This window comes from Eumetopias jubatus, unplaced genomic scaffold (assembly GCF_037043125.1).
Source record: "Eumetopias jubatus isolate StellerSeaLion01/CBP00866 unplaced genomic scaffold, mEumJub1_p1.0 scaffold_1, whole genome shotgun sequence".
NCBI lineage: Eukaryota > Metazoa > Chordata > Mammalia > Carnivora > Otariidae > Eumetopias > Eumetopias jubatus.
The window spans coordinates 196,049,591-196,608,925 of NW_028274807.1; the positions used below are offsets into that span (position 1 = coordinate 196,049,591).

The 559,335-nt window shown below is 45.6% G+C and overlaps 6 protein-coding genes and 1 pseudogene across 15 annotated transcripts; 5 read left to right on the plus strand and 2 right to left on the minus strand.

Moving 5' to 3' along the window:
* The first annotated feature begins 1,415 nt into the window (after positions 1 to 1,415).
* Positions 1,416 to 7,690, plus strand: SELENOK (selenoprotein K). Its single transcript, XM_028124549.2, has 4 exons — positions 1,416 to 1,553; positions 5,395 to 5,485; positions 6,941 to 7,024; positions 7,600 to 7,690. The coding sequence occupies exons 1-4, from the start codon at positions 1,535 to 1,537 to the stop codon at positions 7,688 to 7,690; spliced, it is 285 nt and encodes a 94-aa protein (XP_027980350.1). The 5' UTR covers positions 1,416 to 1,534.
* A 3,235-nt stretch (positions 7,691 to 10,925) lies between these two features.
* On the plus strand, positions 10,926 to 27,629 carry ACTR8 (actin related protein 8). The gene is made up of 13 exons (XM_028124514.2): positions 10,926 to 11,171; positions 14,494 to 14,664; positions 16,055 to 16,165; positions 16,787 to 16,891; positions 17,123 to 17,296; positions 19,567 to 19,660; positions 19,873 to 20,005; positions 21,282 to 21,435; positions 22,206 to 22,301; positions 22,998 to 23,138; positions 24,074 to 24,338; positions 25,071 to 25,234; positions 26,063 to 27,629. Exons 1-13 carry the CDS (start codon positions 11,049 to 11,051, stop codon positions 26,204 to 26,206), a joined length of 1,875 nt encoding a protein of 624 aa, XP_027980315.1. The 5' UTR covers positions 10,926 to 11,048; the 3' UTR covers positions 26,207 to 27,629.
* Positions 26,312 to 42,568, minus strand: IL17RB (interleukin 17 receptor B). 3 transcript variants are annotated; one of them, XM_028124517.2, is made up of 11 exons: positions 42,428 to 42,568; positions 40,473 to 40,497; positions 39,589 to 39,729; positions 37,639 to 37,766; positions 37,084 to 37,210; positions 35,250 to 35,297; positions 33,600 to 33,742; positions 33,123 to 33,191; positions 32,045 to 32,144; positions 30,800 to 30,898; positions 26,312 to 29,657 (listed from the first exon to the last, which is right to left on the minus strand). In XM_028124517.2, exons 1-11 carry the CDS (start codon positions 42,485 to 42,487, stop codon positions 29,110 to 29,112), a joined length of 1,488 nt encoding a protein of 495 aa, XP_027980318.1. In that variant the 5' UTR covers positions 42,488 to 42,568; the 3' UTR covers positions 26,312 to 29,109. The 3 variants fall into 3 exon arrangements, with proteins under 3 accessions (XP_027980318.1, XP_087884185.1, XP_087884189.1); XM_088028059.1 differs by lacking the exon at positions 42,428 to 42,568 and adding an exon at positions 41,212 to 42,408; XM_088028063.1 differs by lacking the exons at positions 39,589 to 39,729; positions 40,473 to 40,497; positions 42,428 to 42,568 and adding an exon at positions 37,850 to 38,264.
* Positions 42,569 to 42,955: 387 nt separating this feature from the next.
* CHDH (choline dehydrogenase) lies at positions 42,956 to 77,082 on the plus strand. Of its 4 annotated transcripts, XM_028124512.2 has the most exons (9): positions 42,970 to 42,995; positions 45,295 to 45,366; positions 67,310 to 68,068; positions 68,717 to 68,868; positions 69,765 to 69,894; positions 70,904 to 71,038; positions 72,394 to 72,536; positions 73,029 to 73,131; positions 73,843 to 77,082. In XM_028124512.2, exons 3-9 carry the CDS (start codon positions 67,366 to 67,368, stop codon positions 74,259 to 74,261), a joined length of 1,785 nt encoding a protein of 594 aa, XP_027980313.1. In that variant the 5' UTR covers positions 42,970 to 42,995; positions 45,295 to 45,366; positions 67,310 to 67,365; the 3' UTR covers positions 74,262 to 77,082. The 4 variants fall into 4 exon arrangements, with proteins under 4 accessions (XP_087884212.1, XP_027980313.1, XP_027980314.1 ...); XM_088028086.1 differs by lacking the exon at positions 45,295 to 45,366 and having other exon boundaries at positions 42,956 to 42,995; XM_028124513.2 differs by lacking the exons at positions 42,970 to 42,995; positions 45,295 to 45,366 and adding an exon at positions 43,166 to 43,257.
* Positions 77,083 to 78,049: 967 nt separating this feature from the next.
* CACNA1D (calcium voltage-gated channel subunit alpha1 D) lies at positions 78,050 to 370,497 on the minus strand. Of its 5 annotated transcripts, XM_088028067.1 has the most exons (50): positions 370,431 to 370,497; positions 368,165 to 368,474; positions 364,341 to 364,446; positions 232,248 to 232,387; positions 223,434 to 223,576; positions 218,949 to 219,101; positions 218,228 to 218,424; positions 211,562 to 211,665; positions 181,170 to 181,339; positions 166,741 to 166,828; positions 166,417 to 166,476; positions 165,407 to 165,433; positions 161,877 to 162,037; positions 160,617 to 160,842; positions 160,282 to 160,489; positions 157,439 to 157,559; positions 154,418 to 154,532; positions 153,966 to 154,035; positions 153,035 to 153,101; positions 152,155 to 152,302; positions 149,768 to 149,897; positions 146,368 to 146,427; positions 143,597 to 143,703; positions 141,959 to 142,046; positions 141,219 to 141,326; positions 141,079 to 141,131; positions 139,544 to 139,690; positions 137,817 to 138,018; positions 135,653 to 135,811; positions 134,213 to 134,323; positions 125,817 to 125,900; positions 125,267 to 125,350; positions 118,264 to 118,308; positions 117,734 to 117,862; positions 115,365 to 115,430; positions 113,630 to 113,721; positions 112,556 to 112,715; positions 111,844 to 111,971; positions 111,609 to 111,705; positions 109,205 to 109,307; positions 107,630 to 107,731; positions 102,425 to 102,555; positions 89,296 to 89,412; positions 88,244 to 88,611; positions 87,532 to 87,558; positions 85,863 to 86,012; positions 85,393 to 85,556; positions 82,537 to 82,658; positions 80,650 to 80,970; positions 78,050 to 80,190 (listed from the first exon to the last, which is right to left on the minus strand). In XM_088028067.1, the coding sequence occupies exons 1-50, from the start codon at positions 370,495 to 370,497 to the stop codon at positions 79,897 to 79,899; spliced, it is 6,630 nt and encodes a 2,209-aa protein (XP_087884193.1). In that variant the 3' UTR covers positions 78,050 to 79,896. The 5 variants fall into 5 exon arrangements, with proteins under 5 accessions (XP_087884193.1, XP_087884201.1, XP_027980309.1 ...); XM_088028075.1 differs by lacking the exon at positions 125,817 to 125,900; XM_028124508.2 differs by lacking the exon at positions 125,267 to 125,350.
* A 115,904-nt stretch (positions 370,498 to 486,401) lies between these two features.
* Positions 486,402 to 541,637, plus strand: DCP1A (decapping mRNA 1A). The gene is made up of 10 exons (XM_028124487.2): positions 486,402 to 486,557; positions 489,488 to 489,528; positions 491,927 to 492,054; positions 515,095 to 515,161; positions 519,402 to 519,540; positions 523,632 to 523,745; positions 533,000 to 533,752; positions 535,603 to 535,668; positions 537,114 to 537,332; positions 537,645 to 541,637. The coding sequence occupies exons 1-10, from the start codon at positions 486,423 to 486,425 to the stop codon at positions 537,723 to 537,725; spliced, it is 1,743 nt and encodes a 580-aa protein (XP_027980288.1). The 5' UTR covers positions 486,402 to 486,422; the 3' UTR covers positions 537,726 to 541,637.
* LOC114224980 (large ribosomal subunit protein uL16-like) lies at positions 512,854 to 514,130 on the plus strand (annotated as a pseudogene).
* Positions 541,638 to 559,335: the final 17,698 nt, after the last annotated feature.

Consider the following 559,335-nt stretch of genomic DNA (forward strand, 5'->3'; position numbering starts at 1 on the left):
AGGAAAAGGTATTCAGAAGTGGTGACACTTAAACTGAGATCTAAAGGATAAAAGGAAGTGATGTGAAAGGAACCAGGGGAAGAGTACTCCAGGTGGAGGGAAAAGTATGTGCAGAGTCTTGGAGGCATGAAAGAACTTGGAGGTGCTTCAGAAACTAAAGAACAATGTTGGCAGAGCACAATGTGGGCGGGGATTGTGGCACAAGGTACAGTGAAAGGCACACAATGAAGTGGACAGGTCATGATAAGCCTGTAGACCATGAGAAGGAACTGGATTTCATTCTAAGAGCAATAGGAAGTCACTAAATTTTAGTGTCTTAAAGGTTATATACAAGAGAATGAGATGATTTCTATATAAAAAAAAAAATCACTCCTGCTGCAGTGTGAAAAACTGGTTAAGGCTGACAAAGGTGGAAGCTGAAATTTCAGTTAGAAGGCAAGGAGAGTAGAGCAGGTAAGAGATGATAGGGACATGGTCCAGGTTAAAAAAGGTCCTTGGTACAATTAATGATCCTTTGCAATATTTTTGCAAAAATGATCCTCTATGATTGTGCTGCAAAAATCTCAAAAGAAGTAAAGGATGCGGTCTTTTCCTATTATACATTTTTTTGGGGGTAAATGCTCCCCCAAAAGTCAACATTAAACGTTTGTTCTAGGACAGTCTTAAAATCTTAACCAACACTATTAAGTGCAAAATATAATCATCTCGAAAAGGTAACCTTTTCGAGCGGACATGTGGCTTGAGCACTCGGGACTTGGCGGGGGGGGGGGTCACAGCCATTAGCACCTCGCTTAGGACAGCCAAGTACAAAAGCCTTGAGACAGGAATGAGATTGCCACGTGCCCATCAATAAGAAACAGTAACAGAACGGTCTCGCGCTACAGATTTATTTTTCACGGTTGCCTCACAATAGCTAATAATTCCATTCGCTTCTAGTGAACCAAGAGCAAAAACGCTGGTTTTACAAAGAATGAAGACATCTAGTGGGTGCCTGTCTGTATATTCCGAAAACAGGACAATAAAGCTCCGTAGGGTTTGGTCACCGCTTCAGCAGGAAGGCACTGCCCTCCACACCCTCAAATATCAACACTTCTGGAATATTCTCAGGAACTTCCTCCTGCCAGTACTTCTTCAAGCCACTGCACATGTAGGCCTTCGCCTTCCCGACCCTGGGCCCATCAAGCAACTAGTGAAAACAAGTTCTCTTCACCGGGCGGTGGACACGAACTCTTCAATGCTCAACTCCAGGAGTCACGAAAGCGCGCGATTACGGGTTAAGTCCCAAACATCACTTCCGGTCACCTGCCCGGCAGCCCTCGCTCTACCGGAAGTCGCCAGCATGACGACGCAAAAAAAAGGCAGTCGTGTGCGTGTCCGTCCCAGCAGCCAATGGGTTCTGTCCACCTCCTTCCTCCGTCGCCGATTGGTCTAACCGTGAGCTGTGACGTTCAAGGGCGGGGCGCAGAGGGAGATACCGAGGCCGAGAGGGGCCAAGCCCCTCAGTCGCCCCAGAAGACGGGAACACGGGGTAAAGATGGTTTACATCTCGAATGGTGAGTTGTAGGGTCTTCGGGGGCGGCTGCTGGCCCGGGAAGCCGGACCCGGGTTTCTTCCATCCTCGCCCGCCGGCCCGGCGCCGCTTTCCTGAAGTCGCTCGGCCCTGCGGCGCGTCAGCCGAGCGTCCCTGAGCCCGCAGGCGGGGGCCGAGGTCCGGGCGGTGACGACGGTGCCGGCTGCCTGGCGCCCTCGCCCACCTTCTAACTGGGTGTCGCCAACGTGGTCTTTGCTCTCGGACGCCCACGTCCTTAGCTAGTAATGACTACAGGGTTAACACCGTCTGTCTGCGTAGCGCCCGTGTGTGAGGCGCTGTTTTAACTTTTTCGCTATCAAACCTATTCAGTCTCTACAGCGCCCTGTTCAGGTAGTTGTTTTGTTATCCCGTTTTGGGGGCGGAGATTCTGAAGCGCCCCTAGGTCCAGTAGGTTGCCTAGCATCGCTAAGGTAGTTAATGGTTCAGTCGGGTTCCGAGCAGAGGTGACTGTTGTCAGCGTCCTTGCTGTTATCGACTAGACGGTCTTTCTCTATAATGTATAAGGAGAATTAAGTAAATAGAATAGGCTTCCCTTTCCCCTCCCCCGCCCCCAGGAGTTGGTAGCTAGTCATACACGTAATTTTTTTTTGCCCTAATTCCAAGGGGCACAGTAAGAAGCACCGCCCCCTGTAGGAACAAGGTAACTAGTCCCAGAGTAGAGAATGTGAGAGTGACATAATTCAGTGACTCTCTAAAGAAAGTGTCTGGTGGCACCTGGGTGGCTCAGTCGGTTGAGCGTCATCGAACACTGGTTTGGCTGAGCTGAGGCTCATGGTCTGGGGCGTAGTGGGATCTGCCCCGCCTGGGGCTCCGCGCTCATCCGGGAGTCAGCTTGGAATTCTCGCTCCCTTTGCCCCTACCCGCTGCGCTTGATCTCTCGCTCTCTCCAAAACAAATAAATTTTAATTTAAAAAAGTGTCTGGAAAGGAAGGACACAATATGACTGGGTCAGACCAGTGCCAAAACTGTCTGCCCACCTGTTTGATTCAGGTGAAATCAGTGCCTTGGTGCAATCTTGAGCAGGATCGCTGGAGCTAGGTCCTTGTTCTATTTGAGTCATCTGTTTATCTTCAGAGAGGATTAAGGTAATTGAGTGAGAAGTCTTCTGGCTGCGTGCACTTGGCATTTTTCTGCACTTCAAAATGGCTCCCCTCCTCCTGGCCCAATTAAAAATGAAACAAGTAGGTTGATGGACCCTACACAAAAGCATCAAAGTTTCATCTAATTTGGGGCACTTGCAGAATTTGTGTTATATCCTTTGTGGCTGGCAGCTTCTATTTATGCATTATTGAGTAATTCTTTGTAGTATGTCTTCGTGTGTATGCACTGTCATAGTGAATTGGGAGAGTGAGGTTCTTGTCTCACTGAGTCGAAAAATGAATCTCGAGGACAAGAGAGTGAGTAAAGCGAAAGAGTTTTGTTAAGTGAGGATACAGAAAAAGCTCTCAGGAGTGAGAGGGGTCCTGACAGGGTTGCCACTGAGGGCCTTTAGGGTTGGTCTTTTATAGAAAACTAACCAGGGAACTTAAATCCTTTTAACATCTCTGTTGATAGCACCTTTGAGTAAGGACTAGTAATAACACCTTCAATGGCTTACTTCCTTTTTAGGGTCCATAATTCTTTGTTGGTCACAAGTAGCTGTTACAACAAGACCCCACCTCTGACACCTAGGCCAGGGTGGTCTGGTTTGTTCCCTTATCTCTGGTTTCCCTACGCCTCCATATTTTTGTGATTTTTGTGAGCCTGATCCCATAGCCCCCTACCTATCTCTCCCCTACCTAGCCTCACCTGTCCCTTAATAGAGGATCCATATAAATAATATAAAGGTCCTATTAAGGCCTTTATCTCACTTTAATAGTTGAGAAATGCCAGTTACATCCAAGCAACTTATTTCCCTCTGCGGATATTGGGAGAGGAGGTTTCTGCCTTCGGAAACTAGGAGGGAAAAGTGCTAAAAGCAAGATACAACAATGCAAGTGCATACAAAGGGTTCTTTAGAGTCACAAAGAAGGAATTGATGTGTTCTAGTTAAATGTCTTTTAGAAAGATTGAATTTATCAGCACTTCACAGTGAGGAAACATTTCTCTTACTGTCACATGACTTTTTCTTTAGGAATCCTAAATGATGACTAGCCTTGCGAAACTTTTTCTCAGAGCAGGAAAATACCACATCAGCCAATGAAGCAGAGCTAGTAAGAGGCAGAACCAAGAGCGTCACCCATGCTCTGTCTTGAAGTGTATCCCTTTTTTGTCAATAGCTCCATTGAGAGCTCAGGTCCAAGTGGATCCTTGAATGTAAGGCAGACAAAGAGGAATTGTAGACCCTGACTGAGGGGGTGGAGGTGAGTGTGGTGAAGCCCTTGAGAAAATGGAGAGGAGAGGTGGTTGACAGCTCTTTTCCCAAAATATTCAGGCCTTTTAATTCTCAAGCTTAAAACTCTAGAGCACTAACTTTTCATGTAGCTCCATTATTATAAAGTGGTTTGAAAAATAGATCCTCATTTGTGCTTAAGACAAAACTGGAGTCCATAGGGGCATCTGGGTGGCTCAGTTAGTTAGGTGTCCGACTCCTGATTTCGCGGCTCAGCTCATGATCCCAGGGTCCTGGGATTGAGCACAGTGTCTGGCTCCCTGCTCAGTGGGGAGTCTGCTTGTTCCTCTGGCCCTCTGCCCTTTCCCCCGCTAGTGTGTGCCTGTCTTCTCTTTCTCTCCCTCTCAAATAAATAAATCTTAAAAAAAAAAAAAAAACCTGGAATCCATAATTGGAATCAACAGCATCCCATTACAGTGGAATTACAGAAAAATAGTGGTTACTTTAATGAACAAGGCAAATTCTCTTCAGTACTTAGAACACCCAGACTCTTTGATTTATGGAAATTTTAACATAACTGTAAAGATTTGTAAGAGTGTGTATAAACAACTTTTTTTATACAGGAAAGAGACTTTGCAAGTGAAAAGAAATATTTTCACATTTAGGAAAGTGGAAGTGGTGTGAATATTCTTCTATATTCACTCATTCCATTTGTTTCCTCAAAATACTGGAATAAACAGAGATTCATGCGCCGGCATTCATAGCAAAATTGTCACAATAGCCAGTGGGTGGAAGCAACCTAGTGTCCATCAACAGATGTATGCATAAACAAAATGTGGCCTGTACACATGATGGAATATTAGTCAGCCTTAAAAAGAAGGAAGTTTGGCACATCTACAACATGGATGAGACTTGAAGACATAAGCCTGTCATCTAAGTAAGAATACTGTCTGATTCCTCATATAAGGTTCCTAGAGCAGTCAAATTCATAGAGACAGAAAGTAAAAGGGTGGTTGCCAGGAAGTAGGGGAAGGGAGAAAAGCGGAGTTCGTGTTGAGTGGGTACAGAGTTTCAGCTGGGGGAAGATTTAAAAAGTTCTGGAGATGGAAGATGGTGATGGTTGTACAACAGTGTGAATGTACTTAATGCCATAGAGCTGTACACTTAAAAATGGTTAAAATGGGAATTTTTTAATTTATATTTTGCCACAATTTAAAAAGAGAAAAGAATACCTGAATTGTCACTCACCAAAATTAGGGACATAGGAAAACATTTGACATGTTAAAAGAATGACCCCTAGATCATAGAGCTTTACTTCCCTGAACCCTTCCTTAGAAGGATGCACACATAACAAACCTTTCCTTGTGTTGGCCATCTGGAAGAGTGAACAAGTTGAAAACTGAGTCTTATTGTTCCCTAAGCAACTAATTGTAATACATGTTGTGTCAGGGATTTGTAGTACTAACTGAAGTTTCTTTTTTCTTGTCTGTAGGACAAGTATTGGACAGCCGGAGTCAGTCCCCATGGAGATTATCTTTGATAACAGATTTCTTCTGGGGAATAGCAGAGTTTGTGGTTTTGTTGTAAGTGTTAACTGCTCTTACTAGCCCTGATATTTAAGTTAACAGAAGTACATTAGGTACATTATGTTGAGGTTCTTAAACAAGCTGAGCTTTTCTGAAACGGTTTTTAATTATAATGTATATATTTTAATTATTAGCTTTGCTAAGTGAAATTAAGACTTTTGTGGTGGTAAAGCTGCCCCAAACATCTGACGAGTATGAATATGATAGTTAAGTAGCTTGACTGTGGCTTAGCCTTGGTGGTAACCATTTCAATCTGCATCTATGGGACCAGGCTTCCCTATTCTAATGCCAAATGACAGTGCCTCACTTTCTCTCTGCTGTTTCAGCTGTAGTGTGTGCAGCTTTTACTCCATATTATACAATAAACCAACAAGGGGAGTTAGATCTTGATAAAAAATATCCCAAGTAGTAAATTTGTTTTTTAAATTGTTAGATTTGACACAGGAGACAAAAATTTAAACTCTACCATAATTTCAAGCAATTCTTAGTTAAATGCATTTTTTGGTTTTTCCCATGCTGTTTTGTGAAAATTGTTCATCAACTGCCAACAAGTCTTACTCATGCTAATATATATATATTTATATTTGAATGTCACATGGCATAGAACTGCAGGGGTGCAGAGATGTGGAAGACTGCCCCTTCCTTCGTTGACTGAATTCATACTACAATGGGTGTTGGGCTGGGCATGATTGTGGGAGGTGGACATCAGAAGAAGTTACTCCAGGTGGAAGAAACACAGGGAAGATGGCAGAGAAGTTTGAATAGCAGATTGTGATCTTTATACTTAATTGGATTGTCGCTTTGATTTAAAAAGATTAATCTGATGACTGCATGTAGCATAAATAGAAGGGGGGAAAAATGGAAGAGATGGTTCTGTAGAAAAATACAGTGGGACAGAGGGGCCTTAAGTTACCCAGTGCAAAACTTCCTTAAAGTCTCACATTTCACCTACTCCCTGTTGTTTTTTTTTTAAATATTGTTTTAACTTAAATTCTTTCCCGTCCACAAGTAAAGAAAATTCCATTCAGATAGATTCCCAGAAGCCCTGTGTCTCTGGCACACCACCTTAGGCTCCTCCCTCATCAAGGTAGCATTAGGTAGTCTGTTGGCATGGGAAATGTGGGGGAAATGAATGTGCAGTACTGTAAAAACAGACTCAGGCCTGACAGCTGAGTGGAGGAAGGAAGTTGGGGATGGCTCCGGTTTCAGAGTCACTCCTAGACTCTGTCAAGGAGACCTATTAGCATGTAAGAAAGACAAGGAATGGTGGCTTTGGCCCAGAACATAGCACCTGTGTAGACATGTGCTACATGGTGTTGTCCAGCTGGCTTCGAGAAACGTGGGGTTGGAACTAAGTTGGTTTAGTCATCTGTTCACAGACATAACCGAAACTATGGAGATATATTTTATAATGTTGAAAGTGGTATTTTTGTTTTCTGCCCCTTGTTTCAGTTTCAAGACTCTGCTTCAGCAAGATGTGAAAAAGAGAAGAGGATATGGAAGCTCCTCTGATTCCAGATACGATGATGGAAGAGGGTAGAACTTTTTAAATTGATAATAGATATTTTACCACTCTGTAATTTTAATTAAGTTAAATATTATAGATGGATAGATATAGGCTCATGGAAATAAAAGGTTTAAAATCTATTTCACAAAATTAATGCCTTACTGTAAATTAAGTCAAGTTGCCTCTGATTTGATAGAGTCAATTTGACAAAGCTAAAATGTATATCAAATATCCTATGGGAAAAGTCTAAATTAGAGGATGAAAACTGATGACCACCATTAAAGCTAGAGATTTCACTTTAGAATCTGGATTTCCCTCTAAATCAAAAAAGAGAAGATGAAGCGGCACGGGGTTGGACTTGTATTTCCATGGAGCTGGGTTTCATTTGGGCGTTTATTTACAGGAAGTACTGTTAGGTCATCACAATTTCTTGCTTGACTCACTTTTCTCATGTACATTAAGTGTCTGGTCCCTGTAACTATTTGAATTTTCTCAACTGCTGATCTAATTGGTTAATTCCTATTTTAAATAAAGGGGTCTGAGTGTTTGAAAGGAACCACTTGATGTCTACTAAACAGTAGAAATTAAATTTTTCTTTTATTAGGCCACCAGGCAACCCTCCCAGAAGAATGGGTCGAATTAATCATCTACGTGGCCCTAGTCCTCCTCCAATGGCTGGTGGATGAGGAAGGTAACTTAAAATCTGAAATTACTCTGCAGAGATGTCATTTTGGAAAATATCTTCTTAGGGAAGTTTTCTTCAGGAAAATAGAAGTTACCCACTATTTTGTTATTATTCAGACATCTTATTTGGAAAAATATATCTTAGCCCTTGAAAAATTTATTGAATTTTGTTATCAAAGTATCTTTTGAAAAAAAAATTGTTGGGTTTTTTTGGTGCAGATCCAAATTAATAACTAGTAACTGATTGTTAAACACTTTCTTTTAGGTAAATGTCTGCTCTAGGAAGCAGACAAGTGGACATGCACATTCATAACTGAGGGAAACCATCAAGAAGTAGAGCACTGACCATGCTGGACAAGGAATTGAATGTGTATGCCTGAACAAGGATTGCTCTGTGTCCTCACAGACAAATGAGGTCGTGCTGGGAATTCCCTCCTCAGGGATCTGGCATGACTGACATGCAGTTCTATAAATGTACATGTTTGTCTCATCATTTTGTATAGTTTATGAAAGTATTAATGTAGTTTTAATAAGTAAATATTTTTAGGTTACAGAACTTGACTTCTCATCTTTGTATAATTAAAAAACTCGATTTGAAGAAAAATAAAACGTTGTGTATTCAGTACAATTAGTGTCACCTCTTTAACTTCTGAAATAGTATTCATTGTTAATTTGTTCTCATTTATAAATAAATCACATTGTATTTATTCCAGTAGTATACATACAATTTTATCTTGAAACATATTTGTCCTATGAATCTTTAATACAGAGTATCAGGTTTGCTACCAGATATAATTATCAGGGTAATTATAAAGCCATAACCAACAAACCTGAACTACAAAATGATGATTGGCTAGGTGGTCTTTAAAATCATAGACTTCTGTGTTATATTGACAAATTTGAATTCTAAATCATTGCTTAAGATACTGCCTGTTGGCTTTCACCCCCATGAACGCTGGTAGCTCTCATATTCTTTCACTAGAATGGAAGCTCAGTGAGGGTAGGGATTTTGTCTTTTTTACCCCAATGCTTCGAACAGTGTCTACATGGAATAGGCACTGAAATACCTTGGAAAAATGAATAATACAGATAATTCTGCTTTGTGTTGAACAGTCTTTGAACCAAAGTGTTTCAGGTAAAAGCATTTTTTTTTTTTAACATTTTGAGAGAGTGAGCACACAAGCGGGGGGTGGGGTGTGCCAAGGAAGAAGCAGACTCCCCACTGAGCAGGGAGCCTAACACGGGGCTCGACCCCAGGACCCTGGGATCATGACTTGAGCCAAAGGCAGATGCTTAACCGACTGAGCCACCCAGGCGCCCTTGGTAAAAGCATTTTTATATTTATTTGGAAGTATTTGTTCAAGTATTTGGAAGTATTCAACCCTATTTGCCAGGAAATGGAGATGTAGTGACATACTGATCTTCAAACATAAGGGGCAATTATAAGAAAATTTTCAGGTTAAGGATAACAGAGACAGTTTACTGACCACTCAAGTCTGTCAGACATTTTTATGTTTTACATATTAATTCTGACACACTACAGTAGGTAGATGATGTTTGCATTATATAGATAACATGCAAGGGTTCAGCAAAGTTTTGTGATTGTATGACTAGTGAATGGCAGAGTCATTCTGTCAAATCACTTAAGTGGGGAGGAGACCTGGGCAGTCTCGGGACATGACGGCTTCTCTGTGTGTGTGATTCATGATCCCCGCCCCCCTGCCCCTCCACCTAACTCCTCTGCAGGACTGTTTAGGGCTATTCTATAGTTCTGACTTCCTCCGATATTTAGCTCTCTCACTCTGAGCATGAGGTAGACTGCTGTAGGGCAGAAATGTAGCCTCTTGAGTAGCTTGTGTTCAAATCTTGTCCTTGCTCTCAATAGCTTATGCTCCTGAGTAAGGTCATTCTATCCCAGTGTACTCATCTGTGAAGTGGGGATTAAATTCCTACTTCAAGGGATGCTTCATTCATCAGTATTTAATCCACAAATAATTATTGGGCGCCTACTATGTGCTGAAGATAACAATGGTGAATAAGACAAAGTTCCTCTTCATGGAGCTTGCTTTCTAGTGTGGGAAACAGCAGGCAAGTTAAATACAGACTTAATTCCTGCTTCAAAGGAAATAAGATAACAGGGAGGCTTCTCTGAGGTAACATTTGAGTTGAGACAGGCTGAGAAAGCGAGCTGAGGGAAGAGCACCCAAGGCAAAGGGGACAACATGAGTGATGGCTCAATGACGGGAAGGGCTTGGCATGTCTGAGAAGCTGAAAGAAAGTAAGTGTAGCTGGAAATGCCAACAGAAGGAGAGGAGGTGAATTTAGAGATGTAGCAAGGACTGGATTAAGAATGGTTTTCTAGGCTGTGGTTAGTTTAGATTCTGTTCCATGAGCAAGGGGAAACAAAGCATGGGTTTAATTTTTGAGATGACACATTGGTGGTATTAAATGAGTGCTGGGTCTGTAGTACTGACTTAACTACACACTTTACAACTTGACACTTGGGCAACTGAATTAAGAACAGACTAAAGAAAGACCAAGCAGGGGGTTGGGCTATAAGGCTTTTACAGCCCACGTGAGATGATACAAGTTCGGGCTAAGTAGTAGCAGTAGGAGTGGAGAAGTGGGTTCCTTCAAGATGTATTTTAGCGACTACCAGATTTGCTGATGAATTGGACAACTGAAGAATCAACCTGGTATTTACTGAGTTGGTGAAAGTGGCAGTAGGGTTTTTTTTTGGCGCGGGGGGGGGCGGGGCGGATCAAGAGTTCCAGTTTGGGCTCATTTGTAACGCCTTGTGGACATCCAAATGGAGATACCAAATAGGCAATTGGTTATCAGTCTGGATCTCAAGGAGACTTCCAGACTGGAATCACGTATTTGGGAATTACCTTCATATGTAAAGCCATGAAACTGGATAAAGTCATCCAAGGGGTGTGGTGTGAGGCGCCCTAACTCAAGAACACCTTAACATCAGAGGCTGGACTGAGCATAACCAGCGCAGTATGAGGACTAGGAGTATGTGTGGAGTCTGGGAAGCCAGGAAGACGCAGCTGTGAGCGAAGCGCGAGGCCGGGTACTAGCTGCTCCTTGGTGAGCGCTCAAAATAAAACCAAGTCCGCTGTGGGCATGCTACCGCCAGGACCAATCACAGCAACACCCACCCATCCACGCCCCACCCCCGCCGCGTCCACCTCCTCCGGGCGGCTCCGCCCCTCCGCTTTCCCGGAAGTCTCCCGGGCGGCTGCCCGACGGCCATCTTGGTTGCCGGGCAGCCGGCTGAGAGGCTACGCGTGCGCAGGGCCCCTCCAGCTCCGGCGGGTGCGGCGCGTCCCTGAGGGCGGAGGCCGGTGGGCGCCCGCGGCCGCGATGACCCAGGCGGAGAAGGGGGATACGGAGAACGGGAAGGAGAAGGGCGGGGAGAAGGAAAAGGAGCAGCGCGGCGTGAAACGACCCATCGTGCCCGCGCTGGTGCCGGAGTCGCTGCAGGAGGTGAGACGCGGCGCCGGGGGCGGGTCTCGGCGAGGGCCTTCCGGCGGGGCGGGACCGGGAAAGCAGGCGGCGACGCGAGGCTTCCGGCCCACGCCCCCCGCGGTGGGTGATGAAGGGGGTGGTTTCCTCCGCGGCCGGCCGCGGACCCGGGACCCAGCCTTCACCTACCTTCCAAGCTGTTGTGGGGTGTCAGTGACCGCAGGTAGAGTTTAGCACCGGGCAGACACAGTTGGCGGGGCAGGCGTATTCCTCTGTGAAGGAAACCTCAGGGAGTGGAGTCCAAGTATAACGCTAGGAAAAAAGGCAGACGATTGTCTGAATAGACATGAAGAGTTTGTGTGTCAAAACCAGAACAAGAGTAAAGCCTACTAACCAGAAAAAATTATTTGCAGTTGCATGGCAAGCAAAGGACTTGTGTGTGTGTGTGTGTGTGTATTCTTACTGATCAGTGAAAAGAAATATCAACGTTGCCGTAGGAAAATGGGCAAATTCACAGCAAAAGTAAGGAAGCATTGAAATGCTCAATTTCATGTTGGACATCTCTGAGGCAGCTTCCTAACTGGTGGATGGGTTAAGGATAACACCCAACTGGCCAGGCAGCTGTAGGCTATATAGCACCGTGCGGGCTCACGGTAAACCGCAAGGGTGGTTCTTACTGTTGCACAGGCCTGTTTCTCCCCCCGTCTAGTTGAGGCAGCCGACTGGATGGTCTGTAAGGGCTTTGCGGTTCCCACCCTCTAGGATTCTCTCATTCTGTGAGTGGGAGGCAGGAAGGTAGAGCTCACAGTTGGGCGCGGGGCTGCAGGTATTAGGGCATGGCGTGGGATGGGCTAGTGCAGAAGGCCATAGGGAAGTATTGGGCACAAAAAGCAGGTACCTCCTCTGGCCCCGATGGCCAGGGACAGTTTAAAGGACGTGACCTCAGGACCAAGACCTGAAGAATGATTAGGACTTAGCCAGGGGGAATCTCAGGGAAGGAAAACAGTGTGGAAGAGAGCTGGTCCGGGAGAGCATATGAAGTTTTGGTGATCAGGATGTCAGAAGTGAGGAAGAAAGAACAAAAGGTGACACTGGAGATCTTAGAGCCTATCATGAGGGTCAGCCAGAGTCTGCTTTCTTCTGGAAGGCAGTAGAGAACTTTGGAAGAGCTAGCCAGACTGAGCTGTATGATTAGCTTAATCCTCACAATAACTCTGAGGTAGGAACTTCATCCAGAGTGAGGAAGTGGTGCAGTTTGAATTTGAAGCCAAATGTGTGAATACCTAGCCTGGGCCCCTAACAGGGCCAGCAGCATTTCCTTAACTTAAGTCAGCTGTATAACAAACACCCTTTAATTTTTCCATGTTCTCTGTGGCTTTTTCATATCCATTAGTTGCTTAGTAACTTTTTTACTCAGTCTTGTTTAAGCAGTAATATTCGGGAAATGATTTGTGGGATGTACTGGCTAGTTTTTTCCTAGTATGTTAAAATAAATAAGTAATTATTAAAAAATATTTGTCCACACTTTGGAAAACTGCCATTACTAACCCCAGAGCGTTCCAGTCAATGTGCTGCGGCCTGTGTGCTGTAAATGAGGCACAGGTATCCCTGATGGCAAGCAGCTTCATCTTTTTACTCCAATCTACTGCACAAATGTCTGCCATACCACAAAAAAGCTTGGGAAGTACTATTTAACATCATGCCAACCATGTGAAAGAGGTGCGTTCAACAAACACCTCCTAGGCTCCTGTGTGCCTGGGCATAGAGTAGTGAATAAGACAGAAGTGATCCCTTCTTACATGTAGGTTTTTGTGCATTGGGAGGGCAGGCAGTAAATAATTACAAGCATGACAGGTGCCATGAAAATTATATTTCCAGGGGATAAGCAAACCTAGTTTAATGACATTTAACTTCAGAACTAAAGGGAGAAGTAAGATTTACCAGGGAGAAAGGACATAGCGGGCAAAGGGAGTTACCTGTGTGAAGACCTAGAAGTCAGTGTGGTGAGTTAAGAAATCAAGAGAGATCTAGATTGGGAAGATTAAAGAGACCAGAAAGGAGGTGGTTCTTGAGTAAGGCAAGAGAAGTAGACAGAATCTTGATCTCACAGGTTCTGGACTTTATCTTACGGGCAAGCTATGGAAATGTTTTAAATGGAGTCATGCAAGAAAACACAACTGTAGCTCAAGGGCAGGGCAGAGTAGGTGCAGGCTCGGGAGTCGTGTACGAATGGTGGTTCTCCACAGAGGGGATCCTGTTGTCACAGGGATCGTTGGAGTCCCTACTTCCCTTGCTCTCTACTGAAACTCTGGGTCCCTCAGTAAGTTTACAAGGTCAAGGTTCCCCAGCTGATGCAGATTATGTTCTGCCCCCCTTGCAAATTACAGATCTGAAACAATTACCATCTAAAAGTAAAGCCCACAGGAATCACTCCACTGTCCTGATACATGCTGCTTTGTCATTTCTTGTTGACCACCATTTCCCAAGAATGGATTGTGAAATGCAGCGAAGTTTTCTGACCTATGAGGATAGAATAGTGAACTCTGGCATTTTAACCCCAGACTTTTGCCAGATTAAGTAAATAGCACAGAACTAACAAGGGGTAAAGTGTTTTAAAAAACAATGAGCAAAATGTGGCTTATGCATACACTCAGAAGTGGTTGATGTATAAAGCCTTACTTTCCAGCATTACAAAATCATAATTCTGTGTTTATGTGAATTTCTCCCCTAACCTGTTCAACCAGTGATTGTCAAACCTGAGGGATCATACTGATCACCTCAGGAACTTTTGAAAGTTGCAGATATCTAGGCTCTCTCCCTGGAAATTCTGAATCAGAAAATTTGTAGTGGAGGCTTAGAGTCTAGTTTTTTATTTACAAACATCTTTAGGAGATTCAGATTTAGCTAGTATTTTGCTAGTTGTAGTATTCCCTATACTTACTCCTTGTCTGTTTCCCCTAGTAAACTGAAAGTTCTCTCATGGTCAGGATTTTGTCTTGGTCACCATTGTACCCCCAGTACCTGGCACAGAAATGCTCAGTAATTGTAGTAACGTTGACTTGCATTGGATATTTATGGTTTCGTTCATTTAAACAGATGTTGACCTATGTACTGTGAGTCAGATCCTGGGAGCACAGAAATATGAAATGAGTTTGCATTCAGGTAGAGAGCAATAACTGGATGCCTCTCAAGAGCTACCTTCACTGAATTATTTTGATACCTGTGAGTCTGATAGTTATTACAGGGAACTCACTTCTTAGTCTAGCCTGTTACCTGTATGTTTTTTAACTTGTTACCTGTATATTATTTACTAAGGTCACACTCCTGTGTTTTATATTTGCAGCAAATCCAGAGCAACTTCATTGTTGTCATACATCCAGGTTCAACAACCTTAAGGATTGGTCGAGCCACAGACACACTTCCTGCTAGCATTCCTCATGTCATTGCACGAAGACACAAACAACAAGGGCAGCCACTATACAAGGACAACTGGCTCCTCAGGGAGGGACTAAATGTAAGTCAGAAATGGAGGATCTGGAGAGAAAGCCCACAGTTGTTTCCTTGGGGGAGCTTAGACATCCAAGAATACTGGGTATACTTGAATTAACATCTTCATAGCTTTAATGTGTTTTAAAATAGTAACATCATTCAGGGTTACAAGTAGCATTTTTCATGTGAGCTAGTGGTTTTAGATTGTAAAAAAATAATTATGATAAAAGCAAATCAAAATTATTTTAACCCATCAGTATGAATTGGGTATTGATGAAGGTGATTTTTAATGGAAGATACAGAATTGTCAGTCACTTAAAGTGATGCATTAAGGTCTCTTAACAGCCATATTTTTCTCTTACAGATACTTAGAGTTTATATTGAGTTTGTATTTTCACTTCCTTCAGTCTTAGATCAAATTATAATTTAAAAGCAAGACTGTATATATCCTTGCAGTTAGCATTTACGTTATCCTACCTTGCAGATAGTAATTATCAGAAGAATTTTTCATGGTAGGTGTTAAAATATGCATATTGCATTGTAATCCACTTTTAAGTTTTAGATGAAAGATAGTTTTAGGAACCTAAAATTTCTGTACTTCTGTTAGTAAGCTTTATTTAGGGTTCCACTTTTTTTAGCATAACTGGAAGACTACCTAAGTCCATTTCAAAGCTTAAGTGTAACTTGAGGGTATAAGAGTCTAAATCTTACATTTATGTCTTTGGATCTTATAGTTCTATAGGACATAAATCTCAGGAGTAAAAGTTGATAGAAAACAGTAACCTTCCATGGAGATATTTATAGATGTGTTTTTTACAATGTCACAGGGACTTGAATACCTGCTGAATAAACAAAATAACCCGAGTGAATATAACATTATTACAAAATTGTAAATATGAGAATTATGTAGATGTTTGGAAAAGTCTCTAAAATACTTTGTAAATACTAAGTAGGTATCCAGTGCTTAGGACCGTGAACAATTTTATCACAAACTTCACTTGAGGTTATAGATTTTTGCAAATAGTTTGTTTATGGTGAGGGTTCCTTTCTGACTTTTTTATTTATAAATAATAAAAAGATTACTTTGAATTCTTAAGATTGATACATATGGCAAAAATTAAGGAAATGCTGCTCCTTGTTTATGAGGGAGCATTTCCTCTTGGAGGATTAAATCAGTAGTTTGCCACATTGCTTTCTCGTTTCACTAAATCCTTTGTGCTCCTGGTGATGGGTATATTAAGGAGGGCACGTTCTGCATGGAGCACTGGGTGTTATACACAAACAATCATGGAACACTTACATCAAAAACTAATGATGTATGGTGATTAACATAACATAATAAAAAAAATAAATAATAAAAACAAATAAATAAGTAAATCCTTTGTGCTGCTCAACTTTCATTTTTTTCCCCCCAGAAACCAGAGAGTAATGAACAAAGACAAAATGGCCTTAAAATGGTGGATCAAGCAATATGGTCTAAAAAGATGTCAAATGGTACAAGACGGATTCCCGTGTCCCCTGAACAGGTTCAGTCTTAACTCTTCAGATTTATTCCGTCATAAGTGCTATTCATGTGCTCCCTTGATTTCATTATGCAAGTTAAAGGTGGAATTTCCTTAAAAAAGAAAGAAAAACCATTCATAACCACCTACAGAATACCCAAATCAGTGTCGCAAATGCTTGGGCAAGCCAAATAATTTGAAAGATAGTGTTTCTTGTGGCAAGTTGACAAAAATTTATAGTTTACTTGAGACTCTTAAGTGTCTAATTCCAGGATCTTGGTGGGAAGCAATATTCTTACTATAATTGCCATTTTAATATGATAAATACTATTAGAAATGGACATGAGTTGGTATAATATATAGATGTATATTCAGCTTTAAACAGAGTGCAATATTAATTTTGGACTGGCTATGAATCACAGCCTAAGTTATTAAAACCATGGGAAAAAAATCACAATTTTGGAAAAGGCCAAGAGCATCTTTTTGTGACCAGTTAGTATTTTGCCAAGTATGTAGGATTTGTGATTAACTTTTGCTGCTGTATCTGGTCTATGAGAGAGAGAAGAAAAGAGAATTCATACTACATTTCTCCTCTCCCCTCCCCTTTTTTCTTACATAAATTCAGAGAATTTTCTGGTGTTTCAGGCACGCTCCTACAACAAGCAGATGCGACCTGCAATTTTAGATCACTGTTCTGGAAATAAGTGGACAAACACATCTCATCACCCAGAGTTTTTGGTGGGAGAAGAGGTAGGGAACTTTGCAGTGCCATCCAGTTCTAGTTGTTTCCTAGAATTCATAATCTTCCTTGCAGATCTGGATACTCACACAGGCTGCTGTGATGTTAGATACTCCACTCTCAACATTTGGAAGAGTCAACAAATGTTAATCATAACTCTGGTCTTAGATATTTTAATGTGAATCCAGAAAAAACCCAAGAGAAGTTTTAACAATATATTCATCTCCCCATCTTTTTTCTAGGCCTTGTACGTTAATCCATTGGACTGTTACAATATTCACTGGCCTATCAGAAGAGGTCAGTTAAATATTCACCCGGGACCTGGGGGCTCCCTTACGGCTGTTCTGGCAGATATTGAAGTAATATGGTCTCACGCAATCCAAAAATACTTGGAAATCCCCCTGAAAGATTTAAAGGTGAGCTAAAATTCACAGTTACTTGGATTGGCTTTAAGATTCTTGATCAGTAAAAGTACATATTACTGGGTTGTCTGTAATCTAGTGTCCTTGAAGCATTCTCAGTCTTTTTTTTTTTAAAGATTTTATTTATTTATTTGAGAGAGAGAATGAGATAGAGCATGAGAGGGGGGAGGGTCAGAGGGAGAAGCAGACAGCCTGCTGAGCAGGGAGCCCAATGTGGGACTCGATCCCGGGACTCCAGGATCATGACCTGAGCCGAAGGCAGTCGCTTAACCAGCTGAGCCACCCAGGCGCCCTGAAGCATTCTCAGTCTTAAGGTGTTGAGGATAGCTTTCCTTCTTCACTGACTTCACCTCTGGTGATTTCTCTTTTTCTTACTGCGTTTGTTTCTGTGGGGTCCCTGTCTACTGCTCTGCAACCAGCAAGCTTGCTCGTGTTTAGAGAAGGTTCTCTCTGGACCTTTTTCAGTTCACATTTATTGTCTTATTTTTAAATTCACAAGGTTTTGTTTTGTTTTCTTTTTCAATTGAAGTATAGTTGACACACAAGGTTACATTAGTTTTAGGTGTACAACATAGTGATTGGACAACCGTATACATAATGTGCTCACCACAAGTGTAGCTGCCATCTGTTACCATACAGTGTTGTTACAGTCCCATCGACTATATTCCCTGTGTTGCTGTAGCTTTCATCCCCATGGCTTATTCATTCCATAACTGGAAGCCTTTATCTCCCACTCCCCTTCACCCATTTTGCCCATCCCCCTCCCTCCTCCACTCTGGCAACCATGAGTTAGTTCTCTGTATTTATGAGTCTGTTTCTGCCTTTTTTGGTTTGTTTTGTTTTTTTTTAGATTCTGCATATAAGTGAAATCATACGGTAATTATTTTTCTCTGGCTTATTTCACTTAGCATAAGGTCCTGTAGGTCCACCCATGTTGTTGCAAATGGCAAGATCTCATTCTTTTTTATGGTTGAGTAACATTCCATTGTATTTATGTACCATATCTTCTTTATCCAATTATCTGTTGACAGACACTTAAGTTGCTTCCATATCTTGGCTATTGTAAATAATGCTGCAATGAACATAGATGTGCATGTATTTTTTTCAAATTAATGTTTTAATTTTCTTTGGGTAATATCCAGTAGTGGAGTTAGTGGGTTGTGCGGTATTTCTGTTTTTAATTTTTTAGGAATCTCCATTCTTTTTTCCATAGTGGCTATACCAGTTTACATTCCCACTTTTTCTCCACATCCTCACCAAACACTTACTATTTCTTGTCTATTTGATAAGTAGTCATTCTGACAGGTTGAGGTGATACCTCATTGCGGTTTTGGTTTGCATTTCCCTGATGATGAGTGATGTTGAGCATCTCTTCATGTGTCTGTTGGCCTTTTGTCTGTTGGCCTTCTTCTGTGTTCTTTGGAAAAATGTCTATTCAGGACCTCTGCCCATTATTTTAATTGGATTATTTGTTTTTCTGGTGTTGAGTTGTATAAGTTCTTTATATATTTGGACTATTAACCTCTTATCAGATATATCATTTGTAGATGTCTTCTCCAGCTAAGTAGGTTGCCTCTTCATTTTGTTGATGGTTTACTTCTCTGTGCAAACTTTTTATTTTGGCATAGCCCCAGCAGTTTATTTTTGCTTTTGTTTCCCTTGCCTCAGGAGACATATCTAGAAAAATTAGGGCTTATGTCAAAGAACTTGCTGCCTGGGTTTTCTTCTAGAAGTTTTATGGTTTCTTCAGGTCTCACATTTATGTGTTTAACCCATTTTGAGTTTATTTTTGTCATGGTGTAAGAAAGTGGTCAAATTTCATTCTTTTGCATGTAGATTTCCCAGCACCACTTATTGAAGACACTGTCTTTTCCCATTGCATATTCTTGCCTCCTTTGTCGAAGATCAATTTATCATATAAGTATGGGTTTATTTTTGGGTTCTATTCTGTTCCATTGATCTGTGTGTTTTTGTGCCAGTACCATACTGTTTTGATTATTATAGCTATGTAGTATATCTTGAAATCTGGGGTTGTGATACTATTTCACAAGTTTTTAATAATTTAAAGGAAAAAAAACCACACAACTTCAACATTTTCTGTTTTTCGTTAAACCTAAAAGAGAGGTTTGAGCTTTTGTTCTGGGCCTCTAACCATTGCTGCCATCATTTAGAGCGAATGCTCCCTGAAGACAAGTGTAATGACATTTACTTTGACCTGACTTTAGTATTAACCGTCTTCTCTTTTTTTCTTTGTTCTTTTTTAGTATTATAGATGTATCCTGCTGATTCCTGATATCTATAATAAACAGCATGTGAAAGAATTAGTGAATATGATCCTAATGAAGATGGGTTTTTCAGGTATGTCTGGATATTCCAGAGAAATCTACTTGAAATGAGATTGTTTTCCTTTTTTACCAACAAAGTTAATCTAATTCACTGCTTTATTGAAATGCTTATTCTGAGAGGATCTGCCCTGCTTGATTGCCCAGGGGTTCCCAGACTTTAATTGTGATTTGTCTTAGGATCTTTACTGCTCCCTAGCTGATTGCTTCTCTGCCTTTGTGTTTCAGGGATTGTGGTCCATCAGGAGTCTGTGTGTGCCACCTTTGGAAGTGGTTTAAGCAGCACATGTATTGTAGATGTTGGAGACCAGAAGACAAGTGTGTGCTGTGTGGAGGATGGGGTCTCTCATCGGAATACTCGGTAAGGACCTTGGAAGGTTGTGTTCTCTGCTCCTTCCCCCCTCACAGCCTGTTAAGCTATAAAACATCAGAAGTTAAAAAGAAAATTTGTATAAGGAATTATATATTCAGAGTTTGCATAGGAAACCCAGATTGTGGAAGTGCAAATTCTAGCAAGGCTATATAAACCCTGATTTTATCCTTCCTGTTAGAACTCTCTACTATGAGTTCACATCAGCAGCTCCTGAAAATCCTAGCTTGCCTTGTGTGCTTTCCCACAGAGGTAGCGTATATATTAGCTCTGTGTTTGGCTGTGGTCTGATGTAGAGCTACAAGTCATGCTCACGGCAAAGCTTTATTTAGGCAAGTCATGTCGGGGAAAAGAGGTTTTCGGTTCTGAATTCTCTGTCTAGCTTGTGAGTATTTGCTTTTGTCATAATTGTTCAGTGAGTGAAGAGTAGCTTTCTGGTCAAGTCCCTTCGTGATGTCATCACTGATACAAGAGGTAACAAAATAACTCTCAGGAACAGGTTTGCTGCTTATCCTTCCTGAGACAAGGCCAACACGGGTGAGCACCCTGAGGCAGTGCACATACAGGCTCTCTGCAGCATTTTTCTGCTCCCCGGATGGCTTCTTCAGGATGCTGTAGTTCTTCCTATCCCTTAGTTGGAGATGCAGGGTATAGAAACATTTAAAAGAGGGCCTAAGCAGTCCATAAGAAAAGTTGATCTCTTGCCTTCCACCCCAAATTATGATCATTCTAAAACCCAGTATACGTTAATTTGGCTTTCCCATTGTTTATGTATTACTTAATGCCATTGGTTCTCAGAATAGGGAGAAAACACTGGGCCTGGGTCTCCCACCTCCAAAATAACATAGCAGTGCTCTTTCCACATCACAGAACCATTCAGTTAATGGGTAGTATACTCTTTAAAGTTTTCTCCTGAGACTTTGTTTTGTGTCACTGCCTGTCAGCTTGATAGACTGATGAATATAGACAGGCAAACAACTATCGGATGGTAAACCAGCAACTTAGAAATGAGTTGCATGTAGTCGTTGGTATTGTTTCTTGGAAACTCTTTTGCAGATAGCATGACTGCTGTTGGGGCCACCACTGGTTGGTCGCTAGAGTTCCATTCCTCCCTCCCGTCCGTCCGTCCTGCCCTTTCATTTTTTAGTCCTACCATAAACATCTTGTGAGACTTACTATGTTTCACTGTGCCTGATTGAGTTTTTGAAATGTCCTTTGCACCTTCTGGACCAACAGATAACCCACCTGTATTTTCTTCTAACTCTAGGCTCTGTCTGGCCTATGGGGGGTCTGACGTGTCAAGGTGTTTCTACTGGCTGATGCAGCGAGCCGGGTTCCCTTACCGAGAATGCCAGCTAACAAATAAAATGGATTGTCTTCTTCTGCAGCACCTTAAAGAAACTTTCTGTCATTTAGATCAGGTGGGAGCAAAATCAAGATTGCTGATTATTTTTGTTTCCAGAAAAAATAAAGATATTTAAAAGGCAATTAAAAATATAATAGTATTATGCCCAAGTTGAGAGCACCTTGAAATTAGAGTTCTGAAGGAGTGAGAGTGTTTTGGTAAGGTCAGAGCTGTTAGCTGTTTCTCAGGCCCTGGAAAATACAGCTGGTTTTTTAAGAAAGTGTTTAGCAAATTTATCTCTCTTTAGCATCTTTGATCAAGATGAAAATAAACCTTTAGGTGTAATGAATATAAAGGTACAGACATTTAATTAAAGTGGCATCAGTTGAGGCACTTTCTTAGTGTTGTGAACAATCAACATGTTATCATTGTCATATGTGGATTCCTATTTTTTTATGCTTTCTGTTTCACACCTTTTCTTTTCCCTGACATTTTTCAAGCAATCTAATTCTGAATAACAACATTTTGAGAAACCTAAGACTGGGTATCATTTCCCAGTTATTGAGGGAGTTGGCTTATTGATTTGGGTCCATGTTTGTGTTAGTGTTTATCGATAATGAAAAAATGTAAATGGTAGAAATTTCAGAAGTGTTAAAAGGGAAGCAAGTACATTTGGACTCTTGTGTTGCTAAGTTCCAGTTGAAATGGAAAAAAAAAGAAATGGTAGAACGTCACAGGGCAGCCTTGTTATAGGTGAGATTCAGATGGTGGAGAGGCTTAATTGTCATTTGAGGAGTTTACATGCACTTTTACTGGTTCACTGACAGCATCTTTTCCTGGAATCAGGACATCTCTGGACTTCAGGATCATGAGTTTCAGATTCGACATCCAGATTCCCCTGCCCTGCTTTACCAGTTTCGATTAGGAGATGAAAAACTCCAGGTAATACATAGCTGTATATTTTCATGGGCAGAATGAAAGCCAGCCAGGTTCTGTCAGGCTGAGAGAATGTGTACTTCTCTGAAACTTCATGAGGTCAGAATGTCAGCTGGTTTAGACTGTCTGCTAAACCAGCTTTTAAGACACCAATAGAATACAGATTTAAAGTAGATCTGAGGACCATCTGTTTAATTAGCCACTATATGATTAGTTATTATTTAGAGAGAGGCGTACTTTTCTAAGAAATTATAAAGTAGCTTATTGGGCACTTGCATTACATTTTTTAAAATTTTATTTATTTATGTGAGAAAGAGTGAGAAGGAGCAGGGAGAGGGAGAAGCAGACTTCCTGCTCAGGGAGCCTGACATGGGGCTCGATCCCAGGATCCCCAAATCATGACCTTAGCTGAAGGCAGACACTTACCCAGCTGAGCCACCCAGGCGCTCTGGCACTTGCATTACATTTGCTTTGTCATTTCTCTCTGGTGTTGTATCACTCACTCAGTTGGATGATTTCTGTAAGTTTTCTGGCCTCTTGTGCAATGAAGAAATAATGTTACCCCCAAAAGAGAAGGCTTATTTAGTCTACCTTCTAGGATCTGATCTGCCAGTTTTGTTTTGGGAAGAACAGAATTTAATGGATCAGTTTTTTCAGAAGGCAGTGTCCTCGGTTGATCATTTTTTTTCCTTCCTTGCACAGGCCCCAATGGCTTTGTTTTACCCAGCAACTTTTGGAATTGTTGGCCAGAAAATGACAACTTTGCAGCACAGATCGCAGGGAGACCCTGAGGATCCTCATGATGAGCATTACCTGCTGGCCACGCAGAGCAAGCAGGAACAGGTCTGCAGGGATTTTGGTGTGAGAAGAGACAGCCTTGCCCCTGCAGGAGAAGTTTGCCCATAATTAATGGATTGTTGCAGTCACTGCAGTCTGACTGTATACCAAAGCTAATACTGTTTTTAGAACTGCAGATGAAGTCTAAATTTAAAATCCAGATGACAGATTTCTTCATTCAGTAGACGTTAATCCAATTTTCAGAATACCAGTCCACACACTTAAAAGTTAGTTTAATGAAAATACTTCCTGTTGGTGTATACATTATTTCCTTTTGAACGTTTGTTCAGTAGGGAATATTTTCAGTAAAACCTCACCTGTTTTAAAAATTATAATGTAAACAGTATGTGGTCTAGGCAAAAAGCTGAATTCTCTTGTCCAGAGCTAATGATCCCAGTAATAGGATGTCTGATGCAGGGGCACAAATTAAAGCTCTTATTTGCTAGTGAAACAGCAGCTCATGATGGAGGGAGGAGGGCTCTAAACCTTCTCTAGTCCTTGTCCCTGAGCATCAGGTGGTTAGAAAAGGTCTGAAAACGAGGATTCCATAATAGCCACAGGCACAAGAATCCTACCAAAGTACTCCACCTAAAAACTCCGCTCAAGGGGGAAATGTCCGTGTATGCTGACATTTCAGTTTTAAAATCCAGCCAGTGATAGTAAGGTCGTGAGACTTGCCCTGCCTGCCAATGACTGCTTTGGAATTGTCAGCACATCCTCATCTTTTGTACACCGCATCTCACTCCCAGGTGATCTGGGAGTGGGTCCAGGTGGTTAGCTGTATGCTAGCATGCATTCCCTCTGCACCACAGTGATGGACCTTTGCTTTGTAGTAGTGTAAAACAGTGCAGTAGGGACGGGTGGGTTTTAGCTGGAGAACACCAACACTGTTCTGTTCTAGTCCTGCCATCCACTTGATTGTCCTTTTGATTGATTTAAAGTCTGCCAAAGCTACTGCTGACCGAAAGTCTGCATCCAAACCCATTGGATTTGAAGGGGATCTTCGTGGCCAGTCTTCTGATCTTCCAGAAAGACTCCATGCCCAGGAGGTGGATTTGGGATCCTCCCAGGGAGACTGTCTGATGGCTGGCAATGAATCTGAGGAGGCTCTCACCGCACTGATGTCCAGGAAGACTGCCATCTCTCTGTTTGAAGGGAAAGCCCTGGGCCTGGATAAAGCCATTCTTCACAGCATCGACTGCTGTTGTAAGCATGTTTCGGAAGCTGGTTAGGTGAATGGGTTCAAGCTAGAGTCTGGTTGTGCAGCATAGCATATGCATTGAAAAACTGTGGAGCCCCGGCTTTGTGCTTGCATTGTCCGGTATTAGGAATTGGTTCTTGGCTTCGTTGGGCATATAGCATGCTAGAGGAGACCAAAGAAGTTAAATTGTCACACAAATGGGAAATCACAACTATGGCAGGTGCTGCGAAGACGAACTAAAGTATACTGACTTTCAGAGCTTCTGATGGATTTAATAAGGGATTTTTATTAGGAGGAAGAAGTGTGGAGGGTGGGAGGCTTGGCAGGGAAGACTTTCTTAGGGAAGAGCCACTTAAGAGAGATGTAGGAGGTGAGTGGGGGTTAGCCTGTCACAGACAGGGTAGCATTCTGGGCAGAGGAAGAGACCTTTGTGCAGGCCAGTGTGGCTGGGGGGCCAGGGGCCAGGATGAAGCTAGAGAAGCAGTGTACACATCACACTGAACTTTGTAGGTCCCTGTAGAGATTTTGGTCCTAATCCTGCAAGTAACAGAATGGAGGGTGCAATAGCAACATGTTCACATTGGTGTTTGGAAGATTCTTCTGTCTGCATTGTTGAGGATGGGTTGGAGAGAAATCTTTGAGGAGGCTCTTACAGTTCAAACAGATGGCAGTGGCTTGGCCCAGGGTGGTGGTGGGTATGGAGAAAAAGAGTTGAAGGATTATCATTGTCTTTTCAGCGTCTGATGATACCAAAAAGAAGATGTACAGTTCCATCCTCGTGGTGGGAGGTGGTTTGATGTTTCATAAAGCTCAAGAATTTCTGCAGCACAGAATTCTCAACAAAATGCCACCTTCATTTAGGCGAATTATTGAGAATGTGGATGTGATCACAAGGCCCAAGGTCTGTTGTTCATGGTGCAGTTGGATTATATGCAAATGAAACCAGGACTGATTATTTCTAATTGTAATGTTGTATGTGGACAGATAAAATCCTGGGAGCCATGAGCTTGTGTCTGGGCAGCTCTTAATTAAGGGTTTGGGCAAGTGGAAAAATTTCAGTAGGTCACAGATTTGGTGCAAGGAGCTTTGGGCTAGGGGCCTGGAGTCCTGGGTGTCAGTCCCTCCTGTGCTCTCCAGACTAGCATGACCGACTTCCCAAAAGCCAGGCCTTTGGAAAAGGACTAGGTGGGGCAGGGAGAGACTGGCTGGTCTCCCATCGGCCACAACAACTCCAGTTTTCGTTGTCATATTGAGGATGTCTTGCTGGCCCTGGACCAGGGCATCTTTTGGCTTGAACTATCTTGGAAAGAAACATTAACCCTGGAATTTAGAAAAAGGTTGTGTCTGTATTTCATTATATCCCATGAACAATTCTGGGGGATGTTCTTACTTAATTTTAATCCTGAGGAAGGGGTTATGGGATATATTTATTCCACTCTAACTTCAGAATAATAATTTCCTTATATGTATGTTCCTGCATATGGGGCCTGTTTGTGGAATAATAGTGAATAGTAGCATTTTCAGTAATAAACAGTAAAGTTTTCTTATCGGTTGGAACAGAAAGATGTCTGTAGTTCATGGGTCCTGTATGGATGAGTCTTTAATGCACGTTGAAAAATTTGGCTTTTTAGGTATTGATTCAGCAGGGTTTTTTTACCCCCAAATTCAAGGAAATGATTAAGTATACGTCTTGTCCACTTTTGCTGAAATACCTTTATCACTTCCCTAGGACATGGATCCCCGGCTGATTGCATGGAAAGGAGGGGCCGTGTTGGCTTGTTTGGACACCACACAGGAACTGTGGATTTATCAGAGAGAATGGCAGCGCTTTGGTGTCCGCATGTTACGAGAGCGAGCTGCTTTTGTCTGGTGAAAATGGGCAGAAAGTCACTATTACAGACCAAAAACAGGCCTCCTGGTATATAAAAGACTCTTAAAGAATATATATATATTTTAATTTATTGACTTAGATGCTTAAGTTTCATGGAAAATAAATGAATTTTAACTTTTACGTTGACAATAGGACATTGGTGTGAAATTATAAGCTGCTTTTGTAGCCAGGACATTTACGAATAAATATGAACTTACTTTTCAGTGGTAAATGCTCCTGCCCCTTTCTCAGGGTCGCAGGAGCTCCCTGATGATGTGAAATGTTGCTGTTGAGTGGCTCCCGTGTGCATGCCTTGGCTTAAGTTGACCTCAGTGTCATCAGATAATCACAGCCACCAGGGGTGGGTGTCTGGCTCAGGTACCTGAATCCTGAGAACTGGCCAGGCCATTTGTGTTACAGCAGGCACACATTGTTTCGACTCAGGGGTGCTCTTAGAATTCCAAATAGGGAGAGAAAAGTTTCTTTTTTTCCTTTTCTGTTGGATTACAAAAAAGCCTGTGACCAGTTGAGCTCTAGATATCCAAAGGCAAAGATTTAAGGCTGGGCTGGCTGGCTTTTGTTACTCGGATGATGTGCTTCAGGGTGGGCTTAGGGAAAGACAACAATCCTTATCTGACCAAAACAACAACTGAAAAGGAAAACCCATTTCCTTCCTAAAGCCGAGTAGAAATAATTCAGGTAATTTATAGTTGTTAACTTGTGTTGTGCAGATGAATAAGGGGACTGACTGCTGGTCACCTTATTACTACCAATTTAATCATCAAGTCCCCAAATTTCCTTTATCTGAAGAACCAAGAGAAGGGTTTTGGAACTCTTTGTGCTCAGTAAGATCATTTGACCTTAATCTGTGAACAGTCTGAAGCAAAATCTTAAGTACAGACAGCTATTAGCACCAGTGGTCCAGGCCTTGGTGAAGCCTTCTGAGCCCCTGGCCAGAGGAGGAGAAGGCATTGTCTGGAGACAGAAGCTGGTCAGTGAGCACAGCCTGGGGGCTCAAGAGACCTGGGAGCACGGGGAATGCCTGATTCCTGCCACTTGTGCTGGGCATCTCCGTCCACCATCTGCTCATCCAGAACTGGAGATGTGGGAGTGGAATGGGACTAGCGGAGGGGCAGGGGGCTGACAAAAGGAGGGCTGGATAAGAGATGGAGTTAAGAATGGAATATAGAAAGACTAGGATGGTTAGAAGTCTCAGGGCCTGGAGAAATGCTGGTCCTGGAGCATTTGCATAACAAGGAGTATCCTACATATGTGATCAGAGGTGAGGAACAAAGAAGAGCCCATCAGTGTAACAGTGATTTTACCTTGTTGGTACTGTTGAAGACATGTGCCTTCAATTTGAAGATTGTATGCTCTTTATTTTTTTAACTTTTCAGCAAAATAAATTTATACAATGTTGATTTTATGTTTCTGAGCTGTTTCAACACAATTTATTAATGGCTACCTAGTTCCAAAAGCAAAATGTGTTTTTGTATATCTTTTTTTTTTTTACATAATAACCTATTGCTCTTATAACTGGTAGATGTTGATTCAGAGGAAGTTGGTTTCCGGTCCAATTTTTGACATAAGCCGTGTCCTTCCGTTACCAGCACTTTTAAGTGTGGTAAAAACTGGTCATGACAAGTAAGTGAGCTTGACCACATTAAACATATTGCCTCAGCCATTACTAAGTGTCTACTTGTGAAGTTAGACATGGTGAGTTTTCACTCTGTGCTTCCTTATTTTGATTTTTATTTTATCCATAAGACTTGGCCCTTTAAGGATAATTTTAGCCCTTCACAAATATATTTTAACAGGCATCCAGTGGAAACTGATCCACACTCTAGGCAGATTCAGTATCGTACTGTGTGAGAGAGACAAGCATTCCTAGAAAGATTGCACATTAATATAAATGGCCTCTTGGTAACCTCTGCATTAAGAAAAAGATACTTTTAGAGGAAAAAGTCGGAAGACTTAAAATACCATACATATCTAGCTCTCTGGTACTTTTTTTTTTTTTACATAACCCATTATAATTCAAGATTATAAAAAGATTCCTTCAAGAGGGCTGACTTTGAACAGAGCAGGAATTATTTGTGTTTTGAACATGAGAAGTCACATAATAACCAAGAAACTCTGAACTCTTGACAGTAACTTCTAATAGGTAACTTTGGGCTAAAGTAGACATCAGGTCTGCAGGTAATGGATGTTGGTGTCCGTATTAAAAGTCACCTGTACAAGACTCGGATAGGACCTGAATCTAGTTCAGAGCAGGAGGGTCCTCTGCAAGTGCTGGATAATATAAGTGGCTACACGTATACTGTGTCATCTGGTCAGCAAAGGAGTTCGGCTTCTTACTCTTCTGTTTTCTTACAAATGGCTTTTGTATGTAATAGAGGGTTTTTCACCCATGAAGTTAGTGAATGAGCAAAGGCTTTCTTAAATTTGGTATTCACTAAGTTTAGAGTGTCAGAGAAATAAACAGTTCTATTTACTGTGCAGTGCATGGGCTATTCAGGACTGGATGTTCGGCCGGAGGATGCTTTATCATTGTGTTATCAGACTGGTTATAGTTCTGCATTATAATTCTCCTGGACTTCTAGGTATGAAGTTGATTTAGCTTTATAATTGTAAATTTAGTTTCTGTCCTTCAGTTAATGCCACAGTAGTTAGTCGTATTTGTAACAGGTTTTTTTTTTTTTTTTTTGGCATAAAAGTTTTGCTTAAACTAAGGCGTATGTATTCAGTTAGGAATCCTCCCTATTCCTATTGCTAAATAAAGCAGGTGTATATAAAATCTCCCTACAGATAGCCCATACAGGAAACTTCAGAATCATCTGAGATACTTTCCCCCTGTAATTGGAGGAGTAGGAAGGCTTCAAGGCCCCTCACTTCTCATGGGTAGGCTACAGGGAACAGGCCGTCAGCCTCTTTCCTGCTGATACCTGCTGCATGACACGGAGAAGTTCTGTACAGAAAGCAGGAGCATCCTTCATGAGGTGGTACTTGGGGCAGACACTGAGCGCGCTGTATTCATCTTTGGTATCCACCTCTCTAAAATAGACCACCATGTATTTGTGAAGGGGAGTCTGGCTTCTCAGATCGCTACAGAAGAGGTTAAAGGCCAGGGGGAACAGGTCTTGGGAATTCTCATGGGGGCTGCCCTCACTCCTGCCACAGGTGCCATCACACCTGGGGTTGATGTCATTGGAAAGAAGGAAGATGACTTTATCCACAGCTTTCTTCTGAGTGGTAAGCCATTGCACTGGACCCATCTCAGCTATTTTCTTTTTCTGCCACTTTTCAAGGATAACCTCACTTCTGCAGTGGTTTTGAAGAAATTCAGTGAAGTAACAAACCGTGTGACGGAAACAAATTTCAGATGGGTAGACCACAAGAACCTTAATGGGAGGCAGGAGCGTGGTAGTAGGGAAGGAAGTCTTCCTGGTCCTTTCTGTGGGGAGAGAAAGCATTTGTTGTCTGTGAACAGCAAACAGCAGGTTTTCACTCTGGTCTGAACCACCATTAATAAATGTTCCCTTGCTAGGGAGTGTTGGCTGAGCACGAGGGACGTTGCTGCCAGAAAGGAAACTGTCCCCGATGTTCGTTTTAAACGTATCACCTGAAACACACTGATGTTTAATCCTTAAAGATGCTTTAAGAGATGTATTTTCCAAGTTCTTACCACTAAATAGGTCCTCTTCAGCCATATCTTTTCAAGTAAATTCATAGAGGCGGTTTAGGTTCTTGAGGTACTTTTTTAGGTGGGTGGTTGTAATTGTACTATTCTCAGTGTCCTGTACAAACAGGACCACCTGACCTTTCCTTCACATCACGTTTTGAGTTGGGTCAACTCAGTAATCGGACCATCTTCTATCTGCAGGTGGTAAAATTTCTTTGTAGTTGCGTAAGGTTAACTGGTACCCCATTTCAGCTGGAACTGCTCTACAACAGAAACTACATACGAAAGTACTGGAACAAATAACAGGCCAAACCGTATCCCCCCAAACTGAAGTATTCCCAAGGTCAGAGTTCCACATGGCTTTCTTACTGAGGTTCTGAGATTAATCGTGTACTGTCCACAACATCACAAGTGACGGAGAAGAGGAGAAGCAGAGGTTTTCAGTGTATCTGTCTACTCTGATTACTGTATTCAAATCCTTGATGCTTTAGAGTTGGCAAGGTCCCTAGAGTATATGAATTCAAGTGAGTGTTGTTCTTACGCCATGGAAGATTTATTTTTAAAAAGTAGGAACTAGCTTAGAGTACCTGTTAGAGGCAAAACGCAATTCATTATTAGCTGTCTTTTGCCCACTGCAGTCCTTGTAGATGCCTCGGTAAAAATGACACCGGTGGTAGTCACCAGATTGGGAGGTCCCCATCCCTGCTTTGCCTTGGCAGATGTGGCCCAGTCATTGTTACCAGTATTTTTGGAGAGCTCTACGGCACTACATCAGTGCTACCTGACTTTTGTCCTAACACCAAAATGTGACTGCCTCTAGAGGATTTGTCTTAAAAAAAAAAAAAAAAAAAAAAAACCTCGAAGTGTTTTTTCCTCATTCGGGTGTCTTTCAAGAACGGAATTCTCACACTTACCGTGCCTCCACATTAGATAGATCCCAACGGCCAGCACCCATGTGGCCACCAGCAGAGCTGAGAGGAGAAGAGGAAGCCAGCCACCCAGCATGCCTCTGCCTGGAGAAAACAAAGTTTATTTGCCTTCAGCAACACAAAACCAAATGTACCTCCTATTTGGAAGCCAAGATTTTCACTCTGTACTTTGTAGAAGTTTAGGTTCCTATAAAACCTAGGGGCAGTATACCTCTAGGGGATCTGCAGATGGGTGCAATTTTCCACAGAGTGTGCAGGCCATTATCATTAGATGCTCAAAAGGGATATGGGACCCAGGAGGTTAAGAAAGTTCCCCCAAAATCACTTTGGCTTCTTACTGCACATACGTGCAGGCATTTTCACCATGGTAACCAGAGTTGACGGTCAGGGTTTTTTTTTGTTCTTTGATGAACTGATGTTATTGTGGGCATGATTACTTAATACATAGTACACGCAGATGCCATTTTTAAAGGCTGTTTTGTTAGACTGACAAACATGGGGGGTAGTGCTGCCCCCCACAGGCCATGTCGGTCAGGTAAGCTCAGGAACCCATAGGCACTGTGCCCACACAGAAGTCAGGATTGCCCGGCACCTGGGTTCTCAGTTTGTTCTGCTGAGTTTCTAAGAATAACACTTTCTAACTTTTGACTCCACCCCAGGCTAGTCCTGGGAACATTTTATTTGTCTGCAACAAGAGAACTGACATCTCTAATGCAGAGAGACAATTTTCCCCAAACAAGTTGCTCTCAGGCATAAGTGAGGCGTGTCTTTTGGGGCTCATAGTTCTAATTTGTTATCCAAATGTTGGCTGTGTGACCACACCAAACTACAGTCACAGTTAGGCCAGGGCCATGGAGACTGGTCAGAAAACCAGAGTGCCGTGAAATGCCCCCTCCCGTCCGTACTTGGTCCCCTAACGCCCCCGACTTAACGGCCCATCCCTGTGGCACCCTGCACGTCCATTTTTGCACTGTTTATTACCCCCCTTCTTGTGTGTATCCTGTTTCATAAAGGATCCTGCCGTGAATTCATACATAGAACCTTTGTTTTCAGTCTGGCGCGGCTTCGCCCTCTGCCCCTGCACCCTGGCCCCACGTGCACAGCAGGGACCCCCTTACCCTCCCGCGGGACAGGTGCGCCCCCCGGCACACAGCGAATGGGGCGGCACTGGTGGGGCCCCTCGGGCCCTGAACCTCTCTGATGACCGTGCGGAAATGGCTGGGCACTTACGACTGTCCAGGGGGAAGGACATGCCCGATTGTGGGCAAAGCACAACTGTTCCTTTGCGTCGGATGCAGTCATTGCCACAAGTATGGAAATACGGAGTCAGCTGAGGGAAAAACAAGAGGCTCAGGAAGTCCCCATCATCCTTCAGAGCAAAACCTCAACACAATGCCTACGTTCACCAAAACCCTTTCCCTTTGGGTTGAACCGCACCCCCACCCCAGCATGGTAATAGGACATTTTTTTCCCTTGGGCACACTTCCATAACAAAGCCCTAAAATCCAAACCAGTGACCCAAGACCGAACACCTTCCGACTCCTGAATTGTGAACCTAAACTTTGTACGTGTTGCTAACGTGTTGGTTTCCTTATCTAAAAGGGTTAGGTCACCTCCTAATACATATACAAATATTTCCTCTAAAAAAAACCCAGAGCAGTAGAGCTCCTATTGACAGACACATCCCCAGAGACTAGGAAAATCTGGTTCCCTGGAAAAGGGATGCCGTCACAATATGCTGACAGGTATCTGCTCCCTCTGAGTACGGCCTTTATGTTCCAGGGGATGAGAAGCAAAAGCTACTTAGACCTTGGGCATGGCTGTGTCCCACTATGACCCTCGATGTCCCCACATCATAAACTCGGAGCTGAAAGAGACCCGAGAGCATCTACTGGTCCAACTTCCTGCTTCCCAGCGGAGTCAAAGGAGGCGGCTGCCCTTCAAAGTTCATACATTGACCTCCACCCAAACCTTCTGATTTCCAATCCTTTGTTGCTTCATTTTGCAGTTGGGAAAATTAAATGGTACTCCCGTCTCAGAATTACTCTGAGGCTCTGTGACTAAAAACGGCAAGTCAACAGCCACGAATAAGAGCAGAGGGAATTGTGACCCTGAGGTTGGCTGTGGCCCTCGCCTCTGTAGTCCCCAAGGCAGGGATGCCCCGCAGACGTCCCTGAGGGCCAGGCAGGAGTATGCTGCAGGAGGGAGAGAGAGAGGGAGGGACCTCACGGAAGCAGCTGGAAGGACCAGTGCGCCACAGCCCATCTCTGCATGCCCGGCCCTCCCCAAACATCTCATTAAGCCTTACCTGGACCACAGCACCTTCACTTTCCCCCGTAACGGGGATCACCACTGAAGCTCGACTTGGGGGGTTGTTCTGGTGCAGGTTACGTGAGACAAAAATCAAGACACGTGAGCCAGACGAGTGAGGCCAACAACAAACACAGCCAGGGAGGGAACTGCTCTTCCCAAACTGACTCTCAATTCACTAGACTGTGAACAACCATTCATTTCCTACTTCTGAAATGTCTACTTTTGGTTGGTTTTAGGTTCTCGGGGACATTTCCAGGGATGTTCCCAGGGACTTGTTTCTCTCTGTTGAAAGCATCGAAAGAGCCCAGCACATTTGGACAACGGACAGTCCTGTCTGTGCTCTGTTAACATTGAAAGCCTGTCCAGGGCATCCTAGAGCTTCTACATTTTTCGTCAACAAGGTGAGGAAGGCTGGAGGTTGAGGATGGGGCGGGAGAGGGGGGTTGTGTTAGGAAACGAAGGGATGAAGTACCTCCAGCACGTTAGAAAACCCAATTACGATGTTACTTCGGATGAGAGCCATGTATTTGTTTCCAAGGGGGCTGGTTGTAAAATTCACTTCTACTGCCGTCTTGTTCTTCTCACAAGCAGTGATGTTTGGATCCCACAGACTTCCTGAGTCAAGAGAGAATCACATGGATGGCGTTGCAAACTGTCACTCATTTAAGTCCCCCAGAGGGCTTGACAAAAACAAATCTAAGTTCTCAGGCAGTCGTGCATCCAAGAGATACGGGCTCTACTGCATAGTGTACTTTTTATTAATCACTGCTCCCAGAACCTCAAAGTACCTGCTGCCCAAGAAAGTTTAGGGGCCCCATGTCATTGCTTTGCATAATATAGCTTCCCTGGGCTGGGGGTGATGGGAGGCACAGGTCAGGTTCTACTACTCCTATTCTCCACGTCCATTCCGAGTTACGGGTAGGGTCAGCATTTTCTCCTTTCCAGGATGGGGAGGAGGAACCATGGGCCACAGGACATGTCCAAGGTTATAGAGCAAGTGAATTCCGCATCAGGACTACGGCTACCAGAACATTCTGGGTTCTGGGAGCTTCATCCATCAGATCCATCCATCCATTCTGCTGGCTTTACTGAATGGGAAGAAATAACGAAATGCCTCATCGCTTAGCAGATACTCGGACAGGACTACCCTGTGGCAAAAAGTCAGTTGATTGCTGTGACTTGCAAATCAGCACCAGGTTAATTTCCAGGAACATGAGAGATGATAGTGTGCATTGCTTCCCCTACCTGGGAGAGCACTTCAGGACCGAGCTCAGAACTGTCTTTAGGAGTGGGGGTCTAGGACTGATTGCAGGCCCACAGAGCTCCTCATACTCACCGTGCCCTCCAAAGTCCAGATCTCTCTTGGTGGGGGGCAAGAGAGGAAGCAGAAAGCTCCAAGTCTGCCTTCCGCCAAGGAGACTGCATGCAGCTCAGTCTGACAGGGTGCACAGGGATGCTTTGTGGGGTCAGGGTACCTAAAAGACAGGGACTGGTCCCCTCTTATACCACTAGCCTCATTAGCGTCCTAAGACTCTACTACCCAGAAATTTACACACGCCCTTGTAAAATCCGTGGAAATTGGACACTTGGAACTGATTATCCTGAAGGGACTTATTTCAAAATTCAAAGGGTAGTGGCAGGTTCTAATAGTCTCTCGCCTGTGAGAGGGGAACCCCCGTGAAGACACAGGTTGAGAGTATGCTTCTAGGTCACGACTTGAGCTAACACTTGCACCTTGAATGTCTTTTAACCCAAACAGAAGGTTCACAGGGTCCCCGTGGCCAGAGGTCAGTGGTACTGCTGTCTGAGCAGGTGGAAGGACTTACAGATTTCCCTCCAGTCAGGAGGGCCTTCCATCAGGATGGACCACCATAGGTGCAGTTAGGCCAGAAAGGATCATTTCACCAAGGCGGTGGGTGTTTTTCTGTGCCTGCTCCTCACTACCTAAAGCTACTCAGAGTCGGCCTTTCTCTGGACAGGCTGCTTGATTCAGCAGGCACAGGGCCAGCCGGGGGTCAGCCCACTGCGCATCTCTAAGCCTCGGTTTCTTCGTGGAAGATGGACTGAGCTGGGTGGGCTCCAGTTTCTTCTAATAACAAAAGCGAATGCTATATTTACTTACCTGCCTCGATGCACTTTTTTGTGTGTTTCATTATGTGGTTTAGGCAGCCTGAAGATTTGAACGAAAGTTTTTACGTTTTAGAAAACGGTATCTCTGCTCCACTCCCTTGCCAACAAGTACACACAACACAGGGTTACCACAATTGTAACAAATTGCCAGAACATTCAAGATGTGAGGTAAGATAGCGAATTTAAATGGGATGCTAACATTTGACTATTAAACAGATTACCCACGAAGTGATAGCCAGAGTCTGATTTAAATACAATCTTTATCAGAATAGTAACTGTGATGATCCCCTGAAGACTCAAACCTTTGAAAATGAGGTTTGATAATATATGTAAATACTGCCCCTCCCAGGAGGTGGAGCTTAACTCACCGCCCCCCCCAACACACACACCCCTACCCCAGAGTGGGGCAGATTTAGTCACTTGTCTTCAAAAACTAGAGTAGAGAAATGGACAGTCGGTAGATCTGCCATGGAGATGACTGGCGGATACCAGTGATGTCGTGTGGTTGTCACCCACCCCTGCTAGGAGGCAATGAAAAGGACACCCCACCTCTGCAGTATCTCTCCAAAAACCCACATCCCCAGGCTAATCACGAGGCAAACATCAGACAGACCCAGACTAGGGGACATTTTGCAGGATGCCTGGCCAGCCTTCCAGATTGTAAAGGTCACTAGGACTAAAGAAAGACTCGAAGCCTGTCACAGACCAGAGGAGACAGGAGACACGAGGACTAAATGTGACCGGAACAGAAAGCAGGCATTCATGGAAAAGCAGGTGACATCCCAATAAAGTCTGGAGTTTCATTAATAGAAATGTACCGATGTTGGTTTCTTAGTTTTGACAAATGCAACCATGGTAACGTAACAGGTTAAAGATGGGGGATCCCGGGTGAGGAGCCCTACGGGAATTCTTTGGACATCTACACAACTCTTTGTATTATCCTGGCAAACTTATTCCAAAATAAAACATTTCCATTTTTTAAAATGAGGTTTTAGTCTCATCGAGAAAGCTGGAACACCCTGGACCGCAAACTCAAAGAACACCAGGGAATCGGAAATTGCCCCATTTGTCTTGGATGCTTCGCCAGAGACAGAGGACGGGACTGGAGAACAGAAGAGATGACCGGCCTAGGTGAGGGTGGCATGGGGACCGCTGCAGCCAGGAACCATTCTGGACCCTCCACACGCGGCACATGATCCCGCCTCATGCTCACGACAGCCCTGTGTGTGACACTGCAGGTGTGATACTCGAGGGCTGGTTGTGGGCTGTGCAGTAGCGGAAATGACCCAGCGTTCAGCTTGGTGCCACCCTGCCTCTTGCTGACAGCCCAGGGGCCCACTGGAGGCCGAGACCCAGCCGCTCTTCCCAACACCACAGCCGGCTAGCCAAGTGGAACAGATGCTGTGCAGGAAACATTTTGTATCAAGGACAGAGTGGTGGAAGTCACTGACCAAGAAGGACCTGAGTGGGAATGTCAGCTTCTCTTGGGCTGTGTGTGTAACCCAGGGCAAGTCACTTAAGCTCTCCATGTCTTCATCTAAGCAACGGGGCTCTCCCAACCTCAGGGCTGTTGGAATCTTTGGCGAGAGGATGCGTGTTAGGCGCTCAGCACCGAGTCCGACACAGGAATGGGCTGTCCCCTACGTTTGATCTGACTTACTCCTCTCCCCCACTCTGTGAGGGAGACATAGTTACTGCGTGTTACAGATGAGGAAACCAGACTTGGCGGGGCCAGATGCTTTGTCCAGAGTACCCCAGCCTCTCTGCACCAAACCACACACCCCGCGGCAAGCATCCCAGCCAGCCAGAGGAGTGAGGGAGTTTACCTGGTGAGGTGAAGTTCACAGACATGGAGGGGGGGTCTTCATTCATATTGGCATTGGGGATATTGTGGGCCCCGATGAAGTATAGTGTGTTTGGCTCTACAGGAAAGCCTGTGTAGGAAAACGTCCACTGAAAGGCAAAGCAAAGAACCGCTGAATTTCCAAAACACTGCAATGCAGACACATGGCACCTTTGTGCGCTGCCCTCTTATTTATAATTGCCTTCCTTAATCTACTGCTGAAACTGAGGTCTCTAGCCAATGTCTGCTAAGGGAACGTAGCCCACACAATTTGCCATTAAGCCACAGAATCAGAGAAGTGTAAGCTTTTAGAGCCAGGATAGAATTTAAGTTCAGCTCCCCTCACTTTGCTGATGGGGAAACTGAGGCCCAGAGACGCTGACTTGCCCCAGGCACAAAGGCCAGCAGCGGCCAGGCATCCTGCTTCAGGCTCCAAGCTGTAGCTGCTCGGCGGCCTGGGTGTCCAGCACGTCACCACTCCCCCCAAGCGAAGGGGCTGGCTCTAAGGACAGTTAGCCAGGGGCCTCAGCGTGCTCACTCTGCTGCCAGACGGTCTGGTCTGAGTCTGGAAGGCTTCTGTGTAATTGCACCTCACGCAGCTGTAGGACTGGAGGTTGCTCTTGCCTGTCACGCAGATCTTGGTGGCCTTCAGCAAGCGAATGCTGGCTGCAGAGACAGGCAAGGGGACAGCTGTTTATTTAGCACCTACTACGTGACCAGCTTGATGCTAGAGCGCTTACACGACTCACCTCCGTTCATGTTCACAACAGTCCCAGGAGGTAGGCACCCTGGTCCCCTGGGTACAGAGGAGGCGAGTGAGGCTTGGGGGCTTTCAGGGGGCTCTGCCCAAGCTTACAAAGCTCCTCGGCAGCAGATATGGATTTAACCCAAAGCCCAAGCTCTTTTCTCCTCACAGGGAAGCCTCAATTTCACAGGATCCTACAAAGGGGATCCTACTCTGGCTCTGCACTATTTAAGGGGAACAGGCCTCCCAGAGTGTCATCCCCAAACCATGCCAGGTCTGACCACCCCTTCTCTCCCCTATTCCCTGCCTCTCTAAGGCTTACATTCCCTCAAGGCCCAGTCCCCCTAGCACGACAGCTAACCAATGCCTCACTCTGCGAGGCATGGGGCCACTGCCTTACTGCCCCACCCAATTCCAGTGCTCTCCTGAGGGCCCTCTCCTGCTCCCCCCTGCCTCCATCCCACTAAGATGGAGCCCAGCTCCTTCCCGGATGCCCTGGACACGGATCCTGTGCCCCTGTGGCTGAGCATGCTTCCCCTAGCCCCCGAGAACCCTCCTGCGTGGCAAACTGTAGCTGCCTCACCTCTCTGCGCCAGGCCCTCCCAGATTCCTGACTTGGTGGAATTTAACAGAATTGAGCCGGTGGAAACCAGAGTCATGGGCTTTAGGCCCCCAGGATTGGTTCATGGAAAGGACTCACAGGCTGCCGTGGGGAGATGCCAGGACCTTCATGGTGCCATGTGGGAAAGGGAAAAGTAATGTACCTGAGTCAGCACTTGCCCTAAACTTGGAGAGGGGGATCATCTCAGTACTTACTCTGTTTTCTTCCATGAAATCTAAGAACACACAGAAGAGTACACAGATCGTAAGTAGAGCACGTGATGAGTTGTCACACTCGTGTAGCCAGTCCCCAGGCCGCGAAACAGCCTAGGAGTGCCCTTCATGCTTCCTGTCAGTCACTCCTGAGCCAAGAGTTACCACTGCCCTGACTTGTAACCACTCAGGTTTGTGTTCGGATGTGAGTGTGGACTCCTGAATCTGGCTTCTTCGGTTTGTGAGGTTCATCCACACTGGGTTTAGTTACAGATCATTCATGCTCATCGCTGCACTGGATTGGATTTGCGATTCTACTGTCATCAGGAATTTGATGCATTTCGGTTTGGGGCTGTTATGAATAATAGTACTAGGAATAATCTAGTACAGCGGTCCCCCCTTATCTGCAGGGGATATGTTCCAAGACCCCCAGTGGATGCCTGAAACCATGGATAGTACTGAACTTTATATATCCTATGTGTTTTCCTATTCATACATACCTCCGATAAAGTGGATAAATCAAGCGCAGCAAGAGATGAACAATAATAGAACAATTATAATAATAGACTGTAATAAAAGTTATGTGAATGTGGTCTCTCTGAAACTGTCTTACTGTACTGTGCTCACCCTTCTACGTGAGGAGGTGAAGTGAGGTGAACGACGGAGGCACGGTGATAGAGCGTTAGGCTCCTGCTGACCTGCGGAAGGTATGTCAGAAGAAGGGTCACCTGCTTCCAGAGTGCAGTTGCCTGCAGGTAACTGAAACCATGGAAAGCAAAGCCACAGATAGGGAGGGACCACGGTATGAGGCTTTTGGTGCACTTTTGTATATATTCTGTTGGGTTTATGCCAGGGGTGGAGTTAATGGGCCAGTCTGCACTTTTCTGCTTTAGTAGACACTTCAGGCTTTATTGCTTGATTCAAACTTACCATCTGCCCGGAGTCTCCAGCTGACATTCAACAAAATGGAATAATCCTCCATGGCAACATTGCTTTTAACAGGTTCCACTTGGAGGTCCCTCAAGTCTCCTGGGGTCAGAGTGTGTTGGACCATCCACTCTGGAGACGGTCCTGGGAAGAAACAAAACTGCCTAGGACACTCTCCTCCTGGCCCAGTCCAATGCCATTTCCTCTCAGTGGCCCACCCTGACCAGTCCTTCATTCACAATTCATCTCTTCTTCCTGCTAAGGCAGGCCAGGCCAGACATTTCTTAGTGCTGGCTGCTTTATGGCCGAGGAGATGCTCAGCCTCCTGGCCCCAACCCACAGGACCCTCGGGACCACCCCCACATGCCTGTCCCTGTGTATCTGACATGCTCATTAGTCCTGCCTTCCTCACCCCTCAGCCTGCACTCCAGCCAGCTGGCCCACACAACTGCCCTTCCTACCTCCTAATCCTTGCCGGCACCGTCTCTCCTCCAGCTCATCCTTTCCATCCACATTTCTTGGGCAGAAGCCTACCCATTCTTGAAATGCTACTATCTCGAACACTCCTTCTTCTCTAAAACATTTGTGTCCCGTTCTCAACTGTAAGTGACCTCCCTACCATAGCACTTGGTCTCTGAGAAGTGTCAGGCTTCACTTCCCACCCTGAAGGGTCATTCCTGTCCTGCCTGTGCCCCTCTTACTGGCCAGGAACCCATCTGAAACCTGGGAGCTCTGCCTCACCAGGTGACAGACGCTTCATCCACAGCAGCTAACAAAGCAATGTTTCACCCTGTACCTTGTCTCCAATGACCCACTGCCTGGACTTGGGCCCCCCAAAAGTCCAGCTGTTCTGCCAGCCCCAAATACCCATTCCCTAGCACACCTACCAGGTTCAGAGCCACACTGAATCGTCTGCAAGAGAGAGAGAAACAAAGTGTCATGTTGAATGCTAGCAAACCCTAAGCCTTCATTTGCCAAATTAGACAAAACACCATCTTTTTCTTTCTTTCTTTTTTTTTTAGATTTTATTTATTTGACAGAGAGAGCACACGCATGGGGAGTGGCAGACAGAGGGAGAAGCAGGCTCCCCGCTGAGCAAGGAGCCCGATGTGGGACTCGATCCCAGGACCCTGGGATCATGACCTGAGCCAAAGGCAGATGCTCAACCAACTGAGCCACCCAGGCACCCCAAAACCATCTTTTTCTTAAAATGCATATATGAGTGGCAAACTTTTGGAGAAAAGCTGGGCTGATTCCACTTCAGTTTGGGGGAAACTAAGCTAGCCCATTGTAGGCTGTGATGGACCTGACATTAACTGTCATAGACTTGATCTTCAAGCCTGCTCATCACCTCACTTAAAAAACTAGAGGTGGGTCTCCACCCCTCTCTGTGCCTTGCCCCCTTCCCTTGTTGTAAGCAGGGGTGACTCTGGACCATCATGAAGACCGCTTCACACTCTATCGTTCAACTGTGGATTCTCAGGACCATCCAGAGTATTTATTGATTCTCCCCAGGTTAGGGACTAAGCTGTGCTGAGAAGATCAACAGAAGAAAGCTATAAATGCAGTCCATGGTGCCTTCCCGGGGCCTTGAAAATAGTCCTCCTCTGATGCAAAAGGACTCACCAGAGCTGTAACTGGGATTTCATCGTGTCATCTTTTTAAAAGAGCTTTTAAAAAAATAGGTATGTATCATTAGTGTCCAAGAAAGGATAGTACTAAATCCCTTGGAGGTGACGGCTCATGTCTTTTTAAGAAAAAAAAAATACTTAGTACTTTCATTTTGTAATAAAATGCTGGACCTAAAATAGTTAACTTTCAGGCAGCACCAAGTTCCAGTGACAAGACCCTACAGGCCAAAAGGCCACTGCTCTGCAATCTGATCCCTCTCAGACTGAACATTTCCAAACATCTTGTAAGAAAGAAGGCAAGACTTTTGATGGTTTGAGTAATCTGGGTTTGTTAAGTCCCTCATCTTTGTCTTTTTACAGCTGAACTCCAAGTAATATCAGACATTTTTTCTTTAAACAAGCCACCATAGTAGGAGCTGAGTTCTTGTCAAAGGGCTGGTGAGACAAATTTCAGGAAGAAGCAAAGCAACAAGCATAATAGCTGGAGACATCAGGGCACATGAATGGGGTTTGTCTTCCCATAACCATCAACAAGTAACCACCATGTTTTATGCTCTATGCTATGCTAAGAGGGCAGAGACAGAGTTGCAAATGCTTTTTGAAAGATTTTTCTTCATTAGTGACCCAGGATTGAGATTCCCTCAATCCTTCAAGGCAATGGGGAAGAAAGGAAACCGGCCAGAGTCCAACAGATTCCAGCTCCAAGGTCATGGTACCCCAGCACAGGAGGAATCAACATGGCAAAAAAAGGCAAGCGGTAATGGAGATACAGTTCTTGTGCCCAAAGTTGGGCAGACTTCAAGAGTGCAAGCAATAACAATATTGAGCACCTACTATGTGCCACACTCCTTGCGGCTACCTTGCAAGCCCTGTCCCTGTTCCTCACTAGACCCAACTGAGTTGGGTATGACTCTTCCCTTTATAGGTGAGGACACCGAGCCTCAGCATAAATGACTGAATCCAGAACGCAGGCTGGCATTTGAGTCGGGGTCCGTCTGATTCCGACGATGCCCCTGACTCCAGCACCCCGAAGCCCCGGGGCGGCCTGGCCGAAACCCGTCGGGCGGCCCCCCAGAAGGTGCGGACGTGCCCCTTCCAGGCGGCCCTCTGGGAACGAGCGTGAGCTGGAGGCAAGGTGAGAGGGTGCGGACGCCGTCGGGGTCCGGGCTGCAGGGACGGGACGCAGGAAAGGGGCGCGGGCGGAGGCTTACCGACTCCGGGGACACTGCTCCCCAGCACAGCGTGGCCAGGCTCAGCAGCACTAGCGACATCGCGGAGCCCCAGGCCAGCCCTCCCCGCGGCCGCGCTCTTATCTCGGCGCCCCGGGCCACCCCTCAGGGGCCCCGCCTCCCACAGCGCCGCCCCCAGCCCCCGCCGCCCGGAGCCGAGGGCGGCCCCCTCCCTGGGTGGGGACCGTAGGAGCGCCCTGGCCTGCCGGGACTCGTCCGGATGGGCCGGGTCGCAGCGCCTCGGGGCACCTGGCGGGTGGAGCACGAGCGGGCGCAGCGCACCCCGGGCCCCGCGCACAGGTGCGAGCAGTGAGCCAGGTGCGCGGCGGCACACGCGCCCTCGGGCCGGCCCGGCGCAGACCGGGTCCGAACCGCCCGGCCGCCGCTCCCCTCCAGGCCGCGGAGAGCGCGCCGTGCGCCGGCGCCGCCAGTTAGAGGGTAGCGGGGCCAGGGCCGGGCCGCCGCCGCCCGCTCCGCCCGCCCGGCCCGCCCCGCCCGCCGCCGCCCGCCCCGCCCGCTCCGCCGCAGTCCCCTGTACGAGCCGCCGAGGGTGAGTAGCGGGGGACCGGGGGGGGGGGCCGCGCCCCGACCCCCGGCCGCCCCGCCCCGCACGGCCCCCGGCCGCAGTCTCCGGAGCCCCGGGCGGCCTCGGGCCGGGGAGTAGGGGAGTCGGAAGGACCCGGGCTGGACGCCGAGGCTGGAGCCCCACTTTATGCAAAGGCCCAGCGCCCCGAAACCAAAGGGTGGGGTCGCGGGCAGCCGAAGCCTCGTCGAGTTCTTTGGGGAAGCTACTTCTTCGCAAGAACTAAGTTGTATGTCCTCCCTCCCTCCCCCCCCCCCCAGCTTCTCTGGTGTGTGTTTATTTCCACAAAACGAGGTCTGACACTAACTCTTGGGTCTCCGAAGGCGGAAGCCTGGGTTGTTGTGGGCTCGCAGCCGCGCTGCGCGGGTTTCGCTGTGCCCCCGCGTCTCCGCGCCGCCTTAAATGCAAATCCTGGGCCCGCCCTCAGATTGCGAGGGGACCCCTCAGTCCGGGCTGGGCTCGGCCCCTGGTAGTTTTGACGCCCAATGGCTGCTGAAACCATCCTTTGAGACACAGTGATTTGAGGACAGGTTAACAAAAATTAGTTGGGCTAACAGTGGATCGCAGAGCTTAGAACTCCGCTGCTTCAGCCCCCTCTGTTTGCAAAGGACGAGGTTAAGGTGACCAACTCAAGGCCACTTAAATTTGCAGGCCGAGTTAGCGCCATTGGACAGATAGATGAAGAGACCAAGGCCTAGAGAGGGCAGTGAGACTATGGAGGGAGTCGTCAGCTGGAGAGAGGTTGACTTTGTCGAACAGCTGGTTTTGCTGAGGTCCTACTGTGTGCTAGGCCTGACTCACCTGTGGTTCAGATCTGGGCCTACATGGACTGGACCCAGGCTCAAGGTCACCTGAGGCTCTGGCCTGCGTACACGTGAGGCTCCAGGTGATGTTTCTAGAGGATTGATCTAGTTTCTGACCAGGAAGAGTGGCTCAGGTGAGGTTGTTGGCTCATCCCTGCCTGGGGCTGGCTCACCCTTGGGCCCTTTACTCAACCTCTCTGAATTGCTTTGAGCCCTGTGGTCCCTGAGACCATTTCCAGCCCAGACAGTTATCTGTCTTCTCAGCAAACACCTGCAGGGTGCCAGTACTAGGGTGCAAAGGTGAATGACACACAGGTGTTGGCTGATGGGCGCTCTCGGACCAAGGATGAATGAGATGAATGCACGTTCAAGGGCCACCCTGCCGTGAAATTGCCGATGGGGACAATCTCATTGGCCAGGTGGAGATCGTGAACTTTGTCCGGCCGTGCCAAGGAACGACAGCCGACTTTTAGGTGGGGGGCAGTTTTAAGCCTCATACAGACCACCTGGGTGGCTCTGCAGGGCAGGGGGGTACCAGCGGGGAGGTAGCTGCTAACCAATATGCATTCCCTCGGTGAACAGCTGAGCCTGTGTCCTGGGCCAGGCTCCGAGCTATGCTGGCTTTATATAGCCGTGTGCCCCAGCAGGCCTTGCTGTGGGAGTGTGGGACTGAGGGCGAGGGTTTCAGGGACAAGCAGGGATGCAGAGGTGAAACCGGGAGATAGGATTTGTGAGTCAGACATATGTGGTGGGGGGGGGGGGCGCGAGAAAACCCAGGGGTGAGGAAGCAGCCCCCACAGATCAATGGGGCAGAGAGGTCAGGGTTGGCCTGGCTTACGTCACTGGCAGTCAGGGGTGGTTTTGGCAAGAAGGGGAGAGATGGGCATGGGAGGAAGTGGGTTCAGAGACTGGAGTGGGGTCAGGGGGGTTGGTTTTAAGAAAAGGAGAGGCGGGGGTTCCTTCTACAGGGGAAGGGGCCGGTGGGTGAAGGGGAGAGGTGAGTATGGCGTGGAGGTCACTGAGCATGTGGTGGGGGGATGGAAGGAGGGACCCTGGGCAGGGGGTGTGGGGGCACAGTGCTGCGGCTCCCGGATGATGGTGATGCCCATGGCCGCCTCTGCAGACAGGACTGCAAGGTGAGGCGTGGCGGGAGGGCCCTGCCACAGCTGGTGTTCTCTGCGGGCGAGCATGCTATGCCCGCCTGTCTTCTCGGGGGTCCACACTGGCTTGGAAGGTCATTCCAAAAAGTGTCCTTCATGAGAGGTCTTTGTTGATGAAGCATGCAGCCTTTGAGGGCCCTGCTGAAAAGGACACCATTTATTTGACTACCTAAGCCCAATAACGCTGTGGCTTTCTAAATTGGGGGCAGGGCCACTAAATACCCAGTGATCTCCGCTTCCTTTCTCTCTGTGTGGCCAGTCACTGCTCTTCTCAGAGCCTCAGGTTCCTTTTCTGTACCACAGGGCAGAGGAGACAGTGAAGTGACATCAGCTCGCAGAGGTGACTTGAGCCTGTGAAGGAAGTAACCTTTGGAGGTACTCTGACCCGTCCCCTTCAGGCACGAATTCTGCCCGTTCTGGGTTTCTCAGAGAGCTGCCACGCAGTGTGCCTTCCTGTGCCGGGATTTCGGGGGCACCGCTAAATGCTTGAACGCACAAATGATGCGCACCTTCCTACCAGGTGGTGCTTACAAACCTGCCTGCCCAGGAGAGCCGCTTTGGGCTTCTTCCTCTTTCTCCTCTTCCTCCTCTGGCAGAGTGATGGTCAGGGCCTCTACTGGAGCCCGGAGGGCTGCTCTGTCCAGTCCCTGGGGGCACCTGACCCACACTCCCCGGGACAGGCTCTGTGCTGCCGGGGCGGGGGGTGGGGTGGGCGGCCAAGACGCCGGATTTGCCTGGCATGCTACTCTCCAGCTGCTGGCTTGGGTGAAGCTCTTGGTGTCTTGGAGCCTCGGTTTTCCTGTCTATAACGGGGGGCTGACTTCTCCCCTGCTGGCCTGGCAGGGCTGTTGGGAGACTCTGAAGAGATAGGAAGAAAGTTGAAGGATTTCAAGATGCTGTGTAAATTTGGGGGCAGGGAAGGCAGGACAGACAGCCAAAGTAATACTCTGCAACCCAAGTAAGGAAATTCCTTTGGACCCAAGTGCAGCGACTGCCTCAGGTCCTGTCACCTTTATCAGGCCTTCGTTTCTCTGCCTAGTCCATCCCTGAGAGAACAAGGCCGTTGAGGTTGTTGACACATCCTGTGCCCCGCCTCGGCCCAGATGGAATTTTCCACTTTGTTCCTTTTGCAAATATTAATCAAGGCCCTGGCCCGTCAACAGTGGACTCATTGTCTCGTGAAGAGCAAGCAGTTTTCTGGGCTGCTTCCCAGGGCCCCAGCGGCCCGCCTGCGCTGGGACGTGGGGCCGTTGGGAGCACCCCTGCCCTTGGTAGCTCTCTGACCCCTCGTTTCCAGCTGGTTGAGCTTTGCAGGGTCAAAGGTAACGTGTGCTTTGAACCGGGGCCGGGAAGCCACGTGGAAGGCCCGCACCCCCGTGTTCCCCGCGGGGCCACACGGCGGTCATCTGCTCTGCTTCAGTGAGGAGGGGCCCGGCTGGGAACGCCTCGGCGCCAGGACTCCTGCCTACCCCCGGAGGAAGGCCCGCGAGGTCCTGGCCCCTGTGCACCTGCACTGGAGCTTGCATGTGTGTGACACTGCGACCTCGAAGCCAGTCAGGACACAGGGGTCGGGGATCGCTGTTCTCCCAGAGCCCCATCTGTCCATGGGGTGCTGAAGTCCACCCCACAGCGCTCTCAGGAGGGTTACCGAAGACGCTGGGCGCACAGAGCAGGGTTGGTGATCTAGTTTTGACCAGGGATACACGAATTAATCTATTATCAGTGCTATTGTTACTGGCCATGGTGGCACTCGATGGAGGAGGAAGCAGGGTGAGTGGAGCTCTGTGGGGAGCAGGGCGAGGACAGGACCCCGGCCACCCTGGGAATGTGACAAAGTCGCCACGTGCTTTGGCTTGGCACCTTTCATTTTCTGAAGGGTGTTTTTTCCAGCTCTTACTTCCTTTTGCTGTCCCAACAAACCTATGAAAGAGGTGGCTCTGTTCCCATTTTATAGATGAGAAAACTGAGATCCAGAGAGGCTAAATAAACCACAAGTAGTGACCACTTTGGGGCTGCAAGCCAAGGATCTTGACCAGCAGCTCCTTTCCTTTTTGGAAAGCCCATTGTCTCACGAGGGGACCCAGGAGACATAAAGTCACTGTGTGCAATTGCTCTTAAGAGTTTCTCCACTCTGGCTTCCGATTCTGTGCTTCCACAGCTGTGTGTGAGCTGGCGCTGGGGGCCGACTCCCCTGAATCCGGGCAAATCTGGGTGTGAGGTGGGCTTCAGACGGAATAACCACAGGGCCAGTACCCCACCTGACAAGCAGGGATTTTCTTAACCTCCTCAAAAATCCAGCCCCTGTTCACATTCCCAGGATCTAAGTAAGATCCATGCGTTATTCACAAGATTTCGCTCCCTCTCCCTCCGTCTTGTTTGTTTTTCGCTGGAATCTGTTGTTGAAGAGATGTATGGCATTCCCCTTGATGGGGTCTCTGGCTGGCTTTTTCCCTGCTCCTCTGACTTTCTTCTGAATTGGTGGGTGGATCCACAAGTGTGAGCAGATTCGGGTTTGATTTTTTTTGGCAAGGGTAGTTCATAGGTGTGGTGTCTCTCCTGATTGGATGGGGGCCCCCCCAGATGTGGGGTGACTGTTGTCACCATCCTGGCCTGAGAGCACAGCGCCAGTTGTGAAGGCAGTACCTCCAGGGACAGGGCCAGCCTTGGGGCACCAAGGGCCTCCATGGTCACTAGGAGCTGAGCTTGGTGCTCGGGTCTGCTCAGGCTGTGGCTAGAGTGACCAGGCTACATGGTCACTATTTAAAGGGGTTCACAGATCCTTTCATGTGGATGGGCCCGTTCTTTCACTCCGCCACCCCCTCTTGGTGGACAGTTAGGTTTTTATCATTGGCTTGCCAGAATAAACGACTGGGGACAGACCTCTTCTGCTTGCTTTTTCGTAGTCATGAAGAGTTCTCTTCTGGTTAAATTCCTAGAAGTGAGATTGTGGAGACAGAGGGTGGCCCCTTTAAAGTCCTGATGTGTCCATCCTCTTTCGGGAAGGTTTGCACACTCCGCAGCTGTGCCCAAAGCAGAATCGCTGTCATTGGCCTTGCCCCTGGTGGAGCTTCTCGAAGGTTGCGGCAGGTTTTGCACCTCAAGCCTGGCTGAGACTGCCTGCTCCCTCCCCAGAGTTCTGTCATCTCTTCTTGGGTTACCGACGAAGGCCAGGCTTCGCTGGCCCAGAAAGTCTGACTCTAGCCCAGTACACTGCACAGGCCAGAAGCTGGAGCGGACACACACACACACACACACACACACACACAGCACGTGTGCGTGCCCACGTACATGCACACACATGTGCATGCCAAGAAATTGTGAAGAACCTGTTATAAGTGTTGTTTCAGAAAGTTTGGTCAGTACTCCAGCTGTATGACCTTGGAGACAGACTGTGCCCCAAGTGTGGGCACTGCTGAGATGCCAGGTAAGCATTTTATTCTGGGCACAGTTCTGTTTCAATTTGACTCCACCAGAATTATCAAACTTGTTGTGCACTGGTCACGAGCTCTCAATTACATGGAAATTTATCATTCTACAAGAAATTCTGACCGTGAAATTTGGCAAATTATTCAATACACGTATTTACCTACTGATTTTAGAATTTGAAATGAGAATTGTTAGTTGCTACCAAGTACGACGGTGACAAAAGTCTCTAGCAGTACTTCATAGGGTGAGGTGGCTCCTGCATTTGTTGTCCCTCATTGATTGTCATCTGTGTGCTCAGCCCATCTGCTGTGTCCATCACTGGAGTTGGAGGTGGGGGCCTGAACTGACCAAAGCCTCGCTTCGCAGACAGAAGTGCCACAGGGACCTGGTGACCAGCTCCAAGCGGACTGGCCAGGTGGAAGGGGTGGCTTGGTGTGGCGGCCCTGCGCCCCAGGGAGACCAGTGTGGCACGAGGGTCTTCTCCCCTGGACTGGGGAGCAGAACAGATGAAAGTCTCCTCTTGCCCCTTCCTCTCCTGCTCAGAGCCCAGGAGGGGACAGACAGGGCCCTAAACAGAACCAGGGTTGGTCCCAGGAAGCAGGGCAGGTCAGGGGTATAGGCACCCGGACTCAGAAGGAAGCCTCGGATGCCACCTGACATGTGGTAGGACTCCCCACCCACCCCCTAACACACACACACACACACACACACCACACACACACACACACACACTCCCTCAGGTGGACACACGTGCTGTCTTGGCTTTCTCTGGTTCCTTACCTCCTCCCCAGCCCTCACTTTCCACATGGCCAATGCCAGGGAACTCCTTCCCTGCCCAGTTAGCCCAGCAAAGTGGAAAGGGCTACTTCCCTGTCACTTCTGCCCCCTGAGGGTCAGTCTGCCCACCCACCCGGTCTGGAAGCCTGAGAAGGCACTGCACTAGGGATGAGGGGGTCCCTGCTCCCAAGGCTGTCCCTTTTGGCAGTGAGCCCTCCCTCTGCAACCCCTTATTCCCTTGCACACAGTGAGTGTGTTGTAGGACCTGTCACTTTGCAACACTGTGAGCCAGGAGCCCGAGTGACTCCTCTGCTCCCCCCGGGGCCCAGGCCTGCCTTCTGAGGGAGCCGGTCCCCTCAGGTGGGTCTCAGGAACAGGGAAATGTTGCTCTGGGCGGGGGGAGTGGCCTGGAGCCTGGGCTCCCAGCCTGCCAGGAGAGAAGAGGAAAGCCCACCCCACCGCACCCCTGGCCATGAGGCAGAGAGCTGGACCGTGTGCATCCTGAGAAGGGAAGTGAGAGCGCCCTGCACTTTCCTGTCCCCATTGTTCAGCAAATCTTGGGCCAGGGATCCTGGGAGAGTGGGGGAGGTAGGCAGAGGCGTCCTGAGGGACTTTCCCAGTTTCAACAGAGGTGGGCACCAGACAGCTGGGCCCCAGTTTAGTCTGCCCCTGCCCAGAGGCTGGAGGGATGCGTGCCTAGTTGAAGGTCGGACCCAGAACTTTGAGAGCAATTAAAGGCCCCTCCATGGGGTGGGGGGCAGGGGGATGTTGGAGGCAGGGCTGTGACAGGAGATGGGGTGTGGAGTGACTGGGGCCAAGGAGAGTAAGGGACCTGCCGTCACCCCATGAATAAGGGACCTGTCTTCACTTCTCCACAGTAGGCTTGGTGCCTCCTGGCAAAGGTGCCATGTTGCTTCCTAACCCTGTCGACTTTTATGATCAATTATTTCAGACCTTCAGTGGAGCTGTCCACCCTACTCAGAGGCAATACCCTGGGCTCCTTTATACTTTTCTCAGTCATAGGTTTGAGTCCCTCAACAACATCTAGAATTGTATAAGATACGGGAGGGTTTTTTTGCAGTTTTTTTTTATTATGGCAAAATATACGTAACATAAAAATTAACCATTTTAACCATTTTTAAATGTACAATTCAGTAGCATTACGTACATTCACAATGTTGTTACAACCATCACTACTCTCCATTTCCAAAATGTTCCGTCACCTCAAACAGAAGTTCTGTACCTGCAAAACAGTACGGGCATACCTCGTTTTATTGTGCTTTGCTTTATTGTGCTTCGCAGATCTGTTTCTCACAAATGGAAATTTGAGGCAACCCTGTGTCAAGCAAGTCTGTCGGCGCCGTTTTTCCAACAGCATCTGCTCACCGCCTATCTCTGTGTCACAGTTTGACAATTCTCGCAGTATTCCAAACTTTGTTGTTTGTTATGGGGATCTGTGATCCGTGATCTTTGATGTTCCTGTTGTCATTGTTTTGAAGTACCATGAACCGAGCCTGTGTGAGATGGTGAATTTAACCTATAAATGTTGTGTGTCCTGACCGCCCCACCAACCCACCATTCCCTTTCTCCTTGGGTCTTCCTAGTCCCTGAGACAAAACAGTACGGAACTCCCTCTCCTTGGGTCTTCCTAGTCCCTGAGACAAAACAGTACGGAACTCCCTCTCCTTGGGTCTTCCTAGTCCCTGAGACAAAACAGTACGGAACTTAGGCCAATTAATAACCCTACAGTGGCCCCTGAAAGGAAGAGATCCACGTCTCTCAGTTTAAATCAAAAGCTACAAATGATGAAGCTTAGCAAGGCATATTGAAAGCTTAGGCCGAAAGCCAAGCCTCTTGAGCCAAACCGTTAGCCAAGTTGTGAACACAGAGGAAGTCCTTGAAGGAAATTAAAAGTGCTACCTTAGTGAACACACGAATGATAAGAAAGCAAAACAGCCTTATTGCTGCTGTGGAGAAAGTCTGAGTGGTCTGGAGAGAAGATCAAACCAGCCACTGCATTCCCTTAAGCCAAAGCCTCATCCAGAGCAAGGCCCGAACTCTCTTCAATTCTGTGAAGGCTGGGAGAGGTGGGGAAGCTGCAGGAGAGAAGTCTGAAGCGAGCAGAGGTGGGTTCATGAGGTAGAAGGGAAGAACATAGAAGTACAAGGTAATGCAGCAAGCACTGATGTAGAAGCTGCAGCAAATTATCCGGAAAGATCTAGCTCAGCTTGGGGCACCTGGGTGGCTCAGTCGGTTAAGCGACTGCCTTCAGCTTGGGTCATGATCTCAGGGTCCTGGGATCGAGCCCCGCATCGGGCTCCCTGCTCCGCGGGAAGCCTGCTTCTCCCTCTCCCACTCCCCCTGCTTGTGTTCCCTCTCTCGCTGTCTCTCTGTCACGTACATAAATAAAATCTTCAAAAAAAAAAAAAAGGTAGCTACACTAAACAACAGATTTTCAGTGTAGATGTAACAGCCTTCTATTGGAAGAAGATGCCATCTAGGGCTTTCATAGCCGGAGAAGAGAAGTCAAGGCCTGGTTTCTAAGCTTCAAAGGACAAGCTGATTCTCTGTTTAAGGGTGAATGTAGCTGGTGACTTTAAGGTGAAGCTGATGCTCATTTACCATTTGGAAAGTCCTAGGGCCCTGAAGAATTATGCTATCTCTACTCTGTAAGTGATCAACAAAGCCTGGCTGACAGCTCATCTGTTTACAACATGGTTTACTGAATATTTTAAGTCCACTATTGAGACCTATTGCTCAGAAAAGAAGATTCCTTTCCAAATATGACTGCTCATTAACAAAGCCCCTGGTCACCCAGGAGTTCTCATGGAGAGGGACAGCAAGATGCATGTTGTTTCCCCACCTGCTAACACAATGTCCATTCTTCAGCCCACGGTTCGTGGAGTAATTTCACCTGTCGAGTCTTATTATTTAAGAACTATGCTTCATAAGACTATAGCTGCCATAGACAGCGATTCGTCTGATGGATCTGGGCAAAGTCAATTAAAAACCCTCTGGAAAGGATTCACCGCCTAGATACCATTAAGAACATGTGTGATTCGTGAGACGATAAACTTTATCAACATGGACAGGCGTTTGGAAGAAGCAGATTCCCGCCCTCCCAGAGGACTTTGAGGGGTTCAAGACTTCCATGGAGGGAGTGACTGCAGATGTAGTGGAAACAGCAAGAGAACCAGAATCAGATGTGGAGCCGGAAGACGGGACAGCGTTGTTGCAATCTCATGGTAAAACTTGAACGGATGAGGAGTTGCTTCTTAGGGGGTAGGCAAAGAACGTGGTTTCTTGAGCTGGAATCTGTTCCAGGTGAGGGTGCTGTGATGATTTTTGAAATGACGACCAAGGAGTTAGAATAGCAGATCTACTGAATTGATAAAGCAGCAGTGGGGTTTGAGAAGATCGACTCCAGTTTTCAAAGAGGTTCTACTGTGGGTAAAATGCCATCTGAGGCATTGCATGCTACGCATCGCATTTGTGAAAGCAAGAGTCACTCAGTGCTGCAAACTTAAGTCTTCTTAAGTCTTGTCCTGCTTAAGAAATCGCCACAGTCGCCCCAGCCTCAGCAACCACCGCCCTTATCAGTCAGCGGCCATCAACATGGAGGCAGGGCCCTCCATCAGCTGAAAGATTAGGACTCTCTGTAAGCTCAGACGACTGTTAACACTTTTTAGTAAAAAAAAATTTTTTTTAAATTAAGGTATATACATTGGTTCTTATAGGCATAATGCTATTGCACACTTTATAGACTACACTATAGGGTGAACACAACTTTTACATGCACTGGGAAACCACAAACTTCATTTGACTCACTTTATTGTGATGTTTGCTTTATTGCATTGATCTGGAACCAAACCTGCCATATCTCAGGCGTGCCTATAACTCCCCATTTCCTCTCCCCCCAACCCGTGGTCACCTCAAATCTCCTTTCCGTCTCTGAATTTCTCTCATATAAATGGAACCATACAACAGTTGTCCTTTTGTGACTGACTTATTTCACTTCACATAGTGTTTTCAAGATTCATCCATGTTGTAGCATGTATGAGAATTCTGTTCTTATTTGAGGCTGAATAAATACTCTGTTGCATGGATATACCACACCCTGCTCCTTTAGTCACCTCTTGATGGCCACTTGTGTACTTTCAACCTTTCTGCTATTATGAATGATTCTGCTAGAAACACTGGAGTACAGGTATCTGAGACCCTGCTTTCAGTTCTTTTGGGTATATATCTAGGAGTGGAACTGCCAGATCGTATGGTAATTCTATGTTTAACGGTTTGAGGAACTGCCCAACTTTTTTTTTTTTTTTTTTGCAGTGACTGCCATTTTATGCTCCAGCCAACGGTGAACAGGAGTTCCAGTTTCTCTACATCCTTGTCAACACTCGTTATTTTCCTTTCTTTAAACTTTATTTCAGACATCCTAATTCTAGATTTATTCCTATTTTCTGTTTCTTCATGATTCAGTTTAGGGAGATGGTATATTTCTGGGAATATGTTGGAAATTTTCATCTAGGTTCTCTAATTTGTTGGCATATAGTTATTCATGGTGCTCTCTTATAATCCTTTTTATTTCTGTAAAACAGTAGAGATGTCCCTGCTTTCATATCTGATTTTACTCATTTGTGTCTTCTTTTTTTCTTATCTCATCTACTTAAAGGCTTACCTTTTTTTTTTTTTTGAAGAACCAACTTTTGGCTTGATTTTCTCTATTTTTTTTTTTTGTTCCTTATTTCATTTATCTCTGTTCTAATCTATTATTTCCTTCCTTCTGATAGCTCTGGGTTTAGTTTGCTCTTCTTTTTCTAGTAAAGTTAGGGGTTTGTTTGTTTGAGATCTTTCTTCTTCTTTAATGTATGCATTTACAACTAAAAATTCCCCTCTTCGCATCGCTTTTGCTCCATCTCATAAATTTTGGTGTATTGTTTTCATTTTCATTTGTCTCTAACATCCCTTGTGATGTCTTCTTTAACAAATTGGTTGTTTAAGAGTGTGTTGTTTAATTTCCACATATTTGTAAATTTTCTAGTTTTCCTTTTGATATTGATTTCTATTTTCATTCCATTATGGTTAGAAAAGATACTTTGTATAATTTCAATCTTTTTAAAAGTTTATTAAGATTTGTGGGGCGCCTGGGTGGCTCAGTTGGTTAAGCGACTGCCTTCGGCTCAGGTCATGATCCTGGAGTCCCGGGATCGAGTCCCACATCGGGCTCCTTGCTCAGCAGGGAGTCTGCTTCTCCCTCTGACCCTCTTCCCTCTCGTGCTCTCTATCTCTCATTCTCTCTCTCTCTGAAATAAATAAATAAAATCTTTAAAAAAATTTATTAAGATCTGTGGCCTGATATATGTCTGTTCTGGAAGAATGTTCCATGTGTACTTGAGAAGAATGTCTGTTCTGCTGTTCGGTGGAATGTTTTGTCGAGGTCTACTAGTGGGTTTGTAGTGTTAATCAAGTCATATATTGCCTATTGATCTATTTGGTTATTCTGTCCATCACTGAAATCTGAATATAGAAGTCTCCACTTACTACTGTAGAATTGTCTGTTAATCCCTTCAAATCTGTTAATGTTTGCTTCATATATTTTGGGGCTCTGATGTTGGGTACACGTAGGGACTACATGTTTTAAAACTGTATTTATATAAAGGTTTTATTTAGGTCATACCATGCATAGTTTGCCTTTTATATTTGAATATATTTCTGGGATTCATTTGTGTTGATGTGAAGTTCTGTGTCCCTTCATTTTCACTGTTCTGTGGAGTTTCTTTGTATGAATCGACTACAAGTTTCTATGGCCTTGGTATTTCCATATACATGTTGAAGTCAGCATATCAATTTCTTAAAAAAAAAATCCTGCTGAGATTTGATTGGCATTGCATCTTACCTATAAATCAATTTAGAGAGTATTGACATCATAACAATGTTAGGTCTTCCTGTTCATCCTCACTCTTTCTATTTATTTAGGTTATCTTTAATTTTTATCAACAGTTTTATAGTTTTCATTGTATAAGTCTTGCACGTATTTGGTTAAATTTACTCTTAAGTGTTTCATATTTCTTGATGCTCTTGAAAATGGTATTGTTTTATTTTGTGGTTGCCCCACAGACGATGGGATCAACCCTACCCTACCACCACCCAGAATTTGAATGTTGAGACTGATGACACCACACATATATCAAGGGGCTATGAAAAGGCTTATTTTTCCATAATGGGGTTTTCGGGGGAGAGTAGTGCTGACGCACAAGTTGGTCTGGGATAGCTTGAGTGAAGGGAAGGGTAAATGGCTCTGGTTTTTATTATGGTTGGGGAGTGGGACCAAGGTGGAGATGCCTATATATGGGTTGGATTTGCAGGATTTGAACTACTCCCCACCCCCTACCCCCCAAGAGGGCAGGAATGCTGGGGCTTTCTTATTGACTTGCCCAGATAGAGGGCAAGAGGGAGGGATGGAGCTTAAAGCTGTAGTGGTCAAGCATCAAAAATAAACTCAGTCTTTATTACATTTTTTTCATTTAAATTGCCCAATTGTAAATAGCATATAAAAATACAGTTGCCTTTGTATGTTGACCTTGTATCCTGTGACCTTGCTAAATTCACTTATTAATTCCAGTCGCTTTTGTAAATTCCTTGGGGATTTCTATGTAGATGATCATGTTATCTGTAAATAAGGACATTTATAATTCTTTCTAATCTGTATGCCTTTTACTTTTATAATAATTAATTAACCTTAAAATTCTGGTTAGAACCTTCACACAATGTTGAATAAACAGTGCTGAGAGTGAATATCCTTGCCTCCTGACCTCAGGGGGAAAGCTTTTAGCCTTTCACCATTAGTACAAAGCCAGCTGTGGGGATCTCATAGATGCTCTTTATCAGGGAGTTCTCTTTCATTCCTTGAGCACACAGAGATTTTATGGAAGGAATATGGAATATCACCAAATGCTTTCTGCAATAGGATGATAACATGGTTTTTCTTTTTTGGTTTCTTAATATGATGAAATACCTTGATTAATTTTCTACTGTTGAGCCAACTTTGCATCACTGGGTTCAACTCTAGTCGGTTATAGTGTACGTTGCTGGATTTGATTTGCTAAAATTTTGTTAAGGATTTTTGCATCTCAGTTCATGATGGATATTGGTCTGTGGTCTTCTTGTGATGGCTTTGTCTGGTTTTGGTAACAGGTTAATGCTGGCGTTATAAAAATAAGTGGGAGAATGTTCTCTATTTTTCTATAGAATTGGTATTATTCCATCTTGGATGTTTCTTAGATTTTACCAATGAAGTCCAATGTTTTCTTCGTAAGAAGAGTTTAGATAATGAATTCAATCTCTTTAATAGATATGTGTAGCTATTTAGGTAACATAGTTCTTGAGTCAGCTTTGAGAATCTGTCTTTCAATTATCGCATTTTTTGGCACAAAGTTTCTATGTTATCCTTCTGTTGTCTTTTAATTGTCTGTAGAATAGGTAGTGATACCTCCTCTGTCAGTGCTGATGTTGGTAATTTGTGTTCCTTCTCTTTTCTTTGGGTAGAGGTTTATTATTTTATTGTTTTAAAGAACCAAATTTTGGTTTTATTTTTTTTCTACTTTTAAATTTGTTTTCAGTTTTATTTCTGTTGCTTATTATTTATGATTACTGTGGGATTGATTTTCTTTTTTCTGATTTTTTCAAGGTAAAAGTATAAGGTCATCAGTTGGAGATTTGACTTTTCTAATATAAGCATTATAATGCCATGTATTTCCTCAAAGCACTGCTTCACCTGAATTCCACACATTTTGGTCTCTTGTGTTTTCATTTTCATTCAGTTCAAACATGTGCTAATTTTAATTTCTCTTGTGATGTCTTCTTTGACTCATGGGTTATATAGAAGTGTCTTGCTTAATTTCTTATGGATTTTTCAGATATATATTTTTTATTTATTTCTAAATCAACTCTTTTGTGGACAGAGAACATACTTTGTATCATTTCAGCCCTTTTACATTTGTTGAGATTTTTATTATGGCCCAGAATGAAGTCTCCCTTAGTGAAGTACACTTGCAAAGAACATGTATTCTGCTGTTGTTTGAGTGTTCGATAATAAATGTTAATTCGGTCAGTTTAGGTCATAATATTGTTTAGTTTTCTGTATTCTTACTAATTTTTTGCCTAGATGTTTTATCTCATACTGAGAAAGGGGAAGTCTCCAAGTGTATTATTTATTCATTTCTCCTTTCAGTTCTATCGATTTTTGCTTCATGATTTTGAAGCTCTATTAGGCATATACACATTTAGAATTATTTTGTCTTTATGATAAATTGGCCCTTTTGTCATCTTGAAATGTCTTCTTAATCTTGGTAATATTCTTTGTACTGAAGTCTACATTGTCTGATATTAATATAGCCACTCTAATTCTGTCTTTGTATACTGTTTTGATATGCTGTTTATGTGGTGCATCTTTTTTTCCATTTTTTATTACTTATGTCTTTATATTGAAAGTAATTTGTGTGTGTGTGTGTGTGTGTGTAGACAGCATATATTTGAGTTTTCCTACCTCTTTTTAGTTTCTTTTACTACCTCTTGATTATTTTATAATATTTTACCTCCACTATTGACTTATTAGCTGGAATTCATGTTTGATTTATTTAGTTTTTAATGATTGTGATAAGGTTTACAATATATTTCACTTATCACAGTATACCAAATAATATTGAACCACTTTGTGTATGGTATAAAAACCTTATAAAAGTATACTTCTGTTTTTCCCATCCTATTCTTTGTGCTGTTATTGTTATGTACATTTTAATGCCACATATATTATAAACCCTATTGTGTATTTTACTAGTTTAGCTTTAGATAGTCAGTTATATTCTGAAGAAATTAAAAATAAGGGGAGTCTGTTTTTTTGTTTCTTTTTTCTTTGTTCATTTGTTTGGTTTCTTAAATTCTACATATGAGTGAAATTATATGGTATCTGTGTTTCTCAGGCTTATTTCACTTAGCATTCTACCCTCTAGATTCCTCCATGTTGTTGCCAATGGCAAGATTTATTCTTTATTATGGCGGAGTAATATTCCATTTTATATTAGAAGGGAGGTGGGTGGGGGGATGGGTGAAAAGGTTAAAGGGGATTAAGAATACACTTATCTTTTTTTTAAGGAAAGTTTTTATTATAAAAATTCTTTATAACTGTTGTAAACTAGATTCTCAGTAGGATTACATTTCATTTCTTTCTTTTTTTTTATGTTATGTTAGTTACCATAGAGTACTTCATTAGTTTTTGATGGAGTGTTCCATGATTCATTGTTTGTGCATAACACCCAGTGCTCCTTGCGATACGTGCCGCCCTTAATACCCATCACCAGGCTCATTTCTTTAATTTTTTTTTTGTTGTTTTTATTTACATTCTGGTTAGCTTATAGTGTACAGGACTTGAATTTAGTGATTCATCACTTACATATAACACCCAGTGTTCATCATAACAAGTGACCTCCTTAATACCCATCACCCATTTAGCCCATCCCCCACTCCCCTCCTTCCCTCAACCCTCAGTTCTCTATCGTTAAGAGTAAGAGTACACTTATCTTGGTGAGCACTGAGAAATGTATAGAATTGTTGAATTATTATATTGTATACCTGAAACTAACATAACACTGTATGTTAATTATGTTTGAGTAAAAATATAATAATTCCTAGCTTAAAAAATACAAATAAAAACAAGGGGGAAAAAGTGTATTGTATTTACGCACTGTGGTAGGCTTAACAATTGCCTTCCATGATATCCATGTTCTAACTCTGGAGTCTGTGAATATGTTACCTTATGTGGCAACACGGACTTTGCAGATGAGATTAACAGTCTTGAGATGGAGAGATGATCCTGGGTTATCCAGGAGGTCCGAATGATGTAATCACAAATGTCCTAATAAGGGGGAGATATAAGTACAGAAGTAGAAGATGTGACAACAGAAGCAAGAGGCTAAGGAATACAAGTGATGCTCAGAATCTAGAAAAGGCAAGGAAATGGCTTCTCCTCTAGAGAGCTTCTAGAAGGGACTAACCCTGCTGATACCTTGACTTTAGCGCAGTGAAACTGTTTTCAAACTGTTGGCCTCCAGAACTGTAAGAATACGTTTGTGTTGTTTTAAGTCACCAAGTTTATGGTCATTTGTTACAACAGTCATAAGAAACTCATACACCCACATTTTTACCATTTCCATTGCTCTTCATTGAAATTTCTAGCTGGTGTCATACTTCTTTTGCCTGAAGAACTTCCTTTAGCATATTTTGCAGTGCAGATCCACTGGCGATATATTCGCTCAGCTTTTGTTTCTCTGAAGATGTCTTTCTCCTTCATATTTGAAAGATAGACTCACTGGGTATAGAGACTTGTAAGTTTACTGGGTTTTCCGCCCCCCATTTCAGTATTTTATAGCTGTCACTCCATTATCTTCTAGATTGCATGTTTTTTGATGAGAAGTTTGTTGTCACTCTTATATTTATTCCTCTGTGCATGTTTCTTTTTTTGGCTGGCTTGATGATTTTTTTTCTTGGATTTCAGCAATTTGACTATTATGTACTTAGATGTGTTTTGTTTTTTGTTTTTTGTTTTTATTCTGCACGGGATGCTCTAAGCTTCTTGGATCCTGGATGTTTTGTCTTACATTAATTTTGGAAAAGTCTCAGCAGTGATCTCTTTAAATATATTTTCTCCTCTGTTTTCTCTTTGTCCTTCTCTCTCTCTCCCTTTCTTCCTCTCACCGCCTCCCCCCGCCACCCCCGCACCGCCTTTCCCTTCTCCTTTTTCCTTTTATACCTCTCCTCCTACTGGGATTCCAATTATCTTAACTCTAGATAGTTTGATACCATCTCGTGGCTCTTAGCTGTCTGTCTCTCTTCCTCTCTCTTTTACTCTTTCTCCATTTTATATTATTTCCATTTGGATAATTCCTGTTAACCTAATTGCATTTTCACTTATTCTCTTCTCTGCTGTAACCAAATTATTCATTTCTGATAATTTTTTAAAAATTTTATTTGACAGAGAGAGAGAGTACAAGTAGGCAGAGCAGTAAGTAGAGGGACAGGAAGAAGCAGGCTCCCCTCTGAGCAGAAAGCCCGATGCTGGGCTCGATCCCAGGACCCTGGGATCACGACCTGAGCACTTTTTTAAGTTTCCAATTTTTGCTGCAATCGCCTATCTGTTCAACATGTCCACCATTTCAACTAAATCTTGTAAAATGTGAAACTTGTTTATTTTGAAGTCTTTGACAGTTCTGACATCTGGATGGGTCCTCCCTTGGTCTGGTTCTGTTGACTACTTTATCTCTTAATAATGAGCCATTTCTTTTTCGTGTTCTTTTATGCCTCAATATTTATTATTTTTAATTTTAGTTGTAAGTATACAATATTAGTTTCAGGTTTACAGTATAGTGATTCAAGAATTAAATCATTACAAAATGCTCACCGTGGTTTTTAGTGTAGTTACCATCTGTCACCATACAATGTTATTGCAGTATTATTGACTATATTTCTTATGCTGTACTTTTTTCTTATGGTTTTAGGTCTTACTTTAGGTCTCTCATCCATTTTGAGTTTATTTTTGTGTATGGTGTAAGAAAGTGGCCGAGTTTCATTCTTTTCACAATAGCTGCCCCATTTTCCCAACACTATTTATTAAAGAGACTGTCTTTTTTTGTTTATTGGATATTCTTGCCTCCTTTGTCATAGATTAATTGACCATAAACATGGGTTTATTTCGGGGGTCTCTATTCTGTTCCATTGATCTATGTGTCTGTTTTTGTGCCAGTACCATACTGTCTTGATTACTATGGCTTTGTAAGTATAGTTTGAAATCTGGGCGTAGGATACCTCCAGCTTTGTTCTTCTTTCTCAAGATTGCTTTGGCTATTCAGGATCTTTTGTGTTCCCATACAAATTTGAGGATTATTTGTTCTAGTTCTGTAAAAAATGCTATTGTTACTTTGATAGGGATTGCACTGAATCTGTAGATTGCTTTGGGACGTATGAACATTTTAAGGATATTAATTCTTCAAACCCATGACCTTGGTATGTCTTTCCATTTCTTTGTGTTATCTCCAGTTTCTTTCATTGAGATCTTATAGTTCAGAGTACAGGTCTTTGAGCTCCTTGGTTAAATTTATTTCTAGGTGTCTTACTCTTTTTGATGCAATTGTAAATGGGATTGTTTTCTTAATTTCTCTTTCTGCCAGTTCATCATTAGTGTATAGAAACTCAACAGCATTCTATATAGTAATTTTTGTATCCTGCAACTTTACTGAATTCATTTATTAGTTCTAATAGGGTTTTTTTTTTTTAATCTTTAGGGTTTTCTATATATAGTATCATGCCATCTGCAAATAATGACAATTTTACTTTTTCTTTACCAATCTGGATGCCTTTCATTTCTTTTTCTTATCTGTTTGCTGTGGCTAGGACTTCTGGTACTATGTTTAATTAAAGTGGTAAGAGTGGACATCTTTCTCTTGTCTCTGATCTTAGAGGGAAAGCTTTCAGTTTTTTACCATTGGCTGTTGGTTATTTCACCCATTAGCTGTGGGTGTGTCATATATGGCCATTATTATCTTGAGGTATGTTCCCTCTCTACCCACTTTGTTGAGAGTCTTTTCTTTTTTATCATGAATAGATGTTGAATTTTGTTAAATGTTTTTTTCTGCATCTTTTGAGATGATCATATGATTTTTATCCTTCATTTTGTTAACGTGGTGTATCAGATTAATTGATTTGTAAATATTGAACCATCCTTACATCCCTGGGATATATCCCACTTGATTATGGTGAACGATCCTTTTAATGTATTGTTTGAAAATTGGGTTTGCTAATATGTTGTTGAGGATTTTTGCATCTGTGTTCATCAGGGATATTGGTCTATAATTTTCTTATAGTATCTTTGTCTGGTTTTGGTATCAGGGTAATGCTGGCATCATAGAATGATTTTGGAAGCATTCCTTTCTCTTCTATTTTTTGGAATAGTTTGAGAAGGATAAGTATTAACTCTTCTTGATAGAATTCACCTGTGAAAATATCTAGTCCCGGACTTTTGTTTGTTGAGAGTTTTGTCATTACTGATTGAATTTCATTACTGGTAATAGGTCTGTTCAGATTTTTTATTCCTTCCTAATTCAGTCTTGGAAAATTGTATGTTTCTAGGAATTTATCCACTTCTGGGTATTTCAATTTGTTGGTGTATAATTTTTCATAGTAGTCTCATAATCCTTTGTATTTCTGTGGTGTTGGTTGTAATTTCTCTTTCATTTGTGATTTTGAGTTTTTATTTTTTCTTGATGAATTTGGCTAGCAGTTTATCAATTTTGTTTATCTTTTCAAAGAACCAGCTCTTTGTTTCATTGATCTTTTTTATTGTTTTTTTTTTTTAGTCTTTATTTTATTTATTTCTGCTCTGATATTTATTAATTCCTTCTGCAGACTTTGGGCTTCTTTTTCTAGTTAGATTGTTTGAGATTTTTTTCTTGTTTCTTGAGGTAGGACTGCATTGCTATAAACTTCCCTCTTAGAACTGCTTTTGCTAAGTCCCAAAGATTTTGAACCATTGTTGTCCATTTTCATTTGTCTCTGGGTGTTTTTTTAATTTCCTCTTATTTCTTCATTGACGTATTGGTTGCTTAGTAGCATGTTATTTAGCCTCCACATGTTTGTCTTTTTTCTAGTTTTTTTTCTTGTAATTGATTTCTAGTTTCATACCACCATGGTTGGAAAAGATGCTTGATAGGATGTTAATCTTCTTTAATTTATTGAAACTTATTTTGTGGCCTAACATGAGAACTATCTTGGAGAACATTCCATGTGCACCTGAAAAGAATGTTTATTCTGTTGTTTTTGGATGGGATGTTCTGTATATATCTGTTAAGTCTCTCTGGTCTAATGTGCCACTCAAAACCACTGTTTCCTTATTGATTTTTTACATGGATGATCTATCCATTGATGTAAATGGGATTTTAAAGTCCTCTACTATTATTGCATTACTATCAATTTCTTCCTTTATGTCTGTTAATATTTGCTTCATATATTTAGGTCCTCCTATATCATGCTTAGATATTGTTATATTCTCGTGCTGGATCGATCCCTTTATCATTATGTAATGCTTTCTCTTGTTACAGTCTTTGTTTTAAAGTCTGTTTTGTCTAATATAAGTATTGCTGCCCCAGCTTTTTCTTTTTCTTTTCTTTTCTTTTTCTTCCATTCTCATGAAATATCTTTTTCAACCTGTTCACTTTCAGTCTGCATGTGTCTTTAGGTCTGAAGTGAGTCTTTTGTAGATAGCATATAGATGGGTCTTATACTTTTTATCCATTCAGTCATCCTGTACCTTTTGAATGAAGCATTTATCCATATACACTTAAAGTAATTATTGATAGGTGTGCACTCATTTCCACTTTGTAAATTGTTTTCTGGTTGTTTTGGTAGTTCTTCTCTATTCCTTTCTTCTCTTTCTCTTGTGCCTTGTGATTTGATGACTTTCTTTTTAGTGTTATGCTTAGATGCCTTTGTGCTTATTTTTGTGTACTTATACATTTTTGGTTTGTGGTTACTGTAAGGCTTATATATAACATCCTATGTATGTAACAATCTATATTAAGTTGGTGGTCATTTAAGTTTGAACATATGCTGAAATTACTACATTTTTATTCCCCTCCTCCATGTTTTAATGTATATGATGTCATATTTTATATCTTTTTATTTTCTGTATCCCTTAACTAAGTTTTGTAGATATAATTAATTTTATTGCTTTTGTCTTTTACCTTCATACTAGCTTTATAAGTGATTAATCTACTACCTTTCTATGTTTGCTTTTACCAAGTGATATTGTTTCCTTTCATAATTTTCCTCTAGTTATGACCTTTTATTTTCCTCTTAAAGAGATCCCTTTAATATTTCTTATAAGGTTGGCTTAGTGGTGATGGACGCTTTCAACTTTTATTTGTCTGAGAAACTATCTCTCCTTTAATTCTGAACAATAACCTTGCTGGATAGAGTATTCTTGGTTGTAGGTTTTTTCCTTTCAGCACTTGGAATGTATCATGTCACTCTCTTCTTCCTGCAGAGTTTCTGCTGAAAAATCTGGTAATAGCTTTATGAGGGTTTTCCTTATATGTAACTATTTGCTTTTCTCTTCCTGCTTCTACAATTCTCTTTAAAATTTGCCATTTTAATTATTATGTAGCTTGGTGTGGATGTCCTGGGCCCATCTTGTTAGGGCCTTTTTGTGCTTCCTGGACCCGGATGTCTTATTTTCTTCCCCAGATTAGGGAAATTTTCAGCTATTATTTCTTCAAATAAGTTTTCTGCCCCATTCTCTCTTCTCTTTTGGGGACCCCTTTAATGTGAATGTTAGTGCACTTGATGTAGTCTCAGAGGTCCTTTAATCTATCCTCATTTTTAAAATTTTCTTTTTGCTGTTCAGCTTGGGCACTTTCCACTACCTTGTCTTCCAGATTGCTGATCTGTTCTTCTACATCCTCTAATCTGCTGTTGATTTCCTCTGTTATATTTTTCAGTTATTATTCCACTCTGATTTGTGCCTTTTTCTATTTTCTCTGTGTTGATATTCTCTCTGAGCTCCTCCACTCTTCTCAGTGAGCACCCTATGACCGTTACTTTGAACTCTTTAGCAGGTAGACTGCCGATTTCTTTCGCTTAGTTCCTTTCCTGAGGTCCTACCCTCTCTTGTTTGGAGTACCTTCTTCTGTATCCTCGTTTTGTCTGACTCTTGGTGTTGGCTTCTGTGTATTCGGTAGGACCTTTCATAGAAGGCATCCTGTAGGGCCCAGTAGTGCTGTCTCCCTGCTCACCAGAACCAGGCACCCAAGGGGTGTCCCTTGTGTGGGCTGTCTGCACCTTCCTGTTGTGACTGGGCCACAACTTCTGTGGCACACTGGTGGGCAGGGCTGGCCTCCAGCCCAGCTAGCTGCAGTGACCAGCTGCGACTGCCGTGGGTACACTGGTGGGCAGGGCTGGCCCCCGGTGCAGCTGGCTTAGGAAACCCAGCTGTAGCTGCTGCAGGCGTGCTGGTGTGCGGGGTTAGCTCCTGGCACGGCTGGCTGGAAGGCCTGGCTGTAGCCGCTGCAAGCATGCTGGGGTGTGGTGCTGGCTCTCTGCTTCTCCAGGGCAAGAGTCACTTTGGAGGTTGCCAGTCCCAGCCGAGGCTGCCCGCTGGGTGTGCTGGGACAGGAGCCGCTTTGGAGGGATACCTGCTAGGACAGGCGGGTTGGGTGGTGTGGCTCCCCAGGGGAATGCTGGTGGGGGACAAGCAATGCCAGCAAGGTAGATGAAGTATCAGAAGTGGCTCCCGCAAGCATCCAGCCAAGCTAGGCTGAAGGAGGGCAAGAAAAATGGCATCACCAGCACTTCTGTTCCTGGAGAAATTGCCTACCGATCCCTGCCTGTTCAGCAAATGTGCTAAAATTAGTAAGTCTTCTTCATGTACATGCCAGGTGCTCTTCAAACTGCTGCTCCCGTGCTGGGGCTCAGACTGAGTGATACAGCGCTCTGGCCCTTTAAGAGCAGACTCTAGGTTTCCTATAGCCCTCCAGCTCTCCCAGAGTTAGGTCTCACTGATTTTCACAGCCAGACATTATAGGGGCTCATCTTCCCAGTGCAGATCCCCAGGATGGGGGATGCCCCGTGTGGGGTTTGATCCCCTGGCTCCTCAGGGAGGACCTCCGTGCTTGGGATAGTCTTCTCACTTGTGGTGGGAAACGCACCGCAGTGCCAGGGTTTTGGTCCCTGACCGCATCTCTGCCCCTCCTCCCCTTCTTGATAGGGCCTCCTCTTTATGTTCTTTAGCTGTGGAATAGCCATGCTGCTAGTCTTCAGGTGGTTTTCACAGTGATCTGCAGTCTGGTACTTGTTGCCCGCAGTGTCTGGGAGAAGGTGAGCTCAGGGTCCTCCTCCACCATCTTTCCCTGCTCTTCTTCCATGTCTCCCAGATTGTTATGGAATGCAGGACCTTGTGTGTGACATGATAGTAGTGACTGAGGTAAATAGTATTTATTTATGCTACCAGGTCATTAGTGTGGAGTGTCGAGCCAACCCAGTTGGGAGTTGAGTGGTAGGGCGCTGCTACCTCGTGCTAGTATGGGGCCTGGAGTGCTGCAAGGCTCTTCTGTGTTCCTGCTCTCAGGAGGGCCTGGGCTCCCTAAAGGGGGCTGGGGTCTTTCTCTACACTCATCTCTTTAGCCTGCCTCAGGTGGTAGGCTCCTGCTGTGCCTTGGGGCAGGCTCATGGAGGAGGTTTCTCGAGGTTTCTCGGCTCTCTTGTTGTGGCGTCAGTCTTGGGTGCCTGAACCTCATGGGTGGGGCTTTCTCAGATGTTCTCGTGCCAGTAGAGTGGGATACCCTGGTTCTTTTCCACCTCTGTGCACTGAGCATGTTGGGAATAATTTGCACATTGTTGAGAAAGGCAGCTCCAAAAGCTATTGGCATTTTGTTGTTCCAACTCCAGCACACTCCAGAGTGATCTCTGAAGATTGTAGCTTTGACCCCACCCCTGCTGAAAAGCCCTCTAGCTCACCCCATGGCCCTCAGGTCACAGGCTTTGAGCTCTGCAGCCTCGAGCCTCACACCCTGGCCTTCCTTCAGTTACTTAAGTCTCGTCTGTCACCCAGGCTGCAGACCATCCGTTTTGAGGGCAGATGTCTTGTTCCCTGTGTATTGCTAGAGATGAAATTGTGCCTGGCACGTGGTAGGGCCTCAGCAACTGTCTTAAAGGGGTGAGCTTTGAGTGCAAGCCCAGAAAGCCCTGACCTCCCCTGCATGCCAGCAGCCACGCACCTGCCCAGCCTCCAGGTTCACCTACTACACATGTCACAGAGAAGCCTCTCTGGGGACCACCCCACCTCCCAAGTTTGGGGAGGAGCCCCTGTGCCCCCAGCCCTGGCCTCACAGTTCCCCAGGGCAGGGTCATGCCGGCCAGGCCTGCCCCACCGGGCCCTGGGTGGGCACTTGGTGGGCACTTGGTGAGCCTGCCAGGGAACCTTTGCTGCATGGCTGCGGGTGCCCCAGCTTTGGGCTGATTCTGCAATGTGCATGCCGAGTTAAAATTCTAAAGCTTTCTTTTCCTGTTTTAGGAACGGTGAATCATCACACTCCTCTCGGTGGACGTACGAGGACTTGGGCTGGAAGCATGTGGTGTGTCCTGCGAGGCTGGAGGGGAGGGCGTCTGGGCCCCTGGGGAGCCGTGGGGCGGCAGCGGCCCCCCAGCGTGCGCGCGCTGGCCAGCGCGGGCTCCCGGCGAGGGGACGAGTACAGTCACGTGGTGGTGGGTGCGGGCTCCGCGGGCTGTGTGCTGGCCAGGCGGCTCACCGAGGACCCCGACAAGCGCGTGCTGCTGCTGGAGGCCGGGCCCAAGGACGTGCTCGCGGGCAGCAAGCGGCTCTTGTGGAAGATCCACATGCCCGCGGCCCTCGTGGCCAACCTGTGCGATGACAGGTACAACTGGTGCTACCACACGGAGCCGCAGCCGGGCCTCGACGGCCGGGTGTTGTACTGGCCGCGTGGCCGGGTCTGGGGGGGCTCGTCGTCGCTCAACGCCATGGTCTACATCCGCGGCCACGCCGAAGACTACAACCGCTGGCAGCGGGAAGGCGCGACGGGCTGGGACTACGCGCACTGCCTGCCCTACTTCCGCAAGGCGCAGAGTCACGAGCTGGGCGCCGGCACGTACCGCGGCGGCCAGGGCCCCCTGCACGTGTCCCGGGGCAAGACCAACCACCCGCTGCACCGCGCCTTCCTGGAGGCAGCGCAGCAGGCCGGCTACCCGCTCACCGAGGACATGAACGGCTTCCAGCAAGAAGGCTTCGGATGGATGGACATGACCATCCACCAAGGTAGCACACGGCTCCCGTCCCCCACCCCACCCCCCCGCCCCGGTTCCTCCCCTTTAAAAAAAGGAAGCTACCCACCATCACAGCGGCATGCCTCCTGCCCCCTTCGTGGTCAGGGAGGGTAAACTGCACCTAGAGGAGGCCCAGATGACTGAGGTATCGCACCCCCTTAGAGGCCACAGAATACAGCCCACAGCGAGTGAGGACTGATTTGGTGACAGACTCAGGGGCGTTCTCTAGACCTCTGGCCTCTGTTGGCTGGAGAGTCAACTCTTTGACCAAAGAGCCCAAAGTCCGAAGAGACTTGCAGATGAGGAAACTGAGGCACAGAGCACCGAAGTGCTTTGCTCACGGCAGGACAGAGGCAAAGCCTGGGTCGACCCAGGGCTCCTGCCTGCCTGCGAAGGGTTCTCACCCCCCTTTATTAGCTGCTCCTGGTCTGTCATCCTGCCAAGAGCGGAGGGGGGTTTTCCACTGCCTCGTGGATATGGATTTCAGCCCAGCAGGGACTTTTGGTGTCAGCCTTCCTTCTGGGGCAGAGCTCACAGTGTCCAGGGAAGGTCAAATTCCATCTTTCTCCAGCCCCTTTCCCCTGTTCAGGTACCAGGAAAGGGGGGCTGGGGCTGTGCCTGATCTTGCTCTGTCCCACAGGCAAGCGCTGGAGCACAGCGTGCGCGTACCTGCACCCGGCACTGAGCCGCCCCAACCTCATGGCCGAGGCGCAGACGTTTGTGAGCAAGGTGCTGTTTGAGGGCACCCGCGCGGTGGGTGTGGAGTACATCAAGAACGGTCAGAGCCACAGGGTGAGTGAGTTCCCGCTGGGCCGGGGCAGTGGACGTGGAAGGGAACGAGCAGTCACCCTGGTGCTCGTGCTCAGTGTGGGTAGCAGTCGGGCTCTGGTCCCCAGGGCTTGGGGTGGGGGGGGGGGGGATACCATCAGGCCAGCCACCTGCAAAGAGCCCACAGTGGCCCCTGTGAGCTTCTGTCTGCCCCTCCCACCTCAGAGCAGTCCTCCTGTTCCTTCTGTACCTCTTCAGAACTTGCTAGGGTTTTTCTCTTTTTTTTAAAGATTTTATTTATTTGACAGAGAGACAGCGAGAGAGGGAACACAAGCAGGGGGAGTGGGAGAGGGAGAAGCAGGCCTCCCGCAGAGCAGGGAGCCCGATGCGGGGCTCTATCCCAGGACCCTGGGACCATGACCTGAGCTGAAGGCACACGTTTAACGACAGAGCCACCCACTGCCCCAGAAATTGCTAGGTTTATAAGAAGACTTTAAAAATCACAAATGTGAGCATGCTCCCTATTTCCGCACTACACCGTTTCCCCCTCAGCTGTGTGTTAAGATCATCCCGCATCCACGTGAAGATCCGGCTCACCGATGCTTTATTTACACTGCTTGTGTGAGTGCTTGCTTTCATGGGTCTCATTTAAGCTCCACAGTACGGTTTTTAAGACGGTCATCAGGGCGCAGCGGTCACAGAGCGTATGTTAGCACATGACGTGTGCTTTAGTATCATGCCCCGGAGCTGCACCTGCCAAGGGCTTTTCCAGGGAGGCCCCCTGAGCATCCTCTGCCTTCCTCCGGGGCCTGGAAATGGGATCCTTGGCCGCTGCTGGGGGACTTCACGCCGAGGCCGCACTGTTGGGGTTCTTTCTGGCTTTTCAGGAATTGTGACCCACATGCCTGTGCCTCTTCCAGGCTTACGCCAGCACGGAGGTGATTCTGAGCGGGGGTGCCATCAACTCTCCACAGCTGCTCATGCTCTCGGGTGTCGGCAATGCAGATGACCTCAAGAAGCTGGGCATCCCGGTGGTGTGCCACCTGCCTGGTGAGCTCCCTTCTCCACCATTCCGCGGAGGGGGCCTCTGCTAATAAAAGGGCTTATTGGAGTTCATTAGCATGGAGTGGGACGGGGGCAACAGTCCGCGTTCCACAGAATGGTCACATTCTTCCCGCGACCCTCACTGGACGCCTCTACTCCCCAGGGACCCCAAGTCTTTGTGTCATTTTTTTCCCCTTCCCTGGCCCTCCTGTCCAACTGGGAGGTGATGCCCCTGCAGTAAGGAGCATCACCCGCGAAGACTGCTGGGCCAGGCTCGGCTGTACCCGCCCCCCCCCCCCCCCCCCCCGGGCAGCCCTGCGGTGAGAGGGGTCCAGGCCTTTGTGTGTTCTGTCCTCAGGACTCAGCAGCAGCCCTGACATTAAAGATGCCAACTCAGTGCTCCAGAGCATGCTTTTCATGCTAAGAGAATTATCCTAGGCCTAAAATTGATCTTACAGATGATCTTTGATACCCATTAGGGGCTCTTACCTCTCTTAGAACCCATGCTCCCCAAAAATGACCCTTTTCGTGTGGAGGCTTCATCGTGAGAGGTCTGTGACAGCGGCCTGCCCGGCGCCCCCTTTTGCTTAGATGAGCTCACGCAGTGCCTGCCCAGCACAGCAAGGCTTGCTTCCCTCCTTCCCTGGGCCCGGGTGCGGCTGTCAGTCCCACTGGCAAGCAGCTCAGGGAGTGGCACCTGCCGAATGCTGAGGCCCTGCCCTCAGGGAGGCTGCTGCCTGGCAGGATGGCATCGGGAGGGGTCCCGGGGCTGCCCCCGGAGGGAGTGACCAGGGCAGGTGGCTTTGGCAGCATGAGAGGACGAGACTTCGCCATGAGTGGAGGGATGGAGTCCCAGGAGGTGACCTTTAAGCCGAGACCCAGGGAGGGAGCAGGGGCTGTCTTGGTGGATAAGTGGTTGGGGTGGGGGTAGTTTCCAAAACCCGGGGATGTTGAGAGGCCAGTGGCAGCCTGCCCCCCAGAAGCCATTTTTCCTAACCACTCGCTCCCATTCCAGGAGTGGGCCAGAACCTGCAGGACCACCTGGAGGTATACATCCAGCAGGCATGCACCCTCCCCATCACCCTGCACTCAGCACAGAAGCCCCTGAGGAAGGTCCGGATTGGTCTGGAGTGGCTCTGGAAATTCACAGGTGGGCGTGCTGGCCTGGGACCTTCGTGGAGCAGGTCTGGGGGAGCATGGCCTCCTTCCTAAGGTGCTCAGAGAAGGCTCTGGTCTCAAGTTACTTATTCCAAGCTTAGCTCTGCCTTTTGCCTCAGCTTTCCCATCTGCAAAATGGGGATACATAGTCCTGTCTGGCAGGCTGTTGTGAGGACCAGAAGCAGCGGCCCCAGGGCCAGTCCCAGGTAAGACTCAGCCTGGGTACCCCTCTTCCTTACATATGGATAGGGTAGCCTTGTGGCTGGATGCCATCTGGGGTCCAAGGAGCCAAGAGTAAAGGCATGGTCAGCATCCATTTTTCAGCAGTGTGCTGGCTGTTTTCAGGGTCCCAGCGTAGTGCCCAGACCAGGAAGTGGTGCTTCTGAGATCCCCTCTCAGCCTGGGTTTCTCCCACACCTCCAGGTTCTGCTGTGCCAGTAAAGGCAGGTGCCCTTGGGGAGCTTATGCATTGCTGGGATCCGTGGAAAGAAACCATGTAAACGTGCTTAGTTTTAGGGTCAGGATGTTAGTAAAGTGGAGGATGTCTGAGAGCTAGGAAGAAAATGGACCAAGGCCCTGGATCTAGGCATGTAGCGTTAGAGGAACAGATGTGTCGGGCCAGGGAGACTGTAGCATGTTGAGGAAAAAGCAGGGGTGCGATGAAGAGCGCTGGATCTCGAGGGTCGGCCGGAGCACTGGCGCGGAGGCCCCGGAAGCTGCCAGTGAGGAGGGGTCTGAACTGGGACAGAGGGAGGGCTGGGGGTGCTACCTGCCCGGCAGATGGATCCCAGTAGATGTGGGAGCTGAAGTCAGGGAGGCTTTCTGCGGGCCACATGGCGGGTGATGAGGAAGAGGAGGAGAAGGGAGAGACCGAGACAGCGCGAACGTCTGACTTCGGCCCTCTGTGAAAGAATCAGCCTGTCCGGGGGCACCGGGGAGGCTCAGTCGGTTAAGTGTCTGCCTTCGTCTCGGGTCATGATCCCAGGACCCTGGGGTCGAGCCCCACTTCGGGCTCCTCTCTCTCTCTCTCACACAAAAATAAATAAGATCTTAAAAAACAAAAAAAACCAGCCTGTCGGGCATGGAGCCTGGGGCCAGGGAAGTTGGGGATGCCCAGCGACACCAGGCTTCACAGTTGTCAGCGGTGGAGGAATCGGGGGAAGGCAAGGCCGAAGCCCCTTGGCGTGAGCTGGTATCGGAGCCTGTGGTGTTGGGTGAGCCCACCTGAGGGAGAGAGGCCAGAGTTGAGCACTTGGGTCCAGGCACCAGAAAAGGCCCAGGAGAAGCTACTAGGAGAGGGGAGGCCGGCCTGCCTGCCACGCCCTGATTCACTCTTCTGATCCTCAGGGGATGGAGCCACGGCACACCTGGAAACAGGAGGGTTCATCCGGAGCCGGCCTGGGGTCCCCCACCCGGACATCCAGTTCCATTTCCTGCCGTCCCAAGTGATTGACCATGGCCGGGTACCCACCCAGCAAGAGGCTTACCAGGTGAGCAGGCAGCATTCTCTTCACTGCGGCAGGCCCCTGAGCAGGGAGGCACAGGAACCTGTGTCCTGCCCTCCACCTGCTCAGTGGGTCTGAGTGGGGAGGGGAGAAGAGGAGCCTAGGATCTTCCTGAGGCCATGCCAGGAAGAGCGTGAGGCAATCCACGTGGTACATGGAAAGGTGAGACCTGCCCCCGCTCAGGGCAGATGCTCTAGCTATCCAGACCGCTGGAAATGGACAGATGTGGCCAGTGGCCCTGGGGTTTCCAGCCCCTGAAAGTTGAAGACAATCCTATAAAGCCAGGAAGCAAGAATGAGTGATTCAGGGAGGTGTTTTTTGATCACTTGTGGGAGGGGGTAAGATGCAGACAGATGCTAACATGTGTCTGCTCTTAATTGGCTTTGGATGTGGAGCCCCATCCCACGGGAAACCCCGGGGCCTGAGCTGCCCAGTAGGGGGTGTTGAGGGAGGTCACGCTTCCTCTGGTTCTTCTAGGTGCATGTGGGGACCATGCGGGGCACGAGCGTGGGCTGGCTCAAACTGAGAAGTGCCAACCCCCGGGACCACCCTGTGATTCAACCCAACTACTTGTCAACAGGTAATTCACCACCACCTTGGTCTCCCCCAGGCCTGGGCTTGCCAGGCCATTCACTCAACGAATGAATGTATGCCTTCATGGGGTTCGCATTTGTCACTGAATCTTACCCCTGAGACACAAGTCACCCTCTGCCCCCCTCATACACTGCTGTGCGTGCCCTGTAACGTAGCAGGAGGGAGCTGTGGCCTTCAGAACAACCTGCCAGAAGGTGCAGGGAGATGTGGCTGTGCGCACAGAGTGCGCAGAGCGCTTGTGCTGAGGTTACTCTGAGCATCCTCCTGCAAAAGCAGATTACATTCCTGGGCCTGCCGCTTTGCCTGCAGCAAAAAGGAGCACTGCCCATTGCTCAGTAATGACTCGTGGCGTGCTCACAGCCACAGTGGTAAGAGGCAGGCTGTATACTCTTACCCTTGATTTAACGTAGGGCCTCTGGGGCAGGATGTGTCCGCCAAGGACGGTGCCTGTTTGCCCTCATGGGACTCTGCTTGGTTGCAGTCTAACTGGATGGGAGTAGGTGACAAACGACCTGGTGGCTCCGTGTCCCTGAGGTTTTCCACCCCAAGCACCCTGGTCTGTGGATCCACCAGGGCTGTGGGATCAGAGGGTTGGTAGGCTCTGACCTGTGTCCCCTCAGGCAGCTTACCGAGCCTCTCCGAGCTCAGAATCCACTGGTAAGAGGCGTCGCCTCACCTACCTCTTTCTCGTTGACAGAAACCGACATTAAGGACTTCCGACAGTGTGTGAAGCTGACCAGAGAAATTTTTGCCCAGAAAGCCCTGGCACCATTCCGGGGGAAGGAGCTCCAGCCAGGAAGCCACGTGCAGTCAGATAAAGAGATAGATGCCTTCGTGCGGGCAAAAGCAGACAGCGCCTACCACCCCTCATGCACCTGCAAGATGGGCCAGCCCTCTGATCCCACGGCCGTGGTGGATCCACAGACCAGGGTGCTTGGGGTGCAGAACCTCAGGGTGGTCGATGCCTCCATCATGCCCAGTGTGGTCAGCGGCAACCTTAACGCCCCCACAATCATGATCGCAGAGAAAGCAGCAGACATCATCAAGGGGCAGCCTGCACTCTGGGACGAAGACATCCCTGTCTACAAGCCTGGGACCCTGGCCACCCAGCGCTGAGGCGGTCACTGCCCGAGAAGCCTCCTGCCAAGTCAAGAGGGTCAGCACAGCGCCTGCCCGCCGTGCCCTTTCCTGAAACTGTCTAGAATGTTACAGTTCAGTGGCTGAGAATGTGTAATTGCTTAGGCTGGGAGACTGGTATCAGGCAGTGAAACAGGTTTCTTTTCCCCAGCATTTTCCTGTGGGCGCGCCCCCCCCCCCCGCCCCACCTCCTGAAGGGGCAGTAGAGGGGGCTGGGGGGCAGGGCAGTGGAGGAGTATGGCTAACTCCCACCATGGCCTTATCTTAAACTCCATGGCACTCTGCAACCCAGGGTCTTGGTCGGACATGAGGGAAGTGGTTCTCTCCCAGGGCTCCCTTTTAATTAAAGCAAGCCATTCCAGAGGCTGGGTGCTGGCTAGACGGCAGGGGGTTCTTGCGGTGGGGGGCATCCTCTGCCTCAGGCTGCCAGCTGCAGCTGAGGCCCGTGCCTAAGCCTCCTGTGTCCCCGTTCAGAGGGAAGGCTGCCTGCCTGAAGAAACACAGGCTTCTTTCTCTTCTGCTTCCTGAGTCGAGTCCCCTCCCAGTTGGGTCACTCTGAGGGCCCACCTCTCCAATGCTCTGATTCTTACTAAACACAGCTCGATTTCTGGACCTTGTTCAGAGAAGAATCTGGAGAGTCTCTTCACTGTGATAGGTTTCCTGATTTAGCATTTTAAATGATTTTCCTGTTACCAGGGAAACCTAGAGCAAACCCCACAGACCAGACCTCTGCTCCAAGCCAAAGCGGCTAGTCCAAGAGGATGCTTTCCTGTCAGCCTGGGGAGGCGACTCACAGTGGATGAAGCTGGCTAATCCGTATTCCGCAGCCATCCATGGGAACAGACTGGGATGGAGCCAAGGCTGATGAAAAAAAAAAAAACAGTTGAATCACACTATATACCTGATCCTGTGAAAATAAATGGGCAAAGATTTGAGTTTGGGGGGGCGGGGGGGAACCAGATACAAGTAGTATTTAAAATAGCTCTTTGATCTTTAAACTTCCTATAATTCAACAACTTAATCCAGTAACTGAGTTTTGAATGGAGATGCCTTAGCCAGACTATTCTTACAAGGTAATGAAAACTAAATGAATTTTGGGTTGAAGATCTCCGAAGCCACCATCTGCGGCAGGGGAGGAAAGACTTGTGCTCTGGAAACCTGCCCTGGAACAAGGAGGGGAGGGAAAGGGGGGCATGCCAGCCTTCGCCCAGGACCAGAGTGGACTGAGATGGCTTGGAGGCCAGACAGCCACAACTTGCCATTGTGAGAAAGACCTTCCAGAAAGATGGGAAGAAGAAAACCATCACACCCCTCCTTCCTTCACAAATCTGAAGTAGCTCTGGTTTCATCTTACCTGCCTCTTTATTTTCTGTTCCAAGAGAGCTTCCCCATCTGTCCCGCAGCCGTGGTCCACATCCACCATCCTCGGGGCCCCGGCGCCACCTGCAGGGCTGAAAGAACAGTGGGGCAGTGCGGGCCCCAACCCCCCCCCCCCCCCCCACCGACTCCGGCTCGGAGGGCCAACGAGTAGCAAGTTGGGTGGGTAGAGGGGTCCCAGGCCTGAGTGTGGCCGTGGCACAGCCATGCCGTTCCGTGGTCTGTCTCTGTGTGCTGCGGTGGTCTCGGTCTCTGGGACAGCGGCTGGTTTGCTACTGTGCCTGCATCATAAGCAGAATGACCTATCGTCAGAGGAGGTGCGTCATGCTGTATGGCCGGATGACATCTGGGCCCCTCCCCTACTCTTGGGTCACTGAGCCTTGTTCCATACAATCACACAATTTAGCCATGTGCAGAAATGAGTTCTCAGAAGAGAAGACGGTACGTGTTCTACACCCAGGGCCCACAGAAGTCAGAGCGGAACACTGTGCTGTTGGGGTTCAGCCACAGGGCAGAATATTGAACTTATGTGTGGCTGCTTGCTCGAGCCCTGACAGGTGAGCATGCAGCCGTCTGGCAGAGTGGAACCTTGGCCTGTGTCGCTGCAGCAGGCTGTCACCAAGTTCCACTGCCATGAGGGAACCCTGGACCTCAGAAAAGAGGGCTGTTGGCTGAGGAAGCCAGAGAGGGGAGAAGAGTGCCCATTGGGTCAGGCAGCCCTTGGGGCACCCAGACACCAAGTCAGCACTCAGCCCTGGGAGGAAGCTTATTTAAGCCCCTTAGCGAAGAGCCCGTGATACGAACAAATGGAAGAATGTACTTTGCAAACAGTGGTTGAAAACGTGTAACTGAGCTGTGTATGTACCTGGATCAGGCTCCCAGCATGGACCCCTTCGAAGAAGCCTATGTGTTCCAGCTGCTGCACAAGCAGAAGGGTCTTCTGGGTTGAACGGGGGACAGAAGGCACAGCTGGAAGATTAGCCTGCCGGCAGCTGGACCAGAAAACGGCAGGCCCTAGTACCCGGCTCCTGGCTCCTGGATGCCCAGTCTTCCTGCTTCCAGGGCTGACTGTGGGAATCCTCATTTCCATAAATGCAAATAGAGCCTGTCTCCAGCCAAACCCTCTTCCTCCCCACAAAGGCTGTTTCCTGTCTCCACCAACTTAACATCAGATCTAATACCTACATCCTTTTCTCTTAAAAAACCAAAAGAAAGCGCACGCCCTCTCCACCAGCCCCGTCTTGAGAGCCGAGCAGCCTCCCCAGTCCTCTCTTCTGCCGCCATCAAGGGCCACGAGGCCGCTCTCGCTGGTGCTCCCACGTTGGAGGCAGGGGCCCCAGGCCTGCTCCCCATTCTCCTGCCTTCTCACGTCCCCAGGAAAGAAGGAATATCCTTTTGGAGAAATAAAAACTTTGTCAACACATGCAAGCCTCGCCGGTGTCTGTTTTTGAGTCAGGGAAGGAACTGGAGCTTTGTCGCTGACCGGTTTTTAGAACAAACCTACAGTCCGTCATAACAATGGAAAGCTTTGTAGGAAAACAGACCATTGGCAAGGACACTGAAGACCATAAAATATAAACAGTGTGAAGTAAACTACCCTGGTTCCTTTCACAAACGTGGGGTCAGCAGTAAGGCAGGTAAAGCCCACACCGTGAACCGAGAAGCTTCCTGGCTTCGACCAGGCTCCAAAACGGGGGAATAGAGCTGGAAAGCCCCGTCTGGCCTGGCCGTCTGGATAGAAACCGGAGAAAAGGCTGTTAACAAGGTTCCTGCTCGTTGGGCGTTCAGTCAGAGCTGCCCTTTCCATTTGTGATACCAAAAAACGCAAAACCAAATGTACTATTCCTGGGGACACAACAAAATGACCTTTTTTAGGGGGTTGGGAGGGAGGCCAAACAGGAGAGAGTTCATCTTACAACTTTCCTGAAGCAAAAGGGGGAAAAAAAACAAAAGCAAAACACCACCCCGTGGCTCGACAACTTCAAACTGGGTCTTAAAAAGAACACTTTCATGGTAGATGGGAGGTTGAACGCAGGCCTGTTAGGACTGGCGCAGCCTGGATGCGTGCCAGTTTGTAAGTACCAACAGGGAAGAATGGCGGCCTGCGCCAGAAAAACCCATCCTGGTAGGACTGCTGCTGAGAAGCCACACAGAACAATGCCCAGCAGAGGTGACGGGGACAGTGGCTTAGCCCTTGAGGAGAAACCGTGCTCTCTCTGCAGCTGGTGCTGGGTGACCATGGGCCTCAAGGAGGGAGAGCTGAGGATAAGAGAAGCTACCCAGTCCCAGAGCTGCCCTCACCGAGTGCCCGCCCCTTCCGGGGCGCTCACCGGCCCACACCAGCTCTTTGCAGCAAGAGCTCCCTCACACCGTAAAAATTATTACACAGTTTTATTCTGAAGAACATTTTGCATTTTAATTAAAAAAAATTTATGTCAGGAAATAGTCATTTACAAACCTTCAAGTGTTTTTGCCTGGATCTGGAGTAAGAATGTCTTAAGAAGAGGTTTGTAAGGTCTTCATAACAAAGTGTTGTTATTTACAAAAAAAAAAAACAAAACCCAAAAAACAAAAAACAAACCCAAAACATTAACAGGTTGTCTAGGTAATATTTAAAAATTTTGAACCAAAAACCTGCTAATTGTCTTCTTTTTTTTGACTGCAGGGAATCCCTGCCAAGGTAACTTGACAAAGTCGGCATGATTCCTTGAACAGAAAGGGAAGCCTTGGTGGGTCTCGTGGTCAAGTGGGTTTTCATCAGGAAGCACAGCCAGACCGTGCAAATGTTCTAATGAAAACTTCAGCCCTCATTCAGTTGCATATAAAAGCCCTCAAAGAGAACACACAGTAAAGCAGTGTTGTGTGAAAAGGCAACAATACAAATCGAACAGACCCGACATTCTAAGCCTGCAGATCACCGCTTTGCCCCTCCGCCCCCCCCTTCCCCAGCACCCCTATTTAGAGACCGGCAGCAGCATCCATCCTCAGGGAGCGGGGGCAGAGGGACTTCATGCCCCCGTGCAATTCTTTCTACACCAGAGATGCAAAAAAGGTCTTGTGTGGGCAGCGGGGATGCCGCTGTGAATGCCACAGGGTCAGAGTCACCAGCTCGACCGACGGGATGAGCTTATCAGAGGGTCAGTAAAATCAAAGACAGGTGCGGCCCGTGGTGGACCGAAGGTACACTGTCAAATCCTGGAACTCTTGCCCAAAGTAAAGGTTGTTAAGGAGTCATCTGGTATATCTTGTGTAAAGGTAGATTTAGAGTGACTCAAAATATTTTTTAGAAAAAATCTCTAGCGTCAAGTTCTTTTGAACTTAAAATTTCATCCCCAAAAGATTTTCACGGAATAGATGAGAATTGGCTCTATTTCTCCTACTTCTGTACAGCCCGAGTAAAAATGCTAATAATACCTAGATTTCAGGGAACTACAATTATTAGGACCCATGGATATTGCTGCAGTTCAAATACGGTACAATAATTACAAAATATAGACCATCTCTTTACAAATACAAATTATAGTATATTACAAGTCATGTACAGTAAATCTATAATTTTTAAACAAACTAGCGTATCTAAGTTTACCTGGTTGCGAGTGCATGATTATTCCAGTTTACAGTTGCCCTTGAGCTGACAGTCAGAAACCGACTGAGTGACACTCTCTTTTGTAAACTGGGGTCACATAACAGAAAACCTCATGTATAAGGTCCTGCTCCCCTCTCCAGATGACGGCTGGTAGGTAGGTCCTGATTCACACACTGTATTTCAGAACAGCCAAACAGAAACCAGGAAGCAGTGTGTTTGGGAGGAAAGGGTTTAAAAATGGATATGCTGGGCCCAGTGAATGTCTGATATGCTAGACCAATGGCTGAGGTAATGACACAGGTGTGGTGATCGTCATCACCTTGACCTTCCCCACCGTGCCAGCAGGTGGGTGGGCGCAGGGGAGAGCCCCGGGGGCGCCCTGGACAAGTGGGCAGGGCTTGTCCCACCTCCTCACGGGTCCTCCCCTCTGAGGGCTGGACCTGCTGCTTCCCACAGCTGAGGCTGGGCACGGGAGCAGGGCTGTCCCCTGCCAGGTTTATGGCTTCCGTGAGGCATGACATCACTTGTACAAAAGTCTAATTGAATATGGACTCCACACTAGTGCCTAACCTTTCCTAACTACGAGGCACTTTTTCCCTGGCCCTCTGGTGCCCCACCTGAGGCCAGAGCCAGTCTGCCCCTCCCTGGGGGCTACAGGGTGGTGATGCAGATCATTTCATCTGCCAGGTCCTCCTCATCTCTTCCGGGGTCGGGCTCTTCATCGCTGTAGCCTGGCCCGAAGTCCTGGAGCTCATAGTCCTGCCGGTGGGAGACAGGGCCCACGCCCCCGTTGGCCCGGGGATGCACCGTCCCGTTGAGCAGGTTGCTGGCTGCACTCTCCATCTCGTCGATGGTCAGGTCGCAGGCATCGGCGATTTCGTGTTTTGTTGCCGATACAAATTTTGGGTCCCTTGCATACCGTCCTAAGCCTTCAGATATCAGGACCTGTCCGGGACAGAGGATCAACAGCATGAATGCATTACGAGCCTTTGCCGGGAAAATGACAGAGGAGCCCCCTCAGGCACTAACCGCACGATGTGCTTTTGGGACTCAGCCAATCCCGTTCGCTAGACCTCACAGGTGACAAAATGTGAATGGCTTGGAAACGTCACAGAGTTTGAACGCTACATATGGCCCAACAAGAGTGAGCCCCACTGGGGAAAAGATTTCAGTAGGAGCTGGTGATATCTGCAGGCCCAGCGCATGTAATCCTAGGTACAGCTCCGTTAGGAGAACAGGCAGCGGCGGTTTTCTTACACTCCCGCTGTATGGACCATCTTTGCTTCCGAGGAATGGGCACGATCCAGAGGAGAAGGGACCCAGCTCGGCTCCCGAGCCCCCCCACCCTCAGAACCGCCATGGCACCTGCGCGTCCCCCTCTGCTGTGCCGGATGGCACACTCACCGCCTCCACCAAGCTGTCTGCGCTCCTCTGCTTGTCACTGTTCTTGTTGCGGAAGCTGCTGGGGACAGTCAGGCTGGCTGGTGTGAACGTTCGGTACGAGATGCCAGGCTCGTCCGTGTACCAGGAGCTCCGGTGCAGGGACGGCAGGCTGCCGTTGACCTGGTCCAGGGCCTCTGGCCGCTCCACCTGGATCAGGGGCGCATAGCACGGCGTCCAATCCCGGTACGGAGGGGTCGCCGGAGGGGTGGCCCATGACCGGGTTGAGTGGCTTGGTGAGTACTTCTGGGCTTTACTGGAATCCAGGCCCGCAACTGCCATGATCTGGGGAGAGACGAGAGGAGGTGGGGCCAGAGGTCCTCAGGTGCGGGCCCCAGGCCTCCCCACGCACACCAAGCAGGAGGCACTGATGTACGGGGGTGGCCACGGATAAGGGACAAGGACTTGAAAAGGACACAGGCAGTAAAATCTGGCTTTCTGGCAGACTGTTTTCAGTTTCCCCAAATCCATAATGCATTCTCATGACTGTTCTTAAGGAGGCATCAGCCACTAATTCGTGAAACTGCGGCCGAGCAGTGGAGAATTAGGGAAGACGTTCACCCAGGGCTGTATGAACACACCACCCAGTTCGCTCTCGGTTTAAATACGGAAGGACACGAGGGGCAAACGACGCATTCCCAGCCCTTGGAGGGAACACAGTCCTCTCTCCTCTAGTGCCATTCATCACACTTGCCAGCCTCCAGTCTGCTCCGGAGCTCTGGGCACAAGCCCTGCTTCCCCCGCCCCCAGCTGTGCCCCAGCAGGCACCCCGGCATTCCCTCTCTGCATGGAGGGCCACGGAGGCCCGTGACCCAACCGGAAGCCATGGCCACTCGTGGGAGGCAGTGCAGACACGGATCTGGCCCTCATGGGGGCCGGACAGCAGAGGGAGGGGCGTTCGCACGCACGTGCCCATGGAGACTTCCAGGCCTACTTGGTTCATGGCATTTGATGGCTGGGCCTTCCCACGCCTTGTCCTTCCACAACAAAGCAGGACACGAATAAAAATTAATATAAAAACTGAAGGCAGAAAAGTGGCAGAGAGTTGGCAGAGAGACCTGAATGGAACACCTGTAATGGAAGCTAGTGCTCGCGTGCTCAGGATGTTGGCAGTAAGCAAGCTGGGGGTGAGCTGGCTCTGCACATTTACGGACCAGGTGCTCCCCGCACGCCTTCCGGCCCCTGACACACGTACACAGTGGACTGCATCTCTGATGTGCTCTTTGCAGGAGGAAAAAGTGCCCTCTTCTTGCCCTTGAGGCAAAGCTCTGGTGAGTGGGCTGCAGCCCCACCCTCCCTCCAGGCCCTGGGCTCCCCCCTGTCCAGCCACCTCACCATGGACAGGTCCTTCTCCCTGGACCACACTCTGTGTCCCAGGGTCAGAGGCTCACCCACCCGTGACCATGGCGCCCTGCCCACAAAGGGCTCTACAGACATGTCTTAATGAAGGAACCATGTCTCAGAGCAGATAAAGGGCAGCACTGACTGTTCAGGATCAGGCAAGCGGCCACCACTCCCTGGGTCAGGGACTGTACCAGAACACAGTGTCCACCACGGCCAAGGGCCCAGCTTGGGAAGCTGGCAGCCTTGGATTCATAGGTCAACACGGTCACACACCTCCTGTGTGAGCTCAGACATGTTACCTACCCTCTCCCTGATACTCGCTCATCTGTGAAATGGGGTTTGTGATAGTATCTATTTGGCAGGGTTGCTCCCGGATTGAACCAGAGTGTCTGTGAAGCTTCTCTCCTTCCCTCCTGCTGCTGGCAGCCCAACGGGGTGTCCTGAGGGTGGGTCCCACACAGGCGGCCCCTCAGGCCTGTGGTGTCAAGGCCAGGTGGGCCGGCTCACCTGTTGCTGCATCAGGTGCAGAGGCAGGGCTGTGCGGTGGGGGAAGGCGGGGGACGGCGGGACCTCCTCCTGGCTGCTCTGCCCACGCAGGCACTCGAAGTTGAAGGAGGATCTCCGGTGGGCTGAGAAGTGAAGCACAGCGGTAGCTGTGAAACAGGTGCTCTGTGGGGCCCCCGGGGCTCTGGGGTCAGGGTGGGCCCCTGGACACTCGATGGGGGGGCCCAAGAGGAAGCAAGTCACACGTCCAAGGAAAAGCATTAGGTAGTGAGGTCTTGGAACTTTGGGAGGATGAAGAAGCTGCCCAACTGAGGGATGTTTTTAGTAGGTGTAAGTTGGTTTCTTGCAAATGTAGTGCCTGTTCTCATGGGGTGGAGCTGAAGGCTCCAGAGGGCACCTGTTCTGACTGGACGCCCCTGGCCCTGTACATACACTGTGGGGAACACTGCATTTCAGGTCAAGAACACAACGTCATTCTAGAATCCTGCAAACACCTGCTGCTGCCCCCGTCCCTCCCTGCAGGCATCCTGCGTGTCTCTGGGGCCCCCGGCGTCTTGCCGGTGCTCCCCCGCTTATACCTGCTTTAAGGGGAGTGACTTGCTATCTGCTCAACCAGGTAAGAGGCAAATCCTTTGGTTGGGGAAGACCCAGCTTCTCTAAGCACTGAAGGCAAAACCGGAAAAGAACACCTCCGATGTTAGAGAACACGGCTGTCTCGTTATCAGCTACTCAAAACAGAGGCTCGTGCACAGGCTGAGCAATGACAAGAGATCCCGAGTTTGTGGCTTCACAGGACACAGGGCCCAGGAGGTTGGTCTGAATTCTGGGCCCCCAAGCACAGGCCAGAGGCTCCCCCCACACTCCGGCCCCGGGACAGGTCCACCCTCGAGGGTGCTGGCCCTAGAGACACGGCGTGGGGGCCTTACTGACAGTTTGCAAGGCAGGAGCTATGTCTCCTCAGCCTCTGCTTCTTAAGATCCCAGGGCATTTCTCATGCCCCGGCAAAACTCCACACCCTGGAAAACGGCGGGGCCGAGCCGCCCAGGCCTCCTGGAAGTCGCACGGAGCGGCAGGAACCGGGTTCTGTGAGAGCTCTAATCTAAAAGTGTGGGAAGACTGGGCTGAGCCCGGGGATGGCCCTGCCCAGTGCGGGGAGAACAGACAAGCAGCCCCGGCCACGCAGGCTTGGGGCACCCCTGTGGGGCGTGCTGGGTCGCCGCCGCCTCCTCAAGTCGCCTCCGTGGGACACAGATTGCTGCACAATGGCTGCTGTCCTCATCAGACAGCCTGGCCTCCCTGCACCACACAGGGGCCTCCCTCGTTGGCACACCCTTGAGGACCCTCCTAGGGGCAGCCGGCCAGGGCCAGAGGCTCGGAGCCAGGAGGGGAAACCACCATCTCTCTCATTCGGGTAGTGCCTTTCGGTTTTGAAAATCCGTCCCTGGATACACTGATCATCTCCTCTGCTGTGCACAACCAACTCTGACAAAGGAAGGAATTCTACTGCTACTGCGAACACAGGCAGAAGACTTCCCCCTTCCCCCGCCCAAGGTCGGAAGCGATGGGCAGCAAAGCAAATAAAATACGTTTTATTGATTTGCCCTTACAGATAAAGAGGGCATCTGCTCTGGCCCACTGGGGTTCCTCACTTCACTCGGGCGGTGCCTCTGAATGGTGGGCATTAATGTGGCCACTGTAGGGGACACAGGGAGGGTCCAGAGAGGGCAGGGCACTCCACAGACAAGGGGGCCTCTGCCGGGCTCACCCGCGTGTGTTGCCCAGTATTCAGGAAGCTCAGAATTGCTCTGTTCGGCAGCACGTGTTTGGGGCTGCAGAATGAAATATTAACTATGGAAATGGATCTGATGACACTCCCCAGCAGGGCTGAGACTGCAGCAGAGAGGAGAGGGCCCCAGGCACCACCCAGCTGGACTGGTTACTGCACACAGAGTCAGCCGACTCAGAGCCAATGTGTCTTGGCTATTTTTGGTTGCTGATTGGAGTCCCGCTCAGAAATATGCTTCATTCCTCAGAAACGCCAGGAATGGATATTCTTTAACCATCACCAAAATGCCCCCATGTGCAAAATCCAACTGCCCGGCCAGGAGCTGGCAGGGGTCACGGCGTCATTTCTTACCCCGGGCCAAGTCCCTCACTGGGGGGTGAGCCACATCTCCTGCAGCCCTGCTTAGGCCACTGGTGTAAGAAAACTAGGTGGGGAACAGCCGGCCCCCTGCCTCTTCTTGGCAGAACAGGACTCCTCCAGCCCCAGGATGGGGGTGCGGACCCAACACCTGCCCCGTGAGCAAGGACGCTGGCTGACACGTGGTAAGAGGGAAAGCCCCTGGTGGGAACTGGGCAGAGACGGACACCAAGAGTCCCCAGGGGCCCCCCAGAGGCGGGGGGGGGGTTGGCGCTTGGTGGGACAGGCCTGGGCTGCTCACTTCCACCCTCTGAGGGTCAGTTACCCCGTCCACAGAGAGGGCCTGACAACCTCATGCCGCACATCATGCCTACCTCGCATGATGAACCCCAGGCTCCAAGACAACGATAATGTGCACGAAAAGCCCCTCTTCAGATGCCACGTACTGAGCACGCTTAGGACCACAAGCTGCCTTTCTCCGTGCTCATAGTCAAGAATGGCCCGGAAGTGGTTTGAGCTCAATTACGTGGGACACGGATGAGCCAGAAGGGAGAGCTGATACCGATAGGGTCCCAACCAGGGAGCTGGTCTTGCAGACGGAGGACAGTCCCTAGCACTGTGCAACCACATCTGTCACACTTCCTCGGGGCTGGGGATCGGGGAGGAGCATACTGTTCTCTGGGAGGCTTCACCCAAAACAAAAAATCTGGCCTCACATGTTGGGGTGGGAGGTAGTAGGCGTCTCCTTGGAGATCTCCGGGAATCATAGCGAACAGGCGAGTCCTCATCCTCCAGGAAGCCTTGGGGGTGATGGTAGCCTCGGGGCCGCTCGAAGTCCCAGCTGCCACCTGGGTATCGGCTGTAGTAGCTGTAGTTTTGCCTGGGGGGTCAGAAAGGCGAGGAGAGAGGGTAAGGGACACAGGAGATCTTCGTTAACAAGCCCCGTCTCTTAGCTCAGACAGCCCCATGGCTACAGTCCTCTCCCCAGCTTTCCTAGACACCCCGACTGAGAACCAGGCAGTCAGTCCTCAGCTTCATCGAAGACTCAGGGCCCTGGGAGAAGCTGGTCTCTCTGCCTGCCTCTCGGGCAGTCCGGGTGTCATACGGGCGGGCCCTTGCCGCAGAGTATGAGGGGCAGGAGACAGCCAGGCCTGCTGACATCAGCCCGAGCCACAGTGCTGCTCACCTGGCCCCGGTCAGGGAGCAGGCATCCTCGAAGCCCTCCTCACCACTGAAATACTCCTGCTCCTCCAAGCAGCAGGAGTCCCTGAAGTAGCCACGGATCTCTGGATCTTCCCGGCAGATAGTGGGGAACTGCTCATCCCCCGAGTCAGACCTGCAGTGGTAAGAGAGGGCCCGAGCCCCCTGAGCACCCAGCTGGGCCTTGGTGCATGGCTAGCCCCCCTGGCCCACGTGCCCCCGGCTTCTCCCTGGTGTCCCCGGGACTGGACTGTTCAGGCCTCTGGTGGCAGAGCTGTGTGTGTGAGCATGCGTGTGTGCTGGGAGGGGGCCGCTCTCTCAGTGCCTTGCACAATGCTGGTGCCAAACCACCATGCCCAGGGGGCCATGGAGCCAAAGGAGTGGGTGTCCTTTGGTGGAACAGAACAGGAAATGGACCTAGAGGCCTGCAGCGATCGGCAGTCCCAGGGAGAAGCCGCTGGGCTCCGAGGCCACCTGCTCTGATCCTTGCTCCTTCCTCCTCTGGCCCATGTGACTTCAGGGTCTGGAACAAAGAGGCTCCCTGACCAGTTTCCCACTACCTCTGACCCAGGAAAGGCGACAGGAGTTTGGGATACAGTGTCCCCAGGGAGACTCACATGCGTGACACCTGCCAAGTTTTCAAAGACGGCCCCACCCACACTGCAAGACTGTCATTCTATCTCCCTGAAAGCCGCTATCCTGGCCTCAGTCCTCAGGAAAGCCCAGCAGGCTCTGTTACATCGACTCTCTCCAAAGAGAGGACAGTGCTCCCTACAAGTTCTTCATTCTCTCAAGTCGCTCCTGAGCAGCAGGTTGCACTTGACAGAATTAAACTAAGAGACCCAGCCTCTCTGTCCCCAACAAAATGATCATCCCGCTGACAATACAACCCGGGTCAGCAAATATGGAGCAGGATACACCGCACATATGTTGAGGGCTGCAGGGGAGACAAAGGAGAAGACCCGGTCCCTGGTCTTCAGAGGTTGGGGTCATGCTTTTATGAAGCCCCCAGAAGAGGTCTGAACCCAGCCAGCCGCGGCAGGTAGCACCAGCCTCCCAGGGCCAGGCACCTGGAAGCACACAGTGGGCTCTCCCTACACGGTGGTCACGAGGCGTGCCTGCAGGGGCTAGCCCATGGGCACACTGGCATGTGAATACTAGTCCTTGGGTGATGACACAGTCTATGCACATATGGACCTAAAAGCTCCTTTGCTTAGAAAGAAACTACCAGCGTGCCTGGGTGGCTCAGTTGGTTGAGCACCTGACTCTTGGTTTCAGCTCAGGTCATGATCTCAGGATCATGAGATCGAGCCCCTGTGTCGGGCTCTGTGCTCAACAAAGAATCTGCTTGAGTTTCTCTCCCTCTCCCTCTGCCCCTACCCGCCGCTTGCACATTCGCTCTCTCTCTAAAATAAATCTTAAAAAAAAGAAAGAGAAAGAGAGGAGGGGATGGGAAGGAAAGGAGGAAGGAAATGAAGGAAGGGAAGGAAGGAAGAAAGAAGCAACTACCTCTGCCTCTGGAGTCCACAGCCCCAAGCTCCACTCCTATCAGGTTGCCGCCTGAAAGGAAGTTCTCACCCCTCCCAGGACTGAGAGGCCAGCTGGTTACACTCACAACACAGAGTATTTAACACACACAGGCAATGAGCACATACCTAATGTAAGTTTCATAATAGCGGGTTCTATCCAGGAAAGGCATAACATGGGAGGGAGGGAGGGAGAAGATAAAAGTTAAATATTTCCAATAAAATTTAAAATGCAGATTATCAGGCTAGTTCCTAGAGCAGAGGTCAGCAAACTATGGTTTACAGGCCATATACTGTCCACGAGCTATGAATAGTTCTTATGCTTTTAAAGGAGTGCAAAAAAATCAAAGGAAGAAAAATATTACACCACGTGTGACCATGTGAAGCTCACACTGCAGTGTCCATAAAGTTTTACTGGGACACAGCCACACTCATGCATTTAAACAGTCTATGACTGCTTTCTCTGTACAACAGCAGAGCTCAGTCACTGCAGTGGAGCCTGTATGGTGCCCAAAGCCTAAAATATTTATCATCTGGTGCTTTACAAACGTTGCCAACCTCTGTCTCAAAGTATGTTGGTACCACTGGGGAAGGCAGAGTTCACAGCAACTGCTGTTATTTGAAGGGGCATCCCCTTTGGCAGGACACAGAATGGCTGGTGGCCCTTTATCCTTTGGATTCATCACTGGCTAGTGCCTGATGAGGCCATGAGCTCATGGCACTCCCAAGTTCGAGGGTCAGTGCCTCCTGAGCATCTCCCATGTGTGCCAGAGCACCGGGGAGAAAGAAGCGCCTTGCACAGACACTACATCACCAAGTGCAAACACATTTTAAAGGTTACCTTTTAATACTGGACCTTCTTGGAGGCTCCCGGTCATGCTTGTGGGAGGAGTGATGCCCATTTTCAGACATATGCTCAAGGTTCCCCATGCTGGGCCGCTTTCCAGGGGCAGCTTTGGACATATTGGCATTATTGAGATTGGCATTTGTTGAGCTGGGAGCTTGCTTTCCTATGGAATTATGGTTATGATGGCTATGACACCCCGAATTTCCTGCTGGAGGAAACAGCGGTCTCTCAGTATCACTTGCAGGTGGAACTGAAGGCCTTTGGACATGCAGGGGACGGTGGGTGGTATTGGTCTGCTGAAGGGGGTCTCTCCTATCACTATTAACATGATTGACATGGTTTCCAAGCAGGGCACCATTTCTCTGCAAAATAATGGGAGACAACACCAGGTAATTTAACAAGTATTTGATGCAGGCTAGCTTTGTTAGGTAATTTTTTTTCTACACGAAACACAAATTCTAGGTAAGCTCCGTAGGATCCCTGTAAAAACAATCTGAGTGTCTCACAGATCAGGGTGGATGTGTCTGTGTGGCAGCTGGTCCCCCTGAAATGAGGAAGGTTACCGATCCCTGAGCTGGGGAGCAAGCTTTTGGCTGTCACACGAGTGTGCTCTTCACGTCGTTCCAAGTTGAGGTGACTTATACCCAGCAGGGCTGACTGGCAGCCCCCAGCAGTTGAGGCTGGACAGGAGGCATGCTCTCTGGGCTGGGGGTGCTGAGGGCCAGCCCAGGGAAGAAGGGGGTAACACAGGTGGGCAGCTGCTAGCGGGACTCAGGAGGCTCAGCCACACTGGCCAAGCGGCTGTGGCCAGGCTCCTCTGAAGCTGCCAGTGTGGGACAGAGGGGCCAGCTCAGGGCGGGAGCGCGCCTGGCCCTAGAGGAGGTACCGAAGGTCTGCTGTGGGGATAGCACGGTCCGTGAGCCCCTCTAGGCCCGGGTGCTGGCGTGCATTCTCCAGGTTCTTTTGTGGATCACCGACTGCCCAAACTGAAGTCCTGCCCCGCTATCTCCAAGTGGCCAGTGTGTAGCTAGGCGTGGAATAATTACTTTGAATACATCTTCTTCTTCTTCTCGTTTTGTTTCCTCCGGCTCGTCATCTTGCAAATCACATGATATAGCACGCCGGATTTCTGGCCCAATGTCATGCAGTGTCCTTAATCCTGCCTAGATCAACAAAAATGGCAAAACGGATTAGACAATATGGGTGCGCTGGGCCCGGCCTGGGTCCTGGCTCTGCTCCTGCCTGATTCAGCTGTGGTGAGGGAAGCTTTCTCCAAAGGGCAACCCAGGGGAGTGACTACTCGTGTGAATGTAACTGAAGGGTCCCCGAAGCCCCGGGGTTGAAGGGTGTGGTCAGGAGTTCCAGATGGTCCTAGACTGGGGTGCTCGAGGCCTCCGACCCAGTCACTTCCTTCTCACATAGCCCAACTGTCAGGGAACAGTGTCTGCTGTGGCCAAGAGCACATGCCTGCATCCAAATAGTCTAGAGAAGGAGGGCCTGCAGAGTCCTCTCCTAGAGCCCCAGAGAGGGCCAGGAGCACAACCCATCCACTTGATGGGGAGGGTGGCCAGGACTCACTGACCATGACCTAAGTACGGGAGTGAGGGGGCGAGCTGACCAAGCAGCCAGCAGGGCCACCGGTTCTGCAAGAAAGCCATGGGAACGAGGGAGGGACAGCACACACTGCAATCACCAGCACATTCAGGACCATGACGGAATGGGTCGACACGCACACAGACCCGGGCCACTGTGCAGTGCCAGCCTCCATGGCTATCCGTGGTGCCCTGGAGGGTCAGGCCAAGAGCTTGTCAACAGCTGGATCATCCTCTTGAAGACCACAACACATTGAAAAGGGCTCACCAGCCTCTGGAGGCTGTGTGGGACCCACCAGGTGACCCCTCCTGGCCCCTCGCAGACACAGGCCTTTGCCTGAGGCCCTCACAGTTGGCTTTCCTTACACTGGGCCCCGGGTTCCACTGCAACAGGCCCTGGGAGACGCCCTTCTGTTGTTCCCAGCTTTGTTAGGGAGGCACCAGAGATGCTTCTGCTACACACGGGGGAGGAGTCGCTGGCTCTGAGAAAGTTCTGTCCTGACCATCAGTTTGAAGAAAAACAGCATGCTGCCTCGCAGACTAACAGGGACGGTATGGCTCCACTTTATCCTTTTCCACAAAAAGACTGGCATCTGAGAGAGGCATTTCCTCCCTGCCCCCAGGCCTAAGTGCTCCCTGTCCTGTATCTGGGCAGGACCCTCTCACTGGCCTGCAGTCCTTCTGCCCCTCGGCAGCCACAGCGGGGCCTGCCTGAGCCCTGGCTGCACAGGGCTGATCTGCACACTACGTCACGGTGGTCAGCAGGGAACACCTGGGCCTAGAAGCGGGGTGTCAGGGGAGGGGACCACTTCCTGGCCCTTCCTCCACAACCTCCAGCAGAGGGGCGCAGGGAGGGGAAGGGATGGTGGGGATGGTGGCCACGGTCTGGCCGGGCCCCACGGCGCCGGCCCCCGGCGTGGGGTGCTCACAACTGGTTTTCCACAGAAGCCAGTGGTGGTGACGATGGCAATTTAGAATGTGGAGTCCTACAGGAGCTTCCTAAGAAGCTCCTGTGAAACCAGCCTCCTCCTCCATAGGAGGCAATGCTGTTAAAAATGGTACACCAGGCTAGGTCTGATTTGATCCATTCTCTGAATAGAGGAGCAGGGCCAGGGGCGGCAGGGGGGGGGGGTCTTTCCGTTTCATGAATTGTGGGTGCGCAAGAGCTGCCTGGATTCGGAGCTCTCAGGTTCCTGGCGAGGAATGCTGTGGTCTCGTTGGGGAAAGACACACGTGTCCTGCCACCAAACCCAGAATAGTTCGTGGTATGGTCAGTGAGGGTACCTCTCTCTCCTGTCCCTCTGACCACAGGCACAAGCTGCATGCGCACAAGCATACACATGCACGCTCATGGAGGTGCACACACACACGCTTTCCCTCGCTCAGGATCCCCAAGTCTGGCACATCTGAGCCAGGGGAATCATCTGGCTTAGACGCAGACCCACTTGCCATTCTCTTGGAAACATCGAGAAGGCGACGCTAATGTCCAATGGGGGAGAGCTTTTCACACAGAGCTGCGGGCCTGTGCAGGAAGGTCCGGCCCAGCAGTGTTGAACAGCCTGCAGCTCATTCGTTCAGTGTTTCCCAGAGCACAGTCATCAAGGGAAGATTAGCTAAGCCAGGGTTTCATTGTCTGGTTTTGGATCACTGGAGGAAAGGCAGATCTGAGGCTTCCAAATCAAAGACCAGGTTTGAGACACCTGCTGTCGTGTCTATAAGATAAACATAGGCGACAAAGCACTAAGTCAACACCCCCAGGTAAATTATATATATGAGCCCATGTCACGAGGCACCACGGGCTTGGAATACCCCTGAGTTTGAAAACAAACAAACAAACAAACAAACAAAAAACCAGATAATCCTATTCACTGTCATTCAACAGTTTGGACTAGGTCTGATTAAAAGAAATAGAAAACTATTTATTTGGATAATTTTTAACATCATCCACTGTTGGCGGGTTGACATTTCACTGAAATACACATATAACATAATTGCATAAGAAAAACAAAAACGGTCTCCAGCAGGTCTTCGATGGTACACAAGATCAGGAGAGTGTGGTGAACAGACAGAGGACAGAGAATTTGTTTGCAACATAAATCATGGAGAAAACTGAGAGGCGGCTCAAGAGGCCCCTTCTGAGGACAAATAATGACAACATATTTATTAAAGAGACACCAGAGGAGGATAAAAAGCATCACTCTTCCTCGGCATGAAAGCAGAGGTTTAGAAATCATGGTTACGTTTTGCTCACTCCACGCAGGAAGAAACACATCTTCTAAGAGTCAGGGATTGACCTGACTCTTTCACATGGGATCTGGGGAAGGATGCGGGGGGCGGGGGTGCCGAGGGGTGGTGGCAGGGGTAGGGTGTCTGCCAGGGGAGGGTGCGTGTCAGGGGTGGGGTGTCTACCGGCAGTGGGGTGTCAGGGGTGGGTTGTCTGCCAGGTCTGGGAAGGTGGGAAACAGAGGTTCCCAAACTTGAATTGAAATGAAGCTTAAACACAGCACCCTGAATTTATTACATATCACAAAACATGATAATGAAATTTTTCTAGCACACATATCAAGCTAAAAGGTAGCTTAGGCTGCTCCAAAATTTCCATAGGCACGAGTTCTGATCCCAGAAAACTATCTTAAACTCTTGAAAAAATTACTTTTTTCCACAGCCCTAAGAAAAAGAACATTCTTTTCCCTTGAAATAAACACTTTACAATCAGTAAAATGAGCTATTCTTTCATTTTTCATATCGGTGTCTACCTCTATCGGCAAAATAGTACTTTAATTTGAAACGTGGTCATTAGCACTTAAACCAACATAATTAAAGCTGTATAAAGTCATTCCATTAACATCACAGTAGAATTATGGTTTTGAATAAACACAGAATTGTTATAAAATAGAAACATTTTTGATTTAAGATGTCCAATCATATAAAATATTAAGCAGAATCAAGCCTAGTTTCTGGTTGATTTTTAAATGCTAGATGGTATCATAAATATCTTTTTAAAAAAAGAAATGTTGGCGCTTTGCCTGCAGACTGCTGCTTTAAATTTTAGACACCATTTAATTGGAATTTTATAGATATTTACTCTATAGATGATTAAGTCACCAAAAAAACAAAAACAAAAAAACAAAAACCAAACTACAAAATCTAAGTATCTCTGAAGCAATAGCATAAAAATATGGTATTTGAACATCAAATAGGAACATTCGTTTACCTTCCATTCTCTTGCCCACTCTTACGGTCAGATTTTCCTACCTGGGTGTGTGAGAGATGCTGCCCTGGTCGCCTTCCTAAGCTAGCTCCGTGAGACACACCAGGAGCTGCCGGCTCTCAGCGGCACAGCAAGCCCAGACAAAGGCCAGAACCCCTCCTGAACCTACTCTGTAACAGTGGAGATAAGAGATGTGAGTCTCCACTCGGACCCGGCCAGGCCATTCATCTCTGGATGCGAGTGCCAGGCTTTCAGACTCCAGCCAGCAAGCCCCTGTCCAGCAAAGCCTGTTCTCCATCACGGGCTTCGCTCAGCCAGGCCTGGCCCTGCACACTCGTCTCCTGAAGGGCAAGTGCTGGTGAACCCTTTCGCGGGATTCAGCCCCTACCCAATCAGAGGGCACGGTTTCGGAACTAGCTCCATCAGAAGAACGAACTGGAGGTTCAGCTCGTATAGCATAAACCAGCCCATCTACAAGCTGTCCCCCACCACCTCCGCATACATGCAGGCATACATATCACACATGGGCACACTCTTTTGTCCTCCTTTTCCTCCAGGGAAAATGTGACAGTGTGGCTTTGTGTCCATTATGCACAGTTCTTGAGTCACGCAACCAGGGTGAGAAACATGAGCACGGCACTCCGTGGGCCACCCACGGGGATTCTGACCCTCGCTGAAGTTAGCTGTAACGTCACCACAGAAGTTCCTCTTGGGGCTGCGCTCAGCAACACACATCAATTTCCCACCACTTTGAAAGGTTAAGGAAGGTTTTCTTAAAATTACCTAAAGGGACCTATGACATTTCCCTGTGAACGATCTCACAGAGCTCTCTGAGCAACCTCGATTCTTGGCTGAAGTTTAACACCAGAATCTGAAATTCCTGCGAGGTTCCTGATAACAGAGTATTATTTCAATTTAAGCTCAGCAGATGCCTTAAATCAGGAGCTCTATTCTGTTAGCATCTCTCTAGCTGTCGTAACAATCTCCCATCCTTTACCCCACTACATCCCGAAAGGCCAGGATTATCCCCATTTGGTTGAGTGGGCTGCCCTACCTAGCGAAGGCTCAGCTATGACTCAGGTCCCCAGGCCTGTGGTTCCCATGAGGCCCTGCTGGCCTCACCCAGGCCACCACCAAGACAAAGTTGTTGAGTCTATGGGAAAGAGGGCTGGGATCAAGTCTGAATTGTGTGCTCACTTAATGACTGTGACCCCACTCAAGTTTAACCTTCTTCCAACTAACTTAGCAGAGCTCTTGTATCACTAAGGCCACATGGAAATGACCAGTGATCACACATCCTTGTCTCGGCTGGGCTGCTCTGAGGAGTGGCGATCTTTAAAACACAGTCTATCACACACTAACTCAGACCGCCGTTCCTCCAGATCAACACAGGCAGTGAGATGTGGGGTTCCACTCTCAGTCTGAACTTAGCTGGACATAGAGGGCACAGGCAGCTCTGTGTCTAGGTGAGTGGGTTGGGACTGGCGTGGCACTGTGGAGGACAGAAAAGTTCCGGGTGAGGACAGTGCTCAACGCAGGAGGCTCCCTCACCAGGGAGATCATAAAAAGGCTCCAGCACCCTTTTCCTTTAGCGGGGATATGGGATCATTTCCCTAGAGTAGCAGTTCTCAAAGCATGGCCCGGGGACACTTCCAGGGGCCCATGAGGGGACTGTAATTTGCACAGTACTAGTATCTTCTTCGCCTTATACATACATTCTCTCAGAGCATAGTGGGGTTCTTCAAAGGCTCCATGACATGTGAGGATGTCACCTCTCTGCTATCTTTGTACGTGTATATTCTGTATTTTAAAAATTTCTCAGCTTTAATTTCTAATGTAAATACCGATATACAAGGGTCCTCAATTATTTTTAAGAACATAAAAGAGACCCTGAAGATTGAGAACAGCTGATAACTCAGCCCCAGACGGGCAGCACCAACCTTTCCTCAGGCACTGGCCCCTTCGCCTCATCTATGATTCCTGGGATTCTGCTGACTTTCTCTACTTATGGAAGAAATGTCCTTCCTCTGGCTTCTCTGAGCTAGCCTTTGGCACTTGTTAATGAGTTGCCTTCACCGTGGCTTAGAATGACACACCCTCCCATTATCCCAAATAGCCACCTCTTTTAGGTCTGAGGTATGCCAAGGAGAATGAATTTACACAGGTACCTACCCAACCTTGGAACTGTTAGTAGGTGTTAGCAAGTTCCTTCCCATGGAAAACTGACACGTTAGGGCTAATGAAGTCATTAGGTTGGTATTATTCAATAACACACCACAATAATTAAGACCTTTTGCTACTACATAATATAACCCGCCTTAACTTCTTTTCAGTAATTCTATATCTTCTTGAAGACTTTTGAAAATAATCATTATTATTGTCAGAGGAAAAAGATCTCCTGCCTTTCAGAAAAAGTAGAGAATCCAGTACCCAACAATCCTGTGAATTTAGGTTGGGTCACACCACACTGCAAGGACAATGTGTAATTATGAAGAGCCTGGTGTCCAACCTTACATCTATTTCCCTACGATGGATACCGGCCTGCAGCGTGTCTTTCATACAGGAGCGTAAGAGTCTAGCACCATGGAGTCTGGTGTTGGGTACCAAGTTTGCTGAGTCTGTGAAGATTCTCAGGTAATAAACTTGAGTTGTCTCTTACAACTTTTCCACACTCAAAGCTACACTCTTCTGGCAAGGTTTTAAGAGAAAGGACAGAGGTGTCTGCAGTCTGACCATACGCCAAGTTTCTGGGAAGCTTTGTTTCCCTTTTGAGTTGAAGTCAGAGGCAGACCTCATGACTTCTGACTGTTTCCATAAACTGCCCTTGGCTAGCAGCCATGGCTAGCACCGTCACTCAGCAACACAGCCAGGCCCCTGCGGGGCGAGAGTCTCTCGTTTCATTGAAACCATTCCCTAATTCCATCCAGAAAGTTCACCATTTTCCAGTTTTTCCTTATATGGGAGGGCTGCAGGAAGGCATATGGAAACACCTGCCACGCCCATTGCTTGGGGCTGTTCTGCTGAGACTTTACCCTGTGGAGACTCCATCTAGAAGTCAGCTGGTCACCCCGGCCCTCTGAGACAGAGGCAAGCACATACAGCGCTTCATTGTTTAAGAAACTTGACACTGGGGTAGGTCAGAAACCGAGGGATCATTCATCTGATGGTGAATTAGCTCCACACCTGTGCCCATGGGGCTGACCAGTCTCCTTTGCAGGGAGGATACACCAAACTCTTAATAAGTGGTGCATCCCAGGCATTACCTGATCAGGGCAGAGTGGGCCTTCAGACCAGAGCAGGATTCCAGAGGCCCCTGCTACACCAGGCATTAGCCTTTTAGTTGCTGGATTGCAGAGAGATCTGGAGAGGGACTGGATGTCAGCAAGGGGGCCCCAGCTGTTAAAGTAGCATGTACAGAGAGGCTTCATCTTCACAAGGGGGGGGCCACACCAGAGTGTGCTGGCCAGCTTTCAACCCCACGCTGCACACCACTGCCCTGGGTGCTGTGTGAAGTCAGACCTGCTCTTGGGCCCCAGGGACTCTGCTGTGAGAATCCATAAAACCCACCATGGGCTCCTAGACTTACAGCAGTCTCCACACTGGGAGGAGAATCAGGGGCCGGGCCTGTTTCCATAAGTGAGGCCAGGGAATCCACTTCAGTGCAGACAGGCCAGATCACTGGTAACAAGAGCCACTGGGGCCAAAGGGCACAGTAGAAAAAACATCACTGGAATAGACCTCAGGGCTGGGAGGGACCCTGCCACCTGTGCCCCGGATGGGCCTGCAGGACTTCCACTAATGCTGTTCTTCCCCATGGTGGATACCACTTTCCCACCTGGCCTGCTCTTGAATGAGCCCAGGCAGGAACAGGGCCTCCCCACATGCTTGCTGGCTGTCTCCACTGCATTCCGCCTGCCCCCTCATGCATGCACGCACGCATGCACACACATGCCCACACGCGCAAAGCCTCCAGTCTGCACCGACGAGGGCAGGCCAAAGGGGCTTGTAAACACTTCTCTAAACACTTCAGAAACCACGTTTTCACACTACAGTTACTTTTGAATATTGATCTTAAAACTCTAGTTGGCTCCTCTGGGTATCTTGGGCTCAGGACTGGATGTACAGGCTCCTCAACCACTGAGAATCTCAGACTCCCTTGTGAAGCAACTTCTTGGGCAAACATCTACAATTTGTAAGATGTGAAAACACAACCTGCAGAGGTAACCCTGTGTACATCTTTATACATTTCCCAGATCTCCTTAAAAGGGGTAGAATTCTTTTTCTCGGTGGATAACTACAGTACAGAACAGAACAGAGATCAAAGAAAAACAAGAATTTCTTAAAGTTCCGGTAGTAAACAGGCATATGATATTATTATTGTTGTAGTCTTAATAATAAGCAATTATACGTTCAAAGTGCTTTACAATCACTTAGCTATTCCTCACAACAGCCCTGTGAGGTAGGTCGACATTATTGCCCCCATTTTACAGATGGGGGAAACTGAGGCACAGAGAGGTTAAGTGTCTTGCCCAAGGTCACGCAGCAAGTGAATGCTGGAGCTGGGACTAGAACCCAGGTTCCCTGACTCCCAGTGTCCTTGAAACTAGACCACACTGCTTCCAAAGAGGCATCCCCAGACTGGCTTTGAGCACGAATTAAAGACGGACAATGTTGGATGAGGTTTGGGTGTGGTGGTATTTCCCGTGGACACGTTAAAATGGAACCTGAGGTGTTACCTGGACTGGTTTTGGCATGCAGGTGTATGTGTTAGTTTAAATGGTGTGTCTGAGCTTCCTGGCCTGCCCACTTGCCACTGCATTCTCAACTGGGTCACTGCAGAGAGTGGGGGCCGGAGGGTCAGGAGGTCATGGCAGACTGGCATATAAAAGAAACTCTGTCAGCTCAGTGCCGAGGGGCCTGCCAGTCTTTGGGAGTTCGGGCAAACTAGGGATGCAGGACTTTGGAACGAAGTCAGCTGCCCACCTTAGGCAGGTCTGCTTCATCTTTTTATTATGGTATTTTTTTTACTGGCCAGCGTCAGGAAGTTGTGTTCATTTCATTTCTCTGTGGGGCGGCTGCCCCCTTCCTTTGCTCTCTCTCTCTCTTTCCCTTTCTCTGAGTCTCTGCTTGGAAGGGAAAACTGTTAAGCCTTTTTGCACGTTCCCTTCCATGAAAAAGAACCACCGGGAGCAGCGTCCGCGACAGGAGGCCATGGCTCTGCAGATGAGCCACACCCTGCTTCCGCCTTCTGGAGGAGTGCTTTGCTTGGAAGGGGTCTCCCTGGGGCCTTGGGTTTGCTTTTTCCTGCATTTCTCCCGAAATGCTGTTTCAGTAGAAATAAGCCCACTTGAGACTTTTCCCTTTCAAGGCCTTAGCCACAAACGCCTTCCGACTAACGAGCTTGGTGCTGTAGCTCAGGCAGAAAATTCTAAAGCATCCGTTCAAGCATCTGAAACAAATGAATCAGCCAGTGAAATCTCATCTGTTAGCATCTGTTCTCTTCTTAGATTAAAAAAGAAAAGAAAAAAAAGCCTTTTTTATGGCTTTAAATGGACTCATGCTTTTAAAAAAGAAAAATATCTTGCTACTTTTTAAACTAAGGTAACTAAGTAACAGGTGTCCGCTACTCCACAGATTAAATGTCTGTGGAGTGAGTCTTCCTCTCCTTCTGCCCTGGGCCTCCCCACGGTGGCCGCATCAGGGCACATCCGGGACTAAGAGTCGCTGGATTCTTTATACCACCACCCTTCCACTCGAGCACCTACATCACCATCTGTTGGCTGGGGTGCAGGCTTTCACAGAAAACCTAACCACCTAACTCTTTACCAGCTGGAAAGAATGCTTTCCTCCTTAAACCCAACCTCTGACCAGGTGAGAAAAAGACTATCCCTCTAAAGTCTTCCTGTCATTAAAGATAATCAGACTCCCATCTGGAACAACTGGGGGACAGAGTCTCCTCGGATTTTACCAGAGTATCTTTGGCATAAAGGGAATCCTTGAATGTTGAAAGAAATGAACAAAACTTTTCCCATTTTGGGATCTTTTTTTTCCCCCCTTTATCCATGAGACACTGGACTAATTCATGTCTGCATCTTGCATCTGCAAGGTCTGATGGGGCACTGCTGTTTGATGGGAAGGGGACTGAGCATTTTCAAGGCTGCAGAGCTGTGTTCCTTTATTGACTTGCTCTTGGCAGAAACTTGCAGGTCACTAGATGTAGCAGTAATGGAGGGGAGAGCAAATGTGGAGTCAAACTGAAGTGGATATGGCACATGGGGCGGGGGCGGATGGTGAGGAAAACAAAAAGGCAGCCTGATGCAGCTTCTCTCCAACCCTCTGGAGAAGGTTGGAGAGAAGGCTGGCTTTAATGAAGATGGATGGATAGATGGAAACTGCACACTCATTCAGACCGCAGAGGCCAGAGGACACCGGGTGCCGAGCTCCTCCCGACACAAGGATCCCCTTCATGTAAAAAGGGACACGGCAGTGGGTCTGAAGAGAGGGAGACCAGATGGAGCCCCCAGGGCTGGAAACCCGAGTGCATCTGTGTGCCCTTGAGAACCATTCCACAGGGAGCAGAGAACGCGGACCAGTTCTGATCCCGCTCAGACAGACTGCACTCTACGCAGCACAAGCACGCACATGCCTACGTCGTACTTCTGCGCTCACACTCGACCTCCCATGAGCAAGCCATCCCCCAGCGTGGGAGGAAGCCACTCATCCCACTTCTCAGCAGGCTGTGCCCACATCTGGGGGCTTCCTTGCGCATCCGTGTACTTGTCCTAGTGACACTGTGGGTGCCACTGCCATTCGACCCCGTGTCCCTAACTGCTGTGTCATCACAGAGTATTTCATCACACAGAAAGAAAGCGCCTCCTCGTGCTCATTAAATGTAGAGCAACAAATCACATTTAAAGCCACTTCTAGAACAGAGGAGGCCAAAAATGTAATTAGAATTATCCTTCAAGGAGACCAGAATTTTGTATTGTTAATGTTTGCTTCAGAATCCAATACACTTTCAGAATTTATCAGTCAAGATTATGAACACAACTTAATCTTCTAGGCTGTGTACTCAACATAAATTATAGTCATAGCCTCAACTCCCAACAGAACCGGGTAAAGATGCACTGGTATCATCCTCTAACAGGAAATGTTTAATTTCACCAAGGAAATGAAACTCTTTCTACAAACAACAAAATGAAAAATGTTTAGGAGAAAAACATTATTGTAATGCAATGTGTTTGTCTTTTACCCCATGACTTATAAACGTAGCTTTAGCACCATTTGAAACTGCAACTTAAAAGACTCAGGGAAGCCCATCCATGAAATGTGATAATTATTTAGCCATGTGTTGTTTTTCAGGTTTTAAAACATCAAAACACTAAATCTAGCCACTAGAGCAGGAACTGAAGCCATGTGACTGGGAAGTCTTGGGGATTCAGGGAAGGGAGAACTCTACTCATGTGGTCATCATGCACGCCTTCCCCAAAAAACAGAAGGGTCTCTTAACACAGAGCTAACTTGGTTACTGGAAGTTATGACATAGCCATCCATGAGAGAGTATGTTTCCTCCTCAAGAAAAGTCATCAAGTGTTATGGACCCCACCACCTAGAATCCCAGAATAGCAGGCAGTTCCCTGCAGGGGGAGGGGACCGTGACACTCCCAAATCCGGCCAGTCTAGTCCTCCAGGCCCAGGACCACTTTAGGGAAGTGCCTTCTGAAGCACATTCATCACACCTTCTCCTTGCACCCAACTTGGCCACGCTGCCCCCAAGAGCCTATGGACCACAGATTTGTTCAGATTTGCAAACACATCTTTTCAGTTTGCTTTCATCTTTCCAAGGCTACTTGTGAATGGTGGTTGGGAGGAGGGCTGTCCCTTTTGCAGACTGGAGGGGCCAGAGGGGAAAGTTTTACTCACAAATTCCACAACCTGAGACAGCAATGGGCTACTGGACTGAGCCTGTGGTTCACTGAGCCACCTTTAGGACAGGTGATCAGAGAAATAAAGATCGGAAATCGTCTTCAGCTGGAGTGAGCATCTTTGCTTCCCCCGGCTCTGCAGCTGTCTGGGCAGAGCAGAGGTGTCCTCATGAAGGACATCTACTACCCCATCATCTGCATATGCACCCACTTGCCCTGACTTGTGGCCATTCACGTTCATGTCCTCTCTCGCAGCAAGCTCACAGACAAGCCCTCCCTTCACTGCACCATCGCTTGGAACACAAAACAACACTGGGCATTTCTCTCCAGAAAAAAGTGAAGGGCCTATTCCACACTGAACCCTGCTAATACCCTACATGACCCAATGTAAGACTCATGATGATAACAGGGACATAAAAGTCATTTTAAAGTAAACAAATGAATAGGGAAAAAACTATCTTACTCGTGACGGACTTCAAGCATGTGGGTAGCAGAGATAATGGGGCTCTGGTTAGTTTGGACAGGTGTTTCTGCAGCTTGCCAACCTCTGCAGTTCCCTTTTGCCAGTTCTTAACATCTCATTCCCTCTTCACCCTGCTTTCTTTGTTGCCAGTGCTTGCTCACAAACTTCCCTTCCTGGCCCCTCCTCCTGCAAGCTTCACAGTGACCCCTTCCTCCACACACCTGCTTCCCATGCCAGAGATCTGGGCTTACCTAGGGTTCTACATCCTTGAATGCATGGACCCTGGCTGGAACCAGAGGTTCCTGTAAGCCGCGCCCACACTCCAGGAGCCTGGGGCGGGCTGGGGCTGGCACAGGGGGAGGGCCCAGAGGCTGGCCTGGGCACAGAGCAGCGTTTGCACAGCAAGCATCACGGCTGTCAGGAAACACACACGGAAGACAGACACACTGTGACACACGTGTGCACACACACACCCATCTGCACGCACACACACACCAGGAGGTGATGGATGTTACTGAAATGGACCGAAAACCAACAAGCAGTGGGGTAAGAAACAAACAGAAACAAAACAAAGCACTTGCGTTCAGATGGAAAGCTGTTTCCTGGGCAGCTAGGGCCCGAGCCCGGGACAGGGGGGAGGTGGGTGCCTGCCTAAGGACCCTGTCTTTGGAGAAGATGGGAGGAGACAGGGTACCAGGCCAGCGCTGGCCCCCCGGGGCCTGCCAGGGCTATACCTCTGCCGCTGTCCTGGGGGCCCTGCCCCCCGGGCCACAGCAGGTGCGGGCACAACAGACAAAGCAAGAGAGGGGGGCACTTACCTCATAGCCCAGAAATGGCTAGTCCGCATTTTGGGGGGTGTGCGGTATCTCAGTTTAAACAAAATCCTTGTGGCACCGCTCAACCATGAATAGCCAGCTCTCTAGTATTTCAAATAAGCTTGTAAAATGGTTAGTGAAAAGAGAAGAAAACAAAAGGACAATTCACCTGTAGGGCAATGGTGGTGTTCTTCGCAGGGTATTTTCCCACCAGGCCTTGTTCTTTCCGTTTCTTGAATTTCCTAAAGTAGTCCTGTATCAGGAAAGTGGCATAGAACTTCCCCACGGTTACCTCATCATCTAAACGGAGAGACCAGACAGAGCTCTCCCGAATCAGCACATTTGCACCAGGAGCCTCAATTCTCGCTGGGGGCCAGGGCGGGGGCGGGGCGGGACAGCGCCCAGGGCATTGAGCTCTGGGCTGAGGACCTGGGAGACTAAATCTAGCAAAAAGCAAGGTTTTGCAAAGCAGTTAAGGCTCAAAATTAGAGTCAGTCCCATGAACTGATACTCAAAATTGCAGAAAACGATATGTTTGTCATGAGTTTATTAGAGCAGCGTATTAGTAACACTATGGAGTGCTGTCTTGGTTATTTACTGAAAATAAAAATTACGAAACAAAAAAAAAAGACTTTCTGGGTCCTATTTTCACCCCTGTGCATAGAGATTTGCACGTGTAATTACCATGAACACCAAGGCAATTAACCATCCAAATCCTGATGCTTTGAGATAAAGACAGAGACCTCAGAAAGTGACAGACAAGCTCGGAAGAGGAGGAAGGTTCAGGAAAGTGGCTGCAAACCCAGATTTTCACGTGCCCCCGTGATTCTGTTCCAATAGCCTCCATATGCCATTTCTCTGTTTGTAATCCAGAACTGCTTATTTTGGGCACTGCAAGCGACAGCTCCAACTAACCTCGAAGTTGAGCTTATTTCTGCTTTGTTCGGAACAACTCCAGCATGTACCGCTGGGGCACTGGAACTCCGCTGAGCATTTTAAAGGTGATGCATGAGGCAGAATAGAGGCTCTGGCTGTCTCATGGTAAACCACGATGTGTTTGCCCAGGGGCCTCCACCAGCCCTGCTCTCCCTGGAGTGCTCGCCCCCAGATCTGCAGTGGCCCCTGGGCAAGAAGCTTAGGGCCCCAGGAGTTGTAGAGGCTGGGAGAAGGAAGGGCTGCTGGCCCTCAGGCTTTGGGACAGCTGAGCTTGTACCCAGGCTGCCCTTGCAAGAGCTGCATGGTGATCTGGGGCAAGGGGCTTGTGTTCTCATCTATAAATGGGGCTACACCTCTTAAAGGTGCTTGTGAGCATGATCCGAGAGGAGGCCTAGAAGCACCCGGCCCCATGCTAGGATGGTCCGAAGTGCCTGGGCTGGATGATAGTGAGCCGGCAGCCTGCTGACGGTGCCATCCACTGAAATGGATGGTGGAACATGACAAGTTGGGGGCCACTGGGACCCTCTACATTCACTGAATGAACCACAATGGGGTTCATTCAGTGCCCGTGTGGGAAGTGTCTCCATCTAGATACCGCTGGGCTGCTGTATGCACCTCTCCAACCTTCACTGTCAGGAGCCACTCAGTGTTACTGAGTAAGAAGATGCCTTGGGGCAGCTGGCCTTGAGAAGTGCACTGCATTCCTCACAAACCCCAGCTGAGAAGCCTGAAGTGGTGTAGGGGCCACCAAAGGGATGAAGGCTTTGGGTAGCATGTGAAACTATGTCCTGCATCTGTCTCAGGCTGGTCCAAATAGCCTAATGATGCACTGCCCATGGGCACGGAGGTGAGAGGTGGACAGACCATTTATGTCTTGACACTTCACCCCTACTTTGCTCTCAAGCTGCTCCCAATTTTGCCCAGGGTACATCTGGTATACCTTCCAGCTACCTCTATTCTTGGGCATCCATGTTCCCAGAGGAGCTCCATGTGGGTGTCATGGCCTCTTCACAACAGCTCTGAGATGGTGGAATGGCTTTCCCCTCAACAGGTAGAGCAGGGTTGAATGACCTGCCCTGGCCAGTCAAGTTGGGATGTGAGCCCAGGGCAGTAGGCCTCCCAAGCATGGGCTCTCCTCTTCCTCCACACTGCCCACTCAGGGACTGCCCAGCTCTGGCCATGCAGACCACCTACTTCTTTGGGGCTGCTTCCCCCAGAGTACAAGTCTCTCTACTGAGCTGCGTGCAGGAGGTGGGCTCAAAGTTGACAACCCTGGGGGCCCCAGGGGGCCTCTGCCTTCTGTGCCACAGCTATCCCCTGCAGTCCAGGGTATCAAGTCTTCTCTGTGAGCTCCCAGAAAAAAAACACTAGGTTTACGGAAGACCCACCCCGTTCCACACTGGGATGTTTCCCGTAAATGCAGGCCTGATTCTTTTCTCCCTTCAGCCCAGATGGTGCTGGCCTGGAGGGGCCCAGGAGGCTCCCGCGGGAAGGTCTTGGCTCTCTTTGGCCCAGAACTGGGGGAAGCAGGGTGTTCAGTGCAGAGGGCTGACTGTGGTTCTGCCTGAGTGGCCACTCCAGAGTGGAGGCAGGCCACCAATTGGTCTTCTCCACTGAGATGCTAAGCTAATTGAGGCTGGGCTGAGGACAAGCTCTCAAGAACAGGAAAAATCAAAGCTAGAGTTGGTTAGAAAAGGAAGGGACAGAAGGAATGATTGCAGTGAGGCTGTCCGGGCTCAGGCCTGGAGAGAAAGAGATGGGGTCAGGTTTTTGAGCTCTTCAGGGCAAAGGAGCCAAAGGTCCAGGTCGAGTGAGGCCCAAAGAAAGGACAGCCCCTGGGAGAATAGGGGACTCCTACAGAAAGGGGGAAGAGCCATGACACGGTGGAGGACTGAAGAGTAGAGCAGAGGACATGAGCAAGATTCGGAGATGGGCAAGGGGACGACTGAGCACAGGTGGTGGAGAGGACAGCAGGCTACGCCCGAGGCCACAGGCCCCTGCACTGCCACGGTGCAGAAGGACAGTTCCCCACTGCTCCTCTGGGGCTGGCTCTTGGGGCCGCCTCCTTCTCAGAAGCTTGTGATAACCTGGGCAGGGGGGAGCACCACACATCACCCTGAGCTACAAAGCCTCCCAAGATGGGCCCCTGCCCCACTGTCACCAGGCCTGTGAGGGGCTCACTGATGCCCCACATGGGCCAGTCCCAGACACGGGGAGCAGCTGGCCTGGTGGAGTCTGCCACTCTGGCCAGGGTACGGCCTGCAGGACACTGAGGCCCTCGGCCCCGGGAGCTAGCCATCTGCTGGCCCAGAGGCCCATTTTCCAAGTGCACCACAATGTGGGCGAGGCTGGGAACCACTGGTCTACTGGAAGAGAAAAGAAGCAACAGAGAGAACTGGTGGAATGCAGGCAGTAAAATCCTGCCCTGCATGCACCTCCTACAGAGTGTGTTTGCAGATGCCTCAGAGTCCCTGCCTGCCACGAGCCTCTCCAGCGCAGTAGGACTGGGGGTTCGGCCTGGAGGACCACCATCCTAGAGACACACTCAAACAGTGCAGCATGCCACCTCCTAAGGCCTGCTGCCTTCTCGGGTTTCACCGTGCTCCTGCTGCCATTTTGGAATAGATGGACACCTGTCATCCTAAACCCCAATCTTTTCTAAGAAATACAGAGAAAAAGGCCAGGCCCAGCTATCGGGCCATGAAAGCGGAAGGATATTTGGCTTTCACTAGCAGTCTAGCAGAGCTAAAATTTGATCTGTTTTAAGGGCACTAGCATGGTGAGCCAAACTCTGGACCTTTTTTCCTTGGTCTAATTAAAAGAAAGAAAGCTTCACAGTAATGCGACTATGCTCCCCAAGATGTTGGGGTGAGACTGGTTTGTGAAGAAGGCGGCCAGTCAGCAGAGGGGTGCTGGGGCAGGGTGGGCCGGCCCTGGGGGGAGATGGAGGGGGGCAGGGTTTACCGGGACGCACGCAGCCGCTATTCTGAAGCATGCATCTGGATTTGAGAAACAGTGTAGGGGAATACAGCTGCCAAGAGATAACCCTGATTCCATGCCACCACCCTAAAACAGAATTGCTTCAGAATATTCTGAAAGACTGAGACTTGAAAGGAATGGAGGCTGCAGAAAAAGCTCAAGCACATTGTTACAACAATCTTAAAAAGCAATTTCTCTAAGCCATGCGAGCACTGGGTGCGCAGCTGCAAGGAAAAGAACGAAACCGAAGAGTTGTTTTAAATGTGCAGCATCAGTTCTCCTGTGGAGGGCCCGGGTGCTCCAGGTGGGAGCTGACAGTTTTCTGTTCTTTGGTTTTGGGCAGGGGGGGTGTGGTGGGGGTGTGTGTGTGCGTGCATGCTTTCCCTTTATCATTTCTTTGGGATCATCTCCCCCCGCTTTGAGCAGGTGGCTGCGCCAGCTAGGGGTGGCTCCCTCCAGCGACAAAAGTTCACACTGCTCTGGCTTCATGCGGAGGAGCAGACCTAGCCTCCATGCTGCTCGCTCTCTCTCTCTCTCTCTGCCTCCCAAGAGCCAGAGACTGTCACCTTCTCAGAGGGAGAGGCCTTGGCCATGGTCCTGGCCCCGGGTCCCGGAGTCGGCTTCCAGCCCTGAGCCCGACCAATCTCGAAAGTTGCAGGAGCGGTGATGCTAGAAAAGTGTGGTTGGTTACAAAACACACCGAATGCTCACAATGTGCCCGGGGCTAGGGGCGGCTAGAATACTGGGGTCGTGGCACGGAGTGAACGGATCCTGCACCTTTAAAACGTGAAAATAAAATAGTCACAAAACAACCACCTTAACATCTAAGTCCGGTGTACTTAAACAAAAATGGAAAAACAGTATATATATTATATATATGTGCATCATATATACATATATACATCTAAAAAAGTTTAGTCTGTTATTTTATGACAAATAACAAAAGGAAATAAGCATGCCTGTTAGTTCTGACTCTAAACTCCAGTTAAAGGGACATTTTCAGTAATTATGATGGATAAACTCAGTCCTGAGAAGAACATTTCAAAAATGCCATTTTCTGAAAGCTATCTATTTTTTCTGAGACATTTTCAACAACACGTTGAAGGATAAATGGAAACTAACTTTAAGTATTTCATTTTGGTTGAAAAAATACAGACTCTGGTTTGAGACAGTAAGCTTGTTCTCCCATGGTAATTCTTCCACCGACCAGAAAACCCCTGCCCCAGCCATCTGGGTCTTGGGTCTCCTTCCCACTGAAGCCTCTCCTTTGTCTGGAATGGTCCTCCTGTTACCCCAAATAATTACACCAAGAGGCCGAAGAGCCTTCTTTAGCTGTGGGCCCGAATGCTCTAGCAGATACGTAAAGCATTCTGCAAACCCCCTCTGGGGCTTGCTGGAGATCCTTGCACTGAAACCAACGCATTAGCCAAGAACCACTTAGGAAATAGATTGCACTGACCACCAGCTGGAGGGACAACTTGGTCAAGCAGTTTCATGCTGGTTTTCTTCCAGATTTTCTTGATCACAGCTCGGAGTTCTTCATTAGCTTGTTCCAGGTTCCCTAAATTCAAAAAGCACGAGGGGAAAACGAGCCTTGCTTCTCTTTTTTTTTTTTTGGGGGGGCAAAAATGAACTATCGGGACTTCATCAAGATACAAAGCTTTTGCACAGCAAACAGTCAACAAAACCGAAAGACAGCCGACAGAATGGGAGAAGATACTTGCAAATGACCTACCAGACAAAGGGCTCATATCCCAAATCTGTAAGGAGCCTTGCTTTTCTTAGCCAGCTCTCCCGTCTGTTCCCACCAGGGCTGCTTCCCTCCCAGCCTGGCCCGGAGCAGAGGCCTCAGACAGAACGGGGCTCCCCTCCCCCTTGGCTCTCCAGTGGAGGGGTCGCAGGCAGAGAGTAGGCGAGCCTTCCACTGGGCAGTCACCCCACGGTAGGAACCGTGTTTTATTCTGGAATTCCAGGCCTATGCAGCCTGATCTCATCCTCCCCTCCCACAGCCAAGACGCACCCCTTCCCACTGCTCCCAGCTAGAATGCCTTCTATTCCTCCACTGCCTGTTCCAAACACTGCCTCCGTTTCACCCAAATGAGAAATTCTCTCAATTCCTACTTCATGTACTCGTCAGCACCACAAAAGCCTGGTCTTTTATTATATGGGCTGAAGCCTGTCTCCTCAGCTAACCTGTCAGTCCCCAAGACCACCCTGCCTTCTGCCCCGCCCAGGCGTGCTGGCCGGGCCAGGTATGGGTGAGCACACTGCCAGGGGCACTGGGGGCTTGGAGAGACTGGCTTTAGGCAGAGGTTCACCTAGAGCTCCGGGGCTACTGGCAGACAGCCGCCTGCAGACCGCAGCCGTGCCCTGCCGGCCCCTCCTCCCTCTCGTCCACGGAGTGTGCCAAGAGTTGGCTCCTTCACGGCCTCCACTTTCCCACCTCCTGTCACTCCTCAACCTGCTGCAATCTGCTTTCTGTCCCACTCTCATGGCATCACTGAGCCAACCCCAGTGGCCACCTTCCAGGGCTGAGTGTTTGATCTCAGCGGGGAAGATGCGACTGCTAATAGTCCCCAAGTGCCGGCTTTGGCTTTGTGCCCGCCTGGCAGAGGGGCTCCTGCAGACATCCTTTCATCTCAGCCTTGGGACTCCTTGGGATGTAGGCATACTTATTCCTTTTCAAGAGAGAAAGAAGCTACAGCTCAGCACCATGAAATCCCTCTCTGAAGGTCACACAGTAGAAAGGGACAGCTGGTGTGAGCACACTTGTGATGGTCCCGTCTCTGCCCCAGCCCTCCTTCCCCCGCCTAATCTCTCCTGCTCTGTAAGCAAGCAGTGGCAGGGGTCACCGCAAAACCTTCTGGGACAAAGTGAAGCATAAAGGCAGGCAGGGACAGGCAGCTGGGCCCAGCACTCACTGCCCCTTCCCCACAGCCTCCCCTTTGACAAGAAAAGGCCCGGATGGGAGAACGCAACGTGGGATGTGGCATCCCTCCCCTCTTGTACCCCGTCCTGTCGCAGGGATGCTCACCTTCCGTCTTGATTTTAAGAGCCGTTCGAACTAAAGCAAACAGGGTTGCATTAAACATGACCGTCCCATCACTGTTGAGAGGCATGTTCATGGCCACTAGTCTCTGTAAACAGAAAGAAGTTTCGCAATAGAAGGCGAATGATGGATGACGGCCATGTTACTTCTTGGTGTTGATTCTCTGTTTATCCCTTGCCTCCTTCTAGTCAACAGTTCAGTTCCACAACTCCTTAGGGAGCACCTAGCACCTGGGGGTACTCGGAGCTGACACAGATCAAGGCTTTAGTTGTGAAACACATATGCTGGCACGTGGATGGTGTGCTTTGCTTGTTTTTAACCTCAACTGTTTTAAGACATGACTGTTCAAGCGCTCTTCTGTCCCTCCCCACATCTCAGGGTCAGGCCTCCCTTCTGGGCACATCCTTAAAGCTGTTGTTAAGGATGAGATAATACACCAGGTACAAAAAGCCAGGCACAGGGACTGGAGCTTGGGTCCTCACTACTCCTAAGATAGGGAGTGTCCTTTAGGGAACCCTGCCCCGGTGGGACCATCATGCCCACGTGGGACCCCCTTTAAGTCCACACAGTTGCTCTGTCTGGTCTTTCAGAGCAGGACCCCCACTTAACGCTTCTTTTCTCCCTTCTGGTCCCTCGAACACTAGCACTGGGAGCTGAGGAATGGGCTTGAGGGAGTGATACCCTCGCTGGGCCCTGGTTACCTCCAATACAGATGGTACACTCAGCTGGGATTAAGGTGGATCATGGACGCTAAAATTTCAGGGGATGCCTGGCATGTGATCAGAGCTAAGTAAGTGGTATTTGTAATTGTTAATGGTTCCAAATTTCTTATTTTGGGATGGCAAGGCATCCTAAGAGATTTTTAATGCTTTTTCTCTTCCCTATTAAGGGACTGGAATCTCACGTTTGCATGACTCATCCCACCTAAATTTCTAGTCCTATTACCAACCATGCCTGTCTCCAAACCCAGCACAGGTAGCCAGGAGAGCCTGCATGTCCATTCACTTTCCCTGGCAAGTTCCTGAATCAGCAAAATGGACCACATTGTGCCTCAAGGATACTTAGGTCCTTTATATAAAAGGGTCTGGAAACGTAAACACAAAACAACAGCCATAAGCTGGAACCCATCTTGTTCTTGGAAAGCAGAAAAGAAATTTATGAAAAAAAGTCCACTTCTGTCGCTTATTCTCTGTACCTTCATCCAGAGTCCAGGCTACAGAGAAGCAATGATGTGGGCAAAGACCCAAGGACCTGCCAATAGGGTTTTCTGGACTTTCAGGGCAGAGAACAATGAGTTTGTCTCCAAAGATTTCTTTGAAATTTCTCCGCAATACGTTATAGACTCCACTCTGTTACTTTGGGTTCTGTCTAGAGCTGGCCCAGCAACACTGGGTAAAACCCCTGAACCCAAAATTGCCTCAGACCCAGGGGAAGAGGTGACCAGCTGTTGTGTGGCTGGCTGGATTTCTAGGGGCAGTTGCAGTAAGCAAATCTTGCATGTCTCCTTCAGAAAAGGGAATTATTTTCTGTTGCTACGATGACTCAAGGTGGTTCCCTGAGAGCTCTATGGAAGAAGAACAAATCTCAGCTGGAGCTCACAGAGAGCATGGTCTGGGGTGAAAACTACAGAAGTGGGGTGGGATGGGAGATCTGGACCCAACCCCAAGAGGCCACTGCTGATGTATGGCTCATGGGGACAGACACTCTGGTGGCAGAGGGGTGTGCCATCATGTCCACGGTCACTCAAGCTAGGAAATAGCTAGGGCACCACGTCTTCTCCAGCCTACTTCCTAAGCAGACCTTCCAGCCCTGCCCTCCTCTGTCCCCACCTCCACCGCCCTCACTCTGGGTGACTCCAACAGCTCTCTGGGTGGTCTCCTGTTTACTCCCCCATTGCCAAGGGGCAACTTCCCACCATGAAACTCTACTGATGCTTCTTTTGTGGGACTCAGCCTGGCACAGAGGGCTCCTTGGAGTTGCGCTCAGCTTGTGCCCACAGTCCTCTGCCACTTTCCCTTATGCTCCAGCCATATCAGTGGCTCCCCATGTGCCAACATGATGGTAATTCTCCGACCTCCGCATCTGAGCTGTGTTCCCTTACTGCAATGCCCTCCCGCTTCTGGCCTTCTGGACCTGATGCAAATGTCACCTTCCCCTTCATCCACCCAGTGACAAATGACACGATCCCCTTCCTATTCTTACTATTGGCTGACAGGGTATCCTACGAGTTACAAATCTGATAGCGCCTCAGGACAGGAACCACATATGATTCATCTCTGCATCTCCAGTGCACCTGATGGAAGGCTCGGCAGAATGTCACTTAGTGTGTGTTGAATGAAGCAGAGAGTCCCTGCAGAGAGGCCATCAGACACACCAACAGGACACTTACCTTACAGGCTACTCTGTGTGGGCATAGTTTCCCAAAACCCAGGGGAGGCTGGATGCGGCGGAGCAGAGTGACCACATCGAGGTGTTTTATCCTTCCTCTGGAGACAAAGAACAGCATGAGGTCCAGGGAAGCACTGGCTGGCCTGAGCTTTCGGTCCATCCCACCTTCTACAAAAATCACAGCCAACACTCCAGAAACAGCCCACACAAGTCACATGGAAGCCTTTTCAACTTACTTCGCCTCAGGGTCATATTCTGACCATATTCTTTTGAATTCATCTAAATGGTGAGGCCCCAGAATAGACCAGTCCCGGGTCAGATAATCAAAGTTGTCCATGATAACAGCCACAAACAGGTTGATGATCTGAAAAAGCACATCAGAGCAAAGCTGCTTCATCTTTAGTGGAATGGATGGGCTTAGACCCTAGTAAGGGCCTCCTAATTAATTATAAGAGTCGTGAAACATTTGAAACCCACTTCTCTGAGGCCATAAAAACTTTCTTTCTGGAGAATGTTGAAGAAAAAGGCAGGTTTCCAGCTTTCCACAATGGCTTTGGTATAGTCCCAGGGGAAAGCAGGGGGCTGTGTCATCTGGCCTTGTCGACGCACACTGCAGTTTTATAATTTTGTGGCCACCAAATACCTCACACTGTTGAGTCACTGCTACGTGCGGTGGCTTTGGAACTTGGATAAAGACACCAGCAGCCCTAAGACGCTGGGGTGGTGACTGTCCCAAGCCTGTTAGGGAGCCTCAAACCCCTGCTCACAATGAAGGTGCTAGTAACATACACCTGTTGAAGAAAAACCCCCAACTGCCAGATGAAGTCTAGAGTGCTCATCAACATACAATACCCCACAGTCATTCGAGGGGGCAACATCCGTGGTCTGAATCCCAAATGCCACACAAGCATCCACCAGTTGAGAAAGAGAGCTGTCATGATCACCCACCAGAAATGCGCAGAGCATGTAAAAACTGATGAAATAAACAATGGCGAAGTTGCTCCCACATGTGTACTCCTCCCCAGGGTTATAGTCCGACTCGGGGTCACAGAGCTTCCCTGGGAGGCAGGCCAGCATGATCTCCTGCCAGGCTTCACCCGTGGCACACCTTGTTGAGATTAAGAAAAAGGGCTTTAGTAGATGAAGAAGCAATTTGAAGCTTAGACCTTCACATTTTTAAGAAATTTTTTTTAAAACAAAATTTGTAATTAGAAAAAAACCTAAGTGATTTAGGGGAAAAGCCAGTTCGAAAGAGTGAAAATTCCTAAACTGAAATTCCTACTTATTTTCAAATGCAACTTCTCTAAGTGGAGGCCTTGCTATAGCTCCCTTTGATTTAAAACAATCATTTGATACAAGCACATCAATTCTTTCTGTATAAATGGATGTTTTTGTGTCTTCTCTTATTTAAATGTTACAATCTTAAAATAATTATTTTTAATGACCTAATACCTGACAATTTGATTAGATCCCCATTCAATTTTGTTGAAAGCAAAGAACTGAAAACTACCAAATTCTAAGTAACTCGCTATTCAATCACAAGAATCATTAGAAATTACCTGTATAATTTCTAGAAAGTTCTCTCACTTCAAGGCAACTTGTTTACAAAGCTAGTTAACGGGGGTTAAAAACAATCCTATAAAATCTGAAATTGTGCATCTTGGATGTTCCCTGTTGGCTGTGCAAAGGCCCTTTCTGTTCTTGCTATATTTCCATGTTCCTGGGTGTGTTCAAGTGCATGCTCCCATGCATAAGTGTGTACCCTACCATTTTCCTGGTAGCTTTAGTAGACCTACTAGCTTCCAAAGGGATAACCCGTAAGCTGGCCAGTCTGAATGACCATAGCAGTTCCCACAGTCCAGAGAAATTCCTCTGACTGAAATGGTAAGGTCTTTGGTTCAAGGATACAAAACAAATACAACAAGCCACCACCATCAACCAGGAGGGGACACAGAGCATGTGTCCTGGGTCACCCTGGAGCCCAGAGCCAGGGAGAGATGTGCCCTCGTGGGACGCAGTCACCTGAAGAGCAGCAGCACCGCCTGGGGAAAGGTCTGGAAATTGTTGTTCCTGTTGATCTGGTTGTTATCTCTCATAGCAACCTTCCCAAACATCTGGGTGGAGAAATTATTAGGGAAATAAAGATTTTGTTTAAAAAAAAAAAAAAAAACACCAAAAAACCAAAAAGCAAAACACCCTCCACGAAACATATTCCACATGTGAATTTCGAACACAAGATTGATCAACACCTAGTAGGGCTCTCTCGTAGTGCTTGGCACTTCATTCACTCAGCAAACACGGGGCGGGCACCGTGCTAACTGCTGGGAGCCCAGTGCCGAAGTCAGGAGCCTCCTCACCTCAGGGAGTTCCTACCAGGCAACCAGACAGACAGCCCCTCCTGCAGAGAGCTGGCCTGATCCAGCCAGACAGGGAGGCGCGTAACGGATCTGCAGCCAGGGGATGGGGTCAGGAAAGGCCTCTGGAGGAGTGACATTTAGGCCCAGAACTGAAGGCACAGTGGAGGCTAGTCAGGTGAACAGAAGGGTGGGGTGTCTGGGCAGAGGAAGCACTGCCTGCAAAGGAGCAGAGGGGACACGGCCCAGGAGCCCCAGGAAATGGAAAGACCCTGAGTGTGCATAGACAAAAGATCTGGCTACAGACAAACGTGCGGGCCAGTGAGCCACAGAGAGGAGAGAGGCCTTTCCTGGAAGGGCAAGGGGAAGTTGGCTGCAGGACTTGTAGAAGAGCAGGCCATTTTAGAAGAACCTGGCAAAGCCTCCTGAGCGAACTGGTGATGGTGTGTGCAGGGCAGCTTGCAGGTCTCCAAGACAGCTCTTGTTTTGTAGGAGAACATCAGGTCATAAAAGGCCATTTGGGGCACAAAGCATCCCACGCTGAATTACAGGGGCTCAAGTAGGTCAACTCGTCATTCACAACTCCCAAATAGATCCCTATCGAACTGCAAATTTTTCTATGCCTTCAGATAAGGAAGCGCAGCCACCCCTTTGCCTTGGAATCACCCCACCTCTTTTGACACTTGCATCCCCCTTATCTGAAAGACAGCATCCAAAACAGCAGAGCACGTAGCAGAGAGACCCCCAGGAGGTCCAGCAGGCTGCTCTCCACCTCCCTCTCCTCCTGGAGGCTGTGCCTACCCTGCTAGGGCTCAGCTCAGCTCAGCAGTGAATGAAGCCCCAATCCCTTTCCACACCCCCAGAGAAGCGGGGAAGAATCCTGCAGCCCCTCAGCCATGGTCACAGAAGGGCCTGGTTTCGTGCTTCTTTTTTAAAAGGGCGCTACCCATGCCAAATAATGATCCCAGTGCAGCCCCCGCCACAGCATCTGGGAGCAGGTGGTTTCAAGTAAGAATCTAGCTGGTTGTGATAAAACATAACTTTCCAGGCCATCAACAGACTTCGGTATCATTAAATATCTTCTTAGTAATATCAGTACAGAAACCAGAACAATTACAGCTTCTCTCAGTGTGGCATTTCCTGTTGCTGAAACCAACTGCGGGTTTTCTCCGTCAGTTGAGTCTCCAGGACTCAGCCTGGGGGTGAGGCACACCACTACACCCAGGCTTCCCTGGCATGTCCCAACCTCTCCCTGCTCTTCTGAGCCTGGCGGTCCCCGGCACAGGCACTCGCCTGCAAAATCAGGACCCTGGCTTTCCACTCCCTCTGGCCAAGGCACATCTTGCCACAAATCTGGGGCTACCCAGCAAAGGGGACACAGGGGGAAAGTGGTTAGTGCTTACCTGCATGCCAATCACCGCGTAGATGAAGAACAACATGGCTATGAGGAGGGCTACATAGGGCAGTGCCTGGAAGAAGGAAGCAGTTGGCTCAGTGCCCGCCTCTCCCCTCTCCCCCACACTGTGACTGCTCGGGTACAGAATGAAGGCCCAACACAGGGCCACATGCTTCTCTTTTCTGGGTTATGCTGAAAGGACATCGACAGTGAAGGAGGACTTTTTAAACCCCAGCCCAGCACAATAACTTCAGTCCTGAGTATACCATCCATGCACACATCTAGTGTTAAGAATCTATGGGCAGGATATGCTTTCCACCATCATTAACAGTATACCCTGACCCTAAATAAAAAGTGTCAGGGCAGACATATCACCCACACAATGATGTTTATATGCATCATTGGATTCCTTTGTGATTATCATAATTGATCAAACCATTCCAGAACACTGGGTATTTAGATTGTTTCCACTTTCTTTCGTGGGCATGTTTGGGGTGGGGGCAAGGTCTATTGTAGATCACACTGCAAAGGAACATCTTTGTGCAAAACCACCCATGTCTGCTTCAGGTGAGGTCTTGGGAGTGAAATTACTGGGGCCAAGGGAAAGAACCACTTTCTGCCTGCTGCTGCAGAAAGCAAGACATCTTTCTTAAAATACACACTTTCTGAAAGAATGCGAGTTGAGGGTTGGGGTCAGGGAAAAGAAAGCGAGCTAGCTGGGTGGTCGCCAAACCTGGACTCTCCTTAAGAACATTAAATACAGACATATATGTGTGGGGTCAGACCCCTGGTCCTCTCATCCCTGTTCAACTATTTTTTTCTAGGACATGTCGTGTGACATGCACATGGTACACCTCCAGGGTAGCGGCCAGACTGTTGAACTTAATGCCAAGCACTCATGGTTAAAGCATCTACTTTCTCTTTTATCCACAAATCAGAAAGCCAGTGGCTAAAAACCTTCCCGCCGTGTGTCCCCTCTGGATCTGGGACTGCTTGCCCAGGCCGGTGCAATAGCACCATCCTGATGGCTGACCGCTGGTCAGAGCCCCACAGGGTTAGTTCCAGGCTTTCCTCACCATACCTATACACATTTTCTTCCTACATTACTGAATCTTTAAGAATTCTGTTGGCACTGTTTCTCAGTTTTTGTGAACTACCACTTTGTGCAATGAATTTATCTATGGTGGACAAACTTTTAAAAAGAAAAAGTTTAATAATTTCTTTAAAAGTAAGTTATGACATTATTGCGTGAATCTATTCTATTTTTATAGCAGTTAACTAAAAAACTTTGGTACTTTATATTAATAATGAATGTCTGGGATTTGACCCCTTTCTGAGACCAAGGCTCACTTGAGGCCCTGCTCGCTCTCCCTGAGCACTGTATCCCCAGTCCTTCTGACAACCTCAGGTTCCCTGCCAGGATCTGTGATTTCCCTTCTTTGAGTTTTTGGATCTACCCCCTTTCCCAGAAGCCATCCTTTCCCTTTACATGTTAAAATCTTACCCAAGCAGAAAAACGCTCCCTGGGATGTTAACACCAGTTACCTCAGAGGTGGTGGGCTTAGCTTGAACTTTTTCTTTACATGTCTTTGGATAGCTTCACTTGTCAAGGTGTTTATTTCAAATTAAAAATAGTCACAAAGATTCATGATTCACTTTCTAATGTTTATACATAGCTACATTTCCCTTACATAGACGAATATTTTAAACAAGAATCTGTACCCCATCCCCAGTTAATTCAGTCAGGAAGACTAGAATATCTGGGGTGGGGTACTAAAAGGTACAGGAGAAGCTGGGTCAGTCCTGGTTCAGGCTGCACCAGCCTGGAGAGTCACAGATGACAAGTGAGGCCTGGCTTATGCCCAAATGTCCTCAATGCTGTGATCCTTACAGGTACTGGGTAATGCAGAGATTGGGGATGGTGTGCTGGCTCAGGTGGAGCAGTCTGATTCATATCTAGACCAACCAACAGAGGGGACCGTGGCAGCCTCAGGAGGAAGAGCCGTCCTGGCAAGAAGCTGTTCACTTTATCGGCAGTCTGCTGGGACCTGCCCTCTCTCAGCTGTCACTCTCCACCACTGGGCATTTCAGAGAGGACTGAGGGGTTTGGAGACTCCCCATCTCTATCCATCTGAGAAACACTACACCCCTCCTTAGCTGTAGGTCCTTACTGCCTTCTGTTTCCTTTGAGCAAGAATCCTGTCTGATTCACCAAGGACGGCTGGGTCAGGTGCCTCCATGTTCCACATCCTCTATTGACCTAGGGGGTCACAGTGGCCATGTGGAAGGGAGTCTGGATCCTCCATGACAGAGGACACTCACTGGCTCACATGTGATCTCCAAGAGCAACAGAGAAGCCCCCGGCCCAGCTCTTACCTGAAAGGACTTTATAAAAGTCCACAGCAACGTCCGGATGCCTTCCCCCCTGCTGAGAAGCTTCACCAACCGCATCACTCGGAAAAGACGGAAAAAGGTGATGGAGATTCTATTGCTCTCTTCAGAGTTCTGAAGGGTTATCATGGAGAGGTCAAACCCAATGCAAAGTAGAACATGCAACACTTTCAGAAAAACAGCAACAGATGCAAACAAAGGTGACAGAGGTAAGAACAGAAGATGTATTTCTAGGGCCTTTTCACCTTGGAAAGCATGATATGAAAGGAAGAGTTACATGCTAACAACACAGGGCTTAGGAAACTGCGTCTACACAGCACATGCATGTCCACGTGGTCAAGTGTGTTAAGAGGAGAACGCCGGGCTGGTCAAGAGTACTGGACACTGATGATGAATGCAAACCACTGCAGACACTGTTTTGGAAGGACAACCACGGAGAATACAGAAACACTAGTGGGAAACTCAGCATGGTCAAGGAAAAGGCCCAGCCCCGGGGGACTCGTCACTGATCTTACCCCGGGTGTGGCGGTTGGGACAGGGACATTTTCACTTTCAGTTGGCTTTAAGAAATCAAAGATTGACAATGTATTAATGAACAGAAGGGAAGCAGTGGTTCAGAAGGATGGGCCCCTCCCCACTTTTTAAAAACTTCTGGTTGGTGTCTTAGGACAACACGGCTGTTCCCTCCCTAAGAAAATGCCAGGGGCTCTGTCTGAACCTGGACTTGAGAGTGGGCAGCCTTTGACATAGGCTCAGACACGCTACTTTCTAATTCACATCCCAGGACATGATGCTCTGAGGTTGGCAGGCATCCAGTAAAAGAGAAGGCTGCAAGACCTCAGTTGTCCCCAAAGACAGACATGCAGAGTGGGACCCTGCTTCTCACGGGCAGGCTAGTTCTCTTTGCTGAGGCAGGATTGTGGGTCCAGGGAACTAACTGCCCTGCAGCAGGCCACTCCTAACCCTGATGAACAGGAGGAGTCTATCAAATGGGGCAAACAGAGTGGTACCTGCCTATACCCCACACACCTCCTGAGCCACATACCTGGGCAGGGCTGACGAGGAGGTGGGCAAACCAAGTTAGTGTGAGTGGAGAGGGGCTGGTTTCCCCACAGAAGCCTTCAGCGCCCAGCCTACAGCCCTGACCGCTGCTGTCAGAGAAGACAGTGCTCAGCCCCGTGGGACTCTAGGGCAGCAGCAGCTTAGGACCAGCTTGCCCTGAGTTTCTGCACTTCCACCTCACCCAGGGTCTGGCTGGGCACCTATAGCTCAGGCCGCAGGGGGCTGAACCACAGCGCTCATCACCCTTTGGGCACTTGCCTCCCCTTCAGGTAGGGACCTTGCTTCACTCAGTGCCCAGCATGCAGTCTGGCACTTATTAGATATTCAGTGTTGAAGAGACTGGAAAGAGGTTGTAAGCAAGCTCTAACAAAACAGTAAGGGCTGAACAAGAGACAAGGAATAACGGCCTCTCTGTTCCCTCTAGGAGGGTCCCCTTCACTGAAGCAGCTGGTCTACCTGGTAACCGACGGAGGAATGAGCCAGTTCTTGGGGACCTGGAACTGCTGAGTGGTCCCCAGGGTTTCTAGGGAGCCTACTGCATGGCGTGTCCGCACAGCTAAGGGATGTATGCACACGCATAGATGGCGAGCACTAATCTGAGTGGTTCTCCTCCCTGGGAATACAGGGAAAGTAAGGGCTCCGTTCCGAATTCTCACTCTCCCTAACAGCTGCCTCCTGAGACCAAACATATAATTCATGGAAAATAAGGGAGTTGGGGCACATCCTATCAGAAGTGAAATTCAGCAATGTGAGGACAAACCCAGGACTAACAGGTTCTGATAGGGTTCCAAAGGGGTCCCTGATTCACCCGGGATGCTCAGAAGGACCTCTAATGGCACAGTCCAAGCCCCGGTCACTGTCTTTTATTTTCCTCTTCTTTTCTCTCACCCCAAGACAAAGAACATCTTAAAGGAACAGATGATGGTTTTAACTTAATGAATTTAACAAATGGAGGAATTAGTTCTCTAAAGTTCTGTCTCCCAATCTCCCTAAGGCTGTGTGCATGAGGCTTTTGGGTCTCACCTGTGCAGCTGGAGTGGGAGGGTGTGTGAGTATGTGGGGGTGTGTGCATGCACGCCTCTGCCTGCCTATGCTCAAGGGGGCCAGGGTGTGCCTAAAACAGAGCACTCTATGGTGATACTTTTGAGATGTCCATAACTTGCGTGTTAGACCTGCAAGAATAAGAGGGCTATTGGTCAGGGAAGACACTCTCTGGCTACGATCTGGCCCCGGCCCCTTCTGCTTGTCCTCCCCATCTCATTCCAAGTCTGGATGGACCTCTCCGTGCCCCCTCCCTCATAATGTGGTTAAGTCAGTGGCCAAACTGACATTTGAAGTGCACATCTCTTTTCCACCTGACACCTTTGAAGTATGACACATTTTAGACTGTGAACTTGAAACCCTGGATATTCTTAAAAAAAAAAAAAAATGAAGAGGAGAACCAGACAGCATTCGTGGAGGGACATGTCAGCACAACATGCAGAAAGGAAGGACAGCACAAACAGCACACCAAGCCACGTGCACCCCCAGTGCAGCCTGTGACACCTCCTCCTTCCCTCAGTGCCATGCTGGGCAGGGAGCACTGCCGTGGAGGAGGATGTTGCTGGCAGCACTGGGGGACGGTGCAAGTTGCCAAAATATCTTACAAATTGGAAGGACCCTGAAGATGGCTTTGCCCAAACTACAGATGCCAGCCAGATGCAAAGGGCAGGCCAGCTCTCATCCTGGGCTGCACATTCCAACTGCCTGGGGCTGGCTCTTTTGCAGAATCTGATGCCCAGGTCCCACTCCAAGGATTCTTATCTCCTTGGTCTGGGGTATGCCAGAGCTTTGGGAGTTTTAAAAGCTCCCAGGTGATTCTAAGGTGCTGCTCGAATAGGGAACTCCAGTCTTAAGCCAGGGTAAAGCTGGGCACATCTTCAGGTGGTCACTCACGTCAACAAATTCCTTTTGGTCTGGATGGGCCATACAGAGGGGAGCCCCTAGAAAAGCCCACTCAGGCTGTTACAGCTGAGCAGTGGGTTCTTTTGGAGTTGATGAGGGCTCAGTACCCAGACGATGCAAACAGGTTAACTGTAACCCCATCTTGCCCACAGAGGGTGGAGGAGGCTTGGAAACACAGCAGGCTTTGGAGGCTGTGGTTGGAACATGGGTGAGCTGATGCCCTGTGTGATCCTGGGATCAATGACAGAATGCCCTCAGAGGCTGAGACTGGGAAAGGGTTCACTCCCTGGGTAGTTTTCCAAAGACAGCCACCAGGGCTGTGTGGTCAGTCCTCAGTGGAGAGGATTCCAGTGCCATCTCTGGGCTTGGGCTGGAGGCCCTCAGCAGTTCCTTCCAACCCTGAGGGTCAGTGTCTTCAGCTGGGAACCCCACAGGGAGATGGCCCTCAGCCTGAGGAGGCCAAACTGTGTGCCTGGGTCCAGAAGTCTCCTTAGATCCTGGGGCACACCTGATGACCCTCCAGCCCCTTTGCACAGGGTTCTCAGGCAGGCTCTTGAGATGTAGGTTTGGGGTCAGCCCACAGTAACTACAGGAGCCAAACAATCCCTGAGCTTCCCAAGTGCAACCAAAGAGACCAGTCCGCATTTGCTGTATTAATCCCCATCTCTTCCCAGAAAGGCTTAGATGATGTGGTTTTCCACTCCAGACAGGAAGCGAACCAGCATCACAGAACATGCTGGAGAACCTGCTCTTTGGAGGTGGGAGTGGGGAAGAGCCTCCCTCTGGCTACTTCTGACCTGACACATAACACTTCTGGGAGAGACAGCTTCTGTATATGGGAATGCTGAGCCTATGTCCAGAAATCAGTGACCTGGTCCCCAGAAAAAGGCTGGCACCTGGAACGGAGGGCTGAACAACCAGAAGCTGAGTACAGCTGTCGGTCACCAGGTCAGGGACAATTCCTGGGCCCCTGGGAGGGAGCTCCTTACTAACTTTTCACATGCCTTCAGTAAGAACAAGGCAGTCATAGCTTCTGCACAAGTATTTGGCTGCCCCAGCAATAATGATAGTGGGAAAGGACTCAGTGCTGGCAACAGCCACTGCCCGGGTTAGGGAAAGTGGGGTGCTGGGTCATTTTACCATTCGAGGCACCAACAGGCATCCGAGGGTGAGCAAAGGTGAGCCTGCCAGTCATCATCTGACATTTTAGCAGCTTGATGATGTTATGACCAGATGTGATAAAGACAAATCTGTGAGAGCCATCAAACCATGGTCAGAGCAAGGGGTGGGGGGGGGGAGGTACATAGGCAGGGGCAGCAGAAGGGGGCTGAGGGGGCATCAAGCAGGACAACAGAAAGGGCCATCCAAAATGTTTTGCAAACTACAAACGCAAGCTAGATTTCTCATTTGCAGGCTAGATCAATCATTCTTGAAGACAATGCTGGCAAGCCACACAGCCAAGCATGACTGGCCAAGATGGCCCTGGCCCAGACCCCAGGTGGAGACGGGGACCCAGGGGATGGGAAACAATTTAGATGACCACGACCCATAAATAGCACACCCGGTGAAACTCAGTGAAAACCAAAGGTGGGGAAGCCACAAACAGGTATACAGTCTTTAAAGTGCTTTTGCTTTAACAACGACATCACCGTATATATGTTTATATATACTTGCCGCTACAATTTTCTAAAAATAAAACCAACATGAAAATCAATTAGGCAACAGAAAAGAAAGATCAACAGAGGTTGGGGGAGAGAGCACAGCAAGTTAAATATTGCAGAAAATGATAACTTATCATAGCTAAAAACAGCCAACATGGACGAAGGGTGTTCAAACTGAGCTGACCCAGGAGCTTGGGGGGTAAGGCCAGCCCAGGGATAGGATGTGAGTTGCTCCTCTGCGGAACCTGGCATGTGTGGGAGAAGGGGCTGGAGGAATTAGCAGCTCCACCATTAACAGTTATACCATCAGAAGTTAAGGACATCCAGTCTCTTTTATCTTTGTGCCCATAGCCTGCAAACTGTATGTGCCCAGGACACACGTGTTGAGAGACTGAATACATGAGAAGGTGGCTTTGAGCATTTGCCCTGCACTGCGGCCCAGCCCAGAACTGCTGAGACCTCCCAAGGGGTTCTGTTGGCCTAGGGTGGACAGCTGGTTTTGCCACCAGCCGAGGGAGCTTTTGTCTCGGGCTATATCTGACCAGGGGAAAAGTCACTGACTAGAAAATGGCATGAGAATGGTCACCGGCGTGATTTTGAAAGTCTGATGGAGTGCCAGAAATGGGCCCAATGAAAGCCTGTTTTGTGCAGACACCCCAAAGTCAAATGCTAACTAGAAAGTTCGGTGTGCGTTTTTGTACCACTGCAGCTTTCCTGACGGATAACACATGAAGAAGGATATGTCTGCGACACTGATGAGCAAGGTGGGGCCAGAGGGGACAGGCACGGTGTGCTCCTGCCCCCAGCATATGAAGGGGCAGCCGGAAAGCTGGGCACGTGCTGTCAACTGAGGGCACCAGCGCCACACCCTGCCAGCCAGCGGGGGGCGGGGAATGAGGCATTGGAGAGCTGGCTTGCTGGCTCAGTGAACAAACTTCGGCCACATCCTGGTACCCAGAAACCCAGCATTTATGCCCACCACCTGCACATCCCTTTCAGCACAGAGCACTCCAGGGAGAACTGCTGAAACTGTAGTTTATTCTATTTTCATTTCCATTACAGACCATCTCTGACTTACGTAAGGGTCTGTGCCAGAATTTTCACGTAAGCAGACTTTGACAAAGGTTGTAAGTAATTTACGTCAGGAGATGGTTAAGCAGGCAACGTCTGGTCATAAACTCAGGAGAGAGCTCATGGCAGCCCAGTTAGGGTCCTGCTGTTCTGCCATTAGCATTAGATTATTTTATAACCAAGCATAATTTACACATTTGAATGACAATTTTATAGCTGAGTTATGGGATATTTCACATAAAGTGCAATTTATCTAAGTCTGGGCTCACGGAGGTTGGGGGATGTATCTTCCTGGGTCTAGGAAAATACCACTTTAGTCCCTTGTCATGGCATGGATTGGGGTGTTGTGAGGCATACATCACACCCTCGTGGACATGTCTTACAGTCCATTTCACTTGTTAGTCCACGGAAAGTCTACACTTGGATAATAGCCTTTATCTCCCTAATACTTCGAGTTTTGTAACCAGCATTTTCACAAATATCTGCATCATTTTATCCCCCCGACACACCTACGAAGCAGGGAGGGCAGATATCATTTGCCCCAGCTGATCCATGGGGGAACTGAGGCCCAGGTCCAACAAGTCAGTTTTGAACCAAGACCAGAACTGTCAGGCCTTAGGAGTGCCGGGCCAGCGGCCGTCCCACTGGTCTGTGATCTAGGCTTGGCTTAGCCCCAAAGCAGCGGCATAAAGAGGGACTGCACCATCCTTATTTGACACAGGCTGTCTGGACACCAGGATGGGCCGTACAATCCTGCAGATGTCAGCCAGGCAGAGCAAGGAGGTCCCTTCCCAGCCAGGGGTGGGGGAGGAGGGCGGGGCTGGCCACATGGAGCAGGAAGTCAACACCGCACAGCAGCCCCACCCCATGCTCCATTCATCCCCGGCACGGGCTCTACACAACTGGGGCACACACACTGGACACCCACTAAGACTTGTGACAAACTGGGGACAGACCAGGTGAGCAGGGCCATTTGTGCCGGCCTCAGGTCCTTCTGGTTCAGGCATGGGTTAGATCCAAGAACGACTAGAAAGGGGGCAGTGCTCCCCTTTCTGGAGCCTCTTAATTTTGAAGGAGGGTTCTCAGGATGGTTCTGGAAGGGTGGGTCACTCCATCTACCACACTGCTGCTGCACTTGTTTCCTTATTAAAGGGCTCAATCAAGTGCAACAGAGGAGAATGGACACCCTGTCCTCATACACACTCAGCCCTCCTTCCCCTGGTCCATGAGATCACCATCGTTTGGGGAGCTAGGACAGGGTACTCCCCAGTGTCACTAGTCAGACTCGGCAGGTGCACATGATACAGGTGAAGGCAGCAGCAGTCACGTGTTCATGGCGTGGCTATGAAGCCCCGCCCCCCCTTCCCTTCACAGAACCATTGTAGGTACCAGGGCACACATTATGAACCCCATTTTGCAGCTGGAAAAATCTGAGGCACAGGGCAGTCAGGTGCCCAGCCGAGGTCACACAGCTAGCGCGTGCTAATGTTCACATTCTCACATAAATTAACTCCCGGCCCTTCACAGGCTCCTAAGAACTTCTCTTTTTAAAATAATGTTTGGCTCCAAAATGGCCATTCTACATTTCCTTCTCTACTCTCTTTCAGGGGAAGGGGGCGGGGCGGGGGAGGGGAGGCTACAAAATGTTCTTCGTCTTCTAAAATAAATGTATGCCCGAATTTCTTAAGTGTAGAGAGACCCATGGATACGGTTTCTAGGCTCCTGAGTGTCAGACTTAACAGAAACAATCACGTCACAGGACACAAAGTTTGCTACTTACATTCACTTCAGTTATAGCAATATCAACGACGCTACCAACAACAATTAAGGCATCAAAAGTGTTCCATGCATCAGTGAAATAGTGCTGTTAGGGCAAGCATTCAGAAGCCACAGAGGAGAGGAAGCACAACAGGAAAAAAGAAGAAAAGGACAGTGTTATAAAAAGGGAACATTCTAGCATTATGCCACCCGGCTACTTGAAAAAAAATCACCCTAAAACAAACATGTTATAGGTACGTCACTTTGGGTGTTGCTGCTGACACAGCAAATAAAAACAATGAGAGACGCCTGTCTTGCCCTGCCTACCAGCGACTCGGGAAACGCTGCCCGGGTCAGCCCTCCGAAAGGTGCTCTGTGTCTGCAAAGGCCTGGGATAAAGCTCGACCCTCACAAGCCTCTTGTCCACAGCTCTCGTGAGGAAATTCCTGGTTTTAGATCCAGTGAGGTTGGGGCCTGTGACTTGTCCAGGTGATGCCAGTGCGGGGCGGGGAGCGGAATGTGCAGACAGAGAGAGGACACGAGGCGGGCGGCCACGGCGGGCGCATACTCACGTCGGCTTCGCTGAGGGCCACGTCTATAATGCTGCCGATTACGATGAGGGAGTCAAACGTGTTCCAGGCGTCACTAAAATACCCCTGGACAGAGCAGGCAGGGGGCAGACGTTTATGAGCACGTAGGAATGGAAACGCCACACGGATCATACGGGGACATATCGGAGGCCCCGCCGTACCCATGGCAACCAGGTGGGGTGGGAGAGCCAAAGGGAGGCAACAGTACCGTTGACTGGCGGAAAGGGACAGAGGCTGGGGGGCACCTGCATGTGTGAGAGAGGGCGCGCGCGCACGCACGCACACAGGCACAGCACACGCACACACGCACGCGCACGCACGCACGCGCAGTGCAGACCCATGGCCCCGAGCGGCCCCAGACCAAGCGGAGTTTGTGCAGGGCAGAGGCGCCTCTGAAAACCCTGCCGGTGCAACTAGGGTCACAACTTCAAGCTGTCACAAGAGGGTGTGCGGCCCTTCTAAGTTTGCAACCCTTACACAGGAGAGTCAGCAGGCCCTCCCCCTACTCCTTCCCCAAGTTCTCTTCTCCCAATTAAAGAACACCGTGACCAGCCTTTCACACGTTCTTTCTGTGCTCTTAAAACAAATCAGTAGCTCCTCCTGCTCCTCACCGGTGAAAGGATTATGAAGGGTGTGCTCTGTCCTCATAGAGCCCTTGGCCTCACTGGGACAGAGGCACAGTGAGGCACGCAGTCCAGGGCACAGAGTGGCGGGGGGTAGTCACTCCGGTCTGTGGGTAAGGGGGTTGTGTAGGGAGCCCACACGGGTCTTACGAGGGAAAAGCACAGTCAAGGGTGATGCTGCACTAAGGCTCCCACTGGCCTCGAGAGAATCCTCCCTGTACCCCAGCTCTCCTCCCTTCTCTCTCCACCCTCCAGGCTAGGAGGACTCCTTGCCATCCCTCAGAAGCACCAACAGGTTCTTCCCCCTCTCAGCGGCAACAGCAATCCCAGCCCTCTCCACCCTGACTCTGCCCAAATCCACTTCCTCCAAGGTCAGACCAAATGCCAGCTCCTTGAAGGGACCTTTTCAGATCCTCCTGATCTCTGCTCTGCCTCTCACATGTCCTCGTCACTGAATTTGGGGTCTCTGTCTGCAGCTTTAACCCACTGAAAGCCCTCTGAGGATGAGTACCATGCTGACTCTTCCGTCCCCTCCCCCACTAGCCCCACTCTCTACCCCAGAGCCTTGATCCCATTGCTCCACACACTGCAATGGCTCTTTCTTCCACCGACCTAGCATCCTACCATCATTCAGATCCTCCTATCTTGCAACAAGCATGAAGGCACGATGTCTGACTGTGACTTATAAATCCGTGTATATCTATGTGGCATACATTTTATGTATGCGCTCTTGTGGGCTCCGCACGGTAGGTGCTAAATTCATGCCTGCTGTCTCCTGACAGCCCCTGGAAACTCTTGGTCAGAAGGGTGGGGGTGGGCACTACGCATAGAGGCTTCTGGTTGCATGGTCGACGACTCTATCTGAAAATCAACTGTCTTTTCAAAAAGTTGGAACATGTTTTGGAAATTAAAAAAAAAAAAATCCAGTTCTGAAATATATAAAAAAGGGCCAAGCATGGTTACAACTGGGTACACTTAGTGAGGATAAAGAAAACCAGAACAGAAGGTACTTTGAAGTTTCAGGTCCCATCAACTTGTGATCACATGCAGGCCCCAAGAAAGCCACTGCTGAGCCCCAACCTTTGATGACACGATAGAAAGTGTGCACGTGTTGGTAATCCTAATAACTGGAGTGGGGCTATTTGTTCTAGTTACTGTTGATCACGCACTCCAAGTACAATTACGGGGGAGCTAGGACACTAATTGATGGTTTGGACTTTTAAAAAATTTCATCTTAAATGATGTAAGATTTTCCCACCCAACCTGCCATGACCTCTCACCCACTCTTCACCTCTCCCCTCCCCTTCTCTGTCACACGTTGCCTCACTGACTGGCATCCGTCCAGACCCCTCATCTCAGGCCTCCAACAAGTAAACAAAGGGATTCTGCCTGCATCAACCCTGCCGACCTGTGTACACAAGTCAAGTCTTAATGAACACCACGTTTTGCACCTTCTAGCTTTTCTTCCCAATGCTCTGTGATTCTTGGCTGGCCGACTGGGGCAAGGCCAGCCACTCTGAGGGCTAGACTAGAGCCACTGAGCATGCTGGTCACACTGGCTGGTCAGGACACAAAGAGCTTGTGCCTGGACCCAAAGGAGCGCATCACTTCCTTCACAGAGAAGACCTCCTAACACAAAAGTCACTTGGGTCAAGTGCTAAGCGCTGCCGTGGGGGTGTCGGGGTCCCTTATTTACGTTGTGTGGATAGGTGACAAACAGGCATTTGACCAGCAGCCGTGCCACAAGCTACTCTGAGGACCAGAGCCTTCCCTTCCTGGATTTAACAGCATCTCCAAAGCTAAGGAGAGTTTGGTGATCGTTCCCATCTCCCCTAGAGAGGAGCTGATGCCTCACTGAGACAGCTGGGCGCCTGTAACAGTCAGGCCTCCGGGGTATGGAGAGCAGCTGAAGACCCTGAGTTCCTCCTCCTCTCCTGTCCAGGCACAAGACCAGCCCCCGCCCACAGCTGTACCCCACGTGCTACTCCTCCCACTACAGTAGGCTGTTCACCTGAGGCCAAGGCCACCACCCGCGCCCCCACTTTGGACTTTATTCCTGAATAGCTCCTCCCCTGCTTTTCCAGAATTATCAGTACTTACCTCTGAATCATTCCCATTGGCCTACACACTATCCTCCAACTGGCCCATTCTGGTCCACTGTGGTACATGAAATCACCTTAAACCAATGCAATAGGGGCTTCCCATTTGGGGTCCTTGAACATTTTGGCAATCTCGTCAACTCTCTTCAGAAGATCCCGCACACTCACAAATTGTGCCCAAGTCCTAGAGGACTCCTGGACTGAAGGTACCTACCCCTAATGCAGACAACGGGAGGCTCGAGCTGATGCAGGTGGCTGGAATCACAAGCTCAGACAAGGTGGCTATGCCAGGGGGCCAGCGGAGGCAGAAAAAGCCAGGCTCTCTTTCTCCCCACATCTGATTCCCTGTTTAGTAGCCTCCTATGTGCTCAAATCACTGTCGAATGAGCATGACTCAGTCCCCCACCCTTTCCCCACCAAAGTCACCACAGTGTCTGGGCAACCAGAAGATGAGACAAAGGGCTTCTGGCAGAGGACCCATCCCCGTGCCCTCTTCTCTTGGCCAAAAATGACAGGTTCTCCTGCCACTGAATGCCCAGGCCAGGCCCCCTCAAGTGGAACCAGCAGTCCCCAGCACTCAGCCAGAGTCAACTCTTATTTTTTGTCAAGTCCTACAGGCTTGGAAAGACCACGCAAGTCAGCCACATGTGATAATCTCTATTATTCAGAAACATGTCTGACTCAGAAATTTTAAATCATAAAGCAGACTCATGTGGGCATTAGGGCCAGGAACTTTCAAGATTTCCAAGAACTCTGAGAGTCTGTCAGACAGACGTCTGTCCACGTTGCTCCTGACTATGGGGTCCTGGAAGCAGAGCTGGAACTCCAGCCGGGATATAGCACACAGGTGTGGCGTGCGTGTGCATGTGCGGAAGGGTAACATGTTGGCGGGGGGTAATGTGTGTGGAACAGAAACAAGAGAAGCAGCCCGAGTCCGGGTTCTTTCTGCTGCCTGGAGTCCCTCTCATCTGCAGATCTGAAGGAGCCCTCACAAATCACCCGGTTTTGTGGTTTACCATGGCAGCCAGGTCACTCAGCAATTTCTGCTGGGGACTATTTGGGCAGTGCCGGATCCAAGAGATGACCCACAGCACCAGATTTCAGTAGACACCATAACTGACAGCTTTCTAACTAGCACAAGCCTTTCCAGAGGTCAAGCGGGGGCTTACAGGAAAGCATTCACCTTTGGCCACTCTACTCCGATCAGATATCCTGTGACAGAAAATACCCTGCGTACCATCTCATGTCAAGAGGCTGCACCTACAGGCTCATCTGTTTATGCCTTTCTTCATCCCACCCACCCTTACTGAGCGGCCAGCATGGAGCAGGCATTGTGTGGGACGCAGGAGACCCAGCCTGTGACCTCAAGCAGCCTCTCAGCAGTTAACGGAGAGATCCAAAGAAGTATTGATCATGACATCGCCCAGTAAGCATCTAGTGGACATGCAGGTGAAGGGAAGAACAGACTTTGGCTGAACTGGTAGGGAAGATGTCACAGAGGAACCCACATTTCATACAGGCCTCAAGCAATAACAAGACAAAAGAAGGGCTTCCATATACAGAAGCCCATGCCATGGAAAGGTCTGGCTTAACAGCTAGGGGTGGGGAGTGTAGAAGGAATGACGGGGAAGCAAGGCAGAAGTGCAAATGGGCCAAGGTTTGGTGGAGGACTTTGAACATGAGACTAAGAAAATTCTAAGGTGTGGTTTTTTGTTTGTTTGTCTGTTTGTTTGTTTGTTTTTGCTCAGGCAACAGGTGGCTGGTACCAGAGTTTCGTTGTGGAAGATGAGCAGAGAGGGGCTGGGCGGGGGTGAGGGATGGGGGAAATTTAGCAGTCCAGGGAAAGGAGGGGCAGGAGAGGTCTGGATGACATGGATGGCCGGAGAAGCTCTGGGCCTGTAAAGCATTTTCCACGGGAGAAGGGGACCAGGAGAGCACCCTGAGAAACTGACATCGAAGACAAAGGCCGAGCCCACGAGGTCTGACGCAACGTTCTAGCTAAGGAGAAGAATGTTTGGTCTCAAGTATTATTTGGCATTAAAATAGATCACCTAAAAGAGATGTGGTCACTGACAAACTGTAAAGACTATCAGATGTTCTTTCTAGGAGATGGAGGGTGTCCTCCAAAGAGATTGTTAACACTTTGTTAAGAGCCTGTATTCCTGCCAGGGGCCCTGGGACAGGGAATGCCGTCCCAGGAGGCTGGTGGTACCAATGCTGGTGTCCACGGTACAGCGGCTCTGCACCGGCAGAGGAGAACAGCTCCAAAATACTCTCCTCTTCCCCCAAACCCAACTACCCTTTACTTCTCCAAAGCCCAAGTGGCCAGGAGTACAAATTAGTCATTTTCAAGGTAGAACCAAGATCAAAATGCAGACCTGGGAACCAAGCGTGGCTCTTCGGGGAAAAGCCCGCGGCCGAGGCAGCTAAGCTGGACAAAGGCAGGTGACATCCAGAAGCACAAAGAGGGAGCCCCAGCAAATTGGAAGTGCTCTTTATTCCTGCAGGAGACAGTACTTTGGGGGAAGGCCCTTCTTCTTCAGTTTCCCTCCTTGGAGCAAGAGAATTCATCGGACACGTCCAGTGGCTTCCCCTGGGAGTACCAGAGGGAAAGGCCAGGGAAGTGGGCTTATCTTACTTCAGTTAGGACCTCCCTTTTAAAAGCCTAGGATGGCACAGTCACCTCCCAGTCAAAAGCACAATCTAGAGTATGCAAGGTCAATGCCAGATGGTGGGTTTTCCCTTGGGGAGTAGATGTAATACACTCAACGGCCTCCTTGCTTTCCCCTAATTCTGCTCTTTGGCTTCTTGCCACCTTGCACTCTTGCCTAGAACCAATGCTCAGAACAGCTCTTCCCATTCGGTGAGGCGGCTTCCCCGGCCAGGGCAGCTCCCCAGCTCTGAGTTTCCTACCTCTGCCTCTCCACCTCAACCCTCCCCTCCCTGCTTATGGAGGCGGGATGACCTGACCTGCTGAGTCCTCGAGCCACTTCTCCCTAAATGTGTGCTCTTGGCAGGCCCCACCTCTCTGGCAGGTTCTTGAATACGGAAGTCCCCACGGTCAGGTTTCCCGACTTCTTTTAACCCATCCTCCTCACAGTGCCTTCCCATCCTTCAGGAAGGATTTTGTCCAGCTTCACTTTCTGTATCTGAATCCCAGGACAGCAGCAACCCCATCTCTCCTGACAGATGCTGGCAAGTTTTCCTAGAAGGTGTGCCCCTCACTGTGGAGAACACTGCCCCAAAGGGCCCTGTAACCAACTCCTCACAGAGACAAAGGCTTTCCTGAGAGGAGACCCACAGGCTAGGGTTCCCACGCGGCCCTCTGTCCCATGCGGCCATCTCCTGGAAGACTCTCCCTTTGGCAGCCTCTATGACCTTGCTCCTCAGCCCGACTTCCCTCTGATGAGAGAGGAGGGGTCTCACCGGCTTCTTAGTCAAAGCCTACTCCCCTGGGCTTGCTTTGTCAACCCAGAAGAGGAAAAACAAGGAAAAGTCAGGGAGCATTTTAAGAAGGGCTTTGTTTCTTTCTTTTTTTTTTTTTTAATTTTATTTTATTATGTCATGTTAGTCACCATTCATTACATCGTTAGTTTTTGATGTAGTGTTCCACGATTCATTGTTTGCATATAACACCCAGTGCTCCATGCAATACGTGAAGGGCTTTATTTCTTGGTGAACTGATTCTCTCCCCATCCTCAACACAAAATCTGTCTATCCTGGCTTCGGTGAGCGCAGAAATAGCACTCCTCAAGCACAGAGATGCTCCTATTGCTGTTTCATGCCACGGAAATATCTTGCTGGGCAAAACAACAAAGCAGCACAATTTCTAGCGGAAATCACTCATTTTAAAACTCTGATTAATCAGTACTGATTAAAAATTAGCTACTCATTTCCCTCCTGATATCACCAGTTTGATCACATACCACCAAAACCCTCCTCCCAGGTTTGATATCAGTGGTTTACTGGGCAGAGGGGTGTATGAGCCCTTTGGTGCACGGGCCCGCTGGCGGGTGAGCATTCACACACGGACACACACGCACTCTCACGCACACATGCCATGGGCGAGTGTGTCTTCTCTTCAGCCCAGAGCAAGCTCTGAAACATTTCAGAGCTTAATCATCAGGCAAGGGAGGACAAGGCAAGGGGATCTAGAAACGTTCAGTGGGTAGGTTCCATGTTGTCTCTCTCAAGTCCTTTTGATGTTCTTACTTGGCAACCTTTTTCATCACTCCAGACAACTATTGTTCAGAGAAGTAAAGGTGACAGGGAAGCAAACCAAAACTCTCAAAGGAAATTAAGATGAATTTGAAAAAGGAGGAGATGTTTATGTATGTAGATATGGACAAGTCACAGTACATAACATCTGGCCATGCATAAGGTGCCAAATTTGACCCCGCTGCAATCACCCCAAGTGATCACTTACAAGTGTCCTTTCTTTTTGGTCCACAAAGATCTGATAAAGATTGCATAAAAATTAATTCAAATTAAAGAAAGGAACAGTTTTGGATTAGAATTCCAAGGAAATATGGAGTATATGAAATGATCATATCATAATCCAAGTCTCAGTAAAACCAGTGTTTTAGGCGTAAGGTGTCTTACGCCCAGACGAACCAACAACCGGGTCCCCAGATTCTGTCACTGCCTCATACTGAGAGTTTGGGGCTTTGCTAGCAAAGAAGCCGAGGGTCCAACGTCCCCCAGCTCAGCCGGAATTTGCTCCTCTATCTACACTTTAGAACGAGGGGGCCATCATGACTTGAGGATGATGGTGGTGGCCGTCACGGTCAGAGTACTGACACATGACAGCATGTTACCACATGCCAGGCACTCTTCTAAGCATGGCACAGATAGTAAATCTTTACCCCTCCCAACCACCTTGTGAAACAGGGCTGGTAGTGTCTTCATTTTGTGGGTGAGGAAAATGTTAAGGAACGTTAAGGAACTCAATCACGTCAGCAAGTGGGGAGTATGGATTTGGATCCAGAGTTGGGTGTGCTCTTAGACACTGTTCTGTCAGCCTCTTCCACCACAGACGCTGATAATGATGGGGCTGGATCTGCTCCCTCCCAAAGGCGACACGATATGCTGACTAGTCCAACAGTGTTTAACAAATTTCATGTCTTGTTTTGTCTTAAAGTCAAGCAACATTTTTCTAAGTCAAATAAATGGTAAGCGCTCTCCAAATGGTAGAACTTTCCATAAAAGGTGAAAAAGAGGCTGTAGACCAAGGACAAATAAAACCAAGGTCTTTCTCCTGGAAACCTAAGAGTCAAATCAAGGCTGAATTCTTTCTGATGGGTTCTGTTAAAACAGTTTCTCTAATGCTAGAGCAATAAGGCCAGTTTCCCTGAGACAGCATGATGGGCTCTTTTAGAGAGAAAACCCGGTTTCAAAACCATCTCTATTCTACAAATTCCCAATTCTGTCCCCCCTTCTTCTTTTTCTCAGAATTCTTTTCATGAGGTTTTGTTTTGTAGTTTTGTTTTCCCATATGTACCCAGATGCCCTAATCAGATTTGAATGTTCTCAGGTGATAACCCAGTTATCAGCCCCAACAATTCAGCGTCACTCGGTAACACAAGACGAACAGGAAGCGTGTGCTCCTCTAGAGTGATTCAGCAACAGCCTTTGAGAAGTGGGCTCAGAGACTCACCTTAGGTTTAAATGCGATGACTTTCAAAACCATCTCGACGGTGAACACCCCAGTGAAGACCATGTTCAGAATGTCCATGGCGTCATTAAACATCTTGGACTGCTCGTAGTGCTGTGGACAAAGGCAGAGGAATGGTTCTCAGGGGCCCAGGCCAGCCAGCCTCACAAAAGGAGGCTCCCCAGCCCCCTGCTGCCTGCAGGCATCCACCCTCTGCTTGGACATGGAGGCAGCCTCCACTGGTTCCAACGGCACATGGTTAACTCACCACAAAGCACAGGGGGGCCTTGACGAATGAGGATGATTGGAAGATGAAGGGGAAGACATCCATTTCCTCTGCTCAGGATGAAGGGAACCCACCCTTCCTCCCAGGATTTCTATTCAGGGCCTTGACCCAGGCACAAGGCAGAACCCACCCAAATGCTTATGACCAAAGACAGGATTCGGTTGGGGATAAATTTGATGCCATTTAGGTCCACGTTCAATAAAAGGCAATAACATCTTGACCTCACACTTTTCCCTTGCATCAGCATGGGGTCCTGCTCATTCATAAAGACTTCTTAAATTTAAAAAACATGCCAGAGAATGTATCCCTGGTGGCTTTTAGACCCATTTTCCAGACAGCACTGGGAGTTGGTTTGATTTGCTTAAGTTCTTAAAGTCAGTGTGGAAAGAGGATCTAGACCTTGGCCTTTGCTTCTGTCCTAGGGCAGTATCTACTTCACAGTATAACTGCTGGAAATGCTCACTGTTAATACCAACTTGGCCAACTGAAGGAAGTCAATGCCTTGCCCTCAGGGTAGCAAGAAGTAGCTATTTTGCAAGCTAAACTCTCCTCCATGACCTGGAAGATTCTCCACCACCATTCTAACCATTCTAAGAGCTCCTTGAAGACAGGAATGTGACTTATGTTTTTCAACATTGGGTGTTAACTCTGTGATGGGCCCAGCGCCAAGGGCCTGATGTGAATTATCCAGTGCAAACCTTACCTCTGATAATAGGTATGATAGATTTCCCATTTTGCCAGTGAAGAAAGCAAGGCTCAGGGGATTTAAATTGCCTTGTCCAGCTGGTAAGGAGTAAAGGCAGGATTGCAACGCCTGTCTGCCCCACTCCACACAGACCAAGCTTTAGTCCTTAACTGCTCCCTGGCCTCAGGGGCCCCCAGTTAAGTGTTCGTAGAATTGAATGCCAGGCTCAGGCCCCATGGAAATGTCACCTATGGTCACGCTGTACAGGCAGTCTCTTAAAACAAAAGAGCCACCTTAAACGCCTACCGTGAGAACTGTTAGCCAGAATGGGACTCTGGCCAAACTACAGCCCAGACTCATCAGAAAATCAAATGCATTCTCTTGTGAGGGGCGGCACTCTGCCCTCAGAATTTGGGGCAGGGGGCTGTGCAGAAGGCCCAGACGTGATCCCCACGGCTGTCTCCATTTTTACCTGCATGGCCAAGCAGAGTGTGTTGAGCATGATGAGGACAAACATCATGTATTCGAAAGGCGAGGAGTTCACCACGTACCAGAACTTGTACTGGTAGGGGTTTTTGGGGATGTATCTCCGCAAGGGACGTGCTTTCAAGGCGTATTCAACACACTGACGCTGCAACGGCAGAAAAGAGCAAGGAGGGGTCCTGAGCACACCCATGGGAGGAGGACACCGGTCTCGTCTGCTCTGAAGGGGCACACCCACCGCAAGAGACCGTGGACCAGAGGAAGCCACTACAGCAATCCCCACAGGCACCACACCACATCACCGGCCACAGGCCCCTAGCTCCGCCAGCTCATCGGTTCCTCACAGCAACCTGGGGGTGGGGGTGGGGCACGGTAAGCGGAGCACCCAGTGTGCTTCCATTTTCCTTATTAAAACAGAGGTCCAGACTGGGAAGTGCCTTGCCTGAGGACCTGCCTTTCCTCTACACTGGGGCGTTATGCCTGCAGTTCTGCCTGGGGCCACCTCGAGGAAAGGAAGCCAGGGAATGAGAGGCACAGAAAGCCTCCAGAGCCCAAGGGCCTGGTCTCACTCCCCAAGACTCGATCCACATGAGACACCTCTTGGGAGCCAGATGGTATTAACCACACGTGTCTAATGGTGAACTAGCTGTGTGTCTCCCTGGGACCTTCTGAGACTCCGGAGCTTGTGGTAGTCATGATGGCCAGAGCACTGTCCCTCCCACTCACTCTGGGGCTGAGGTTGGTCCACCCTTTGCAGGTCAGCGGGAGCCTCCAGCCCCTTCGGCTCAGCCAACGGCACCACTTGCTCCTAGACCCAGACTGACTCCCAGTTTCCCGCTTTGACCCTGGCTTCTGACTCCAGACAGGCTCCCTCCAATCAGGATCTGGCCCTGCTGCGACCTCACACACTGAGTCCAGGGCGCCCCCCCCCCCCAATTCGAACCTGTTCTGGACCTCAAGAGATGACACAATGGTAGCTCAGGCTCTGCTCCCTGGCCAGTCTGGGCCTTGCCCTGATAGTCTTCTTCCGGGGGCTGGGAGGTGCTGCGGGGGCGGGGGGGGGGGCGCGATGAAAAGCTGTGCCAGGCTTCCAGCTGACACTGATGGGATCTGAAGCAGTTCCCTGACAACTCAAAGCAACATCTTCCTACAAACCCAGCTGGCCCTGTCCTCACCACCCCAGTGGGCACAGCTGCAGCCCAAGACAGACTGCCCCACCACGGCCACTTCCCCTCAGGAAGCCCAGACTGGCAGATGACCCCCACTCCTTATGTCATCATCAAACAAGGGTGCTACCGAGCCAGGGCCCAGGGGTACTCCCATAACAGATTCTCCATCTCGCCATCTGTTAGGGCAGGAAGGGGCCTCTAACAACAACTCCTGGGTGCCCTCAATCTAGAGAGAAGGGAGCAAGCCCAGAGAGGAGTTCTCCTGACCCCCTCACATCCTCATGCAATCAGAGTCAAAGGCCCCTGCTGCTATGAGACTGGTTCAAACAAGGCAGTAGATTACGAGAGAGTGACACCAGTGCAATCTTGGACCCAGGTTTAACATTAGTAACTTTCCCTGCAGTGGGATAGGTTACTTCTTCCTAAGTCAATGGTTTTTCAAGCAGGGGACATTAGGCAATGTCCAGAGAGGTCTTTTGGTTGTCAAAACCCAGGGTGGTGGGTTGCTACTGGAATCGAGGGGGTATAGGGCCAGGGATTCTACCGAACATCCTACAAAAGCACAACAAAGAATTACCTAGCCTAAAACGTCAACAGTGCTGAGGTGGAGGAGATCATCAGACAGGATCCCCCGTAAGGACAGTGGGAGAGGCAGCGGGTACTTTCTGGCCCCTGGCCACATCCCCCCACCAAGATTCTGAGCCATCACTAGCCAGTCACACCCGCAGAAGGTGGCCTAAATGTTCTTTGACTTCTCATCTGCAGGGTGGGGTGAATCACAATGACAAGGTCTAGTCTGTATCTGGGAAGCTCACTCTTCCCAGCAAGGACCCAGACTGGCCGAGAGGGTGCTGTGAACTGGGCCTGAGCCCCAGGACAGCCAGCAGGTGCACGCCCTTCTCTGGGCATGGAGGAAGCTGGCCAAAGACAAGCCACTCCTCTCTTGCTCAAGGGACAGAAGCCCAAACAGTGTGTGACTTTAACCTGATTTTTGTCCAGCTCACAGTTCTTATACTCTTTCTCTCCCTGCTCCTGAAATGTGACGATGACGAAGCCCACAAAGATGTTCATCATGAAGAAAGCAACGATGATGATGTAGATAATGAAGAAAATGGAGATCTCCACGCGGTGGTTGTAGACGGGGCCCACGTTCTCTCCATTTGAGTCGATGGCTTTATACAGCAACCTGGAGAACAGAAGGACCAGGTGAGTCCTGTCCCCCGCTCAGCCCAAGTAGCCCGACCATGGCGCCTCTTCTGACCACCTCCGTGGGCCCTGCCCATCAGAGCCCTCCCCGGGAGCCCACCCAAGGCCCCTGGATGCACACAGGTCTGAGGCACCCTCCTTGGCTGGCATTAGGCCCAGCTGGTCCAGCACCCTGGAGAGGGAACACCTGAGATGCATTTGGGGATTGATATTTTGAGGGCTGAAAAACAAAAGATTTCACAGCCATTCAACAATGCTCCTTTCTCCTGGTGGGAGAGAGGAAGGACACCACGTGTAAGACATTTGTGGAACTGAAAACTGTGCATATGCCAATGAAGAGAATAAGCAAGCAACCCGGGATTTCCAAAGAACTAAGAGAGGTTCCCCAAACTGAAATATACACAGAAATTAAATATACACTAAGCAGAACTCTCAACAGGAGGCGGGGGGGGGGGGAATTACTGTAACATCCCCAAGTTAAATTTATCCCCATATTGATGTAGATTCAGCACTGCCAAGGCACCCACCCCATGGTGCACTGTGCTAGCCACTTTCCCATCCATCTAGAAAAGCAGACATTACAGTCATCCCCAACACATGGAAGCTCAGGGAGGGATCTAAGTAACCAAAGTCACACTCCTTGGGGGCAGAGCCAGGAGACGAGCCCTGCTGCTCCGAGCGCCAAGGCCCAAGTCCAGTGGTTTCCCCTCGGCTGCCACCCTGGTTAACTAAAGCACACTGCTGAAAACCCAAGACTGCAGCCAGTGCCTCCCCCAGAGTGAAGGGGCTCGTTCCTGCCTCTCTGCTCCCCAGACCAATTCCCTAATGAACAAGCCCCACCCAACTATCCTCACACTGCACAGGATCTCCTGTCAGTAACTCCGACTCTCCCATGCAGCCAGAGAGTTCTGCCAGGCCCCGGAGAACCAGCCCGTCCACCTTTTGCCGTTCTTCTGGGTGTGGCAACTTGACATCGGAAGCCGTGCACGCATGTCCATTCAGGTGGCAGGAGCTAGCGTGGGCGTCAGAGCACAGAGTAACAAAGGAGCAAGAGACGTTCCTTTTGTAGTCTACCTCTTCCCTTCTTCCTGGATTTTTTTTTTTTTTTAAACTTTACTCATCAGAATCCTAGCCATTCTTCAGAACCCTACTCTGCACATCTCTGATGCAACAGACCCTCCTGCCTGGTCTAACTGCCTGAGACTCTGAGTTTGGGCCTCAAAGGGAGGAACATGTCGAGACAACCATTTCTTCCACAGTGCTCAACACAGCATGGTGCATGAGGCCAGTACCAAAAGCACCTCTTATGAATGAGTGAGTGAGTGGGTCAAAGACACGGCACGGTGGCAGCCATCCATGTCCAGCACGTTTGAACTAGGAATGAAGATGGAATGAATGAATGAATGGATGGATGGATGGATGGCTGGCTGGCTGGCTGGCTGGCTCGCTGGCTGGCTGGCTGGCTGGCTGGCTTGGGACACTCTCAAGATGTTCTCTATACTTACGCAGGCCAGCCCTCAAATGTGGAGACCGTGAACAGCGCCATCATAGCAGAAAGGACGTTGTCAAAGTTGAAATCACTATTTTGCCAGATCCTCTCACGGACCACAGGGTTATCAACATCCCCATCCTTGTAGAGGATGAAAAGCCCCCTAGAGAGGAAAGGAAGTGTGGGTCATCCTGGCTTGACATGCAATCAGTCACAGCTGCCCCAAGCCCACGTCCAGGCCCCACAGCTGAGCACCATGTGAGTTTGTCCTCCTCGTGCCCTGCATTTAAATCTACTCTAAGGTCCGAATAATCAAGTACCTACTAGTTTAATGAGCATCCTCCAGAACAACTAGGCAGACAGCCAGCATACACCTGATAAGAAATGAAACCTACCGAATGATAAACACCTCTCATATACAAGGGCCTCAGAGCATACACTGAAGGATCAGAAGCTCCGGCCTGGAGAATTCTGGAAGCTCTGGGAAACAAGCCCAGGTATCCTCTTAACTGCATTTTGGTTGTCCTCAAAGACGTTCGTTCTGTACTAAAAATATTCCCAGTTTTCTTTCTAAAATAATTCTGTAATTTCTGGTACACAGAATTTGTCATTGAATTTCATTTCTGGAAAGGGGCCATGTCTTTATGTCACAGGGAAGCAGAGGCTCAGTGAGAGAAAAGGGGTCTTCGGCCTGCTGCCATGCCGCTCAACAGCAGGGGGCGTCCCCTGCCCCCCAGCCTGCACAGATGGCGGCCCTGGAGGTGCACATACAGTCATGCGCAGCCAGCACACTCTGACTGCACCTTCTGGTGGAAAGAAACCCCAAATACATGCAAGCTGTGCAAGGAGCCCGACCTCAGTGGTGCCATCCCCAAAGGATGGGGAAACACAGACTACCACACGGTCTTACAACTCTGGGCAGTGGTTCTGTGCCTGACTTCATGTTCTGGACATCTTGGGATAAGAGACACAGGTGTTTCCCACCTTGTCTCTCCCCTGTCCGTTCTTGTAAAGAAAAATACGCCCAAAATGTGCTTGCCAGGAGCAAGGGGAGAAACGTAGCCTGGAGAACCTGTCGGAAGGGGCTAGCCAGCTCCTGAATGCCAGGGAGTTGAGCTTCAGAGTTCTGGTGTGGGGAAAAATTATCCACGTGGCTGGAGGGAAGGGCTCTCTGGGGCAGTTCATAATTGTTATTTTAGGCTTTAGTGCACTCCCTCTCCCCATTTAGAGACTCTATGGCAAACATGAAAAGCCATCTATCCATTCTTTTGGGGGTGACAAAGGTTTGGAACTAGACCAAGGCCATGCTTGTACCACAATGTGATTGTACTAAACACCACTGAATCGCACAGTTTAAAATGATTACTTTTATGATATGTGAATGTCACTTCAAATAAAACCACCATCATCTCCATCTCTCCAGCCATGAGCTGAGCACACAAGCTTCTTGCAGTCCATGATGAAAACTTCTGAAATGTTAGCACAAGCAGATCCTTGAAATTTTTCTATCTGTTCTTCCTCATTCCCCACTCTCGTGCTCAGGACACTCACCTGCACTCTTCGGGGTTACTTTTGGCTTCATCTGTACAGCGATAGAACTTTCCCTACATATAAAACACACAGGCAGTCAAATGCAAGCTCCCTGCAAAGCGATTGGTTGGGCTTCATGCCAGAAGGCACGTTCCCCGTACCTTGAACAACTGGACCCCGATGCAGGCGAACATGAACTGGAGAAGGGTGGTGACGATCATGATGTTGCCAATGGTCCGGATGGCCACGAAGACACACTGGACCACGTGCTGGGGAGAGAGGAGCCAGGGGAAGGCAGAGGAGGTTTACCTGCCTCTGTGGTTTCAGCCTCTGGGTGACCTAACACCGGCTAAGAGTTTCTAATGTTTATGTGCATTTTTATATGATTTTCCAAATTTGCATTCCCTTGCACTTGTTTTTCAGGTAGTTATCTGTGGCGAGCTACGCCTGGTGCATCATGGCCACCTGGGAGAAGCACCCCTGTAGACCAGCCCCTCCCTGGTCTCTTCCAAAGCAGCTTAGTCCGAAGAAATGCTAGGGGGTGCAGCACTGCCTGGCACACAGGTCCACACGGACCCTGGCCCCCCACACATGGACTCAGGAAAATGCAAAACCTCAGACCTTTTATACGACCTGTATGAGAAGAGATTTAAAGACCAAAATAAACCCAAGAAAATATTATTAATAATTTTTAAAAGTGATAAACAGTAATCACGTTAAGAAAAATAAATTAACAAAGATAAAGAAAATCATTTGTAAAATGCCTTCAGCACTTGCCAGAGGCAGTGTTGCTAGTTAGAAATATCCTTTCCAAACATGTAACAATATAAAACCCATCAAGCCTCAGCCCAGCTCTGGCTCCCAACCAAAGTAGCCTGGACCGGAGGGCAGAAACCCAAACCTTAAGTCCTTTTGCTCTGTTGATCGCCCTGAGCGGCCGCAGGACCCTTAAGACCCTCAGAATCTTCACAACAGAGATGGCACTGGATCTAAGGAAAGAGCACAGAACGAAGGCAGAGTATATTACAGTCAGATAAAATATTCTGAAATTATTTCAGACGGTCTTCACTGCAGGACCACTGCCTGTGTGGAGCTGAGCTCACCTCCGGCCGTGAGAGAGAGAGAGAGAGAGAGAGAGAGAGAGAAAGAGAGAGAGAGAGAGAGAGAGACACACACACACACGTGCAGGTCTTTCCCCGTCCTGTCCACGCTCCAGAGCCCTTCCTGGGCCAGGCCCACGGGCACTCAGAGAGGGCCTGACTTAGGTGCCCAGTTAACACAGCAGAGGCATGAGTTAGGAATTCGCTTTGTTCTTTTCACTCGATGTAAACGCTAGGTAGTACTTGGCTTTCAGGCTGCGATTTTGTTTGGTGGGGTTTGCTTTCCAAGCGGGGAGACCTGCTCTGAGTGGGGCTTCTCCAGCCTCCAAGGAGTTTGCTGTTGGGTGGGAGAGACGCAATCACCACCTGTGTGGGGGAACGGGCAGTGGAGGGGGTGCAGGACGGGCTGCCAGGAGAGCACGTCCCAGGGGAACCTGGGAGGTGGCAGGCTGGTGAGTCCTGGGGGGAGGGGCAGGTTAGCTAGCCTAAGGGGGAAGGGGTTCCGGGCAGAGGGAGCAGCACTAGGAAGGACAATTCAGCTGACCGGGCCCCTCAGGTGGCCGGCACACACACTCGGGAGGCAGTGGCAAGGGCTGCAGGCAGAGAGGGCCGGCGCAGCTGGGAATTTATGGGAGCTGCAAAGATGCTCTGAGAATGTCCCCTCCAGCTGCAACTCCTGGCTCCCTCCCTCCGGGCAGCGGTGACAGATAAGGACTAACACAGAGGGCTGTCTCAGGCAGGGGTCCTTGGTCTTCTGAGGGGGAGGCAGCCTGTCCATGGAACTTGAGCTCAGAAGTCGTAGGTGAGCACATGTTCTCATATGGGTTACTGATGGCCAGCACCTGAGCACACGTGCTTGTAAGTCAGTGGGGAAGCAAGGCCACTGCGGGATGCTCCCACTGAAGCCTCTGCCCCAGACCCCCAGGTAGAGCCGGCAGGCACCGTGCCACTGGGGCATCACTAGGGCCCTAACTTATGGCCTCCGCCGCCTCCTAGCTGAAAATTGTAGAAGCCGGGAGGAGGAGGTCATGGAAACTGATATATCCTGGTGATCGAGGGAAGTAGCCTTCAATAGCCAAGCTGAGAGGGTCCCCGGATCCCATCCCCTGCCACCAACCCTGAATGAGGATTGAGATCCTGGATGAATCCTAACTAGAACCTGGCTTCCCTCTCTCCCAGTCAAGACTTCTCTATTGAGAGTCAGGATCACAGAGAGTAATAAGCCCAACCTGGCAGGGGGCATGGAGAGGAGAAACAGGGGAAATGGTGAACTGTCCCAATGCTCTCCGGCATGTGCACAAATCAAGGTTTCCGGGATAACTAAATGTAATTGTTAAAATGATGCCTAGCCTTTAGGGATTATGTTAAAATTCCTCACATTAACCATCCTGCCCAACAGTCTTGTGCCCACACTCCCACATCCACCCCAGAATACTTACTGGATCCCAAATGATACTAGGGACACCCCGACCACCAGCATATCCAGCAGATTGAAGTAGTTCCTGCAGAAAGCCCCTTTGTGGAGGAAAGCTCCAAAAGTCGCCATCTATAAACAGAATCATGAGTGACTTATGGATATTTTTTTCTCTCAGAAGAAAAGAAACCTGGGCTCTGTACAAAACCTTGAGGAAAGTATGACTTTACTAACAAGCATGCATTAGGAAGCCAGAAATGTACACCAACAGGGCTGACCTGGATATTCGTTCAAAAATGGAAAAGGGGCAGCTGATTTCAGATACATTTTAAAAGAAGAGACCAGTCTAGACTCCATACCAACGATGACAAACTGCGTGTAGGAATCCAGCGTGGGCAGGTCCAAAGAGCCTGTCCCAGAAGGGTCCACATGGCCCTGCTCCTCAGGACATCATCGCTGCCCAGATAATTCGGCCACCCACAACACGCTGCCTCTGGTCCCCAAGAGCCCAGGAGAGCCTCTGTCGCCCCAGTGGGCCTTCCCAGTAGGACTAGTGAAAGCACTGGAGCCCAGTGCCCCCAGGCTCTGTTCGGAGAGACTTGCACCATTTTACCGGGTAGCGCCCTGCCTGCTGCCGATGGTCCTCAGGGAGACATCCAGTTTAAACGGTGCCTCCAGGTCCAGTGACCCCAGCATGTGCAAGGGGTGGTCAGGAAGCCAGCACAGGCCTCTCCCCTGGGCAGTCTCCCTGCCCTGGAGTCCCATGCCACATGCACCCAGAGCCCACACCATGGGTGCTCCAGAGAGGTGCCTACTGGCAATGCAAAAGGACTTTAGTGAAGAAATTCCCAGAGTAAAAACAGCAAAGTACATCAAGTTCACTGTGAATTAAAAAAAAAAAAAAAAAAAAAAAGTGGAGAAGGCTCAGGTGAGTCCAGGACAGAGCACCGGAGTCGGGAAACCGTTACACCAGACCATATGAAATCACCAAAACACCGCCGTTCTTGACCAAAAAAAAAAAAAAAAAAGGCAATTCCGTACGATTCAACCGAATCATCGTAGAGCCTCCCCAGCCTTCCCACAGCCAGCAGGAACCACCGCCTCCGATGCTAGATGCTTCTTGGCGAGTCTGTGTTCGCTGAATTCTTCTGGTTTTTTGTTTTCCACCCTCCACCACATCTTTAAAATGAAGAATAACTTGGAAGATTTAAGTCACTGAAGCAAATATCCAGAAATTTAAAAGCAGTAGTTGTTTTTAATTTCTTTTAAATAATTCTGTATCTCATTTGCCCCAAAGTCCAAGAGTAACTACATTCATTTAACCACTACAAAATGCGGGAAGTAAAATAAAACCTCGATGAACCAGGCTAACAGACTAAGTGGAACGTGTCCCCCACTCAGTTTGAGAAGAAGGCAAATTACAAAAAAAAGGGTAGCTCGGGATCAAGTAGAGGTGGGGTGAGTGTCCTTGACCCCCAAGCCCTGTGCATTATGTGTCTGTGCTCCTCACTGTGGTGACTTTGCCAGAATCACTAACCGGGCAGGGTTCTCACTGAGAACTGTCAGCCACAGTCGATGGTTTAAAGGCAGGAAAGTGAATGTGAATTTTTAGATTCTTAACAAAGTTTTAAGTAGAGGTTGGTTGGTTTTGCGCTGATGTTTTCATTAAACAACAACAACAAAAAGAAAGTAACTCTAAGTACCCCATTCCCTGGCAAAGTTCAGCGAGGTTTTATTTTATAAAAGATTTTGTAAAGAGCCCAAGTTCCACAGGAGTCTGACATAAAATACGTTTTTTCCCCCTGAGATGCACACATAAAAACTCAAAATGGTTGGTTTAAAGACAATTGTGGTGAAAATCTCCCATCTTGTCTCCCCACTAGGAGACGATTGCTCTGACAGTTGTCACGGGTCACGCTATCCCGGTCCGGCAATGACCCATGACACTTAGTAAGTGGAGGGGGTGGTTTCCTCAGCTGTCTGCTGCAGGTCTCCAGACTTCTGAGTGCATAGGGAATGAGCTCGCCCCGGGGGGCCATCACACTCAGTCCACAAACCACATGCAGCAATGGCAAGTGTGAGCTCATGCATGGGCAGTATATTTAGGGCGCCCCGTCCAAAGCGTGTTCCTTTTGTTTGCATAAATGTAAGCCCATCCATTAAAACAGATATAAAATATCTTAACACAAAAAGACCCGGGTTATCTTGCAAATCCCATTGCAAGAAAATAGCGTGTTACTATTTCAGGCCACTGAAAACAATTCAGTCAAAGAAATGAAAGGAGATACATTCCCTTCATAGGATAAATGCTTCTCCTCTGACTTTGAGGTCAGGAAAGGTGGAAGAAGGTTCACACAGAGTGATGTATCTGTTATCAGATGACAAATTTCAGAGGATATATTTAAGGAGCAAAATAATTTCCAGTCACTATGATGAAGCCAAAGTAGCTCCTACATGCATTGAAAGGTTAAAAAGAAACAGCAAAAACAAGTTGAATGGTTACAGAAAAAAAAAGTCCTTTGGTTTAAAAAAAAAAAAAAAGTGTAGCTTGATCACAGAAGGCAAAAAATAAAAATAGTCAAAAGCACTTCACGCTTCTTTGCCACGTGTCCCACAGGAGCAGGCCCCTTAGACACACGGCTGTGGAACCTGTTACCTTCAAAACGATCTCAAAGGCAAAAGTACCAGTGAAGACATAATCTGCATAACCTAGCATCTGGAAGGTAAACAAAGAATTGCAACCATTATTGCTACAGCTGCTTTAGGATAGGTGAGGATCAATGAAAAAGCCATTACCTTTAACAGGATTTCAACAGTAAAGATGGCTGTGAAAGCATAGTCAAAGTAACCCAGTATCTGCAAGGTACAACATTGTGGACATGAGACACAGGCATCCAGACAAATTCGGACAGCTGCACACCCACAGGCAGAACCCCTGCATGCAGTCAGACCCCCGTCCTCCTGAGACAGGCCCGCCGCTCTGGGGGCAGGTGCGTCACCTCCCCCGGCCGGTTATGGCTCAGCTTTGTGACCAACGAAGAGCATCTGGGGACACTCACCTCCTTCAACTACTCATGCGGACTCTCTTCCCTGTCTGGTGTCATGGATGGACAAAGGCTCATTTCTACAAGTGCTTTATTAACACAACCTTTGCTCATCACAGCACAACACTGACAAACTGGCGATACCAGATAAACTGGAGTGTTATACACTATGTTGGATTTTTAACTGCCTTTTTGGCTGAATGGGATAGGGCGTCATCTAGCTGGGCCTCGGACTGGTGGGGAAATGTAAATGAAGGTGTGAGTGGTAGCCAGCGGGGGCCAGAAGCTTCCATGTGCCCCTTCCGATTCCAGCCCATGTCATCTGGGAGTCACAATGCCCTTCCTTCACTGAAGTGCAGGGCTGGTAAGTCCTCAGGGAAGATTTTGACTTTACAAGCGAACTTGTACTTTTACTTTACCAAGTAACTTGGAAAGTAAAACTCTTGGCCTCCGCTCTTTTCTAACACGGCTCTCTCCCGGCACTGAGTTTTTGTTTAGTTTTTACCCAGCTGGGCCCAAGCAAAGAACAGACTGACCTGGCCTTTGAATTATCAGTCCAGCTTACTTTATCAGATTTCCTGAAAATACCATCTACTCTCCAACTGAGTCCTGCTCAGGGAACCCTTCTGGGCACCCTGCTTCTTCTCAGAGCCGTGGGGGTGGACAGGTGGGTAGGGCAGGTGGGCACCAGCGGCAAGAGTCTGACTGCTCGACTGAGGCTACTCACAGGGAACCCTCCGCCACAAAGATGGCAGCCAAGACTCTGCTACTTGCAGAGACCATCTTGGCTGCCATCTCGGCTGCCATCTTGGCTGCTGCTCTTCTTCACAGCCATGCCCTATGGCTTCAAAAGCACTGAAGAGATCAGAGCCGAAGGGACCATGGAGATCCCCCAGACCAACTCCCTTCAGGTAACAGATGAGGATGCCAGGGAAGGGTCGGGCGGAGTGAGGTCTGTGGAATGTTAGTCGAGAACCCCGGGTCCTATGACTCAAGTCTGGGATCCAGCCCAGGGGAGTCCTTGATTGCTCCACCACAGTAAGGGCAGGGCCCCTGCTGCAAAGGCCAACTGTCTTCAGCTCAAGTTCTCTGGAGGGTATTCATTGCCCCAACCGTTTCTGTTTAGAGATTTCTAGATTTTGCTGGACACCTTTTGTATATTTATGTTTCTAGACAGGCAATGAAAGGTATTTCCAGCACACAGCAAGCCCCTGCCCCTTCCTCCATCCCAGGTCACAGCAGGACTGTTCACGTAGAAAGCACCCACGTAGCCAAGACACACCGCTGCCCACATACCAGCAATCCAACTTTGGTGCTGGAGGTCAGAGCTCCTAGATGCAAGCTGTTCTTTCCTTATTCAGACCTCTTTCACTAATAACTCAGCTAAGCTTAAAACAACAACAACAACAAAAGCACTGCATGAGTCCACTTACATGGGGGCATCTAAAGTAGCCAAACCCTTAGACAGAAAGGAGAACAGAGGCTGCCGGGGGCTGGGGGAGGGAGAAATGGGGAGCTGTTCAACGGGTGTAAAGTTTCAGTCAGGCAAGATGAGTAACTTCTGGAGACCAGCTCTACAACACACTACCTACCGTTAAGAATGCTAACTCATATACTTAATTTATCAAGAGAGTAGATCTCACCTTAAGTATTCTTTACCACAATAAACACTATATAGTATTTTACAGGCAATATATGTACACATATGTACATCTGTTTAAGAACAGTAACATTCTTGGAAAAAGGGCAGGGAAATAAGCTCATGGGGAAGTAATTACAATAAAAAATAAGAACATGAGGCCCCCTGTAAATTAACTCTTAGTCAGTCTGTGTTCTAGACTAGCTCCTGACCTACTCTGTCAATAACGGTATTTTTTTCCAAACAGCTTCTTCCCCTTGTGCTTCATGTCTATGATGAAGCTCACGTTCTATCTGAACATTGAGATAGAGACAGTCTCAGCGTCTCTAGCACAAGCCCTGATCTGTGAGTGCAGATTAGGACGGGTGCAGGGCCTTCGTCTTTGCATCAACACCAACATGTGCCCTAGGAAGGAAGTTGTTTTAAAATCTGCACATCAGAGTGCCCATGTTTTATCAGTCTGATAGATTGGGGTTGCTAGGCTGCAAACCGACAGCCCTGGAAATGAAAAGATACAGCACAAGGCTTGATGGTCACAACCAAAATCCCGGGACACCAATCTGGGGATCTGTCTTAATCCTCAAATCTCTAAAAATCTGACGACCGCAGAGAGGTACGCACCAGGCAAGGCACCAATGCCGATGACCTCGCACACCTGCGGGTCTCCCTCTCCTGGGTTTCCCGATAACCACCTGAAACTGCACTATGGTATCAAGGCCAAAGCAGTAAACAGACTATGGGGCTTCCGAAGCTGTGTCACCTTGGGATTGTTCTCACTCTCTGCATTGTTCTCAGTGCTGAATGAGCTGAACTCTTAAGGTGGGACAGCTCAGGCAAGAACTGTTTTGGATACAATTTCTGAGCAGCACAGATGCCGTGGAAGGGTGCTCTCCTCCCTAAAGTACAAAACTGATAACAGAAAACTGCCCACTTGTTTTCTTCGTAAAACCGCCTCCTGGCCCCACCAAAACACAGTTCTTCCTCTCCACTGCACCACGGGGTTCCACCCGCCGTCGCCCCCACCCAGCTTGTGTTTCCCCCAGTGATGAGACCAAGCGGCTCTGTGAATTTCAGCCCACGTCAGCTAGACATCTTCCCACCAACCCTAAATATGAGCTTCTGGGCACGCGACATACCTGGTTCCATTTCTACTTTCTCTCCTGCTGGATGCGGGCAGAAATCTCAAGACAGGTGTGGACATGAATATGACCAGGGAGGGGAAGAGAGGGACGAAAATGCTGGCAGCAAGGAACAAAGAGGGAGAAGCGGGGCTCCTGAATGCACTATAAGTTACTGCAGAGTATCTGAAATGAAGTGTCGTGGACAGGATTCAAACCAGGTTTGTCTGGCTGAGACAAAACCGCCGGCACGCACGTCCTGAAATACCAGATGCCTCCAGGTGAATGAGAAGAGGCTGCCTCTAGCCTTTAGCCCTGAGTGACGGCCCCTGCCAGACAGCCCAGTGCTCCTCCCAGCCGAAGACCCGCCCGCCCGTCCCTGCCCCGCGACTTACGGTGTTCCGGAAGGAGTGGCTGCGGATGGGGTCCTCGGCGGCAAGGGCGGCGCTACTCAGCATGATGAACACGAGGATGAGGTTGGTGAAGATGTGGTGGTTGATGAGCTTGTGGCAGCCCACGCGGATCCTGTGGGGAAAGCCGCTGCATGGACACAGCCCTCGGCGGTGACAGGTCAGGCAGAGGACAGCGGTCTGCTATGCTGCCCGTGCCCCCACCTGGCCAACCCGAGCCACCGGACTGCGAGCCCCTGGAAAGTGCCAGAAGGGAGACCCCAAGGGCCCACAGTGCCACGGCTCTGTGTGGGGACTCCTCAGAGACATCATTCATTAAGTCCTGAAAAGTGGGGATTATCGTCCGGCTACAAGTGGAGAAACTGAGGCTTACGCATTTGAAATTTCTTAAGGTGACACAGCTAGTAAGGACTGAGGGAGATTTCCAATCCAGCTGGACGGTAACAGCTCCCCCTATGACATGAGAAGCCCAGTGGCTTCCTATCCCCGCCTTAAGAAGAACCTGAGCACAGAGCTCGCTGCAACAGCTTCATACAGCTGGCTGTATGAAAATGACTAGTAGATGGGCTTGGTAAAATCTCCTGTTATGTGGAGATTCTGTCCTAAGTGCTTTGTTTTTTTTAAGATTTTATTTATTTATTTATTTATTTATTTGACAGAGAGAGAGAGCACAAGCAGGGGGAGAGGCAGGCAGAGGGAGAGGGAGACTCCCCCGCCGAGCAGGGAGCCCAATGCGGGACTCCATCCCAGGACCCTGGGATCATGACCTGAGCCGAAGGCAGAGGCTTAACTGACTGAGCCACCCAGGTGCCAATTTTGTTTGTGTTTTTAAACTTTGGAGCTGACCCACAAGCACTGGTGAGAAAGTGGAGTGAAAGTTGCATCATGCACAAATTGCACAGGGATCTTAGTACCACGTGACAGAATCTTCAGCGTCCTGTTTTCCTGCCGTCCCATGGGCTAGTTAGTGCCAGACGACCCTTAACCTCAACACTGGACTTTAGAATTTAAAGATTTTATTTTTAGCCTGGAGAATACATGTATGTTTTCCCTTGAACATATTTTCCTTTTTCACTTTCAAAACTGGAGTCAACTTTATGAGAAACCTCCTGTTGGGGGCTGCTTCATGCTGGGATGTGCCCTGGGAGGGCTTGCAAGCTGTTAGCAGGTGAGTCTGGGAACACGTTCCAAGGTGCAGGAGTGTTCACAGCTTTGGGGGGAAATCAATCCATTCCTTCAATACATGTAGACCCGGTGAGCTGTAGGCTTCAGTAATATCAGTCAAATACTTTTTTTTTTTAAAGAGACACCCAGGAGCGCCTGTGTGGCTCAGCCGGTTAAGCGTCTGCCTTCAGCTCAGGTCATGATCTCAGGATCCTGCGATCGAGCCCCGAGTCAGGCTCCCTGCTCAGTGAGGAGTCTACGTCTCCCTTTGCCCCTCCCCCTGCTCATGCTCGCTCTCTCAAATAAGTAAATAAAAACTTTTTTAAAAAATAAAGAGACACCCAAACTCTCAACAGTGATGAGTTATAAAAACTACCATCAAATCCTCAAGTTACTAAGGACTGCAGCCTTGCTTCCCACCTGTGTCTCCCTGGGGATTGTGAATTCCATAGAGTTCTCCTCTGACAGCCAAGAACTGCTTCTATAATTCTAGAAACCTTTCCAGGAGCCATTCATTCCCCACCCCCACCCCCCAGTATGCCATCTGTCTCAGATGATTTAAAACCTAGAAACCAGCTCATAAATAAATGTCATCCTCTTGCAGTACTTGTAAGTACAGTGCTCTTGGTGAGCACCTTATCATTTTAACATGAGAAATGCTATTTTAAGCAGGATATCCTAGACCTGAATTGAAGAGCTACGATCTATAAAATATCTTTGAGCAATATCACTGTATTGCCATAAAACTCAATGGGGAATAGTGATTAACTAAACTGGATCTCAGGATGAAGATGCTGTGCAGAACTTGGCCACAAAATTCTCATCTCCAAAGCACCTCAACAGAAAGACCCACTGGTGAAGAAAGGGTCCTCTGGATGGAAAACACTTCACAAGTGACAACCCGTGGACACCCAAGCCATGGGCTCTGACCAGTACGGGGGCTAAAGGGGAGGAGAATCTGGAATGGCACTCGTCCCAGGGGCCGGTCATACTCCTAACAGCACCTCCATCCAAGAACAGGATGGCCAGGAAGAGACAGAGGGCAAAGGCAAAGCTGGAGCAAGAGAGGGACACAGGGTCTCCAATGCATAGGCACAGAAAAAGACCCTGAGCCACCCTCCTTCACCCCATCTCCAGCACCCCCTCAAGCAATCTGTAGGGTGACAGGGGAGACACAGCAGCAATGAAATTAGAAACTGGGTATTTACGGGTTGGTCTTGCTCAGAATGAAGAATGCGCTCCCTTCAGGAATGGGGGTGATTTTCTCCTTCATGTTCAACTCTGAGATTCTGCGAGGACGGGGGCCAGCAGGAACCTCAGGTTCATCTTCCTCTTCCTCCTCTTCCTCTTCCCCTACTTTAAATGAGACACCTTTTTTATAGGCACGAAATAACGATCGCATTCTGGTTCGAATCATTATTCGCAATTTCCCATGGAGAGTAAACTCTCACATCTATCAGCTTACGTTCATCAAAACCCTTCCAAATGGACTGAGTGCGTGTGGGGGGCCAAGAAGTGTGCCTGTCTGTGAGCATGTGTGGTTCTGGGAAGGAGGTTCCCAGCAGTTCCAAATCTGACCCACGCAGAAGGTATCAGTGGTGGGCTTCTCACTGCCATACTCCCAGCACCCGGCTGTTTCCCCAGTAGCCCTGCTCAGCTTCAGCCTGAAAAACTGTGTGTGAGACTTCAAGCCCAACAGGATCATCCCCCCTGCCCCACAGTCCCTGCTACATCAGCAATAAAAGCACCAGCGAATGTGAAAGGGTCAGGTGAGCAGTAATAACAGTAGGAATGGCTGGTTGCCTCCTAAAGAGATTTCCCAGAAGAAGAGGGGCTTGCCTGGATCCACTCACACTTTCTCTCCCCACCACCTGGAATTTGGGTTATGTAAGCCACCTGGGTGACCAAGAACAAAGAGCAGGGCTAACTGCTCCATGAGGAGACCAGACCTATGGCCTCGGCAGCCTCACCACCCACCATCACGCCAGCTGGGCTGGTCGGCCACAGACTGAGCCCCTGATCACTGTGTGGCAGCAAAGCCACATCACCCATGAACTGAGAGCCTGTCATTGGCCTCTGCCACCATACCTGGCACATCACAAGGTGGGTAGGGGTCCTTGTCTTCATCCTCTTCTCGATAGTCATCAATTGTAACCTAGGATGACAGAGAGGTCTTGGGAGGAGGGGAGACTCTGACTTCAATGCACTGCAGAAGACCCAAGTGAAGAATCAGCCCTGCCATTCAGCACACAGAAAGAAGCTCTCTCCAAAATGCACATTGCATGTAAGTGCATGCATGCATATGGACAGGTATCCCCAGTGGTGATTCTGCTTCAGCCATAGCTCTGAGGGCAGATGAGGAGAAAACGAGTATAACCTCTACCCAGCCATGGTTAGCCGGCACCATCCATGCCCCTCTCTACCCAGCACTGTCCCACACACTGTATGCTAACTGCACGGCAGATTCCTGTCTCCCTGCTAGGATGCGAGTTCCATGCACACAGGGACCTCGTTGGTCTTCTTCATTGCTGAGCTCCAGTATCTGCCACACAATAACCACTCAATAAGTATTTACTGACTTAGGGACCCAAACAAATGAATGCAAAATCCAGAGTTGTCACGAGTGGGATGAAGTTTGACGGTATAGCCCTGAGCACCCAGATCCCCAATCCCAAGATTCCTTCTGGAGGCACATTTCTATTAACAATCCTCGATTTTAAGCCCTACTGAGAAGATACTAACAGATCAGGTCTGATGACACAATTCCAATAAAGAAAATTTAAGTGGTCCCCCCAAATATTTATCATGCTGGCTATTTGGTTAAACATTAATGGATCACCAGCTAGCTGCCTAAATTCACCCAGAATCCTCCTGGGAAGCCAGTGTCTATAATGGTGTGCCACACTCTCACACCAAAATATCACACAGGATATTTCTCATGGTGTAAATGGTATATTTGTGACAATATCAACAGATTCAATTTGAAACAGAAAGGGGAGAAGTGTTTCAGGACATATACCTTATTGTCACTGTTGGCTATCTGGTTGACTTCTGGTTTGTTGTTCTTTTTATTCTCCAGGCTCTCTTTTCTGTAGAGAAAAGAACACGAGAAACCAAATAACCATATTGCTATGTACAAAAATGCTAATCCAGATTCGGAATCCACAGTGGCCTGATGAAGGACAGAATTTAATTGGAAACAACTCTAAAAGCGAGAAAATAGCACAACCCACACGAAGAGCCTTCCCGTTCACCTCAGTGCGCTGGGTTCATTACACAGATCATCGTATTAAAATTCTCATGTGAGAGCTCATCAGCATCAAATGCGTCATTTATTTCATGACACCAAAATTAACCACAGGGATTCTTTAAGCATGGGACCATGTGACTCCTACTCTCGGCTCTGAGGGAAGGAGAGCCGAGGGCCTGGGTTCTGCCCAAGATTCCATCCTCGGGTGAAAACAGGGTTACCTGGCAATCTTTTTCCTCTCCTTCTCTTCAGCTTCCTCTTTCTGGGCAGTATTCAAACTTTCAGCATCAGCCAGATTGTCTACAGCGATCGCCAAGAAGACATTCAGTAGGATATCTAGTTGGAACAATTTTAAGGGAACAACACAATTTCTAAATGCAACTACTTGTGGTTGACAATGGCAATGTCACACCCCTCTGTGCTTTGGAAGGCTGGTAACAGGTGACTGTCCCCTAAGTGCTGTATTCACTTAGTAAGACCAGAAGGCCAGAGCCTGCTTAGAAAACAAAACCAAACCAACAAAAACAAGAAACCCTAGAAACCTGTAGAAGACAGTCTGGAAAGAAGCAAAATTAAGATCCACTAAAAGCCATGAAAACCTATAAACTTCAACATTTCCTTTAATAGGCGTGCATACGTATGTGCTTGCACAGACACGTGTGTCTCCATACACTGAGGTATCTACACCTATCATACACACTGCATGAAACAATCTATTATGTGAACACGGTGTTGTTATGCATTTTACGTTTTCTTTCTTTCTTTGTTTTTTTTCTTTCAAAACACACACGTACCCATAACATATATATACAGGGCATGCTTTCCCAAATAGACCCTTTTAGGCTACGCATTATTCAAGATGATGATTACACAATGCAGTCTGAGTCTTTCTCATCTGAAATGGTCTTCAGAGTCTTCAGAGTCTGTGGATACTCGTTCGTTCACCGCACAAACACTGATATATTGCCAGATGGTGCCCAACTGTTCTTTTGAATAGCCCCACTACAACTGTATCTTTGACTACTGTGGTTGGATTTTATTTTTTCAAATCCCCAAAAGCGAGGTGACTGAACAAGCTATCAGGTTTTTGGCTCTTACTATAATGTTGTATGTGTGGTTTCCTTGGATAGAAAAAAAAATAATTCTGAGCAAGTTTCCCAAATCTCTTGGAAGATGCCTGTTTCTTATTCACCAGCAGTTAAATACATTTTTGAGAAGCACAGGGATCAGAGGGAAGTAAGTCTAGATGGCTCCTTCTCTGAACATGCTTCTCCTTGGCTGATGCATGGTCATCTGTGTGCAAGACTGTGGGAGCCCAAGAGCCCCGAGATGGGAGAGGTGCACCACTGTCCCCCAGGCCCTGTGCAATCTGAAATCTCAGCTGGGTAACACAAACGTAACCTAACAAAGAGATTGGTGATGAAATAGCTTCCAGGGGATATCATCCTTGACTAATCTATTCAAGTCTTTAAAGATGATAGAAACATGAATGAGTTGCATTAAAACTTCCAAAAAGCCTTTGGTATGTTAGACTACGTGTTAAGCAGAGCTGTAATGAGCCCAAGGAAGCGATCTGTCTTGGGCTGGGTGATGGCTTGGTAATGCAAGCCCTTCTCTGATATGTGTGGGATAATGATGGCTCAGGTAGGGATTACTGCAGGACTAACTGTATTGAGAATTCCTACCAATGATCTCAATGAAGAAATAATATATCCTTAGTCTTGCAATGACACCAAATTTTGAGTAGTGGAAAGCACATCCAGAGTAATAAACCATAGAAAAATCTTGCAAGTTTGTAATAGACAGTTTCCAAGAGCAAACACCCATCATCTGTATTTAGAGGCATTACCCAGACCCTCCTAAATAGTGGTGTGCTCTGGAATTCACTCAAAAAGATCCAAGCACCTCCAACATGCTGGGGATTGTGCTGGGTGCTAGGGACATGACGGACCAGAGTCCCTACTCTCATGTAGGGGGAGATAGAACATAAACTACTTAAGCATTTCAGTGATACACGTATTACAAACAAAACAAAACACACAACATGTAACCAGAATGAGTGTCACCAGGGAATACTTCTCCACAGACCTAAAGCCAGAAGGGTTCTGGCCTGAAGGGTTCATGGAGGAGAGTACAATAAGAAAACACTGATCATTCCTTTAACAACCATTTGCCAAGGGCCGACTATGTGCAAGACCCTCCACTATAAGCCATGAGAGATGTGAATACAAAGAAGAAATTCCTGACTCAAGAAGTTTATTGTTGAGCTGGGAGGAGGGAGAAGCACCCATCCCAAATCCAGTAGGATCTGGCCCCCCATGTGCAGTAGGAGCTGTATGGATGAATCGAGTAGGAGGGGTGCTGGAGCTGCCTGAGGGACTAGTAGGGTTTCTATGTATTGTCCTTAGAAGTTTGTGCTGGGGCTTCTGCACAGAAGACAAGTCACTACAGAACAAGGGGAAAACAGCTGAAGGAATCTGGGGCTTCTTAGAAGAATCCAGGTAGGATTCTTTAAAATAAAAAAGTGAAGACCAAGAGGTGGTATTCACATATTTGTACAACTGCTCTTTCTCCAAACCCTCACTGAGGGTTCCATATGCCAGGTCTGTGCCAGTCAGGGAGGTCAGAGAGAGAGAAGACAGAACCAAAAGTTACAGGGTCATAAAGGGTCTGACTGAGTGAAAGAGAGATCCAAAGTTCCAGAAGTCTAGAATTAGGGAGGGCCTCTTGCCAGGGAAAAGGAATAAAAGGAGTCAGAAAAGAGCTCAGAGCCTAACACAGCAGTTAGCCAATGGATACATGATCCCCAGAGAGGTACAGAGCAGCAAAGCCAAATCAGGTCCAGGGAGCTTACATCAAGCCACTGACAATGGGTCCCCACTGGTTAGGAAGGGTTTCAAGAGACACAGCTAACCTCCCAAGCATGATGGCACGGAAGACCACTCCGCTCTGCCCTAAGCCTTCCCTTGGGACTTGCACAGGAGCTGTGATGCCAAGCTGGGTGACAACGAGAACAGCCCACGCATTGTCCCATGCTCCCTTCCCCAGTTTTCTCATTCTTCAAAGCCTACTGGAACTCTGACCATGCCGTCCCAGCGACAGTGAAGGGGAGCAGATATTGGGCAAACAAGGTAAAGGCATTCATCTCCCCACCCCAACGGCCGCCACCACCACTACCACTGCAGGGAAGTTCAGACAGGGCGAAACAAAATGACAAAGCCCCTGGTCAGCTTGAAGGATACAGTTACCACAAATGAAGAGGATGATGAAGTAGATGCAGACGATCATCCCTGAAGAGGATGGGCCACCATAGGCCATAATGCCATCATACATCACAGCGTTCCAGTCTTCCCCTGTCAGGATCTAAGAGGCCAAAACCGCGGTCAGTCCACACGCAGCTGGACTGCAGCTCCCGACAGCCCTCCAGAACCCGCCGGGGGCTCCCCAAATCTGGTTTGAGCTGCCTTTCACTGTGCTCAACAAATCCATCGGTTACCCCGTAGAGTTTTCAAAACACTGTTTTCAATTACACAAACACAGGAGTTAATTCTTCACATGGAAATAAAGCAGCACTACATATAAGACCTACCTAATCTTTGATGACACCCCAGTTCTGCACCACCACCCCCCGGAGAGCACGCTGTTGGTGCATCTCTCTCTAGAACCTCTGCGCACATAAGCACACAGATACCCGCCCAGAGGAAAGAGGTAGGTGGTGTCTTCTCAGACTTATTGGACACAAAGGATGTCATACTATATGAATTTTCTGCGTTTGCCTTTTTTTTTCCCACTCAACAATATACTGGAGACCCCCCTGTGTCAGTAAGTGCCTTCAATCCTTTCAATGGCTACCTACTATTCCACACAGTTAATCTATACTAGAAATGGAGAATTAGACCCATGAATCTGTAGAGGCTGGGAATTCCAAATATCTCATGTAAATTTACAAACTATCCAATGAGTAGATACTAATAACTACCTGAAATTTCACATGGAATCTTCTCTGCTGATGATATCTGATAACTTAATCTATATTGAGGTTAAGAACAGATGAACCTAAATAGCATTTTAAAAACATACTATCTAAAAAATAATTTATAATAATAAATAAATAAAAATAAACCATACCATCTTCCAGAGAGAGAAAGAAAGAGAGAGGGAGTACATGTGCTTCTGTATTGTCTATCTGCACCAGACACTTTAAAAAATAAAACTGTCATGGCTCACAACCCAACAGAAGTATGGGTGAATGATTTCAAAAGATAAAGCAGTTCCCAGGAAAGGAACTTAGTGGCTCTTAGTCACACAAGAACATTCAGGTTCACTCCTGATAAGAGAAATAGGCATTAAAACTATAAGATACCATTTTCACCTGTCAGACAACCATCAAACAGCTTGAACACCCACTGTGGTAAAAAGCGGTGAGGTGTCAGACAGCGTCCAGACCCCATCCCTGGAGGATGGACTGTCGCTACCTTGAGGAGCGTGTCGGGCAAGAGTATCAGTGTTGAAAATGGACACACACCCTTCAAAACAGCAATTCCATCTCTGGGGGATTTACCCTACACATCTACACTCACACACGTGTCCATGGTGTGTGTTCAGGGTCACCCATGGAGCCGAGGCCGGCCACAATGAGATATTCATCGGCTAGGGACTGGTTACATGAATTAGGGGACATCCACACCACAGAATTTTTGCAGAATCGAAAAGTGGGAGGCAAACTCTTATGGACCAATAAGATAGAGTCTTAAGGACACTTGAAATCGTGAGAACCTGGAAAACGGCACATAAAATGAGCTACCATCTACATCATAGGACATTCATTGGGAGGTAGGTTGGTTGGTAGGTTCACTGATTTACATCGAAGGGCAAATACATCTCAAAGAATACACAGAAGCTATTTAGTGGTGTTTGTTCCCCAAAGGAGAAATTGGTGGCTGGGTGGGAAGGAGACTCATTTGTTACTTTATATCCTTTTGTAAACATCTGAATTTTGTGCCACACACAGGCGCTACCAAAAACCACCACCACCATACAGGTTTCTCTGAAAGAAAACAGAAAAAAGAATAACTAATCAGTGGCTAAAAATTCAGTATAATCTAAAAAAACTGAAGTATATTTCAAAAAAGTATGGCCCTAGAGCAGCGACAGTAATTCTATTCTCCTCAAAATGACCAAGTGGAAATGAATCTTACAGATCATTCCCTCTAGTCTCTTGGTTTTTTGTTTCGTTTTTTTTTTTTTTTTCCCCACAAAGGATAGTGACTTTCCAAGGTCACAGAGTGGAGCACTGAAAGGGCCAGCAGGGGACCTCGATGGCTGCGGTCCCTCCCACCAGAACTTCCTGCCTCCCAGGCCGGGCTCCGGAGCTCACTGATGACACGTGTGAAAAGCGACAAGGGCAGATGGGTCTTTAAAATTTATCTGCCACTGTCTGCTTAAGGAAGGGTTTCGGCTCACAATATAGGAAGAGGGGGTTGAGAACACCTCCGCTTAAAGCCAGGTGGGGTGTGGAGGTCACTGCTCTGAGTGCAGAGCCACCTGCCGAGCTACCTGCCACCGTGCCTCCATCTCAGCCTCGTTGCCTGCACACAGCCTCCATGCTAGGAGCCTGCTAGTTCCGGTTACATCACAGGAGGGAGAAGCAAGGGGGCAGAAGGCTGTCACAACACTTCTAGCACCCTGATTCCTCTGACTACACACCAGAGCATGAGGGCTTTAGAATTCACCTCCTTGCACAAATCCGTTAGATCCAGGATCACAAAACTTGCCTGCAATCAAAAATTCACAAAGAACACGAAGAGGATTGTAGAGCCTATCTCCCAGGAACCTTGGAAACCTCACAAAATCAAACAGATGTTTTTGGTTTATTATTCTGTCCCATATCCAGTGGTCTTCTGAAAACATGAAATCACGCCCCCTAGATAGCTGGAGTCAGGTGCGCAACAATCAACTTCAGTGGCACAGGATTTGTCAAAGCATTACTGGGGCAGAGGTCACTAATCCCAGCAGAATCATCCTGTCTTCCCGAGCTGTGAAGGGACAAGACGGCGTCTCACGCGGCCTCCTCACACGGGCTCACCTGGAAGACTGTCAGAAGGGCTTGAGGGAAATTGTCAAAGGTGCTCCGCTTGGTCTGCGTTTCGTCAAAATTAAACTTGCCACCAAACAGCTGCATCCCAAGCAAGGAAAAGATGATGATGAAGAGAAAAAGCAGAAGCAACAGCGAAGCGATGGACTTCATGGAGTTTAACAAGGAGGCCACTAAGTTGCTCAGGGAAGTCCAGTGCCTACAAGTCAAGATGGGGGTGTGAGCACACAACGCCCATGGGACACAGTGGACATCACGGGGCCAGGATGTGGCTGCTTACCACCCCCCCAGCCAGAAAACGCCTGCAGCATTACACGCACTCTCACCTGGTCACCTTGAAAATCCTTAAGAGGCGCACGCACCGAAACACAGAGATCCCCAGGGGAGACATGATCTCCAGCTCCACCAAGATGGTCTCAGTAATTCCACCGCACACCACGAAGCAATCAAACCGGTTAAAGAGAGAGACGAAATATGCCTGGAGACCCAAGCTGTACATTTTTACCAGCATCTCGCAGGTGAACAGAGCCAGGAGGACTTTGTTAGCAATATCTGGAAAGACAAAGGGTCTCATTGTGGGCGTGGCTCAGACTGGTCTTCCCTCCCCAGACCTCCCTCCCGCCTGTGTCTGCTGGAAACGCCCCACCGCCTTGACCCAGTCTTCGTGGTGGCCCCCATTACAGACATGTGGCACCAACGTTTATGGTCTGTGTGCCGGGTTCTAGTCCTGCTTCTGTTACCGCCTAGATGTGGGACTCTGGAGAAGTCCCTTGAGTTCTCTGCGCCCCAGTTTCACCAACTATAAAATGGGGAGGAGCAGGTTTACCACACAATCTCTGAGGCTTTCTACCCCTAAAAGCCTGTGCTTCTGCATTTACACCAACGTATTATATTTTTTGTTTCAATCAGTCACAGAAAGGCCAGTCTGGTCTTGATTAGGGCACCATGAGATAAGCAGCAGTTGTCTATCAAAGTCATTTCTAACCACAGAGAATGGCACCCAGCAGGCTGGAGAGCTAGACAGAAATAGGACCTCCCCATGGATCACAACTGACCAACTCAGAACAGGCTGTCTCTGGGGATGAGCTCCTGTCCCACACTCCTGGGGCCTTCCAGGTAGGGGAGAAACAACCACTTGCCAAGAATACCATACGGGAAAATAAAGCTTCCAGTGGGGATGGGGAGAAGGGAGATGAGGTCCCTTCCAACGACAAGATTCCTTGGCCCTAGGCTGTCATAGGGTTAAGAGAGAGAACACAGAGATCCCCAGGGGAGACATGATCTCCAGCTCCACCAAGATGGTCTCGGTAATTCCACCACACACCACGAAGCAATCAAACCGGTTAAAGAGAGAGATGAAATATGCCAGAGACGAAATATGGCATCAGCTGGCCCCAGCACACCATGTGGGCTGCGCCCCCACCCCTCCAGGTGCAGCCTGGGTTTGGATGGTTCCTCTGGCTTCTAGCGCCCCCGGAAATTTCCCGTCACTACACATGGATCAGCTAAGACTGAACTGCAGCTGGACAGCCTCAGGAAGCCCTAATTCGGGATCAGAACAAAAAGAACACAGTCTCTGCTCGCACCTTGAATCTGCGTCAGCCAGTCAGGCTGGTTGTAGTGCTCAGAGGAAATGGTTAAGGTGTTGAGAAACACCAGGACAATAACCAGCCAGTAAAACGTGACAGACTTCACAGCAGCCCGACATCTTCTGCGATTGAAGCGGTTCCAGCGACGCCAGCGTCGGCTGCAAGAGAAGCAAACGTGACTCCGTGAACAGCAGATGCGGCCTCTGAATGCCCGACAGACGTCATGGGGACAGGTTTTGTCTTTGGCTCTGGAGATCCAGATCAGGGGGTGCAGGAAGGAAAGATGAGAACACATGACATAGAAATGACATTGGTCTTTAAATACAACTTTAAATGTGTAATCTTGACCTGATCGTGCAATCAGTTTCCTATGGCTTTAGACGACTCCATAATCTGCCATGCACAGTCCTCAAACCAGCTAGAAAAATCTAGATATTCATAGATTTGTCCGCAGATGCAAAACTGAGCCTGCACACATATATGCAATTTGCATTCCCACCATATGGCACACGGATCTGTTCACACTGCGGGTGTAGAGAGCCGTTTGGCTTCTCATACACATCTCTTGCGGCATCTTAATCATCATACAGAATTTATCAGGCAGCAAAGTGCTCCAGACCCAGATTTCCTTTTACAGAGACTTTTAGTCCTTTCTTAAATCCGGGAGGTTTCTCTGGAGCCTGGTAGACTTGTCAAAGCCGAGTAGGACATGAGTCTTCATACTGAGTCATCAGGTGCCCTTTCTAACGAGTGAGGCTCAAAATATACCTTCAGGAGAAGAGCCAATATTGAACTGTGTTTTCATACAAATAAAATGAGCTGAGCCAGACAGACAAGTAGCATGTCCTCTACTGACTTTTAGTTCCGGCTTGTAATTAGGTTAAGTATTCCCTCCCTTAGCCTGTTCTCCCTGTGGGAAAAGTTCCCTGCCACAGGACGGATTGGTGAAGTGGGTCCCGGGAAAAGGCCAGCCGAGTGGCGATGTCAGCCCTGTGTAGGCTGTGCTAACAGATGGGACTGGTGGGCACTTCCTCTAGGGGCCTGAGTCAGAGGAACCCCCAGGCTGCATCCTGGCTGCAGCTCTGGCTGACCCAGCTGCATTGCTATGCTGAAAACACCGTAACCCAGGGACCAGGCGAAGAAAGAACGGTGCCCACTCTTCAACGAGACCTGCAACAAGAAAAGTGCACTTTGTTCTTGCTCTTGCTATATGGTTTCCAGTGGTAATAGTGGCTGGAAACATGATGACCAGTATAGAAAAATCCCACTGAGGACACTGAAGCCTGCCCCTGAGGCTGGGTTTCTCCTGCGATGCATAATTCAGTACACGCAAGCAAGGTGGTCTGAAAAAGGACCAGTGTTGGGTCTATTTATGCTGCAGTAACAAGTCTCAAGTGTCTCCCAAATCTCGGAAGCCTCACTGTCCCATCTCCTGAAGGCCTGCAGCACTTCCCATCCTGCCCCTCACTTGGGGCTCCGGACACTGGGTCTACAGAGGTGAAGACAGCGCACCATCCTGTAGCCTCTGATCTTGAAAAGCATGCAAGGTTGGGGCAAATAATTATCAATCCCCACTCAGTGGTATGCTCAGCATCCTGGGTACAGGAACAGAGAGACAGGAGCAGCGAATGCTCTTTGCAAGAGTCAGGAAGGGCCTCCCTGAAAAGCTGAGATTTGGGCTGGCTCTGGTTAAGAGGGTAAGAGTTCACCAGGGGCAGACAGGAGGGCACTCCACCCAGAAGGGACTGCATGGCCAAGGGGACTGAGGTGGGAAGAAACTGAGCCTGGTGAAAACAGACAGCAGTCCTGTATACCCACAGAGTGGGGAGTGTGGAAGGGGTGTCAAAGGGTCAGGCCAGAATGTGAGCCAGGGGCCAAATGATGAAGGAACGTATATGCCCTCTGGCAATAGGGAGTCAGGGAAGGGCTTCCAGTTGTTTGTAAAATCAGGTTTCTTGAGATACAATTGACATATGGTAATTATTAGTATTTAGGTATAGGGTTTGTAACCACCACCACCACAATCAAGAGGTAGAATATTTCCATCACTCAAAGAACTCCCCTCATAGCTCTTTATAATAGTTAACCCACCCTCCTCACCTCAGCCCCTGACAACTACTGATCTGCTTTTTGTCCCTATCGTTTTGTTTTATCCAGAATGTCCTATAAAGAGAACCATACAATATAGAGCTTTCGGAGACTGGCTTCTTCCACTTAGCAAAAATACTTTCCAGACTCATTTGGGTTGTATCTATCAGCAGTTTTTTCCTTATTGCTGAGCATTATTCCAACATATGCATGAACTACAACTTGTCTACCCATTCACCATCTTATGGACATTGGATTTACTTACGGTTTTCAGCAATTGTATACAAAGCTGCTATAAACTCCTATATAAAAATTTCTCATGCAGGCATATACCGTCATTTTATATGAATACCTCAGAAGTGGAATTGCTGGATCATAGGGTAAATATACGTTTAACTTTCCAAGAAACCACCAATTTTTTTAAAATGGCCGTGCCATGCACCATGCAGGAACACATGGGAATTCCCGCTGATCTGCATCCTTATCAGAACTTGGTATTGTCAGATTTTAAAATTTGATCCACAGGTATAAAAAATGTTCTAAAAGGTGTGCAGTGGTGTCTCATTGTGATTCCAATTTGCATTTTCTTAGTGACCAATGGTCATTCTATGTGCTTCTTTGCCATCTGTAGCTCTTTTTTTTTTGGTGACATGCCTGTTGAAATCTATTGACCATTTTTTTGTTGTTATTACTCACATCATATTTACATAGTATTCTTTTTATATAGTGGGTACTAGTCCTTTATATCAAATGTTTTACAAGTATTTTTTCTTCTGGTCTGAAGCTTATCCACTCACATGGCCAGTGTTTTGGGTGTTGTATCCAAGAAGAAACCTTTGCCCAACCCAAGGTCACAAAGACTTTGTATGTTTTCTTCTAGAATGTTTACAATTTTAGGTTTTACATTTATTCCTATGTCCATTTTAAGTTAATTCTTATATATGTGGTAAAATGTCATTTTTAATTGAAAAATAACATTTACATGGAAAAGTACACAAATCATAGGTATATGGTTCAATAAGCTTTTAGCAACTAAACATGTAATCTGCATCTAGAGCAAGGAACAGAACATCACTAGCACCTCAGAAGACCTCTTGAACTTTCCCCTCCATAGAAGACTTTTAAGCAGAAAAGTGACAAGAAGTGTGTCTCTTTGAGAAACGACTCGGGGGGGGGGGGCAATCTAAAGGGTTGATTAGTGACAAGAAATTGTTCATTGTTTGCATCTCATTGGTTTGTTTTGGGGCAAGATCTTCAGCACCTACTATGCTGCTCTCCAAGGCAGGTGTTGAATACTGACTGCACAGACTGATCTTCGATATGAGTGTCCTTGCCCATAGAGTAAAAATCAAGTCTAGAGCATCTCCATGTATAATAGAGAAGTTAGAAGAAAGTGAAACACCAACACGCAGGCTTAAGAAAAAATAGATGACACTGACCTGAGCTTGGATTTTGAGATGGCTTGGCTGAAAGAAAGACAAAAAGAATAGGGTTTCTGTTAGGAAGGCTTGAGCATATGCTCCCTGTCACTTCAGCTGAGAGATCAGAAAAGCCATGCACAGAAGCCTGGGCTCAGCATCCCCAGCTCCCCCAGTGAGCCATCAGGGGTGAGAGCAGAGCAGGAGACAAGACACCTGCCAGGGCCCAGGCACGAGAAAACTCTTCGCCAGCGGCCCTGCACAGCCCTGTCAGAGGCCATGATGCCCGGGGTTCTTCTCCCCTGACCCCACTTCGCCAGACTGAAGTCAGGGGGGCCTCCCCTGCTCGCCTCTCAGCCACTCAGCAGTAGCATGTGCTCCTGCTACAGCAAAAAGAGCACTGGACTAGGAGTCCTAGCTCTGCTATTCACTAACTGCACGGCTTTGGGCAAGCAGCACACCTTGTTGAGCCTCAGTGTTCTCATCTGTAAAATGAGGAAGACGAATCCATCCCCCTGCCTACTTCACAATGCTGTAGGGAGGGCAGAGCAAGACAACAGAGGCAAATTCACTTCTTAAACTGCTGAGCATTCTGCCCAAAACACATTATTTTTATGAATCATTGCCAAGAAGATCAAATTCTCTTAAAAACACCACCTCTACTTTACAGAGATAAGACCTAAGAGATACCAGCAGGAAGCAAATGAACCAAAATTGCATGGGCTCCCCAAAGCAGGCAGTACTCTGCACATTGCACGTTGCTGGTCCCCGCTGGGGACCAGGTCATCTAGACAGAAGCCAACAGGGGTGAATGTGGTGGCGCCCTCCACTGTTAGGAGAGGATGGTGCAGGGCTCCCCAAACAAGTGCCGTGAGCTCTCAGGGTCCAGCCGCTACGCAGGAGGTCAGGAGAACCCGCCAGGGAAGGAAAACTGAAATATGCAGCACATTCTGTCAGCCACTCTGCCATACAAGCTCTTCGTCAAAGCACTGATGCCAACACCAGACCGGGAAGAGAATCAGGCCTGTTACCCCCACCGCCGACACCCAGAGGGCCCAGCCTTGGCCGTGCCTCTTCTTTTCCACCAGCACCTAGTGGACACAGTGGAATTGCCGGGTTACCTGGCATGCCCCGTGGCAGGCTCCGCCTCGGCAGGATGGGCTGCTCTGGGGGGAGAGGCATGTGAAACGCTGGGGGTCTGGGGGCCTGGGAGGGGAGGGGAGGGGGACCAAGGGGTCCAGGGTGAGCCCACCCACCCCTCGTGCATCTGAGGCTATGGCCTGGGGTGCCTGCCCCACAGGTGCTCCCCTAAGAAGGCAGGAGGAGACAGGAGGGCAAATGGCCGCCACACTCACCAGAGACTCCCACAGCTGCCTTGGTTCTCGCCTCCGCCACTTACGTTCTCTGTGTTCACCGACTCGGTCTCGCTGGTGGGCATGCTGGCTGCGGGGAGAAGACAAGGCTTTAGCCGGCATGCTGGAGGTGCTGCATGCCCAGGAGTGGGCCGGCTGCAGATCACTGCCTCCAGGCAGGCCCTCTGGGAGCCCAGGAGGAGGGCGAGGAAGGGTGAGTGGCTAGGCACCTCTATGGCAAGGGAGTCCCTGCTTCCGTGATCCGCCAAGAAAGTCCACAGAGAACCACTACCCTTTCCCAACAGGAGGAAGCTCTGTCCATTCAGACACTTCTCAAGAAGCCTAGGGGCTGAACTGAACCCAGTTGCCGTGCCTGGCACCAGCTTATTCTCTTACCTTCCAGGAGTGCACTGAGAGTCCACCAAAACAACTCAAGCTACAGCGACATCTTTGCTGGCCCCAACCAGTGTTCTCTAGAAAATCTGTGACTAGACCAGTATTTCATACATGAATTCTTATTGTAAATATACTGAAGGAGAAGAGGTATTGGATGCAGGAGGACATGAAGGTACCAAGCACAAAATCTTTTTAAAAATTTAAGAACTCTACTCATTATTAGCTAATTTTATCTGCTAAGTTGCACTGAGCTTGTGAAGCCAATATGCGGAAGGCTCTTTCCAAAGCAGCCAGCACTAGAGTACACAGGAAATACAGTCTTACAGGTAGGTCTTCTCCCAAGTGGTGACCAGAGGGCAAAGCGGACTGTGGTCTCAGTGTCACCAGGGTCTCTGGGCATGTCTCACTCCTCTACAGCTGGATCCTGAGCAGAGGAAGTGGAGGGAATGTAGAAATGCACCAGCTGTGATGGGAGGCCCAGGGACCCACCATCTGGCATGTGGGCTTTAGTTCTCATCCTCTTGATTCAACCTTAAAAGCATCCTAAAGATGGGTTGGAGCCGGGTCATGAAGGAGATGGACGGCACAAAGAATTGCACCTGCCCTGGAAAATCCATGGATTTCCAAGAACTACGAAAAGAGCCACCTCAGGGGTCCACGCAAGGAGTTCTGGAAACACGCAGTAAGGAATAACAAATTCTGCTCTGGGGTTCGGAGAGGCGGTCACTGAAGATGGAAATGTGGGAGAATCACCCACTACATGCATTTTTTGCCCTGATGCATCTTTTTGACCTGTAGCGACCACCTTTATAGACCTTGTGGTATCAACAGGAAGGCCTTCTCCCTGTGGGCTCTGCCGATACGGCTCCTCTTAGCAAGGATGCCTCTGCTTGGATCTGCAAAAGCTGGTAGTGGTTCTTAGTGCTGTGATGGAGGTTCTGAGGCCAGCCCAGGCACAGAGGCCAGAGGAGCTGGGCCAGTGAGCTCTGCGTAGGCGAGGGACACGGTGAATGACAAGGATGAAGGTGGGCCTGACCTGAGAGGCCCAGAGAGCTGAGAAACATCTCTTCTGAGGGCACCAAAGAGAGTCCTTTTCCCTCTGGGGGCACCCAAGGAACTGAGCCTGCCCGGGTGGGAGATTCACAGCCGTGTCCGGGAGTATTTAGGCAAAGGCAGCAGACAAAATGAGCAAAACGACAGACCCACGTCACACTGCTGGTACTTTCTTAGAATGACCCTTCCTCCGCAACCAGGTCAAAAGAAACCAACTACTAACTTTGATTCACTTTTTTTACGACTCCACGTAAAAACCTGTCAAAAATAAACCAAAAACCCCACACAATCCAACCACAGAGAAACCTTTAACAAAAGCTCCATAAAGACACACACACTCATGCACACACACCGCATGCGCACACATGCACACGCGCGCACACACACGCACACACGCACGAAGCTGCTCATGCAGTTCTCTTCTCCACGACTGATTTGTGCTCTGACTTGAAAAGACAAAAACGTTGTAAAATTCAATGAAGTTCACTGCTATGGGCTCCTCCATAGGTCACCCTTGTCTTCAGTGACGAAGAAAATCACAGTGGGAGACTCCTACAAATATGACCGTGAGTCATCTCTGTGGAACGCTTTTCTTGGTAGTTACCGTCGCTACTAAGGGGTCAGCAGTTGAGAGCACGTGACCCGGGGCAGGAGTGGGGGTGAGTGGGGGGCCCCAGTTAACATTTGACTGAGCTGGGCACAGTCTCACCTCTCTGCAGGCTACAATGCTCCATGCGGAGAGTGGTGGTGCTCCCTCCACACTCTCGAGAGCCACTTCCGCCTCTCACCGTTTAATGTTTCACGGTTCTACTACTAATCATCCTAGATCTGTAATTATTCTTTCCAAAAGAGCAAACTTCTTCTGAACAGGCTAAGTCATTATGGCTTCTTACCCTCTGGGGCCCTATCCCGGGATAAGAGCAGTGCAGTTGCTGCATGTCATTCCTAAAGCTTCTTTTTTTCCAACCATCTGATCAAAGCAGATAAATTACATGCTGACTATGGTGGGGGGGCATTTTGCATTTCTGGCTCCGTGCCAGCTGTTAGTGAATGAAATGTACTAGTTAGTCCCTGAACATGAGAACCAAGTGGGGAGAAAGATAAGAAACAAAGGCGAACTCCCCAGACAGAAACTAAGAGAGGTTGACGGTGTGGCATGGTGTCAAAGCCGCACTGATGGAGAGAAGTTTCCCTGCCCCCCAGGCGGACTCCATCCTTCGGTAGCTAAAAGCGGACTCTTGGGTCGGCCAGATCCCAGTTTAACCCCACCTGTGTGGCTGAACTTCTCCAATGCTCCATTTTCTCATCTGGGGCTATTGGCAGAACTGAGTGAGATAAAATACATGGTGGGTTTTCCCCACAGTCCTGGGTCATCCTGTGTGGGTCCACAGTGTCAGGCAATCGGTGAGGCTCAGACATGGTAGTTGTCACCTCAAGAAAGCTCTCCTGGAGCTCCCTGGAAGCAAAGGTACACTCCATGCGTGGCCCAAACCCAGGGTCCCTTTGCTCTGACCATTCTTGTAGAGAGACACCTAGTGTGAACAGTCTTCCACACGCCTGAGTCAGTTTTGGCTGTGAAGTAGGCAGGGGATGGATTCGTCTGCAAACAAACCATGGTTTGTATCTTTTTATCTCGGACGAGTCATTTCTGTCTGACTTCGCCTGCGGTAGAGATAGCAACTTTTCTGTCTTAATGGTTAGATGCTGAGAGAGCTGCGGACCCACCCATAATAAACAACCTATTCTGGAATGACATCAACCAGAGCCGAGGAGGCGGTGAGGGGGAGGCGGGGGAAGAGCACAGTGACTGTGCTAGAATTGGGTGACCTCATTTGGTCCCGGAAATGGACCGTGATCCAGTCCCTTCACCTGAGCAGAGGACCCGGGCTCTGGTGGGGGGCTCTGGCAGCCTTTTTCTCTGCTCCAGCCTTTCCCTCCCGGTCACCGGGGAGCACTTCCTTTCCCCAAAGTACGGAGACAGCAGGCCCAGTAGGCAAAAGGAGCTCGTTTGTACATAAGCATTTCACCCTTCACTTGTACTGGGCATTCCTCATTTTTAATGATAAAAAATTGATACGAGTTTCACTTTGCTTAGTCCCATTGGGACTTCATCTCTGTTTTTACTATCAGGACAGAAGGATCACAGACTGTTAGAACCGGGACGGGCCTCTGAGATCACATGAAGCAACTCCGTGATTTCACAGAGAGACCTGACCAACTGGCCTCAGGACACACAGTTCAGGTGTGAGAAAGCTCTCCTGCTTCCCACCTGGTGTTCTTCCCACTTGGCCATGCCCCCTGTGCTTGTGGTATGTGCTTAAATACACTGCGATACGTTTTGGTATCAGTATATGTTGACATGTATATTGGTATGCCCTTAAAATTATACTTAATATACTGGTACACGTTGGTATATATTGGCATATCCTTAAAATGCCACACATTAAAAGTTCCAAAAGCCAAGTAAGCCTATTCTCCATCAGTCTTGGTTTGCTATCCTGATGACCTCGGTGAACCCCCAGAAACCTGGTATACAGCCAGACCACCTCTAGGAGACCACCCCAACAAAGAGAGAGAACAAAAGTCAAGCCACTGTGGTGACTACTGGGACTTTATGAAAATCCACGTAAGCCCATGGGAAAATTCCTGGAACACAAGCCCTTTCCCCAACTGGCTGCCATAGCCTCATGGCTGCCCCGTGCAGGGGGAGCACTTTGTCCCCTTCAGGACAGATTCAACAGAATTGCTGACAAGCAGCTCAGCTAGTTAGGGATGCAGGCAGAGACTCCCCCCCCACTGCCCCTGCAAGTCCCATCAGGTCATCTAGAGGCAGAAGCAAGCCAAGGGGCCATCTGCATGCAGAGCAGCTGTAAATCCTTTCCCTCACACATTCCAGGGAACTTGAGAACTCTGTGGAGCAAGTTTGCAGTTTTTTTAAATATAAGTTTTAAAACTATTTCCAGAATCTGGGGTGAAACCAGGCATTAGGACAAGCCTGTGCCTAGAATGGGATGCTGACCTGCACTGCAATTTGCCTGCTGAAAACCTGGGGAAGCGCAGGGCTAATGCTTTGCAAGCTCCTCCAGGTGCTGGGAACTCCGAGAAGAGCTTCAGGGCAGACCCTGAGGCTTCGAATGTGGGCCCACTGAGCAAAGGACCTGAGGGCTGCCGTCGGGGTGGAGGTGATGCCAGACAGCAGCCCGTCGGGCCCTGGACTGCAGACGAAAGCCACCCCAGCCTCCGCAGGCGGGGCCCCGCTTGGAATGCTCTCTGTGGATGCTGTGCCACATTGTTGCTAAGATCTGCAGCGGGGCCCGGATGCCATCACGGGCAATGCCACACAAAATAAACGGGGGAAACACGCCGTTTCTCAGGCCAGCACAACTAACTAGCATTTTCATGGACACGTGGACCCACACACACAGTGAATGAGTCTGTGTGTGGGTGCAAGTAGGCAGCCCCAAAATTATGTTCACTGTTAACAGGCATAGCAAAATCTCCAATCCTTCCATGACAGAGGCTACTCAGCTCAAAAGCCACAAGGAGTAATGTCAGAGAAGCTTGGCCTTTGTCACCGGTAATGTGGGGACAAGTCCTTTCCCTTTTCCTCCCTGGGTGTAGCTGGCTAATCTAGAACAGGAGCTGCTGGGTGATATCATCTGTAAGACCCATTTACAACTCTGACCTGCTTGAACTGCTCTAAAGAGGAAACACCCACAGGCTGTCTGCCTGGTTTTACCACCAGCACCGAGGGGGTGTTCCTTGCACTCCCCCACCTCGGAGAAGAGAGAGCAGGGAAGGAGCAGTGTTGTGAAGCCCCTGCCTACCGTCCCTCAGAAGGGCTGCCAGAAATCCAGAAGCCTGCCCAGAAGAAGTGTTCCCAAGTCTCCTTCAGACAGAGCTGCTGGGGAAGGGAGCAGCCCCCCAAGAGTCCTCAGCCAGCCACAGGAGCCCCAGGACCCATGCCAACTGAGCGCAGAGCACCCCAGCATCCTTCTCGAGCCTGGCACACCAAACAGCCTCCTTCACAGATGTCCTGGGCTTCTTGAAGCCTCGAGCCCCTGTTCTCCATAGGACAGTCTCTCTTGCATAGTCAGGGATGCCTCTCCAAATCTGACCCCGAACCTGAGCAGCCTAAACCTTCTGATCCCTTCCTCTCAACAGGTGGGGGAATGAGATGAGCAATGGCAGTCATGGCCGCCTTCCTTGGGAACAGGGGATCCGAAGCCAAGGTCTTGTGGGTTTTTTTTTTTTTAATCTTATTTTCATGACAAGCATGAATAGTGCCATGATATCCCCTGAAGGAATTTGCCCATGGTTGCTAGTAGTGACACCCTCAGCCATCACAAGGTAACAGACTCTGGTTGCTGTAAAGAAGTCAGCCTCTTCTTTGAGAATGTGGGTCAAGGCCAGACCAAGGTTTCTGTGTCTAAAGCAAGAATGATGCCCTGACAATAATTACTTCTGTATGACTAATGACATGGGGAGCACCACACCCCCATGAGGGCCCTCGCTCCACCAGCCTCATCAGGGGCCTTCTTTGGGGTCCTTGGGCATCTCAGTCAATAAAAGACCTCCCCCACTCAAAATATATGAGGCTGAAAATACGAGGCTTCTTCCTCTCCCCACTTGCCTAAGAAAGCTAGCAAAACATCCTTGAAGAATCACAAGGTGTAAGCAAGCGCCTGCTCAGGAGGACGGGCACCTGCGTGCCCAAGGAGAGGGCTCTTCTCTTCTGGGGACAGACCACTCATCTTCTCGCGGTAGCCTGCCCAGGGCCAGGGTCCTCCGTCAGTCTTTGAAAATGGTTTTGTCTTATGTCAGTGACAGTATTTCCTGCTTACCTGAAGTCCAATCTTCCTGCAGAGGCCTCCAGGGGCTGCACCAAAGCCAGCTCTTCTTCATAAACCTCTGCAGACACCAAGCCTACATGAGCCAGCCCCCACCTGGCCCCTAACTGGCTGCCCACCCCCACGCAGTTTCCTTCTCATCTCAGGCCCACAATGTGCTCTCTGGAGGCTGAGGGGCTTATTTCTGATACTCCGTTCTCGTACACTCCAAAAGCCTTCATTCTGACCACCCGTGGCTTGTTCCAATTCCTACAACCTATGAGCTCAACGTTCCCACGATGGCAGAGGCTACTACCAAGAGAACAGTGCAGTGTGTCCCCTCTGCTCCCTTGGCAGTTGGCTTGGTGGCCCTATTTACAGTCAAATCGGCTCTTCCTCTAGAGTCGTCCGACCAGGGCCGACCTCAGTGGCAGCAACTAGGTAAACCGTGTGAGTGCAGAGGCAAAGCCCTGCACTGCTGTAAGGCTACGGTGGTGGCTTGGCAGGCAGGACAGGGCACCAGCTGTCTGCATTAACTGCTCTGCATTCAGGTGGTCCTGACACTGACCCCAGGTTTCCAGTGAGGGTCTGTGTTTAGCATTCTTTTTTACAGCAGACCTTGAAAATGAACTATGCCCCCACATGAGCCCTTTCCTCATCCCCGCTCACAAAAGGCAAGTGGCCCCCCCATCTTTGCATCCTAGAAGTCTGCTTTTAACTTCATTCTTGAAACTGGCACTACTAGTTTTAGTATGTCCTGAGCAAACCAGCGGGAGGGTGGAAAACCAGCAGGCCTTGTGAAAAATGTAACCTGGAAAATCAAAATCAATCAAATAACATCACTGGAATTTCTAAACAGTTTAGATGAAAAAGCATCATTGGGGAAAAGTGTTTAAGAAGTCTGTCTTCCAGTCTAAGAATATTCATGCTTAATTAAATAAATGTTCTGAGTGGGTTCAGCTGCTTCTTTAAAAGGTATAGTTCAAACAAAAAGGAAACTGCAATGCTGTCTTGGCAAAACCACACATTTGGGGTAAAGACAAGAAGAAAACAACATGACCAAGTTTCCAAGGAATCAAGCGGTTAAAACGTAGGCATCTTATAAACACACCACGCAGGCACACACATGCACGTCACACCAGGCCTATGTGCAAGGAGAAGGCTCCAGAAGCCTCGGGAGAGGAGTCTCCCGAGGGGAAGTTCAACCTCAGTCATTTACCGTGATCTTTAGCCCTGCGTTGGCGAAAGCAGCAAAACTTCCTTTTCTTCTTATCCTCTTTTAGCAGGTCGGCCACTGTGACTCCTTCAGGTGGAACACAGGCAATGTCGTTATGATTCGGTAGAGGGCGGCAGGAGCAACGCAAACAGGGCCGGAGAACCTGAGAGGCAGCCGCAGCCCTGGACTCTGATACGGAAACCCTAACTGTCCTCCTACATGGACATCTACAGTTTGGGGTCTGACCAGTAGAGGGGAGGTGCACTTTCTATAGCGAGGATACCAAATGCCTGTCTCTAAAGGACCTGTCCTAAATAACCAACCAACTAACCCATCGGGGACGAAGCTCCCCAGGGTTTGCCCACCCTGCCAAGAGGGCGTTTGGGAGCAGGCATTCGGCCGAAGTCAGGAGTCCCAGGTGCTGACCAGCTGGGCGAGTGTGGGAAGGACATGTGGTTTACAAGGTGGGCTCTGGACTTGGACAGACCAGGTCTGATCTCAGCCCTGCCACTTCCTGACTGGATAAGCATGGACAGGTGACCTGCTTTTGCTAAGCCTCTGCTTACCTTAGTGAGTGGAAAACAGTAAATACAGTAATACAGGTGTTGGCAAGGCGTGGTCAGCCATTACGGGTATAACTCCCCTGCAGCCACTAAGGCACAAGAAGAATGATTCTAGGGTCTCCAGCTCCCTCTGGCCCTGGGATAGGATATCACAATATTAACCAGTGGGCTAATCTTCAGGGTGGGGCCCGTGCTCAGGGAAGGGAGCTGCAGGTGCAGTAGGGAAAGCAGAAGGAATGTTGAGCGGGCAAGGACATGAGGACATGGGCACTCTCGAGCATGACTGGTGAGAATGTAAATGGGTACCAATGGGCATCCTCTCTGACCCAGCAAATCCCTTTCTGGCACTTTCTCCCACAAGAATGTGAACACGTGTGTGCAGACACAGGTGTATGCATCTGTGGGGATTAATAGTGGCTCATCCGTGGACTAGCAGAAACTGGGTTCAAATCCCAGCTTGGCCACTTGATGGGCATGTGACCCTGGGAAGCTACTTAATGTCTCTGTGTTCAATTTCCCCATCTGTCAAGTTCTTGCCTCCCAGAGCCCTGTGAGGAATAATGGATTCGTGTACCCCTGACCCTTAGAACAGTGTCTGACACACAGGAAGCACTTGATAAATGTGAGATGTTCTTATTCTGCATTTTTTCATTGAACAAATAATCACTGGAAACACCTATGTGTGACAAGGACCACGCCAGGTGCCAGCCACACAATGGAGAACAGAAGCAGACCCTGTTCCTACACCCGAGGAGCTCACGGTCTGAGCACATGGTTCAGTGAGAAAGGCAAGTTGCTGCACCATCCGAGCTGGATGATCTTACGGTGGGGACCTGTGGGCAGGTTGCCCGTGAAAACACGTATGTTCCCATATGTACAGTGAGGTCGGAAAGAACAGGTCCCCAACTGCCCAGTCTGGTTCTCTCATCCTTTATACACTTTGATATTATATGAATTCTCGGCAATGAGCAAATATTACTTTTACAATTAAAATATATTAAAAACAAACACACACAACCCTGACTTGGACTCTACAAACCTGGCTAGAGGGCCTTTTCCTCAGGTCCATGCTGGGGCGCCCATCCCTGAGTCTGTCTGCCGCCAGCTCTTAGGAGACCTACTTAGGGCGGGCATCTGCTCCCCGTGCCACCCACCCAATGGAGGGAGGGGTCTCCCAGCCGCCCCCAGCGCTGGGCCCACCCCCATTCTCCTGGTCAGAGGCAGTTCCAGCAACCTCTTGGGACAGGGCAACCCTCCTGACGCATGCAGCCTCTAACTGCTGCTATTTGTTTTACAGCTTTCAAAGTTTTCCATTCTGAATTTGCACCCTGAGCTTGTTTAACTCTAATGAAAGCAGTTTGATAAGTCGTACTTTGAAGACAAAAGCTTTGAAACCAGACCAACACACTTCCATGCCCTGTGCTTGCAAACAGCTATGCTATCCCTGATTTCCTGCCCATCCCCAAATCAAACATCTCAGGAAAAGGCACCCAAGGGGTGCACGCGGAAGGGAAGTGAACAGCTGTGGCAACCCTGGGCATGGACACCTGGGGGGGAGGGGCGGGGCAGCCTCTAGGACCTCTGAAGAAGAGGAGATCTCCTTGTGGGCATCACGTATCCCCGCTTACAGAGATTATTGATCATTAATAGTTCCCACAGTGAAACGGCCCTGCTTTTCTGGCCAGGAATTTTAGAATGAGCTCCCTTTAAAACGATTTCATTATTTTTAATGCCTTTTTTTTTCCTTAAAAAAAAAAAAAAGACTAATCACTGACAATGAGAAGAGTTTAAAATAGAATTTTAGGCTTCCAGATTTTAATGGCCCTAGAAAAACGCCATTGTTAACACAGAAGCAGCTGCATACGTCTAAAAAATCACTTTGAGATTTGGCAGGGTTTCTTAAGAAACTTGAGGCTCAGCAAAAAGTTAAATAAATTATCCTTGAAAATGTCCCAAATGCTTAGGAACTAACTTCCAAGGGAATTTTGTCCATTCAATTAACCATGTAACACCAGCTTCCTAACAGCACATTTATAGAACAGACATTTTAAATATTCCATGAATGCACAAACTAGGGCTACCAGTCACTGCACCCAGCAGACAGCCCAGTTACGGCCCCGACTGCCTCTCCTTCTGTCTTCCTTCAAGTGAAAGCCTGAAACAGTGTGATATTCAGTGTGATAGCATTCAGGAGTTCCCAACCCCAGCTTCACTCGGGAACCTCCAGGGAGCAGCAGATAAAGCCATGCCTGGGTCCCACTGCACACAGACAAGTCTTCTTCGGGGTTGGGGCGTTGGGGAGTATGGCACCAGGATGTGTCTGCGCTCCCCAGGTGACAGTCACGAACAGCCAGAGCTGGGTACCACAGACGCAGACGGGGACATTTAGTAGATCAGAGAGAAAAGATGAGGTGTGCGCAACTGCAAGCACTGGATTTGACATCTGCTCTCTGACAGCAAGCATCAACAAACTACAGATGGATGCTGAGCCAGAAAGTTGTGCCTTGGTATCTCCAACATGACTGGTAAATGGGTTTGTTTTCCATCAGTACTTTAGAACTCTATAGTCTCTGAACAGGAGAGTATAGGGACATGATCCTAAAAGGGGTCCTTAGCCTGAGGTTGGTTAGAGATCTAGTAGGCTCTGCAAGAATTATTCTCTTTAGGTCAAGTTTTATAGTAGTCAGTACTCCTATGGTTACAGTGACGCCTGCCAGTTATCAAACTTTAATCCTCACGACAACCCCATGGGCAAATATTTATCCCCTTCTTGAAGACAGGGAAACAGGGGCTCAGAGACATTGGGCAGTGTGCCTATCACTCAAGTCCAAATTCCGAGTCACAAAACTCAATGGCAGCCAATTCCAGAGAAGGGGCACCAACATGCTGTCTAGCCCCTACCTCCAAAGCCTCACGACACCTGCTATTCATGGCTCCTGAGGCCTCCCACCTTTGCTTGTACAGGCTGAGACTTGGCTATAGCAAGGGCTTCCTGTCACACTGTCACTTAACTCCCCCATGTCTGGAAGGACCCTGCCCCAATCCCATCCAGGACCCAGCTGAAAAGGGCAGTACGGATAAAGCCAGGATGCCTAGGGAGTGCCCCATCCCCTCTCCCCGAGAACATACAGGAGCAGGGCTGCAGTGTTAAGTGTGCAGGCCTGGATCTCTCACACTCAGGGAGCACACTGACAATGGCCATGCCCACACTGCACTGCTTACAACCAGGTCACAGAAACCAGACCTGTCATGTGCAGGTGGTACATCAACCGCTGTCAGCTAGGGAGGGGGATGATGTAGGCCTTGTGGAAACCCTCTCCCCCTGGGGTTTCTTGCTGTGACAGGAAGAAAATAGCCAGCAACCACAGGATGTCCCAGGCAAACCCCAGCAGCTCTCCTTGGCCAAAAGGTCTGGGCTGCCAGGAATATATTCAGGGAGGCCCATTTCCTCATTGGGAGGAGATCTGGGGTTCTCGTCTTAAGTCAGTTAAATCCCTACAAGGTTCCCACAGCCTGGGATCTAGGTCTGTCTTTCAGATCTGAATCATTAATGCTCCGGGAATCAGGTGATTCAGGAAATCAGTCTCACTCCATAGGAAAACTCAGCATCTGGCAAAAGGAGCCTGATAAAGGACAAGAGTACCCCACAGAAGCGTGCACTCTTCTGGATGGAATGTCAAGCTGGTTCCCCAGGCTGAGCCACACAGTACTGAGCACAGCAAAAACCACAGAGCTGCCATTCCAGACCCGGCGCGGCTTTACCAGGTGAGGAGCCCTGGTTACAAAGTGAATTCTGAGGACCTACAACTTTGAAAGGGCTGTTCTTTCTTTCCCTGATTACACTACTAAGCAATGCACTGCAGGGCTTGGAATACTTATAACCTTCTGTCCCTCGTTCGTGCCATTTCCCCAGCCTGAGAAGGACTCTCTTCTCCCCCATACATTTTGAAACCACAGGCTGCTACTCCTTGGAGCTCAGCAGGAACACCACCTCCTCTAGGGAACCCCCCCCCTTGCATCCCCCATCTCCACCCCATCGCCCCAGGCTGCTTCGCTGTGCCCTTTGAGGCTCCCGTAGCAGACTGCTGCCCCTGATGACGGGGCCAGCTTGTCCCCATCTTACGCTAAGGCCCCGCTTCTCCATCTTCCCTCCACAGCTAGGTTTCCAAAGGCAGAGGCATGGATTTTTGTCATCATGTGGCCAGGTCCTATACACATGGTGGCAGGGCACAGGAAGTACTGGGCTAAGACAAAGTGAGCGAGAGCTCTCAGGACTATCAGAAGACATTGCTTCGAGTTCAGGGAAAATGCCCACTCCTCAAACCACAGGCCACAAGCACAATCTCACCATACCTGATACCAGCAGCACGAATGGGGACCCAATTTCCAAAGCCGGGGCAATGAAGAGATGAAAAGACACAGCTTGAAAGGCTCACCCAGCTCCCCATCAGACAACTGGTAAAGGAAGGTGCCGTGCTCTGGCTGACACACGACATGCTACATTAGGAGAGGGAGGACGTGGCTGGCAGACCCCCTGCCCCCCAGGTCAGCGTGGAAGCTGCAGTCTAGAAACGAAGAGGGAGACAGTGAGGTAGGCATCCCCCTGCTCCAAGTACAGCCTGTTGCCGGCCATGCGGTAGGTGTGGAAGCTGCAAGAAGACCATGGGGATTCAGACTCAAATGCCCTGAACACAGACGCCCTTCTTACATCCAGTGACCCAGAGGACATCATCACATTTGGAACTGGAAGGAATAGCACCGTATGAACTCCAATCTCAGAGTCAGCACACAAAGGCAGCTTTAGAAATCCTCCGGCAGCTTCCTGATGCCCAGGCACTGAGTCCCCAGTCTCTTTCTCGAGGGAGCAGCACCAGTGACACTGGGAAGCAGAAGGGAGGGGAGAGGAGGACCCTGCACCCTGCTGGCCCCCCAGGAGCACACAGGACTTAGTCCATCATTTGCAGCTGTGAGAATAGGAAACCCACTCTCCCGATGGAAGGACAGACCCAGAGTCCCCAGCTAGAAGCAACCAAAAGGCCATCTTAGTCAACCATGGGCCGCTCAGCCTTCAGTTGCATGATCAGCTGCCTACAGAGGAGGCACCAACTGGTCTCACCCACCCAGCCCCCCTGCGCCATCTCCCCCAACCAGCCGAAGGAATGAACCACCCCTGTGCCCTCCACACGTCACTGCCGTGGCTCGGGATGTTTCTCCTGACACCAACCAACCTCAGACCCCTCCGTCCTTCCAGGCTCGGGGCCAATGCCCCACAGCTCCCTGCTGGAGCCCTGTAGTCAGCCCTCACCTCCTCAGCACCAGGCATACAGCTTGCCACCCCTCACGATCTGCGTCTCTGTCCCCTTGGGCTGCATCTCAGCATGCATAGGCCTCACCATCCCCACAAGGAGCAAACCATATATCCTCCATCTCAGGAGTGCCCCCAGCAACCAGCATCCGCCTTGCTGAATGAAGGAGTGTATGACGTCCTAGGGACCCTGCGCAAGGTGAGCTCGCTCACCCATCTTCCACGAGGTGGGGCCCACCTTGGTTCCCCAGGCCTCTCAAGGGATAAGTGCATTTGAGATAGGTTCTTGGTCCTTACTATCAGCTATTCTAGATTTGAAACAAACCACAAGCATCTCAGTCAAATCTGTTGAATTTCAATTTCTGCTTCTACCTGAAGCACAGATGGCCCAGAAAGAGTAAGAGCACATCTGTAGGAGAAAGTAGGTGGTAAAAGACACACCTTGGTTGACGATGGTAATGAACTCCAGGGGTCGCTGGGCATTGGGCTTTCCTGCTGCAGACAGTGCCCAAGGGGCCTGGTGCCACAGTGGGCCACCAGGGGAGTGGGCTCCAAGTAGCCATGCCGAATGACATACCTCCTCACCCTGCCCAGACTGCTGAACTGGTTTCTTCCCAGCTCCTGATGGGCTAAGCATCTGGCTTTGGAAGTGGAGCACAGATGGGAGCCATTCCAGGGGGCATGAGGATGGAGACGGACCCTGCTCTTCAAGTTCTGGTCCAGTCACACGACTCACTCCACAGGGAAGAAGCCGCAGCTCCCATGCTGTAGGGTCACCATGTGTCCTACCATGGCTGGTGCCCCCACAGAAAGGGCTCCCCGAATTCCCAATGAGGGAGTGTGGCTGACCCTGTGACCAGGCACAAATCTAAAACCCAAGCCTCGGGCAGAATCTCAGAGTCGGTGTAAACGCACCTGTCCTCTCTGAGGGGCGGGCAGAAGGAACTGGGCAGCTGAGAGGAGGCCACCCATCTCACAGGCCGGATCAGGGGGTTGAAACGTCTCTGCCCGGTGGGCACCTGAATCACCCCCGAGCTCTGTCCGGTCAGGAGTAGGAAGGTGCTACATACTGTTTCGTTTGCTTTCTTCTCCTCCTTCTTCCTCGTTCTCAGGATCAATGTCTTCTGCTTGGGTGATCCAATCCAGGTAGCCCTTTAGATCCTCCTCCAGCTGCTGCTTCTCCCGGAGCTTCTGGAAATCTCCCCGGGCTTTAGCCTTCTCTCTTTCCTTTGAGAATTCTCTGAGGGCGGCAGAGAGAACACGCACACGTGAGGACGTCCTCGGGGACCTGGACCACGAGCCATCTGCCCTGCCGCACAACAGTCTTGTGGCAGGACACACAGCACTGAGTATAGCCACACGAGCACAGAAAGAGAGGCCACACACGGGGACAGGACAGAGGACAGTGTCTTCCTAAGCAAGACTGTGGGTGTCAGAGCTGCAGAGACCACACCAACACACATGCGCTGTCTCTTAGGAAACGAACAATCCCAAGATCCCAAGGAGCCCAGGCCCCAAACGCCACGTGCTATCATGTCAGGCAGGCTTCCTGACCCCCACCGCCCGCCGCGCCCCGCCCCCCGCCCCCCCCCCCCCCCCCCCGTAGCCTGAACTCAGAGATGTCCCACCTCCCTCAGAGCCTCCTCGGATAGCTGGCATCATATGCCAAAAGAGCAGGGACCCAGGAGGGCTATGCTTTGGCCAGAGAGCACACACACCAAGTTTAGGGCTTCTTCAATACCTTCAGCCAAACACAGCATTCCTGACCCTTGTGTCCAAACGGAGTGCCGGGGGGGGAGCAGGCTCCCCTAGCAGTACCTGCAGGTTCCAGCCAGAGCAGTGGACAGGGTCAGGGCAGACCCACCTCACAGCCCCATTCTCCCTTCCCACACAGGAAACAGGGCACCGGTGAAGCACTACTGTCATCTGTAACCCTCGCTTTCTTGCCATGATCTTTCCCCAAAAGTTTTGCCCGTCGGAGATGAAGAGGCAGTATGATTTGCTGCCCATTTATGGGAACACCTGTCCTGGAAAGGCTTTGGCAGACGTGTACACATTCCCAACTGCTCGCTGTTTACTCCATCTTTCGTGTCTGCAATCCTCCATCTACGTGTACATACAGAATCCCACATTTGCTCAGGCAAGCCTGGGAGTCAGGTGGGTGAATACCCAATTTTCACATCCAAGGAACCATCTGTATTTCCAACCGGGAATGGCTACAGGAGCCAAGCTACATGAGTTATGGATTTCCTAAGTACGATTAAAAAGCTGCTAAGGAAGCAGATGAGATCACAGGCAGCACAGCTTCTGCACACACAGCCCTGGATTCTGACGGAGGTTACATCTGCCTTCCTTCTGCCTTCCTTCCAGCCCAAATCTGGCACATCTCCCTATCAGGGACCTCTTTAACCCAACCCGACCCAACTCGACCCAACTCGACCCAACCCAACTCAACCCAACTCGACCCAACTCGACCCAACTCAAGCCAACACACAAAGGGGGACATTATCTGCTTACATAAAGCCAACCCCTCTTCACTCTCTTCCCTCTCCCTCTCCACTCTGGGCTGTTGAAGGGCTGAACAGACACTTGAAAGCCCAGGGATGCTGATGCTTCAGATAAGAAACTAGAATCCTTACCAAAGTGCCACCCTCTTCCTAGTGAAAAAGGACGACACTCATTGCTCCCCGATCACCCCATTTTGGATGCCCCAGAAGCTGTCCTTGGCTGTGTGAGGGCTTACCCATCCCCACCTGCCCGCTCTGGGAAGGATGAGGAGCCCGGCCTGCAGAGGAGCTGACTTCAGGGGGTTTACAGGGTGAACCAAAGCTGATTAAGACTCAGAGATGTTTTCTGCACTCCTCACCCAGGGCCCTTTCCTCCAACGGAGAATCCCTTCCTGTCTCATGTAGGAAGGGCCATCACAGGCAGGGTCTTGCTGCTTGGGCAAACCGTAACCCTCAGGATGATGTGGGGCTGCTAGGCCTGCCAGGCTTCCCGAGATACAGGACACGCATAACTCTGCTCTGGGTAGATTCACCAAATTAATTTAAATTTTGAAAAAGTCACACCCAATCCATCATGACATCCCTGAAGGATGAAGTGGAGGCCCAGGAGGTTCACTTGTCAACATGAAAATGCATCATATGCCATCTGTTTTCTTAAATACATCGTAAAGAGCAACTATGTGGGCCTCATTTCTATTGTTTGCCAGAAGTATCTAAGCCCAAATCTCTGTGTTTTGATTCTGAACTTGGAGTACGAAATTTACATGGTTATAATAAAAACAGGGTATGCTTATTCCTAGATTCATGTCTCATCTGAGTTCTTAAAAAAGATTACAAAGATAGTAAGAGAGTTACCTGAAAAACTTAAGGGCTTTACAAAAGAGGATTTTGCTTTAATGTATTTTGAGGTTTTTTTTTTTGCATTAGAAATACAAAAGAGAGAGAGAGAGAACTCTAACAATCTGTATCACTGTTGTACATTCTTGGTTGCTGAGACACAGTAACACACGCATAGGTAAAATCCTACTATGAGTAAAATTTCTGAGAACAAAAACCACTGCCTGGTTTATGGCCCATTTGTTTTAAATAACAATCACTATTACACAAGTTCAGGTAACAAAGTTGTTTATGTAAACCCTCAGAACTGATTTTAGGCAGTTTCCGAATGGCCTAATACTCAGTAGGCATGCGACCTTTGCTGATTTGGACGGAACAGAGATTTGCAAGCATAAATCTCCTCCTGTCGGCTCTGAGATAGCAGGAAAAGGGGCCAGCGGAGGGGGTCCTTGTGATGGACCAAGACCACGTTGGGCTCTCAGGTGGAAGACCCAGATTCTAGTCCCAGCTCTGTCACCGGTCTCTTCTGAGCTTCAGTTTCCTCAGCTGCAAAACAGACATAAGACCTGTTCTCCTGTTCCACAGAGATTAAGACAATACTGTGGGATTCACAAAGCACTGGACAAATGTGAAGTTGAAAGACAGAATATTTAGCTGTTGAATCTGGGCATGAAAAAGGCCATGGGAAGAGCTTTCTCCAATACCAAAGGGAGGAACATGGCAAACAGCTCTAAGTGGGCTCTAAGCTACATGATCCCAGCAGAACTGAGAGAAACACAGGACACGTGGGATCCTGGGCTCAGAGTGACCTCCACGAGCCGGCCAGTGCCTTGTCAATCCTATACCACTCTCTGCTCCATTGGGAATAACCCATTCCCATCTTGATAAACCTTCCACTCCAGAAAAATCCCACCCAAGTCCACTGAATCTTCCATCAACGTCAGTGGATTAAGAAAAAAACAGTTCTCCATTTTGCATGAGAACTCATTTTTGAAGCTTGTTACTAAGGGACTAAATAGCAGTCACTACTACAAAAGTAAATTTAAAACAGCTATTGGTAGAAACTATCTGACTTTTTATAAATGACTAGAAATCTAACAACTCATCATGTGACAGAAGCCTATTTATTCCAGATCAGAATTCTATTTATGGTGCATTCAATCAGAAGAAAAAAGATATAAGAAAGGCTTCGACAAAAAGGTACATGGTATTTTACCCTTTATGTATGAAAAAAGAGGAAATAAGAAAACACGCATATTATACTTCAGGGTGTATCCAAAGGATAAAGCAGAAAATGCAGAATGGGGACAAATGGAAAGGGAGGGCAAAACAGGAGGGACACTGTTAAGTATACCTTTCTCTATAGTTTTGACTTTTGGGATCATGTTAATGTGAAAAATTACAATTTTTAATCAAATCAACAAGGAGGGGATGGAGGGAAAATACCCCTAAAGTGGAAGTAAATTGAGACAAATGAATCTGATTGTATTTCAAACGAATACCACAGCTATACTGAAGAGAAAGACAAAACTAGCTCAGGTAGCTTAGGGTCTCTTGACTGTAGGCTCTCAGCCTTGGATAGGACCGAGTGAGGGAAGAACAGCAAATAAATGCTAAACTCTTCCTGGGAGTTTCGTGTTTGGTAGTGCTATGGACAAAACAATGCTGAAATCATTCTGCATATTACAGGACTTAATGAATGAGCAAATGTGTCCATGTTGCTGGGAGTCAGGGTTCTCATTGGAGAAGGAGGGACATAGAAACATGAAAGAAAGGAAGACTAGAAAGAATCCTCTGGGGACAGACTGGAATTGAAGGTGTTGGTGTGAATTCATGATTTCTAGAAGATCTATGTATATATATGTGTATGTATAAATGTAAGTATGTGTATGTATACGTACATATAAATGCATATATTTCCTAGCTCTGTTGAAAGGATATGGACGCAAAGGCACCCCAGTAATTATGAGCACACCTGGCGCCCAGACTTTGTTCTCTAACGCCATTTCCATGAAAAGGAACCAGGAATCTTTGGTAAATTGGCTGATTCCAGGGCTAGGGTAGAGTAGGTACAGGATGAAACAAGGAAGGAAGTGCCCAAAACAAATAAATAAAAATTAAAAACAAAACAAAAACACGATAAGGGCATGCCATAAGGTCACAAGAGCCAGAGCAGTATCTCACACTTGCTAAATCTAGGATAGCGTGGGCCCCAAAATAATGAAAAACGGGAATAAATTATAATTTTTTAAAAAAATCAGTCCACACTTCTTATAGACAGATAAATGAAAAAACAAATGAACTGATAGTTGCTAGAGGAGAGGAGAAGGGGCTTGGGCAACATGGGCGAAGAGGAGTGGGAGATACAGGCTTCCAGTTATGGATGAGCAAGTCATGGGATTACAATACAAGGGAATACAAAGCACAGGGAAGAGAGTCAATGATACTGTGATAGCTCTGTATGGTAACAGATGGTAACAACGCTTGGGGTGAGCACAGCATAATGTCTAAACTTGTCAAAACATTGTGTTGTACACCTAAAACTAATGTAATACTGTGTGTCAACTATACTTAAATTTTTTGAAAGTGCAAAAAACAAAAGCAAAAACAAATGAGATAAAATGTTAATAAGAGAATTCAGATGAAGGGTACATGGACTGTTCACTATGTTATTCTTATTCTGATAACATTTCTGTAGTTGGAAATTACTTCCAAAGAGAAAAAATTTTCAAGTGTTTGGAAAAATGTAACCAGAGTAACCAAATGCAAATTTATGTCATATATGCATTTCCGCTTACCAGCTAGATTGTAGGCTCTTCCCAGGAATGGACAATGTTGTCTATCTCTTATGTTTTCCTTTCCACATCTCTCTCTCCCATGATGCCCCCCTTCAAGTAGTCATGTGGGAAAGTCTGGGTACAAAGCACACAAAATGAGCCCTACTCCTTAAGAGGCCAGAATGCATCAAGATAGAAAGCCCGTGATTCCTGGGATCTCCCAGAAGCATGAAATGAGTGTGTCTTAGCCCAGACATACCATCTGGAGCAGCTTTCATCATCAGCCTGCCCTTTCCCCTTATCATTTACGGGCCTCATGGGGTGGATTTTCTGTCTCCAGGTTGCTAGAGAATCTTCCCTCCAGGTCTATGTCCTTTCTAAGGAGCAATTTCTCAGTGAGGAATCTCCCTGTCAGCTGGATATCACGACCACCAAGCATCTACACCGGCCAGTCTGCACACACCTCACCCACTGAGGCAGCTGGAGGAACTGCAGCCAGAGTGTTTCATGAAGGTTTGCCGCCCCCTCAACTTCAGGCCACCACTGCAGACCTCAGCTTCATCCGGATGTTGTCCTGCTCAGAAAGCCTCAGGGCTCCTCACTGTTGCCCTCAACACTCCAGGGTCAAACCCCTCTCAGCCCGGCACTCGGGGCCTTCTAGCCTTCTCCCACAGGTGATCCCAGCTCCATTTCCTTCCCTGAAAACAAACACCTTGTGGGGCGCCTGGGTGGCTCAGTCGTTAAGCGTCTGCCTTCGGCTCAGGTCATGATCCCGGGGTCCTGGGATCGAGCCCCTCATCGGGCTCCCTGCTCAGTGGGAAGCCTGCTTCTCCCTCTCCCACTCCCCCTGCTTGTGTTCCCTCTCTCGCTGTGTCTCTCTCTGTCAAATAAATAAAACCTTTAAAAAAAAACAAACCACCTTGTATTCTGGCTACGCTCTTTTCAATCCCTCAACCCTCAGAGCCTCTGTCCACAGAACTCCATCCAACTGAGTAGCCTTCTCTCATCTTTGAATTTTAGCTCACCTATCAAGACCCAGCCTTTCCTGGCCACGCCCACCCCCCAACGAAGAGTTCTGCCCTCCTCTGAATCACCAGGGCACTCTACTTGGTGAACACCAGGACACAGAGGTAGGTGTGTATGCCCGATCTCAGCTGGCCTCCCCACTGAGGTATCCCTGACAGAGCCCAGCCCCACGCCTTACCCCCATCCTCACCGCAGAGGATCAGGGGCGATGGAAGGACCACTACCACCCTCATTACACACAAACTGAGGAAGCGGAGGCTCAGAGAGTTTGGTCAGACAAGCCCACCCAGCTCCTGAACCGACCCTCCCAAGGAACTCGACACAGACACACAAGAGACAGAGAAAGAAGAAGGTGGAAGTACAAAGGAGTGAGGACCAAGCAGCGGCTTAGAGTCAGTCCAGGAGCGGCCTTAAATCCCAAATTCAGAATTAGGATTCCTTCCCTGTAGGCAATGGGGAACCACCAGAAATCGGACAGGAGAGGGGCCTTACCAGTTTTGTTTTGCAGAAGTCCTATGTGAAGATGAGATCAAAATAGGGAGAAAATGGTGCTGAAGCCAGAAGGTATTCAGTAAACACCGGTGACAGGGTTGATTCAACACCAATAAAAATGTGGGTCAAAAGTAACGTGACTCTGATAAAATTCCCAACTTTCGTAGACTGTTTGGAAGAACACCTGTGGGGGCCATCATTACCGACCCTCAGCCATCCCCACACTGTGGTCACCTTGACCTCTGCCCCCCTCACGCTGGTCCCCTGGGTCCGGCCCCACCCAGCGTCCTCCCAGCATCCTCTTCTCTGTGCACGTGGACCTTCCTCCAGGGTCAGATGATGCCTGCATTTCCCTGCCATGGGAACATTCCACGCCCATGTGTTCAGGAAAGAAAGGCAGGCGAGCAGAGGGCAGAGGAAGGCCAAACCGGAGGGGAGATGGAGAAGAGACGCCACAGAAGAGCCACATTCCTGGTCCTTAGTCTCCAGAAGGCTGCCACGGAAAAGAGGAAGTGGACTCCCTGTGGGTCCCAGGGAGTGGATGGAAGCAGAATAAGACTGATTTCAGTGCAATATAAGGCAGAAACTTCTAACAGTCCAAGTACACCGAAGATGAAACAGGTAGCCATGGGAAGCACCAGCTTCTGGAGCGGGGGCCGTGGAGATGAGGACCTTTGGCAGAGGACTAGCACCTAGGTGGGGAAGCTGGAGCACAGGATGTATCTTCCCCAGGCCCACACGACACCCCCCCATCTCACTCAGAGCAGCACTTGCAGCACACTGCCCCATACTGTGTCCAGCCACGGCTGTGGCTCAAGCCTCCTGGCCTCCTCTATGGCTCAAAGGGAAAGCCGGACCCCTGACTGCTGAGAAGTGATCCCTTCCCCATTTTCTGCTCCCTTCCCGGGGCAGCAACCTGGTGCCTCTCTCAGTCCTGCCAACCAAGATGTCTGGTGGCATCAAGAGGCCTAAGGGTCGAGGGAGTCAGAAGCAATGGCCAGGGGGGATTCTGACGGCAGAGCAAGCCTGCAGCCACACCCCCCCATGGCACTCAATGTCCCCTAGCAAAGCCCTGCAGAGGGGAGAGGAAAACAGAAGAGAGTAAGTGGAAGGCTCGGAGACAGGCAGAGCCTAAATCCACTGCTGCCTTAAGCAGTCCTAACCCGTGACTGGCCCAGCCAGGTCCCACCTGCCAACCAACTTCAGGGCCAACAGAATCTGCACCTGCACAGCTGGGGGTGCTGCCTCAGTTTCCAGGTCACAGCCCCTTTCTAGTAATAGCAGAAACGAACCTCTTATATATGGGGATTTCTATCTGGGGTCCTCCAAGCATCTTTACATGCACTGTCCCCCAGGCTGCTCACTCCCTTGAGGACAAGGGCTGTCCTCCCATCTCACAGAAGCCAAAGTCGGAGTTCAACAAGGTAGTGTCACTGACCCTGCATCACATGCTCAGGAAACAGGACAACCAGCCTCCAAACTAAGTGTTCATTCCCAATCCTTCTGCTTCCTGGCTTAGGAGATGTGCACACTGGACACTTACTGGTCAGGATCAGGAGTGGTGGGTCAAGACAGAATGCACCACTTACCCCCAGCATTCTGATTTTTGTCCAGAGCCCCAACTCCGGGCTTAGCCAAGGTGACAGTACACTCCCCCCCGCCCCCCCACATGCTGTCCCTCACTCCCCAGGAAGCTCTGCTCCAGGAAGAGACTCTCTGCCTGGAACCAGCCAGCCTCCCCCCAACCCCAGGAGTCCCTATGCACATGCCCCACACTGCAGGGAGCTCCCCAAACCCTGACACTACCAGGATTTGCAGGTCCTGACATCCTGCGCCACAGGAGCCCTGGCTCAGTCAACACGACGGGAGAGAAAGCACTTAGCTTGAAGCAAAACCACCGTGTTCAAATGGCTGTACAGGTCACGCGGGACAGCCGCCACACGATTTGCTCTGGAATTTGTTATTTCTCCAACGCCCCATAAAATAAATGGGCCACTGGAAATCATGTTGATTTAGAGATAGGGTTCCTTCTTGGGTTGTAATGCTATTTGTTTTAACCAGACCCACACAAATAAAATGTAGACAAATGCTTTGAAACGTGTGCATGCGCACACACAGAGAAAACAAAGACAAACAAGCATAAAAACCTTCAGTGAGCAAAGCCCACACAATCACTAGGACTCAGATTTCCAGGGAAAGAGAGGACTCAGGAACACACACACACACACACACACACACACACACACACACATGCAGCATTCATAAAAAGGCAGAGTCTGGGGAAGCCGAAGAAGTAAGCCACTGGTTTTGATCAGTGGAGGCCAGTCTTCCTTAGGCATAAATCCTTTCCTCTATGTAGACATAAAGGAAATGAAACAGAATGAAAAATATTTTTATGTTTAAATCAAATTTTTTGGAAAGCATGCAAGTTCAGTTTCTGTTCAAGGAAATGAGGTATTCTATAAAAAAGAAGGAAGGAAGGAAGGAAGGGAGGGAGGGAGGGAGGGAGGGAGGGAGGGAGGGAGGGAGGGAGGGAGGAAGGAATCAACAACCTGTGATGTTTCACAATAAAAAAAAATATTTTAAATGAGTGACACTGGCTCGGGTTCAAAGTTCACCAAAATCATTAGCTTTTTCCAGTTTCCCGCAACCACAAAAGGCCAGGATTTGCCCCAGGAGGCTGTCTTTGCAAGAGAGGAGGTGGCCAGCATGCCAGGGGAGGGTCTTGGGACTGTAGCACCCCATCGTTTGACCTGCTCCTTTGCAGATGACACAGGGCTATGGGGGAGGGGAGCTGATCTGGGACAGCGGTCTTCGATGGCAAGTGAGGCACTGGCCCCCAAGAAGCGAGGGCCCCACGGGCTGGGAAGAGGGACAACAGAAAATGGAAGGCTTTTGTTTACACACAGAAGAGGCTGGAGAAAGTATCTAACAATCACATTTCCAGCAAACCACACTATGACTGTTCTCTGGGAACTTATTACTGAAATAATCCCCATGGTGAATCTTTCTGTAAAGGGAGTCAGTGCCTCTAACTTTTCTGTTCATAAAGGTTTGGGTGTCTTAAGTGATTTCCTCAAACCAACGTTCCCCTTTTCACGTCCTTGACTGCCTTTATGGACATAAAAGTCTATGAAAAATGCTTTAAATAGAAAAGAGTTTCCATCTTTTGAGAAGACGAACCATTTTCAAAGTAGGTATTTCCTAACTTTCCCCCCCAGCTTTTAATGACAGGGATATCTACTGCAAACAGCAGCTGAGCAGGTGTGTGCACACCAAACCTCAGGGACTGGACACGTGTGGCGCTGACCCCCACACAAGAGCAGGAGAGATAGGGACAGAGCCAACTAACGCAGGATCAGTCTGGTCTTCTCTCTCTCCTGGTCTTCTTTAACCACCTGCTCCTTAAATTCTATACTCCAGGGACACCTGGGTGGCTCAGTCGGTTAAGCATCTGCCTTTGGCTGAGGTCGTGATCCCAGGGTCCTGGGATCGAGCCCCGCATTGGGCTCCCTGCTCGGCGGGAAGCCTGCTTCTCCCTCTCCCACTCCCCCTGCTTGTGTTCCCTCTCTCGCTCTCTCTCTGCCAAATAAATAAAATCTTTAAAAAAACAAACAAACAAACAAACAAACAACTCTATACTACAACCATCCTCAAGTTCACTCATTTTCTCCAAGGCACAGAGATCTTATAGCTGTGCGTGTGCTGTTCCCTAAGTTAGCCTCAACTGCTCACCCTGATCCTCGCCCACGCTGCTGGCCAGCCTGCAAGCACATTTCTCTAACGTCCTTAGAGTCTCCTGGATAAGAGTCTCGCTGGTGTGGAATTCTGTTCACAGCACTGCAATTGTTCTCTAATATTTTTTTTTTAAGATTTTATTTATTTATTTGACAGAGAGAGACACAACAAGAGAGGGAACACAAGCAGGGGGAGTGGGAGAGGGAGAAGCCGGCTTCCTGTGGAGAAGGGAGCCCGATGCGGGGCTCGATTCCAGGACCCTGGGATAACAACCTGAGCCGAAGGCAGACGCTTAACCAACTGAGCTACCCAGGCGCTCCTCTAATATTTTCTTTTACACACTAAACTGTAAGCTCTGTGAGGAGGGGCCGTGTCTGTCTTATCTTTGTATATCAATTCCTTATAAAAAATGTTGGCCATTGCTTAGTAAGAATAGGCTAAATTTTATTTATTTACTTTAAAGATTTTATTTATTTGTCAGAGAGGGAGCACAAGCAGGGGGAGCAGCAGGGGGAGAAACAGGCTCCCCACTGAGCAGGGAGACTGTTCTGGGACTCCATCCCAGAACCCCGGGATCATGACCTGAGCCGAAGGCAGACACTTAACTGACTGAGCCACCCAGGCGTCCCAGGAATAGGCTAAATTTTAATAAACAGTTTTACAGACTCACATCTTTTTAATTTTTCTACTTCCTATTTTTTTATTAGAGAAAGAGAGGGAGGGGCAGAGGGAGAGTGAGAATCCTAAGCAGGCTCCCGTGTGGAGCCCGATGTGGCGATCGATCTCACAACCCTGAGATCATGACCTGAGCAGAAATCAGGAGTCAGATACTTAACTGACTAGGCCACCCAGGCGCCCCTACAGACTCAGGTCTTAGGTTAATAACGACCACTTCAAAGACACAGATTGTAGGCTCTGCACTGGATGTATCTGATGACAAATGCCCATGTAACACTCTATCACCTAAAACTGTACCCATCGTTGTCATTAAAAAACAAACAGAAATGAAGACAGCCAGGGTCCTGTAAAGTCTTAAAAAGTCCTCCAAGGAAAGGAAGAAAGTGCATCTGGCATCTGAGAATGAGGTATGCTCTCCTGTCATGGCATCTCCTTGTCGGGGGCCAGAAAAGCTGCTCGCTCTTTGAAGAGTTAGTTTCCGTGGCTACCAAAGATATTCTATACTTGCGGCAGAACATTTCCCATGCAGGTTGCATGCTAAAAGTTACATATTTCTTGTTTCAATCTGGTTTTTAGAAAGCGTGTGTTAAGAGGCATTCTTCAAAAACATGGGCCCTCTCGTCTCTTACCACTTTCTCTGAATGAACTACATCATTCAGTCAAATGAGCCAAGCCGATGGCCTATCTTCCACGACAGGCTTCAAATGCTGCTACTTAAGAAGTCACTTGAGAAACCTCACGCTAGACTTGTCAGATTCCAGTTTTTAAAGAAAAAATGAGGAAAATGTGTACTCGAAGTCTGACTCTGGAGAGTGGCAGAACCATTAAAAAATAAACACGTTTGAAGGTACCAGCGACCCCAGAGCATGTCCTACTTAGGCGCCAATACTGTCTGTTGTGTTAAGAGCCTGGTTAAAACTGCCGGAGATGGCGTGACGGCTGTTAGTCGGCTTTCTGCTGGCAGGGTCTGACGGCAGGTGAGCAACGCCGGGCCAAGGAAGAAGCTGGGACCAAACCCATCTGTTGGGTTGTCCTCAAAGCAAAACCTCTAAGAATTTCAGCCCAATGCCACCCACTGGCCATGCATGTCAAAGGCAAACCCTCTGATGAGAGGCACACAGAGGAGATGGAACCTCTCCCTCCCAGGAGGGGTTACTCGTTGGAGGGCAGGATGGGTGCAAAGTACCCTCTGTGGACCATTACAGTTAGTTGAGAACAAGGGAAGGAGCATATTATAAGGGCCACTCAGTGATTCAGAGAGATCCATCCCCAGTTAAAGGATCCAAAAGGACCACTTGAACTAGAATGGGACTTGTTCACAAGCACATTTTTTTAAAGGATGGATGGATGGATGGATGGATGGATGGATGGATAGATAGATAGATAGATAGCACGAGCCAGTGGGGAGGGGCAGAGGGAGAGGGAGAGAGAGAATCTCAAGCAGACTCCCTGCTGAGCATGGAGCCCAATGTGGGGCTCTATCTCACGAACCTGAGATCACGACCTGAGCCGAAATCAAGAGTTGTACGCTCAACTGGCGGAACCACCCAGGTGCCCCATCACAAGCACTTTTAAGAGGAAAAAGAAACCAATTTCTCTGAAGCCTCTATATTCCACTATTCCACTTTGCTTTGGGTAATTAATTTGGGGGAGAGAAACATAAAGAATACAGCAGCTCAGAATATATCAGCACAGACCCAGCCGGGGTAGACAGGGTCCCACAGGAGGTGCTCCCCTCACCTGACACGGAAGGAGCTTCCAACTGATGAGAGAAGCAGCTTGGGCTCCAGAGAGAAATAGCTCAAAATTTAATTTCTAGCTTACTAGGAATTCCTTACTTACTAGCTGTGTGATTTTGAGAAAAGTGAAACCTCTCTGAGCCTTGCTTTCCTCATCTGTAAGACCGAGGCAAAAGCACTTCAGTAAGGTATTAGAGAAGACTAATTGAAGTAAACTATATAAAGCACCTAGCCCGGGGCCTAGCATCTGTCTTAGTGACTCTATTAACAATTACAAAGAACAAAGGAAAACTTTCTCACACAACCCATACCCAGAGTTGACAACCAAATCCACAGATCTCTCCTCATCTCTGAGGCCCCCCAACCACCTTCTGTGTCAACTCCTTCATATTTATCTCCACCACCACACCCTGCCCATCACCTCACCCCCACCTCACTATCAGGTCTCCCCCAGCTCTCCCCTCATTCCATGCCACCCTGCAGGGCCCCAGCTTTGCTTTCCAGGCCTGGCCCCACATCATCACCTGGGTTTCAAACACCTCCACAGCTCCCATCAATTAAAGAAAAAAATCCTGCCTCCTTCATTGGGCTCCCCAAACTTGGCAGCCGTTTTCTGCCCCCCCCCCCCCCCCCACCGCACACACACACACACACCAGCCAGCACAGAGCACCCTGGCCACCTCCCCGGCTCCGACACATGTGTACACCAGGCCCTGCTTTCCTTGCTGCAATCTGGAACATTCTTTACGTCCTTACAGATGCCCTCCCTTCAATGGCCAACCTGAGTCTGCTTCTGCAGGAGAGCCCTCTCTGACGTGCCGGCCCTCCCCTCTATGCCTAGGACATGCTGCTGGGTATGCAGTAGACGCTAAAATGCAGGTGACTGATGGCCGGACAGGAAGCGTGTGCAACTGGCCCCCAGACTGGGCCCTGGAGTTCCTTGGCGGCTGGGTCTCTGTCAGCCAGCTCATCAGGAATGGCACAGATCCAAGGTCAGGTGGGGCTCAGGGCAGAGCACACATGTGGGCAGGCGCATGGCCATGGCCCCCTGAATTAGACTCCTCAGACACAGCAAAAGCCTCCCGGACTCAGAAGCCAAAAAGCCGCAACCGCTTGGAGGCTCCAAAGGTACCATCAGAGAACTCAGCTTAGACCCAGATTTATTTTAAGGCAGAATTTCTAGGGAATGATCTAGTTCTGAACAGATTAATATTTTATCCCTGAATCCAAACCCAACTCTTAGGATAATCAGACTTAGAGAAATTAGGTTAGTGCTTCAAGGGCCACTCCGGTCCTGGAAAGCTGTGTCGCCCTAAAGAGAGCGGCGAGCAAGTGAGCGCTCAGACAGCAAATAAGGCTTTTCAAATGCACAGACACAGCCTCCTTCAAGGAGACTACAGTCCGGCTGACACTGAGCACACCTCGCGTTTGGGAAGGTCTGTTCGGTTTACAGGCCCCTTCCCATCTGTTTCTCCCCTTGGTTCTTGGGACAGCTCTACAAGAGGACTGTCAGGAGAAGTGAAGCCCACTGGGGAAGGTCTCATCAGCAGGAAGCACGGCACCAGAACGACAGCCAGGCCCCTGCAAATCTGTGCTCTCCCCACCAGGATGATACGCGGGAACCAGTCCCAGCAGCAACTGGTAATCGCCCTGCCCAGCGGGGCCACCACCGCCAGCAACGCTCAGACCTCGAACTTCGGCTGGGCTCTCCACACCTGCTGGAATAACCAGCACCCCAGGTGGTCTCTGTAGAGCATCCCAGAGAGACTGAAGCTTCTGGCACACACCTCGGGCTGGGTGAGCCAGACCAAGTGGGCCAGGGTCTCCGTCAGCCGGGGACCCTCCCCCATCAGGAGACCTCACCACCAGGCCTGCGCGCCCTTTGCTGATGACCAGCGAATGCCTGCCCAAAGCGCAAGGCACACGTCCAATGCCCAGTCCCTGTCATCTAGCGCACCTCTGTCCCCATATTACGCCATACGTCCTTGTCCCTGACTCGGCTTTCCCTCACTTTTCAACCCTTCCCTCTGCCCTCTGGAATTCCTGCTCCTGTACCCTCAACCTCTTCAGAGGGACCCCTGTCCACTTTGCCTTGATGGAAATCTGGGCCACCCTCGAGCTTACTGCACAGCTTCCCTTGCAGTCCTTCCAGATTCCTCCTCAAGGTGTAGTTGCACGCTTTTCTGTTCCTTTTAAACATCTTTATTAACCTACTCCTTCATTTTGCTGTAAAAGTCCATCACACAGAAAACCCTGTTCCTTCGGGGATAGTACCAATGGAAGACATGGCCGTCTCCCCATCCTCGGGGTCGGCTTTGGCCAACCTCCTCAACTGAAGACCCCTGGCTCCCAGCCTCCCTCTCCATTCCAAGCCCTCCCATCATCCTGGGGGACTCCTGCCAACCTCCAGCATTGCAATTCCTTGACCTATTAACATCCAATAACCGTCCCCTCCATGCTGCTTCGGCCACCCAATCCCTGCCACGCCCCAAATGTTCACCTTCCTTCACTTCAACATAAATCCCAGCTTTCTGCCTTCTGACCATAACCTCCTAGCAGCCAACTTCCTTAATCCCACTGCAGACGTTTCATTACCTCCCTGAAACGCCCAATCCATTGGACCCATTTTCTCCCAATTCCTTAGGCCTCTCCTTCCGTCCTAATCGAACTTAGATTTCATGATACGTCAGTGATCTATTGGGTAAAGTTCTTGCCAGTAACCTAAACGCTCCTCCTCCCTGGGGAAAGGATGGCTGGGACAGGCTGACATCAATGCAGGTCCCTCATCACCAGCTTCAAGTAAGATCTCAACACAACCTATCACCTTCTCCCAGTTCATCTGAGCCTTCTCAATGACTCGAGCTTTCTCCATGCTCTTCAGACATACGACTCTGCCAGCTAGCTACCCCCTTACTCTCAGCAGTTAAGCTTGCCTTCTGCTTCAGAGAAACTAAGAATTAGGTGAGAATATTCCCAGCTTCCCACCATCCAACCAAACTTACATCTGCCCCACCCTCTCTTCCTTTCTTCTCTTTACAAAGTAAAACACCATCTCTTAATACTGTCTGGCTTTCGGCATCTCAATAAATTGAGCTTCTCAATCCATGATCATCTACCCTTCCATTTATTGAGGTCTTCTTTAATTTCCTTCAGCAAAGTTGTGTGTAGAAGAGGTCTTGTACATCTTTCATTAGATTCATTCTTAGGAGCTTGATTTTTTATGCTATATTTTTTTGTACCTTGCATGCCTCTATTTAACATTGTGAACATATGGAATACAGTTATAATGATTTTTTTATGCTCTTTTTGCTAATTCTAGCATCTGTGTGAGTTCTGGGTTGGTTTCAATTGATTGATCAAATCTTATTATGGGTCATGTTTTTCTGCCTCTTTGCATGCCTAGTAACCTTTAATTGAATGCCAGACGTAAGTTCTATCTTGTTGGGTGTTAGATATTCTGTATTCCTATAAATATTCTAGTACTTTGTTCTGGGATACAGATATTTGGATCACACCGATCCTTCATGTCTTGTTTTACTGTCTTGTTGGATCAGTCTGGAGCACTTCCCCATCTAGGTCTAGTTATTCCTCAGTAACTGGGCAAATCCTTTGAGTACTTTATCCAATGTCCCACAAATTAGGAGTTTTTCCAGTCAGGCCAGTGGAAACAGGCAATGTTCCTGGTCCTGTGTGAGCACTGAACATCATCCTTCATAATCCAACCCAGTGTTCTTCCTTCAACCTTGGGTAGTTTCCTGCAGACATGTGCTAAATAGTAAATTCTGCTGCACCTTGAGGGGGACTTTCTGCTCATCTCTGGAATGCTTCTTCTATGCAGTTCTCTCCGATACTCCATCCTACATACTCTAGCCACCTTGGTTTCTGCAGATGCTTAGCTTCATCTTCTCAACTGCGGAAGGTCACAGGGCTCCCTCTGGGTCCCTCCCTCCTTGTGTTATGGTGGCCCCAGAACTCTCTCAAGCCAGTGAGCCGGGGCAATCATGGCGCTCATTCAGTTTACTTCCCATTTCTCAGGGATCAGTCCCTGTCCTTCAGTGCCTGATGTCCAGGGTTTCACATATATAGTCTGGTTTTGGTTTTGTTGTTGTTTCAGGTAGGAAGGTAAATCTGGCATCTGCTACTGCATCCTCACCAGAAGCAAAGTCTCTCTTAATTCTATTTTAATGGTATTTTACAATCACTTTTATAAAAAAGAGGTTATGAATAAAAATGCGTGTGTTTTAAGTTTGTGGTTTAGCTAACATTCACACTCATCATCAACACCCCAATCAAGATATAGAACACATATACCACTGCCCAGTTATCTCACTTTCCCAGCCAAGCACCCCTCTCCTACCTGAAAAAAATCAGTGATCTAATTTCTATATTATGGATTAATTTTGCTTATTCCAGAACTTCATATAGAGTCACACCATATGCTCTCTTTTGTACCTGGCTTTCTTCCCTCAGCAAAATGTTTTTGAGCTTCATCAATAACAATGTATTAGTATTTCCATTTATCCTACTGGATAGTATGCCAATTTCTGATTACATCACAATTCGTTTATTTATTTTCCTGTTGATAAACATTTGGGTTTTTCCAGTTTGGAGCTATTAGAACAAAGCTCTTTGAATGTTCACAGACAAGTCATAGTGGACATAGGTTTTCGTTTCTTTTGGGTCATTACCTGTAAGGATGGGACTGCTGGGCCAATATGGTATTTCTTTAACTTTATGAGAAACTGACAAACTTTGCTAAAGTGGTTGTGCCATTTTATGTTTCTATGAGCAATGTATGAGTGCATAAATTGCTCTATATTCTTGCCCACACTTGGTATTGTTCATCTTAATTTTAGCTCTTCTACTATATTTGTTATGGTATCTCATTGCAGTTTTAACTTGCACTTCCCAGGTGACTAAGGATTTTGAACACCTTTACACATACATTGGCTGTTTTTGTATATTCTTTTATATACTATCTGTTCAAGTCTCTTGCGAATTTTTAATTGGGTTATCTTCTTAGTTGTTAAGAGTTCTTTGTATATTATAGCTACAATTCTGTCAGATATCTATTTATCTACCTCTAGACAGAGGAAATATTACCCCCAGTGTGTGGTTTCCCTCTCAATTTCCTGTTTCTGAAGGGCAAAATCATTTTAAAATGTAATTTTTAGCTTTTTAACGGTCCATTTCAAGTCAGTGTTTGTGCCCAGTGTGACCTAACGGTCAAGGTCCCTTTATTCATGCATAATATTTTACTGAAAAGATCTTTTCTCCATTGGATTATTTAGTACCTTGTAAAAAACCAATTGACCATATATATATTTCTGGATTTTCTGTTTCACTCAAGTATTCTATATATCTATCTTTTTGCCAGAATGACACTAAATTTATTTTGCACTACAGTAAGTCTTGAAACCAGGTAGTGTAAGTCCTTCAACTTTGCTCATTGTCAAGATTATTTTGGTTATTATTTGGTTATGTGGCAATCTGTAACTACATGTGAATTTTAGAATCAGCTTGTCAATTTCTTTAAAAAGAAGCTATTAAGATTTATAAATGGGACAGCACTGAATGTGTAGAAAATTTGAGGAAAATGGACATGTTAATAATATTGTGTCTTCCAATCCATTATCATGGGACGTCTTCATTTATTTAGACCATCTTTAATTTTACTAATCAGTGTTTTATAATCTTCAGTGTAGAGATCTTCCATATCTTTCCTTTATTCCCAAGTGTTCTAATTTGTTGATATTATAGTTTCTCAAAGTTCATTTTACACATGCTTGCAGCTTGTATATAGGAATAAAATTAATTTTTGTAAACTGATCCTATACACTGTGACCTTGCTATATTCATTTATCATTTCTAACAGGTCTTTGGTCACTTCGTGAATAGAAATAGTTTTTGCTTTCTAATTATCCTTTTTCTTTTTCTTTCCCCAAGACACTAGCTAGTGCTTCTAGGATAATGTTGAATAAAACGGGTGGGAGAGGAATGATTACCTTGTTTCTAATCTTAGGAAAAAAGCACTCAGTCTTTCACCATTAGGGATGGTATGAGGTACAGTTTTGGTGAGGTTTTTGTTTCTGTTTTTTTGTAGACAACATTTTTCAGGTTGAGAACGTTCTCATATAGTCCTAGTTTGCTGAGTTTTTATCATGGTTATAGAATACTGTCAGTAGCATTTTCTGTATTTACTGGAATTATCATATGATTTTTTCCTTCATTTGGTTAATATGGTAAATTACATTGTTTGAGTTTCCAGTGGTGAATCAACCTTGTATTTTTGGTATAAACCCCATTTGTTTTTGAAGTATTGTTCCTTTCACACTGCTTGATTAGATTTGCTAATATTTGAGAATTTTTACATCATCTTAATGAAAGATGTTCTTATTATGTCTGTTTAGTTTGGTATTCAGGTTATTCTGGCCTCATAAAATGAATTGGAAAACGTTCACTCCTCAATGATCTGCCAAGGTTTTTTAGGAGTGACATTCTTTCTAAATAGTTTGACAAAATTCACTTTTGACATCATCGAGGCCTCTGGTTCTCTTTGAAAGAAGGTTTGTGATTTTGAATTCGATTTAAAAGGCAAATATAGGGCTCTTTGGTTTTTTATTTCTTTTTGAGTTCAATCCTGGTAAGCTGTGTTTTTCAAGAAATTTTCCCATTTCTCCTAAGTTATTGAACTTATTCTCATAAAATGTTTTACTCTATTCTCTTGCTATTGTTTTAACGTCTGTGGTGATGTCCCTCTTTGATCACTAATATTAATAATTTATAATTTGCCTTTTTCTGTTTTGATTAGTCTTGCTAGGGATTTGTTGATTTTAGCAAGCTTTTCAAAGAGCTTGCTTGTATCTTTGTTAACTTTATCTATTATTTGTGTTTCCTATTTCATTGACTTCTGTTCTTCATTATTTTCCACTTACCGTGGATAGATTTTTCCTCTTCTTTTTCTAGATGCTTAAATGATAATGTAGATCATTGAATTTAAACCTTTCTTCTTTCCCTCTTAGCACTCCTTTAGACGGATAATGCAAATTCTGAGATGTTGCATTTTCATTTTTCGGGTTAAAATATTTTATAATATTTATTGTAATATTTTTCCTTGAATTTTAAGTTAGAGATATGTTATCTAATTTCCAAATATTTGGAGAACTGTCTAGACAACTTTTGTGATTAACTTCTACTTCACATTTATTGCTGTTAGAAAAAACATACTTCTAAGATTTCAATCTTGTGAAATTGAGTGAGACTTGTGCCACCCATATGTGGTCTACCTTGGTTAATGTTCCATGTACTTTTGAACAGAATGTGTATTCTGTAGTTACTGGATATAGTGTTCTATAATTATCAGTTAGCTCAATTTGGCTGATAATGCTTAGATATTATCTATACTTAGTGTTGTTTTTCATCTCCTTGCTCTATCAGTTATTGAAAGGGGATAATAAGAACTTCCATCTATGTTTGTGGATTTATCAGTTTCTCCACTCAATTTTTACAGCATTCCCTTCATGTATATTAAAGCTTATTTCTTCATGTATTTTAAAGACATTTAGAATCCTCATATCTTCTTGATGAATTGATCCCTTTATGAGATGCCTCCTTGTATTGAAATTCCTTTGGTGTGGTATTAATATAGCTACCCATTTTTTTGTTTTTACTCTGTCTTTAAATTTATAGCATCTTGTATTTTTATAAGCAGCTGACATGTCTTTTAATTAAAATGTGTCCATTTGCATTTAATGCAATTACTGACATGGTTGGATTTATGTTTACCATCTTGCTATTGGTTTTTGGTTCATCCCACATGTTCTTTGCTCTTTCCTGCCTTATTTTGAATAACTGAGTATGATTACTATTTAGCACTCCATTTTATCTCTTCTTTTGGTTTTTAAGATAACACTTTACTTTTTAAACCTTTGCTCTAGAGATTTACATAGGCATCCTTAATTTACTACAGTCTGCCATGAATTCATATTATTTCACATATAATGTAAGAACATTACAATAGTAAAGTTCCATTTAATTCCATCTTTTGTACTACTGTTGTCACATGGTTTTGTTTTTTGGTTTTTTTTTTCTTACATACTGTAGTCCCTACAATATTGTTATTACTTTCATTTTCATCATCTTTCAAAGAAATTCAGAAATGAGGAAAATTCTCTACTGATGTTTATCATTTTTGGTGTCCCTTATTTTTTAATGTATATATTTTTAATCTGGTATTATTTTCTTTAGCCTGAAAAACTTCTTTTAACACTTCCTATAGTGCAGATTTGCTGGTGACCAAACCTCCCTGCAAATTTCTTTAACTCATCTTAGCTTTTTGAGGAATATGTTACTGAATATAGAATTCTGTTTTTTTCTTTCAGCTCTTGAAAGATGCCATTCCATTTGATTGTTCTACGGCTTACATTATATCTGAGAATAAGTCACTGTATAATCTTATTTTCCCCCAGTACATAATTGTCTTTACCTCTCTGGTTTCTTTCAAAATATTCTAGTTTTTATTCTCAATTTGCATTTGATGGGTCTAGGTGTGCTTCTCCTTGCGTTTATACTGCCTGGGGTTTGTTAAGCATCCTGGACTTTGAATTTATAGTTTTCAAAAAATTTGCAACATTTGAGCCAAAATTATTTCTTTAAAAATTGTTTTCTTCTCCAATCTCTCCTCTACTTCTGGGACTCCAATTTCACATTTATCAGATTATTATTGTCCTGGAGATCACTAAGTCTTCAGTGATCTTTTCTCTTTTCCTCCCAGTGTTTGATCTGTTGATTCCAGATATAGTATTGCTTCCATTTCTCCACTGAGATTTGCCATCTGTTCCTTTAAATATATCCATCCTTTCCTTCAATCCCTTAAACGGGTTTATAGTAGCAATTTCAAAGTCGTTGGCTTCTAATTGCAACACTTCTGTCATCTCTCAGTTTGTTTCTATTAATTTTTTCCCCCTTGACTGTGGATCATGTTTTCCTGCTTCTTTTCCTGTCCTGTGATTCTTAATGATGTGGAGAAACATTTGGGAGAACATCTGGATTCAGGTGTCTTCCGTAATGGGTGTTGACTTTTGTTTCGGCAAGTATTTAATTAATTAGCCACTTAACCTGAGCCTCTTGAAGCTTATTTTTAAGTTGTTAGGGCAGGTCTAGGAGTAGCTCTTACTGTAGAGCTAAAGTAGCCCCACCCCTAAGGCCTGGCTTTTCTGAACTCTCAATCGAATGTCCAATGTATTCATCAATGTCAGTCCACTCCAGCTGATCAGAACGCCCGTTTCCCAGTATTGTGAGGTTTTCAACAGCTCACAGCTTTTTAGCGGCTGTTCTCCATCTTGCCTTGATAGTCTCACCTGGCACAAAGCAGCTTAGTTTAGAGTCTAAGACTTAAGAGAATCCCTAGATTTCCAGAGCCCCTTATCTGCACACCCCTCTCCAGTACCCTGCCCTGAAAATTCCAGCTCTCTCAGCAGCCCACGCTCTGCTCTTTGCCCCTTCAGCAAATAGACCGTTGTCCTCTGCTGGGCTCTGCCTCCTTGTGCCTCGTCCTAAAGGTATCTTCAGGCAGAAAATCAGTGCAGTTATGGGGGCTTACTTGATGTGTTTCCCTTCTCTTAGGGATCACAATCCTGTGCTGCCTATTTCCATTGTCTGGGGTTAAAAAACTGCTTCATGTATTTTGGCCAGTTTTATAGCTCTTTATGGTAAGAGGTCCACTCTGGAACTATTACTTTATTGTGGCTGGAAGTGGATTATAAACAGTCTAAATTGGTCTCCCCATATCCAGTCTTGTATCAACCTAGTCCATTCATAGTGCAGCAGTCAGAGAGATTTTTATGTGCAAATTTTTCCATTTTGTTAAGAAAATGTTCAAACATTCATAGAAGTAGAAAGAATTATGCAGTAAACCCCCATATGCCTACCACCTAAATTTTGCAATTAACATTTTCTTGATTTTCTTTATCACCTCTCTATCCACCCTTCTATCCATTCAAAGTCATCTTATTTTTTGTTGTTGTTGTTGCATTTTAAGGTAAGCTGAAGACATCATAACACAGAATCATTCTTACAAAACACAAATGTAAATCACATAGTTCCTGCTTCAAATTCATCCATAGGTTTACACTTCAGCTAATGACCAAAATCTGCGACATGATCTAGAATGACCTTTCTTGATCTGGGTTTTGCTGATCAGTCTCTTCTTCACTCCACCCTCCTTCCCCTGCCCCCTGGGTGCCTGCCACCCCTGATTTTGCTCAGTTATTCCAACAGCCTCTGCTCCTTCCTTTTGCAGGGCCTTTGAGTGAGTTTTCCTTTGACGGGAAAACCCTCCCCCAACCTCCTCCTCCATCTTGCCTGGATATGATGGCTGTTCATTCATTCTTCTCTTCCTCCAGTATGCTTCTCCTCAGCCCCTGGATATCAGCTGTGCCTTTTAAACACGCTCACAGCACTCCATACCTTTCTTTCAAAGAATTTACAGAAGTTTATAATTACAATCTTTGTCTTCCCCATTAGACAAAAGCTTCATAAAGACAAAAACTCTGCTTTGCCTCATTATGAGAAACCCAGTGTCTAGTAAGGTGCTTGGCAAATACATCTACTATCGTGTAGGCACTTAAAAAAAACATTCATTAAATGACTAAGTCATTTTTTTTTTTCTTAAGAAGTCTAAGTAAGAGAAAAAAGTACCTAGGAAGATTTTCTGCTTCTATATTAGTCTGTTATATTGAACCCAACCAGCAGGTACAGGGTCAGATCTCAATACTGCCTCCAGGCATAGTGCCCTCGTCCAGATTGTGGAGGAAGACAGTCATTCAGAAAGCCCTCTAGAGACAGGAAATCCACAATTTTGCATTGCTTCTAGACAGCCAGTCTAACTTCTCATAACACAGTGGCTCCATGTCTTCATTCCCATCTGAGATAGAGCTCTGAATATGAGTTTCGTTTTGTTTCAGAGGGAAGACGCTTTGATGGTATCTTTCAGGGTTTACAACCAGACACTGCTCAACCTCAAACCTTCCGTGCCTCTACCCACGTGTTCTCACCCTACAATATCAGAGCAACGCGCACCGCTCCCCTCCGCCTCTGGGACCTGGGAGAGCGGTCTCATACGGGAGGAGGATCCTTGGGCCTGGGGTGCCTGCATCTGCTGAAATATTAAAATGAAACTCCAAGAAAGGAATGACTGCCAGACTTGCATAAAGAAGAGCTCCCTGTACCATGAACATACTGGTCTTTGTATGCTGAGCTGCCCGGCTAGACCAATATTTGATCTCTGTAAGCAATTTCACCAGCCTGCAAAAGAACATCTCACAGAAGGAAAAAAAAAGACTGACATAAGGTTGACAGTAGCATCTTAGGAGCGATCGGCAGTGTGTTTCTCATAAGAAGTCAGATTATTGAATTCATAAACATTCCTTTTGTTGTAGAAGTGATAGCAGCTGTTAAGGGCCACCAATCGAATAGGGAACATGGGAAAATTATGGCTTTAATTTTGACCATTAAGTTACTAGCAGCTTTATGAAGAGCTGGGCCTGTGGATGGAAGTACTGTCATGAATTCTCTTTCCCCCAGGACTTGCGATCAACAGACTCAACAACCGCCCTACACAACACCGACACCCACAACTACCTCTCCCCCAATCCTAACTGCACATCAACACACCAGAGCGCGGTGGAGGGAAGGCTGCCGATGGAGCAGCTGCTTAGCACCGAGCTCTCCGTCAGCAAAACAGGTGCCCAGGAGGGCACACGTGGCCAGAGGTGCCTCACGGTCCTGAGAGGGCTTTGCTCTGCATTATGGAAAAAGGAACTGGGTCAGGAACAGATGATAGCCACAGCTGACAAGTGAGGGAGCTCGCCTGAATCTGCCGCTAGTGCCAGGCTGTGGTCTCCTGCTGTTGCCAGGGAAACAGACAGCAGCTTGATGGAAACAAGGATCAGCGAAAACTTTCACTTACCTCGCTTCCACTGATCCCGACAGCCATTTCTATGGAAACAGCAGAGAGGTTACCACTCACTTGTTAATGTCAGGTATGGCTAGCAGCCTGTGCCCTCCAGGCACGGTGGTACCAACAGCACCAGGATCCAGCTGCCGGCCACGCCCGACAGCCTTTTAACTGCAACAAGAAAGTTCAGGGTTTAAAAGTATAGATAAATGTTTAGCTTGGTTCTTCATTAGAAAAAAGGAAAGACTGCATTCTTCCATGCAAAGCTGCATCGGGGCTCAATTCCTTGTTCTACCCAAGCCAAACCAGGTGAAGGCACTAAAGGGCCCAAGCCTCCTTCCCTTGACCTTCAACCCCACTCACAGCATGACCTCCAAAGGCAAGAAGAGAGACTTTTTTTTTTGTCCAACTGTGTGGACAAATCTTTCACATGTTCACCTACTCAAACCAAAGACAAACCAGCTAAATGTGAGAGCTCTTTGGCTGCCAGTGATCATTAAAGGTATCTTTGTCTGGAATTCTGGTAGCATGATCACCACTAATTACACATAGAAAAATATCTTTTTTTTTTTTTTTGAGTGATAAGATCTACTAAGAACCCTGTACCCTCTTTTTTGTTTTTAGACTAGACCTCAATGTCGCTTCTGAGTCTGCTGGTCGGGATACAGAATTCAATCATGAATCAGTACAACTTCATTCTGTGATATAGCGGCCCCCAATCACACGAGCAGCCCACCACCTATCACCCCCCCTTCCAGTGTTGTAAGCAAGTCAGCTACTCTTCTAAAACACAGATATGTCAGGAGTATGCATAGGAAGAAATTCTGGTGTTCATTCTCAATCAGCCGATGCTGGTCAAGTGTTGAATGAGAGCAAAATCTAATCCCAGTCATGAATGATTTATAAGAAGGCCTCTTCCCAGAGGTTATTCTCCACTTAGAAAACGTTCACAAGTGATACAACTACCCTCTACCTGCTATGTTTTGCCTCATGAGCCAATATGCAAGGAGAAGAAATCAGAGGCCATCTCTGACCTACTGTGTCTCATAATGGCGGGAATTTAAATGGACCAAGGTGCAAATGATGAGGCCCCCAACAGGATCCTGCTCTGTAAAATCCTGAAATCACAGTCCAGAGGGCCACTGCTCCCACCACTCTCCCGCCCATCCCTTCCATGCCTACGGTTGCACGGCAAAATAGCCATGCCTGGGTCCTTGTGAGGCCCTGGGATTCGATGCATCTAGAATGGGGTAGAGGAAGACCTCAACGGTGAAATTCAGAATGATCCACTGGTTTGAAAACGGCCCTTGTTTTTCTATAATGCTTTACCTCATCCATATTCCCTCAAAACTTCTGAAGTTAAGATAAACAGGCCTCTAGTAATATAAAATTGGATTAATGATTTAAAAAGATACCTGTGATCCGGTAAATTGGAACTTATAGACATGGACTGGGTTTACATTCAGTCTTAGGTCATAAAATCTGCTTTACAAAGAAACACTTATCTTCTAACATACAAAGCCTGCTTAAGAGAGTGTTTCAAATATTTTCCCTAAGATGTTGGCAAAACCAAAGCTTTGAATTCATAGGCGAGTTATAAATGATTTTAATCTATTCTTTAAAGCAGGCCCAGGAGGTGGTTTATGTAATAATATCCTTCAGTAATCACTGGCTTATGTCATTATATATCCATGTGTGTATGCAATAAAACATTTAAAAATATTCTATAACTTTGACTTTCCACTAATGCAGGCCGATCTTGGCCAGTTATTATTAGTTTAAAAGGACTGAGTTGATTAGATTCTTTTCTTGCATCAAATCACGTTTTATCTTTTCTCACTCAAGCCACCACAGTGACAAAGAATGAGCACTCTATGCTCTAGCTCACTGAATCCTCACACAACTCACATGGTTGGTATTATTAGCTCCATTGCACAGACGAAGAAAGTGAGGCTCAATCAAATCTCGGCTATCCAACTCTAAGAAGCTGGCATGATTAACCACAATGCTGCAGAAATGCCTTTCCCCTATGTTGTGCCAAAAAAATCACTGTCAGAGAGAACCTGAGTCACAACGATTTAAGTTGCAAAATACTTTGTGGCTGACAAAGAACCTCCACAGCCTCCTCGTGGGAGGCACAGGGTACAGTATTCATGTGTATACAGAGCTCATTTCCGTTAGTCACTACCTGGGAAACCCAGAAAATGGTACACTTTAATTTGTAAAGAACCCTTGTGTCTGTCCCTTCACCCAGAGAGGGGACAGGGAGGAAGTCCATGGATTTAAGATGAAGATGCATTCACTGAGTAAAATCCTTTACTTCTACGTTCATTAGCTGATATATAAGTCAGCCACCCAATGGGGAAGGCTGCACAATGGGACCACCCCTCCTTGAGGGACCAGGAGACCAAAGCTCAGGACTACAAAGTGAAGTCCCAGAGTTGGTGGCTGACACTGGCAGGACCAGAGCCCAGGCCTTTGCGTCTCTTCTTGGGGGTTTGAACCACACCTTGGGGGCCTAACCACAGGTATGCCTGGTGTCAGGTGGGTCCTGCAGGTGAAGAAGTGAGCCCACTGCCCAGGACCACCATTTTCCCCCCAGGGTATCTGGCAGTGGTTCGAAAGAAACCAAGCACTGAGACACCAACGAGTTCTCTTATTCGGTCTATTTACTGGCAAAAACCTCAAAAGGGACAAGGAGTTTAATGAATAATTTTAAAAGTAAAAAAATCACGAAGCTTCTAAAACACACACACATACACACACACACACACACACACACACAAAAAAAAAACCCAAAACCCCAGCATGAGAAGAGACGTATCTATCTGATTTATAGACGTGAATGAGACATTCTTTCCAATCCCTGGTCATAACGGAACCATCTCCTCAACGACAATGTGAAATTGTAGCACAAGCCACAGACCTTCTCGGCTCCCCCTCCCCAGAGAACACTACCATCAGAGATAAAAGTCTTCATCTGTGTTCATGCTTGGTTACACAGGGTGTACACTTCATAAACTTCATACTCACCTTGAGAAAAGCATCTGTTGTAAAACCAAAGATTTTTCCAAAGCATCAGTCTTAGAATGCTTTAAACACGTACCAACACCAAATCAAGTGTGCAGATTAAAACCAGTTCACGAATACAATAGGATGGCATGGCCACATACACAAAAAAAGAAAAAAAGCCAAGGAGCAGAAACAAGTATTTTCAAGGGGTTAACAGACTTAAAGACACACAAGCATCATTTAACGATTGTTCATCAGAAGGCGATAGCAAGGTCTAAAGTTTCTAAAACGGGAGGCTTTTAATTCAGTGCTTTAAGGATTGTGTGCTGGTCTGATGGTCCCTAAAGGGCCACGCAACACAAATTATCCCCCTTTTAACATCTACCTCCCTTCAATGTTCCCTAAAAAAAACTGTGAAGACTCTAAGACTAAAGCAAATTTTTAAAAATTTAACAAGAAAATGCATACGAGTGACTCTTTTTGATTTTTTGTTGTTGTTGCTTTGGGAGCCAGTCAAGGGGGAGGAGCTGGGCAGAGGAGCAGGGAATTGTCCAGGGAGGTGGGAGCAAGCTCCTCATCGGTTTTCCCCTGCAGATCCCGTATCCCCTTTCAAGATCCAGCTCACAGACATGCAGCCTTCCCAGCCCTTTGGTCTACACCTCTGTTCCAGCTCTGCCATCCTGCACTGCTTCACGACAGTCTCCCCACCAGGCACTGAAAGCCTGAGCCCAGCGCCTCTGTGTCTTTGGCGCACCGGCACCTCGGGTCTCTGGTCCGGAGCCAGGCACGCCATTGCAATCTCCCTCAGAAGGGATCTAGTTTTGTTCTGATACCAAGGTGTTTTAACATTACTTGTTATTTTCCCTAAAATATATCCCAGTAAACTGGCCATCCCGTGAGGGTATCACTGTTGTCATCCTCTATGGGGGTCAACATTTAATGCCCGCCACCATTCTGATAAGGAGCCCTTCCTCCCACCGTTTCCTTTTCCCCTGTCTGGAGCTGCTTCATCATCATGCCGGGGCGATGCCTCCTGCTCTGGGAAGCTTAGAGATAAGGCATGTCACTGGCACTGTTAAAATTAGCAGTTTCCATGGCCTCAGTCAGTTTGGTTGAACTTAGAAGACATGGGGTGCCAAGGAATGCATGATAGAATTGCTGTTAACCTCGTGTGGGCCATTCCTGAGGCAAAACTGACACTAGGCTGTTTCTCCAGGGATAAATTCCACCCTTACCAGCCCAACACTAACCTACGGCCACAGAGATTCATCAGGATGAAAGCACTCCTCGAGGGTTACGACTTTCACACAGGGGCTTGCGGAGCCAGTCCTCTGTGGAAGGAAGCTTTGGTGGGAGTGGGGGATGCTGTCACACCCTCAACCTGGCCCCACTGCCCTCACTGGGGGCTCGGGCTCCAGGGCCGTCTCTAGAGAGGGGCTTCCCGAGACAGCTGTGCGTCCATGGTGTAAAACTGACCACACTCCATCAAGGAGAACCCCAAATACGTTATCCCCTGAAAACAGGCAGGGCAGTTTAGAGGGTGGACAAGGAGCTGTGCTCTCTGCTCTGGAAAAGGCGGTGTTTGGACAAATGTGATCCAGGGCTCCTTGCTGACTCAGCATTCCATGAAGGCATCATCCCCACCCCCCACCCCGAGACACAAGCTTGGAAAGAGGAAGGTAAAGCAGGTGAGGACTCACTCACGTGGAATGAAGGGTCCCACCAGTCCTTCCTGAGGAAGTGTGAGCATGGTGGATGACTGGGTTCCTCTGGGGAGATGGGGCCTCTGCCCTCCAGCAGTGTTTAAGTTCTGGGGCAGCTTCTGGGAGAGCCCAGAGAGCCCCTTCTTCCTTCTCAGGGTGCTCCTCTTTCTGGGTGTCTGTGGGCGGTGAGGACACAGAGCCGCCCCAGGGGCTTGGGACAGCATCCCCGAGTACAGGCAGGGCAGAGCCCAGAAACACCAGGAACCCCTTCCCGAGCCAGCCTCCACTCTCTACGGAGAATCCTCTCTATGGAAGGTCATCCAAGGGGTGGAGGCAGCCAAGTGACATTTCAAAAATGGTGACTGAGTGAGCAGGACCATAAGGCCCTAGGAAGTGTGTATGCAAAAGCTGCTCATTACTCTGCATTAGAGATTCCACAAGTGGAAACTAATCATGAGTTAGCGAGACAATTCTCACAGTGACAGTAGCAGAAAACCAAGCAAATAAATGACTTGAAGGATGCAAGATTTTGGAAATTGTCTAGTATTTATGTGCTAATCTAGGCTTATTCCTCTTTCTCAATAAAAACCGAAATGCCCAGGAAATATTCATGATACGCTATGGGTAACTCAAAAAGGCCAGGTTATATACTAATGGGAACAAAGCCACAAAAACATAAGGCCCTTTCCTGGGAGACACCAAGGCTGGGACTCCTTTCACTCACTTGCAATCCGCTTCTGTACATGGGCACACTAATGCACCTGGCTTCAGGGACACGCTTTCATGAGATTAATAATGTGTGGCAAGTGTCAGAAACACAGAATCCCACAGAGAAGATACAGGCAGAGAGAATCACAGTTCAATCCAAAAGCAACACACAGAAGGGATGTCAGAGTCCACACGCATGCAGAGGAGGCGCAGGGAGCAGCTGGGGGACACGCAGAGCCGCCCCACACGAGGCAGCAGCAGAATGTGCAACACGGATCTGACTGCTTACCCACTAAGGACACCAAGAACCAGGTTAAGGACGAAAAATGAGCCAAGGATGATCAGACTAACAAAATACACCCATGGCCATTCCCATCCTATCGCATCATTTACCTGTAAAATGTAAGGAGATCAGTTATCAGTTATCCATTTACTAAAGAGCGGAGCCCCCAGGAGCAGCTGCTAGACCACTCAGGGCTTTGAGTGAAGACTACAGCTCTGAGGACAGGGACCCCCCACCTAGGACCTTTCATTTTTGTCTTCGGGTACGGACAAGTTCTGCTGCTGAAATCTACAAACCTGGCCTACCAAAAGTCGGCCAGGACCAGCTCATTTAGCTACTGTTTTGTACCAATTAATCTGCATATTTGGATCCAGACCAATCAAGCAATTATAGATGTATCTCATTTTAGGACAGACAAAAGGGCAAGCAATGGAGTCTATTTAAATCCCAAGCAACAACGCTGATTAATTTCTGGTCAATAACCGTTCCACAGCTTTCTTTCATAAAGGCTGGTGAGGTTCCAGGAAGCATCTTGACTTGGGAAGCCTCAGCAGAAGAGAAAGCATCTCAGAGGACATAGAACGTGTTTGGCACCCACCCGGCCAACCCCATCTAGCAAAACCTGTGTGGTCTTGGCAACTGTCCTCAGGACTCTGCTTTCAAGATGAAAGAGGTGTAGCTTACCCGCTCAATACACCAAGTACAAGATTTAGTACGAAAAATGACCCAAAGATGACGAGACTGACAAAATACACCCAGGGCAATTCAAATCCCATAGCATCATTCATCTGCAAGAAATAAGATGGTCTCATAGGAGTGGGTTAATAAGAGGATCTAATAAAGAGAGAGGGTCATTAGAGACAGCATTCTATACATTAAATTAAACATTTACTTAGATTTGAATCAGAGACAACAATAGCCAAGAAGCATTCACTATATATTCCCAACACACACACACACACACACACACACACGCACGCACGCACGCATACACACGCATGCCCATGAAGAGTCATCAAAGCTTTGGGGGCAAATAATAGCAGACTTTGACACAGGCAAGGAAATCAGCTGGGATCTGGCTCTTTCTCACTGGAAACACTCTTGGATCATGGACTTTCAGAATAGATCTTGGTAGATCTATTCTAAGCTAGTGCTTAGCTGGAAAGTATTTCCTACACTACCCAAGTTGTTAGAACTTTCTGCTTTTAAAATTTGTGATGGTGGAAAAGTCTTACTTAGATAAACTTGCAACATCTGACTCTATAAATTCTTTTCCTTAGGAAAAAAAACCCTAAAATAATAAATTTCTATTGGAAGCCAACCTATCCAAAGAAACCTAACCCACCTAAAATCTAGATTATCTGCCATCAGTGAGTGCAAGTATAGCTCAATGAACGTAAAGAGGAAAGTGCTCAGAAGTCCACTAGCTGACATGCATTCAAGGGTGCTTTGGGGAATGAGATTTTTGCCAACTACATCCAAGGAAGGACCCAGGAAAAAGAAAGAAACACTTATCTCCCACACCTACCTTGACCTAAATGACCCACCCTGGGAGAGCTGGCTGTAGCTGTGAGCTGACTGGGACGAGGTGAAAGAGGGCTGGTCCAGAGGAACCCTGTGCCACTACTTCTGGAACAATCTCAAGCAGCACAGTTAGACGTGGCCTCCATGGCAGACCCTCACAGGGAAGGTTTGGTCATGAGCAGTTCTCATGCGGGAGCAAACAGGTGCTTTGAGGTTCATGGCTAAAGATGGAACTTCCCAGCAGCACAGATCCGTGTTAAATTAGGCAAACACTTCTCCCAGGAAGGAGGTATTAAAGATCAGTCCAGGGACAAAATAAATGACTGCAGGCCTGACTTTGCTGAACACCCAGAATCTTGGCCAACAGAACTATTTGTGGTCTGTGAGAGTCATGGTTCTTGCCTCAAGGGTGCAAGCCGCCCCTTCGGCCTTGAAGCATGTGATTTCTTCCATATTATCTGGCTCCTGATTTTAGCTTTGCAGAATGAAGTGCATGCATTTCACTATGTTTGCCTCATGCAGAAGCCAAACAGGAAAAGAGAACATTAAAAAAAAAAAAAAAAAAAAAAAGACTTAACATCTGTTGCTGAAGTCTAAGGAGAGGGCATTAAATCCCTTATGAAACACCTGTTTGGCCACATGAAAATTGATGTGCTTAATAGAACTCCTATCGGTCTGCACATCTCACATTGGCAATTAGAGTAATGAATGAACCGGGGCCATGGCTGCAATTGTTGATCTAATTAAGCTGGATAAACTAATTTCAGAAGGAAGGCAGAGGATAATTCTTCCAAAGCAACGACACCACTAACCTTATTTAAAAACCCGTGTATAGAGGAGAAGAACCAGGCTGCCTGGCGTAGTGGCCAGAGCCCAGCCTGGAGTCCGGACCTTCCATGGAGACCTCTCTGGGTCTGTCTCCTCTGTGTGGGAGCAGCGCAGGCGACAGGGGAAAGCGTGCTCGTGGGGTGAGGGAAGGATGGGCCACGTCCGGGACTCCCATCAGGAGACCTCACCCTTGTACAGCCCTGGCGCTGGATGTCCCGCCTTGAGAGAGCTGGCTCCAGCAGTGAGCTGACCGGGAGGAGGTGAAACAGGGCTGGTCAGCGGCCAGGCCAACTGCTTTACCAATCCTCATTCAGATCTCAGTCTTTTCTTCCAGGGAATGTTCTAGCAACAGCAGTCTGCTCCACTTGGGAGGGCACTTTTTTTTTTTTTTTTTAATTAAAGCGGCTTTTAACTTCTTGGGAGTAGGTGTTGGACAGAGTCACATTTACGTGGAGCAGAAATACCAACTGGAATGATAGCTGGGGGCTGGAGGGAAGGCCACAGAAGACGGTCTCTAACTCTCCAGAAGGTGGGGGACAAGAAACAAAACTTCAGCTCTCAGGGCCAGTCTTTCTCCAAAACTAAATCTCAACCCAAGTCTCTTCTCAGAGGCCAGTATTTCTCAGACCTTACTGTATACACAGGACAAGTCAGAACTGGCAAGCTATTCCCCAAAATACCCAAATGACAATAAAGACTCTGCTGGGGATTTTGTCTGCATGTGGTCTTTATCAACAAGGAAAAAATCAGCACGAGCTGAAGGGTTTCAATTTAGATTCATTCTTAAAAGATTCATATCAAAGTCATCATGTGGGGTCACCTGGTACCTAGAAAATAATATTCTATTTAGTTTGTGTTTTTCCCCTCATTTCAAAGGCCGAAATGCACATTCTTATCTCCAATTAAAGACCAACCTAAGGCTTTTTTTTTTTTCTTTCTAACTGGTGAAAACACTACTGGGAACGTGGTATACTGGTTGTGGCTCCGCAAGCCAGGAATAAGAGAAAGGCACAGAAAGACATGCCGTCAGCCAATGAGAAAGGAATTTCCCAGGTGTCTTGAATGAAATAGATGGTCAATTGGATCATGAGAACTTCCCATTGGAGTCTGGCAGCCAGCACCTCCATAGGTGTGTTCACTGAGGAAAGAGCTTGGCTCTAAGGCAAAAGGTCATAAATGTTTTATATATTAGTAGTTCTCTCCTGAAACCAACACTATTTTAATTTCCTATCCTTAAAAAGATTTCCTCTGAACTGAAGAAGAATTGGATCATATAGTCTAACTGTGCATCTTGTAGACAAGAAAACTAAAGCCCAGAGGGTTGTGATGACCTACCGAAGGTTATGCACCCAGCCCTATCCAGCCTTCATGCTCTTCCCTTGCCCTACACCCTGCTGCCTCCGTAGACAACAAATATGCGTGGGTCAGATGGCAGTGTAATTATGCTTATGGAACTCACTTTATAAAAGAGCTCTAGAAGGACTTTTTTTTTTCCCCACCAGAAATTGTTAATCCCACTCCCACACATCTGAATGGTTCTAAGTATGTCTTCCTGCATATTAGACCCACCCGCACTTTTCTCAAGACCCAGCCAGTCCTTTGCCAGAAATTCTTGAGAATCAGGCATCAATGAGCTTGAGAACACTGACTGAACAGAAGCTTGACAAGATGTGAAGTAATCCCTGGCGAAGACTTTGCCCACCATATACAAACGCCTGAAGGATTGAGAAACTTGCTCTCAATCAATATCTACAATCTGATCTCCTTGGTCATCTCTCAAGATGTGCCCTTTACACCCTAGTTGTGCACAAAAAATGATATTTAAACATGGCCCTTGTACGCTGAGGCAATGGGATTGTACCAGAAGGAGTAAGAGTAACAAGTATTTGTCGAGCACCTGCTCTGTACTAGGCACAGTTGTGTACCTTCCACCTGACCACAGCCCATTAAATATTAAGAAGGTTTGGTGTCTTGGCTCTTGTCTATCTCTGATGAGTTAATAAATGTAATCAATAAGTAATTAAAAACAACCTGATGTGTTTCAGAGGATAAGATCTTAGTGAACTGTATGGGAGATTACTTAGCTGCCCTCTAGTGTTCTAGAATGATTCACAAACCTCTGACAGTAGAGAATGCCAAGGAAAGAGTGCTGAGTTCCAGTCTAGGGCAGGGGCCACCAAACTATGACCTGTGGGCCAAAGCCAGCCCACCACCTGCCTTTGCACAGCCCGTGACCTTCAAAATCCCAGACCTTCTAAGAAAGGGATATAGACTGAGATAATGTTGATAAGTTACTTGAGTTCCTCCATTAGAATGAAGGTGCCCTGTAATTCACAGAGAATATAATTATTATATTGTCAAATTATTAGCTCTACGATTGTCATATTAACAATAGAGATAATAATTATACAATCCTAGGTGATACTTAAAGGTTCTGAGGAAAGCAATGGGAACTTTTGTTTCTGGGTGCATGGAGTTTTCTCTCCTTGAATCACATACTCCCAGTTCTCACTTGCTTGACAACAGAAAAACTGTCATGAGAGAATCCATGTACAAAAATATAACAAAGTATAAAACTGTGTATTAGTCAAGGCATGTTGGATCAGCAGTGGACAATTCACTCTGACAACAGAGAGAACAGCAGAGCTGAGAGAAGTCACACATTTTTTTTAAATCAGAATGTTTCTGTCCCGTTTGGTGGTGGGGCAGGGATCAAAGTTTGGGCTATTTGGATAAATCTTTTCTATGTATCAGAAACTTCAAGGCAAGAGTGAGAGTGAGACCTCAACTAATCTAACTAGGATTTGCAACTTTGAAGATAATACTGACAATGAACCTTTTATCTAATTTGAAGGTCCCCTTGCTATGACCATGATCTTGGCTCATCCAATATAATTTCCCTCCTTCTTCCTCTTCATGAAAGGCATTATCTTATGGATATAAATAACACACATGCATTACCATACACACACACACACACACACTCACTCTCTCTCTCTCTCTCTCTCTCTCTTTCCTAGGACAATAAGAAAAGGGAAGGGAAGAGAAACAAGATAGAACATGTTGGTGATACTCAAAACTTTTTACCAAACTAGACTCACGCTCTGGGGAAGAAAATAAAAACATATCTTCTTTACCTAACATTGACTATATAAGGAACTTCTACAATCCTGTAAGCATGGTGTTCACTGGTGAAGGGAAGCAAAAACCTATTTATAACCATCGTGTGTCAGGTTCTCTGAAGTTATAAAGGAATATGGAACCCTACAAAGAGTCTAAAATTTAGACACTGCCAGAAGTTACTTCTCAATTTCTAACTAAAGACTGCCCATTCAAGAAGTACTTTATTACTAATTGCCTTTTAACAAATCATTATTGGAAACCTGATTAATCCCATTTGAACTTGGGTTTAGGCTCAAAATCTGCATGTCAGCTGTTTTTCCCAGCAATCTGTGCCATGGAAATTAATTTCTAAACTTCTGTGAGCTTTTTCAAAATTCTACCAAATAAATAAGCAAACAAACTCAGCTCTGGGAAATAGTTGTTAAAATACTACTGTTCTTCATTTATAGCAAACCCTTCTGGCTCTGTCAGGAACAAGAAGAACCAGACCTTAGCCACAGAAAGGGCCGCAATGTCTGTCTGTTGTCATTGCAGGTTGGATGGGTCCACCAGCCCTGGAAGTTTGATGTGCCTTTCCCACCCTCCCTGCCAGACTTCTAGAGCTCCAAAGAGAAAGGAAGAGAGAGGTAGGGGCTTGTGCTGGGCTGATTTATGGGAATGCTGAAGATGCAAAAGGGAAATAGCATAATAAGGGAAAAATCCATTTTGGCCTGAAGGTTGTAGGTTGTACTAAGTTCATGGAAAGCATAAAAGTGATCCAATTTATATTCCCTATCTTCTGTTTAGGATCTGGTAGAGCAACCTACATTTATGTTAAAAAAAAAAAAATCAAACTCGTGGAAGTCCAGAAGGCTCTTAACTTGGAAAATAACCCCTGGCTCTCTAAGAGTTTAATTCAGAATGGCCCTGACTTTGGGATTTCCTCTAAAGCAAGGACTCGTGGGCACACTAAGCAGCAAGTACCCACGTAGAATGGGGGAGTGGGGGCAGCCCACATTACACAGTGGCTTTCTGGAATAGAAACTAGGGCCCTGAGGAAGAAAGAGGAGGAGTCTTACTGAGTGAGGAGAGGGTCTGCTTCCCTTCCCAAGAACTGTCAGGGTTTCTTTTTCAGCTAACTCTTCAATGGCTCTAGCAAATGCAACACTCTTATCCAAAGAAAGAACACTCCACACACTCTGTCCTCCAGCTGCTTACCCAGTAGAGCACGTCTGTCCAGCCCTCCATGGTGATGCACTGAAACACGGTGAGCATGGCAAAGGCAAAGTTATCAAAGTTGGTGATGCCTCCATTTGGGCCAACCCAGCCACTCCTACACTCGGTGCCATTGGAGGCACACTGGCGTCCATTCCCTGAGAACGCACATGGCGCTGGGTCCTCTTCGGCTAGGATATCTGCAAACAGAGCACACAGGCTTCACCACTCCAGACATGAGCACCAGGAAGCCCAAGGCCGGCGGAAGCGGAGTGTCCTTGCCAGAGTCTGGAACACCAGCCTCCCAGCTATGCTGTCAGACTCTCACTTGACCCTCAAGGTCCACTTCAAAGACTCCCTCCTTCATGGCATATGCCATTTCTGTACTCAGAATCCATGGCTCTCTCCTCCACCCTGACTCTATAGCACCTTTCTTAAATGTATAGAGAACAATGGTGGGGATTCCACTCATGTTCTAGTATTGGGGGTACCTCATCTTATTTGCCAGGAATACATAGGAAATCAGGATAGAAAAGGAGATTAAATCCTCATTTATTCTGAACATAATTCATGCTAAGAACTGGCTGGTTCTTACTGGTTTTACTGGTATATTTGGCTTCCACCCCTCACCATTTCGTTTTAGATTTTCCCAAAACCACAGAAGTTATTTTGGGAAAAATTAATTTTTTTAAAAGTTAGGTTAGCTACCATTTTCATTACTCACCTGTGTCAGCAAAAAAACATGTTTTGTGCATTTTTCCAATAAAAAGTTCCAATCCTATAATAGCATAGATTATGATTACAAATAATACCAAAAGGGCTATGTGAAGGAGGGGAACCATGGCTTTTATAATGGAGTTCAGGACAACTTGTAAACCTAGGAGAGATAGAAATAAGTTTGTGAGCCAGGGAGATACTTCAAGGATACATACATATACATATACTTCAAGGATAAATATATATATTATGTGTATACATACATACACACATACATACACACACGCACATATCTATATATAAATACACATAAAATTCCTGATGCCCTGATGCCTGCTCCATATGACACACAGTAATAAAACTCAAAGAGATATTTAACATTAAATTAACATTAAACCTGGATGTGAGATAAGTTAAAAAGGAACCTAAAAGACCATCTAATCCAACTGCCTCACGCAACAGATGGAAAAACTAAGCCCCAGAGAGAGGACTTACTGCCCAATATCAAAGTCAGTGATTCATTCATGTGTTCGTTCATCCATTCAACAAAATTCCTTGAACAGCTACCATGTGGCAAGCGTAAAGTTTAGTGCTTTGGGAAATATGAAGATGTATTACATAAAGTGCCTTCTCTCAAAGAGGGTATGTTCTAGAAGGAGACATAAGAATTAAACACAAATTACCCTAGGGTAGCACACAGACGCTATAGTCGAACAGTTAAAATTAAAGAGGGATGGATGAAAGACATCGCTTCTGAGTGGCAATTAAGACAGAGGACTGGGTAGCAGCCCCCTCTCGCCAGGGCCTAAAGGTGGAAGAAGATGGATTTGCACAGGTGGGCCTGGGACAGGGGCCACTCTGGCCAGAGGGAAGAGCACCAGAAGCACAGAGGTGAGCCAGGCAACGTGGGCCGGGTGCCCGTGAGTCTTGGTTGGTGGTCACACGGTGGAAAGAAGATCAGGAAAGAAAAGCAGATTGCAGCAAGGTAGCTCTGGGTATTAAATTGGATTACAGGCCCAGACTTGAGTCCATTGGCAAAACCCCCATGCCTAAACAACAAGCCTGTCAAAAGGAGGCTGCCCCTGGAACGAGAGAGGGAGGAGGGGGCAAGAGCCGCTTTGCACCGGGGAAGCCGGATCATGGGCGTAGCATTAAGAGGGAAGTGTTGTGCAGCTGGGACGTGGACTTGAGAGACGAGGATGGGGCCCAGACACCTGGAAGTTCTGCACAGAGCCACACTCCGAGCTGCAGCGCAGGACGGGAGTGAGATCACGGAAAGAGGGTGGGCGAGGCGACCCTGAGGTTAGGAGCAGGTAGGCAGAAGCAGCAGACTGAGGGTCAGAAAGAAACCAGAACCCACACTGCAGCCAGGCTTCCGGACTCCCGGGTTTAGCGCCCGTGTTCTCCCCCCACCCCACGAGCACAGACGCTGCTCTGTGCCCTTCACGCTTTCCGCATTCTTCCCTCTCTTCCCCTACCCCTCCCCGCCGTCTCTCCCCCTTCACACTGCTCTTTTAGAGTATCTTCTCACTCTCCCAATACATACTCAAAGAACAAAAGAGCCTAAGAAGCCAAGACGCTAGAAGACAGACAGAAGTCACAACACACCAAGCAAAGAGAGTGTTCACTAGCAACAGCAACGAGAGTTGACTGTGAGTGGAAGTACACGGAAAGCGGGGAGGGATGAGATGCAGAGGGAACACCGCGAGAGGGGGATTTCAGACTCAGGAAGAGCCCGTCTTTCCAAGACCCTCGTTACAACCCAAATCCTAGGTATTACCTTCAGATATTTAAATGTTCAAGTGGTTTTAGAAAAGAAATGATTCATAGGATGACTTTTAAGGTCTTCACCTTTTATCAGGCATTAGATGAAAAGAAGTAACTGCTCTAATGTACTCAGGGGTTTGTTCTATCATTTGGGTTTTTGGTTTTGTTTTGTTTGGTTGGTTGGTTGGTTGGTTTTTGTTTTGTGTGTTTTTTTTTCCCCAGACATGGATGGGCCATTCAAAATCATCATCTGGCACTTAGCTCTTCTAAATTCTATGGAAATTCTCTGGTAGGGAGCTGTGTGTTTCATGAACATGTTTGTTCGTTGTATCTACTGTATTTCCGATTGGCCAAAGTTATGAGATAATGAAGTTTATCTTAATGTGAATGTGTAGACTTTACTGACATTGGGCTCCTTTGTACATGATCAGCACATACAACAGAGCTCACGGGACTCCAGTTCTGGAGACAGTGGGGTGGAATGGAAAGAACACTAGGCCAGGAACCAGGAGAGTGTCCATCTGTCCCCATTCAGCCACCCACTGGCTGTGAGAATCTGCACGAGCTGCTGCCCCTCCACAGCCCTTGGCTTCCTCATCTAAAAGACGATGCCCATGGACGAGAAGGTCTGTAGGGTTCTTTCCCATTTGATGGTCCAGGATTCCGATCAATATTTATCATCTGAGTATGGGTGGTTAATAACTCCACAAATGTCTGAACTCTCTTTTACAATATATATTTACCTGCCAACGAATCAACATATATTCACAAACACACACGAAATCGTGTCTTATAGAACAGTCTGAATTCTCTATAGAAGGCACAAGATAATTCCCAGGTAAGTGTAAGCAGTCACACCTTCCCTGGCATTTTTAACAATTTCAGGGTTCTTACGAAATCACCAGGCCCCAGTTGACAACCAGCATGGAAAACATTATGACCCAGAGCCCCCCAAAACACCATCTCCCCCAAGCCCAGTTGGGGCTGATGAGAGACTTGGGTGTTCTCCACTAGGGCAATTAATAAATGTGGGCTAAAAAGTCCTCAACAAGACTCAGGTCCCCATTTCTCCCTGCTGACCTCTGGGAGAGTGTGATGTAGAGCTCCATCCTGTTACAAAGGAGACAAGGAAGAAATCTAGTTTAAAACGTGTTCTCAAGAACACCCGGGAATCCTAGACTAGTCATTTAGTGAAAACCTTGTTAAATAAGAAAGCCAAAACAATGATCGGTGAGTTTGGGAAGCTTCACCGGCCAGACTTACATGCATGAAGCCACAGCACCCGCTTGTCCTTACAACATATGCTGCAAACAGGCTGTCCTGTCATTTGCTCTTTGGGGGAAAACAGGCTGTCGTGGTAACTTTAAGATTAGATTAGGCTATAACAACTAAATCTGAAAGAACATGCTTGCTCATTGAACTTCTCATTTCATCATGTTACACATAACAAAACCAGTCATTTCCAAGGTATTTCTATTTTCCTCAATTGCTTCCAGACAGCTCTGCGGTTTTGACTTGCGCTGATCTTTTTCAATGAAAATAAATGAACCATCTGGAAAAACAAGTACACATAAAACACCACTTCCTACATTTTAAAATGTTAAATTTGGAAATCTTTTTTTTTTTCCAGGGAATTTTTGGTGTGTCCCGAGTGCCAACAGGTTTAATAAAATTTCATGAAAAACTTCTGGAGAGGCAAAAACATGATCTGTGCTCTTTTGATGGCTTTGTGAGTCGTGAAAAAACAGGCACACCCTATTGTCCCATAGCCTTCCTCCAGCTGGAGCAGGCAGCTGCCGCCACAACCCTTGGAGAGGCGCTAGGACTTCTACCTTCAAGTCCCCACCACAGGTGTCCTTCGAGGCACAGAGCCCAGTGAAGCACACTCTAGGCTCCTTAGGGGAGCAGAAACAGCCTACAGCTGCCAGGCAGAGCACAGCCAGAGCATCTGTCCCAGCTCAGGTGGCACTAAACCTGGCCCAGACATCTGGAGCAAAAAGCAAACTAGGGCCTGGCACAGACAGGTATCATAGCCTAGTGGAGGAAAACAGCATCTCTCGCCATGGAGGGCCACCTCTGCTCCAGACATTGTGTTGTGGGGGGCTCTCCCTGCATCATCTCACTCGGTCCTCCAAACCACCTGCAAACAGGTCCTACCCTACCCTACATACAGGGAGGACCTGGAAGCATCCGCCTCTTCCCCCAGAGCCAGACATGAGCAACTCCTAAGAGTGGAGAGCTGAACAGATGTTCCAGGAGTCCAGCCCCCTATTGCTGCTCACTTTGAAGAAAGGCAGTTGGCCGGGAGCCCTGCAATACCCTCCTCCTCTGCATTAGCCACCACTCTCAGAGGGGCAGGCCTGGGAGCAGGAGGAGGTGGTGGCTATGAGGTGTCCAAGAAGGAAAACCAGCCTGGAATCAGGAGGCCTGACCTCAAGGCCTCATGTCACCACTCGCTCAGTGTCTCTGTAAGAGAAGAGTCTCCTACAAAATCAGGAAGACAACAGTCACTACCGGCCCTTTCTCAGGGCCGTCACGGGGGTCCAAGGTGACCACGCAAGCAAAAGCGTGTCGTGAACCGTGAAGGCCTCCGTGGTCGTCTGTGGAGCCCCTGGCTGGCACACCACAACTCACCTGGCAGCGCTTGGCTCCAGAATCCTGAGCCCCACCCAGAAGAAAAACCAAGTCAACAAACTCCTGGCTTTAGGAAACAAGACGTGCTTACTGGGCACTCCTGACACTAGTCGAAGTGGTCGTAACACCCGAAAGGCGCGGAGGGCTTTGACATCGAAGCCTCCTGACTTGCCACTGGAGTGGTTACCGCCTTCTGTTTCTTTGGTTAATTGTTCCAGAATTACACTAAACAATCTGAAAAAAAGAAGAAAGGAAGAAATGTTAGAGTCTGTCACCCAGGGAAGCAGCACGGGAGGATAATAGTAGTTATTTCTGCACAAGGGCTAATTCTGTGGGGCCGCTGCCTACATGAAAGGGAAGCAGGGCAAAGGCAAGAATCAGGCTGTGAATCCCAAAAGCCACCCTTACCTGTGACATGACTGGGACAAAGATTGAGCTTGGCTGTTCTCCTGCCAACCCTGAGCAAGTCCGGTCCCATGGAAGAGGGGACTCACTGGGGATCCAACAACGACAGGTGGACACCCCGGAACATAAGTCTCAAGGACAACCAACATGGCGGCTACCTTCCATGCACATTCACTATGTGCCAAACACTTTACATACATTATCTCAGTCCTCACAAAGTGTTATGCAGTAGGGATTCTTAATCATCTTACACATGAGGAAACACACTTGATGAGGACAAGTAACTTGCCCAGGGTCACACTATTAGTGTAGAACTAACGAATGAATCCGGGTATGTTGGCCTCCCCAGTATCCAGGTCCCATGAGGACGGGGACTTTTAATCTGTGTTGTTCATTTGTTTGTTTAGTCTGTTCAAGCCTAGTGCCTAGAACAGTTCTCAACACAGAAGGTGCTCGAGAAATACCTGAGGAGTAAATCAATGGGTGAATGAATATTGACTTCAAAGTCCCAAATCTTAATCAACGTGTTACACCATTTCTGGTACAGACTCTGACACACACACACACACCCCTCCACCCTCACAGGGATGTTCAAGGAATGATGTAAATCACAGATGCTGAGGAGTTGTGCAAAGGCCAAAAGCAGTAACCCAAGGTAAGGGATTAATACCGTCATTTTCTCTTTTGAAATGTGCATAATATTGTATCTGGCAGCCACGACACATTTTTCCTACTCTCCAAAGGTTTTTCGGATAAAGCTATTTTCAGACAATCTGCTCACTTGACAGTTACTTTTGCTCTTTCAAATAAACATTTATTCTTTGGAATTATTGCTTGTTTTTCAGAATAAATATAAATTTGCCCATTTCAAATAGAATCAACTCCAGCCAATCAGATTGTGGGGATGACTGGCCCAGCAACAAAGAAAAGGTTTCCAAAGTTTAATTAGGAGCTGAAGCAGAAACTCTGCCCCCACTGGCATGCCTCTGGACTGCCAAGACATGAAGTCCATAAAATACAGGGTGGTCTGATCACAGTCCTGATCAGGCATAGTCCTATCGTTCTGGGGCACTGAAAGACCAGCCATTTGAACAACACTACAGCAATTAGCAGTGAATCTAGCTGGGGGCAGAGGGGGTTGGCGCCAGGGGCAGAATAAATCAAGCCTCTACCTTTTCAAACCTTCAGATGGTGGGCTCTCTCTAGTTATGACTGGGGAAACAGATCAAATTTATGACCCGTTTCTCTCATTAGAATAGTTTTATTTTTTTAATTACTGTAGATCCCTGCAGCAAGGCTCAAGTTAAAAGTCTCCCCTCCAAAACAAGTTCATAGCCTCCCGAAAACAAAGAACAAGGAAGAAAGAAAACCTCAAACTCTTCTGAAATGTGGCAGCCACAGGAATTTTCATCCCAAAGGGTTAGGAAAGTAATTTATGCAGGTGGTGACTGAAGATCACTTTCAAGTGTCTATGTTTTACAGTGCATACTTCACGGTCCTTTTACCCCTTTTTCTTCAGCAATGCCCTTGAAAACAGGTGAATGATGTCTCGCTCCCATTACAAAGGAACCTGAGCCAGAGAGGGAAGCTAGCTGCCTTCTCCAGATAGCCAAGGGTGGAAGGGGCTGGGGCTGGGATTCCATTCCTAAGAGTTAGGAGGCTTTAGGAAAGTTCCTCTCCTCCTCTGGGCCTTAGTTTCCCCCACTCTGTAAAAGGAGAAAACTGGATTAAATGATCCAGAGCCCTGCCCTTCCCAGTCTAATATTCTGTGATTCTACTCCCTTCACCACTCATGCCCCCCACCCTCAACAAAAAAAGTACCACACGCCTGGCAAGTTCAGGACATGAAGAGAAAGTATTTGATCCTAGAATGTTACAAAGTTTACCCCAACGCAGGAGCAAAAGGCAAGGAGCTACTGAAACGGACTCAAGTTAGAAATGAGCACCCCATGTTCTTCTTCACAAAAGCTTAAGTGATGAGCCTGAAATATATGTTGACTGAAACATTAGGTGGGTGGAATAAACTTTTCTATACAGGGAACACTCTCAGCTCTGGTAGACACATTGAGTCCTCCTGTGGTCACACTATTATGGTTAACATTTTAGAAGTATCAATCACTTCCTTAATGTCTCTGTTATTGGGAATCTTGACAAAAGCAATAGGTCATAGTTGGCTTGGAACGGAAAGTCCATTGGATTGAGATACAGCTTGCAGTTGGAAACTTTAGTGAGTAGGAATTTGATTCCCATGAAGACCCAATAACTTTTCTTTCTTTAACTTTTCTTCTGCTCTTTGACTATAATTTGGTGTATATTTTGGATAAAAAAATAATCAGATGTTCTCAAGTTCTTCATATTTAATGACAAAGACCAATGAGACCATTCCTATTTTAGTTTCCTAATTTCTTTTAGTTTTTTTTCTCTTTTTTTCCTTTTGTTTTCTCTTTTAGTTTTTAAGTCAACTTTATTACAGCTCAACTTATATATGATAAAATACATCTATTTAAAGTGTACAATGAGAGGAGTCTTAACAAATGTAGAAGTCCAAGTGCAAACACCACGTCAAGATCTAGAACATTTCCACCATCCCCAGTAGTTCTTTAATGGCTCTGTGCAATTATCTCCCTCTCAGCTCAGCCTTTGGTATCCACTGATTGTCCATCACTTTAGGTTGTTTTTTTCCCATTTCCAGAATCTTTTATAAATGAAATCATACAACATATGTTCTTCTTTTAACTTCTTTTGCTCCCCATGTTTTTGAGACTTATCCAAGTTGTTACATTTATTCACAGTTCATTTCTTTTTATTGTTGGGATATTCCATTGAATGAATATATCACAATGACTCTATCCATTCACCTGTTAGGAGATATCTGGGTTGTTTCCAGTTTTTCTCCATCATGAATAAAGTCTCTGTGAGCATGTGTTTTCATCTATCTTGGGTAAGTACCCAAGAGTAGTGCTGGTAATATGGTCCTGTGGTTAGTGCATGATTAACATTTTAAGAAGCTGGCAAACTTTTCCAAAGTGACTGCACCATTTTCCATTTCCACAAGCAGTGTATGAGAGTTCCAATTGCTCCGTATCTTGGCTAAGATGTGGTATTGAGAGTCTTTTTATATTTAGTAATGGTAGTGGGTATGTAGTGTGCCACTGGGATTTTAATTTGCACTTCCCTAATTTCTAATGATGTTGAACATCTTTTCAGGTGCCTGTTAACCATTTACATATCTTCTTTTGTGAAGATCTATTTGAATCTTCTGTCCATTTATATACTGGGTTGTCTTCTTACTAATGGGTTATAAGAATTCTTTATATATTCTGAATGCAAGTCCTTTGTCATATATCTGTATTGTGAATATTTTTTCCTAACCTGTGCCTTAATTTTTAATTTTCTTCACACTATCTTTTGAAGAAAAATTTTAAATTTTGATAAGCTCCAAAATTTCAATGATCTCTTTTATGGCTGGTGCTTTTGGGGTCCTAAAAATTCTCTGCCTGCCTCAGGGTCATAAAGATCTTCCCCTAGACATTATATAGTTTTAGCTTTCACATATAGGTCTATGATCCATTTTAAGGTAATATTTGTGTGTGTTATAAGGTAAGAATAAAGATTCTTTTTTTTTCATATGGATAAATAGTTGTTCCAATGCCATTTGTTAAAAACTGACTACAATTTAGTACTACAACTTATAACTCAACTCACTGAAGTATCAAGGCACCTTTGTCTAAAATCAATTGATCACATACATATAGGTCTATTTCTAGCATCCCTAAGTCTGTTCCATTGATCTTTATGTCTACTTCTTATGCCAACATCATACAGTAGTCTTGACTACCGTAGCTTTATAGTAAGCCCTAAGATCACGTTCCAGCTTTGTTCTTAAATATTTCTTTGGCTAATCTAGAGCCTCTTTAACTTCCATATAAGTCTTAGAATAAATTGTCAATCTCTACAACAATCCTCCTGGGATTTAGATTAGGATTCAATCTATAGTTCAGTTTGAGAAGAACTGATAGCCTAACAATAACTGAGCTGTCCAATCCATGAACATGGTACATCATTCCATTTATTTATTCTTTAAGTGCTCTCAGCAAAGTTTAGTCATTTGTAGTGTGCTGTTTATCCCTAAATATTTCACGCTTTTTGATGCTATAGTAAATAATGCCTTTAAAATTTCATTTTCCAATTGTTCATGACTAAGATATAGAAATTCACATGTTTTAATACTGACCTTCTCTCCAGAAACATTGCTAAATTCTTTCAGAATACATAATTTTGTATGATTTTAATACTCTTAAATTCAGTGAAACTTATTTTATGGCCCAGAATATTTCTTGGTCAATGTTCCATGTGCATGTGAAAAGAATGTGCTTTCTGGTCTTGAGTGTTCTAAAAATGCCAGTTAAGTCAAGCTAGGTGGTATTGTTCAAATATCCCTATATACTTAGTGATTTTCTGTCTAGATGTTCTATCAATACTCAAGGGAGAAGTATTAAAATGTACAACTACAATAATAGAATAGAATTCCTTTCAGTTCTTTCCGGGTTTGCTTGGTGTATTTTGAAGCTCTGTTATTAGGCATATATTGTGTATCTTCATGAAAGAATTCTTTTATCACTATGAAATGTCTCTATCCTTGATAATATTCCTTATTCTGAAGTCTACTTTTTTGGACTAATATTGCCACTCTACCTTTCTTTAGATTAGTTTTCACATGATATATATTTTTTCTGGCTTTTTACTTACAAATTCTTTGTAAGTAACCTAACCTAGGTTAGGTTTCTTGTAGATACTCTAGAGTTGGGTCTGGGTTTTTTTTTAGTGTATAAAATCTGGTAAACTCTGGATTCTAATAAAGATTTAGCTGGGTTTAAATCTACTATCTTGCTATTTGTTTTCTGTTTGCCCTGCTCATTGTTCCTTTTTTCTTCATCCCTTTTTTGAATTAATTGAGCTTTTAAAAATTCTACTTAATCTCCAACACACGCTTATTAACTATACCTCTTTGTTTTTTCTAGTGGCTTCTCTAGGGCAAATGTCAGCAAAAATCTTCTGTGGAGGTCAGAGAGTAACTATTTTAGGACTTGCAGGCCACAGGGTCACTGTCACAACTATTCAGTTTTGCCATCCTAACACCAAATAGCCACAAACATGAGTGAGTGTGACTGTCTTCCGATAAAACAATCTTCCAAAGCAGACGGGAAAATACTTTGCCAATGTGAAAAAGAAAAAAAGGCAATAAACCATATCTGGCCTATGGGCTGAAGTTTGCTGGCCTGTACTCTTGGGTTTGTAACACACATCTCTAACTTATTACAGTATACTTTCAAGTAATATTTTGTCATATTTACCGCCAACTGTACAAGCTCTTTTCAATAGTATATAGCTATTTTCTTCTTCCTGTCCTTTGTGCTATTATTGTCGCGTATTTTACTTTCATAGAAGCTACAAACTCCACAATACATTGTTACTACTTGTGCTTTAAATAATCAATTCCTGAGGAAAAAAATGTTTTTATATTTACCCATGCATGTGCCCTTTCTGGAATTCCTTTAACATTTGTTGAGGTACAGGTTTACTTGGGGTGAATTCTCAGCTTTAGTTTGTCTGAAAAAGTCTGTTTTTACTTCAATTGTGAAAGCTATCTTCACTGAATAAGAATTCTAGGTTGGCATTTTCCTCAGCACTTTAAAGATACCTCTCTACTGTATTCTGGCTTCTATAGTGCTGACAAAAAGTCCAGGGATGTCTTTTTCTCTGACTACTTTTTCAGATTTTCTCTTTATCCTTGGTTTTGAGCAATTTCATTATGAATTATGGTGTACTTCAGTGTAGCTTTCTCTATGTTTACTTTGCTTGAGCTTTGTTGAGCTTCTTAAATTTGTGAGTTTGTATTTATCATCACATTTAGAAAATCTGGAGTCATTTCTTCAAATATTTTTTTCTGGCTCCCCTCTATCTCCTCTCTTCTGGGACTCCAAATATATGTATGTTAGACCACTTGATATTACCCCGCAGGTCACTGAGGTGGTGTTCAATTTTTCTCGATTATTATTCTTTGTGTTACTGCTAGGTCTTCAAGTTCCTTGACTTTTTTTTTTCCTGCTGTTGTGTCTAATTTGCTATTAAGCCAATCCAGGAAAATTTTTCAGCTCTCAGAGTCCCATGTGGTTCTTTCTTATATTGTCTCATCTTTTCCCATTGTGGTCATGTGTTCCTTTATGTCCACATATTCATAATAGCTATTTTTAAAGTCTTGTAAAGCAATTATCTACTAATTCCATCATCTCTGTCATTTCTAGGTCTGTCTCTATAGATGGAATTTCCTTCTGGTTATGGTCATATGTCTTAATTAATGGCCATAAGATTTGACGGGATGCTGGACACTTGTTAAGTGTCTGGATTTTGTTGTCTTCCTTTAAAGAGTGTTGAGTTTTCTTTGTGAGGCAGTTTGTTTTGCACGTCAGTTTGTTCCTTTTCAGGCTTCTTTTCAAACCTTATTAGCAAGGGATTCAGGTGATCTTTACTCTCTAGCAGGAGTTGGCAAAACTGTTCCATAAGGGGCCAGATAGTAAATAGTTTAGGCTTTGTGGACCTAAACTACTCAAATCAACTATGTAAACAAATGCATGTGACTATGTTACAATAAAACTTTATTTACAAAAATTTTTGGCAGGCTAAATTTGGCCCATTGGCCATAGTTTGCCAACCCTTACCCTAGAGTTAGTTTAGCCCTACTACTAATGGCCCTTCTGGGGTGTCTACTGACAGTCCACGGTGTTTATTGAGGCCTCCATTCTGGTTGGTCATAACTCGAACATCTCGCAAACCTATGTGAGTTGTAGTTATTATTCAGCTAACAGTCTCCAGCTTTTCTTTTTTTTCCCTAATAGTATTATTTGACTGGCCTCCTGGATTCTCACCCCGGTAAGGGTAGATTATTCTTCAGGCAAAGCTCAGGAGGACCACAAGGCATATTTATGGAGCTCTTTCTCTGAAAAGCCCCCTCCCCCTCCCATCTCATGTCTATCAAATTTCAGCCCCATCAGCCTTCCTGGACTCTTGTCTTGGTCTTCTCAATGCGATGAGACCACCACCCTCTGTCTGGTTCCCTTTGTGCTCTACTATAGTCTGAAAAATGTCTCGAGGTAGAAAGCTGAGGTGATTGTAGGGTAAGGACAAAAGAAATGGAGCTAAGCATCTCCATCCGGTAGCTGAACACAAAGTCCAGGCTCAGGAGAGGCACAGTGAAATTATTCCAGAACCAAGGGACCTGCAAGGCTCCTGCTTGCCATTCCTTATTCGATTTCAGCAAATACAGGAAGGTATGGTACATACCTACTACCTGTTCATTTTAGCCACACTACCTTTGCAGTAATACCTTAGATGACATGTCCTCTGGTGGTTTTTGCAAAAGCTGACTTTTTCCCCTTAAGTCTAATTATCCCACTGGGCCATTTTGGATCCCATTTGAATTTCCTAAGGTTTGAAAGGGCAGGTTCAAAATTTATCCCATTCTCCTAATATCCAGCTATATTAGTCTCCCATGAAAAGCCAAAGGATTCACGATTTAAAAAAAAGTAGCCTATAAGAAAAATTACATTGCTCAACTTCAAAAGGCAGTTGACCAAAGTTATGGAGATGAACACAGAGAGATTAACAATCTCTCTAGGTAGGACCACATATAGTTTTAGGAGCAACCCATTTTGCAGCTGGGTAACAAAGACTCAGCAAAGGGATAGATCTTCTTTCCCTATGTGGGTATTTGGTCCAAAGGCCCAGCTCTCCTCTGATGTGGATTCATTTTTTTCTCTTGCTGGCAAAATTTCCAGGTGTGGCAGGACCAGAATCACACAACGCAGGCCACTGCTTTTTAACGCTCTTCTTTAACTAAACTGTTGGTGTCTCCTTCCTGTGACAGGATTTCTGGAGAATGCCTGCTTCTCTGCATTTTCTGGCTTATTTCATTTCTTGCCAGATACCTGACATTATTCAGACACTTGTTTTGTTATTTAAAATGGGACAGTAGCATGCCAAAGTTTTTCCCCCAAGCAGTAGAAAAGTTAGTAACTTTGCTCAGGTTGTTAAATAGCAGAGTACCTCACTGCTCTGAAGGATTTATTACTGTTTTACTGGTTTGCGCGTTTTTTGTTTTTAACTTACCAGGGTGCTAGGTATGAGAGTTCTGCTCATTTGACTCTAACTGCCAGCAGGGTTGGCCTATTTGTGAAGACCCAAGTCCTCTGTAAAATGACCCCTCTTACATTGGGAGCTTCAACCTCCTTCTATACACGTTACTGGAAGGGAAGTAAGAACAAGGAGGGGATTTGAACCCAAAGACTGATAGCAGCATCGCCCATCTTCAAAACCCCACTGGTTGGTTCTGGCCACAAGCACTGGCAGAGAGGAGTGACCATATTCCCTCAAAAAACTGTGGTTCTTCATTACTCCCTGCCTCCCATATTCCAAACATTTCCCCAAAACAAAAGGGACTTACCCTACTATTACTATAACAAAATCCAGTAAATTCCATCCATTCCTAACATAAGCATTAGGATGTAGCAATAATCCATACGCTATAATCTTCAAAAATGTCTCGACTGTAAAAATAATCAGGAAGGCATATTCTACTTTTTCCTGTGAAGAGAAACAAAAAGGGGGGGGGGTGGGGGAGAAGAAGGAAAAGAAACAGGAATTAGAATCAATAGCTCAAAAAGCATTTTTCTCCAAGCAAAGTTTTATTATGAGAAATGGCACCATTAACACAGCACCTGTGCCAGGAAGGAAAACGTTTTAATTCTAACACTGAATTTCTCATAAGCAGCTAAGTGTAAAACACTTTTCACTCCAGGCTGCATGACTGCATTTTGCCACCTGCCCTAATGCGTGTGCACGGAGTCTGCCTGGGACATAAGGGGCATGTTTGTTATTTGCACACATTTGCAAAACGCAGCATGTTTTCCTCCTGAGATTGCCAAATCAGGCCCAGAAAAGCACAAGGGGGCAACAAGATTCCAACGGCGGCTTGGAACAGAATGTCCTTTGGAAGAAAGGAAGATGCAGCTGCTTTGACCCTCTCTCCTCCTCTTGGGTTTATGCCCAATTTTAAGTCATGGTCCTCTTTGTCACAGAGCAGCAAGGTGACCTGGGCAAGTCCCTCTTCTCCTCTGGGCCTCAGTCTCCTCACCGGCACAGAAGGGGAGCAAGTTCGAGATGGCAACCCCCCCCCCCGTCCCCCAGCTGACACTGCTGAGTGGTCGCCACACGCCCTCCCAGGGAGTGGGGGCTCAGCCTCTGCATCCTTCCCTCCTACCGGCCCCAGCAGCTGTTCCCATCTGGCTGCCCAGACCTCGGAGACTCAGCCCGCAGGCTAGCTGACTCTTAGAACCCTTCCCGTTCCAACTCAGGCAACTTCGTGCGTCCAGAGAACACATCCCTCAGCAGGTCTAAAAATGTTGACTCCCTTCCTCTTTTGTGAAGGTTTTCTTTATGCAGCTTCGGCTTTAACAGAAATACTGACCCACTGGGATGTGTGCAATTAATTTTATAAGAGGCACTCCCTGGCAAGAAGCTACTTAATAACTCAATGAAAAACCATCAGCAATTAAAACTCTTCCACATGAGCCATAAAGCCCTCCACAAATATTAATTCTACCCTGTGGGACCCAGGGAAAGTTACCAATACCTTAGGAAAATGGAAGTCACAGAATTCACTTACAAAGACACCTGATGCAAGAGGTCAAATGAATTTGGTTCAGGAAACACTGAGTGAGCACCTCTTCTATATGACAGACCCCACGCCAGGATCCAGGATTAGAAAAACAGCTCCACTGCTGTCCCTACCCCCGAAAGGTTTAGTCTGGGAGGGAAGGGAAGGGAAGGTTTAGTCTGTTCCAAACATGAACACTGCAAATGCCCCAAGGCAGGTAGTGGAAAGGGTGCTTTTGCATCCTGAGCCCTCTGAGGCCAAAGGACTGGTCCACCCCTTCCCCCACCAGGACTCTGCTTTGCTACATGACCGCGACGAGATGGCCTCAGCAGCCTCCTGCCAGAGTGCTAGCCCTCTGTCACCTGGCCAGGCCTTCCCTGTGTCTCCCCCCACATCCTCCCTCTTTTTTTTTTTTTTTAAAGATTTTATTTATTTATTTGAGAGAGAGGGAGAGAGGGAGTACAAGCAGGGGGAGCGGCAGGCAGAGGGAGAAACAAACTCCCCGCTGAGCAGGGAGCCCAACTCAGGTCTCGATCTCAGGACCCAGGGATCATGACCTGAGCCGATGGCCAACATTTAACCAACTGAGCCACCCAGGCGTCACTCACATTCTCCCTCTCTACCACCAGGGCAAGCATCCAACCACTGCTGGACCCCAGCCTTCATCCCCCTTCTCGACTTCCCGCTGGTCTTGCTGAAAAGCCAGTTCCGTTAGTTCTTCCATCCCAGGTCCCTGCCATCCCTAACCTGTCCTCCAGAGCTCCATTTGAACTTTGAGCACCGTCCAAGAGGTCTAATAACGCCAATATGACCCCTTCTCCTTCCCCACAGCCATGCCCTCCGGGCATGCATGAGCCTGCAGACCTCCGGTGACTCCTTCATTTATTCTTCATATTCCCTGAGAGCTGGGACTTTGCCACTGGCTAGGGAGGAGGGATCCTGGAAGGCTTCAATGAGGTGGTAAAGCTAACTTTGAGGGCTAAAAAGAGAGAGAAACTCTGTTACTTGAACCAGAAGCAAAAATCCCTGAAAACACCAGCCCACTATACTCAAATTAGACCCTGACCACCAAATGTAAGTTGTCAATATGCTTCTAAGACGTGGAGTTCTAGGGGAACAAGATAAGCTGAAAACAGCATGCTGATTTTACAATTCCTTTTCCCTTTTTATCACTTCTGCTTTATTTACTAGGCCAAACAGAGAAAAAAGGCTTTTGCTGCCATCAATATTCATAGCAGTTACATCCCTACGTCAACACAGTGCTATACTTCAGAGCAGAAAAACAAGGCAGGGAACAGAGAGTACATCTAGCGAACACAGCTTGTTTTTCCTCTTCGGCTTTTATTTGTAAGTAATAGTGCCACAATAATACGAGGGCCATTAGTGTAACTGAATTGTTTAGGGCTCTTTTATATCCCTTTCTCTTGTCCTCCTCTCTCTCTCCTTTTAAAGAATTGGGTTTCTCTTTCCAAAAATCCTTAGTGCATTACTTGATGGAATTGATTGTAGGAAATATAATCTTGCTTTATTGTGATTCTTTACTACAGAGTCTCTACCCTGATGCCAACAGAACCATCACAGCCTAAAGAGCATTCTAGACCAGTTTGCCTAGAAGCCAATCCTGCCATTCAAAAGGACTCCTGTAAAACAAATATACCTCCACAGTAAGCAAATGTAACATTTTTAAAAATTTTGCAAAACAACCATCATGGGCAGGAGAGGTAATTATTTACAAAAGAATTGGTCATTTGAGAAAAGAATGTTGAGTTAGTAATTTGCAAAGGAAGTCACCAGGAGGGTCAGGTTCCTAACTGGGCAAGGTGGGAATGCACACCCAGTGGAAGAGGCCCCGTGAGATGTTGCATAGAGAAGATACAGGGTCTGTGGCCTACATGGAGGAGAGCGCAGAGGAAGGGCATGGCTGAGGAAGAGGCAAGCAAGAAGCCTCCAGAACTGGACACAAAAGAAGGTATCTCGGGGGAAGGGCTGCTCAGTCAAAGCTCAGAGGCCCTGGCGAAACAGAGAGATGAAGTAATTCCTGCATCCCAGTCTCCCTGCATTTGCCGGGCAGGACCACTCGCCTGTACACTCACGGAGCCAGCAGCGGGGACTGTTCTCACTAACAGCGGATCCTGGGTGTGCAGGACCAGTCAGATCTCCTTTTAAAAAAAAACCAATTCTTCCTAGCCAGACACCACCCTATGTAGGGATGAGAGTCACCAATGAGACCTCAAGCCACCTCAAGGCACCAGAAATAAAGACTCAACATCTAATTCAGAAACCTGACAGATCTTCTTTCAAAAGCAAAGATTTACCATGGAGAAGAGTCTCTGCACCAGTTAACCTTGCAGAGAACTTTGAGAAACTGAAACTGTCAATAGTAATGGGTGGGAGATGCCAGGACCCTCGATGACACCGGCTTCTCGCCTTTCTGGTTCTCAGGGGCCCTTTCACTAGAAGTGTAATATGAACATCCAGCCAGCCAGCCAGCCCTGGGTCCTCCTCAGAAAGCCTGATCTGTATCTTCACAGAGTTCCCAACCTGCTGTCAGAAGATAACAAGAACTTGATGAGCCTAGTAAGGTCCAACTCTTTGCTTTGGTCATCCGCCCACATGGCCCCAAATCTTTGGAAAGGCTCTCCTGGCTGACACCGTGGTAGTGTTGCCCATCCCACACACACCACTCTTCCTCACCCTACGGTCCCAGGGTCCCTCTTTGGGGGGATCGTCTCTTACTGTCTTTGTAATCCCGGCCCCTGGTGCCCACATGGGGCATACATAAGGTACGCCACAGGAAGCAGAGAAGAGGGAAGGAATACAGCAAACAAAGCTAGACTTAAAGGGGGACTGAAAAACAGGAGGTTTTGTGATCCTAGCGTACATATCAAAAAAGCAAAACAACACGGATATGTATCTAAGTTGCCATTAACCCTTTCTAGAACGAGCTTGGAAGAAATGGTCACACTGCTGAATCGACGACTGCCCTCAACATCTCGCCTGGCCCTTCCTTTCCATCCTGACCCAAGCCTACAGGGAACGTCCTCACCCCTCCTTCCCTCGCTTCCTCAGTTCTCTTGCATGAGAGCCCTGCATGCCGCTGAGGGGCCCCCCTGCTTCCCCACCTAGGGTGCCCACTTTCATCATGTGTATAAACGCCCCTCTCCAGAATGAGCACACAAGGGACACAGAGCTGGAAGAAGCCCAGCCTGGCGGAGTGGAAAGAACACAGGGCTTGTGGCCACAGGATCTGTTTTCTCCCAGCCCCCAGCTCAGCTACTATTTCAGGTCCATGTCCCGTTCCCTCTTTCTAGAATGGTTTCCCCCACCCCACGTTCTCATCAGGCTAAGCACTTCCTGTCCCTCAAGACTCAGCTTGAGTAACACTTTCTCAGAGAAACCTCTGCTGACCTCCCAGACAAAATAAGGGCCCGCTGTTAGATGTTGTCAAAGACCATGATGCTTCTTCATGGTCCTATTCACAATGGAAATTTTAAATTCCTTAAAGTTATCTCTTTAATGTTGGTCTCCTCCAATAAATGAATTTCTATAAGATCAGAGACTATTTCTATTTCATGCATCATTATATTCTCAAGAGGCTTGCCACAAAAAATAATCAATATTTATAAATCAATAAATAAATGAGCAAAACGCGAGGTTTTGACCAAACATTATTCACCGTCCCTTCCTGCTAAGAAGTTCCATAATTGTTTTAGTCTGCTCAGGCTACCATGACGAAATACCATAGACCGGGGGGCTTAAACAGCAGAGTTCCCTCACAGTCCTGGAGACTGGAAGTCCGAGACAAAGGCGCCAGCTAATTTGGTGTCCGATGAGAACTTTCTCCCTACCTTGCAGATGGCTGACTTTCCATTGTGTCCTTGTCTGGCCTTTCCTTTGTGGGTATCTGTGGAAAGAGATCTCTCTTCCTCTTCTTATCAGGGCACTAATCCTATTCATGGGGGCTCCACACTCATGACCTAATCATCCCCCCAAAGCCCCACCTCCCAACATCATCCACTGGGCTTAGAATTTCCACATATGAATTCTTAGGGAGGGGAGAGAGGAGGGGACACCAATATTCAGCCCATAGCAATAATATCAGGGTCCCTTCGGCTTTGCTCTCTTCCCAGAAAAACGTCTGAGATGAAATGCCAGGGAAAAGCTATTCTGCTCTGTAACCGTGGCCCTCCTCAAAGAGGTGGGACAGGGTCTTCCAGTCAGAGCAAGGGGCACACGCAAAGGCTGATCATTCAAGAGTGACGAGCACACGGGGGTGAGGGACAGGCTGGGGGAAGGCGGGGCGGGGGGGTGAGACACAGGGCCTCATGTGCCAGGCTACGGGGCTTGGCCTCCATCTCTCACCTGGAGAATCAGCACAGTGAACCAGATGATCTTTTCCAGCTGTAAAACTACAATTCCCTACCACCTGGGGAGTAAAATCTGGACCCCAGTTTCACAGTGAGGTTCCACGAGGCCCAGAGACCCCCGGAAAGACCACCAACCCAGAGCAGCATCTGTGCTGTCCAGGGGCTAGGTCACCTGAGGTCGCTGCAACACATTTGGGGGGCCAGGCTTGCTGAGGGCCCCTCCCATGAACTGCCGTGCACAAGGCAGGAGCCTTGGGGAGCCGTGGGGCTATGGTGACAGTTTCTGTAAGTGACTTCACATCTCGTCTAACTGCAGTGGGTGAGCTGGGGGAGAGGCACCGGCAGACAGGCCTCGGCTCAGGGCTGCTTGGAGGTAAACAGAGGTAATGTTCTCCTCTGTAGATAGTAATGAAGGATGTACATCCCTGGCCTCCAATGGGCAGCTGAATGCCCCATTTCCATGAAGAAACTGGCTAGAATAGTCAGTTTGCCTTCATTTGTCTTCATCTTTGGTTTAAATGTACAAATTCTAAATGATGTTTGTGTCTCCCGAGTCCAATTCCAGTCCCTACGGCTGAGTCACCCTGGTTGAGTCATCTACCCCTGGGCTTCTCTGCTTCCTTGTCTGGAGAACAGGAGCACTGTCCTTGCTCCACCCACCCAGATTATGGCGACAGTCAGATGAAGTAAAAGGTGGGAAAAAGTTCTGTAACTACCCCACATGCCACAATCAAGGCCTCCCCGCCCCCAATCCAGACAAGGAGATACATGAGGCAGCTCTCCTAGCTCCTGGGAGGGGCAGCCCTGACGCTGGGGGGGGGGGGGGGGAGGGGGCTCTGGAACTCTCTGAAGATCCTAGGACAGTCCAGTGACCCGTGACCAGCCAGAGAGGGAGGACCCCTGCCCAGCGAGGACAAACGGAAGAAGCCAGCATGGTGGTCTGGCTGGCCCCTCCATGGAGACCAGCCTCCAAACCTCTTGTCTGTGGAAGGGCAGCAACATCGCACCCAGGGTGGAGGAGGCTGAGCAGGGCACTCTCTCTGGATGCGGCTTCCTCACTCACGGGCAGAGCAGGAGTAGCTGCTGCTTGGCTGCCATGCTCAGCTAAGCGTTGTTCTTGCCATCCAGAAAACTCCCAGGCTAACAACAGCACTCTGTCCTTCCTCTGAGAATGGCTCCCTTTCTACGGTCTGTCCAGGAGCTACAGGCGTTGGTATGCGGCCCACGTTACTGGCTCAGGGACAGGCAGGTGATCCACACAGGCCAACCAGGTCCAATGAGAGCTGCACCTGGGACTTTCACTAGGCAAGAAATTCTGTCATTGGCTGGACTTAGCTCTGAGAGGCACTAAGCACGGAGTTACCGGGAAGACACAGAATGAAGAACCGACACCAAGAAAAGCCAAGCCAAAGTGTGTGGAGAGAGTCAAATGGAAAGACAGAGAAGCTCAGGGGCAAGCATCTAACTCTGAGGCCTTGTTAAGAGACCCTGAATCAAGCTGAACCTGAAGCCAAAATTCTCTCCCCCGCCGCCGCATCTTGGGCTTTTCAGTTCTAAAAGACAATTCATTGAGCAAGTTTTGGTTGGGTTTTTGGTAAATTATAAACAAAAATGTCCTAGCTAACTACACAGTGATCCTACAGATCACTCTGCTTCCCTAAAAGCTAAAGCATCTAAGAGAAACGTCAGCAGCTCGTTTCTCAAGAGATTCAACTCCTTTGAGGACTCCCTCTGACCCACAGGCTTAGGGATGGTTCTCTATATATAGGACCTGCAGATCATAGCCTCCAGGAATTCATCTAAGTTCAGCCTTCCAAACAGACTCCATCAATCCCATCCATTCTCTGTTGCTGTCTTCAATTCTAACTGGTTTCCCACATGCCACACATTCCTTCCTGAAAACTCAGTGCCTTGGACTTGCCTTGTTTCCCATCCTGCCCACGCCAGGACCTGAACTGTGAGTCCCCCTGGTAGCAGGTGCATTCTACGGTTGGTGGTGATGCGCCTCCTCACCCAGCTCCAATGCCAAGCCTCTGCCCGCCTCCACCCACCATGCTTGGCAGTTCAAGCTCCCTATTTCAACTCAATTTGACAATATTCATGGGGTACTTACGCCGTACCAGGCACACTCCTGAGCACTGCAGAGTGAGAGACGACTGAGACAGCACTGGTGTCCTAAAGGAGGCTGGCAGAGGCATATATAAAAATTTTAAGACACAGCAGATGACAATCAAGGCCAAAGTAGAGTACTGGGGACCTCCTGCATAGAAACGGAGGGTGGGGGTATGGAGGAACTCCTGTGTCTGGAGGATTTGGGAAAATTTCTTTTAAAGTATAGAACCGTGTCACATATGTGACTGAGTCACAGTTCCAGAGGACCTCTACAATCTGTGGTCTACCTACCAACAACCAGCTGATATCTGTTACCCCATAGGGTACAGGGCCCCCACCTCTTCCTCCTCCCTTCCTCCTCCTCTGGTCCAATCCATCAGTCCCCATATAACACCCTGCACATAGGTCATATTCGCTAGAACCTCTGGTCTTCTCCATGACCCAGAGCACTTCTGCTGATCTTAATCCTGCTCCACCGTTTCAGGGAACGCTAGGGAGTTTCCATTTCTTCTTGAGCACCAACTATGTATGAGGCCATGCAAGAAGACAGAGAAGGGCAGGGCACGGCCCTGTTTTCAGCTCCTGGTGTGGTTGGGAAGGAGAACCCATTGATGTGTTGTCTTGTCCTGTTTGTAGATCGTCAGGACCTTGAGGGCAAGAACCACTGCATTTACCTCTGCAGACTCTCTCACCATCCCAAGCAGAGAACTGAGCCTCAATAACCACCATCATGCATCCACCACAAAGAAGGAAAAACAGAGACATGCTCCTAAGGCTGCATCACGAAGCCCCCGGGGGCCAAGGCCTTGTCTTGCCATCAGGGAGCGCTGACAGCAGCTCTACCACCCAGGCCAGAATCCCATTCGCCCTCTCCCACTTGGAGAAACAGAGGTTCGCGTTCTTTCCAAACCATGTCATGCCTTTACATCACGTTCTGACAGCTCAGGTCAAGGTGGATGGCAGGAAGAATCTGCGTCCTACTTGGGGCTCATCAAAGCCACCTGCTTCCTCTCTGGGATGTGGGGGAGCCTGGGTCATGTCACAGCTGCCAAACACCCATCATTCTAGAAAAGCCACCTACTTCACATTGGTTAGTTTGCACGACGTGAGCCAAATGCTCCAACATGTCCACCTCCCTGGCCGTAAAGAGAGAAATGAGCAAACGTTTCAAAATGGCAGGCACAGAGTAAGTTTAAAACCAAACATCTTCACGTGACAAGAAAACAGTCATTTCTTTCCTTCATTAACAGAAGTAACAACAAGCCTTTCAAATCCGCATATGGTTAAATTCCCTGCCATCAGAGTTCTAGATGAAATCTCCTGGCATTCCCGACACCCCCTCGGATCCCTGTGAATGCGCTGTTTCCACACTGGACACCGCACTTGGAGCGTGAAGGAACACCTTCCTGTCCCTTCCAACTCAGCAGACTCTCTACGTGATGGGGTGAGACAGGCAGAGAAGGGGTTTCTACTCACATCCACACACGAGGGTCCCAGAGTCCATGGGGACAGCGATCGTGCCCTCTGGTGTGAGGAGCCCTGACCACACTCACTTGCATGCCATCCCGTGTCCGCCAAATCTCGCCTGGGCTTCTGGGCTGTTCCAACCGAGGTCATACCAGCATGCCCTCAGCCCAGGGCCACCCAGGCAACGAACAACCTGAGGATGCGCCTTGGAGGTGCCAGCTGCCAACTGCTCAGTGTTGGTCCCTGGGGCAGGGCTGCTCCCACTTAAGAAGGCGCGCAGTCCCTCGGAAGTACCTGAACCTCCCACAGGGGAGGCAGCGAGCCTGGGGGCAGGTCCTGGCTCCGCCACTTATGTGCTTTGTGGACTCAGGCAAGTGACTCTACCCCCTCCTCCTTGCCACTGCTGCTTCATCACAAGAGGAGAGTGAGGACAGCCACGGCCTAGGTTTCTCGTGCAGTGTAAATGAGGCCACACGTGTACAATGCAAGAACCAGGGTGTGCGCATAGCACGCTCCATGGATATCGCACCCTGTGGTTGTTGTGTCAACGGCCACTACCCAGGAAAGACACAGGGCCTGGCACAGAGCCACTGCTAGCTACGAAGTGAGCCCTGGGACGAGGGCCTAACCCCCTGCCCACCCTGCAGGTCTCCGCACCCACAGTGAGGACCGCTCGTCCGGGTGGTCCTGCTCCGGTGAGCACAGCTCCACCTGGAGGGAGAACGTGGTTCCATCTAAACCTGCTCCCGCACCTTTCGGGACCGTCCCACAGCCCACCTGTGGCCACTCCTATAGCGGTCAGGAGGGGAAATGGGCCCCCATGCTACCCGCCCTCCCCTCGCGGTGAAAACAGAGGACGGGCGTCTGGGGGGCGGTGGGAAACAGGCAGCATTCAGCTTGTCAGCTGTGACCTTCCGCCTGAAAAACCACACTGGGTGATGAACGACCCTAGGCCATGGTCACCTCTTTCCCAGGGAATGTGCTGAGAACGTAGGTCGTTTCTTTCTGAATAAATTTATGAATCAAAGTTTAAAAATATATAACGTGTGGTGTCTATAATTGAGATAAAGTATGTAATACATTCACTCAGAAGATTAACAACTCCGTGCCTATAATTCACCATTATTTTAGAATTAGTAGGTAAAATTGAGTTAATTTAAAAGACACTGGGTAGCTTAACAACCAGGCACCACCCAACCGTGGCCTTGAAGTGGAAATCAATAACACGGTCAATGACTGAGCAGAACAGATTCTCTGCAGACCCACTCCAAGCTGCAAGTGTCATTTGCATTGATCTGACCCTGCCAGTCAAATGTCTCCCTCATCACTTTACGCCTCCCGGAGGCTGGAGGAAGGGCTCTGCAGCACCCCACCAAGCTCAGGGTCCACACGGGTTTTCCATAAGATGGGTGGTTCCCGAAGCAGTTACTAGAGGAGTCTATTTGGTCAGGTGGCTAGACTAGTCCACAATGCCACTATTGTTTTCAAAGTGAATTTTTGTTGAATACCTGCCTAGCTCCAAAAAAGAGCTCTAGGCAGCGAGAATATGAAAATGTGAAGTAGGTAAGAAAAGGAATGCTACACAGCTGTGTTTTGAAAAGGCAGGGGAAGAGGTCCACAATACATTACCACAGGATCATATGAATAGGATCCCCTCGATGTCTGAAAAAAAAAAAAACCTCTTATTAAAGCCAGTCTGCAGTGTAGACAGCCAAGTGTGAAGAGGCTTGGCTCTGAGAGTGAGATCATGGGGCACATCCTCTCCACTTTTAGGTATCCCTGATTTGTTGGAGTATTTCTCATTGAAGACCTTTTACTTGAAAATCAGCTGAGAGTCGAAATATTTAAGACAAAGGAGTAAGTCAAGAGAGGAAAATTAACAAAGAAAATGAAATGAAGCAGGAGCAAGACCATGACAGAGATGTAGGCAGTGAAAGCACAGCTTTATTAGTATGTCTGGGAGATTTCTAACCGCTGTAGTGAAAGGAGGAAATCAGACCAGTGACACAAGTCACCTTTTCCTTTGAATGAAACTGTTCCTCAGCACAGAAAAATATTTCTCCAGAGCATTTGCACAGAGAGAAGAACCAGCTGACAATATGAACGGAGCACCAATTATGGGAAGTAGACTAACATTCGCCTGTCTTCATGGAATTGTACTGGAAGAGAGACAAGACTTTTTAAATAAAATACACAGGAAATTAATTTTGTGGTTTACAACCAGCAATTTTTAAAGAATGAAAATAGGATGGAAAAAAATCAGAATGCATAGAAAATAGCAAAATTTGGTAAGAGTAAATATTTTCATCAAATTTCATGTTTCAGATGATATAACACATCCGTGTTTGGGAGTTACAACATAAAATGTATCTATCACTGTTGGTCAAGTTAAAACACACACACACACACACACACCTCTAGAAGCCAATAATCTGAACCCACCAGTGGACGCCAGTAGGGATAAAGACCCCCTCAAGGCCACATGGGGAATGGCTCATAGAGAGTCCTAACTGGAACAGGAAGAGAATGATGCCTCCCCCCAACCCCGGGTCCTAAGTCTGAGACAACAGGTCAGAAAGAAGCAGGGTAGGGAGCACTGAAGACCGGGACCACAGGCCCCCCACCCAAGACCGGAGCCTGTAGGCCAAAGAAGGCCAACAGAAGCTGGACGTCCCCTGGGTCCTCAGGCAGGCATGGGGCTGCTCTGGAACAAAGCTGTCAAAGCGAGGGGCACTGGGACTCACAAGAAGACACAAGAGAGAAGGGGCTCCTCTTATCGATACAGCTGCTTTATGGAAAGGGGGGCCAGCTCAGATCCAAGCCCCTCTACAGCGAGGCAGAGCATGTTTGTGTGTGTTTTCATTCACTGGATGAGATGAATCCCTTCCTTAGCTTTTTTCATACCGTGAGCCGATTTCCCCCAAAGAAGAACCCTGCACGGAGGCACGAGGCTGTGGGTGATGAAGAACATGCTCGGAGGGGCTGTGTGAGCCTGGGGAGAGCGCAGAGATTCTCCAGCAGGTTCCTCATCCTCTCAATGGGGGACGCCACCACCGTCAGGTAGTTAAGGATGAATACTGCTGGTGGGAGATGCCCTGCGCCTGGCTGGCTCTCATGAAGCAGTTGCTGTCACCCTGGTGGCCGTGAACATCCCACAGAAAGGTCTCCACCAGCAGGCGCCTGGGTGGCTCAGATGGTTAAGCGTCTGCCTTCGGCTCAGGTCATGATCCCAGGGTCCTGGGATCGAGTCCCGCATCGGGCTCCTTGTTAAGCAGGGAGTCTGCTTCTCCCTCTCCCTTTCCCCCTGCTTCGTCTCTCTCTGTCTCTCCCGCAAATGAATAAATAAAAATCTTTAAAAAAAAAAAAAAGAAAGGTCTCCACCAGCTCTGGGGTGAGGCAGGGAGAGGACCGCTTTCCAATCAAGGAATCAAGGGCAGGGTTCTGGAAAGTTGAGCAATCACGTCACCTTATGTTGCCACGAGGCTAAGGCTGAAGCCAGCACACCAATCCCAAAGTCACTGCCGCCGCCTTTGTGCCCCAGGACAAAAAAATAGTATTGGAGGCTCAGAAAACACGGAAAGATCATAAATAAACAAGTACCTGGAAATCACAGGCACTAGAGTCCTGCTTGGCTATCTGAAAGCTCAAAACTATATCCATCCAGTTAATTCGGGCACAGGCAGATGCCTTTTTAATGGCTTCATAATCACTAAGATCCATCATCATTTTAATAATGATTAGTGTTAGAAAAGGCAATAGGCTTTGTTGTAACCGCCTCAATTCAAAATTCATTAACAGGGCGCCTGGGTGGCTCAGTTGGCTGAGCGACTGCCTTTGGCTCAGGTCATGATCCTGGAGTCCAGGGATCGAGTCCCACATCGGGCTCCCTGCTCAGCAGGGAGTCTGCTTCTCCCTCTGACCCTCCCCCCTCTTGTGCTCGCTCTCTTTCATTCTCTCTCTCAAATAAATAAATAAAATCTTAAAAAAAAAAAAAAAAACAAAATTCATTAACACTCTGTGACCAACTGAAATCATGACACTGAGCCCTGGACTTCATAAACGCACCTCCTAAGAGAACTGCCACACTGCTTAATTTCTGTCCTCTACTTTAAAGCTGCCTTGACAGGTCAGTAAAGTTCACTTCCCAGAGTCACTGCCGGATGAAGTTCGCATTCGGGCAAACTCAAATCATGAGGATCACTTTGAGACATCTGAACATAAAGAACCAGTAAAGCTGAAACAACTAAATGGATGCTATTTTCTAAATATCTAGGTTTGTTATTTATAAAACATCTTAGTGAGTTAGGATAAAACGGAGCAAATACAGGTTTTCCTTTAATTACAGTAATGCTGGTGAATCAGACCTCAAATGTCTGGAAATTACTACTTTCTACAACTTGTGATCCTGCTCAAATGCCAAACTTAAAAAAAAAAAAATCCAAATCCAGAACAAAGAGTCCAACTGTAACATTCAGTCTTGTCTGTCTGTCTGTCTCTCTCTCTCTGTCTTTTTTTTAATAGCCCAGACAGGAGAGTCCAGAGAGAGAGACACACACAAAGACAGGAGATAAGACAAGCCTCCTTTACAGACAATGGAAGACAAAGGGGTGGGGTCTGAAAGACAAGCGGCTGTATCAGCTCCGGAGGGCCCGCACTCCACCAGTTTGCTACTGACTTTTAAACAACCAGACCCATCCATAAGCCAGGACAAGGAACACAAAATCTACCTGGATGACGTCTGGCTCCCGGTCCCCAGCTGGGCAGCGCAGTGAATTTGTGGAGTCAGACAGTTGGGGTGGAAAGTTCCCGTTTGGTCCAGCTATCTCACCTGGCACAAGCACCTCACCCTTCTGAGCCTTGGCTTCCTGGTCAGTGGATGCACTGTCCAAGGAATAAATGACATCATGTGCAATGCCCAAGCACCCGATAAATGGCTGCCATTAGGATACTGGGAGTGGAGGCTAGCAGTGCAGGTCTTGACCTCTTTTTACCTACACTAGAAGTTCTCCAGATGGATTTCCTTTTAACCAGTGCATCTGGTGAACTGACATTGTTTGTTCCTTCTGGGTAAGATAAAGACAAAGGTCCATGCCATACTGAACTCACTTGGCTCTCAGGTCAATTTCTAGACAGCTCGTACGTTTTTGTTCCCAAGAGTTGAGCTGCATGCTTACCAAGAATTGGTTATGTTTGCTCCCAAGTTTATAGCAGATGGACTACCCAACTTAAGTGAACACTGCTTGGAGTGACAAGTTGGGAGTGTAAAAAGAGTTGTTGCTTCCATAAAAAACCAGGCTGTATCCTTTGGAAGTACTGGATAAGAACACTGCTGAAGGTTCTGTCGTTGAATCCAACATGAGCGGCACCACAGACAAGGGAAAACCCGTAAGTTTTTAGAATTGCTCTCGGCTTTCTTCTCAGAGATCTAAGTTCTTATTCTATTTTTAAAAAAAATGTGACCAGAAATTATAGGCACATCTAGGCGTAGTTTATGCAAGAAAGAAGATGGACACTCTTCCCAGCACATGTGTAATACTCAAAAAAAAAAAGCCTTTGCCCTACTCCAAAAGATTGACAGGTAAATGTCTGGTTACGTACTCTAGGTGAAAACAATCTTTAAGATGTGCTTTTTGTCTTTTTAAATGAGTCTCCCCATGACTGACTTCTTAGAATAAGCAACTTAGAGGTCAGATACAAGAGCAGGTGCAGCAGGAGCCCGGACTCTCTTTGTCCTCAGCTCCCGGCCGAGGTCTGGCACGCGACTCCGCTTGTCGTGAGTCTGTCTCTACAAACAGCATCACCGAGCGCAAATGTGTTGTCAGTCACCAGTGCATGTGTGCTGCAGTAAATATACTGCTCTCATGACAATCTGTGAGGCACAGGTGGAGTACCGAGGACCACCACCACCTGTGCATTTGGGCTTCACGCTCGCCCACATGCCAAGGTTGAGTGCTAGGTCACCACCTCTGCCCCCCTAGTGTGTCCCAGTAGGGGAAACGCTCGTGTGTGCGTGTCCGTGTGGTGGTAGTGGTAGCATTGCGTTCCTGGGCAAGACAAAGGAAAGGAATAACGCGACGCGTGCGAGCACAACAGAGAAACTATGTACGTGCGTGTGGACAAGCAAGACCTACGTGGGAGGTCACACATGGGAGAGGAGGGGGGCAGCCAGTGGTGGAGATTCACAATTGGTTAGAATTCCCCCAGAAAAATCACCCAGGTGCCACCTGCTAACTCCTGACCGTAACTGTGACTTCAGGTAAATTGTCAAGGATTCTCGCATTCTACATTTTGTCCTAAGTTCGATAACCAGTTGCTGAGCATCTGCTGCGTGTGAGGTGAAGGAAGGAAATAAGGCTTTCTCTGCAGAGTCTATATACATTTCCGAAGATGGGCTCACCTGTGGTCGGAAGGGACCGAAGACCAGCCTGACCATCCAGCCTAGCCAGCGATCACCGAAGGACACTCGTGTCCGCATAAAAGCAACCAAGCAAGCAGTGCCACCTTCTTGGACTACATTAGACGACCAGTGACAACTCAAAACTTGTACTTCTCCCTAGACCAGGGGTTGGCAAATCCTAGCCCACAGACCACACCCCGTCCACCGCCAGATTCTCATCACCATACTTTCACTGAGGCACGGCATGCTCATTTGTTTACGTGCTGTCTGTGGCTGCCTGGGCGTGGCCACGGAGCCTAAACTATTTACCATCCGGCTCTTGACAGAGAAAGTCTGGTGACCCTTGCTCTGGACCTTTACTGCCCGTGAGAGAGAATGCTCTTAGCTTTCACTTCTCTGCCAGAGAAAGGAAAAGAGAATACACTAGTGATCATCTAGCTCGGCTCCTTCTTCTGAGATGAATAGTGTAATAGTGCTTAAGAGCCAAGGCAGGTGTGGGATGCCTGCACAAATCTTTACGCACACATTCTTAAACATGGGTTCTGATCGTCCTTCCTTGCTGCTTCCTGTGAAAACATAGGCACGACAATTATGTGACCACCGAGGCTTTCTGAAGCACACGCATGCACGGTCACACACGGCCCTCAGCTTGGTTTAGAGGTACACGCTACAATTCAGAATTGCAAGCACAAAAGAGACCGCTACTTAGGGATTACTTTTTGAAAGACCTTGAAGGACTTGATTCCCCACTATTCCCAAAGAAGCTTTTGGTTTTTTACTCTGTATTTAACCAAAGTTCCTACAAGACTATAAAAAAACATAGCCACTGTGAAAATTAGTTAAAATAATAGTTTCTGCAAAATACTTTCAGTGCCGTGGCATTCATCCTTTAGAATCGGGTTAGGGAGTACTATAATTTGGTCTGTCAGCACGGATGTTAAGCGTACAGCAGACCCAGAACAGAGCATGTTGACTCTCTAAGGCTTGGGGGCTGGAGAGATTATAACAGCCTTAAATAAGACTCAACATCCTTCCACAAGAAATGATCCTCAGACTTGACAAATAAAACCAACACAGAGAGAACACCAAAGTCACCAAAAGCTAGTCCTAAAGAAAGGGCACAGGTTCTGCCTGTGATGTTTATGCATGGGTGCAGATAACGTGTAACAGGAAGTGGAGGTAAGGATAAAATTCTCCACTTTCTATTTTTTTAAAGCTGGGTGAGAAGGTTCTTATTACCCAGGTCTTAAAGGACAGGGCTCCCTGATGGAAAGAAGCAAACAGTACCTCATTTTCTAAATAACCAACAAATAGGACTAGATGCTCCCTGCCCAGGGCTTACTAAGCCAGCCCTCTATCATCACCCACCTGCCACCCCCATGGCTACAGTCTGAGGAGGCTTGAGGAGGGGGACATGGAGTTATCAGGCTGTCGGTCTTGTGGAGACTTCAGTGTTGGGGAGGCCACCCTTCCTAAATCCAAGTGATAAAGACTCAGGAGAATCAAAGATGGTCTTCCTGCAAGAAGGAAAAACGAGCATCTTATCCCCCACAGTCCTGAACTGCTGCTCCCTCCTTCCCCAAACAGGGAAAAGCAAAGTGGCCGGACAGTCATCATGCTATTGGCCTGGCAAGGACCTGTGAGCTTCCCATGAACCAAGTGGACCCCACAGGGTACTTACTAGGTGTGAGTCATCTCTGGGACCTCACCCAAGGGGACTGGTCACCATGAGAGGTCAGTCACCATAGTGACAGAGGCTGTGCAGTAGGGACGAGAGCAGCTGAGCCAGAGCCCCATAGCCCAGGTCAGGGCCTGTGAGGTGGGGAAGCGTCAGCAGGCCCTCCGCAGGACAACGCCACACCGACCCCGTGGGGGACCCTCACCTGGACACCTGTCAAAGGGAGGGTCTGCCACCCGGCCCGTTTTAGCTACAGAGGCTGCAAAACCAAGCAGGAGGAAATCCTCTGCCATGCCCAGCTTGGGGAAAAGGTGTTTGTCCTATTATGGCTCTCCCTTCTCCCCTTCCTCAAAAATGGAGCATTTGGAGCTGCTGTGGGGCAGGGGAGGGAGGGAGGCTGGTGGGGACAGCAGTCGTGGGGTGGGGGAGCCCTATATCAGGTCAAAACACTCCAGGGTAAGAATTGAAAGGGACTGCAAAGGTAGAGTCCGCCCCGGATGGTACGAAGACATGGGAGAGGTGGGGGGGGGGGGGTTATATCGGCACGGGTGGAGCACGGATTGCAAACATCAAACCGTGCCATGTGCGATGTGAGATTCCTCAAACAGTGCAATACACATGGGTAAACTGAGGCTCGCAGAGAACAAACTTATCCAACATCCTCAACCCAGACAGTAGCTATGGCTAAACTTTCCCCTGCATGAGAACACTTGACTGTCACTTCATCCATGTTTGAGGGGGAAAAAATTAGAGGGATTGGCTCAGGGCCATGGGTCATGTTATAGGTCCCTCCCTCCTTGAGGGCTTTTCCCAAGAGCCTCCTTCGGGCACCCGGTTCACCCTTCAGCCTTTCCCATCTTATCTTTTTCTCCACCTTCCAGATTGCCTCTATTATCTGCCACACCTGCCCCATTTCTCTCCTCCATCTGATTGTCAAAATCAGTCAGGATCTTACTGTGTGACCACGCTGTCCCTAAATACTCAGGCCACAGTCACGGTTCTAAGCTACTTCAAGACCAGAGGCACTGGGAAATGACTTTAGAGCAGCCCTTTCTAGAACTTGGCCATCAGCCGCCACCTGTTCTGCAGCCCTCTGACCATGAGGGCGCAGGCATGGGGTAGCACCGACCCACCCGAGCCCACTGCACCAAGGAGGGAGAGTCCAGACTTGGAAACATCTCTGACGAGCCCCACTTTTAATGAGGAGGAATAGAGTGGGCTCCAGACCCCTCTGCTCTAGAATTCCACTAACTCTGTGTCTCTCCTTGGCCAGACTTCAACTTCTAAGCTAACCTAGAAAAACACCACACAGCAGGACGAGAAACAAAACTTCCTTCCCCTCCGATCCCCACCCATTCTGTGAGTTTTCTCACTTGGCTCCCCCACCTGCTCTGAAGGCAAGGGCTGCAGCAGGTAACTCCATGGGACCCACGTTCTCTCCGCATCAGGTTTACTAAACCTCTGCACACACAAATAGCCCACCCCCCCCCCAACAACACGGCACTGGGGAACCAGGTGCCCCACCACATGACTTATTTTAATTCGTTGCAAACTCATCAACAGATGTGAAGGTCAAAGAGAAATGGGGGTGGCTGCAAATTATCTATAGGTTTCGCAAATTGCTTTCTGGTCACTTTCTGCTGTTTTCTATCGTGCAAGAAGTAACCAGCCAACGTCCTGAATCTCCTTTCTTCTGGTTTGCCTTTCCTGTGATTATGACATAGATCAGTTCAAAAATCAGGTTCATTGCAAATAAAAATGTGAACAATGTTGCTCTGACTTCATTCCAGGAAAACAAAGAAGAAAGGAGTGTTGATTTAATCTCTGTCCTCAATTCACTCTATGATTATCTACGGCGGTTTAGAAACTTGCCCTCCCCACAGAAACGCTTGCCTGATACTGTACTTAAACAACGTCTCCGGCATTTCTGTCTCATGGCCGGAAAGTTAGAACGAACATCCGCTACAGCTCTTGCACACGACACCCGCCATCGCACGGGAGGTAGGGGATAGTGATCAGAGGGAAGAAGATGTCCTAGTTCATCCTTTCTTTAAATCTTTACTCAAAAGCTACAACTTTGTTTTGGTCACCGAGCAGATTTCAAATTATGGAGCGAACTCGGAGTCTTTCCCCACCACTAGGTCCCACTCTCCTTCTGCTTGTTGGTTTTTTGTTCTCCAAATGAACAGTGAAAGCAACCCTTCCAAAGCTGCTCCAAGCCCTCAGTACTTAGGGAAACACCCTTGGGGATGATCACATTCCTGGTGGGGAGAGAATCATAACTGTGGTGAGAAAATTAGCTCAAAGGTATCCAGGTGACACAAATGAGTCCAGCAGGATGGAAGGACTCTTCCGAAGTTGATAAATCAGCTACATTGCAGAGGATCCTGTGGCGGGTTTTAATGGAATTTTGAAGAAGATAAGCAAAATAGCCCCGTGTAACAAGGGCAATAAATCACAATTATTTTTCCCTCATACTACTGCAACTTGCACCCTCCACTTGAGCATATTTATCCTAACATTAAAAACCTTTTCAAACACACAGAAAAGCTGAAAGAATGTTCCAGTGACTACCCATATATCCACGCGTAAATTCCACAATGAAGATTTTGCTATGTGTGCTTTGGCTAGCTACCGCTCGATCCATATATCAGTGTACCTTATTTTGAGATACACTTCAAAACATTGTACAGACCTCTGTATACTTCATCCCTAAACCCTTGAGCACCACACTATTTTCTGGAATTTGATATATACAGGGTTTTTTAAGTGAAATTTACCTATTGAGAAATGCGTTACTTGTAAGGGTGCCATTTGTGAGTTTGGACAAATACATGCCCCCCTATCAAGATACAGAACATTACCATCCCCTCAAAAAGTCCTGCTGAGCCTCTTCTCCCCACACCCTACCTACCCCACCTTCTCTGGCAGCAACCATGATTTTGCTCTCATCATAGATTAGTTTTGCCTGTCCAAGGGCTTGTATAAATGAACTGTACAGTATCCGCTCTTTATGAAAGGCTTCGCTCAGCATAATGTTACCTGTACCAATGGTTCATGCCTTTTTACTGCTCAGTAGTGTTCTGTTGTAGGAACATTCCACAGTCTATCCTTTCTCCTATTGAGGGACCCCTATATGGTTGCCAGGATTTTTTTTTCTATTATGGAGAAAGCCGCTATAATCATTTGTATACAGGTTTTCATTTCTCTTGGGTAAATATCCAGGAATAAAACTGCTGTGTTAATAAGCCTCATCAAGAACTGCCTGAGGCTTTTCCAAAGCGTTGGTACCACTATGGCCCCACCCACCAACCACGTGTGAAAGTGCCGGTCTATTTCACATCCTCACCCACGTTTGACATTATCACCTATTTTTATTTTAGTCACACTGATGCGCATGTAGCAGCATGCTACTCTGGTTTTAACTCACATTTCTCTGAGGTCAATAACGTTGAACCTCTTTTCATCGGCCCTTGACCACTTCTGTTAAAAATATGTTACATGAGAGTAGATGAGCCAAAAGGGAAAATAAATAAAATTTAAAGAATATGTTACACCCATCTTCCGCCCGTTTTCTAAATTGAGATTCTTTATTATCATTCAGTTGCCTGAATGCATTCTGCATCCTGAGTACAAGCCCGTCAGTTACGTTTTGTACTTGCTTTTTCCCAACTGGAGGCTTGCTTATGCATTTTCTTTACCGCAAGCTTTTGAGGAGCACAAGTTTGTCATCATGATGAAGTCTTACTGTATCCGTTTTTCCCTTTTATGGTTATCGCTGCCTGTACCCTATCTTAAAAACCTTTGCTGATGTCCAATCCTTGATTTTCCTCACACAAGTATATTTAGCTGTGTTATGACCTTGGTTCGTTCTCCCTAGCTCCTCTCCTGAGGCAACTTGCAAGCGGCGCACACGACTTTTTCTTATCACCACCAGCCCTCCCCACCCCTGCGTACAAAGAGGCAAAGGCTGGCTCTGGACACACCTGTGATCCCTTTGGAGCGCTCTCTGGCTTAGTCCTGATACAGAGATTGTGAGTGAAAAGACAAAATGAAGGAGACACGTAGTCAAAACCCAGGGCCGCCAACATTCAGCCTCAAGTAGGAGCCGTGAGAAAAGTTCAGGGAACCACACCCCAGCCCCAAGCATACGGACCTTTGTGAATTCCCAACTGTGGTGTATTCCCTTTCTTTTCCTTCATCTACCAGCTCAGGCTTTTATCACAGTGTTTAAGGCAAGACTGCATTCATTTGTCATAAAAGGACATCCCCTAAGCTGTTACTTATTGGGGAGAGGGGAGGGTTCAGGACAGAAGAGGAAATGGAGTTTCAAACTAGAGGCTGAGATTGTGTGTACACCCTGTATATTCTCGTCCTCATTTAGAAAGCACCCTTCTTGATCCTCAGTGTTCTGGGGCTTGGGCTCCTAGGGCAGAGTCATGGCTAGCCCTTGCGGGATGGAGCATTCCTTCCTTCTTCTTCGAGACCTCAGAACCCGCACCTGCCCCCGCCTCCCCCCCTTCTCTGCTGCCCCCAGTCCTCCTCTGATGTTAAAGTTCCCACAGCAGTGGAATCTTTCAGAAGCCGCCCTGAACTATATAGTCCTTTCTGCTGCACGAGTCCACGTATATCTGCTTATCCCCAAAATGTAGGATGCAAACCAAGTTCTTATGCAAATGTATGATCACAAATGCTCAGGGGGAGTTCGCAGTTGGAAGAAATGTTCCCACACTATGGAAGCACAAATGTTGTTCCTTTGTATTTCCTTCTGCTTTAAAAGAGGGACGAGAGCCGGGTTCAAATGGTAGAAATTAAAGATCTCAATACCCTTTTTAAAAAAGGCACTCCCCTTTCCCAGACCCCTCCGTATCCACTGCCCATGGAAAGCCCGCTCACTAGAAGCCCACCCCACCCTCTCACACTGCATTTCTCTGCTTTAAAGAGTGGGAGGCAGGACCAGGGCCTTTCCAGAATGGATACATGACGGACCTATAATTTATCTTGGTGTGTTCTCATTTTATTGTGCTCCACCTGTATTGCTATTTAATTTTTCATAAATTTTCTTCATAGCACTTATAACAATCTAGCTATTTTGATTATTTATCTCTTTCCCTTGTTAAACTGCCTGTTTGCACAGCCAGAAGCCTAAGATATTTTTTCTGTCCAATATGTCCCCATATTACCAACTCTTAGCACAGTGCCAGGCATAAAGCAGATACTCAATAACTCCTTGTTCAATAAAGATATATGTGTCCTAGCCACTGTAGGGAGTTTATAAATTTCTGGTAGAGGAGGACCACTTCCCCCTTCCTCTGCACCTGCCCAGCATTCACCACACTTAAAAGAGAGATGGATCAGGGGCACCTGGGTGGCTCAGTCGCTTGAGTGTCCGACTCTTGGTTTCAGCTCAGGTTGTGATCTCAGGGTCGTGAGATCAAGCCCCGCGTCAGGCTCTGCGCTCAGTGTGGAGTCTGCTTGAGATTCTCTCTCTCTCTCTCTCCCTTTGCCCCTCCTGCTCATGCTCTCTCTCTAAAATAAATAAATAAATCTTTAAGAGAGAGATGACAAGGAAGCCTTCCTTTCCAGACTGGTGGGCCAGGTAAGCTCTGTAGAAGGATCCTCCACTGACCCTCCGATGAACAAGGAGGTCAAGTGGAACAGGGAAAGGATACTGACTTAGAGCCAGAAGATGCGGGCTTGAGCTCCAAATCCTCCATGAAATGAGGATGGTGACAATGACAATGGCCCCTCAGCCACATCAAACACTGTGGGAGCCACACCAGTCAGCACCACTGAAGGTACCTGGAAAATGCACACCGATCTAAGAATGCTGGTTATCATTCCCAGCACCTCACAGCCCAGGCACATTACCAATGCCACACAAAGGTTTGCCAAATTAATTAATTCAAGGGAATAACCTAGAACTATGATCTTCACTGAGAAAAAACAAGGGCGAGAATGGAGACCTTCCCACACCTAATTCCAATTCTGACTGTCAATTTTCTGAGGGCCAGGAGAGGGAAAGCATAAGCAAATTCAAAATCCCATTCGCCCGCTTCCTATTCAGACTGGGTCCGCGAACAGTGCTGGGCGAGCGGCAGGGGTTGTGGGGGTGGGGAGGGGGTGGAAATTAGAGCCACAGAGCAGAGTCTGGGCATCCTGACTGGACCTGCCCTCACACTCATACTTCACATGCTGCTTCTGCATGGAAGGAGTTGTAGCTGACCAGTGAAACGGATTTGAACCAGCACAGGGGAGATGTGGTGGCAGCTGCCTTGTGAGGGCCCAGGTACGCTCCAGGTGCTATGCGTTATACGTGGGAGGAAAGAAGTCATTCTCATCACGGCGAGGAGGCTCCTTACAGGAGGCATCTGAGCAGGGAAGAGTGAAAGCCCATAAAGCAAGGGTGTGCACAGTGGGGAGACAGGTACAGTGAATGCCCATGTGAAAAATCAGGGTTCTGACCACGTTTGGAGACCAGGCAACAGGTGACTGCCATGTAGTTTGGGAGCCCTGGGGTCTGGGGGCGAGCAAAAGGGGACATGAGAAATGCCGACAGGGCCAAAGCATCTTGAGGGCCTTGAATGCCCTGCTCAGAAGTTTTCTCCTGCGGCCAGCCGGACACTAGAGGCTTCTGACCAGCAGAGGGATGGTGAGGCTCCCATTATCAGAACTCGCTCTTGCCTCTAACTCTGCAGTGGCAACAACTGCAAATCTGGCTGCCAGGGAGGTCCTTCAGCGTCAGCACAAATCAAGGCTGTCCACAAGCTGAGTGCTCCTGCCGGCCCGGCCATGTGAGGCCAGCCACACGCTGCCCACGGCACTGCCAGGACCTGGTGCCCTCATGGCTGGTCAGCCTGTGGGACCTTTCATGCTCTGGCCTCTCCACCGAGCTCTGCAAAAGCCCAGCTGAGGTCAGACACTGTGTGGAGGGCAGCTGCAGGATGACTCCGAGATGCAGCCCAGGGAGCCGCCAGGCCTGAGCCCTCTTGCACCTGCGGGCACGTGGGGGGTACCCACGGGAGCTGGTTAGGGTTACCTGGGGCAGAGGCGCTGCCAGAGCTGGGGCTTAGAGCCTGGGGCCATTCCTCCCCCCGGACATGAACCAAGCACCTTCTCTGCGCTTGGCCCTGTCCTGGGTGCAGGGCAGAAGGTGAAAAGGACAGAAGGCACTCTACTTACAAAGCTTCTGTTCCAACCCCAGGTCAAGCACTCCGCAGCTGCATGCAGATGCCTCCATCCTGCCTCTCCCAGCCCAGGGTGCTCCCGTGGGAGTACTCCCTCCTCCCTTGCTGGGCCCCTCGTGGGGTACCAGCCACTATTCCAGCACCAGCTAGCAGATGGAGCCGGCATGGAATAGTCCAGTTAGCTAACCATCGACAGCCCTTGCTGAGAAGCGGCGACTGAACGCACCCTCGGGCTAAGCCGCCTACTCCCCACACTGCCTTCCCTCCACCAGGAAATTCGACCACCCTCCACCTAGCATTTACTGAGCCCTGACTCTGAGCCAGCCACGTGCTAAGTCTTTTCAGTGATCAGTTATCAGTTCAGTAGCCTTCACTCTGAAACTGGCAGTATTCCTCTCAGTGTTTTCCATGTGAGGAAACTGAGGCCCAGAAGGGCAAAGCGGCTTAGCCAAGGTCACAGAGCAGTACGCATGCTGCTCCAAAGCCCCTGCTCTTAGCCCAAACTCTGACCTGGCTCTCCCTGCCTCCCTGCTCACCACCACCCCCACAGTGACCAGAGAGCCTCGGGGAGAATCGGGGGAGAGAACAGAGCACCCAGCGAGCTCTGCACACATGAACACTGTGCACAAGGACAGGGAGAGGCTGTTTCTGTGACAGAGTGCCGGGAGGCAACGCAGGGCTGGTCCTGACAGCAGAAAGGAGGATGGGGCGGTCCAGCTGTGCAGGAAGTGGAGGGGGAAGGGAGGGGAGACATCACACAGAAGAAAGGCCCAGAGGCTGGAATAGCGTTTAAGGTAAAGTCAAATTGTCCCAACTATATCAAGTAACACCGCCTCCAAAACTCCCCAGGAGACCAAACCCTTCCCCCGCCGTGCCCTCAACCCACCAGGTAGACCTAAAATCAGTGTCAAGTGCCTGCCTCCATGGAAACCCACCCAGCACATCCTCCGCTCTAGACCCTCAGGCTCAGAGCCCAAGCACATTTTTTAAAACAAGGCAAGCAAAGCTGGTGTGATTTGAAGTTTCAGGCCTCCTGCCTCGTTTCCTATAGGCTCAGGCATAGTGCTTATTTGCATGGTTGATTGGATAACCAATTATAGAGGGGAATATTTTTAGGTCTTCATCTCAAAAACAACCCAGGGAAAGCATAGTGTATTTCCTCGTAGGCCTGCTGCCACTGCCAAGTGCAGCATCAGGCCAGGGAGCGGGCAGGAAGAAGAGCCTGGAGTGGCTGTCTCCTCGTTAAGTGTGGTTGACTCCAGAGCACATGCACCTGTTTGGAAGGGCAAGAGAGAGTGTGCATGTGTGCACGTGCGCCTCTGTGCAGGGGGAATGAGGAGAGGGAGGCAGTAAGAGGCAGACTGGAAGCACCAGACTCCTCCCCATTCTTGCCCTGACTTCCCCACGAGGTTGCCCCTTCCTCGTCCCCACCAACAGATCCCAGTCCACATCCACAAATAGGAGCACTGATCCCAGAGTCCTGGCATAGAGACAGGACAACATGAAAGTGGAGGGCAGCTCCAGACTGGACGGAACTCAAGGTCTGGACACGGATACCAACAATGAGGAGAAGGCATCGTGCCCCAACCCACCCGTGTGCACCACCCCTCGTGCTAACAATTCACTTTCATCCACGCTGTCCCTACTAATCTCACAGCAACCCTGCAAGGTCAGCAGAGAAAAACTCAGAAGGGAAAGGTGTGAAAAGGATGATCACGTCCAGACCTCCCACTCTTCAGGTGGAGATTCAAAGATCCAGAGAGAGAGGGCATGATTTACCCAAGGATATCCAGTCATGGAAGAAAGCAGACGACATAAGCAACTGTGAGCATCAACAAGCCAGCCGTAACAGAAATACAGAAACCACAGGAAACCTGGTGTTGGTCCAGGGTCAAGAAGAGCAGTCAGCACCCGTCACCCAGAGATGGCTGGCCAACTGAAATGTGGGATGGCTTCATCAAGACTCCGCTGTGGCAGCAGGTGGAACAGAATCCCCCCCACAAAATGGGATTCTTTTACATGAGGCAGCAGATGCTCTGAATCAGAACCCGATGGGTGGCACAGTCTCTCCCACAGCCAGAAGGCATGGATCTGGGATTCAAAGCGTGCGAGTGCAGGAGGCTCCTCTTACCATGACACCTAATAACCAACTCACAAAATGTCTGATTCCCAACTCAGCAACTGCGGTCTGCCGGTTTGGAGACCTTAGTCCCCAAGGGAGGAACAGTTCTCTCAGGGTACACACCCATGGTTTCAGGGAATCAGAACATGAGATAACCACCTGGATGGTTTAGTCTCTTCGTGCCACTGGACCAACAAGCAGAACAAAGAGGGGAGGCTGTTAATCATTTGGCTGTAGGAACTGATTCTGGGTAGCCAGGGGAAACTGGGTTGCTTTTACACAATGGAGGCCAAGGAAGCAGTGTGGAAACCAGATGGTTTTCTGGGGCACCTCTTCGGATACCGTGGCTCTATAATAAAGGTTAATAGGAAACTCCAGTAATCCAAACAAGGCAGGAAAATGAGGACTCGGACCTTCAGGAAGGTAGGTTAAGGTCACTCCACTAGATTAAAAAAAAAAAAAAATCCCAACCACCTGAGATAGTGGCTGAGAACAGGGCAATTTCAGTCACAGGACCAATTTCAGAAATGACATGGGGACTGAGGCAGTTTTGCATATTTTCTATTTGCCTGTTACATGTATATGTTTGTCTGTGTTAATCATTTTCTTCTCTCTCCTTCCCCTTTTGATTTTATGTACAAGTTATTGCAAGTTAACTTGAAGTACAATGTAGTCTTTAGGTAACAGAATAGTCAGTGGGAGTGTGGCTTGATGGTCATCAACAGAGTCAGAGAAGAATGCTATGGCTCTGGGTTTCCCCATTCCTGGGGAGAATGTCTTCACCTGTAACAAAGTTATCTTACTCCATAAGAGCCGAGGTTGCAGAGGTTGCAGTCTAGTCCTTACATTGTGGTGCAGGAGTTCAAGTGTGACAAGGCTGCATACGGACAGAAGTGGGCTGTGCCTTTGCCAGACTCCTGGTTCTCAAGCTCCACATGCACTCCCAGTACAGCTGTCCTTTAACTGAAGCGTGTGGACTTTTCAGGTTTTGGCTTTCAAGTCTACCTTCTTGCTATCTTCTATTTTTCAATATATTAATTATTCCTTTTCCCTCTTTTTCTGCCTTTTTTTTTTTTGGCACAACTGAGTATTCTTTAGCATTCCACTTTATCTCTACTCTTGCCATATTAGCTACACCCATTTTATAGATCTTTTCTAGGTAGTAGGTCTTTTATATTTAACACACATTTACCACTTCCAAGGCTCTTCATTCCTTTGTATGGATCCAATTTTCCATTTGAGGTCATTTTCCTCCCATATGAAGACTTTCCTTTAACTTTTTGTTTGTCTGATCATCTATTTACCATCATTGGGGAAGATGTTTCCACTGGATATAGAATTCTAGATTGTGGGGTGCCTGGGGGGCACAGTCGGTTAAGCATCTGACTCTTGGTTTCGGCTCAGGTCATAATCTCAGGGTTGTGAGATGGAGCCCCACATTGGGCTCCGCACTCAGCACGGAGTCTGCCTGAAATTCTGTCTCCCTCTGCTCCTCCCTCCCTCTCTCTCTCTCAAATAAATAAATCTTAAAAACATTCTAGATTGACAGTTTGTAGCATTTTAAAGGTATTACTGCATTATCTTCTGGCTTGTATTGTTTCTGATAAATTTTCTCTGAATCTGTTTACAGAATAGGTCTTTTCCCCTCTGTTCTTAAGATTTTCTGTTTACATAAGTTTTGGGGTATTGATTACAATGTGAGCTTTTCTTTGTTGCTTATCCCCCCATTGGATTTATTGAGCTCCTTGCATATGTGGGTTATTATCCGATTTCCAAAGTTTTCAACCATTAATTTTTTTTTAATCTTCTTCTATTCCTACCTCAATTCTCCCTACATAGATACACAGATTCAATGCCATCCAGATAGAATCCCATCAAGGCTTTTTTGTAGAAATTCATGAGCTAATTATGAAATCCAGATGGAAATATAAAAGACCTAATAGAAAGCTGGAGAAGGTATACTACCTGGTTTCTGGACCTAATATAAAGCTACAGTAATCAGGACAGAGTGGTATTTGCATAAGGGTGGACTTATCAGTGGAAAATAAAAAGTCCAGAAATAAGCCCATGTATATATAGTCAACAAATCTGATAAAGGGGCCAAAGGAATTAAACAGGTAAAGAACAGCGTTTTCAACAAACGGTGCTGAAACAACTCGGTATTCATGTAATAAAAAAAGTGAACTTCAACTCTTACCTCAAAGTAGATCATAGGCATTTGTAAAAGCTAATGCTAGAAAATTTTGAGAAGAAGAAATGGGAGAAAAATGTTTAAATCATGGATAAGTAAAATTTTTCTGACTTAGAAGGAATGATCCAAAGAAAAAAGTAAAATTGACTTCAACAAGATAAAAAATGTCCTTCCAGAGACACCATTAATGACATGAAAAAGCCACAAATTATGAATAGACGCATTGCACAGGTCTTCTGAGAACTTAAATACAGAATCTATGAACATCTCTCACAACTCCGTAAGATGGCAGCCCAATAAAAAACACACAGATCTGAACAGGCACATCACAACAGACAATCTACAAATGAAATAGAAATTAAAGCCCTAACAATATATGACCACACACCCAACAGAACAGCTGAAATGAAAGATAGCCTGACAATAACAAGTGTTGACAAGGATATCGAGCAACGGCAACTCACATACTATTCCTGAGGGGGATATAAAATTGTATAAAATTGTATTCCTGATGGGGACATAAAACTGGGAAGGCTTTGGCAGTTTCTTATATACACACACACTTAACATATACATTAGTTTGCATATCCATTCATTGCCGCTTTAACAAACTTATGTGGTAAGTTTGTTACAGCAGCAACTAATGGCTTAAAACAACACAGATTTATTATCTCACTTCAGCCATGTCAGAAAGCCCAGTAAGTTTGACTGGTTTCTCTGCTGTGGGTCCCATTAGGCTGAGAATCAGGGTGGCAGCCAGCCTGGGCACTTATCCACAGGCTCTGGCAGACGATCTGCTTCCAGACTCATTCAGTTTGGGTTGCTGATAGCATTCAACTACATACAGCTAAAGGATGGAGGGCCCCTTTTCCTGGCTGGCTGCCAGTCGGGGGTCATTCTCCTCTCCCAAAGGCTGTCTGCATCGCCTGGCTCATGGCCTCCTTTCTCCACATTCGACATCAGCAGTGGCGCCTGGGTCCTTCTCACTCTTTTTTTACCTCCCCCCCTAGAAGAGCTCTCACTGCCTCTTCCGCCCTCCTTTTCCGATACTTCCATGGGATCACACTGGCTCCATCGGTTTGGCCCAGGATAATCTCCCTGTCTTAAAGTCCGTTGACTGGCCACATTAATTCCATCTGCAAAGTCCTTTCTGCCACATATGATAGATAAGATCACAGGTGCACCACTGGCAGGCAAAAATTATGGGGGTCAAATTCCTGCCTGCCATACCATAGGATCCAGCAATCCCAGTCTTTGCTATTTTTCCTAAGAGTAATAAAAAATGTATGTCCACACAAAGAGTAGTATAAAAATATTCACAGCAACTTTATTTGTAATAGCCCAAACCTGGCTATTTATTTGTAATAGCCAAAACAATGTTTCCAATGTTTGGACCCAAATATCCAACAGCAGGTAAGTGGATAAACAAATTGTGGTCTATCCACACAATGGAATGTCACCCAGCAATAAAAAGGACAAAACTCTGATACACATACAAGAGTACATTCCATGAAACTCTAGGAATAACAAATCTAATCCAGAACAGTAAAAGGCAGATCAGCATTTGCCTTGGGTCAAGAATTAGTGGGGGGGGAATGCCTGGGTGGCTCAGATGGTTAAGCGTCTGCCTTCGGCTCAGGTCATGATCCCACCATCCTGGGATCGAGTCCCGCACTGGGCTCCTTGCTCAGCAGGGAGTCTGCTTCTCCCTCTCCCTCTCCCTCTACCCCTGCTTTTTCTCTCTCTCTTTCGCAAATGAATGAACAAAATCTTTAAAAAAAAAAAAAGTATTAGTCGGGGGACGGACTAGGGAAGGGACAGGGATCTTTATGGAGGGATGCAAATGGTCTACATCTTCACTGGGGTGGTGGTTACAGAGGTGTAGACATTTATGGAGACTCAATCTGTCTACTATAAGGGGTACACTTCGTTGTATGTAAATTCTACCTAAATAAAGCAGGTGACAGTGCCTTCACCAAGCACTTGTGGGAGTCAGACCCCAAACCATACATAAGCTTTGGTGATGGCACAGAAAGTCCATGGTCCCTGGCCTGATGCTGCGCCCCACACCCAGACCCCAGGCATCCATCATTCCCAAGTCTTCCTTCCTGTCTCCCAGCAGGGTGTATGGGCAATAATGCTGTTAAATGTAATTCACCACAACTGAAGGTAATTCATGCTGTCACAGTAGCTGTAACCAAAGGTCTCGGGAGCCAGAGAGACCACTCGCATTATTTGTGGTTGACACCTCTTCCCTTTTGGGGGGAATCCCAGCCCTTTGTAGGGGGTTCTTCACTTTGGGTTCAAGTCACCCCAACTGGACCTCTCAATTTCTCTTTCTACTTCTTCCTTCAGTGAAAAATAACCAAGATGGGTAAAAGATAAAAAGAGATAGTTGGGGAATCTCAAATCAGCCAATTAGATGTGGTAGCAAAGCTGATTTCAGCACTGGGGACCTGTTATTAGGTCCAAAAGGACCTGAACACTGGCTCGGTTGATGGCTTTCTCTGACTCCTGCATAGCCTTGCTGGTGTCTCCCAGCCTTTTTCTCCTGGGTCCATTTAAGAAACGGGGTAAGAGTAGAAACAAACAGGTCCAGGAGCTGTCTTCCCAGAGCCGTGCTCAGAGAATGATTGGGGTAGCTCTGGGGAGAGGGGGGGCCCGTTTAGGAGAGCATGATACCGTCTTCTCAAATGGCTCAGCCCCAGGGGCCCAGGCCTCCAGGGAAAGAATGCAGAGCTCTAGAGATGGACACTGCAGACTCCGACCGTAGCTAGCTCTGCCTTTCATTGTATTTGACATTTTCTTATCTTTGGAAAAGGAGAATAGTCCTGCCTCCTAAGGATGCTGTGAACATTAAATGGGATATTTGTAAACCTTCTTTGAAAATCAGTAGTAGTATGCTATGCTTCTGTTCTAAATTTTAGATTGTCATGTTTTAAGGTGCCACAATCCCCGCCACCCTAACTGCTTCCCCAATTTTTGTTACCTGCCTGACCCCTGAAGACATCCGAGTTCATGATCCCTGTAGAAAATTTTTAAATGTAAAACGCTCTACATAGAAGTTATTACTCTGGGGGTACGTGGGTGGCTCAGTCGGTTAAGCATCTGCCTTTGGCTTAGGTCATAATCCCAGGCTCCTGGGATCCAGCCCCAGGTCCGGCTCCCTGTTCAGCGGGGGTGTCTGCTTCTCCCTCTCCCTCTGCCCCTCTCCCCACTCATGCGTGCTCGCTCTCAAATAAAAAATCTTAAAAAAGAAGTTACTACTCTGATTTGCATTATCAACAGCCAGCTAGCTACCTATCCTTTAGTGTCCTGATCAATTAGACTGCTTTGATTAATCTGAATCTCTTTCTTTCTGAACAACTCCTATAGAACCTAGGAGCCTACCATTCATTTGGGCACAAGATCATTTACTACATTCCTGGAAAGACTGAAGTACTCTTAGGGGCCAGAAAACGATACTCCATCTGTCTCCCCAAGAACTCCCACAGTGCCAGCATATGGGGAGACCTCCACGGTGGTCTCAAGTCCACGGTAGCTGTTAATGTCTGGAAGGATCTCCCTACCCGGAGCTGTGGTTCTTACCTTGACAACTGCTATGTGGGGTATTGTGGGTCATGTGTTGCTAACAACATAGTATCAAAATCTGAATCCTCTATTATGTTTTGGGTTCTCTTTTAATAAGGTGGATTCAGAGTTACCTCTTTAATGACTCAATCATGCTTATGTGTAGCAATATCACAGATGAGAAAGGAATGTCACAGCAGAGCTCAGGCAACTGGGCGTAACCAGCAATCTGACCGCTATAGCCTTACAGCCCGCCCTGAGGACCAGTACAGACCTACCATCACCCATCAGGAGTGAGCTCAGTTACTTTACCCTGCAAGAGATCTTAGGAAGGTCCAAACTCCTATGTTTCAGACCATGAAGTAGACATGATGGCAAATGTTTCTAGATCTTTAGATCTGGGGCTCTACCCCTGGATAGGAAGTACCCCCACCTCCATCCAGGGGCAGAGCCTGTTCTCACCTGCCAATACTAGGGGCCATATATGTACACACTGTAGGCAGTGCTTCCATATGTGTGAATGGCCCCTGTACAATTGACGAAGCCACCATGTCATCCCCCTCTATGACAGCTCTGTAGGATAAGGCTATTGTGCCCTATTTGGCAGCCAGCACCAATATAACCAAACCAGCTGCTAGACACTGGCCCAAAGGCCATCACTGGCCCATCCCCACATCTCACTTAACGTTTATGATCTCCTCGAAGGCTTTTACAGACTTTTTAGCTACAAATGCAGAGTAGGGGGGATAAGGAAGTGTTTGGTGACTTTCAAAAAGCCCTCCATTGGTAATCCTCTTCTTCCTCCTCAATAGTATGCCGGCCCCTCTTTCTGTTTAGTACATGTCCCCCAGCTTGCCCCCCGCTCCTGGACAGATGAGTCTGCCAGGACTCTGTACTCAGCTCTGCTCCACATCTGCTGGCCAGTCGCCCCAGCGCCTGCTCACCAAATCTCCTGCATGGCTCCCTTCACCTGCAGCTGCCACTTCTGCAAAATCCCACGGAGCCATTCCATGCCCACATTCAGACACGGGAGAGTCTGGGGTCCCTACTACAAACCAGGATCCCAAACTGCCTGCTTCCAAATCCCTTTTCAATTACACTCACTCCCACTCCTCACCCAGTTAGCAGTCTCCACTGTCACTTTACCCCATGGCAAGGGGACCACTCAGCCAGGAAAAGCTGACCTTGAAAAGAAGCAGAGCCAGACTCAGCCCCAGGCTTTAGGTGTCTTTAGAGGTCTCAGATTTCTTTCAGACAAACTTGCCTGTGTCGCCTCTCCCATATTACCTCATGAAAATGTATTTAAATGTAGACACCTGCTGTCAGACCCTCTACTAAATCCTCCTGCAACATGTTAAGTATAACTAACTAATTCCATCAGACCATACACACCAGAGGTTCCCAAACATGGGTCCACAGACCGGGTGCACCACGATGCACCTGGAGAGCTTTTTGTAAAATAACTTCCTGGGTGCACCCTTCCCCATGCCCTGCATAATTCTCATTCCACTGGTCTGGAAAAAACAACCAAGAGCTGTGTATTTCGAGTTCCCCAGAGACTTTAATACATAGCTAAGTTAGGGCATCACTGCTCTGGGGAGCTCTGTCATGTCTGTGGGCTCCCCATCATCTCCCAATGGCCAATTTTCTTAGGGCTGCATGAATTGGGATTATCAGCTACAGCTCAGGCCACACCATTCCATTTCTTCACCTTTTGTCACTAAGAGGATTTGAATGGTATTTTGCAATTTATGAAGCATTCTCATTTGATTTAGAGAATTAAATGATGTAACCACACATCATCTATCCTATCCTATGCCCCAGGGACTGTTCTCAGGGCTTTACATGTAGCAAGTCATCCAGTCCTCATGACAACACCATGGAGTGGGTTCATTATTGCCTCTGGTTTTACAGATGAGGAACGTGAGGCACAGAGAGAGGAAGGAAGCCACCCAAAGTCTTACCTTTAATACCAGAGCTCGGATTCAAACCCCAGCAGTCTTATAACCACTTTGAAAGCTTTCAACCACTCTGTTCTGCTGCCCTTCAGAGCAAGCATGAGCATGAGTCCCACTGTAAGGGTTTAGGGGAATGGAATGAGTTCTCAGGTGAGAGTGCACCTGTTTCATGTGTCGACTCTGGCCTCTCTGAAAGCCCCAGGTGTAAAACCACAGTCCAGAGCAGAGTTCCGTGGTGTCTAAGTCTGGGTCTCTGCTCCATGCCCTCCCGCTTCGTGTCTCTAGGAGCCTACCCGGGCCTCAGCTGCACCTCACTGTGTGAGAGGGGCAACTGGGTCCACTGGTGAGAAAAAGCTTGTCAAAGCTGGACCAGGAGCAAATCGGCTGAGCTCTAGAAATGGAAGGAGCTACAGAGACCATCAGGTCAAAAACAGAAAACCAGTTCCAGTTTACATTCCAGCTCTGATTAACTGGTAAAGTTGTGAGGCTTTCCCCCACCCCCAAAAAAAGCAAAGAGAGGAAAGAAGGAAGAGGGAAGGAAGGGAGCTTCCCCAAGTCACAAAGCCACTTAAGGACAGGTGAGATTCACAGCTCATTCTCAGTGCTCACACCAGGGTCCAAGCATCACCCACCTGAACATGAACAGGAGACTGGTATTAACTTCTATTAACTGCTACTCTGACAATAAAAGTCATCTGCTCTGACCAAAAAAGAGCTTCTCACCTAGTGAATGAGACTCTACCCAACCCTCATTCCAGAAGGGTTTGCAACAGCCAAGACAGTTCAGATGAGTAAAACCGTTGTGATCCAAAAGTGGTAGGGGATGAAAGTGTGACGTTTCTGCATGTGCTCTGAAAGCTGCAGTAGGGTGTCATGGTGAGGAGGACAGGGCTTTGGGCTCAGGCGACTCAGAGTAAAATGCCCACTACCTGATTCAAACCCCAGGTCTGCCACTTACTAGCTGCACATCTCTGCACAGCTCAGTCCTCTTGATAGCTCAGTCACCCTGGGATAACGCCAGGGTCCTCCGATCGAAAATGGGGGTGAAACACCTCTAACAGGGAGTCACTATAGAGATTCAGTACAAAAAATGCCTCCCCCAATGTTTAGCAGGCACTAAATAGTAAGTACAACCATCATCTTCATCATCATCATCATCATTATCGCCCACAACATAATTTCATGTTTCCCATGTGGAGTCAGGAAAGTCAGTGACTGAGCTAGGACAGAACGGTAATCGCAGGGGTGACTGAGGTTGGCAGGGCTCTTTTCCCCTCTCCAAAATCATCCCAGCTATTTTTAGCATCCCAGGATAGGGATTTTTAGAATCCTGGGGTTTGTTTTAATCAGTTTCCTGCCTTCTCCCCTGTTACTAAACCAGTGCTTCTTAACCAGGGGGCACGCCCCAGAGTGGAAAACATCTTGGGTAAAGTGGACAGGCTCCCAGCAGCGGGGGTAGATGAAAGGAGCATATTTAGTATTAGAATGTAATTTCACAGTTTAAGACTTAAAACCTTAATACATAGGACAGGAAGCAAAGCTTGATCACACCTTTACTTGATGGGATGTACAGAGAAGGAACACAACCCTCTTGCATATGAGTGATCCTCACGGAGGATAGGGCAGCGGCAGGGGGTGTGCACGAACCCTGGAAAGCAGTACCACAATCTCTGCAGGGGCCTGGAGTCTTTAGATTCATGACAAGAGGGTGTGACCTTTAAAAGGGGGGACTAAAAAACTGTATGCTAGAGATGGTTTGCCTCCTCACAAACCTACAGTGTACTATGGAATCAGAGAGCAGATAAACCATTGTGTGGGGGTCCCCGGCAAAGAAAAGAATCCATACGCTCTAAGTGACAGCTGGGGTGAGCATGGTGCATAAATGACGTGTGTAGCATGTAAGGATCGTCTATTTGCATCATTCTGAACAGAATTCTTCAGGGAGTTTGGGGTTTAGAGCTATGTATCAAACAGGTGAGGTGTTTTCATATATAATTTATAGCCACTTTGTTGCTTCTACAGGGGAACAGGGACCGTATCTTTGTGTCTTTGCATGCTCCCGTGCAATAATTGTGTGAATGGTGAATGAGCAATAAATCCCACTGTGTGCACAGGTACAAAACACATTCTGATAAATGCATATGTGTTGAAAGGTGGTATCGTGCAGTGGTTGAAAGTACCAACGATGGAACTATACTCTGCAAGGATTCAAACCCTAGATCTGCCACTTACTAGCTGCACATCTCTGCACAGCTCAGTCCTCGATACCTCAGTCTCCCTGCAGGTTCTCACGGATCGTGAAGATGGGCGAAAGAGGGGTTACACACTCTGGAATCCCAAACTCAGCGCAAGCTCTCCTGATAGCCCAAATACTGGTTTTAACACAAAGCAATTATTTAAGGGCCTCTGGGCCTCTCATTCAGCAAAAGGAGAAAAAAAATCAGCAAATGTCTCTGCTCTATCGACCAATGAGGAACCCGGAAGGGAAGGCTTTCTCAGTGAGAAGCTCAGAGCTTCTCAGGAGAGAAGGAATAACTTTAGGATATACGCAGACCAAAGAGAGCTGATGAGTATGTCACGTCCTAGGTGGACTCGCCAGCGCTGATAAAGGACAGAGGTCCCGACCAAAAGCCACCGCAGGCCCCTTGGTTTCTGATCTCACCAAGCTGGCCCTGGTGCCTGTCAGTACCTCAGAAAATCCTCAGAATTTCTCAAGGCTGAGAAACCAATTTCTTCCACGCCTGGGTAATTCCAAAGCAACTAAATGGATTGCTTTATCTAGCTGCAAATAAGCATGAGAAATTTCAGCCTGATTAGTTTGTCTGAACGTATAAATGTCTGAAGGCAGGCTTTCAGAATTAGGACAGACTCAGAGCACCAAGATGGCAGCAGGCTTGGCTTGTGCCTACGGTAACAGCCCAGGAAGCCAGGGTGGGTTGGAGAGGGGGATGGCTAGGAGCCCAGGTTCTTCTGCTGAAGGAGGGGGCGGTTCAGGTACAAAGAGGAACTTCCACATAGAGAGTTCATACGCAGCCTAGCTCTTTACTGACGTGATTTAATGCTCACATTTAGTTTGACGATATTACGACGCCCATTTGTAAGTGAGGAAACAGGCTGGGAGATGGGAAGCAACTTGTATCTGACCTGAACGTCCAAGCTCTTGAATACCCAGTTACTTTAACATCAACATTTCTCAGTTTTTACTCCCTTTTAAAAATCAACAACAAAGCAAATGCTTTGCAAACTCACATCAAAGATCAAAAAATTATGTAATCTGTATACTCATTGTTACAGCAATTTCCTATCTAAAAATTGATGCGAAGGAAACAATCGTGGATGTGCACGGCAATCTTGCCACAGACATACTCACTGCAACTTGGCTTATGGTGGTGAAAAGCAGAAGGCCACCTCAATTTCCAGCAACAGAACATGGTTAAATGGAGCTACCATTGTAATGAAATTATGTAGCCAGCAAGGACAGATGTAGATCACACAACATGCCAAAAGGCATTCACAATCCAGCGTTCAGCTTCACAAGAGTCTATTTTAAATGATCCCATATTTTGAAAATATGTTCTTTTATTATGTTTTTGTTTAGGTTTCCTATATGTTCTGAATTGAACACATTTGACTTTTAAAACATTTTAAGCTAGTGTGAAAAAGGAAATGTAGACAGAGCTGCCCCTTCAGGGGGACCTAATATTTTTTTTTTTAAAAGTAAAAATGATCCCTTTCGTTGGAAAATTACTTAAAATCCAATTTACGTACATGTCCCTGTTTACCAGGAACATACCTGTGGTATTTTCACTGATACCATATCCAAATATGGCCACCTAAAATGTATGTACTTTCATGACTGGCTAATCTGCTAGAGCCCTTGAGAACACTTTTTGTTTAAGACTTTGTATTTATTTGAGAGAAGGAGAAAGAGTGAGCAAGCACAGGGGAGGTACAGAGGGGGAGGAGCAGAGGGAGGGGGCTGAGCGCGGAGCCCAAAGCAGAGCTCCATCTCATGACCCTGAGATCATGACCTGAGCCAAAACCAAGAATGAAATGCTTAACCGATGGAGCCACCCAGGCGCCCCTCGAGAACATTTTCAAATGACATCAGGTTTCTCAGGTGTGCTGGGGCCCAGAAAGGTCCCCCATGATGACAAGGCTGTCAGCCACAGAACCGTGCAGACACCCAGTCTCCCAGGCCCAGGCCACGCTGGGCCTTCACTCATTAACCAGAAGTTCAATTCCCCTCAGAGCGGCTGGCCCCAGGGGTGGACTCTGTAATTCTTCTGAAGCAAGCCTTCCCTTTGGCTTTGTGTAGAAGTAGCAGCAAGAAGAAATAAAAGGGAAATGGTCTCAAACGGAGCTTCAGAGGACCACAAGCTTTTCTTCAAACCCCCTTCAACAGAAGGCACTCCGAAAACCAACTCTAAGATCTGCTGTTTGAGCCTGCAAACACTCATTAATAAACGTTACTAATTCCTTACTAATTATGACTTGTGAGTGTTTAATACCGAAACACGCTACTTACAACCAAGAACCTAGTCTTGGTCTTACAACCAAGTCTTACAACCAAGAACCTAGAGTTTTCCAGTCAGAACTGGACTAAGGCGTGAAGCGGAGAGGGAAGGAGCTCTGAGGAACAGTTTCCTCTGAAGACATGGCCGCAGCCTAGAAAAATGTATTCCTAAATGATGAAAGTCACATTGCCTGAAAAGGCATTGCTACAGAAGAATAACAGTAATTGAGCATTTTCCCCAGGATTACAGCCTTCCTCTCAGGCCTCAGGGGAGGGGACAACTGCTGTCCCATCTCGGGAGTGGGGACAGAAACAGTGGCCCTTGTGCCTCCTGCCCAAGCTCACTGGGCTGCCCCCTTCCTTGGCTCGCACCAGCATCAGAACAGGCCCTAGAGTTCTGGTGTTTTACTGGAGAGATGGGAAGGAGTTAAAAAATACTAAACCCAGAATGACAGCAACCTTTTTAGCAACAGCTGGTCAGAGAGACTCCTCTCCCTCGGAAAAGTGGGTGAGTCCACTTAGGTGAGGTAGAGCAGAGCCTTCCAGCAGCCTGAGACAAGGACCGGGACCAGGTCAGGCCTCTGGATTCCAGCGGATCCTGGTTTAAGCCCAGCTCTACCACTTCCTGGTGCTTATTCACCAGTTCCAGAAGTCGGGGTATGCTCACCATTATTCTGCTCGAGTTTTCCCCAAAATGACCCAGTTAGTAAATGACAAAGACCGCCCCCCCCCCCAGGGTCCCTGCCTCCCAGCAGATGGTCTCCTGACGCCGGAGTTACCACTCCTCAAGCCCAAGGGCACACGTGCAGGTGCACACACATCACGTCTGCCATGCGTGTGTGAGTGCATTACTGCACAATAACAGAGCAGGGGTCCCCAAGGGCAGAGGTCCAGGTCACAGGGTGAGCCCATGGATGTCTGGGACTAGAACCTAGGACCCCGGTCCAGCTTGCCTTCCCCAGAGCTTTGGGGGCTGCTCGGGCACCGGCCAGAAGGAGCACACGGGCTCCAGGGCTCTTGATGCCCTGGCTCCCCACCACATTCTCCATCACTTTGGGACACTTCAAGCTGCAAGTGGCTAAGCCTGGTATCTTTAATGATGCCGGAGTTCTAACAGAAATCCCAGGAGATCAAGAAAGTCCACCCTGATGCCAGCCTGACCCCTTTGTTAAGAACAGATGCCACCACCTAGTAACACATTCCACCAACACGCACCGGCAACCCCTCCCACTCAGCCCACTCTCTGAACCACCCTCTGGGCCCATGTCACGAAGCTCCTTTATTATTCATGTCCTCATGCGCACTGGACTGTAAACTCCTTGAAGGCAAGAACCACAAGGACATTTAACTTCCTTTCAGGAATTCTCACCTGGCATCTCGCTACAGGTTTAACTGCATTCTAGACCAACGGAATCCAGTCAGGGAGGTGTCACTAGGAGCTGGGGTCACACCAGAGTGAAAGGCAGGCAGGCAAGGACATCAGCGGGCTCTGGTTAGCCGGGTCAGGGAGCACCCGGAAGCAATCCTGGCTGTCGGCAGCCTCGGGGACAGCTGGAGACAGAGAACACACAGATGGTCCTTCCTGGGCCCCGGGGGTCTCCACTGTGATCCAAGGCTTCAGAGACAGCTCTCTGTGGGTGAGGGACCGAGGGGTGGGATCAGACGGAAGGTGCCATTGCCTTCACTCCTTGGCTTAAGCCCTGGAGTTCTCCTTTTCTTCCAAAGGCAAGTATTCTTAGACCCACCTCGACTCCCACCAAATGCCCCACCATTGTCTTTGCATGGCTGTGACCTTTGCATTCGTGTGAGGAGGGGCCGGCCGGCACAAGAGAACCACCCACTGGAAGACGGACGCAAACCACCAAGGTTAAACTCCCCACCAACAGCCGCGTGTAGTGGTTGTGTCGTGCTGACGAACCACGTTAATGGTTCAACGATTAGCTTCAGGAAGAGAGACAACCAGGGGACAGTCCGCATGGAGAAGAGACAGCCTAGAGGACAGCCACAGTAGGACACTGAAGCTGCAAGGAAGAACAGTCCTGCCAGCACACAGCTCCAGACCAACAGGGGGATTCCGGAACACGGAGTTTCCATATTTGGGTGACTGCACGTGGAAGTAACAGAATGATCCAAGTCTCAAGGCGCCCCCCAAGTCTGCTCAGCAATCTTTCCATCTTGGCCAAAGGGAAGAAAGACCGTTTAGAAAAAGAGGCTCCCAGCGCCCGTGACTGTGCCTGCCACACACACACACGTTTGGGGAGAGAAGGAAGGGTTTCATGGAGATCGATGCTCTCCTCCGCATGCAGACAGTGGTGGCATCAACTGGCCTCTCCTTTGCTCCTAAAAACATTTCTTTTTGCATTGAAGTCTGTATCTCCCTCCTGCCTCGAAAGCTCTGCCCCAGAGCCCACCGCGGCCTTCACCAGACACCCCGGCAGGTGCTACCACGTGGCCTCGCTTTATTTCCTTCAACAGGTGGGCGCTCCATGAAGTCCCCTTCTCTGTTCACCTGCTGCCGCGTGGCTCTTCGCCCCAACAGGACGTAAGCTCCACGTGGAGCCTGTTCCGACAAGGGCCCCAGTGCCGGGAACGGTGGCCGCCCCCCGCTAAGTGCTCAAGCCACACCTGTTGAAGTGGTTGAAGAAACTAATGGAAGAACGTGGCCTGAGGAAGCTGGGCTCTAACTTCCTGTCTGGAGGGTCAGGAAGCCAACAGCCTTTGAGGGTTTTTGTCCCCATCCTCCGGTAAGACGGAGACAGCAGCCTTCTAGACCAGTTAGGTTATTTTCAAATGTTCTAAAGTAACACAACACACAGTTTAAAGCTGTTCTGTAACTTAGGTTACTAACACGAACCAGACTTCATACTCAGAAGTGAGGGCCTTTCTGTCCAAGAGAGTCCCATCTTTTCGCCTTTACACGCGCACACGCACGCACGCACGCACAGGCCCGCTCCCTCCCTCACGGACTCCTTAGTCACACAGGCTGTGCCAGGCCTGGCGGGTTCTGTTGCCGAACTGAATTCCTGTTCCTCTCTGACTTCAAAGATCCCACCTTACTCACATCTTTCCTTTTTTACGCCTTCTAAGAAAAGCAGCAGCTCCCTGAAGAATGGATCCAAACATCATTTCTGACTGAAGCTCTTGCAAGGGTGCCTGGGACTGTAGCCATCTCTGCCGGTGACCAAGCCGTGTGGGCAGGACGCACGGCCACTTCTCAGCCCAGGACAGGCCAGGCACCACCTTCTGTCCCCTGGCTGGAGGGTGGAGGTGATTGAGCAGAGAAGGGGAAAAGTCCAGTTGCTTGGCAGCCTCAGAACACCACCCTTGTCATACCTCAAGGGTGAAGGATGGCCACCACCCTTCCTCCCCCTCTCCTCGCTCACTGGCTCTTGACTTCAACGCCGACAGGGTGGCCCTGGGAATTTTACAATCCTCAGAGAGAGGAGAACAAAGCCTTTCATAGAGAGCTACAAGCAGCAACACCCTCATCACCGCGACAGGGGCAGTGGCTGAGGAGTTTCACGGAAGCCCGTTTAATGGTTCTCAGGTTTGAATTCACATCTCAGAACATCTCCCACTGATTCCGTGAATGTGTATGTGCCTTCCAAAACGTGTCTAACTTTTAAAATACGGTACGTACATGATACTATGCTGAAATTTGAAAGAAGAAAAGCTGATGTCTGCAAAAAGTGTTTAACGTTCTTTGGTTTTGTTAGTAAAAGACAGTTTGGTGGTGCCAAAAACTCACCAAAAAGTAACCACACTGGGCTTGGGGTAGATTTCTTCCAAAGTGTTTACCACTTATATACGTGCTGGGAGAGAGCAAAGCAGGAGGCATCTGGAGTCGCTTAATCCCATGTACGCTGTAGCCCTTTGGCTTATGGGCCTTCCCCACCATTAGGCAGGTGCCCTTCTGCTAAAATGCAAGTATCTTCCCTCCTCCTCCAACTTTGTTCATTCAGTTTCCTTAAGCTCATGAGAGATCTGAGGTGACGCTACATAAATTGTGTCCCTCTGCTACCCAAAACGCTCAAAGGACTCCCCATCTAATTCAGAATCAAGTCAAGGCCCTTTCAGAGCCCAGGCGTCCGGTCTCCCCTAGCGGTGTCTCGGCCCCTTCTACTCTCCCCCAGCTCAGCCTCTCCATTCCGATGGAAGGTACCTCTTTGCAATCTTCCAGAGAGAGCACAGGGACACCCTACTCCTCAGGGCCTTGGTACTTGCTGTCCCTTCTGTCTCAGATACTGTTTCCCCGGATATCTTCAGGCTTACTCCCTCACCCCATTCAGCCCCTGCTCACATATCACTTTATGGAAGAAGCCGTTCCTGGCCACCCAAAACATGGACTACCATCACCTACCCTCTCCTCCTTCCCTCACTGCATTTCCCTGACCAGAAAGCAAGCTCCGTCTGTGGGGGAGAGGGGTGGTGTCTATCATCTGCCTCTTCCCACTAGTACGTAACTCCACAAGCATGGGACCTGTCTGGTTCACTGCCGCTCCTCGGTGCCCAGGTAAGCTCCCGCCTGCCACATGGGAGGGAAGCACTCGAACTCCTGCCGAACTGCCGAAGGAATGAGAGCAAGGACACCTTCATATAGAGAAGGATGTGGTATTCCTGCAAACGCAGGAAAAGAAAAGGGGGAGGGGGGGTGGGACAAGGTCCTGTCACCCGGTTTTGCCAAAAGTTGATGACCAAATATGCTGAGTGACATGGTATTTAACCAGCCTCTCAGGGTACACCTGATATGCAGGTATTAATACATTAACACCAGAACTAGGTCAATGAGCTTTGCCTGGATGCCTAAGATGAGTGGCATTCTTCCTCTGCTGTGTGTGGCTCCTGCCTTCAGCAGTTTGGATGTTGAGCATCAGAAAGCAACAAACGAAGGCAAATCAACACAGCACTGAATGGACAGAAAAGCGCATGCAAGGTCAGCAGTCAGCAGACACACCCCGAGGGCTTGTGAAGTTGGTAATAAACGGGGTGGTGGACATGATGCTGGGTTCATGAAAAGATCTAGAGAGAGTGTGCCAAGCAGACATAGGGAGAGGGGGAAGTCCACGAAGAGGTACTTGTTCCGTGGGCAGGAGAGGGAGAGAAGCCGATTGCGTGGGGCTGCCCAGAGGGGTGGGCCCGGGGAGATGGGAGACCAGACACTGTCGTACAGGTGGCAGGGCTGTATCCTGTAGGCTCAAAAGCCAGCATCCCATGCCTTCCCAAGAGGTTGATTTCCAGCTACAAATATTCACTGAAAGCCTACAGGTAAGAGAAGCATATGAAGCACGGGGCGGTAGAGCCTTACGTTCCTCCCCCCAGGACCCCCCACTGTGGGGGAGCACAGCTCACAACACTTCCTGGAGCCTCACCTGTGCCCCACACCTGAATCGGCTCATTGCATCCTCTCAATACCAGGAGGTGGATACTATGATTTCCTAGATGAGCAAATTGAGCCTCTGAGCAGGTGCCTGACCCAAGGTAATTCAGCTGCAAGTGGTGAGGTCTGGACTGAACTCAGGCAGCTTGGTCAAGAGCCTGTGGCCCTCACGAACACCCTACCACACCTCCAGACAGCAGGGATTAGAACTGAGGACCACAGGGATTCAGGGCACCAAAAATCAGGATTGTCATGCTACCAAGAAATCTGAGTTGCTTCTGAGTCAGAGAGACAGTCTGAGAGATGGCATCTGGATGCCACCCGTAATAGGATTTCTGGGACATTTCATGGGTGCGAAGGAACAGAGGTCTGAAGTGAGGGCAGCCCTGGGAAGCCTGGGCCAGGTCTCGAACACACACACAAGTCATGACCCCGCGTGTGGAATAGACAGTTTGCCAAAACAGCACCCGATGGGAGAGAACCTGCCTCAGCTAGGCAGCTAGACAAGGACCCCTATGAAGCAAATGAGGACTTGGGACCCGAAGAAGTGGATGAAGGCAGGGAAGAACAACCCAGGGAGCTGGAACAGTGTGTGAGGAGGCTCTGAGGTGGGAAGGAGGTCAACTCAGAACAGCAAAGGCTCGTGCACAAGGTTGGTGGGGGGGCGGTGGAGAGGGGGTTGGTCAGGCAGCCAGGGCCAGAAGAACCGGCTGGATTCATCCAGGGCTGGGAACTTCCTGGAAAGATACAAGGGAAGGGACAAATGGGAAGGGCATTTAGGGCAGTGATTTGAAAGGTCCGGACTCTGAACCAAGGAGGAAAGCAAAGGTCTGCAGGAATTAGGAAGGAGGGAGAAGAGGTCCCAGGGCAGTGCTGGGCAGGCGAGCTGGGAGGAGGGGCAAGGGCAGGGTGCTGAGGGAGAGGCTCAGGAGCTGGAACATTATCCGTGACCACAGACCCAAGGTACCAGGGAGGAGAACGAGAGGGTCCCTGGAAATGAGAGACCAGAGGGTGCTGAACAGGCCTCCGTGTAATTGAGCCCAGACACATAGAAAGGAAAATGAGAAGCCGGAGGCCAGGGTCGTCAGGGAACCAGGGGACTAGCTGGACAGAGGGCACGTCAAGGTGACCCTGAATCAGGGGAAGGGAACTTGACTAGAGTGACCCAGTGGGGACGAGACCGACCTTGACCCACACACATCTGTCCTGCCTCCACAGCCCTGCTCAGCCTGGGCCACCTCACAGCTGCACTGCACCCAAAATGCTGCAGGACAGGCACGCAGTTAGGACAATGGCCTCTCACAATCTGTCCCCCCAGGGGAAAGGCACACGCACCCTAGTCCCTTCCGCACGCAGCACCTGTGAATGCCCATTCTCGCACACGTGGAGGAAGGCGCGCCGATGTTTTTTCCCCAACTCCCACCCATCGTCCCGGAAGTATCACCGCCCCCCCTTATGTAATCTCTTAGTTTCTTAAATTATGCTAATGAGGACAGGGCCTCACAAACACTATTAATAATGAAATACAAGACATGGAGTTCATTTGATAAAATATTCATTAAAGGTGTAATTAAATGGAAAAAAAAAAGACACTGATTTCTGCGTGAGGGAAAACCCTACAGATCTGAAGAACTGAAGGATCACACATCTGTCACCATTCGGAAGCTTCAGTAATTCTAGCAGGGATGCCATGCAGGACGGAAATATACGTGAAGGGGCTGAGAAATGAAACACGCTCTCCAAAAAACCAAGACCTTCTCTGTCATTTTCTACTAGAAGAGATCTTTTTCTCCCCCCACAAAGGAGATCAGAATTTGCTATAGTTTTAGGTAGATAGTATATACATCTGACTGTATAGAGTTAGATGGAACAACTCAATAAATCCTAAGTAACTTAAAATTACCAATTTTTAGAATGATTTCTCAAGAGCATTAAGTAACTTTAAGGTCAGAAGAAATCTGGTTAAAAATTCATACCTCAAGAATTAAATGGTAAAAAAAAAAAAAAAATGCTGGCCAGGCCTGTGGCCCTTGTCCTCCCACAGGCCTTTGCCTGCTTGTGGGTAAACTGAGGCTCCAATGGCCGACTTCTGTGTGCCCTCTGGGTGAGAGTTCTCGGAGTCACCCAAAGAGACTGTGCAACAGAGCTGTTAGTCATCTCCTCGAATTCAATTTACTGTCACAACCTCCGTGAAGCCCTCTCTCTACCCTCCACGCAGAAGGAGCAGCTCCCTCCTCTAAGCCACCCTCCTCCTCATAGGAACTCAAATAAAGCAGAGCTCATCCTTGGCTGCAATTATCAGTGTAATATCTACCCAGCTATTAGGCTACCAGCCCCAGGCTGTAAGCAGGGCTGTGGCTGAGTCAGGTTTCCGTCCCTGTGGCAAGCCAGGAAAGAGGCAACAGAGGGTGCTCAGCCAGCACTGATGAATGAGTCAGTGAGTAAGTGAGTGCTCCTACCCCCAGTCTTCACAGGGCCCCACAGAGGGGGTCCCTTGGAAACCTGGGGAGGGCAAATTTTGAGGGTTTTAGTAGGACAGGCCATGAAGCTCTTGCCCCAGCAAGTCCAGAGTTTTTGTTGAACCCACCACAGAATGTCTCAACAACAAGAAAAAAAAGTTATCAAAACATGTGTCCTCTATAACCGATATGGCAGCCTCTGGGTACTTATCCAAAGAATTCACAATTTGCAAACACTATGAAGGTCTTCCAGAATTATTTGATTGTGTAGTATTACCACAGGGATCTACTGAAGCAAACCTGGGCAGAACCACCGGCTAGAATGGACACAGCCCCAAAAAACTGCCACCAGAGACCACCCACCCGCCTTCCTTCAAGCAGCCACTGGTTATGAAGTTAACGCCACTCCGAATCCTGAGTTCTTCTGTTGGTTCCACTCACCTACTGGATTTGCCTTTGACATCCCAAGGCATTTTCTGGGACCTGACGAATAGTCTTTATTAAACTGACTCCAGACATGGTAACAACGCCCCTAAAGCTCTGGCTCCTGATGCAGGCCTTGAGTGGAACACCCTCTCAGCAAGTGTGGTAAAGATGAGAAAACACAGCATTCGGTGACCTAACCCATTTCAAGTACTCACTTTGTGTCCGTGGATATCCAAAATTCACACCACCAGCCTGGTTTTCTCTCCCACGCGCCAGCCAACTTGTCTAGGTTCCCACAGGTGTCTCCACCTGGATGTCCGACAGGCATCTCAAACTCAGCATGTCCCAAACAGAGCCCATGATCCTGCCCTCTCCCCTGAAGCTGGCCTTTTCCCCAAGATTCTGTAACCCCGAACACAGCCCTAGCCCACACCCAAGCCCAAACCCTCAGAGTCTGTCTTTCCTTCTCCTCCTCTTCTGCCACAACCAAACAATCCCAATCTCTCTTCGGTCCACTCACCAGTCATTCCTCCGTCTGTCCCCTCCTGTCCATCTCCACCATCCCCATCAGAGTCCGCATCACCTCAGTTCACCCCCCGCCCCCCGCTTGAGCAATTCCAGCACCTGAGTGACCACGCTGCTCAGTGTATCTTGCCCTTCCATCAACATACATCTACCCAGTAACCAAGGCAGTCCTCTACTTAAAACCCTTCAGTGGCTCCTCACAGCCCTTAGGACCAAAGCAAAGCCCCTGCCCTGGCTTGGAAGGCCCATGATGTGACCCTCAACCCCTTGCCCATGATGTGTGGTCCTCAACCCCTTGCCCATGATGTGTGGTCCTCAACCCCTTGCCCATGATGTGTGGTCCTCAACCCCTTGCCCATGATGTGTGGTCCTCAACCCCTTGCCCAAGATGTGTGGTCCTCAACCCCTTGCCCATGATGTGTGGTCCTCAACCCCTTGCCCATGATGTGTGGTCCTCAACCCCTTGCCCATGATGTGTGGTCCTCAACCCCTTGCCCATGATGTGTGGTCCTCAACCCCTTGCCCATGATGTGTGGTCCTCAACCCCTTGCTCCTGCCCGTCCTGCTACATGAATCTCCATCTGCTTCCTTGAACTAGCCTTCATGCCTCTTCTTCATGCCTCTTCAACTCACCATCCAGGTCCTCGTTTATCCACCTCTGTCTCAGCGAAGCCCACCCTGACTCCTGAGACCACTTTAGGTCCCTCATCATATGCCCCTTATGCCTGTCTTCTGCTTGTCTATTTTTTTAATGTCTTCTCAAGGAAATCATTAGCTTTGTGAAGTTAAAGACAACGCTCATTTTATTCTGAACTAAAGGATCTGGGTTTGTTCAGTTCCGGTGTTCACTAACTGGCCGGTAACTTTGGGCTAGTTCCTTATCTTCTCCAGATCTTAATTCTCTCATCTGTAAGATGGAAACATTTAAATATCTGCTTGTCTAATCCAGATAGTTTCTGGAAATAACAAGACAACCGAAGTAAAGACAGTCTAAAATTTGTGAAGCTCTTTACAAAAGTGTAAAGGATTTATTACTATTGCTTTTCATGATACTGACAGTCTCTGGTCCTTGTGAATATTTTTTGTTGTGTAAAATGACTGGAAAAAAAAAAACACCTGGAGTGGATTAAGTTTGCTTTAGGATTTTTTTTTATGACACCCATTCTTCCCATTGTAGGGTGCCACAAAAATTGGGTAAGGAATCATTGCCTCTGAGACAATCAAGAAAAGCAAAGTAGGAGACAAGCAGGCTACTGATAAACCACAGGGTATAACCCATGGAGACAAGGAGCCACCTTGTCCTCCAAGAGGAGAAAAACCCAGAACAGAAGCCAGGAAAAAGTCAGTAGGAAAGGCCTCCTCTCCTTCCTCTGCATGAATTCCTCTGGCTAATGCCCTGGCCACAGGGTTGTCCCCATTTTACCAGGAACTAAGACCTTTCCTTCCTCTCCCCAAGGGGCTCCTTATGTGGCAAGGTTGCTCAGGAGAGTTCACTTTCCAAGGTTTTCCAGAAGAGTGAGTTTCCTGGCCTAGTACACACAGATCCTACATGCAGTAAGGGGGGGGGGGGGTTCCTCTGTTCCCAAACCACAGCTGGAACTACTTAAACCAAATAAGGAAGAGAACAAAGAAGTGGAAGGTCTCAGAGGCAGGAACTCGGGGTCAGGGCTTGGACAGGTCTTGGTGGCTTTGAATGTTCTCACCTGGGCCCCCCAACCACCTGCCTGTGTAAGCTTCGGTTTCCTCTTCTGTGAAGCAAGGAGAACATGGCCTGCCAGGCCTCCCTCCCCAGGCAGCTGTCAAGGTCACTTAGGAAGGGGTAGATGCCCTCTGCAGAAGGGACAGCCCTGCATGCTTGCACTAGGCATCTGCTGTCCTCACCCAGGCGGCCCTCCCCCAGGCAGGGACCGGCTGTAGCAGGCTAAGGCTCAGTCCCCAGACCCGTGGGAAATCCAGCTCCCCCAGACAAGGTCTTCACACACTTTCCTCCTCGAATCAGGTGTTCAGTTCATGTGACACCAAGAGAAGCACATTCAGGAGGTAGAATCACAAAGCAGGCTTTGATAATGCTGTGATGAAAATAGGCCAACCTGCTTTAAGATTCAAACCTGGCCTCACCCCAGAGTCTGATCTTTTTTTTTTTTAAGTCAAAATTTTTTTTTTTTTTAAGACAATGACAATTCTTCCAGCATTGGGACTGTAAGTGGGCCAGCCACGTCTGCTAAGAAGCCAATCTATGCTACACCCTGTTGATGCATGCCCCAGCCTGACTCCCAGGACCCTGGCTCCCCAAGTGCAAATCCGTCTCAGACGACAGACGACAGGCTCGGGAGGGATGCCCCTCCAGAGGCTCTCCGGGCAGGCAGGAAGCGGTGCTCAGCATCGCAGCCCTGTGTGTCAGCTTCCTGGCTCTATTAATTAAGCTTAGTTTATGAGGCAAGAATTTCAGCAGCAGTAGAGGTGTGAGGAGACAAAGGCGCGTGAAGATGGCAACTCTGACCCACATTAAAAATGAATTATGAATTAGGCAGCTGAAATCGACACAACCTCTTCTTTTTCTACCCCCCCCCCCCCGTGTTTTAAAGAAGTGGAAGCATAAGGAGAAGGCATGAATTAGGCTTTTCATTCTTCAGGAGAGCCTCGAGCACAAATACACTTTGGGGATCTTCGCCTATTGAGACATCCTATTTTTTTCCCCAAGTCCCTCCCACCACGCTGGATTTCCAAACCCAGAACTAAGAGCCTCTCATGGAGACATCTACGCAACCTGGCGGAGCAGGAAAGCAGGCTTTGCAGACACATTCTGTTCAGTCTTTGATTAAGCAAATACAACAAGGCTACCATTCCAGCAATCCGCCGACCAACAAACCTTCCCATCTCCCAAGAATAGCTAAGAAGAGATCATCTTTGACCTTCAAGAAGTTTACAGTTAAGCTGGGGAACAAAACCCACAAGGCAATGTGAACCATGAGAAGGCCATCAGAGATGAGCTTCCTGACAGCCGGGACCGAGTCTGCTTTCTTTCCACATTCCTGTCCGAGGGTCTGTAATCACTGGGTGGTGGAGGGATGGATGAACAGGCAGATGACGGACAGAACAAATCACATGCTGAAGATGGAAACGTTCTTTAGTGGTAAATGTTGTGCAGGTCTGGGATAGCAGAAAGAACATACAGACCACTCTCAAAAAGCCAGAGCATCGATCCAACCACCTCCCCACCTGCCACCAGCATGCAACTCAAAACTTCTTAGGACACTAGGTGCTAGCTTGCATTATAAAAAGCTCCTTGGAGGTAGGATGGGTGTGTACCTGTTCACAGTCTCCCACGTTGGACATTCAGTGAGCAGCTGAGCGGGTGAGAATGGAGCGGGGGGTTGGGGAGGAGGGTACAAGGGAGTGACAGCATGGGTTTCCAGATCCCACCTGGATCGGGACTTGTCAGACTTAGCTTGTCACCCCGAAGCACTATACGCCACAGTCACTTTTCTTCCTAAGTGAGGCCAAAGCCCTTCACGGTAGAAACCAAATGGTCTCCTTGTGCTTTCCGAAACGGGAAAAAGAGGACTCTGACAAGCTCCAGAGGACGCCGCTCTCCTGCCTCTGTTCCCCCCACGGTGCTATAGTGCAGTCTAAGCCAATGGGCAAATGACCCTGCCCATTCTGCTCCTTGTAACTCTCCGATGGGCCACAACTTGCACACCTACTTAACAGAATGCCAAGGCAGCTGCCAGCGGCCCTTCCCTCCCCCCTGGCAGAGCTCCGGATTAAAACAGTGCAGGCACCAAGCAGAAAGCCCCCGAGGAGAGTCCCAGCTGGTGGTTTTGCAGTCGTGGGGGTCCTTATACTGCCTAAAACACACTTGGGCTGTTGCTGGCACCAGCCATTCTCGAGTCAAGGAGGGGGAGACGAGGATCCCAAGCATGCCCCCTACCTTGCAACAGGTCAAGAAGTATATTTGTGTCTAGCCTTACACCTGCAGATCATGGGGCTGACAAGCCCTTCTGAGAGAAGAGAGCTCGAACTGCATTTGTCAGACGCCGGGCAGACAGACCCAGCCCTCAGCGGACTGGCAGGATGTGCCAAGGCCCGTCCCCGAGCGGAGGAAGGAGGGACCAGGCAAGGAGACCAGCACTGGAAATATCTGCTCCCCACAGAGCCAGCCTCAGGATCCTACAGGTGCCCAACCGGCCTGAAAAATCCACCCTATTGCAGGTCAACACGCACGTGCACTGAGAGCCTCATCAACACTATTTTATTTCTTAACAAGTGTCACAAGTACATGTCCAAGGCTGAGTTCCAGGCGGGGTGATGGGCTGGGGGAAGACAGAAAAAAGAACAAGACTCAGCCCTGCTCATCAGGACCAGTCTAAAGAGACAGGTGAGCCATGCATGAGAAGGGTGAAGGCCTCCAAACTTTCCCCCCAATCACTTTACAGGATTTGTGTTTTGAAATAAGTTGTCAAAATTCATTCACAAACTAACCTTCTTTTCCCAGAATATAAGGTGCATGTCCTTTCAAGGGTTGCGGAGATCTCTGACAATTGGGGTGAGGGGAGTACACATAGATACAAAATTATGCATGTAATTTCAGGTAGTTCCCAGATAGCTGGATCCCCACTGGCAGGCTCCTAAGGAGTCCACAGACCCCGGGTCAAGAGCCCTGTCCCAAAAAGAAATCTAGTTGCACCAACTTGCTGGACTATTTGCAAGAACAGCACTGGAGCAGGAGTGGGGTGGGAGACCAGGTGTCCCCCAAGTCACAGCCTGCAAACTCTACTGAGTGCCAGAACCCAGGATTCCTGGAGTTCCTTCTTGGCTGACCCCAGCTGCAGATTCACCCCTGACACTGCTCATCTCCTACTCTTTCCTCTAGCTGCAAGGCTTTCCCTGCAACAAGGCTTTCCCTGCAGCTTAAGCCCTGACCATCCCTTTTCAAGTCAAGCTCAAATGTCCCCCCTTTAAAAGCCTTGCCTGCCCATCTCCCTACCTCTGGGAACCATGAGGAAGGCCTCCTGCTTCTGAGGATCCAGAGCACTTCCTCTGCCCCTCTCCTGGGTCCCCAGCCACTTTATAAACTGAGCTATAATTTTCCTATATCCATGTCCCCTCTGTCTTCAGACTCAGATCCTTAAAGCCAGGGAGTTCCCAGATGCAGAATCTTCCATAGGATAGCCTCACTGGGGACCTCAAACATGAAATGTTTGCTGGTAGATGAGAGATGGCTCAGTCATACAGCCACGGAAGGGGAGGGGATGGAGTTGCACACCTGTGAGAGAGTGAGGGAAGGACCACCTATAAAAAGGAGGACCCTTCCCACTGGGCTTGAAAGGCAAGGCAGGGCACGAGAAGTGTCAGAGTATATACATGAGAAGCACAGAAGAATATATTCCCACCAAGACTAGAATGTTAAATCAAGAAGAGCCTGCATACCATACAAATGGTGACAACCAAGAGGGAACCCCCAGATGTTGACGAACACAGAAGTCAGCATAATGTTGTGTGAACAGTCAGAAGGCTTTCCTGGAAACAGCTGTTCCAAGACACCCAGACGCTATCCTGAGACAGCGGAGTACCCACAAGCCTGGAGATGCAAGCCAAACTCACCAAGCAATGACTTATCGGTCAGAAGCGTCCGCCCAGCAGACCTCCCGGCATCTGCACTTTAACTCATCAGCCGGGAGCAGAGGTGAGCAGGCCAGAAGACAGCAGGCAAGGTTTGGATGTCCGGCTCTACCATCAATCAGCCCTGGGGCCCTGGGCCGGTTTTTTTCTCCCTGAGCCTTACTTTCCCTGTATTTAAAATGAGGATGTTCAAAATTATAGCTCAGAATCTTTCCAGCCCTGATGTTCTAGAAATCTATTAAGTATTTAGCAAATTCCTGCTCTAACACCAGACTGGGCCCTAAGCAAATTACAGAAGAAATGGTAAGACAAGGTTCTTTCTTCTCCGGTTATTGGTCTTTGCTATGAACTGAATGTTTGTGGCTTCCAGAAATTCACATGTTGAAGCCCTAATACCCAGTGTTATGGTGTTTAGAGATGGGGCCTTTGGGAGGTAATTAGATCATGAGGGTGGAGCCATCACGAATGGGGTTAGTACCCTTATAAGACAGGACAAAGAGATGATCTCTCTCTCTCTCTCTCTCTCTCTCTCTCCTCCCACCAGGTGAGGACACAGCTAGAAGGCATCCACCTACATACCAGAATGCGGGTTCTCACCAGAGACCCAATCTGCTGGGACCTTGATCTCAAACTTCCCAGACTCCAGAACTGTGAGAAATAAATGTTTAAGCCACAACGGCTCTGATTTTTGTCATAGCAGCCTGAACGAAGACAGCATTTACTTCAGAAAGTGAGAGGATACAAAAGTAACTTTGATGATTGGAATCATATTGTGTGTGTATGATGTTATGTGTGCCCCTGCCTAGGAAAGGTTCTAAAATATTCCACAAGGTTAACAGTGATTATCTCTGGGCTACCTCTTTAGGGTAATTATTGCTTTCCTATTTCTACTTTTCTCTGATTTCCAAATTTTCTAGACTGACAGTGTATCTGATGTATTTGTCTACTTATTTAGGTAAAATAAAGCCACCAGTTCTCAGGGAGGTCTGGGAAGGAGGTGCATACGGATGAACCATAAATCCACTATAACGGGATTCCATCACGTTTTGGTAACATGTTCCCCGGGGGTCCAAGACTTAACTTGAGCCAAGAATTTCACGTCCATTCGGTCTTCCGAACTGCAAAATGGCCCCGAGACAAGCAGGGCAGCAACTGGTAGCCCCATTTTGCAAAGTAGAGCTCTGCCAGGCCCAGACAGGATCCCTAGCCTACTTAACCAAGGTCTCCAGACTGGTTAGTGGCCAAAGGTGAACTTGACTCCAGACCTTCTATCTCCTAGTCAGGGCACTCCCCTTTACCTACTGCCACCTACTTCATTCCCTCAATACCAAAGACCAAATGACCACAATGTGTCCATCGCTGTGTTGAGCACTGGAGGGAGGGGGACGGGGAGGGAGAGGTCTTGAAGTCTCAAGGAACTTGGAGACATTCACAGGAGTCTTAGTAAATATTTGAGCAAATGAATAAATGAATAGATATGCCTGTTTTTCTTATACATTAGAAGCTCATTTCTAAGTATCTGCTATGTGTCAAGCCTTGCACGAGGCACTGGGGAATAAAGGCTGAGCAAAATAGAAATGGGCTCTGCCTTCACAGCTCTTGGTGCCAAAAAGAACCAAGTAATGTTATGAGGATGCTTCAGCACAAAGCTGTCCCTGCACCTAAAAGTCACAATTCACACTCTACAGATGGTCAATGTCCCTCTCTTCAGACAGAAAAAAATAGGATTAATTCAACTGCACATTTATTTATTCACCCAACAACCAGTACCTACTGTGCACAGAGCAAGGCACATGGTGTCACAAGAGACACCAAGGAGCTGGCCAAGTGTCTACAGCACTTTCTCTATTTGCTATGCCAGGAGATGCTCCTAACTAACCAGCGCTGCGCTCTAATGGAGCACCACTCACCATCAGTGAAACAGGAGTATCCAAAGGAAATCAAATACATCCCAATCGTGGCAAGAGAGCAAAGCAAGGGGACCCTTCATTTTCACCTCAAGAATTTTATGGGCCGCCCATTTGTGACATCATGGGTTCCTCCACAATCCCCTTAAAAAAGCAACAGATATAACCTCAATTTTGAGAGAAGGACACACGTGGATGGCACCAAACTCCTCCTTTCACAGAAAAGATGCACAAGTCAGAGAAAGCCACGGTGGGTGACCAGGTGTGAGGCGACACCACAAGGGCAGGAAGGGTTTGCAGGAGCCTTTGTACCCCCTGCAGCCATTTTTGATAAAAACATAACATGTGTGCTGACCTGTCCATATGACTGCAGCAACACCCCTTCATCTTTTCACAAGCTTCTCCCGGGGCCCTCTGGCCCTGACCTACTTCCTCCAACCCAAGACGCCCGAGCACAGCATCTGGGGCCTGGACGGCACTGCCTTGACCTGGTGGTCCTTGCAACAGAAGTGCTTTGTCTGTGTCTGCACCAGGCAGGAAGCAGAATACAGTGTCAAAGAGCCAGACCTGATAGGTCAAAACCACATGCCCTTCCCACCCTGCTTCTCAAAGCCCTGCTTGCTGCCACCCCAAGTTCAGGGCAACCTTGATTTACTTGAAGGGTGTTTTCAAAGATCACTAGGTAAATACACAGTTGTGTTATTCTTAATTTCTATGTTAAGTGAACCAGGGGAAATAAATTCCTGCATGAATCTTTGCAGGAGACAAAATAACCACTTCCTAAACCTCAGAAAGGAGGTCATTTCCCAAATAAGGTTTTTTGGTTTGGATGTCATATATCAGGCATCCTTAACTGGGGTGCCCTATAATAACAAGGTCTTTTAAGTAAAAGAAACCAAAAAAGGAAACTACTTAGGGAGATGCTTGAAAATTAAATAAGGAAAGAGAAATGTGATTATGATTAACTGAAGTTCAAGTTGTGATTTACTGTTTTTCACATGATTGCTTGGTCCATCTGTTGGGTTCCAGAATGCCTCAGAATGCCTTTTCTGGTTATTTTACATTCATCGAAGGAGCCTGCCAATGTCAGCTTTCGCTTACTGTTGAGAGTAAAAATATTAAGACAGTTTTCTAAATTTCAGTTTGGAAAACCAGTCTTATCCACCAGAAGTCCTCTGGCTCAGAGGGTAGTGTTGAGCTAGAGAAGCCCCGGAGTGGAGGGCTGAGGCTAACCCTGGCTCCTCCCTCCCCCTGCCTTTCACCTTCAGTCTGTTGCTCAGGCCTGGCCACAGGTGTCAGATGCATCCCCCCACCCCCCCACCCCCATCCTCTTACACCTGCCCTCACCTGGGCCCCTCATAGCTCTCTCCTCCTCAAAGCTATGCTAACAGCTTCCCAACTACCCTCCGCCTCTGCTCTGGCTCTCCTCTGCTCCAGCTGGATGTGTCCTAAAGCCCAGCTCAGACTGCTATCACATGACCCCCTGCAGGCTATGTCATTTGCAGAGCCCAGAGCGAAATGAAAACTCACGGCTCTTTCTTTGAAAAGCACTAAGAATTCCAAGATGACGAGAGCAGAGCATCAGCCAAGCGAGGGGCCCTGTGCAGCGGCAGAGGTCACATGCCCATGAAGCCTGCCCTGTAGAGCTAGTGCCTCAAGAATCACAGCCAAGCTTCTGAATCTGGCATTCAAGGTCCTCTACTGCCTGGCTCCATCTCATCTCCTCCTGGTGAACCTGCAGCTCCAGAAACACTAGTCATTTCATGGAGTCCTCTTTCGCCATCCCACCTCTATGCCTCTGTGTGTACCCTGTGAAGGACAGCGGACAGTTCCCTCCTCCGTGCCCTCACCAGAGCCAGCGCAGACTTCTCTCTGCGAAGAAGACCCACCTGCGACCCTTTATGACATTCTTCCTCTACTAGAGCAAGGAACGACTATTGGTCTTTGAATGCCCAGTGCCAAGCACAGAGCCTGGCGGCAAGTGAGCCCCAGGAATGAATGGATTAGCTCCCTCTCCCTCACCTGGCCTTCCGGGCTACCCCCTCTCGCTCCCAACAGCCCATGCCTACCTACAAAGCCACACCCCACCTTCGAGGCTCAGCTCAGATACCGCCATTAGCTCTCCTGTATTCTCCCAGCTGGATGGGGTCCTGCTCTATTCTGTGCTCCCCATTGCCTCCCCTCTTCCCTAAGAGCACCCCCCATATCCTACCTTATAACACACACTCTCAAGACACCCCAAGAAAGGGGCTTTTCCTTGTTCTTTTCCATGCTCTCAGAACTTCTGAGTGTCTCGAATATGGCCGATTCTCCATGGACTGAATAACAAAAACAGATTCAATAACACTTCGCTCTACCATGCCGCCCCCCTCAAAACACTTGAAGTTTGGAGGTAAGTAAAATTCAAGGTTTATATTAGTCTTAAAGATAGAACCACCTTGCTAATGTTAAAGAAACACTAGAAAGCAGCTGCATCCCCTGGGAGGTGAAGGGAAGAGAAAGGAGAGTGGGGAATCCTGTCTGCCTTTGGGCCCTGCATGAGGCTCTGTACCTGCATCACCTCAGGCCTCCCATGGCCGGGGGAGCCGCTGCTGCAGGTGGGGGGCACCTCTTCCTCCCGGGGCTTGGGAAGCAGGGTCTCCCTGCTCTGGCCACTGCACAGCCAGAAGACTCTGTCCCCCTGACCACGGTGAAAAGGACAAGAACTCAGAAGCCACCATGGGATTTCTCTCATTTTTCTACTGGAAAAAAACGCTCTTTGGGCTGTGTTGCCGGGTTAGTAAGATAGGAATTTGGGGCTGCCAGTGGCCCTCTCACCACCACACAGGACCAGAAAGTCATGTGGAGAGCCGCCCTGCTGAGGACTAGAGAGACAGCCCCCTCCCCAGCACCGCGGGACCCGGGCCCCAGCTGTGCCCTGGCTTGCTGCCTGCCTGATGCACCTGCAACTCAGGGGGTCTGAAGGAGTCCAAGTCCACCTGACAGAGGCAGAAGCAGAGGGCCAGGAAAGTGTGGGCCCCCGAGGCCCCTGTCCTGCTACCGAGACGGGGTGACCGAGCAGCGGCCGTGCACAGTAGGCAGCCCCAACGGCAAGACAAAGCCAAGGACGTGGCCCTGGGAGCTACACTGGTGACAGGATTCAGAGTAAGGTGCCCTGACAAAGCTCTCACACACGCAGGTGAACGGTGTACACATTTATCAGTTCTACTTAGTCAAATGAAGTGAAAACTGAACGGGAAAAGGGCCGTACTCCTTCACAGGTGACACGGGTCCGTTCCGACTGGCTTGTGCTCAGACCGGCTGCCACGGCCCACCAGATGACAGAGGCCAAAAATAAAAACTGCTGTCAAAGCCATTTAGACATATCCAAGAATGATGGGAATAATGGCTCCATAATAGCTTATTAGTGGAAGTTCTCCATATTTGAACCACACCCCCAGATTGTTAAGGTGATGGCAAGAAGGGGCACCAGACCCTCTCAATGGGACCCCACCCCACCCCAAAAATCCCACTCTGCATCAGAGCGCTGGATGGGAAAAACCATGAGTCTGACGGAGAATGGAGATTTGCATGTTCTTACAAGAAATCGTTACAGAAAGCAAGGATTCTCTGAATACACTGTTGCCTTTAGGATTCCTGCACACTGAAGATTTCACTAAAAATCATCACATCCACAGACTCAATTTTATTTGAATCCATTTAAAATTTTAGAGGATACACTCACCAGAAAAAGCTTATTGGTCACTATTTTAAGAAAGCAGACAGGGGCCGCCTGGGTGGCTCTGTCAGTTAAGTGTCCGACTCTTGATTTCAGCTCAGGTCATGATCTTGGGGTCGTGAGGTCAGGCTCCATGCTCAGCACGGAGTCTGCCTGAGATTCTTTCCCTCTCTCTCCTCCTCTGCTCCTCCCCCTGCTCACATGCTCTCTCTTTAAAGTAAATAAAGGAATAAAATCGGAAGGAAGGAAGGAAGGAAGGAAGGAAGGAAGGAAGGAAGGAAGGAAGGAAGGGAGGGAGGGAGGGAGAAAGAAGGAAGAAAGAAAAAGAAAGAAAGCGGATGGACCTACAGGTCAAACTTTAGGGCCCTCTTGTTATTTTTACAGTGTAACAAATGTCGGTGGCATCCAACTTCTTGGGCCACTGTTTGAAAACAGTATTTCCCAATTCAAAGACAGTAGCATATCCCTCCACCAGCATGTGTACGGCCTGAAACCAAGACATCCACGAGAATAAAGCAAAGATGCAACAGGGACCATCAGCTTTTTCATGTCTCCGTGGTGAGAGGGAAGTTACACACGAGACATGAAAATATCCTAACTAAAACCTGATAGATAGCTTTGGGAAAATAACTAAGGTTTTCATCTATTTAGCTATTTGTAAGCTTAATTTTAAGAATAAGAAAAACTGCCAATTAAGGCATATTCTTCCCCTTTCCAACACTGGAAGTTTCTCTTAAGGACTTCTGCTCATCAGAAGATAAAGGTGAGCATTCTGCTGGGGGTCAAGTATTATCAATACTGCAATCAACAATCTAACACCAAGTCTTACCACATGAGTGACGATAAGTGTCTAGCACCCTTCACCGTAAAAAAAGAGAATGGACCAGTGATTTTAATGGACATAACTAGTTAAAAATCCATCAAAATAGATTAAACCACTTGGTGTGCCTCTTTACTCTCATGAAGTAACATCTGATGATCTAAAAGGACACGACTAGATTTCTACCAGGCTGGGTAATCCTGTGAGTTTAGGTAACACTGAATGCCATCTGCTACCAGCAAAATGATGACTGACCCTGGGCTCTGCAAGGTTGTGCACCATAGCCACACCTGTGGAAATTAAGGAATTCCCTGACAGGTACTAATATGTCTAGTGAAGGCAGGAAGCAAGTCAAACAACAAATGATTAGAGCCTGAGAAGAGAAATGAACATAACCCAGCTAAATCCAGTTCCCGTCTGCCCCTGACAAGCCCAAGAGGAAGCTGGCCCGAGCCACAATCCCACCCCACACCCCAACTCTCCTGCCTTCTGCTTCGCCCTCTGCCACATACAGACCTCGCGCCTCAACAGGTGCCTTTGTCGACTCTCTCCCGCCCTCCACCTGCCCCTGCGCCCCCACCCCACCCAGCAAGTTTCTCTCTCTCCTCAGAGCTCCCAGGGCCTTCCTGTGCACAGAACAGGTTGGTGTTTGTAACACTGTCAGGTAGTCAGGTAGGGATAGATCTCCCTGCAGGCCAGTGCTGTAAGCTCCTGAGGGCCAGGCCTATGCCTGAGAGCCCCCGGAGCCCTCCAGACCAACACAGCATCAGGCACAGTGTAGGTGCATCCATAATATTGGGGAACACAAGAGAGAAGACCCCAATCCTCAGATGTGCCGGCCCTATGCTTCTGCCTTAAGATGTGAGTGGGGTCATGAACAAAAGACACCACGGCAACATCACGGAGGAATCCAGGGCAAGGCGTGTGATAGAGAAGGGCGGGGACCTGTAATGTGAGGAAGTCCCTCAAACGGCAAAGTGCAAGAAAATGTGGATTTCCACAGAATTCAACGAGCTCATGAGAAGAAATTATTATGGGTGTGAAATAACCCCCTCCCTTTCCATCCATCCAGGAGAATTTCATAGTCAGCGATTCCGACCCAAACTTAACATTTTGTGTTCCCTCTAATCTGGTTTATTTTAGAATTAAAAACAAACACTGCCCTGCCATCAATGGAAACCTCTCCTCCAGGGTTAATGAGAACAGAACCGAGAGAGGCAGGGGGGGCAGGAAGGGTCCCCCCATGATGTGGGGCCAGCAAGAAAGGTTCAAAGGCAAATGAACATTTGCTTTCGCATCCTTCCACAAGCTCAGAACATTAGAGCTGCATCCTCAGATGCAGAAGAGAAGGCACGCAGGTGTGCATGGTGGAGAGGGGTCCCTCATCATTTGTGACAGACACCACACAGAATAGGTGCCACACGTCTGAGCGTCTTTGCTGTAGCTACCAGGCCTCCTGAGAGGGTACTCAGATGCCTCTTCTCACTCTCCCTCCTCCTGGCACGGGGCAGTGCAAAGAACCCTGGGCCCCAAGTCAAGAGACCTTTATTGTAAACCTGCTTTTCATTCATTCAGTTACTCGCTTATTCTTGGATTTGTTCATTTCAGAAAATAAAGAGCAGATGGTGGTGATGGTTGCACAACAATGTGAACATATTTAATGCCACTAAGCTGTAAACTTAAAAATGGTTCAAATGGTACATGTTATGTATATTTCGCCACAACAAGAAAGTGTGTAGAGTGCCCACTCTGTGCCCTTCATGGAGCATACATTATTCATGCAAGTATCCTTTCCTTCAACCAACACTTACAGAGTGCCCGTGGGCCCAGAACTGTTCAAGATACTGGGCACACAGCAATGGAAGAACAGAAAACAGAACAGAAAGAACAGAAAATCATGGAGTGTTCACTCTAGTGGGGGAGACAGACAAAAAATAAGATAAATAAGTAGGATGTGTCATATGGTAGGTGGTGGTAAGTACAAAGGAGAAAAATAAAGCAAAGAAAGGCAGTGTGAGGTGTCGGGGCACGGCGGGGGGGGGGGGGGGGGGTGAGGGCGGGGCAGGTGCAATTTAAGACACAGGGGCCAGAGACGTCTTTACCAAACAGGTGACTTTGAGTTAAGATCTAAAGAAAATGACAGTCAGCCATTAAGATATCTGAGTAAAAACAAAACAAAACAACCAAAAAACAACAAAAACAAACAAACAAAAAAACCCTTTCTGGACAGAGAGCTCAGCAAATGCAAAGGCCCTGGGGCATAAACAAACCTGTCACGTTTGAGGAATGGCAAGGAGACAAGTGTGGCTGGAGTGGGACGAAGGAAAGAGGAATAGGAGATGATGAGCTGGAGACAGAGGAGGAGTCACATACGTGAGCAAAACAAACATAGGCCCTTCCCTATCAGTACAGGAAATAACCAAATTAACAAATAAACAACTATTATCAAGAAAGTAAGGTGGGTCCAAGTGACAGAGAAAAACATGGGGGAACTTTTTAGGTAGAGGAATTAGTAAAGGACAAAAGGAAGGGACATTTAGGTACGAAATCATGGACAAAAAGGAGCTTCCAGGTGGGAGGAATGGGTTTGAAAACTCTGTGGCCATCAGAATTTACTATCTGAAAGAACCTAAAATGATGTTGTGGCCAAAACATCAGAGGCAAAGGAAGGAGAAGACAGGGATGTGGGAGGGAGGCAGGGATCACACAGAGCCTTGTAGACCCCTGATGTGAAGCCCAAGCTCAATTCACAGCAGAAGGGTCTATGAATGGGTACTTGGGTGAACGAATATGCTCAGGTTTGTTCCAAAAGGCCACCTGGCCACTGTGTGAAGAGGAGAATGGAAATGCATAAGGTATCAGTTTAGATAAGGGAGGTGGCAGGAGAGACATGGAGAGGTTCATAATCAATCCAGAGGCAGACAGGACAAGACAGTTGCTGATCTGATGGTAGGATCAGGGATGAGAAGGAATCCAAGAGATCCTCAGACTTGGGCTCAGCACCTGGGTGGATGGGATGCCATCCACTGGGACAGGGAAGGCGAGGGGGTAGCCAGGCCAGGGCGGGGAAATGCGGGTTCCACTGGATGTATCGAGCTTGAAGTGCCTTTGCAACATCTAAGTCATGGTTACTGATAGGTCAGGGGTTGACCTGTAATTTAGGACTCATCAGCAAATAACATATGAAGAGAGAGAGATGGATAGACAAGAAGAGCTTAGAGATCTCAGATCAGTCCACGGGCTGAGCATTTATTTCCTCATCTGTAAAACCAGGGTGATGCCTAAGCACTTCCAGGGAATTTTATGAGTTCCAGACATTCAGGGTCAGAAGTCCCCCACCACCCATTAGTTAGAGAGTATTTATCAAGCAGGTCCAGGACCAGCAATGATCCTTACTGCCCAGTCAAAGCAGAACAGCTTGGAATTCACGATCACTGTCACATGGATCATGCTTTCAAGTAAGTCTCTGCCATAAAGCTCACTGTCTTTTATAAAGAGACACTTAAATTGGGGAGGTTCCACAAAGACAAGACTGTTTTCTTGTTTAGCATTCATGGTTAACCCAGGCACACATCTGCAGCTGTGGCTCCTCTGGAGAAGTGCGGCCGTCAGCCCATGACAATCGTAGCCCCCTTTTCCAGCCTCCCCACCTGCACCCCAGTCTCTCTGCCAACAGAGAGCCTCTCGTGACTCACATAAAAGCCTGTGTAAGACGGTGGGCTCTTGGCCACACACCCCCAGTCGGTACAACCATCCACAGCCAGATTTCCCCGTGAACAGTCCAGAGAACGGAGCAAGTTAATGGATAGGCACAGCTCTCCCCAGCAAGCCAACTGCTCCCATCCCCGCCACGAGGCGTAAACCATGTGCTTGGTTTTCAGGGGACGGGGAAAATATCTGTGAATGGTTCCACATATTTCTTTGTCTAAAGCCTGAATCTCCCCAGAATCATCCACCACATCACCAGCGAGAAGCCCACAGCCAAAGGGGGCCCTTGTGGATCCATCTCCAAATGGTTCAAACACTTGCCCACAACAAACTTGGTCCTAAATCCCCCTCTCCTGCCAACTTAAGAACACGCATCTTGACCCAAAGTCCACAAAACACGCAAATTGCAGATGGTAAAAGAGGATCAGACTTAGGGAATCAGAAGCTGGGCCCAGAGGGAAGCTGTGCAGCGATCACCAGACTCGCCCCGGTCCTCCCAGAGGTGGCTGTGGACTCGCCTGAGAACCACCCACTTGCCCCCCGCCCCCCCCAACCACCCTCTTAAAACACAAGCTTCAACGCCCAGCTCTGATTGTACCTTTTCCAGGAAGCCTTCTCGGACCACGTTTAGCGTTTGCTAAACACACCTTCTTTGAAATCACAGTCCTTAAATTGATTCTGCTCATTTGGCACTTACCACATGTTGCTCAGTGATAATGCACTGGACTGTATCATGCACTTGATATTTTGTTTTTGAATTACCATTTAACGGTGTGAGAGTCCATGGGTGTGCACGTGTACACCCATGGATAGGTGTGTGGCTGGCGTGCACGTCCTCCACTTTAATCAGCTTCCTTTGAACTGGAGCCACCTGCAATCCTTCTTATCCAAACAGATACAATCAATGGATAGTTATCTTGAAAGTGGCTACTGTTGACATTTAGGGATCAAAGCCAAATATCTCCTTTAAGATATTTTTAAGCCTATGTTAAGTCTGTATTTAGTAACATCACTTCTACTTCCTATAGCTTATTGGTCAAGGGCAATCAATATAGAAATTAAGGTAATGTCTCTAAGCTAAAAACAAGTAACCAAGTATTTATTGAGCACTCACCATATACTTGGAATTATGCTCAGTGTACATATAAAGGCATTTTAGGAAGAGCCTCTCCCACAAAATGAGTTCCTTTCTCATTAATTAGGAGATTCAGTTCCTCCAGAACATTCCATTCCGAAGCACTCTGGTTAAGTAAATTTTACTGAAAGGCAGTCCTTGAACTTTGCAGCAGAATAAATTCCCAAAAAAGACTCTGTAAGTTGAAGTAATGTAAATCAAATCTAATTTTTACCACAGAAACAATGTTTTATTAAACAATTATGCTTTTGACCAAAGACCAACTGTCACCATTTAAAAAGAAAAACAGAAAAATTTTTGTTCAAAAGTTTTAGAATTGCAAGTAATGCTAAAGATCATCTATACGGTTAAGGACAGTAATCATTAACCAAATTATGCTAGATGCATTCCACATATTCAGCAATTCCTCCCAACAATCTTATGAAACAAATACCATTTCACTTTACACATGAGGAAACTAAGGCCTGGTGTTGCTATGTTTTGACAAAGGCTCTGCTGCTATTTAGTGGCAGAGCAAGAATTTAAACTCAGAAGTTTCTGGCTCTAAAGTCAAAGATCTTTCTACTAATCCAAACGGCCTCCCTACATCAATCGTAAGGAATATACTTAATAGTGCATACTAAAATGTTCAATTTCAGTTAAAGGGTGTTATATGGAAACAATGATATTATTTTGCCAAATGGATTTATTAAGAGGTTTCCAAGACCACAACCATCGATGAGGAGCTAGAGCACCATTGGGTGTAGGGACGGGGAGACTACACATGAGAATGTTGACTTACCGCTGTCTACACTGAATATTGAGATCTAACAGTCACTCTTAGGTGCTGGGAATGCCGCAGTAAACAAAAAACCTCCCTTGCAGAGCATCCATTCTAGTGGAAGGCACAAAGATGACAGCCACCAAGTGGGTGACAAATGTTTTGGAGAAACACCGGGCAAGGAGGATGGGACATGGCTCTCCTAGGGCCGGCAAGCATACAAGCCAGGAGTTCAGGAGCGAGACTGGAGCTGGAGGGATGTGCGTTCTGTCAACTTCTGGATGAACCTGAATCCACAGACTGTAAGATCCCGGAGGGAGGGAGGACTGCCAAAAACAAGGAGGCCCACCTACCACACGCCAGCCCGGAGCGCTCCCACATGAAGGGGTCCGGGAGCAATCAGGAAAGCAGACAGAGAGGGAGTCACAGGCGAGGCACAGGGAAACCCAGAGAGTGGGCTGTCCCGGAAGCCACGAGAAGGCAGTGCAGCAGGGAGGAGGGGTGTTAGACGTGGCCAATGAATCGAGCACAGAAAGGGCTGAAACCTGCCCCTGGATTTAGCAACACAAAGAGCAACAGTGATCTGGAGGGGAGCAGCTGGGGAGTGGTGGTAGCAAAAAGGAACAGGAAAGGAGAGATATGCAACACAGTGTATGGAAAGTCTTCTGAAAAGTTTAGCAATAGAGGGAGGGAGAACATTTGTGATAGTAGCAGAAGGGTTTGTACCTCTGTGGAGAAAACACAGCATGTTTATGTAGTGATGGCAAAGGTCCGGCACGGAGGAATGAGCTGACAGAGCAGGGGCGACGCAGAACTACAGTGCCACGGGCACGAACGGGCAAGGCTGGGCGCAATCCGGAGTGCGAGGGGCATGGCTGGCCTTGGCCAGGGGCCTGGACGTTTCTTCCAGAGCAACAGGGATGCAGCAGCAACTGCAGACAGATGCAGGCGGATAGGGGCATGTGGCAGTGGGAGCTTGTAGACATGTACTGATGGTTTCCATTTGCTCGGGAAAATGGGCAGTGAGGCCATCAGCAGGGAATGAGGAGAGGAAGGAGGTGTTGGAGGTTTAAGAGAAGAGATTCTATGGAATTGGTATCCAGAAATGAGAGAGAGACATGGGCTAGATTAAACATACTATCGATACCGATGGCATTAACTTCTCACCTGAGGTCAGTGGTCATTTTAAAGACTACCAGTCACTGCTGGCGGGAAGGCAAAGTGGTGAAACCACTGTGGGAAACAGTCTGGAGGCTTCTTAAAAAGTTAGAAACAGAACTGCTGTATGATCCACTAACTCCACTACTGGGTATTTACTCAAAGAAAATGAAAACACTCATTCAACAAATATATGCACCCTTATGTTTATTGCAGCACTGTTAACAATAGCCAAGGTACGGAAGCAACCTAAGAGTCCATCAACAGAGGAACAGATAGAGATGCCGTGTGTACACACACACACACACACACACACACACACACACACACACACACAGGAATATTATGGATAAAATCTTGCCCTCTGTGCAAACAATGGACGGACCTAGAGGATGTTATGCTAAGTGAAATAAGTCAGACAGAAAGACAAACACCATATGATTTCCCTTATATATGGAATCTAAAAAACAAACCAAAAGCAGAAACACACCCATCCAGACAGAGAACAAATTGATGGTTGGCAGAGGGGATGGAGATGATGGGGAGTCTGGGACACAGGCTTCCAGTTATAACCGATAAATTGCAGGAATCAAGGCACAGCACAGGGAATACAGTCAATGGTATTGGAACAGAGTTGTATGGGGGCGGATGGGAGCTACACTTGTGGTGAGCACCGCATTATGTGTAGAGCTGTTGAATCACCATGTTGTACACTTGAAACTAATGTAACATTGTGTCAACGCTACTTCAACACAAAAAGAGACAAAGTGCACATAAATAAAGACGTGGCTCTGCGGGTGCAGGTACAGAAGAGGACAAATACTCGCGGTTATTCAAGTCTGGGGGTCTTGCCAAGCAAGTATACAATACCACCTCACCATCTTCCTGTCACAGAACTCCACTGTCCGCAAAGAATCATGTCCTCTCACTTGATGCAAACACCACCTCATGATGTTTCTGCCTGTGTTCAGGGAGGACGCAGAGGCTCGGTGGGTTAAATCATTCACTCAGGCTGCAAGGCTAGGTCTTCTGACTCCGAGTCCAGTGCTCTGCTCAGGCCAGGCTCCTTCCAGTCAAAAAGAAACCCATACACCAGAACTCCTCATTCTCTAGGAATTCTTGATACAACCCTGCCTGGCAAAACTGGCGGAAGTTTTGGCACTTGCTTCTGCCTAAGCACCACCCAGCCGCACCCCAGGCGACGGGTCCAAGACATGTCTGTCACGGCGTGGAGGTCAGCCCACCAGCTGCTCTTCAACACACTCAGCTGTTAGGAGGTGAACGTGTTCTGAACTGTAGATAATTGACTTTATTTTTTGTGAATACAGAGTTCTCTATCAGTGGGGGCTGCTGCCTGCCCTTGAGTTCTTTAAATCCTAAACTGTAGGTTCTCATTCCTCCTTAATCAAACACTCGAGGCTTAAACTCTCCAGTGAGGAGAGCACAGGAATACGGCTCTGTTTTAGAAGGTAGGTGAAATGTTTAAGGTCACAAGGGCACCATTAAAGGAAGTAAAAACAACATATTGCTCAGAGGAGACTCTGAACGTCTATGAATACACCAACTAGAGAACAGGGTGCACGCTGTCTAGACCCTCTTGTGTTGGTGCCACAGGAAGTCAGGTGAGAAACTGTTGTTCCCTACAGATCCTGTACGGAGAGCATAAATAATTTGGGTGATTGTAAAGACTAAGTTTTGACATCGATAATAAATTTCATGTAAGCCAAAGTTAACTTCAGCCACTCATTTGTAGTAAACATTTACCAAGCGTGGGTACCACATGTCAGGCACTGTGCCAGGCACGAGAGATGTTATACTGAACAAGACAGACTGGCCCTTCTCTCCTCAAGACGGTAGTCAATGGGATTTTCTTACACAATATTCGAGAAAAGGACATCCAGGAATTCAGAGTGGAAATGCTACTTGAGCCAGAAGTTTGCATAAGAAATTACAGCGTTGCCTAATTTACTGCTCTCCTCCCTAGGGTAGACCAACCACTACTGGGATCCTACTAACAGGGAGCCTACCACAAGCAAAGTGGCACGCAAGGCTCAGTCCGCAGCCTTCGAGAAAGGGACAAAATGTCAGACTCTTGCCTCAAGTTGCTTAGCAGGTAATGAAAGCAATACTCATGCAAAGAGCTACATAAATGGTGCAGGTTTCTGACCAAGACAAGCAAGATGCTGCCGGAGCTTTCGGGAAAGGGCCAGATGGCTGGTAGTGGGGCACAAGCTTGCTCCAGAGACCCTCTGTGCCCACCTCTCTAGCGGGCAGCGTCATTCGCTCAGCTAATAGCAATCAAGCAGCCTCCGCGTGGTGGACACCGTTCTAGGCTCTGAAGATACAGCAGTGGAAAAGTCCCTGTTCTCCAGAAGATAACCACAGGGGTGCAGACGACACAGCATGTCAGGGGCCACACAGGCAATCGGGCAGAGGAGGCAAGACATGGGGATGGGGAGTGCAGATGCTGTGGTTTTAGAAGTGGTCAGGGAGGCCCCCTCCAAGAAGATAGTATCTCAGCGGAGGCCCTGCGTGAGGAGGAATGAACGACCTGGGGAAGCACACTGCAGGCAGAAGGAAGGGGGGCACCAAAGCCTGAGGCCAAAGTGTGCCTGGCATTCTGAGCAGCAAGGAAGTCACTGTGGCAGGAGCAGAGTGAAAAGGGGCATGAGTGAGGGATGAAGGGCGGCAGCACGGGCAGAAGTTGGATCTCTTCGGTCCATGGTACGACCTTGCTATGACCTAAAGGTTGCGCAGGCTTCACATGGTCAGGTTTTACTTAGGGAAATGGCTCTCCGTTGCCTAGAAATTCTCAACCCCTCTGTCAGAAAGAAACATTAATTATTTTCCCAAAGCCTTAGCATGCTCCACTTTGGCCAACCAGGTTGGGAAAGGCTAGGACATAGAGCACTGGTGTTATTTGAAAGTTGACTGCTATTTGCAGCATCAGTAATACCTTCCACGGAGACAAGGGCCACAGGAAAGGGCACTCAGTGCCCGAGTAGCTATAAGACACATTCTATTTGCTATTACTCTTATGTAACGTTTAGGAATATCCCCAGTGCAGATGCTAGGCATTCTAGTTCAATTCCTTCAACGAATCAAGACAACGTAAGCACCAAACTGTACATCAGCCACTTAAGACCAGTTGGATGCCACCCCCTCTTTCTTGTCAACTAAGGCAGCTTCATCCTAAGATGTAATATCTTGTTTTTTCAACTAATGTAATCCTACTACACCAGGTTCCACATACCTTCTGGAATTCATGAGCATGCATTCTGAAACTGACACAGCATAACTGCAGTTAAACAGGAGAGAATGTTTTGGTTTTTTTTTAAAGATTTTATTTATTTATTTGAGAGAGAGAAAATGAGAGCCAGAGAGCACAAGAGGGAAGAGAGTCAGAGGGAGAAGCAGACTCCCCGCTGAGCAGGGAGCCCGATGCGGGACTCGATCCCGGGACTCCAGGATCATGACCTGAGCCGAAGGCAGTTGCTTAACCACCTGAGCCACCCAGGCGCCCAAATAGGAGAGAATGTTAATCTTTCAGACTGCTTTTCCTTTCCTTATCCCTTCCCCTCCATGTAACAAGATTCTAAAGCCTTCTAGAGGCCACTGCAAGATATGCACGGGAGGAGATTTTTGCCATGAGGATCAATCGAGCCTGAGCTACTCAAATGAAACTGGGTCTGCTTAACTTTTCGGAAACACAACAGCAAGTACAAATCATTTCCAAAAGCCCAATAAAGTGAATACAGTGTTACAGTGAACAATTCTCCTGCTGTTTTGTTTTCAAAGAGTAAGAAACTTTCCAAGACACCCTTGATGATGTAGAACATGGTGGAAGGACGACCTACCAGATAAAGTCACGGTCATGAACACAGCGTGGGGCTGATGCACAAATTCACCACTGAAACAAAAGAGAGAACCCACAAATAGATCTGAGCACACAAGGAAATTGGATTCATTACAGAGCTTGTGTGGCAGAAGAGTCGGGTCTGTCCTGGAACAAATCATTATCCAAATGATTACCACTACCTCACACACCACACACAAGTCTATTACAGAGCATCTGAAATTCTAAAGGTTCAAGGGAAAAATATAAGTTTCAGAGGCCGATCTAAGAGAATAATTGCATGATGTCACAATAGGAAAGGATTTCTTAAGCAAGAGCTTCTCAAACTACTTACATTCAATTCCTGGCTCCACAACTTACTAACTGGGTGACCTTGGCAAGTCACTTACCCGTTCTGTACCTCAGTTTCCTACCTATAAAATGGAGTTAACAATACTTGCTTCTAATGTTATGAGAGTAAATATGTGTGAAGTGCTTAGAAAAGTGTCTAGCACATAGAAAGTACTCCATTAGGACTTGTTAAATAAAAAAAGAAATCCATGTAGGAAAAGATGAATAAAGTCAGCTACGTTAAAATTAAGAACTCTGCTCATCAAGAGACATCACAAAGAAATCAAAAGGCTGAACAACAAACTGGGGGAAATACCTGTATAACATAAAATTGACAAAAAAAAATTAGTATCCAGAACATATGAAGAACTTCAGTGAATAAGGAAAAGATGATCCAATTGGAAAATGGGTGTAAGACTACAGATACTTCATAAAAGAAGATAGCTAAAGGGTTATATAAAAAGACAATCTCATTAGTCATCAGAGAAATGCTTATTAAAACCACAACGATACACCATTTTGGAACCATTAGATTAGAAAAATTAAAAAGTGTGACATCAAATGTTAGCAAGCATATGAGAGCAAACAGCCCTCAGACATTATTGGAGGGAAGTATAAGTTCATACAACCCTTTGGAAAACAACTGAGCATCACCCAGTAAAGGTGAGATGCACACACACTATGACCTTGCAACCCCATACCTATCCTTTGCACCTGTGCACCAAGAGACATCCAGAAGACTATTCTCAGTGGCACCATTTGAACTAGAAAAAAATGGAAACATTTCAAGTGGCCAACAGTAAATGGATAAAGAGATGGTGGTACATGCTAATATACAATGAAGACAAGTGAATTACAGATAAATTTCAGAAATATTATTAAGAGGAAACTGCTAGTTACAAAATATATTCAGTATCATTCCATGTACATAAACTTCCAAAATGTGCAAAACTAAAGATTCTTGTTGAAGGATTAAAACTAGGTGGTAAAACTATATAGGAATAGTTGCCTGTGCGTGGAGAGGAGATGAGGACAGGCACACAGCGGAGTGAGAGGTGATGGTGTTTTATTTCACAGGAAGCAGGATGGGTCAATGGGTTTTCACTGTATCTTGAGTTGAACTTTTAAGATATTTTTAAGGTAGTCTTTAGTATCAATTCAAATAAAAAACAAAAGAAGAATATGATTTCCTCCATCTCCAAACAAGCAGATTCTATCACAGGCTCAGCAGCCATGCTATGTCCTTGATTTGGTCTTCCAGATTCCCGCTGGACTTCCCCGTGGCATTCATTCAGCCTCGGATAAACGAAGCAGCAGTTAAAGCAAAGTGGCTAGGATCACATCTGGGTTCTAAAGCACATTAAATCAACTATACAATTAAGACTTGTGATATCAAAGTGATTTTTTTAATGCTAGAAGGAACAAATACAGCAATGAGCACTTACATACCATCCCATAAAGTCTTCCAAATGTGTTCTACTTGTAGAAAAGATTGCACAACTGCTTCGAGGCCCATGGTTTTTTGGGGTTTTTGAAATTTAGAAACCAATTTTATTTAAGATCTGAAATACAATTCCTAAAGCATTAAATTCTCCAGAAAACCATGGCTACACAATAATACATTGCCTCTATCACATTAGAATGTACATTAGAGTCAAATACAAAAACCATGAAGGAAACAACCATCCTTCAACAATTTGAGCAAAGACAGAATGCTCAAGGAACAATATAGATGGACGTGCAGAAGATGGGCAATTTTACTTCAAATACCATCAAAAAAAAAAAAGCACACAAATGCACGTGCTTGGGGGTACACATATTAAGTTGAACCTTTGGCACTAGGAAACAGGGTATTTTGTCATGTAGCATTAACACCTATTAGAAAACCGTGTGGTATCAAAGGGGTAGAACCACCAGCATTCAAGCAATGTCGTCAACAAGGCAATAAAACATTCTACTGAATGTTTCCTCTTTGTCCAATCACAGTGTTCGCTGGTAGCAACTTTGAAACAAGAAGAGGAGCTTGCACTCCTTTCACTTTCTGTTTAAAACAAAACAGAAAACTAACTGAAACATAAGCCCTGTTATACATTAACAATTTTAAAGAATCAATTATACAAGAAAAAGACCAAGAATAAAAAGAGTGTTTACAGATACCAGATATGAGAGTGAGAGGTCAAGAGCCCCTCACAGGGCTTTGAGGTGGTACTCAGCCCAAGCCATGCTGTGATCCCTGGCGGTAAACAGAGACACAGCATTCTTTGCCAGATATTTTAGGAAATCATGCAAATGGCCCAACAATAATGCAAGGCTCTTCTCATGAAGGGCACATATGCCAACATTGTTCCCATTCTTACACACAATCTCAGTAGGTGTGGGGCTCCAAGGCCCCTGGTTCCTTAAGCATTCTCATGGACTTTCACTGGTAAGAGGTCAAAGAAAATGGAACTTATGTGGCTAACACTAAGTATAATCTCGGAGTATACCGTGAAACACTGAATATCAAGAAGAAGTAATATGTGTACTCTGTTCCCCTTATAGCTACAGAGCTATACATCAATGGTCACCACGGTGCAGTCTCCGGACCGGGCTTGTTCTCTCCAACTCTCCCCAGCCCTCCAGTGCTGAAGGGCCCTAGCACCTCTTCCTTCATGGCCCAAACCCACAGAACCACAGTGACAGATAAACAGATGCTGGCTGTTTCATCACACACACACACACACACACACCCATTGTAGAGGCAGAAAAACTAGGATCCAGAGAAATGAAGAGATTTGTCATGCGAGAATTCATGAACGAGTCCAGACCAGAACACGGGTCTTGCCTACCAAATCTTTTGATGATTTCTACGTTCTCAACAATGCCTTTTCTTTTGGCACAGAGACAAGTCAAAATGGAGAACGGAGATCTGCACGGCCCTAGAGCATAAAGAGCAGCAGCTCTGGCACTGGACGGCCTTGCACCCAAACCCCAGCTTAATCATGCTTTGGGACATGCTAGTAGTCATCTCTGTGCCTCAGTTTCTACATCCATAAAATAGGGATGGAAGTGTTTACTTATAGAGTAATATGGGGATAAATGGAGATAAAATATGTACAAGGCCCTCTCTCTATATATACAACTGAAGAAATATAGTTTTACAGGTTTCATCTGTGAAACACTCCATATGATTTCTGGAACCTCTGCTGCTTCCCTGCCTTTGTTTCCCCCATAACAAATAGAAAATGAGCCTTATGCCCTTTCACCAAGATGGCACTGAAGGTGAAGAGGGAAGCCCCTGCCGCTCCCAAAGCTGAAGCCAAAGCAAAGGCTTTGAAGGCCAAGAAAGCGATGCTGAAAGGCGTTCACAGAGCCCCCCAAAAAAGAAGATCCACATATCACCTACATTCCAATGGCCCAAGACACTGTGTCTCCAAAAGCAGCCCAGATATCCTCAAAAGAACACCCCCAGAAGAAACAATCTTGACCACTACACCATCAAGTTCCCTGACTACCAAGTCAGCCATGGAGAAAACAGAAGACAACAACACACTTGTGTTCATCATGGATGTCAAGGCCAACAAGCACCAGATCAAACAGGTTGTGAAAAAGCTCTAGGACATTGACACAGCCAGGGTCAACACCGTGATCAGGCCTGATGGAGAGAAGAAGGCATATGTTCGACTGGCTCCTGACTATGATACTTTGGATGTTGACAACAAAATTGGGATCATCTAAGCTGAGTCCAACTGGCTAAATCTAAACTTTTTCACCATTAAAAAAAAGAAAGAAAGAAAGAAAAGAAACCTTATTATGATGAAAGATTGTTGGTTAGGACCCTACAGCCATCCATGGCAAAAGCCAAGGGATCAGCAAATTTTGGCCCATGAACTAAAACACATGACATGTGAGACGTATAAGAAATTTAAATTTCAGAGTCAACAAAGTTACATTAGAACACAGCCACCCTTATTCATTTATGTACTGTTTATGACTGCTTTTGCAGTGTAACGGTACGATTTAAGAAGGTGTGACAAAGACCATGTGGTCACAAGACAAAGGCTTATTTGGCCCTTCACAGAAACAGTAGTCCAACCCCTCCTTTAAAGGAAATGCAAGCTTATTTAATCATAAGCATGATTTGAGAAATCTAGGATACTGGTTACAAACACATCCCAGGGTCTCAGAAAACCAGGCTTGTAAATCCCACCCTATGCAGGTTTATAAACAACAATGTTTAGATTAATATGGAGGCTCTGGTTCCAGGTAAGATGGAGTAAGAACCCCCACCCTATCTCTCTCTGAATGCAAACATAAAAGCTGGACAGGAAACATGGAGTAACTGAGGACTCTGGAAAACACATGGTAGCAGGTAAGCTAGGGGAGGAAACTAGAACTCAGAGCACTACTAAACCAATGATGAGCTTCCACTGTTGTTTTGTTCCCTCCGGTACCTGAATCAGCCTGGATTTGAAGGCCCAGAAGTGCTCACTGGGTACGGACAGAATGACCTGAAAAGAAACACTCACTTTCTAGACTGGGGACTAAAAATAGGAACTCCTGATGTTCAGAGAAATCCCCTGGATTGTTCTTGCTTTTTTCTGATCTCTCCCACCTCAGCTCCAGGCAATCATGCAGTGCCACAGAGCAAAGAGCAGAGGTGAGCAGACACCTAAAAAAGAATGATTCTAAGAAGAGGAACTATAGTTCCAAGAACAAGAAGGTGAATCCTCGTCACTGTTGCTCCTCTCTGGTCTTCCACTACTTGGCTCTGGACAGTCACAGGAAGTACACATCAGAGCAAGGAAACCAAAGTCCTGGATTTCTGGCTGGAGGACAGCAAAAGAGGGCCTCAGTGAGTCAGAAATTGTTGGAGAGCTTGCAGAGGGAAGAGAGCTCAAGAGAGTGGTACCACAAAGTGATCTGTTAACATTCAGACTGACCTCCAAACTGGTCATTGTAAATCTGATCATAAACGGCATGCCAACGGCTTTGAGATTTGCACTTTGGAAGAGATCACACTGCCCAGGTCCCAGCCTGGACAATGGATTACACACACATGGGCCAGATCCAAATGACATGGCAAAGTCTCTGAAAGCTGAACTGGTATTGGAAATATAGCCCACAGAGACAAGCCAGAACCTGCAACTGGGCCAATCACCTGCTTAAAGAAAAAAAAAAAAACATGTAAACTCCCTTCGATATAAACAAAACTCAGAGGATCACAAAATCCAAAATATCCAGAATTCAATCTAAAATTATTCAAGCATAAGGAAATCCAAAAACTCTCAGCCTACAAGAAAAACAACTATCAATGGACACCAACCTTAACATAACACAGGTATTGGAATTCACTAATAATTTAAAATAGCTGTTATGACCATGCTCCAAGAAGTAAGGCTGAACCCTATTAAAATGAATGAAATGATAGAAAATTTCAGCCAAAAAAAAAAAAGACACAAAAACAACTAAATGGAAGTTTTAGAATTAAAAAATAATTTTAGGTGACACTGGATGAATTCAGTAGCAAAACAAAATGACAGAAGAAGCAGTGAGTGAAGTTAAAGAAAGATCAATAGAGATTATCCAATATAAAACAGAAAGAAAAGGTATTATAAAAGTAAGCACAACCTCAGGGACCTGTAGAACCTTATCAAAAGATCTAACATTCATGTCACTGGTATCCCAGAAGAGAAGAAACAGAGTTATGCAGAAAAAATATTTGAATAAATACAGGCTAAAAATTTCCATATATGGCAAAATTGACAGTTTCAAGAAACTCACAAACCCCAAACTGGACAATCTCAAAGAAATCCATATCTAGACACATAATCAAATGGCTGAAAACATCAACACAGAAAAAAATCTTCACAACAGCCACAGAAAACAACATCTAACACAGAGGGAACAAGGATTTCAATAACTACGGCTTTTTCAGAAGAAACCATGGAGGTCAAGAAGTGGAACAAGAATTATAAAGTGGGGAGTGAAAAGAACTGTCAACCTACACTTCTCTATCCAGCAATAAACATGCTTAGAAATAAAGGAGAAATGACATTCTCAGAGGAATGAAAACTAAGAATTCATTTGTAGGAGGTCTACTGTGAAGGACAGGCTGCCCACAAATTAGATGTTCTAGATGAAATGGACAAGTTCTTAGGGGGAAAAAAACATCAAATTCCTTAAACTTGCTCAAGAAGAAACAGAAAATCTGAACAGGCCTATGATAAGTAAAGAGATGGAATCAGTCATCAGAAAACTTCCCACAAAGGAAAGCCCAGCCCCAACTGGCCTAACCAACTGGCCCAATTGGTAAATTCTACCAAATGCTTAAAGAATTAACACCAATCTTGGGGTGCCTGGGTGGCTCAGTCGTTAAGCGTCTGCCTTCGGCTCAGGTCATGATCCCAGGGTCCTGGGATCGAGCCCCACATCAGGTTCCCTGCTCAGCCAGGACCCTGCTTCTCCCTCCCCCACTCCCCCTGCTTATGTTCCCTCTCTTGCTGTGTCTTTCTCTGTCGAAGTCAAATAAATAAAATCTTTAAAAAAAAAACAAAATCCTCTCTCTCTCTCTCTCTCTCTCTCTCACACACACACACACACACACACACACACACACACGAGGGAATACCATGAGGCCAGCATTACCCCAATACCCAAACCAGACAAAGATACCACAGAAAATGATATACCAACATCCCTTAATATATACACAAAAATCCTTAACAAAATACTAGCAACTGAATTCAGCATATAAATGTATAAAAATGATTATATACTACAACCAAATGACATTTACTCCAAGAATGCAAGGTTGGCTTTCCATATAAAAAAAAGTCAATGTAACACACCACATTAATGAAATAAAGGACAGAAACCACACGACCATCTCAATAGAAACATAAAAACCACTGGGCAAAATCCAAACCACCTCTCATGATAAAAAACCCTCAACAAACTAGGAATAGGAAGGAACTTTCTCAACCTCATAAAGGTCATCACAGAAACCCATAGCTAACATCATACTTAGTGCTGAAAGACTGAATGCTTTCCCCCTATGATTAGGAACAATACATACATTTAAGTGAAATGTGAAAAATATTCAAATAATTGGGGTGCCTGGGTGGCCCAGATGGTTAAGTGTCTGCCTTCGGCTCAGGTCATGATCTCAGGGTCCTGGGATCGAGCCCGGCATCAGGCTCCCTGTTCCGCAAGGAGCCTGCTTCTCCCTCGCCCTCTGCCCTTCCCCCCACTCATGTTCTCTCTCTCTCTCAAATGAATAAATATAATCTTTAAAAAAATATTCAAATAACCCAAAAGGAGGCAAGAAAGGGAAAACAGATGAAAGAGAGGTAACAATATAATAAAATGGCAGACCTCAAATCTAAACATAACAACACTGAATGTACTTGATCTCAAACACACTGACAAAAAGAGTGTCTTTGATGAAATAAGTCAAGAATGACCTGAATAAATGGAGAAATATACCATGTTTATGAATTGGAAAACTCAATACCAATTCTCCCTAAATTGATCTGTAGAGTCAATGCAATCAAAATCAAAATCACAGTAGGGTTTTTTTCACAGAAATTAGCAAAATAATCTAAAGAGATGAAAACAGACACTTCACCAAAAACCATACACAATACTTCCAGTAAGCACATGAAAAGATATTTAGTATCATTACCTATTAGAAAAATGAATATTAAAACCAAAGTGAGATACCACTCTACACCTATTAGAAAGGCTAACATAAAAAATGCAGACACTATTAAGTGTTAACAAGGATGTGAAGCAATCAGAACTTCCACGGGTTTCTGGTGAGACTATGCAAAAATGGCATAGCCACTCTGGAAAATAGTTTGGCAGTTTCTTAAAACATTAAACAGAGCCTTACCAGATGATCCAGCCATTTCACTCTTAGGTACTTACACAAGAGAAATGAAAATTTCATTTCATATAAAAATCTGTAGGTTTATAGCAGCTCCATTCATAATCAACCAGAACTGGAAATAACCCGAATTTCTTTTGACAGCTGAATAAGTAAACTGTGGCAATCTATAAATGTAATACTAGTTAGCAATAAAAAGGAACTAACTGCTGATATACAATATTGAACATGTACGAATCTCAAAGGCATTATTACTGAGGGGTTCTATTTCCAGGACATTCTGGAAAAGACAAAACTATAGTGATGGAGAACAGATCAGCAGTTGCCAAGGGTTGGGATGAAGGGAGAACAGAACTACAATAAGGCAGGAAGAATGAGTTTGGGGAGGTGATGGAGCTGTTCTGTGTCCCGATTGAGTCAGGGGTGGGGGGTAAGGATTTATGTATGTGTTAAAACTCACAAAGCTGTACATCAAAAATAAAAAGTGTTTGTGGTGGGTTAATTTTTAAAAACAAATACAAGAACAACTGGGTCAAGGGCTGTCCAGGTAGGACAGAATTCCTACTGGCAAGAAAGGAACCCTTGATAAAATGCAGGCAGGCAGTCTGTCTGCTGAAAGACACACGTGGTTTACAGATTCTGCCTTCCCAATAGATCACCTGTAACTGATAAGAGAGAGGGGGAAGTGAGAAATGGAGCATCACTGAGAATGATTTAAAGGAAAAAAAAGAGAGGAGTCAATATAGCATTAAATGAAAGGACTCTGAGCTTTAGGTACAAAAAGTCATAAATCCCTCCTTTATACTTGCCTTTTGTCCACTTATTTCTCTATTCCCCGGGAAGTACCTCAGAGGAAAATTGAAAAAGCATCCAGAAAGCAAGAGGAAAAAGGGCAGGAGGTCCACCCTCCCCAGCCACTTTCCAACTGAACTCCATCAGCAAAGCCCCGTCCCGCATCTTGTTCCATCACTGTGACTGAGCTCCTTGTCCAGATGTTCAATATTTTCCATGGTTTTGTAAAACATGGGGCCATAAAAAAACATAGCTGGAGATTCCGGGAGTGATTCATCTCACACGTCCCTGACACTAAATGCTTGAGAAGTCTTTCTCGGTTTCTAACCCGTCATTTGGGGATAGCACCCTCGTGTCAGATTCACTCCCCAGACACAGCAGGATACAGGCTACAGGAAACCGAATTTTGCTGCCAAGCAACGGTCATTTTTCACCTTGACTGCATTTCAATACAGGTTCTTTAAAGCTTCACAAAATCCTATACACTTGCCAGTAAGATTAACATTGAGAATGCAAATTTAAAAGAGGAGTTGTGGTGTGTGTGATTAGATTGATGAGAGTACAGGGAGTTTACTACCTCCCCACCCCAATACCAGCCTTTCCCATTGTGAACCAGAATGCAAACAGTCCTCAAATGCAACAGAACGCAGGATCCTAGAAACTTCCTCAGCTGTAAGAATTATTAATCAATGAAATACTCGATTGCTTCCGAGGTGTAAGACCAGGTGCTTGTTCCCGGGTGGCGAGAGCATAATAAAATGTCAGCCACCAGAGTGTTTGAACCTTGTGCAGCGAGAGCCCCACAGGGTGTGCCGTGAGCAAAGGAACACCGAAGCACCTACTTCCTAACCTTGACGAGACCAGTGTAACTGAGGAGGGCTGACACATCAGACACAGACCCAGGAAACTGTAAGGAGCTCTAAGTGCACATTCAATCCAGTGGCCATTCCACTGTGCACCAGGGAGATGGCCCCAGGCAAGGAGGCTCTTGAACTCATCAGGGCAAGTGCACAGAGAAGGGATGTCTGGTGGAAAGGTCCATACACAACATGGTGTCTGCAGGTTAGGAAAAACTCCCCCAGCTGCTAGGGTGGGGTGGGTGAGGCTAGAATCCCCAGCAGGACTTCCAGGAACGGCATGGGATTGATAATAGCAGTGAATCTAGTTCCTGTAAAAGCAGTTTACTAGCTCACAATTTCTGTCCTTTTTTGTAAATAGTTTTTATCAGTTAGCTTACGTATCTTTTTTCCTATGGTGTGATACTGCGAATTCCGTTTTAAAACAACATGTGCACGCACGCAGCTTAAGATGCTTTCAAAAAGTATTCATAAAACTGTGTTTTGTACCCTAATTTTCTACTTTCACGCCAGTTTGTAGGTAACAAGTATTTGGACGGCACGTGGAGAGCAGTCACAGAGGTCTGTCACAGCTCGGAGAAGAACCTGTGAACTCCATCTGAGCAGGCTTCATTCTTACCTTCTCCTCCAATGCAGCAAATGCCAGGGAATAAAATGTGTTGACTGCACAGGGCTAAATATTACTGAATCAAGGGGTTTATGTGTGGCGTGTGTACCCACAACCTGTATAGCTGGATCCTCTGTAGTGTTACACTGTTTCAACCGCTTCCAGAATAGTTCTCATTATACATTTTTAGCAGAATTCTTTTTTTCTAATCATAAAGTATTCCTTGTAGAAATTTTGGAAATCACACACACTCATGCATTACTACGTCAAGACACAGTAACTTGGTCAAGTCCTTGGGGTCCCTGTATCACAAATCATCTGAAGACGCTCACACATACGTATGAATTCATAAGCTGTATCTACCCAGAATAATTCTGAACTCTGCAGTATTTCCTCCTCTCTGGTCTGTGTGCGCGCGCTGTCATTAGTGCGTGGGAAACATTTCAGAGCTGCACTTCTGATCGTAATCCTGGTACCTGCACTACTTTCTACCTGAACCACGGGTAACTCAGTGGATGATCCTCCTTGACGGCTCCCCTCCCCGCCCCCCCCACCAGCCCCAGCCCTCTGGATCTTAGTCACTAACAATATGGGAATGTTTAGCCTGTGCCCCATCCCGGGGGAAGGTCTTTCTCCTACCAGCAGGCTCTGATTACTTTTCAGTTTGCTGCAAGTAGCCTTAAAGTAAAAAAAAGTCTTGTTACCCCAATTGCCCACCCCACTCTTTCAAACAACATGTCACTTGACCTTTCTGAACCTCCCCATAAACTAGGAATAATCATGGCCACTGCCTCATCGGGTTCTGTACTGTTTGAATGGGGCAATATGCATAAACTGCTCAGACAAGGGCACTGTGTAGGAGGGCTCATCCATCCCAGCTCCCGTAAGCGGCAGGAGTGGGGCAGTGGACTGGGGTGCTGCTAACAGCAATACCTTGGTGAATGGTAGGAACTTGTTCTCAGAATGTGAGGGGGAAGGGGACAGCTGTGGTACCCCTGGAGATTGTGCGGCCAGCTGCCGAAGCGGACAGACAAGCTGCTGCGGCAAGAGCATCACCAGTTTTGTGAAACTTGATAACGGAGAGGCAGGGGTCGTGTGGCACACAAGCCTAGCCTAATTCGTCAAGTCACAGAAAGTAGGAATGCATTAAAAACGTCACTAAAATGCTCCACGAACTGGTAACAAGGCCATTCCGAATCACCATTCCGAATCACTGCATCAACTAGAATATGTTACCATAAAACACTGAACTTTGTTTCCTAAGCAGTGCCTCAGAGCGGTTCTTAGTTCTTAGTGCCCTGCTTCCTATCTGCGAGTAATATTGTTTCGTGTGCCTGGGAGTTGTTAACTGAAAAGTAGCTATTCTCCTCTAGGTTCAGCATGGAATCATCTGTGCTGTGTTTATTATAAGCACTCAGCAGGTAGAGGTACACACAGAAGAATAAAATTAAAATAAAAAATAATAAAATTAAAATATAGTTCCTGACCTAAATAAGTTAACAGCTTAAGGAAGGAAGAAAATTCACAGGATTAGTAAATCCTTTTAAAGTGTATGTGGCAGGGGCGCCTGGGTGGCTCAGGTGGTTAAGCATCTGCCTTCGGCTCAGGTCATGATCCCAGGGTCCTGGGATCGAGTCCCTCATCAGGCTCCCTGCTCAGTGCAGACCCTGCTTCTCCCTCTCCCTCTGCCATTCCCTCTGCTTGTGCTCTTCTGTTTATCTCTCTGTCAAATAAGTAAAAATCTTTAAAAAGAAATAATAAAGTATATGTGGCAGTTCCAAATTCAGAAGAGGGTAAAGTGGTAACATGTTATCTTTATACTACAAAGTCAAATAAAAGGTAATACAGTCAAGAAAAAAGTTCACATGTGTGTGTATGCATGCACACCAGGAGCAATCAAAAAAAGGAAATAAACCTTACATTTCATATGTCAAGAACAGAAAAAGAATCTGGTGGAAAGAACAGGGCAGCAGAGCTCCTGACCCCACCCCTACTCCTTGGAGGGGCAAAGGAGGACAATCTTCTCAGTTGTGGGCTCCAAGTTAGAGAGAAGCAGACAGAAGAGGTAAGTCCACTACCTTCAAGAAGTGAAATAAAACTGCCAGGCATAGAACCTCACACATGACCCTGAGGGACATGGGCAAACACAGGAAATGCCAGCAGGCTGCCATCTTGCAGGGTACGGTGCCGAGCTGCCCTGGGGAGTGGGATCACTCCCAGAGGAAGAGTGGGCTCTGGAGGATCAGTAAGGGGGTACCAGAAGATAACCAGACCCCAGCAAGAGCCCTTGCCTTTGTGCTTGCTCTTCCCTTGCCAGGCAAGACCCCACATCCCACCTCCACACCCTCGGGTGCAGAAAAGACAACTGATAAAATTCCCAGCACTCCACCTATAGCCCCTGGAGGAGACAAACTACTCCGGATAAGGCAGGCAGATAACGCTGGGACATGTCACCCAGCCACCACTGAAGCCACCTGCGAGACCGCCATCAGCAGCTCACCGGGAGAAGCCCCAGCCCAGCCAACATGCAGGGGTGGGGCAGGGGGTGGGGAGGACCGGCTTGTCTGGAGCGTTAGGTAGGAGCCCTGCCTTCATGCCCAGGGTGAGGAGGGAACCAGCAAAGGTACCTGACTGGGGGTCAGCAGAGATCCTCAGAAGGTTACCACTGTAAGCCTCAGAGTATGGTTTTATGAAAATTAGGGTTTATTCTTCCCAGAATCTACCACAGCCGGTGGCAAACAGTAAATACCTCACAGTTCCCTTACAAGCACCTAGCGTGAGCAAGTGCATAAACCTGGGAGCTGGTGATTCATGCGTGGCGGCCGGGACGGAGTGGGTGTGGGGAGGTGGTTAGGCTGTGCTGGGCAGCAACACGCTCCTGCACCCACTCCCCCTCCACTCTCAGCCTCTGGCCCGGAGCACAGACGCTCGGGACCCCGGACTCTCGTTCAGAAGACCGCACTGATGCGGAGCTTAAAAGCCGCGCCGCTCCCCTGGATGGAGGGCAAGCTGGGGTACTCAAACTTAAACCTGCACAGTTCTGAAACCAATCAACCCCCTGGAAAGTCGCCATGTGACCTTGGCCAAGGAAAAGCCTGCTCCCGTGCTATTGAAGTGTACATCAGCACTACACGGAGGGAGAACATTTTTTTCTGGGCTTGAAATCTGGCACCCTGGGGCGCGGGCCCAATGCAAATGTATTTCCTCAACTATGAAAACAGTCATCTAATTAAACACCGGCCAAAATAAGTAAGGAGAACTGTATGTTCATCAGTTTAAGATGTTTTTTGGCGTAGAAATCCCCCCCAAGACAATGTAGCTTTAAAGAAAATTTGGCAAACAATTAGGCCCTAATCACTCTGCCTTGATACCGACTCAAACGTCTTAAACAGGAATGATATCATCTCTGTAATTTTATTTATTTCGGAGGGAGCTGACAAATTTCCAAACAAATTTCCATCTCCAAGTTAAGGATATAATTGCTCATTTAAGTAAACACTTTTAGGTCTGTCCCTCTCTCCCTCCCCCTCCCTTACTAAAATATCTAACTCAAAAATCTGTGTTTTCCCCCTCATGCATTCTCTCTCACCACCTCTCAGGTGGGTTTGGACTCATATGGGTCTGGGTACTTCTCCAGTGGTTCTCCTCAGACACAAAGCAATAAAATAAAGACAGCAAGGGAGCAACTCTTTAAAAGCTTACAACAACCAACCACAAGGAAGACCAAAAGACCACCAATCTCAAAGAGCAAATGAAAAATTATCCAACCTTCTAGAACCATGGCGCATATCCACAGAGAATCTTCACAATGATCCATGAAATAAACATCTTTTCAAAAAAGAAATTGGCAGTGAGCAGGTCACATGGCTGCCTGACCCAATTACAGAGGAAAACCTGATGGTTCACGGGGAGTCCAGGAATGCGGACTGGGAGACTCTGACTGCCATACAGGCTGCTGAGGGGGAGACCCGGGCTGGGAGAGGGGGTATCAGCTCTCAACCCTGCTCACTGGCTCCGGGGTCACTAAGCACATCACTCGGGGCCCCTGTACATCTTGGTCATCAGGGAACCTCAGACACACAAAGGAGGGCTGGCCCACTCCTCTGAGCTTCCTGGCCAGGTGCTGTTGCTCCCCAGTTCAGGACAAAAGTCCCCAGGTGCAGGAAGGGCTCTTGAAGGCTTGCCACCCTGCTGGTGCCACCTGCTCTCACCAGCAGCCCCAGAAGGGCATGCCAGGCTCTGCCCCATCTCCTCCAGGACACCGCTCCCCGGGGGCCAGGGAGAGCTGGCTCTTTCTCCAGAGGGGCCATCCGGGTCAATGCCACACACCACTGCTCCTCCCAGTGGCTCTGCAGAGGTTCCAGACAATGACAGGGCTGCTGTCACCTTTCTGTGTAGCCATGTGACATCTCAGCTTTAACACCCTTCATTCTGCTTCCATCACATACAGACATGCAGAACTGCTCAGGAGGAAAAAAATCATCCTTTGAGTACTGGAAAGGAAGAAGACTTTTCTCCCATTCTAATTTACTCTAAGTTTAAAGGCCAACGTGAACAGTGTAAGACCATCATTAATAATCTACCAATTTAGAATTTATGATAAACTAAATCTGAAAGAGGTTTACAAACCACTTCTGTGCTAGCTACAAAGAAAATGCTTGAAAAGCCAATGGGAACATGAAGACTTTTTTTTTTTTTTTAATACACAAGACTCCAAAGGCAAGTAGAAAAGCCTTAAAAGAATCAACTTTTAGGGCGCCTGGGTGGCTCAGTCGGTTAAGCGTCTGCCTTTGGCTCAGGTCATGATCCCGGGGTCCTGGGATCAAGTCCAGCATTGGGCTCCCTGCTCAGCGGGGAGTCTGCTTCTCCCTCTCCTCATAAATAAATAAATATCAACTTTTAAAGACTTTCCTAAGTTAGTGGTTTACATTTAAACACCACTGCTGATTACAGCGCTCTCTAGAGTCACAATCCAGTCACAATCATTTGAGAATCTAATACAGCATCTCCACAGGATGTCCCAGACCAGAAGTTCTGTCAGATGTCAAATTTTAAATTTAAGGAGCTGGAGGTCCAGTAAAGGTCATCATTTCTGCTCAGAGACCCACAAAGAGTTGCCAACAGGGGCAAAACTGGAGCCTAAGTCTACCAACAAATCACCTACGATTGGGTTCACCGTACCCACAGGGTTTCAAGGGCCTATGCATACGTATATCCACATACGTCTGTGGCTACCATTGCCATCTGACAGAAGCAGCGTAAATGGATTTCAGTGAAAGCACATCCAAGTTTAGGACAATTAAGCTGCATAAATGAACACAAATTATTGTGACATCAGTACATGTGACAACCAAAAAAATTACTGTACTCAGCTGTCCTCTGCAGAGCTGAAGCCCAAGCAGCAAGGAGAAGACTGCATTTGCGTTTTAATTTAATTTATGGACTGTTTCTATCATTCTCAATGCCCTGTAAGTATTCTGAAACAGCATAAAGATTTATGAAGCCCTGTAACTAACAAGGCTGTTTATTTAAGAATCTCCTATTATTCAAACTCTTTTTGCTGTTACTACTCCACAACCCCCCCAACCAATTATTCTTAAGTAATGATGCTCAACAAGCACAATAGAAGCCCCCGATGGATGCCTGTTGAATTAATTTCCTATATTTCAGGCAAGGATAGGTGGTTGCCTTCTCCGCTGCCCACCTCCCTCTTCTGTAAAATGAGGATGACATTATCTATCTCCTACAGCTGGAAACATTCATAGGTAGCCCTACTGTAGTGCCTAGAACAAGAACCCACTATATGGTAGATGTTGCACTTCTATTTCTAGATAAATTACTCTCTTGTTCCTAAACACCCAAATTAGAAGGGGAGAAAATGTAAGCAAAGGTAACACCTAACAGACTGGGGGATGGGTGAGAGATACAAAAATCAGCCAAGTATGAGAGTGGAGCCATTTGCTGTATCCCTCCCATCCAGCAGAGCAGAATCCTAACCGTGACCCTGTGTGATAGACAAAAACATCATGGTAGATTTCAAGTGGTCTGCTGAGGAAGGCACCATACGTGTAACGTGTAATACATTTCAGAGAATTTCCTTCCAAAGTGGGTTTTTAAAAATAAAGAAATCTTTGTTGCTTATAATGGGTAAGATTCCATTTCAGCACTCTGGAACAAATCCAGCTCTCTGGAAGGACACAATCTGTGAAGGAGCGCAGCCCCTGTGTAAATCCTTCTTCAGTTACTTTGTGCACCATCAACCAAGCCACAAAGCTAGGGTATTTAACATGATTCTTTCTAAACATTCTGCCAAACCACATTTCAGGAGAGAAGGTGCAAAGAGGAAGAGCAAAGACAAGATAGAAGGCAGAATGAATCAAAAGACCAAGAGAGGAAACAGAACACCAAACCACAGAGAAATCTGCAAAGTACCTCGATTCTGTGATGGATGGGAAAAATAAACCTTTCTCTATTTAATGAGCCCAGACCTCTCTTCCACCCACCTAGCTGTGAAATCTGGGATAATCTCCCTCGGCCTGATGCTCTTTTCTGGAACCACACCTCTTGCTCATGCTAGAAAGGCTGCCCAGCAGTGCCAAGGAAGTGGTCACATTTTGCTACTTCCTTAGGGGAAAGCTTTGGTAAGGAGAGGATGTTAGAGGGACAAAGGCAGAACTTGATTGCCCTGTCATCTCCAGCTCTACTCAGAGCAAGCAGACCGATACGAAAATTTCACAAGTAGGATAAGAGATCTCAATGAAAGCTGCCAAGGTCCCACCGTGGGTCATGACAGCCAGCAGGACAGGCACTACCCCCCAAGGGACCCCAGTCATCATCTTTAAGATGCATGGTGATGGATGGTAACCAGACTTGCAGTGGCGATCGCTCTGTAGTGCACACACATGTCAAATTATAAAGCTGTACACCTGAAACTTACAATAAAAACAAAAAAGATGCACCTCCCTGGAGAAACCTCCCTGTGTCTTCCAGCTTCAAAGTCCTCCCACACCCACACTCACAAAACCCCCATGGTCTCCAACCACCGAGTACACAAAGTCTTGAGGGGAGGCAGGCAAGAACCTCCCTGAGGAACCAGGCTAAGGAGCCATTCCAGGATTCCCCCCGAAGGAGAAAGTCAGACAAAACCCAAGGTGAGGGGACCAAGTCACTCTCTACCCCTGGCCCCGGCATGTTCTCAGGATGAAGAGGACTGACACTAATTATTAAAGTCTGCCTCTCCTACTTCTAGACTGTAGGTTCCAAGGGACCAAGAGCCACATCACCCTTGTTAATGACATTTCTCCCACCCAGCAGAGGGGAGGCCTGGCTGCCCTCGGTCAACAGCTATGAAGCCAGGGAAGGAGAGGAGGCAGACACCGGTAGATGAGCAGCCAGGGCCAGGCCCCAGGAGCCTTAATGCTCTGGACTCAGCACACAGTGACGACCACGGTGCCGGGGTGCTGGGCCAGACTCGGGATGCGCAGGGGCATTACGGATTTGGGCATTTATTCAGTAAATAACCCTGGACAAGTCGTTCGAATTCCAGGAGCCTCATTCCCCTCACTCGTAAAATTATTGGGGGAAGAGTAACAATTCCTGCCTCTCCCTTGTACAGGATGGTTGATGGGATCAAAAAGGAATCACAAAACAGAAGCCCTTCGGGCAAACGTAAAGGACTCCGCAAGCACAGGACGCACTACTGCGATTTACTACCAACAACTTTTCTACAGGAAGTCCCACTTGACGTAAGAAAATGCCATCTTAGGTTTGTAAATGTTTTATCATTTGAATAACTTTGGCATGTGTTTCTTCTTAACCATGTTGTATACGGATATCATCATCCCCATCAGAGAGAAACTTAAACTCAGAAGAGTCAGCCACTTGCCAGGTGTTTTCTGTGCATTTCCTTTGCTGTGGTCTCGTACAAAGCACCGTACCAACTTCATGCTGATGAGGCCGGGCTCGTGAGCTGAGCCCTAAAATGCAAACCTGCCAGCATGAAGGACATTAGGGGCGTGGCTTGGAGAAGGAGACAAGGGGCAAGAATAAATGAAGACATGCCCCCTCCTAGGGGCAACAGGGTCTCTTTGGAGTTGGCTTCTCATTCTCATTTGGCATTCTCAGGCCAAATCCTGGCTCCTGTGGCCTTTCAAGGGCTAAATTACAGTTGTGAGCAGTCCGTCACCAGAAGCCTGAGTCAAAAGGCACTCTGAAATAACAAAACCAAGGACAGAACCGAATCTGTGCCTTGGCCATGAAATAAGTTACACACGCAGTGCCTCCACATTGAGGTATGGACACAGTTTGGTTTGGGGAAGCTGCACCTCAAATTCTGACCAACTGAGGTGAGGGTCCAAGCACTCCTCTGCAGGCTCCTGGTGTCAGCCAGACTCCAAATCCTGTAGCAAGTTCCCCCGGGGTCTGCATCTCCCTCCCAGCACTGGAGGGAGCAGCCCGAAGCTGAGCTTTCGTGGTTGAGCAGTGGTAACAGCTAAGTGACTGCAGCCCTGTCCCTGTGCAGCCAGGAAACAGCTTAGAAGGACTCAGGTGCTGGCAGGACTGGCCAAAGCAGCCCAGGATGCAATAGTCATGACCCCTGGTGGCCACGGTCACTCCTCTAGGAAGGAATCTCTCCTCTTCCCATCCTTGCACACTGCACCTCCGTCAGCCGAAGCCCTGGGGGCTGAAACCCAGTTATCCACTCTAGACGCATGGATTCACACTGCTTCTGCCTGTTTCTCCCCGCTTCTGTAATTGCTTTACAAGAAGGGTGCGTGAAATGCAACGTGATAAACCAAGAGGGCATGCAGAAAACGAATTACATCAGGGCACACAATAGAAACAATCTGGCCTTTCCACTGTTGCCAGAGGGCCTCCTCCCCACCCCTTGCCCACAATGCTGCTTTACCCTCTGCCCTGAATCCCAGCTGCTTTGAGAAGAAGAATAAAGTGTCCAGATTTGGATAATTGCATCAAACAAATCGAATTTTTACATGGTAATAACTAGGGATTTTTGAGGTCAGTGAAGGCACTTCCGCTTGTCCTTGACCCCCAAGATACTTTGTTTTCATCCCTGAAGAACACCCGCATGACCTCTGAGCAGCCAGAAGCCCATAAGTCACTGCTCTGCTAGGACAGTCCTAGCCTGAAGCCCCTGAGAATCCCTTCTCCTGCAACCCTCACCCAGCCTCTCCCAAGAACCCCTCTCCAGCTCCGTTTCAAGACAAGGCCAAAAGCCCCCCTCAAGGTGCATCCACGTTTTAAAAAAAGTTCACGTTAAAGGAACCTAGCCTTAACTTTCTAGAAAATGCTCTCTCTCAAAAGCTCTGAGGTCTTGGGAGAGCAAGGTCTGCAGAAAATGGCTGGAATAGTCAGTCATCACCCTGTCAATGTTGTGGGTAGGCTCAAACAAGGAAATACTCTTAAGAACTTGGCATTCAATTAAGACACACTTTCACACAATTGTACATGGGGTGGGGGTGGGCAAAATGGGTGGAGGTCAAAAGGCACAAATTTCCACTTATAAAAAAATAAGTCCTGGGGATATAATAGATAGCATGACAACGCTAGTTAATAATACACTATTGCTTATTTGAAAGTTGCTAAGAGAGTAGGTCTTAAAACTTACCACCAGAAAAAAAATGTTTTGTAACTATGAATGTTAAACACAAAAATAAAAAAGTACTAGAAACTCATAGAATTATAATCATGGGTTGAATCTAGGATCATTTAGAACCACCCATCATGTTACTGTTGAGGAAACTGAGGCCGAAAACATTAAAGTGATTCGCCTAAGGACTCACAGCATGGTTTTGTTCGTGAACACAAAGGGAAGAATCCATAATTTTCCAACCTTCATGTCCATCTCTCCCGATTCTCTGGGATTATGAACCATCGGCTCATCTTTACTGAGCCCTGTGTGCCAGGCACTGGGCTCTGTGAATTTTGTGCCTTATCTCACTTTGCCCTCCCGTGACCCTGGGAGACTGTGAGGCAGGTGCTGTGGGTGGCCCCACATTCTACAAACAAGAGGCTAAGCATTCTGCCAGGTCACACGCTCAAAAGGAGCACCACTGAGATCAGAGCAGTTACTGTGGAATGCCAGGATCTGAGACTTTAACCATATTGACACCCTGCTACCCTCAAACGGCTCGACCCACTACTCAGACCCTCACAGCTAAATATGCCACGCACATGGGAGACGCAGCTCGGTTCACAGATCTTTTGCTATTAATTCAGAAAGGAAGCTCTAACCTGTCCCTCCCTGCCAACCCCCTGCACTGAAAGCAAGCACAACCGCAGGTGACCCCCACCAATCACCAGGCAAATGACTGATGACTCATCGGGCAAAGTCCCATCTGATTTCCGCCCCCCACCCTCGCCTAGATCCTCCCAGGACTGGAGGTTCTCATGACCTTTTCATAGTACACGGAACCTTCTCTCTCAGATTTGCAGGTTTTCAACTGGCTGAGAGCCAGCCGCAGTCCCATCTGTCTCAGGAAGCCTCCAGACAGATCCTGCCCTGCACCTTCACCTCACACATCCGGGCAATCTCAAAGCAGTTCTGGTTAGCCCTGTGCTTTTCCATACGGTACCATGTCCTTTCTGTATGGCCTGCAGTAGGTGCCCCTTTGTAGAGCTTTTTCTTTAAATGTTTCCCAGGAGAGACAGTCCAACATTTGGGGGAGTGAAGAAAGACTAAGAAGACACTTTGGAACAAGTAAGACCTTTTCTGGCTGGACCCTGGTATGAATTTGTCAGGTCTGGGTCTTCCCCCACCCACCGGTCCCCAGCCCGTGAAACGTCCTGATTTATGACTTGTCTGACCCAAGGTCTTTTAATGAATTAGCAACAGCCTTCAACGATGGGCTGACAGAGGTTGGATGGATATAAAAAGAAATCAGAAAGCATAAAAACAGATTAGAAGGAAATACACAGAAATAGTAAAGATGGGCATGACCATGTGATAGAGTTACGGGTGACTTCTTATTTTCTTCTTTGTGCTTTTCCTTGTCTTTTAATTTGTATTATTTGTGTCATAAAAATGGTATGGATTCCTTGCCTCCTCTTCCCTAACAAGAGAAAGTATGGATGGATGTGGGTGTGAATCAACCCCTTATGGGCAAGACCTCGGGCAAGATACCTAACCTCTCTGAATCTCTGCCTTCTCACCAGTGAAATGAGGAGTGCCTCCATCACTTAGTTGTGAGAACCAATCAGATTTTTCCTGCTTTTATAACAATTTTTAAATGTGCAAGCCTAGGACATAATAAACAGTAAGTGTTAGCTATTATTAGGATAGTTATTATTCACAGGTTTGTCTCCGGCAGGTACTATATTCCTGGGTAATTCCAGAGTTCTTACATAAGAACAGGCCGGCATTAAGACCTAATATCTACACATCAATTCCTGGGTATATACCCTTCACCTACCCAAAGAGAGGACCCTGAATCCTGCACATTTGGGGAATGACAAATACTAACTCAACTATAGGCTCTGAAGTTCTTTACACCCCCCCACCCTGGGCATCAGAAAAGGTTTACTGAGAAATGGGGGGTAAAAGATGGTAGCATTTAAATTTCATATTAATTATAATCAATATGCAGAAATCTGTTGCATTTCTATACACTATTAATGAAGCAGCAGAAAAAGAAATCAACAAATTGATCTCACTTGCAATTGCACCAAAAACCACAAGATACCTGGGAATAAACCTAACCAAAGAGGTATACGATCTATACCCTGAAAACTATAGAACACTTAGGAAGGAAATTGAAGAGGACCCAAAGAAATGGAAGAGCATTTATGCTCATGGATTGGAAGAACAAATATTGTTAGAATGTCTGTACTACCCAAAGCAATCTACACATTTAAAGCAATCCCAATCAAAATAACACCAGCATTTTTCACAGAGCTAAAACAGTCCTAAAATTTGTATGGAAACACAAAAGACCCTGAATAACCAAAACAATCCTGAAAAAGAAAAAGCTGGAGGCATCACAATTCAGTTCATCACAATTCCACAATTCCACTTCAAGCTCTATTACAAAGCTGTAGTCATCAAGACAGTATGGTACTGGCACAAAAACAGATACACAGATCAATGGAACAGAACAGAAAACCCAGAAATGGACCCAAAACTGTATGGTCAACTAATCTTCAATAAAGTAGGAAAGAATATCCAATAGGAAAAAGACCATTTCTTCAACAAATGGTGTTGGGGAAACTGGACAGCAACGTGCAAAAAGATAAAACTGGACCACTTTCTTACACCATACACAAAAATAAACTCAAAATGGATGAAAGACCTAAATGTGAGAAAGGAATCCATCAAAATCCTAGAGGAGAACACAGGCAGCAACCTCTCTGACCTCAGCTGTAGCAACTTCTTACTAGACACATCACTGGAGGCAAGGGCAACAAAAGCAGAAATGAGCTATTGGGACCTCATCAATACAAAAAGCTTCTGGGGGCACCTGGGTGGTACAGTCAGTGGAGCAGCCGGCTCTTGATTTCAGCTCAGGCCATGATCTTGGAGTCCTGGGATGGAGCCCTTGGTGGGAAGTCTGCTTGGGGATTCTCTCTCTCCCTCTCCCTTTGACCCTCCCCGTGCTCACTTGCTCTCATGCTCACTCTCTCTCTCAAATAAATAAATCTTTAAAAAATATATATCTAGAGAAATTTAAAAAAGCTCTTCTGCATAGCAAAGGAAACAAACAACAAAACTAAAAGACAGCCTACACAATGGGAGAAGATAATTGTAAACGACATATCTGATAAAGGGTTAGTAGTCAAAATCTATAAGGAATTTATCAAACTCAACACCCAAAAACCAAATAATCCAATTAAGAAATGGGCAAAAGACATGAATAGACACTTTTCCAAAGACATCCAGATGGCTAACAGACACGTGAAAAGAGTCTCAACATCACTCATCATCAGGGAAGGACAAATCAAAACCACAATGAGATACCACCTCACACCAGTCAGAATGGCTAAAATTAACAACTCAGGAAACAACAGGTATTGGTGAGGATGCGGAGAAAGGGGAACCCTCTTACATTGTTGGTAGGAATGCAAACTGGTGCAGCCACTCTGGTAAACAGTATGGAGTTTCCTTAAAGTTAAAAATAGAACTATACTATGACCCAGCAAATGCACTACTAGGTATTTATCCAAAGGATACAAAAATACAGGTTCAAAGGGGTACATGCACCTGATGTTTACAGCAGCATTATCTACAATATCCAAATTATGGAGAAAGACCAAATGTCCATTGAATGGATAAAGAAGATGTGGTATATATATTATGCATTGTATACATTGTACATAATATATACATATATATATATATAGGAATATTAGTCAGCCATCAAAAACAATGAAATCTTGACATTTGCAAGGACCCTGATGCAGCTAGAGTGTATTATGCTAAGTGAAAGAAGTCAGTCAGAGCAAGACAAATACCATATGATCTCACTCATGTGGAATTTAAGAAAGAAACCAGATGAACATATGGGAAGGGGAGAAAGGAGAAAAAGAGAGGGTAACAAACCAGAAGAGACTCTTAACAACAGAGAACAAACTCAGCATTGATAGAGGGAGGTGGGTGGGGGATGGGCTAGATGGGTGATGGGCATTAAAGAGGGCACTTGTGATGAGCACTGGGGTTTGTATGTAAGTCATGAATCACTGGATTCTACTCCAGAAACCAATATTGCACTGTATGTTTAACTAAAATTTAAATTAAAAAAAAAAAAAAAGAATGTTGACCCCTTCTTGAAAGGCCCTCTGAATAGGAAGGAAAAAACAAACAAACAAACAAACAGACTCTTAGCTATGGAGAACCGGTGGTTGCCGGGAAGGAGGGGGGTGGGGATTAAGAGAACACTTACACGGGGATGAGCACTGAGTAATGTAAACAATTGTTGAATCACTATAATGTACACTTGAAACTAATATAACATTGTATGCTAATTATACTTTAATAAAAAAAATAATCTAAAAAAATAAAGAGCCTCTGAACAGCACTGAGTCATGGAGTGAAGAAAGGAATCACACAGTTCCCTTCCTATCTGTTGGCCGGTAAAACGGCTGTTTCATGGACATCAAACCTGGGAATTCTGTATCAATCCATTCTTTTAAGTAACCATGCAACTTACAGGGAAAGCCTCACTGAGCCAGCTGAGGAAAAATAGCTACACTTAATTTTTTTTTTACATTTTTTAACAACTTCATTGAGGTAATTCATATACGATTCACCCATTTAAAGTGTATGATTCAATGGGTTTTAGTATATTCACAGCTATATACACCCCTCACCAAAGTCAGTTTTAGAACATTTCATCACTTCAGAAAGAAGATTTGTACCCTTTAGGGATCACCCCGGAATCCCCCCAGCCTCCTGCCGCCAGCCCTAAGCAACCACTCATCTACTCTCTGTTCCTATAGGCTTCCCTATTCTGGACTTTCATATTAATAGAATTATGCAATAGGTGGTATTTTGTGACTGGCTCAGCTGTTTGGATTTAAATGATGTCCTGAAGAAAGGCGAAGCCAATTCATGGTCAAGGTCCATTACATAAATGATGTGCTACCTAAATTCCTCTATGCGATGGTAATCTGTCTGAAGACAAACAGTAATCTTGTCATCAACCCTCCACCTTCCCCATAGCATCTGCTATTCCCTGGAAGGCAGGTGCTCAGGAAACATTTGACAAGAAACAGCTATACTTGAAGAATTACTAAAACAAGAGGGGAGAAGTGCATTTCAATCTGAATAAAATTGAAAATCCAAAAGGCTGGTAAGAGTTCCTTCTTGGGAGAGGATTACTCAGGAATGCCAAGCACACTCAAGTTAGTTGTCAAAAAGAACATGGCAGTCATCAGAAGAGGCTTCTCTATGCTCCTGGTAGCATACTTAATCATTTGCTTGCCTTCCTGTCCTTTAGGATGTATACTCTACACAACTGTAGACTCTTCCCTGAAATAGAATATTTAGTATCTATGTTATATGTCCTAATCTAGCTCAGGGCTGAGGAAGACTTCCTAAAACAAGACCTAAAAGGCACAAGAACTTGTGTTAATCTAAAGGCACCATAAAGGATGTGAAAAGCCACAGAATGAGAGAAGATATTCACAACACATAGCCAATAAGAATCTGTATTCAATACATATAAAATGCCTGTAAATCAATATGAAAGAAAAAAAAAAAAAACAATTCAGTGGAAAAATGAGCCAAAGACTTGAACAGAGACTTCACAGAGGAAGAAATCCAAATAGTCAATTGAACATATAAAAAGATGTTTAATCTCACTGGTAAACAGGAAAATAGGGAACAAAAATCACTGTGAGATACCATGTTGAATCAACAGACTGGCAGCAAGGTTAAAAGTCTGATCATCCCAGATGTGGGCACGGATGTGAGGCAACAGAACACTCAGACACTGTCGGGGAGAGTATCAGCTGGTGCAACTCTCTGAGGGAAAAAAATGCACCTTTTGACCCCGCAATTCTAGTTCAACATATACCCCTCAGAAATGATTGCACACGCACACCAGAAAGCAGATACAAAGACAAGTCTCAGCATTTTCAAATAGCTCGAAACCAGAAACAACATCAGTAACAGAATTGTGGTCTATTCATTCACCCCCATGGAACATCATACCGCAAAGAAAATGAAAACAAGTGGATCTTACAATGTTGAACAACAGAAGATACAAAAGAATTCATGCAACACGATCCATTTGTATAAAAATGCAAAAGCAGACAAAACCAAGCTCTATTTGCTTAGGGATGTGTACGTAAACGGTAACACAAAAAAGAGCAAGGACGTGATTACCATAACAGTCAAGACAGCGGTTACTTTGAAGGGAGGAAAGGGAGGACTACCACAAGGGACCCGCGAGGGTACTGCTGAGCTCCTGCCATGTTCTACTTCTTGACGCGCAGGTGGTAGTTACATAAGTGTTGTACTCCATGCATTTCCTATGTGTTTTTTACTATAAAAATTCTGTTTATAGATAGGCACCTTTGAGCCTTGATTGTAGTCTTGAAATACAATTTCACCACTAAAACGAAACAGGGCTGACTCCTTGTAGAAATGGCCAATTCTAGATCTGGGGCGAGACATGTATAGGATGAATACAAAACATCTTGTCACACCACATACAAGGAAAGCTGTCGAAAACTACTGGGCTCGTGTCAAAAAGACTCAGGGAACAACCTGAAAAGGCTAACAATGGCCAAAACGGGGACATTTTGATAATCGTGAACTACTCAATTGAGGTTCATTCATTACACTTTCTTTTCTTATCACATATACATTTGAAATGTCATAATAAAAGGTTAAATAATTAAGAAGTATTTTACAGTAAATTAGGCATGCTAAGAGAAGCTTTTTAAAAAAAGAATACACACATATATTCTGAATAGCCCCCCCCACAAATTTTTGGAATGTTAAATTATTAACAGTGCTACCTTTGGAGGGAGGAATTGGGGTAGGGAAAATGCAGGGATAGGTTTTTATATCTTTCTTAACCCATTTGAAAAATGATTTACTGTAAGCATTTTTATTTTTACCATCAAAAATGTTGAAGAGGGTAGCCTGCATAGTGGCATTAATGGGTCATGTTTGATCTTCTTCATACTTTTCTTTATTAATAAAAAAATGAAAGTTAAAAAAAAAACCTACAGTCAAGAGCTGAACGTCAAAAAGAAGCCACGTATCAATGAATACGTATTAGAACTAAAATTCCTCACTATCTAGACCCAGGACCGGCAAATCTCTTTCTGTGTAATCCCAGCCAGTAAGTATTTTAGGGAACTACTCAATTTTGCCATTATAAAAGCAGCCCTAGACAATACGTCAACAAATGGGTGTGACTGTGTTCCAATGAAACCTTACTTATGGTCACAAACGTGAATTTTATATAATTTCTACATGTCACGAATTTTATATAATTTCTACATCACGAAATTCTTGTTATTCTTTGGATTCTCTTTTAACCATTTTTTCATGGGAAATACCATCGTTCATCCACAGGCCATGCAAAAACAGGCAGCAGGCTGGGTTTGGCCCAAGAGTCATGGTTTGCTGACCCCTGCTCTAGACAGTTCTCATGCCATTTGGACCCTCAAGTCTGGAGATACCATCTGGACTCTATGGAGTGTTGGCTATTTTTACGACTTTTAACCTGGTAGTTCCCAAGCATTTCAACAATGCCTCTGTGAAAAATCAGTACCATATGTTAACAGGACTGTTTGCAATTACTTCATTAGAGATAGAATCTATTTTCTCAGCTAAAAAAAAAAAAAAAAAAAAGAAGTGGTGAATGGTCAAGACGACATGGATTTGCTTCAACCCATGCCAAGTTCAGCTTAAAAAATGACCAGCGTAAGAGAAAAATCTTTGACTCTTAACCTCCCCTGTTATTAATTACATGACTTAAGCTTCAAAATCTTTTGCAAAGAAAAAAAGGAAATTAAAAACCTTGCAGCCTTTTTTGAAGCCATGAGTCCTTTCAAAATTTCATGACAACAGTAGAGTTAAGACCCTAAAAGTGCAGGTGTCCACAGAGGCACAAACAGCATGTATAACCATATATCACAACAAAAGGAAACCAACAAATGAAAGCAAGCAAACAAGAAAGAAGGGGAGGGGAGGGGAGGGGAGGAGAGGGGGAGAGGAGAGGAAAAAAGGAGAGAAAGAACGAACCACCCCCACCCAGGCCTTCAGTAGGCTCATCAAAGGGTTTATCAATTACTAATATTTATTGAATACATATTCTGTGTATGGCATAAATTTCTCACTTAATTGTCACTGCCACCTGTGAGGCAGGAATTTTTATTCCCCTTGGAGAGCCAAGGAAACCAGAGCCCAGGAAACCAGAGCCCAGGAAGGTAAAGTGACTTGCCTCTCACTGCACTAAAACTTGAAACCCTGGAGACTTAATCTGCTATTCTTTGTGTTTGATAGCCTGCAAAATTTAACCAAATCGTCTACGTCTAAATGCAGTTTTTCTCTTCCAGGAAAGGAATAGAAATCTGTGGTCCCGGATATATCCCGATCTCCTCGTACATCTGCCCTAGCTCTCATCTAAGTTTTATGGCTGATAAGACAGGATTTCAAGTATTCATTTACTTTCCGCTAGTCTGGGAGGAAGGGGATCCTTGTTTGCTTTTTATAACCTCAGAAGAAACAACATGTTCTAATTCCACTCTGCAGAAAACATTAAGAAGATACATCCAATGCAGAGCTTTAATTTATGGCCCTGCGAGCCTTTTCTACATGGGAGGTAATGCTTGTCAGTCAATATTCACCCACAGGCTGGGAGGCAAGAATTCTAAACCAAAGATAGATTTTTATTTACCTTGAAACAGAAGTGACAAGCAAATACCACATAATCTATTCTAATGCAGCACCCTCTGGCTCCTGGCCCTTCGCTCAGATGCCTCACAGATGGGCTGGTTTCCCTACCACCCATTTGGGGAAGGGGATTGCCTGGGGCCACAGGCCAGAGAGGCAAGGCTGGGGCTGCTCCCACCCTCCCTCCTTTGCATCAGCAATATACTCAGGGGAGGATGCCCAGCTCCACGGTCCAAACAAAGTGGTGCTGCCGTAGCACAGGACCTAGTAGAAGGGCCATAAAGACGTGGGCCTGAAATCTTAGTTCTCTACTGGTTCTTGCAGCCTCTTGACAGAGCCCTTTTCAGTTCCTCCTCATTCACCCTGTGTCTGTGTGTGCTTCCAAGCAGGGATTTATGGCGAGGAAAATGTGCCAGCCTCTCTGAGAGGCTCTCTTGTGTGTCTGAGAGAAAGACAGAAATGCCGAGACGTACACACAGCAAAGAGAGAGAAAGAGAGAGAGAGAGAGAGAGAGAGAACCGATGAGGGTCATAATCAGCGTCCTGAGGGGGGTGCTGGCGGGAATGGACACTTGCAAACAGTGAGGATCCAGCCCACTCCTGACAGCCAAGTCCCTTACTAATATGTGCAGGAAGAGACATATGACACATTTAATTCTACCAACAGCAGTTCACGATTTAGAGGAACAGATGCTTGGAGTAAAAAGAAAGAGTGAGCCTGTCAATCTGACTGGAGGTAAGGAGAGCCAGGTGGCCAGCAAAAGGGCAGGATGGGGGGTGGGAAGGACATGGGTCAAAAGAAACAAGGGGGCTGGGAGAGATGGGGACAGGGGCGGCGGGACTGCCTCCTGGAGGAAGCCATAGACGTCCATGAAACACAATGACAAGGGTGGACGCAGAAAGGAGAGGTTCCAGAGGCTGAAAGGCCCTCGCCAGTGCAGCCACCTCCCAGTGCCAGAAAATGTAGATTATACAAATCCAGTCCCTATCCCCTGGGGATGCAGAGGGAGCACAGGAGAAGCTGAAGGGACAGAATGAGCACAGGCCCTAATGATGCTCTGGATGTACAAGGCTGGAGGAGATAAAATTAGATAAGATAAAGCTTAAGCCAGCAATTTAGAAAGAAAAGCAATCAGTTGAATTACAGAAAGGAATAGCCAAGTTGGGGGGGGGCGGGGTAAGCGTGGCCAGCCCACACACTCCGCCCCCCACATCATTTCTGGAAATAACTCCGGCATCTCTGGGGGCCACACCAAAGGCTGAGGGATCTGAGGCGCTGTCTCTGTAAAACCCAAATATCTGGAATTACCGTGAAGAGGGGTCCAAATTGACTCTGATGCACAGTGAACACAACCTGGAGAGAGGAATTCTGCTCCCTATGTTGCCCCAGGGTGACCCATGTCCTCAGTTCCTCTGCTAGAGCTGCACATATCTGCCACTAGGAGTCTTTTCCCCAAGAGCATTCCTCCAAAATGTCTTGTACTTGGGATTATGAACAACTCCGCTGCCATTATGATGCGCTGAAAAATACAGCACCTAGGTCAGTGCCCACTACCCAGCACAGAGCAGATGCCAAAACACTGTCTGTCAAAGGAATAAAAGCTACTTCTAAAAGCCCGGCTAGAAAAAGAAGGGGGAGAGGCCGTGACGCCTAGTAACTGTGCCCACCACCTTTTCCTTCCATATTCACGGAGGATTAGCTCGCAGCTGCTCAGGTGAGGGGGCCCAAGTGGCCTTGGGACCCCAGGGGAGCAGGCTCAGGCCCTGACAAGGAAGAGCCAGGAACGTGGGCCCCACCACCTCAGGGGCTCACAGGTCTGCCTACAAGGTCAGAACTACAGGATGCCCAATGAGGAGCTTCCTTAGGAAAACTGATTCTTCTGAAGCACAACTTCCCCCTGATGCTTACCTCATGTGAGAGGACAGTAAAATGTGCTGTCTAGACCATTTGATAGTGAATAACATAAAAAAAAAAAAGAGAGTCTAAAGACAAGATCTATCCCAAACATTGACCAAAGTCACCCAAATCTGTTTTCCATTTGTCTGATGGTCCTCCTCCCTCAGAAATGATTTTTCAGTGCATACCTGACCTACTTCTCAAAATGATTTAAGGTGATAATGCAAGAAAGGACCCAGAAACAGGAGGACCAAAAGAAAAAAAAATCACATCAAATAAAAAAAAATACATATTTAAAAGCTTGGCCAACCCAGCAACTATATCAAGCCATAAATTTAGCTCTGAGCTTCTTTGAAGCCAAGACAAAAAGAAAAACACGATGGGAAGTGCAGATATATTCACAACGCCGAGAGAACTCAAGGGGGGCATGACTAAGACACAAAAGAAGTCGGACCTAGTCGAGAGCCCGAGTCGGACAGCAAAGTTCTCAGGCTCCATCTCAGCCATCCTCACTGCCCGGCTGCCCTGGCCACCGAACGAAACCCCCCTCGGAACCCATTCAGTCCACAGTCGCAGAGAAAAGGCCACGGAGCTAGACAGCCGAGCCTGACGCAGGGTCAGCACCTCTCCTTCAGTGATGTGGCATCGTTGGGCCCAAGGTCACATAGCCAGGTAAGAGCAGGAAAGGGACCCACATCTAAGTCTGCTGCCTTCTGTTCAAGACACTCGCTGCCTCTCCAAGTCCTCCTGGCTATCAAAGTGATCCGCCTCGAAATTAAGAATATAAAATCCAATAAATGTAAAGGCTTTTCTAAAAACAAGGATCAAAAGCATAAAAGCAACATCCACGCAAAGTCAATTCAACAATATAAGCACGAACTCCAGCCAATGCCGCTTATCCTAAAAAGAGAGGCAATAAAATTTTGGTGTCACCACCAAGTGCTTAAAATTTATCGTTACCCATCTCTTCATGGTCTTCCCTTACTCTGAAATGCCCACTTTCCACTGCTCTCCAAACTGTACTCCCCCATCTCGATACAGCCTCTTGGAGCCCCAGTTGACTCCTCAGCCCTATGGTACAGTTGCGACTATAGGGGACAGTGCATGGAACAGAATGGCGGCTCCGTAAATGACGATTACTGTGGTGGAAGTCCCACCTCCTTAGAAAGCATCCTCTGGGGGCGCCTGGGTGGCTCAGTCATTAAGCGTCTGCCTTCGGCTCAGGTCATGATCCCAGGGTCCTGGGATCGAGCCCCGCATTGGGCTCCCCGCTCCGCGGGAAGCCTGCTTCTCCCTCCCCCACTCACCCTGCTTGTGTTCCCTCTCTTGCTGTGTCTCTCTCTGTCAAATAAATAAATAAAATCTTTAAAAAAAAAAAAAAAGAAAGCATCCTCTGCCCTCGCCATGTTCTCTCTCTCCCTTAATTATGTAGGTTTCAATCTCCACACACAACAAAGAGTAAGGCATCCGCTCACATCTTGTGGCCCTAACTACTTCCTAGGTGTTATTCTAATAGATGTTGTCACCGTGGGACTAGTATCTTGTAAGTGTCACACCTGCAACTGGGCAACCAGCATGAGACATGCCTTTGCAACAATTTAGCCAACCTGCATTTAGGGACACTCACCTCCCCTTGGCTATGGACTATTAAGGTCACCCTGCTTCTAATGTCAGTGACCCACAGGGAGGGCGCTTACTGAGCACCTGTGATGCACAAGGACAAATGGAGCCTGGTGTGGAGCAAACAGAGACCCACTGAGTTACCATCAGAACCCCTGTCATGCACCAGGCACGGGACACACATCTTCTCAAGTTCTAACCACCACCCTGCAAGACAAGCTTTGTAGTTCTTCTTTAAAAGGGGACAGAAGGAAGACACAGAGAGATTGGCTGGCTCAAGAGGACACAGCCTGGGATGTGGTCCTGGGAGGTCTCAGACACCACTACCTTAAAAACAACTGGCAGAGGAGCCTCAATAAAGAGAGACCTGAGGTACACACACCAAAAGGGAAAAAGAACAAAAATTCAGACAGAGTGGGTGTGGTGGAGAGAATTCATTAATGACAGGAAGGGACCTCTACAGAAAAATCTCACCATAAAGTCTGAGAGTAAAGGAAGTACGGCAATATCCAGGGGGGTGAGCCCGAGACATCAAGAAAGACCCCAGATAATTTAACTTTGTTTCTTTTAGTATAAGTTATGTGCTAGGACACTCTTTACAACCTAAATTTTCTGGTTATTGCAAACATTTCATTTCCCATTGCGTAGTACAGAAACATTTTTTCACGATTTCCAAACAACTAAAACCAACCTGAAAATGTCGAGTAAAAAAATAAAATGCCTCCATTCTGTGTCGCTTTTTTAAAAATCAGATCTAGTCTGTATCTGCTGATATAAACCTTGTCCTCTCAATTCAGTTCAACATGTGTTATCCTTAAGGCTATGTTAAACATACACGGAAAGGGGGGCTTGAGAAGTTTGTCAGGGAAGGCTTCCTAAAGGGGGCCAGACTTGAAATAAGCCTCATTCTCAAGAATGAGAGCAAGGAGGGACATTTCGTGCTTGGGGAACATTCTATGCAAACATAGGAATGGTCTCCAATCCCAACACCCTGTGGTATGGATCCCCAAGAGGAACAAGTGAGGCTGCTACAGGGGGCAGCACTGAGGTCAGGCCTGTGGCATCCGAGCATGTGCACACGGCCCCACGGACATCATGCCACAAGGCCCACTATCCAGGAACCAGGGACAGTGGACATCTGTCCATCTGAGGCCACCAGGTGCTCAAGGCAATGTCATGGGTCCCTGCTTATAGGGGAGTTATAACTCACCTTCCCTGGACTCTTGGAAAAAAGAATAGGGGAGAAGATCCTTCTAAGTCATGTGGGAACAGGACTCCCCCAGAGATGCCATCCTCTAGATCTGAGGGGCTAGAGAAGAACACAGTAAGTGCTGCTGAACACGTCATGTGGGATGTGTGTCTAAACACGTCCTCTGAAGACACAGGTGCAGAAGCTGGCATACTTCCTAAAGCATCACAACAGGTCCCAGAACTCTTCCGTAAGGATTCTCTTTTTACCTGTACTTTTCCCGGATGCACCATCATTATGGCAACCAGGATGGTTGCTCCCAATTCTCTCTCCCACTGCTTACTTAACACAAGATTTCTACTTCACCAAAACTGATGGCTTGATTTCTTCCAACTCCATTCTACACTGAGTTGGACTGAATTTATGATCCTTTTTGAACAGAAGACTCCCCCCAACAGAAACCTTAGCAGTAGTGGCAACCTACAATGCCCCCAATACAGATGAAAAAGTTTGTATTTTGTCTGAGCACATGTGACCAACTTCATGCAAAATAACTCAACAGGTGAAAACACTAGCTGACTTATGAACATAAGCTTTTATTTGGGGGAAATACAACCAAAAGAGGAGAAAAGGAGAGGAAAAAAAGACCCAAATACCAGCATACAATAAAACCTTATGAATTGAATATTCCATAAATTACAAAGGAATGACAATCAGATAATTCATTCCCTTGGTGATAAAAGATAGTTTGCTAATAAAATACAAACGCAATTTAGCATATGGGAGGGTGTGACTTGTTTATCCCACTTAAGATAAAATATTTTCCAACATCTTTGATGCATTACTTCGTACACAACAAATGTACTCTTCCATAGATGTTTCATACATTAATAAGCAGAAATTCTTAGCTGATCAGTAAAACAATTTCTCTTTCACCTAACACCCATTACTTTATGCTTACTTAAAAGTATGAAAACTAGAACTTTGCTGCTAGTCATGACAAATTAACTGGTACCAGACTATTCATTTTGTGAGGCCAGCACAACCCTGATACCAAAACCAGAGACATTCCAAAAAAAAAAAAAAAAAGGAAATTACAGACCCAATATCCCTCAAGAACAGACATCAAAAAATCCTTAACATTAGAAAGTTAAATGCAGCAATATATAAAAAGAATAATATAGCAGGATCAAGTGGAGTTTATCCTAAGAATAACATTTGGTTTAACATTCAAAATTCAATAGAATTTGCCACATTAATAGAATAAAAGAAAAATCATATGATAACCTCAACACATGCAGAAAAAGTATTTGACAAAATTCAACACCCTTTGTAACAAAAACTCTCAAACCAGAAACAGAAGGAAATTTTCTCAACCGGTAAGGACATGTATGCAAAACCAACGATTAACATTGTACTCAATAATGAGAAACTAAATACTTGCCCTCTGAGTTCAAGAATAAGACAAGGATATCTGCTCTCACTACTTCCATTTCAACACTGTACTGAAGGTCTTAGCCAATGCAACAAGGCAAGAAAAATACACCCATACATACATACTTAAATATTGGAAAGAATAAAACTGTCTTTATTCACAGAATGATTACATTCATATAAAATCCTCAAGAATCTTCAAATAAATACCAGAATCAGTAAATTGGACAAGGTGACAGACACAGGGCCAATATGTAAAAATCAAGTCTGTATATAATAGCAATAAATAACTGGAAGAGTTTTTTAAATTCCATTTATAATAGCATCAACAAATATTAAGTTTTAGGGATAAATTTAATTAAATATAATGAGGCCTCTACACTGATAACATTGCTGAAAGAAATTAGAGATCTAAATAAATGAAGAGATACACTATTCAGTGATTGAAAAACTCAATATTGTTAAAATGTTTTTCTTCCCAGATTGACCTATAGATTCAACGCCCCCCCCCTTTTTAAGATTATATTTATTTGAGAGAGAGCACAAGCGAGGCAGGGAAGGGAGGAGGAGGAGCAGAGGGAGAGGAAGAAGCAGGCTCAGAGCCTGAGGCTGGACTCAATCCCAGGACCCTGGGATCATGATCTAAGCTGAAGGCAGACACTTAACTGACTGAGGTGCCCCTCAATGTCCTCTTAATCAAAATTCCAAAAGGCTGTTTTGTAGAAATTCACAGGTTGAGTCTAAAATCTATATAGAAATACAAAGGACCTATAATAGTCAATACAATCTTAGAGGGGGGCATGGAGAACAAAAAATGAGAGAACTTATACTATCTCATTTTAAGACAACAATAAAGCTTTGGTAATGAAAACAGTGTAGTAATGACATAAAGGTAAATAGATCGGTGAAAGAGAAAAGAAGGTCTAGAAATAGGCTATATTTAATATGGTCCATTGATTTTCAACAAAGTTATCAAAGCAATTCAATGGGGATAGGAAAGCATTTTCAACATATGTTGCTGGGAGAACTAGATATCCAATGGGGGGGGGCAATGAACTTTGACCCCTACTTCACACCAGAGCGGGGAAAGAAATTTGAAATGGGACCACGGACCTAGATGTAAAAGCTAAATTATCAAGCCTCTAAAGAAAACAGTATCTTTGTGACTTTTCTCAGGACCTAGAAAGCATGGACCAAAACATTTTTTTTAAACATCAAAGATTGATTTCAAAGTTAAAAGTAATAAAACTAGATTCCTCCTCCAACTATTCTGTAATTCAAACTCAAGTCTTCCTTTCTAGTTATTAGTATTTAGTATGGTCTGGCTGTGTATATTTGAAAACATTTCCAGAACGTTCTAAGACCTTTGGAAAGGAAAAAAAAGTTGTTGCATAGATTATACTTAGCATCATTGAAGAATACTCCCAAATATAGCTAAGACTCTAGCTTCTCCAAATTAAAGGACCACAGTTGGACAAAATAGAGACCATTCTTCAGGATTTACTCAAACAAACAAACAAAAAAAACAAAACCAAAAACAGGAAATGACAAATGTCAAGAGAAGAGAGGGGACTAATAAGATAAAGAATGGAAGTAATAAAAACAACAAAGATATAAGGTCTCTTTCTACAAGGTCTTTTACAACCATTCCCATGAAATATAAGGACGTAATAACGTCCAAGACAGGAAGCAAGAGTGGACACAGAATGCCAGCTAACATATTCCTTGACCCCATCACACATTCGTCCAAATGTCATCTACCACACATGATGTTAGACACAAACAGCCAGTACTCTCCAGGGTCTATATGGAAGATGTGGAACTAGTTTGGTGGTGGGAGAAAACATCCCCTCTGCAAGGTAAAGGAAAAACATGCAATGCCAGAAGCTTCCAATTTCATGGAAGTCCTTTCCTAGGCAATGTCTTCTTTCCTTAGCTTTTATACTACTTCATTTCATCATGTCTCCAGGGCATCTCTTATCTCAGAATGTGCACTGCCCACCAGTAGAAATCAAAGTTTCTCAAACCCTTTTTACTCCAGGTGAGTCCTCAGGCCAAACTTGACCGCAGAAAACGGTCCTTTGGGCATTATTTCGAGTGAAAGAAGCCAGATATACAACAGTACATACTGTATGATTCCATTTATAATGAAGCTCATGAATAGGCAAACCTTAACTGATGCTGGGAGAAGTCAAAATAGTGATTTCCTGGGGGGGGGGCGGTTCGGGGAAGTAGGAGTAAGCAAGGGCATGAAGGAGCCCTCTGGAGTGACAGAAATGTTCTAGACCTTGACCTGGGTGGTGTTTACATGGACATGTATATGTAACAATTCACTGAGCTGTACACTTCAGATATGTGCCCTTTAGGCACCTCATTATATATATGGCATACCTCAAAGACATCTGTTATTAATCTGTGCTTTGGTCTCAGATGCTGGTGTATTCTACTACACAAGACATCTTCACAGAGACATCGGCGTCCTTTAGACTAGCAATGTGAGTCAAGGCCTTGTGGGTCTTCACAGAACACCCATTCCTGATATATAAAGAGACCAGTCATCTGGCTTTAGTCTCAACCCTCGGTCAACCAGATGTTACTCACCCTAAAGCCCCCTAACAACTGACAAACCTGCCTCAGACAATCCTGCCTTTGCAGATTCTTGCGACCATCTTGCTCACACATGAATGAGACAGTAACAGACACTTATTATGCACAATGCAGTTGACTAATCTGGTCTACATTTTCAAAGGTCTTAAAATACATTATTATATTATGTCTTTTGGATAAGTCTCTAACAATAGTCTATTGGCTACTGGGCACACACTCGATTTCTCTCAAATAGTTAATGCCATCATTAATTATTATCCAATAGTTTACATAGTACTTTAGCACACAACGCTTTGAGGACCGTGGCTAGGAAGAGATGAGGTAAGTGTTCATGAATTAAGGACGTAGGGTTGAGTGATCTTTCACAGGAGTCCATCCTCCACGAGAAATCTTTACCTTTACCAAGATAAATGACAGACGTCAGTTAGGCCAGCTTTCCAGGTTCTAATTAGGAAGCTACTGACTAGAACTTTGAAATGTTATAAACTTGATTTGTGTTACTTCATACAACACAAATTGAGCTAATTTGCTCTAAGGACAGGAGAGGTTTGTGATACAGTCCCGATAAATCAGGCCAATGAACAAAGACAAGGGTGAAAGGACAATCATTCTTCAATAAATGAACTCAAGGTTTATTTCAAGGAACTACACGATGTGGTTCTCCAGTGAAATCCATCGGAAACCATGGTGGATAGCCAACAGATTCAATGAATTAGAAAGGCAAAAACACTCACTGGAGTAGCAGAATGCTACGGACATGGGATATCTGAGAAGATGCTGGCCACAGGGTCTGCCCCACAACTTTGCAGCCCTCTGCCCTTGGAGAAGTCATTCAAGCTCTTGAAAACATGGAACCGCCATGAATTATAAAGCACTATACTCCATGAGGGCTTTGAGAGCTTCCTAGCATCGCACCCCAAACTGAGTGAGTATAAGCATGGAAGATATTCAGAGATTTACAGAATGGTAACACCAAACTTCAGAGAGATTATCTGGCAGTACACCCAGTTCGTTTGAAAAATTAGGAAATAATAGCCACTTCTTATGGACGGTTTACTACGTCCCAGGCACTGTGCTTTATTCTTAGCACTTCACTTCTCACAAATCTAGGAGTTAGTTATCATTTACAAGTAAGGAAACTGCAGTGACGAAGTCAAGATGTACGCTGGGATCTTTCTCCCAAATCTGAAGTCTGTACCATCTCCCACTCTGCTAGATCAACCCGAGAGAGATTAAAACATGTTTATCTGAAAAACATGCCTAATTGGGGGAAGGGTGGGGTGCCATTGCACTAACTGCACTTATTCACCCTTATGCGCTTGAGAATTTCAAATATTAATCACCTAAGTTAGAAGGCTCTAAGTTATCTAATATTGGAGTCAAGGGCTTAATGCTCACCTGAAATACGTTTCCCACCCCATCCTGGGCCAGAGCAATGTTCTCAGGGGAGAAAAGATTTGGTGTCTAAACGCCTGGGCCAGCTAAAACCACATGGTAACAAGGCGCCGTCCTCATTACAGAATCAATTCTGACTCGAGGGTAGGTGAGGTAGGAACACAGCCCCCAGTTCATCCTGCCCCAACAATGGTGCAGGCCATAGTATGAGCCTGACCCTTTCCCCAATGATCAGTGCTTTCTCTCCATTCTCAGCCCAGGGTGTTAGGGTAGAGTTGGCTCCACTGGGTTCAGTGGCGAAGCATAGGACCAGGGCTTAAAGGGTTTCATGTGCCCCTGGCCACGTGACAGATTTGGATGTGCACATGTTGCAGCCTGGGCCAATGGGATGGAACAAGACTGACATGGCTGGACCAAGATGCTCATGCTCTCTTGCTGGAAGGTAGACGGATGCAGGCCTGGCAAGTGCTGACAGCCATTCTGCAGTTCCGGGGGGAAGCATGCCTGAGAATGGAGTCAACACACAGGAAGTGGAGGCAGGAGGGGAGAGAGAAACCAGAGCCTGAGGACTTCATTTGGGCTCCTGAGCTGACTCCAAATTTATCTCTGAACTGGTCAGTGATGGGAGACAATAAATTTCTGACTTAATCCAGCCTGTGCTGGGTTTGGACTCATTACTTGTGACCAAGGGAGCACGCGAGTGCGCTGCGCGTGTGTGTGCGCACGCACGCTCGCACACACGACGGCTCACTAAAGAGTCATCTGCTCCCCCCTGAACTGTGAGCGCCTTGTGGTCAGGCATGGACTTCTCACTCCTGTTCATGTTCAGTGAGTTGGGACTGATCCTCAGCACATTCTGAGAGCTCCAAATATAGGAATTAAATAGGTCACTTCCAGGCTTTACAGAGCAAAAGTGACACCCAAAGCAGAAAATAACAAAAATCAGAAAACAACAACAAAAAAACAAATAGAGGGCAAAGCCATATACTGACCATTTATTCATCAGTTCAGGTTTATTCCCACTGTGTTCCCACCCCCACCCAAAAAGCTGCCATGTGTTAGGTGGCCCACTACCTACTCTTCATCCCAGGATCTTCTCCTCCCTAGGAAACAGCTTTAAAACAGCTTTAAAAACCTTGATCTAAACCTTTTATATATTTAAAAAAAATGGGGTAATGCTGAATACTTCAAGATCTCTAAAATACATAGAAATCACTAAAATCCTAGAAATCATCATATGGCCTGTGCTGATAGTACCGGGTTTCTTACTTCTGATGCCCCTGAAAAGCAGAGAGTTGTGAGTTAGAGGCAAAATTTAAGACCTTAGTACAGAATCTATCCTACAGCTCATGGTGGAGGAAGGAACAAGAGTTGAGCCCTAAATTTTCAGCCCAGACTCCTTGCAGAGTGAGGTGAGGGTAAGACACAGAGCCATCTGCCCTATACTCCCTACATAATGAGTTTTGGAAACTTTCCTCTCCAAATGAACTCTTAAGTGCAACCTTACATATACGCACGCAGGAGGGCAGGGAGCTGCACCGCGGGTAACAGTGGGAGGGCACAGTTCCTCTCTCCCTGGTCTCTCCTCCCAGCTCCAGACCCTTGCAGCACCCCCAAAGGACCTTTGAGGCCCGCCCTAGTATCCTCTCATTGCTTCTCAGAAGACACAAAAAGCAAGGCATAAGCGGCAAATTAATACACGGTTGAAATTCATGGCTCGAGTGTTTAGAACCATTTCCATTTTCCTTGGCTGAAGAGGCCAGATACCCACAGGCTATGTGAAAAAGAAAACACAGGCAATGGTCCAAGTAATTCAGCCTGAACACTTACTCTGCTCCAACCAGAGAAACTCAGGTCCTAGGAAAAGATGAACAAGGAATTAATTTAGATGAACCCAAAACGGGGCTTCAAAGGCTAGGCAGACAGGTGCTCTGACCTGGGTCACATCCCTGTCCCGTGATCTTGTCCCTAGAGCCCTGTCCCTAATAAGTCACCTAAAAGTATAGCAGCTGAGCCTAAGACGTTTCAACCTGTTTTTAATATTTTTGTCCGATCTTTTGTAAACTGCATTTCTAGTGCTAAGCTGGTGCATAAATTTATCTTGTGGTTGTGCGTGCTGGTACAGCAGTCATCAGGCCTGCTTTTGAAAAGGACAGTCTTCCACCTCTGGAGGAAAAGGCAGGAAAGTTCCACTGTTAAGCGAGATATTCTGTATTTATGGCATGGAATTCCTTCCACAATTCCCTGCTTGCCCCTCACTGCTCTGGGACTCCTTCCCAGGATGTCCTTTTGGGATTGGTCTACTCACCGCCCAATTTCAGCAAAACGTAACCCTTTTTTTTTTTAAAAGATTTTATTTATTTATTTGAGAGAGAGAGAATGAGAGACAGAGAGCACGAGAGGGAAGAGGGTCAGATGGAGAAGCAGACTCCCTGCCGAGCAGGGAGCCCGACGCGGGACTCGATCCCGGGACTCCAGGATCATGACCTGAGCCGAAGGCAGTCGCCCAACCAGCTGAGCCACCCAGGCGCCCAGCAAAACGTAACCCTTACTTTCTCAGCATAAATATAAAAGTCCTTCGGCTCTTATAAAGTTCAAAGGCAAAATGGACAGCTCCTCCTGCGGCGGAAAGAAAAATGAGCCCACTTCTTCTGGTCGCGATTTCCAAATCAGAATAGACAAAGATTCAGGACCACAGAAAAAAGAGGCCTCATACTTCCAAAAACCCATCAAAAGGGGTATTTTCCTGAAAAAGAGAACGTCCACAGATATTCACTAAATGAACATGTGGGGCCTGTCCCCAAGGGAGGACAGAGAGCACGTGGTCCTTGCCCTCAAGGTTCTTCAGTCTGGTGGACAAGGTTGAGCTCCACACCAAGTCTGTTTCCGAACACTTCGAGGTCAAGGACAGATGTCCCTGCAGAAAACAGATCCTGAAGACAGGCTGGAGAGACGGAATGAGGACCCGGGTGGCCCCACGTTAACTGAAAGGTTTCTTAATACTTTCTAGCGATGAGAGTGACAAAGGAGAGCTCATGGCAAGACCTAGTGCCTAATGAATTAAATGAATTCACGTCTAAGCCCAGGCAATGTCTCCAAGAAGTTGTTTGGTTTCTTTGTGTGTGTTTGAAATACCTGTCCCTCATGTCAATAAAGATACACATACGGCATGTGGAACATGCACGAGGCAAGGTGCCACAGGACCTGGAGTCTATGCTCAACTCTGCCACCACTAATTTGTTATGAGCCTGGGTGAATCCCTTTCTCCTCAGAGATATTCCCTACGCTCATTTCAAGTCTAATATTCCAGTTTGATACAAGCACATGGTCTTCCATCCTTTCACATAAAGCATTTCCTTTGAGACTGTTTGTGTGGCCCTTGTGACCTTGGGATCAGGGGCTCAGATGGCCTTCAGGTATAGGCACATTCCCCCCCCACCCCCCGCCACACACACACACACACACCAGAGCACTAAGCAGGACTAGCCAGAATCCGTCTTGTTATCATCTCAGGACACCAGGGTTCCAACCCTTCCTGCCTCCCACCTCCGCGTCACCTCGCAATCTTGCAAATTCTTGAGACCAACAACCTCTACGGGGAAGTACCCATCTGAAAGGCTACCAACCAATGCAGCCAAAAAGAACCGAACCCCAAAGTTCTTCAACCTCTTCCCCTTGTCCAAGAGTAGATCAATTTACTCTTAGGACTAACTTTCTAAGGAGGCACATACTCCTTTAAGCAACTTTCTGCTCTATTTCTGCAAGTCACGTCTATGGGCTGAGGTTAGGAAAGGCACTAGTCTCTTTACTGGCAACCAAATTCAGAAACTATGGAAAACAAGGGTCTCTGCCGGCAGGGCCCACAACCACTGATCTGAATAGGGGTTTTGCCAAGAAGCCCAGAGGCAACCACAGAAGTAGGAAGTTTGAGTGGCAGGTGGATAAGGAACACCTGGGAGACAGATCAAGGCTGCAAGTCCAGGATGGCAGCCTGGGTTGGGCCAGGGACAAATGGTCAGTGGGCAGGGGACACAAACCTCTCCAGGCCAGTGCTGCTCAACAGTTCTGCTAAGCAAGCCTCCGGTGAGGCGCCTGGTGGCTCAGCTGGTTGAGCATCTGACTCTTGATTTCAGCTCAGATCATGATCTTAGTTAGAGTCCTAAGATGGGGCCCCACTGTGGGCTCTGCACTCAGCAGGGAGTCTGCTTGAAATTCTCCCTCTGCCCTTTCCCCTACCACTTGCTGGCTTGCTCTCTCAAATAAATTGAAAGAAAAAAGAAAGAAAGAAAAAAAGAAAAAGAGAAAGAAAAAAGAAATGCTCCCGGTGTGTGCTGTCTAATATGGTAGCCATATGTGAACAATGGAAATGCGGCTTGCACAACTGAGGAACTGAATTTTAAATTTCATTGGAATGAACTTACATTCTCATAGCCACACGCGACTTGTACATTCCAAAAAGCGCTGCTCTAAGCAATTCTCTCATACAGTGCACCCTCTGAGAGACAGGACCAAATTTCTGACAGGACAGAGATAAATGAACTGTGTCAATTATATCTCAATAAAGCTGCAGGGCGGGGTAGGGGAGAAGGACACACAAATGAACTATGGAGAAGCACCTTAGGGTCAGCACCCCCATAAGCAAAGAGCCTGTGTGCTTCGATGGAGAAGGGAGCTACCCACTTTCTTGCCCTACACACCTAACACACCTAAACTAAACTTCCTACCTTCAGAAACAGTAGTAGAAATGGAGGATGCACAGAGGTGAAAATCAGGAGATGAAACTTGGCCTGTGACCTTGAGGAAGACCCCCTCTCTCTGAGCCAGAGCATTCCATCACTAGGGCAAAGGAGCTGAACAGGCAACCTCAAAGGCCCTCTCCAGCTCTCATATTCTAAGAATGTGCATGCCACTTCATCAAAATTAAGAACTTCTGTGCTCAAAGGACACCAAGAAGTAAATGAAGAGACAACCCACAGAGAGGGGAAAAATGTTTGCAAATCCTATATCTGGTAAGGGACTGGTATCCAGAATATATAAAGAACTCCTACAACTCAAGTATAACAACGCATGCTGTTTCTAAACAAGATGACAAAATATAGAAGAACCTGAAAAAAACTGAGAGCCTGACTATATACACCCAAAAACACAATTCATGAACAAAAAGCATGCATGTTAAATAATAGTTACCATTAAATGAGCAACTAGGTGCCAGGAATTCTATTTAAAAGACTTATCCGTATAACAAAGTAGATTTTATGGATAAGGAATCTGAGGCTCAAGATCACACTGCTAGTAAATGAAGGAAAAACAATTCAAACCTTGGTCAGTATGATTTCAAAGTCACAGTCTTTCCACAATGCTGTCCTTCACCACTGAGTTGCAGGGTAAGTCTTTGGAACTAAAAAAACAATAAAACTCTTATTTCCTTCTCAAGTCTTATATTCAGAATTTATGTTCTCTGGTGGATAATTTTTATGGCTTTTTAAAATTGTAGGTTAATTGGGGAATATGTGCAGTTAATAGAGATTCTAATTAGACAAATGCCACATAAATACTAAAACCCTCAAATTGTGAGTTTTCTTTCTACCTACTAAAATATGTCCTAGATATATCTGTTTCATTCAAAACAAGCAGAATGCAGACCAGAGATTGTTAGAATGAGCTCTTTCTCCTCAAGTGGGAGAAAAGATCTGCCCAAAGCCTGCTAAGACTTGCCAGTTTTTGCCTTATAGCATGACTTCAGTTATCTGAATTTTGATATTTTACCATTAAATGGCTATAGATTCTAGATCAAATGTAATTTAAAAAATAAGCATTCTCTACAATAATAAAATTACCCTAACTTTTTAAATGGACAAAGGGTTGGGGCACCTTGGTGGCTCAGTCATTTAAGTGTCTGACTCTTGATTTCGGCTCAGGTCATGATCTTAAGAGTCATGAGATCGAGGCCTGCGTTGGGCTCCACACTGAGCATGGAGCCTGCTTAAGATTCTCTCTCCCCCTTTCTCTGCCCTCCCCTCTCCCCCACTCACACACACTCTAAAAATTTTTAAAAACAGGCAAAGGATCTGAATAGACATTTATCCAAAGAATATATACAAATGAAGCACATGAAAAGATACTCAGTATCATTAGTCATTAGAGAAATGCAAATCCACAAGGATATTACTACTTCACATCCACTAGGATGGCTAGAACCCAAAAGACAGTAACAAGTGTTAGCAAGGAGAAACTGGAACCCTCACACACCACTGGTGGGAATATAAAATGGTACAGCCACTTTGGAAAATAGTTTGGCAGTCCCTCAAAATGTTAAAGTTAACCATATAACCCAGCAAGTTCCACTCCCAGGAATATACCCAAGAGAATTAAAGACATGAGTTCACACAAACACTTGTACACCAATGTCCGTGGCAGCATTCTTCATAATAGCCAAAAAAAATGTAAACAACCCAAATGTCCAACAATTGAGGAAGGGATAAATCAAATGTGGCATATCCCTGCAGTAGAAAAGTATTCAGCCATAAAAAGGAATGAAGTACTGATACACGTTATAACATGGATGGATCTTGAAAACAAGCTTAAGTTTTCATAGATGGATTGCATATTACATAATTTATATAAAATGTCTGGACTAGGAAAACCCACAGAGACAGAAAGTAGCTTAGTGGTTGTCTGGGGCTGGGGCAGTAAGGGTTGGTGGGAAATAGGGAGTGATAGCTAACGAGTATGGGGTTTCTTTATGGGCTGATGAAAGGTTCTAAAATTCATTTTGATGATGGTTGCACCACTGCGAATATAGTAAAATCCCCTGAATTATAGAATTTAAAATGGTGAATTGTAGGGCATGCAAATTATAAAGTATGTACATGCCATCATACCGTCTGCTTAGCAGAGACCAGTTCTATTATTTATTGCCCCCAGGTCCCAATGCCAGGGGCCAGTGACCAGTGGTGGTCATGTGAACCCAGCCACAGAACAATGACTTAAGTCAAAGATGCTCCACTTACAAACGAGGAGACTATTTTTAAAGCTGTCTTTGTTGTCTTGTACAGTTTCTTAGGCAGCCGGGGTGGAGCTCTTTGCTGTTGCTAAGATTAAAATGTTTAACTTAACTGGTATCAAAAGTACATTTTTTAAAAAAGGCAAGAAGAAAGAAATCCAGAAACTTACATCTTCTTCGTAGTCAAGCCCAAGGAGCCCTCCTGGGAACTGAATCCTGTCTGCTTGGGTAGAGCACCCGAATGACAGCTGTGAACAGTCACTCATTACATCTGTTCCCAAGGACCCTGATCATAACCCCCCAGAACCCCACAACAGTGTCCCCAGACTCTGGGGTAACATGAAAATGTGCCTTGCCCGGGATGCGGAGAGGCCTTTAAGAACCAGGCTCTTGTGGGGAGTGAAACATCTCACTTGACCATTCTTCTGGGGCCAAGGGCTAAAGAGCAGAGCCTAGGTGGAAGAATTCTTGGCATGATAAGAAAGTCTAGCAGATGGAGAGACTGCAGACTTAAGAAGAAGGACTGAAGCAGAGAGGCTGTTCTGTTTAATAAGCACACCAAAGTCATGTAAATAAGTGTCATTCCCTTGGAAGTACTAAGCTTGGGAAGCAGGACACCTAATTTTAGTAATATGGCCATTCCTCAGAACATTTCCAAAATGCCATTGTCTGACCCTCTTCGAAGCCCAGGACATTCCTCTCACCTCTCAAGATCCTCAAAGATAAGAAAACTGGGTTGAGGGTCGATGTGATTTTCTTACAAATAACCTTTAAGAAAAGGCTGTGAATAAGGTCAGTGATCAACCTCAACCACCCCATTTTTAGCCGGAAGCAAAGCAAAATGAAAAGCAGAAACTGGCTCTGGAAGCAATTCTGAAGACAAGCATTCCAGCATCACTGGGATGAGGGTGCAGTCCCAAGAATGAGTACTCGGAGGGGGGGCACTGTGTTTTTCAGTGTGTGTGTTCTGATAGTTTCACTAAGCAGTCTACCAAAGGGGGTGGGGGTGTCAGGCACATGTGCATGCTGTCATTCTGCTCCCAGGTTGGAAAGAGACACCCTCCGGCCTAGGTTAAGAAAACAGTCAAAGCAATTAAAGCAACCTCAGGGGGCCTGATGTAGACATAGTGATGCTTCATTAAATAATCAATCATTTACCAAACTGCCCGTGCCAGGAGGTGGAGGATAAGACCGAGGCAAGGCTGGGTCCCTGCCCACAAGAAGTTCACACTCTTGTCAGAAATCAGAGAACAGCACAAGATCAAACACAAGCAAGTCTGTGGGTCAGAGGACCCGGTTGCTTCCACCCCACGCACTGGTCTTGAACTTCCACAAAGAACACACCACCTGATCTCATTGTTCCAGCTTGAGCACACCGCGTGCACACCAGAATGAGTCAGGACCCACACAGCAGAACCTCCAGCCTCAGATGACCACCCCGCTGCAGGCGGGGACTACACTCATCATTTCAATTTTTCATCACAGACCAAAGGAAGAGATCTAGGAACAGAGTGAAGATGTGATATTATATATACTCTATTCACACGTAGAACCAGGAAATACCATTTGCTTGCCTCTGGGGCTGGCTGGGTCACAAGCCTATCCATTACTAGGCAAAATCGTTTGTGGTTTGCATTTCATGAGCCCCGTGAATTCCACAACTCTCAAGGAGCTCAAGGAACAGTCAGGACTTCAAACAACAGCTGGTCTTTGAAAATCCTGAAGGGTGGGGGTGGGTCCCTGGACGTTAGATCCGATTGGTTTTGTTCTCTGCCCACACCTCAGCCTCTCCCCAGCACCACAGCATCGGTCACTGCGGCAGTGCTGGCGGGGGTGACTTTTCTTCTGTGCGGGGCCCACATGTGGCACTGGCATCACGGGGAGACAAGAGTGGATCTGGGACTCAGCCTTGCACTGCTCTCCGGTGGGATCCAAGGAAAGGTGAAGCCGGGTCCTCTCCTTAGAGTCACTCAGCCTACAAGAAGAACGTTGCTTTGTACGTGTACACTGCTTTCCAGACTACAAAACACTCTCACACACATCCCGTTGAGCTTTCACTCCCTACTTTATGACCAGGTCGGAAAGCAGGGATCACACAGAGAGCATGAAGTCAAGGCCACAACACCTGCCTTCGAATTCAGTGTTCTTCCCATGCCATGCCTCAGACACACAGCGGGGCAGAGCCCCGAAGCAGTGCAGAGTGACCACAGGACCTGTTTATAATCTCAGCGGCTTGGAGTAATTCAGTTAATCCCTCTGAGCTTCATTTGCCTTATCTGCACAATGGAAGTGCCAGTCCTGGTGGCCTGACTGGTTGGTGAAGACCAGACAAAATAGGTGGAAAATGCTCAGCCTGGTGCCAGAAATCAAAGGGTGCAAAGTGCAAGGCACAGGCCCTACGGGCTGACTGCACAGAGGGCTGCACACACTCATCCGACACGTCAGTGTGGCTGCAAACACCAACCTCGGAGCCCCCAAGCCGTACTTGGTCTTTCTGCTTTCAGTCACTGAACACTATGAACACAGGCTCCCTGCTGCTGAAAACGCTGACCTCAGCACGTGGGCAAGCTCAGCTGCGGCCTCTCCACAGCACCACGTGCTCCGCTGCCGAGACCAGGCCCCCACACGCCTCTCTCTGGGCTGCCAGCAAGCCCCGAGCTAGGAGCAGCCACCAGCCCCTAGGTGAAAACAGGCAAGGGTGTGCCCCTCCCCCCACCGCCATGCACTGGGCCACAAGGGCCAAGAAGTGCGATGCTCACAAGAGAGCACAGGGATTTAGCAGGCATGGCTTGTAAGTGGGATTTGAAACCCCCCACAGCACTCCAGCAGGGGAATTCAGAGGGTCCCCCCATGCTCAGACACTGCTGACCCTTGAACTTCACTGGGAAGAGCCCCTCCCTTGAGAGCATTCCTGACCAAGCAAACAATGTCTTTGATAAACTGCAGCTCACTCATGCGTTCTTTTATTGACTCCTCACAAAGACTCCATGCTCCATAGGAGACAAGTATTATCATCCCCATCTTACAGATGGGGAAACCAAGAACAACAGAGGGAAGAGAAGGTGTTCAGTCACAAAGCTAGTGAGCAGAAACCTGGGACCCAACTCTAGCTCAATCGAGCTCAATCCTCTGAAGTCTCTGCTCTCCGAAAGACAAGACAGGCTGAAGACAGGAAGATGGGGAGGCGGATCCGGTCATGCCCCCAAAAGCACGAACGAGTGAGGCCTGAGGTAGAAGGAAGTTAACGGTGCAGCACCTGAGGTTCAGAGGGTTCCCTTGCCAAAATCACTTTTCATCCTGTCAACAACGTGAGGCAAGTATCCCCTCACTAGTCCCATGTCACAGGTGAGGAAATTGAGGCCAGGAACCACATGGCAAAGAGCCAGGGACAGCCAGGGTTCTAGTGAGCCTTAGTTCTGGCAAGTCCAGTCCCATCTGTAGGACTCGGTCTCCTACCTGAACGACAAGCGGCCCAAGAACACAGCACGGTGGGAAAGGCCAGAGAGGTCTGCATCCTACCTCACCGCCTCCTGGCTGTCAGACCTCCCACCCTCCCTTGCCCCAGTGAGGCTGCCTGCTCTGTAAAGTGTGAGCAATACTCACAAGGTAGCCATGAGAATGAAATCAGATGCCCTGGTGGGAGCACCTCCAGGGTGCTAGTGATGGTTGTTATTCCTATTCTAGACATCACCCAATCTTCCTGTCTGTGCAACGGCAGTCAGGCCAGCACTCTTGATACCTGTTTTGCTCCTTAGAGCTTGTTTTCTTTCCTCTTCTGAGTAACACTGAAATCAAGAGATGGCCAGGGGTCTCCCACCTGAGCCGAGCAGGAACAAGGCACAGCTGATAAGCAGATCCCTAGTTAGCCGAGAAAGCAGTCTGTGCCAACACCCCCAAGCCTCATGGGAGGTTGTTGAGCTCTGGACTTTTCTACCCTGCCTCAACACGACTCACTGTGTAGAGGCAGGCTTCAGCCTTCCCAGCTGTGGTAGAATCAGATCCTGACCATTCAATCAGCCCCTTTTCTTTCCTCAGTGTTCCCAGGGAAAGAAGCAACTCTTTTCTGTTGCCTAAGCAAAGGCAGGGTATGGTGCTGGCCTAGGTCTTCCTCCTGCTAACTTCTTTTGGGGAGGCTAACTTTCAGGCACTTCCTCATCAGGGCCACCCAACACCCTCCAGGACCACTGCTATTTTAGGCTGGGTCAGTCTGGTGAATCCACTTTCCACAGAATGGCTTTGGAGAGCAAACCCCCAATATAGCAAACCACCTGGGAAACTTCTCTGGTGTGGCCCACCCAATCCCCATTCTGCCACATCCTCACCAAGTCAGGAGCAAGTAGGTCTGTCTTCCCAAGCCCCAGCTTCTTCCCTGGGCTCCAAGGCTGAGGACAGCCGTCCCTACTTCACATGACTGTGCAGAGGCTTAAGGACATGTCACTGTGACTCAGTCATAGGGACAACTCACAGTGACTCCATGTTTTCTAGGAGCCAGGATCTGGGCTAACCCCTTTAAGCCACTTTATTTCCTCTTTTACCAAAAAGGCACAGATTTGGTGAGAAAAAACAGCTTGCTTGTCACAGGCGGTGAATGGCAATGCTAGGGACTAAACCCGGTCTGACTCCAGAGCCCATAACCCTAACTGCTTCATCCTACAGCTGGCCCGTGCTCAGCACAAACCTCTGACCCACACCGTAAAAGTTTCTCGCACTTTCCACTTGCAGGTAATGCTTTTCAAGAATTAAAATGCAATCAAATCTACTTCATACCCAAATTTAAACTTCTCCACTCATTTCCATTTTAACTGGGTGATTCAGAAGGTTGGCAGAGGGCTATGGGGGGTTGGTAAAAACCTCCATCCACCCTGATTCTCTCCAGCCACAGCTCCCACCTGGAAATGCCTCCAGGTGGTGGGAATGAGGGGGCATGAAAAGTTTTTCTGCCAGTCCCCCCCAAACCTAGGTTCCAAACCCCAACCAAAATCATGAATGGGACACCTGCCCCGAAGACCCACCTGGATGTTCTGACACCGCTGTGCCGCTTGGCTTCATCCTCCTTTCCTTCGCATTAAGATGGCATCAGCATGAGCCTCGGCTTCCCCTCACAGCCCAGCAGAGGGGTGTGGGCGCTTAAGTCAGAAAGCCCTGCTGTGAGCCCTAGCCCTGCCAATTCCTAGGTCTTGTAGCCTTGTGTAAGCAATTTAGCCACTCAGACAGAGCCTTTTCTCCTCACCTGTTCAATGAGGACTCCTCAGGTGTTTATGGTAAAGATTAAATGAGAATGGAAGGCTAATATGGATAGGGAACCCCCCGAGCTCAGGAGACATCAGCCATGAGCTAGTAACAAAGGCAGTGATCTCCATGCCTCCAGTGACTGTCAAAAGGCAGGGACTATGATCCACACTAGACCAAGGTAACAGAGGAATGGCTGGTGCTCTCCTGCCCTCCCACAGGCCAGTGCCCTGACTCTTTCCACAAAATAACATGGCTATGTATGGCCAAATGATTCCTGCATGTTGGTACGCATGAAGAAAGAGAATAATTTCTAAAACAGGAAAAGGAGTGATCAAAACTCTCTTTGGGAAGAGAAACCAAAAAAAAAAAAGTCAAGGAGAGAATGAAAAGTGCACTGAATGTCCAGCATGCTATGAAGAGGCATTCTTTTGCCATCTAATGTCCCGGCTGTCCCGACGGCCCCTGGTAGTCCCAGACCCTGCCCAGTCAGGGGGGAAGCGCCTGGCTTCACGTCAGGAGTCACAGCTGTAACTGGAGGGCGTGGGATGAGACAGACTGGGAGACAGGAGACTGGGCCTAGGTCCCCACTTGGTTCCTCTCTCACCAGGGGACCGTGGGCAAGTCAGCTGCTGCGTCTGAAAGGAACACATCCATCCAAAGGTCTCTGGGGCCCTTTCCAATCCCACCCTCAGCCGGTCTGTGATTCACATCCAGCACCACTCCGGGTAAATGAGAACAGGCCATCTAACCTACCTACGGCAGCCCCCCGTGGTTTTCCCTGCTGTCGGCGAGCTTCCTGGCTGGCCAAAGGAACATAGAGCGGCACCTTCTCTACGCTGACCACACTAGGTCCCCCCAACCTGTCCTTCTAGAAAAAGAGCTCTCCACCACCCACCTCTTACCAAACTCTTGCTGGATGTCACTACTTCCTGGAATTCTAATTCAGAACTGTAGACGTTTTCATTTCATTTCCTCCTGATAAAACCTCCGAAAAGAGCTTTAGATTGATTCACTATTAATTTCTATTTCAACAATTCAGAATTTGTGAAAGCCCGAAGAGAAGTTCATTTTTGCATTATCGTGAAAAAAGGACTAAAGGGGCTAATTACTGGCTGGTTTTGTACAATTTAAAAGCAGTCATTTAAATATAAACAGTCATTATGCTCAACTGTTATCTATTTACTGAAGAGCATTCAAGGGTGTCCTTTTAAAAAACATATTGGTCACTTCCTCACTTCACGTCAGAGTAAAATAATAAACCACATCTCTTCAAGCCCATGAGGGCTTTGGAGGGGTTCTCTGCACTAATTCATAGTATCCTTTTATATTCTGACTTAGGACAGGAAGCAAATGTGTTTAATGGCCTCTATTTCACACATAATAAACACTCAAAAAAGTACTTTATGCGTGATTTCACGATAGCTGTGTTAAACTGTTTTTCCAGCTTCCCAGCTTTACTTCTCTAGTAATTTATATAGTCAAAAAGCAAAGCTCTCCTAGAACATAGAAGCGCCTTCCTTACGCCACAGTTCAATGTTGCGCACTCACCCTTTAAACTACGAAGCCAGAGACCATCTGCTGGCAGGGCGTTGCTGACTCTTTAACAAAAGCACAGCGATGACGGGGCTCGCCATGCCCCACAGTGTACTTTGTACAAGGACCCATGCTGCACGTTCCTCCTTGGATTCGGTTCCTAAAAAGTGATTCTCTGAATGAATGCAGCTGCTTCCCATTGTTGAGAGGAGAAAAGCCTTGTAAGTTAGGATGTGCCTCCTTTGGCCACCACGGCTGGAAATCCTAAAGGCCAAATCAGTGCCCAGGTGTTGGCAATCCGTTAGCTTCCAGCCCCCGGGGCAGGGCTACTTTGTTTTGATTCCACATTGCCCCATCTCGTATCAACTTTCCTTTTCTAAGCCACCTCAGAGCTTTTGAAAGGAGGGGCGGCGGGGGGGGGGGGGGGACATAAACCCTCTCATAAATATCATAACAGCAAGATTTTACTATGTGTGAAAATAAATAATTAATAACCAAAGAACATGGGACAGTAGAAACAAAGCAGGTTACATATTTTTCTTCCCCAACGGAAAGGAACATAAAGGCAGTGTTCATCTCGAACTGTAGCAAGCAAACACTCCAAAACGAAGAATCCATTTTTGGGTAAAGAACTTACTTACCTATTAGCTGCCTAGAATGAATGTTTCACTTGAAAGCACTACCGTACCAAACCTGTGGCAAAGTACTTACTCCGAAGGAAGGGGAAGAATAATAAGCTTTGGGGCCTTTCATCTGGATCTGTGGTTTGAAAGAGATTAGGAATCTAGTGCTCAGGGTCTGTGGACTTTCCGCTCTAACCAGAGGCTCTGGATGCCTACCAAACATCCAAGAGGAAGGCTGAACCCTACTCCCAAAATTTCCCTTCGCATAGCCGAAGCTAGAAAACACATGAGGTCACTCATCAGAATTAAATGACAGCAGATCTCAAGGAGATGTGGGGGTGGGAGTTTAAACCGATACAAGCTTAGTGGAGGGCAACGTGGCAGTAAGGAAATTAAAAATGTACTGTCCTCCCACCCAGAGAGCTGACTCCTGAGTACTTATCCCAGAGAAATGTTTCCTTGTGTGCACAAAGAAGAGCATACAAGGATAGTCAACGCGGTACTGTTTGAAATAGCAAAACTTCAGGAACTCACCCAAATGCTCATCAGAAAGAGAACCAGTCAACCATGGCATACTCATACAGGGAATATTTTATACCAGCACGAAGTTGTTAGATTTCTACGTAGACATGGTAAGATCTGTAAGATACATTACGTGGGGGGAAAACGAAGCTATTTAACCCATGTGTTCTGTTCCCATTGGGTAAGATTTAAAATCCCCAAACTGTAGAGACACACACTTCAAAATGGACAGGCACAGACACAGTGAAAAGCAGTTCTGAAAGGATCACACCAAACTGAGGACTGATTAGAATGAGCTGGAGGGGTAAAAAGGGGCTGTCACTTGATACTGTTTTCATTGGAAGAATCCATTTGTGCAAACCTTGAATGATGACTGGTTTTAAGAATGCAAGATATGGAAAATAAAGAGGGTAGCTCTCTGACCCTGTGTGGTGGGCTTTCCTGGGCACAGTGAGCCACAGTGGCTCAAGCTACACAAGTCAGGGACACAGGAACCTGGTGTGCCCTGCAGAGTAAGTCTCAGTAAAATATCTGCTGAATAATGGTGCCTTGACTTCCTGCCTCATAAACAAGGGTCCGTACGGCTCTACAAAATTATCTGTGAGCACGTTGTGCTAGACTTCCGCATGTACATAGGAGGCAAGGAAAGGTGGGAGCTTTCCACCCAGCCTGCTTCGAGGCCCCCCCTCCTTCCCTGGGTCCACCTGCCAGCCTCATTTTCCCTGAGCAGCCTGCAGCCTGCCTTTCCTCCCTCAGTTTAGCCTCCCATTTCCCTCCAGCCTGCCCCTCAAGGTCACTCATTCAATATTTTCAACAGATGTCCTGTGATTTCTAGAATTACCACTCAGCCAATAGGGAGAAGGATAAAAAATTGGCAGAAAGAATTGCTTGGGGGTTCATTTTCCCCAGACTGGGCAGTGTCTGGGGCCCTGCTTAGTGAAAATCACCAGAAGGCTTCACCCTTCAAGGTGTGTGTCAAAAACACCCATCCATCCATACACCCAACCACACTTCCCATTGACAACACACAAACACACACACACACACACAGGACTAGTCACCTCAGGCAGTTCCTCATTCAGCCCAATCTTCTGTTTTGCTCACTATGTCTTCCTCCCCACCAAGCATGACCAGCTTTGCCGGTCCCTCCACACTGCCTTACCATCCACAAGCACCCCAACTGTAGGCACTCCAATCCCACTTGAATGAAAAAGGGAAGACACCTTCTGCCACTTTCCTGACTTTGATCACATGGGCAGAACAGGACTTCGGGGGCATATCCTGTGCTGTTGCTGGCAGAGAGCCCCTGGGGTCTGAGCACAGTAGAAGGCAGAAGCAGGAAGGATAACATCTATTCCTGGATGACCTGCCAATCTCCCAGCCCCATCCCCACCCCACTGCCAGGACAAAGGACACCAACCAACATCCCTTCCCTTGGCACCACATCCAAGCAACAGTAATACCTCATGAGGTCCTTCCCCATAGCTCAAGCACTACACTTCCAGAGCTTCCACAATTTCTTTAGGGACCTTCTGAGGGGAGGAGCTATTGGGGGGGTCTGTTCTGGATCCCCAGCACCACCACCAGCATTTAATGAGACATAAGGATCTCCAGGGCTGAGCAAGTTGTCCCCTCTGATTCTGGAACTTCTCATATTCTGCAGACAGTTAAAAATTAAATTCTGATGAGAAAGGTCAAAAAAAAAAAAAAGAAAGAAAGAAAGAAAAGAAACTACCCACAAATCTGCCACAGGGGTTTCTTGTTTCTCACATAATCATTTTTAAAATACTGAGCTGAGGTTAAGGAAGGAATGCATCTCCCCACAGACCCTCCCCCGGATGGGCTAAGGGGGACACACACTTCAGACGTTGTGTGAGGCAGACCCATGGTGGGCTGGCTGGACTCTGCCAGAGACATCCGAGGGCCAGGGTGCAGGATGGCATCCTGACACCCTCTTGTAAGCCCCCTTTCCAGTTGTCTCTGATAGGATTTCTACCCCTTGGACTTCTCAGTTAGCTAAGTTAATAAATCACACAAACACACACACATACACTTTTTTTTTCAACTAAGCCAATTTGAGTTGTGTTTCTGCAACCCGTAACCCTACAAGGGCTGGCTAATACACCAACATATCCAAATATCTGCACTCTAAGACCAGCTCATTTTTAAAGAGTCTGAGAGAGGAAGTTCCAGTATTCAAGGTATGACTATAAAACAATGAGATTTGATTTTACAAGAAACCAACCAAAAGACTGGGAACCCTTTTGAAATTCTTAAGGAACTTTAATAGTAACAGATCTGAATTCTTTAAGAGCTGGCTTTGGTCTCTGAAAAACTGTCAATACCTGATCAAAGTCCATTCAGTAAAAGATGGAGCCCCATAACTTGTTCTTTTTCAAAATGAGGTTAAGACTAGAAAAGACATGTGATTATTTGTGCAGCACATAAACTGGCTCACGTTTTATGATTAGGAAACCAGCGTTGGGTAAAGCCTTACTACACAAGTCTATCTACTCTGGTCATCTTGCTGCTTTCCCTCCACCCATCCTTCCAAGAACTGTGAGGTTCACACTCACAAACAGTGCACATACAACACCAAACACAGAAGCCAGCTTACGACGTCGGGATCCGGACACAGAAGCAAGCTTCTGAGCTAGGGATTTGAAAAGTATCAACAAGTACTTGTCTTTCTTCCTGCTTCGGATGTAAAGAGTTAAATTTGCCAAGAAAGGCATGATCCTGAAATTAAAGGCAAACTCATTAATATCAGACAACAAAAGTCAGCCTCTCAGGCAATTATTAATCATTAGCCAACTGTTGAAAATTAACTACTGATCCATAAGGACATACCGTGAAGCCCTTGTACAGCCATCCATGTATTTATTCCCATTCCGCACCCATTTCCTGGTGCCTACTGTGCACCAGGCACAGGGTTAGTTCCCAGCACTGGGAACTAGACTAATCAGACACCAGCCTCTGTCTCCGGGAACTCATACGCTGGTTTCATCCGAAGTCATTCAGCTAATGAGCCAAAGACCCCAGAGCGCATGTGCAGAACCACCACCCACCAAACCACTCCCCGTAGCAGTTATAAAAAGAGGCGGAAAAGGGCAAATGAACATAAAAAGGAGAGTTTACCATGCTTACAGGAGGGCAGAGGGAAAACCAGTACTTAAACTCAGGCAGGTGGGGTGGGAGGCAGAAGTGGATGAGGCTCAGGGGAGGCTGAGCTGAGGGGGCAGCACAGGAGCTGTGTCCTAGAACAGACAGAATCTAGTCGGACAGAAATAAGAGCACACAGTTCAAACAGAAAGACAACAGAGCAAAGATACACTGTGCGGAAGGTACAGAACTAAAACCCACCTTAGAGGCTAAGCCCAATGAACCAAGTTATGAAACCATGTTTCAGTAAGTCCCCCTATGCGCAAAAACTGTGAGATGCCAAACTACAGGACCGAGCAGATCCAATGAGCTCACTTTGTAAGCCCAGGAAACACCTTGCATTGGGATCTCAGCCGTGGAAGAGAGAAGGCAAGCAGAGTACTCTGTCCCATAACATTCCTGGCCATTGTAAGACACCTTAAAATGGTCCCACTGCCAAGAGGCGCCCCCACCCCTTGGCTACTTCGAGCAAAAATGTGCTAGATGGCTCAGCTCTGACACTCAGCTCCCAGGGCTCCTTCAGCCAGAGGAGTTCGAGAAGCAGAGTCACAAGACCCGAAGCCTTTCAGGAACAAGCACTTACAACGTCCCACCAGCTCCCAGCTAAGGACCTCCAAGGAGTCCACAGAGGGACCTGCCACCCAAGGAAATCCTGAATACAGGCCAGAGGAAAGAAGGGGTGAGGCTCTTCTCCTGGCAGTCACAGCAACAACATGTGTTTACTGAACAGCTACTTCGTACCCCCCAGTGATTCCAAAATGATTCACTAAGAATTGTATTCTGAAGATGCTTGGTAAAATCGAGATAAGACATGCACATGAGGAACTAAAACATAGGGTATTTTGTATGTGAAGGGTCACAAGAGAGGTTTGGATAAGAGCGTTCCTTCAGATCAGGGTGGGAAAAGCCGTCGTGGAAGAGACAGAGTTTGAGACGGTTCCTGAATTCCTCCAGGGGCCAGACTGGAAGAGACACTACAGGCAGAGAAGAGGCTAGAAGGTGGGCAAGAACACGGAAGGAGTGTTTAGGAACTATGGGTGGGCAAATGGGGGGGGGGCACTGCTGGGAAGGAGGGACTCAGAAAGCTCAGACAGCCCAGGAGGACCAGGCCACGCTACAGGGGTGTGGATGGGGAGGAAGATGCGCAGGGTTCTGCAGGGGCAAAATGTCAACGGGCTAAAGAAAAAAAAAAAAAAAACAGGCTGCAACGACAAGAGGAGGAAGGGGGCGGGAAAGGGGTCAAAGACTCCATAAAAGTTCCTGCTGAATTAAAGGAGAATTTCCAGAGCCCCTGGTAGAAGCCACCGTGCCTGATAAAGGGGTCGAGAGGCCTGGACCACAGGCCTCACCCTCCGGGGCTGGTGTCATTTGCAGATATCAGAAGAGGTCCAAACGGGCAGATGAGCACCCCGATGTGGGATGGTTCTAATTGGAGGCGACTGGGCACTACAGACCGCAGCGCTCAGCCTGGGGCCGGGGAGCACCAGGAGCGGGCAGGACAGACAACTTTAACCGCATCCATCCACCTCTGAGACACTGAAGTCTGGGAAGCCAAATAGAGCGTTCTTCAACAGTGAAGCACAGGATTGTAAGCAGCCCCCCTTTGATGCTCTGGAAAGCAGAGCTCCCCACTGCTCCCCACCCCGGGCTAAGAAGAAATTAAATAAATGATACACACTTGCAATAAGTGGAACTGAGGAGCTAGTGTTATAGACTGAGCCAAGAAGGGTCTCACTGTGGGAACTCAGTTGTACCGTTTCCATGGCTTCAACCTCCACTAGTCCCTGCAAGTCCACAAATGAAACTGCATAGAAATTTGATACTGTTTATATTTAAAAAAAAACAAAAACCTAACCCTGGGAAAACTTGCTGCCCCCAAGGTAGTCTCCAGACTCCCAAAGCTGGCTCAGTTACAAGCAACCCAGACCAAACACACATTGGCCCGATGGGGATGGCCACCTTTCTTACCCAATAGAACTAATCGCGTCACTACAAATGACCTGTAAGAGGCAGACACAGCTTGGCAACAAAGCAGGCTCTAAGGGTTCAACATACACATTTCCCACAGAGCTACGAAGCAAAGAAAACCACCAACTCCCTGACACGTGCAGCTTTGCAACCCATATCGGTCTCTGCCCTTCGATTTGCCATTCACGTTAACTGAAAGGTATTTACTACAGATGAAAAATAAGCTTCGTTCGGCCGCCTCTAAACCGATCCCAAAAATAGAGCAATCACTTTGGTACAAAATGGGTCAAATGTATTAAAAAAAAAAACCTGGCTCCCTGGCGGGAGCACTGACATGCCATGGGACCTTGCAAAGAGTCAGGGGGAAATCCACAAAGATCTTCCCTTCCCACAGTGGGAAAGGAAATATTTAAAGAGTCAAGCAGAGAATAAACTCCTCTGGCCACGTGACCATCCAAGTGAAACAAGACAGAAACTCAAATGCTATGAGTTTCAGAACAGTGAGAGGTCAAAGGAGTATATGTTGGTTTTTAGAAAGGCCTGCCTAACGAATACACTGCCTCCCTCCCCGCCCTTAAAATACCACTGTTTAAGAATTGTTAAGAAAGCATCCGCTAGGGAGGGATTGCAAAGGAGAAGAGAGATTTATCCATTTCGTATATTTTATTCCCTTATTCATTAGCTGAGAAATCCAAACGGTCTGACGGCAGTTATCAGTGCCCTGAATTTCCCTGGGAAAAATCAGAATATTAATTGGCTTACACACACAGCTACATTAATTATTCCATTGATCTGAATTAATCTCCCTTTCTGAAAGGTATTTATTTTCTAAGTTTGTTTAATCATGTTCTCTTGAGCTACAAAAAGCAACAAACTGGGTCACCATCCACGTTGTTAAATTTGGTAACAAGGCTGACACCATCTGTGGTCTAGACTCTGCTGATCCATCCCCATTGATGGGGGCTTTTCGCCACTTCTGCTCTTCCTTTAAAATGATCATCTAATATCACGTGTCCACGACCAAATCAGAAGCTGTTTAAAATATCCCAAAGCACACAAATCACCTCTAGCATAGCATAAATCCACACTAGTGGCAAACGTGTATATGTGTATCCAACTCCTGTTGAGTTATATTTTCAGTAGCAATACCCAAAACTTTTTTACATTCTCTAGAAATCAGACTATAAAAGCCCAAATATGAATGGACATCATGTTCTACCTGACATATCCCACAACATTTTACACAATATGTAACATGAAATCCGGTATATAAACCATTGAGGCTAAAATCACAAAAGCATAACTTCAGTATCTTCAGAACCCAGCAGAGCCCCCCCACCACACACACACACACCAGTTCTGCCTTTACACCACTCACTTAGTTACAAACAGCCACCCTACTCAAATACAGCTTCAACATGGGAAACCAGAAACAGATGAATCTAGCTAAAAGAGGAGAGAGCAGGGGTGCCTGGGTGGCTCAGTCATTAGGTGTCTGCCTTCGGCTCAGGTCATGATCCCAGGGTCCTGGGATCAAGCCCCGCGTCGGGCTCCCTGCTCTGCGGGAAGCCTGCTTCTCCCTCTCCCACTCCCCCTGCTTGCGTTCCCTCTCTCACTGTGTCTCTCTCTGTCAAATAAATAAATACAATCTTTAGAAAAAATAAAAAAATAAAAGAGGAGAGAGCAAAAAAGAGAGAGAAAGAGCTCCCTGTTACCCAGCATTGGCCCCCCTGCTCCACCTGCCTTTCTGCACAGCCTCCCCCAAGGAGGATGCTACACTCCAGAAAAATCCTGACATGGCTTCTGAATCATCAAGAAAAGATTACAGAATGTCAGAGGTAAACACGATCCCAAGTTATCTTCTTATCCAGCTCCCTTGACAAGTGGGTGAATGGCAACACAGAAAGGATTTGGGAAATGCCCCCCAAAACACAGCTAGTTGTCCCAGCTCGGTGGGACAAGCTCCTAGTCCCAACTCTGGTGTTCTTTCGGGCTCTTTGTCTTTTTTCTTTCTTTTTTTTTTTTTAAACTATATCAACCTTTCCCCAAGGAAGTTTCATGAAACACTGGTTTCGTGATGTGTTCTGCCAAAAAACTGTTTGAAGAATCCATGACCAATTACTTTTGGGACTAGCTGAGTTAAACAAAATGAAACTAGTTTTTTAACTACAGACCTTCCCGGAGCTCTTACTGAGCTAATGTGCACTATAAATCTCTAAGAGGGCAATGAAGTATGTGGAAGTATCCCAATTTATTTAACCCTAGAACCATTTTATCTTGGGATAAAATGGATCTTCATAGGATACTCCTAGTGGAATACTACACTGTAATCTCCAAATTATGTTCCATGTAGATCTATTCATTCTGTTGTATTCTGATGCTCTAAAAATGAATAGTTCATGTACAAAATGTATGATAATTCTCTACTTACCAGAGAAATTGACCAAACAAAATACCCACCACTCCTAAATAAACACTGGATTAAAAAAAAAAAAAAAAAAAGGCAGCTAATATTATCCAGAAAAGAATGGTAGACAGCAAAAGCCTATATGGAGAGAAAAGTTATTTTAAAATCTGCTACAAACCTCTTCCATAAAAAAGTGCCACATCTATTAATGCAAGATTCATGTCTTTAAACACTTTCATTCAGTATAAATTTGAGAATACAGGTCAGAGGAAAAAAAAAAAAACAACACAAACAAACCCACTGTTGCAAAGCTTCAGGAAACATCACATGCGTATCTGTAAACTTCAACCATCCAGAAAGCCAGCTGCCAGTTTAAGTAGAGAGGAAAATGATAACCACACATCAGGACAAGCAGGAACTCTAGCACTTACCAAGTTATGATTTGTTGAATTAGAATCATCTTCAGGGAATGGGATGTAAATAGCTAAGGCCACACAATTGGCAAAAATAGCCAATAATATAAATATGTCAAATGGTCTGAAAAATGTTGTTAAGGCATATATGTCTTATGCAAACATTAACCATCTCTCTCATCACACTCTCAATCACACCACTCTTAAATCTTTTTAGAAATGAAAATTATGCACACAAGTCCTTTCTCAGCCGACTGTTATGACCACGATGTCTCCGGCAAACATAATCGTCCATGGTCATCTGGCAGATCTTCCTATCGAATGACTTTTCCATGTCCTTTCCTTCTCTTGCAAGGATCATGTTATGCTCATTCTTTGCTGTGCATTTTATATTGAAACCTAAACACGCATCCGATGAGGGCACCCTATGAACCATGTTTCTGCTTCTTAAAGTTTTAAAAGCGACAAAGACCTGAGAACACAACGTTCCTGGCTGTTGTAGACACAAAGAGAAGTCCTCATGAGACAAATCTCTTCCACAAATCCTTGCCTCCATGTGTTAAAACCATTTTCTCGGGGGCTATTCTTGGCTGGGTCAGTCTCCTGTCTGGACCGGGGCAGGCCAAGGCACCATTCTACATCCTACCTGTGACTGTCTCGTGGCATGTTCCAATACCTCCGACACTGTAACAAGCAAGCCAGGCTCCAGCTCCCCCTCTGCTTCCTTTACTAATCAATGCCTATCACTGTTTCGGATTACAGCTGGACTGGAGCTCCATTTCTAATGAGCTGTTACTGCATTCAATTTATAAACAAATTAAATAAAAAGCCGTAAGAAATCAGCACCAGACACTTTGAAAGTACAATTGAACAATTCTAAATCTCGGGGGTCTGTCTGGAAGAAATCACTTTGAAATCAGCTTGCAACAGATACTTGCTTCAACATTCTGGTGTTATTAAGAGACATTGTCAAAACTGGCAATGCAAAATTTGACTTCTGCCAGAATGACTGTTTTTCTTCTTTTGGCTTTCAGGCTTTCCGAATGCAAGGTTTCTGAGCACCAACATAATCTGCAACTTGGTGGGGGAAGAGGGTGGCTTGATTTTATAAGTGTTTCTGCCATAACCTCACTCACAAAAGGCAATGCCACTGGTTTAACTAAACATCTCCAAGTACTAAAGCTTTGAGGATGTGAACAGACCCTTCTCCATCCATCCTGATATTCTTCTGCGAAATCCAAAAGTGCTGAAGGAAACAAAGGCCCCCTACCTCTCTTGGGATACCCTGAGTCTCATGAAAAATCAGCCCCTTAAAAAGTGTTTTGACACTCACTGAAATAAGGACATGAATGACATTCTTCTCTCACTAATTTCGATGGGTTTATTTTTTAAAGCCAATTAGCTTTCACTCATATTTATTCTTTTAACTCATCTAGTATTACAAAATCTCTTATCCAAGGATCCAAACTTAAGACAGTTCCCCTTCAGAAGATTTCAGGATCCTCTTTCCATTTTTCTTTTTTGCCATTCCTCCTGAAAATTTAAAAACCCGTTGCCCCAGTGTTAGCCTACACAGAAACACACCTGTGGTCTCTCCTGTCCTCCCCCACCCCACCACCGTTCCTCCTTTTTAGTTCCCAATACCTAAATGATAGACCAGCAAATCCGAGAAATACCAATGCTGTTTAGGAAAGCCAAACACTTTTTTTTTCTTTATGGTGGTCCGGCTTCAGCTGCCAGGTATTGGTGGATAACTATCTGACTGCCACAAGATATTTACAAGTCATGCCGAACAGAGCGATAAATATATGGGCCTGCTCCCCAAAATTCCTCCTGATAAGGCCAGGGCTCCTCATTCCCCAAAGATGCAGGACGTTCTTGCCCTGTCTGGGTGCACAAACCAGCGAGGATCTCCCTCTCCCAGCGCGGACTGGGCCTGGCACAGCTGGCTTTCAGAGAATTTCTATAACCTGCTCCCTGAACTAGAAGGCAACTGTCACTGGGAAAGACAAACAGATCATATGTTGTTTAAAGATCTGTTCTACAGACTGTCCCATTTGTAGGCAGCCATATCCCCTAGTTCCTGTACACATGTGTCTGGCCATGCGGGAAAGGGAGTCAGCAGCATGATCCCGGAATTCACTCTGCACACATAAATTGCGATAGGCAAATTAGTATGCACGAAGAGAAACAGCGGCAGGCCTCCCACTTCACTCTCCATGGAATGAATGGCCCCAGAGAGGTCTCTGCTTACCCGGAGTCGTGTCAAGCCAGGAGGGGATCTTTCTGGCTGAGTGTAAACATGCTTCCGACTCCAGCGATGCCACCGAGGCACGCCCTATGCACCCAGCGGCCTCCGGGTTGACCCTAGCGTTCATTCTCAGAATAGGAGAGAACTTACACAGAAAACATATCCATGCACTCCCAGCCATGTGAGAGACACTGTAACTCCCTCCAGAGAGGAGACATCTGTTCTAAAAAGGAGAAGCACATGAAAACCCCGCAAACCCTACCTTTGCATTTGGCTGCCCTCTCCAAAACCTTTCTAGGCAAAGTTACCTCATTTTAACGTGTGTCCGTGAGCACAGAAAACAGCCGGCTACAGAAGGCCCGCAAAGAGCACCCACACTAGGCGCTCAGGTTATAAGGGGGTTACAGTTCCACCTTCCAGCTGGTGGCCAATATCCTCCCTTGTGAGCCCCTTCACCCTGGGTATGGTGGGGGAAGCCCGACATTCACACTCCTTCCTATGCTCAGGAACTACTCTAAGGCTTCTGTCGGTCCCAAATACACTTCTGGGAAAAGGAAATGCTTTGTTTTACCCAGACCAATGAATCATCTGACTAATTAGAAAGCCATTTGTTCAGAAAGGAGGCCTCAGTCAACCTCTTCTGAAGGGTGGCAGCAATTGGAGACTGGCCTCCAGATTTGGGAAGGGGGTGAGCAGGCCGAGCACCCTAGTTTTCCAAGAGCTGGGACGTAACAACCATCCTAGGGCATTTGGAGTTCAGTTTTAAAAATACAAAGGAGACACCCAGAAATGTAACTCCAGTCCAAGGACACAGACAGAATGTTTTATAAGGGCAGCAACTGCAAATTCCCCCACTGACAGACTGCTCTCTAATTCACAAGGGCTCACGGAGGAGAGGCGCACACAAGCCTCTCCCTCCACACGCTCCCTCACGCTCACGTTTCAAATGCTTTTTTGGAACATGTCAAAAGGAAATTCCAGGAAGTCATAGCATTGATGAGCAAATTGATCCCTCCCTACGAAGCAAGTGTTCATATTTGTAGCTACCTGAACAATCAGATCAGCAAATGTCAGAGCTGGAAGCAACCTCAGCAGTAGTTGGGAGTTTCAGAAACAAATTCTAAACATCAGAATAGGAAGATGCCACTAAAGGTCAAAAATGTTATTTATTTCTAGCGAAGTCTCATACAGTCTTTTTGTCTTCAATCAGCATACCTCATTTGCAATAGGTTCAATGCATATCACAGCCCCAAAAGCAATGGTGGGTTTAAACTAACCATTTAGTGCCAAATGACCAAAGGTCAGTTCCCTACTTAATTACCACTTTGAAGTCCCAGGCTGTCACCCCCTCCCTCCATCACCACACACACACACACACACACACACATGGCTAAATATACCCATAGAGCAAGCCCTCTGCACCCTGAGGAGATAGGAAGGTATATACAATGAAACCCTTTACATAGAGCTTTTCTGATGCTCACATTCCAGACTGCTACGACTTTGTAAGTGCCATTTCAGAAAGCAGATCCTTTTAAAGAACAGATGGTAAAAGAGAAAATGAGAAAGACTTCCCCCAAAAAAAGGATACTTCCATTCCACTATACTAATGCAGGCTCTTCGGATGGGGTTATTGAGTGACAAACAGAAAAGGGCGCGGGCAGGTCGGCTGTTGGACGAGTTACCCTGTTTTTTGCTCTTGGCGTATTGCTGACGTTTTCTTTGGGAGAGAGATCCCACAGGTGGGGGTGCGGAGGTGCTCATAGTTTGGGCAGCCTTGGCCTGTCTGGCAGCATCGATTGCAGCTTGCCAAGACAGGACGGTTTGCTTGGAGCTATTCGGCTGAGAAGTTGGTCCTTCACCAGAAAGAGGGAGTCTGGTGCCTCTTGCATAGTTTGCCTCTGGGAAGAAGGAGAAAAGGAAAAATGAACAAACAAATAAACAATGAGAATCCAATGTCAGAAAAAAAGCAAAGGTGTCTCCCATCAATAACGGGGGGAGGGTATGGTTCCCATGTTTCCGTTTGGAACCTCATGTCCTATTTTTCAGAAGCAAGACTGTGGTCAACCAGAGCCAGAAGAGAAGCCACGTGCCGGGCCGAGCACCACAGGACCACTGGTGCAATGGGGTGAGCGCCTCTGTACATCCACGTCTCCACAAGGACTCTGCTAGTGCCTTTTTTCAAACTGAGGCCATCCACATTTATTCCACCTATTCTGACTTAAAACCCATGGATCTCTAATGAGTTAACAGATAGGCACAATAGCTTTTCTCCAAAATAACTACCATGATCACCACCAGAAAAAAACAAAAAAACAAAAAAGGCAGTGCCAATAACTCAATAATCTTAATCATTTTCAGGATGTCACTCCAACATCTTTGTACAGCCACAAATGCATTTTTTTCGGCATAGGGAAAAAAAAAATCCTCCACTGGCATCAGGGCAATACCAAAAGCCCCATAACAAATATCTAGATTATGCACTGACACTTCCTGCAAATGAAAATTCATGATGCTTGGGACTCATTTCCTCCACAGGCTTCCGAAAACAGAAAACATCTTTAGGGCTTTTTTGCATTTTAAATTGCAGCCGCAGCAGCCAAGCCAGCATGCAGAGAAACCGTCAAGGCAGACAGCCTGCACCCCTACACCTAGGAAAGACAGGATGGATTATGCCAGGGGCCCTCAAGGTCCACACAGGAGTCACCTAAGTGCAGGCTGGCATCTAAGTACAGGGCAGAACCCCAAGGGGGCTCCATGTGCAAAGCCCCTTCTGACTTTGGGTCAGGCCACCACCCAGGCAGGTCTCCCAGGCACTTGCCTACCTTGAGTCACAACCTCCTTACTGAGACAGAAGTCAAAGTGAGAGTGGTGGCAAAGGTAGAGGGATGGCATTTCCAAAACCAATTCTTGCTAAGAACAAGAGAGAATCCAAGCAAGCACAGGTCGGCCTGCCCAGCAACTTGAGAAGGGGGCCAGGGTGGGGGAGGGGGGGGGCCTCAGGCAGCAGCCCTCCCAAGCTGGGAAGGAATCGTGCAGAGCCTTCCCTTGGGAAGCGCTCTCGCGGGAAGGCTGTGAGCCCACTGAGGTTGGGGGGTTGGGGCGCCCCCGGCCTCCAAGGAGGAGGTAGGAGGGCTGACCAGAAGCTGTTCCAGCCTCGGTCTCGACCCAGCCCGGCCGGCGTGGTGGCTGCACGTGGTGCCCAGGCCGGGCTCTGGAGAGGAGCCCCACAGCGGCAGCAACTCCCCGGGCATTGCTAGGTTACCTACGTGTGCACAACGGCGCTGCGAGCGGGAATACGCTCCACCCGACCCCCTGGCAGCAATTCCGAGACCCGGCCTCCCTCTCCAGGGGCGGGGTGTGCTTCACCCACCGTCGCGAAGAGGGAAACCGGGCAATCCTAGAATTTTCCGGATGCCACTGGAGACCAGGGGGCGGGGAAGGAGGGGAAGGCGAGAAGAGGCTGGAAAGGGGGCTCAGGCTGAGGACTAACAGCCATCCCCCCTTCCATCGCTCGGGAGCGTTGGAGGAAAGTTGAGCCCGAGGACACTGAACCCGCATCACCTCGGCTCACCGCCCCTCCGGCGGCACAGTACTGCAAGGACTCCACGGCCGCCCCCACCCCACAAATGCAGAATTAACTCTGACATTCAAGGCCTGAAGGGGAGAACGGAGTGGCTGTCACGCATCTCCCCTTTCTATGTAGATGGCACCGAGCTAGAAGCATCCTCTCCAACCCCCTCAACCCACCCAGTGCATCAGAGACGGGAGGGGGTGGGAAGGAAGAGGGGGTGGGAAGAGGAGGACCATGACAAGGATGAGATTTGGCAGCGGGTGCCCAGGCTCTGGCTGCTCACCGTTCGCGTGGTCCGCTTGCTGCTGCCGTTGATGGTGCATGTTTTTCATCATCATCATCATCATCATCCACGAACATTTATTGAGCGCCTACTGTGTGCAGGGCACGGTGCTGGGCGTTGGGGCGGGGAAGGAACGGGTAAGGGGGTTACCGATAGGTAGGAGCCGCGGTCCCTGCCCTTATTGTCGCTTCAGCAGGGGGTGGGGAGGGACGGGGACAGATAGCAGAAAATAAGAATAATTTGTAAAAACCGCTCGCCACCCACGCTCCCTCTTTTTCAAAAATGGAGCAAAATAAACTTTTTTTTAAAAAATAAGATCAGATGTATATATTATCTTAATAATATATACATGTAATTTTTTGCTGCAAAGGAGAATTGGCTTGGTCCCCTCCTCTAGCGGAGGGACGCCGCGGAGATGCCGGCCCGGCCGCCGGGGCCGCTCGGAGCGCCCCCCATTCCCGCCCGCCCGCCCGCCGCGGTGCCCAGTGCCCGCCGCCGCCGCCGCCCGCGCCGCCGCTGGCTCGGGACCGCGGGCGCCCCGAGCTCACATCCGGGGACGGAGGCGCTCGCTCGCTCGCTCGCTCCGCGCCCGCCGCGCCGCGCCGCACGCCGGCTTCGCCCTGGCGACGCTGCGCGCCCGCCGCCGCCGTCCCTCCCTCCCCCCCCCGCCCGCCGAGCCTCCCACGGGCCGCGCCGCGCCCCAGGGGCCGGGTCCGGCCCGGGGCTGTCCCCGCTCGGCCCGCGCGCCCGGGGTGGCCGCCGCGTGGGACTCGGGGTACCGCCACCCCGCCTGGCTCGGAGGACCCACGGGCGCCAACGGGTTAAGCGCGCTCCGGCCGCCGGCTGCCGCTTAACCCCCTGCGCGCCGCAGCGTGCTCCCGGCTCTCGCCCGACTGAGGCGGGCGGGGCCTGCGGAGCTCGCGGACGCCGGGTGCGGATTAACCGCTCCTCCCCTCCATTTCGGCTGGGCGGGGATGGGCGGAGGATGCGGAGCGGGAGAGTGCGACGCTTCGGCTCCAACGCTGGCCTCAGCTCTCCGCGTCCTTCTCCTCCGCACACCTGGAGGAGGCCCCGCCCCCTGGGAGCACAGGTGCAAGAGGGCTGTCGTCTCGGGGTGGAGGGGCTCTGCCAGGCTCCCTCCGAGCTCTTCGGCCGGGCCGACTGCCCTCGCCTTTCCTCTGGCTTTTTCTGGTTGCGGGGGGATGGGGGGAAGCCCTGCTCTCTCGAAAGCATTCACTGTCCCAGGTAACGGCACCTTGGGATCTAACCGGGTTTCCAGAGTGTCTTCCACTAACCCGTGCCAGGTCTGGCGCTGCTGCGGGCTCAAAGATTCGAGGAGTGAGGGGGGGACTTTCTCTCTCCCCCCCCCCACCACGTGTGTTTGCAGGCAGGTACAAGGAAGTAAAGGCCAAGGTCTTTCAAACAGCGTGTGTTGCTTAAAGGAATAGGTCGCGCGCTAAAACTGCTGACTCCCGTGCGGCAGCTGAGGAGAGTAGTTCCTTCTATGGTACCTTCACTGCCGCGTATTTGGGGTGGGGGTTTCTGCAAACGGCAGCTCCTGTCTAGAGGGGAATATACTGTATCTAGTGGATGACTGATATTTCTCATTTAGCGTTGTGCTGGCTGTTGGAGAAAGGCTTCTGCTTTACTTCACAAGATTCGATTTATTTGCTTTTGTTCCGATCTGCATGTTCCTACAGCATTTTAGAACGTTTGAGAACAGTGTCTTTAAAGCAAAAATCTCAGCGTGACTTAAGAAAATAAGAAGCGTTTATGGAAAGGTGCTCCTTGGCCAAAGAAAACACGCTGGGCATCCATTGTTGGGGCCCACCTGGGGAGAGAGAGTGAGGACCAAACATAAGGCTTTCCAGGGCCCTTCCTGAGAGGGGCACGGACACTGGAAGGATGAGAACAATCAGGCTCCTTGTCCCCATCTCCTCTTTTGTTGTTATTGTTGTTGTTTCATTTTTTCTTTTTGGAGAGGTGGAGAGGCAGGGGAAGAGCTCTGTGGCCTAGCAGTAATATAAAGCCGGCTGGGACTACTTCACCTAAGGCTGCTCCTGAGCCCAAATCTGAAGGGACAGAAGATGGTTGCCTTCAAAGAACTTCCCCATCCGCAGACCTTGAGTGCTGACACAAGTATCAGATTCACACATTTACCTGTCACTTTCAGACTTCAAGGTCTAAATCTTTGTCTCTATTCTGCAAAATCCCACCCTAATATTTGCTCACAATTCAGGTCAGCCAGCGTGTATAAGGCACCTGTTAAGAGCAGGGTCTAGGCTAGGTGTTGTCAGGCCAAATCCACCGCACCTTCTCTCCTTCATGGAGATACAACCCTAGTGAAGGAGGAAGAGCGTGTGTCCATCTAGAATCCTATGTGGAACATAGGAGCTATAATAGGTGTGAAGCTATGCAAGCATCAAAGAGATTCATTTGAGATGTTTTCACAGAAGACATGGCATTCTGATTCCTAAAAATTGATGAGGGGAGGAAAGGGGAGGGGTGAACTGATGGAGCACAGGGCAATTTTAGGGCATCGAAGCTATTCTGTATGATACTGTAATGAATAGAGTACACTATGCCTTTGTCAGAACCCATAGAATGTACAACACAAAGAGTAAACCCTAATGTAGATTATGGACTTATATAACAATGTACTTATAACAATGTATCAATATTGGCTCATCAGTTGTAACAAATGTACCACACTCATCCAAGATGTTACTAATAGGAGAAACAGTTGGGGGAGGGAGTATATGGGAACTCTGCACTCTGCAATTTTTCTGTAAACCTAAAGCTGCTCTTAAGAAATAAAGACTATTAAAAACAGGTGACTAATTTTATTGGGCATAAGTGGAGTAAGAGGAATGAGCTTTTGGGGAAAGAGTGAAGGCGGGGGAGACTGAAGTGCAGGATGGGATGTGTTTGAAAAGAAGCAGGAGTGTGGGATTGAGGGGCAGGCCTCCCAGGCTGCGGGAGGAAGGAGGCTGGGACGACACAAAGCCAGTCAAGAAGCCTTGCTGGCTCGCTAAGAAATCCAGATTTATCTTCTCTGCAGTGGGAGCTGGGTCTCCGGGTTTTAAACTTTAGATCTTAAGGAGTTTGTGGAATTAGAATTTTTAACATTGTTCCATCCTAGCTTCTGAGTCCCATCTTCACAATGTCTCTAGCCAGCTTTTTTTTTAGGTGGGGGGGGGCGCACTTGATTCAGCACAGCTCTGAATGCTTTGGCCCACTGGGTAATTTAAATATTTATATGCCCATGCTAATGTGAATGATGAATAAATAAATAACAGCTAATATTTTTTAAAGGTTTTCTACGTCCCAGGCCCCAGTATAGCCACTTTACATGTATGAACTCATGTAATTCTTGTTACAAACCCAGGAGACAGGGCCTATTAACACCCTCATTTTACAGATGAAAAAAACGAAGACACCAAGGAGTTAAAGGACTTGCCCAAAACCACACGACTATTTAGTCGTTGAGACGATTATTTCGTCGTTGAGACGTAAGACCCGAGAAAGTCTAGAATAAAAGATTTCAGCTCCAGATCAGCCACATGTGATAAGACCCAATTATGTCAGGAACACGCATTGTGGGGCTTTAATCCCCATGCCTTCATATGTAAAACACTCCCATTTAAAGGCACTGAGCAGGCATTCTGGAAGTGGCTCCCTGCATGTATTTCATTTTTTAAAAAACCTTGCTCATACCCCAGTCCAGAGCCTTGCCGCTTCACACTCCTAGATCACTAACTAAATGCCCTACCTCCATTCCTCCTTCGGTAATAACCCATCATGTGCTCAAAAAAACACCATGCCACTTCCCTAACCAAAAAAAGCTGGTTCCTCCCTCCTTCCATGTCCAAGCTAAAATCCTCTGACTAGCTTTCAACCTTATCACCTCGCACCATTCACCTTCACCGTGGTCAGCAGTCTCATTAGGCCGTGAACATGCTGTGCTCATTTCTGACTCTCTGCTCTGCCTCATGTTTATTCGCTGACCTGAAATCCTGCCTTGCTGACCTCTAACTAAACCCTGCCTACTTAACCAGTTCCCAGCAAGTCCCTGCCTCCTCCCAGAAGCCTTCTTTGATTCTTCCAGCCACTGTAAACACACGTGCACCCACCCCTGCCTCCACCTCCCCATCCCTAAAGACCTATAGCACCTGGTTATCCCTTTGATTACATACCTTCTTGTGTCCTATTTAATGGCTCCTTGGCTATGAATCCTGTGTCTCCAACCATGGTGCAGGTCCTTAAGCAAGGATCACCTCCTTAGCCCCCTGCCCCCACTGCCAAGCGTTCTGCTCACAGCAGGCACTAAATACTCTGATTAATCTGCACTGGGTCATAAAATCCCACAGATATCACTTGAAATTGTCAGCTAATATTTACAAAAATCCCGTAAGTTTATGGCAGGACACTTGGCCCTTAGATGGTAAAATATATATATATGGTGTATATGGTGTGAATGTATGTATATGTATATACATACACATATGCGTGTGTGTGTGTGTGTGTGTGTGTGTGTGTGTGTGTGTGTGTGTATACACACAAAGGGAAAATTGGGTCCTTGGGACTCCAGGAATCCTAATGAAGGAAAATAATATGCAGAATATACCTATAAACAAACTGTGAAGTTGGGTCTCAGTGAGTTTCTGCATTCTCAGGCCTTCATACTAAGATGATAGCCCTGACCCTCTAACCACCAGACAAGCACATGTTCCAGGTAAAGGAATGGTATGCACAAAGTTAGGTCAAAAAGTCCAGAACATGTGCAGAAATCAGTAAGGTGGTTAGGCTGGGACCTGGGGGTACTTCAGAGATGGTGATACTAAGTGAGCCTACAGAGACAGGATGGAGTAAGATGGTGGAAAGTCCCAAACATGTGGCTCACCAGTCTGGGTGTCATCATGTGGTCCAGCAGTTCTCAAGCCCTTTGTTCTCAGGACCCCTTTACACTCTTAAAAATTATGGTACACCTTGGGGCACCTTGGGGTTCTGGGATCAAGCCCACGTTGAGCCCCATGTAGGGCTCCATGCTCAGTGGGGAGTCTGCTCCAGGATTCTCTCTCTCCCTCTGGCCCTCCCCCTGCTTGTTTGCGCACTCTCTCTCTCTCTCTCTCTCTCTCTCTCCAGAATAAATAAATAAATCTTAAAGATAAATTATGGTAAACCCCAAAGAGCTTTTGCTCAATAGATTTTATCAATCGGTATTTACCATATACAAAATTCAAACTGAGAGCATTTAAAAATCTTTTATCATTCACTTTAAAATAGTAATAAGCCCATTACATGTTAACATTTTTTTAAGGAAAGTAGCTATAATTCCCAAAACAAAATAGTGAGACGAATAGCATTCCTTTACATCAAATCTCTTTATTGTCTAGCTGAAAAGAAGACACCTGGATTCTCATACATTCAATCCATAGTGACAGGATGTTGGGTTGAAGTATATGAAGAATATCCAGCCTCATACAGATATCTAGTTGGAAAGGGGAGAACCATTTTAATAGCCTTTTCAGATAATTGTAGATATTCTCCTTTGCTATGACATTAAACTTGACTTTTAAAGGTTAGTTGAAATGTAGAATTTGAAACCATAGGAGTGAAACTTCTCATACTGTTACATTAAAATCCATCAGTTTATATTGTACTTTGAATGGATCTTGTTACTCATGCATAATTTGGTAACATGCATTGGTCATTTGGACAATATTGGCTCACTGAGTTACATAGACTTTCCAAATGTTGACACATTTCATTATACAGTATAAAAAAAAATCCACATTCATTGTTATCACCACCAATCTCATCAGAAAGTCTTTAAATATTGGAAAGCTGTCAAGCTCTCAGGGGTAGATAGAAGTTTTTCAAAGTTCTAATTTTCACTTGAAAGCTCAAATTTTATAATTGGCACAAATACTGTCAAGTTTTTTCTTTGAGGTGACTGGCTCACTTCATTCATTTTCAGGAAAATAGCTGCCAAGGACTTAGGTATGAATAACCAAAATTTGTCAGTAAAAATGGTGTTCCACGAAAAAGCACCCCATTCAGCTCCCCACCTCAAACCATCACAAAGTAAGACAACCATTGTATTCAGCAGAGATGTTTTATGCCTACGTCCTAGTTTGTCAACTGGAATATTAAGAAGACATCTACACAAGGGTTGAGATTTAACAAAACTAATAATTTTTACTGCTTCATCAAGGAGAGTCTTAAGTAAAATTGGCAACATTTTTACTGTGAGTACATGGCAGACATTGTGCGTAATGCAACGTCCACCAGTATACTTTGATGTCACTGCCTTGATTCGTGTTAAGACACCAGCAGTGGTAACTACTGTTGAATTTGCACATATCAACACACTAGAAAAGACAAATAAGTCTTAGTGTTACTCTGCAAAGAGATCTGACCTCAGAGACCCTTTGAAAGGGTTTTAAGATGCTCAAATATTTTTCAGGACCTATTTATACTAAAAAATTATCATTTATTTGAAATTCAAACTTAATTGGGTATCCTATATTTTTATTTGCTACAACTGGCAATCTTACCTCTGGGGGTCCATAGCCCACACCTTAAAAATAGTTACTATGGGGCCATTTTGGAGCAGAGAAGTAATATCAGAGTTGTGCTTCCTGAAAATAGCTCTAAAAAAAGTAGGCAAGATGGATCAGAGGGTGGAAAGATTTGTAGGTGCAGGACGCTCTGATGTCATTTCCTAAGTGCAGTTATTGAGAGGGGCAATGCTATCCTAAGCTTGGGCAAGAAAGACAGAAAAACCTACCAAAAGCAGCTCCCAGCCTAGTGGGGGTCCCTATCCCCTACCTAGCCACCCTCCTTCCAACACCCTTCCCCTTTCAGGACTTCTTGATTATGACTGACTTAGCCCCCACCTAGCACAAAAAATAAAGGCCTTCCTGTTTTGGCGAAATGGAAAGTAGAGGCCAGCTGGTCTTTATCCTTCATCAACTAACTCTTCCCTTGAAGAGCAGGATTTACATTTCACTAAGTAATTCCCATTCCTTTAACTGGTTCATTCCTGGCCCCCTTGACCCAGTTCTTAAATCTTATCTATGACTCTCTGATGCACTAAATCCTCTCTGTTTCCCCGGTTGGGAAATCCTGGCAGAGTCTAGTGTACACAGTCAACACCCCATTATCCATGCTGACTGAGGGAAGGGGGCAAGCTTTAAGTTCCCCATCTGTGAAATAAATTGGGTTATAAAACATGATCTCTAAAGGTTTTCACCCTTCTAATACGGCGTATTGGACAGCCTAGATTTTGGAGTCAGATTGATAAGGGGCTCAAGTCCTGGCCTTGCTGGCCACCAGCTACATTATTTGGGGAAGTCATTTACCTTCCTGGGGTAAAACAGGAATAACATCACCCATCTTAATGATTTATTGCAAAGATTTAAAACAATATCGTAGAGCCTCTGACACGTATTATGGTTAGGTGAATCATACGCCTTATATGAATTCAAGTACAGACAATTACAAGGAGAGGTAGAGAGGGCACCATTTAAATAATGCTATCAGGAGTCTGTCCTGCTTGGTCTTAGTTCTTACCTCTGTGCCTTGACTTGAACCCCTTACCCCGTTAATATCAATCCTCCCTAGTGGCTCTCCTTTTTGTTAACAGCATCCTGTCATTCAATATTGCCAAAAAACAACAGAACAGCGTTGGGTTTTTTTTTTAATAATCTTTGTATTTTGCTTGATTTTAATTTCCAATGCACATTAGTATATGAGATTCAACTGTCCATATTCATAACCCCAAATCAGATCAAGTAGAAGGGCAGAGATAATAATAAAATGGGCATTTACGTACATGCACGTAAGTGCAGCCCCATGGTACCCACTGAATGTGGAAGTGAACACACACACACCCGACATTGGGTGTCAACAGCACTGCACGGCCACCTCCATGTTAAAAGCATTAGCTAACCACTGGAAATAAAACTGGTAGATTCACACACCGTGATGGAAAAAAAATAACACAAATCTGCATCCTAATCAACCACGGGAGCAAATTTATGAGGACAGGAAGTTGTTTGGGAGATTCAGAGTCAATAAACATCAGAAATGTCATAGTTCAAACATTATAGTTTCCTCTCTGTTTCTTCAGAGCAGTTGTTTAAATATTCAATTCATGAAACAAAAACTGGAGCTGAAACAGCCCCAGTACCTGTCAGACCTGGCGCCACCGTATAGGTAGACCTGATTCCGTTTCTTACTTCAAGGAAAAAAAAATCTAAGTCACAAATCCTTGGTCCTGACGTAAGTCTCTTTAACTTTTAAATCGATGTGTTTGGTGAATATTAAGTAGGAAATAATAAAAATATTAAGAATCTTTGCTTTATCAATTTTACTAACAAAACCCTTAGAAATAAGCAGCACAACTCTTGAGTGCTTTGTACCCCCTATAGTCTCCTATCACTAACAAAGTAGAGAGGACTTAGCCAATTTAGGAATATTTTCTATCCGTTTGACAAAAACGCGATATGAAAATGCAATAACCTCTGCTTAGCTTCATGATTACGGTCATAAATGGGTGCTAAAAATCAGAATTGGACCTTGGTTTTGAAAATTTGATAAAATAGCCAGGTCTTTATATATCCAAGGTTATTAGAACATATGTGCAGAAAAAAATATGCCACTTCTTAAAAGGTTCTAATTTGAGAGACTTTTATAAATGAAGAGGAACATTGCAGGAGCCAAAAATACTTATTTGAAGAAGACTCATTATACAAACTCAGATAACTCACTAAGGATTATCTGTTTCATGTTCTAATAACCAGGTTGGCACCGTGTTGCATCCAAAAATATGGACCTTCCCATTTGTCAGTTTTCTTTTTTTTCTAGGTTGCTATTTTTAATTTGTGTTTATAATACACTGAAGACATCTTAGTCAATCACGTATTGAGCAAAATAATCACCATGGCAGGGAGACACACATGGTAGTCTTTATTGTCAACATGTCTTATAAAACTGAATAAATATTTGTTAGTGTTCCATTTTGATAAATACAAGAAACACATGGGGCTGAGAGGGAAACATATCAAGAGCTCCATAATTTTTCAAATACTGACACCACTCTAATGGTAAATAACAAAGAATGCCAGGGTGGATAGGAGGGTTTTCGCAAACACACTACATCAGAAACAGACCAGACCTTTGATGTGGCACAACATCCAAGCAGCTAAGAGACGGAACATTGCACATCTTTTCCCATGAAGCTAAATGCCTGAGTGGTTTAACAGGTCTTTCGGTTTCTTAACTTTGCACCCAGTTTGCTCTCCTTCCCTCCCCTTGTCCCTTCCCTCCCCTTCCCTTCAGCAGGCCTCTCCTTGGCTTCCTTTCCCAGCCCCTGCCAGACTGGGCTCCTCTCATCCCTCAGAGACCTTTCTTCTTGGAAGGTTCTTCCCCCCTGCCCCTTCATGTTCCCTCTCCTAATATTTCTCCACAAATCTCCAGAATACCCCAATTATTACAGTTCTTGGTAGACTGCTGAAGGCAAAGTGGATTAAAAGAATCCCACCGAAAGAGTTAAAGGTTGAGGTTCTGGTTCTGGCCCACTTTGCTGACATCCTACCACTTGGCAATGGTACACGCTGGAACCAGAGAAAGGGCAGCAAGAGTTACAGGCTCGAGCTCCCAGCTCTGCTGATCACTGCCCCTGAAGGGCGGGGCGACATTCGGCATCCAAAGTCTTTCTGAACGTGCTTCTCCCTCCTGAAGGACCTAGCTCATGAGGTCACAAGGAGTTGGAGGGTCACGGGAGACTGGTATGGGAAGGCATTTCATGAAGTACAAAGCACAAGACCCATGGCTGGACAGTGTACTCCCCACAACAGCAACATCAGCACCACCTGAGAACCTGCTAGAAACGCAAATTCTTCAGCTCACCCCAGACCTACTGAATCACAAACTCTGATGTGGGGCCCAGCACTCTGTATTTTAAGAAGTCCTCCAAGTGATTCTGATTCACACTAACGTTTGGGAACACGGCACTGTACAGATGAACTGATTTTTGTGAGATTTCTTCTGGTTGTAGCTTTCTACGGTTCCGGGTAGATTCTGCCAGTGTGAGAAATGCAAATACCTTATATCGTGTATGCTCCTCTGTCCTCTTCTTGATTCTCACAGAATCCTGGCAAAGTAATGCAGTTGGGCCCATTTTAGGGAATCCCAGAGCACTGATAATACGGATCATATAACTTATGCCGTCTTTGAGGGCTGGGAAGTATTCAATCACAAGGCCAGCCCAACAACTTGATAGAAGCCTGTGCGCTACGGTTTCAAGGATACCAGAAAAATCTAATTCCTCACATTTCCACCCAGCGCACTGATGCCAGAAATTCCATCATTACAGCTTAAAGCTTTAGTCGAATACCTGAAAGCCAGTATCCCTGGACACATCACAGCGAGCCCTTTACTTCTTAGGTAAGGGAGGGAGAAGGAAGAGAATGTGACAGTCTTGTTCTCAGGAAGGGGGATGCCCACCCTACTTTGGGAAGCATACCCTAAAGGGAGGATCTAGGGTCACTACAGGGAATTTTGCTAACTTCGCAGTTTTGCCAAAGGCCAGGTGTGCATACAGAACCAGGTGTGGATCATGGGTGTGTAGAAATCCTTAAGGACTGACTTGGGGAGTCTCAGGTTGAAGGAGTAAAAACTGGGTAGACCAGCACAGAGACAGAACCAAATGGGCTGATTCCTACTCTGTGGTGCCCTTGGAAAGTTAGAAAACCTCCCAAACTATCAAGGAAATGGGTAGTTCCATTTTGTTTGGTCTTCTTCTTCTTTATCTGTGTATTTGTTATATTGCTCACATGCAATATTGCATTTACTTGTGGCAGCTCAGTGAGGAAGAGAAAATCCCTCCCTTCACTGAGGAAGAAATGGGAGAGGCTACTGGCAATAGGGAGCAGAGCTGACTTAGATTTGAACCCTGACTTCCTGACTCCAAGCCTACTTCTTTTGTCTCGATGTGTATTTTCAGTCCGGTTCGCAGCCTCCTGCCAAGACGGTCTGTGCATTCCCGCTTAGCTCCCGCAGTCCCTTAGGGAGAGGGATGCTGGGGCTCCAGAGCCCTGGTGCAGAACGTGAATCCCAGGCTGCCATCATTGGAGCAGGTCCCCGATCTGCTCCCACTGTGCACCTCCTGCCTGCTTTTTAGAGCACAGAGCTTAACAACTCCACAGATGGGCCACTCTGTCAGCCATGGAAAAGAGATTCTGCTACACATAATTGTACTCTGAAAATATCACTGTGGAAGTGTGTAGCTGAGTCACAGATTTGGCAGGGGAACTTCACACGCAGGCTAGGCTCTTCTGGGAATGAACTCCGCGGGCTCTGCAAGGTGGCCCAGGGCACGGTCCTGCCCCGAGTCTGAGCACAGGGTTGCTGAGGTCAAGCTGGAAAGACATTTCTTGCCCTATTGCTGAGGTCAGGACACTTGGTTCACACAGAGGAGTTTGGCCTAAACTTTTCTAAAATTCCTTCTGCACTACCATCCTAATATCATACACAACAAAAGGCTTTATTTTGTTATCTGGTCACCTTGTGCCATTTGTATGACTCGAGCCGCCCTCTCTGTAATGGTGGATTACAAATCCAGTCCTGCCCTTTTTAACCTTTGCTCTGATGCCATGCCACCTAAGGCTGCCAGGCATGCTCACCATCGAATCTAACTGGAAATGTCTTAAACCAAACGAAGCTCCCATTATCCTCGACAAGCCAGCTCCCCGCAGCAACTTCTAGCACAACCGTTTTCTCAACCGTCCAGACTCAGCATGGTGAGGTCGTCTTCCCCTTCATTTCGCGTGTTTGGTTCACCATCACTGGTGCTGTTTGCTGAGCACTTCCTTCACACCGCTGCCTGACTGACCCTTATTGAATCCTTCACTGTGCTATTCTCCAATCCCACGTTTCATTCTTACTTTACAGCCATGAAAACAGCACTTCTCAGCCCTGGCTACACGGTATAGAGCTTCTTAAAACCTCCAATATCGGGGCACCTGGGTGGCTCAGTCAGTTAAGGGTCTGTCTTTAGCTCAGGTCATGATCCCGGGGTCCTGGGAATGAGTCCTGCACTGGGCTCCCTGCTCAGCGGGGAGTCTGCTTCTCTTTCTCCCACCTCCCCCCACCTCATGCTCTCTCTCTCACTTGCTTTCCTTCTCAAATAAATAAATAAAGTCTTTTAAAAATATTTTTTAAACTCCAATGTCCAAGCCCCATCCCCAGAAAATTCTGGTTTGGGGTGGGGGTGGGAGGGCCTGGGCGGGGAGCCCAGTCATCAGTATGACTGAGAACCATTGTCATCAATGACAGTACTTTTCAAACATCAAGGTGCAAAGGAATCTCCTTTGGATCTTGTGAAAACGAGTATTTGGATTCAGGAGGACCAGGATGGGCCTGAGATGCTTTGTTTCTAGCAAGCCCTCAGGCAATGAGCATGCTCCTAGGTCCCAGACCACACTTGGGGTCTCCAGGCCCTGGCCCAGCCAGTGTAGGAGCATTGGCATTGCCCGGGGGCAGTGGTGGTTGCAAGGCCTCCCTCCTTTCCCAGCCTTCCTGCTCTCACCAGGCCTGCTCCCAACTCCCCCCAGCACACGGGCCAGCCTTGCCATCTGGTTTCCTCGGAAAGCCTGCCACCCTTCTCTCTGCCTTGTTAAATCCTACCCCTCTGCCGGTTTCCAGCCTAGGCCCTCTCTTGCCCTTTAGTCTCTCCTCAGCCACTCCAGGATTTATGCACCCTTTTCCCCCTCTGTCTCCCACAATTACAACAGAGGTGGCAACCTTCCCACTGCACAGTCAGTTCTGCAGCCGAGAGCAGGAAGAGAGGTGGACGGAGAGAGATATGGAACCTGGGCCACGTTGTGGACACATTGTGCCTGCTGGCAAGTCACCTTCCCTTTCTGAAAAATGCCGCAAATGGCCAAAGTCCATCTGCTAAAGGCTAAATAAGAGCAGTGGTCTTTTTTTTTTAAATCACTTATTCTATCTTTAAAACCTCCTCAGAAACTCAGTCCAACAGAATGGTTCTCCACACGTGTGAGACGAATGGCGGTGCGCAAACGCAGACGGGTCATCGGCAGAAGCTATTCCTCATGAAAGCGGTGCCTTAGCTCTCGAGGAGCTCTAGAGCTCACTGGCCCAGCTCTCCCCTTCCCTATCATTTTATTAACAAGGAAGCTGAAGCCCCAAGAAAAGAATAGCTTCCTCACATGTCCATTTGGTTAGTAGCACATTCAGGACCAGACTCCAGATTCCTGCATTGGTTGGGTTTTGTTGACCCAGTGACCATACAGCACTCCTTTCAGAACAAGAATCTTTTGATCCTTCTAGATGCAGGATCCATCTTCCTACATGGTTAGGGAGCCACCATTGTATTAAGCAAAAACCACGCCAGTGCACTGTGATTAGCTGGGCTGGACAGACCTCAGGAAACATTGGAGGGAATGGCAGGATGTTCTGAAATGGCAAAGATGGTAAGAGGTCAGGCCCTACTGTTCAGTAGGACTCCTAGCTTCAAGGTCCCCTGTCAGTTGGCCTATCCTAAGCTTCCAGCATCCCTCCCTGCCGGGACATCCCGCTCAAACCTGCTGTTTCTCACACATACTTCACGCCATTGCTGATGCTTAAACCACCAGATCGCTCCTAAGCTCGGGAACCTGCAGGGATGAGGTTAAATCTGCTACCTGACCTTTGGCACCTTGACGGTCAGAATTGAACCAGGCAACTTCTCAGTCTGAACATGCGTCCAGGCCTCACAAGGGTTCCACCCTTTCAGGAACTGGGGGCATCAAGAAGTTTTTCTTTTTCTCTGTTGGCTTCCTAATGCCACCTCAGGTGAAGCTCTACTGTGTGGAGCCCAGACAATTGTCAAGCTGTGGCCAGAGATGTTTAATTGGATTTAAAAGATGAGAAAGCAGCAGGGAGCTGATTGTCAGCCCTCTGACAAGGCCCAGAGGCATAGATGGCCTGGCAGCATGGGGGAGGGGTGTCCTGACAGTGTCAATTACTGTCTCCACCTGGGGGCAGGGAGGGCTGAGGAAGGGAGGGGACGTGTGACAGTGGCGCTAGAGCCTTCTGTAAACTCTGCCACGTTGCCCCATATTCTGCTTTTACTCCCAGAACTGGGCTCTCCTAAAAGGCAACCAAGATTTCCCTTTTTAAGTCATCCCTCCTCATAAGAAAAACTTCTCTCGGCAGTAATATCAATAATTTATTTTTCTATTTTTTTAAAGATTTATTTATTTATTTTAGAGAGAGGAAGAGAGAGAGCGAGGAGGAGGGGCAGAGAGAGAGAGGGACAGAGAGAATCCCAAGCTGACTCCCCGCTGAGCGCAGAGCCTGACACAAGGCTCAATCTCACAACCCTGAGATCATGACCTCAGCCGAAATCAAGTCGGATGCTCAGCCAACTGAGCCACCCAGGCACCCCTATTTTTATATTTTTAATAATAATTTTCCATTTCCAGGCTACCCTGTAAGTCTTGCTGAGTGTCTGAGGTAGGTGGTCAGGGAAAATATGATCACCCCCAGTTTATAGAGGAGCAAACTAGATTAATTCAGCTGAGACGTGAATTTGCCCAAGGTTATACAACTGGTAAATGGTTGAGCCAGAAATGGAGATCAGTTGTCACTGATGAAAAAGTAGATAAAAGCTGTTTCATACATGACATGTATACAATTTCAATTCTGCATCTTAATACTATTTCCCAAAGAAAGAAAGCTCCCTTTGTTGTGACAGTACAGAGAGAGCAGGCTGTGCCCTAAAGGCTAATTAAAAACGGAGGTTCCCACATACACCCTTCATTCTTGGATTAACAGAGACTTCACACAGAAACACAGACATTTCCAGGGTGCATGAGGATGTCTGTGTACTTCTAGGCACCAAGGAGTTTACCAGTCCATGAGAAAGCTCATGGTTAAGGAGGAGGACCCATGGATGTTACTCTGAGATGGAGTGTATAGTGTGGCCTGGATTACTAGATTCATCTGGATTACTAGATTCATCTTCAAGATGAATAGGGCTTTGGCAGATCAGATCTGCCACCGGATATGTGAAGTGATTCTTTTACATTATTTTTCTCAGGAAGACCTTAGGAGAAAACCATGGGAATTAACATCTTTTCCTACTGCTGAATTAAGATTGCCCCCCCACACACACACACACCCATACACACATACACCAGTTTTGAAGGCTTGAGGGATGATACTTTTCCTGAAACCATGGACAGCATTCATCCTTTCAGCTTTGCCTATGAAAAGATTTTCACCTTTCTGTCAGTATGATCTTTACGTCACTGAGAAGGCATAGGGTATAGCTCTATCCCTGGAAGAAAACTGGGTAAGCAGAGGCCAAGGACAATGGTTTAGAGAAGATAGGAATATTGAAGTTTGTTTCTCAGACAGCAACTAAGCCAAAACAGCCAGAAACATTGACACTTATCAGAGAGCTTTGTGTGCCCAAAACACCCGGATTTCAACATGCATTTGGGGAATGTAGCTCCTATAAATTCATGTTGAGAAAATGCAAAAGAGACACTACCCTAGCCCCAAAATTTACAATCTAAACATGTTTAGGGATAACTCAAGAGACTTCAGGTTTCAAGAGGACAGTATAAAATTACTTCCACCCCCACTCCCTTTCTAGAAATTAATTCTAAAAATAATAAGGAAAAAAATCCACCTTTGATGAAATTCAAAGACATTTGTAACCCTTAACCACAACACATGAAGAGAGAAAACACATGAAGAAAGGTTAATGACTTAGAGAAGAATAGAGTAAAAATTTAGTACCTCCAGGGAGAGATTCCAACAGGGAGCAAACCAATTCAACACCCCTCAAAACACAGAAAGTCATAGGAATTGGGGCACCAGGTACTGTAAAGAGCTGTGGTTGAGGTTCTAGTCTGGCTACAGTAGAGCAACTTGATCAAAATGTCCCACCTACAAATAACAATTATAAAATCAAGACCAGAAACATTTTTTTAACTCCAAAAGCATTGGATATTGACCTAAAGGAGGCAGAAACTGGAGGGAAGGTAACACTTAAAAGACAGGAACTGTGCTGGATGAGATTTGATGTTTGTGGCTTTCTGCCCAAGGGCAGTCCCTTATCTGTGCAGTGTGGACTGGCACAAAGCTGTAGTCTCACTGCGTTCAAGTGTTAGAGACAGACTTTTGGTTACCAGAGAGGTTGGAAAGTTATAAGGGAAAGCCCAGAAAAGAGGGCTCCACAGAGGGGATGATCCCCCAAACCTGAGTGTACACTCTACACAAATTCTCTGTTGACTACTGTACTATCATTTCATGAGGGAGGCTCCAGGAGGCCCAACAAAATCCTGAGCTAGAAGAACTTAGGGCAAATTTCAGCTGTTGCCCACCCCAGGGGAGACAGAGTTTGGAGTCTGAGTCCAGAAGTTAACTTCTTTTCTTTTTTTTTTTTAAAGATTTTATTTATTTATCAGAAAGAGAGAGAGACAGAGGCAGGCAGAGGGAGAAGCAGGCTCCTTGCTCAGCAAGGAGCCCAATGTGGGACTTGATCCCAGGACCCTGGGATCATGACCTGAGCAGAAGGCAGACACTTAACCGACTGAGCCACCCAGGCGTCCCTGAGAAGTTAACTTATTTTCAAGAACAAAATCAACACTTTTTGGATGACAAAACTGAATCCAGAGTCTGAAAAACTTATCATTCACAATGTCCTGCACACCATCAAAAGGTATTAAATACAAAGAACAGAAATATGTGATGCATAATCAAGGGGATGAAGAAGGAATTGGTAGAACCAATTCCAAACACAGATGTTGAAATTAGTAGGCAACACTTTTCATTAAAATATATCCAATGACTTACATAAAAACACATAATGAATGAAGCAAATTCTCAGCAAAGAAATCAAAATTATAAAAAAATGAAAAGTCTAGAACTAAAAAATATAAGAGAAATTTTAAAATTCATTAGGTGGGCTTAAGAAAAAAAAATTCGAGGGGTACCTGGGTGGCCAGGTACCAGTGGACACCTAAGTGTCCAGCTGTTGATCTCAGCTCACATCTTGATCTCAGAGTCATGAGTTCAAGCCCTGCATTGGGCTCCATGCTGAGGGTGGAGCCTACTTAAAAAAAAATGTGTATTTGGAGATGGCAGAGGAGAGACTCCATGAACTTTAAGATTGATTGGTAGTAATTTATTCCATCCAAAATACAGAGATAAAAGACTAAAGAAAATAGAAGATGCTCAGAGACTCATAGTTCCATATAAAACAGCCTAACATAACTGCCAAACAGAGAGGAGAAAAAGAATGGGACAAAAATAATGTTTGAAGAAACAATGGCTAAAATTTTCCCAAGTTTGGTGAAAAATATCCAAGAAGCTCAGAAAAATGCAAGCAGGATAAACACCAAGAAAAACCACACCTATGTACATTTTGATCTAACTGTAGAGAGCCAAAGATAAAATCTCAAAAGCTGCCAAAGAAAAACAGCATATTACATACAGAGTGAAGAACAGCAAAATAAATGGCAGATGACCTCTGATCGGAAAAATTAAGTACAGAAGACAATGGAAGAGTGTCTTTAAAGTGTTAAAAGAAAAAATCATTCAAGTCAGATTTCTATATCCTTCCAAAAGGAAGGTGAAATTCAGTCATTTTCAGATAAATGAAAACTTAGAGAATTACAACCTCACTACAATAAATGCAAAATGAAGTTCTTTGGGCTAAGGAGAAGTTCCTCAGACACTAAATGGACCCTAAATTACCAACAGAAATGGTACATATGCAGGTAAATGCAAATTACTATACTTTTTCTCTTCGTCTCTTAATTTATTTTAAAGACATAGGACTATTTAAAATTTATTATTATAAAACTATATTGTAGGGTTTATAATGCATATAGATGGAAAATACATGAAACTAATAGCAAAAAGAAAAGAGAGATGAGTAGACCATACTCTTCCAAGTTTCCTATATTTTATGTGAAGTAGTGCAATATTAATTTTAAGCTGAGATAAATTCAAAACATGTATTATAATCGCTAGAGCAACTGCTAAAAATATGCAGACATATAACTAAAAGGAATTAAAATGGAATATTAAAACCTGTTAAGTCAACTCCCCAAAATGGAAAAAAAGTAGAAACCAAGGAACAAAAATCACATCAGACAAATAGAAAACAAATGAAAAAAGAGACCTATGTAGATCAAGTAAATACAATAATTAAAAGAAGTAGGTTCTTCAGACTAGGTAAGAAAGCATGATCTACAACAGGCTAAAAAACATTACCAAGATGAATTGAATTATGTCAGTTCTCCCCAAATTGATCTGTTCAATGCAATACAATCCAAATAATAATAATAATTATTATCATTATTTTGAAATTGACAAGCTGATTCCAAAATTTATAAATATAAGTGCCAAGGATGTGGATTAGTCAAAACAAAAATCGTTTTTAAAAACCCACAAATTGGAGGACTTACTCTACCTGACTTCAAGACCTATCATAAGGCTCAAATAATCAAGACAATAAGATATTGGCCTAAGAATAGAAAAATAGGTCCATGGAAAAGGGGGAAGAGAGTGCAGAAACTGACTCATACTTATTCAATCAACTGGCTCTTGATAAATTTGCCAAAGCAGTTCAATTGGAAAGGAAAATTATTTTCAATGAATGGTACTAGAGCAACTAGATATCTATGTAAGACTTAAAAAAGAACCTTAATCTCCAACCTCCCACTATTAAAAAAAAAATGATTCAAGATGGATCAGAAACCAAAATGTAAAAAGTTAAAACTGTAAACATAGGATTTTATCATTGCAAACTGGAGTTAGGCAGAGATCTCTTAGGACACAGAAAGCAATATTTGTAAAAAGAAAAAAGTAATATATTAGGCTTCATGAAATTAAATCCTTTGTTCATTAAAAAAGTCATTAAGAAAATGAATAGGCAAGCCACAAATTGGGGGAAAATCCTGACAAAACATAACTGGAAAGGGCTTATATCCAAAATGAAGAATTCCTACAATTCAACAAAGGTTAAAAAGACTGTCAACACCAAATCTTGGCAAGGATATCAATTAACCACAACTTTCATGCAATACTGCTTTTACAGAGCAGAAATCCACAAAAAGAAACCTCCTTTGGAACCAGGTATCAGGGTAGGAAAATCTGAACAGTACTGACTGGTTGCTGGAGTCTCAGTGCAGACAAGCCTGAGAGAGGAGAACTCCAGGGGGACCGAGTCATCCTGGGAGCCCCACACTTTTGTAAGCTTTATCTCTAGAAGCTCTACCAGGTCCTCCAGGGAATATCAGAGAAAAAACCCTTGTGCTTCTGGAAATGGGAGGGGAAAGGGAAGCATTCTGAAATAGGCCAGAGCATTCTGTTCTTAAAAAAGCCCTGCCCCCAGGAGAAACTATTTTACCAAAGCCTAACCTGCTGGAGTTGTATCAAAACCTAACTACTTGGGATAAGGGAAATATTGAACTCCAGCTCACTCTAGTCATCCTGTCCCATCTAAGAGGGTGAAGACAGAGAAGCACTTGGGAAGTTCACAGCCTAGAGGCACAGGCTCACTAAAAGACTGACACGGAATCATAAGAAAACACTTCCCTTCCCCCACATCTTACCACCACATTACTAAAGGCCTATTTATAGAAGTTCCTTTTACATAGTTCATCATCTCCATCTATCAAGAAAAAATTACAAGACATACTAAAAGGCAAAAAATAGAGTTCGAAGAGACAGAGCAAGCATCAGAACCAGACTTAGGTATGGCAGTAATATTGGAATTATTATAGTAAAACCACTATGATTAATATGCTAATGGCTCTAAGGATAAAATAGGCAGCATACAAGAACAGATGAGCAGTGTAAGCAGAAAAATGTAAGTTCTAAGAAAAAAAGCAAAAAGAAATGCTAGAGGAAAAAACACTGTAACAGAAATGAAGAATGCCTTTGATGAGCCTATTAGTAGAGTAGACACAGGTAAGGAAAGAATTTCCAATCTTAAGAAACTTCAACAACTGAAAAGCAAAGAGGAAAAAAAATTAAGAAAAGAAAACAGAATAACCAAGAACTGTGGGTTAACTACAAAATGTGTAATATACGTGTAATGGTAATACCAGAAGGAGAAGAAAGAGAGAAAGGAACAGAAAAAATATTTGAAACAATAATGCCTAGGAATTACCCCCAAATTAATGTCAGACACCAACCCACAATTCCAGGAAGCTCAGAGAAATCCAAGCAGGATAAATGTAAAAACAAACAAACAAACAACCTATCTGTAGACATATCATATTCAAACTACAAACAAATCAAAGCTAAAGAAAAAATCCTAAAAGGAGCCAAAGGCAAACACTTTATCTATAGAAAAGCAAAGATAAGAATTATAGGGAATTAAATCTGGCTTCTCAGAAAGCATGCAAACAAGAAAAGAATGGAGTGAAAACTGTTGAAAGAGAAAAACCACCAACCTAGAATTCCATACTCTGTGAAGTATGAAGAGTAAAGAAGAAATAAAGACATAAAAATAAAGAAGAAATATGTCTGAAAATTTCCCTACCATGGGAAAGAAATAGACATCCAGGTCCAGAAAGCTCAGAGAGTTTCAAGTAAGAGGAAACCAAAGAGATCCACATCGAGACACAATTATAATTAAAATGTCAAAAGTTAAGGATAAAGAGAGAATCTTAAAAGCAGCAAGATAAAATAAATTGTTACATACAAAGGAAACCCTATAAGGCTATCAGCAGATTTCTTAGCAGAAGCTCTGCAGACCAGAAGAAAGTGGCATGATGTATTCAAAGTCTGAAAGGAAAAAATCCAACCAAGAATACTCTGTCTAACAAGGCCATCATTCAGAATTGAAGGGCAGATAAAGAATTTTCCAGACAAGCAAAAGCTAAAGGAGTATATCACTACTAAACCAGCCTTATAAGAAATATTATAAGACTTCTTATAAGAAATAATATAAGACTACTTTAAGCTAAATATAAGATTTCTTTAAGCTAAAAAAAATGGCACTAATAATCAGTAAATACACAAAATAAATATCTCAATGGAAAAGGCAAATCTGTAGTAAAAGTAGTGGATAAATAAATAAATAAATAAATTTAGTAAAGTTGCAGCTTACAAGATTAATATATAAAAATCTGTTGCGGGGCACCTGAGTGGTTCAGTCGGTTAAGCATCCAACTCTTGATTTCGGCTCAGGTCACGATCTCAGGGTTGTGGATTTGAACCCTGCATCAGGCTCTGCACTGAGGAAGGAGCCTGCTTGGGATTCTCTCTCCTTCTGCCCCTCCCCCCTCCCCTCTCTCTCTCTCTCTCTCTCTCTCTCCCCCTTTAAAAAAACCTGTTGCTTTTCTATATGCTAATAATGAATTATCGGAAAGAGAAATCAAGAAAACAATCTAGCTTACAACCAAATATTTAGGAATAAATTTAACCAAGGAGGTAAAAGACTTACACACTGAAACTATGACATTGATGGAAGAGCTTGAAGAAAATACAAATAGAAAAATGTTCCATGCTTATAAATGGAAGACTTAATATGTTGTTTAAATGGCCATACTCCCCAAAGCAATACACAGATTCAGTGCAATCCCTAACAGAATTCCAGTGGCATTTTTCACAGAACTAGAACAAATAATTCTAAAGTTTGTATGGAACCACAAAAGACCTTAATTGGCCAAAGCAGTCTTGAGAAAGAACAACAAAGCTGGAGGTATCATGCTCTCTGATTTCAAACTATATTACAAAGCTATAGTAATCAAAACATTATGGTATTAGCATAAAAACAAACACATGAATCAATGGAATACAATAGAGAGCCCAGAAATAAACCCACACATATATCAATTAATCTATGACAAAGGAGGCAAGAATATAAAATGGAGAAAAAATGGTCTCTTCAATAAATAGGGTTGAGAAAACTGGATAGCTACATGCAAAAGAATGAAACTGGATGACATCTTACATCACATAAAAAATTAATTTGAAATGGATTAAAGACTTGAATTTAAGACCTAAAATCATAAAACTCCAAGAAGAAAATATAGGCAATTAAACTCCTTGGCATCCATCTTAGCAATGTGTTTGTTTGTTTGTTTTTTTGTTTGGGGATCTGATTCCAAAGGCAAGGGTGAAAGAGCAAAAATAAGGAAAAAGGACTATATCAAACTAAAAAGCTTTTGCACAGCAAAGGAAGCCAGCAATTAAGTGAAAGGCAACCTACTGAATAGGAGAAGGTATTTGAAAATCACATTCTGATAAGGGGTTAACATACAAAATATATAAAGAACTCACACAACTCAATAAAAAAAGAAGCCAAACAATCCAATTAAAAAATGGGCAGAGAATCTGAATAGACCTCTTTCCAAAAAAGATATCCAGATGGCCAACAGACACATGAAAAGATGTTCCACATCATTAATCATCAGGGAAATGCAAATCAAAACCACAATGAGACATTATATCATAGATGTTAGAGTGACTATTATCAAAAAGACAAGAAATAACTAGTGTTGGCAGGGATGTGGAGAAAAAAATAACCCTTGTGCATTGTTAGTGGGATGTAAATTGCTGCATCCACTGTGGAAAACAGTATCAGATGCCTCAAAAAATTAAAAATAGAACTCCTATATGATCAAGCAATCCCATTACTGGGTATCTACCTATTTGAAGAAACCAAAAACATTAATTTGAAAAGACATGTGCACCCATAAGTTCATTGCTGCATTATTCACAATAGCCAAGATATGGAAGCAACCCAAGTGTTCATCAATAGATAAATGGATAAAGAATGTGTTATATACAATGAAATATTACTTGACCATAAAAAAGAATGAAATCTTGCTATTTGTAACAATATGGATGGACCTTGAGGGTATTATGCTAAGCGAAATAAGTCATACACAGAAAGACAAATACTACATGATTCTACTTACATGTCAAATCAACAAACAAACAAACGAAACCCAGATTCACAGATACAGAAAACAGATTGGTAGTTGACAGAGGGGAGGGAGGTTGGGCAGTGGGAAATAGGTGAAGGGGATCAAAAAAACTTCCAGTTATAAAATAAATAAGTCATGGGGATGTAATGTACAGCATGGGAACTACAGTCACTAATATTGTATTAACTTTGTATGTTGACAGATGGTAACCAGACTTACTGTGGTGATCATTTTGTAATGCATACAAATATCAAATCACTATGTTGTAGACCTAAAACTAATATAATATTGTGTGTCAATTACACCTCAATAAAATAAAATAAAAAACAATGAATACTCTAGATGAAAAAAAAAGCAAATGGATGGGCTTTCTCATTCCTTTCTCAACCAGAAAGCAATAACAAAACTGGACCACCAAAGCTCATATATTAGAAAAATAATAAAACATGCATGTGAATAATTCATGGTTTAAAAAACAATGAATATTTTTAAATAATTAGAATTACTTGTAAAATGCAACTAATTTAATGATGATTGGTAGACCTGAATGTATATATTAAAATACAACAAGTATTAAGAATTATGATCTACCCAAGCACTTTAAGAACTTATAAAAAGAACAAAAGACCAAGCTCAAATGGAAGGAAGGAAATATTGAAGGTAGGATAAATTAATGAAATAGAAAACAAAGAAATTATAGAAAATAGTATCAAACACAGAAAATGTTTCTTAAAAATATTAATAAAAGAGGGCACCTGGGTGTCTCAGTCAGTTGGGCATCTGCCTTTGGTTTAGGTCATGATCCCAGGACCCTGGGATTGAGCCCCACGTCAGGCTCCCTGATCAGTGAGGAGTCTGCTTCTCTCTCTCCCTCTGCTCCTCTCCCTGTTCATTCTCTCTCTCAGATAAATAAAATCTTTTTTAAAAATATATATTAATAAAATAGACAAATCTCTGACATGGTTGGTCAACACACAAACACGAAAGAGAATAGATAAACTAGCAATATTAACAATGATAAATTTATTATTTAGGTAATTCTAACTAGTAATAAACTTCAAAATGTCAGTGACATAACAAAACACAAGTTTATTTCTCACTCATCTAAGAGTTGAGTGTCGACATTTTGGTTAGCAGGAGGTTTTCCTCCACTCATTAATTTAGGTAACCACGTTTACTCCACCTTGGAGCTCTTGCATCCCCTGGGGCTTAATAATCTTCTTCATTTAAAAAAAAAAAATTTAAAGGGATGGGAAAAAATATACCATACTAATACTAATTTTTAAAAAGCTAGATAAGTTCCATACAGAGCAGACTTCAGAGCGAGCAAGGAAAGATATCGATATGGGGCGGGGGGGGCTGGGTGGCTCAGTTGGGCTCCTTGCTCAGTGGGAAGTCTACTTTTCTCTCTCTCTCCCTCTGCTCATTCCCCCAGTTCATGCACACACACTTGCTCGCTCTCTCTCTCTCAAATAAATAAATTAAAATCTTTAATTAAAAAAGGAAAGATATCAGGGTTAAAGAAGAGCATTATATATTGATTAAAGGGTCAATTCTCCAAAAAGACATAACAATCCTTAATGTGTACATGCCTAACAACAAAGCATCGAAACACATGACGCAAAAACTGATCAAACTGCAAGGATAAATAGATGAATCCACTGATTATAGTTGGAGACTTCAACATCTTTCTCTCAGAAATGGACAGATCCAGCAGGCCAAAAATCAGTGAGGATATAGCTGGACTCAACACCATCAATCAACTAATATAATGGACATCTATAGTCTACTTCATCCAACAACATCAGAACACACATTCTTCTCAAGGCCACATGGAACATTTACCAAGATAAACCACATTCTGGACCATAAAACACATCTTAAATTTAAACAGAAAGAAATTATATAATGTCTGCTCTCAGACCACAATGGAATTAAACCAGAAATCAATAGCAGAAAAATAGATGGAAAATCCCAAAATACTTGAAGATTAAACAACATACTTCTAAATCACATGTGGATTAAAGAAATCTCAAGAAAAATTTCTAAATATTTTAACTAAATGAAAGTGAAAACACAACTTAGCAAAATTTGCGGGATAAAGTGAAAACAGTGCTTAAAGGGAAATTTGTAGCATTGAATGTATATATTAGAAAAGAATAAAGATCTAAGATCAGTCACCTAAGCTTCCATCTTAGGAAACTAGAAAAAGAAAAGAAAATTAGGGGTGCCTGCTGGCTCAGTCAGTAGAGCATGCAACTCCTGATCTCAGGGTCATGAGTTTGAGCCCCACATTGGGGGTAGAATTTACTTAAAAAAAGAAAAAAGAAAAGATTAAATCCAAAGTAAGCAGAAGTAAACAATAAAAATAAGAGCAGAAATCAACAAAATCAAAAACAGGAAACCAATAGAGAAAATCAACAAAACCAACAGCTGCTTCTTAGAAAAGATCAATAAAATGATAAGCCTCTATTCAGGCTAATTAAGAAAAAAATGAGAGAGGACACAAATTACTAACATTAGAATGAAACAGGGGACATTACTACAGATCCCATGGACATTAAAAAGATAATAAAGGAATAGTATGAACAACTCTATGCACACAGATTTAATAACCCAGATGAAATGGACCAATTTCTTGAAAGACACAATGTGCCAAAACCCACACAAGAAAAAATAAGCTGTTTGAAAAGGCTTAATCAATTTTCTTAAAGAGTTTATTTATTTATTTGACAGAGAGAGAGACAGCAGAGAGGGAACATAAGCAGGGGGAGTGGGAAAGGGAGAAGTAGGTTTCTGGCTGAGCAGGGAGCCCGATGCGGGGCTCGATCCCAGGACACTGAGATCATGACCTGAGCTGAAGGCAGATGCTTAAAGACAGATGCTAAAGACCACCCAGGCATCCCTAGGCTTAATCTATTTTTAAAACTGAATCAATAATTAATAATATTCCAAAATAGAAAGCCCTAGACCCAGATGGGTTTACTGGTGAATTCCAACAAACATTTAAGAAAGAAATTACGGCAGAGGAGTAGGAGACTTCCGTTTCATCTGGTCTCAGGAATTCAGCTGGATAGGGATCAACCAACCATTCTGAACACCTACAAACTCAACAGGAGATCGAAGAGAAGAATAGCAACAACTCTCTGAACAGAAATGCGACCACTTTCTGGAAGGTAGGACGTGCGGAGAAGTGAGTCCGAGGCGATATTTGGGAGGATAGACGACGGGGGAGGGGGCCTCCGTCGGCCGCTTCTGGCAAGTGATAGAGCCACAGAGCACAAAATCGGAACTTTTAGAAGTCGGCTCCGCTGAGGGACATCGCTCCAGTGGCTAAGCGGGGGGTGGAACCCTCCCGGGACAGTGTGGTCTCAGGACCCTCGGGGTCACAGAAAGACCGGGGGTGCCTGAGTGTGGCAGAGCTCCCAGGTATCGGAGCGGGGAAGCTGGCTGCAGAAACGGAGCCGAGGCGCGGGCTCTCAGCTCGGAGTCGCCATAAACTGTGATCCGCGGCCCAGTCGGGCCACGGCTCCACCAGCAGGGACCCAACAAGCGGCCGAGCTGGGGAGACTCCCCTTCCTCCCCCGGGAGGAGTGGCGTGGGAGCGCACCGCAGGGATCTGCTGGGTTTGGAGACTCCACACGGGGTCGGGTGCCAGAGATAGAAATGCTCGGTCATAGGCCGGGTGAGCACGGAGGGCAGCCGGAGACCAGGGAGACGGGAGTGACTGCTTTTCTCTGGGGGCGCACTGAGGAGCGGGGCCCCAAGTTCTTGGCTCTTCCGGGTGGAGATTGGGAGGCCACCATTTTCACCCTGGTCCTCCAAAGCTGTACTGAGAGCTTGCAGGGAACAAAAACTCCTGAGAGCAAACCGGAGCAGCTTGCTTAGCCCGGACCGACAAGGGCGGAGCAATTCCACCTCCAGCAAAGACATTTGGAAACCACGGCAACAGGCCCCTCCCCCAGAAGATCAGCACAAACAGCCAGCAAGCCAAGACCAAGTTTACCGATCAAGGAGAACGGGAGAACTCCAGTGCTAGGGGAATACTGCACATAGAATTCATGGCTTTTTTTACCATGATTCATTAGTTTTTCAAAGTTAATTTTTTTAACTGTTTTTTTTTAATTTTCCTTTTTCCCTTTTTCAACCAACATCTTATCAATCCCTTTTTTTAAAAAACATTTTTTATTTTTCATTTTTAGAGTCATATTTTATCCTTTCATAGTAGTTACCCTTATTTTTGGCATATATATATATATATATATATAAGCTGTTCTCTCTTTAAAATTTTGAGATACAGTTTCTTCTAACAGATCAAAATATACCCTAAATCACTACTGTATGGCTTTGTTCTAGTCTCCTGCCTGATCACATTCTCTCCCTTTTTTTTCCTTTTTTTTTTAATCTTCTTCTTTCTTTTTTCAAACAACTTCTTATCAATTCCTTTTATAAAATCTTTTATAAATTTCATCTTTACAATCATCTTCCATCTCTTCATTGTATCAACCCTAATTGTGTACATATATAAGTCTTTCTTCCTTTAAAATTTTAGGAGGCACTTTTTTCTAACAGACCAAAATAACCCAAAATCTAGTGTGTGGCACTGATCTATGCACTAGCCTGATCATATTTAATCATATTCTGGGTTTTTTCTGTATTGTTCTGTTTTTGTTTTTATCTTTTTCTTTTTGTTTTTTTTTCTCTCTTTCTTTTTTCGTTCTTTCCCTTTCTTTTCCCCTGGTTTCAGGTCTCTTCTGATTTGTATAGAAGAAGAAGAAAGAGAGAGAGGGGCAGAAGGTATATTGGAGCAGATAATAGCAGAGAACTTCCCTAATGTGAGGAAGGAACAGGCATCAAATCCAGGAGGCACAGAGACCCCCTCTCAAAATCAATAAAAAGAGGTCAACACCCCGACATCTAATAGTAAAACTTACGAGTCTCAGGGACAAAGAGAAAATCCTGAAAGCAGCTCGGGAGAAGAGATATGTAACCTACAATGGTAGAAATATTAGATTGGCAACAGAGCTATCCACAGAGACCTGGCAGACCAGAAAGGACAGGCAAGATATCTTCAGAGCACTAAACGAGAAAAATATGCAGCCAAGAATACTATATCCAGCTAAGTTGTCATTGAAAATAGAAGGAGAGATAAAAAGCTTCCAGGACAAACAAAAACTAAAGGAATTTGCAAACACGAAACCAGCCCTCCAAGAAATATTGAAAGGGGTCCTCTAAGTAAAGAGAGAGCCTAAAAGCAGCATAGATCAGAAAGGAACACACACAATATACAGTAACAGTCACCTTACAGGCAATACAATGGCACTAAATTCATATCTTTCAATACTTACCCTGAACGTAAATGGGCTAAATGTGCCAATCAAAAGGCACAGGCTATCAGACTGGATTAAAACACAAGACCCATCCATATGCTGTCTGCAAGAGACTCATTTTAGAACCAAAGACACCCCCAGATTGAAAGTGAGGGGGTGGAAAACCATTTACCATGCTAATGGACACCAAAAGAAAGCTGGGGTGGCAATCCTTATATCAGACAAATTAGATTTTAAAACAAAGACTGTAATAAGAGTTGGAGAAGGACACTATATCCTCCTTAAAGGGTCTATCAAACAAGAAGATCTAACAATTGTAAATATCTATGCCCCTAACATGGGAGCAGCCAATTATATAAGGCAATTAATAACAAAAGCAAAGAAACACATTGACAACCATACAATAATAGTGGGGGACTTTAACACCCCTCTGACTGAAATGGACAGATCATCTAAGCAAAAGATCAACAAGGAAATAAAGACTTTAAATGACACACTGGACCAAATGGACTTCACAGACATATTCAGAACATTCCATCCCAAAGCAACGGAATACACATTCTTCTCTAGTGCCCATGGAACATTCTCCAGAATTGATCACATCCTAGGTCACAAATCAGGTCTCAACTGGTACCAAAAGATTGGGATCATTCCCTGCATATTTTCAGACCACAATGCTTTGAAACTAGAACTCAATCACAAGAGGAAAGTCGGAAAGAACTCAAATACATGGAGGCTAAAGAGCATCCTACTACAGAATGAATGGGTGAACCAGGAAATTAAAGAAGAATTTAAAAAATTCATGGAAACCAATGAAAAAAAAAAAAACTGTTCAAAATCTTTGGGATACAGCAAGGCAGTCCTGAGAGGAAAGTATATAGCAATACAAGCCTTTCTCAAGAAACAAGAAAGGTCTCAAATACACAACCTAACCCTACACCTAAAGGAGCTGGAGAAAGAACAGCAAATAAAGCCTAAACCCAGCAGGAGAAGAGAAATAATAAAGATCAGAGCAGAAAACAATGAAATAGAAACCAAAAGAACAGTAGAACAGATCAACGAAACTAGGAGCTGGTTTTTTGAAAGAATTAACAAGATTGATAAACCCCTGGCCAGACTTATCCAAAAGAAAAGAGAAATGACCCAAATCAACAAAATCATGAATGAAAGAGGAGAGATCACAACCAACACCAAATAAATACAAACAATTATAAGAACATATTATGAGCAACTCTATGCCAGCAAATTAGATAACCTGGAAGAAATGGGTGCATTCCTAGAGATGTATCAACTACCAAAATTGAACCAGGAAGAAATAGAAAACCTGAACAGACCTATAACCACTAAGGAAATTGAAGCAGTCATCAAAAATCTCCCAACAAACAAAAGCCCAGGGCCAGATGGCTTCCCAGGGGAATTCTATCAGACATTCAAAGAAGAATTAATACCTATTCTCCTGAAACTGTTCCAAAAAATAGAAATGGAAGGAAAACTTCCAAACTCATCTTATGAGGCCAGCATTACCTCGATCCCAAAACCGGACAAAGACCCCACCAAAAAGGAGAATTACAGACCAATATCCTTGATGAACATGGATGCAAAAATTCTCACCAAAATACTAGCCAATAGGATCCAACAGTACATTAAAAGGATTATTCACCACGACCAAGTGGGATTTATCCCTGGGCTGCAAGGTTGGTTCAACATCTGCAAATCAATCAACGTGATACAATACATTAACAAAAGAAAGAACAAGAATCATATGATCCTCTCAATAGATGCAGAAAAAGCATTTGACAAAGTACAGCATCCTTTCTTGATCAAAACTCTTCAGAGTATAGGGATAGAGGGTACATACCTCAATATCCTAAAAGCCATCTATGAAAAACCTACAGTGAATATCATTCTCAATGGGGAAAAGCTGAGAGCTTTTCCCCTAAGGTCAGGAACGCGGCAGGGATGTCCACTCTCACCACTGCTATTCAACATAGTATTAGAAGTCCTAGCCACAGCAATCAGACAACAAAAAGAAATCAAAGGCATCTAAATCGGCAAAGAGGAAGTCAAACTCTCACTCTTTGCAGATGATATGATACTGTATGTGGAAAACCCAAAAGACTCCACCCCAAAACTGCTAGAACTCATACAGGAATTCAGTCAAGTAGCAGGCTATAAAATCAATGCACAGAAATCAGTGGCATTCCTATACACCAACAACAAGACAGAAGAGAGACAAATCAAGGAGTCGATCCCATTTACAATTGTACCCAAAACCATAAGATACCTAGGAATAAATTTAACCAAAGAGCCAAAGGATCTGTACTCAGAAAACTATCAAATACCCATGAAATAATTGAAGAAGACACAAAGAAATGGAAAAACGTTCCATGCTCATGGATTGGAAGAACAAACATTGTGAAGATGTCAATGCTACCTAGAGCAATCTACACATTCAATGCAATCCCCATCAAAATACCATCCACTTTTTTCAAAGAAATGGAACAAATAATCCTAAAATTGGTATGGAACCAGAAGAGACCCCGAATAGCCAGAGGAATATTGAAAAAGAAAAGCAAAGCTGGCGGCATCACAATTCCGGACTTCCAGCTCTATTACAAAGCTGTCATCATCAAGACAGTATGGTACTGGCACCAAAACAGACACATAGATCAATGGAACACAATTGAGAGCCCAGAAATGGACCCTCAACTTATGGTCAACTCATCTTTGACAAAGCAGGAAAGACTGTCCAATGGAAAAAAGACAGTCTCTTCAACAAATGGTGTTGGGAAAATTGGACAGCCACATGCAGAAGAATGAAACTGGACCATTTCCTTACACCACACACAAAAATAGACTCCAAATGGTTGAAAGACATAAACGTGAGACAGGAGTCCATCAAAATCCTAAAGGAGAACACAGGTAGCAGCCTCTTCGACCTCAGCCGCGGCAACTTCTTCCTAGAAACATCGCCAAAGGCAAGGGAAGCAAGGGCAAAAATGAACTATTGGGATTTCATCAAGATAAAAAGCTTTTGCACAGCAAAAGAAACAGTCCACAAAACCAAAAGACAACCGACAGAATGGGAGAAAATATTTGCAAATGACATATCAGATAAAGGGCTAGTATCCAAAATCTATAAGGAACTTATCAAACTCAACACCCAAAGAACAAATAATCCAATCAGAAAATGGGCAGAAGACATGAACAGACATTTTTCCAAAGAAGACATCCAGATGGCCAACAGACACATGAAAAAGTGCTCAACATTGCTCAGCATCAGCAGAAATCCAAATCAAAACCTCAATGAGATACCACCTCACACCAGTCAGAATGGGTAAAATTAACAATTCAGGAAACGACAGATGTTGACGGGGATGCAGAGAAAGGGGAACCCTCCTACACTGTTGGTGGGAATGCAAGCTGGTGCAACCCCTCTGGAAAACAGTATGGAGTTTCCTCAAACAGTTGAAAATAGAGCTACCATCCGATCCAGCAATTGCACTACTGGGTATTTACCCCAAAAATCCAAATGTAGGGATCTGAAGGGGTATGTGCACCCCAATGTTTATAGCAGCAATGTCCACAATAGCCAAACTGTGGAAAGAGCCAAGATGTCCATCGACAGATGAATGGATAAAGAAGAGGTGGTATATATACACAATGGAATATTATGCAGCCATCAAAAGGAATGAGATCTTGCCATTTGCAACGACGTGGCTGGAACTGGAGGGTGTTATGCTGAGTGAAATAAGTCAATCAGAGAAAGACATGTATCATATGACCTCACTGATATAAGGAAATCTTAATCTCAGGAAACAAACTGAGTGTTGCTGGAGTGGTGGGGGGTGGGAGGGATGGGGTGGCTGGGTGATAGACACTGGGTAGGTATGTGCTATGGTGAGCGTTGTGAATTGTGCAAGACTGTTGAATCACAGATCTGTACTTCTGAAACAAATAATGCAACACATGTTAAGAAAAAAGAAAAAGAAGAAGATAGCAGGAGGGGAAGAATGAAGGGGAGTAAGTCGGAGGGGGAGACGAACTATGAGAGATGATGGACTCTGAAAAACAAACTGAGGGTTCTAGAGGGGAGGCGGGTGGGGGGATGGGTTAGCCTGGTGATGGGTATTAAAGAGGGCACATTCTGCGTGGAGCACTGGGTGTTATGCACAAACAATGAATCATGGAACACTACATCAAAAACTAATGATGTAATGTATGGTGATTAACAAAATAATAAAACCTTTTTTAAAAAAAGAAAGAAATTATATCAATTCTCCACAATCTTTTTCAGAGGATAGAAGCAGAGGGACTTCTTAACTTATTCTATGAAGCCAGCATTACCCTAATACTAAACCCAGACAAAGACATTAGAAAAAAAGAAAACTGCAGATCAATATCTCTCATGAAAATATATGCAAAATCCTAAACAACATATTAGCAAATTGAATTCAATAATGCATAAAGGAATTATACTCCAAGACCAAGTGGAATTTGTCCCACAAATGCAAGGCTGGTTCAACATTTAAAACTCAATTAATGTAATTCATCACATTAACAGGCTAAAGAAGAAATATAATTTGATAATATCAGTAAATTTTTTAAAAAAGCATTTGACAAAATGAACACCTATTCACAATTTTTTAAAAAAGTTCTCAGTAAACTAGAAATAGAGAACTTTCTCTACTTGATAAAGAACACCTGCAAAAAAACTATAGCTAACATACTTAATGGAAAGAAACCAGAAGCTTTCCCGCTAAGATCAGGAACAAGGCAAGGATGTCTCCTCTCATCACTTCAACATTGTACTGGTAGACCTAGCTAATGCAGTAAGACAAGAAAAAGAAATAAAAGGTATAAAGATCGAGAAGAAAGAAATAAAACTGTCTTTGTTCACAGATGACATGATTGTCTATGTGGAAAATCCAAAAGAATCAGAAAAAAAAACAAACTACTGGAAATAATAAGCAATTATAGCAAGGTTTCAGGATACAAAGTTAATATACAAAATTCAATCACTTTCCTATAGAGCAGCAATAAATAAGTGGAATTTGAAAGTGAAAATAGAACACCATTTACATTACACCCCCCAAAAATGACTTAGCTATGCTATGAGTCTAACACAATCTGTACAAGATCCGTATGAAGAAGACTACAAAACTCTGATGAATAAATTCAAAGAATTAAATAAATGTAGAGATATTTCATATTCAAGATAGGAAGACTCAATATTGTCAAAATGTCAGTTATTCCCAACTTGATCTGTAGATTCAATGCAATCTCAGTCAAAATCCTTGCAAGCCATTTTGTGGATATCAACAAATATCCTAAAATGTGTATGGAAAAGCAAAAGACTCAGAACAGACAACACACTATTGAAGGAGGAAAGCAAAATCAGGAGACTGACACTATCCGACTTCAAGACTTACTATAAAGTTACAATAATCAAGAAAGTTTGGTATTGGTGAAAAAATAAACAAGTAGATCAATGGTACAGAATAAAGAACCCAGAAGTAGACCCACATAAATATAATCAACTGATCTTTGACAAAGGAACAAAGGCAATAAAAGGATGCAAAATAGTCTCTTCAACAAGTACTGGAACAACCAACATCCCCAAATAAAAAATTGAATCTACACACAGATCTTACATAAAATTAATTTAATGTGGATCATAGACCTAAATGTAAAATGCAAAAAATATAAAACTCCCAGAAGATAACATAGAAAAAACTTAGGTTAACTTGTGCATGGTAATTAATTTTTTATTACAACACTAAATGCATGAGCTATGAAAAAAAATAATTGATAAACTGGACTTCCTCAAAATGAAAAACTTCTGCTCAATGTCAAGTGACTGAGAAGACAAGCCACAGCCTCAGAGAAAATTTTTGTGAAAGTACATCCCATAAAGGACTGTTACCTAAAATATACAAAGAACTAGGGGCACCTGGGTGGCTCAGTCGGTTAAGTATCCAAATCTTGATTTCAGCTCAGGTCATGCTCTCAAGGTGGTGAGGTCAAGCCCTAAGCACTCTCTAGAAAAAGAAAGAAGAAAGAAAGAAAGAAAGAGAGAGAGAAAGAGAGAAAGAGAAAGAGAGAGAGAGAGAGAGAGAGAAAGAAAAAAAGAAAGAAAGAAAGAAAGAAAGAAAGAAAGAAAGAAAGAAAGAAAGAAAGAAAGAAAGAAAGAAAGAAAGAAAGAAAGAAAGAAAGAAAGAAAGAAAGAAAGAAAGAAAGAAAGAAAGAAAGAAAGAAAGAAAGGAAGAAAGAAAGAAAGAAAGAAAGAAAGAAAGAAAGAAAGAAAGAAAGAAAAGAAAAAGAGAGAGAGGGAGGGAGGGAGGGATGGATGGATGAAGGAAGGAAGGAAGGAAAGAAAGATTGAAAGGGAAAGGAAAGGAAAGGAAGGGAAAGGAAAGGAAAGGAAATATACATATATAGAACTCTTAAAACTCAACAACAAGAAAACAAAGAACCTGATTAAAAAGTGGGCCAAAGACTTTAACAAAACACCTCACCAAAGGAGATATACAAATGACAAAGAAGTATTTAAAAAAACAACATGCTCTATATTATATGCCATCAGGGAAATGAAAATTAAAACAACAATGAAGCTATCACCACACACCTATTATAATGGCCAAAATCTGGAACACTGATGCTACCAAATACAGGCAAGGATGTGGAGTAATAGGAATTTTCATTCATCCCTTGCTGGTAGGATTGCAAAATGGTACAGCCACTTTGGAAGGTAGTTTGGCGGTTTCTTACAAAACTAAACATACCCTATCCATACAATCCAGCAATCACACTCCATGGCATTTACCCCAAAGAGTTGAAAATTTATGTTCACACAAAAGCCTGCACACAGATATTTATAGCAAATTTATTTATAATTGCCAAAACTTGGAAGCAACCAAGATGCTTTTCAGTATATGAATGGATAAACTGTGGGACACCCAGGCATTGGAATAGTATTCAAAACTAAAAAAGAATGAGTTATCAAGCCATTAAGAGACATGGGGGAGATTAAGAATTCCTCTTATCATTGAGATCGTACGATACATATCTTTCTCTGATTGACTTATTTCCCTCCGCATAATACCCTCTAGTTCCATCCATTGGGAAGGGTATGTGCTATGGTGAGTGCTGTGAATTGTGTAAGACTGTTGAATCACAGACCTGTACCTCTGAAACAAATAATAAGTTGTATGTTAAAAAAAGGAAGAAGAAGAAGAAGAAGATAGGGGAAAAATGAAGGGAGGGAAATCAGAGGGGGAGACGAACCATGACAGACTATGGACTCTGAGAAACAAACTGAGGGTTCTAGAGGGGAGGGTGTGGGGGGATGGGTTAACCTGGTGATGGGTATTAAAGAGGGCACGTACTGCATGGAGCACTGGGTGTTATACGCAAACAATGAATCATGGAACGCTACATCAAAAACTAATGATGTATGGTGATTGACATAACATAATAAAATAAAATTTAAAAAAAAGAAGACATGGGGGAAACTTAAATGCATGTTACTAAGTGACAGAAGTCAATCTACTAAGGTTACCTACTGCATGAGTCCAGCTATACCACATTTGGGTCAGCTCCAGCTACTGTACATCCATCCACCAGCTGACTGCAATTGTGTGAGACACGCGGAGCAAGAACCAGCACGTCAAGCCCTTCCAAACTCCTGACCCAAGTTGCTACAGGAGAAAATAAAATTACTGTAGTTGTTTTAAGCCACTAAGTTTTGTGATTATTTGTTACACGGTGATAGAAAACTGGAACATGGACAATCGAGTTAACCAAAATTTGAGATAGAACTATGATGGATTATGGGACAAAGAAAGGGGAGTGAAAGAAGGCTAAAAGTTTTCATCTACCAGAGCGCCTGCGTGGGCTCCGTCAGTTAAGTGTCCAATGTTGATCTCAGCTCAGGTCTTGATCCCGGGGTCATGAGTTCAAGCCCCAAGGTGGGTTCCACGCTAGGTGTGGAGCCTACTTAAAAAAAAAAAGTTTTCGTCTATCAATTTTTAAAGTTAGTAGGTAACGTGTAAAATTGATAAATGAGGAGATAGTATACAGACATAAAATATTTATAAATATGGAGGATAATACTAAGGAGGGAAAACGGTTAAACAGTTAAGAAGTGGTTATTTCTGGGGAACAGATTAGAATGTGTGGTTGGCAGGGACTACTGTTTTCATAAGCCTGTACCACTTTTTAACTTTTTAATGTATGTTCATTTATGACTTCGTTAAAAATAAAACATTTTACAGAATCACAGAACACACTCAGAAGACTTTCTTCCCTCCCATCCTCAACAAAGAAAAACATGGCCCAGTTTCACATAAATACCACACATTGCTGGTGCCTACCACGTATAAATCACTGTGATGTGCTATCACTTGGGATGACAGACATGTGTACACATGGTTCCAGACTTTGAAACACCTGTAATTCGATAGGGGAGAAAGAATATAGAAATTGAATAAATAAATAGCACAGATTACCCCAACATAATCAGATAAGTACTACGGGGAGGCAGTGCTATAGGAAATGAGAAGATGACAGCCAGTTCTTCTCTCGTGGAGAAAGACTGAAGACGGTGTTGCTAAGGAAGCCCTTACCTTGGGATGACAGGTGGGACCTGGGGCCCAAGACATATTCATCAACACACTCACTTGCATCCTTTGGAACCTCAGGAACTGCAGCCCTATTCTGTCACTGTGCCTACTCTCCACCACTCCCACATAGCTAATCCTGTGTTCCAGTGAGCCAGCCAGTCTCAGAGCCCCAGCACTGATCATATGGATGGCAAACTCCTAGAAAATCAGCCACAAGAATAATAATTGTGACAAAGATCGCTTACGTGTATAGAGTACAGATCACCAAGTTTATTTCATTTCCTCCTCATAACTGTGAAGCAGGCAAGAAATGATGATACCCACTATACCGATAAGGAATCAAAAGACAGAGATGTGAACCAACCCCCTGATGTCCCACAGCAAGTAGAAGGCAAATGGGGATGAAAATTCACCTCTGTGACTCCAAGGTCCGTAGGTAAACTCAAGCTGTCCAAAACACAAACTGGTCTGATCCTATGCCTGCTGCCAGAATCCTTGGTCAAGCCAGAGCTATAGGGTGAAAAGTGAAAAGAAAGGAGAAAGGAGAACTCTTAAGTTTTCACATCATCCAGGCTGTCTGAGCTGCAGTAGAGGAATTGGGTTATAAATAACACGCACGGGAAGAAGTACAGTGTCCAATATTCGTGATCTTGCTAAAGGTGAAGGGGATTCTTGCTGCAGCAGTGATATTTAGAAAATAGGCTAATGGGAAAAAAAAGAGAGAGAGACAACCGTGGGAAATGGAAGTCAAGCAGTGTGCTTGACTCTGAAAATACAAGGCAAAGAATATCCAGGAAAGAGCAAGCAGTCTCCTCACAGATCTTGGAGGAAAAACAGAACTCAAGAACACTCCCAGCTGGAGACAGGGGAATTAAATGAGTTCTTGAACTTAAGAGGTCTCAGAGGAGAGCAGAAGTAAAAAGCCAGAAACGTCAACACCACTTCTGGGAGAGAAAGGCAGGGGCGGGGCAGGGATCAGACCCAGCAGTAACTCTTAAGCCTGGGAATTAGCTTTCAGGAGGATAGTATGGCCAGAAAACAAACAAACAAACAAACAAACCACAACTCTCATCAATGATTCTAATATTGCCTTCAACCACCTATAACAGGTGTAAAAACCAAATGGTTGAAGGCAGCAAAAGCCAGACCAAATTCCCCAAGCCATTGTGAACTGTGGGATATTTACCAAGAGTCACACCGCAACGTTAGCAATGTCATCTACCTGTCACCTGGCTCTTTAGAGTTCACCAAGCACTTTTACGTACATTAATTGCATCAGTGAAGTCTTTCTCTTGATCAGTGAGGGAACTGAGGCCCCCCCTGAAAAGGTACAATTGCTTGTCCAAGGTCATACCGCTATGTAGTGGTAGAACCAGACACAAAAGTCAGATCTTCGGAATCTCAGGTGACTTTAGGTTGGAGAGAGTTTCTAAAAAAAATTCTACTTGTTTTAAATCTCAGAATTCAGCTTTTCTAAGCATGGGGGCATTCTAGTTTGAAGACTGGTCAGTTCCTGTGTAAACAGGTTCGCTTCTGCATACATGGGCCATGGGAAATCGCTGGAAGATTGGATTGGAATACATAGAGAGGAAAACTAGATGGACGTAGAAGTCCCACACATTTGAGGAAATGTAAGTTTGGTGAGACAGGCGACATCCTAGAAGAGGGAAAGAAAGCGAGCCCAGCCCGAATAGGGAGGTAAATATTTCCGCTAGTCTAAACGTCTTTCTGAGAGCACTAGCACATCTTCAGAACTCACAAACGATACTCACCACTAAACCCTGCAACCTTGAAGCTCACAGACGGCAGAGCCAGCGGGGCAAACAGCTTAGCTCCTGCCCCTTTCTGTCTCCTGAGAGCAATTTCTCCCCACTCCTGCACCATCACTGTCCTCTGACCCTCCTCCCCTTTGACTCAGAGAAGACTCTAGCCTCAGTCATGGCACCTGAATATGTATTTAAGGCATTATATTATCTTTCCCCAGGAGTTTGCACTTTCAGCCTTTTCTTTAATGGAAGAAAGATACCACATTAGTGAAAGGAATTTTCAGCATTAGCCAACCACTTTAAGGGCAAATCTGCATTATACCCCCCAACAGAAACATGCCCCAGCTGAAGAAGCTTCTTGGTGCCCCTAAAATCAAAGCCATCCCCAGTTTTCTTTGGAAGAAAGAAAAAGTAACACAAATTTATAACATAAGGGGAAAAGAAATATCTATGCAGGCTCTCCTTGACATTAAAAATAATGAACCAGACAATTGTATACAAGGGAGGAAAATCAGTTTGGAAATAATACCTAACAAAACATCTGTACTAATTCTGTGTTCTGGCCCTATCTCCCATTCACCAGTCACCCTGCTAAATGTGGACATCAAAAATCATCAAACCTACCCTCCACTGTCGCTCCTCTGGCCTCCTTACAGATTAAAACCCCACATCTGCTTGAGGGTAAGCTCAACACTGTACAGTCAGTTTAAACAGCTCTAGCTCTTCAGTCTGAATGGAACCTCACATTTTTCTTTGTATGTGTAACATGAGATCTTAAAGCTATTCCTCTCGTGTATATATTGAATCCCTACAATAGGCTCAGCACTGTGTCAGGTGCCAAATATAAGAACATGGAGTCTGGTTATAAAGACACACACCACAGTGAAATTAACAACAACCAAAACAGAGGAGTGCTTTGGCCTCTCCATCTTCTGGTTTCAAGTGAATCCTTCCTCTGCTCCACTGCACCTACCTACCCTCACGCTGACATCACACACACACACACACACACACACACACACACACACACACACACACACACACAATCCCTTGTGTTTTTCCAAGTCAAACACCAACCTCCTATTCTTTCAGTCTATTAGCTTAAGAATCCCCACTACCGTGGGGATCACTTAACATCACTTTGAAGCTACAATGCACTTTCTCACAACCATCATCCTCTCTCCCCACTTCCCTCCTATGCTCTTTGTTTCAACTTTATAATCACCTCCTTACAAATCCTCTTGACACTCTTGCCTCTCCTACTCTTGTACTGCCCTGCCCAAATCTCCCTGCTTGGATGTATTTGGGCATCTTCCTTTACCATGTCTACCCCTGAGTTCTGGAAGCAGCATGTCCCCCATCCAGGAACACTGTTCGGACTCATTTACTCAGTGGCATGGAAGGCTGCTGGTTTTAAGAGGTCTAGGGTAGGAAAGGACTCTGTAGCAAGTCCGAACAGTGATTCAGCCGTGTAACTAGAACCATCCAACCTGGCAGAACCTGTGATTCTAGAGGCATATTGGCAGGGGTTCCGCGGACATGGAGCAAATGCCCTGAGGAGTTTATGGTCAACTCCCGCAGGAGAAATTCCCACAGGAGCATCGGAACATAAATCCCAAGCGTTCTAGAGTAAAGCCATGATATCTACAGCAGAGAACTGTATACCATTCTTTAAACTTCTAGTGTGCTTCTGGGTGGTGTGGGACGGGGAGTGTCTGGTAATGAGAGATCGAGTGACCATATGGCTGAGGTTGCCGATCTTGAACATGGTTCTGTCAGTCCCACCACATCATAAGGTAGGTTGGGCCCAACAATGACACCTCTTAAGACTGAAGTTGTACATTGAGGATTGAATATGAGGAGGGACCAAGGGCACAAAGAAAAACTACATGAAGCAGGTAACCCAGACTCCCATGTCCTCCACCACTGTTGTGAGCGTATCTGCTTCAACTCACACCTCTGGCCACCCGGGAGGTCCTGGTAGAACAGCTGACAGAGGAGAAAAAAGGCAGAATGTTTCCCAGGTAGAGTGACTTGATATATAGGAGTAAGCCCATAATGGACCAGTACTGCATTCTGGGGTAAGAGTGAAAAAATCAGCTGTGTGTGTTGCACCTGGGTGTCTACTTTACGTAGAAAGAGAAGTAGCCTGAAGTAGGAATAGTTACAGACTTATGGGCAGAAATGAATGGCTTGACTGGTTGGTCGGGGGAAGGGAAGGAACAAGTTTGGAAAAGCACGGGCAAGGAGGTTTGGGGAAAAGGCACATGAACAGATCGATAGGGAGAGACACAAAATGTGGAGATACTGATATCACATATTAATGTTCACCAGACAGTATCCGCCACAGAAAAGGCATTGAACAACCAAGTAGCCAGAATGATTTGGCCTGTTGACATCAGCCATCCTTTGTCATTAGCTATCACAGTGCTGATACCATGGGCTCATGAATGAAGTTGCCATGGTTCAGGGATGGAGGATATGCCTAGGTCCAACTGCGTGGGTTCTCATTCACCAACGCTGATCTTGCTGCTGCCACCACCAAATATCTCACCTGCTAGCAACTCTGAGGGCCTGATACTGCACCATTCTTCGAGACCAACCAGCCAGCTGGTGGCAAGTTGATTACACTGGACCCCTCCTAGCTGGAAGGGGCAGCATTTCATCTGCTGGGATTTGACTGTTTCCCTTTGTCTTTCATGCCCTCAAGGCCTTGGCCAGCACAATTATCCTCGCAGAGCATTCAGTCTACCAACACAGGGTCCTGCACAACAGTACATTAGACCAAGGGACTCATTTTACAGCAAAGACATAAAGCCATGTAGCACGTAACCATGATGTCCCTGGTCCTACCATACTGTTCATCTCTCTAGAAGTTGCCACATGGACAGAGCGGTAGGACAGCAGGTTGAAGGTTTATCTGAGGTGGCAGCCTAGAAGTGATACCCACAGGGTATAAACAAGTTAACATCTCGAGCAATGACCATTATATTGTGCTGTGTCCCCAAGAAGAGGAATGCATGGGTCTGGAACCAAGGGATAAAAGTAGGAGGGTCCCCACCTGCCATCACCCCAGTGACCCAGGAAAGGAACTTGTGTTTCTTCCCCCTGCAACTTCAGACTCTGTGGGTCTAAAGATCTTGCTTTCCATAGGAGTCATACTTCTGCCAAGGGACATTTTAGCGACAGTTGCCCCCTAGTCACTTTGAGCTCCTTATTATAAAAGACCAGCAGGCAAGGAAAGGAGTCACCATACCAGCAGGGGTCACTGATCTTGCTCCTCAGCAGGAGGTAGGACGGCTAATAGATAAGAGGGATGGGGAAGAATGTGAGTGTGCCTGACACCCAGGTGGCCTACTGGCACATCTGGTATTCCCCTGCCCGAATGGATGACACATGGACGATACAGCAGGCTTGGACCCCAGATATTTCAGGAATGACCAAGGGCTCAGCCCTCCCCACGGTAAGGTAAGCCAGCAGCTGTGTTAGCCAAGTGTTAAAGGAATTTAGAATGGGTACAGCGGAAGGACATGGTGAATACCAGTTGCAGCCTCAACACCAGCTGTAGGAGAGAGATATTTCCTCCCACTAACTTTGCTCTTATAGGTTTTCTCAGGAAAAGAGACCAGCCCAGAATCTTTTCTTCCCAGATGGGGTAAACAGAAATAGAGTATGTCATGGTGGGGTTGGGGGGCGAGGGGGCTTTACTTGGAATCAGAAGTTGGGTTGGATTCTGATATTGTACAGCCTGGACTGTATTTTAACCACTTGACTTGACTAGAAAGCTGTAGGATATGCCAAACATGCACTAAGAAATGAGAGATTGGTGAGCAAGGTTGAAAGTAGTCACTGGAAAAAAATAAAGCTGTGTCAAGTCCATCTCCAAATGAAATAAGAATCCTCAGTGAACTGTTTATTCTTGTTACTTGCTTACTGTCTGTCTCTCCCACTCCTTTGTAACATCCAGGAAAGCAGGAATCACTGTTCTGCTCACCTAACACCTAGGATAGTGCCTGGCACGAAGCAGGTAGCAAAACAGCAGTAGCTGTGGGGCATATGAATGAAGGCAGAAATCGTACAGAGAGGCGGCACAATCTGAAAGCCGGAGAGAACAATGAGCCTCAGGTGGACAGAAAAACCTTCATAGGATTAAGCTGGGATGTGAAGTGTATCCAGATTTCCCTTCTTTCTCCTTGTAGGGTAGCCTGTCTCTACTGTCAGCTGTAGCTTTTTGGTCCCATGAAGCTGCACAAACAAATTATTGCAAAAAAAAACCACTGCTTTACATGAAATATGTGAATTCTTTTCAAGTACAATAACATTGCTTCCCAAAGACTTGTCAGTGGAGGAATCACTATGTATTAACCTCTTACTGTATGCTTAGTGTTGTTTTAAGTGCCTTCCCGTAACTAAATCTCCTTGGGAAGGTTCAAGACTGATGGAGTTAACACTGAATTCATCTACACCTGTGGATACTGGAGTAGGATTCTAGAATGACCAGCTATACACTTAGAGACCAGTGAACAAGATTCAACAATAGAACTAGGGAAGAGCTCCAGTCATCCCAAGCTTCCCCTTTCAGGTAACCTGAAAACACCACCACATGGATCCAAGCATGTAAGAGTGATGCTAGATCCTCCAAAGGCAAGTCAGAGAATTAGAAGTTCTGAAATAGGGAAGCTCTAATGTGACTGATGCAGATACTTTACTCTGATCGGTAAAATGTCCTCCACAAAAACATTTCAAGTGTTTAAAATAGGTAAAAACTGAGAATCTCAACCTATGTTTAATTAATCTAGCTTCCTTATTTTTTTAAAGTGCCCGTGCCTAGCAATTCTACCGAACAAATCCTCCCATTCTGACCAATACTGAGAGATTTCACCTCTTTGCAGGAGCCCACCTGCACCTACCTTCCTTGAGCAGTCCATTTGCTAAGCATAGGTCCAGTGGACGCAGCTCTGTGAGTGAATGCAAAAGCATGACTATAAAAATAAAATTCCAGCTAACAAAAGAGGGAAATCGCCCTATTTCAAAAAGCTAAATGCACAGAGCAGAAGCTATTCCCTAAGGCACTTCCCCATAACGTTCTCTCTTCCTGCCTACCTTCACCATACATGGGATATGCACACTGAACCACCTTGAATCGTGAGCCCGATCATAAGCTCCTTGGGGCCAGGTGTCTCATGTAATGCCTTGTGTAATAAAGTTCTCCATAAACGTATATGAGAGATGAAGGACGGAAATTCATAATGGTGCAGCCAGTGTCAGGTTGAGGATGTTCGAGAAGCTCTTCCGGGGCTAGAACAGCAAAAACAAACAGATAGGACTTACCTCCCCATTTCTAATGGAGGTAGGGGGCAATGCTGGGTGGGAGGAGAGAGAGAATAAAAATAATAAGAGAATGGAAAGCAAACAGGGAAAAAAAACATACCCCAAAGTAACTTCTGCTTGCCATCCTAACTTTTGCTTCCCCCAAGGGCTATGAGTCCCCACTAGAACTTTTATACTCACTATGCCTATGAAATGTGTAGATGAACTAGCAGAGCTCAGAAGCTCGTTGTGATGATTATTTCCTGAACCATGACATTTCCCAACATCTACTTTATGTCATGAAGTGTTCAGGCACAGGGACTGACATCTTCACCAAGTCAATGTTTCCCTGAACTAAACTCCTCTAGCGCTAACAATTAATATTAGAGTACATGTTATCTGCATACCTAAAATTGTCCTACTCGAGAATTTTCCTATGAAATGAACACACTGATTTTATGTGCAGTGAACACTTATGCGTTTTTCCAAACTTGGTCAAGAATAGTTCTTTCTTTAAAACCTTGGCAGACTATTGGAAAAGGCCATTCTTTTAAAGTACATACAAAGATTATTTTGGAAAGCTGGAAAGTGAAGGCTTGTAAGTTTACCAAACAGTCTGAAGGAAAGGTAATGAATTTCCTTGAAAAGGAGTGACTGCTTCGTTCCCTTCCACATCTACATACAGGAGTAATAGGTGCCTAAGGAAGGAAACAGATGCTTTCTTTCGAATGAATTTATAAACCATAACTTGGTACTTTCTGGTGCATGTAACACTCATTTTGTGTAGCTTAGAAATCTTTTTAAATAGTTTAAAATAAATCGAATGGCTTCTAATTTAGTTGTGCCTTTTAAAAGCTTTCTTACAATAAAGGTAATATATACTCATCTTGTTTTTATCATTTAATATATATTGTGAGCTCTTTCTCATGTCATTGAACAGTCCTAAAAATCTGACTGTTTTTACTTTTCAAAGCACCTTCAAGAATACCTCTTTTAAAGTCTGCGTCACATTCCAATGAATGTGCCATATTTTATCTTGTTGTTTCTCCAAGTTTGATCATATGACTATTTTGTGATGAACATGACTGTACTTCTATTTTTGCTCGAGTTTCTGATTATGCCTTTAAGGCAGAGTTCTAGAATGACAATTACAGGATCAAAAGGTATAAACTACCTGAAGCGTTGACGGTAGATGGTACTTCTCACCTCCTCCTCCAATCCCCTTCAACACATGAATTATCTGAGATCCTTTTCCTAATGTTCACCTTTAGTTCAAAATCAAGCAGCCTCTGATAAGAGTTTCCATTTGCCATCAATATTTTTAGACTTTAAGCCTATCCCCAGGGAGATGTTAAAGATCTGGATGAAAATGTTTTTTGGGATTTTTCAGTCTCAAGACGGCCTTCTTCTCTCAAAATTCTCCAAAACAAGGAGGAAAAGAGGGGCGCCTGGGTGGCTCCTTCGGTTAAGCATCTGCCTTCGGCTCAGGTCATGGTCCCGTGGTCCTGGGATCAAGCCCCGCATCGGGCTCCCTGCTCAGTGGGAAGCCTGCTTCTCCTTCTCCCTCTGCCTGCCACTTCACCTACTTGTGCTCTCTCTCTCTCTCTCTCTCTCTCTCTCTAATAAATAAATACATACATACATAAATAAATCTTTTTAAAAAAAGATTTAAACAAAACAACGAGGAAAAGAAACATAAGAAACTCCATATAAAGTCAGAAAGTGGGTGGAGGAGGGTTGAATGACTTAACAGAACAGAGAAAGGTCAGGGGCACCCGGGTGGCTCAGTCAGTTAAGCGTCTGACTCTTGGTTTCAGCTCAGGTAGTGATCTCAGGGTCATGAGATCGAGCCTCATGTCAGGCTCCGCACTCAGCATGGAGTCTGCCTAGGACTCTCTCTCCCTCTCCCACTGCCCCTTCCCCACCACGGGCTCTCTCTCTTTCTCTCTCAAATAAATGAATAAAATCTTAAAAAAAAAAAAAAACAGAGAAAGGTCACACCTGAGGGCATACAAAAGAATATGCCAGTGAAAGAGAAGCTAATTCACCCACGAGAACTCTAGAAGAATTCAGTAAAAGATAAGCACCAGATAGAAGGCAGAGGTGAACCAGAGGCAGCAGATAAACCCCAAGATCCCAACCTCTACCTTGTATATTCAATTGATTCCCCTTCCTGCAGATCTAGAGGATATTAGGCTTGGAGAGAAGAGGGGTTTTGGTGAGGGGCAGAACTAAAAATCAGGAGATAAAGTGATAATTTGCAAACTGAATGTAAGACTCACAGCCCCTCCCACTGCATAGCTACAAAATAATGGCAGTCAGGCTTCTCACAATCTTTGGGCAGGGATTGGATGATCCTTTCTTGGAGAAGCTGGGTGATGCATGAACAAAGACCTACAGATATTGATATTTGGGAGTCCCCAAGAGAAAAGCCAACCAGACACCCCTCCATTTGTCATATGGTTGAGCCCATCAGACAGCAAGTCTTGCACATACACATCCATTCATTTAACAAATATGTATGGAGTGACTGCTATGTTTTAAGTACAAGATATTCTGTAGTAAACAAAAGAGATAGAAATCCCTATCTTCATAGAGCTTCCATTGTGGTAGGGGAAAACAGACAGTAAACACAACAAATAAGGAAATGACATAGTGTATGAAGAAAACTAAAGCAGGAAAGGGGAATAGGGAGTGCCAGTAATTCTAAATAAGGTGATCAGAGAAGGATCCTCTGAGGATACACTTGACCACAGACATGAAGGAGGTGAGAAAGAGTCATGTGGGTGGGTACTTGGGAGAAGAGGGTTCTCAGCAGAGAGAAGAGAAAATCCAAAAGCCCTAAGATCCTTGTGGCTGTAGCAGAGTGAATAAGAATGACAATTGTAGGCAATAAGGTCAGAGAGGGAGGAGAGAGCCAGGTCACGCAGAACATTTGTGGCACAGACTCAAGGTGGCAACCCACCTCCACACCTCTATGCAATTCCTTCCTTCTGAATGTGGACAAGATCTGCAACTTGATTCTAGCCAAAAGACTACAGCAAAGATGAAAGGATGTCACTGTCATGATTGTGTTGCGTTATGTGAGACTCTCTCTTGCTAGAAGACTCACCCTGGTCTCTCTCTCTCTCTCTGTCTCTCTCCCTCCCTGCTGGCCTGAGGAGGCAAGCTTCTGTGAATCCTACCACCACAAGGAACTGCATGCTGCCAACAACCATACAAGTTAGAGAACAGGTGTCTCCCTCCAGATGAGAACCTAATCCTGGCCAGTACCTTGATTGCAGCCTTGTGAGACCTTAAGCAGTGGACCCAGCTAAGTCAGGCCTGGACTTCTGAACCACAGGGGCTGTGAAATAACGAATGTGTATTGTTTTAAACCATTAAATTTGTGGCAACCTGTTACACAGCCATCATTGTAAGGACTTTGATTTTTATTTGGAATAAGATGGAAAGCCATCGATTGGAGCATCTGCAGCAGATGTGATGGAGTATGACTTATATTTTTTAAAAGATCACTCTAGCCTCTATTGAGAATAGTCTATAATGCATTGGCATGGAAGCAGGGAGTCCAATTAGGAGATTCTTGCAATAATTCAGGCAAGAGATGATGGTGGTTTGAAACAAGATGGTATGGGTGACAGTGGTGAGAAGTGGTAGGATTCTGGATATATATTTTTTTAAGATTTTATTTATTAGATATATTTTAAGGTACACAAACAGCCCTTAGACCTCATCCTTAAATATGAATAGACAGCCTAGGGTCATCAGACTTTTGAGAAATATTAGAAATATTTCTAATAGGACAGGAGAAAAATAAAACAAACAAAAAAAAACTCAGAGAAAACAGATTCAACCCAGGAAGCAGAAGGAAACTCTTTAAGAATCTCAGAGAAATAAGGGGCACCTGGCTATCTCAGTCAATAAAGCATGTGACTCTTGATCTCAGGGTTGTGAGTTCAAGTGCCATGTTGAGTGTGGGACCTACCTAAAAAAAAATCAGAAAAATGCAAAAATAATATTTCATCCTTGAAATAATAACAATACTATATGTAAAGGCTTTCAAGTAATACTCCAAGAACAAAAAAAAACTCTTCCTATTAAAAATATGTAAAATTTTTAAGTCTAGGAAAATCTCCTTAAAAATAGAAGTAAAACAAAAAGATCAAGAAACGGACAATAATAATGAAAAGGAAAGGAAAGTAGGAACAATCCAGGAGGTCAAATTTCTGAATAATTTATTCCAGCCAGAGAACAACAACAACAACAAAAAAAGTAGGAAGGAAAATTAATAAAATATATATATATATCAACAAACAAACAAAACACAGAGAAATTTCCAAGAACTAATGGACACACAGTCCTCCAAACTGAAAGGGCCCATTTACCAAGTGTCCAACACAATGACTGAAAACCAACACAGGCAAGGCAAATTATTGTACATTTTCAGAGCACTAGGATTAAATAAGAGATACTAAAACATCCAGAGAGAAGAAACAGGTTACCTCCAAAGAGTGGAAATCCAATGATATCAGACTTATCAACAGTAACACTGAAGCTGGAAAGCACTGGAAGGATGTCTTCAAAATTTTGATACATTAGGAAATTTTTTTAAGCAGCTTCCATGCCCAACACAGAGCCCAACGCAGGGCACAAACCCACGACCCTGCGGTCATAACCTGAACTGAGATCAAGAGTCGGACGTTCAACTGACTGAGCCACCCAGACGCCCCTAAGAAACTACTTTTTATCTAGAATTCCACTGGAGTGGAAAGTATTCACTCGTAATATTTGCAGTTTCTAAAGATTTCTGTCTCACGTATACTCTTTCTCAAAAAGCTACTGGAAGATGTATTTCAACAAAATGGAGTGAACCAAATAAAAAGAAAGATCTGAAAGTCAGGAATTAGGGGCTAAAACACAAAGGATGAGATAAGAAAGAGCCTGTCAAGACTGTGGCAAAGGGAAGTCCCAGGACCCCTGCTCTGCCAGCCTGGGGAAGGACGGTGCAGACTGGGAGGGAGGGATCGCGGGCTGCCGCAGGGTTGTCGGCAGAAAGACACCCTGGAGCTGAAAGCTAAACTTTGCGTCTATTAGAATGGAGACAGTAAGAATGTCTAAAATGATGACCCAAGAAAGACATCACAGCAAGTAAATATTGGGTTTTTTAAAATACAAGGAAAACTTGGGGAAAAAAAGGCTTAAAAACTTGAAAGTGGTTGCCTCTGGGGCTGGGAGAAGCCATGGGACTACTGGTTTTTTCAAAGACCTTTTTCTGCCTGGGTGGCTCAGTCGGTTGGGCGACTGCCTTCGGCTCGGGCCATGATCCTGGAGTCCCGGGATCGAGTCCCGCATCGGTCTCCCTGCTCGGCAGGGAGTCTGCTTCTCCCTCTGACCCTCCTCCCTCTCGTGCTCTCTATCTCTCATTCTCTCTCTCTCAAATAAATAAATAAAATCTTAAAAAAAAAAAAGACCTTTTCTCAAAAACCAGTGGTCCCATGGCTTCTCCCGGCCCCAGAGGCTGTGAGTTTGTCTTACTTGAATTGTTAAAATATGTTAATTTATGCTTTCCCCAGTAGTCAAAATTCGTTTTAAAAAATTTAAGTGGTTTATCACCCAGAATTTGGCAACATCACAGGAAAAAAAAAAAAGCAACAGCCTATATAATTAGAGAAGAAAATCCTGTTCTTATCACAAATAAAGGAAGCGCTATGTGTTATATAAAGTGAGAGACCTCCCAGCTCCTCTCATGCTTAAAATTACAGATTAATTCAAAGAATCATAGGGAGTTGAGTCAGATTGTCATGAAGCTAACAAAGCTTGTTTGCACAGATCTCTTTCAAAGCCCTGGGAGTGGCTCTAATGTGTGGAGGTATAAATATATATATATATATAAATATAAATAAATAAATAATATTTAAATTAAATATATCTATTTAAAAATAAAAAATATATATATTTATACCTTCACACATTTATATATATACTTATATATATAAAATCCCAACACACGCAAATATATATATATCACATAAAATATATTAAAATTTAAATTTTTTTAATATTAAAAAATAGACTTTTTGCAGATCATGTGCAGAAGTAAAATATTTCAGCCATAGTTGTTAAGAATATTCTCATTAGGGCGCCTGAGTGGCTCAGGTGGTTAAGCGACTGCCTTCGGCTCAGGTCATGATCCTGGAGTCCCGGGATCGAGTCCCACATCGGGCTCCCTGCTCGGCAGGGAGTCTGCTTCTCCCTCTGACCCTCCCCCTCTCATGCTCTCTATCTCTCTCTCTCATTCTCTCCCTCAAATAGATAAATAAATAAAATCTTTAAAAAAAAAAGAATATTCTCATTACCTCTGACTTCCTTTCTATCACACTTCTTCCAGAGATGGGTACCATTAGAGTAGAGGTCATTTTGGGAATCTGGATGGGGGCAAGTTGAATTGTGGATGCATTTAGTTTTGTGTTGCTGGGAAATATTTGTGTGGCTCAGAATCACTTCTGCGTAGAGGTAACTTTTTGCTTTCACCTCCAAGAAAGAGTCCTGGGGATGTTCTTACCATCCACTCTGCTGACTCGCCTGGTATCTATCATCCACACCACCAGCCCCAGAAGTACGTGAGAGGTGGAAGGGAAATAAGATTTGAAATGCACATCGCTAGATGTCAGTCTGTGGAAAATTCTTCCAATCACTGAACATGCAAAGTTTTCATCAATCCTAAGTCAAAAGGAAAGTTCTCTTCTAAAAGAATTAGACTTGATACTAAGACCAATGTAAATAATAAAAACACCATTATTTTTTTCCTTTCTGGGATCACAGAAAATAGAATTTATCAGAATTCTTGCCTTTAAATTTCTTGCTGACTTGACATGAAATACTGACTTGAATGAAGATAATATAAATGAATATTAAGCTACTTACCCGAGAACATCAGTGACAAACTGGCTAATGTGTATTGTCAATTTAAGAAGTGCTTAGGATAGTCATTGTACACAAAAACTTGTGTTTATCTTACAGCTTAGATATACAAGAAACTAGAAGTTTCCCCAAATTTGATAACACTCCTGAAAATTTACAGGATAACCAAATGTGAAGCCAAAAGAAACATTTCTAAATTATCTCTAGTAGAAACAAAATGGGATCAACTATGCTAAAGGGAAGACGAAACTATCCTTCCTTGTCTCGATAGCAAATGATGTTCATCGTCATGTGAAAGATGATCAGGGTGTGCTGCCAAAAATGGAGGGAAAAAATATTATAGAGGCCTGTCAGGCAGTTCACTAATTTAAAACAATACTAGGTGTTTGAGATGTTTATGGTACTTATCAGCATGAAAACCTTCTGTATTTTGTTACAATTTATTTTCTCATTGTAAATAAATGCCCATGTTCCTACCTAATTTTGTATTTGTAATTTTGAGTCTTTGTTTAAAGAAAGGACCCCACCTTCATGAATAAGCTCTGTGCCCCCCAATGACTGGGCGGGTGCTTTGTCCACCCAACACAGACTTAGAATATCGTCCAGTTCAGTGATTCTCAAGGGGGACAGTACTGCCCGCTAGCCACTCTTGCCTCTCCCCACCTAGAGTGCGTTTTGGAAATTGTGGTGAGTCTTTTTGTCGTCCTCCTAATAATCTGGAGGGAACCTACCAGCATTTGGTGGGTGGTGGTGAGAGAGCTATCCAACAGCCTGCAATGTGGAGAAGTCTCTCCTTCCCCAGAGCATTATGTCACTTGCAGTTTGACTTCCCCATGTTCAGCCAATCAACCACATGTTAAAAATGTGTATTTCAGGGGCACCTGGGTGGCTCAGTCGTTAAGCATCTGCCTTCCACTCAGGTCGTGATCCCAGGGTCCTGGGATCAAGCCCCGCATCAGACTCCCTGCTCAGGGGGAAGCCTGCTTCTCCCTCTCCCACTCCCCCTGCTTGTGTTCCCTCTCTCACTGTGTTTCTCTCTGTCAAATAAATAAATAAAATCTTAAAAAAAAAGTGTATTTCATTTTTTGAGCCTAAAACAAAACTCTTTTCTGCATATAAACACGTTTTGTTTTGGTTTGATTTTTTTTTTTTTTTTGCAGTTTAAATATATACTGATTTTTTTTTTTAAGAAAGCAACCAAGAAGAGAAGATCATAGTTTATTTTGTTTGGAACCTTACCAAGAAATGTTCACCATTTGAGAAAATCACATCACCAACAGCCGTACCACTAGTTGTATTTGATGGCCAATAAAAATGATCTACGATGGCCAGTACCACCTAGTCCTAGCTGTAGCGTGTGTAACTGACACATTTAGGACTCTACGTAGAGCTGCAAACATCTAACGAATATGTCTTCTGGTGTGGGTGGGCCAGAGAATTTACATATTGAAATACATATTGTTTTATATGAATACTTTCCTTTTATGTCTTTCTCGATTACAGTTAAGGCACTATATTGATTTTTAAATTATGTATCTAAGTACCTTATATTATCCCTGGATTTCATTTCAGAATAGTAAAGAAGGGAGCTTCAAACAAACGGAAGACACTGATATGGCTGATAAAGCTGAAAACCACTGATGACATTTAACTGCCTCATTTCATAAATAAAGAAACTGAAGCTCTATCCACTCAAGCAGTCCAGGTTACAGAGTCCATTAATACAGTGCTAGGACCAGAACCCAGGACCCCTCTGTGCCTTCGGGGGCCATACCAATGGACCAAGCAACTTTCCAACATTGTCAGACATTACAAAGAATTTGACCCCTATTAGGACAGTAGTGTCACAGAGAAGGGAGATAAAATAAGGTACAGTCCAACAGTCACACCTAAGTTTGAATGGTATGACCTTATTCTTTTCCCAGAGGTTTAGAGAAGCTTCCTGCCTGAACCAGATACTGGGAAGAGTATCAAAGCAGGAAATATCTATTACAAGAGGACCTGGCGAAAAACAGTGACAAAAAAAATGCCAAAGACAAACTTCCTCAGTGGCATCCTTTTGCTAAATGCTAATCCTGAGAGTAATCCTACCGGGGAAGACATCTCATTTGCCATCTCATCTAGCAGTGACATTTCTATGACCAATGCATTCACCTATGCAGCTTCTCAGCACATGTCTGACCCAGGATGCTGGGAAGGGAGGAATGATCACTAGTCATAGGGACTGTCCTAGAAGAAACTCGAGAGGATCCTCATGTAAATGAGCTTAATTCCATCTACCTTGAATCAGGCTCAAAACATGAATTTCCTGGGTGTACAGGATCTTGCCTGGATGGAAGTGCAAAAACCAGGTGAATTTCCCAAGGAACCTAGAAGTCCACACTGAAAAAGGAAGGTAGGGTCTTTCAAACTATCCAAAGATTAACAATGAGGATGAAGACGCCAGATCTGCCATTTAGGCCTGAGTAGCTTAATTTTGATACATTTTCGTGAATCAGGAAAACTACGTATAAAGTTGGCTTTAGTAGGTAGTATTAAACATGCATGACTCTGGTATTCTGTCGTATCCTAGATAGCATCTATCTACCCACCACTACCAGCCAAAACGAGCTCTTGCTTCTTCTGACTTCCCGATCTCCCCTCAGGGCCCACTATTCCTAAAAGTTCCAAAGGTCAGTGTTTAGACGATTTCTGCTTCCTCACTCTGTGCCCTCAATCAGTTGCTAGATTTCCTCTGAAATTTTCTTATGTCCCCATTCTGTACTCTTTATGCTACTAGTTTAAGCGTCATCCTTTTTTACCCAGATTACCATAGAAACTATCTTAACTTCTCTTTCTTTTCTCCATTTGCCTTGCCAAGAATGTCCTTAAAGTCAGCACCAAGTACATGCTTCCATTCCTGCATTGGTTTGCTCATTCTTTCTTTCATTCATGCATCAAATACTTATGCCATATGTGCCAGGCAATGGGACTAGAGTGGCAAGCGTGTCATAGTCCCTCTTAAGTGAGCTTACTATCTGGACATGGATACAGAAAATTGAACAAGCATCACAGTTCAGAGGGATAGGTGGAATGACAAGGTAACCATGGGGTCCAAGGGACACACAGAACCAGGGTCCATCTCCATTAGTAGGGGCCAGGGAAGACTTCTGGAAGAAATGATAGGAGAAACCTCAAGAACAAGTTAGAGGGGCACCTGCGTGGCTCAGCCGTTAGTCAGGATCCCAGGGTCCTGGGATCGAGCCCCACATCGGGCTCCCTGTTCAGCGGGGAGCCTGCTTCTCCCTCTCCCACTCCCCCTGCTTGTGTTCTTGCTCTCGCTGTGTCTCTCTCTGTCAAATAAATAAATAAAATCTTTAAAAAAAAAAACAAGTTAGAATTTATCATAAATAAACGGATGGGAGAGAAGGTGAAGACACAGAGGCCATGGAACGGGGAGTGCTTGTGCATGGTAATCGGCAGGTAGCTCACCATTTCAGTGGATGTGTCCCTGTGAGGGCGGATGTGCACAGAATGAGGTCCGAAAGACCAGTGGAGGGCAGATCGAGGTTACTATAAACTCTGTTAAAGATCTTCAGAGACTCACCAAAATTAATGCAGTGTCCTTGTTGTGGCAATCAAGGCTCAGACTACCTCCTGGCTCTCTCTCTTCCTTGCCAGCCTTTTACACTGACTGACTGTCCTGTGAGGTTGGTTCTACCTCTTCCCTCTCCTGACTCTTGGCCACTCCAACCTTGGCTTTGGTTCTCAACATACTCCCCCCCACACACACACACCCCACACACACGAACGCCAAATAAAGTTCAATATGTGAAATTCAAGAGTGGGAAAAAGATATATAATAGATTGAGAAAAGGGGCAGAATAAGTCATTCTTCAACATACAAAGTTAATCACAGTGATTTTAGATGGTAGCTCTTACTGTATACAATGGTGTTGGTTTACACACCATAAACTGCTTTTCAAAGTTGTGGAGCTAGGGGAAAAACTTAGAGCTTAGAATGTAAGGAACTACTCTTAAATCAAAGACAAATAAAAATAAGAATAGAGGCACCTGGGTGGCTCAGTAGGTTGAGCATCTGCCTTCGGCTCAGGTCATGATCCTGGGGTCGATCTGTGCTGTAATGTTGACAAAATAGAGTAAAATGAGCACTAAATGCTATAGTGATCAGGGGGCGCTTGCCTGGTCCAGCTGGTGGAGCGTGTAACTCTTGGTCTTGGGGTTGTGAGTTCAAGCCCTATGTTGGGCATAGAGATTACTCAAAAAATAAATAAGTTTAAAAAAAATTTTTTAAATGCTCTAGTGATTGGAGAAGCTTCCAAAAGAAGTAGAACCTGAATCAGACTCTGAAAGATGGAAAGTTTGGGGTTAGGGATAAGGGAGATGGAATAGAATGAGTGAAGGCCAATGAAAATGGCCCATCAGAAGACCAGACAGATTTTAAGAATTCTTTTGGGAAAGAAAATGAGAAGTAAATTTATAAGAGCAGGTGAATCACAGATTACAGAAGATCTCCAAGAAAAGAGAAGGGTTCTAGATTTCATGTGATAGCAAAATAGGAAGGAAGCCCAGAAATAACAAGATTAAAATCTTGACTCCCAGACTGGATCACAGCAACTCTGCTTTTCCTGGGTCTTCAGCAAACAACCACCAGGGCTAGTCATACAGTAATTGTTTAATTAGCATTTGCGGATCAATAGAATTTCAATCAAAGACCTGGGTCTTCCATAATCCTTTATTACTCACAGACCCCTCTGGAAGGGGATAATTGCCTAATTTTATTCCTCATCCATCTTTTGTGCTTTTTTTCACGTCTGTAGCTGTTTACAGTCCAAGGGGGGAAAAATGTATTACCCACTAAGTCATTGCCTCATTAGGAAGCAGGGTCTGATCTGAAACCAGTTTTTCAGAACAATGACTTGTTAAGTGCTGGAAAATGCAGTGTTTAGTCATGGAGAAAATAAAGACAGATTCACCATGCAATTTGGGGTTTTTTGTGATACTAAAAGATGAGAGTTTGAACAAGTGGAAGGAACCAGTCCATTATCAAGTGTGGACTCCTTCAACATGGGAAACAACATGCTCCAAGGCACACAAACGGAACAGCTGCCTTCACCCCTGCTCCCTCGATTTTGTTACTTAACATTCAGAATGAAGGCTGGCCTTGTAAGAAGGTGAGGAAGCTCAGAAAGAAGGATGTACAAAGCTCAAAACAAATCTCTCTGTGAAGGACACACTGTGTGAGCCATTTCGGGTGAGTGTGCGGTGAACTGGAGCTTTGGGGCAGCTGGGGGCTGGGTTCCCCAAGGAGGGCGGCGGGCTCCGGGTGCTAAGAGGGAAATGACAAAGCTCAGAGAGTGGAAGATTGCTGGCGAACATCAAAGTGAAATGGCCCGAAGGTGATCCCAGTTCTACTTAAGAAGTCTCTCAGGATAACTGAGTGGGAATAACTTGAATCTTATCATTTATATGGCCTCTGAAAGACAAATGGATAGAAAAAGGAAATTAGTTGACTCCATCCATTAAGAAGTCCACTGCAGGAAGAAATGTGGGAGATTACTAATGTCGCAATATTGTTTTAGCCTGAAATAGAAAATGCCCCCCCCAAGATGCTTCTTTCCATGGCCCTGAGGGCAGGGTTCAGGGCTCATTTCCGCTGCGACCCCGGTGCTGTCCCGCCGCTGCTGGCCACAGATCCTAACCGTGACCCAACCAGTTGGCCGACCAGTGTGCACCCTATGTCACAAGGGAGACCAGATCAGAGAATGGAAATAGCTCTACTCAAATTTATGTTCGCTTTTGGAGAAAATATCTAAAACATAGGTTCAAACTATGCCCACCGTATCAGATTCTTGTCTTAAAATATAATGTAAAACAAAGAAAGCAGACGACACAGGGCAGGCTTTCCTTGCTACTTCTTTGTCTCTGTACTTCCATCCTGTCTTGTTGAAGAGGGTGTGGCAATGCAGGCTTTGGGGGGCATAGCTCTAATGATCTAATGCACATTCATCATTCCCTGCCCTTCTCCTCTCTTCCAGCTCTAAGAGTATATGACCATAGATCCACCGTTAATTTAGAGTTCCATGGTTTGGCTCTTAATCATATGCTATATTATAATTATACTTTCAAGGTATGAATGTTAATCTTATCTCCCCATCTACTGTAGATTGTAAGCTCTTCGTAATAAGGGATTATCTTCGCTTGTGTGTCTTCCAAAATGCCTGTAAAAATGTTGGGCGTACACTTTGGAAAACGGTTTGGCAGTTCTTCAAATAATTAAACATAGAGTTACCCTCTCACCCTCAATCCACTCTTATACCCAAGAGAATTGAAAACATAAATTCACACAAAGACATGTACCCAAATACTCAGAGCAGCATTAGTCATGATTGCCAAAAAGTGGAAACAACCCACATGTCTCCCAGCTGGTAAATGGATACACCAAGCTGGATGCGCATACAAAGGACCATCATTTAACCATGATAGGGATGAAATACTGATATATATACTGCAACGTGGATGACTCTTGAAAGTATGATGCTCAGGGAAAGAAACCAGACACAAAAGGCCGTATATTGTATGATCCCATTTAAATAAAATATTCAGAATGGACAAATCCATAGAGACAGAAAGTAGATTTGTGGTTACCAGGGACCCGGTGGGAGGGAAGAGTGGGGAGTGAATGCTAATAGGTATAGGGTTTCTTTTTGGGGTGATGAAAACGTTCTGAAATTAGACAGTGTTGGGCACAGAGAATTAGTGTTTGAAAGTGAAGTTTCCAGAAATATATTAGAAAAAAAAAAAAACAAACAGCCAGAGACTATGCCTAGTGACTTCGGTACAATTGTTCCTTCCTGTGACCATGTTATGAGCGAGAGGCCTTCTCCACTCCTGATGGCTCCCTGAGAGAGGCTGGGCTGCCCCCTGGAAAATCCTGCTCGGATCCCCTGCTGCAGAGACGATAAGTGACTGATGGCCCCAGCTGCTCCTCCTCTAGATTTGTCACCACATTTGTGCCAAGCTTCCGCTGGCTGCACCCTGCAAATGACTGAGCACAGCAGGGGAACGAAGGCAGGCTCATTCCAGCAAGACACAGACTCCTCCATTGGGCAACTTTGGCTTGAGGCCTCCCCCATCCAGCTGGCATCACTGAGCAATTGAGTGGCGGCTCTTCTCTGCAGCCAAGCTCATGATAGCGGTAGTGGTCATGGAGCTGGCTTCACTAGGACCTCTGGGAAGATGGGGCCCAAAGTAGTAGAGGCCGGGGGGGCCGTCAAGGGGCCCTGACACACACAGCATTCGGAAATGGTTCATGGCACCTAGCACTCATGGGGTAAAATAGATAAGCAGCCATCAAGACTGTTACCTAATTTAACATCTATAAGCTAAAACAAAAACAAAACAAAACAAAAAAATACAAAAATGTAGGAACAAGAGGCTGAAGGTGCTTACTTCAATAAAAAGCCACTTTCCCTTCTCAGTTCCCAGACTCAAGGCACATTTCAGATCTGAAACCCACTGCCTAACAGAGGTGAGGTGGACGGAGTGGTAGGCCTCCTAACAGCATAACAGGTATATGCTATAATGATCCCCAGTCCTTCTCCACAGGACTCCAAGGGCCAGTCACTCATGTGCTTACTGAGCAGAGGTAAGGAAACTCCCCAGACTTTTTGAGAATGATTTGATACAGAATCTGAGTTAACACTGATACCTAGAGACCCAAAGCATCATCACAAACCCCCCACCCCAGGGGGACCTGGTAACAAATAGAGTTTTGGCTATAGTCTGACTCACAGTGAGCCCAGTGGGTCCGTGGATCACCCAGTGATCATTCCCCCAGTCTCCGAATGTATAATGGGAATTGATAGACTTGGCAGCTGGAGTGAATCCCACATTGGGTCCTTGGCCTGTGGGGGTAAGAGCTATCATAGTGGAAAAGACCAGCGGAAACTCTGAAACTGAACCCCCACAAGTTCAGATGGTTGAGCATCTGCCTTTGGCCCAGGTCATGATCTCCAGGTCCTGGTATCAAGCCCCACATCAGGCTCCCAGCTCAGCAGGGAGTCTGCTTCTCCCTCTCCCTCTGCCTCTCCCCCTGCTTGTGCTCTCTCTCTCTCTCTCTCTCTCTCTCTCAAATGAACAAATAAAATCTTTTTAAAAAAATATCACTTGAGGGGAGCTGGAGATGAGTGCCATCATTAGAGACCAACAGAATATAAGACTTACCATATTTCTACTTAATTCACCAGTCTGGTCCCTGCAGAAACCAAATGGATCCTAAAGGATGCCTGCAGACTACAAGCTCAACCAAGTAGTAGTCCCAATTGTAGCTGCTGTGCTGGACATAGTATTAATGTTAGAGTAGACTGATAAGGCCTCAAGTACAGAATACATACTTGATTTGGCAAGTGCATTCTTTCCATTCTGCATTCACATGGGACCAATGACAACTTCATTTACAAAATTGCCTTGGGGTTATGTTAATTCTCCTGCCCTCTGTCATGATATAGTCTGGCCTCCTGGACATTGCACAGAACATCACACAGATCCATTCCACTAAAGATAGGACAAGCAAAAGGCAGTGAGTATGCTGGAGGCCTTGATGAAGCACATGGGTGGCAGGAGATGAGAGATAAGCCCTATGAAGCAGCAGGGACCTGCCATTTACGGAGTTTGGAGAGGATCAATGATCGGGGCATGCCAGAATATCCCTTTTAAACAAACAAACAAAAAAATTAACTTGCTGTCTCTTACATTCCATACCACAAAGGAAGAAATACAGTGCCTGGTAGACCTCTTTGGGTTTTGGAAACAACATGTTCCACACCCAGGAGTTCTGCTCCAGCCCACACCAGGTAACATGGAAGACTTTGGGTGGAGCCCAAAGCCGGAAGGCGCTATGCAGCAGATACAGCAGACCTGTCCTGCTATGTAGGCCATACTCTCCATCAGACCCCATCACACTAGGGGTGTTAGCAATAGGAAACAAGATGCACTGGGAGCCTCTGGCAAGCCCCAGTGGGAGAACACAATACAGGCCCCTGGGATTCTGGAACAAGGCCATGCCATCTGCAGCAGAGGATTGTTATGCCTTCCAGAAAACAGTTCCTGATGGGGCCCTGATAGAGACACAATGCTTGGCCCTGAGGTAATCAAGCAAACATACAGCTGTCCATGAAGAGCTGGATTCTGTGGGACCTGCCAAGTCATAAAGTGGGACAGGCCCAGCAACAGTCTATCCTGAGACTGAGATGATGCATCTGTGAGTAAGCCTGAGCAGGAACAGAGGGACAAGAAAGTTGCATGAGCAGGTAGCTCAGACCCCAGACCACCTACCACATCTGCGCCAGGGCTCCCTCCGGGCTTGCACCTATGGCCCTACAGGGAAAGAGCAGGAGAAGGCCTAAGTTTGGCTTACAAATATCTTACAAATCTGCATGGCATGTGAATTGTAGCTCAATTCTTTTCAATGTTGGGCATAAGCTATGTGTGGATACAAGTTGAAATGGACAGCAGCTGTGTTGTGGCCACATTCAGAGTTGGCCTTGAAAGCCATCAGAGAAAGGAAGTCTTCCCCACAGGGTCACGAGCAGTGCTCACAGTCACGGACTTGCACGGATGTGGCCTGAGGTGAACATATGCAAAGGTTCTGGAGCCAGGGCTGGTGGCTGGTCCTTTCCTCAGGGGCTGGGGACAGTGCTTGCTGGTACTCCCTTGTCTCCTTGTAACTGTAAACAGATACACATAGCAACTCCAGTCTGAGAGGGGTATGATTACCAAGGGCTCAGCCCCTCGAGATAGAGTTGAGTCCCAATACCAGTAAGGCACCGTGAGCTGCCAAGGGTGAGGGGAACTCAGAAGGGATGGTGGAGGAGGGGGGTTGGGAGCACCTATGTCCCCAAGACCAACCACAACAGCAGGCCATCATTCACCCCATTAACCTCTTCTAGGTCCCCCCAGAAAGAGAGGCCATTGGGAAGAAGCTGCTTTCCCTAGTTGTGGGGAGAAGAGATTTGTGCAAGGCAAGGAGTGGACTCTGGCAGCCATGGAAACGCACAGCTCAGGTCTCCTGCTGCAGGCTAACAAGTGACCCTCAACCCCAGCCAATGACCAAGCACAGTGGGGAGATGACAGGAGGTCTTTCCAGCAAGACCAGGGACTCCTCTGACAGGTAACATCCGGAGGACCCCCCACTGGTCTGGCCACACCTCTTCTGGAACAGTGCCATGGTCCAAGACTCCTCACCCAGCCCTGCTTCCTTCCGTGCCTCCTTCCTCAGGTGTCAGACCAGCATGTGGGTGTCTGCGTCCTCCCCCTGCTCCCTCGCCCCAGACATCTCTTCTTCATCTGCGTCTGTGCAGACTGGGTGGAACGCAGGCTGTATTTTAGCTGAGTTCTGCGAGCAGAGAGTAACGTGGTGAAAGGCATTTTGTTGGCTCAGAAGATTTTATCATTATCCACTCTGCCCAAAATAGGTGTCATTATTATCTCCTGCCATGAGATGAGGAGTGATTGAGTGGAGGGCACTCGCTGTAATCTAAAATACTAGAAATGATGAATGAGGTAGATTTGGAAACTGGCTTTTATCAGTTCTCTTCACCCACTCAATTTCTCCTAAGTAGGTTGATGATGGTACACGGTTCCTCACACTGGCGGAGCTAGGGTCCCGAGAGCACAGAGGGCCTTGGGTTTCTGTGCAATTCAGTAGGACTTGAGCGAAACATTCGATGATTTGGGATCTGACTAGAAACAGGCACGCTCCTTTGCTGCCATGGAAGAGCTATGAGCCCCCATCAGAGCAGTCGACTTGTCCAACCAACCTAGCCGGTGAGGCAAGTGTCGGTGCGAAGCCAGGGCTGGTCAGCATACTTTCAACACGCACCTAGCTCCTTCTGGGACCCCTCTCTTCCCATCTGGAGGCTCCTCCATTGTCCTAGGGTATGAATGAGTGACAGCAACCTAACACGCCTTCTTTCCCAAAGCTGTAGCATTCTGAAAAGATTTCTAGTGACATGAACTTTTTAAGTGTAGGGGAAACTCTTTCAGGGAAGGGGGATCCTTCCACCACCTAGCACTTATAACAGGTCCTACCATGCATAGGAAACCGTGCTGGGCTGGCTGAAGCTTTAAAATCGGAATTACTTCCAAATATATTGTCTCATGGCTAATGAGATCCTCAGTCAACAGAAGGCAAGCAGGGCAGGGGTTGGCATTCTTGTTCAGAGAAGGAAAGATGCTCAAAGGCAAAGGGATTTGCTCAAGGTCACAAGGTCAGATCCTGTTCTTCTCACTTCCCTATGACCTTGCCTAACCCTAAAGAGCATTTAGTCTTTAAATTTACGATTTACTCTTTACCACTGAGACAATCACATCTATTTCATGAACGAAGGCAGACGAGATCAGGAGATGTCACATTCGAGATTTTTTAAATCCTAACTACTGACTATGCTAGCTGCTGTGATGTTCCACACTGATCTCCCTTCTGGGATAAAAGTCTCCCCCCAGCTCCTAGGAGTGCTGCCAGCAAAAAGCCCTCAGCTGTCAGCCCCTACACAAATCCCCCCAGCTCATGACAACCACATTGCCAAGGTCAAGGCCGCTTACCAAAGCATCCTGCATCCAATGACTCTTTGACATGGGGGCTTAAAGACTCAGCCCACTTGCCTCAACTTGGGACAGTCCTAAAGGGCTTCTGAACTCCCTCCGGGGTCAGCAGAGGCCACTACTGAGACTGCATCTCAGCTCAATTTCCCTTCATTTCCGCGGGGTCACAGGATCCTAAGAACAACTCCTAATAAATCTCTTGCGTGCTCGTCTTCAACTGGCACCGGGTGTCATCTGAGAAAGCGGGCATTAGGTCAGGATTTGGGAGCTGGATCACCCAGTTGGCAGTGAGGCTCCATCACCAGGGGGACTATTTGGCACTGGGTGGCACAAGGTAGCAGTGCAATTGTTAAAGTCCTTACCAGTGGTGAACTGGGAGGGTCTACTTACAGAAAGAACTGCACTGGTTGGCATGACGTACCATGCGTTGGAGAAATATGGGCAGCATAGTAACAATAAGGACAATGACATTGATGGCTAGTATTTAGGTGGAGGCAGGAAAGAGGATCTGAGCCTGTGGCCCAGCAGGGAAGAAGGAGACCATAACACAAAGGAGAGGCAGAACCTAGCCAGTGTGTGGAGGCTGGAGTGAGGAGGTTACATGTGGTCTGGCTCCTGAGGGTGCTCCACCAAGGAGGGCAGAACATAAGGTTGAATAATGGAGGGTTTATCACTTTGGGAGCACTCTCCTGGGGTACATGATAGAACAGCCTGGCAAGGATCCCGGGAGACAGTGCAGGCAACTTTACTAGGATGAGGCCTAAAAGCAGAGAAAAGGCAATGGGCCATACTGAGGGAAGTAGAAATTGCAGAACTGCCATGGCAGATAATGGAAGAAGGAAAAAGCCGGTGTGGGTGGTACTATCGTGGATACACCACGCGAGGCCAGAAAGCCCACCGGAGGATACACTGCTTACCAAAGCTAAGAAGTTCAGTGACGGCTGCCGTCTTGGCCCCGGGCCAATAGTAGAGATGCCATTGCAAAACTGAATTTATTGATAGCAGTGAGGATGAGGCTCATAGGACCCACCCCCCGAACCCTACCTGGCTGCTGCGTAGAAGACACCAGATGGTGATGCTTATCCGTCAGAGGGCAGCTGGACATAAGCATCCCAGTGAGTGGCAAGGTTGTGAGGGCAGCCCACGGGCCTGAGACACAGAGTTAAGGAGATGATTCTAGAACACAAGATCCCTAGGGACAAACATGTGGAATGCCAACAAGAGTATTACTTAAACTGTCAAATCAAGAGAAATCAAGTCTAGATAATGAAGAAGTTGAGGGCCATTGCTCCCCCAAACATGTTAAGGTCCCTTGCCCAATTTCTGAACCTAAACCAGTTTTTAGACAAGGAAATTATTCCTTGAAGGAGAAATCAGACCCCCAAATGGAAGGATCCTGTAACACCATGGCAAGTGTTCCTATTACTGTTTCCTCCCCAAATAGGCCTATAACCATTACTCAGGTAACCACACATTGAGGAAAGGGGACTACTCAAAAGGACTGTTGGCCACAGGGTCTGAATTTTTTACGTTAATTTCCAGAGACCGAAAATAGCACCGAGGCCCCCCATTTCGGTGGGGTCATCTGGGACTTTAGTAACGACTAGAATCCCGGCCCAGGCGCTGCTCACAGAAAGCCCGCTGTGTCTGCAACCCACATAGCAGTCATTTCTCTGATCCCCAAATGTATAACTGGTGGGGCCTCCACACCAGTGGGTAAGAGCCATCATGGTGGGGGGAGGGGAAGCGCAAACCTCTGAAACTGATCCCCACCCTTTTGGCTCACAAACAAGCCAAGGTAATAAATCCAAATCAATATTACATCTGGGGGAAATGGCAAAAATTAGTGCCACCCTTAAAGAGCTAAAGGATACAGAAAGGATGATCCCCATCACGTCTTCCTTTAATTCACCAGTCTGGCTCCTACAGAAAATAAATCCTGAAGGATGAAAGGAGACTGTTGCAAATTCAACCAAGTAGTCTCCCCAAGGCAGCTGTTGGGCCAGATGTGCTATCTTTGGTAGAGCAGGTTAAGGGGGGCTCAGGTATGTGGCCCAAACTGGAAATAGCATTCTCTCCAGTCTCTCTCAGAAAAGGTCAAAAACAGTTCACGCTCACTTAGAACAAACAATAGAATGCAGAGTAGAGAACAATGCCAGTCATTTCGAGGTTTTTGTGGGGAGCTATAGGCCCCTTTGAGATTCTAATGAGTGGCCCCCCAAAATGCACGTATGTGTGAGTGTACATATACATACATACACACATATGCATAAAATACTGCATAAACTTCAGGTAGTTCATGAAATATCTAAAGACCCCAAATTAAGAATTCCCAATTTACATCATCTCCAACAGTCCCTAAATGTCTTGAGATTAAGCCGTATTTCCCATAATGAGACATTTTGTAGGCATTCGGGAAAAGTTTGCTGGTTTGCGTTTCATAGGCACTCAATAAATATTTGCTGATTTGGTGTGCTTTCAGCTATAAGGTCATGGACTAAAAGTAACATTTTCTGTCTAATTGTGCCACCCATCTCCCACCCTCCGGCAGTGACCCCAGGAAAGCCCATCACTGCGCACCTTTATCTCTTTAGCTTGCAGCTTTGCTTCAATTAAATGAAGATGCTCTTGAAAGATAGCAAAATAAATTACCATTAAAAAAATAACTTCTCATAAATCAGTTTACCCAAGCATGAATCAGTTCACATTCACTCTTGAACACTAGTGTTACTTAGACATGAGGGAGAGTTTTCAAGAGGGCTCTGAATGCCAGATGGGACTGGGAAAGGGATGGGTTGGGGCAAGACGAAGGGAAATTGCTGGAAATGAGTACGTTTCCCCCACTACCTGAGAGTAGAGCATTCTTACTAAACCTTTCATAAGCTAAAATGGCAGGGGAAAAAAAGAAGCAATTGTCATTAACTTATATGGAAAAATTTTTGAGCCTTCCCAGACCCAAAAAAACAACCTCTCTTTGGCCTTTCTGATACCTTGGGACACCTTGCTAACAGATGCACAAAATAAATCAAGATAAAGCACAAATTCTCACGGACCCAGTTCAAAGCTATGGTGGCCTGATGCTGGGATGCTGAGTGTGGTTCCCGGAGAGGGAGCTGCGTGGGGCTGCAGGCTGCCTTTATTAGGACTTGCAGCAACACAACGCTGAACGCTGTTTTTGCTTTCTGCCTTCTTTCATGAAAGCGAAAATCCTCTTCAGTTTCTTTGGTTGGCAAAGATAGGTACTGATGTAGGTCTTTTCGTAAAAATGAAGTGACATGCTGTGAACTTTCAGGAAACGGTGGACACCTGTAGAAACCTTGCCAGCTTCAGCTATTTTGTATTGGAGACTTAGTTCTGTGCTCAAAGTGATGTGCCAGATGTAAACTCAGAGCAAATTATAGTAACCCCAAACTTTGCCTGATAAAAATATATAATTACTTTGTGACTTTCTTTTTAAGGAAAAACAACAAGCCTGTTATAATAGAGCCACTGTATTAACATAATGGATCCTGTATTAAATTGAATTTCCTAAGAGGTACGCAAGACCTTTTTGAGAACGTGTGATTCTTGTCTGCCACCCTTATTTTGTTGGCCCCCCCAATCTCCTCCGCAGGGCCCCCACTGAGTGGGCTTAGATGCTAAAAGCCTTACACAGGGTCTCAGATCAAGCAGCTTGTCCTGCTTCCTGACATGTTCTGGGTAAGGAAGAAGGTACATGTGTAACACAGACCGCCAATTCCAGGTCTCCTGGCTTTCTTGAGAAACCATTCTTATAAATGGAGTGATAACTGGAAGCAATATGGAAAGAACGCTGGCCTAGAAGCAGATCTGAGGTCCCTGCCTTGCATTTGCAAACAGGATTCTTTGGCAAATCATGTTACCTATATGTCCCTTAAAATCAGAGGGATAAAATTACCTGTCCTACTTGATAGTACTCTTTGAGGACTAAATGAAATAATGATGTGAAAGCACTTTGTAAACGGATGCATTAGGTTTTATATGTATCAGCTGTGAACATACCTCCCCTCCTCCCCTTCATCTCTCCTTTCCAGGCCCATCAGCCTGTGTGGGATGTCCCTGACCTCTTCTACCTTCTCCATCTGACTGTTCAGGGTTTCCCCTATCCACTAACACAGTTTACACAACCACACGTTTTTCGTACCATCTTCCCGCTTCCTGGTTTCATGCATATTTGTCCTCTCTGCAATTTAAATGTAAGCTCTCTATAAACAAAAACCATATCACATATTCTTAAACCACTTTTCTTTGGCTGAAAACATGATAGGTCTCCAATAAATAGGAATATGACCAGCTGATTCTAAAATATATATATGCAAAAGCAAAGATCAAAAAATAGCCAAAACACTCCAGAAAGGAAATAATATGAGAAGACTTTCTCACCAGTCATTGAAACTTGGAAAATTATAGTAATTAAGGTAGGGTTTATTGGCACACAGATAGACAAAGTAACCAGTGGAACAGAATAAAGACGATCTGAAACCATGACATGCATTTACAGAAATGTAATGTATCTCAAAAGTGACATTGTATATCACACAGGGAAAAAATAGACTATAATGGTGCTAAGACAATGGGTTACCCACATGGAACAGTTAAATGGGATTCCTACCTTGGGGCGCCTGGCTGGAACAGTCGGTTAAGTGTCCGGCTCTTGGTTTTGACTCAGATCATGATCTCAAGGTCTTGGGATCAAGCCCGTTTCTGTAGGGCTCTACGCTCACTGGGGAGTCTCCCTCTCTCTCTCCCTTTGCCCCTACCCCCAGATTCTCTCGCTCTCTCTCTCTCTCTCTTTCTCAAATAAATAAGTAAATAAATCTTTTTTTAAAAATTGGATTCATATTTCACACCAGCTATAAAATCAATTCCGGATGCCTTAAGGGCTTAACTGGGAAAGGCAAACACATTTTTAGAAATGGTTATCTTTATGACTTTGGGATAGAAAAAGATTTTTTAAAGAAGATGAGGAAAGTGCTAACTTTTTTTTTAAATCTGAACGTTTTTACTGCATTAAAATTAATAACTAATTTAATTAGTTAATTAATAACAAATCTATCCACCAAGATATCATAAAGGAAATGAAAAGGCAAGCCATAATCTGAAAGGATGTATTTGCAACACATCTGAGGAACAAAGGATTAGTACCCAGAATATATAGAGAGTAGAAAGAAAAAGATTGCTCAGCGGCCTTGACAAGGTCTTCACGGGAGACATAGGTTTGGAGTTTGAGTCCTGCCAAGTTTGAGGTGCTGTGGCTGGGCTTGCCACAGATAGGGCCTTTGCATGGATCCATCCTAATAAAGCATAAAACTAATTCTGCACAAATTCAAGGTGACCTGCCAATAATGGAACTGCCTGCTAGAATAAAAATCATTACCCTTCAGATAAAGATAACAAAATTCAGGTCCTCTAAAATATATCCAGAACAATTTTCAGTACACAATTCAAAAGTAATAGACATGCAAAGGAACAGCAAAGTGTGACCCTGAAGGGGCATAGATGTTGGAGTTAGCAGACAACTTTAAGCATCTATAAGGATGTTCTAGGACTTAAAGGAACACACGGTCCCATTGAGTGAACACACAGGGAATGTCAACAATGAAACAATGTTTAAAGCTTTAAATGGAAATTGAAGAATTGAAAAGAACAAGAACTGAAATGAAAATTTCACTAGCTGGGCTCAATAGAAGAAGAAAGTGTTAGTAAACCTGAAGACCAATCAATAAAAATTATCCAACCTTAAAAAGAGAGAAACTAAAAGATGCTCAACATTGCTCATCATCAGGGAAATGCAAATCAAAACTACAATGAAATATCAGCTCACAACTGTCAGAATGGCTAAAATAAAAAACTCAAGAAACAACAAGTGTTGGCAAGGATGTGGAGAAAGGGGAAACCTCCTGCACTGTTGGTGGGAATGCAAACTGGTGCAGCCACTGTGGAAGACAGTATGGAGTTTCCTCAGACAGTTAAAAATAGAACTACCCTACCATCCAGTAATTGTGCTACTGGGTATTTACCCAAAATATACAAAAACACTAATTCAAAGGGATACATGCCCTCCTATGCTTATAGCAGCACTATCTACAATAGCCAAATTATGGCAGCAGCCCATGTCCATCGATGGATGAATGGATAAAGAAGATGTGATATATATACACAATGGAATATTACTCAACCATAAAAAAGAACAAAAAGGAACAAAATCTTGCCATTTGCAACGCCTGGATGGACCTAAAAAGTATAATGCTAAGCAAAATAAGCCAGTCAGAGAAAGACAAATACCATATGATTTCATTCATATGTGGAATTTAAGAAAATAAATGAACAAAGGAAAAAGAGAAAGAAATAAACCAAAAAACAGACTCTTAACTATAAAAGACAGATGGCTACCAGAGGGGAGGTGGGTGGGGGGTTGGGTGAAGTAGGTGATGGGATTAAGAGTACATTTGATGAACACTGAGTAATATATGGAAGTGTTGAATCACTATATTGTACACCTGAAACTAATATTACACTGTATGTTAACTACACTGGAATTAAAATTTTAAAAATAGATAAAAAATAAAAAAGAAAGAAAGAAATTCAGGGGATGGATGATATTCACCCAAGGCTAATTTTGTAACATAAATAGAAAATATTGGGGCTCCTGGGTGGCTCAGTTGGTTAAGCATCTGCCTTCAGCTCAGATCATGATCTCGGGATCCTGGGATTGAGCCTTGCACCAGGCTCCTGGCTCAGTGGGGAGTCTACTTGTCCCTCTGCCCCTCCCCCCAACTTGTGCCCCCCCAGATAAAAAAATAAAATCTTTAAAAATATATGTATATTAATTCCCTTAAAGGGATATGCAAAAAAACCAACCAAACAAACAAAAACCAAAAGAATAAAACTCCAGAGAAGTGAACTGAGCCTCAGGAATTTATAAAACAATGATCAAATAGTCTATACATGTGTTGTCCAGTTTTTGGAAGTTAATTTTTATTAGAACACAGCCACACCCATTCACAGAGTTGAGTAGTTCTAACAGAGACTATACGGCCTGCGAAGCCTAAGATATTTACTATCTGGCCTTTTATAGGAAAAGTTTGATGACTTAGGCAAGAGGAACAATGGGAGGAAGCAATGTTATAGAAACATGTGGACAACAGTCACCTAACAGAAGCTAGAACCACGGCGGTCTGTCTAGGATGACACTCAGGCACTGCCCCTTCTAGAAACACTGCTCAAATCAAAGAGAGAGGAGAAATAACTGGCTTCTCTCTTCCTTGTCCCCTCCAATCTCCCCCCCAGTGCCTCCCCCTTGCCAAACGCAGCTGACAAAAAGTCTGAAACATAAGGAGTCAGCCTCCTGTGATACAAAGCAGGCAGCAGAAGGGCAAGAGCTAGATCCGAGGGTAAATGGAACCAAGAACTGCCAAGTATCTTAGAGAAACTCTTGCACATCTGCACCAAGAGATATGGATAAGAATGCTCTAGCAGGTTTCTTAGGAAAAAACTGGAAACAACCGAACTGTCAACCAACAGGAGAATGATCAAAACACTGTAGAATATTCACACAATGGAATGTTACACAGCAGGGAGAAGAAATGAACTACAGCTACACATGGTAACATTTAAATCTGAAAAATATAATGCTAAGTAAAAAAAAAAATCAAGATACCAAAAAATATACTGATATAATTTATCTGAAGTCCAAAAATGTAGAAGTAAACAACACATTATTTTGTGGTATATACCTATGTATTAAGATTATAAAGAAAAGTAAGGAAATGATAAACACAAAATTCCAGCTCCCGGTTCCCTGAGGTGAGGATGGGGAAGCAGAGGAATGAAATTAAGGAGAAATTCAAAGGTAGTTTCATCAGTATTGGTTTCGTTGAGTATCAGCTTCAATGGTATTCATTTTATTATTAACCTTCATAACTTACATATTTGTGTGTACATATACACATATTTAGCTATGCCTCATGATTTTTACAATAATTAGTCTTAAAAAAATAAAACAATGCTTTCCAGTTGTATCTTAATTCTCTGTCTTTCCCTTAGGTATTTCAAGGGGAAAACCACCCCCTTCAGGTTAGGAGACATAAACAGGAGGCTTTGTCCCAAGAACAGCCTACCTTCACTGTAATAGAGACAAAATGTGTTTTGAGAATATCACTCTCCTGTACAGGATGAGACATAGAAAAGACAGATACATTTTGAAGGGTCAGCAGAGATGACAAAGATACAGAAGCATTGCCACAGAAGCCCACTGGGTGCCCCGCTCTGCTTGAGAGACTCCAGGAGTCCACAGTATCCGGTGTGCAACAGGAGAGCACGGACAGTGGGTTCGTAGGAAAGAGGTGGGAGAAATTGGGACCCACTCAAGAAGTAAAGGAAGATCTCAAAGGAGAGGAGGCAGCCAGGACCTGGAAGGGTGGATGAGATGCCTTCCTTTCCTAGCACCTGGGGTCCCCAGGCTGCCAATGACCTCCTGCGTGGTTTGAGCAGGCCAGTTCATGTCCATTCTCAGGTTCCACTTTCTGGGGAGGAGATAAAGCCCATCTGCTTTCCAGGGATGGTTAGGAGAAAGTGCGAAATTAACAAAACCCTTTATTGATATGATTAATAGGAAAAAGAACACCATTCACCAAACACTGACACCTGGTCACCTTGTTCTCTACATTCCTGAGAAGTCAGCAGAGCAAAACCCTAGGCTTTGCTAGAGAACAGCAACTTTTGTGCAGCGTGAGGGCTCCTGCCCACGGCTGCCCAAGTTTGTCCCCTGCTTCTGGCATACTGATGGCAGTCAGGACGATAGGGAGAGGGCTTTACATCTGGTTCCAAAATAGAGCAGAGGACCTCACACATACTAATAGATTAAATGCTTAATGAATGAATGAATGATCTGCCAGCTAGCAATGCACAGGATCAGATGATTCCTCAGATACAAATTGTGTGGGATTCAACATACCCAGATATATTAAAACAATAAGTAATGTCTAAGAACTCAATTGGCACATTGAGTGGGTCAACATAACCATATGCAAAATGTGCCCCAAATGTCTATATGTAGGATCTTGTTCTTGAACACGGTATATTTATGTTTCACCCATTATATTAATGTTCTCTTGGTTTCTTTATTAGGAGGCTAAGGCCAAATGAATCTTTCAACAGCCAAACTTTGGAGATAACTCAGCCAAAAACCCGTCAAAACAGGCTTCTTTGTGCAACCTAAGGGGCCTTGGGAATCCGGGTCTTGAGGAAGGAACTCACTTCATACGTTAGGCTACTTCTCCGGCATCCCCAGTCACAGAGGGTGTGACACTCTGACCCCATGGTGAGGTGAAGCCTGAGCATTTCACTTTCCCAAGATGGCAGATGGCTCAGGGACACAATGAATGAATGAGCGAGCACAAAGGAAGTGGAGTCAGATAAGGTCACCGCGAGGGTTTCCAGTAACCCTGGCTGAAAACCCTGGGCTCTTTCTCTCTTCTCTGGATCAGCACATCTGATCATCAGATTTGTATTCTGAAAAACACCAGAGGGAAATTAAGCGATGCAAAGCTGTCCGCACTCGGTCAGCTGACTTAGTGGCTGAGAACTGAAGTTCTACCCAAAGAGCCTCACTATTCACAAGGTAGCTTTTCTTTCCATGCCTTGTCTTAATAGCTTAAGGCTCCACTGACCTACCTGGAGTACAGCCCCTCTCCTACGGGCCTCTAGAGGATAGTGATAAGCCACCTGTTTCTTCCCCCCTTACCAGTCCTTGCCAGTGGGCCACGGGAGCTACATATCCTAACCACATTCCTTTCATTGTAGTAAAATATATCTATACCATAGAATTTGCCATTTTAGTCACTTTTAAGTGTACGATTCAGTGGCATTAAGTACATTCACAATCTTGTGCAACCATCATGCTATCTACTTCCAAAACCCTTTCATCATTTCAAACAAAACTCTCTAACCATTAAGCAGTAACTCCCAATGACCCCTCCCCCATCCCCTGGGAAGCACTGTTCTCCTTTCTGTCTCTATGAATTTGACTCTTCTAAGTACCACGTAGAAGGAGAATCATACAACATCGGTTCTTTGGTATCTGGCTTATTTCCCTCGACATCATGTCTTCATGGTTCATCCATGTTGTAGCACACATCAGATTTTCCTTCCTTTTTAAGGCTGACTAATGTTCCATCGTGTGTATGGACCACATTTTGTTTATTGGCTCATCCACTGATGGACACCCGGGTTGTTCCCAGCTTTTGTGGGAATGTGACAAATGCTGTGAGCACTGATGTACAAAGACCTATTTGAGTCCTTGCTTTCAATTCTTCTGGGTATGTATTTCATTCTTTGGGGTACATTTCTTTAGAGTTCCATTTTTATTTGTTTCATGATGTTTTCTAATACACCATTTTGCAGTTTCATGTTGGTCTCCATAGGCATTGCCACACAGATATGTGTAACTTATCACAGCCTCCTTGGGCTGACATTTTCAAGCAAAAAATGAAGTATAGCAAACATATGCTCATTTAGGTTGCTTTGCTACCCCCCATTTCAAGATATTATTTCCTCTATATATTGGGCACCACCTCAGATGGTGTTATAGTGTATTCTATTATAGTCACATGTATTTTTACCCATTCTGTTGTTCTTCTATCTTTTGTGAAAGCCCCAGCCTTCTATTATCGTGTGTGTATGTCTAGAGCTTTCTTTGTCTATTCTTTAAAGATCGATCTGCCAGCAACAAGCTCTCTTAGTTTTTCTTTGTTTGAGGATGTGTTTATTCCTGAAGGGTAATCACTCTCAATATAGGATCTGGGCTTGGCAATTCCGTTCTCTCAGCACTTGAAAAATGCTGTGCTGCTTCCCCCGAACCCCGTGGTTTCAGAGGAGAAATCTGATGTTACTTAAGTTAGTGTTCTTTAATAGATACTATGCTGCTTCTCTGTGGCTACTTTAGAGATCTTTTTTCTCTTAGTTTTTCAAAGTGGGTAAATTTCAGAAGTTGGTGAAGATTTCTTTTCTGTCTTATTTGGGGTTCACTCACTTCTTGAATATGTAAGTCTATGTCTTTCACCAACATAAAGTTTAGGAAGTTTTCAGCCATTTGAATTCTTCAAATACTCTTTCAGCATCGTTGAGTTCCTCTTCTCCTTCTGCAACTCTCATGATAGGAATGTTAGCTCTTTTGTCAGTGACCCCCAGATCCCCGAGGCCATGCTCATTTCCTTTCTGTTGCTCAGACTGAGTAAATTCTATTGATCTGTCTTAGAGTTCACTGGTTCAGTCTTCTCTTATCTCCACTCCACAATGAAGTCTTTCCAGGGAGCTTTTATTTCAGTTATTGAATTTTTCAATTCTATGATTTCCCTTTGGTTCTTTGTTATAACTTATATTGCTTTGCTGATGTTTTCTATTTTCTCCCTTGTTTCAAGAGTATTTGTAATGGGTTGCTGAAGCATTTTTATGATGGCTGCTTTAAAATCCATGTCATATAGCGGCGCCTGGGTGGTTCAGTCGGTTAAGGGTCCAGCTCTTGATTTCAGCTCAGGTCATGATCTCGGGATCGTGAGATCGAACCCCGCATTGGGCTCTGTGCTGGCCATGAAGCCTGTTTAGGATTCTCTCTCTCCCTCTGCTCTTCCCCCACTGCTCTAAAAAAAAAAAAAAAACCTTTAAAATCCATGTTATATAATTCCAGCATCTGACTCATCTCAGTATTAGCTTCACTTGATTGTCTTTTCTCATTCAAATTGCAGTTTTCCTGGTTCTTGGTATGATGAGTGATTTCTTTTGTCGTTGGACATTTGATTATTATGGCAGGAGACTCCTGATCCTATTTAAGCCTTCTCTTTTAGCAGGCTGTCTCTCTGTTCAGGTTTAGCCTATAAGTTCTGGCCTACTTTGTGGGCTTTAGTTCCAATGAGAGTTTAGTTTTCAGAGCCCTTGCAGTGCCGTTTTGGTCTGCTTCATTTTTCTGGTGCTGCCAGGGTTCCCATTTAGTTCCCATTGGTGCCATCTGTGGGGGTAGAAAGCACTTCCTTCAGCCGCCTGCTGTCACTGGGTGATCTTCTGGGGCGGGGGGGAGATGAAGCAGAAACCACTGAGTTTGTGTCTCCTTTTGTCAGAGTGTAGAGGGCAGAGAGACATGGGGCTTTACTGCACCTGCCACGTGTTCAGATCAGACTGCCTGCCTGAGTTCGGGTTGTGGGGCAGTGTCTGAGATGGCCCAGGGTTTTGCAGCTGCAACTGTGACCAGCAGATAGGGTTGCCTACTGGCCCAAGATATAAAACAGGTTGCAGCTCCCCACTGAGTCTCTGTGGGCTTCTCCTCTCCTGGTCGTTTGGTGAGAGAGAACAGGCTTTTCTTGGGTTCTTTTGTCTGTGCCTATTGGTGGTTCCAGATTGCAGGCCTCTCTGGTCCAGGGGTATGTGGGAGACAAGAGAACCCAGGCAACTCACCCTGTTGTAGTTCCTCGGGTCCTAAACTTTCCTACCAGTGTGCTTCTTCAGTCTAGCCTTCAGAGTCCCTTTATCATTGTCTGCTCAATAATTCCAAGTGTGTTTAGCTGTATTTAGAGAAAGGGACCAGGGGAAAGCGCATCTACTCCACCTCGTTCCAGACCCAGCAGCCCAAATCAATTTTAATAAATCCATATTATCAAGTCAAGCTATCACCTCTCAATTATATAAAGGAGTGATTGGGTTATATGCATAAATATTGACACAGACAGACCATGTATAACAAAAAGCAATAACTACATGAAGTCGAGCTAGTGTTTTCTGATTGCCATAAGGTAGAAGCAAGGCCTTCTGTAGCACTTTATTTTAGAATTGAAGAATCAGTTAAGAACAGATCAATTGCTAGCAAAATTCCAACATGATCTTAGTCAATTTCTGGGTGCTGGAGTAAGTGGTAGAGGTAAAAAGTAAAACACTAATATTTAAAAATACTTTTGACTACAATCACTTCTGACCCTATGGAAGTGGCACACTCCTGTCCAGAACCATGGACTGTTGTGTAGCAGTACACACTGATTTAGGCGCCCAAGAGTGAGGTCTGAGTCATGAATTGGAAGAAAACTGGGAAGCTAAGAGATAGCTAAACTCCTCTGCCCGAGACACAGAGAGGAACTGGGTGATGAGATTGAGTGGAGACATAAGAAAGAGAAGTGGTAGAGAAGGATAATGTGACAGCAGGGAGGAGACTCCCATGGAGATCCATAGATGAAAGACAGGAGGCTCTGGTAACTACTTTTTAAAATTCTTTGCTGTGCAGTGATCAATCTGTTATTCACAATGCCTTTTGCATTAGGTGTTTTGGGATGCGCAAAGGAAAAGCATTGTGCTCCATGTCAAGGCGAGTGTCAAGGAGAGAGAGAGAACAGCAGTGAGACCTGAGTGAAATCTATAGTTCAAAAGAACAATAAGTTAGTTCTAGAGGCAACCATGAGAATATAAGTACCCAGAAATTCACAGACCAGATGAAAGCTAGGGGGGGCAGATGAGTTTTCTGTGTATCTTTAAGGATAAGGTACTCTCTGCTTTAAGAAACATACGAGTCCATGGTGTGTGAGCCCATGAGAGCAGAAGATAAGGAAGCATAATTGACAATCCAGCTGCTTTTCTCTCATGTAAGTGTGGCCAGCCATGAGACTATAACCCAGAGAATCTCATGGGTATAGATGGTAATAAGGAACACAGTAGAGACAGAGGACAGACTATTTGGAGAGGAACAACAGGAAGGAAGGGAAAAGTGTAACCCTTCTGCAGAAATGACGTACTTGAACTTTTGTGGACTGACAACCATCTCAGCTGTGTTTTGAGAGTCCCTTCTATAATGGCTTGCTCCCTCCCAGTTTGCTAGAATTACTATGAATCCGTATTCTGACATTAGGCATTAATTCATATACCAGATATTTTTAAAACTTTAATGTAATAGGATATATAAGATTCTACTGAATCTTTGAAGTTTTAACATGACTTATGCAGAGAACATATGAGATATAAAATGAAAGTTAAATTCTGATCTAAAATCTGATTTATTAATTAGTAAGACAATAGATATTGACAGTTTTGATGTGTTTTTCAACTGTAAAGGTAGGTTCTCTCATCTGAGAGAAAGGAAAAATTAAGGAGCCTCAAAAGATAGAAAAAAAGTTTTTTCACATTATCCAAAAAATCCTTCTTGATGAGATAAAGTATCTTGCACATCCTGTCAGTAAACCTCAGAGGTTTTGATCACATAGGAGTAAAAATGCACAAGGTAAAAATCAAACAGAATTCCATATGTCTACACTAAGTTCCACAGCTGCAAAGCTAAGTATTTTGAAAAAAATGATACAAGTTTTCCTACTCTCTCACCAAGAAAAGATCGATCTGGCCTCTATAAGAGCCCTGGGTGGGCTGGAGCCGTTGTAACGGCTGCTGACCATGTTGTGCAGGAGAGGTGGCTGGAAGGTGGTGGTGGAGACGGGGGGCACTTCGGGGGTGGATGACTCAAGGAAGAAGGAGAAAGGAGACACCGGTAATGGATCTTCTGCAGACTGACCCGGTGGTAAGCCCGTGTCATGGAAAGGACTGACTCACTTAGAGAATGATAAATGGCAAAAATCACAGGCATTTGTAGAGTATTGATTTCCCTGAGACTTCCACAGGTTTTCACATGACTAATCTAATTTATAACCAAGCAGTTCCTATGATGAGTCTGGTGAGTCTATAGTATTCCTTACATCTCATAGAAGAGGAAACTAAAGAGAGAAGGTACATGGCTTCCCCAAGACCACATGGGATCCATACTAGATGATGGTCTCCAGAGGATTCTAGAAAAAATCGTTCCAGATTACATGGACAACCCAGAGTTAAGTCACTGGATGCCTCCAATCGACCCTCAAATCTAGTTGAGTCTGAATAATTGTTGTGAATATAATTTTTGTTAATGTAACCTTAAATCTGAAGGCAATCCTCAAATAGTTTTTTTTTTAAGATCTTATTTATTTATTTGACAGAGAGAGACACAGCGAGAGAAAGAACACAAGCAGGGGGAGCGGGAGAGGGAGAAGCAGGCTTCCCGCGGAGCAGGGAGCCCGACACGGGACTCGATCCCAGGACCCTGGGATCATGACCTGAGCCAAAGGCAGATACTTAATGACTAAGCCACCCAGGTGCTCTCTCAGGTAGTTCTTGAAAGAAATAATACACAAAGTAAAATGGTAACTTAATAACATAAATAGCAAGCACTTCTATCTTGTTTACTGTGTGCCAGGTACTGTTGTAAGTGCTTTACCTGTATTACCTCACTTAATCCTCACAACCATCCTTTGATGAAGATATTACTATTATCCCCATGTTGCAAAGAAGGAAACTGAGGCAGAAGAGTTAAGTAAGCAAGGTCTCACTGTTGGTAAGGGAAAGAGCTGGGATTCCAGGCAGTCTGGTTCCATAATCTTAACCACCATTCTACATTGCCTTTCAGTACTATTATTAATAATACTCCAGAGTGAGGTTCCTGGAGTAGATCTACAAAAATTGGCAATATCAGGGGATCAAGAGAGGAGGTAAAGCATGCATTTTTTTTCACTTTACTCAAAAGGAAATCAATTTCATTCTTGAATTTGATCATTTGAGAAAAAACACATTCAGATTTAGAGAACTGGAAGGAACATGAGGGTAATTTTTGGAGTGATGATAATGTATATCTTTTTAAAACATTTATTATTGGGGCGCCTGGGTGGCTCAGTCAGTTAAACGGCTGCCTTCGGCTCAGGTCATGATCCCAGGGTCCTGGGATCGAGCCCCGCATCGGGCTCCTTGCTCAGCGGAGAGCCTGCTTCTCCCTCTCCCTCTGCCTGCCTCTCTGCCTACTTGTGCTCTCTATCTCTCTGTCAAATAAATTAAATCTTCTAAAAAAAATAAAACATTTATTATTGAAGTATAGTTGACATAAAATGTTATATTAGTTTCAGTGGCACAACATAGTGATTCAGTAATTCTATACATTAAGCAGTGTTCACCAAGATAAATGTAGTTACCATCTGTCACCATGCAACATTATTACAATATTATTAGTTATCTTACTTATGCTGTACTTTGCATCCTCATGACTTCCTTATTTTATACCTGGAATTTTGTACATTTTAACCTCCATGTAATGTCCATCTTGATAGGAGTCTGGGTTACACGGGTGTATGCATTGGTTAAAACTCAAATTTGTGAATTTCATTTTATGTAAATTTTACATCAAAAGACACTGTAAGTAAATATTGAACTCTAGCTAATGATATTGAAGTGCTGATGTACTGAAAAGGAAATTTACAAATGTCTGAAATTTACATTGAAATGCATCAAAAGATAAGATGGATTGATGGATGGAAGGAGGGATAGATGGATGGCCATGTATGTGATCAAGAAGGATAGTAATGTGTTAATGATAGAACAACTTGGTGAACTAGCCTCCATGTGCCCCATACTAATCACAGCCTCCACCTCTCCATCTAAAATGATAATCACCTTCTTGTGTTATGTTATGGTTTTATCACCCAGGTGTGCACAGTTTAGTTTGCTCCCTGTTTTAACTTGGTATACCCCCGCTCTGTCTCTTCCTCTCCCTTACAACGGATCTGTGGAAGGACCTACATTCTTTCACCTGTGGAGCTTCCTCTGATCTAGACTTCGATGACTGCATGCTCATGGTGCAGGCCAGCATGTTCCTCCATCCTCTGTATTCCCTGCACATTGGCCACTGTATCCAGAGGATTGATGACACACAGATTCCATCCTTTGGGCAAGACAAAGTAAGTGGTGGTGCGTTCTTGCACCACGAGGTACGTCATGTCTGCTTTTTACTCTTTAATGTTGGCAGTTGTTTGTGCTTAGTGCCTAGGTTCGTGAATTCATTTGAGATAGATAGGATGGTGGTATTCTCATTTTACCACATTGTTTTCTTTGGTTGGCTGGAATAATTTTATGAAAAGATGCTTCCCCTCATCTACCATTTTCGTTCCCCAGTTGCAAGGTTGATAAAGGATAGGAAGGATAAACAGTCAATTCTTTGTTTTTATTCAGTTTTCACAGTAATAAATTGGTCATCTGTCATCTTGAGAAGGTGAGCAGTTAGTTTTCTTTTTAGATATTATTATGAAATAATGAATTGAAACATATTTAAACATTATCCTTGTTAAGGCTCAAATTGTTTCACCTTTGACCTGTGGAGGCCTCTTCAAAATGGCTGCTGAGCCTTTTGTCCATATCTCCAGTACCTTTTGAAGGCCTCCCTGCTACGTGATAGGTCAAGATGCTCCAGTTCATCTCTACATTTCCCACTCCAGACCTAGAATCAGCTATTTTGCCAAGAAGCCCTAGTTTCTTTTAACAAAACATAGTATTTCAAGATCATAATCTGGGCACAAGAGCCACTCATTGTTCCTAGGGAATGGCATTTCCTTTCTTCCATACTAAGAATCTTACTTCTCAAGGACCCAGAGGATGACTGAACAGAATATCCCATCATTTGCTCTAACCTATAGTAATTATACAGTGGTCTCAGAATCATAATAAAGCCACCACAAATTATGATTAGAGAAAATAGTTTAAAGTATTTTTTCTCCAGTGAACCTCTTTCTCTTTTTTTTTTTTTAAGACTTATTTATTTACTTGAGAGAGAGAGTGGGGGGGAAGGGCAGAGGGAGAGGGAGAAAGAGAATCTCAAGCCGACTCCCCGTTGAGCGTGGAGGACAGGGGGCTCGATCTCACAACCCATGAGATCATGACCTGAGCCGAAACCAAGAGTTGGATGCTCAACCAACTGCACCACCCAGGCGCCCCTCTCTCCTCTTTTTCAATGGTTGTGCCAGATCTATGTTGACAGATCATATATCACCTCTATATATTATAATCTCCCTTTTGTAACCCTCATTAAGCATTAGCTCTACAAGCAACCATAGACCTCATGTTCACCACCAGTCTTGTGTCAATGTCTCCCTAATCTTCATGGTGGACTTGATCTCCATCAGGTATTCTAATAAGGGCCCATGAGAACAGTGTTGCCTGAGTTCTTGCTTGTTGATCAACTCTGTGTCAATCACATTTTCTTTCCTTGAGCATCTTTAATATATTATTCCACTTTTCTCTGGAATAAAGCTTTACTGTCAAAACTCTGAAAATAAGCTGATTTTCTTTCCTTCATGAGTCACATGCTTTTTTGTGCCTAACTGCTCCAAGAAAATTTGCTGTCTCTTTAAAGTCCAGCAATTGTTCTAGAAAATGTGCTGGTATTGGTAGTTCTGGGTCAAGTGTGTTTTTTCAATCTGTAGGACAAAACATTCCAGAAAATAATTCAGGTAACTTTTCTTAATTTTCAGTTCTAACACAGGTTCAGTTCCATCTCTTTGCTCTTCTTCCTCTCCACAGGCTCCAGTTATCCATATTTCAGACCTTTCTCATCATTCCTATTTGTCACATCTCTCAAATCCTTTTTTATTTCTTCATTTCTTTTTGATTTTTAAATTGTAGTTCTTTTTACCTTCTATTATGTCTGCTTTACCATTCCTTCTGGTTTGGCCTTCTTTTCCAAAATGATTTTTCTCCTTTTAATTCTAGTTCTTTCTTAAATTCTGTCATTTGTATCTTTTATCATATTCTTATTGTCTTGTAGCTCTTGTGAAATAGTATATCACTGCATCTAGCTCTTTCCCATCAGGTCTTTCTGGCATGCTTTCATGGTCTACAACTTGTTTAATTTTCACACAAAAACAGTAAGCCCAGGGGTGCCTGGGTGGCTCAGTTGGTTAAGTGTCCGGCTTCAGTTCGGGTCAGGATCCCAGGGTGCTGGGATCCAGTCCCTCCTCAGCAGGGAGTCTGCTTCTCCCTCTCCCTCTGTCCCTCCTCCTGCTTGTGCTCTTGCGCATGCACTCTCGCTCTCTCTCAAATAAATAAAATCTTGAAAGAAAGAAAGAAAGAAAGAAAGAAAGAAAGAAAGAAAGAAAGAAAGAAAGAAAGAAAGAAAGAAAGAAAAAGAAAGAAAGAAGAGGAAGCCCAGAGAGTATCTACTCATACAATTCACTTTTTAGAGTATGAAAAATAACTTAATTTTTCAAACAAATTTGCATTCTATTGTTTCCTTTGGAGAAGCGGTTCACAAAAGCAAACAGTCCACAAGGGACTGAGAACTCCCAAAGGCAGGCCATCCTTGCTTCAGGGGTTGGGGCTTCTTTCAGGTAACTGTTTTCCCTTTGCATACTTTCCCTTTTCATACAATTTAGTCAGAAGAAAGCGCACCCACATCACATGCTTTCAAAAAGGCCTAATGAATCTTGTTTCATTTTGTCTGCTGTGTCAGTTCAGCTTCTGCTTTTGAGGTCCCACAGAAAAGAATCATCTCTGTTCCTTTTTTGTGAATCAAAGAGAGAGATCAGTGACGAATGAATATGAATTAATATGAAAGGGAGTTTCAAATTCAGGCACTGTCCAACACCAACGCTGAGCATAAAACTGTCTTCACTGAAATATTTGATCAATTGTTTGATGCCAAGCAATATTGATTTAATTAGATATTTGTCTCTCTTCACATAAGAGGACAGATTACTAGATTTTACAGAGGAACAAATTTAACAATTTCCTATCAATAAAATAGAACTTTGCCCTCACAATGTTTTAACCACTTGAACTTTGAAATGCAAGTTGTCTCCATGGTTATTTGCCATTTTCTTTGGATTGATAAAAAAAATTTATTTAATATTAAGATAAATGCCTATGAAAAATAATTATCTTGCATTGGAAGTATAGAAACACCCAAGCACTCCTTTGATTAAGGACAAAAATCTCTGAGCATTTGCATATAAAAAGGAGTTATAAAACTTGGGTAATTATGAAAACCTTGCATTAGGTCTGGCCACCTAAATGGAACCTCTTGAGTCCATAAAAATCCTTCTAAACTTTCCCAGCAATAATTTCCTATGCATTTCCCTACTTGCACCCAAGACTTGGTCAAGGTCATTCCCAAAGTGTAACAAAGGCTACAGCCCCATGCTCAGGCTACCAGGCACAAAGAATTACATAAGGGAATCATTGATAATGTTAAACTATAACTTGGACGGAAAAGGGAAAAAAAGACAAAAGAAAAGAAGGAGAAACTTAAAGGGAAAGGTGAACATGAGCTGGGGAATAGGACCACAGGAAAGAAAGAAATGCTAGGCACCCATCAGTAATCACCTCTAGGAATGTACAGCATGGTGACTGTAGTTACTGTAGGAGTGGTTCAGTCAGTTGAGCATCTGACTCTTGGTTCTGGCTTGGGTCATGGTCTTGGGGTTATGAGATCGAGCCCCACGTTGGGCTCCACACTAAGCAGGGAGTCTGCTCGGGATTTCTTCCCTCTCCCTTTGCCCCTCCCCCAGCTCACACACTCTCTCTCTCAAAAAAAAAAAAAAAGAATACTGTATTGCATAGTCAAAACTTGCTAAAAGAATAGATCTTTTTTTAAAAAAAATTTTATTTATTTATTTGAGAGAGAGAATGAGAGACAGAGAGCACGAGAGGGAAGAGGTTCAGAGGGGGAAGCAGACTCCTCGCGGAGCGGGGAGCCCGATGCGGGACTCGATTCCGGGACTCCACGATCATGACCTAAGCCGAAGGCAGTCGCTTAACCAACTGAGCCACCCAGGCGCCCTGAGAGAATAGATCTTAAAAGTTCTCATCACAGGGCGCCTGGGTGGCTCAGTCGCTAAGCGTCTGCCTTCGGCTCAGGTCATGATCCCAGGATCCTGGGATCGAGCCCCGCATCGGGCTCCCTGCTCAGCGGGAAGCCGGCTTCTCCCTCTCCCATTCCCCCTGCTTGTGTTCCCTCTCTCGCTGTGTCTCTCTCTCTCTGTCAAATAAATAAATAAAATCTTAAAAAAAAAAGTTCTCATCACAAGACAAAGATAATTTGTAACTATATGTGGTGATGGATGCCAATTGGACTTATTGTGGTGATCATTTTGTAATGCATACAACTATCAAATCATTATGTTGTACGCCTGAAACTATTACAATGTGATATGCCAATTATATTTCAATTTAAAAAAAAGCCTCTTGCTCCTAAAAGAGACTCCTGTCATCATTATCACCATCCTCCTATGGAATCATCATTTAGTTTGCACTTGCCATGTATCAAGCACTGTATTTGGTGCTTTGCGCGCACTCTCTCGCTTTACTTTTGCAAAATCCCCACAAGGTAGCCATTCCCATTTAAAATCATAGATTGATTTGTACATGAGTGTTCATGGTAGCACTGCTCATACTAGCCAAAAAGTGGAAACTACCCAAATATCTGTCAAATGATAAATGCATAAACAAAATTTGGCATATCCATACAATGGAATATTATTCAACAAGAAGAAGAAATAAAGTACTAATACATGCTACAGCATGGATAAACCTTGAAAACACGCTAAAAGGAAGAAGTTTGTTATAAAAGACCACATATGTATGATTCCATTTACGTAAACATTCTGGAATCGACAGATCTATAGGAACAGAAACAGATTGGTGGTTTCCTGGGGCTAGTGGGGGGGGTGGTATTGGGCAATGACGCTCGTGAATACAGGGTTTCTTTTTTGGGCGGTAAAAATATTCTAATATTGATTGTGGTGGTGGCTGAGCAACCTGTAAATATGTTAAAACCACTGAATTATACACTTTAAAGGGATGAATTACAGAGCATGTGAATCATATCTTTATAAGCTGTTTTGGGGGCGCCTGGGTGGCTCAGTCGTCAAGCGTCTGCCTTCGGCTCAGGTCATGATCCCAGGGTCCGGGGATGGAGCCCCGCATCGGGGTCCCTGCTCAGTGCAGAGTCCCATCCACTTGCTTTGCTGTTTCCATCATCTACCATCTTGCTGCAGGCCTCCATCACTCCTGAATTGCTGTAATCACATCTGTCAGGGTCTCTCTTCTTCCACTGTGGTTTCCATCCATTCCTCTAACCTCACTGCTGCCAGAGTGAGCTCTTTGAAATTAAGGTCTCAATTATCAGTAAAATGCAAATCAAAACTACAATGAGATACCACTCATACCCATTTGGGTGATTATTATCAAAAAAAAAAAAAAAAAAAAGGACAGAAAACAACAAGTGTTGGCAAATATGGACAGTTTGGAACCCTGTGCTCTGCTGGTGGGAGTGTAACATAGGAGAGCTGCTGTGGAAAACAGTTGGGTGGTTCCTCAAAAAATTAAACAGAATTACCATATGATCCAGCCATTCCACTTCTGGGTATATACTTGAAAGAACTGAAAGCAGAGTCTCCAACAGATATTTGTACACTCAAATTCATAAGAGCATTATTCACAATAGGTAAAATGTGGAAGCAACTTGAAAGTCCATTCATGGATGAATGCATAAGCAAAATGTGTGTATATACGTATAAAGGATTCAGCCTTAAAAAGGAAGAAAATTCTATCATATTCTACAACACAGATGAGCCCTAAGGACATTATGCTAAGTGAAGTACATCAGTCACAAAAAGACAAATATCCTATGATTCCAAACTACACAGGGCATCTATTTTTTTTTTTAGGATTTTATTTTTTGAAGTAATCTCTATACCTAATGTGGGGCTTGATCTTACAACCCCAAGATCAAGGGTCACATGCTCTACTGACTGAGCCAGCCAGGCGTCCACTTAGATGAGGTATCTAGAGTAGTCAAGTTCATAGAAAAGGAAAGTAGGATGGTGGCTTCCAGGGACTGGGGGTAAGGGGAAATGGGGAGTTATTGTTTAATAGGTACAGTTTCAGTTTTATAAGATAAAAAGAGTTCTGGAGATGGAGGTGGGTGGTGGTGATGGTTGCACAATAATATAAATGTATTTAATACCACTGAACTGTATGCTTAAAAATGGTTAGGAAAATAAATTTTACATTGTGTGTATTTCACCACAATAAAAAAAGGGGAAAAATGCTTTTTTTAATTATCAAAAATAATAATAATAAGTACACTGGTCATAGTACCAGTACAACTCCCCTGCCCTAAACCCTTCCACCTCCCCTTCATCTTAGAGGATGAAAGTCAAGTTGCTTGGCTCCCCAACCCTTGGTGAACTTGCTCCTAGTGTCATGTCTGTGACACTTCCACCCAACAGAGAGGACACGCCCTCAGCCCCAGCAGTACGATACCAGAGGACTGGAGGCCCCTTATATTATGCCACAATTTCTCACGTGTCCACGCCTTTGCGCAATGTTCCTCTCTATGGAATTGCTCTTCCTCCTCCTCTTCCTATTGTCAATGCCTAGACCAAGGGCAATGCATCTGATTGCTTCTGCAGTGGTGGATGGGGTTAGGGTGCTGGCTGGAAGGAAGCACAAGGGGAATTTCTGTGGTGATGAAAATGATTTCTATCTTGATTGGGTGCTATTTACATGGATGTATGCATTTGTCAAAATTCAGTGAACTATATCGCAATCTGTGCATTTTATTTAAATTTTTTATACTGGTAGGCAGCATGAAAAAGATTCATTCAATGTTTCGTTTCCCATAAGTTTTCCCTGAGCACCACTTCTAGCCCAGGCTGATTTAGATACCCCTCCTCTGGGCCACTATAACACTCGACAAATATGTCCGTCACAGGACATATTTGTCACACACCTATCGAATTTGTTTGTCTGCCTCACCAGACAATAAGCTTTAGAGGGCCAGGACCATGTTCTGACAGCTTTATTTCCCTAGCACCTGCTATACTTGAGTGGCATCTCCAGCACCGCAAAAAGCACTTATTAAACAAATATCTATTAAATGGATCAAAATGAAATATATGGATGGGCAGGTGACAGAGGTGGCAAGACAGAGAAAGGAAGGGATTTCTGAGGTTGTACTACAACCCCCCAAAATGTTACATTTTAGTAAAATGTAATCACCAACCACAATTAGAATCAGCTTACAAACCACACCCACCATTGGCTACCATCTTCCATCCCATATACATATAAACAATCCCTCACCATCACTTTCTTTGCTGTTCCTTTTAAACAGTATACACCAAGATTAATTGACATGTGTGGGGTTGTGGGGGACACCTTCCCCATGTGATGGGAGATTTGTCTGTTTATTCCCCTCCTACCCCCATAGACAGTCTTAAAGAGAGCCGTTTAGAAGTCATTCCTACAGTGAACTTATGTCCTGTTGAATGATTAGCAGGAATGATGGCAAGTCAATTTTCCAAGAATGGATTCCCCTGCTTCTTGTTCAGGGAATTCAATTCTAATCTCTTCAAAACACATATCTAAATGAGCTTTAGCATGCCTATAATTAACTTCATTTAGGTAAATATTAGTCTCCTGAAATTTTACATTGTAACTGTGGCTCTGGTTGAGCGCTCCAGGAAGGCTCCACTGTGCTGACGGAATCCATGAAATGTTAACAAGCACTGACAGTTTAGCAGGTGTCATGGAGGAGAGTAGAATCCCAAACAGGATTGCACTACACCAGGCATCTCTGCCGCACCTCATCATTATCTTTTTGCCACTCCTCCACCTGCATTTACTGACCCAGAGGCACAGCCCAGGCACACTGAAATTCCTCCCCACCTGATGCATTTCCCCACTACCTTTCCCACGCAGCACCTGCACCATGAAAATCTCTGTCAAGAAAGAACTGAGACTCATTCACTCCATGGTAATAGTGACTGATACAGGTCCATGTTCTCTCTTAAGGCAATTCCAAATCCCAAAACTCTGAAAGCCAAAAAGCTTTTGGAAGTTTGATGCAAACTCACTTGACAGCATGCCCAGGCCTGAACTGACATGAGACCATTTGTAGTCTTTATCATACTTCGTTGTAAATATTCATCATCATCTGATTACAGAGAGCAGCCTCAGGCTGTGCCCACAGTATTACATACTAGCCAGTATACGCAAACGTATCACCTTTCTCAAATCCAAACACATCTAGATGCCCAAGGACATCTGGCACCAAATACTTTGGATATGGGACTGTGGGCCTGAGCCCACTAGAAGGCCAGTCAAGCCCAGAACATTTCTGGGGCCAGGTGGAAAGAGCAAGGACAAGGTAGATGGCTTCTGGGTGTCTGACATGGATGACCGAGCAGGGAGTGGGTCACATCCACCTGACTCAGAGCATCACCTGGTCCAGCAGCCCCAGTGCATAGGAACACAGGTTAGCCATGACCTTGCACTTGAAAAGGGTCATTAGGAGATAGGGAGGACAGTCTCACTGCCTCAGAGACGGGGCCCTGAAGCAGAGTTCGGAGAGCACCTACCAAACCCTGTCCGTGCAAACGGACCTTGTGCAATGGCCATGGCTGGGTGCCACCTCCAAAGCAGCAGGCCAGATCGGTGAATTTTGGTCCCCAGCTCACCATCCCAGTTTGTTGATGTCATAGACACATATGTGAAGGTTGAACTGAATTGTGCCCTTGTTATTAAAGTATAACAAATATGCAGAACAGTGCAGACTACTGGATGAATTTTCACAAATTGAACACACTCTTGTAAACAGTGTCCAGATCAAAAAACAGAATATGCCCAGAACGGCAGAAGTGTCCCGCATGTTTCCTTCCAGGTCATAATCATCCCCACCAAAGGCAACCACAATCCTGACGGCCAAGAGTCCACTTTCTCTTGCTTGATTCTTACCTTCTATTCATCCAGTGTTTTGCCATTAGGGGGACCCAGCTTGGGTGATGAACCGGGCTCCTCCCTCTCTTCTATAAAATGAGCTGGGGAGGCGTGGAAGTAAAATAACCATGGTACAGGTCCTGATCAACCCAGAAAGCACATGCTCTCACCCCACCTTGGCAGTGCCTCAAAACCAAACCCTGACTGACTATTAAAAAAAAAAAAGCAAAGCTTGCTTGCAATAAAGAGCGCAGAAACCTAATTTAAATAAGATGATTCAAATATATGTATCACTTAAAGCCTGCAAAATGCCATTTTTTATTGAGATAAAAATCACCATTTTAAAATGTATAATTCAGTGGTATACTCGCAGGGTTGTACAACCATCAAAACTATGTAACTACAAGACTGGTGCATTACGCCAAAAAGAAAGCCCTGGTCTGTTAGCAGTTACTCCCAACTCCCCCTTCCTCCCAGCCTCTGGCAACCACAAATCTACTTTCAGTCTCTATGGATTTGCCTATTCTGGACACTTCATATAAATGGCATCAGACAATATGTAACCTTGTCCTGTGGTCCTCTCGTTTTGAGAAACTTCCAGTCTGCTTTTTCCAAAGTGGCTGCACCATTTTACACCTCCCCCAGCAGCACAGGAAGCTTCCAATTTCTCCACATCCTCACCAGCTATTGTCCCTTGTTCTTTTCTTGGTGGTGGTGGGTATGAAATGGTATCTCATTGTGTTTTCGACTTACTTCCTTAATGACTAACGACATTGAGCACACTTTCCTGCTCTCATTGGCCATTGGTATGTCTATTGTGGAGAAATGTCTATTCCGATCCTTTGCTTATTTTTATAAGATTTATTTATTTATTTTTAGAGAGCAAGAGCGCATGCACATGTGCACGAGATAGGGGAGGGGGAGAGGAAGAGAGAAACCTCAAGCAGACTCCCTGCTGAGCATGGAGACTGATGCAGGGCTCGATCCCAGCCACCCCGAGATCATGACCTGAGCCGAAATCAAGGATCAGCTGCTTAACCGATCAAGTCATCCAGGCGCCCCTCCTTTATTTTTAAATTGGCTTGTTTGTCTTTTCATTATTGAGTTGTAAGGGTTCTTTATACATTCTAGGTACTAGACTCATCCGATACAAGATTTGCAAATGTTTTCTCTCACTCTGGGGATAATCTTCTCACTTTCTCAGTAAAGCATCCTTGGATGCACGGAAGTTTTTAATTTTTAAAAAGTTCAATTTATCCGTTTTTTTCTTTGGTTACTTATGCTTTTGGTGTCATATTTAAGAAACCATTGCTTACTCCACCATCATGAAGGTTTACATATATATTTCCTGCTAAGAGTTGTATAGCGTTGTAAAATGCCATTGTATTAAATGATCCTTTGATTTATATAAGACAACTGTCATGCTAAAGCTCTTTTATTATAAGTGTTATAAAAATACAAAGAAAGCACACAAAATATATTTTAGTTTTACCTTCTATAACATAGTGGTTTAGAACGTAGCCACTGGAGTCAAATCCTAGATTCAGCATGTGTAAGGAGCTCTTTCAGAGGATCTATGCACTGTGATTGAGAATGAGTGTTCCAAATTATATATGTGTTTTATTCTATATGCTTATCTATAATGATCTGTATATCCAAGTCTACATAACTATAATATATTGTCCTACCACCAGAAACCACTAATGTGGGGGGGAAAAAACCCAGAAATTGTATATATATATATATATATATATATAGAGAGAGAGAGAGAGAGAGAGAGAGAGAGAGAGAGAGATTCCCATAAGCCCTCAAGCCAGAGAAAGACAAAGGGTATGTGAATGGCAAAAGAACTGTCTGTTGATACAATATCAATAGCATATTTTAAGGGGTGCCTGGGGTTCAGTCAGTTAAGCGCCTGCCTTCAGCTCAGGTCATGATCCTGGGGTCCTGGGATGGAGCCCCCGGCCTCATCGGACTTGCTGCTTGGTGGGCAGTCTGCTTCTCCCTCTTCCTCTGCCCCTCCCTCCCACTCATGCTCTCTCTCTCTCTCTCTCAAATAAATAAATAGCATATTTTAAGGCTTAAAAAAAAACTCAATCCCAGTTAGCTAACCTCTTCTAGCCTCAGCTCTGCCTCTGTAATATGGAGATGACAGTAGTACCTACCTCACAGGTTATGAAGATTAGGTACGATAATGTATGAAAAGTAATAATAACATCAGTTACACGTAATCTGCTCAACAGATGTTGGCTGTTATTATTTTTACTATGTTTCATGTGCATTATATTTTTTGTAGTAATTTTTTAAACTTCGCCTTTTCCTTGGGATGCTCTCTGTTCCCTCTTGCCCATAGAAGAATATAAGCTCTATGCAAGCAAATGAGCCGATGATGATTTGAGCTAAAGATAAATTGCCTTGGAAGAAATCTACAAAATTAGAGAGAGAAACTGGAAACTTTAGAGTGGTTAAAGACCAAGAAATGTTCATTTCTCCATCTCTTGGGTGATACTCTAGCTACTTGCCCACTGGCACTGAGCTTTTTAGAGCTAGGCAGTCAACTTTTCCAAGATATTTAGTTGAGCATTTTCCTGACTATTTCCTTGTTTACCGGGAGGCATAATGATTTCCAAAGAGTGAGAATCAGGAAACCTGAGTTTGGCTCTGACTCTGCCATTAACTGTGCAACCCTGGAGATTTGCCTCATTTCTTTGGCCCTTTGTGTCCTATTTGAGGAAGGAAAGAAGGAAAGAGAGGAATGAACGGAGGGAAGGAGTGAGGACGAGGCATGCCCTTCTGATTCTGAAAATCTGATTGTTTGGGACTACATTTAGAACTTCTTTTCATCTCTACTTGTAGCCAGCAGAATTGTTCAAACCAGTTTTCAAGCTGCTTACGTGTGCTAGCCTTTGTGATAACACTTCTATCACATTTGGCTTTTGGAAGTAATCCCTAGTCCCCAAAATAATCTTCCTTTCTTTGTTTGGCATCTCTACCCAAAAACCAAGCATCCACACATCTGGAGGGAAGGAAGGCTCTGTGCCAGGCTCACAGATGGGCATAAATGTTGACTCCCCAAGGACTTCAGGAGATCAAAGAGGGGAAATGTGCTGCTTAAACATCCAGTAGAAATCACTGTTAGCCCAGAGCTCAGAGGGGCTGTGCCGTCTCTGACCAGCCTAAGTTTGGCAAGGAAACAGAAGGCCCCTACCACTTCACATCAAGCAGAAGACAATCCAAATAATGCTATAAGTTTCTGCTCTTGCAACTTGTCTCTGTGAGGACATGAAGTATATAGGCAGTTTATTCATTCAATGAAAATATTTTGAGAGCCTGCAATGTGCTGAGCACGATTCTAGGCCCTGGGAATACAACAGGGAATAAAATTAAGTTCCTACATCCACAAAGCTTATGTTCTAGTGGGGAAGAGAGGCAAGAGACAAACAATTAGGTGTAAGTATGTGCATACATGCATGCATAGGTGCAAAAATGTGTAAACCCATGTGCTATAGGTATATATAGGTGGAAAATGTGTGCACCTGTGGCTGCATATACTTCTGTGTATATGTATTTGTCAGTAGGCAAGTATTGTAGAAAAAAGAAAAGCAGAGAAATTGGCATTGGGAATGTGGGGATGGGTCTGGGTGCAAGTTGCTATTTTATACAGTGTGGTCAGAGTGGGCTTCATTGATTAGGTGATATATAAACACAGAACTAAAAGATGAGGAACTGAGATATCTGAAGAAGAGCATTCTAGGCAGAAAGAACAGTCCGTGTAGAAGCCTTGAGGTGAGAACAGGTGTGTTGTCTATGACGGAGAGAGAGGAATCCAGTGCAGCTGAATCCAAGAAATCAAGGTAGAGCGCAGCAGGCGGTTAGTGTGATGGGGTTAGGGGAGGGCTCATCAATGATGTGGGGCTTGTAAGACACTGTAAGAAGTTTGGCTTTTATTCTAACCAACATGGGGATCCATTGAACAATTTTGAACAGAAGAGACAATTTTGAACAGAAAGGGCGCCTGGGAGGCTCAGTCGGTTACATGCCAACTCTTGATTTTGGCTCAGGTCACGATCTCAGGGTCCTGGGATTGAGCCCTGTATTGGGCTCCATGCTCAGCAGGGAGTCTTCTTGAGGATTTTTCTCTCTCCCGCTGCACCTCCCCCTGCTCTCTCTCTCTCTCTCAAATAAATAAATAAATCTTTAAGATGATCTCTCGAGCCTCTAAGAATATACTGTGAGGGGTGGTAGCAGGGACACTAGTCAGGAGTTTATTGCAATTATCCAACAGGAGGTGAAAGGGGCTTAGACCAGGGGCTTAGCAATGAAAGTAACGAGAAGGGGCTGGATTCTGGATGAGTTTTGAAGAAAAGGCCAGCAGGATTTGCTCATAGATGCAGTGTGGAAGGAAGAAAAACTCAAGCATGACTACAAAATTTTTGATCTGAGCAACTAGAAGGAAGGCTGTGGGAGAAATTGGAAGGCAGGTGGTGTGGTGACATGCTGCTTTTGCAATGCATATTAGAGGCCCAAGGAGAGATGAAGATACAGCTCTGGAATTCAGAGGACAGTCTGGGCTGGGGATACCAATTTAGGAGTTGATGGCACGTATGGGATATAAACCCATGAGACTGAATGAGGACCTCATGGGAGCAGGAATAAAGAAGAGAAGACGTCTGATGTCCGAGCCCCAGGGTTTACTAACATTAAGAGGACTGAAAAATAAGGAGGAAGCATCTAAGGAGGCTGAGAGTTGTAGCCAGTGAGCAGGAGGGACAAAAAAGGGAGGGTGCTCCAGAAATCAAAAGAAAAAGAAAAGTGATTATCATGTAAAGTGCCCCTGATGCATCAGGATGAGGACTCAGGGATTCCCATTGCAACATGGAGGAAACTTGAAAACATAATGATAAATAAAAGAAGCCAGTCACAAAAGGCCACATATTATAGGATTCCATTTATGGAATGTCCAGAATATGAACATTATATATGGAATGTCAAAAACGTCCAGAAGAGACATATCCAAAGAGACAGAAAGTAGGTTAGTGGTTACCAGAACCTGGGGGAGGGAGAAATGGGGAGAAACTGATGAGTATGAGGCTTCCTTTCGGGAGCTGATGAAAACGCTCTGGGATTAGAGAGCGCTGATGATGGCACAGCTTTGTGAATAAACTGAAAACCACTGCATTTGTACACTTTAAAAGAGTGACTCTGATTACCGCATGGGAATTGTATCTCAACTTTTTAGTCATGTATCTTAGCAAACTTTATCAACGTATTTCCTTTTAATGGCCATAGTGTACTTTTTTAAAAGTGCTTTGCTGTCTGTCATATCTTAGTCTCATTGTGACCAGATCTTATTTTGCAGATAACAAAGCTGACCCCAAGAGAAATTAAATGACCTGCCCAAGGTCTCACCCGGGTTGGAAGCTGAGGAAGAGATGACCCGGGATTCCTTTCTCTCCCTGTGCCACAGCGCCCCCCAGTGGCATTCAGGTGGCATTTTTCCACCCACAGCACCCAGCTTCCAGCCTCCTGACAGATCCCCCGGTTTTCAGGAAATTTTTCATTTGAATTAAGACCATCCCACACCAGAAGACGGGTGTCCCCTTCTTAAATCTAGTTTCTCTATTAAATAATTTTTTATAACCATGGCATTTAGATTTCAAATTCTTAATGGAATGTTAAGGGTAGGTCCCATATCTAACACTCAAAGCCTTTCAAGTAGAAAGAGAAGTTTCCTTTTTTTTAAGATTTTATTTATTTATTTGAGAGAGAGAGAAAGCACGAGTGGTGGGAGGGGCAGAGGGAGAGGGCAAAGCAGACTCCCCACCGAGCAGGGAGCCCAATGCTGGACTCCATCCCAGGACCCTGAGATCATGACCTGAGCTGAAAGCAGACGCTTAACCAACTGAGCCACTCAGGTGCCCCAAAAGAGAAGTTTCTGTTTATCAATTTTTTTAATTTAGTCAAATGTACTGAGCCTTTTCAAATGTTTGAGGTTCCTAATCTTTTGGGGGTGGGGAGACATGGACCTTTTTGAGGATCTCATGAAAGCCGCCAATCCTCTCCTGAGACAAAAGCACACACAAAATCTTGCTTTTAATCCCAGGGCATTCACAGAATTTCTAAGGGCTATCCACAGACACCAGGTTAAAAACCACGTCCCAGTTTTGCTACACCTGGGTCTGTCTACAAAATTTCCATGAGTGTCACTCCCTGCTTTTAATTCATTCTAACTTCTAGCATATGTGTGCATCTTCTCAGCCTGACTGGTTGTTTAGGGATGGATATCTCAGTATAAACTCAAGTATCACAGGTAATCTGAACACCCTGAAATATTCTGTTTCAAATGTTTTAAAAAGGATGGAATTAAATTTCAATTTCCTTTGAAAAAGGTTTTCAACTGAAAAGATATTCAAATTAAGATTTGACCTAGATTACATAGTGATGAGTTGATGTTTGGTCTTTAATCACACTGAGGACAAAACGGAACAAAACAAAAAGCCAGGCTTTGCATAGGGAGGGAAGGGGTCGATGGGACAGAGAATCCCTCATAACATCAATTAATCATGGACTTCAGAAATATTAAGAAGCTCAGGGACAGAGAAATTTGTCCTTTGGCTTTTGAATGGCAAAAACACTCCCTAAGGAAAATCCTTTTTTCTACCACCTTTAAAATCCTCTCCTCTAATTAGGGCATACTTTTCTGAGATGCCTGAGGACATCACCTTAGGAAGGTTCGGGTCCCCATTGGAATGGAGTCTGCATATAACACTGTCATTAAATAACAATGAAAGATTGTATCAATTTTTTCTTCACATACTTAAAACTACCTTCAATTTCTCTTTTCTACCAGGTGACTATCCAACTTTCCAGTCCAAAAGCCATTCTAAACAAGAGTTTAGTCATCTGTCTAAAACATTAGAAGGCTATCTTCGAATATGTTTTTAAGTGATCCTTTTTTTTCACTATTTAATGATAAGGCAAGAAAAAGTAAAAGAGGGTGGTAATGATAACATTATTTTCAGGGCACCTGGCTGGCTCAGTCAGTGGAGCATGCAACTCTTGATTTCAGGGTTGTGAGTTTGAGCCCTGCGTTGGATGTAGAGATTACTTAAAAAAAATAAATAAAACTCTAGGAGCACCTGGGTGGCTCAGTTGGTTAAGTGTCTGTCTTCAGCTCAGCTCGTGATGCCAGCATCCGAGGATCACACTCAGCAGGGAGCCTGTTTCTCCCCCTCCCTCTGTAGCTCCCCCTGCTTGCACTCCCTCTCTCTCTCTGTCAAATAAAGAAAGAAAGAAAACTAAAAAAATTAAATTAAACAAAAATTTAAAAATAAAAATCTTTAAAAAATAATAATAATATAATTTTCTTACCTCTAAGAGCTTCTCCTAAGACCCTGTCCCTAACATCTCATCTCCCAGAGAATAAACACTTTCTTCAACACAAATTCAATTCCTCTCTATGGACTTGTTGTGTGTCCAAGCAAGAGAGAACAGAGGCCCCTACAGACTCAGAAGTTGGTGAGCTTGCTGTACCTGAGACTGGATGCCCAGTGGAAGCCACTCCCCAGAGCCACAGAGCCCCTCCTTCCAGTGGTGGTAGCACATGTTAAAACAGGTGGTTTTACCTTTGGGGGTTTGGGGGAGCTTTTTGCCTTAGATCCATTTCTCTGACTGGAAATACTTTGTTCTTTGTGTTATTGGTTTTGTTGTTGTTAATTCAGCAGAAACCCTGGAGCATAGGGACACAAGACTTATAGGTGTGTACCTGATTCACTCTGAAATTACATTTAGCTTTTAAAGGGATATTATTCAGCTTGCGGGGGGCGGGGGGAGGGGGGGCCTGTGATAATGCAACCTCCCACTTTCTTCAATTCCTAGTCTTACAACCAGCTCCAAAACCAGATTCTCCCGCTCGTCGTGGCCACTTTCTCAGTGAGTTGTTTTAGTCAAGGAAATAGAGCACAGAAGCTATTTCTCCCTCCATCTGCAGGTTTAACCAGCATGTCCGGTCTCTCCGATTGCACTACTATAGGATTTTGGAAGGCCACCCGGGAAAATATATGCAAAAAAATTTACTGTAGCTCTGTGCTGGACTAGCTCACTGGGAAACTTCTGATTACCGAGCAGTATTCACTTGTCCTTAGCTAACAAATGTCCTCACTTTGTAACATCTACGCCTGGCCTCAGCACTTTTCAGTCCTAAACTCTGCTGTGCTTTAATCCTCTCGACAGCTAGTGTGTGTTCTAGGGCTCTTGAGGGTTGTGGATGGCAATGTATCAGGAAATGTGAAGCACGGTGCCACCATCCGTTTCCCGGGCAGGGATGAGAGTCTGTGGGTGGCCACCAGTGAGAGGACAAGCTTGGGTTTCCAGGAAGGTTGACCTGCATTCCAGAGACAAGCATTTCAGCAGAGGTACCACTTTCTTTACATGCTGCCAGGAACCATGTTGGTTGTCCCCTACTTACAGAACAAGAAAGGTCGTTCCAAAAAAAAAAAAAAAGAACTATGAGAAGGGAAAAGAGCCTTGTTATTGACTGAACCCTTACTATGCAGGGTTCAATCATGGTGAAGACACCATGTTCATTTGCCCACATTTTCTCAGTATGGGCAAATTTGTACAAGCCTAGGAGGTAGGTATTATTAACTCTATTTTTTTTTTTTTAAGATGAGAAAACAGACCCAAAGAAGTTAAATGACTTCTCCTGAGGAGCCAGCCATCAAGTGGTGGAGCGAAGACTGGGGTTCTTGTTTGACTTTCTGATGTAGAATGCTCACATGTTGGGTGTCTTAAATCCATTGGCGAGGGGCGCCTGGGTGGCTCAGTTGGTTAAGCATCCAGCTCTTGATTTTGGCTCAGGTCATGGTCTCAGGGCCGTGGGATCAAGCCCCACATCAGGTTCTGTGCTGAGTGGGGAGTCTGCTGGAGATTCTTTCTCTCCCTCTCCCTGTGCCCCTCCCCCTGCTTGCACATGAGTACTCGCTCTCTAAATAAATAAATCTTTTTTTAAAAAAGCCATTGGTGAGATACTGCTTTAGCATATCATGGCAAATAGGAGAATATTTCTTGGAAAGAATGTTCCAAGAAATATTACTCAAGAATGTAACCCTGAGGAGAATCCGTATGGTTTTCTCTGTAACAAAACATACAGGAAAGAAAAGGAGTTGGCATCTTCTCCCCTCTCAGCCTATCCTAATTCTACCCATCACTGAGGCTAAATTCCAGTTCCTTCTCCTCCATGATGGCTTCTCTGCATGTCCTTCATCTGGGGCTCAGCCCTGGCTAATAGCTCTATTGGCATGGCGCTTACCATATACTGTTCTATGTTGCTAGTTTTCCCGCCCCTAATTTGCATTCCCAGCTCCTAATCACCTGACGGAAATTCTAATAAGCAGAGAAATGCTAAGAAAGAAAAGAGTAAAGGAAGCAACCTAAGTATTGATTGATGGATGAATGGAAAAAGAAGATGTGGTGTATGCTTAAAATGGAATATTATTCAGCCATAAAAAAGAAGGAAATCTTGGGGCACCTGGGTGGCTCAGATGGCTAAGCATCTGCCTTGGGCTCAGGTCACAATCCCAGCGTACTGGGATCGAGCCCTGCATCGGGCTCCCTGCTTGGTGGGGAGCCTGCCTCTCCCTCTCCCTCTAACGTTCCCCCTCCTTGTGCTCTCTCATTCTCTGTCAAATAAATAAATAAAATCTTAAAAAAAAAAAAAGAAGGAAATCTTGCCATTCATGACAATATGGATGGACCTTCAGGGCATTATGCTGAGTGAGGGAAGTCATACAGAGAAAGAGAAATACTCTCTGACTTCACTTATATGTGGAATCATAAAAAACAAAAACAAAAATAAATAACTCATCAACACAGAGAACCGATTGGTGGCTGCCCAAGGCAGGGGGTGAAGGGTGAGTGAAATGGGTGAAAGTGGTCAAAGGTACAAATTTCCAATAATAAAATAAACAAGTCATGGGAATGTAATGTACAGGATGTAATGTATGGTGACTATGGTTACTAATACCATGTTGTATATTTGAAAGTTGCTAAGAGAGTAGATCTCAAAAGTTCTTACCACAAGAAAAAAAATCTTTTGTAGCTGCGTGGTGATGAATATTAGCTAGACAGATTGTGGTGATCATTTCACAATGCATACAAAAATCAAATCATTATGTTGTAACCTGAAACTAAGATGATATTATATGCTAATTATATCTCAATTTTTAAAAATGTTTTAAGAAGTTAAGACCCTGGACATCCCACAGTTTGGATCACCAGCCCCCGATATCCAGAGTTGACTCTATTCCATCAGGAGCACCATAGCACTGTGGTGTCCCATCTGCAGAGAAGGAGGGGATCCTCCAAAGTCCAGTCCTGTCAGAGTGAATGTACAGAGCTGTTCAGCAATGAAGGAGCAAGAGACAAGGAAGCCTGTGCCCAGCTCCAACGCAGAGAAAACTCCAGTCACAAAACTAAGAGTTAGGTCAATCATGAGTGCTTTCTAAAAATAGTTCCCAATGTTTTTATGCTATCTAATGAAATTTTATGGACACCAGAATTTTTATGTGCTTCTCCTTTCTTGCTTTACAGCCCAGGTTCATTATGTTTCTAGAACAAAACCATCTACAATACTTTCTGAAACATCCACCAGAAAAGCTGCTAGTGGGATGGCTTCAGGAAAATGCATATTACCTGGCACTGGTCTGCTAGACCACCATTGGTACATTCGCATTTGTTTATCGGTTTTGATACATGATTTTTTGGATGCTGAAGGGCTGAGATTCCAGATGAGTCCATAGATAGTGAGGCAGGGCACTGTGGGATGGGCACTGTGGTTGTGGGTGCTGGCTCTATTACTTTATCTACCAGAGCACCTACTATCCCCTAAATAAAACAAGGATAAACATCCTTGCCCTGTTTTGAGTATTGAAGAGGGGAATAGGCATGAATGTTCAGTGAAAGAGATAAATATTTCTATGGCAGTGATGGGGTTCAGGACACATTACCCCAAAATATGGCATCTTGGTGCATTGAGTATTTCAGGCTGAAGGAACTTGAGAAATGGCAGGTGCAGGAAGGACTTTCTGACCTTCCCCTGAAGCAGGTTATAAGACCCTCACATGAGAGGTGCCCTCCTTAGACCCAGAGGAAAGAAGCTTTCTTATTTCAGAAGACAAAGGGACACAGAGAGGAATTTAAACAAACAGACCCTGCTGACTTCCCCTCAGTTTACTACGCTTAGCTCATACTCTTCACCCTATCATGGCTTTCTGTAACTTCCCATTCTCATCAAACCAAGCATAAAAACCCTCACACTTAACCATTTTTTAGATCTTCATTTCCTTATGAAGGAAGGAAGTCTTGTGTCACAGAAAACTTGTATTAAATAAATGTGTATTTGGGCGCCTGGGTGGCAAGATTGGTTAACTGCCCAACTCTTGGTTCAACTCAGGTCGTGATCTCGGGGTCCTGGGATCGAGCCCCATATCAGACTCCACACTCAGCATGGAGTCTGAGATTCTCTCCCTCTCCCTCTGCCCCTCCAGCTCATGCTGTCTCTCTCTCTCTGTCTCTCTAAAATAAATAAATAAAATCTTTTAAAAAAATGTGCATGATCCTCTCCTACTATCTTTGTCAGTTTAAATTTCAGACCCAGCTTATTAGAGACCCTAATATGGTTGAGGAAAACTTTTTCCTCCCCTATGGCAGGTAGCATATTAAAAGATCAAAGTGTTGGAAGAGTGGTGCTTTGTCATCATGGCAGAGTTCAGATGTAATTTATCAATGTTCTTATCCTGCAACTGTTGGGGTCAAGATTGTTTGGTCAATTAACTCTATGCAAAATTGAACTGCCTAATATTTATTGGAAGAAATGCTACTGAGCCCTCAAAGGTTTGTTGTTATGTTTTTGGTGTTAAGTTAAAAGTAGGGGCACCTGGGTGGCTCAGCCAATTAAGCGTCCAACTCGATTTCGGCTCAGGTCATGACCTCAGGGTTGTAGGATGGAGCCCCACATCAGACTCTGCACTCAGCAAGGAGTATGCTTGCGATTCCCTCTCTCCCTCTCCCGCTACCCCTCCCCCCACTCACACGCTCTAAATAAATAAAATCTCAAAAAAAAAAAATAAAGTTAAAAGTAAAACATTTTAGTATACATACAACTGATGGTGATGGTTTTAAATACAACTAGATTCAAAAGCTGGGTAGAAGATCAAAGGAAACCATGTCTGTGTTTTTCCCTCAGCTTTTAAAACCCTCTTTTCTCCTCATCTGCATTTTTGGAGGGCAGGTGACCCTAAAGCAGAAGGCATGGCGACACCAAGAGACTGTGCCATCAGCAAATCACTTCGCTCGGCTCAGTCTATGAAAGGCGTGGGGCTGATAGATGCAGGCTTAACCCATATTTTCATAAAAGGTCAGTTCTCTTTTGTTTCACAATGTTAATACATTTACCCTCTGCCAGACTTAACAAGAATGACATAAACTCATTGGCTTTGCCTCTGAAACCTATTTTGCACTACCAAGTCTCCGATTTGAAGGACAAAATCCAAAGACTGCTCCTTTTTTATAGTCTGTGTTACCTTTTTAAAAGACCTTTCTAGGGCACCTGGGTGGCTCGGTCATTAAGCATCTGCCTTTGGCTCAGGTCATGATCCCGGGGTCCTGGGATCGAGTCCCACATCGGGCTCCCTGCTCAGCGGGAAGCCTGCTTCTCCCTCTCCCACTCCCCTGCTTGTGTTCCTGCTCTCGCTATCTCTGTCAAATAAATAAATAAAATCTTAAAAAAATAAAAGACCTGTCTAGCTCACATAAGGAAAGATCTATGCCATTATAACTTTAAAAATTAGTCAACTTTTTTGGCAGGGAAGAAAAAGACTCCCTGCTTATTCTGAGAAGATACACCAAAATATGACATTAAGATTACCTGTAAGTTTGGTTCAGCTGATGTATTTCTAGCAATTGCAAGCTACACGGTTCATTTCTTTGGTGTGATACGCCTTTCAACAGATCTCTTGGCTGCTTCCCTACAGATGATGTACTGCAATCCTCAGGGATTCACGGACTGAAGAGTGTGAGAATCTTATTCGAATATATGCCATTAGTATAAACTATGGGTGGGCATTTTTCCCTCCCACGTCTCAAGTTTCTAGATTACTTTAAATGCAGGCAGCTGTAGGGGCGCCTGGTGTCTCAGTCCATTAAGCGTCTGCCTTCAGCTCAGGTTGTGATCCCAGAGTCCTCGGATCGAGTCCCACATCGGGCTCCCTGTTCTGTGGGGAGCCTGCCTCTCTCTCTCTGTCTCTCATGAATAAATGAGTAAAATCTTTAAAAAAAAAAAATAAAAATAAATGCAGGCATCTGTAAAAAAAAAAAAAAGGCAGAAAATGCCCGTATGGTAATGGTTCACCTGAGTAATCATATCTCCATTACCTTTACTTAACCTCAAGGCAATTTAGCTTAAAAACAAATAAAGGGAAAGTTTGAAACTCTGTATGTTCTCCTGTGTTTCATTATTGAAGAATAAAAGGCCATCAATGGAAAAAAAAAAGATAGGAAAAGGGTCACTGAGAAAGAAAACAAAAACCCTTCTATATGAAAACATCCATCAATACTTAGGAAAAACATGACTTTTAGACATTTACAAACAAAAAGCTCCATATCCCCAAATCCCTTAAAACTAAGTTACATTTATATCCAAATAGTCCCACTCAGATTATTTTCCGGCATTAAATATTCAAATATGCACACTCTAAAATACTCTTAAAAAGCACAACAAAGATTTAGAAGAGTCTGAAAGATTTTAGACACATTAACAGATAACTTTCCAGAACTAGATATAGCTCTTTTAAGAAGTAGTTTTGCCAGCTTTTGGTTCTGGAAGATTTCACATAAAAATAACTATATCGTGTTTTTCACACAATTTTATCCAGAAGGACTATTAATCCTGTATAATATTTTAATACCATATCCTTTTACTTAACTTTTTTTTTCTTTTGCTTGTACTTATCAGCGACCTAAGTGAAACAAAATTACAAATATACCAAGTATACACAAGATGAGATTCTATTTGGTTCACATTTTAACATTACCTTTTTACACCAGCTGCCTCTGGGTTTTCAATAACAATTCCTTTGTTTTGAAAATCTTCATCTTTGCCAAGGACAGTTTCTAGAGCTTTGGAAAGTTGTCACACTAATACGACCAGAAAATGAAATGGCACAGAGCAGCTTAGGAAGATACAACAGAGTGGGTGTTTTATTACATTTCTGTACCAGATCATTGTTTCTAGGAGGTAATCCATAAATTTTTAATCCTTCTAGTGTTCTTGAGCAATGTAAAAAGGACCGCTCCTGACCTAGTTCAACCTCTTTTATCACAGTAGTGGCAATAATTTTATTGTGCAAGAGAAATGGGTTTTTCTATTATCTTTTGAGTTAATGTTTATTGGATGGCTAAGTGTAATTTATGCTCTTTTCTTAGATAATGAATACTGAGATCTCCTTCAAGGTCCAGAACAGGTAATAGTCCTTAAATTCAAGGCTGCAGGCAACATACAGATAAGTGAATGGTTTTTCACACTGTGACAGTTAATCTCCATTAAATTATGGCATTTCAGTAATTCAGAGTGATTTTTAATGTATCCCGTTTAACATTATTTTCTATGTTATGAGTGCAATTGAGAGGGGAAAGATAGAATTTCCTAATATGTGTGCCTTCAGAATAGATGAATTCAAGTTTACCAAGATAACATAAACTGTATCTGGACCATGTTTATTATTCCACAAATCATATAATAATTGGTTTACACAAGAAAGACTTGCAATGAATCCTGTGTCAGTTTTGCCCCAAGCTCACTTATTGGATCACATATTGGATACCCAAATCAAGACAATATGTAAGCAGAAAACAGAAAGCATTGAACCCTTTAAGTATGTAACACTGTGGTTTTACCTCAGAGTTGGAAGATGCAGTGAAGATACACATTCATTCTTAAGGATATCTCTGTGCAAATTCAACCCGTAAGAGCTCGACAATTTATTAATATGCTCTAGCCACTGAACAATCAAATTTCAGATTGAAGGGAGCTAAAACTCATTAAATGAATTAACAGCATATGTAAAAGTGATTACGATGTTAATTTTGCCAGATAAATATTAGTAAATGAATAATGGTAATATAAGACTAGAAGCAACCCAGAACTAAAATGGGGAAGACACAGAAAAGAATCCATGAACAGAAATAGTCCCTAGGTTTTGTCACCAGTCACCAGTACTTGTTATATTTTCATGTAAATCTGAGAGTCAATGAGAAAGATCTCAGGTTACACAGTTGACACAGCAGATAGATGGCTTTACTTAAACTCTTCTTATTGGGTTGGCTTAAGAAATACAGTTGATCCTTTAGATGAATGGATAAAGAAGCTGTGATATATATATTACCCATTAAAAAAAAAGGAATAAGATCTTGCCATTTGTGACAACATGGAGGGACCTAGAGGGTATTTTGCTAAGTGAAATAAGTCAGAGAGAGACACATACTATATGATTTCATTTATATGTGAAATAGAAAAGAAATAACGCAAATGAATAAACAAACAAAAAGCAGAAACAGGTCCATAAATACAGAGAACAAATTGATGGTTGTCGGGGGAGGGGTGGGAGAATGGGCAAAATGGGTGAAGGGGAGTGGGAAACACAGGACTCCGGTTATAGAATGAATAAATCACAGGAATAAAAGTCACAGCATAGAGAATATAGACAATGGTACGGTAATAGTGTTGTATGGGGACAAATGGTAGCTACACTTGTGAGCACAGGGTAGTGTATAACTTGTCAAATCACTATGTTGTACGCTTCAACTGATGTAACATTGTGTGTCAACTATACTTCAATAAAGAAAAGAATAATATAATAACAAAATAAAATAAAGGCGCTTTTGTAGTAGGAACAAAGGAAATAGAGCTGATTCTTGGACAACACCTGGGTTGGGGCACTAAACCACAGCCAGGGATGCCTGGGTGGCTCAGTGGGTTAAGCCTCTGCCTTCAGCTCAGGTCATGATCCCAGGGTCCTGGGATCGAGTCCCACTTCAGGCTCCTTGCTCAGCAGGGAGCCTGCTTCTCCCTCTTCCCCTCTTTCTGCTCGTGATCTTTCTTTCTGACAAATAAATAAATAAAATCTCTAATAAATAAATAAACCCCAGCACAGTAGAAAATCCATGTATGATTTTTGACTCCCCAAAAACATAACTGCTTCTAATAGCCTACTGCTGACAAAGTTTTACCAATAATATAAACAGTTGATTAACACATATTTTGTATGTTATATGTATTATGTACTACATTCTTACAGTAAACTAGAGAAAAGAAAATGTTATTAAGAATATCATAAGGAAGAGAAAAATACATGTACAGTACTGTTACTGTATTTACCAAAAAAAAAAAAATTCCCACAAGGAGACCTGCACAGTTCACTCATGTTGTTCAAGAGTCAACTGTATTTGCATTTCAATATGCCCAAGGGGAAAAGAAAGGAAGAATTAAAAGAAGCCCAAGAGAATCTGTGGAAATTCTCATGGAGAAAGTGGAGTCTAAATAACCGCCTACCATTTTGGCTTCGTAGGGTTATATCATGATGCAATTGCAAAAATCAGTCGCCTAATGGTATAGGCAAAAATATTTGTGGTCTTTAGCCACTTTGTGACTCTGCAAATCTGTGCTTATAACTGATTGCAAATGCAGAGCTCTGGCTGGAGTTCTCTTAAAATCTTGACTTATTGTCAAAGCACTAAGCAGTGTTCTGGTAAAGCATATGTTTAATTTTAATTCTACTTTATTGCTGACTTTCTAAACAATCTAGAGTAGTGTAATTAGTTGGGATAGGCTAGGCTGAGGTAACAAAAAGACCCCGAAGTACACAATTTCTCAAACCCAACAGAGTCCACTCTTCACGTAATAGTCTGAGAAGGATACCCTGGACAGCAAGCAACATTTCTCTCTGTGGTGATTCAAGGTCCCAACTCTTTCCAACTTGGGGGGGTCTCTGTCATTCTCCACGGCCTCACAGTTGCCTGCCCCCAGACAACAGAAGGGGGGAAAGCAAGTCAAGGGGGAACATGCTCGTTAAGGCCGTGGCCTGGGGAAGGCACACATCACTTCTGCCAACATTCCATTGGCCAAAACTGGGTCAGAGAGCCATGCCTAAGCCAAAAGAGTTTGGGAAATGAAGCCTGGCTGTGTGGTGAAGGCAATAGAAAAGGATAAAAAGGTTGCTGGCAAACAGTGAACAATCTCTGTCACAAGCAAGTCAACTCATCTTGTGCCTCTGGGCACCATTATTTACAAATAGGTGACAATTATATCCTCAGACCAATCTGGAGAGTTTGTGAGTCCTTATGCCTGTGAAGCACTTTGTGTTCCACGGACAAACACTGTGTATCTGTTGTGAATGTACCCCTGCTATGCTACTATTAATTTGAAACGTTACATTGGGTTAAGTAACTAAATGATGTAGAACTTTCTACCAAAGAACTCCATTAGATGCAATAAACAGATGAAACTAAATAGTGTGCTGATCCCGTGTTCTTTTATTCTAGTTATGTTACTCCATATGGAGCAGCTTTCTTTCTTCCAGGTTGAAAGCATTAGTGTTTCTGTTCCACAATTCATGGACTAAACTAATTCACAAGTCAGAAATGCAGTTCTAGAAAGCATCTAGACCCTTTTAAAATACTTTCATAAAGTCACATTTTAAAATACACAGGTGGGGGGGCGGAGCAAGATGGCGGAGGAGTAGGAGACCTGGATTTCGTCTGGTCTCAGGAATTCAGCTGAATAGGGATCAAACCATTCTGAACACCTACAAACTCAACAGGAGACCGAAGAAGAGAGTAGCAACAACTCTCTGAACAGAAAAGTGACCACTTTCTGGAAGGTAGGACGTGCGGAGAAGTCAATCCGAGGCGATATTCGGGAGGATAGATGGCGGGGGAGGGGGCCTCCGTCGGCCGCTTCTGGCAAGTGCTAGAGCCGCGGAGCACAAAATCGGAACTTTTAGAAGCCGGCTCCGCGGACGGACGTCGCTCCAGTGGCTAAGCGGGGGGTGGAACCCTCCCGGGACAGTGTGGTCTCAGGACCCTCGGGGTCACAGAAAGACCGGGGGTGCCTGAGTGCAGCAGAGCTCCCAGGTATCGGAGCAGGGAAGCCGGCTGCAGAGATGGAGCCGAGGCGCGGGCTCTCAGCTCGGGGTGGCCATAAACTGTGATCCGCGGCCCAGTCGGGCCACTGCTCCTCCAGCAGGGACCCAACAAGCGGCAGAGCCGGGGAGACTCCCTTTCCTTCCCCAGGAGGAGCGGCGTGGAAGCGCACCGCAGGGATCTGCTGGGTTTGGAGACTCCACACGGGGTCGGGGTCGGGTGCCAGACATAGAAACGCTCGGTCACAGGCCGGGTGAGCACGGAGTGCGGCCGGAGACCAGGGACACGGGAGTGACTGGCTGCTTTTCTCTGGGGGCGCACTGAGGAGCAGGGCCCCGAGTTCTCCTCCGGGTGGAGATTGGGAGGCCACCATTTTCACCCTGGTCCTCCAAAGCTGTACCAAGAGCTTGCAGGGAACAAAAGCTCCTGAGAGCAAACCCGAGCAGCTTGCTTAGCCCGGACTGACAAGGGCGGGGCAATTCAGCCTCCGGCAAAGACATGCGGGAACCACGGCAACAGGCGCCTCCCCTAGATCAGGACGAACAGCCAGCAACCCAAGAACAAGTTTACCGATCAAGGAGAACGGGAGAACTCCAGCTCTAGGGGAATACTGCACATAGAATTCATGGCTTTTTTTCACAATGATTCATTAGTTCATCAAAGTTAATTTTTTAACTTTTTTTTAATTTTTCTTTTTCCCTTTTTCAACCATCTTATCACTCCCTTTTTTAAAAAAAACATTTTTTATTTTTCATTTTTACAGTCATATTTTATCTCTTCATAGTAGTTACCCTTATTTTTGGCATATATATATAAGTTGTTCTCTCTTTAAAATTTTGAGATACGGTTTCTTCTAACAGATCAAAATATACCCTAAATCACTAGTGTATGGCTTTGTTCTAGTCTCCTGCCTGATCACATTTTCTCCCTTTTTTTCTTCTTTTTTTTTTAAATCTTCTTTCTTTTTGCAAACAACTTCTTATCTTATCAATTCCTTTTATAAAATCTTTTATAATTTTCATCTTTACAATCATCTTCCATCCCTTCATTGTATCAACCCTTATTTTGTACATATATGTCTTTCTTCCTTTAAAATCTTAGGAGGCACTTTCTTCTAACAGACCAAAATACACCCAAAATCTAGTGTGTGGCACTGATCTATGCATTAGCCTGATCATATTTGATCATATTCTGTTTTTTTTTTATTGTTCTGTTTTTTTTTTATCTTTTTCTTTTTATTCTCTCTCTCTTTTTTCTTTCTTTCCCTTTCTTTTCCCCTGGTTTCAGGTCTTTTCTGATTTGTATACAGTATATTTGCTGGGGACGTTGTTAACCTGTTAGCATTTTGTTCTCTCATTCATCTATTGTCCTCTGGACAAAATGACAAGACGAAAAAATCACCTCAGCAAAAAGAACAAGAGGTAGTACCGTCAGCCAGGGACCTACTCAATATGGACATTAGTACGATGTCGGACCTAGAGTTCAGAATCATGACTTTAAAGATACTAGCTGGGCTTGAAAAAAGCGTGGAAGTTATTAGAGAAACCCTTTCTGGAGAAACAAAAGAACTAAAATCTAACCAAGTCGAAATCAAAAGGGCTATTAATGAGGTGCAATCAAAAATGGGGGCACTAACTGCTAGGATAGATGAGACAGAAGAGAGAATCAGCGATATAGAAGACCAAATGATGGAAAATAAAGAGGCTGAGAAAAAGAGAGAGAAACAACTACAGGATCACAAGGGCAGAATTCAAGAGATAAGTCATACGATAAGACAAAACAACATTAGAATAATTGGGATCCCAGAAGAAGAAGAAAGAGAGAGAGGGGCAGAAGGTATATTGGAGCAAAATATAGCAGAGAACTTCCCTAATGTGAGGAAGGAAACAGGCATCAAAATCCAGGAGGCACAGAGACCCCCTCTCAAAATCAATAAAAATAGGTCAACACCCCGACATCTAATAGTAAAACTTACGAGTCTCAGAGACAAAGAGAAAATCCTGAAAGCAGCTCGGGAGAAGAGATATGTAACCTACAATGGTAGAAATATTAGATTGGCAACAGACCTATCCACAGAGACCTGGCAGGCCAGAAAGGACAGGCAAGATATCTTCAGAGCACTAAACGAGAAAAATATCCAGCCAAGAATACTATATCCAGCTAGGCTGTCATTGAAAATAGAAGGAGAGATAAAAAGCTTCCAGGACAAACAAAAACTAAAGGAATTTGCAAACACGAAACCAGCCCTCCAAGAAATATTGAAAGGGGTCCTCTAAGCAAAGAGAGAGCCTAAAAGCAGCATAGATCAGAAAGGAACACAGACAATATACAGTAACAGTCACCTCACAGGCAATACAATGGCACGAAATTCATACCTTTCAATAGTTACCCTGAATGTAAATGGGCTAAATACCCCAATCAAAAGACACAGGCTATCAGACTGGATTAAAAAACAAGACCCATCAATATGCTGTCTGCAAGAGACTCATTTTAGACCCGAACAAGACACCCCCAGATTGAAAGTGAGGGGGTAGAAAACCATTTACCATGCTAATGTACACCAAAAGAAAGCTGGGGTGGCAATCCTTATATCAGACAAATTAGATTTTAAAACAAAGACTGTAATAAGAGTTGGAGAAGGACACTATATCCTACTTAAAGTGTCTATCCAACAGGAAGATCTAACAATTGCAAATATCTATTCCCCTAACATGGGAGCAGCCAGTTATATAAGGCAATTAATAACAAAAGCGAAGAAACACATTGACAACAATACAATAACAGTGGGGGACTTTAACACCCCCCTGACTGAAATGGACAGATCATCTAAGCAAAAGATCAACAAGGAAATAAAGACTTTAAATGACACACTGGACCAAATGGACTTCACAGACATATTCAGAACATTCCATCCCAAAGCAACGGAATACACATTCTTCTCTAGTGCCCATGGAACATTCTCCAGAATTGATCACATCCTAGGTCACAAATCAGGTCTCAACCGGTACCAAAAGATTGGGATCATTCCCTCCATACTTTCAGACCACAATGCTTTGAAACTAGAACTCAATCACAAGAGGAAAGTCGGAAAGAACTCAAATACATGGAGGCTAAAGAGCATCCTACTAAAGAATGAATGGGTCAACCAGGAAATTAAAGAAGAATTTAAAAAATTCATGGAAACCAATGAAAATGAAAACACAACTGTTCAAAATCTTTGGGATACAGCAAAGGCAGTGCTGAGAGGAGAGTATATAGCAATACAAGCTTTTCTCAAGAAACAAGAAAGGTCTCAAATACACAACCTAACCCTACACCTAAAGGAGCTGGAGAAAGAACAGCAAATAAAGCCTAAACCCAGCAGGAGAAGAGAAATAATAAAGATCAGAGCAGAAATCAATGAACTAGAAACCAAAAGAACAGTAGAACAGATCAACAACTCTAGGAGCTGGTTCTTTGAAAGAATTTACAAGATTGATAAACCCCTGGCCAGACTTATCCAAAAGAAAAGAGAAATGACCCAAATCAACAAAATCATGAATGAAAGAGGAGAGATCACAACCAACACCAAACAAATACAAACAATTATAAGAACATATTATGAGCAACTCTATGCCAGCAAATTAGATAACCTGGAAGAAATGGGTGCATTCCTAGAGATGTATCAACTACCAAAATTGAACCAGGAAGAAATAGAAAACCTGAACAGACCTATAACCACTAAGGAAATTGAAGCAGTCATCAAAAATCTCCCAACAAACAAAAGCCCAGGGCCAGATGGCTTCCCAGGGGAATTCTATCAGACATTCAAAGAAGAATTAATACCTATTCTCCTGAAACTGTTCCAAAAAATAGAAATGGAAGGAAAACTTCCAAACTCATCTTATGAGGCCAGCATTACCTTGATCCCAAAACCGGACAAAGACCCCACCAAAAAGGAGAATTACAGACCAATATCCTTGATGAACATGGATGCAAAAATTCTCACCAAAATACTAGCCAATAGGATCCAACAGTACATTAAAAGGATTATTCACCACGACCAAGTGGGATTTATCCCTGGGCTGCAAGGTTGGTTCAACATCTGCAAATCAATCAACGTGATACAATACATTAACAAAAGAAAGAACAAGAATCATATGATCCTCTCAATAGATGCAGAAAAAGCATTTGACAAAGTACAGCATCCTTTCTTGATCAAAACTCTTCAGAGTATAGGGATAGAGGGTACATACCTCAATATGCTAAAAGCCATCTATGAAAAACCTACAGCGAATATCATTCTCAATGGGGAAAAGCTGAGAGCTTTTCCCCTAAGGTCAGGAACGCGGCAGGGATGTCCACTCTCACCACTGCTATTCAACATAGTATTAGAAATCCTAGCCACAGCAATCAGACAACAAAAAGAAATCAAAGGCATCCAAATCGGCAAAGAGGAAGTCAAACTCTCACTCTTTGCAGATGATATGATACTGTATGTGGAAAACCCAAAAGACTCCACCCCAAAACTGCTAGAACTCATACAGGAATTCAGTAAAGTAGCAGGCTATAAAATCAATGCACAGAAATCAGTGGCATTCCTATACACCAACAACAAGACAGAAGAGAGACAAATCAAGGAGTCGATCCCATTTACAATTGCACCCAAAACCATAAGATACCTAGGAATAAATTTAACCAAAGAGCCAAAGATCTGTACTCAGAAAACTATCAAATACCCATGAAATAATTGAAGAAGACACAAAGAAATGGAAAAACGTTCCATGCTCATGGATTGGAAGAACAAACATTATGAAGATGTCAATGCTACCTAGAGCAATCTACACATTCATTGCAATCCCCATCAAAATACCATCCACTTTTTTCAAAGAAATGGAACAAATAATCCTAAAATTGGTATGGAACCAGAAGAGACCCCGAATAGCCAGAGGAATATTGAAAAAGAAAAGCAAAGCTGGCGGCATCACAATTCCGGACTTCCAGCTCTATTACAAAGCTGTCATCATCAAGACAGTATGGTACTGGCACCAAAACAGACACATAGATCAATGGAACACAATTGAGAGCCCAGAAATGGACCCTCAACTTATGGTCAACTCATCTTTGACAAAGCAGGAAAGACTGTCCAATGGAAAAAAGACAGTCTCTTCAACAAATGGTGTTGGGAAAATTGGACAGCCACATGCAGAAGAATGAAACTGGACCATTTCCTTACACCACACACAAAAATAGACTCCAAATGGTTGAAAGACATAAACGTGAGACAGGAGTCCATCAAAATCCTAAAGGAGAACACAGGTAGCAGCCTCTTCGACCTCAGCCGCGGCAACTTCTTCCTAGAAACATCGCCAAAGGCAAGGGAAGCAAGGGCAAAAATGAACTATTGGGATTTCATCAAGATAAAAAGCTTTTGCACAGCAAAAGAAACAGTCCACAAAACCAAAAGACAACCGACAGAATGGGAGAAAATATTTGCAAATGACATATCAGATAAAGGGCTAGTATCCAAAATCTATAAGGAACTTATCAAACTCAACACCCAAAGAACAAATAATCCAATCAGAAAATGGGCAGAAGACATGAACAGACATTTTTCCAAAGAAGACATCCAGATGGCCAACAGACACATGAAAAAGTGCTCAACATTGCTCAGCATCAGGGAAATCCAAATCAAAACCTCCATGAGATACCACCTCACACCAGTCAGAATGGGTAAAATTAACAATTCAGGAAATGACAGATGTTGGCGGGGAAGCGGAGAAAGGGGAACCCTCCTACACTGTTGGTGGGAATGCAAGCTGGTGCAACCCCTCTGGAAAACAGTATGGAGGTTCCTCAAACAGTTGAAAATAGAGCTACCATCCGATCCAGCAATTGTACTACTGGGTATTTACCCCAAAGATACAAATGTAGGGATCCGAAGGGGTACGTGCACCCCAATGTTTATAGCAGCAATGTCCACAATAGCCAAACTATGGAAAGAGCCAAGATGTCCATCAACAGATGAATGGATAAAGAAGAGGTGGTATATATATACAATGGAATATTATGCAGCCATCAAAAGGAATGAGATCTTACCATTTGCAACAACGTGGATGGAACTGGAGGGTGTTATGCTGAATGAAGTAAGTCAATCAGAGAAAGATATGTATCATATGACCTCACTGATATGAGGAATTCTTAATCTCAGGAAACAAACTGAGTGTTGCTGGAGTGGGGGGGGATGGGAGGGATGGGGTGGCTGAGTGATAGACATTGGGGAGGGTATGTGCTATGGTGAGCGCTGTGAATTGTGCAAGACTGTTGAATCACAGATCAGTACTTCTGAAACAAATAATGCAACATATGTTAAGAAAAAAGAAAAAGAAGAAGATAGCAGGAGGGGAAGAATGAAGGGGAGTAAGTCAGAGGGGGAGATGAACCGTGAGAGAGGATGGTCTCTGAAAAACAAACTGAGGGTTCTAGAGGGGAGGAGGGTGGGGGGATGGGTTAGCCTGGTGATGGGTATTAAAGAGGGCACATTCTGCATGGAGCACTGGGTGTTATGCACAAACAATGAGTCATGGAACACTACGTCAAAAACTAATGATGTAATATATGGTGATTAACATAATAATAAAAAATTTAAAAATAAAATAAAGTAAAATACAGAGGTCTCCAACCTTTCTGGAGAAACTGAAGGAAAGAACTACCATCCTAAGCATCTGGTATACACCAGGTAATGGATTGTATAGTAAATCCACAACCTTTTGCCTATCAATCGTGTAAAATAAATATCGGTGGTGAAACAGCAGCATAAGGAGAACAAGTTTCACTCATGTGTAGGCAGTGTAATTTAAGAGTGTGCCAGACAGAATGGTAGCAAGATATGTGATCTACCTGGAAGCCAAAACTAGAAGATGATAATCCAACTCTGCAAATGAATCATCATGTGACCTTGGGAAAGTTAGTTCGCTTGGTTTCTCTGCTTTAAAAGGCAAACGGTAAGCAGATACTTCTAGAATACTCTCTAGAGAAAGGGAGAGGAAGGAGAAGAAAAGAGGGGAGATGGAGAGATGGAGAGAAAACGGACTTGGGAAAAGGTGCCAGACTGAAAAGGTCCCCAGTGACTGTTCTGGGCTATACCAAACACAGTATGTTTGCTTCAGGAAGCCTCGAGCCTAAGAATCAAAATATAGGAATACAAGAAAATCAGGCATCATTATTCGTTCAGCACTTAGGAGAAACAAATGTTTTCTTAGATGTGGAGTTGAAAAAATTATCCCTTCTCTCAGGTTTATGTGATAAAGAGAATACCCTGACATTTCGATTAATCCAACAAACATGTATTAGGACTTGTCTACGTGTGATAAAGAAGACAGACACGGGTCCTGTTTCGTTGAGCGGATGATACAGACGAAACAGAAGTAAAAATAATTATCACTTGTAGATGAGCACTATGAACAACATGAAGAAATGAGCCATAAGGATATCCCAGGGATATCAGAGAGAAGAATGTTCCGGAAAGGGAGACTTACAAGTGGAAAGGCCTTGAGGCAAGACTCATTTGGCACATGTACAGGAATAGCAAGGAGGCCAGTGGGCTGGGGTGGAATCATTGAAAGGGCAATTCATAGAAAGTGGCTATAGGCAGAAAGCTAGCCAAGCCAAATACAAGGAAAAATTAGGCTTTGAAGTAAATGAGGAAGAGTTTCAATTCCAAAATATTCACATTCTCTTTAATAGATCTTGAGAGCCATACAGAGTATTACAGTCAACATTAACATGTTTTGGGCCACGCAAACATGCATTTTGAAGCAATTTTCTATTCTGAATATGAAAACTCCCTAAAATAGCTTGTTTTTCACGAGGCTAGCCCTGTTCAATCAAAAGTAATAAATAAAAAGGAAATGTCTTAGATTTTAGTAAATCTATGTAAGAAAAAAACTAATGAATAAGTCCTGGGGATGTATCATATAGCCTGATGACTATAGCTAATAATAGTATTGCGTATTTGAAAGCAGCTGGGAGAGTGGATCTTGAAAATTCTTACCACAAGAAAAAAAATTTTTGTAACTATGTATGGTGATAAGAGGTTAGCTGGACTATAGTTTGATCATTTTGCAATATATACAAATATCAAATCATTATACTGTACACCTGAAACTAAAACAATGTTATATGTCAACTATACCTTAATAAAATAATAATTTTTAAAAGAAGAAAAACCTACTTTTCTTAGTTTCAGGTGTGTCTTTGAATTTTATTCCAAGGGCTAGTATTATGTATTCAAAAAATACATAATTTTTTAAATTAGGGTATAGATTTTTAAATATTGGATTGAAAGTAGGTGGAGGGGAGTAAGACTCATTCTCAAGGATAAAGAAAGGTAGCCATGGTGTAGAGGAAAGGACTCTGGGGGAAGGAAGGAGTCTCTGGATTCTAATACCAGGTTCCCCCACCACCCGGGCTAGTATGGGACTCTGAACCAGTGATGTCTCCACCCAGCTTCAATTAAATCATCCATCAAATGAGGATGACCACACCTTCCCTACCTCACCATTAGATTGTAAAATGAAAGAGCGCCCTTGCCTTTCTTCTCTGATGAACTCCTACTCACCCCTAAAGGTTCAATAAATACTTGCTTAATGCACAGCAAATGAATGGCACATTTCCTTATCTGCATTTATACACGCTTCTTAGGTGATACTGCAAAGAATCTAAGACATTATATTCTTTCCATTAACAAACGGTCCTGGGATGTAAAAATCATAAACAATACAAATAGGTCGGGTTTTTTTTTCCTTTTCAAAAATTCGATTCCATTGAGGTATCTTTTCTACATAAGAAAATATTCTTTTAAGTCGAGTGGTGGTGAACAGAGTTTCCTGTAGTCTCCATGCCCTGTTTCACTCTTTAGCTAGTACCTGGCTCTTTAAAAATGTGTTAAAATGCTTAACACGTGTTTGCTAAAAGAACAAGCTATCTTTTTAATTTAAACGCTGCACCACAAACTCACGCCTTCGCAGGCTCCTGCCAAGACTGGATGGAAGGACTTATGCAAGATTCAGACAGGGCAAGTAAGGAGCAACTGTGGATGGCACAAGACACCCCTGTGCAGTTACAGGAGGGCTAGTTGGCTTTTTCCAAAACGTTCCTTCAGAAAAAAACCACCCAATTGCTGACGGCGGTGATCTAGTGAGATCGGAGATCTGGGGTGACTTTCGGGGTGCTGCCTCTCTGCGCTTTCCCCCATGACGGTGGAGCCCCACACTGTTACAGCCGGCTTTTCGTTCTGCGGCCCGGCTTGCACTTGCGCAAGCCGAGGCGGCCCCGCGTCGAGCACGAGCCCGGAGAAAGCTCGCGGACAGCCTCCATCCCGCCGTCAGGACACTTCTACCCTGAGTACAGGAAGGGCCTGCGCCCCCGCCTGCCAACTCGGTCACCGACGCCAACACAGACCCTTGAACTTCAGGAACCTGACGCTCCCGGAACCCGGAGCCCGTGGGCGTGGACGCAGCGGAGCACAATAGCTGTTGTACCGTCCCGCCGCGGGGCCCAGCGGAGAGGCGGAAGTTGAAAGGGCTGACGCAGCTGGGGGAACTTTGCCTCGATGGCACCTTCCTGTCCGCGACTCCGCCCCCGCCGGAGGGGCTCGGCTCGGGAATTCAAGATGGAGTCGCTGAGTAGAGCTGGGCAGGAGATGAGCTTAGCGGCCCTGAAGCAGCACGACCCCTACATCACCAGCATCGCAGACCTCACGGGCCAGGTCGCTCTGTACACCTTCTGCCCCAAGGCCAACCAGTGGGTGAGTGCGGCCAGGCCGCTGAGGTCGTCCGCCCGGCCGCCGCCTCTTAAAGGGGCCGTGCGGACTGTCCTGGGTTGGGGGCGATTCGGGAGGCCAGGGCGGCACGGGGGAGGCCAGGGACTGGAGAAGAGACTGGCCGGTCCCTGAAGGGTGTCAGGGGCACCGAGAATTGGGGAGAAGAGCGAGAGAAGCAGGCTCAGAACGTCTGGGGGGAAAGCCGATAGAGGAGAGGATTGGAGAAGGATCAGTCCCTTGGGGTCGGGTCCGGAGACCTGGGCGATCTGCCTTCTTTGCAGACGTGTTGGAGGATGAGAACGGTGGGGTCAGAAAGATACCTAGAAGATTGTGTTTGAAGCTGTTTGGGTTATTAGATAAACTACATGTACGTAATCTATAAAGTAAACACCCGTTCTCTCCCCTCAACAAGCACGTAAATAAGAGCCCCCTTCATAGAGGTCATTTGGATTTAAAGCTTGAAATCCAATTAGTTTCAATTCTTGGAAGAGAGGTGGTGGGGATAAGTCCGGCTTTTATCTAACTACACAGTATTTCCAGAGTTTTGGAAAAGATTTCAAGGCACTTAGGGAAAGGGCTTCCATGTTAATTGGGTTCCCTTGAAACCTTTGGAAAAGAGACCCTGTGACTGTGTTTCGTACCAGCCGTGCTGCTGGTGATGTCACCTCTGAAGCGCCCTTCCGACTAAGTACTTTTTGGCTTTTTTTGCACGGGAGGGGGTCCGAAAAGTTACATTGGGTTTGTTCTCTGACTTGTTGGCCCCTGTTTAAGAGTAACATAATTTCCAGCTTTCTAGTAATTGACCCTCCATAATTTACTCATTCATCTTTAGGCTTTACTTTTGGCAAATAATCCGCAGATGTCTGTTGGATTAAGTTCATAAATGAGTAACGTTCACATTTCAATAAAAAATGAAATCCTTATACTAACAAAACCCTGAAAGATTATTGTAATATGTCCTTTATGGTATAAGACAGATACGTATATTATATTTAATCAGTAATTTTGTGAAAATCATTTGACGTTTATAAACAATTCAGATGAAGAGACCTCTCAGAATCCTCTTGCTTTATCTTCTTTCTTTCAACTCCTGGAAGAGAAGGAGGTATGGAAAGCCACAAAGGACAAAATTTTAGATTTTTTTTTTTAGTGTAGCTGTTTTAGACATTGCCTTAGTTTGAATTGTTCTGAATAATTTTTATTTGGTCTGCATATAAATTTGTGAGATGTGGATTGCAGACAAATGGTGAAGACTTGGGAGCAGGAATTTAGGACTAACAGACTTTTATTTCTAGTTTTTCACAGACTTTGAATATTGTGGAATTTAAATTGTAGAGTCATGCTTTAAATATGAAATAGTTATAATGATCTGTGATCATATAACTATGAATAGTTACAACAATCTGAATTGAAAAACAAGCTGCCATTTTTTGTTCATTTGGATAATGGCACATAGAGCATATAGAGCATAACCAAAATCTTTTGTATCTTTATTTTACAGTGAGTTGTAACTTTGCACAGTGTTGTGTTTGAGCAAGTTTTCTTTCACTGTGACTGTTGATTACCAGTTTGTTATACTAATTAACATTTGAAAGGCAAGGAAAAGCCTATGAATCTTTAGGAAGGAAAATTTTATGATGATATTTAGGGTAGAGCAATACTCTCAATGTGATAAATATTTTTTAAACGTTTATATACCGACAAACCCAATTTGGAATGACTAGCATTTAAAGTTTTACAACAGATTGTTAATTGCATTAAAATATGTAGGTTCTGGGCACCTGGGTTGCTCAGTCGTTAAGCGACTGCCTTCGGCTCAGGTCATGATCCCAGGGTCCTGGGATCGAGCCCCACATCGGGCTCCCTGCTCAGCGGGAAGCCTGCTTCTCCCTCTCCCATTCCCTCTGCTTGTGTTCCCTCTCTCGCTGTGTCTGTCTCTGTCAAATAAATAAAATCTTTAAAAAAAAAAAAGTAGGTTCTATCCAAGCTGTGAGCTGCTGTGGTTATTTGGGGTTTTTTAAAACATTGTATGTGTTTAAAACCTAAGTCCACTTGTCACAGCAAACAAAAGAATATGAGTTGTACTTTTAATCAAGACATTTCATTTTATGCTTAAAATTTTTAATTATTTATATGTCCTACAATAATTACCTTAAGGCAGAGTATAGCTTCAGTTTTCAAGATTCTTCAACAAATTTCTAAGAATAAAAAACTAATTGTGTTTGACAGTATTTCTTAACAAACCACAAAATTCACTATTCATAAAAATACACCAAAATCCCCAATGATGAAACAGACTATCCTAGAAGATAACGTTTTCTTTCTTTTTTTCCCCCTACTAACTGATAAACTTTAAAAGTGAAGGAATTGCTGTACACAGAAGCTTGGCTTTAAAATTTAAAAATCTGGATAAGACATTTTAGCTTTATAAAGGGAAAGTGGGGCGCCTGGGTGGCTCAGTTGGTTAAGCGTCGAACTCTTGGTTTAGGCTCTGGTTATGATTTCAGGGTTGTGAGAATCTGCTTGAGAGTCTCTCCCCCTCCCTCCCCTTCTGCCCCTCCCTCAGGTGCGTGCACACACACTCTCTCTCTCAAATAAATAGTCTTTAGAAACTGGGGAGGAGCTAATTCTAAGATTTTCACCCTAAAATTTTAAAAAGAAAAATGCTGCAGATAACAGACATGTTGCTGGACTGAACATTGTATATACATTAGTGTGCAACGAGAGCACAGAAAGGACACAAAAGAAACTGGTAACAGTAGTTTGTTGAGTAAGAGACTTACTTGACCTGTTCTAAAGGGACTAATTTTAAAATAAGTAATTTTATCTTAAACATGAAGTATTATTTCTCCATTAGGACCATTTGGGGTTGGATTATAGGGAGGAAAAACTAATCAACTCATTGTCTATTATAGGAGAAGACTGATATAGAAGGGACCTTATTTGTATATCGAAGGTAAGCTTTAAAAAAAATGATACATATGTATTTTTAATCTAATGGTGAACAGTGTTATATAAAGCGGTTCAGCCCTGTTGTCGTTGGAACCTTTCTCCCTGACCTTCTTCATCCATTTCTAGCTGTGAGATCCAAACCAAGTTATGTCCCTTCTTTGAGCCTTCCTGTGATTCAGAATAAACAGAGCTAGAACTTACTTAGGAACCTAGCAAAACTGTCTCAAAATAGAAAACATTTTCTAGGAATGAATGAGTCTAAAACAGATGCCTTCTTCCCTCCCCCTGTATTAAACATATATAAAGAGAGAAAAATATGATACATAAACTATATAAAATAATGTAGTTGAAAGGTCAGTCCCTCTATTCTGTAGTTACTAAATGAGTCATCTTCTTAGGACTCTGGTTCTGTCCCTTTTCTGAACCCCTCCCCACAAAAAAAGTTCTGGATTGTATACAGTGTCTTTAGTAATGTGTCGTCTTAATTTGAGAGTCCTTTAGAAAGCCTGGATTATTCAATTGCACATTTTTTATTTTCAACTTTTCTGTGAGTTAATTATCTAAAACGTGATTGGTTTGCGAATTGCAGCTTTTGTTTTGTTAGGCAACTTTTGTCTCCTAACTTGCAACTGACAGGAAAGGATAGTCATGGAGTTCCTTGGTCTTAGGATCTCCCTTAGGTCTTGCTCTGACTATGGCAGGCTCCTTCCCATGACTTCTAAGTGTAGAGATTCAGCAGGAATTATTACTGACATCTGGTTCTCCCCACTTTTTTTGTATTATGAGTTATCTTTTAAGGATTGCCTTTCTCCATTGATGGTAATTAACAAAAATTTGTCAAATATTCCTCTAAATTTTGGCGTGCAACTTTGAGTTCTTGCCTAAAAACACTGATCTTTTTCTTCTTTTATATGTAAGTGCTTTGATATTACATAGTAACTCTAGCAGCTCATCATTCTTTGCCACTTTGTTCCCTATCCTTCATCTTTCTCCTCTAAAAAGGGGGGAGGGGGCGCCTTTACCCTCCACCTGCTTCACTGTTCTTTATTATCTCTATAACAAGCTGTAGAAACTCATCAGTTGTTGTCAGAATCTTGGTATCTATGATATTTGGAAAATATTTTCCTGGCCTCATTGTTACAGTATAGTACATATCCACTGGTTGTAGAAAATACAAAATTTAGTATAATAAATGATTTGGCTTAATTAAATTCATGGAAGCTTACATAGTATTGATCCTAATAAAAGGAAACCAAAGAAACTCTTTGGGAAATGTGAGAACATTTTATGTACCTTGGATAAAGGTGTGCCACAATGTCAGAATATTGTTTTGCAGAGACCTTAGTGTAGAAGAAGCCTGGATTTGGAGTCTGAAAACCTAAAGCTGAATTCTGGTCACATTATTTGTGTGATTTTGGGTAAAGGCCTTAATCATTCTGAGTTTATTTCCTAATCTATAGAGTGGGATTCTAAAATCTCCCCTGTGTACACAGAGAAATGATTGAGAAACTAGAAGTATTATATACATGTGAAGATCATGTACTAAATCACCCTGATATGAGAACCGAGAATCATGTACTGAATCACCCTGATATGAGAACCAAGGATGTTTGTTATCATAGGATTCAAGGCATTTTCTCTAACTCAGGAGAACTATAGAAAGACTTATTTGGTGTAAGAAAAAAAATCATGACTATAATGGTGGACAGGCATTATTAAGACCAAGTCTCTACCGTGTTTAAAATAAGTGATATTTTTGTTGAGCAAATGTTTATTAAACATCTACTAGGTGTCTGTCTTGGGATATATCTGAAAAAAATGAGCCAAAACTCCCAGTTTGCATGGAGTTTACATTCTAGTGGAGAAAGACGAATACGAAAAATAAGTAAATGGTATGGAAAAAAAGAGAAGAGAGTTGGAAGTATTGAACTTGAGAGCAGGCTGGGAGCCTGAGAAAGGGTAGTTCTCCACTAAGTGTCATTGAGAAAGTGACGTTTGAGGAAAAGCCTGTGAAGGGTAAGGTAACTAGATTCTGGGCAAGTGGTCCAGGCAGAGGTCTTTAGGTGGAAGCATACCTGTAGGGAGAGTAATGAGCTCAGTGTGGCTGGAGCAGAAGCAAGGGAAGAGGCACAGGAGGTAAAGGCAAGGAGGGCACCTATCATCAGCCAAGGCCTTGTTGGCCTTAGTAAGGGCATTGGCCTTAACTGTGGGGAACTAAGTCCTTAGAAACTTCTGAGAAGAGGAGGGGTATGATCTGACTTGAATTTTTTGTCTACCATTTTAAGTGCCAACAATGTTGTATAATGCGGTAATGTAGTTATTCTTTGAAATGGAAATGAAGGCGATAACATGTCTGCAAATTAAACAGTGACTACACGTGTTTTTCTTCTGTCAAATCTAAGGTCAGCCTCACCTTACCATGGTTTTACCATTGTGAATCGACTGAATATGCACAATCTGGTTGAACCAGTGAATAAAGATTTGGAATTTCAGCTCCACGAACCATTTCTTCTATATAGAAATGCAAGCTGTGAGTATATCTGTTTTATTACGGTTCATATATTTACAATTTAAATTGAGTGACTTCAGTTTCTATCATCACATTATTTTTGGAGTTTCAAGTTACAGTAAAAAATATAGGAACGCCTGGGTGGCTCAGTCAGTTAAACGTCTGCCTTCAGCTCAGGGCATGATCCCAGGGTCCTGGGATGAGTCCCACATCAGTCTCCTTGCTCAACGGGGAGCCTGCTTCCCCCTCTGCCTGCCACTCCCCCTGCTTGTGTGCTCTCTCTGACAAATAAATAAAATCTTTAAAAATATATATATAATCTGTACTCTTAGGTTATAAATGAGTCTCTTAGTAAGATCGAACCTTTTAAATTGGGCTTCTAAAATTGAAACACTCTTATATGCAGTAGCTTTTTATATTGTTTTAGTTAAATATACCCTTCTATATAATAGCATTACATCACATTCCTGTTGTTTGTTTTACGAAAATAAGCTTCACCCTTTGTTTTGGTTGGACACTGAATTATTGGCTGCCCATGCCCCTGAGCAACAGAACTTAGTTTGAGAGGTACAGGATGGGGACCGGTATTTCTATCCACAAAGAAAGTACTATCTTTGCCCTGGTAGTGGTATTTTTCAGTCTGTTTATTGAGTGTCTTCTGGGTACAAGTTCTGGGCTAAGAGCTACTTTACCTTAATGTTAATGATACAGTAACCTATGTGGGGCAGGTAAGCAGTTAAGGGAGCTGAGACTCAGAGGTGAGTGGCAGCTCCCCAGTTGGAGAGCCAGAATCATAACCCTTTTCTCTGCTCCCTAGTTCCAGGGTCCTTTCAGGCATGTACAGACTCTTGAGAATGGTTGTATGCAGTCCACAAAGCTAGAGTGGCGCTTTGAAAAGGTTAAGATATTAATGGGAAAAAAAAAAAAAGAAGTTAAGATACTAAAAAGTATCCTCAATTCCTGTGTTTCAGTAGGGTGTTGAAGGTATGAGTGTTTGAGGACAGAAGAGAGACTGTTTGGCGCTGACTGTGGGTAGATCAGAACTAGTTATAGTCGTAGAGCAATTGTAACTATCATCCAAGGAGTTTGCTGGAGAAATGTTACTTCTCGCTTAAAAAGGAAGTTACTACAAAAAAGAAAAAGAAAAAAAGAAAAAGTTACTGTTTGGATTTCACGTGACTAGAAGGTAACTGGTACCAGAGGAATGTCTTTGGTGTAAATATAAAAAGCTTTGGAAATTATGCCTCTTTTAATTCCCTGAATGAGGAATGGCGAGGTCTGTTTCAGAGCCAAAAGCCCCAAATTCTTCTCCACAGCTCACTTTTAAGTATCTAAGTGAAATAGTCTCTTGATTATTTTTTTTTTTTTTTTTTTTTTTTTTTTTTTTAGTGAACTATTCGTCCAGATAATTCCTTTCTGAGATTTTAATTTCTGGGGGCATATTAGAAATGCTTTTCAATACCTGTAAGTTCAGATGGATTTATTTAAACTAATGTTCACAGTAGAATTACTTCAGATGGCAGTTTTCTTTTTTTTCCCATCTTTTTATTTTATTTTTATAATTTTTATTGTTATGTTAATCACCATACATTACATCATTAGTTTTTGATGTAGTGTTCCATGATTCACTGTTTGTGCATAACACCCAGTGCTCCACGCAGAATGTGCCCTCTTTAATACCCGTCACCAGGCTAACCCATCCCCTCACCCCCCTCCCCTCTAGAACCCTCAGTTTGTTTTTCAGAGTCCATCGTCTCTAATGGTTCGTCTCAGATGGCAGTTTTCTTTGTGCTGAAATTCTGTTGAAGGGAAATTCTGCAGAGGAACACAGTTCCAGGTTGTTTTTTTTTTTAAGGGAAATTGATTTAATTCTGCTCTTTACTAGCTATTGCTTCTAAGAAAAGTTTGATTATTAAAGTAGTCAGGAAAATTATCAGAGACCCATGGATTCAGTTACTATTTAGCATAAACCTGATGTGAATCATAGTATTTCTTTCACAATCAAAGGTTCCTGTGGAGTTGAAAGTGGCAACATAACACAAATATAATTAAATCACAACTAACCAAAATTTAACTAATCAGAGCCTCAGTTATCTGGAAACATTTCTATAGTCCATGTGTGGAAGAAATGAAAGCAAATTATAAGAAAACAAGCTAATATTAGGTTTCATTTTGTGAGACTCTAGCAAATATCTCGAGTGTAACCTGGGGTCAGCATAAAAGTGTCAATTTTCTGTAACTTTAACCCCACTATAGTGTCATAGATTAATTTGTTGTCATGATAAGACCTGAAATTATCAGGAGAGTTTATTATGTTAATCGGAATATTCTTGAGCAGAACGGCACACTAATACATTTTATTTTAGGAAGATTTTCAGTAAGAAGTTAAAACAAAGGTTTCCTTAGAACCAAGGTTGTCCAGTTTCCTGGTTAATTAAGACACTGAATCATCTTCTAAGAGGCCATACAGTTTCTGATATTGCTAATTAGAAATTCAAGAGCACATCAGCTTGCTTTTACTGTGGGTGTATTAGAAACAGTTTACAAGAGAAGCTTGGGGAAGGTATTTAAAGGAACAGCTGTATCGGGGAGAAGTGACAAGGCAGCATAAAGTGATTTTGGGAGTGTGAAGGCCTCTCTCGAGTATGTGTTTTGTCTACCTAGTCTTAAATGTGGAAAATAGTCTTGTCAGGTCTGCAAGCTAGTGAGTTGTTAAGGGATTTGTTCTTTAAACAAAAAGTTAATTAGTGTCTGAGTGTGTGTACAGGTAATTATACCTGATTCTGTAGCTGCCCTTCTGTTGTTTTCTTGTGGGAAATACCACTAAGACACCTGACCCATTTTGCTCACTGCACCTTCAGATCCAGCTTCTTTCACTCAAATCACTTTTTAGAGTTAATGGAAAATTGAACTATAATTTTTTCTAGTTCTAATTGTTTCATTTGATTTCATTTTTTAATTTTTATTTATACACTATAAATATAGTACTTATTTATACACCTTTCCCCCCAAAGGGAAAGGTAAAATCTTACAGAGAAAATGCTTACACTACCCAAGGGCTTAGGTTTGGTGATTCTATTTTTTGGAAGCAGTATATTTCTATACTGATCAAGGGCCTTTGGGCAGCCAGGAGACCCTTACAGGGCTGCAGTGAGGGTTGGGAAGACTGCAGATTCTGTAGTTAATTAAGCAAAAGTGTAGTTCCTAACAACTTATTTCTGACTTATATTGAGGAAACAAGAATCTCAGAGCAGTTAAGAAACTTGCTGAGGAATCACAAAGGTTGTAAGTGACATAGGCAGAATTCAAATCTTCGAAGCCCGTGTTCTTTCTACTCGGCTGCCACAATAAAATTACTTACTTCATCAATCCACATTGTAGACTGAGGCTGACCCGTACTACTCCGCGATAATGGAAATGCTCTGTATCAGTCCCGTCCCAAAGAGCAGCTACATGTGACTGTTGAGCACTCAGTGTGGTTAGTGCAACCAAGAAATTTTCTTTTTTAGTTTATTTAATTTAGTCAGTTTGCATTTTAAGTAGCCATATGTGGCTAGTGGCTACCATATTGGACAGCAGAAGTCTAAAGCATGAACCCCTTCTCACACACTCCCTTTTGTTGTGCCATACCTGAATTGAACAAGCACTAGGGTAGGGGAGCTTTGGATTCAATTTTTAGGCCTCTCATTTAGTCGTTCTTTTTTTAAAATTTATAAATGATTTCTAGATACGAAAGCTGCAGAAGATATCCCTGAGGGGGGCTTTGCCATGGTAACACTCTTTTGGCGTGCAATTTAATTTTCAGAATTCTATTCTAGGCTTTGCCATTTTCGGGCTGTAACCTTGGATAAATCACATAAACCACTGATCTGACCTACTTATCTTAAAAGGGCACCATATACATGAAGGTATTTTGTCAGGCACTTACAAATATAAAATATTACAGCCTGTGTCTCCATCTTGGACCCAAGCCAAATGATCTTTGTAGTGAGAGAGTTATGAGGATTTTAATATTATCCAGGTTCTCTTACAACCCAGGTTCATAGTGTCCTTCTTCCTGTCTCTTCTGACTAGCACCATGACAAGCTGGAGACTGTTTATCTTTATAGATATTATTTTCAGATGTTATAGGGGCCATTACTGGGCAGCCTGAGGTATGATAAGTTGAAAATATATACAGGTTAAAAATGAGAAATCTTACAGTGTGCAGATTTTTGTAAAACTCTCAACAGCAACAGTTCTGATCAGTGAGTGGGTCATGGTGTTTATTTTGAGCATATACTGGAATACATAGCACCCTCCCAGCTAAAACTTTGTATTAATGTAATGTTTAATTTGTGGACACCTCTCCCTAAAAAACATTGATGATAGTTTTAATTTTATCTTTGATTAGTTGAAGAAACAGTTTTTTTGCTGTTTAAACATAGGCATTACTATCAATCTGCTGATCTTCTGTTTCCGTTTGCAAAGAAAATCCATTCTACTCACTGCCTTATAAAATCATTCTTGGGAGACTCTGAACTTCTAGGACTTCTATGGCATAGGCATGTCAAAGAAAATAATCCTTCAACTCCTATCCAACAATGTCATGACAGGAAATCTTTCTCCTACGAACATTTAGAAATGCTGTATAAAATACCAAACGCATAGCTTAGCCAGAAAGAGAATAGGGGACGTTTCAGTGGGCCAAGTTCAGAGTGAAGGCTGAAAGTGGAAGTGAGAAGCTTATAAACCAGGCTGGCTGCCAGCTGTCAAGGGTTCTTAGGTATGGAGCTCTCCTTCATATAAGGGTCCCATGACAATTACGTGGAATCAGGAGACAGGGCCTTGAGCTCTCACGGCTGGAGAGGTTGAGCTGAGACACCCATACATAAATACAGCCAGGTCCCCTAATGAGCTCCATATTAATTAATTAGAAAAATATCAGCCCACCAACCGAGGAGAAGGACAAGGCAAGTTTATCTATCTCAGTGTGGGCTCTGGGTAACAGGGAAAGTGTCTCCCCTGAATAATTGTAACCATGAGCTTTTTCATACAGATTTGGAGTTCAGGTTATACCATTCACTTGGTATAATTTCTTACCCAGGCCAAAATATTAACATAAAGATTGCTCCTCAGCAGGTGAGTACTCTAGGACACCTGGCAAAAGCAAATGCAAAATCCTTCTGGCTAATCGACAAGCCTCATGGTCCAAAATTACTAAATATACAAGGAAATAATTCACACTCAGTGAAAGGTAAAATACAACAAACAGCAGGATTAGCCAGCCCTTCCCCAAAATTTTAGTTAATTGAAATGATCAGATAGAGACTTTAATGGATGTAAATGTCAGATGTAGATTATTAAAAAAGTGACAGATTTGAAAAATAACAAAGTTGAATTTCTGGAAATTAAAATTTTAATTATTATTGAAATAAACTCTCTACTGGACTCAGCAGTTAATTTGTAACAACAGAAAGAATTGGGGGAACTGGAAGAGACCATCTGAGGGAATTACCCAGAATTCATCCAGGAAAGGAAAGGAAATGGAAAATATGGCCAGGAGAATAGAATTGGAAAGTCTAACACATAACAGAGAAGAATTTCAGAAAGATAAAATAGATTTGAGAGAGACTATTTGAAGAGATTATAACTAAGAATTTTCTAGAATATTCAAAAGTCATAAATCTCAGATATAGGCAGTAGAATAAGACACCAGGCATAATAAGTAGAAAGAAATAACACAGAAGCAACCAAAGGCTACTTGAGATTGATTATTTCCAAAGAGCACCAGTTAGACTGCCAGCATATTTAGTTGCAGCTACTGAGTTTGGAAGACAAGGGAATAAGAGTACTGAGGAAAAAACAACCCATACTTCAGTAATTCAGGAGAACAAAATAAAGACATTTTTCAACAAAAACAGAACTTGTGCCTTTAGCAGCCCCTTGCTATAGGCGCTTCTAAAGCAGTGCTGTCCAGTGCAGTAGCCACTAGGCACATGTGGCTGTTGAGCTTTTGAAATGCTCCTAAAGCAACTGAATTCTTAATTGTATTTAATTTGGCTCAGAAATAAGAAAATTGTGGGGTGGGGCGCCTGGGTGGCTCAGATGGTTAAGCGTCTGCCTTCAGCTCAGGTCATGATCCCAGGGTCCTGGGATCAAGCCCCACATCGGGTTCCTGGCTCTGTGGGGAGCCTGCTTCTCCCTCTCCCTCTGCCTCTCCCCCTGCTCATACTCTCTATCTCTGTGTCTCAAATGAATAAATAAAATCTTTAAAAAAAAAATTGTGGGGTGCCTCGGTGGCTCAGTCGGTTAAGCAGCCGACTTGATCTCAGGTTGGGTCTTGATCTCAGGGTTCTGAGTTCAAGCTCCGCATTGGGCTCCACACTGGGCATGGAGGCTCCTTAAAGGAAAAAAAGAAGAAAATTGAGCACAGAAGAAAGAAATGAAGTTTACAAACTAATGAACAAAGTAAAGGAAGTAAATCAAAATAAGCATGGACTATATAAGACAGTGAAATGACTAGTTGAAAAGGTGAAGCAAAGATACTGGACACCAACAGCATCAGGTAAAAGCTCTTCAGACCTAAAGCATCCCACAACTGGGGTGAGAAGAGATAAATTGATTAACCATAGATTTAAGTCAATCTGTGTGTGTTCAAATGATTCAGGATAACTACTGCAAAACAAACATAGGAGTCTTCTAAACCAGTACAAACCAGGGTGGGAAAAAGGTGAGTGAACACCACGGGAAATAGAAAGCCCAACATAAAATGGGAGGAATAAAGAAGTCAGTAACTAGAACAAAATGTTAAGTGTAAGTTGCCAGTTAAAAGAGATTCTGGGACTGGATGAAGATACAAATTTGTGAATAATGTTTTCAAAAGACTTAAAACTCAAAAACCTGGAAAGATTGAAAGTAAAGGGATAGAATGCAGTGTGTCAGGCAACTGTTAACCGAACAAGGCTGCTGTAGCTATGTTAGTCATATGTGATAGATTTCAGGTGAAAAACATCGGGGTGAAAGTTGCCACATAATGATAAGAGGAATGAATTACCTAAAGATAGAATTATTCCAAACTAGTACATACCTAGTATATGTCAGAAATACATATCAAAAGTTAAAAATTCCGATCATCATGGGAGATTTTAACAAGCCACCTCAGTGAGTGACAGATAAAGCGGATGATTATGAGATATTTAAACAGTATAGTTAAATTTGGTCTAATGAGCATATAAAGAGCCCTCTTCCAGCAATTTGAGAATTTGCATTTTTTTCAAATACATATTAGAATTTTATAAAAATTACCATATGTAGGCCTCCCAGCCCAAGAAGTTAAGAAAAAAGAGAAATCTGGGTTAAGTTGAAGGAAAATACAGATGAGTAGCAATTAACTGCAGAACATAGAAATTGCAGTAGAACAACAGAACACAATCAACAACAAAAACTCCCATATGACCTGATTGATCCAACAACAACAAAAGGGGAGGAGCATAATGGGCAATATTAGGAATAATGTATGTATTTTTTATGTATTGCAACTAAATATAGGGAATACACATTTTTTAAAAACAAATCACTATGAAGAACTTTTTGCCTGTACATTTAAAACTTAGATTGTATATACAGTTTCTGAGGAAAAAAAACATATAACAAAACTTATTCAGGAATAAATATATCTGAATACACTCACAAACAATAAAATGTTGGGTCAGTAGTTTAAAATCTTTCCCATCACATCTAAAGAAAATGCTAAGAGGAATGTCCTATTCAGAAAATGGTATCAGGACAGTTATTCTCCATATAGAGACTGGCCTCTGAAAAAGCAGATGTAGGATCTCTTTCTGACTTTATCACAGGACACTTATCTCCACAGTCCACTTGTGCAGTGAGGAGATCATGCTTCTATTATCCACTATTCATTCTTTGGGCAAGCATTTGGCAAGCACCTGCTACAAGCAACGTACCTTACTAAGTATGTTTCTCCTAGAAGGTGCTTTCCCTTTGATTTCTACTTCTGTAGGCACTTCCTTATGACTTAATTGTAAAATGCCCCAAGAATATTCTGTAAAGGGTTTTTTTTTGGTTTTGGTTTTGGTTTTTTTTTGGGTGGGCAGCAAAGCAAAGTTGATTAAGCACCATGTAAAGTGTTACGACAAAGCTCCCGAAGAGGGTGGGGACCTGAGAGGGTTGCCTCTGTAAAGGGTTCTGAGCAGGTTTTTTTAATCCAAAATTTGGTACATGAATCAAAAAAGTAAAAGCAAGCAAAACTGGTTTTTCTCTTTGTTACAGCTAGGCAGTCTACATTGTAACTTGGTTAATTGAAAATATTAAAGTAAAGGTTTGTGGTCCCATTAAGCTCTATAAAGTAAATTCTGGCATTTAATGATTTCCTTTTGCAAAAACTATTTCAGTATCGTCTTTTACATTGTTTTTAAACAAAGTGTGATTAACTCAGACCTACATCTTAGTGATATTTATTAAACATCTGTCATTTACCAAGTACTCTACCAAGCACTATACCATTTTGATAAAACTGTTGTGTACTTTTAAAGAAATAGTCCTGAGGTTCTGTTGTATTTTCTTAGAGAATTATAAGCAGAAGTCATTAAATTATGTTAGAACTTTTAGTGTCAGAACTCTACCTTTCTAGTAAGGGTGAAGATTCTTAATGAAATATGTTACTATATTAATCCCAGTGCTATGAATATTTATTCCTAAAACAGCTCTATTAATTAATGATAAAATTAATTATTTAAGATTTATGATTAGAATATTATCAGCTGTAAATTTGAATGATTAGGCCAGTACTAGTGAAAATCTGATCTACCAGAGAGACTGGGGGGGTATTTACATGGTTGTTTTTTTTTCTTTTCCTGATCATTTTTAGCAGCAACACTGATCCATTAATTAGAAGGAGTATACAGTCTAGATTTTCTTTTCTCAGACCTAACTTTATTCCCTCCTTAGACCAGTGTGTGATTGTGGTTTTAGCCCAAAAAGTAACATTATTTTACTTTATATGCATGTTAGACCTGGCTTTCTTTTTTTTTTTTTTTTTTTTTTTACTGAAAGAAACAAGGACAATTGTGTTTCCTCCATCCAGCACCTTAAAGCATAGGTCTCCCAATGAATACCACTTTTCATATTTTCAAATGTTTTCTATAATCCTAAAGTACTTTTGACAAAATGAACAAAGTATATTGCCCTATAATCTGCTTAGCAACAACAAATCACTGTAACAAGCAATTGAAAATTAAAATGTAATTACTATTTAATATTTTTAAGAACTTACCTCCAAAAGCCTGTGAGAAGTACCCCTTTGTTTCTGCTTCACTTACAACTTTTCCTTTATATCGGGCATCAGTCTCTTGATAGAGAACATTTTTAATTAAAATTAGATCACTAGAAAAGGCAGGGTGATTCATTTCCATAGTGTTGAAAATGCAGCTGCCAAATGGAAAGTTTTAGTAGAAGAAATACTGTAGTTTTTTTTTTGTCTCTGCTTGCCCTTTCTCAGTTCAAGGGCAAGACTCAGAACAGTAGAGATGGTAGGTGGCTATTGGCATTTGCACAGATCTTCAGACTTAAAGCACAGTGCAGGAAATGTCCTTGCAAGAGAAGTTTACAATTTGTCATGAAAAAAATGTGACTTCTACCTCCAAACTAAAAGAGGAATTTATAAACAATTTTAAAAGCTCCACAGTATTCTCTGTGATCTTTGAATTCAGCACGGTGCTTCTTGACCAGCCCGGAGAAAGACAGTCTTCCACCATCAGCAGCAGCACTGCTATGGTTGGTGTGACTCTGTTATCAGGGAAGGAGAAAGGATCTGTGGCAACTGCATTAATCTGGCCTTCTGGACAAAGATAAGGAAAGAGCCTTGCTGTTTGCCACGTTAGTAGACTGAAGAGGTAAAAACACCATGAAAACATAGAGTGACTTAGACTCCAGGACTGACCTGGTGGTGCTGTCAGGTCAGAAGTTTCAAATGTCTCTATGGCTTTCTATCTGTTGTAGGCCACTGTTGAGTGTTCTAGGAGAGCCTCTAGTGGAGCCTCTACCCAGGTACCTTCTGGTTAACTTTGTTCCTAAGTCCATGAACATTTCCACATTTCCAAAGGAGATTCTTTCCAGTGTGTCTCACTAAGTACTGGTTTTTTCCCCCCTAAAATAGTGTTGACAGGTAAAAAGCAGTTTTAACTTTTTTGTGTGTATGTGGTGTTATCCTAATTATAAATGTTTTAAAAGTTAACAGTGCATGCACCATTTATCTCTTTTAAATAATGTTTTCTCTTTTGAGAACTCACAAAGGAAAGCAACCAGTACTTTATAGCTAAGTGGCAGAAATGTGTTCTTAGTATGTATGTATATAGGTTTTCATCTTGTGTTTACTGTGGAGGTAAAAATTAAAACAGAGTAGCCACTAGTCCAAGAAGATTTGAAGCCACTCTGGAGTGGGCGGAAGAAACATTAAGACTGAGCCCTTGGGGTTCAGTCCCCTGGAAGTTCCAGGCAGCTCTGAGCTACTTACAGAGTCACACTACTTCAGGCATGCGCAGCATTTTTTTTTTTTTTAATTAAAAGGAAGGCATGGGATAAGCATTTGCTACCAACATTTAAAAATAAGGATATTTTACATACACACACACACACACACACACACACAACACACACACACACACACACCTGGATTTCTAGCTTTCCTTCTTGGGAAGGCCACACAGCACCTGCGTCCCTGCACGCACTGGGAGTCAGCAGGAGCTCTGGGTGGGACATGTGCACCACAGCCTCCCTGATCCCACCACACCCTGGTTTGGATGATCCTTGTGGACATTTGCCTTATAGCTCTGGTTTGGATGATCTCTTAGTAAAATGGTAGAAAAATATGTAGCAGAGAAGTTAATTAGGGAAAGGAGAGAAAAGAAGGTCCCCCTTTTCTACACCACTATCTGAACTATTTCCCAAAGCCCTACGTGTAGATTTTGGGGAGCCCACAAGATTCCGTGGAGGCCAGGGACATGCTTGCCACACTTTACTGTCCCTTGTGATACATAAAAATGATCATTTCTGTGTGGGACGCTGGGATGGATAGACCACGGGGGATGGACAGGTCCAACATTTGGCATACGCCATAATCACTTCCAGCACACACCTAGGAGAGGCTCTGCCATAAGGAGTGGTGAGTACTGTGTGACAATCATGGCAATCAGCCCTAGCAGCGCACGTAAAACCAGCGTGACTCTCTGTTTTATTTGGGGTTGCCCATTATTTAAGAATAGAAAGTTTGTAATTAGGAATGAACAGTTGTGATATTCTTGGGTTTATTTTCCTAATTTCCCTCCAAAAATTCAGTGATCATTTCATGTGTCTGAATCCTATACTAAAACTACAGTGTTAAAAGGGACTGTGGAAGCGGTATTGCTGGTAAATAGTTTCAGACTTGATTTAATTTAGAGAAGGGCACCAAATTTTGAAATAATAAACCAGCGAGCTTGCAGAATAGCAGTTTAAAATATCCTGGCCTATGTCTTTTAATCAGTGTTCAATAAATAGACATTGCAATTTAAATTTTAGAAAGTGTACTCTTTCTCTACCATGTTAGTGTTCATTGGTGTTTTAAGCTGTGTGTTTTGGCCAGAACAGATGTGCTGCTGAGGTAACTGAATCACGTTTACCAGCCATATGTACAGATTCATAGAGTTTCCTTGCCTGCCTGTTTGCCACCTACCATAATCTCCTGTCAGAATCCTAGGTCGGGCAGGCTTTGGCTCCATACCCTTTTTCCTGTATGTGTGTGTTCTACTTTCCACTCCAGAGCCTTTTTCTACTTTCTCTTTCCAAACCTTTCAATGTTAATTTGGAGCCATGAGGCTTATTTTTGTCTTAAAGGAAATGATCTGTCCAGGCAGGGGCATTTGCTTTTTCACTAGCCAGGGCAGGTGTTTATATAATCTATTCCATTTTTACATTACCTTTATAATCAGAAGGATTTTCCCTGTGTCTAGGTAAATGTTTTTGGCTGTATTCAAAGCACATTTTCTTGTTTTTCTTTCCCAGTATAGGGCATCTTTGTCAGTCTTTAGAAATTTTATAACTCTTAACATCATTGCCAAAAAGCTTATATCGAAGCCCCTTTTCTGCTTGGCACCATACTGAGAAAATCAACCTCCTCAAATCCTTTTAGAAAGTAGGTCAGATCTAAATAATAAATGAATCAAAAAGGCAACATGTGCATGAGAATGATTCCCAGCTCTGTTTTTGTGACATTTCACAGCATCTCAAGAAGTCTCAAGGGATTTTACAAAGGCTCCACATTAATTTGGGTTTTCTTGATCTTCTGCGTGCCATACACCATTCCCGATGAGAAGCAGCGTGAGGTATAACATCAAATCATAATAGGCTGCTAGATCTTCAAACAGGGCTCTCTGGGGAAATGGAAAACTCTTGCCCCTCAGCTTTTTAAAAATTCTCAATATTAAATGATCTAATACCTTTAATCTTTGTCAGTCTCGTTTTTCACACTTTCAAAAGATGCCATCATTTAAAAAGCAAAGGAAACATTTAATTTTGGGTATTTTCTGAATTTTTGTATTTTTCATGGAAGTACAACCTTAAGGTAATCAAATGCCCTGCCACACCACCTAACTCTACAGTGACTTGCCTGTACAGCACGACTTACTTGGGACAGCTGACAACAGCCACACTATGTGGTGGGGGTCCAATAACTAAACAGTTTGCTTTCATCTTGAAAAAAGCTATTTACAAATCAGGATGCCATCATTATTTGCACAATAATACTGTATTGTCAAATCCTTAAATCCTCTGTGCTATAGTTAAAGGAAAATTATTTCAGGATGTTTCAGCAGATGAATGTGTTGGGCCATAGAGTGGAAGTTCTCTTGAGGGAAGAATCCTTGGCTTTGGCTTGAAGACAGATCCTCCGTGATCTTAGCCATCTGGGAACTTGTCTGTCTTTCCTCACTGGTGACAGTGACAGGCTTAGGGGCAGCTCCCAGGGCCTCCTTGCCAGTTGCATGCACTGAGCATTTGATATGTTGGCAGACAGAGCTGATTCTTGGATGCGTGTCTGAACCTCTACAGGTCTGCTTTTGGCAGAATCGAGTGTGACTCTTATCCTTTACCCATTAAGCTATCGTTATGGCTTCCTTATCTTTATTTCTTCTGCAAACATGCCTTTGTAAGTGTTTGGCTCTTTTTTGGCAGTTTATTTGATAATGTACAAGAGTGGAAGGCATGTGTCTTATTTCTAAATTATAGTGTATTTCTTCAAAGGAAAAGGGGAGGATGTAAGTAAAGTATTGTCAACATAAGTTGACAGCTCTGTTGGGCTTAGTTTGATTATCAATATGAAATTCTTTCTTAAGAGCTGGGTTTGCAACCCCCTATGAAAACATTACTAAATGCCCCTGTTTAGCCCAGAAAATGTTGTGTGTTCTTCTCTGAGCCTGATGTACTTAGTGCGTATCATAAACTTTCTCATCACTGTAAGTTGTAGAGGTGTGTCCATTAGAGGAAAACTGGAATCTTGTATTCAGACTCTTGTGTTTTGTGTGTTCTTTAGCCAGAGTTGAAAGAGGCATATTTAAAGGAAGATAGTTGTGTTTAATTGCCATATATGGAGTCTTTTCAGAGCCCAATCTGATTTACTCTATGTAGGAGCAATCCTTAGCTGCAAGGAATAGGAACATAACTAAGACCCTGCAGAAGATAATGTTTAATAAATATCTCCTCTGTAACAAAGCCTCCTCTGTGTTTCTTGTCAAAGGGCTGTCAAAGCTAAATTCAATCTATTTACTTATACCATGTAAGATATTCCAAAATTACTTGTTATTCATTAGACATTGATTCTATTTGAAACATTGGTGGTGTTTTGAAGTTCTGTGAACGGAAGAGGGGCTGTGAACCTGGGTCCAAACATGGAAAACTCCTCACAGCAGGCTGAATGACCGCTCAGAAAGCAGAAGCCAGCCTGGGTGCCTGGTGGTGTGCACAGTCACCTGCAGGACACATGACCAGACGTGGAGCCCAACAGTCAAGGACGGTTTTAGTGAAACTGGAGGGTTTCTCCACCCTTATGGTGGAGTCCCCTTATGAACAGGGTAGGAAAAAAATTCACGTTCATCATCTTCATTCATAAAATGAAGCTCTTCACTCACTCTGTATATCAATGCTTTCACTCCCTCTACAATGACAATTGAAAAAATCCAGTTAAGCTTTTATTTCCATCAGAAAGGGAACTTTAAAGTTGTGATTGGCCATGAAATTTTTGTAGAATAAAATGACCTTAATTCAGAGTGAAACAAAATTTTTGCCATTAAAATAGCTTTTATTGTACACTGAAAACTTTAAGACATAATGAAAGAAACTGAAGAAAACACAAATACGTGAAAAAATATTCCATGCTCTTGGATTGGAAGAATTAATACTGGTAAAATGTCCGTACCACCTAAAGCAATCTACAGATTGAGTACAGTTCGTATCAAAATTGCCATGACATTTTTCACAGAAATAGAACAAACAGTCCTAAAATTTGTGTGGAACCACAAAAGAGCCCCTCAAAGCATACTTGAGAAAGAAGAAAAAAGCTAGAGGTATCACAATGTCAGATTTCAAGATATACTACAGAGCTTTAGTAGCCAAAACAGTGTGGTTACTGGCACAAAAATAGACACATAGGTCAATGGAACAGAATAGAGTGCCTTGTAATAAACTCACACATATACAGTCAAATTAATTTACAACAAGGGAGCCAAGAATATACTGTAGGGAAGAGACAGTCTCTTCAATAAATGATATTGGGGAAACTGGACAGCTACATGCAAAAGAATGAAAATGGGCTACTATCTTACATCATACACAAAAATAAATTCAAAATAGATTAAAGACTTTAACATAAGACCTGATACCATGGAACTCCTAGAAGAAAACATAGATAGTGAGCTCCTGGACATTGGTTTTGGCAGTGATTTTTTGGATTTGACAGCAAAAGCAAAAGTAGCACAAGCAAAAATAAACAAGTGAGACTAAATCAAACTAAAAAGCTTCTGCACAACAGAGGAAGCCATCAACAAAATGGTAAGGCCCTACCAAATGGGAGATAATGTTTGCAAGTCATATATCTAATATGGGACTAATATCCAAATTATATAAAGAACTCTTACAATTAATAACAAAAGAACAAATAATCTGATTTAAAGTGGGCAGAGGATCTCATTTTTTTAATTCTTTTTTAAAGATTTTATTCATTTATTTGAGAGAGAGAGAATGAGAGACAGAGAGCACGAGAGGGAAGAGGGTCAGAGAGAGAAGCAGACTCCCTGCTGAGAGGGAGCCCGATGCAGGACTCGATCCCGGGACTCCAGGATCATGACCCGAGCCGAAGGCAGTCGCCTAACCAACTGAGCCACCCATGCGCCCCTAAAGTGGGCAGAGGATCTCAATAGACATTTTTCCAAAGAATACATACAGATGGCCAACAGGTACATGAAAAGATGCTCAACATCACTAATATCAGGGAAATACAAATTAAAACCACAATGAGATATCACCTCATATATGTTAGAATGGCTGTTATCAAAAAGATAAGAAAGAACAAGTGTCGGTGACAATGTGGGGAAAAGTAAACCCTCATGCACTGTTGCTGGGACTGTAAATTGTTGCATCAACTATGGAAAATAGTATGGAGGTTTCTCAAAAAATTAAAAATGAAACCACCATGTGATCTGGCAATTCTACTTCGGGGTATTTATCTGAAAAAAAATGAAAACACTAATTTGAAAAGATATATGCACCCCCATGTTTATTGTAGCATTATTTACAATAGCCAGAATATGTATACACAAGAGTCCATCAATGGATGAATTGATAAAGAAAATGTATATATACAGAATGGAATATTATGCAGCCATAAAAAAGAATGAATTCTTAACCTTTTGCAATAACATGGATGCACCTTGAGGCATTATGCTAAATAAAATAGAAAAAGATAAATGGGGGCGCTTGGGTGGCTCAGTCAGTTAAGCGTCTGCCTTCGGCTCGGGTCATGAGCTCAGGGTCCTGGGATTGAGCTCCACATCGGGCTCCTTGCTCTGCGGGGAGCCTGCTTCTCCCTCTCCTACTTGCTTGCACTCTCTCACTGTCTCCCCTTCTCTCTCTCTCAAATAAATAAAATCTTTAAAAAGAAAAAGATAAATGCTTTATGATCTTATTTATGTGTGGAATCTTTTTTTTTTTAAGATTTCTTTATTTTGAGAGTGAGGGGGAGAGGGAGAGAGAATCCTTAGCAGACTCGGTACTGAGCATGGAGCCCAACACGGGCCTCCATCCCACAACCCTGAGATGACAACCTGAGCCAAAACCAAGAGTTGGACACTTAACCAGCTGTGCTACTCAGGTGCCCCAATATATGTGGAATCTTTAAGCAAAAAAAACCCAAAAACAAGCAAAAAAACAAGCTCATGGATATGGAGAACAGATTTATGGTTGCCTGAGTCAGGGGAGGGAAGGTAGAATGGGTGAAGGGTAGTCAAAAGGTACAAATTTACAGTTACAGAATGAGTAAGTCATGGGGTGTGATGTACAGCATGGTCACTGTAGTTAATAACACTGTATTGCATATTTGAAAGTAGCTAAGAGTGGATCTTGAAAGTTCACATTACAAGAAAAAATAATTTTGTGACTGTGTATGGTGATGGGTGTTCACTGGACTTACTGTGGTGATCATTTTACAATAAATACAAATAATAAATCATTACATCATACACTTGAAACTAATAATGTTATGTTAATTATACCTCAATTTTAAAAAAGCTAACTGGCTTTCTCATTTAATGTATATTAATATATCAATACATGTTAGTGTATGTTGATAGAGTTCAAATAATAGCTATGAAAAGGATCTTTAAGGTTTCTTGTTTTGTTTGTTTATTTATTTGAGAGAGCGTGAGTGGGGGGAAGGGGCATAGGGAGAGGGACAAGCAGGCTCCCCACCGAGCAGGGAGCATGATGCAGGGCTTGATCACATGACCCGAGTCAAATGCAGACGCTTAACCAGCTGAGCCACACAGATGCTCCTATTTAAAGTTTCTTGTTCTAGCATTATATTTCCTATATTCTGTCATCCTTTTATTATATGTTTTATTATTTATACTCTTATGTGTTACTTTAGTCTTCAAGCATAATTGAAGCTCATTAACTTTTTGTTTCTATAAAAAATTTTATGTTATTTCATGTAATGAGGCAGTGGCTGTGTGATGTCAAGACTCCTGGCCTAAGAATGGGAATACCTGAGTTCTAGCTACAGTTCTAAGACTTTTTTTCTCTGATTTTTAATAAGCCACTTAGACTTCTCATGAAAATGCATAATGAGACTTCTCATCCAAACAAGATGGCACAGACTTCTCTCTCCTTGCTCTCCCTGTTAAAATATAACTATAAAAACCCAGAAATAACACAAGAGACAATTAGGCGAACTCTGAAAGATAGAAAGAGGAAGACCCAGAACTGGCAAAACAACCCAGCAGGAGGGTCTTAAAACCCTCTCACCCAACAGAAGAAGGGGACCCAGGTCTGGTATTTGTTGACTTCCAGTCTAGCAACACAAGGCAGATCAGGTAGGCTCATTCCCCTCCTGGATCGAGTGGGAGTCCTTCCAGCAATATCAGGTGAGCCCAGAAAAACTGACAGGAAGGATTAGAAGCCCTACTGACAATAAGTGGCCACCCAGGGAGTGCTTTCCCTCCCTTCCATGAAGGGGAGGTGGAGGGGTAGAGGAGGAGTCATATCACCAACCTAGCCTGGGAAGCAGTCTTCATCTGTGAAGGTTAAAGGTTCCCTTCTCCAGGAGAGGCACACCAGGTGGCCTGCCAGGGGGAATTCCTCCCATCCTTTCAAGTGACTGGCTGAGAGCCTACTAAATTCTCACTTCAAGAAATTTTAAAAAGAAGAGCAAAGTAAGCTCAAAGCCTACAGAAGAAAGAATAAAAATGAGAGCAGAAGAAATCAATGATCTTGAAAATATGAAAACAGAAAAATTAATGAAGCAAAAAGCTAGGTTTTTTAAATTTTAAAAAAGGTCAATAAAATTGATAAACCTTTAGCAATACTAACAAAAATAAGAAGACTCAAAGTACCAGTATCAGGAATAGAATAGTGGATATCACTGTAGATTTTCCAGACATTAAAAGGATAATAATAATAAGCTAATGCTATGAACAACTTTACACTCAAACTTGATAACTTAGAAGAAATGGACCTTGAAAGCCCAAACTACAAAACTCAACCAAGATAAAATAGATGACATGAATAATCCTTTAGCCTTTGAAGAAATTAAATTAATAATTTAAAAGAAAAATCTCCAGGCCCAGATGGTTTTACTAGAAAATTTAAAGAATTAACAGTAATTTTACAGTTTCTTCCAGAAGACAGACAAGGAGGGAACAGTTGTCAACTGATTTTACAGAGCCAGTATTACTCTGATACCTAAACAAGATGAAGACCGTACAAAAAAAAAGAAAACCACAAAGCAATCTCTCTCATGAGCTAGGTAAAAAAAAGTCCTCAACCAAATAGCAAACCCAACAATATAGAGAAAAGAAATATAAATGATGCCCAAATGGGCTTTATTCCAGATCTGCAAAGCTGGTTCAGTTTTGAAAATCAATCAATTTAATCCATCATATCAACAGACTAACTATGAAATAGAAATATCACTAATCATATTTTATGGTTTTTGATGCAGGAAAAAAATCATATGTCCATTCTCAAGTTGGGAATAGAAGTAAACGATGTCATCTTAATAAAGAGCATCTACAACAGACTTACAGCCAACATTATATTTATAGTGAAAGAGTGAATGTTTTCCCTCTAAGATTGAGAACAAGGCAAGGATGTCCACAGTGTTGACTGTGACACAGCACTGAAAGTTCTAACCAATGCAGTAAGGCAAGAAAGAAAAATAGGCCTACATACTGGAATAGAAAGGGGAGAGAAAGAAATAATAAAAAATGTTATTCACAGATAAGAGGACTGTCTAGGTACAAATTTCTAGAACTAATAAAGAGTTTGGTATAAGGTATGAGGATACAAGATCAACACTCAAAATTATCAGTCACAAAAACTACCGTTTAGGGGTGCCTAGCTGGCTCAGTCAGAAGAGCATGTGACTCTTGATTTCGGAGTTGTGAGTTTGAGCTGCACATTGAGTGTAGAGATTAATTTAAAAAAAAAACAACTTTATTTTTAAAAATTTTTTTATTTTTTACCACTTATAATCCTTACAAAGAAAATTAAGTACTTAGGCATAAAGTTAACAAAACATGTACAAGGATCTGTGTGCTGAAGATTACAAAATACTAATGAAAGAAATAAAAAAACTAAATGGAAAGCTAGACTGTACTTGTGTATTGAAGGACTCCACATGGTACCAATTCACCTATTTCCAAAATGGCCTGTAGGTTTAAAGCACTTTCTATCAAAATACCAGCAAAGATTTTTGTAGGCATAAATAAACTTATTCTAAAATTTATATGCAAAGGCATAGGCCCTAGAAGCTAAAACAATTTGGAAAAGATGCATAAAGTGGGGAAATTATTCTACCCAATATTAAGGCCTATTATATAGCAGCAGTAGTCAAGACAGTGCGGCATTGGTGGAAGGATAAATGCATAAATAAATAGGATAAAATAAATCTGGAAGTAGACCCACCAAATATGCCCAACTGCTATTTGACAAAGGTGCAAAAGATGAGAGGAGAGCAGCGGCCCCTGGGTGGCACAGTTGGTTGAGCGGCCGACTCCTGGCTTCAGCTCAGGTCCTGATCTCAGGGTCGTGAGATTGAGCCCCCAGTCGGGCTCCAGGCTCAGCAAGGAGTCTGCTAAAGTTTCTCTTTCTCTAAAATAAATAAATCTTTAAAAAAAGAGAGAAGAGAGCATTTTCAACAATAATGCTGGAACAATTAGACCAAAAAAAGAAAGGACCTTAAACTAAATGTTTTTATACAAAAATTAACTCAAAATGAATCACTGATTGAAATGTAAATCTATAAACCCTTAGGAAAAATCATAGGAGAAAATTTTGGAACTAGGGGTCCATCAGCAAAAAATTCTTCAACTTGACACCAAAAGCATGATCCATAAAAGGAAAAATTGATAAATTGGACCTGTCAAAATTAAAAACTTTTGCTCTGGAAGGACCTTATTAAGAGGATGAAAAACGAACTACAGACAGGGAGAAAATATCTTCAGACCACATATCCAACAAAGGACTAGTATCTTGAATATATAAAGAACTGGTAAAATTCAATAGTAAAAAAATTAAGGGGCTCCTGGGTGGCACAGTCAGTTGGGCGTCAGACTCATGGTTTCAACTCAAGTAGTGGTCTCAGGGTCATGGAATTGAGCCTCACATCAGGCTCCGTGCGCAGCGCAGGGTCTACTTCAGATTCTCTCTCTCTCCTGCCCCTCCCACTCATGCTCTCTCGCTCCCTCTCTCAAGTAAATAAATATTTTTTTAAAAATCAATTAGAAGGGACAAAAGACATGAGCAGCCATTTGACTAAATAGGATATATGGATGACAAAGAAGCACATGAAAAGATGTTCAGCATTTTTAGCTGTTAGAGAGATATAAACTAAAACCACCATGAGATGCCACTCTACACCTATCAGAATGGAGGAAGTTAAAAATAGAACAACAAATGCTGGCAAGGTTGCAGAGAAACTGGATTGCTCATACATTGCTGGTAGGAATATAAACTAGCACAAACACTCTGAGGAACGGGTTAAGAGTTTCTTATTAAACTGAACATGCAACTACTATCATGCAGTAATTGTACTTTGGGGCATTTAGCCCAGAGAGGAAAATTTCTGTTCACACAAAAACCTTCGAATGAACATTTATAGCTGCTTTATTCATAATAGCAAAAAACTGGAAACACACCACATATCCTCAAATGGATAAATGGTTGAACAGGTACATCCATACCATGAAATATACTACTCAGCAAAAAAAAAAAAGGGGGGGGTGAGAGTAGGGGGAATGAACTATTGATGCGAGCAACAACTTGGATCAATATCCAGAGAATTATGTTGAGTCAGAAAAGTCAGTCTCAGAAAGTTGCATACTGTATAATTCCATTTATATTATATGACATTCTTGAAATACAATGTTAAAGAAATGGAGAACAGATTAGTGTGTTTGCTAGGGGGTCAGAGACAGGGGAGAGGGACCAAGGAAGGAGGGTGTGACAATAGAAGGGCACCAGGGATCTGTACGGTATCAATGTCAGAAGCCTGGCTATGATATTTTAACTTTACAGAATGTTACCATTGGAAGAAACAAATTAAAGGGCACACATTCTCTATGTTTTACAATTGTGTGTGAAGCTACAATTACTTCAAAAGTGAAAGTTTAGCTCTTTTCCTTTGGGGTGCCACCGAAGATCTGATGTCACCGTGGGCCAGCATGCGACCCAGTGTTACTCGTATTGTAAGAGCATGCCGTATCCAAAGTCTCACTTCTGCAGAGAAGTCCCTGCATCTTTGACCTGAGGCAGAAGAAGGCAAAAATGGATGAGTACCTACCATGTGGCCACATAGTATCAGATGAATATGTGCAGCTCTCCTCTGAAGCCCTGGAGGCTACCCATATTTGTGCCAACAAGTACATGGTGAAAAGCTGTAGCAAAGATGGTTTCACATCCGGGTGTGGCTCTGTCCCTTCCATGTCATCCATGTCAATAAGACTGTCAACTGTATCAGCTGTCCTGTGCTGGGGTTGACGGGCTCCAGACAGATAGGCAGAGTTCCTTTGGAAAGGCCCGGGGCACAGTGGCCAGGGTCCACATTGGCCAAATCATGTCCATCCTTACCAAATTGCAGAGCAAAGAGCGTGTGATAAAGGCCATACAAAGGGCCAAGTTCAAGTTCCCTGGCCATCGGAAGATCCACATTTCCAAGAAGTAGGGCTTTACTAAGTTTAATGCAGACGAATTTGAAGACGTGCTGGCTGAAAAGCAGCTCATCCCAGACTGCTGTGGGTCAGATACATCCCTGATAGAGTGGCCCCTTGGACAAATGGCAGGCTCTGCACTCATGAGAACCGGCACTGCCCCCTCCTTATTCATGCCCACCAACAAATCCTACTTCCTGTGTTTAAAAAAAAAAAAAGTTTAATTTAAAAAAAAGGCCTTATGATACCTGTACTTCCTGTACCAGTCATCATAAGTGTGAAGGGAGGTACAACCTGGGCCAGGCTGTGAGTGTCGTGGGTGCACATGGTAACAGTGAGCCCTAACTAGCCTTATGTTTATTTTGACTTATGTATTCAGTATTTCTACTCCACCTTATTCAAAAAGTATTTACAGTCATTTTTATGTATTTTTATCTTTAATAATAAGGTTCATATACCTATTTACCAAATATCTTGTGAGGGTTTTCTTAGTGTTGATCACACCATCCATGCTAGGAATGAAAAAGGAAAAGTAAGAAGCATGACAGACTGAGCCCAGCCCCAGCACCTCCGGTTCCTGTGCGCATAGTATTGGTCATGCACTAGGTCTGTCGCTGGAGCTACTAATTCCGTTCAGGCTTCAAGAGACTTGTAGAGGTTCTGTGCTGTGCTTGGTTAGCTGATGGGTGAACTTGGTTTTCAATGAGACACTTTTTTTTCACATTTTGCTATCCACTTGGAATGCATCTTACAATCAATGTTGATTCTTAATTTAACTGGCAGTGTTTTTCTTTTTAAGAAAAAGTTCTTTTTCTTTCTAATACATAAAATAATGGTGCTGCTTACACTTAGTGGCTCCTTAGGCTCAGTGAGATCTAGTAATCCTGTCTAAAAACAGACTTTTCAGTTTTCATCTGGATATTTTACTGATCCTAATTTTAATAATTTTATTAAACAGTTTAGGGGAGAGGCTTTTTTTTTCTTTAGAGGAACTCCTAACAATTTGAAGGTTTCATGGTAAATTCTGTGATATTCCATGGTAATGTAGTACTTACATATACACAAATATTGAAACCTCATTTCCCCTCTTTTTTCTCCTTTGTTTTTCAAGTGTCAATATACAGCATCTGGTTTTACGACAAGAATGACTGTCACCGCATAGCCAAACTCATGGCTGAGTAAGTATTTATATCATGACATAGATTCAATTACCGATACATGAGAGATGAAAAAATGACTTTCCCTCTTACTTCTCTGTTACTGAGTCTACTAACTCATTTATTTCTCCCCTGATTTCCTGCTTATTGTCAAAAATTTGTAAGAGGCAGAAAAGCTAGAATCGCCTGTAATCCTACTATTCCCATTGTTAGTGTTTTAGTCTGTTTCCTTCTAGTCTTTTTCTTTATTTGTACATTAGGTTGGGGTGATATGCTTAGGGCTGTCAAACTGCCTAACTCCAGAGGATACCATCGACACCCAGGGCACAGCCTTTCCACCACCTGCAGGGGCTTTACTAAGGGGCTTTTACTTCAGGCTCCCTACAGGTTTCTGCTCTTGACAAGTGATGCCGCGTTCAGTTGCTGATAGAGAACTCCTGCACATGCTTCCCTGAAGTGAACTTCATTTTGACACCGATTCTAGGTTTAGTAGTCCGCAGTTTACCACTGGGTTGTGTTCCAGTAAATGTTTTGTATGTCAGAATCTTAGAATTGGGAGAGTAATTTTATTGAATTAATGTTCTGAAGGGGGGTTCACTGTGCTTTCTTAGGTTAGCCTGTGGGAGCCACCTGGCTTACCTGTGCTGCTGGTCCAGATTTTAGGAGCCCGGGACACTGTGGTGCTGAAGGGGCCTGCGGTGCCACACAGCTCTGGGCAGAGCGTTACAGCGGGCAGTGTGTTCTGGCTCGCCTGTGTTTCCCTTGCACAGTTTTTGCCTGAATCTCCTCAGAGATGTGGAGCCCCCTCTGTCAAATCAAAATTCCCTTTGCTCTCCTGCAAGGTTCTTATCTGCATCTTTGGAAGAAAACAGTCCTCATTTTTTAAGAAACAGGCCAATTTTACACTAATTTCTGTAAATGTGTAGTAAATAATTAACCCCCAAACCTCAGTTCCAAGTATATTTGCATTTTAAAAGAAGCACACATGGCTAAGGCGACGTTTTAATCCACGACCGCTCACATGTCCTGATGCGATGTTTGTCAGCCTCCTGCTTTATTTGCTTTGGCTGTGAGCTCACAGGGGAGGCCATGTTTATTACTGTGGGCACACACCCCTGCAGACAGTGTTCCAAATGAACTTGGATCATTCAGGCTTGAAGAACCACACTTTTGTTTTTATAACACCTTTTCTCTGGAAATTAATTAATTAAAACTGCTTTTTTATAAAGCCATTTGCTATGTGATGACTACTTTTTTGTAGTTTTGAAAGTTACAGCAAAGGCACTTCCCTAATTACTTAGAAGACACCGATTTGCTGATTCTTGGTTATCCTGAAATCCAGAATATTTTCCTTAAATATCCAAACTTTGGGATATATTAATATATAGACTTTCTCCTGCAGATTGCAAGCTTTTGGGCCCCAAGTGAGAAATTTGTCTCTTTTAGCTTTAATAGCTACTTACAGGAAACCATTTTGAGCTTTTTTCTAAACTGTCAGGGCCAGCGGTACCCCTCATATAAGACTTCAGATGGTAAATGAGGCCAAAGACTGAAGGCCTATCTGAAGATAGTGTATGGAACCCAAAAATAGGGTGAGGAAGTAGAAACAGAAAGCAGAAGGGAAGAGAAGAGTTTTCAGGTTCTTTCATGAGAAATGCCCAAAAGAAGCACATTTGCTTACACTTTCAGCTGGTTTTACTAGAAGCAGAGGAGGTACTGAGAGTGATTAGAGAGTGCCCTCATGAAACTGTTGATAATGAGTTTTAAGTGTCTGGACTATTTGTGGCCGAAGAGAATACCTTATATGTTAACATTAACTTTGTGATAAATGGTGTTCTGGTCACCAAAGATAAAAAAAGACCACTTTATCTTTCCTTGCTCTGACTTTGCCTGTGTACAGCTTCTATTTGCCACATATTTCAGAATATCATCTCTGCTAGCCAGAAATACAGGTAAAATTCTTTCTGGCATATTGTGTGTCTCAATAACTGTGCCTGTCAGTGCCCATCCTGTTAAATCACTGTTTCAACAGCTGCAATATAATAAAAATTCTCCAAGTAAAGAACTTGATTTATTCCAAAAGATGTTTATAAAAACTGAGAAGCTGTGTGGGAGAGCAAGCAGATTTCTAGACCTGTACATACCCGAATTTGGAAATCCTCTTTGGCCAGTGGCAAAGTTGAAAATCCACTAAACTTGGGAAATGCTGACTCTCCTAAAGAGAAAATCCACTCTGCCGGAAACTTTTCTTAACAATAAACACTTGTTTAAATGGTTGCCTATATAGACTAGGAACTTTGGAGAACTCATGGAAGTGAGCTTTATTCTGATTTTACAGATAGGCTTGGGGCATATTTGAGAGGAGGGTGAGAGGCAAGGGCATTCCTCACAGAGTTTGGGTTGGAAGAGGCCTTACAGAGTCCAAGCATCATTCCTGTCCCTTCCATGCCACCTGGACAGCTTCTGCTTGCAGCAGTGGTGAGCTTTGTAAGGTGGCCTGTTCCACCGGTGAGCAGTGGTGACTACTAGAAATGTGCTTCTCTTTGGGGGTGCCTGGCTGGCTCAGTCAGTAAAGCATGTGGCTCTCAATCTCAGGGTCAGGAGTTCAGGCCCCATTTGGGCATAAAGCTTACTTTAAAAAAAAAAAAAAACAAAAGAAAGAAAAGAAATGTTCTTCTTTTAAATCAAAATTACAGATCCAGTCTGGGTCGGGGAGAGCGGAATACCAGCCTGGGCAAGCCAGGCAGCATGGCAGGAGGTAGGAGAAATAGGCTGCGTGACCAGAGTCCTCAGTAAAGGTGGATTCAGGCTGGTGCAGCCTGTAACTTGAGTGTAAATACAAGTCACTTGAAAGAGCATTCTTTTTTTCTCATTATTAAAGGAGCACCTGTTAATTATGGAAAATGAAGGAAAATGAAATCGCTTGTGACCCACTGTCAAGAAATAACCAGTATGTCTCTCCAGTCTTTTTCCTTTGCAACAGGCGTCACAGCTGTGACAGTACAATCTTTCTTTCCCACTATGGATATAAGAGAAGCAATATTGATTCTAATTGGTCTCATCCTCATATCACACATCAGTCTTCTTTCACTCTCCTGTAAAGTCCATGATTGTACATTGATTTTAGAAATAATCATCCCAGGGGCGCCCGGGTGGCTCAGTCAGTTAAGCGTCTGACTCTTGGTTTCAGCTTAGGTCATGATCTCAGGCTCCTGGGATCAAGCCCTGTGCTGGGCTCCACGCTCAGCAGGGTGTCTGCCTGAGATTCTCTCTCTCCCTCTGCCCCTCCCCCTGCTCACTTTCTCTCTAGAATAAATAAATCTTAAAAAAAAAAAACTAGATGCAGTTAAGCATCTGCCTTCAGCTCACATCATGATCCCAGGGTCATAGGATTGAACCCCGCATCAGGCTCCTGCTCAGCAGGGAGCCTGCTTCTCCCCCTCCTTCTGTAGCTCCCCCTGCTTGTGCTCTCTTGCTCTCTCTGTCAAATAAATAAAATCTTAAAACAAACAAACAAACAAACTCGAGGCACCTGGGTGGCTCAGTCGTTAAGCGTCTGCCTTCGGCTCGGGTCATGATCCCAGGGTCCTGGGATCGAGCCCCTCATTGGGCTCCCTGCTCTACGGGAAGTCTGCTTCTCCTTCCCCCGCTCCCCCTGCTGGTGTTCCCTCTCTCGCTGTGTCTCCCTGTCAAATAAATAAATAAAATCTTTTAAAAAAGAGCCTTGCCACAATGACCCTGACCTCAGCCACCCACTCAGTGATTTCTAAGGAGAGAATAAGGGAAACCTTGGAAGATTCCCTGAGACCTCTCTTCCCAAGAAGGTTCTCTCCCCCCGCACTAGTCTGGTGTTGGTACAAACTGCACAGTAGGTTGCTCAGCTATGCAGCCTGCCTTTGTCTTGCCGGCCACATCCATTTGAAAATGTACTTTACCTGGTAGTTTGACTGAGTCTGAGATACTTCAAAAAAGAGAAAGAAATAATTTAGTCATTTTAACTTACCTGCTCCCACCAACTCTAGAAAAGAATTCTGTACTTCTGTCCTAACAGCCACCATCAGTCGGCATTGCTGTGCATGAGCTGGTGAAGTGGTTAGTCATGTATTCCCGGGATGAGGTGACCGAGGCCCCGTGTTCATATTGGGAGGCCGGTGTACCCTATGACATTCTTCCCGTATCTGCAGAAGATGAGCACCAGGAGGGTTCATGCATCAGGTTATGTCTAAAGAAGTCTTTCTGAAACCTGGTTCTCTTCCACTAGTGTTGTAGAAGAGGAGACACGGCGGTCCCAGCAAGCGGCTCGGGACAAGCAGAGTCCCAGCCAGGCCAACGGCTGCAGTGACCACAGGCCCATTGACATCCTGGAGATGCTAAGCAGAGCCAAGGATGAATATGAGAGGGTGAGATGCTGACTGGGAGGACGGAGAGGGGAGGAGGAGGCCTGCAGGGGGTTCATGTGCTGGGGAAGTTACCTCAAGGCCAGTAGAGATAATTAGTCCGAAAAGAAAGTATGTCTTACTGTTTTTAGCCTAAAAGACAGGGAAAGAAATTTGCTTATCTCAGAGTCCTTGACTTGGCATGAAAATTTAGAATGCTATTTTTCTGTTCTTGTAAAATTACTATGGGAGAAAGTGGTTTCAGGGTACAGAAGGTAGCCTGCAGCAGGTAGTTCCAAAAAAGCTTCTTGCCTGTTGTTCACCCCTGCAGTCTCTGCTAGGGCTTAGGAATTTATGTAGTCCGATCATTTGTACCCGCTAATATTAAAGGGTATATTTATGGTCTGTAATTGATGGTAGGTTCACAGCCTTTAATTTGGATTTTACCCACATGTGAAGCTTTTCCAGAATTCTTTTCTTTTTCTTTTTTGTGTGTTAGTTTAAAAGTTAAATGATAATATTTTCTCCCCAAGGTTGAATAAAATGGAAGTTGTAGGGCATTTGTTAATTTATTTAATACACACTTATGAACTGTCCACTGTGTGTCAAGCAGTGGACATTTCCTCAGTGATCATCAAACCGTGTGGCTTTGAAACTGTCCTGGCTTTTCACCTGACATGGGCACTTCAGAGCCCTATACTTCTAGGAGCAAGACCAAAGGTTCCCACTGCTGCACTTTGTTTTAGTGGAATTGTAATTGTCACCTTACTCTTTGCTCATATTTGATTAAGTACTTTCTTTCATTTTCTGTGTAATCCTCACCTCACCAAAAATTTAAGGAACAAGGTATGAAAAGCACTCTCTGATGTGTTTCCCAAACAGTTCTACTCTGTCACTAGCCTCTGCATGGTTAGCAAGTGATCCTTAAGGAAAAGTTCCAGTTGGTCACGTGAGTTAAGGAAACATTGTTTATGGGGCTCCTCCTCCCCCATCCTCCTAGGGCTTTGCAATGCTCAAGACTCTGAGAGGCCCTATATAATAAATTCCCAAATTGATTTAACCACAGGACCATTTTTCACATATTCCCCTTTAGCATCTCAAGAGTCTAGAGTTTAGGAAACAAACTTTGTAAACAGTGCTCTGGAAGGTAGTTTCCTCTAACAAAGGAAGTCATATTTAGACACCAAGGAGGTCCCACCCAGGGTAGAGAAGTATACATTAGAGTCCAGGAGAAGTTTCAAATTATACCAAATTCCTCAGTGTCTCATTGAGAATTAGGAGGAATTTCTGGATCTGTGAAAATTAATATAGGAAAAGCAGTCATCTCTATAGTAGATTCATTGATATTTAGGAAACTGGATGAGAATAAATTTTAAGAATCATTTTTTGTACTTTTAGACATTCCCCCAGACCCCCTCATATCTTAATGAGATCTGGATTATCTACATAGGTGCCTTGTTCAGTTTTTATAGAGGCCTTTCTGTGTTCTGATAACAGGTAACTAATAAACCCAGGGCTCTGCCACATATGCCTAGTGATGACTAGATCATGGTGGTGCCACATGGGACAGAAAGTGTAGGGGCAGTACACCAGAGCTGGCGCTCTGGGAGGTGGCCCGCTTACTCCTCAGGCTAAGTAGCGAGTGGCTGCAAAATGAAAGCAGGAACTGAAGCTTAGTTTTTGTACACAAAGCTATAAAGGAGCTTTAGGTCAAGCAGCAATCTGAAAATCTGACCTGATTTCTATTTAATGCATTGTGAAAGTAAGAATATGGAGAGCACAGTAAATAACTGTTGTAAAGAAAATGTTCCCAGTGGTGTGGAACAAAGAAAATGATGTCTAGAACTAAAACATTAGGGAACTTAGTAAAATCTTTGGTACTTACTTTATAATGTGTTCTTTCTGTTTTTGAAAACTATCTGTAAACAGGCGGAGCTTCCTGAAAGAACAGTTTTGTTTCTTGTCTGCACTTGCCTGTCATCTAACCAAATGGGGTTGGTATTAGCAGTGACCCATGAATTCATATCTCAGTGTTTGCGTGGGTGCTCTCAGCTGCCGCATGGTTCCAGTTGGCTCCTTTGTTTATCTTTAGGTAGATACTTAGATTGACAGAGTCAAGGGCAGGGGTACAAACCACACCTCAGCAGTGGGATGTACTCCCAACCCTAAATCTCCCCCGTCCACTGTGTGTCATATAATGAATGAAATTCCAGACTTTGGGGTGCAGGATTTATAATGGAGACTGCTTGGAAATAAGAACTGCCTATATAAACATTTTCTCCCTGAGTCCTATAGTTTGTTTTAGCCAGCGTACCTTTTTTAATGTAAAGAAAGATAGCTAAACCCGCAGTCCTTTACAGTTGCTCCTTGCTGAGTTACTTCTAGTCACAGGATATAATCCTGGATTTTTGTAGTATTTTATATTTAAAGATTAGAGTAGAAGAAAAAGACACATAATCCCACCACCTAGAAATGGTCACTGTTAATACTTCACTATGTATCCTTCCAAAAATATGTATAAATATGTCCCAGTGTGTGTGGTACATTTCTCTACACTAGTTTTATTAACTAGTTTTAAAAGTCACTTTTATTAACTCTTTTATAACCAGTTTTTTCCAAAGAGCAATATCTTTATGACAGTGGGCTGTTCATCTCATAGGGAGTCCCTGTGAGATTTCTTTTGGTAGAATGAAAAGTCTTTGAAAAAGAGAACAGTGATATTAATAGCTGCATATTTTTCCTTCCGTGCCTTACATAAACAGTACGCTGTTTTTTTCTGATTCTCTTAAGAATTCAGAAATATATCCTGTAGCTAAGTTTTCACATTCAGTATTTTCTCTTAAGATAAATTACTTGAAATAGAATTGGTAGATCAAAGGATTTTGATATTTCTAAGGTTTTTACCAACTATTGTAAAATTACCCTTAGGAAAGTTTGTGATTGTTCACTTCCCCCAGTCCATACAAATAAATACTAGAGTGTCATCAACAAACAAACTCAAATGAAACCTTCCAAGAACAGACCTACACATGTATAAAAAAATGTCTGAAGTTCTAGAGACCTTTTAAAGCATAACCCATCCTGTAGCTCACGTTGAGTTAAGTACAGGAGACTCAACTACCCCCAAAACCACATGGGCCACGGGAGTGCATGCAGTGGGTCAGGGTGGACCCGATGAGGACAGAGCCTGGCCCTGCATCAGAGGGTCACTTGCAGCTCAGCTCCAGTTGTTGTTGCCAAGGTATCCAGCTTCTCTCTGAAAATAACAAGCTGGGATTTTTATGTGCAAACTCTCAATTTTTAAAATGTTTCTGAACATTTTATACCTTCTGTTCTAGGAACTTGTGAACAGTGTTTTGAGCTTTTCTCTAATACAGTTTAATTCCAGGCACTCTCCATAATGTGTTAATATAGGTTGATGGGGGTATTGCATAAAGAGGTGGAAAGTAAGATATTTCATAAGCAGGTAAAATAGTTGAGGGGGGTTAAGAGGTACAGACTGCCAGTTAGAAAGCGAGTGAGTCACAGGGATGAACAGTACCGCACAGGGAATATAGTCAGTAATGTTGTAGTGACTGTCTGCTGGCCACACTTACCCTCGTAGGCACCATGTGATGTGGAGAATTGTCTAATGCTTCAGGAGTTTTCAGGTGTTTTCAAAAAGATATTTCGTAGACTTCCCCAGGCTCTTTCACCTCTATGTAAATGGGTAACCCTGAGTAAAAGGTGTTTTGAAATAAGGATTAAGTCATTTGCATAGAAAAAATGCCTCTTTGCCATTCTTTTAACATTGGAGTGCCTAACACTGTGCTAAAAAAAAAAAAAAAAACCCTAAAAAAAGATCACTAGATGGTAATGGGATTATAAATTTTAGAAATCTAAAGTTATATTTGGGCTATCTGATCCAGCATCTAGTGAGCATTATCCATGTCAAAACAGACACCACAAACAGTTCAGAACGCTCAGGAGACCAGATTTAAAAAAAAAAAAAAAAAAAAGCCCCAACTTCAGTCCAGGGACGTGTTAATTTTGATAGCATAGTACATATGATGTTTTGCTAACCAAATAATAGTCAGCAAACTTTTCACATGATGTACTTTTCCTTTTAATTTCAGAATCAGATGGGCGACTCCAATATCTCCAGCCCTGGGTTACAGCCAAGTACTCAGCTCTCCAATCTGGGAAGCACCGAGACTCTAGAAGAGATGCCATCGGGGTCACAAGATAAGGTCTGTACAGCTAAAGCTCTAGCTTTGTCCAGGGTAACAGAACACAGAGTAGTATTTTGTAAAGATATTAATGCAGTACAGATATGATGTTATTTATCTGTCAGGGTGCATACAGGCAGCAACATGCTAACATCCACTCTTGTCATTTGCCCTGTCTTTCCATCTAGATTTTGCAGGAGCCTCCACTTTGGTTTTAGAGCTTTTGCCCTTGCCACCCCCTTACCTCTTCACCCAGCAGCTGGAGTAATCCTGATTCAACATAAGTTAGATCATGGCGTTCCTCTGCTTAAAATGTTCCAGTGGTGCCCCCTCTCACTCGAATCAAAGCCAAGGAGGCCATGCCAGTGGCCCACCAGGCCTGACCTGCTCTGGTTCGCTGCCCCCTGCCTCATCTTTTCTCTCCCTGCCTTGCTCACTTGGCCCCAGCCTCGTTGGCTCTTCTGCCTTTCCACAAATGTGCCAGACTTACCTCTGCCTCAGGACAGGCCTTTACACTTGCTGTTCCCTTTGTGTGGAATACTTTCCTCCCAGATAGTGTTTTCTTTATTACTTCTTTCAAGTCTCGAGGGTCCTCCATACAGATGAGGCCTTGTCTGGTCACCCTGTTTTAAGTAACAATCCTTCCTTACCCCTGTCCTGCTCTGTCTTATTTTCTCCCTACAGCTTCACCAGCCAACATGGTTTATGATTTTTTACTAGGCTTACTGTGTCTCCTCTCCCCCTAAGTGTAAGCTCCATAGGGACAGGCAGTTTTATCTGCCTTGTTCATTGCCGTATTCTCAGCACCTAGCATCTGTAAATATTTGTTGACTGAATTAGATTTCTTTGTAGCCGATGGCTTAATAAATGAACAGATACCAAGTATAAAACCCATAGTTTTTTAACTAATCTTTTTACTTTGAGATAATTATAGATAAACATGCAATTACAAAAAAATAATACAGAAAGATCCCACGTACCCTTTGTCCATTTCTCCACTGATTACAACTTGCAAAATAAAGTACAATATCACAACCAGGATATTGACAAAATCTACCCATGTGGTCCACATTTCCTCAGTTGTATTCACATTCATTTCTGTGTGTATGTGCAGGTATGTATCTCTGTGCGATTTTATGTCCTGTATAGCTCTGTGTATCCACCCCCACGGTCAAGATAACGAAGACTGATATCAACACAAGGGTTCTTCATGTTGCCTTTGTATTGTCACACTGACTCCCCTGTCACACCTTCCTGTCTTTCCCCTCCTCCCATCCCTAACCCTGGCAGCCACTAATCTGTCCCCCATTCTATAATGTCATTTCAAGAAAGTTACGTAAATGGAATTATATAATATATAACCTTTTGGGAGTGTCTTTCTTCACTCAGCATGATGCCTGGAGATGTCATTGAAATTATTGGGTTTATCAGTAGTGTGTTCTCTTTGGTCTCTTTTATTCTGCTGCCCAGTCAAGTAGGAGTACCAAGATTTGTTTAACCATCTCTAACCATTTGCCTGTTGACAGAACACCTGGGTTGTTTTCAGTTTTTAGCTATTACAAGTAAAGCTTTTGTGAACATTTGTGCATAGGTTTTTGTACACAGATTTCCATTTCTCTGGGATAAATGCTAAGTCATGCAAATGTTGGGTCACTTGGTAATTCCATGTTTTAGTTTATTAAGAAACTGCTATAGAGTTTTCCAAAGAGGATATACCATTAACATTCCCATCAGCAATGTATCCATAATGTTTTTAAGTATTTAGGTGATAGCCAGATTTTGTATACTGCGTTCCCATGCTCCATTTTTACCATATTTGCATTTAGAGGCCTGGAGGTCAAGCGTATATTAAGAGTGGTGCTATGTAAAATGTAATTTTTACAAAATAAATGTTGAGGGAGAGAAGGAACAGCATCCCTGTGTTCCTTCTTATCTGGTGTATCAGCCCCAAGTGTTCAGTGGGCCAATCACATCCCCTTTCTGATTCATGAGTCACTTCCCCTTTCCTTTCTGAATCCTGGAGTTAAGGATTCTTGTACTGCCTAACTCCTGGGGCGATTGTGAGAACCAAATGAAGGAACAGACCCAAGACCCAGAGAACCGTTTAGAACACAGACCTTGGGATAGAAGAGGTTTCCTATTACAAACCCATATTGCAATCAAAACTAGGCTCAGGGCATCAGTGCCTGCTTTCTGAAAAGACCAACAAGAAAGTCCCCAGCACCACGCCCATTATTCCGAGTCTGGCCTCCCTCAGCACCGCCGCAGAGCAGCCTCACCTCTCGAGAGCACGATAGGTGGCAGGCCGCGTACTGCTTGGGTAAATGGGTACTGGAGTGGGTTGGGCAATGCCTGTTGCCACGGCCAGGGGAAAGGAAGAAAGGCAAGGAAGAAATGATAACTGGGCAGAGATTTCCAGGTAATTGAAAACAGGCAAAATACTCTTAATGCTTTGTTTCTTAAGTTCCATGACATCTGGTGTTAACATCATTTTTATTGTACAGAAAATAGCTCTTCACACAATAACAGATTATATAAGCATGAGATGAAGGTAGCATCAATATCATTCTTGTATGTGTGTGAAAACAGAGACCCAGGGTAATTCTGTAAAAATCCGAGCATTTTCTTACTGGGGTGTAATTAACACTGTAACTACCACCCAGATCAAGAGATACAAAATTTCCACCATCTTAAACTCAATAAAAACTGAGTTCATTTGTCACAAATAGGGCAACTGCAACAAAAAGGAAAAGAAATCTTAATCATTAAGTTTAAAGACAATTATTTTTATGTACAGATTCCATCGTATTATACATTAAAGACTTTGTATCATAAGCTTTCAAGCCAAGTTAATAACAGATGGTGGGGACAGGGGTGGAGAAATTGACCCAGAAGAATGCCTTAGGAGCCATAAAACAGTGTCCATTGAAACATGAAGGGTGTGATGAGCTGTGCATGCTTGGCCTTTCAGCAGAAGTGCCAGTGATGGATCTGTGCACGCACAGTATTGAAGTGGGCACAGGGAGAATTAGACCCTCTAACGAGCAGAGTGTTGATGTTTGTTACTCCTTCATTCGCACATCCTTCTGAAAGTCCATTTTATAGGCCACGGTGACAGAATTTTGTAGAATATTGGGATCTGGATATTGTCAGAAGCCCTGTGATTGACTAAAATTAGCTTAAATCCATAATCAGCCCCTATGCACAGATAGTACACTTGTTTGGCAACACTGCCATCTGGTGCTGAGGAGCGAGTAATGCTGTCAGGTCTTCATAGTATTAAATCCCATTTCAGTGTCATAATTCACTTGCTAAAATTCCCTTGGGACTATTTCCCTAGTATGTGGTTTGTTGTGGGGTTTTTTTGTTTTTGTTCCTGAGGTTAAGAATAATACATAGGGGCGCCTGGGTGGCTCAGTGGTTAAGTGTCTGACTTTGGCTCAGGTCATGATCTCGGGGTCCTGGGATTGAGCCCCATGTTGGGCTCCCTGTTCAGCAGGGAGTCTTCTCCCTCTCCCCTTCCCCTGCTCATATTCTCTCTCTGCCTCTCAAATAAATAAATAAATTCTTAAAGAAAAGAAAAGAAGAATACATAGCTCCTGGTGTGCCCGGTACACTGACCAGGTAGGAAATCTGACATGGACACCATAGATCCAGACCGAAAGAGGAAATTCCCTAAGTGGCAAGAGCTGTGGGGTGAAGAAGGAGCAGTGTGAAGCCTGATAGAGTGTACTAGCATTTTGTTGTGCACCATACATACTGTTGCTCCCTGAATTCCATTCCACAAGGGGAATGGTGAGACTAACACTTGATGTAAGTGGGGCATTGCAAAACATAGAATTCAGACATGAAGGAAGAATAAATTCACCTTTTCTATGGATGAGAGGAGATGAATCCATGAATAAATAAGGCCAACTACTAGAGCAGTGTGGCATTTTTTCTTGTGGGGAGAGAGGGGAGAGAGGGTCCTCTCAAATGCAGAGACTAAAGCTTTTATGTGGAGAAGCACACTCTGCTCACTTCCCTCTTGTGACTGATTTAGCCAGTTATACATATTTCCAAAAGTGGGTACATTTTGATCTATAGCTGCCTCTTGATTATTCAAGCCATAGATGTACCTGTTTTCCAGAAGCCATTATCACCATCCAGTTGATTAGGTAACCTAGAATATATTTACTTGATTAGGTAACCTAGAATATATCTACTTGACACGTCAGTACAGGGGCATAATGGTTAAGAATGTGGACTTACCATTAGGACTAGGTTGAGTCTGGTTCTGTTATACTTGAGTGTCATCTACAAGATGGCAGTGATAATAATATGGCCCCCACTGATTAATAAAGTAATGCATATGAGGTGCTTAGCACAGGGCCTCCCATATGGTAAGTGTTCTGTCTCTGGTCACTCTGCTTGCCATCGTAACTTCATTTATCCCTTCTTATGTGAGATTCCCCTGAAACCCTAATGCCTTACCACGCATCCTATTCCAGAGAAAGTCTGAGAATATTTCTGGCTTGGTAGAAGTTGTAGGGAGGCCCTATGGAGAAATCTGGAAACTTTCTGCTGCTTTTGCAGTCAGGGTTCAGGGCTCTACCATATGGATTCATTTTTCAATGTGAAGTCAATTTTAAACCATTAGAAATAGCCTTTTTTTAAGTGTAAAAACATTTCAAGCGTACACGTAGGTAATTTTAATTGTTCAAAAGTCGATTTATGTTCCACTGGGCAGGTAAAAATCGCTACTTGAATCATTGCCATTTTCTGAAGCCTAAGGTATATTTCATATTGAATTTTCTCCATGTCCCGTTGTTTACTTTTTTTTTTTTTTTTTTTGAGGGAGCGAGAGCACGCATGTGTGCTTAAGCAGAGAATGGGGGGAATTGAAGGGCAGAGGGAGAGGGAGAATCCCAAGCAGGCTCCACACTCAGCACGGAGCCCAATTCGGGGCTCTGGATCCCACTACCCCAAGTTCACAACCTGAGCCAAAATCAAAAGTCGGACATTTAACCGACTGAGCCACTCAGGTGCCCCCATCCTTTTCTTAAAACATAAAAATATTTGTATTCTTACCTGGGAAAGACTCAAGTTTCTGCAAGATAGACTCAATATGGTCCATATTTTTCAAAGTATGTCTATCCAAACGTTTTTTGTGTGTATATACATCTATATGAATAGAATGCGGTGGTAAAGATCTACATAATTTATATTAATGAATAACAGCATAGTTTTCAGACAATCTTGACCATTTTTTCTAAACATAATGTGAAAAGAGTTAACCCAACTCAAAAATGGGCAAAGGACTTGAATAGTCATCTTCTCAAATAAGATCTAGAAATGGCAGAATGTGGAGAAACGAGAACCCTCTTGCATCACTGGTGGGAATGTAAAGTGGTGCAGCAGCAGCTTTGGAAAACAGTCTGGCAGTTCCTCAAAAAGTTAAACATGGGATTACCATATGACCCAGCTTCCTGGGTGTATACCCAAAAGAATTGAAAACAAGGATGAAGACAAATACTTTTACACTAATATTCACAGCAGCATTATTCACAATAGCCAAAAGGTGGGAACAACCCAAGTGTCAATCCTCAGATGAATGGATAAACAAGATGTGGGGTGTGCACATGATGGAGTACTAGTCAGCGTTTGTAAAAGGAGGGAGACTCTGACACCTGCTGTAGCACTGATGAACCTCAAGGACATGATGCTGGGCGAAGGAAGCCAGTCACAAAAGGACAAATATGATATGATTGCACTTGCATGGGGTGACTAGAATAGGCAGATTCATTGGAACGGAAAGTCGAATGGAGATTACCAAGGTTGTGGGTAAGGGAAAGAACATGGTGGTTAACACAGCATTGTGAGTGTCCTGAATGCCGCTGAGTTCTACACTTCCATGTGGTTACAGTGCTAAATTTTGGTACATATGTTTTACCATAACCTTTTTTTTTTTAAGATGTATTTATTTGAGAGAATGGGGGGAGGGGCAGAGGGTGAGAGAGAATCTTAAGCAGACTCTCTGCTGAGTGCAGAGCCTGACAGAGAGCTCTGTCTCACAACCCTGAAATCCTAACCCAAGCCAAAATCAAGAGTTGGACTCTTAACTGACTGAGCCACCTAGGCACCCCTACCATAACTTCTAGAACTTTGTGCTCATCAGTAGACCTTCATGATGGCCAGAGATCCAGAAGTGAATAAATCATAGTGTTCTACTGGGGAGATGAAACCCATGCATATTACTCTAGTTATGTGGCCTGGACAGAGAAGAAGTTTGTCCCAAATAAGAATTCACTGTCTATTTTGAGTTACACTGAATGGATTTGAAATGTTAAACAACTGTGTCTTCAAAGACTCTTTGCATCAGGGAATGACAGGGTGATTTATAATACCTCAGCCTTGATAGCCCATCAGGTGATACTGTGTTATTATTTTACATTATGGGGCTATGATATTCCGGAAGGATTTGATGAAATTTTTTTTAAAGACTTTTTTTAAAGACTTTGACATAGAGAGCACAAGTAGGGGGAGGGGCAGGCAAGCAGAGGGAGAGGGAGAAGCAGGCTCCCGCTGAGCAAGGAGCCCGATGTGGGACTCGATCCCAGGACCCTGGGATCATGACCTGAGCCAGAGGCAGCCGCTTAACCGACTGAGCCACCCAGGTGTCCCGGATTTGATGAATTTTTAATATCCCAACATATTATTTGATGTTTCCTAGAACATATGCAAACAGCTTTATCATGATTGCTGTTAAGACTATATGGTGTTCATATAATGATGGTAACAGCCAACTTACACTTATTGAATGCTTATTGGGCACCAGACATCATGTTGAGAATTTCATTTTCACAGCAGCTCTGTGAGGTAATTGCCACAATTGTCCCCATTTTTCAGATAAGGGCACTCAATAGAGAGACTGTCATTTCCCCAATTAACAGCTGGGAATTGAACCTAGGTATCTTTGACTTCAGATCCAAAACTCTACAACTTTTTCAGAGGTAAAAACATAAAGAAATTAAACCATATACATTCTTCTGCACTTTTTTACCATCACAGTTTATAATAGAGTTTAGTGCCGCCTTGTATTTGAAGCAAGATCCTGACTCCGGAAAATCCCTTCAGGTGCTAGGAAGTGTTGTGACAAGGTAGTCTTACTAGTCTCACTAAGCATTGTTAATGGGGGGGGGTCTGAATCTGCCATTTAAGAATTCCTTTACTTAAATAAAGCCTCTTGTCACATTAACTTGCCAAGATATATTACATTAATTCTCTATTGAATATTTTCTAAGAAGAAATGGTTTGGTATGAAACGATTTTTTACTAGAGGAGGCTTCCGCCTCTTCCCCACTGTTAACTTTGCCCCACCTAAGTTCTCCTCAGCCCCACCAGCCCCACTGGCCCCACTTACCCAGCAGGTGATGCGAGAGAGACTACACAGGGGCACTCCCTTACCTTTCCATCCCTCACAAGTAAGCTCCTCTGCATCCTCAGTCCTGGGTGCTGGCCTTCTTTCTCCACCCCGCTCATCCCAGCACAGTACCTAGGGCACCTGCTAAACCCCATACAGGTGTCCCCACCCCCCCACCCTTTTCAAAAGTTCGCATGTAGCCCCTTTTGTTTTTAGGGAAGACCTGTATCAGTACCTATCTTGCTGACCGAAAGAAATCCAAAGAGGATTTTTGCTTTTATGAAAAAAGGTAAAAAGCAAAAATAGCATTTGGCGTTTGTGTGGCAGCAGCACCCTGCACAGAGGGAGTGGCCCGCTGAGCCCCTGTTCCGGGAACCGCACTCAGCGTCCCTGGGTCTGTGAGCACCTACGCTTTGTCTCTCTTTATTCTGTGCGTCTGTCAGGAAGATGTGTGCTAAGGTATCAGAAAAGCCGAAGAGAGGGGCACCTGGGTGCTCAGTCAGCTGATTGTCCAACTCTTGGTTTCAGCTCAGGTCATGATCTCAGGGTCATGGGATCAAGCCATGTCAGGCTCCATGCTCAGCGAGGAGGAGTCTGTTTGAGATTCTTTCCCTCTCCCTCTGCCCCTCCCCCCGGAAACCTGTAATTGTTGATCACACGAGTGAAACAGAACATTTGCCTGAGAAAAACTGCGCTCTTTTCCCATAGAAATGTCATACTATACTGCTCTCGTGCTTGTGCTTCAGATGCAGTGTAGTTTCAGGCCTTCATAGGCCTTTTGAGGTACTGAAAGCCATGCGTTTCAGTGAATTGTCTTTTTCCACATAAACATATATCCGAGCAACTAAGTAGTCCACACACTTTAGGAAATAAAACCATGTATCAAGGGGCACCTGGGTGGCTCAGTTGGTTAAACCTCTGACTCTTGATCTCAGTGCAGGTCTTGCTCTCAGGGTTGCAAGTTCAAGCCCTGCGTTGGGCTCCACACTGGGCGTGGAGCTTACTGCAAAACGAAAACAAAACCCATATTTTGAGGTTGCTTGTGTTTTCAAAGTACTTAGGTTAGTCTCCCACTAGAATATAAGTCCTTTTGGGGGTTAGACTATTTTTGTTACTCCTACGGTATCCTTTGGGCCCAGGTCAGAGCAGGCCCTGGCACCCTGTAGGTACTCAGAAAATAAAGGGTAACTGAATATGGCCATACTGCTTCAAGTAAAGGTACGGGAAAGCTCAGGAGTGAAAAGCATAAATATTTCTCCTTCACATCATTGCAGTGGTATCAATAAGCCAGATTACTATCGTAGATAGAACTTTAACATTTTCAGACTTAAGTGCTTTGCTTTTTCTTAAGGATTCTGTGATTTGGTAATAGGAAGGAATGGCCTGCAATTTACAAAATGGTTAATTTTGTTTTCTGGAACTTAGTCCCTAAGGTGCAATGCCTAGCTTTTTATCAAGAACTATGAAGTATGAAACGAAGGTAGGATTGCTTACTCAGCATTTGGTCCCTCTGTCCTCTTGAGTATTATTTCCTTCCATGCGTTACTGACATAGGGCAATTAAGCACTATTAACTTTGTAATAAGATACTTGACCCTTTGCCTTATATCCATTTGCCAAGGAAAAAGGTGAATTCTAACACTATACTGGGATTCCCTAAAATTTGAATTTTATTACGAATACAGATTTCTGCCCACCAGCTTAGGGAGGCGATTTGGCCTTAGTCCCTAGCACATCTGCAGTTTGTTGGTTCCTTATTTTCAGACTCCATCCATCCCTGCTTCTGCAAGCTGTTTCGGTTGATGGGAAAGAAGTTTGGTTACTCTGGTTTGCAAGAGATTTCTTTCATTGGGTGGTTTGATTTGTTTTTTCAGTCTGCTCCATCTGGACACAAACATCTGACAGTGGAAGAATTATTTGGAACCTCTTTGCCAAAAGAACAGCCAGCTGCTATGGGTCTGGATTCAGAAGAAGTGGAGAAGCTGCCAGGAGATGCCTCCCAGAAAGAGTCCAGCTCATTCCTACCGTTTTCCTTCGAGCAGTCAGGCGGAGCCCCTCAGTCGGAAAACCTGGGTGTCCGTCCTGCCGCCCACCACTCGGTCCCACCTGAAGCCCCCGCCCCGGTGCTGATCACCCCTGCCTCCATCACACAGTCCGGTGACAAACAGGCCCCAGGCTATGCCATCCCAGTGCGCCCTGTGCTCAGTCCCACTCTACCAGCAGAAGCTCCTACGGCACAGGTTCCCCCCAGCTTACCCCGAAACACCACCATGATGCAGGCGGTGAAGACCACGCCGAGACAGAGGTCTCCACTCCTGAGCCAGCCAGTCCCTGAGCTGAGCCACGCCAATCTGACTGCCACCCAGAGCCCCTTCAGGGCCCCCCTGAGCGTGACAAACACAGCTGGTACATCCCTCCCAAGCGTGGATCTTCTCCAGAAACTCAGGTTGACCCCACAGCATGACCAAATACAGACGCAGTCACTTGGGAAAGGGGCCGTGGCACCCAGCTTTTCCCCAGCAGCCGGCCAGCTGGCCACACCCGAGAGCTTCATAGAGCCTCCCTCTAAGACCGCAGCAGCTCGAGCCTCAGCATCCCTGAGCAACATGGTGCTTGCTCCCCTTCAGGTACTGGCAGGAGGCTGGGTGGCTCTAACTGGGTGGGGTGAAGCTTCAGAGGCCTTGATGGTGACTGCCAGGAGGCAGTCCCTTCAAAGGGACAGCTGTTAGATACATCCGGGGCCAGAAGACAGGAGGTAAGAAGCCCTGTAGTGAACAGCCAGATCATTGGTATGTGGTGGTGGTACTCAGTTCCACTGCCCCTGGATACAAGCCAAGAAACAATACCAGTATTTTCCTATCAGGGCATGCATTGAAGGGGTTTTTGTTTGTTTCTGCCTGACAAGTCCAGGAGTCCTCATTTGACTCAGGACCATAGATCCAGATTATCCCCAGCTTTGTCCCATCCCCAGCTCCCGTGGGGCCCACCTTGGGCCAGACACACTTGGGGTACTGTAACAGCATCCCAGATTTGGAGATATGGGTCAAGTAAAGCTTCCCGGTGTATCTCATGTTCAGCTGAGATCTGAAGACTTGGCAGAAGTTAGCCAGACCTTTCTTAGAGGTAGAGAAAAGTGTTTGAGACAAGGAAAGTAGTGTGTGCAGAGGCCTGGAGATGAGTGGCATTTGCTAAACGTAAAGACCTGTAGTGTGGCTAGATCTCCTGTGGAAGGTGCTTGGAGGCAAAGGTACTGGCCAATGAGCAGGGCTTTGAAAACTATGTGAAGGAGTCTGAGGCTTGTTCTCAGAGTCCTGGGGGCAGCGGGCGGCAGGGGGGGGCTGTCTTTCAAGGGCTTTGAGCTGAGGTGGTGAGCAGGGCAAGGAGAAAATGGAAGCAGGACCACCCATAGGAAGGAGGCCAGGCAGTTACCCATTCTTGAGCTGGTGGGGGCCTGACTTTGGGAGTATGGACAAGTGGGTTTGTTAACAGGTGCAAGCGGTGGGACCTGCTGGTCGTTTGGGGGTGAGGCATGAAGAAGAGGCTTGTCCCTCAGTGATGGATGAGGCTGGCGAGTTTACAGATGAGTCAGCTCAGATTGCAGTGATGTGTGCAAGATCACACAGCTGATCACAACAACAGTGTTGTTTGCCTTCCAGGATTTCAGCCGCATGCCCTTTAATAATAATCTGCAATCTTAACATTTCATCAAATAATATCGTACAGAAGAGTCCATCGTAATAATTGTATGTGATTTCATAATTAATGGACAGTTTTGTTGTGTTCCTTTAAAATTCTGTACAGAAAGACAGGAAACTTAGTATTTTGGTTATATCGTGAAGTTGTCATTTGGGGCCATTTCTGTTGAGGTTTTCTGCAGTATAAGGAGAGAGAATGTTCTAACAGATGAGTATCACACCCCAGCCAGCAGTCTGAACTTCCCTAGCGCCGCCCTCTGCTCTCCACTATGCCTCCTTGCAGGGGACACTTATGTACATGTGCATTTTTACTTACATTCCATTTCCTTTAGGATCTGGGGCTTCACTGAATTTTAAATGAAATATATTTGCTCTACAACAAGAAGTTCTTTGTCTCCCAACGAATAAAGACAAAATTTAGCATGTGGAGGTGTGAGCCTAGATGAAGACAGTTTAGTTTAGCGCTACCTGTCCAGAGTTCACACCACCTTATCGAGGTCTCGTGCTGCCAGGATACGGTGTCTCTACAGATTCAACAGCAGAACTGTGCGTGGGCTGTCCCTGCTCTATCCTTAGAGATGCCTTGAAGGTTCTGCACACAGCCCTGTTCTTGGCAGACTGAGGGGGTCAGAGGCTGTCCCAGGGCCTTCGCCCTGCAGTTGAGGCAGAACTAGTTAGTGTCTGAATTATTCCTTACTGCTAAAGTGGATTTACCCCGGTAGCTAGGAAATCTTCATTGAAACTCACTAGGTCTGTTCATCTTTTCTTTTTAAACATTGCAGTCTATGCAGCAAAACCAGGATCCTGAAGTCTTTGCCCAGCCTAAGGTGTTATCCAGTGCCATCCCGGTAAGGACTCCCTTTTCCTGAAGAACACATTCTCTTCACACCGCTGGATGTGAAGTAAAACATTGTCGTTTGAGTGGATAGTTGGAGCTTCCAAGCCCAGAGCCCTCTCAGATGCCCCTCCTAGGCCAGGCTGCCTGCTCCCCCGGCAGAGTTTGTTGCTGCAGCCCCTGTGGGCTTCCGGTCATCCTCTCTGGAACAACGCCTTCCCTGACCGTACCGAGGGCTGGGTGCTCGCTCAGTGTTTATCAGCTGAGAGCGTCGGCCTGGTTTCTGTGAGGAGGAAATACTCTTCGCCCTGCAAGAGCTGTGATGCCTGGTGAAGAATCACTGCGGTGCTCGGGCTCCCAGCCTGCACTCTGCCCCTTGCTTGTTCTCCCCGGCCTCACTTTTTTAAAAGTTGTCCCCACCCTCCATTACCTACCAGCCTTGAAATGCACACTTATTTTTTTCAGTTCCTGAGCTTTTACCTGCCCTTTTACCTTTGAGCCTTTATGCCTCTCCTCAAGTCTCAGAACTGAGCCCGCAGCCATCTCCTGCCTGGTGGTGGTAACTGGTCTCCCCTGTAGCTCAGCCTGGTGCGGCGCCAGCCCAAAGGCAGACTGGAAGGCTCAGACCCCAGAAGCCACACCCTTAACGGCGTGGCTGTTTGTAAATGAAGAGGGTGCCAGGAGAAGGAAATCGAGATGTCTGTTGATTGTATCAAATGCGGGAATTATTAAAAATGCTGATATTTCTGGTTTTGTGTACTCTGATGGTTAACGGTTGTTAGCGTAGAAGCACAGCTAAATGGGGGAGGGAGGTAGAGGTTAGTTCTGTTTGTAAGAAGTTGTGCCTTTGATACCTGTAGTGGCATAATAAATATACTGACCACTACAGAAGAAACTAATGCTTCATGTAACTGGATTTTTTAATTCTTCTTTTCTTTAAGATTTTATTTATTTGAGAGAGAGTGGGGGTAGGGTGGAAGCAGAGGGAGAAGGGGAGAGAATCTCAGGCAGACTCTGTGCTGAGCGTGGAGCCTGAGGCAGGGTTTGATCTCACGACCCCAAAATCATGACCTGAGCCAAAACCAAGAGTTGGACGCGTAAAAGACTGAGCCACTCAGGCACCCCTTCTCTTTTTTTTTTTTATGTAAAATTTTATTGAAGTGAAATACATATATAAAATGCAGGTGTTTCATGAGTTTTAACATACATAACATCCCTTGGGTAACAGTCAAGATATGTAACCTTTCTGTCACCCCAGAAAGTTCCCTCATGCCCTCTTCCAGTCATGCCCCTGCTCCCCATCTAAAACTTTACATTTTAATTCATCATAGGATTGTTCTTATTGTGTATACCCTGCCGTGATACTTCCTTTCTGTGATGACCCGACTTGGCTTCCCAGTAAATGGGCCCTCTGCCCTTTAGCTGACAAGCTTCATTCATGACCGTTGTCCCCTGCAGGTCGCAGGCCCCACACTGGTTGCTGCAACAACCATGGCAGTGTCTTCAGTCCTGTTATCCCCAAGTGTTTTCCAGCAGACAGTTACAAGGTCCGCAGACCTCGAGAGGAAAGCCAGCGCCCCTTCTCCACTGACTGTTGGAACATCAGAAAATCAGAGAAAGCCTTCCATTATTCTCAGCAAGTCTCAGCTCCAGGATACATTAATACATCTAATAAAGGTAGGCAGGCCACCCCAGCAGTTGAGTCTATAAACTTTTGTTCTTTAATTTTAAGGAATGTATGAGTTCTTAGAAAATCAGTTCATAAAGTGAATTCAAGACTAGCCGGGACTAATGTTTCTCTTTTTCTGAGCCTACACTCCCAATGGAAAAGTATCCAAGTGAATTCCAAAATATTGATTGCAGTTGTCTCTGGGTGGTGGGACTCTTTGGCTAATTAGTGACACAGATCACTTATACAGCTTTTTTCCTAAGCTTTTGTCAAGGAAGTAAGTTCTACTGAGGTAAATGAAACATTACCATCTCTTCCAGAATGATTCCAGCTTCCTCAGTACACTTCACGAAGTCTACTTGCAGGTTCTGACCAAGAACAAAGACAACCACAACTTATGACTGGAGCAGAATAAATCCGAAGGCAGAATGTCGACCTCAGAAACAAATAGGCCTCATCATGGAAACTTCTAAACAGAACATTGGGTTTTGAGAATCCTGAAATTGAGCCTATGAGAAAGAGACTCATTCCTTAAGAATGTTTTCCAAGTGACGTTCTCAGTGATAATGGAGGTTTCACTGTGAAGCATCACCAGCAGACCTTTGTTTTGACAAGAAAAAAAAAAAACAAAACAAAACCATTGTGTTAAGTTGTGTGGGTGTTTTCATCAGCTCTAAGAAAGGATGTGAAATAAGGAGTCTGGTTTCCAGCCTGCTTTCCCCCTCAAGGTCTTAGGGAGGAGGGGTCACCAGCCTTGCAGCAGAGTTCAGCCCAGCCCGCACCCCTTCCCCTGCTCCTCCCTCCTAGAAATTTGAGCCTTAGGCTGATAGTCAAGTTCTGAACAGAGCAGAAGTCAGCTCTGCGCAAAGTAGCTTTGAGTTTTAAGGATCAGAGTTTAAGTTGGCAAATTAGGACTGATTCGTTCAAGTGAGGTATATTTTTATGAACGCCCCATTTGGGCCTTAAGAGTTCTGAAATTTCTCAGTTGTGTGTCTTGTTCTTAAGTGTTCCCAGTGCTGCCATGCAGCAGGCTCCCAGGGCAGTGATACCACGTGACTAGGGCCCCACCAGGCTCTGTGATGGTATGGGAGTAGCATCTTTGAAGCAAAGGCTGGGGCTGGTAAAGACTGAATTCCATCAGAAACCTTCACTTTAAGTTAAACTCTTGAGTGGTTTTGAAAATGTTTTGTGTGAAGTATAGCCTTACTTTCCTTTTCTGTCTAAACACAGAAGTCCTTGTTGATTGTTTTCCTTAACACTTTGACAAAAGGACCGGTGGACCAATCTAACAAAGCCATTCTGGTTCCATTCCTCGAGTCTACTGAGAGTAGTTTTAAAGCTATGCAGAAAAGGGAGCTGTTATTCACACTGCCCTTACTTTATTATAGACTATGGAGTTAAAAACAAAGTGTGAAAATCAGAACTTTACCAATGTATTCCTAGGCTGTGAATACTTTTGCAGCCCAAAGTGTGAAAATATGTAAAGATGCTTTGTTATGCTGCTATTGACCTGCCATGATTTATATTTATTCTTTTATGGCATGTAATGGTGATTAGTAATATTTTAATGTAGATTTTGATTTATTTCAGCAATAGTAATTTTAAGATACTCTTTGAATGAAAGTGTCTTCGTTTCTATGATACAGATCATTTTGTAGTATTTAACCAATTAAGATGCACTGCTTACTTTTCTGAGCACTATTTAATGATGGGGTAAAAACCCAGTTGGCTCAACCAGCTAGCATAAGGATTAGCTGTGAATAATGCTGATGGATGTGGTGGTTCCTCGGGAACAATCATTTAAGCTTTAATGGTAACTCAATCATAAATCCATAGATTTTTTTTTTCTAGCTGAGATTTTAGGAAATTACTTGTGAATTACATGCTTGTTTTAGTTTGGCCTTAGTTTTTTTTAGCATAAAGAATACTTTGATTGGCTTTCGTTAATCTAAACATGCTTCCTGGGCAGTTTCCTCTTGCTGTCTACATAATTGTGAATCGTTCAGAAGTCAGGGAAGCTTATAAGTTCTCATACTTGATGGGGAAGAGTTTGTTTTCAAAGGTAGTGTGTAAATCCAGCAACCAAAAATGAATTGCTCGTACATCACCCAGGAAGGAGAATGTTGAAGTAAGATCCAGAGTGTTGCTTACACCAGGAGATGGTGTTGGGGGAGCCACGTGACTGTTCTCAGAAAACAGGTTTGATCGCACCCCCAGTGTGGTTTCGGTGGGCTTTGGTACATGGAAGAATCAAGGGATTCTTGTTGTAATAGACATTGGACTTGAAATGATTTGAGTATGTGTAATATTATGAGAGAGTTAAGAGAGAATATCCTAAAGAGGGTCTGTAATCAAATCTGTTAATTTTTGCCCTTTCATCCAAGGAATGAATATGATAGACAGGAAGGAGAATCTATGATAAGTTTTCCTTAGTGGGAAAATAAACTTTGAAGTGCCCAAGTCATGGAGACTTGAAAAGGGTCAACCTGTTTCAACTCCCAAATTTATGTATTCAAGGGATTTACTTAAAATTCAGAAGCCAGAAGTTCACCATCATGATTTCCAGGAGGTCTGGGCCAGAATGAGTCCCTGAAAAGTCAGGCCAAGCCTGACTCGTCGCAGCCGGATGACCCTGGCCTGAAAGTCACAGTTAAGTTGCCTTATTCCTCGGTCAGACTTCCTATTCAGAACCTCACGCTAGCTTAGGTTGCATGTGTCCATAGCTGCCATGATTTTTACTGGAACCTTTGTTTCAAATCTTAGTTGAATCAAAGTGGACACCAAGACGCAGATGGTTCTTGCCAGGTTTTGCAGTTAGACAACCGTGTGTGTCCGTGGGCCCACCCCCAGCCGCAGTGGGTGGCGCTGCTCTTTTGTTGTAGTTAACGTGATGTCTTTGGATAGACTCCCACACCTCCCAGACAGCCTTATTCCTGCAGGAACAAGGGCATTCTTCCAGAGATTTGTAAGGTGGGACTTTGAATCCTTAGGTTTTCAAGCGACTGTCAGTGTTAGAAGAAGCATTTCATACTGTGTGCATGGGAGTGTCCTCAGCTCACCGTGCAAGCCTTTGGGGTGGCCATCACAGAGTGGGATTTTGCGAAGAGCCCAAATTGATGGATCCTTCTCTGCTGAAGGCCACACAGGCCTCATTTAGAATGTGTCTGGCCCAATTTTGCATGTCAAGCATCTGTTCTTTTTCTGCCTAGCTTTCCTTGTAAAAATCGGAAACCCTATCGAATCCTGTACTAGGTAATATGTTTAAACCATGCAGCTTTATTTCCCTCCCCACCCCTCCTCCAAGAATGTAGTTCGAAGTTTTCTCCTTCGGGTAGTAGAGGCCATGACTGCCATTGTGTTACCTAACAATGCAACATGAATTTGAAGGTGCCTAACTGCTTAAAAAACAAAATCAGCCATCGCACAGGAACTGGGCAAAACGTAGAAACAGGAAAAAGAGGGCAGCAGGCACAAGGAGGCCCAGTCCACGGGCGTGAAGACAAGGAGTCACGAGACATGGGTCCTGCCTTCTTGCTGCGTATTTGCTGCTGAGCACATGTTTCATTATTACCTATCCTGGGTTTTCTTCGGTTGTGTTCAAAGTACCTTCTGGAACCAGTAGTGCCCTGCATTTTCAGGTGTGTGAAATGTTAAGATCTAAATCAAGGAAGGCATTTTCAGGTGTGTGAAATGTTAAGATCTAAATCAAGGAAGGCATTTTCAGGTGTGTGAAATGTTAAGATCTAAATCAAGGAAGGCAATGTACACTGGGCTTTTTAAAAGCTGTGTTTGAGAACATTTCCCTGAGTGGGCCGGGGCCTCAAGGAATCTGTTTTCCAGCAAATTCAGCAGGAGAGAGGTGTGCAATGTTTCACTCGGTTTTCTATTTGACATCTTCATTTGAAATGCTAAGATGCAATATCGTTCACTTTGGGGAAAATGCAAAATTGTGTTTCCCTTTTATCTGTGTGATTCCTTAAGAAACGTGTTTTTACAATATGTGTTCTCAGTGGTTTTTTATTCTGTATTACTGCTTTGGCCATGCGGCTCTCATGACTTTCAGTGTACTGGATTCTCAGCTCCCTGAAGTGTGGGGCTGAGAAGCTCTGGAATTACAGCAAGATTTTTGTTCCATGAGCGCAATACTGCATCATTAACATTTTTAATGGTATGGATTTTATACCATCTGTGTATGTTTGCAAATATTAAGTTATTACATGTTTTCAAATGAGCATTTTTCATCCTAAATTTTATATGTTTGCAAATATATTTTTTTAATAAAAGTTCAAAACCAAGTTTTAGCACCTACTAAATTTTAATTGTGTTTTTATTTAATTTAGAGAAGCGGAACTTCTAAATGCGTAGCTACGCTTTGCCAGAACCTCACACTTGTGAGATGGGGTGAGGTGAGAGAACAAAGCTGCTGGAGAAGGCCCTTGTCTGCCTGTTTCCAGCCTGGGCCCGGGCCACAGGCCACACGGATTCCTGGGTCTGAAGCCCCTGAGGCCTGGCGTCTGTGAACGACTGAGCACTTCCTTCCCCAATAGCTAAACATCGAGTGTGTAACTGCTGTGAGTGGACAGCTAAAGAGCTTCATTGACTCTTCTGTGGTTTCCTCAGACAGAGGGTGCACTTCTAATCATGGCCAAAAACACTGTTCTGTAGGAGACTACAGTCGGGGCCAGTTCCCACACTCTCTCAATTCATGTGTATCGGGCTATCATGGGCCAGGCATCTAGGATGACAAGGAAGAAAAGAGGGAGGAAACTAAAATCTGATCATTATGGGAAATAGAGAAAAGTTTCAAGGGGAAAAAAAGTGGTTAATCATCTCTCCCCAACAACTGTTGACATGTTAGTAATCCAAACAAAATTCGACATAAGATGTTTGTTTTACCTGCCTGCTTTGTTAGGGCAGAGCTTAAGCTCCAGGCTTTAGTAGGACAGGCATCATTACAGCTTCATGCTCATTCAGTACTTGAAGGGTTGCCATCCCATTATTTTCTTATCTTTGCAGCAAGCCATTTTAGGGAGAAGGAAGTTGAAGCTGAGAGTGACTGAGGTCTGTGCCAAAGGTTGCTTCTTAAGCCAGCGTGAGGTCACAGACCTGAAGCCAAGCAGGCCAGAGAGCTGGTCTAGAATTCCTTTCTTGATTCTGCTGTCTCCATGATGGATGGTCCTGGACTGCTTTTTTTGCAGTTTCTTAGGTTACCACTGTTTATTAAAAGCACGCGGGGTCTGCTCACCTGCTGGTGTGCGTGTGCCGGCACCTAAGAAACCAGGTAACTGGGTTCATTGGAATTTCACGGAGAATGAAAGTGAGTCCTGAATAAGAGCTGTAGCAGATGGGATTTAGGTTTCTCGGTTGTCTGTAACGACGTTTTCACTCACTGTTTATGGAACATGGTTCTGTAGATCCTGCTTCCATCTCAAAGATTGGGTCGCTAAAAACCTGAACTTTTGAGAAAGGGTTGTGTGAATAAACCTGAGGCTTCCGGGAAGCAATGTTTGTCTCAGAGAGCTCTCTGGAACCAGCCCGAGGAGGAGAAGCTAGAAATCCAGCAACCGTGCTGTCCATGCGAGGGAAGCCCACCTTTCCATGAAGCCGGGTCCTTGGAGGGCGGAAGGGAAGGGCTGCGAAGGACTGGCTTACGCCCTGAAGCTCACCCTCCCTGTTGCCTTTCAGACAGTACCTCCTGGGCTGTCTATTACAGGCAATGTGAGGAGGCCTGGCAGGTTCCAAGATCCTCAACCTCTTCGAGCTTGCGAGACAGTTAGGCAAGAGGGCAGTTGCCAGGCTTCCTCGGCCCGGGCCTGCGATGAACCTGTGCCGGCCGCACACCAGCGCCGGCCAGCCCTCCGCGTCTCCCCTGGGTTCACTGGGTGACATTAGCCGACAGCTCCATATAAGGGCTCTTGTAGCCGCAGGGGTGGAATGGCCTCAAAGGAGCCCATACAAAGTCAGCGTGACAGGCCTCATATGTTCGATCGGCGTCTCTTTGGGACTCCACGAGTGTGCGTAACTGAAGTGTGTCCCTGCCGTGTGCTCTGTCCGCACACGTGAGCCTCTCCCCAGCCCCGAGCGCCGCAGCTGGCTCAGAGCACAGCCCCACGGTGACCCCGGGGACTCCCTGTCGCCCTGGGCAGGGGGTGTGGTGACGCTGACGTCAGTCCATCGCTCTGAAACAGGCCCTGGAAGGCAGAGCCCAGAAGGCAGCCACAGTCCACAGGAACTCTTTTCCTACCTGGTCTCTGTCATTCCAGAAAAATGAGTGGCGCTGCCGGGGCCCTGGCAAAGCCCGGAAACGTGCCCTTGGCAAACCACCTCCCATGTGCTGTGAAGTCTCAGGGTGTCGGCAGCGGCGCCCTGGCTTCCGAAACAGGTGCAAAACCTGTACCCCAAAACATCTTGCTACCCAAGCCCCACTTTGTTGTGGTGTCTCTGAGGTGTCCCTGCCCCCGGAGACTGCCCCCGGCCAGACCTCCCCCAGGCAGGGCTCGCCCCCTGAGCAGAGCTGGCTGACAGCCTCTCTGTCCTGCTGGCCCAGACTCTTGTGAGAAACCTCCACACGGAGGTTGGACCCCCCACCCCGCAGCAGGCCTCTGGATGGGGGGAGGAGTCAGCAGTGGTGGGCGGGCCGTCGCCCCCCTCTAATGTGTGTCTGCACCAGGGCCTCCACCCCAGCAGGCAGCTCGCCCCGTTTTTCGAAAAATTATTTTGTAACTCCTTGACTCTCCTGACCTGGAATTCACAGAGAAGGTGAGCTCTGCCAGCACAATTTTTTTTAAATATCCTAATTGTGGGGCGCCTGGGTGGCTCAGATGGTTAAACATCTGCCTTCGGCTCGGGTCATGAACCCGGGGTCCTGGGACCGAGCCCCACGTCGGGCTCCCTGCTCCGCGGGAAGCCTGCTTCTCCCTCTCCCACTCCTCCTGCTTGTGTTCCCTCTCTCGCTGTCTCTCTCTCTCTCTCTCTCTCTCTCTCTGTCAAATAAATAAAATCTTTTAAAAAAATCCTAATTGTGATAGAAAGGAGAAATTTTAACTTGCAATGAAATGCTCCCTATTAAATATGTAAATGTTTGGGCACAACGACACAAATTCTCAAAGTTTGTAGAGAAGCCCGGGCTTCACTCTGACGCTTCGCCCCGCCGTACCCCACTCTGAACGATGGCCGCCCTCCCACAAAGGGAAAGCAAAGGTCTTGTCCAGGGCCCAGCATGCCAGGAGCCAGCCTCCTCCACCCCTCCATCACCCGCAGTGCCTTGACTCACTGTGCTTCTGCCCAAGAGGACACCGGAGAACCGTTTGTCTTCCAGCCGGAGAGAGCGAGGTCATTGATTAGCAGCCCCCAGGACTCAGGGGTCCTTAAATGATGGGTCGGTGCCTGGCTGGTGCTCTCCCGATCAAGCAGCATCTCCCTCCCAGGGAAGGGAGTCGGAAAGTTGGGAGGAGAGGCACAGATGCTACTCATTAGTCCTCATCTGGCCCTTGGGGGGCGGGGGCATCACCTGTGCGGTCCCGGAAGCCGTGCTTGACACACACATGTATAGCGCACACACTCACGTGTGCCTGTGCCCTTACACCATGTTCCCTGGGAGCTGGGACTGCTAGAGCCCCTCTCCGCCCACAGTACGGCACATGGTAGAGGTGCGTGTCCCTTTTTGTGGGATAAAGTGATCTGTACCCTCAGGACCACCTGGGAGATACAGGTTGTTACCTCATTTATCAGATGAGGAACTGGTGATTGAGTAATGTCCCTCAGGGAATCCGCCCCAGTTCACCCAGATAGAGGGCAGCAGAAGCAAGAGTTGAACTGGGCTTGTTCATGCCACTTCCCTCTGGGTTTGAGGTTTGTGGAGAGAGCCTGTGGGTTCCCGGAGCATTTTGAAGAGCGTTTTGAAATGACAGTAGCATTGTTCCCCCTGATGGGGCCGTTAATTGGTTAAAGGACTGCTTCACCTACGGTGATTATTGCCAATTACCCTCACAGATGTGGCTCTCAGAGGGCTTTCTCAGCCCTAGGCCAGAAGGGGACAGAGGAGGCTCAGAGGCATCTTGTTGGGACACTGCCCGAGCCGAGCGGGGAAACTGAGGCCCAGGGCAGGAGGCGGGTGTAGACCCGGCCTGCTTTTCTCCTTCACAGCCATTGCTGCTTTCCAGTTCAGTGTTTTAGAATTTGAAATGGGTTTATTGTGGGAAGGAAGGAAGGAAGGAAGGAAAGGGAAGGAAGGAAGGAAGGAAGGAAAGGGAAGGGAAGGGAAGGAAAGGAAGGAAGAAAGAAAAGGCAAAAAAGAAAACAGGCCCAAAATGGAGCTACTTGTTTAGAACAAGCCCCAAGTCAGCAAACCAGGACTTTAGTACCTAACCTACCTGCAGATTTAGCCTCTCCCAGGAGTGGAATTTTAAACCAATCAGTCTGGAATTTCCTGATCAACACTAGTGAAGTAATCTTCATGAGAGACCCAGCCCTTCCCCCAAAAGAAGGTGACCTTGCCTGAAATACCTTTGTTTTGTTAGTGACCTTCTTGTCCCTGTTTCTTCCTATAAGAGCCTTCCACTTTGTACCGCTCCTCAGAGCACCTTCTACTTGCTGGGTGGGATGCTGCCCCATTCATAACTCATTGACTAAAACCAATTAGGTCTTCAAATGTACTCCATTGAATTCTGCTGTTTCTTTGGTTTTTTTTAAACAGATTTGGTGGCAGCAGTGGGATCTGGAGTGTACTTCCATCGGCATTTGAGGGATGAGAAACACAAACCCCGTTTTGTGTTCTCCGTCCTTCTTGCCGTTTCTGAGGGCCATGGATAAGTTCCTCTTGGTCCTGAGCTCTGCTGTCTTTGCGTTGAGCACTTGATCTAACTGGCTTTCCAGTACAGAGCAGGTCGGCTGGAACTGCAGACAGTTCTGCCTGGAACCAAACCCCTAGCCTTTCAGACCCAAACTCTCAGGTTTCTGAGTGGAAGCCCCCCAGCCCATAGTTCTGTCCAAAGATCCACACAGGAACTCTGTCACCCATCCACGCAGAGCTCCTGGCCCATCATCCCTTGTTGTTGGGGTCTGTTGGTTCAAGGTGACATAACTCCTACTGTTCCCCTCTGTCCTCCTTTGAGTGCTCAGTCTAGTAATCCTCTGTCTGAAGGGCCTTTCCACACCAAAGAGTCTATTCAACAGTTATCTTCTGAAATTAGACCACTGACATTACAGGTGATGCTCTGAGGCATCTTTCACTCCTCAGTCAAAGGCCAACCTAAGGGCCATAGTCACGTTGTCCCTTCCTTTCCAGATCTGGGCCACTGGTTATTGATTTTGGGGAGTGACTCTAGAGCTCATGAAGATGACATCTTCTGCACCTTCTTTGAGGCTGCCTGTTGGGCCCATGGCCCTGTTTAATACGGCCAAAAATACTTGCTATTTTGTAACCGAGTCCAGCCTCATTATGCTCACCCCACAACAGGCCAGGAAGTCAAGAGGCAAGATATCGGGGTAAGGAAAGTGACTAGGTTCTGAAAGCCAGCTAAACAAGGAGATGGCAGACTACTGTCCCAAAGACCATCTCCCTTGGGTGTGAACTCTGAGCTTCTTTTATATTAGCAAAAGGAGAGAGTAGGAGGGCACCGGAGTCAAAAGGTGAATGATGTCTGTAGACATCCAAGGAAGGTCCTGTAACTTCTCCATGCCTGTTCATTTGATCTTTGTGTACAGGAATCTGGCAGTGTCACTCCTGTAAATATTAAACATAGCATAATCATTTCTGTACTTCCTTATTTCCTGGAATGAGACTGATTTCTGGTAAAAAGCACTTGTTGCAAATCTCAGCTGTAAGCAAAATTCCTTTGATGATTAACATGCCTGTGTGCGGGACTAAGCAGAGGTTTCCAAACTATAGGTCACAGCAAAAAGGGGAATCGAAGCAACATGGAGTCAGACATGCTAAGATTCTCCCTGTCACTGTTTGTCCCAGCTAAACACTGACAAGATATTTAAAATAATTTTTAAGTAGCTCTGTGGTTGGAGGTTAGCCAGGTGGGGGGCTGATATTCAGAGTCTGATAGGAACTTTTTTAAGTAGGCGTTCTCCCCTAAGCTAAATGTATCTGAGGGGGGTATAAAAACATCCCAATGGGGTGCCTGGGTGGCTCAGTTGGTTGAGCGACTGCTTTCGGCTCGGGTCGTGGTCCCAGGCTCCTGGGATCGAGTTCCGCATCAGACTTCCTGCTCAGCAGGGAGTCTGCTTCTCCCTCTGACCCTAACCCCCTCTCATGCTCTCTCTCTCAAATAAATAAATAAAATCTTTAAAAAAAAAAATCCCAATGTAGGTGGGTGGGTGTGTCAGTCTTGTGATACCATGAAGACAGTAACACAATTTTTTGAGGAAGTAAAAGCAGCAACACTTGTTTTATCAATCTAGTATTTACAGGACCAGAGGTGTGGCTCCAGAAACAAATTCAGAGTCCACCAATCCTTTTGAGCAATCCCAAAACTTCACCTGTTTATCTCAAAAGGCTTGTTCCTGTGCCTTCGAGATGTAAAGGTCCTACTTGGTCTTCTCCAACTATGTTCACGTGTGTCCAACACAAATGTGTTGGAGATGTGTGGAATTTTATACCTCCAGATAGTATTGCCAAAATTAATTTGTAAAAGAGCTCTATTTAATTGGCTCAAAGAAAATTAAGGGTTTATATAAATTCGACTCTCAGAAACATAAGAGAGGGGTGCCTGGGTGGCTCAGTCGGTTGAACATCTGACTCTTGATTTCAGCTCAGTTCATGATCTCAGGGTCATGAGATCGAGCCCCACGTGGGGCTCCACGCTGGGTGTGGAGCCTGCTTAAGATTCTCTCTCTCCCCCTCCCCCAGCCCTACATATGCTCTCACTCTTGCTCTCGCTCTCTCCCTCTCCAAAAAAAATTTTTTTAATTTAAAAAATAAAATATAAGAGAAACATAATCCAAGTGGGTTTCTGGTTCACGTGATCTGGGGAAATATTTGGTATTAAAGCTAGTTTAAGTTCATTGGTTTAATTAAAACAGGCATGTCTTTAGAGTTATTAGCATTAAATATAACATTTTTCTACCTAAGTTTACTAAAGGTCAGCTGTTGTCTTTGTATTGGTATATGTTGCAAGTGTTGCATGAAATTCCTCAAGTCTGATATATCCTGGCATAATGTTACTATCATAATTTCAGTTATTTTAAAATATTGTGTGTCACAGAAATTTCTTTTTCAACTCTGTGAGAATGAATTCTCATCAGATCTTTAACGACGGACATTTTTAAGTCTTTGTCATTTACTCTGATGCTTCCACTAAAGTGTGCCTGCAGAAGTGCTCCATCTTCAGGGAGACTCATGGAACATGCTCTAGAATACAGGTTTCTGGTAACTTGAAGATCATAAAACTGAACAGGTAAGAATTTCCAGAAGGGATGGAATGCCTGGATCCAAGCTGAACAAGAGTTAACAACATGAGACTGACTGAACTGGTGGGCATGGTTACAGTTGTTATGACACGCCTATAATTAGACTGAGTCCTGAATGCTTCTAATTTCTTCTATCTGGTTCCAAATCCCAAACTAATGTTTCCAGTTTTCTCCCATCCTTCGAATTTGGAATCACTAAAAACAAAAACTGCCCTTAGAGGTCCTTAGCACGGAGTCTATCAGGTTCTCCTCACCACCCAGATGGTAGCCAAACTTCAGGGACTTTTTTTTTTTTTTTTAAGATTTAAAAAAAAATTTTTAAGTAATCTCTACACCTAACATGGGGCTTGAACTCACAACCCCGAGATCAATAGTTACACCTTCCACTGACTAAGCCAGCCAGGTGCCCCCCTCAGGCACACCTCTCACAGCCAAAGGAGCTCCACCTGACACCTGGTCCTGTATGAACCCTGTATCTGCCAGGTCATGGCTTAGGAGGAGGTCACCTTCCAGACTGCTGGATTTGTCATCAAAAGTTCCGATCTGTCCATGATGTTAGAGACCCCCTGGTCTGTTTCCCTATCTCCGGTTAACCACCCCAAACTTGGGAAGCACTGTGTCCAGGCTCTATGCAAAAAGAAAAGGACATAGGCAAGGATAACCGAAATAAAACTGCCTGTGTAGTCTACTGACCCTTTAAATTACACTGGGCTCCATGGCCACCACCTTTCTAGTCCTGGCTCACAGAGTCAAATGGGAATTGCCAGGAGGCATTCATGAGTCAGCTTCCGCTTACTTTGGCAGAGCCCTGCTTCCCTAGTTAGGAGTCAACATAAATGAGGCTATCATCAGGAAGCTCCCCTTCATTCTTGAAAATATTGCAGAATCCGCTGCTAAGGCAATAGCTGGCCGACAAAAATCCTTAGACACTCCAGCCAAAGTTGTTCTTGATTACAGGAGAGCCCTTGATTATCTTTCAACTGAGCAAGGAGGTGTCTACACCGGGGCCGGCACCACCTCCTGCACATGGATTCACACTTCCGGGGAAGCTGAAACTCAGTTACATAAGATCACTTAGCGAGCCACTCAGTTTAAAAAAGGTAACTCCGGGGTGCCTGGGTGGCTCAGTTGGTTAAGCGACTGCCTTCGGCTCAGGTCATGATCCTGGAGTCCCTGGATCGAGTCCCACATCGGGCTCCCTGCTCAGCAGGGAGTCTGCTTCTCCCTCTGACCCTCTTCCCTCTCATGCTCTCTGTCTCTCATTCTCTCTCTCTCAAATAAATAAATAAAATCTTAAAAAAAAAAAGAAAGGTAACTCCTGGGACGCCCAGGTGGCTCAGTCCATTAGGCGACTGCCTTCGGCTCGGGTTGTGGTCCTGGGGATCCTGGGATGGAGTCCCGTGTCAGGGCTCCCTGCTCAGCAGGGAGCCAGCTTCTCCCTCTGCCGCTCCCCCTGCTTGGGCTCTCTCTCTCTCTCTCTCTCTGACAAATAAATAAATAAAATCTTTAAAAATAATAATAATAAATAAATATTTAAAAATAACTCCTTCAAGGGAGCTGACTTACCTTATTTTGATTGGTTTGGGTCTTGGCTCCTAAGTCCACTCCAAACATTGGGAGTTATCTGTTTAGAGTAGTCATAGTTATCTCCCTGACATACTGTAGTCTCTCGAGAACTTTAAATGCGTGTCCACAGCTGCTAACCACCAAGCCAACGACCTCCCCTAAAACTGGAATGTCATGAAAGGACTAAAGAGAAAATTGGACAAAAAATTGGTGAGCTTGAAGTTGTAACCTGTGAACACTACGAAGATCCAGCAAACAAACAGACACGTCGTGACCGATGAATGTCGCCCCCGAGGATCAGTAAATGCTGTCAGAATGGCTGAGCAGTAGCCAAGATCAGCTCTAAAGCCATAAATTTGGATCATATCTCCCTCAGGCTGAGGTTCGGATCAAAAGGAGGGAATTGTTAAAGAAAAGAAAGAACAGGCCCCAGGTGGAGTAATCTGTATGAAGCTTCACATGAGCAAACCCCGGCTAAGTACCTAACCTCACTGCAGATCCAGCCTCTCGCAGGAGTGGCATTTTATTTATTTATTTTTTTTAAACAGAATTTGAAAGATAGTTCTTTTTTTTTTTTACAGATTTTATTTATTTATTCATGAGAGACGGAGAGAGAGAGAGAGAGAGAGAAGCAGAGGGAGAAGCTGGCTCCCAAGGAGCAGGGAGCCAGACGCAGGACTCGATCCCAGAACCCTGGGATCATGACCCGAGCCGAAGGCAGACGCTTAACCATCTGAGCCACCCAGGCGCCCAGGAGTGGCATTTTAAAGCTGCCTGGAATTTTCTGACCAGCATTAGGGAGGTCACCGTAATGACAGACCACTAGCCTTCCCCTTCCTGCAAAGGAAACTACCTTTCCTGAAATAATCCTTGCTATTTTTCGTGACTTCCTTGTCCCTGCCCCCTTCGGCCTACCAAAGCCTTCCACTTTGTGCAGCTCTTTAGAGCTCCTCACGACTTGCTAGATGGGAAGCGTCCTGATTCCTGACTCATTGAATAAAGCCAATTAGATCTCCAAATTTAGCTGAATTTTGTTTTTTAACAAAATTGTCTCAATCCCCCTTACCCATGCCAGCTTGACACAGGTACAGTTTTGTTGCAGGGAAAGCTGCTATTTCAAAACTTGCTCTCCATGGTCATCTCTTCCTTGGAGCCTTCCTTGATCTGTAGCCTCAGCAGGCAACTCTTTGTCCAGATCACGACACAGTGCAAGGTGCGCTCATGGCCCCCGCTGACTTGTGACATCCTCAGAGCCAAGAACAGAGACAGGATCACCTTCCTTCCCCGAGCATCTCGCACAGCACCTGCACACAGGCCTGGGTAAATGGAAGGAAGGAATGAACTGGTGAGTGAATCGAGGGCCAGGGATGACACAACACTTCCCTGTCCTGACTGGGTGACAGGCTGCGGCAGCACTCGTGTTTTGCACAGAGGACATGCCTTCCCGAGGCCTCACCTAAGTCACCGGAACAGGGCAGCCAACTGGGTGCCACTGCTGATCGTGGGGGTGGGGTGAGGAGAGACATGGTAAAAGCCTTTGTGTTTGGGGGCCTTGGGGCTTTATGTATCTCCTCACAAATCTTCCCTTCCCCAGCCCCCACTCTGAGGGAGGCACTGTTAGGGTGTCCCCTGTCCCAGGAGGAGCTGTGATTCAGAATGGAAAGCAACAGCTCTTTCTCCAGAGAGCTTTAGTCCTACCCTAAGTAACCATTCACTTCAGCTATTCCCCAACCGCCCAGGAGAAAATCCACTTAATCTCTCCACAGTTAAACAAAAACGTTCATCTTGAATATCCACGGGAAGAGGTCAGCTGCCTCCACCAGCCTGGCTTGCTCAGGGAAACCAGGGGCTGGCAGAGAAAAGGACAAGGTTCTCCCCACTCCACCCTGCAGACCATGCAAGGCGGGGCCCAACCGCCCTAAACGTGACCTGAGTGCCCACAACGCCGCCCAAGCCCGGCCTGGCACGGCGCCCCTGGGAAGGAGCTGACAGGGCTGTCGAGGCAGCTCCCTGCTCCCCACCCAGGGAGGTGCCCAGGCCCTGCTGCTCAGACTGCAAGTTGCAATGACGAGGCACCTTTTCTTTGTGCACAAGGAAAGCAGGCCTGGCAGCACTTGGCCGGGCGCCACACCAGTGCTCACCTTTCATTAGTGCCAGGTCTCTCCAGCCCCAGGCCTTCTAGGGTGACGCCGAGGGTCACCCCCCCACCATCACCACCACCAGTTTGGTCCTGGGATTGGCCAAGCAGACCCAGGATCCCGTCTACAGTGGCAGCGCAAACAAAGGCCTCTCTCCCAGAAGCACAGCGCTGGCTGAAGCAAAAGCACCAGTATGGTCTGTTCCAGCATAAACCCAGGAGCAATGCAAGTGTCCACCCAAAGGGGACAGCAACTGACCTTCCTCCACACCACGGACTCTGTGGGGGAAGATTTAAGATGCACAGTGATGAAAACAAAAGCAAGATGTATGAAGGGTTTGAGACCTTATTTAATTTTTTTTAAAGGTTATATTTATTTTTGAGAGAGAGAGAGCACAAGCAGGGGGAGAGGGAGAGGGAGAAGCAGACTCCCCGCTGAGCCGGGAGCCCGATGCGGGGCTCGACCCCAAATGCCTGGGATCATGACCTGAGCCAAAGGCAGTTGCTTAACCGACTGAGCCACCCAGGCGCCCCCCTTATTTCATTTTTTTAATTGCGTTTTTTTTTATTGTGTTTTTTTATTAATCTCTATGCCCAACGTGGGGCTCAAACTCACAGCCCCAAGATCAAGAGTTGCATGCTGCCTGACTGAGCCAGCCAGGCAGCCAGAGACCTTATTTTAAATATTTATGTTCATGGGTAGAAAAGAGGTGGGTGGGGGAAGACTAGAAGGAAATACACAGAAAATGTTGATTGTGGTGATCTCTGGATGGTGAGATTATGGGGGACTGAGGTTTCCTTCTGTGTGTGTGTCAGTCAGGGTCCAGAGAAGCAGAACTCGAAGGAGACCTATATTAAGGGCTTTGCTGCAAGGGACTGGCTCATCATTGTGGGCACTGGCTAGGCAGGTAGGAAACATGCAGGCAGGCATCCAGAAGGGCGGCTGGGCTCTCAGGCACCGGAGGCTTTGCTGCTATAGGTACAACCACTTTTTTTTAAAGATTTTATTTTATTTTTATGTTATGTTATTTTTTTTTAAGATGTTATTTGTCAGAGAGAGAGAGAGAGAGAGAGAGAGAGAGTACAAGCAGGGGAAGCTGCAGGCAGAGGGAGAAGCAGGCTTCCCGTGGAGCAAGGAGCCAGATGCGGAACTCAATCCCAGGACCCTGGGATCATGACCTGAGCCAAGGCAGACGCTTAACAACTGAGCCACCCAGGTGCCCCTATTTTATGTAATTATTTTTTAGAGACAGAGAAAGAGCATGCCAGTGCCTAAGAGTGGGGTGGGGGAGGGGCAGAGAGAGAGAGAGAGAGAATCTTAAGCAGGCTCCATGCTCAGCGTGGACAAGTTTCAGTCTCACAACCCTGAGACCATGACCTGAGCCGAAATGAAAGTGGGACACTTAACCGACTAAGCCACCCAGGTGCCCCTTAAGATTTTATTTTTAAGTAATCTCTACTCCCATCGTGGGGCTCGAACTCAATCCTGAGATCAAGAGTCTTATGCTGTACGGACTGAGCCAGCCAGTTACCCCACTTGTTTTCTTCAGCCTCTCAACTGACTGCATCAGATCCGCCCCAGGTTATATCTACAATAATCTCCTTTACTGAGAGTCAACTGATCATGGACTTTAATCACGTCTATAAAACACCTTCACAGCAATACCTAGGTTACTGTTTGAATAAGTGGGAGACGGTAGCCTTGCCAAACTGAACATAAAACAGACCATCACCGTATTTTTTTTAAAGATTTTATTTATTTATTTGACAGAGAGAGACACAGCGAGAGAGGGAACACAAGCAGGGGGAGTGGGAGAGGGAGAAGCAGGCTTCCCGCGGAGCAGGGAGCCCGATGTGGGGCTCGATCTCAGGACCCTGAGATCACGACCTGAGCTTAACGACTGAGCCACCCAGGCGCCCCAACCATCACAGTATTTTTGTTAAATTTCCTAATTTTCTATACAGAACATGTGTTACTTATATAATTTTTTTAAGCAATAAATCACTAAACTACCACAAGATACCACTTGGCATCTACCAGATGGTTAAAATAAAAAAAGACAGATGATAACAAATGTTGACAAGGATATGGGGAAATTGGAACCCTCATCCACCCTCATCTACCACAAAATGGTGTAACCACTTTGGAAAACATTCTGGTGGTTCCTCAAATACTTGTTTAAAAAAGACACAATAGACTCAAAAGGAGTCATTTGTGCTAAATCCCATATAAGCAAACCAAGACTTGACACCTAACTTAATTGCAGAGCCAGCCTCTCTCACGAGTGGAATTTTAAACCAATCCGTCTGGAATTTCCTCACCAGCACTAGTGAGGTAGTCTGTGTAATAAACTCCTTCACCCCCTTCCACCAAAAGGGTGACCTTGCCTGAAATAATCCTTTGTTCTGTTTATGACTTCCTTGTCTCTGTCCCCATCTGCCTACGAAAGCCTTCTGCTCTATTCTACTTGCTAGGTGGGATGCTGCCCAACTCATGAGTCGTTGAATGGAGCCAATCAGATCTTTGAATTTACTCAGGCGAATTTTGTTTTTAACACAGGTAAGCACAGAATTACTAGATAACCTACTCCTAGGTGTAAACCACAGAGAATTGAAAACCCGTATCCACAGACGTTTTTACATCACCATTCAAAACAGCGTTATTCATAACAGCAAAAATGTGGAAGCAACCCAAATGTCCATCAACCCATAAATGGATAAACCAAACGTGGCAGATCCCTACAATGGAAAACGACTCCTCAATAAAACGGGGATAAAACACCACTATGGACTTGTACACGGATGAGCCTTGACCACATTAAGTGAAAGGAGTCAGTCCCCGCAAACCTCGTATCGCAGGAGTCCATCTATCTGAAATGTCCTGAGCAGGCCAGTTCACGGATACCAAAAGTAAGAGAGGTAGCCCTGGCATGGCGGAGAGGGGAACGTAGGGAGCAACTACTAATAGGTGTGGGTTTCTATTTGCGGTGATAAAAAAAAAATGTCCTAAAACTAGGTGGTGGTAATGATTGCACAATTCCAAAAATCACAAACCTGTACACTTTAAAAGGGTGAATTTTGTGATGTGTTAACTATATCTCAGGGAAGCTATGATTTTTAAAAAGAAGCATTGCATACATGAGAAAGGAAGGAAGCGCATGTGCTGGGTGAGTTGCCTCCTGTCTCCAGGTTCCCTTCCCCACAGGTGCCTCCCTCACGTGGTACTCTCACCCAGTGCCCAGGACCCCAGGCTCTGCAGATGTCCTGGAGAAAGCCATCTGCAAAACTCAATTCAGAATCCTCTCTTCTCATCGATCTTCCCTTGGCATCCGGGCCACGAGGGTCCAACACCTCTCAACGCCAGCACAACACTGCCAGGAGGAGCTCACAAGCCTGTGAAAATGACAGTAGCTGTCCAGCCCTGCTCAACTCAGTCCAGTTGGCTTCCTCCAGGCAGAGAGTAGCCCCACGGGGCTCTAACCCAGCTCTCAGAGCCTGGCGCAAAGGGAGAACTCAACCTCTGTGTTGCAAGAATGAGCCCATTTTCTAGGTATTTGGAAACTGCGGGCCTGAGAAGGGCAGGGATCCACCCAAGGCCATGAAGGTCTCCGATTCCCTCCTCCACTCTCTCCCCTGAGCACACCCTGGGACCTCTCCATTGAGAGACAAAGGTGACTTGAGTCACAGAACCACTTCCTAGAGAGCTCTTTGCCAAATATGTATCAAGAGCTCTAGAAGAGTTGCCACCCTCTGACCCAGTACTTTCCCATTTAGAACTCTGGTTCTGGAGACAACCTGCCAGGAGGGCAAAGGTTAGGTACCAAAATGTTTCCTGCAGGGTAATGTATAATGGTGAAAAATGGAGACACTCCAAACATCCATCATTGAGGGATAGCGAGTAAATGGGGACATAGCTCTATGATAAGACAATACACAGCTAGTAAAAATGATGTCTTGGAAGAATTTTACAATGCTAGTGGGAAAATGTAGGAGAAAATGGCAAATTGTATATGATCCTGACAATGTGTTAAAAATAATATTTTTTTAAAAAGAACCCGCAAGAGCAAACACATATTGAGCAATGACTCTACCTGTTTTCAGCCTCACCTGATACCTGAGGTCCAGATGTGCCCTGCTCCCATTTTCCAGCCCCTCTTCAGACCTTGACCCTTGACCCTGTTTTATTTTCTTCATAACAATCCTCAAAAATCAGTATTTGTCAAAGGAATAAACCACTCTAACAGTGGTCCTCTTTGGGTGGGATTACGCATGATTTTAGTTTACTTTTAAATTTTCTATGCCTTCTAGGTAAGGCATGTTTTACTTTTTTATTTAGGAGGGGAAAAAACTGTTTTTAAAAGCAAAAGCAAAAACAAAAGTCAACTAAAAAAAAACCTCAGAGTTCTCGTGAGTGAGTTGAACCTTCCTGGGGGGCAACATTATTGAAAGAAGCATTTTCCCAAAAATGCCAAAGGAAGTTTTGGGCATTGAGAGAAGAGATGGATTTATTCACACTTAATCAATGTATAAGCCTATAGGGGCGCCTGGGTGGCTCAGTTGGTTAAGCATCTGCCTTCAGGTCATAATCCCGGGGTCCTGGGATCGAGTCCCAAGTTGGGCTCCCTGATGCTCAGAGGAGAGTCTGCTTCTCCCTCTGCCCCTCCCCACCTCTCACTCTGGATCTTGCTTTCTACCTCAAATGAATAGATAAAATCTTAAAAAAAAAAAAAAAAAGTCCAAGCCTGTAGAGAGTACCCACAAGCGGGCCCTCTGCTTGACATTGGGGGGCGTAAGGCTGGACTCACACACACACAGGAATTATCCCAGGTCCCTGCAGTCCACAGTCCTGGATTGCAGTCAAGGAATGTGTCCCAAGGACCCAGACTGGGATGCCGGTTCCACTGCAAGCCCAGTGCTGGCCTGTGGCCCTCCATGCCCGGGCCAGGCGTGCCCCAGGAGACACCCGCAGGCCTGGCCCTGCCAAAGCGATGCCCAGCGCTGTCACTCAGGAACACAACTGCTCGCGGCCGTTCACGCCTCATCAGTGCCCGCTCAGGGGACGTGCAGGAGCACCTCAGGGGAGCTCTGCCCTCCACGTCACACGGAGAGCAAAGCTAGGACAGGAGGGGGAGCACCCAACGCCTGGGGGTTCTCTCCCAACCCAAAAACATCCCAGGGTGGCAGCCAGGCTTATGAAACACAGGGGTAGCTTTACATAATTATGGGAAATCATGAGAAAAAGCGCCTTCCTAAAAATGCATCCCCCCCACCTCAACGGTATTTTTTTCAAGATGGAATTTTGTTTTGCCTTTTTTGGTTTGTAAGAGTCGATCATGTTCACTGGCACTAAATTCCAACAAAAGAGAAATCTCTAAAGTAGAAACTAAGAGTCCTCCTCAGTCCCACGCCGCAAAATCCCCAAGGGGTCTGTCCTTAGGGCCTCTTTGCTTTTTACCCACACAAACTTACAAACACACACAGACGGGGGCATGCATGTACCCACAAACGCTTGCACGGGCATGCTTTTTATTTATCTTTGACAGAAATAGGATCACGCTCTACCTGCTGTTCTCTACCTTGCTCTTCCTCCGCATCGCAGTATCTTCCCACCCCGTGCTGAACTTTCGGTGTTTGGCCGGCTGTAACACACTCAGCACGGGGGCGGGGGGGAGGGCACCCAGCCAGGCATGGACCTCAGGTCTGTCCAGCTCTGGAACCCAAGTCCTAATGGTCTTCCCCATGTTTGCCTCTGAGAGTTCTTAGAACCCCCAAACAGCATTGCCTGAGAGCCTTAGAACTGCAGGCCCCAAACCCCAGAGCCTCTGATTCAGAAGGTGAGATGTGGTACCCAGGGGATCTGCGTTCAGAATAACTACGTCAGGCGACTCTGACGACCTTGCTAGCTGGGGGACTGTCGTGTCCAGTCATTGGGGCCATTAAGGAGCTACATTTCCCCACAAGGTGCTGCCAATTTTGGCCCCCAGTCAATATACTTTGAGTAAATGAGTGAGCCCATTGCTCAAGAGGTCAAGTCTTCACTGATCTGGGAAAATGACCACTCGGGCCCCCGCCAACCCCTGACCTCTGCCTCCAGACTCGTTTGCAGCCAGGGTTTCCCTCGGGATCACCTTCCAGGCACGGAGTTCAAAGTCTAAGGGCATGAGCTTTGTGGGGGGGCCTTTGTCCTGGAAGGTCCTGCTGCGTGCCATGGGCTGAGCAGCCAGAGGACCTGGACCTTGGCTCTGTCCTGTGCCTTAGCCAAGGCACGCAGGCTTTACAGGCGTCCACGAAGGTGCTGTGGTGATGCTGCCCGCACGCTCCAGGGCAGGCAAGATAGGAGGGAAAGAGTGTGAGGGAGCTCAGTGTGTGTGTGTGTGTGTGTGTGTGTGTGTGTGAGTCACATGGTTCTGGCAACCCTCATGCCTGGCCCGGCTCCCGCAGTACCCAGCAGAGGTGGGAAATGCTTGGCCCCACACAGCCAGGCTCCCATACCAAGCGCCTCTGCCCAGCATTGCTGATGGGTCCTGGCATTTCCTTCTGAGGAAGGAAATTCTGAAATGCAGCTCAGAATTCTGTGGTCAGCATTCAGCTCCAGGCAGCCGTTACAATCCATCAGCACTGTCACAGTGACCAAAAGCTACTACCCCCAATGATAGTGCTAGGCTGTACGTTATCCCTCAGCACCCCAGTTTCCCTCTCAAGCCCCTTCTGGTGATCCTGGAGGTCCCTGGGGAGCCAGCTGCGGGGACTCCTATGAGGACTTGCACTGCCCTGGCTGCCCCAAGGGTGCCTTCTCCCTGGGTGCTGTGTGGGTCCTGGGGATGGCTCAGCCTCCTCTATAGGACTCTGCTTTCAGGTCACTATGGCCTTTTGCTGACACCTGATGCTGG

What these genes read in the sequence shown, in the direction of transcription:
- CHDH (XM_028124511.2), top strand. Translation starts at nt 65,574, where the DNA reads ATGGCATCACCAGCACTTCTGTTCCTGGAGAAATTGCCTACCGATCCC. An exon ending in GGACATGACCATCCACCAAG is followed by an intron (nt 68,069 to 68,716) that starts GTAGCACACGGC and finishes TCTGTCCCACAG; the next exon opens with GCAAGCGCTGGAGCACAGCG. An exon ending in ACCCAACTACTTGTCAACAG is followed by an intron (nt 73,132 to 73,842) that starts GTAATTCACCAC and finishes TCTCGTTGACAG; the next exon opens with AAACCGACATTAAGGACTTC.
- IL17RB (XM_028124517.2), bottom strand. Translation starts at nt 42,487, where the DNA reads ATGTCGCTAGTGCTGCTGAGCCTGGCCACGCTGTGCTGGGGAGCAGTG. An exon ending in GAGCAGTGTCCCCGGAGTCG is followed by an intron (nt 40,498 to 42,427) that starts GTAAGCCTCCGC and finishes TCTCTCTTGCAG; the next exon opens with ACGATTCAGTGTGGCTCTGA. An exon ending in GTCCTTCCCCCTGGACAGTC is followed by an intron (nt 30,899 to 32,044) that starts GTAAGTGCCCAG and finishes TGTTTTCTCCAG; the next exon opens with GCAGAGGCATGCTGGGTGGC.
- CACNA1D (XM_088028067.1), bottom strand. Translation starts at nt 370,497, where the DNA reads ATGATGATGATGATGATGATGAAAAACATGCACCATCAACGGCAGCAG. An exon ending in GAGAGGAAAAAGATTGCCAG is followed by an intron (nt 154,036 to 154,417) that starts GTAACCCTGTTT and finishes TTTTCTCTACAG; the next exon opens with AAAAGAGAGCCTGGAGAATA. An exon ending in AAGAAGAAGATGTATTCAAA is followed by an intron (nt 88,612 to 89,295) that starts GTAATTATTCCA and finishes ATTATTTTGCAG; the next exon opens with AGAAATGGTGCCCTGCTTGG.
- DCP1A (XM_028124487.2), top strand. Translation starts at nt 486,423, where the DNA reads ATGGAGTCGCTGAGTAGAGCTGGGCAGGAGATGAGCTTAGCGGCCCTG. An exon ending in CCAAGGATGAATATGAGAGG is followed by an intron (nt 519,541 to 523,631) that starts GTGAGATGCTGA and finishes TTTTAATTTCAG; the next exon opens with AATCAGATGGGCGACTCCAA. An exon ending in TGGTGCTTGCTCCCCTTCAG is followed by an intron (nt 533,753 to 535,602) that starts GTACTGGCAGGA and finishes TAAACATTGCAG; the next exon opens with TCTATGCAGCAAAACCAGGA.
- ACTR8 (XM_028124514.2), top strand. Translation starts at nt 11,049, where the DNA reads ATGACCCAGGCGGAGAAGGGGGATACGGAGAACGGGAAGGAGAAGGGC. An exon ending in TCCCCCTGAAAGATTTAAAG is followed by an intron (nt 17,297 to 19,566) that starts GTGAGCTAAAAT and finishes GTTCTTTTTTAG; the next exon opens with TATTATAGATGTATCCTGCT. An exon ending in ATGTGATCACAAGGCCCAAG is followed by an intron (nt 25,235 to 26,062) that starts GTCTGTTGTTCA and finishes TCACTTCCCTAG; the next exon opens with GACATGGATCCCCGGCTGAT.